This window comes from Hyperoodon ampullatus (assembly GCF_949752795.1).
Source record: "Hyperoodon ampullatus genome assembly, chromosome: 6".
NCBI classification, from domain to species: domain Eukaryota; kingdom Metazoa; phylum Chordata; class Mammalia; order Artiodactyla; family Ziphiidae; genus Hyperoodon; species Hyperoodon ampullatus.
In genome coordinates, this window is record NC_136919.1 from 80,919,035 (window position 1) to 81,495,750 (window position 576,716).

Sequence of the window (576,716 nt, forward strand, 5' to 3'; positions counted from 1 at the left end):
TTGCTATGTAAATGTCTAACAACACTTGGACTATTAGTTCTCTAGTTATAAGAGCCTATGGCTTGATTTTATCATGTAAACTAGCTTGTTAGGGTTGCCTTTAATTGGTTTATGTAAATTGTACTTCAGAATATTCCCTTAAAACAATCGATACACTACAAATTGTGACTTATTCTTATTTACATTCTTATTTAGTAAAGTAGTTTCTCTAATGACTGCTTCTAGGCAACATTTTATTAGCCTAGTGTGAGGTACTGAACATACTCAGGAGGGAAAAAGATAGCATTGACTTCAACATAGTCATTAATTCAGGACGTTCCCTTTTAGTTAGTTCAAAATAGGGGGGGGTTTGCTAAACCTATTATTTATTCTCCCTGCTTCAATGCACCCATTTAAAATCCCCCAAATTATACAAACACATAAAACCCGAAACCTCTTTCGTTTTAGACGTACTATCAGAAGATACTACAAAATGTAAGATGTGTAGTGTTTCTGAGTTTGGGATATTGATTCTAACAAAGAGGTGAAAGGGACAGTTAATTTACTACTATTTTCTAAAAGGTCAATACAAATAATTAAGAAAAAAATTAAAATGTATTTTTCTAAAATGATTCCTGTCCTTGGCAATGATGCATAGTTATTGAATATAATGTAATACAAATTTCATCTCCACTTGTTTTTCGTGGTATTTAACCAGTGACAACCTTTGAAAATTGTCAGGGACGTAGGTACTATAGGGGTTTAAAATGTTCTTGCCTCTATGTGTGTGTGTTGTGTATGTGTCTGTGTGAAAGCATTCATGGGTGTAGATAACTCAATTTTCTTGCTGTCTGAAGCTGAAGGAGATGGGAGGGCAATGAAAACCTTCCTGTTTACCTTGTCCCTTGTTTAGACAGGGCAGCCGTAGCAACATGGCAACCATAACCATATAAACACAGTATCTCTTTATCAATGATTCATTCGAGAAACCTCTGAGTTGAGTTTCAAGTCTCCCTTCCTTCAATGCTTAATTCCAGGGCATAAATTGCAGGCTGTATCAGACCAACAGAGTATTAAATTGTTCAAGGGAAGTATGGCCTTCCTTTCAAGCCCTCATTGTGGCAGCCTCTTTGCTCTTTTTTACCAACTCCTGATATTCGATGGTTTCAAATTGTGATCACTAGTTGAGATCATGGTCACTATATAACTTGCCTTATGATATTGTATGTAATAGTATATTTATTTTCCTTCTACTCCCCTAACAAGACCTATCTAGACCTTTGGTGAAAATATAGCTAAATTGAAAATAACTCCTAATTATTTTAAAGTCATTTTATTTTATCTTTGTTGTTGATGGGGAGCAAGGAATTAAGAATTCATTATATCCTTCAATATATATCTTTATGTCTATCTAGCTAGCTAGCTGTTTAACTTAATTCCATATGAGGAATCATGGGTAATCTGGCAAAGGACTGCTCAACTTAATGTATATGGACCTAGGTAGCACTTTACTGATCTCTGATCACTGAAGAGGACTTTCCCAAGGGACCTTTATTATTAATGAGTGGAGATAATTTGGGAAAGGGGGAAGATTTCCACGTGATTTTTTCATGACTCAATCTCCTTTACTAATAAGCATGATGCTATTATCCCACCATGAGTGATTTTTAAGCTGTTTCTTTAGCAGTGGTGATGGATTGGTGTTAATTCTTTCATGATTTCTTTTCCATATGTCTGCCCAAAGTGAGATTTATAATCTTGGTCTCACAATGCATTATTCTAAACAAATAGACCAAACAGACCCTACATTGACTGCAGAAACAAAAAAGGGGGATTTTCCTAACATGTGACTTATGACCTATACCCACTGCTTTTGCTCTTTTCTGACAATGCTGTATGAAGAGATAAAGAAGAAGACAACAACAGGTAAAAAAAAGAAAATTATGGGGACATGAAGGATGTCTATTCAAGTATTCAGGAACTATTTATGAAGGGTTTTCAAGCATTTACTTAATAGTAGTAGTCATCAGTTCATAAGTTTTTCTTCTCTGGAGACTATAAACTTTTGAAGGCAGGAATTGTATGTCCTATTTATGTTTATTTATATTGGTATTTCCAGCACTGAGCACAGCATACAAAACATGGGTGCTTGATGTATTTCAGTTGAGTGAATATTAGTATGATTAGACATTGTGAGAATATCATGATTAACTGTGCCTGTCATATACATAACACTTCAGGTTAGCATCTGTGATAAAAAGCAAAGGAAAGAAGTGAACTTTATAAGGAAAGAATTGTTAGCACATGGTGTAAGGCTGATGAGTCATTAATTCACGTTAGTTTGATTTCCTCCAGGAAAAGACCCCGAGAAAGGGTTTGAGTATAGAATCACCTCTGATTAGGAGGTGATTCCAGGAAACACTAGAAAAACAGAAAGGAAGGCAGCCATTAAAAGGGTACATTATCATGCAAACTCCCACTGTAGGTAACTGAAACTTAATGCCATAAGGGAATTCAGGGAGACAGACTAGAACAAACACCTCAGAGTTAGGCCCCTTCATAGCTAAGGGAACTGGAGTATTTATACACCAACTCTTAACCACTGGGTGGTTGGGAATGCCCTTGTGGGGCGTTGATTCCCTGGGGCTTCTCATTTGGCATCACAGGTAAGAAACATGGGCTCCGAAGCCAGAGATGATTCTTTTTTTTTTTTTTTTTTTTTTTTTTTTTTTTTTTTTTTTGCGGTAGGCGGGCCTCTCACTGTTGTGGCCTCTCCCCTTGCGGAGCACAGGCTCCGGAGCACAGGCTCAGTGGCCATGGCTCACGGGCCCAGCCGCTCCGCGGCATGTGGGATCTTCCCAGACCGGGGCACGAACCCGTGTCCCCTGCATCGGCAGGCGGACTCTCAACCACTGCGCCACCAGGGAAGCCCCAGAGATGATTCTTAGTTGAAGGAATGCAAGAGTTGGAATTTGCAAATATGGTTAGCATGCAGTGTCCAACAGAAAGCAGATTCCATTATAGGTATTAGGTAAGAGATAAATAAAAATATTATTTTTTATTTAAATTTATGTGTATTTTTTAATCACTACATTGTTAGAACCATAAATACTTTTTCAATTGCTTGGAGCTAACTACTTAATACACGGAACTGTGTAGTATTAATTCTGGTCTCGGTGCCAAAGAAGTATTATGAGACATTAACAGTGTCATGAACCAAGAAAGTTTGAGAACCACTAATCTACCTCTTCTTTTAATATTTGTGTGTGACCTGATGAGAGCAGTTTTTCCATGGGTAACATCTATGGGCTGTATGAGTCTATTAGAACAGACCTTCCTTTTCAGACTAAAGTTATTTGGAATTTCAGAAGCAGGACACATCTCACATGACTATCCACACACTGCATTTCTGTATAAATGGCAAACATATCAAATGTTGATGTGTTCTATGTCTCTGGTAAAAGAATACAATTTTTATGGAATATGTGGCCAATATTTTCCTTATGTTATCTTTGGACCTTGAAACGCCCAAGCCCCTTGACTTCAGAAGAGATTCTCAATCCTTTCTTGGCCTCTTTGCTCAGATTTAATAAGAAACTAGCTCTGGCTTGCAATCTTGCTGGGTTTGTCTTTTAAATGGCTTATAAAGAAATATCTATATACTTATATATGTAATATATCTGTCATGACAAATGTAATATATCTGTCATGACAAGTGACCTATAGGTCACTGTGATATGTGTTTTTAGTCCCATTCATTGCTCCAGTCTATATTTCCAACTGTATCTCTCTATTTATCACATTTAAAATTTTTTACAATTTATAATTGTAAGTCATTAAAATAACACAGACCCTAGTGGTCTATACATATGTGTTGATCTTATCCTAACAACACCCTGACATGTGTGTTCTATGTTATTATCCCATTTGGGGGTTATATCTATCCTGAAGCAAATGCTGCTGGTACCCGGTTATATTCCTCAGGGCCTTACCATGTAATGCATAGAGTTCTGACTTCTACATGCCACACTCTGCTTGTCTTTGCCCAGCAGCTTTTTTGATAGTTGAAGCCATGTCTGCCCTCTTGCAAAGTGAAAGGAGAATTAACACAACCTATGACTGCCCTCCTTCACTAATATTTTCTGGGATAATGTTCCAAACCAACTATTTGTGCTCAATCCTTATTTCAAGGTTCTGGAGAAACCCAAACTGAGACATATATCTGTACATTCACTTGTACATCCATGCAAACATAATTATAAAACTGCCTTAAATTGGGGAACTAGATAAGATGTATATTTCTGGGACTGAGAAAGGATTGTCTCAGCCTTGCATGGAATTCTTCAGAAGGAGGATACAGAGAGCAGAATGAACTTTATCTTCAGGAAGGGCACTAGCAATATAGACTCAAATTAGGACAAATAGCCAAATCCATTTTAGTCCTAAGTAGAGAAAACAGAGGAAGAAAGGTGACAGCATCTCATGAATTCATGGCTGTACCGTACTGCAGTCACACAGCACAGACAGAGGAATAATAAAAATAATCAGCTGCTTACTGATGGGGTTTTTTCCTATCAGTTGGCAAAAGGATGTGGCGAGACAATTAGTAAATTATCCAAGTCCAGTGTGCTGAGATCTGAGATGCTGGCAACTAAGTTATTGTGAGAGAATGGGTGGCAGGGGCTAGATTGGGTCGTCTATTCACATATACGTAAAACACACCCACACTCCAACTGATCCATATTGAGAGGTGAGAAGTTGTACTGGTCTAGAGAAAGTGGTAAGAGAATTGCCCTGTGCTTGATATCACTACAACAGTTTTTTATTGATGTGATGTCTCTCAGGTTCTGGCATTTTAAGAATTGCGATTGACAGCAAACTTGAATGAGAATGAGGTAGCCCTCAGATCCCCAACATATTCTGCTTTGTTTAACCTTATAAGATGCTTAATTTGGGGGTCATTTCACAATTTGCTCTGAAGGTTCCCTTTCCTTTCTGATTAGATTTCTATTTTATTGTAATTTAGGATATTATTTTATGGTGGTGGTGGGTGTGTGTGTGTATTTTAAAGTAACGTACTGATATTATTCAATCTATGATTGCTTGAAACTAGGTATGATTTCATGTGGCAGCCTGTTCAGAAGTGAATGGAAGCTGCGTGCTTCTCCACCAGAGCCATTACAGCACACGCTGTGAGTGTGAATGTTCATTAGCATATTATGGATCTATAATTTCTGCTTAAAAAAAAAAAACCTATGGAAAGCCATTACCCAGCATGATAAGAGCTCTGTTTTAAACTTCAACATCTTCTCCACTGTCCTACTTTTTAGTCTACCTTCTCCATATCTCTGAATATTTGTTTTTAACTAAATAGAAAGATTGTATAGTTCAAGATCTCTGACAGTGGGTCATTTGTACAGAGCTGGTTCACTGTCAGAGGCAAAATGGGTTAGGTGAAGCTGAGGCAGATTACCTAACAGCTCATTAAATGGCTAAAAAAATGCATGTTGTGGAAAAGTGCAGCTCTTGAAATATGAAGTGACCTCTCACGTTTGCTGTGTGACTTTGAGATACTCAATTAGCCTCTCGGAGCTTTGTCTTACTGCCTGTCAATAGGATCGGTAAGGTCTGTGTTGCAGAGCGGCTGTGAACAGAAAAGAAGATTATGTATGGTAAAGAGCTTTAAAAGAGTTCAGAGGTGTACAAATAAAAGTTATTACTATCATTACTTGTTCAGCAGGCGGCAAATTGTTTTAATGTGTATTGTTGAATTTGGCTTTCAGAAATGTCCTGTGGAACAGAAAGAGATACCCTCTATTGCACAGATGTGAATACTGAGGCTCTGTGAAATCAGCAAGCACCAGACATGCTCAATTTTACAACTTAAGAAACCGAACAGGAATGGTTGGCTGCTGAATTTGGGATTCAAATTTAAATTCTCATTTAAAGGTAATTATTTATATATGATAAATAACTACACACAGGTATGTACACACACACACACATGCACAGAGTAGGAGAGATTTCTATAATGGCTTTCATTTGGGGTGCCACTGTGCCCTTTAAGATCAGATTTCATTTCAGACTCAGACCCACCTGAGTCCCTTGAGTTACACTGTGTGCAATGTTTACTAGACATCTCTGCTCCAGTTTCTAGCTTCTTCTGAATGCCAGTTCTCTATGTCTGGTGGTAGCTCCAGGTGTGTAGTGGATTATTCTGGTTATTCACAGGTAATGACAAAATACTTGTTCAACAGATATTTTAAAATTGGATATTAACCAGTCTGATTTTTCAGTGTTTCTCAGGCATTTTCACTACCTCAGGTTTCAGCTTTTTACCTTATTCTTGTTCCTCTCTTTCCGCTAAACCCTTTACTTGATTTTGTGCTTGCCCCGTCCCTAAATTAATGCTCCTCTCCTATCCTGAGCACACTATGAGTCTCTTTTGTTTTTTCCTCACCCCAGCCCCCCAAACCTCACCTTTGCCCCCAGTAGCTTGTTAAGATGAGCTCAGACTAGAGCATAGGCTCCACATGGGGAGGGAGAGTGTCTGTCATTTCATCCCTGAATCTTCAATGTCTGAAGAGGATAGTTGGGGGGTGAGTGGCTGACATGGAGGAGATAAATAATAGGTATATATGTATATATCAAATGAATACATCAAGATATTCCCTAATTCTAATACCAACCAGAAAAACAATATCTATTGTACATATATTTTTCTCACCCCACAACATATTTAAAGTGAATTTAGAAAAATGATAATAGATACTTAAGCAGAGAGTAATGTTTTACCCAAACCATGTTTTAAATGTGTTATATACTTCTTGACATTTACATGACTTCCCTTAAACAGAGCATTCAGTACAGATTCACTGATCAATGTTTTCTGCGTTTCGTTTCATTTTTTTCTTTGCCCTGGAGATTGCTATTGTGCTGGATGTAGGCATATTCTGGAAACTTCATTTAAAAATGAATAAATGTGTTTAATTGGAAAATAAGAACTGTTATGTTTTCACAGGCACTGGGCAGATACTTCCTTGCTAACCCTTATCCCCAGATCATTTTTCTTTAATGTCACTCTCTGTAGAATTGCTTGATCAACCAAAATGTGTCTCCTGATGAAAACAGACTGTTCCTCAAAGAACAAATTAAGGACTTTCAGTCCTGGAGGTAAAACACTGTGAGTTCATCATGCAGTGCTGTAAAATAAATGTGTTATGTGCCTGGCAACTCTGTCACACAATCAACAGGAAGCCTGAAATGCTGAGATGGGCTGATTTGCACATTTTCATGGGGTACTTGCAAATGCAATCAAAATAAGCCAATAGGATTTAAGACTTCTTGCTATGACTCAGCCTCTTAAACTTTGTTAAAAAAATCTCTTAACAAACCATTTATTTCATACTGAATGAATAGGTTGCATTTTAAAAAGCCATTTCAAATTCCAAGTTCTGTTTGGAAGTACCAGTGTACTTTAATAAGAATGAGTTCTGAAAGGGCCGAGTGGTGTAGCGCACGGAACAGAGGAACTGCAGTCTTTAATCTCTGTGATGTCCTTTCTCTTTCTCAGTCTTTTTCTTTGTCATTTTTCCCCACCCTTCTGTCTTCTGCCTTTTCTCTCCTTTATTGTCTTTTAGTCTCCAGTTCAAACTTTGTTCATGGTGAATAAATGCTTATGGAAAAAATTTAAAGTAGGATAAGTACTGATTTCCTGGTAAATCATTTTTATTTCTTCAACAAATACTTTGTTCAGCACCAGTTGTGTGCTAAGCATTGTTAGGCATAAACATAATTTTCAGTAAACCATAGTCCTTTAAAGGAACTATTTAAGCGACTGTCTCCCAGATAAAGCTCTGCTACTGTGGGTAAAAGGCACACCAAAAATCCATCGCCCACACTTTTCACTAAATTCCGTATGCCGATGTAAATGGTGAGGACCCACCCCTGTAAGTTTAAAGAATTTAGAGTGGCTGGATGAAGAGATGGACATCTATATCAAGTTTACTCTTTTATGAAATAGGAATCAGAGGATTTAAGAATTGATGATTAGTTTATCTGAATTGAAGTTAACATATTCACAATTTTACACCTCAGTTTAGGTGTAATTCATGAAGTAGTCTATCTAGACTTTTTATACAGTGCAGATGTGCTATTGTGTTGTGAATCAGTGTTGCATATGAAAACCTTACATGCTTTGCTCGTTTGCTGGGAATGCTTGGACGTCATACACTGTGAACCTCAGCCACAGCATTGAAAAGATAGATGCTATTTCTCCTTGTACAGTCAGCTCACGGTCAAGAAATATCGTCCCTGTGTTCTTCCAGGTGTTTCTATCACTCGGCATCCTGAATGAAATCCCTGGGAGTCCTATGCTATAAACTCATCTACCAGAGACCAATCTGAAAAAATAAGCTCTTATTATAGACTAGGTCTTAGAATAAAGTAATTAATTCATAAATGAATTTACGTGTTCAAGTGTGTTATGGGTTGAATTGTGACTTTATTTGGAAATAGAGCCTTTGTAGATGTAATTAGTGAACATGAGGTCATACCGGTGTAGGGGTAGCCTTTAATCCAATGGTACTGGTATTCTTATTAAAAGGGGAAAATTGGGGGCTTCCCTGGTGGCACAGTGGTTGAGAGTCTGCCTGCCGATGCGGGGAACACGGGTTCGTGCCCGGGTCTGGGAAGATCCCACGTGCCGCGGAGCGGCTGGGCCCGTGAGCCATGGCCGCTGAGCCTGCGCGTCCGGAGCCTGTGCTCCGCAACAGGAGAGGCCACAACAGTGAGAGGCCTGCGTACAGCAAAAAAAAATAATAATAATAAATAAATTAAAAGGGGAAATTTGGACACAGGGACAGACACTCAAATGGAGAGAAAGCCAAATGAAGACTGGAGTCATGCTGCCACAATATAGGGAACCGTCAGAAGTTAGAAGAGAAGCCTGGAGCAAATCCTGCCTAGAGTCTTCTGAGGGAGCATGGCCCTGTGAACACAGTGATCTTGGACTTCCATCTCCAGAATTACAATACATCGTTGTTCTTTAAGCCATTTACTTTGTGGTACTTTGTTATGGCAGCCCTAGGAAACTCATACAGTTAGTATTTGAGTTACCTGCTTCGTTAAATGGTAAAGACAAAATAATATAGTGAAAAGTTTGCAGTACCTTTCACCAACTGTCAAATCAGGAAATGTCTGTTTCTGTATCCTCTCAGAAGCACTGCTAGGAACAGGAGTGAGATAAGGCTGTGAACCTGCTAACTGAGGAGTAAATCAGGTGCTAACATTGGATGTCTTGAGGGAAATTGATAATTTATCCCCAGTAGATGAAAAACAATACAAATATTCACCGTGGGCCTATTAAGTCAGAAACCAAAATCCCTCAGCCAATTTTATGAATATCCCCAGAATCCTTGAGTGTTCTAATCTCCCTTTATGCTGCAGAGGTAGCTATAAGATAAGTAAAATCTGAAACACCCAGGTCCTTATTGATTATGCATCAGCAGAGGCCGGAAGATTTTATTTGTTCTCCCAAGTGGATTGTGAGAGCCTCTTGCTAACAACATGCCGGTGCACAGCTAAATGAATCAACCTTTTTAAAAAGGTGACAATACAAAAAAGAGATGCAGTGCCACATTTAAGGGTCTGAGGACAAATCTCTGAAAGTGAAATACAACAAAAACCTGGGCTGCCAACATCCTCCACTGGGCAGGGAAACGATGCAAGCGACTACAGGGTCTTAAGAGAAGATAATACAGAATGAAACAGAGCAAAACAGAAAAATAAGGTAGCAATTTAATGAACGACATTAATAAAAGTATGGCTAGGTGAGAAAATCTGACATTTCCGGATTTTAGCTACAGTACCAAATTGACCTTGAAACTTGTATGTATAAGATCAATGCAAAAATAATGCCTTTAATCTTAAATGTGTGGGTTGCTTTTTTAAGCACTTAATATATATCATTTAATATTTACACATACCTTTTAAATTTTAGCCTCATTATTTTATTTTGCAGAGGCAACCTGAAGCCTAGAGAAGTTTAATATTCCTGGGGCCAAACAGCTAACTAGCTGGAGGTTAAATATGACACCAAAACCAGTGCTCCGTACTGTAGCTCTGAAGCAACAGAATGTCCCTTTCAAGATTGAGCATTTTTCAGTGAAAAAAAAAAAAAGACATTTTAGTATCTGTCATAATTTCCATAGCTCAAACTGATAAATCTCTGTAACAGTGATGTACTTAAGAATTTACATTTTTCCACCTAAAATCACCTAAGGGTCAAAAGGCTTGATCTCCACCTGATGTAGAACATGTGTATTAACATTGTTACTCCTTACCACTGAAGAAACAGGACAATTCTCCAATCTATAGGAGTTAGTGACCAGGAAGAGTGCTTTGAAAACATCGTCCTGTGATGCTGTCTCTACAGGTAAGAGCTGTGGCTTTCCTGTCTCCATGGGAGTAAGGAAAGTAGGATCTAGAGATTAGATGCTGTGAATCATCTCTTATGTATATCTGATGAAGCTTTATTTTTTGGTTGCCAAAAACTAAATGGTCTTACTGGGGGAAGGACTGCCAAGTTGGACACCTGTCATAGTTTTGCTTTCCTTGGTATTATTAGACGTGGTGCTATAACCAATCTGTTTCAACAGTGCCTGCAGCAAACCATTTCTGCCAAAATCCCTGGTCTTAAAGAACTGTGCATAGCCTTACTTTTCCTTGTTCTAAGCGGGGGAATCCCCCTTTAAACAACTAGGAAGCTGCGGTTTGCATTTTAAATTGATTCTTTAACTTTTAAAATGTGTCTTCTCAAATGCCCTCAAAAGAAGCAGAAATGAAAGCATACGTGAAATCCAAACATATGCACAGAGACAGGAAGTTAGAAAGTCAAGGAAGTTGACAAGTTAGAAAGTCATTGGCCGCACTTTGGCCATTCATGGGTCACCTTTAAGATGTTTGCTATATCTGCACACCACAAGGATTGCCGTTGACTGCCTATTTTCTTCAAATCAATTACTTAGTTTCTCTCAACATCCTCGACAACAGTATCTTTAAAATTCATAGGTTTTTATATACAAGTTATAGATGTTAAATATATTTCTATTAAAATAAAACAGTATTCAACTTTGTACCACTTAATGTCATTTGCATTGCAGTTTTAATGTACTCGTCGGGGAGTGTGTGGGCTAAAGCTGCCAACAAAATAATTGCTAGCTTCCTCCTCCTCCTCCGTAGTCCCTCACCCCACACCACAGCCTCAGTTGGAAAACAAGTTAAAATAAGAGCTCTTCCAGAACTCAGATCTTAGGCTGTGAGTCAGTTCACCCACCCTCCCTCCTGTTGGGCTTATATGGAGATGTTATAGGTCAAGCCTGAGTAATTTTTTCTTCCATTAGGATCACTTTTTCTTCCCAAGCTTCCTCAGTCATTCTTTCAAATAGAATTATGGTGGGTAGACTCTGTTCAACTAAGGCATTGTTGGTTATCTCCAGTCAGAGGATAAACAGAATAGAGTTTTCTGCTATTATTACTTCTCCATAAAGGCACATCTGTATGGATCCTTTCCTTGGTAGTATCTTAAATGTGTTTTACTTTTTACTTTTTTCCTCTTTTGTGTCACATCGTTTCCTTAGAATTGTTCCAGTTTTTAACAACTAGTAACTAACAGGAGGTTGCAACTAACTGTCCATATATATATAGATATATATATATATATATATATTTTTTTTTTTTTTTTTTTTTTTTGCGGTACGCGGGCCTCTCACTGTTGTGGCCTCTCCCGTTGCGGAGCACAGGCTCCGGACGCGCAGGCTCAGCGGCCATGGCTCACGGGCCCAGCCGCTCCACGGAATGTGGGATCTTCCCGGACATGAACCCATGTCCCCTGCATCGGCAGGCATACTCTCAACCACTGCTCTACCAGGGAAGCCCATATAGGTATATTTATTTAGTTGGTATTGTCATGGCTCAGTGCTTAAACAAACAAACACATGGTGAGAATTTTTAGGGAGAAATAGTTTTAGGGAGAAATTCCAGGAATTTTAGAATGAAAGGAAACTCTAACAACATTTAGCCAAGTTCCTCACTTGTTTTACAGATGAGGAGCAGATGTTTTACAGAAACTAAACCCAGAGAGACGCAGGAATGTGTCCATTTTATATAAACAGCTATTTCATGATTGGGTGAGAATCCCGGGTGAACTGACTCACAGCCTAAGATTCTCTCCATTATGAGATGTGGTCTCTCCAGATCTTTGAGATGAGTATACATCTCATTTTCATAATAAATGCTTAAGTCACACGCATGTGCGGAAAACCTTCTCAAACTTAGTGCTCTCAAGATTGAGAAATCACACGGGATGCATACAGAACCTTGCCCTAATGTAGAATCCAAAAAATATCTTGTCAGCATAATCAGAAGGAAAATATGGGTGGTGGGAAGTTACAGAATATACAAAGAAGGAGGGAAGCCTTTCAGTCCATATTAAAACATTCAACTTTTTCCTTTTTTCCCTTTCTCCCTTTTTCCTAGTAAATCAGAGTCCCAGCTACAATGCATTAAGCCGTGGCCTAATCAGCAGTGAGAGATGGTCTGAGGTCTGCTTCAGTGAGTGAGAAGCTGGCACTAAAGGCATTTAAGCATCTTCCAGCCATTTCACCCAGTTGATTATAATGATTGTTGATTGTAATGATTTTTGAGCCATTCTATATTATGGGAAATGTCAAAATCTGTATTGTCTGAGAGCTCACACGTTTGAAAAGAAAAACAGTGTAGGGGATGTGGAAGTGGAAAAGAAACCACTAGTTGTGGACAGTAGCTAATCTAATAGCTGCATTTTTTTCTTCGATAGAATTGAAGTGGCTCTTTATCACTGCCAACCACTCCCCACTGCTCTGGCCTCCCCTCCTTTTCTTTCCCTACATCATCACTTCATGTTGATTATTTTGACTACAGGGTTTTATTTGTGAAGTGCTTTGCCATTTGTACTAGCAGAAAGGTCACCATTTGCAATACTTTCAAAGTAGAACATTGCCTTATTGGTGTCATGCAAATTGTTTTTCACTCATACTGTAAAAGGTAGGAGCTGTCAAAACATATGGTAGGTAGCCACAGTAAAAAAAACAAAACAAAATCTTATATCTGTCTTGCTGTAGGTATATATATATCTGAAACAAAGTTTCTTGAAATAGCACCCTTGCCTTGGAAAATACAAAGACGTTATCTTTTTTTTTTTTTTTTTTTTTTGCAGTACGCGGGCCTCTCACCGTTGCGGCCACTCCCGCTGCAGAGCACAGGCTCCGGACGCGCAGGCCCAGCGGCCATGGCTCACGGGCCCAGCCGCTCCGCGGCACGCGGGATCCTCCCAGACCGGGGCACGAACCCGTATCCCCTGCATCGGCAGGCGGACTCTCAACCACTGCGCCACCAGGGAAGCCCCTTTTTTTTTTTTTTAATCTAGAAGTCAAGCTGATTTATTCACAAATTTTTCCATTAATATTATTATGCTCCAGTTTAGAGCAGCTAAATGCAACATACACAAAGACAGCTGAACACAAACCATAGAGGAATGGATTATTGTACATGATGTTTATTCACCTCTATTTTTTTTGTCTTGGCTCAGTTTGAACACAAGTTCTATCCCATCTTGCAAGTTCTTTCCACATAGTTCTCCTTAATCTGTGTGTGTTTTATCCTTGTCTCTATAATTTAGCAGCTTCAAACTTGTTTACACCCTTCTGGCATTGAGAGCATTAACCTTTATTTTAATGGAAAATTTTAAGAGATTTTCTAGAATTTTTTTTCATTTTGTACAGTTTAATTTTTTTTTTTACTGTGCTACAGTTGATATTGTATTGGTGTCATACTGTATTTTTCATAAAGATTTCTTGGTTTTAAGTAGTTTGTTCAAAATTCTATTTTCCCTATTCTGTTATTTTTTTTATTTTTTTACAACTTTATTGGAGTATAATTGCTTCACAATGGTGTGTTAGTTTCTACTTTATAACAAAGTGAATCAGTTATACATATACATCTGTTCCCATATCCCTTCCCTCTTGCATCTCCCTCCCTCCCACCCTCCCTATCCCACCCCGGGATACACAAAGGCGGTCACAAAGCACCGAGCTGATCTCCCTGTGCTATGTGGCTGCTTCCCACTAGGTACCTACCTTACGTTTGGTAGTGTATATATGTCCATGCCTCTCTCTCGCTTTGTCACAGCTTACTCTTCCCCCTCCCCATATCCTCAAGTCCATTCTCAAGTGGGTCTGTGTCTTTATTCCTGTTTTACCCCTAGGTTCTTCATGACATTTTTTTTTTCTTAAATTCCATATATATGTGTTAGCATACGGTATTTGTCTTTCTCTTTCTGACTTACTTCACTCTGTATGACAGACTCTAGGTCTATCCACCTCATTACAAATAGCTCAATTTCATTTCCTTTTATGGCTGAGTAATATTCCATTGTATATATGTGCCACATCTTCTCCATCCATTCATCCGATGATGGACACTTAGGTTGTTTACATCTCCGGGCTATTGTAAATAGAGCTGCGATGAACATTTTGGTACATGACTCTTTTTGAATTATGGTTTTCTCAGGGTATATGCCCAGTAGTGGCATTGCTGGGTCATATGGTAGTTCTATTTGTAGTTTTTAAAGGAACCTCCATATTGTTCTCCATAGTGGCTATACCAATTCACATTCCCACCAGCAGTGAAGAGTGTTCCCTTTCCTCCACACCCTCTCCAGCACTTATTGTTTCTAGATTTTTTGATGATGGGCATTCTGACTGGTGTGAGATGATATCTCACTGTAGTTTTGATTTGCATTTCTCTAATGATTAATGATGTTGAACATTCTTTCATGTGTTTGTTGGCAGTCTGTATATCTTCTTTGGAGAAATGTCTATTTAGGTCTTCTGCCCATTTTTGGATTGGGTTTTTTCCTTTTTTGTTAATGAGCTGCATGAGCTGCTTATACATTGTGGAGATTAATCCTTTGTCAGTTGCTTCATTTGCAAATATTTTCTCCCATTCTGAGGGTTGTCTTTTGGTCTTGTTTATGGTTTCCTTTGCTGTGCAAAAGCTTTGAAGTTTCATTAGGTCCCATTTGTTTATTTTTATTTTTATTTCCATTTTTCTAGGAGGTGGGTCAAAAAGGATCTTGCTGTGATTTATGTCATAGAGTTTTCTGCCTATGTTTTCCTCTAACAGTTTGATAGTTTCTGGCCTTACCTTTAGGCCTTTAATCCATTTTGAGTTTATTTTTGTGTATGGTGTTAGGGAGTGATCTAATCCCATACTTTTACATGTACCTGTCTACTTTTCCCAGCACCACTTACTGAAGAGGCTGTCCTTTCTCCACTGTACATTCCTGCCTCCTTTATCAAAGATAAGGTGACCATATGTGCGTGGGTTTATCTCTGGGCTTTCTATCTTGTTCCATTGATCTATCTTTCTGTTTTTGTGTCAGTACCATACTGTCTTGATTACTGTAGCTTTGTAGTATAGTCTGAAGTCAGGGAGCCTGATTCCTCCAGCTCCGTTATTCGTTCTCAAGATTGCTTTGGCTATTTGGAGTCTTTTGTGTTTCCATACAAATTGTGAAATGTTTTGTTCTACTTCTGTGAAAAATGCCAGTGGTAGTTTGATAGGGATTGCATTGAATCTGTAGATTGCTTTGGGTAGTAGAGTCATTTTCACAATGTTGATTCTTCCAATCCAGGAACATGGTATATCTCTCTATCTATTTGTATCATCTTTAATTTCTTTCATCAGTGTCTTACAATTTTATGCATACAGGTCTTTTGTCTCCTTAGGTAGGTTTATTCCTAAATATTTTATTCTTTTTGTTGCAGTGGTAAATGGGAGTGTTTTCTTGATTTCACTTTCAGATTTTTCATCATTAGTGTATAGGAATGCCAGAGATTTCTGTGCATTAAGTCTGTATCCTGCTACTTTACCAAATTCATTGATTAGCTCTAGTAGTTTTCTGGTAGCATCTTTAGGAGTCTCTATGTATAGTATCATGTCATCTGCAAACAGTGACAGCTTTACTTCTTCTTTTCCAATTTGGATTCCTTTTATTTCCTTTTCTTCTCTGATTGCTGTGGTTAACACTTCCAAAACTATGTTGAATAAGAGTGGTGAGAGTGGGCAACCTTGTCTTGTTCCTGATCTTAGTGGAAATGCTTTCAGTTTTTCACCATTGAGGATGATGTTGCCTGTGGGTTTGTCATATATGGCCTTTATTATGTTGAGGAAAGTTCACTCTGTGGCTAATTTCTTCAGGGTTTTTTTTATCATAAATGGGTGTTGAATTTTGTCAAAAGCTTTCTCTGCATCTATTGAGATGATCATATGGTTTTTCTCCTTCAATTTGTTAATATGGTGTATCACGTTGATTGATTTGCATATATTGAAGAATCCTTGCATTCCTGGAATAAACCCCACTTGGTCATGGTGTATGATCCTTTTAATGTGCTGTTGGATTCTGTTTGCTAGTATTTTGTTGAGGATTTTTGCATCTATGTTCATCAGTGATATTGGCCTGTAGTTTTCTTTCTTTGTGATATCCTTGTCTGGTCTTGGTATCAAGGTGATGGTGGCCTCGTAGAATGAGTTTGGGAGTGTTCCTCCCTCTGCTATATTTTGGAAGAGTTTGAGAAGAATAGGTGTTAGCTCTTTTCTAAATGTTTGATAGAGTTCGGCTGTGAAGCTGTCTGGTCCTGGGCTTTTGTTTGTTGGCAGATTTTTAATCACAGTTTCAGTTTCAGTGCTTGTGATTGGTCTGTTCATATTTTCTATTTCTTCCTGATTCAGTCTTGGCAGGTTGTGCATTTCTAAGAATTTGTCCATTTCTTCCAGGTTGTCCATTTTATAGGCATAGAGTTGCTTGTAGTAATCTCTCATATCTTTTGTATTTCTGCAGTGTCAGTTGTTACTTCTCCTTTTTCATTTCTAATTCTATTGATTTGAGTCTTCTCCCTTTTTTTCTTGATGAGTCTGGCTAATGGTTTATCAATTTTGTTTATCTTCTCAAAGAACCAGCTTTTAGTTTTATTGATCTTTGCTATCGCTTCCTTTATTTCTTTTTCATTTATTTCTGATCTGATTTTTATGATTTCTTTCCTTCTGCTAACTTTGGGGGTTTTTTGTTCTTCTTTCTCTAATTGCTTTAAGTGCAAGGTCAGGCTGGTTGTTCGAGATGTTTCCTGTTTCTTAAGGTGGGATTGTATTGCTATAAACTTCCCTCTTAGAACGGCTTTTGCTGCATCCCATAGGTTTTGGGTCGTCGTGTCTCCATTGTCATTTGTTTCTAGTTATTTTTTGATTTCCTCTTTGATTTCTTCCATGATCACTTCGTTATTAAGTAGTGTATTGTTTAGCCTCCATGTGTTTGTATTTTTTTTTTTTTTTTTTTTTTGCTGTATGTGGGCCTCGCGCTGTTGTGGCCTCTCCCGTTGCGGAGCGCAGACTCAACGGCCATGGCTCCCGGCCGCTCCGCGGCATGTGGGATCTTCCCGGACCGGGGCACGAACCCGTGTCCCCTGCATCGGCAGGCAGGCTCTCAACCACTGCGCCACCAGGGAAGCCCCATGTGTTTGTATTTTTTACAGATCTTTTCCTGTAATTGATATCTAGTCTCATGGCGTTGTGGTTGGAAGAGATACTTGATACAATTTCAATTTTCTTAAATTTACTAAGGCTTGATTTGTGACTCAAAATATGATCTATCCTGGAGAATGTTCCATGAGCACTTGAGAAAAATGTGTATTCTGTTGTTTTGGGATGGAATGTCCTATAAATATCAATTAAGTCCGTCTTGTTTAATGTATCATTTAAAGCTTGTGTTTCCTTATTTATTTTCTTTTTGGATGATGTGTCCACTGGTGAAAGTGGGGTGTTAAAGTCCCCGATTATGAATGTGTTACTGTCTATTTCCCCTTTTATGGTTGTTAGTATTTGCCTTATGTGTTGAGGTGCTCCTATGTTGGGTGCATAAATATTTACAATTGCTATATCTTCTTCTTGGATTGATCCCTTGATCATTATGTACTGCCCTTCTTTGTCTCTTCTAATAGTCTTTATTTTAAAGTCTATTTTTTCTGATATGAGTATTGCTACTCCAGCTTTCTTTTGATTTCCATTTGCATGGAATATCTTTTTCCATCCCCTTACTTTCAGTCTGTATGTGTCTCTAGGTCTGAAGTGGGTCTCTTGTAGACAGCATATATATGGGTCTTGTTTTTGTATCCATTCAGCCAATCTGTGTCTTTTGGTGGGAGCATTTAGTCCATTTACATTTAAGGTAATTATCAATATGTATGTTCCTATTCCCATTTTCATAATTGTTTTGGGTTTGTTATTGTAGGGCGTTTCCTTCTGTTCCGTTTCTTGCCTAGAGAAGTTCCTTTAGCATTTGTTGTAAAGCTGGTTTGGTGGTGCTGAACTCTCTCAGCTTTTGCTTGTCTGTAAAGGTTTTAATTTCCCCATCAAATCTGAATGAGATCCTTGCTGGCTAGAGTAATCTTGGTTGCAGGTTTTTCTCCTTCATCACTTTAAATATATCCTGCCAGTTCCTTCTGGCTTGCAGAGTTTCTGCTGAAAGATCAGCTGTTAACCTGATGGGGATTCCCTTGTGTGTTATTTGTTGTTTTTCCCTTGCTGCTTTTTTTTTTTTTTTTTTTTGCGGTATGTGGGCCTCTCACTGTTGTGGCCTCTCCCGTTGCGGAGCACAGGCTCCGGACACGCAGGCTCAATGGCCATGGCTCATGGGCCAAGCCGCTCCGCGGCATGTGGGATCCTCCCAGACCGGGGCACGAACCCGTGTCCCCTGCATCGGCAGGCGGACTCTCAACCACTGCGCCACCAGGGAAGCCCCTCCCTTGCTGCTTTTAATATGTTTTCTTTGTATTTAATTTTTGAGAGTTTGATTAATATGTGTCTTGGCATATTTCTCCTTGGATTTATTCTGTATGGGACTCTCTGTGCCTCCTGGACTTGATTAACTATTTCCTTTCCCATATTAGGGAAGCTTTCAACTATAATCTCTTCAAATATTTTCTCAGGCCCTTTCTTTTTCTCTTCTTCTTCTGGAACCCCTATAATTCGAATGTTGGTGCATTTAATGTTGTCCCAGAGGTCTCTGAGACTTTCCTCAGTTCTTTTCATTCTTTTTTCTTTATTCTGCTCTGCAGTAGTTGTTTCCACTGTTTTATCTTCCAAGTCACTTATCTGTTCTTCTGCCTCAGTTATTCTACTATTGATCCCATATAGAGTATTTTTCATTTCATTTATTGTGTTGTTCATCGTTGCTTGTTTCATCTTTAGTTCTTCTAGGTCCTTGTTAAATGTTTCTTGTATTTTGTCTATTCTATTTCCAAGATTTTGGATCATCTTTACTATCATTATTCTGAATTCTTTTTCAGGTAGACTGCCTATTTCCTTTTCATTTGTTAGGTCTGGTGGGTTTTTATCTTGCTTCTTCAACTGCTGTGTGTTTTTCTGTCTTCTCATTTAGCTTATCTTACTGTGTTTGGGGTCTCCTTTTTGCAGGCTGCAGGTTCGTAGTTCCCGTTGTTTTTGGTGTCTGTCCGCAGTGGCTAAGGTTGGTTCAGTGGGTTGTGTAGGCTTCCTGGTGGATGGGACTAGTGCCTGTGTTCTGGTGGATGAGGTTGGATCTTGTCTTTCTGGTGGGCAGGTCCACGTCTGGTGGTGTGTTTTGGGGTGTCTGTGGACTTATTATGATTTTAGGCAGCCTCTCTGCTAATGGGTGGGGTTGTGTTCCTGTCTTTCTAGTTGTTTGGCATAGGGTGTCTAGCACTGTAGCTTGCTGGTCGTTGAGTGAAGCTGGGTGCTGGTGTTGAGATGGAGATCCCTGGGAGATTTTCGCCGTTTGATACTATGTGGAGCTGGGAGGTCTCTTGTGGACCAGTGTCCTGAAGTTGGCTCTCCCACCTCAGAGGCACAGCACTGACTCCTGGCTGCAGCACCAAGAGCCTTTCATCCACACGGCTCAGAATAAAAAGGAGAAAAAGTAGAAAGAAAGAATTAGTAGAAATAGAAAGAAAGAAAGAAAGAAGGAAAGAAAGAAAGAAAGAAAAAAGGAGGGAGGGAGGGAGGAAGGAGGGAAGAAAGGAGGGAAGGAAGGAAAGAAAGAAAGAAGGAAGATAAAGTAAAATAAAATAAAGTATGATAGGGCTTCCCTGGTGGCGCAGTGGTTGAGAGTCCGCCTGCCGATGCAGGGGACACGGGTTCGTGCCCCGGTCCGGGAAGATCCCACATGCCGCGGAGCGGCTGGGCCCGTGAGCCATGGCAGCTGAGCCTGCGCGTCCGGAGCCTGTGCTCTGCAACGGGAGAGGCCACAACAGTGAGAGGCCCACGTACCGCAAATAAATAAATAAATAAATAAAGTATGATAAAATATAATATAGTTATTAAAATAAAAAATAATTATTAAGAAAAAAATTTTTAAAAAAACAGACGGATAGAACCCTGGGACAAATGGTGGAAGCAAAGCTATACAGACAAAATCTCACACAGAGGCATACACATACACACTCACAAAAAGAGGAAAACGGGAAAAAATCATAAATCTTGCTCTCCAAGTCCACCTCCTCAATTTGGGATGATTCGTTGTGTATTCATGTATTCAACAGATGCAGGGTACATCAAGTTGGTTGTGGAGATTTAATCCGCTTCTTCTGAGGCTGCTGGGAGAGATTTCCCTTTCTCTTCTTTGTTCTCACAGCTCCCGGGGCTCAGGTTTGGATTTGGCCCGGCTTCTGCATATAGGTCGCCTGAGGGCGTGTGTTCACGCCCAGACAGGACGGGGTTAAAGGAGCCGCCGCCTATTCGGGTGCTCTGGCTCACTCAGGCCGGGGGGAGGGAGAGCAACGGAGGCGGGGCGAGCCTGTGGCGTCAGAGGCCGGCGTGACGTTGTAGTAGACTGAGGCGCGCCGGGTGTTCTCCCGGGGAAGTTGTCCCTGGTTCACGTGACCCTGGCAGAGGCGGGCTGCACAGGCTCCCGGGAAGGGAGGTGTGGATAGTGACCTGCGCTCGCACACAGGCTTCTTGGTGGCGCCAGCAGCAGCCTTAGCGTCTCACGCCCGTCTCTGGAGCTCCTTTAAGCGGCGCTCTGAATCCCCTCTCCTCGCACACCAGGAAACAAAGAGGTAAGAAAAAGTCTCTTGCCTCTTCGGCAGGTCCAGAGTTTTCCCCGGACTCCCTCCCGGCTAGCCGTGGCGCACTAACCCCCTGTAGGCTGTGTTCACGCCGCCGACCCCAGTCCTCTCCCTGTGCTCCGACCAAAGCCCGAGCCTCAGCTCTGAGCCCCGCCCGCCCCTGCGGGTGAGCAGACAAGCCTCTCGGGCTGGTGACTGCCAGTCGGCACCGCTCCTCTGTGCGGGAATCTCTCCGCTTTGCCCTCCGCACCCCTGTTGCTGCGCTCTCCTCCGCGGCTCCGAAGCTTCCCCCCTCCGCCACTCGCAGTCTCCGCCCGCGAAGGGCCTCCTAGTGTGTGGAAACCTTTCCTCCTTCACGGCTCCCTCCCACTGGTGCAGGTCCCGTTCCTATCCTTTTGTCTCTGTTGTTTCTTTTTTCTTTAGCCCTACCCAGGTACGTGGGGGAGTTTCTTGCCTTTTGGGAGGTCTCAGGTCTTCTGCCAGCGTTCAGTAGGTGTTCTGTAGGAGTTGTTCCACGTGTAGATGTATTTCTGATGTATTTTTGGGGAAGGGGGTGATCTCTGTGGCTTACTCTTCCGCCATCTTGAAGCTCCTCTCAAAGACGTTATCTTTTCTATTTCATGTTTCTGTTCTTTTCTGTTTTGGTTTGTTCTATTCCACTTAAAATGTTTCTAATATGTTATTGATTTCATGACTCAGTAAGGGCCTTAACTCTTATTTTCTAAAACATTGATGTAGGCATGCATACCTGACTGCCCTCTAGACCACACCATAATATTGTTGTTTGACCAATATTACTTAGATTGGACTTGGAGTTCTATGAGTTCTCCTTGTACTTGCATACTTTAAAATATTATAATAAATTTACTTCTGGATTTGGTAAGCATCACTGTTTCTAGAATTCTGCCTTATATCGTTCAATTTTTTGTTTCTTCATTCTCACATTTTCTCATATGCACTTAATTCTTAAACATATGTTTTCTTAATTTTCAGATGATGTGAAATCATTTTAGTTGTTTTGCATAGCTCAATTCTAAGCACCTAGACATTCTTGATAATAATGATAAGGATTCAGCAAAAGCTATTTTGGTTTTGTTATATATGCCTCTGCTAAGTTAACACTCTTTATCTATCTCATCCTTCTAAAAATATTTTTAAAATTGTTGATTTATACACATACATACATAGATTGTATATAAATATGTATATATTTGTGTTTATTATATATTTCACAGTAAAATTCACATTTCATTTAACAAATAATTTGATAAAATTAACAAAATAATCCAGTTTTTAAAAACACATACAATATTAAGAATGAGATCATCCTAGGAGAGATGATAAACCCAGGAAATGGTTTAATGTGCACAAAGTGTGTGATATACATCAGTATATTTGCTTCAGGGAAACAGCAATAGTGGGTCTAAAGCCTTTTTTATAGCCAATGGGAAGTTAGGGACATGATTTACTTGCTTGCTTTTCTTTCTTTCTTTGGGGGGTCATGGTTCTGACTTTTACTTTTCTGTTATAGTAAGCTCTTACTTTCTTATACTTTCTTATATTAGTGCTCCACATTCACTCCCTTGGTGGATCAGTAAATAGAAGTATTCGAATAGGACATGTCACTGATGTTTATTTATATATGTACAAAAGGAATCTTATATACATACATATGTATCTATCTATATATGTATCACACACACATATCAATATGTGATTGTATGTATCTATCTATGTGTATGTATCTAAACTCTCTCAGACTCATCCAGCCCTTGCCTACCTCACCAACTCATACTGATTTTGTCTACTTCTTCTGTAAAAGATTCTAATGGGTTTTAAAGTATATGTATTCAATTATGGGGAAAAGAACACCATCAAACTCACCCTTCACCAACTTGTAAAGAGCATGGTCTTGAAGGAATGGGAATCTGTAAGCTCATTGCTAGGATATAATTAGGATTCAGGCATTTCTGGGATTCATTCACATGGGTCTGGAAATACCTGAGAGCTTGGTAAATTAGGTTGGCCAAAGCAACCATTTTCGTGTGATAAGTCCCCTGGGGGCAATAAAAGGGATTGGGAAGGTGGGAGGGAAAGGTTTGCACTGCTTTCATGGTGGGTTAGAAAACCAGCATGGTTCTAGGTCAGAAGTTGGTACTATGCCATCACCTTCACACGATTTGTGCCTAAGCCCTGAGGAGAGAAGGGGATGCAGGCAGAAATAGAAGGAAAGAACTAATCCCAGAAAGGGAAGACCTTGGAAGCACAAGAAGTATAGTCTTAGTCACAGAGGGCAAAACGCATCACAGGAAAGGACAGAGTAATAACTTCTCTTCTGTATGAAATATCTTGTGACTCCAGGTACTCAGGGTTGTAGTGGATGTGAGGCTACTTTGGTTCCTCAATGGTTAACTTCTGGAGCGCTGAGAGAATCCCACATTCTCACAAACAGGGCTGATGGCTGACCTCAGATGGCTTTAGAGGTAGCTGATATGAAGGAGGGGATCAGCCTGGGGCAGAAAAGCTCAAGTGCATAATTAGTGAGGATGCAAAGAGAAATTCGTGGAATGGGACTTGTAAGGGCTGGAGCTCCATCCTTATGAGGGTAAGTACATCTGCCAAGGAGGCGTGTAATTTTTTAGTCAATATGAACCCATTAGGACCTACAAGCTGTAGAGAGCTGGGCAAACTTTGGACATACGTAAAAGATTTGCCATGAATATGTGGTGGTGAGAGGAGACAGGTAGGATTATGAGTGTGTCCTCTGGCCAGTAGTACACTGTCCTGTGATCACTCAGTATATGAGGGTTTAGAGAATGCAAACTCTTCCCCAGTAGAAGTCGTACATGGAATGTAAAAAAGCAGAGCCACCTTGTTGAGCCCTGTCTGCCAGATGCTTCCTCACCTTCTGTGGGAATCACTGACTTCAGTCTCTAACTGAAGAGCCACAGAACTCTCCAGGTTCTGGGAAACTCAGACTAAAAACTGAAACTGCTGATTCCTTCAACTGAAAGAAAGAAAACTGAGACACATAGGGGCAAATGAGCCAAAGCTACCCGTAGAGGGAGTGGCAGAAATGAGGCCATCCAATATTTACCCGTTAAGTAGTTTCTGGTACCAATTCCAAGTGTGAGGGCAGAAGGGGATTCCCCACACCACCAACAAGCACCAGCTGGATGCCAGCATGAATCCCCAAGAGTTCAACCAAATTCTGACACTATCTACCCAGGGACAGCATAGGGTTCCACAGGTTAAGGGATCAGTCCCATAAGACTGTCCCTCCTCCCCGCCACGCACACTTCAGACACCAGTCACAAGCCCAGGTTGTTAACTGTACTTCTGATCTACTGCTTATACATCCGAGGTTCCCATGACCTCCTCCTTGGGTTCAATTAATTTGCTAAAGTGGCTCACAGAACTCAGAGAAATATTTTACTTATAGATTACGGGTTTATGATAAGAGGATATAATTCAGCAACGTCCAGATGGAAGAAATGCATAACCCAAATCTCAAAGTGTTCAACAACCTGGAAACTCTGAACCCAGTCCTTCCAGGTTTTTTATAGGATCTCCACTGCATAAACATGATTGAGTAAATAATTGGCTACTGGAGATTCATTCAACCTGTAGGTCCTCTCCCCCCTCTGGAGATCTGGGGTGGTACTGAAAGTTCCAACCCTCTAATCTCACGGTTGGCTCGCCCCTAATCTTTAGGTGGGGTCCAGAAGTCACCTCATTAACATAATAAAAGAGACCCCCCCCATCACTTAGGAAATTCCAAGGAGTTCTGTGCCAGGAATGGGGACCAAAGCCAAATCTATATATTTCTTATCAGAAATCACAATATCACACATACACTGAGAGCTGCCATGTGGAATGAATGAGAAAATAGTATACATTATTTCTGTTCTGCTTTCTGATGTTCATGTAGTCTGTGATCAAATTCCTATTGATCCTACATTTCACATGTAACCATCCAAAGAGTATGAAAATATTAGATGCGACCAGAGAGAGCAAAGCCCAGGACGAAAGGCTTTGTTAGAGAGTGACAGTATGTCCTCTCCTCTCTGGGATCAGGGCCAGATGGTGGCCGCAGGGAAAAGAGCAGAGCAGAAGCACATGAGAGGGGTGGAAAGGGAGAAGCAACTGCTGAGCCCTGGTGCTATGGTCAGTACTCCTGGGCTCACCTATTTCTCTACCTGGAAGCATTTTACTTATTTAGGGCATCAAGCCTATTTTGCTCTTCTCTCTTTTTTCTCTTTCCACTCTCTTTATCTACCTCAACACTTTTTTCCTATTTCCTCTCACTCCCCAACCTTTTTTGATCTCTCTCTTCCTTTATATCCTGTGATTTTCCTTTTCCACCTCCCTCCCTCTGGATTCTGTTTTTCTTGTCTTCCTTTCTCTCACTGCCAAATGGCTTTTCCCAAAGCTTACACTAATTTATACTTACGCCAGCATTTATAAGCATATACCTGTTTCCTTATATTCTCATAAAAACTAGGCATTATCAAAATATGTTTACTCTTTTTCCAGTATGCGGGGATAAATAATCTTTCATGTATTAAAATGTATTCAGTGTATTCAAATTTTTGAGAAGGGACATCATATACCAAAGAGGGATGACAGCTGTACGTCTGTACTAGGTGCTTTTCATTATTATCACTTCATAACAATACCAGAAAGACTCTCTCTTCTATATAAATGAGAAACGAGGCTCTAAGAGATTAAACAACTTTCCTACAAAACACACCACTGGTAAAGTGCAAGTCTGTGATCAAATGGCATGGATTTATTTTATGAAAATTAGGTGCAGCATGTTTTGTTAGGGACAGATCATGCAAATAAGCCCCAGGATAGCATTTAAGGAACATGGAGGGATACATCTTTATATAATTATCCAACATGGTGATTTATTCCACATACATTAAAACGCCACTTCCTATGAACAAGGCATTGCTGGTAAATAGAAAACAAATGATTTTTCTTCTCTCAAAAAAACCCTACAATATATTAGAGAAGATAAGTGATAAATATAAGTAATTATAACCCAAGTTAGTATGTCATAAAACAAAGTGAGGGGAGTGGAAGGATAACAGCTGCTCAAGAAAGAGGATTTCTCGGTTTGAGATCTTGAGGGTGGATTAGATCCAAAACATGCAGGAGGTGGGAAATGGCCACACCTAGAGGTATAAAGGAGGAATGCACATAAGTTTTGTTAATATCGAGGAACTGCACAGCTAGGGTGTTACAGGGTTATAAATTTGCATTTTTCAAGTGTTTCAGACACTGGGGATGATTGGAAGTGTAAAGACAAAGATGTGCATGGTGGGCCAACTCCTTGCATGTTGGGAGAAAGTCCTGGAGGTTGGTAGACACAGAGATGGGGTTGAAGAAGAAGGAAGAAGAAATAGGGAAGTTTCTATTTCTCTACTTCTTGATGCTGATAGCTTTGAGGGCAGTAAACACTAAATTGTTCTTATGGCATGTGTACAATATCTGAATTAATTCATGTGTATGTTAGCTAGCAAATTGTTGTGTACTCTCCAGCAAGTCGATGTGCATGGATTGATTTGAAAAAGGGAATGTAGAAGAGAAGGAATTAGTATGAGGGCACTGAGATGGAGGATCACTTGACAGCACTTGCCAAAAGATATGGCTCCAAGGAAGCAGGTGAATGAGACAGTGAAATTTATGCCTTTGCTATTGTTGTTATTAATGTGCCCACTTATATAATTGTGAACCTTGGGTTCCATGAGTAAAAGTTGATTAAGAGATCAGATCTTGCACATTGAGAATGTGCAGATAAAAAAGAGTAAATCCACCTAGGCTGGGTCAACAAAAATGGCTAATATTACAAGCACTGCTAGCAACTAACATGTATTAGACACATACTATGGGGCAGGCACTGTTCTAAGTGCTTTGTATGCATTAACTCATTTAATCCTCATAGCAGCTGTAGGAGGCTTTCAGGTAAGGAAACCAAAGGAAGGCCACATAAGACAGGCTGTCTGGCTCCAGGGCCCATACTTTTAGTCACAATGAAAATTGAAATGATCCTTTTCTTTTACCTTTCTAGATTCTTCTGGCTGATCTAAGAATTAAATTGACATGAGAAAGAGTCACAGGAGGTCAGATTTAATTTCATATGTACAGGAATCTCATATACATGAGAGGGTCAGAGACCCACACACATGAGAGGTTCAAAGACAAAGGTAAGATGAGGTCTATATGCCATCGTGAGCTAAAGAATGGGATAGAGGCCTGGAGCTTCCAGGGACAGGAGGGTCATTCACAGGACAATAAGAAGAAGAACAGATGTATTAGATGTTTGCCCTGCCATATAGATGGGGCCACTTAGATAAAAATAATTATCTCTGGAAATAACTCTTTTTCTGAGAAAAATCCCCAGTTTAAATTTTTTCTAGGTAGTTAAAGGAGGGGCAGCAGTTTTTCTTGAGTTCACTGGGTCTCCATTACCTTTAGCTCAAAATAATCCACATGCCAAAAAGGTGCATCTTGGGGAGGCCTGTTTTGCATGCCCACAGTATCATAATGGCAAAAGTAAAGACATTTCCTGAAGGGACTGAGGGAAAATCAATGGGCCGTTATTAATACTGAGGTACATTTGTTTCATACGCTGGTTAAAGTCACAATAAAATAAAATATAAAATAGTAAGAAAAGACATCAGGTCAAAGTCAGAAAAGCATAATTCAAGAAAAAACGATTTCATACAGACATAGCCACAAGCCAGTAAGTACACCAGGCAGAGAAGAATGTAGGGGACGAAGCCCAAAATATTGTTTCTGTAATTATCTATGCCAGGGATAGCAAAATGTTTTTTAATTTCCCAGGACAACTCTGACTGATTGTGGGGCTGGAGAGGAGCTCTGTTGAGAAGGATTCTGAGACTCAACAGGAATGCAAGCAGTAATTAATTAGTCATGTCTTCATGGTTGGGGAAGGCAGATAATCAGCATATATACCAAGTAACTGCCATTCCTGATCTGGGGAAATAACGAAGGAAGAAGTTCCAGGCTAGACGCAAAACTTCTTTTAAAAAGTAATTAGTGGGCTTCCCTGGTGGCGCAGTGGTTGAGAATCTGCCTGCTAATGCAGGGGACACGGGTTCGAGCCCTGGTCTGGGAGGATCCCACATGCCACGGAGCAACTAGGCCCGTGAGCCACAACTACTGAGCCTGCGCGTCTGGAGCCTGTGCTCTGCAACAAGAGAGGCCGCGAGAGTGAGAGGTCCGCGCACTGCGATGAAGAGTGGTCCCCGCTTGCCACAACTAGAGAAAGCCCTCACACAGAAATGAAGACCCAACACAGCAAAAAAAATAATAATAAATTAATAAACTCCTACCCCCAACATCTAAAAAAAAAAAAAAAAAAAAAGTAATTAGTTAGCATCCATGTGCATAATACTGCACATAAAAAATGACTAATTTTCACAGATGTAGAGAACAAACATACGATTTCCAAGGGGGAAAGGGGAGGGGGTGGGATGAAATGGGAGATTGGGACTGACGTATATACACTACTATGTATAAAATAGATAACTAATGAGAACCTACTGTATAGCACAGGGAACTCTACTCGGTGCTCTGTGGTGACCTAAATGGGAAGGAAATCCAAAAGAGGGGATATATGTATATGTATGGCTGATTGACTTTGCTGTACAGCAGAAACTGACACAACAATGTAAAGCAACTATACTCCAATTTAAAAAAAAAGACTAAGTTTTTATTGGAGTATAATTGCTTGTGGAAAGTATTATGTATAATATAGGACCAGAAAAGAATACCTTAGTCAATGTTCAAAATGGAAGGGATATTAAAATGTAACAATCCCACTGTCTCTGTGAATTTAGAAATTGATCTGTCATCTGAATTCAACCATATTGAATTCCTATTTTCACGAGTATTTAGAATGGGCGCTAAACTCTTCTGCTGGGTGATAAAGGAACCCAGGAACTGGTAAGATTCCAGCTCACAGTGTATGTCACTGGCCCAAGAGATGGAGATAGTCCTTGATATGGTCCCTTTGTTCCAATGTATACTCATACCTTTTTCATGATATCAGTGAATACTTTATTTAGGAGGTTGAGAGAACACTGAGGCAAAGCAAAAGGCACTATCTCTCCACTTTATTCGGCCCTCAGAGAGGACTCGGCCCTAGTAAGTCCCTTTACTGGCCATACATAACCCTCCTCTTTTTAGCATCAGCTGACAATACTTATGTAGAGAGCAGTGAAGTATCATGTTACTCAATAGTGAAGATAACTCAGTAGAGATAATAGGGCCTGATTATATTTTGTTTGTCCTTCTATGCTGACTGTGAAAAGTGTAACGCTTGAAGAGGTAAAATTATCAGAAGAGCAATGTGCCTCTCTCTTCTCTTAGAACATGTGTGGGAGGATCCTGTGGACTCTCATGTTTCATCAGTACCCTCTTCAGAATTGTTCTATAGCATGAGTCATCATGGGTATGAGTTTTTGGTGGATAAGTTTATGAATTGTTTTGCTGCTGAGAAACCAGCTTACATAGGTTTGCCTTGTACTAAATACTCAACATGTATTTGCTGAATTGAATTGAATATATCCTTTATACTTTCATACACGTTACCAATACCAAGCTCCTGTGGCCTATAGAACATGAATGGTGTTACACAGAAAGTGTCATGACACAACTATGATGGAAGATCAGTTTTTATTTTAGATTTCAAACAGGAGGAGTTTTGTTGCCTCCAAAGATCATCATGACCCTCTCATATACCAAAGTAAAACAGAAACAACACAAGTCACTACAGAGAATACAAGTCACTACAGAGAATACAGGTTTTGCATGACTACATAGACATTCCCAACATTAACAGAAACAGGCTCAAAATTAAAGATTGTCCTTTCAGGAAGTTTTCAAGTGAAAACTAAGACTGAGTAAGAGTCCTGCAGCAGGAACCATACATACAGGCACAAAGAGATGGTGTGGGACCAGAACAGAGGGCCTCAGAACAGCTGCCAGGGAAGATTGAGAAAAAGGCCATCTATGTGAGACCAGAAACCATAAAACTCCTAGAGGAAAACATAGGCAGAACACTCTTTGACAAATCCTGGCAGTATTTTTTGGATCTGTCTCCTAAAGCAAAGGAAATAAAAGCAAAAATAAACAAATGGGACTTAATTAAACTTAAAAACTTTTGCACAACAAAGGAAACCATCAACAAAATGAAGAGATCACCCACAGAATGGGAGAAAGTATTTGCAAATTATATGACCTATAAGGGGTCGATATCCAAAATATATAAACAGCTCATACAAATCAACATAAAACAAACAACCCACCCAATTTAAAAAATGGGCATGGGCTTCCCTGGTGGCGCAGTGGTTGAGAGTCCGCCTGCCGATGCAGGGGACACAGGTTCGTGCCCCGGTCCGGGAGGATCCCACATGCCGCGGAGCGGCTGGGCCCGTGAGCCATGGCCGCTGAGCCTGCGCGTCCGGAGCCTGTGCTCCACAATGGGAGAGACCAGAGCAGTGAGAGGCCCGCGTACCACAAAAAAAAAAAAAAAAAAAAAAAAAAAAGGCATAAGAACTAAATAGACGTTTTTCCAAACAGGAAATGCAGATGGCCAACAGGCACATGAAAAGATGCTCAGCATCACTAATCATCAGGGAAATGCAAATCAAAACTACAAGGAGATATCACCTCACACCTGTCAGAATGGCTATCATCAAAAAGAACACAAATAATAAATGTTGGTAAGGATGTGAAGAAAAGAGAATCCTTGTACACTGTTGGTGGGAATGTAAATTGGTGCAGTCACTGTGGAAAACAGTATGGAGGTTTCTCGTAAAAACTAAAAATAGAACTACCATATGACCCAGCAATTCCACTCCTGGATATATATCCAAAAGAAACAAAAACACTAATTTGAAAATGTTCATAGCAGCATTAGTTACAATTGCCAAGATATGGAAGCAATCTGTCCATAAACAGATGAATGGATAAACCAGTTGTGGTATATATGTGTATATATGTATGTGTGTGTGTGTATATATACACACACATATGTACACATATATATGTGTACATATGTGTGTGTGTGTGTGTATATATATATATATATATATAAAATGGAATACTACTCAGCCATTAAAAAGAATGAAAATTTGCCATTTACAACAATGTGGATGGACTTGGAGGGTATTATGCTAAGTGAAATAAGTCAGAGGAAGATAAATACTGTATGATATCACTTATATGTAGAATCTAAAAAATACAACAAACTAGTGAATATAAAAAAAAGAAGCAGACTCACAGATACAGAGAACAAATTAATGATTACTAGTAGGGAGAGGGAAGGGGGAGGGGGCAATATAGGGATAGGGGATTAAGAGGTACAAACTATTCTGTATAAAATAAGCTACAAGGATATATTATACAATACAAGGAATATAGCCAATATTTTATAATAACTATAGAGTATAAACTTTAAAAATTGTGAATCACTATATTATATACCTGTAACATATAATATTGTACATCAACTATACTTCAATAAAAAAAAGACAAAGGCCTTCTAGCCACACTGCTTAAGGATTACCATCAATTCTTCCGGAGGAGAGGTACAAGGATTGCACAAAACACAAGACAATATCTCTTGAAGTATTGTCTTTAGACATGTACAGTAAAGTATATAAAATTAAAAAAACAGAAACCAGATGGAGACCCAGCTCACGGGTCTACATAGCTCATGCAAATTTAAATTAAGCTGGTCTTGAATAGTTTTGAATGTTGCGAACAGAGATTTTTTTATCTGGTTTGGCTCTGAGGCTTTGCATTTTTTAAAGAATTATGAACAAAGTTAAGGCTAAGTGGTATGTCATATAAAAACACAAATCACAAAGCACGTAAAAAAATACACACACACACACACACAAATTTCTAGTAGGTTACAGTGAATATAACACAATGAAATGCCTACCATTAATTTTGCAGTAAGGTCAAGGCAATGCTGTTATCAGCAATAAAGGAAAGCAAACAGAGATTCTTGACACAGTCAGAATTAAGCACTAATAATGTCTCCTTTTTATGTCTTAATTGGGTGTGATTTGCCTCTGATAGCACCTTTCATTATCAGTACAGTGGGGCATCTATGTGTTCCCTTTGAGGTGCCCATTGTTCTAATTATTCCTGCGTGCTGGCCACCCTCAATGCATGTTAAATAATACCAGTAATGCATATTGAAAAAAGCAATACGCTTAGATTATAGATACTATGTCAGCCTGGGATTGCTTTTTACTCTCCAGATTGTAGAAAGCTGTGTGACTATTTTACATTGATAGGCATTTATATTGACTGGAGGGGAAAAAGAAAGTCCTCATTACAGGGCTGCTAGCAGTGTAATTATAGAGTGGCACCCGTGCTGGGTGTATTAGGAATCACTTTCCTCTTTAAAACTATGTAGCATGCAGCATCAGTAGCTCAGTGGAATACTCTCTTTGTACTGGTAATTGCTTACAATTAAACCAAGGTAGCAGGATCTTTTCCCTTCTTCCTATCAGAAGTCAGATGTTGGAATATTGGGCATTGGATTTACTTGCGATCCTTAAAATTATTTAACTGTGGATATCCATATGTAAGAATTTGCTTCTTTTTAGGCTTTGACTAATGATTCCAGGCTCTGCCACTTACTAACTCTGTGAACTCAGGAAAATTTCTTCATCTTTCCAAGCCTCAGTATTTTTAGCTGAAAAGTGGGGTTAATAATAACAACCCCTTGAAGATTTATTAAAGGAATGAATTCTAGATGCAGAGTAATAACCATGTGAAAAATAGTAGCTGAAATGATGTTGTCGTGATGATTATGATTCATGAATCAGTCATCCAGAATCTAAATTATTTTTCCTTTTAATATGTTACCTTCTCACTGCTGACTTAACTTTCTACTAATATATTTTCTGCCATATTAATAGAAATCAGCAAGTAAGTTAATGTTTCCTTTTCTTAAAGACATTTAACAATCCTCTTGTCTGAGTTCAACCTCTTGCATGTTCTTGAAACCCTGCCAGTTCAGCTGAATTTCCTTTCTCTGTGATGGGTTTCCTAGTCATTTTTCAGTCATTTCCTAGTCATTTGTCCAGTTGCTGGAATTTCATGCTGCTAAAAGCAAATTCGTGTACAGATCCAGTACAACATGAGAATCTTGGCCAGTCAACTTCTGACCTGACCTGTTCAGAACCTTCCTCTATGGAAATGCAGAAAGTAAAAGAGCCACTTCCTAACCACTATTGCTTCTCGGGAGCATAGGACTCAGATAAAGTTCAACATTGTTGGTATGTTTATGTGAATTTATGCATGTATATATGTATATTTATGCATGTAATTGGATATATACAAGTACATGCAATAAGATAATAAGTGAAAATAAGTACTCTGGGAGTTAAGCGGAGAAATTAAGCAAAAAGGGGAAAATTATTTGTTGCCTAAAGCTTTTTTTTTTTTTTTTTTATGCGGTACGCAGGCCTCTCACTGCTGTGGCCTCTCCCCTTGCGGAGCACAGGCTCCGGACGCGCAGGCCCAGTGGCCATGGCTCACGGGCCCAGCCGCTCCGCGGCATGTGGGATCTTCCCGGACCGGGGCACGAACCCGTGTCCCCTGCACTGGCAGGCGGACTCTCAACCACTGTGCCACCAGGGAAGCCCCCTAAAGCATTTTTTAATAGGATCACATTATTCACTGGTATATAGTATATAGATGTAATATATGTATGAATATCTGTAAAAACTTGGAATAATATTAATATAAATAACATTAAATCAAGTTAAATAATGCATATTTTTCTGAGCATAAAGGTAATACACAAAAATTAGATAGTTCTCAAAGCATCTATAGGTTTAGCGCTCTTTCTAGAGCAATTTTACAAGGATAGACATGCCTATATTTCAGTTATGACCCTAGACACAATTAAAATACTCAGTTTCATGAATAAAATAGTGTTCTATTTAAAGGAAAAAAATTTTTTTAGTTTGGCACTATAAAAATTCTATAAGCATAGAATTGTTTTAATAGAGTAAAATATGCAAGTAACACTTGGTCAAGTATTCATATGTTCAGTAGCCTTTGTCATCCTGAACATGTGTGCCTTTATTACTTCCAAAGAACTGTTTTGAGGTCTCAATAGTTATAAGGAAGGCATTCTTATATGATATTATAGAGGTTTGGTAATAAAGATCTAAGTTGGGAACAATCTCTTCTCCAGATCCCTATCATTAACATATGCCACTGCATTTTTCAAACTATAAATGAGGTTGAAAATATAATGATCCAAGCCTTAAAACCCCGAACCTTACAAGGTCAATAGGTGAGAAATTTCCAAGTAAATGAAGTACTGCCTCCCCCAGTGGATTAGTTGGTTTTGTGTCTTATTAATTTATGCATCATTCCCATACCAATTTCCTACCTTATTCAAGAGTCCTACCTACAGTCAGGGCTTCTTTGGGAACTGACTCAATTCCTTTCTTAGATCAAAAGATGAACAAAAAGCAACAGCATAAGGAAAAGTCTTCTGAATGTATCTTCCAAAAGGTATTGGCACAAAAGGCAGATTTTAAAAAGGATAATCCTTTTTAAATGTAAAATACTTCTTGATGTAGCTGAGGTTTGGGAGGCAGAATTTATTCTCAATAAAAATTAAAGTTGAATATTTTATAAGAAATATAAAGAATCCAAGATAGTAACAAAAATAATTAATGATATTTAGAGCATTCCATTCACCAAGATAACTGTTTTCTCTTTTCTTTTAAGTAGAAGTTCTTGCCCCAGATTTAGCTTATCAGTTCTCAGTTTCTCAACACAAAGGTCCCTAATACTGTGGCATCTTATTTTTTTCCTTTTTCTTCATAATATCAGAATAAACCCGTTTTTCTACAATAGTGCATTTATTTGAGATCCTGTTTTTACTTGAGTCCTTGCAAAAATGGAACAAAGAGAACAAACCAATAAAGTGATAACTTGGAGAGCAGTTCCTAGCCTCAAAATGGAATTAACCCAGGAAGAAAGTTGCAATTCTTTGACTTCTTCGAAATCAAAGCTAGTTTCTTCCCTGCCTTCTCTTCTTGCCTCTTTCCCTCTTATTTACAGTACAGTGGGACTTTTGAGTGAAGGAATGGCAAACAGTTAATAAAAAACAGTTGATGGGTATTAATTACTTTCCACTTAATTACCTGCCATGTGGATCTTGTTGAGCTATTGATTACTGGCAAACATACATCCCACTGGGGATAAGTGAGATTTAACTTCATCCAAAGAGTCAATTAGCCCAAGTAACATAGGGAGAGCTGGTGCTTCGCCTCAATAGCTGGGGTTTCTTGCCAAGAAGGGTAGATAAGCCATTTATTTATTCATTAAAACACAGTACTACTATCGACAGGAGGCACTTACCAGGTGTTATTGCAATTGGTAATATGTCATTCTGTGTCGTCAAAGATTAGTTGCACTGTGTAGAAGCGATATGGGCCAAGGGTATCTCTCACTTGAGAACCCTAGAGGAACTGGTGAGGTTCTCTATTTTGTAAAAATGATAACCAAACAACTTTATCAAACACACCTAAGCACAGCTATAGTTTGTAAAGATAATGCTGCCTTCTGGGTGACTTTTGGGTTGCCAGATTCTTTTCTTTGATACGTTAGATCAAAAGACTTTTTCTGAAACTTCACGTAATGAGTCGCAGAACTCCATGTTCATTTTGCCAGAGTCAACAGGAAAAACCTTGAAAGTCAGGCCTTTGGTGGTTGTAGGTAGATCGGGAAATGATATGTGTGAGAGAAAGAAATATTGTTCCATTGATCAAGGTTAGTATTAATTTGTACCTTGAAGCCCATAAGAAAATTCATGAATCTGATCATCTTCAAACTTTGTTCATTACGCTTCAAATTAGAATTTAAAAAGCACTTTATTATATAGGTCTTCCACAATATTCTTATGAGACAAATTAAAGTAATCCTGTAAGATATACCCAACTCTAGGAGTTAGAGGGAAAGGGGTAGAAGATTATGTTGAATGGTAGATTAAGGGTAGAACTTTCAATAAATTATGTAAAGCAGACTCTTTATTGTGAAAAATCATAATAATACTAAAAAACTAAAAGAGTTTATTTAAAAATTACCTGTGAACTGGAAATTAAAATAATTTGCTTTTGTTGTGGAATTCACTGTGTTGAATCTAACAGGGCTAATTCTCTAAAGTTCAGTATTGCATACATGTAAACAAGAGTTACTAACATTTGTATTGCTAAAAAATTTACATTATCATTGTATAACCATGACCATATTTCATTTTATGGACACTTCATAAAATCCATGTGAGATACAATTATCATTATATACCCGTTTTCAGGAATTCAGATCTAAGAATCAGAAAATAATTAAGTAACTTAGCTAGGGACCCCTAAGTTCCCAAACAAGATCTCAGGTCTCTTGAACTCCAAATCTTCCTTCCACTGCGTCTTGGTAATCCTTTAGCATGATCTTGCAATGTGGACCCCGAAGACAGCAAAATGGCAACTCAGAGTGAATGTGAATTTCAACTTCTGGGTTCGGTTTAATGTAAGTGTGATATTTTTGCATTGTGCCTTTGCCAGCACTCCCCCCTTCCATCACCACCCCGATACACACACACACATACACAAAGCCTCTATGGCTTTGCAGATTTTCCCTCAAGCATATTCATTTCTTTTTCCTTACGCCTTTTGTGATAATGCTATATATTTTCTGGAGTGAACACATTCATTTCTATCACACAGTCTGATGATTAAAACATTTTAACTAAGATTTAACTTCACTATTCTCACATTCATTTTAAGGTATCTCCTTCCTTCTCACTAAAGCAGGGGATGTTGGCAGAAAAGAAGATACTCATCATTGTCAACATCAGGTTTCAGGTATTTGGGTGTTATTAAACAGCACTCCTGAGGAAAGGCACTGTGTGTCCATGTCACCTCCACCCATTAGGTCTGAAGATCTTGCCAACGACAATGACAATATTCACACTGATACCCAGTTGGACTCCCTGCTTCCAAGGGGCATTTTCCTAAAAGGCACTACATTTTGGATTAAATGTTTCCTGTCTCAGGACGTTCTATAACAGTGAGTCAAAACATACTGTAGCTTTCAAAAGGGTACATGCTGGCTGTGGGCACAGGTTCAAGATTTTTACTTGTTTTGTTTTCTAAAACAAAAATATGCTGGGCTTCTGGTTTGAGAAACCCAGCTCTAAGACTCAGGGAAATGGAAACAGCTGAACGTACTTCCCAAACCTTCCCTTTCCTCTGTAAGACCTTGACAAGCAGGTTACCTCACAGAAATTCATTTTTCCTTTCTTCTGGGTTCCAAAAGCTCTATTTCTCTACAGAAAGATAATGCATCCTCAAAAAATTCTTTAGCAGCTGAACATAACATTTCTTGCATAGATTAGAAAATTGAAGGGTCAAACATAAGCAGTCCATGGGCCAGATTTGGTCCACAGGTCATAGTTGGATGACCTCTGCTCTATATCTCCATTTTGGTGGTACTTATATAACTATATATTTTTGTTTTGAAAATATCCTGTGCCTTGAGGGTATAAAATTAACCTTTATATGCCTGTTTCCAAACTTATCCAACTAAACTTATCAAAATTTATGATTAGATCTGTGCATTTTACTCTAAGTAATGTATACCGCAATTTAAAAATATTTTAAAAATGAATGTGGAGAAACCATTAATAAAAGTTAAGATCTTATTACAGTTCTATTATTTTTTATTTTTAAATTCATACGTAGGTTTTTACCAAGGTCCTAGTGAGTGGTTGGTGTTGGGTGTTTACCATATTATAAAAAGTAATCAACTTACTAAGTAAAAAAAAGTGAGCCATGCCTAGACTAATGATAAGAATTCATGATGAAAAAAGATTATGATGAATCCAATCTTGTGTTCCTGAAATATTCTCTGCCTAAAAAATAATTAATAATAATACTAAAATGAGGCCTTTTGGTGTCCTGATTTGACTCAAAGACATAGCATAGACTAGGCAGAAGAGAATGGATAGGTAGCATTGATACTTATTCCTCTGTTTTTTTTTTCTAACCCTGGTTTGCATTGTAGCTCTGTCACTTCCCAATTATGATAATAATTGTTGTCCAAGTTTGCTCATCTGTGGGGATGATAATCTCTGTCTCAAAAGATAATACCTATCCCAAAAGATAGCCTTGAAAATAAATAATATATTCAAAGGTGTCTGGCACATGGTAATTGTTTGGTAAATATTAACTGTTATTATTGCTAATACTAATAGTATTCTGTGCTGCTCATTAAGAGCAAAACTACTGTTTTGTAAACAAAATAAATAAATGGTAAGACTTATTCTACTACTGAAAAATACCAGAGCAAATGATATTAATTTTCCAAAACAGTCATTAAAAAACCCTCTATACTATTCTCACAGGTCATATTGTTATTAAGATAGTGGCCTTTTGGTTTTGTTGTTTTTAATTTTTATTTAAGTTTAGTTTTGGCCACAATGCTCGGCATGTGGGATCTTAGTTCCCCGACCAGGGACCGAATCCATGCCCCCTGCAGTGGATGTGCAACATCTTAACCACTGGACTGCCAGGGAAGTCCCAAGATAGTGGCTTTTTGAATATATTTATGTCATTGACAAAATTCAAATTATTATTGACAAGAACAGAGCTAAGTACTCTGCTGCATGAAATTACTTAATATTAACCACTTAAATATTGGGGAATTATTTAGCCCTGCTAAAATAATAAGTACCTGTGTCATTATAATTAATGTTAATCACCTCTTCTTGATAGATAACTAAGGTCTGTCATGATTCATGATAATAAAATCATGACCTTATTATAGAGAAGGGTAATTATTTTCCTCTTCACTCTTGCAAGTGGGCAATGATCCAATTCCTTTACAAAGAATATAAAAATATCTAGCTTGAAAGTAAAAAGAAAGTCCAAGACTCATTTTTCTCTTATACATTTAAATTGCTGTCTTGCTCGATTCTGGCAATGATACCACAGATATAGATTTTGCAAGCATATTAATAACAGGAGACTTACCTTAGACTCACGGAGCTTAAAAACACGTATCCATAGACTCAATGGCAGATGTAAAGTTAATCAAAAGTCTGAAGAGTCCTGCTATTTTTAGCAGAGTTTCTTCAATGAGATTAAAAAGAGTTCAATAATAATCAATACTTCAAGAGTTAAGTCTAAAATTTCCTTGCTCCTCACATAAAGAATTACAATGAGAACACAAACCTTCAATTGCTCAAGTAGAAAGATATCAAAGTTCGAAAGCATATTAAATGAACAACTAGGTCTTTATTTTTGCAAGAGTGGTAGGTTATCCTTTCTAAGGTATGGAAAACTGCATATTGAATACTTTCAGATGAAACTGTAATTGAGGAATTTATGGAAGTAAATGACTTGATGCAGAACAAGACCTTCTCTTAAGAACAAATTTTAAATACATTTACTTTATTGAGCTTGCATTGGCTAACAATTTTAGACCTCTCCATAGTTAAGACCTGTAACCACTTTGGAATTGTACTTACATTATGTCTTAGGACCTTAAAGCTGGGAGAAAATAACTTTCCATATGTAATGAGAGTAACATGGTTTCTCAAAAATCTTATACACACTACTATGTATAAAATAAATAACTAATAAGGACCTACTGTATAGCACAGGGAACTCTATTCAATACTCTGTAATGGCCTATATGGGAAAAAATCTAAAAAAGAGTGGATATATGTATAACAGATTCACTTTGCTGTACACCTGGAACTAACACAACATTGTAAATCAACTATGCTACAACAGAAATTAAAAAAAAAAAACTTAAATAGAACTATGCTAAGTAAGAGACATATATCTTGGAATTTGCCACCTACTATTATTTGTAATCCTAAAAGCCTTCAAGTAAACTTTAAGTAGTGTCCTTTAAGCAACTTTCAGCAAATACTTACATCTTGTTGCAAGGTTTGTGGGAAACAAAATCTATCTATTTATCTATCACCATCTAAGCCTGGCCTAGAAGCAGTCAAGTTTTGTTACATTGGTAAAGTATGGACATCAATTAAGTTGTGCTGGTTCTTCAGAATGATTTTGTCATTTAAAGTGAAATGTTGTGAATCTTTCATTTACAAAACAAAATTATGTATCAGTGGTTCTTAAGCATAGGTGATTTGCTCCCCACCCTTCCAGGGAATACTGGGCGAAGTTTGGAGACATTTCTGTAGACAACTGAGGGGTTTGCTACTGTCATCTAGTGGGTACAGGTCAGAGCTGCTGATAAACATCCTACGATATACAAGACAGCCCCACAACAAAGAAATTTTCAGTCCAAAATATCAGTAGTGCTGAGGTTGAGAAACTGACATACATGTGATAGGAACAGAGTAAAGGGACAAAGTAGGTGATTAAATAGTTAATCCCACTAGGGGATTGTAAGTAAAGAAGAAAGTATGGGAGAACCCTATAAGTTAATGATCACTCAAGAAAGCAGGTTTGGTGCTTCCCTGGTGGCACAGTGGTTAAGAATCTGCCTGCCAGTGCAGGGGACACGGGTTCGAGCCCTGGTCCAGGAAGATCCCACATGCCGTGGAGCAACTAAGCCCTTGCACCACAACTACTGAGCCTGCGCTCTAGAGCCCGCGGGCCACAACTACTGAAGCCCACGCCCCTAAAGCCCTTACTCCACAACAAGAGAAGCCACTTCAACGAGAAGCCCACGCACCGTAATGAAGAGTAGACCCCGCTCGCCATAACTAGAGAAAGACCCCACACGGCAACAAAGACCTAATGCAGCCAAGAATAAATAAATATAATTAATTAATTAATTAAAAAAAAAAAAAGAAAGCAGGTTTGCTTAACCACTAAACCAAGCAGGCTTGCTTAGTAACAAAACCATTCAACAGAAGCATGAGACATGCCCTAAAGCAATAAAACAATGGTGGCATGTGACCCACATCCTGCCCAGTGAGGTCAGTAAATTAATGATTCCTAGGACATGCTCCTCTGTGCACACTAAAAACAAAAATATAAGGAAAAGGTGACATTATACTGAAACTTGAGATGATTTACCATACTTTATTATATGTTACTGCCGTTTTGCTCATTTCCATTGTGCTTTGACAGTCCCAGTTAAACCACATAGGGACAAGAAAACTCCCCCACCCGATGTGGGGGAGGAGCTAATGGAAGCTTGAGGTCTACTCAAGATTGAGGAAGAAGGTGGTCTTCTCCTCCTCCCCACTTTTCCTTTGATTATAAAACTGTAGCCCACTAAGTTCTTGGGGTGACACACTCTCATGCACCCGCTTGTAAGCCTCACAAGCATCCTATTCTGATAAATCACTTATTATCTATCACTTTGCCTCTTGCTGAATTCTTTCTGTGCTGAGACATGAAGGACCGGAGCTCCTCGGAGCCCCCTGAGATGCATTTCTGTGGTTTCACGTGAATCAAAATATTTTCCAAACCAAATTAAACTGAATTTCAAGATCTGCCTTTATTTCTTTCCATTGTAGGGGAGGAAGAAATTTTGCTCTACCCTTCTAGGTTCTTTTGGCTGGCTAGAAGGCAGATTAACAGGAGAAAATAAAACAAAAGTTTAATAACATGTATACATGGGAGAGACCCAGGAAAACTGAGTAACTCACCAAAATGGTCAAAGCCCTCACCTTAAATACCATCTTCAACTAAAGAAAAAAGAGCATGTTGGAGGTGGTTGTTTGGGACCTCAAAGGGGAGGAAGGCAGTTCACATGGAGATGGAAAAGCAAATGTTTGGTAAATAAATGCTTGCTGGTCTGTGCAGACAATGGGACACATAGTAGACTCTGATCTTTAGGCCCTGCCTAGAGTTTCCTCCAGAACACCTAGCCCATATTCTTTGTAGACATCTCTGGTGAAAGCTCTATTCTAGGAAGAGGTCCTCTATTTGAATTCTTTTTGGCAGTTAGGGGGAAGGTCAAAGTTTCTACCTGAATCTTTTGAGCTTTGATTGTTTTTAACTTTAAGCCATACGCCAAAGAGAAATTTTGGGGTAGCAACTTGTGCTCCCCACACCATTAATGTAATTATTTATGACATTACATATAGTTTGCAGTACCTAATAGATTATTGACTAATCTATTCCTAAATAGATTATTGACTAAGAATTTTCATAGGTTGAAACTACAAACTAAAGCGTACCAATTTTTCGTCTCTATTAAGCACAAAATTAACTAAAACACTGCAGAATAAATGTTTCCTTAAATTAAGAAAGTAGCATAATATGAGATTAGACTGTTTAACTTATTCAACTATAAGAATTTTTCCTTATCATTTTCTAATCATTTTTACAGATTTGTTCTCCTGTTTTTTGTTTACTTATGTTGCTTTCGTGGTTTGAAATTGGAAAAGTGACTCTAACATGCAAGATTGTCCCTGGAGTGCTGTGTCCTGGGAGCACATAGAATAACTTCCTCAGGTGTTCAGCAAGTGAACCCCTAAGGTTATATAGGCAGATCATTATGGAAATATGTGGCTAATATGACAGAACTCTAAGTACAAATTCAAAATCAAGAAACGGATATTAGGAATTTATTGCATGACAGTTTTCGGTTTTAACGTATGCTTTCTCAAAATACTGCAGGAGATATTATCGAGAAAAAGCCTCTCTTCTGTCCTCTAAATTGGTATTTTCAAAAGTTGTGCTATAAGATTTTCTTATTACATGTATCAAGTACATAAAAATTGTGCACTTAGTACTGTTTAGATATCAATCACAAGGCCAAACAACAAGGTATTTGTATGGTCAGGCCGCTCAAGATGGCTGTTCTCTTGATCTCTGTATAACCCCTGCTTGCCCAATGCCTGCTTCACCTATACTCTACTCACCTGACTGATCTTTTTACATACTCGCCCCAGGCCCCAGCTGGGGATTGTTCTTATCAAGGGGGCAGTGAGGGGCGTGCCCTCTGCCGGTTTCCCTGGTAACCAATGAGCCCACCTGCTGTCAGTCTCCCTATAACTAGCAGTCTCCTTCCCTACCCGGGAGCGCAGCCTGCTTCCGTCCTGCTCAGTGTTGGCCGCACACGGTGGGGTGTCGCTCCAGGACCTTGCTCCAGACAGGTAAGCTCCCCCATCGGTTAAACCGTTGATGTCTCTGTCGCTGACCCCGGGCTCTTTCTTCGGTCTTGAAGCTGGGAGAGTACAGGCCTTGTAGGCCCGCGGGGAGCAGCCCATTAATTGGAGGAGCAGCCAGGAGACCGAGGAAGCTCCTGTGAGCGCTGAGATGTCGGGAAATACAGGACGGGGAATCGAATGTTGCAAGGGCCGTCCCCTGGCTCATGTGGCCCAGAAGTTCCAGGGGTGATCCTGAAAGTTGCGGGAGAAGTCCCAGGGTGGCCGTCCACCAGTATGTGGGGCTTGTGGTGGCTATCCTTGCGGAATGGGGGCTGCCAAGAGATCCGGAGAACAATGGCGCCTAATGGCTCTGCTATTGCATCCAAGTGAGGCTTTTGTAATTGGTTTAAGTAATTGGTTCCTCTGTAGAAGAAACTGGTATTTCTCTTCTTGCGCCTTTGAGATGTAAATGACTCACCTGGGCTCTCAGGAACTTTAATCATGTGTGATCTCTAAGAGTGAAGGGGAAAAAAAGAGCTTTTAGGTAAACTCTATAGAAAAATTATGTTTTGGGAATGTCTATCTAAAATAGTCTCTTCAGGGCTTCCCTGGTGGCGCAGTGGTTGAGAGTCCGCCTGCCGATGCAGGGGAAACGGGTTCGTGCCCCGGTCCGGGAAGATCCCACACGCCGCGGAGCGGCTGGGCCCGTGAGCCATGGCCGCTGAGCCTGCGCATACGGAGCCTGTGCTCCGCAACGGGAGAGGCCACAACAGTGAGAGGCCCGCGTACAGCAAAAAATAAATAAATAAATAAAAATAAAAAAATAGTCTCTTCAGATTTTTGTAACTTGAAACTAGACTAAGTTAAATGGTAAGAATTCATTGACTATCTGGGTCATTTCAAATAGATTAAAATATTGGGACATTAATTGCTAGGTGGGTCTAAGTTTACCTACCCTGGCCTTCTTAGAAGAGGAAGTTCACTAAAGTATAAGTTTCCAATCAGGAAATGCACAATTACTTGCTTCTTAGTTTTTGCCAGACACTAAGGTTTTTAAGGGTTAGGATTATAATCAGTCATAATTCTAGTTATCTTAAAATGTTGCATGTGACAGCAGAAACTGTTTCTTTTGTCAATTACATTGTGATCAAATGTTTAACCGTGACTTTTTAAGTCTTTCTGTCATTTATAGACAGTTGTACTCTGTTGTACTTTGATAAATCTCAGATTTTACTGGGGAACTGGGTAAGAAATGAAAGTATCCTAAGGGAAAACCTGATGACTTTATAAAAAGTTAACAAGAGGATTGTTTCCTGAGTGAACTGGTGAATATGGTTGTAGTGTTTCTGGATTTTTGTCTGGAATATTACTAGTTTTGATCTGTGCTTTCTAAATATAGGGAAGCCTTTCCCCTCAAGTTACTTATGACTTACAGCAATTTGGTAAATTATACCTCTGTGGGATATGTTTTTTCTCTCTCTGCCTATTCCCTCCAGAAATTGGAGACTCTTGGGTTCTGAGCAGGTGAATGGGAAAGACTGTCTCCTGGCATGTGCAGGAATCTCGATATTTTGGGGACTTCTAGAAGAGAGAAATCCAGTGAGTCTGATGCCAGACCTTTGGCATGGCTTTCCTGGCCTTGAGAGGCCTTTTGATAATTCAGTCTGAGACTCCTGAGGATTTCCACCACAGCCAGTTTGGAGGAACCTTTATGGTCAATTGACCAGACTTGTTTTGCAAACAAATTAGTCTTGATTTGGCTGTGTTTGGTGGATTAAGGGTAGTTTTAAAGAGAAAATGTATAGCCTACGGTGTTTCCCCATTAACATACCTCTAAGTCTGTTCACAAGATTTGATTAGTTTTCCCCCAACGTGAATGTCTAGGCGAATATAAAGGAGGCCTAACATGGAGGGACATGATCTGAACCTGGAGTGGGAGAAAGCACCCCAGCGCTGAGGGGTGGGTACTTTGATCATCAATGATTTCTACTGAAAGATTTGCAATCAAAAGGGGAAATGATGGAAAAAATCTATATGTATTGAGGTATGGGGAAGTCATTCTGGCTTATATATGGTTTAACAAATTTTACTGACCAGAGCAGCCTGTTTTGTGGTCTTTCAGACATGCATTGTACATCTGCTTTGGCCACTGAGGAAGGGAATGGATTTGAAAGTCAAAATGTAGTAGTTGTGGTTCAGACATCCAAGGTAAAACTAGGTGGCCATTGTATATGTGATTTTAGACACGTTCTTGTATTTTTGAAAAGTTGAGTTTTCTGAACTGTATTACAGACTAGGGCAAAAACCACAGGCAGGTGTGGTATTATCTCAGATGTGGTTACTGCTTATATTTTGCTTAATTGTCGTGATCTCCCCTGTGTTATGCCTGTTAGATGTCTTACATTTCATGCCTAGCCCAAGTAAAGGGAAATCTGTCCGAGGACTGAGCAGCAACACTGGCCTCACTGTGAAATGAGTCTAACTGCTGGGTCTACAGCGAGATGCCATTGTTGTCCTCCTCTGGACTTCCATGAAAAATCGACCCAGTTAATATGACTATGTGGGGACTTCTGACAATGCGGGAAAAGACTCACCATCTTCTGGTCCCATACGCCAGTACGTCAGAAGGGCCATCTTCTGACATAAACGTTACTGTATAACTGACTGCCCATGAGCACCGCTGGGCAATGCTGTGTGGAATGGAATAGGCTGGCTCTGGACATACAAGTCCAAATAGTGGGACTATTTTTTGCTTGGAAAGACCTAATGGGTCCACCCCTGATGGCACCCAACATAACATGGGATGGCAGACCTGTACTGTGACTGCTGACTCCTAGCTAGGCCACCAGAATGTTTCTTTTAGAGCCGGGGCCTTCCCCTCCCCATGGAGGGGCTCTGAGTTTGTGAAAACCAGGGGTGGCCTGTCTGTACTGTATTTGCGGTATCTGGTTTCGGTGCCCTCTGCATACCTGACCCTAGGGATATCGTGGAAAAAGGGTGGATCAAGATTGTAAGGGTCGTACAGGGCACGTAGGGGTAGACTGTATGGTCAGGCCACTCAAGATGGCTGTTCTTGGGCTTCCCTGGTGGTGCAGTGATTGAGAGTCCGCCTGCCAATGCAGGGGACACGGGTTCGTGCCCCGGTCCGGGAAGATCCCGCGTGCCGCGGAGCGGCTGGGCCCGTGAGCCATGGCCGCTGAGCCTGCGCGTCCGGAGCCTGTGCTCCGCAACGGGAGAGGCCACAACAGTGAGAGGCCCGCGTACCGAAAAAAAAAAAAAAAAAAAAAAAGGCTGTTCTTTTGCTCTCTGTAAATCCTCTGCCGACCAGTGCCTGTTTCACTCATATCATGACTAACCTTCCTAAGTACTTTCCCCATACCCCAGCTGGTGATTGTTCTTATCCAGGGGGCAGTGAGGGGCATGCCCCTCTGCTGGTTCCCCTGGTAACTAATGAACCCACCTGATGTCAATTTCTCTATAACTGGTAATCTCTTTCCCCACCCTGGGAGTGAAGACTGCCACCCTGTCCTGCTCGCCATGCACTGCACATGGTGGGGTGTTGCTCCAGGACCTTGCTTCAGACACGTATGCTCCGCCATCCATTAAACCACTGATGTCTCTGTTGCTGACTCAGGGCTCTTTCTTCAGTCTTAAAGCTGGGCAACTGCAGGCCTTGTAGGCCTGTGGGGTACAGCCCAACAGTATAGTAAGTCCCCTACCTACGAACAAGTTCCGTTCCGAGAGCACATTCTTAAGTCCGATTTGTTCATAAGTCCAACAAAGTTAGCCTAGGTACCCAACTAACACAATTGGCTATAGTACTGTACTGTAATAGGTTTATACTACTTTTCACACAAATAACACATAAAAAACAAATGCGAAAAGTAAACATTTTTAATCTTACAGTACAGTACCTTGAAAAGTACAGTAGTACAGTACAACAGCCGGCATACAGGGGCTGGCATCGAGTGAACAGGCAAGAAGAGTTACTGACAGGAGGAGGGAGATGGTAGAGCTGAAGGATCGTCAGCAACAGGAGATGGAGGGTAAGCTCCTGTTTCACTCACGCCTGACATTGATGGCAGAGGTTCTGGTTCCTTGCTGGATTCAGTTCTATCTACCCTCTTGGAAAAATGATCCAGTGATGTCCAGGTAATAGCTCTCATCCTCTTCCAGTATCTCCAGTAAAGATACTCTACAGTACTGTACAGTAAAGTACACAAAAGCACAACCACTTGTAGAGGATGCACACATGTGACAATGTACTCCAAGACACATGAACTAACTTATGTGATTCAACATAAGAACACATGTTCACATCTTTGAAAGTTCGCAACTTAAAGGTTTGTATGTAGGGGACTTACTGTATTATAGAGGTAGGTATAAAAGAAGTTAAATACTCTCTTGGGGTTTACATACTGGTAACAACCAAAAAATTAAAGTATATGGGGCAATTTTTAGTAATACAGGATTGCATTGTCTTCAGTACCAAATTTGATCATAAACCAGGACTATAGTTAGTTGTTCAGAAGATGGGATGAATGATGTATATGGAATAATAAAGAAGACTTCACAAGTAGAGTTGACCTTGTACTTGGATGCTAAAACATGAATGAAATTTGTATAAGATGCAAGTTAAGACATAAGTAGGGTGAAAATAAAGATGTCAACAAAGGTCTAAACAAAAGACAAGTGAGGAGAAATAGTGTGTCCTTCTAATGTTTACTTTGTTTTTTTAAATAAGATAAAGTCCATATTATTTTTAGTCCTCTTCTATAGTATCTAGAGATAGATAGTTAATGGATAGATAATTATTTTAGTAATTGCATCAGCTTGTCAAGATGAAAATATTTAACCTGTTGATAATTTTGAAGGGCTATTATTGTATTGTGTCTAGCAAGTAGTCACTCTCAGTTTACATTTCATTCTTGAACCTAAGATATTCAACTGTATAATTCAAAGTTCTATATTCAATATCATGTTAAATATTAAAAGTACAAATTAAGCCAGACAAATTAGTTCTTCTGGTGAATAAAATTAAAATTGCAGGTCTGTCTAGGACATATGTATAACATAAATTTTCTCATGTCCATTTGATAATGTATGTCTCAACTATATCATGGTAATTCTTACATAACTGTGTTATACTACCAGTTTATTAATATCACTTACTAAGGGGTTGCTATGTTACGCACTGTTGTGACCTGTTAAAAACAGAATTCAATTGAGTGAATTTTAGAGATCTTCTTGGCTTTATTCAGCAATTCATGATTCAGCAGCATCCAGTCTAGCAGACAGAAAGGAGCTCCAAGGAGCTGTACAAAATGAAAGACTTAGGGTGGAAGGCAGCAGGGATAAGAAGTTGTCTAGGCAAAAAAACCAGACTGGTTATTGCAAGGTTCTTTTCCTTGTAGGGCATGACAGAGGTTTATCAGGCAGACTGCCTAACAAATGTTAATCAGGCAATTCCTCATTGACTGGTTTAAGATTTCTTTTCTGGGCGAGTTGAAACTGTAGTTAACTTGTCTCACTTTGGTGATGTGGGGCTTAGCATAAGAACTCCATTTTGGGCCTGTTGTCTTAACAAACCTCTTTAAATGTAGTTGAGGAAAATAAACATTATTATTTAAAACTGTGTCTGTCTTATAAGGCTGATGGGTTGTGTAAAATAAAGGCTCTTTTGCTCTCCTGAAAATATTTGATAAGGATGAATTAGTAAAGAGGGACCATGTGGGTCGGGAGTAATTGCTATATTTTCCCGCAAAAAGGCAAAGAAAAATTTGGAATTTCTGGTGGGTGATGATGAAAGTTGTGAGAAGAAAAAGAAAGTCTGAGCAGTTTGGCAGGAAGCTAGAGGTTGTTTTGGAAATGGCCCAGAAAAATTTTAATTACAAAATATCTAGTATTCAATTTACAGAGTTATTGCATTTTTGTGAGATGATGTCTATCTATATCATCTATCATCTATGTATCACCATCATCATCATCTGTCTATCTAATTCCCTCTAATTTCCCCAAACCTATCTCTGTTCCCCAAAGCACATTATATACTCACAGATTCTTCACAGGAGTGACTTATACAATAGAAATAAGGGAAAAAACTGGATTCTATATCTTAGAGGAGCAGCAAGCACAAGATAGTGAGACAGTCCCCAAAATGAACTATTTGAGTGGAGGCAGGAGCTTAAATTCACAGCTGAGCAGGAGATGGTAGAAAGCACTCTGAGAATTTGCAGAAATCATAGTGGAGCTATTGTACTTTCTCCAACTTAGATGAAAATTTGTGCTATACTAATATATATCTGGCTATTTTGAGGTAGTGACCACAGAAAAAATAAGATTACACACACACATATGTATATTATATATATTTTATATATATAATCCCATTTAACATTATATTGAAATGAAACCTGTTTCATTTGATACTAGGTGATGTGAAATAAAACATCTGAGGGATTCACCCTAAAGATCCGTCTCCAGTGAGTCTTCCCCAAAGAAGCATTCTCAAAACTCCTGTTTCCCTTTCTTTCACCTGGAAAGTATTGAATCCTTTCTCCTGTGAGTGTGATAGTTATTATTGAGTTGAATAGCAGTTGTTTACATATCTGCCTTCTCCTGCAGAGGTAGCCTCAGCTTCTTTCCCATTGCCAGGAACGTTTCTGTTAATCAATGTGTGTTGAATGACTTACTTTACTAGTACTGAAACTGATAGGTGTGGTTTCCAGGAGGCTCCGAGGAGCCCCTGTCCTTCACGTCTCAGTGCAGAAAGAATTCAGCAAGAGGCAAAGTGATAGATAAGGAGTGATTTATCAGAATAGGATGCTTGTGAGGCTTGCAAGTGGGTGGGTGGGTGAGCAGGTGCCACAACCCGAGAACTTAATGGGCTACAGTTTTATAATCAAAGGAAAAGTGGGGAGGGGGAAAAGACCACCTTCTTCCTCATTCTTGAGTAGACGTCATACTTTCATCATCAGCTTCTCCTCCAGGTTGGGTTTTTTGTCCCTACATGGTCAGGCTAGGTCCATAAATTATTGTTTTCATGTGTGCAGCGAGCATGTCCCAGGGATCATTAACATACTGCTCTTACTGGGCAGGATGTGGGTCTCATGCCACCATTGTTTTATTGTTTTGGGACATGTCTCGTGCTTCTGTTGCATGGTTTTGTTGCTAAGCAAGCCTGCTTGGTTTATTGGTTAAGCAAACCTGCTTTCTTGAGTGATCATTAACTTACAGGGGTCTCCCATATTTTTTCTACTTACAGTCCCCTAGTGGGATTAACTATTTAATCACCGACTTTGTCCCTTGTCTCTGTCCCTATCAGTACCACTGAGGAGAGAAGCAATATCCTTTTTCTGTTTATGATCTTATAATGCCTAGTATAGTTTCCTACCTGTAGCAGGTATTCAATAAATGCTTACTGCTGGGCTAGGGTAAGATATATGAGGTTCTGTTTAAGATTCCTTCTCACTAAGTAGCTATCTTTTCAGTGGGATTTGAAAGATGTTAAATGTTCACCTGCCATATAACTCTTTTTTCAAAGGCTCAGCCAATTGGTGTTGTAGAAAAGTGTGATGTAGTGTTGTAGTAAGATTTATTAGCTGCCTACCCTTGGGAAAACCACTTGATGTTACAAGTAAACTGGGAATGTGAATATTTTGGAAGATAGCTGTGGGTTTTAAGTTAGATAAAATATGTTCTATTCCCTAACAAAGTTACAGCCACATGGAAAGGATGGCAATAAAAGTTAATCCCCTTTTCCAAAATTTCAAATATAGGTGAAAAAGCTTCAGAAGTTTCCTATGACATTTTAACATATTTCTAAACGTACCCAGTATACTCAATGACAAAGTTTGAAAAACAAACAAACTACAGCTGTCACCTTACTGTAAAGGAATGGGACCTAGGAATAGCAAGTACTTATGGTAGAGTTTTGAAAAGTCTAAAATAAAACTTGACTCACTTTTTAAGCCAGGAGTAGGTGGTTCTTGGTTTCTAGGAGTTAGCTTGTAGACACTGGCACCAAGCAAACCTAAAGGATGGATAAGACACAAGAAAACAGGTGAATGGAGAGATAAGGTGATAAGGTAACAGAGAAAATTAATACAGTCCTACTAACCAGAATATCAGTTCCTGATTTTTTTTTCTTTTGCAGCTTTATAAACCCATCCTTCGTCTCCTTAGCTACTCCTGTGTTCAAAGCAGTCATTAAGTAGATTTAGTACCAGGTGTTTACAGACTCCCAAGGATGACAAATAGGACTGTCTCGCTGCCTCTTCTGCATGTAGAACTGCAGTTGCAGTTGGATCGAAAGGAAAAGTATGCTTCTAGAGAAAAAAAAAAATTTTAATGCATGCTATCTTCTTGCCTTCCATATCCTGTCTCCACTTTAAATAATTTCCTGCCATAAGGTGGAGCTATATCCTATGGAGAGAAAAGTATTGGCTAGAAGATCTGGCAAAAGTCCACTTAGATAATTTTTCACTTGGCTTGTGGTTTGTGATTTTAAAAAGTTAAAATGCATGGCAGGCACCCCCAACTCCACCACCAACTGATGCAGAGAGAGTCGTTATTTTGGTGCAGCTAGGATTTTAATGTGGCAAAAGGTGTGTGAAGGCAAGCAAGACCTTGTTTGTTAGCTTATGCTGTAAGCACAGCTTCAGGGGAAACTCTTTGAAGTGCTGAGATCTGAGGTGGTGGGTTTTGAAGCCCCCCTGAGGTAATACAGAGAAACCGCAGGTATCTGATAGTGTTTGCTCTTGAGTAAATCATCCCGAGCATCAAACAGTGTGTTGACAAACAAAATGGAAAAAAAAAAAGTTCTTTATTTAAAAGCGTATATTGTGTTGAATAGGATATTGCTAGAATTTAAGAGGCTGCCTTAAATTAGATGCAAGAGAGGTTTTGCTTCTCAGTTTGTGATTATAAGAGGTATGGCCATGAAAACCCCCAACTGTGTTATCTGTAAAACCCTGGCATATCCACCCAAAGGAAAAAATGATCCCCTAAAGAGAGAGAGCACTGCAGGGTTTCCTGATAACACATCAAGGGTAATCTAGATAAAGGAGAATGGCTCTACAGGAGTGTGTGTTCCATGACTCCCTGGGCAGTGCTCTCTATCTGGAAATCAATTAAAGGGCAGGGTACACCAGCTCATAGCTGGTTTGGGATTTCCTCAGTAGAGATTTGCATAGAAACCTTGCAAACAACTAAAACCTATTATAAAAATCCAAGATGGGTTTGATCTTGGTAGAGAAAAACCTTTACCCAATAAAAACTAATATTGGGAAAATTTTATCAGTAAAAAATTCATCTAATGTGCATATGTTTTTCCATATTGATAATGTAACTCATCTAAAATGTGCAAACATAACAATTATTTGCAATACGTCACTTATTACCTTTTTAGTGAAAGGGAGCAGAATTTGCCAAAATATGCCTCATTGGCATACAGATTATGTTGAGTTGGGTATTTTTTAAGAAACTGCAAGCACAGGAAAAGCTCTGAGAACTGAGTAGAAATTACTCTTTTGTAAGAGACATTTATAAGGAAAATCTTCATTTGTAAAGTTGTCTCCGTCTCTACCAGGAAGAGGAGGATGGTCAAATTTCTAGAAACTCTTAGCAGTGGAGAAGGCATGGATGTCAATCTGCATTACAACCTTACCCTCGTTAACTGTGGTCTTCCTGGTAACCTCCAATAACTGCCTCCCCCAGCCCCCAGCATCTTCTTTTGTCTTTACCTGGAGATGGTATTTAAGGTGATAGCTTGGACCATTTTGGGGAGTTAGTCAGTTTTCCTTGGTGTCTTGAATGTATACAGGGAGTATACATGTTATTAAACTTCTGTTTGTTTTTCTCCCGTCCATCTGTCTTTTATCACAGTGGGGGTCTCAGCCAAGAATCTAGAAGGGTAGAGGAAAAATTGTTTTTCCTCCCTGACACTGGGATCCTGTAAGATGTGTTGGTATTATTAGCTTCATCTTTCCAGATAATAAAACCAACACTCTTGAGGGGATAGCAGGGTTCCCTAAGAACAGTCAGGACAAATAATATAACTACTTTCTATTTGAATGTTCATACTAATCAGAGCACTAGATACTTTATATGCATTATTTAATTTAATCCTCACCATAATCATGTGAAGATTATTCTCATGATTTTCATTTCATAGTTTTAAATACCTGCCCATGGTCACGTAACTACTTGGTGGTAGAATCAGGAATCCAAACTCAGCAAGTATGATGCCAGAATTCTCAAACACTGCATATTTGCTTGAAGACAATTTCTATTCTTAAGTTGTCCAACCAGGTATTTGTATTTCCATGTTGTCTATTTACAGGCTAGCTATCCTTTTCCTTTTTAAAGCTCACTCATGAGGGCAAGGTCCTTATGTATCTGACTCATCTTTGGTTCCTCATAGAGCTTTGTGCATTACAGCTTCTCAAAGAATATTTTCTGAATATATAACGCTCAGTCCAGCTGGGAAACCTGTACATACAGTGACTCATCCTTTTGATTTCTATCCTCCTCCTCCTCTCCCACATCTTTTCCTTCTTTTGTATTTTCATTTTACCTTGACAAATGCATTTTTTTTAAATGTACTTTTGTTGTTGAAATAGGGCTCTCACCCACTCCCACAGGCCCTTATTTAGTCTTCTAACTTTGAAGGTCTTTCTGCTTTCTTTTTTTTTCTCTCTCTTTTTTTTTTTTTTTGCGTTAAGCAGGCCTCTCACTGTTGTGGCCTCTCCCGTTGTGGAGCACAGGCTCCGGACGCGCAGGCTCAGCGGCCATGGCTCACGGGCCCAGCCGCTCCGCGGCATGTGGGATCCTCCCGGACCGGGGCACGAACCCGTGTCCCGTGCATCGGCAGGCGGACTCTCAACCACTGTGCCACCAGGGAAGCCCTCTGCTTTCTTTTTTACAAAACACATCTGTCATGACTTTGCCTACTCCACTCCCCTGAGTCTCAGAGCTAGAGACTCACACTGTAGAGGCTGTCCATCTGTCTAGAGCACCTGGGGTTTAAGGTGTAAGCAATTTGACTGTAATTGCCTCTTTGCAGCAGTTAACCCTTGAAGTGGCGAAGGGGGACATTTGGTTGGTTCTCTTTTTCCATCTATATAAATAGGTATTGGAGTCAAATCCAAAGAGCATGGTGTGTTTATCTAGAAATAAATGTAACCCTCCATGATGGGAGTTTTAGCAACACCTTTGTTTGTCTTACTCTGTTCTTGGTTTATTTTCATCAGAAACTTAGTTCACTCTTTCTATTTACATCCGATCCATTGATTTTTCTGGTGAAATAAACATAGATTTTAATAATATATTACTTAAATAAATCACATGCTTTTCTTCCCCTCTTAGATCACCATGTTGAATTGATCTCCTGATGCATGGTTACTGTATAGGATTCAACTACTATTTCTTAAGCTATAGGTAGAAAGCATTTCAGATATCCTCTTTTATAATAAGCTTCAATTGCAACCTTGAATCTCCTGATCAGTTTTGGTAGAGAAGAACAGATGTGATGGTTTCCAAGACAAAGAATGGATAGATCTGAAAGTTCATTCAGTAACTTTTTATTCAAATTGTGTTTCCTTTCTACTTTATGCTAAGAATTATACCCATACGGCCTCAGCTCTCAAGGGAAATCTTATATGAATAACACAGTGTCTTCACAAAAACTTCACTGCAGGAATTAAAAGTTTAAAAAAGTATATTAAGACAAAAATCAAGCATAGTCTATACAAAAAGTCAATTAGTGAGGTGAGCTATAATGTTTTCTTCTTCCATGGTTATTTGATTAAAATGCCCATGAATTCCAGTAAGTACATTCAAGTGTCATGGAGTAAAGAAGTGTAGGGCATGCTATACCAAACAGCACTGGGATAAGAAGGTCATGACACCTTCCTTATCATATGTTAGCATACTGTGAGAGTATCTTTAACCCTGGAAGGAAAATAAGTCAATGCATATAAAGATCGGTGTAATGATGGAACTGAATTATGCAGTGACCCCAACTGATTTGATATAGGTTAAAATCTTGATTAAGATGTTTGGAAAACGGCACTCACCTCTCAAGCTGCTGGAGAAAAGTTTGTTACTGTCCCAAAGTAAGAGTGGGATTTTATTCGATATACATAATTTATAAAAGCTTGTATCAAATTTTTAGTCCAATAAGTCTCTTTGTGGTATTCATATTTGCTACCAAGCAGTGCACAGAGAAAATGTAGACTCATTAATTTTAATTTAATTTTATTCCCTTGAATACAATGATGTACTCAAATAGCATCTTCTCCCAGCTATCCTTATACTCTCCTTATTGATAGGGTGACTGTCTAATTTATCATCTAAATAGGTACATCTTTGGAAATAAAAGTGGATACTATTAATAATTCCACTGAGGCAATAGGCACAAACTGAGACTGTTTTGGGAAAACTGGGACATATGTTTGCCATTCTTATAGCACAGCTATGTAATCACACATAATGTCATTGTGTCAATTTCTAAGGTGTTGGTGATTTTAGACCTAATCTCTTGTATGGTGATGACCAAGATAAAACTTTCGGGAGCTGTAACAAATCCAGCCTATATTTTTGTTATGTTGATTTTTTTTTTTTTCTTATCCTTAAACGTCTACTACTAGAGAGAATCTGGATGTAAGCAGAAGGAGAAGACAGAGGGTTGTTTGGGAGAACAGTAGTTCTTCATCTGAATCCACTAGGATACATTCCCAGCCTCCTCTGAGAAGTCAACAGGAGAGGGAAAGGGAACATTGTTCTTGGATGATTTTGCTATCCCCTAAACAGCTATTCCTTTGGTCTCCTCTATTCTGTAACTACGCCCTGGCTGATCCCTGGGTATTCCACTTAATTGCATGCCATTTCATCGTTGTTCAGTAATTATACTTATGCATAGTTATGAGTAAAGTGATTTTCCTATATATGCATTAAAGTTAAATTTTGCTCCTGGGGTTCAGTGCATGTGTCTTCTAGTGGCATCAATAAGGAGCATGTGTGCTTCTTCCTGCCATGTGGAGAGAAGAATATGGTCAATTATGATAGTGAAATTTACTAAATGTGATGATAAACACTTTTAAAAGCAGCCCAACAAATGATTATGGATTTCACACTTTTACTAATTGCTTCAATTTGTGACTGAAATAAAAATCTTCCACTTGCTTTAGTATTGTGGCTTGGATATCTCTAGAAAATATTACAAATATCTTTAAAGTATCTCTCACTGTGCTTCTTTCCCTTTCTTTCCAGCTTCTTTATTTCTATAAATTGACTAGTGTTTTCAATTTTCCCAATAGAAAAAATTATATGTAGAGATAAGTACATTCATGTACTTATTTATATATAGTTATCTTAAATGTATTTCTGATATCAATATTCCCTATTATTTCATAGAAATGTTCAGATTTTGAAATTCTTTAGGCTTAAATGTAGGGTTGATTTTCATTGCTTCTTTCTCACCACTTCACCTCATTAATTCTCAGCTCAGACACTGCTATCTCAGGGAAATTTTTCCTGATCCTACTTCCTACCCCTAGAAGAAGTTGATTATTCTCTCTTACACAGTTTCTGGTTGCTCCCTAATTTTCCATTATAGGATTAACCACACTGTTTTGTTTTGTTTTGTTTTTTTGGTCGGTCCATGCAGCATGTGGGATCTTAGTTCCCCAACCAGGGATCAAACCCAAGTCCCCTGCAGTGGAATCAGGGAGTCTTAAGCACTGAACCACCATGGAAGTCCAACCACATTATACTTTATATTTATGTTTATTTGGTTCAGATCAGCTATGCTCAGTAGAATATAAGTTTTATGATATCATAGAGTGTGTCTACTTTGCTTGACACTTTGTTCCCAGTGCCTTATAAAGAGCACACTACATAGTAAATGTTCCAAGTTCCAAATCCAAGTGAGAAGAAAAAAAAGGATGAAAGGAAGGAAGAAAGAAAAGATTTTTCTTAAGATCCCTTCCAACATTCTGAATGTTAATGATTCTGTCGATCAATGATTTCTTTGTGGGCAAGTATGGATATTCTGCCCTAGACTGAGGTGTCAGTAACTGAATATTGTTTGCTCTGAATTTTAGGGGAGACTTTTATTACCCTGATGGGTTTTTTCCATGTGGAAACCAAACATTACATTTTCCTGTGTTCTTAGCTTTCTTCTTTTTTTTGCCGTACGCGGGCCTCTCACTGTTGGGGCCTCTCCCGTTGCGGAGCACAGGCTCCGGACGCGCAGGCTCAGCGGCCATGGCTCATGGGCCCAGCCGCTCCGTGGCATGTGGGATCTTCCCAGACCTGGGCACGAACCCGTGTCCCCTGCATCGGCAGGCAGACTCTCAACCACTGCGCCACCAGGGAAGCCCTTAGCTTTTTTCTTTATTATTGCTCTTCTTTCATTCACTCTTCACTGGGTCCTTCCCATACTGTCAATAGCTTTGGTTTGTGGTTATGTATTACATGGATTGACAGAAGACAATGTGAGGACTGAGTGCTTCCTAGAGCCTCGAGTATACTGTTCAACTACTATAGAACCAATAATACTTCACTGTCTTAATTTGTTTATATGTCTGTCTTTTTCCATTATCCAATAAGCTACCGTTTGTGCTAGATATCTTTCCTTAGCTTCTTCAGGTCCAATCTTTATCTTTGCCATTCTGCTCTGTGCTCTAGGGGGCTTCAGCTTGGGTTCAACTGGCAGGAGGTACCAGCAGAAGATCACAGGGTGGAGATGGAGTTAAGACTGGTATTGATTCCCTGGCTCTTGAAGGATTGCCCATTCTGTTTAGGGCTCTCTAGATTCTGGCCCTTCAGGCTAGGGCTGGAAAGAGCACCCCACAGCTACTAACTATGGGGCACTCCATCTTCCTTTGTCCTTAATCAATTTCTTCTCTTTTGCTCAGGTTGAATGTGCTGTTTCATGATTTCATATTTGTTTTCTCAGTGCCTAGCACAAATCTTACATTTTGTTGAATGAACAAATGCACTTTAGCCAAAATTCTGTTTTACAAACCATGATTCCTGCGTAACTGTCTAAGTTTCAGAAACAGCAGGAATCAAAAATAGATGTTGGAGCAGTAGTTTCTATCGAGATTCTGTGAAGAGTGATAGAATAGTAAAGTCCTTACTCGAGGCATCTGTTTCTTTAAATATAAATAAAATGTTAGTCAGTTCCTAGACCTAGTCAGTTCCTGATTGTGTGGCCTTAGAAAGAAAAGACACACTCTTTCTGAGCCAACATTTCTTCAGTTATTATTTGAAAGGTGGAACTTACTAAATCATTTAAGTCTGATCCATTGCTAGTAATATAATTAACAGTTGACAGCATTTCCATCTTGAGTATTATTAAGAGATATCTTGGAAAGAATATGCAAATAAATGAAGAAAGGGATAACAAAAGGGCAATTCTGAACACTCATACTTTTGTTTGTGGAGATAGTTGGTTACCTGTAGTGTTATGTTTCGTCATAATGAGTGTACTTCTCAATTCTTTCCATGTATGAGCCATGGTTAGTTGCTAAATAATGACTTTCCCACAGAAAGCAAAATCTTGGCAGAGAGTTTCAAATGCTCCTTCTTAGATTTATGTTTCTTCATGTGTTCCTACTTTTAATATAATTTTTATCCTATTCTGTTTGTTTATTTACACATCACTTGGGCAGTGATTTTTCTCCAGAAATGCATGTGTTTTTGATGCTGCAACCCATTAGATATTTGCCATTGCTTGAATTTCCTACAAACTGTAACAGATTTTTTCCCTTTCAATTTCCCTGCTAATATCAATTTCTAAAGTGTTTCCTGTGCATTCAAATGCTGTAGATCTTTCATTAGATTATAAAAGAATTGCTGTTGACTACATACAATGATAGTAACTGTATTGTATTTCCTAGGTACTCCAAGAGAGGAAAAGACTTCCTTGTGATTTTATAGTTTATCTGAAAACATAATGTATACAAAAGTGTGGATTAAGTACCAACAACTTTCTTTGGTTTTATTTATGACAGAACAGCTATAATATTTCATTATTGTAAGGAAGACAATACATCATGTTAGTTCCTTACATAGTTTTGCTGTGCCTCAGTTAAAATCCAAGATCCACTATTTATTTGTTTCTCAATTTCCTCATCAGTAAACAGTGGATAAAAATAATAATACTCATATGGTTGTGCAGATTAAAAAAATTAATGCAAGTAAAGCCTTTAGAATATTGCCTGGCATGTAGTAAGTACTCCAAATATGTTAAATACTTTTATTCTGAAGTCCCATAATATTTTCTGTGCCTTTCAAAATGCATGGATATTTCTGCTTTCTATTTTAATTATTTGTTTAAAGATTATATCAACTTTACTAAATCCCAAATAGAGAAGTTTCAATATCTGATTCATGTCTTCCACACAGTTTGTATCTACCACCATAATAGTCTGTAATTTATCAAGTATGCAATAAACACTTGTGCATAGAAGGGATGTGTTTTAATGAGTGTTTGTAAGCTTTATTTAATTGGGAAAATTGATAACTTTGAAATTCCCCATGGCTTGGTTCTGAAATAAAATAATCATTTTGGTATAAGATGTAATACAAGCTGTAGAGTTTCAATTAGCCCTTGGAAAGCATGGCTATTTTCATAAAGTGTGAATGTTGCCTGAGAATGGAAATTTTAAAAACAGGAACTCAACTGAAAGTTAAGATTATAAAAGAGAAACAGGACTGAGAGAAAATTAATCAAATCACAGTTCTTTGTCATCAAGATGTTACCTACTTGGTACAGACTAAGTACTCAGGATAGAGCATGGCAAAGAAACGTTCAATTCCCAGACTGTTCTCCCTGTGGTTAGATAACATGAAAGAAAAAAGAAAAGAAAGATACAAATTTTGCAAGTAAGATTCTATGAGAATCTTTGCATAAAGTACTAAAAAGAAGACGAGACTTACTATGGATTTGCTATGTGGCTGTGGGGAGCTGGTTCTCCCTTCCTCATATGTTAGGAGAAACACTTTTTTTTTTTTTTTTTTTTTTTTTTTTATGGTACGTGGGCCTCTCACTGTTGTGGCCGCTCCCGTTGCTGAGCACAGGCTCCGGACGCGCAGGCTCAGCGGCCATGGCTCACAGTCCCAGTCGCTCCGCGGCATGTGAGATCTTCCCGGACCAGGGCACGAACCCGCGTCCCCTGCATCAGCAGGCAGGCTCCCAACCACTGCGCCACCAGGGAAGCCCAGGGAAACACATTTTTTAAAGTGCTTTTAGACAAGAAAATCTGTTAGGTTCTTTACAAACCTAATAAACTTTAATTATCATCATTGTGTTTTCTTTCATTGGAGATGGACTGCTTTTAAATTATTTTCAATTATTGCATAACCATTAGACTATGTGGACAAGCAAGTAAAGGCACTTGCTAGATGTTTAAAAGAAAAAACTTAGCTTAGATTCTATTATTTGTGCATGACAAGGAACAATGTTCATGAGTTAGAATTATAAGGACTTTGCCATATATTTCCATATTGCTTGAAGACATTGCTTGGTGGCTAAGAAGTTTTTTAAGGAGTTGATGAGCTTGAAAAAAAATGTTTTTGACTAATTCAAATGGATCTAAAAGTGTGATACCCTGAGATTACTAAATGTTCAGCTGTTCAGCTGGCAACATCCTAGCCCAGAATTCACACTCTGGTCAAAAAAGGTGAAGGACTAGGAGTTAAAGCTTTTATGTGTGGTGTGTCTTTCCTTTTCTTTAAATGTGTATTTTCTTTGTATTGCTTAGGTAGTTTGCTGATAGTCAAAGAATTAGCTAATGTCTTTTTATTTGCGGTGGGCTGAAAAAAGTTATTTTAATTTTTTCCAACAAGGTAGAAGAAGCATCATTTCTCTTCTATTGAAACGCATTTACAAAGTCAATTTCCCAAATTCAAAGGTGAAGGCATGCAAGAATAGAGAATAAAGTTTGTTAGTCCACAGATAGGAGATACCTTTAAAAAATAAAATAAAATCTCTGTAGGATTTCCCAACCTGCTGTGCTTTATTTTAGATTCTAGAGCCATCATTAAGAAAAACATCCTTTTTCTTTTGTCTGTGCCCCATATGGGTATTCATTCTCCTCTAAGCAACTGTGAGCAATCAGGTCCCCCAACTGAAACCCTTTTGAAATTTCTGGGTCTTCAGTGTCTTTGTAAATATGCTAAGTTATTCTCCTTCCTCCCTGCCACCAATGAGCAGACTTAATCGAGATAATATGCAAAGTGTTATTCCCCTACTATTTACACCTCTCCAAAAAGGGAGAATTATTTTCAAGTAAAGAAACCTAAGGTAAAGGTGAAGGGGGTGAAGAATCACCCAGTGATTGTGTAGCCCATCAAGACGTGCTGCCCTAGCCCAATTCTCATTTTGATTCATTTAAGTTTGGAAATAACAGTATTAAATTAGCAAAGACAAGCAATAAACAGAACCCTGGAGATGAATTAGCCATTGTCTCTGGTCCATTAATCTCCTCTTCATTTTCTAGAGAATTGTGGCTCACCCGGACCCGAAGATCAAATAAAATGCCTAATTGGGAAAATCCTAAACAAGTGTGTCCTGGGGAGCTTGAATTTATTTGTCACCCGCTCAAACAACTGTGTTGTTTATATAAGTCTTTAAAACCCTGATACTTTTCCTCTACTATATCTTAATCCCTGGTTCTTTATGCTCAGGAGGGCAATTTAGAGTTGTTTTCAGTTAACTAGAATGGAGAGGGGCACTTATGCTAAAAACAGATAGCTGTGTTGTGAGTATTTTGCCAAACATACTGAGTGGTTTAGATCTAAGCATCAGGTTTGGGACATGCTTTGGAATCTCCTTGAAGATAATATCTGCACTTTGGTGCTTTTAATGTCAGTAATACATGTTTGAATATAGTCACAATTAAGGACATAGTATAGCAAGGAAGGTTGAGATGTTAAGGCTAAACGCAAATGTGAAGTAAAGAGCGGAGATAATTATCTAGAACAGCAATCCCTATCAGGCAATACTTTCATTTTTAAAATGCAGATAATATGCAGATAATTGAGGTCAAACTTTTTATTTAATACAGCAAAATAGAATGAAAATCAGTGTGATGAATCTTGTTCACACGGGGTGGGGCAATAATTTTCACAGCCTAAAAACACACAAATACTTTATGTGGTATAGAAAAAGCCAAAGAGCAGGAAACTGTAAATCAACTAACTGGAAGGGAAATGACTACACACACTATTAATATTTACTCTGTCTCAACTATAGTTTAAATGCAGAACTTACAATGCATAGTATTTTATAAGAATTATGTCATTTAATCCTCAGGGTGAATCAGAAGCAGGTTAATATTATTAGCTCTGTTATCTAGATTAACAAACGGCGCTTCTAGAAGTTAGAGATTCACTCAAGACTGGTCAAACGGTAGGACCAGAATTTGCTCTCAAATCCGTTTCCTTCTTTTTTTTTCTGCTTTATAACAAATTTAATCAGTTATACATATACATATGTTCCCATATCCCCTCCCTTTTGCGTATCCCTCCCACCCTCCCTATCCCACCCCTCCAGGCGGTCACAAAGCACCGAGCTGATCTCCCTGTGCTATGCGGCTGCTTCCCACTAGCTATCTACCTTACGTTTGGTAGTGTATATATGTCCATGCCGCTCTTTCGCTTTGTCACAGCTTTCCCTTCCCCCTCCCCATATCCTCAAGTCCATTCTCTAGTAGGTCTGTGTCTTTATTCCTGTCTTACACCTATGTTCTTCATGACATTTTTTTCCTTAAATTCCATATATATGTGTCAGCATACAGTATTTGTCTTTCTCTTTCTGACTTACTTCACTCTGTATGACAGACTCTAGGTCCATCCACCTCATTAAAACTAACTCAATTTCGTTTCTTTTTATGGCTGAGTAATATTCCATTGTATATATGTGCCACATCTTCTTTATCCATTCATCTGTTGATGGACACTTAGGTTGTTTCCATCTCCGGGCTATTGTAAATAGGGCTGCTATGAACATTTTGGTACATGACTCTTTTTGAATTATGGTTTTCTCAGGGTATATGCCCAGTAGTGGGATTGCTGGGTCATATGGTAGTTCTTTTTTTTTTTTTTTTTTTTTTGCGGTACGCGGGCCTCTCACCGCTGTGGCCTCTCCCATTGCGGAGCACAGGCTCCGGACGCACAGGCTCAGCGGCCATGGCTCACGGGCCCAGCCACTCCACGGCATGTGGGATCTTCCCGGACCAGGGCACGAACCCGTGTCCCCTGCATCGGCAGGCGGACTCTCAACCACTGCACCTTCAGGGAAGCCCCATATGGTACTTCTATTTGTAGTTTTTTAAGGAACCTCCATACCGTTCTCCATAGAGGCTGTACCAATTCACATTCCCACCAGCAGTGCAAGAGTGTTCCCTTTTTTCCACACCCTCTCCAGCATTTATTGTTTCTAGATTTTTTGATGATGGCCATTCTGACTGGTGTGAGATAATATCTCACTGTAGTTTTTTTTTTTTTTTGCGGTACGCGGGCCTCTCACTGATGTGGCCTCTCCCGTTGCGGAGCACAGGCTCTGGACGCACAGGCTCAGCGGCCATGGCTCACGAGCCCAGCCGCTACATGGCATGTGGGATCTTCCCGGACCGGGGCATGAACCCGTGTCCCCTGCATCGGCAGGCAGACTCTCAACCACTGCGCCACCAGGGAAGCCCTCATTGTAGTTTTGATTTGCATTTCTCTAATGAGTAAAGATGTTGAGCATCCTTTCATGTGTTTGTTGGCAGTCTGTATATCTTCTGTGGAGAAATGTCTATTTAGGTCTTCTGCCCATTTTTGGATTGGGTTGTTTGTTTTTTTGTTATTGAGCTGTATGAGCTGCTTATAAATTTTGGAGATTAATCCTTTGTCAGTTGCTTCATTTGCAAGTATTTTCTCCCATTCTGAGGGTTGTCTTTTGGTCTTGTTCATGGTTTCCTTTGCTGTGCAAAAGCTTTTAAGATTCATTAGGTCCCATGTGTTTATTTTTGTCTTTATTCCCATTTCTCTAGGAGGTGGGTCAAAAAGGATCTTGCTGTGATTTATGTCATAATTGATTATGTCAAATATGATTATGTCATAGAGTGTTCTGCCTATGTTTTCCTCTAAGAGTTTGATAGTGTCTGGCCTTACATTTAGGTCTTTAATCCATTTTGAGCTTATTTTTGTGTATGGTGATAGGGAGTGATCTAATCTTATACTTTTACATGTCTCTGTCCAGTTTTCCCAACACCACTTATTGAAGAGACTGTCCTTTCTCCACTGTACATTCCTGCCTCCTTTATCAAAGATAAGGTGACCATATGTGCGTGGGTTTATCTCTGGGCTTTCTATCCTGTTCCATTGATCTATCTGTTTTTGTGCCAGTACCATACAGTCTTGATTACTGTAGCTTTGTAGTATAGTCTGAAGTCAGGGAGCATGATTCCTCCAGCTCCGTTATTCGTTCTCAAGATTGCTTTGGCTATTTGGGGTCTTTTGTGTTTCCATACAAATTTTGAAATTTTTTGTTCTACTTCTGTGAAAAATGCCAGTGGTAGTTTGATAGGGATTGCATTGAATCTGTAGATTGCTTTGGGTAGTAGACTCATTTTCACAATGTTGATTCTTCCAATCCAAGAACATGGTATATCTCTCCATCTATTTGTATCATCTTTAATTTCTTTCATCAGTGTCTTATAATTTTCTGCATACAGGTCTTTTGTCTCCTTAGGTAGGTTTATTCCTAGATATTTTATTCTTTTTGTTGCAATGGCAAATGGGAGTGTTTTCTTGATTTCACTTTCAGATTTTTCATCACTAGTGTACAGGAATGTTAGAGATTTCTCTGCATTAATTTTGTATCCTGCTACTTACTGAATTCATTGATTAGTTCTAGTCATTTTCTGGTAGCATCTTTAGGAGTCTCTATGTATAGTATCATGTCATCTGCAAACAGTGACAGCTTTACTTCTTCTTTTCCAATTTGGATTCCTTTTATTTCCTTTTCTTCTCTGATTGCTGTGGCTAACACTTCCAAAACTATGTTGAATAAGAGTGGTGAGAGTGGGCAACCTTGTCTTGTTCCTGATCTTAGTGGAAATGCTTTCAGTTTTTCACCATTGAGGATGATGTTGGCTGTGGGTGTGTCATATATGGCCTTTATTATGTTGAGGAAAGTTCCCTCTATGCCTACTTTCTGCAGGGTTTTTATCAAAAATGGGTATTGAATTTTGTCAAAAGCTTTCTCTGCATCTATTGAGATGATCATATGGTTTTTCTCCTTCAATTTGTTAATATGGTGTATCACATTGATTGATTTGCGTATATTGAAGAATCCTTGCATTCCTGGAATAAATCCCACTTGATCATGGTGTATGATCCTTTTAATGTGCTGTTGGATTCTGTTTGCTAGTATTTTGTTGAGGATTTTTGCATCTATGTTCATCAGTGATATTGGCCTGTAGTTTTCTTTCTTTGTGATATCCTTGTCTGGTTTTGGTATCAAGGTGATGGTGGCCTCGTCGAATGAGTTTGGGAGTGTCCCTCCCTCTGCTCTATATTGGAAGAGTTTGCGAAGAATTGGTGTTAGCTCTTCTCTAAATGTTTGATAGAATTCGCCTGTGAAGCCATCTGGTCCTGGGCTTTTGTTTGTTGGCAGATTTTTAATCACAGTTTCAATTTCAGTGCTTGTGATTGGTCTGTTCATATTTTCTATTTCTTCCTGATTCAGTCTTGGCAGGTTGTGCATTTCTAAGAATTTGTCCATTTCTTCTAGGTTGTCCATTTTATAGGCATAGAGTTGCTTGTAGTAATCTCTCATGATCTTTTGTATTTCTGCAGTGTCAGTTGTTACTTCTCCTTTTTCATTTCTAATTCTATTGATTTGAGTCTTCTCCCTTTTTTTCTTGATGAGTCTGGCTAATGGTTTATCAATTTTGTTTATCTTCTCAAAGAACCAGCTTTTAGTTTTATTGATCTTTGCTATCATTTCCTTCATTTCTTTTTCATTTATTTCTGATCTGATTTTTATGATTTCTTTCCTTCTGCTAACTTTGGGGTTTTTTTTGTTCTTCTTTCTCTAATTGCTTTAGGTGCAAGGTTAGGTTGTTTATTTGAGATGTTTCCTGTTTCTTAAGGTAGGATTGTATTGCTATAAACTTCCATCTTAGAACTGCTTTTGCTACATCCCATAGGTTTTGGGTTGTCGTGTCTCCATTGTCATTTGTTTCTAGGTATTTTTTGATTTCCTCTTCGATTTCTTCCATGATCACTTTGTTATTAAGTAGTGTATTGTTTAGCCTCCATGTGTTTGTATTTTTTACAGATATTTTCCTGTAATTTATATCTAGTCTCATAGTGTTGTGGTTGGAAAAGATACTTGATACAATTTCAATTTTCTTAAATTTACCAAGGCTTGATTTGTGACCCAGGATATGATCTATCCTGGAGAATGTTCCATGAGCACTTGAGAAAAATGTGTATTCTGTTGTTTTTGGATAGAATGTCCTATAAATATCAATGAAGTCCATCTTGTTTAATGTATCATTTAAAGCTTGTGTTTCCTTACTTATTTTCATTTTGGATGATCTGTCCATTGGTGAAAGCGGGGTGTTAAAGTCCCCTAGTATGAATGGGTTACTGTCAATTTCCGCTTCAATGGCTGTTAGTATTTGCCTTATTTATTGAGGTGCTCCTATGTTGGGTGCATAAATATTTACAAGTGTTATATCTTCTTTTTGGATCGATCCCTTGATTATTATGTAGTGTCCTTCTTTGCCTCTTCTAATAGTCTTTATTTTAAAGTTGATTTTGTCTGATATGAGAATTGCTACTCTAGGTTTCTTTTGGTTTCCATTTGCATGGAATATCTTTTTCTATCCCCTTACTTTCAGTCTGTATGTGTCTCTAGGTCTGAAGTGGGTCTCTTGTAGACAGCATATATATGGGTCTTGTTTTTGTATCCATTCAGCCAATCTGTGTCTTTTGGTGGGAGCATTTAGTCCATTTACATTTAAGGTAATTATCGATATGTATGTTCCTATTCCCATTTTCTTAATCGTTTTGGGTTCGTTATTGTAGGTCTTTTCCTTCTGTTGTGTTTCTTGCCTAGAGAAGTTCCTTTAGCATTTGTTGTAAAGCTGGTTTGGTGGTGCTGAACTCTTTCAGCTTTTGCTTGTCTGTAAACGTTTTAATTTCTCCATCAAATCTGAATGAGATCCTTGCTGGCTAGAGTAATCTTGGTTGCAGGTTTTTCTCCTTCTTCACTTTAAAAATGTCCTGCCAGTCCCTTCTGGCTTGCAGATTTTCTTCTGAAAGATCAGCTGTTAACCTTATGGGGATTCCCTTGTGTGTTATTTGTTGTTTTTCCCTTGCTGCTTTTAATATGCTTTCTTTGTATTTAATTTTTGAGAGTTTGATTAATATGTGTCTTGGCGTATTTCTTCTTGGATTTATCCTATATGGGACTCTCTGTGCTTCCTGGACTTGATTAACTATTTTCTTTCCCATATTAGGGAAGTTTTCAACTATAATCTCTTCAAATAATTTCTCAGTCCCTTTCTTTTTCTCTTCTTCTTCTGGAACCCCTATAATTCGAATGTTGGTGCATTTAATGTTGTCCCAGAGGTCTCTGAGACTGTCCTCAGTTGTTTTCATTCTTTTTTCTTTATTCTGCTCTGCAGTAGTTATTTCCAATATTTTATCCTCCACGTCACTTATCCGTTCTTCTGCCTCAGTTATTCTGCTATTGATCCCATCTAGAGTATTTTTCATTTCATTTATTGTGTTGTTCATCGTTGCTTGTTTCATCTTTAGTTCTTCTAGGTCCTTTTAAATGTTTCTTTCATTTTGTCTATTCTATTTCCAAGATTTTGGATTATCTTTACTATCATTATTCTGAATTCTTGTTCAGGTAAACTGCCTATTTCCTCTTCGTTTGTTAGGTCTGGTGGGTTTTTATCTCGCTCCTTCACCTGCTGTGTGTTTTTCTGTCTTTTCATTTTGCTTATCTTACTGTGTTTGGGGTCTCCTTTTTGCAGGCTGCAGGTTCGTAGTTCCCGTTGTTTTTGGTGTCTGTCCACAGTGGCTAAGGTTGGTTCAGTGGGTTGTGTAGGCTTCCTGGTGGATGGGACTAGTGCCTGTGTTCTGGTGGATGAGGCTGGATCTTGTGTTTCTGGTGGGCAGGTCCACGTCTGGTGGTGTGTTTTGGGGTGTCTGTGGACTTATTATGGTTTTAGGCAGCCTCTCTGCTAATGAGTGGGGTTGTGTTCCTGTCTTTCTAGTTGTTTGGCATAGGGTGTCCAGCACTGTAGCTTGCTCTTCATTGAGTGAAGGTGGGTGCTGGTGTTGAGATGGAGATCTCTGGGAGATTTTCGCCATTTGATATTATGTGGAGCTGGGAGGTCTCTTTTTTTCTTTTCCTTTTTTTGCTGTACGCGGGCCTCTCACTGTTGTGGCCTCTCCCATTGCGGAGCACAGGCTCCGGACGCGCAGGCTCAGCGGCCATGGCTCATGGGCCCAGCCGCTCCGCGGCACATGGGATCCTCCTGGACCGGGGCACGAACCCGTGTCCCCTGCATCAGCAGGTGGACTCTCAACCACTGCGCCACCAGGGAAGCCCTGGGAGGTCTCTTGTGGACCAGTGTCCTGAAGTTGGCTCTCCCACCTCAGAGGCACAGCACTGACTCTTGGCTGCAGCACCAAGAGCCTTTCATCCACACGCTCAGAATAAAAGGGAGAAAAAGTAGAAAGAAAGAATTAGTAGAAGGAGAAAGAAAGGAAGGAAGGAAGGAAAGAAGGAAGGAAAAAAGAAAGAAAGAAAGAAGATAAAGTAAAATAATATAAAGTAAGATAAAATAAAATAACGTTATTAAAATAAAAAATAATCATTAAGAAAAAAACAATTAAAGGATGGATAGAACCCTAGGACAAATGGTGGAAGTAAAGACATACAAAATCTCACACAGAAGCATACGCATACACACTCACAAAAAGAGGAGGGTGTCTGTTCTTTGCTCAGACAGGATGGGGTTAAAGGAGCAGCTGTTTCGGGGACTGTGGCTCATTCAGGCCGGGGGGAGGGAGGGGCACGGAGTGCGGGGCGAGCCTGTGGCGGCAGAGGCCAGCGTGACGTTGCACCAGCCTGAGGCGCGCCGTGCGTTCTCTCGGGGAAGTTGTCCCTGGATCCCGGGACCCTGGCAGTGGCGGGTTGCACAGGCTCCCCGGCAGGGGGGTTTAGAGAGTGACCTGTGCTCGCACATAGGCCTTTTGGTGGCGGCAGCATTTCCAGCGTCCCACGCCCGTCTCTGGTGTCCGCGCTTTTAGCCGCGGCTCGCGCCCGTCTCTGGAGCTTCTTTAAGCAGCGCTCTTAATCCCCTCTCCTCGCGCACCAGGAAACAAAGAGGGAAGAAAAAGTCTCTTGCCTCTTCGGCAGGTCCAGACTTTCCCCCGGACTCCCTCCCGGCCAGCCGTGGCGCACTAACCCCCTTCAGGCTGTGTTCATGCCGCCAACCCCAGTCCTCTCCCTGCGCTCCAAGCGAAGCCAACCCCAGTCCTCTCCCTGCGCTCCAAGCGAAGTCCGAGCCTCAGCTCCCAGCCCCGCCTCCCCCGGCGGGTGAGCAGACAAGCCTCTCGGGCTGGTAAGTGCCGGTCGGCACCCATCCTCTGTGCGGGAATCTCTCCGCTTTGCCCTCCGCACCCCTGTTGCTGTGCTCTCCTTCGTGACCCCAGAGCTTCCCCCCTCCGCCACCCACAGTCTCCGCCCGGAAGGGGCTTCTTAGTGTGTGGAAACCTTTCCTCCTTCACAGCTCCCTCCCAGAGGTGCAGGTCCCTATCCTTTTGTCTCTGTTTAGTCTTTTTTCTCTTGCCCCACCCTGGTACGTGGGGAGTTTCTTGCCTTTTGGGACGTGTGAGGTCTTCTCTCTGAAGGTTTTTTTTGTGGATGAGATTAATCACTTAAATTAGTGGGCTTTGAGTAAAGCAGATTATCTTAAAAATGGGAGGGGAGGACACTCATCCCATCAGTTGAAGGCTTTAATAGCACAAAGACCAACCTCCCTCAAGCAAGAAAGAATTCTGCCAGTAGATTCCCTTTGAACTGCAACTCTTCCCTGGGCCTCCAGCCTGCTGGCCTAACCTGTTAATTTTCAATTTGCCAAGCCTCCACAACTGCATGAGCCAATTCCTTAAAATCAGTCTCAATATCTATATCTGTATCTACATATCTGTATCTACATATATATACACACATACACACACACACAAACACACATCCTGCTGGTTGTTGTTCTGGAGAGCCCCGACTAGTACACTAGGTTATTGGAAATATGGGACACATACCTCTTTGGATACTTAGTTAAAAACTAGTAACAGGATATAAGAATATAGCGTGGGTAGACAAATCACTGGAAGAGTTATGAGAATGAGAGAGTGCCTAGGTAGACTTAAGCAGTGGGTAGGACTTGAATTGCGCAGGGAGGACAGAGGAAGATCAATAGTCCAGATAAGGCAGGAGCAGCGGTGCAGAGGGAGACGTAAGTGTGGAATGATGACAAGGCAGTGAGTAGACCATCCTGAATGAAGCAGAAGTTTTTGGTGATAAACACTCACATCCATCCCTGAGTCAAGAGGTGATCAGAATCCAGAGCTCTCTTGTTCTGTGTTCCACAGAAGGAAGACATTGTGTGTGTGAAACCGGGTGTGTGGCAACCTCACAGGAAAGGCGTTATGAATTATTCAGAAAGAGAAAATTAAAGAATGAGTCCTATAAGATGGTCTAGTTCTATGTGGAGTTTTTTCACCTCACAGGGGTATACAGAATAAGATGAGTAGAGCAAAAAGAAAGTGAAATAACCCATCAGCCAAACATAGCCAGAGAAATAGTTCTGGGACTCACAGCATGTGCACCTGACGCGAGAGGGGCTCCTGAAGGAGGGATAAAGCAAGATTTCCACCTGTGAGAGGGAGCCCTGTTGCCAGAGTCTTTTACTGCTCTTTCTGCAACTAGGCTAATCTTTTGCGTTGTTTCTTTCTTGCTCTCAGGAAAAGAACTTAGAGAGAATTCTACTGTAGTTAATGTCCGGGAAAAGTTATTTCTTTTATGTGCACTGTGGTGCTTGCTGCCATAAAGGCAGTGATTTAGCCAACTCTGAAGTCGCTGTTCTGATTTGTCACTCAGTGGGCTCAGTTTACAGAGGCGAAGAACCGAGCTGTCCCTCATGGGGAGGTGGAGAGCGCATTTCCTACTGGCTGCTCTAGGCAGGAGTTCATTTGTTCCAGGGGTCCCAAGTGCTCTAAACAACAGATTAGAGAGTTTATACAAGTGGCATTTAACTCTCGGCATTAATTAAAAGTGGCGTGCTGCATCATTTGGGCAAGTATGGGTAGAACTGAGGTGTAGATAGTTCTGGAGAGCAGGCTGTGAAAATCTTTCTGAAACTTTTTCACGTGTTCATGATGTAAAAGTTTATTTTCGTGACACATATAATTTGGGAGCAAAAGAAATAGCATCTCTTAAAATAATTGCATCTCGCATTCAGTTGCTGAGGAGGTAAGAGAAAGTAGTGAGTGTTTACCATTATTCTGCTTACTCAAAATGTATATTAAATTCATAAAATATACAGGCACCAGGTTCAGCAGTCTACCTGCCTTACTTTATTGTTACCTTACAACAACTGTGTATTTATTGTTTAATGAATTTTACTGAGCACTTACTTTATGTCGGTTGCTGGGAACAGCTGGGGACAAAAAGATGAAATTCCTGCTCTCTTGGAGTTTACATTCCAGTCACTTAGAGAGACAATAATCAAAAGTAGAATGTAAGTTCTACAAAGGCAGGGGTTTGTGGGCTTTTCTTTTTAATCTACTTTTAAGGCTACATCAACTATAACAGTACCTGACACATATATATACTCAATGATATTTGTTAAATGTTTGAAAGGTGAGAAGAGTGAAAATTAGAGAGATTGGGTTGCTTGTTCATGGACCTCTATGCCTATAAAATACACATGCCTTCTAGATATTATTTCTTTTCTTAATATTCTGCTGAAACATTTGTCTCCAAATGAGGAAAATTATAGTTTTATGGCTCAAGCCTTTCCCCATATGTTCATTTGCCTGAATTTTGAGATTTTTTTTTTGTTAATTTTGTTACTTTGGGTATCACTATCTTACATTTCCATTGAAACCATCACTTCGAGCTGGTTAAGAAAATTCTAACACCAAAAACAAATTCTGAAGCACTGTCTATGTAACACACATTCTCTTAGGTGTAGGAGATAGAAAAAGTAAACAATCAAAACAGAGTCCTTGCATCTGCTAAAGTAGGGGAGATAGGAAAAAAAAAAACAGGAAAAATGGATAAATATATATAATAAATGACATATTAACAAGTTTGATGAAGCAAACAAAACAGGGAAATGTGATAGCAAGACAAGAGGAAGCTGATGGTCAGGGAGGACCTCTCTGAAGTGGTAACATTTGAATTGAGATGAGACTTGAATGATGAAAAAGAGCCAGCTTTGAAAGGACATTTTGGAGAAGTGTCAGAAGAAGGAACAGTGAGGGAAAGGAAAGAGCTTCACTTTTAAGCTTACAGAAATATTGCCATTTTGGAAGGGGCACAGTTGGTATATGTAGGTAAACCGAACTACCCAGATAGATGAGAAAGCAATTTGGATTTTATTTTAATTGAAATTGGAAGGCTTTACATGGCTCCGTGTTGGTGAGTGAAAAATCACTCTGGCTGCCATTAGGATGGACAGAGAGTGTCAAAATTGCCATCAGGATGACAACCAGTTAGAAGGTTGCTTTAGTAATTTCAGGCAAGAGTTAGTGGTAGAACTAAAGAGATACAGTCAGAGAAGAGTATATTTTGAAGATACATTAGGCAGAATTATTGGTGGGTTGGATATAAATAGGATGTGAAGAAAGTAATCAAAGACGACTCTAGGTTTGTGGCTGAGTAACAGGTTGGGAGCTGATTCAGTAACAATTCAGTAACAAAGACTTGAGAATGGGATGGTATATAATCATGAGCAAAAAGAATCAATAGTTCTGTTTGACTATTTTAAGTTTTCAATGACATTAATGCCAAATGAAGATTTATATTGCAAATTTATATTGCAAAGTAAGGAATAAGCATTACATTTATGGAGATGATATGATATGAATCTGGAAGCAGAAGTGATTTTAGAGAGAAAAATGTCAAAGTCCTCAATGTAGAGACTGAATGAGATCACTTTGAGGGAGGGTACAGATTATAGATGGAGGTAGTGAGCGCAGAAGAAGGAGTCCATCAGTGTTTCAGTGTTTAAAACAGGCACAAAAGTCAAGGATCCAGAAACAGAAACTGGGGGAGTCCTGACAAAGCAGTTATGAAAGGAAACTATTACAATAAAAAAGAGTGGCATTAGAAAATGTCAGCAGGATTTTTCAATATTAACAGAAGGAAAAATATGTAGAACTATCAGGTAGGTTAAGGTAATTAGTAAAGCAAAAAATGAAGTATTGGATAGATTTTCTGTATGACATTTATGGCTAGGTCATTTGTTGCCTAGGAGTCAGTTATAGAATTATGCCAGATTAGAGGAGAGAGTGTAAAATAGTCATGATAAAGAGTGAGAAGTACCCAGGATATCTTATAGGACTGAAACAGGAGGGAAGAGGGCAGGGCACAACCTTTAAAAGAATAACATAGCCATGGGACATGACAAAAACTGGTTAGAACCAACTAGGTCCAAGATGGCAGATGATTTGACTTCTGGTGTACCTTGAGCCTTATTATACGCTCATTGTAACACATCAGCATGCTAAATGACACACTCATCAGTGCCATGACAGTTCTGGAGCTAACCATAAAAGGCCAAAAAGTGGGCGGTAGCCCAGTTCTTGGAAATCCCCACCCCTTCCCCCAAATAGTTGGAATAATCCTCTTATGCATTAGCCAATGAAATTACCCAGCCCATAGAAACTAACCACACCATATTTTGGCACCTGTCACCTTGTGAGATGGCCCATACTCTGTGGAGTGTGTTTCTCTCTAAATAAATCCACTTCTTACCTATCACTTTGTCTCTCACTGAATTCTTTCTGCTATGAGACATCAAGAACCTGAGCTTCATTAAGTCTTGAGACTAGGTGTGTGATCTCAGTTAAAAGACCATGGGTTCAGCAAAGGAAACCATAAACAAGACAAAAAGACAACCCTCAGAATGGGAGAAATATTTGCAAATGAAGCAAGTGACAAAGCACTAATCTCCAAATATACAACCAGCTCATGCAGCTCAATATCAAAAAAACAAACAACCCAATCCAAAAATGGGCAAAAGACCTAAGCAGACATTTCTCCAAAAAAGATATACAGATTGCAACAAACACATGAAAGAATGCTCAACATCACTAATCATTAGAGAAATGTAAATCAAAACTACAATGCGCTATCACCTCACACCAGTCAGAATGGCCATCATCAAAAAATCTAGAAACAATAAATACTGGAGAGGGTGTGGAGAAAAGGGAACTCTCTTGCACTGCTGGTGGGAATGTGAATTGGTACAGCCACTATGGAGAACAGTATGGAGGTTCCTTAAAAATTAAAAATAGAACTACCATACGACCCAGCAATCCCACTACTGGGCATATAACCTGAGAAAACCATAATTCAAAAAGAGTCATGTACCACAATGTTCACTGCAGCACTATTGACAATAGCCAGGACATGGAACCAACCTAAGTGTCCATCAACAGATGAATGGATAAAGAAGATGTGGCACATATATACAATGGAATATTAGTCAGCCATAAAAAGAAACGAAATTGAGTTATTTGTAGTGAGGTGGATGGACCTAGAGTCTGTCACACAGAGTGAAGTAAGTCAGAAGGAGAAAAACAAATACTGTATGCTAACACATATGTATGGAATCTAAAAAAAAAAAAAAAAAGAAAAAAAATGGTTCTGACGAACCTAGGGGCAGGACAGGAATAAAGATGCAGACATAGAGAATGGACTTAAGGACGGGGAGGGGGAAGGGTAAGCTGGGACAAAGTGAGAGAGTGGCATGGACATATATACACTACCAAATGTAAAATAGCTAGCTAGGGGGAGGCAGCTGCATAGCACAGGGAGACCAGCTCTGTGCTTTGTGACCACCTAGAGGGGTGGGATAGGGAGGGTGGGAGGGAGACAAAAGAGGGAGGGGATATGGGGATATATGTATATGCATAGCTGATTCACTTTGTTATACAGTAGAAACTAACACAACAATGTAAAGCAATTATATTCCAATAAAGATTTTTTAAAAAAAAACTACCGTGGGTTCAAGTCCCAATCTGGGTTACACGGTTTCAGCACAATGAAAGTTTGGATGTCCATTTGAGTTTTTCAGTCATAAATTTGAAGGAAGACCTATCAGAATAATTTTTTTTTTCAATTTCCTAAGGCTATATTCAGTATCTTGAGCACAGAAATAGATTTTTATAATTTAATCTAAGTTGGGGATTTTCTAGGTATATACAATGGAGGGAGATAAGGGTTGAGTTGGTTAAGCATGCTTGTGAAAGAGTGGATAAAACGCTAGACCTTGGAGCCAGTATAGATAGGAGAGAAGTATAAATAAGAATAGGTAGTTGGATAGTGAAGAAGTGGATTCCACTTCTCACAAAACGAGATCATTTCTGGACTAGGAATACTAGTGTAAGTGATCTGAAAGGAGAGGAGGGTAATGGAATGTTAGAAACCCATACCCGTACTTGTAGCTGATGTGTGTTATTGGTGAATCCTAGGTCTAGTATCTGATCCTGTGAGTGGCACAGTAAGGTTGAACTGAAGAAAAGGATCAGTGGAGATAAGGAGATCAAGGAAGTTGGAATTCAGGGTGTTGTGATTATGACAGGAGTCATGGAGGAAAGGAAGGTAGTGAGAGAGCTGCTGAATGAATCAGGAATTATGTTGCAGGGCTTAATACAAGGAAGAGAAACTGGTAGTTTCAAGAAAGAGAAAACCTAGGAGAGGTAAAGGGTTGTCAAAACATGATGACACATATATCAGAGAAAACAAAATTATTGAAGGCTGAGGAGAGAAATAGTTTGAAAGGGACAATGGTGGATAACTACCCAAGATAGTCCTACTTTATGTCTATTATCTTCGTATGATTTTTAGTACCTCTCTTTATTTTTAAAAATATTCTAATTTTAAATGGTCACCTAATAAAAAGATATTCCTCTTATCTCCCTGAACCACATGATGTATGGATAAGGAAAAAAAACCCACCTTTACCTAAAGGGTATGTAAGGTCCCTCTCCTCAGGGGACAGTCATATTTCTGTCAAAACCAGAAGGTAAAGAAACTATTTAGAGAACAGGTTGAGAATGATAATATCTTGAGAGCTTCAAAAACATAGCCAAGAGCCTTGGGAGCTGGAGAATAAATGGCTGGTGAGGTCATATTAGGGGGTGCATAGAACGGGGTGAAGGGGATCTCTGAGGTTGGATTCTTGATGGTGAGTGGTCAGAGAAGAAGATAATTAAACACCTTAGGGTGGTGGCTGGTTTTGTGCAAAAATGCTTTTGGAAAGGGGCTACGTCAGAAGAACAATGGATAGAGACCTAAATTCTGTTACTTGAGTCACACCATAGCACGGAGCTAAAGCCCATCACTGAATTATCCTCTTGATTGGTTCATTTGTTCAATAAATAACCAGTTATGGATTGCTATGTTGAATCATGGCAATATATATTCCTAGATAGAGTAAATTCTTCAAGAGTGTGATCAAAAGGTGAAAGCTTACCATAAGAAAAATTAAAAGATAAATATCATAAAACATTATTACATATTGTTAATATCATTATGTTAATGACTGCCATTTATTGAATGCCTACTGTAGCCTAGGACTGTGTAAACAATAAGTCCCTATTTATTTAATCCTGTCAACAATGTCATAGAGTAGGCATTTATTATCCATCTTTTACAAATGAGGGGTTAGGAAGTAATTTGCTCAGTGTCACTCAGTTTGACACACACTCGAAACACAAAGTGCTCTGTTCAGAAAGGTGGGCTGTTTCTATTAGCAGAGAATATCAGGGAAGGTCTTTAGTAGATAATGGTCTTTGAGTTAGGCCTTGGAATACAGATATATTTGGAATGGGAAAGGGGCAACACAACCAAAGATCAAGGTGATTTTCAGGGGGCATTTATATGAAACAATAAAATAATTAATTTGGCTGGATGTAAGAGGGTGAAAAGCATCAGTGAGAATAAGACAAACACATATTAAGGCCAAAATGCGCGTCAATATATGCATTTAACATAAAAGTCCCTTCTAGGAAATAAGAAAAATGAAGTAATTCATGAACTGTTTAGCAACATAGCATTTTTAGAAATCCTAATCTATGTTTGTTTATTTTTTCCCTCAGCTGCTATTTCTACCCTTTTCTATTCCCTGCTTTCAAGCAGTTGGCTCTGTTTCTGATTTCAAAATTTTAAGTCCTAGAGTAGTGTAGAGAAATAGTTTGGGGAATGGATAATGTGTTTCATTCAGTTATGAAAGGACAATAACTTTTCCTGGACAAAGAATAAATGCCTCCCAAGCTGTGTGGAGGAAAGTCGGAGGGACAAGGAGAGGAGGCATGCACGTGGGACTGACAGCTGTGTCGGGGACATGCCACGATGCCAAAGACGAAATCCTATCAGTGTCAGAGGGTCCATGGGCAGACCCTTCTGGCAGAGGATCGGGGCAGCCTAAAAGGAAGAGTCAAATGTGGCCAAACAAATAAAGAAATACTAGATAGGGAGGGAACATGTGGACCTAAAAGGTTATGTTGGCTTTGAGGTTGGCCCCTGTGACATAGCATGTGGTGATAAAGGACTCAAGATGTAGGTGCCTTCTAAATACCCTCTGCAAGCCCAAGTAGCTTAAATAGAGGCCTTGGATAGAGGTAGTGAGGAGGGGAGGAAGGGATGAACCTCTAGAAAGACTGATATTCAGGTTTCTTACATGTCTAGCGTGATGGGCAGGGGGCTTGAACATAAATTAAGCTATAGAAAATAAAGCTATAGAAAATAAAGATCTATTTCTTAAACATCTGAATGTGTGAACTGATTCATATCAACGGTTTCTAATTTTTCAGGCTGTATTACTTAGGCTAGGCTAGTATATGATGCGGCAAGAAATAAACCCAGAAATCTCAGTGGCTTAACATAATAAACATATAATTTTCTCTCCGATTAGACTGGGATGTGGCTGAGCAGCCCTTCTCCCTCTTGTAGTCACACCCCTAGAAACATGAAAAACGGGAGCTTCCCTCTTTCCTTGCTACTGAAGGGAAGAAGTCGATGGGGAAAGCACGCTAGTTCTTAATTGCCCCAGCCTGGAAGCCTCGTACATCGTTTCCTTTCACCTACCCTTATCCTGCACTAGTCGTGTGACCTCCAACTAACAGTGAGAGGGGCTAGGGACAGTGAGAAATACGGTGGAGCATGGATACTTGGTCAATCATCTATTACCCACAGACCCATGCAGTTAGACAAAGGAGACATTCTATTTTACCTGCTGCGTTGCAAATACTTCACTTCTTCCAGGGAAGTGCTGTTTTCATTCCTGGGTCAGGGCTTTGTGAATCTATGATTCTTGCTTTCTGAACTCACAGAATGTCCCCCAAAGTCCATTTGTATGTTCCAGGCAATGTTTCCATTCCCTTTCCTCTTCTCTTTCTGCCCCTCCTCCTCTAGAAAAGTTACAAGACTAATGAAACCAGGTTTATTGTGTGATTTGAAGAAAATCCTCATCAATTGCATTTCAAAATTGGTATTAAAATTTAAAAGCCAGAGCCCTTTAATAGTTGTCCCAGCAATTTAATGGCATGTTGTTTTTAGTCTGTCATTTGGACTAACAACTGAATTGAATTGCAGCAAATTATCAGTTTGATTTCTACGAACTTCTTCCTACTACTACCAAATATCTTTGCATTTAGTGTACTAGTATGGCATAAAGGCATCATTTAGGAAATATCCTGAGGAGTAAAGCAAGGACCATTTCAGAGCCTATAAAACATAAGATATTCTTTTGGTCTGCAATTTATTTTCATACTCTGCAGATGTACTCTGTAAACACAGAAGCACACATAAGATTGTCAGAGTTTCCCTTAATGCTGGATTCTCTCTCTGTCCTGAGAATTCCATCTTGTTAAACTTATCTGACATTGGGTTAAAACTCTCACCAAACAATGCGTTATACCTGAGGAAACAGGAGTTTCATTTGGATCTAATAAAAGTTAAGTTTAGTTTAGTTTTGTTTTTTTTTTTTAAAGCAAATGTCCTATGATGATGTCTCATCACAGAGTTAGGTGTTTTTTTTAGGCTGCATTGGGTCTTTGTTGCTGAATGTGGGCTTTCTCTAGTTGCAGCGAGCGGGGGCTACTCTTCATTGTCATGCACGGGCTTCTCATTGCGGTGGCTTCTCTTGCTGCTGAGCATAGGCTCTAGGCATGTGGGCTTCAGTAGTTGCAGTGTGCAGGCTCAGTAGTTGCGGTGCGTGGGCTCTAGCACACGGGCTCAGTAGTTGTGGTGCACGGGCTCAGTAGTTGTGCCTTGTGGGCTCTAGTGCGCAGGCTCAGTAGTTGTGGCGCATGGGCTTAGTTGCTCCGTGGCATGTGGGATTTTCCCAGACCAGGGATTGAACCCGTGTCCCCTGCATTGGCAGGCAGATTCTTAACGAGTGCACCACGAGGGAAGTCCCAAAAGTTAAGTTTTAACTGATTTGTCAGTGACTCTATTCAGTGACCCTTGCTAGTATCTTTTTTTTTTTAATCTAGCAGTATAGGCTCTTATTGCAGCATACAATATAGGAAGAATATTGTATTAATTTGTTGATTTGATAGTGAAATTCTTCCTCGTGATGCAAATGTATGTAAATGAGCATCTAAATTCTGCTCTGAACATTCTGCTATTTCAGAATTGAGTTATAAAAAGGAATGAGATTGAGAGAGAGTGAGAGAGAGGAGAATTAAAAAAAAAGAAGAACAAGAAAAGAGGGAAAGACCATAGATTGCTACAATCTTTTTTTCTTCACTTATAAAACTGTGCAAGTTATTACCCTACTCTTGGTTTAAAAAAATCTTTAGGTTAACACTACTAAATGATTGTCATTCATCATATCAGAGAATTTGGCATATAGGTTTGGATGGTTTATTGTGCTGTGTGCTACTGATAAATCTACAAACACAGCAACTGTCACTATCTCTCTCAAATTCAAATTCATTTTCCATATGCTGAGTGTTTTAAAAAAAATATTTGGCTAGTACAAGTTTTGCCTGGCTAAATTGAACTTGTTTGAATATTAAGTGTTTTAGGAAACAGAAGGGACAAGGTATTTATAAGGGTACCTTGGGATATCAGCTTAAATTTCTTTGGGTCATAAGCATCATTGTTTGGCTACACAAATTATGACCTCTTTGTACAGTGATTTGGTATTGAAGAGTTGAAGAATGGATGTTAAGTGGAGCGATGCTTAAAACTGGCATATTGGCCCAAGTTGTTTTATTCTTTTACCACTTACATATGCCAGTAAGCTTAGTTGCTTTGATATTTTTCAGTATTGAATTTATGCAAGGAGTAAGACATATAGAAGTGATTTTCCTTCAGATCAGTTTGCCATCTGATCAATAGTTTATGTTACTTGGTTGAGATTTCCCATTAAAAAGATGCTCATCTACTGCCTGGCTTGCTCTAACATTCTTAGCAGTATTCTTTTGGCTTGTGAATGGTCTACTATCCCTTCTTATCCCTGTGGACTACACTTTTTAAATTGTTCATCATTTAAGCAGTTCCATTCATTGATGTGATAGTTCAGTCCTTTTTTTTTTAGTTAATTTTTTTATTGAAGTATAGTTGATTTACAATGTTGTGTTAGTTTCAGGTGTACAGCACAGTGATTCAGTTATAAATATGTATATTCTTTTTCAGATTCTTTTCCGTATAGATCATTATAAAATATTGAGCATTCTTCCATATGCTATACAGTTGGTCCTTGTTGGTTATCTATTTTATATATAGTAGTGTGTATATGTTAATTCTGAACTCCTAATTTATCCCTCCCCTCCCACTTTCCCCTTTTGTAACTGTAAGTTTTTTTTCTATGTCTGTGGGTCTATTTCTGTTTTGTAAATAAGTTCATTTGTATCATTTTTTTTAGATCCCACATATAAGTGATATATGATATTTGTCTTTGTCTGGCTTACTTCACTTGGTATGATAATCTCTAGGTCCATCCATGTTGCTGCAAATGGCATTATTTCTTTTTTATGGCTCAGTAATATTCCATTGTATATATATGTATATATATACATACCACATTTTCTTTACCCATTCATCTGTCGATGGACATTTAGGTTGTTTCCATGCCTTGGCTATTGTAAGTAGTTCAGCCTTTCTTCTTTGAGATTATTTATGGGGGGATTATCTTTGCTAAACCTGTCTTATTGTAGAAGAATTTTAGAAATTCTGTTATGATTTTTTTCATTGTTTAATATTGCCACATTTTAAAGAAAATGAATGGGCTGAAATAACAGGTTTATATTTCTGCTGTCTACTGGCATCCATCACAATGTTTTAAATGTACTGAACTTTTTTTTGTTTTTTTGCTCTAGATAACATCCTGAAGCTCCAACTTAGTGGTGGGTCAATCAAACTCCATGAAATATGGTCAGTACCCTGTAAGTATCTCCCTTCATATATAACTGCCAAGTTATTGATATTTTACATGTTCTTACTAGATAGCTTTCTCTCTGATTGTATTGTAGTTTTCAATATGTATTTTATGATTGATTACTTTAAATCATGTATTTTATGACTGAGATATCAAAGTTCATTAATGGGGCCAATGGCCTCAGTTTAGCCTTTATCTAATTTTTGTTATTCTGTTAAGATTCTGTGGTTTGGTTTGACTCTTCTAACTTAAGTGTTCTTATTTATTTCTGTCAAGGTCTGCATTTCTCTGAATTGTGAAACTTTTGAATTATGTTTCAATACCACCTATACATCTTCAAACCTCAAATTAAGTTTCCTTTACGGGGAATTCCCCGACGGTCCAGTGGTTAGGACTCCTCTCTTTCACTGCTGAATGCCCGGTTCAATCCCTGGTCTGGTAACTAAGATCCCACAAACTGGGCAGCACAGCCAAAAAAAAAAAAAAAGTTTCCTTTATGGGACTATTTTGCTGCTAAGATGAAGAAAAAAAAGAAAAGAAAAGAAAGTTTTTTGAAAAAGAAAAAAAGTGTATCTAAAACTTCCAAATTAGTTTCAGATATTTTTTTCCTTTAATTTATAATAATATATAACAAAAAAAGTATGCATTTGGCATCTGTAAATGGTTCACTTTATCACTATTGAATGAATTTCTTTAACATTTCTGAATCTGATTTTTGAAAAGGTAAATCCGGAGGCTTGTATCTCTTAAGTATTTTCAAATAGCAAAGAGTGTTGTTGTTGTTTTTTAGTAAGCATAATATATGGAAAGATCAAAGGCATGGGAGAAAGACTTGACTTTAAATTTTAACTCCATATTCTACCATGTTATAATCTTAAAATACTATCTCCTTTGAGTCTTAGATTCCCAATATCTACTTAGGAATAATAACAATAATATCTATTTTTCAGGGTTATTGAGAGGTTTAAATTAGAAAATATATGGGAGCTCAATTATTATTAAATTTTTCTTCCACTCTTCTCTAACCTATTCCTGCTTCGCTTTCAAATCTGTTTCATGTAATAATTTGTATTTAATTTCTTAGCTACAGACCAGAAGTCTCTGGTATGCTGGTAAATTTTAACAACTGGTTCTTTAGAGGAAAAAAAGCCCTGATTTGTAGTGTTTATTAATTTCTGTGGTATAAATACTCCCACCATGGCCAATTAGAAGCTACCAAGGTGATGTCACTGAAGGAAGAGTTAAGAAGAGAAACAAACAATGCCCTCTAGCAGGCTGGTGGGAGTGGGCTTCCGCACACCACTAGCGCTTAGGACCTAGGGCTGAATTCTTCTGTGTCTTCTCCATAGTCCCCTCAAAGGTAAATGGAAAGAGGGGAGATCAAAAAGAACCAGTTTGGCAAGTGAGAGATTAAGCATAAATAATAAAGAGGCAGTCTCTTGATGGATTATTTACAGGTTCCTAGAGTAATATGGTAGAAAAACCTGAAAATTTTCGCTGCAAGTTCTAACTTCTTCGCTGCCTCTCATCTGCTCTTTGTTCTATGCCGTTCTGGGTGCGATTATTTGGTTTTAATAATAATAATAAAAAAAGGTAGCTTCTTTTCCCTGTCCTTATGTTGTTGGCACTCCAATGGAAGGGAGACTTTAAAGACTTAAACCAAAAAAAAAAAGGCATAATTACAACTATGACGTGTGTTACCATGGAAGTGAACTGAGTGCTAAGGCAGGAAACAGGTTGAGGACTGTAGTTAAAGCAGTAAATGGAACTTCTGAAGACTTCTTTTGGGGAGGTTTAAAATTATGAACTCAATTTCTTTAATAGTAAAGGGCTATTCGAATTATCTATTTCATCTTGGGTGAATTTTGGTAGTTTGTATTTTCTGAGAAATTAGTCCATTTTGTCTGCTCCTAAAACAAACAAAACCAGGGAGTCAGTAAACTTGAGGTCAAGAGGAAAAGCATTCATTTCTTAACTGAAATATTATTCAAAATATAGGTTATTACTATATGCAAATTTTTATGTGTTCATTCATGTAATTAGATTTTGATGTCTATGATAAGGGAATCCAATCTATTCTCCATTGTGGTCCATTGTCATTTGGACAAATATAAATTGAGACCCATTTACAAGTAAAACTCCTATTTTCAATTTATATTTTCCCCTTTAAGGAATGAGAAGAAAAACCTCAAAACTTTAAAAAATTAACAATTTAGGAAAATATCAAGAGATATTTTTATCAAGAGATAGTTAAACATTTCTTCTATTTTTTCCAAAGTATTATAGTTTACATTTTATACTTAAGTCCATGATCCATTCATTCTGAGTTAATTTTTGTATAAGGTATAAGACTTAGGTCAAGGTTCACTTTTTCTTTTCTTTCTTCCTTTCTGCCTTCCTTCCTTCCTTTTTTCCTTCCTTCCTTCCTTCCTGCCAGTAGATTTCTAATTGCTCTATCACCTTTTGTGCACATTTGTCAGAAATTCAATTGAGAATATTCTTGTGGATTTATTTATGATTTCTATTCTCTCCATTGTTCTGTGTCCATACCTCCACCAATATTATACAATCTTTATTATTGTAGCTATATAAAAGTCTTGAAGTGAGACTGATTGCTCCCACTCTGCTCTTTTTAAAGTTGTCTTAGCTGTTCTAGTTCCTTTGAAATTCCATATAAATTTTAGAGTAGTATTGTTTTATGTACAGAAAAATCTTCCTGAGATTTTGAAAGAAACTGTATTAAGTTTATATATTAGTTTGGGAAGAACTGACATTTTTACTAAGTTGAGTTTTCCAAACCATGAATAGGATGCCTGTCCATTTATTTGATTTTTTAAAGAGTCTTCATAAGCACTGTTTAGTTTTCAGCCTACAAATCCTGTTTATGTTTTGATAGACTTACACTTATTTTTTGAGTATTATAAATATTTTTGAATATTATAAACAGTATAGGTGAATTTTAAATTTCAGTGTCCAACTGTTTATTGCTACCACATATAAATACAATTGATTTCTGTATGTCTATCTTTTATGTCCTTACTGAACTCATTAACTACTTTGGGAAGTGTTTTTGTTTTCCTTGTAATTTTTCTATGTAGACAACCATATCATCTGCAAATAGGGACAGTTTATTCCAATTATTCCTTTCAGGTCTGTATGTATTTTATTTCCTTTTATTGCCTTATTTCATTGTCTAGAATTTCCAGCTCTATGTTTAATAAGATGGTGAGAGCAGACATCTTTGCCTTGTTTCTAATCTTAAGGAAGGTGCGGTCAATCTTTCATCATTAAGTTTGTTGTCTGTAAGTTTTTTGTAACTTGCTTTTTATCAAGTTGAGAAATTCCCCTCTATTTCTATTTTTTTCTAAGAGTTTTTATCACACATGAGCATAAATTTTGTCTAGTGCTTTTCCTGCATCAATTGATTTGATTATGTGATTGTTCTTCTTGAGCCCCTTAATATGGTAAATAACAATAATTGATTTTGGAATATTGAACCAACCTTCCATGCTGGAATAAATCCCACTTGGTCATGATGTATAATTCATTTTATATATTGTTGAATTCTACTTGCTAATATTTTGTTAAGGATTTTTGCATTTATATTCTTGGAGGATATGCCTCTGTAGTTCTATTTTTGTTCTGTCTTTGGTTTTGAAACCAGAGTAAAACAGGCTTTATAAAAGGAACAGGAGTCTTCCCTTTCTGTTTTTGTAGGAGAAATTGTGTAGAGCTGGTGTTAATTCTTCTTTAAAAGTTTGGTAGAATTCTTCAGTGAAACCAAATGGACTTGGAGACTTCATTTTTGAAAGTTTTTTTTTTAATATTTCAAGAGCTTTATAAATGATCTATCAACTATCACTTGTAACAATATATTACTGTCACATTTATTGACAGAGTTCACTTGCTTAAAAGAATATCTGGTGAGGTAAACAGTTACTATACGGGGGGTTTTTATCCATGAATCCCCTATCTGTGTACCTGAGATAAATTTACACAAGGGTCCAGATACCTTGTAACAAGAGGGTAAAAAAAATCTGCTAAACTTTTATGTTCATTTAAAATGTTTAATACATTTCTTGGGCACAAGTAACTGGTGTTTCTGCAGGCGGTGAGAAGGGTGATGGATTTTTGGTAGCTAACTTAGCTCAAGGGCACCCACTGCTGGTACAGTGAGTGCAGTGACTTGGATAGATGGAACTTGATTTTTGGTGAAGGGTGGTATGTTGCTATGTCTTTGAAATCTGTGATGCTCTTTTGCTTATGTATTACTCAATATTCAGATCATGCTTCCTCCTTTCTCTTCACCAGTGAACTTCTTGGGGATACCTCCCCATTTCCAAGTTCCCTCTCTTTCAAAAGAGGTGCCTCTCCTAAGATGGCCATGTCTGGTTGTACACGTGTTCAAGCCCTTTCCTCCTACTGCCCAGATCTATTAGATCTCAGATCTTTTCTCAGTGCAGTGTTTCTATACTGGGAGTGGGGATGAATTCTTTTCTGAGAATAATCTTGTCTGTGTTTCACCCGTGCTTCATCCTGATACTCTCTCATGTTGCCTGGGCCATCTTGACCTGTCTCTCTGCTCTTATATAGACTCCAAATCTGGCTCTGCTTGCTTTACATATTTTCTCCCACTTATATGTAAACAACATTGGTTGTGGGTGGTTTTATTTACTTTCTTTTTTTTGATATTATGGTTTTCGGAGAATGTGTGCCATTTCTTGCAAATGCCTACCTCCTACTCATCTTTTGTGCCTGAAAATAAATATTATTTCTTTCAGGATACCTTCTTTTTGTGTACTCCCAGAGTGTAATAGGGAATTACAAATCTGACTCTATATTAGATGTTTCTTTTACTTTAACCTTTGTATTCTATTGCTTTTGCTACAAGTTAATCACTAAAGGGATGTTGCTTATAGCTTAAAGGTAACATAATGTCTATCTCCGAGAACCCTGCCCTCCATGCCTGAATGTAAAACTAAAGTACCTTTGTTCAGGTCACAGGAAATATCCTGACCCAGCCCACCTGTGAAAGGCTGCAGGAAAGAAGAGATTAACACATCCCATCCCAGAGCCTGGCTGAAACCAGGAGATATCTGCAGCAACTTATGGCCTTTTTACATTACCTCTCCACCTCCCCCGCTCTTTATTCTATAAAAGAAATGAGCATCCAGACCCCAGTAAGATGGTTCTCTGGACATCAGTCTGCCATCTTCTCAGACTCCTGGCTTTCCAAGTAAAGTCATTATTCCTTGCCCCAGCAGCTGGTCTCCCGTTTTATTGGCCTGTCATGCAGCAAGCAGAATGAGCTTGGACTTGGTAACAAGAGCACTCATCACAGCACTTACCGTACTGAACTGTAACCACCCTTTACCTCTTCTGTAATCCTTCATACAGTTAGCTTACTGAGGAGTGTTTCTCATGGTCATTTTTTCGTCCTTTCTATTCAACACAGGGATCAACCTTTATTAGAACCTCAATAACTATTTCTTGAGTGAATGACTGTGTTATTTCTCGGTAAGGAACCAAGAGTGGGGCAGTCTGTCTCTGGTGTAGGTAGTAAGGAATGCACATCTGCAGATAACTTCAATACAATAATAAAACCAACCAAAAGTTTGTCTACTTTTGGGCTTCCCTGGTGGCGCAGTGGTTGAGAGTCCGCCTGCCATGCAGGGGACGCGGGTTCGTGCCCCGGTCTGGGAAGATCCCACATGCTGCGGAGCGGCTGGGCCCGTGAGCCATGGCCGCTAAGCCTGCGCGTCCGGAGCCTGTGCTCCGCAACGGGAGAGGCCACAACAGTGAGAGGCCCACGTACCGCAAAAAAAAAAAAAAAAGGTTGTCTACTTTTTATTATAACCATAGGCCAATATATGTAAATAATTTCATGATAAAATAAATATTCCTCTCTGTTGGGAGAGACCCCTTTCTCTCTGTAGCACACCACTGTTATTTCCATTATTAGAAAAAGATAGACATTTTGTTATAGCCTAACTCTCAGCCTTCTTCCATACCCTTTCCAAGAGTTAATGGCTGCTAGATAATATTCAGAAAGAAGAGAATTTATTTTATCCTTATTCTAGGGTACAAATGAAATATTACTTAATAATCTTCTGGTACTTTCTTCCTTTCAGCCTCATTATGACAAGCTCACCTTGATGCTAGTTTCTGTCTGCAACTCCTGGGTTCAATCACCTCAAAAAAGAAGAGGTATGTAAAGGTGTGTCACACCTCCCTTTACTTCTGATGAGATGGCCTCAAGGTTCTCCTCAGCTTGACTCAACTTTAGAAAGATTTCTTTTTAACTCTAGGCACCTGATCTCCCTTTACTTAGAGCACGTTAGAAAACTTGCAATTGTAAATTCTTTCTCTGCTCCTTTGAGATGTAAATCTTCTACAACCCAGGAATGTTTTTCTCGACGACCTGGGGGCCATTTCTTTGAAATGTAATCAAGAAAGCTAGTGCTGCTGTGTGCCAGTCTCTGTGGGAGGGTAGGAATCTAACTTCAATGACCACGAGTTATCAAACACTGATGGCCTGATCGCATTGACCAACCTCCCAACCAACGTCCTCCAGCACTTTTCCACTAGCTCACCCCAGTGCTTCAAAACTCTCCTGCCTTTTGTTTCAACGGAGTTGAGTTCAACCTCTGGCCCCTATTTCAGTAGTCTTTCTCCCCTACTGCAATAATCTTGAATAAAGTCCCCCTGTTTAACCAGTCCAGTACAATTTTTCTTTTACACTTCCATGTCTATTTTTTCTTTATAGAAGTACAACTAAAGTACTATGAGTTTAAATAAAATCCAAACTGCAATAAAAAAAGAAACACAATATAGGGAAGGAAACTATAAACTATATTCTAAATAGGACTTTCTCAATAACTTAAGAGAAAAGCATTTTCATAATCTCATAGAAGTGTCCACTCACAGATATCCCTCACTTGATAACTTTACTCTCCTTTACTCAGGTATGCATTTAAAAACCAAAAATGGCAATGACAACAAACAGTAAAAGCCTCCCTTTCTTCATGAGTTGCCCTGAGCTTTATAATTGTTATTATTATCTTACTTTGGGGAAACTTTACCCTTTATAATCAAGATTGTTCTTCCTTTAGTAAGCAACCCTGCTCTCTTCGTACACCTACCATCAAGATGTAGTACATTTCTCCAAGTTATTCAGTTAGTAGTGCTCTGGCACTCTAGGGACAGCCTGGGGACATAAGCACCTTTCATGAAATAGTGCAGGGTATGTGTGGGCACTGCAAGTCAACTCCTCTTAGAGTTTTTACCAACAGCATGAGTTTCAGACATGCTTATTTATTTGTCAACTATGTACAAGGTAACTGCTAAATCTTACACCAAGACACATTTCCCAAATAATAAACATTTATTCTCAGAGACAGTACATTCTAAACCCACTGGAGGAAGAGAAATATATTCCTTTTTGCCTCCATAATTTACAAGGCTGCCACTTTCACAGTGAAGTCCGATTTTGGCATTATCATGCAGAACACTGTTAATTCTTTTCCTTTTTTTTTTTTCTGTCTCAGCCACTTTGTGCCTCTTTGATTGGCCAAGAGTAAAAAAGGGACACATTCTGGAGTCAAATACCAACTCCCTTTTCTACACAAAGACGTAAGTGCAGTTTTGGCAGACTATTTGTAATTCCTGGATTAAATTTTTAGCTAATAGCCATCTTCAACTCTTTTTTACGGAGGAAAACGTTTTTTTATTCTAGTTAAAATAAAACAACAAACAGGTGGGTAAGAATTAAGCAGATATTTAGTTATTTTTGTTTTTTCATTTTAATCAGGAGCTATGAAATTTCTAGATTTTATTTAAGGCTTGGTGTTATAGCTTACTTATTTCTCTACCTTCCACAATGCCTATTACATGATTCTATATGAACTATCAGGGCCTGCGACTATGATAGGAAATAGTATTTCACTGACAACAACATTCCAATAACATTTGTTAATCACAGTAGTTTTCCAATTGTCTCTACAGGTTTCTGTATTATTATAGCCTTGCCATTATAAAGATACCTATTGTCACTATGCCATAATAACTTTGGATTCCAAAATTGAGTTTGGAGAATGAGAAACAGATATCCTTTTATTCCCAAGAAATAGATATCTTTCTGGAATTCACTATTTGCATTTTTTTTTTGCAGTTTGGTTTTTAGAATGAAAATTAATGGACACTGGTAAAAGTGACCAAAAGAAAAAAAAAAGAAGATGCAGCATTTTTATAACTTTCATTGTTGCTACAGACTGAGAGGACTATGATAGCAGTTTCATTTAAATAATGTACTTAACTTCTTAATATGATCTCTTAGTTCTTTATCCAACTGTTCATGTTGTGAGAGAGTGGAATTCAAGTGCCAGATTTTAGCTCCGCCCACTGATGACAATATTTGCTTGTCTGTGAGGTGTTTCCAGTTTCGGTTCGATTAGCTTGTCCTATTTAGACTAATTTCAAATCTAAACAGTTTTGTGCTGTTTATGCAGAGGAAATGGAAGTACCACTATAACCACTTTATTTTGCTTCCAGATTAAACAGAACATCTATAATCTTCTAAAAACCTAAAAGCCTGCATTATGTCTGGAAATTGTAGTATTTATCTACTATTCCCAGGAGACTATCGGTAAGTACTACGAAAGTTGGCTGAATGGTATTCTATTAGCCTTCTAGGACCCTTTCTGACTCTAGGACATAGAAGAAGATATTTTATAGAAGAAACAGGGGCACAATCTTTATATACCCCTTTGGAGATTAATTTATGTATTCCAATGTAATGACAATTACCTGTGTTTGTGGTGGCTATTCTGGGATTACCTGAAGGTGATCATCATCTTGGATGATCTTCACTTCCAAATATTTCATTTTGGATTACAACTTCCAAATATTTCATTTTGGCAGTCAAAACAAAAAGTAAAAATTTTCACTACCATTATCAAGCCAGGTTAAGAGACATAATTTTCATGATTCTCTAATTTGATGAAATTAGTAGGGAACAATGTTATGATTCCATTTCTGCTATTTGCTAATTTTGTGACATTAGTCTGTGTCTCAGGTTGCTTAGGCAAAAAATAAGAGTGTTGGATTAGATGATGTGGTAATATTCATACATTTCTAGAGTACCTTTCAATGCTGTGAATTTGTGAGCCATGGTAAAATATGATATAATTCAGGCTACTTTTATTAAATTATTCTTTGAAGCTATTTGACCACTTATTAGGGTTTTAATCTTATATTTAGAAGTACCACACCTTGATCCATGGATTCTTTTTAGTATGATACAATTTCAATTTTGCAATGTCGTTCATTTTTACAGTTTTTGAGCTGAAGCCTTCCTGACAAAAAATGAAAAAATACCAGTATTTACATATATTGGTCTATTTAGTATTTATTCTACTATGTGAATTTCCTTTTCTTTCTTGAGATGCTAGTGGACTATATATCTCAATATTTCTCTCCAAGGAACACATTCATATGAATTCAGAATACATATCAAAATTCTAGAAGTAAAAATCTTTCATAAAAAGATACTTTGTTTTGCTCAAATGCTATGTCACTTCAATGAAAATGGAGTTACTTTTCTCACAGTTAGTAAGCAACAATAGAAAGTATAAGTAATCTTATTTTTCCTACATGATCATTCCAGGAATAGTTATTAATGCCAAATTACTATTCATTTCTATATATGAAAATCGTAACAAACACCAAACTTCCCATGTTTATTGAATGTTTATTCTGCTCCAAAAATATCTACCACATTATGATTATCCTAATTATTACTGCTGTAAGGCACATCTTTTTCATATCAAATGCCAGTTATGTAAATTCCATTTATTTAATAATCCCTTCTTCCCCACTAATTTCCAATGTTTCCTCAATTGTACATAAAGTTCTCATTAAACTTGGGTTTAGAGCTGAGTTTTTAAGTTTATTCCCCAGTATTATCAGTACATTGATGAAGAAATTGACAGAAATAATCGAATACTGTTTCCAAGTTTATACAGTTTATAAGTAGACGAAGAATGATTAGAAAACACAGTTGGGGCTTCCCTGGTGGCGCAGTGGTTGAGAGTCCGCCTGCCGATGCAGGGGACACGGGTTCGTGCCCTGGTCCGGGAAGGTCCCACATGCCGCGGAGCGGCTGGGCCCTCGAGCCATGGCCGCCGAGCCTGCGTGTCTGGAGCCTGTGCTCCGCAATGGGAGAGACCACAACAGTGAGAGGCCCGCATTCTGCAGAAAACAAAAAAACCACAGTTGGAGCTTAAATTATCCGTAAGTGTCACCATTCAAACATGCATGCACAAAAAAGATACTGTCAGGATAGAGCTGCTACTATCTTGTTGGACATAAGTAAGAGCGCCAATGTACAATGAAAGTGCAGAATTGTTGTGGAGCAAATTGCTGATGGAAAAACACCTTCATTCCTTTTAAGTCAGAGTGGGTAGTTACAGCTCCTCCATCAACAAAGACTGGGGTTGGGAAGGGATATAGACTTAGTACAGTTCATTTCTATTTTGTTCATTATAGTGAAGAGAGTAATGAAACAAGCAGAGTCAGCTTTGGTCTTAGTCGAGAATACAGACATAGAATTTCTTGTGAAAAAGTTAAATATTTAATGAAAAAGGGACAGAGCATAGGCCACGGGTTAAAGGCTGATAGTCTTAAAATCAGCTTTATTTGCTAGGTATGTTTCACAGATCCCTTGTGCTCAGAAAGCTGATTGTCAATGTACAGTATGTGCAGTGTATCACATACTGAGCTAACGGTACTGACAGGATGGGAAGTAATTGGCCTCATAAATTATAGGACAAACTTATGATTTGTTATTCCAGAAGGAGAGGCCTGTGAGGATCATGCCAGGTGCACATCATAGGTCAGTGTCAATATTCATGATTTCAACTATGAGTAAACCTATTGCACTTTTCTGTACATCCAATAAATTGTATATCTAGACAGAAGATTAATCCACCATTAGGTAATGATGGCTGGTACAGAAGTAATTTTTCTCAATATTTTCTTTAGGGAAGCTTGCTACCTTTCCAGTAACAAAGATCAAGAAAAAATATTGGAATCATACATTTAACATGTTGGGTATTGCTTCACTCAAATCTCATCATATTTTAGATTAGTAGAAAAAATGAATGGAACAATATTATGAGATGGAAAAGCAAATGAGACTTATTCCTATGTTTTTCTTTGTCCCCTTTAAGGGATTTATGCCCCACTAGTTTGGGATATTTTTCTTTCTATATTTGGAACCATCTGCCATCACTTTCTCATTTCAGGTTGCTACTTCATTTTATATTTTGAGAGGCAATAAACTCATCTACTTCATGATCCATAGTGTAGAAGAACTATCTTCTAGATTGGTTCAAAGAATTTGGGGGCGCCTAAGATATATTTCCTGTTCCCCATGTTTCCATTTTTAAGTCCATATTTACTGTCCAGTGAACTTTATCTCCTTGAACTAGTTATTGTATCTCGAAACAAGATCTTATTTTAGTATTGGGTATAGCTAAAATGGTACCCATATCAAATAATTAAGTGGGTGACATTGTTGTCATCATTCACTAGTTCTTCATTTTAAAGCTCCCTAAATAATTTGAGAGAAGGCATGAAGTTTTAAAATGCTGCTCAAGGGTGATTCATTATTGTAGGTACACCCATACATGGGAGCATTTATAATGTGGTTATGTAGTGTGAAGTTTGACCATATTTTTTGTTTAAGTCTGATCATTATTTTTTTAACCAATCAAGTGACTTTTTAATTTTAATGTGAATGCTCTCTCAGGAGTTTACCACCCCCCCCAAAAATTCCTATAGCGATTCATTCAAGAGTAAGAAAAAAGGAAAATATTATATTCCTAGAGGGTATACCAAAATTTTCTTTAGGTCTCCGACATGGACTTGTGTGGTTAGAAATCATCATTGTTGTCGACAATGCTGTCATTTGTAGAGTTTGTCCTGCCTGACTCCTATAGACTGAATGTTTGCATCCCCCCAAAATTCATATGTTGAAACCTAATCCCCAGTGTGATGATATTTGGAGGGAGAGTTTGGGAGGTGAATAGGTCATGAGGTTGGAGCCTTCATGAATGGAAATAGTGCCCTCAGAAAAGAGTCTCCAGTGACTTGCCCCTTCTGCTGTGTGAGGACACAGTGAAAAAATGGCCATCTATGAAGCAGGAAGCAGGCTCACACCGTATGCAGAATCTGCCAGCACCTTGATCGTAAGATTGTTTTCACCCATGAAGAACCAAATTTTGCCCTTTGTGGGGGCAATACTGCTTCCTTTGAGAATGCATGATTTACTCTTTGCACTGAAAGCTGCTATTATTTACAAGTAGAAAATCTTGCATAAATTATGATAGTACAGAGAAGTGATAGGATTGAAGTGTATATTCAGAAGAAGGGAGAGAAGGATCAATTGTTTACTGAGCATCCACCAATTTGCCAAACACCATGCTAGGTATTTTGCATATATTATTTAATTAAATCTCCCAAAAAGCCTGCTAAGTAAGCTGCACTATTCAGCTCAAATGATCAATTTTCTCCTATAATTCCTGGCTCTGTTAATATTGACTAAATGTGATTTTCCTTTTAAGATCTCAGTATCATCTTGAGCAGTGATTTTCCATATGCTAGTGTACCTTAGGGACAATGCAGGACCTAGAACAAACCCTTCTTCCTTTAAACTACTGACAATTCAAGTTTATCTGAAGTATATCTGTGGGGTTTAAGTTATATTTTTTTGTGAAAAAGATGAATTCTACTTCTTTAGCAAATTTTAAAAGCTGCTGTTATGGTATAATTCTTCTTCACTTGATTTTACAGATGAAAATATGAATCTCTGAGAGGTTAGATCTCTTGCCTCTGGCTACATATTAATTTAGTTGCACAATGGAAGTAGATTCCAACTTCTTATCTAGGAGACAAATTAATTATCTAAAGAAAGAGAGCTTATATTTGCTTTAAGGCATTTTGTTAACTCTATTTAGATCTTATGTTAATTGTTCATTAAATAGATAATGTCTTTGTACTTTGATTACAAAAAATCATTTAACTTATCTTCTATAGTCTTAAAAACTAATATTTAGTTCTTACTCCAAACTGAAATATATTACTTGATTCAATTTGGTGAGGAAAAGTCACCCAGCTAATGACAGTGTTTTGAGTAGCACATAATGTAAATGAACCATCATTTTGATCTCTTTACAACACAGTAGTATTTTTTCAAAATATCATTGCTAAAACTAAGTGATGTTGAGTGAAATTACTTTTATTACATTTCATATAATATATGTCCATTTTGTCATATATATTTTAGGTATAGGGTCTTAGATTATCATTTTATATTGGCTAGAATCTGGCTTCTATGTGAACTGGTTTCTTTTTGGAAGATCATCTGGAATGAAAGTGTGAATCAGTGAGATTTACATTTTTATTTTTAGACGTCCATAATTAATAATGTGAGGTATACTTTTAAAATAGCATTTCAAATGCAGTGATATACTGTTTTTTGATGACAGGAGCTTAATAGCACAAAGAGTAAGAATTAATGAGTTGAATGAATTGTTGGTTTATGAGAAGGGTGAACAAAAATGGATTTCTTCGCTCATTTTTGTGTCCCCATTTACTTCTCTATCTATCTGCCTACATCCCCCACCATACAACTCACAAATATAAGTTATCACTCCCTCCTCTGGGTGCTGGGAAGAGCATTTTACTTATTCTCTTTTATGGCACATATATCTTTCTCCCTTGTTCTATAGTTGTCTCTGTACTTGTTTTATCTCCCTTACTAGATTATCAACGCTCAAAAAATAGAGCCTGCAACTGCTTCATTTTTCTGTTTCCTCTTTCTCTCATGACTATGGCATGTGGCCCAAGATTTGATGAATTAATGGATGTTTGCAGGCTCAGAGAGGTGGTTTCCTTCATTTTTTGGCCTTCTGTTGCTTTCATAATAGAGAATGGCACCTTCTACTTCCCTCATTTTTCTCCATGTAGTTAGGTTGAGAGAATGAAAGGATTCCATTTTAACCCAATATTCTGCTAATGCTGCTAAGAAGGATACCAATTAATTCTAATTGTAGTGGCAGCTTTTAGGATGTTGACTCTTCTTTATTAAGATTATAACCAGCAACTCAATGCACACAGGTCACCATGTAGCCGTCAGATGGCAGCAACTTCCAGTCAATATCCATCTGGATTGGAGTCAACCTGGTGACCTAGAGGTGAGTATTAATCCCTGAGTTATCACTTCCTCAAGAAAAGAACGTTTGTTTTCTTCCTAACTCAGGCATTTATGATTGCTTTTAAAACCCCCTTCATGTCAACATGTTTGAGAAGTGAAATTTCATATACAAATGTTTACTTTGATTTCATAAAGGTTAACTGATGTGTTTAGAGGCATATAATGCATATTTTCTTTTACAGAGAGTGTCTTAGTAGGCAGGAAGAAAAATTATGCATTGTATTATGTGCTGATCCAAATGCAAATATTTTAAGGTGGGATTAAAAGATGTGTCAGTGTCACAGTATTTTAAAGTGCTAAAGAAATAAGATCAAATATTTTCACAATGAAATACAGTCTCTCTGGGGGTCTCTTTAAGTAATTGTTTTAGATCAGGAAAATATGAGTAGAATACATGGGGTGATGTTGAGCAGAAATGGATAATCTTGGTAACTATTCTGTTTGACTCTTGTTGAAAACAGGATGGAACATAGTTACAGTTTTAACTTAATGAGATTACACTTTATTATAAAAATGCAACTATTTTCTAACTAACTTTGCACAGCACATATAAAGATAGAAGATTCCTAATATTTCTAGCATACACTCATAAATGTCTTTAAGGGATTTTCCTAAAGCATGGTTTGTCTGTGCAGCAACATATATACCTACCTGGCTACAGGAAATTCAAAGTATTAAAAAGTCTCAGATCCCTCCATTGGAACAGCATATGTAATGCTAGCATCCACCTGCCTCTACTAGGACTCGTAAGTTTCATCACTCTAACCAGAGTCTAAATTTCAGCCACAAAAGAGACTGGCAGGATTATGGAGCAGGAAAGCCTGGTGTTGAGAAGTCTGAGGCAGATTAATGAGTTCTGAGACAGATATACTCCCTATGGAGACCCAAAACTTTGGGGGGTAAATTCACTAGTTTCACAGATACAAACTCAGTGGACTAGGAAATAGGGATAATGTCTTGATATTAAAAAATAAGAATGTTTTAAAAACAAACATACTGTTAAGAAGAAACTAGTACTGTATTTATGGTAGATCGTAGCTGTCATCAAATAACAAGATTTGATTTCATTCACATCCTTCTCAAATCACTGGTTTCCCTTGAAGCTATGGTGCCTTTTTTGGGGATTGCAGTAAATATATCAGATAAATGAGGAAAAAACATTAAATATCAAGAGTTTAAAGATATTTTGGCATGTTAAGTTATTTGATACATTTACTGTAATCACAGTCAGGGCACTACTTGTTGTTCCTATTGTTGTTTGCTTATTTGTTTTTAATATGAAGCTTGATAAAATGACATATCATTTCATGTAGAAGAATACACAGAAAATCTTGAGAAAGAACCATGTAAATGAGTAGTTGCCCTTATTAGATATTTAACACAATTTAAAGATATGAGTTAAAAGAATATGATACTGGTATAGAGATAGTAAGATGGATTAAAAGAATAGAAGATAGAGTTAAGAAACCCAGAGAGATGTCATTTCAAATCAATGGGGAAAAATGAACTATTCAATACATATTATTAATACAAATGTCTCTATAGCCGCTAAAGGAAAAAAAAAAGCAATTGACTATTGGAGGGCAGATAATTCAGTTCTCTACTTCCTCTTTATCTTAAAGATTAGATTAACTCCAAAAATGAAATCATAAAAATGCAAGAGGAGAATATGAATGGGTGTGTTCTTAATCCTGAGTCCAGGAAGGGATAACGATGGCATGAAATTCAGAATCTAGACTTAAAAAAATTTAATTACATGTAAATTAAAACCTCAGTTGAATAATGAAGAAAGACAAAACAAAGAAAAAAATGGGAAAGATACTCACAAATTAAAGGACTAGAAAGCAAATATTTTCTATATCAAGAGCTCTAAGCCATCAATAAGAAAAGACCCCAGAGAGTTGGGTAAAAACATCATGAGGAGATTCAGAAAAGAAAAAAAAAAAAACAGTCATACAATAGTATGTGTAGTCCCATATAAAATTAGTTAAATCAAATGTTTTCCCACCAGTTATTTCAAGAGAAGCAAAATTTTATGTGAAAGTTTCCTAAGTTTAAAATATTGACTCAATTTTTAAAACTTGTGCTGCTCAAACAAATTTGGCCTCTGGGCCATGAGTCTGAGAGTTTTATTAGGCATGATTGAGAATGGACTATCTCCTTTTTCAGATATCTAAGAAAGTCTGCTACACAGCATTGAACAACCTCTGCAGCACCGGGGAAGGAACAATTCATGAGACTAACAGTTACCTTCTACCAGTTACTTTCTTCAGGCTGATGTTGAGCAGCACTGTATGTATATGTGTGGAATTATTCCACAATTAATGGTAATACAGAATTTTCTGGGAAGCTTGAGATTAGAACATTTAACATACTGATCAGAGAGGAATATTGGGTAAATACTAAAGGTAATTAATAAATAATCTAAAGTTAATCATTATAAGACCATTAAATAAATCCTGATATAGTCATATGGCAGCTAAAGAGACATTGATTAGCTTTTAACTTACACTACAACATGTATATCTAAAACATTTTGGGATAACCACTAAAAAGAGGCAAACAAGTGTATAAGTTGCAAACCAACAGAAGGTAAAGAGAATTTACAAAAAATAATAATCCATAAAAAGCAGAAAAAAAAGAAGTTGTCAGTTGAAAACAGAATATTCTAAAACTACATCCAAATATATCAGTTATTTTAATAATATTAACTAAACTAGAAATGGACAGTGTACAAATATATTTGGATTGTAAGCATATTTTATTTTCAGACTAGTCATAAATTATACAAAAATATGAGAGTAATTGTGTTGGAATAGAAAGAACTGGAATTACTTGAATTAAAGACCAGCTATGCCATTTTCCCTCAAACTATGTGTCCTTAGGCATATTTCCTTACCTTTCAGAGTCTGCTCTTCCCCACATGTATATACCAGATAATATATACTTCACAGGACTTTTGTGATGATTGTTTACAGTGAATGCAATGTAGCTAGCATGGTGCCTCATCCATACAGGATAAGAATACATTTAAAAAATTATGACTGAAATTTACTCTTGGTGTGTAAAAACCCAAATTAATGACTAATAGGGCTGTCCAATTTTTAGATAATGTCCTTAGTTCTTTTTTGGGGCATATCATGCATTTTCAAATATTGACTTTATTTTTATAATAGGAGAAAAGATTAATACTACTTGGGTGAATATGAGATGTATTATCTTTAGCAATTAAACTCACAAGATTCTTTGCTATTGATGTCATTTCTTAAAAATAATTAAGGTGATAAAACACCCATTTGGATGTACTAGTAATAAGTTGGGAGGGTTAGATATATAGTTGGGCTGGGGTTAGGGGGTTTTATCTTGTTTCATCTATATTATAGCACCTGGCATATTTTGATATGGAATGAATATTAATAATGAGAGCAGTAATAATTTCAATTTAGCTTTCTATGTAGAATACAGATGTAGCAGAAATTTCTGCTGAACTTTTTCTCCTAATGCAAATTCTGAGTATTACAATTTATTTCTGCTATTGACTAAATCTACGTTCTCTAGCAAATTATTTAATACATTTGTACCTATGATTCCATCTATAAAATGGGGGTAATAATACAGACCTAGTTAAATATTTAGTTCTTCAGAATGCTGAGATGCTTCAAGTTCAGGCTTTTATTAAATGTGTTTATAAGATTTAGTACAATATGATGTACCAATTATACATGGCATTACACTGGACATAGAGGATAAAACATAAAATGAATTCAAGATATCTGAATAGTAGCAGGTTAGCAACAGAGGTGTAAGTTACTTAATAGAGGGATTATTCAAAGCTGCTAGATGTGACCATCTAAATGATCAATTTAAATGTGAAAAAATTATCTCAAGACTATTAGTCTCTCCTTGTTATAGTTTAAGACTAGCTAACATAAAAATGCAATGCTTTGTTTTAAAGTTTGTGTGCTTCATATATATAGATAGATATTTCTAATTTTAATGCATCAGATTATTTATTAGAATTAATGTCTTAACTTCTTATGATGCATTGATGTTCATATTTATGTTTCACTTAAAAATACTTTATGCAGGGCTTCCCTGGTGGCGCAGTGGTTGAGAGTCCACCTGCCGATGCAGGGGACACAGGTTCATGCCCCGGTCCGGGAGGATCCCACATGCCGCGGAGCAGCTAGGCCCGTGAGCCATGGCTGCTGAGCCTGCGCGTCCAGAGCCTGTGCTCCGCAACGGGAGAGGCCACAACAGCGGGAGGCCGGCATACTGCAAAACAACAACAACAACAAAACTTTACACAAAATAAAGTGTCTGCCATGGTTTAAAAAGCACAGTATAATTAATAAAAATAATAAAGAGGTTTTTGTTTTTAAAATGAAGTAAAATAAAAATTGAATTGGCATCTGAAATACATCAGATACTCTTAGGCACTTTAGACATATTATTGATTATCCTTAGAAGAAATGCTATGAAGTAGGAATTAATAATTTAAATAACTAAAGTAATTTGCCCAAATCACATAAACAGTGATGAAATCCACATTTTTCGGTCTTTGTGAATCCACAGTCTAGGCTTCTTTTTATAATTCTCTTCAAATAATACCCTTTTACTTCTGTTATTTTATCTAATATATATAGTTACTGATCTAGTTTCTCCCTCTCCATTTCTCTATCTTTTTGATAGACATTCTTTTTCTCACAGCACAACTTTCACAATATTCCCAGCCTCCTGCAGCCTTTCCACTGGTAATTCTTCATAGGCTCTTTTTTTTTTTTTCCTTTCCATGTGTGGTAGATACAGCTAGTTGTGTCCCAACATCCATTCTCCTCTTTTTCTTTAATAATAGAACCTCAAATTTTAGCTGAACACACGGTCACCAAAGACTTCCTTTACCCAGCTTCCCTTGCAGTATTTGTGCTTATGATTACATTCTGATTTATGAAAGAAGGCAGAAGACTCATGTGGCATTTTTCTTAAACTTAGCAAAAGAGAAAGCATATGTTCTCATTGCCTTCATCTGTTTTGCCATCATGTGTGCTGTGAAATAGATGCTGCATCTTGGACCAATACAGCAGAGGTCACAAATCATGGAGTAACAGGATAGAAGGAACCTGGGTTCCTGACACGGAGAGTGCCGTATCACCACTGGCAGGGCCAGCTACATAATTTGTGAGGTCCTGTACAGAATGAAAATGTGGGTTCCATGTTAAAAAAGCAAGAAAAACATCACTAAAAGTACTAAACTATGTTTTTTCTTTTCTTCCTCAGTTTGCCTTAGACTTTCCATAATGTTTTTATTTGCTATTCAATATCACTCCAAGTAAAGAAAAATAAGTTAAAATATTAACGTGAATTTTAACATTCATCTTTGTATTGTTTATAATGCCAGTTTTAAATGGAAATATAAGAGCATTTCACTTGTGTGCATAATTAATGAAATTACACAATTGTATTGCATATCTTGTATATGCTTGCACCAGAAGAGTAGAAATGCTGGACAAAACTAATGCAACTCTTTTTATTTCATTTTTTGATAAGCACACATTCTATCAATGCCATTTACCTTTGGCTTACTGATGAGTAAGGAAGGACTGAAAGAAAAAGGAAGTATGGTTGCTCTACCTTTCCCTTTTCTTCCTTTTCATCCTTATCAGTGTTAAGTGATGGGCAAATATAGGAAGGTATCATGAGTAAGAAAGGATACAGTGGGGTTCCTTGGTAGTTTGTGTTTCTTAGAATGCCACTGCCTTCTTCCCTGCATGTGAAGCAAGTTCTAGTTTGACAAAAAGCACAGGCTCTCATGGGCTGTCAGTGTCTCCCTTAGTCTTAGAGAAGTACACTTGTATTGTGTGGGACCTTGAGTCCCACTAAACTCAAATACATCGTGGATTCACTTGGATTCTGTACTCACTGGGCATTGCAAAGGTTATAGGTGAATGAGACAGAAAGGAAAGACAGCATTTATCTTCTCTGCTCATATACATGCTACATTTTCCCACTGGACTTCACTTACACAAACATTAGTTAAAAGATAAAATTATTCAGAGTTTCAGCATGGCTCCTGAAAAGCATTAAACCTAGGGGGTGCGCCTGAGTGACTGCACAGGTTGCAGGTTCTACCCTGACTCTTCTCTGCTTTCATAGACTCTTACGTTTCAGACTTTGGTCTTTTGTCAAACCCAACTAAAAGTCTTTAGTTAGACAAAGTGCCTACTTTAGAATCTGACATACAATAAAAACTCAATAATAGTTGTAGTTATTATTAGTAGTAGTATTAATAATTCTTATTATACAACACTTTTCCTTATGAATATCCTTTGTAGCTACTCTAATATCATCAATTATTTCAACTATATACCCAGCTTACATGTCAAAGTTACATATTTATAAAAGTTTATAAATATACTTACTTCTTGAAAATGAGTAGGTTGACTCTGGTGAAATCCAATCCAAGATGATGGCATTCCTTTGTTTGTGATAATTAGCCTAAAACCTTAAGGTAAACATGAAATCACTTGTTCTGAATCCTTGTGACAGGAAAAGCAAATTAGCAACTTTTAACATTTTTACAGTTTTGTGTTTATCAGTCTGAACAAATTACCCCAATAAGACCAGGATTAGGAAAGAGGCGTACATATATTTACCAATGACATTAAATTTGGTAGAAAAGTGGTAGTGAATAAATAGCCCATCAGCTTTTTCGTTAAGTATTAGATTAGAGCCTTGATGGATATGCTTAGTTAGAATACTAGCTACAAGACAGGACACTAAGTTTGCCAGAGGCCCTGGTAAGAGGCAGGTGGGGTAAAAGGAGTCACAAGGTCTTATTCATCCTACGATATTCAATAAAAATAAAAATAATGAATGTACAACTATAGAGTTCAGTCACTGGTACTGAATGGACTAGCAGAAATTCAAAAAGGATAGAAGAGAGTTAGTCCAAACTGTAGAGGTCAATTTCTTAGACTTTATAAAAAATGGTACCAAATTATATCCTCTTCTATTTGTCTGAGTTCTTAAGCAGGAACAGGTCTTATTATTATTGTCCCCCAGTGCTTAGCACTGTGACTTGCACCCAGTTGACCCCCCCTTAGATGTTTGTTTTATTCTTTCCACAGCAAAATGCAAGACAAGCTCAGACAAAAACTGAAATGAATTGAGAACATACTAACACCCTCAAATAGCTGTCAAGGATTTAGAGGCCATGTCTTAAATGGTTTGGACATCTGGTGAAGTAACATAAAAATAGAAACCCCAGTAGAATTTTTTCAAAACTGAAGTAGAAAGAAAGAGATCTAGAAGCCACCCTTGAAATCCCTGTAGGAACATAATAAAGAAAAGACTTTAAATAGAAGCCTTGAACAGAAAGCTTTGTGTGCTACAGGGGTTTAAAAAGGTGGAAGGAGTTTGTGTCTCTGAGAATACGATGAAGGTCTTTATTCCATGTAGACATAAGAAATGTTGATGTTACACGATTCACTAGAATACTCACTTGCAAATATGCAGTCAGATCCTGACCATTTAGAAACTATTTCCCGTCTCCGTGTCAGTATGTTTTCATCTGTCTATGGATAGAACTGTTTGCTGAGGTAAAACCTGTAATTTTCAAATCTTTAGACATTTCAGAAATTAAGAATTCATTGGAAAAATACCCATCTAGAATATAAATAATAGACAAGAACAGCTTGTAGAAAGCTCAATACTGTCCTAAGTTCAGATTCTTGACAAGCTCGTAGAAGCATACTAAAGCCATCATTAAGCAGTTTTTCATGGGAAAGATGCAAGCAATGGCTAATCTCAAACACTTCTTTTTTTTCTTTAAATAAATTTATTTATTATTTATTTTTGGCTGTGTTGGGTCTTTGTTGTGGCGAGCAGGGGCTACACCTCATTGCGGTGCATGGGCTTCTCACTGCGGTGGCTCCTCTTGTTGCGGAGCACAAGCTCTAGGCGCTCGGGCTTCAGTAGTTGTGGCACACGGGCTCAGTAGTTGTGGCTCACGGGCTCTAGAGTGCAGGCTCAGTAGTTGTGACGTACGGGTTTAGTTGCTCCGTGGCATGTGGGATCTTCCCAGACCAGGGCTCGTACACGTGTCCCCTGCATTGGCAGGCGGATTCTTAACCACTGCGCCACCAGGGAAGTTCCTCAAATACTTCTTGAACACTGTCAATATATATGGAAAGAAGTGTCCAGAGAGTCTGTCTTTGTCCCATGTCATCATTCTTAGATACCAAGAAGTCCAAGGAATAGGTATTATGTAGATATAAATTAATTCACAAAAATTATAATTATAGTGATATCTGAGCAGAGTTCTTTGCCTTGAGACAGGAACATAATAGTAAGACTTATTAAGTCTTAGTCCTAATCAACCTCTTTACGTAACTTTGGTAGTTTGTAATGTTCATAAATTTGGTAGTTCCTCAAGGTTCTCAAAGACATAGTTGCTATATTTTAAGGTACCAAAGTCATATAGGGTTTAACTGTCATCTCCAGACCACTTAAAATCATGAAAAAAATGATGTGACTTCATGATTAGAATTAGCAAAGTTATTTTGCTTGCTTTCCTTATCTCTGTGCAGAGAAATGCAAATCATAAAAAACAAACAAGGACTTCTCTGGTGGTGCAGTGGTTAAGAATCCGCCTGCCAATGCAGGGGACACTGGTTTGAGTCCTGGTCTGGGAAGATCCCACATGCTGCGGAGCAAGTAAGCCCGTGAGCCACAAATACTGAGCCTGCGCTCTAGAGCCCGTGAGCCGCAACAAGAGAAGCCACCACAATAAGAAGCCCGCGCACCTCAACGAAGAGTAGCCCCCGCTCGCCGCAACTAGAGAAAAGCCTGCAAGCAGCAGCGAAGACCCAACGCAGCCTAAATAAATAAACAAATAAATAAATAAAATTAAAAATATGAATAAAACAAAAGAACTGAATTGCCAACAAATTAAATAAATGTAAAGAAAGTCTGAAACTTACTGACTCATCCAGAAAACACCTACTAATTCTGCTGTGTTTCTGTTTTAGACGTGTTTTCTGTTTTGTCACATTTTTGGTATCTTTGAACTTCAAATACCTCCCAGGCAGTGAGATGGGAAATCTTGTGCGGATAATATTTGAACGTGGACCATTGAACTGAAAAGAGACAAGTTTTACTGTTTTTTCCCATGATGACATCTTGTTTCACTGACTTTTATGGTCTGTATACATGAAGTTTTCTTTTCTAGCTTTACTGAGGTATATCTATCTATCTATTTACACATATATATGTATATATCTATGCATTTGGTTTTTTGGATTCTTTTTTTTTGGTGAGAACATTTCATTTCTACTCTCTTAACAAACTTACATTATATAATACAGTGTTATGAACTATAGTCACCATGTTACCTTAGAGCCTCCAACCTTCCAACCTTATTCATCTCATAGCTGAAAGTTTGTACCCTTTTACCATCCTCTCCTATTTCCCCCATGCCCCCCACACCCCTGCCCAGTCCCTGGTGACCACTTTTCTACTCTTTATTTCTATGGTTTTTTTTTTTTTTTTTTTCAGATTCAACATATAAGTGATACCATGAGTCTTTGAGTTTCTCTGTCTGGCGTATTTCACTCACATCAGGTTTTGAGCAATCCATCTTCTGAGGATAAGGGCTTACTGTACTTTATCAGCCATCTAACCAGCCAGGAACATGTACACAGGGAAGCAGAAATGGCTTTAGCGCTTCTGATCCAGCTTCTCAAGGTGGAGAAGGCCTAGAAGAGATTTTTTAAATTTGACATTAATTTATTCATCATTTTAAATTCTGTAAATATTTGTGGGAAATGTGAGGGAAAAGTGATCAGCAACAGAAGATTGAGCATGCACCATTTTCATAAAACAGCTTCTTTTAAGGCCTTGGATATTTGAACTAGAAAGTAATGTACTATCTAATCTTTAGAATAGTACTTTCATTTTTGTTCACAATGAACATGTCCGAGAAAAAAAAGCCTGTTTACCTTAGTTTTTGGACATTCCTCAAATAATCATTCAACTATTTGAATCTCTAGTTTGGGAAATAAATTAAGGAAAAATGTTTGCCCTTTACTTTTTTTTTTTTTTTTTTGTAGTACGCGGGCCTCTCACTGTTGTGGCCCCTCCCGCCGCGGAGCACAGGCCCCGGACGCGCAGGCTCAGCGGCCACGGCTCACGGGCCCAGCCGCTCCGCGGCATGTGGGATCCTCCCCAACCGGGGCACGAACCCGTGTCCCCTGCATCGGCAGGCGGACTGTCAACCACTGCGCCACCAGGGAAGCCCATGCCCTTTACTTTTATATTCAACACATACTTATTGGATATTTATTATGTTCAAGGATTTCTGCTGGGTGCTCTGGAAAAAATAGACTGATTAATGCTTGTTCTCTTAAGGAGTTTGTGATCAACTGGAAGAAGACGGGGCATAAAAATCCAATGTACAATATTAAAGCTCATAAAAACATGTATGATTAGGGACAGTGCGATTTCAGAGGAAGATGGAACCCTTGGAAATTTTCATTTTACAACTTTAAATTCTTCACTTAAAAGAGAAGTACGGTTTTTATTCAGCTGGATGGGTAGGTGAGCATGTGTTATGTTCCCAGCGAGGTGAACGGTGAGAGCGAAGGTAAGAATTTTGGAATGGGAAAGATACTTATTGCAGCACAATAACCATGTGCACTGATTCAATCAAAAGCCTCTTGTATGAGAAAAGAAATTGTCCTCATTCTAAATATTATGCCTTCGTTGTGTGAGAACCACAGCACTAGAAAATGTTAGCATTACAAATGCAGGCCAGAGTCAGTCCCTGCCCTCAAACAGCATCTTTTATGGCATAACTTTCACATGGCAATCTTAGGATTTTCTGAGGATGTAACCAAATTAAAAACAAAAAGAATTACAGAAGGACAGATGGCAAGCTGTATGGAGAAATATGAGTTCAGTCATCCAGAACTTTCTTTAAAAAGTTATGCTGGTTTAGGCTCACCGTCACAAAGCAAGCAGAGTATAGCAAAGATGCAGCCCTAAGAAACTGCACTATGTTTTTCTTAAAAAAAATTTTCCCCCATTTCTCTATGGAAGGCAGTATAATGTTACTGTCTCTATTGTCCTGTACCATTAAAGCTCAGACTTTCTATCAAGAATTCGCTGGTGAGGAAATTAGAAACAGAGGTGGAATTAAAGTCATCTCCCTCAGAGGTCATTCAGTTGGCATTTACTGAGAATTGCAGGGTAAGTACAAAGTACCTTGTGACAGTATAGCAAAAAACAGCAAAAATGTGTTCCCTTGGGAGAAAAAAATGACATTTTTTTAGAACAACAAACATAGAGTGATTTTTAGTTTCTCCAAATACTTTCCCCTCTGGTAACTGTCCCAATACTATTCTATAAAATTACTTTCACTGTTGAAATTACAAAGATGTGAATAAACAGAAATACATAGCATTTAATTTTTTACTAATTCCTTTAGAATAATTATGAATTTATTTATGAAAAGTTCAGCTTTTTTATTATAGAAATTCATCCCTTCAAATATATTGAAATGATTATCTAGAATTGTTCTGTTTTTCACTTAACCTTGATATCTGCTGAATTCAGAAGTAGGTGAGGATTTATTTGCCACAGTTATACAAAATCTGTTCAGTTTCCTCAGGTTCTTAGATGCAAAAAGAGAATAGAAGTTCAAAGCTGCTTAATCAGCCTGATTCCCTGACACTCCAACTAGAATCATTCCTCACACCTGGCAGGAAACACTGCTGTTGCCCTCTTGGACATGAATTAAGACCTGTGGATTCTTGAAATGATTTATTCATTCACCCTCTTCCTTCAATCACTGAAATAAGTGAGAAATTGAACATGAAACCTGGTTGAACTTTCGGATTATACTAATTCTCTCTAGGTTACCAGTAAATCATTTCCCCTTTCACTAATCAGCGGTAGCAAGAAAAGTATTACGGATGTCAGGAGCCCCAGATAGCATGTCTTTAATAACGAGGGATCCTATCCTAAACCAAGGTCAAAAAGAATTCTAAGCAAAGCTTAAGGAAATGGTGCTGATGGCAGGACTGCTGAGATTTGGATCAACCCCATTCTCTTAATGAGCATACAAGTCAGCCACATTTCCTAGCCCTCCCACATCTAGCAGGGGCAATGTGACTAGTTCTCACCAATAGATCAAGAGCAGAAGTGAACTGTTACTTCTGGGTCTAAAGAGGATCTACCCAAAACATACTGTGTACGACTAATGAGCTAAGATTTTTTTTTTTTAACATTTTTAAAGGGTTGAAAAAAAGTTATATATGTATATACAAGTGGATATACAGGTGCATTACCTTTGGATAATACCTTAGCAGTGTCTGAACTTTAAAACCGACCACACCTTTTGACCCAGCAATGGTGGATCAAGGTGTTGTATGTTTTAGGTTTACTTGCATGTGTGCTCAAAGACACAAAAATGAGTTTATTGCAGCATAGCAAAGGTTTGGAAATAGAGTCAAGTTTAATAAAATGAACAACTGTAGTTCATGTTTTAAAAAATGGAAGTCACCTTAGGCATTTAGAGATATTGTTCCAACATTCAATGAGTATTATGGTTCTTAGAACTATTTATAAAAGAAATGTAACATCAAAAATCTCTAGTCTTTAAGAATCAAGGGTACCAACAGTTAAGCAATATAAGACAAAGATTTTACACATAAAACTTTGTTTTCGTTTCATTTTGTCTATTAGAGGTGGTGGCATAGTCGTATGCTTAGAGTCTCAAGCTTAAAGAGAATGAAGCAACTTAAGAATGAAAGATTTGGTATGATTAGATATTATTTATCTTAATTTTTTAAAAAGCCTTTAAATTATAAAAATAATGTATTCTTATTTTTGTAAATATTAAATACATACCATAATATTAAGAAGAAAACAGAAACCACTACTCACATGCTTATAATCTGATGATTTTCCTAGCAGTCATCTTTTTCCATTTTATACACACATGTATTTCCAACTTTACATTGCATTGTCATAAACTTTTTTCAATATCACTAAAAGTTTTACAAAAGAATGATTTTTAAAAGCTGCCTATCATTCCATATGTACTTCAATACCAAGAGGTATTATATATTTAGATATTTGTGTTAGACACTTGTGTTAGACACATGAATTGCTGCTATGATGGCAAAATGAGCACCTCTGAGTATAAAGTCATGTCCCCATCTCTGAAAGTTTGGTTACAAACATGTGGTAAATGCATAAAAGTTTGGCTCATAGAGTATGAATAATATTCCTTAAAAGAACTACCAGATTTTCATAAAGGTAGAATTTTCTACTTATAGTCCCACTAAAAAAAAGATCACTGTCCTCAGAGTAGACATTATAGTTGGTGGTGTCACTTAAGATAATGGGAGGTGGAGAGATGGATGTGGGTTGGAATTTGGTTTAAGCCTGATAGTTTAGGATGGGAAAAGATATTTGGACAGATTTGAATCATAATCAGACTTCAGTCACTACTTGTGTGACCCAGGACAAGGAAATTAACATTATTCATTCTTACTTTGTTTACCCAAACAATGATACTAGTAATAATTACCTAAAAATGTGGTCTGAGAAATAAGTAACAAATATAACATCATTAAGTTTCTGGACCATGCTTTGTATTTAGTAAACAACAACTTTTGTTATTATTATAGGTAGGTAAGCAGAAAAATGTATGAGGAGTGAATTTATTACAATGTCATGTATCTATTAACTACATTTGTTTATTAATACAGTTTATTCATTTATGTACCTGTTACCAAAATTTGCAATTTTAGATTAGGCATATACTATCATGATCACGGTTCTTCCTACTACTCAGATGTTAGGGGAATATAGCTTCCCACTGAAAAATACCAAGTAAGAACAAATGTGAAATTCCTGGGATAAAGTCAGATTCAATTAATGTGAGATCTGAAAGTGAACATGATCTCTATTACAAAATTTCACACCTGTATACGGTAGCCCTGCAAGATTCACAAGGGACTTTATTTCCATCACAACATTGAGTGGTAAATGAAAGTTGTGGTAGATGGAGCTACTTTTTCACACATTTTACAGATGAGGCAAATCAGGTATCAGTAGATGAGTGATTTACACATGGTCATAAAATGACATGTTCAATAAAATCTAAAGTTCTGGAGTTTCCTTCCACAACACCACACTATATAATGTGTGTGCCTCCATTTTTTCAATAATCATGGAATTGAGCTGGATGTCAGTGGGAATGTTCAAAAAATCCAGGTAAGCCTTCTTTTTAATGTATATGTCTAATACAAGTAATATATGAATATGGCAAACAAAACTAAAAAAGAGCAGACAGAATTGAAATAAAAGATCTCAACTCACCTATAACTAATGTTCCCTATATCTACTTCCTAAAGGCAACTGAATAGTTTCTTATGTATTTGTTTAAATACTTCTAATTCATATGGCAGACTATATATGTATATAAACACTTACATAATTATTTCTATAATATATGGCATACTATACATTCAACTCTGCTCCTTTGGTTTATTTTAGTTAATATATGTTTTATTAAAAGAAAATGTAGCACATTGTTTTCATATTGTATAGTATTTTATGTATGAATGTAACAGTTTATTTACCCAGTCTACTGTGGATGGATATTTAGGTTATTTCCAGGTTTTTTTTCACCAAGTTCTTTTTACTGTGTGCTATTGAATAAAGGAAATTTTATAGAGAAACACTTCTTAATGAAGTATAAAATTATTTACTTATGTAATTTTGGGTATGTGTAAGAGAAAGGGAAAAAAGGAAAGCTAGAATTTTATAGAAAACACAGGGTTTTAGCCAATATAGTTTTGTTCGTAAACCTATATTTTGATCTTTCAGTACTTGTGCAATACAATAAGCAGAGAAAATTTCCAGTACACCGACGCCTGTAATTCTCACAGGTTTTTCACTCCATCAATTGTTAGAGGAGGAATTATTTCTAGAGTTGAGAAGAGAAACCTAAAGGCAAGGCTGTTGGCTGTTATAGCAACATCTATGATATCAAAAATAAACCTGGAAATGGAAACTGTGATGGAGACTGTCAGGAAAAGGAAAGGTCAGGGTGAACACCCTCCCAGAGTTGCTGCTCAGCTATGTTAATATGTACAGATTTGGATGGTTTAGATGGATGCATCTGAAAAAAAATAGTGCTAATATAGAAAACACTGCGACGGGAGTAAAGTGGCAATGCTTGGATCACTGAATGAAGCAAAATAAAGTGTTGTTCAGTGAGAGGAGAAAGGTGTCCTCTAATGCATCCAAGAGCTCCTATTTTTACAGTCCCTTGTGTGGAAGCGAAAGCATTAGAGGACTAAAAACCTTGCCGAGGTTACCAGCAATTTGACAACACCAGGCTGTTTGTGGAGCTGCACTGTGATGGGTTTTTACCTTCCGTGTGAGGTTCATGATGGTTTGTTTAAAAGAATTGTTTTAGCATTAGTTTGTCAGTTCAGGTAACCTAAGGGTCTTCTATTCAAGGCCCAAAGTCCTAGAAACTCACCACCCCTTTCTGGGCCATCAAATACCCACCCAACAACATTAATGTCCTTAAAAACAGCAAAATTTCCCTTTCCATTTCTTTTTTGAAATATCATGGCTCTGATTTATGAATATTAGGCATATTTTCTTGCCAGATATCACTCAGGGACTAGGGCCATCACATATCAGCATTAAAAATATATTCTAAGCTTTAATGATTCAGATGTAATCAAGAATAACTTGACAAGGACCAGAAAATTCAAAATAAAGCTATTTTGTATCTTGGCCGGTCACTTACTTTGTACTGTGAACCACTATAACTCATGAGTTTTTTCAAAGACAAACTATTGTTGATTATTAAATTCTCATTGGGTAACTTTAGGGTGAGTTATTTTATAAGTTTGAAAATTTTTGTTGTTTTAAATTCCAATGTTTGTTTAAACCAGAAACATTTCCCATTTTGATTTACTTATGTCTACTTAAAAAGTCTTTCTGTAAATAAAACTTTAAAAATAATAAATAAAATATTTCTCTTATTTTATGTTTATCCTATTAGAAACCTTGCTATGACTGTACTGCCTTTGAAATTCCAAGAGCTGCCCAGTCTATTTTAGGACTGGCCATGATCCATTCCCACTCAGCACGTGTTATAAAAAGAAAAAAAAATATGTCAGAACTGTTTAAAAATATAGAACCCAACAGATTCAGGTGTGATCTACCTGTTGCCAAAAACTTTTCTTTAAAATGAAAAAAAAAAAGGCAAGCCTATTTTAAAATAAAAATCTGTTAAGCAAGGATTTACTACTGTAGGAATTATTTTTCTTATTACTGCTGCTTGTGGTGATGACAAATAGATGGTGTTCTAATGAAGTCAAGGTAAAAGCTGTGGTCAAAGTTGAGAAAGAACGAAACCATCTATATATTTCTCCATTTTGGAAACACTAGGAAAAGACAAAAGGGCCCATCCTGAAGGCAGAAGACTTGTGGGGGGGAGAAGAGGGGGCTTTTTGGCAAATGGATTGGTCCAACTTGGCTGATTGCCCAGAGAGGGTAATGGACTTGCTGATGGCATCTGATATTCTTTAGCCCCTTGAGGGACCAGGATAAGCCTCCTGTCAAAGAACTCCCCTGGAAAGGGCTTGAAACTCTCAAAATTAGTTCTCCTCTGCCTTGCTTCAGGGCCTTGTGCTTCTCCCTGTTTCCTGGGCTCTTCATTGATGATTCTTCCCCGTCTGCAGTGCAGTCTCACCTCCCAAGTGGATCATTTGTATGGATTGACTATCCTACTAACTTTTGAACTGTGTCCTTATTTCTTTGCTATTTTTACCCACCCTTGGTAAAGAGACAACTGTGGTGGACCACCTAAAAATGGTATTTCTTTCCCAATCCTTGGAATCTCTTACCCTTATACATTGTCCTAGAAGGTATCATTCACCCAGGGGAAGTTAACATTTAACACTTTCTTTTCCACTGACTTTTTTCTAGTGTAGCACTTTGAAGATGGTCAGAAATTGACTGTCAAAACCACGCTTTATTCTGTTAACACATACAGGTTAAAGGCAACTATGTTTTTTCTTTTATCTTTTTAGAAAAATTGTTGGCATGACAATGTACTACATTAATGTAATTATTTCAACTTACAGTTTATCAAATCAGCGAAAGCAATCTTTAAATCAGTGTCATTTTTAAGCCTTAAAATAAGAAGTTCTCTGAATTTGGACAGCTTATTTCTGGCAGTTTGCAGATGGACAGCCTCATGGCATTGCTGAATGTATGCATTAGAACATAATTAGCTACATATAAAGATAGGTTCAGCTCTTTCTAAATGGGTTAATCAGTTCTCGCTGAATTCAGAAAATATAAGGGAAACTCAATGCTCAATGTTTTTAGATTAGTTGGCTAAGACTTTAGATAAGCTGGATATAAATAAATATGTACCCCAATGGGAACTACTTCTGTCATGTTCAGCCTTTCTATCAAGTTATCAAAGCATAATAATTACCTAGTCACATTCTAAGAGACTTCGTTGTTCTGGTTTTGATTTGTTTTTATTTACAATCAAGAATGTGTAATAGATGTCTATGCTTTCCTTGTACATTTCTTGCCCCACACCTGGAAGCATCCAATTTTTCAAAAACTTTGGTTCCTTTAGGAGAAATGATATTTAAAGACCTTAATTTAAGTGCTAGTGATGCTCATGGCTACTGTGTTGATCATTGTTTCTAGAGTTTCTCATTGGACAGATCTTAGAAAAAGTTGAAGGTAAAATACACCATGAGCTCATATTCAAATTTCCAACTCCAATATTAATTTGACTTTATTAGTCTTATGTTTGCATATCTTTTCTCTTATAGTGAATGTCTTGGATCTTAACAACAGTAGCACAAGTATTTTTGCTCATCCTAATATGTGTGTTTAAATGATTTGTTTGTCAAATATAGAGAGACACAAATAGTTACAGAATAACAATATAATTACTAAAAATGGTTTAAGATCTTTGAGTGTTTTTCTCCTTAGGCTATATCCCACTGGAGATGTATAATACAAATTACTGTGTTTTAAAATCACTTGATATAATTGCTTCTCAGACATTTGGCTAAGATCAGGCTTAAAATTACTTGATATAATGCCCATTTGTGTGGTTTAGCCCCCGATATGCAGTTCATTTGTTTTATTTTGCTTTCAATTCTTAAGGACTTCTTTCTGTTTACATTTGTTATGTTGTATTACTATAAAAACATTTACACAATTCCAAAATCAAAACTACAGAATAGAGAGAAGTCTCACTTCCAATCTAATCCATTTCACCCTTGTCTCCTCCTCCCCTTCTATGTAACCTATTTTTTAAAACTAGTTTTGGTTTATCTTCCTTTTTCATTACAGGCATATTTGTGTACATGCCTGTGTATTCACGTTTTCCCCTTCTTGAAGATGAATGATAGTGTACTGTATATACGTGTCTCCACTTTACTTTTTTTTACTTCATGGTGCATGCTAGATACATAGCCATTAGAGAGATGTTTCTTATTCCTGTTTAGAGGTAAATTTTGCGGATATACCATAATTTATTCAACCAGTCATCTATTTGTGGACATTTGGACTACTTCCATTCTTTTACTTTATAAATATTGCCTTCCTCTCACTTAAAACCCTTTAATGGCTTCCTGTTGCTTTTAGATAAAAATCCAAACTACTTTCCATAGCCTACAAGGCCCTGCATATTGGGAATCCATCTTAATTCTCCAACCTCAATTCATGCCATTCTCCCCCTGCCTAGTTACATTCCAACTTCACAGGACTTCTACTCCCACCTCAGAATGCTTTCTTGGTGTGTATCTGCATGGCTGACATGTTTTCTCTTTCATATTAGGGAAGTTCAAATGCTACTGGCCCAGAAATATCTCCCTGAACAGTCCTACCTATGATGACACTATAGTTACTCACCAGCTAATCACTTTATTTTCTTCACAACATGTAACACAATCTATAATGGTATATGATATATCATCTTACGTTATTATTAACGTAAGTGGGTTACATTATTTGTTCATTTGTTGCTTGTTCACCCCACCTAAATGTTCTTCTGACCATTGAATCTTTCACATCTTGTACAGTGTCTGACACATAGTATGGTCTCAAAAAAGCATCTGTTGAACGAATAACTGAGGGAATCAATAGCAAACAAAATATGCTACTGTGAAAAAACATCTAAAAGGCTTAGCAGCATAAAAATCCAGCTAAGTACTAACTACATTACCATAACATACCCCAAACTGTATGTCTTTCGCAAATGCCAAATGTCATGAGATTAATGTGCTTTTGACTTCACTTGAGCATTATCTCTCCGTGATGTAGTATCTAATTTTTTATTGCTTTATTACTTTAGGATCCAAGGCAGTAACGTTTATCTGTGATGTGTAACTGCATTAAACTGTGAGGGCTTTACACTAATTTTGAGATTCTAATTAAAGGTTTTTCCATAATCAGGCTTGTGTCCACGAGTGAGAGAAGGTATGAGACCATATGGCTGTCCTAACAAGAGAGGTACTATTATTTCCATTTTAGAGATGAGAAGACTGGGCCTCAGAAATATCAAGTGGACTGACAAACAGCACATATTAAGTATCTTTGCTGGAACTCAATATCAGGTTTCCTTAACTCCAATCTCATTCTTTGTGTCTGGATACACTGAATATGGAGACATAACAAAGTAGAGTTTTCATGACTTCTAACCATTTATAAATGTATAGTTTAATAAGAAATGCTAAAAACTTTAATAAAAACTTGTATTTGTATAGAAAAAAATTTGTCTATTTTGGTGTATTTTTATTTACTTCCATTTCCTAAGCTAGGAATTTTCTCAGACTCCATGATTCAAACACCTGTGATTTAACCATGTGATAAATTTTTGACAGTCTACAGTGTTAAAAGTATTCACAAATACTTATAAGTTTTTGACCTAGTTAAAGTCTCATAACTAAGTTAACTAGTTTTGAAATGCTCTCTTTTTTCTGTTACAAAACAGCCTATTCAGCATTACGCCATTCTTATCACTACATCTGTCAGTTTTCTTCCACAGTTTCATGTCAGACTGCCCATTTCACTCTGAAGCCTCTATTAGACTGCCCCCTGCATTGCATAGCAATGGCCTAAGATTCTAAACTGACAGAACCTTTAAACGGCCAGGTATGTATATTTTTCCTCATTGTAGCCACAGCAAAAATATCTGAAGCATAAAACTTATTTTAACAGAAAACCATGAAATTTATATCAAATTGTTTTTGTCACAATGCTCTGGAATTCTGTGTAAGAACAAATATGTATCTACCATTATTTATTAGTTTCATAACAGCATTTGTTCTTTGCCTGGTTAGGACTTTGGGTAGAAGCAAAATGTTGAAAACTGTGGTCCTTATTTTACATTATTTCCCAAACTTCTCCAATTTTCAGAACCACCTGGAACATATAATAAACACACAGATGCCCAAACTTCATGCTTCGTGCTTGGAGGAGCTGGTTGAACAGGGTTGGATTGCAGCCTAGGAATTTGCATTTTTTTAAAAAGAGCATCTGATTGTGATCCTAGGCCTAATCTGGGATTATCACAGGTCTAAATGCTCTACAATTTACATTCAGAATTACTTGAAGGCAAGAAATATATCTTTGTCAACAAAGAATGTTCTAAAACTCAAATGTGCATATGAATCATCTAGGTGCTAAAATATAGACTTGGTAGATCTTGGTCAGGGCCTGAGATTCTACATTTCAGAACAGCTCCCAGATGATGCCAGTGCTGGTGGTTCTTGGAGCACACATCAGGTTGCTCTCAAACCCATGTGATTTTTAGACTCACCTGAGGATTAAAAAAAATACCTATACCTGAGCCTCACCCCAGCTCAATGAAATCAGAATCTCCAAAAAGGAAAGGTAAGGAAATACATGTATTTTTAAAAATCCACAGGTAATTCTAATGTGTAGCCAGGGTTCAAAACCACTATCTTAGTGGGAAGCAGCAGCATAGCACAGGGAGATCAGCTTGGTGCTTTGTGACCACCTAGAGGGGTGGGATAGGGAGGGTGGGAGGGAGGCGCAAGAGGGAGGGGATATGGGGATATATGTACACATATAGCTGATTCACTTTGTTATACAGCAGAAACTGACACAACATTGTAAAGCAATTATACTCCAATAAAGATGTTAAAAAGAAAACCCACTATCTTTAATGAAAACGCAAGTGAAAAAGAAAATCAAAATTTCTTTTTGTAATTGTTAAACTCACAGAACTCATGCTACCTTAAACCCTAATGGTGAGCAAAGAAAACATAAGCTGCCTAAATAGATATTCTGAATATCAAGGAAGAATGTCTGCTGGCTCTTCTCTACCTAAAATTCAGATTCCAGTACTAAGGCATCTGTCTTACTATTATTATTTTTAATAACAAACTAAAAACAGTAAACTATGGTTATTACCACAGTTCCTCTTTTACAAGTTGTTGTTAGGTGAGAATGGGGCGGACATCTAAGAGGAAGAGACTCTATTGTCTGTGACTACAATATTCAGGGTGCAGGTGAATTACAAAGACTAGAGTTGCTATCCATGGTCTTGGTACTTGACTCATTTATTTTTCTCAAATTTAGGTGTTAGAAGTTGTCAAAGTTTTCCTTACCTTATTGCATCTTTTCCCTTCACACCCCTCCCCATCTACATATGAAGTAATAGACGATTATATTGTGGATATTTTTGAAAGCATCAAAAGAGAGGGAGAGAGAGAGTGAGAACAATCAAGGCATCATAAAAGGTTATTTAGAATGAAAACAAAATGGTGCTATCATTTCTCCTTGTCAGCAGAACATATTCTCTTGAAATTTTAGTGACATAGATAATGTTGAACATGTCACTATATATTTTATTTTTCATAAGATCATTCATAAAACAATTAGCTGATATTTCTGCAGCTGCTACTATTTGCCATTTGTATCCAAAAAAATTGCAATTTTTCCTTTAATTTATTTCTGTTCAAAAATAAGTTTATAAAAAGCAATTCTGAATTCTGTTTCTTTCTATGAGAGTAACTGGTCCTGGACATGCCCTCCTATCACAAACAACTAGAAGACTACATAAAATATAGGAAAGATCTGTTTTCAGATCTTGAGAAGAGGAAATGAACAAGACAGGCACTATGAGTTCCCTGGCTTTCTGCCTGGAGGCATATTCTAGATCATGACCCAAGATGGGACTCTCACGTAGAGCACATCGGTCTTGCTGAAATGAGATGATGGAAGTCAGAGCTTAGGGAAGCTAAGGTGGCTGGAATTTGTGGGACAGAGTATGAAAAGAGAGGAGAGATACACAGGGAGTAGCTTCAGCAATCAGCATAGGAGTCAAGTTGAGTCTACTGCTGAATATTAATCTGCACAGGCATAGAATAAAATTCCATCAGGCTGGTAAAGAATCACCAAATACGCATAAGCTGAATAGTTACCAGAGCCTACACAGGACTGAGGGATATATTAATGTAAGTTACAACAAGGCAGGTGGGAGACATCTTGCTGAATACTCAGAGTCAAGCTATACCAGGGCAACCACCACAAAGTAAAAAGTAGACCTCAAAAATATTAGGCTGATCCAAATTACTTAACTGTCTGTCAAATAAATGTCAATATTCTTAGAAAGAAAGCAACACATGCCAGACATGGAATAATATAATATTACAATGTCTGCAATCCAATGAAATAATAAGAATTTTGACATTTTATTTGAGTTTTTCAAAAAAATATTTTTCAGGTATCTATCTGACATTTCAGTCTGTCCCTGAGCACTGCTCAGTACTTGTATTGTTTTAATAATTAAATTAGTTAATACTCCCAAAACACTTAGATCAGCAACTTCTACCTGAGTATTTGCTCTTATCACTCTCAGTTTAAAAACTAAGACTTGGCCCAAGGGACTAGAACAGCCATGTATGAGAAAGTCACAGGATAGGAAATTAAAGAGGAAACTAAAAAGGAAGAACAGCACTAGAGAGAATATAATGTGAGCTTAATAATGTTACTATTGCAATAAAAGTAACTTTCAAAGAAATTCCTAAAATTATTTTAAAATGAATATAACAAATCTGCTTCTATCTGCTTTTTCTTCCTGAAGATTTGTACCAATGTTTTTGAATAATAGAGAGCACTCAATATTTCTCCTTACAATCGCTTCTTCTAGGAGAATTTATGTCCTCAAGTGTGGCATGCTCTATAGGTTCTCTTTGAGCCACTTATCTGGAAATACAACAAACCTGATGTTATCATTGGGTTTCACTGGACAGTTATGAGGTCAGCAGTTTATGATATGGTGAAGAAATACCTACACAATCAAAATCTCTTTCTCTCTCTCTCTTTCTACAGAGTGGTATATATGGGTAATACTTAAGAAGATTTAGCAATGAAATCATCTCCCACAAAGGAATTTTTTCCATGTATGAGTACGCTGCACAAAAGAGAACTATAAAGTCAACTGTAAAGAGAGATAATTCTCTTGTGTAGAGGGACACGGCATTTAAGTTATCTGTAAGCATCCATCAAGGAAGTGAGATTCTGTAGGCTGAACAGTGAAACTGGTGCTCACTGGGGCCAGTCCATACGTCCGGGAAGATCCCACATGCCACGGAGCAGCTGGGCCTGTGAGCCATGGCCGCTGAGCCTGCGCGTCCGGAGCCTGTGCTCCGCAACGGGAGAGGCCACAACAGTGAGAGGCCCGCGTACCGAAAAAAAAAAATCATTTGCTTAAGATGACAAAGTATTCAAAAGCAATGAGTTAGCTGAAAGTGTTTTAATTTTTTTTCATCTCATTGATGATTTTGTGAATCATGGAATCATTTTATAACAATTTCAGGCTTGCATGGCATATTTGAGTTTTTTAGAAATTTTTAAGTTTATTTTCACCTTCAGTCCTTTCTGTTCTGTTTGATTCTAAATTCATGATTACAAATAACTATTCAATCTCCTACTTTCAGTGAAATATTTAAAAGTATATTTTCCAAAAATTAAGTTTCTAAATGCTATTTACTATCTCAGTAAGTTTTATGTACATCAGAATAATTTTAACTACAATTTTGCATTGTATCTGCTTTGATTCTTTTTAGAAAATCCTTTTTTGCTTCAATATTTCTTTTTCTTTTCTTTGTCTTCTTTCCTTCTACAGAAAGTATGCAAGTATACTGATATTCTTATTTTATAGATAAGGAAACAGAGCCAGAAAAGTTATGTAACTTGCCCAAGGTCACACATAACTAACTGGTGGAGCCAGGAATTGAATTCAGACAGTCTGGTTCTAGAATTCATGTTCATTGCTACTGTGCTTTATGATAGTTATTGCAGTTTTTATGTCTTATGTTTCATAACTTTCTGTAGAAAGTTTCTTCAGTTTATTAAAGTATTTTTTTAAGTTCTGCCATAATTGTTTCAAAATAAGATATTAATATTCAACAGCCATCTAGAGGATAAGTAAACAGCCTGGCAGAAATAAAACTGGTGAATTTGGAGGTGGACTGTAGCAGCACTACAACACCTACATAAGCATTAGTTCCTTTTTTTTTTTGGCTTTCTATTTTGTAACAAATGCAGGTGTAGTTGGTGATTGACGGACTCAGCCAAGGAAGAAAAATCTAGATTTCTGGAATCATAGTTAATTTCAAGGAAAGGCATTTTTCCCTCTTTTTTTTAGTTGAGGTATACTTGACATACAACATTATTATTAGCTTCAGGTGTACAACATGTACAACAATGATTCAATATTTGTACATATTGTTAAATAATCATTATAATAAGTCTGGTCAACATCTGTCACCATACATGTAGTTTTTCTTGTGATGAGCACTTTTAAGGTCTACTCTCTTAGCAACTTTCAAATACACAACACAGCATTATTACCTATAGTCGCCATGCTGTATGTTACATGTTCATGACTTACTTATTTTATAACTAGAAATTTGTACCTTTTGACCCCCTTCACCCATTCGTCCCACCCTCCAACCCACCAACATTTTAAATTTTATCTTGAGATTTTTTTTTTTCCTTTCTCTGAGGAGCAGTTACTTGTCTAACTTTATTTATTTATTTATTTTATTAGTCTCTGCTTTACAACAAAGTGAATCAGTCATACATATACATCTGTTCCCACATCCCCTCCCTCCTGCGTCTCCCTCCCTCCCACCCTCCCCATCCCACCTCTCCAGGCGGCCACAAAGCACCGAGCCGATCCCCCCGCGCCACGCGGCCACCCCCCACCATCCATCCACCCCACGCCCGGCCGTGTATACACGTCCATGCCTCTCCCCCGCCCCGTCACAGCCCCCCCTCCCCATATCCCCAAGCCCACCCCCAGTAGGTCTGTGTCTCTATTCCTGTTTTACCCCTAAGTTCTTCATGACATTTTTTTTCTTAAATTCCATATATATGTGTTAGCATACGGTATTTGTCTTTCTCTTTCTGACTTACTTCACTCTGTATGACAGACTCTAGGTCTATCCACCTCATTACAAATAGCTCAGTTTCGTTTCTTTTTATGGCTGAGTAATATTCCATTGTTGTCTAACTTTAGAGCTAACCAGTTTTCTATTCTTTTTATTTTAAGACCCCTATTGCATTACAATTATTATCAATGCTACTACTAAATGAGTGTACTGTCTAATTAACAAAACATATTCTCTGTTATGGGGTACATCCAATTTCCTTAAACCCTTGATTTATAGAAGCTGCTTTATATGGGGTTATTTTTGTTCTTTAAAATGAAAAACTAATCCTGGGTGGCAAGAAGAATCATTTATTTTGTAGAATTTTGAGGATTATCATCCAGTGGCAATAATAATGTATCCTCATTACTTATTGTTTGAACTCATAGAATAGATCTTAACACTGCTGCTCTTGAAATGTATGTCAATTTCCTCTACGTTATGTGCTTTATTGTGTAGATTTCAGAACACCGAATATACATTAAGGTTTTCCTCATCTCTATAGTTATTCGTGAAAATGGTCTTTCTTTAATAAAGGTAGTGGTGTACAGAGTGTCTATCAGGCTTTTCATATTGATTTATAAGCATTACTCCATTAATCCTCCAGGCTGACCAACAGAGTAGGTGAAATGAACTAGCTCCTTGGGGCAAGTGAGACAGAACCATGTTAAAGGTAGCTGCTTCAGGTTTTGTCAGTGGGTGGCAAGAACCAGTAGAGAGATTTAAGTGCCTTAAAATATTCCTGAAATGACAGTATTAGAGTACTTGGAAAATAAAATTTGAAGGTAAGGTGAAGTAATAATAGAGTAATGCTCTTATGACTTGTACCATCCTCTGTCCATTAAATTATTATCTACATGGAGCCTCTCCTACTCTACCCATTTCAGTGAAGATCAAGGCATGGCTGTCATATAAACAATTATGCAAAACTTTGGAACAAAGCTCATGGGTCATACCCATTTTTCACTTGATATATTTAAAAATGTACTTTGACATTGGTTATTTTCTCCTTTTATCACTAAGGATCAAACTCAATTATTTAAACTCACATTTTAGGATTTGGAAGCAAGAGTGGGCATACAGAATATGTGCTAGGGTGTGATGCCCAAAATAACAAATTTGATGCTAATTCTTTTTTATCTGAGTTATATATAATAATGCTAACCTACTTATGGTTAATAAGTATCACTGTATGACTTAATAGAGAATAAATTTAGGTAAAATCAGTGTTACTAAGAAATAGAGAATATCTGTGACAGAGGGTAAACACAACTTGTACTTATTTCTTACTGGTTGAGATCAGTCTTTTACCATGATATTTATTATTTCAAGGTATGTTAATTCAAGATATGTTGTCATATACTTAATTACTTCCTGACTATTTTGCTAAAGCAATTGAAATATTAATTTGGGGTCAGAGTTACAGAATAGTATTTGAATACTCTATCAGACTCTATATCTTTTCTGCAATAATTTATGGAGATTTCTCTTAGAGAGAGTAAGTTAACATTTCTAAAAACAGGGGCTGGCTTTTTAAAAAAGTTACTAAAACCTAACATTCAATCATGAAACTTTATCAAGTCTGTATTACAAGTTATAATTAATCAAAAAAATTTTACTGCCAGCTAGAAGTTGTGGCTGAAGTTTCAGTAGCAAGTGTTTTCATTTATTAAAGGATTTTCATATTTGTTTCTCTGGAATATTTATTTATTTTTAAATGTCCATCTAATAGCAGTTCTACATCCCTCAGCTTCCCCCTTTCACATAAAGTGAATTCCTGTGTGGTTAATAATTATTAAGAGTACAAGGACTTAGGAAGGCCACGGTGGCTTAAAGTTGGAGCTATTCCTGGCTAGCAGAGCTGTACTAACTGAATACGTCCTCCTTCCAGATCTCCAACTGTGTCTTCGCAGTTTCTAACCATGCCTTTCTATTCCACCCTTCCTCAATATTTTTTATCTTTCCACTCCCACGCCCTTTCTCATTGGCATCTTATCTATTCCCACAACTCCGACTGCCATCTGTTGATATCTTCCTAATCTGTATCTTCAATATAGACTTCTATTCTGATTTTCAGACTTGTAAATTTAATGCTCACAAGCACCTCAAATTCAATGTTCTGTTCCCAACCGACCACTTACTACTGCAACTCCCTCTTCCGATTCTACCTTTCTTGTTCTTTTGCAAGTAAGTACCATTTACCCACACGGCCTCCCAATACCCATTCTAATATCCATTATAAGACCACTTAATTTCTCTCATTAACAATGTTTAATTAGTCATTGGTTTGATTGCTTATATATCCTAAAAATATTTGTTTCTACATTTCACATCTTTGGGTCAGCCTCTTATTATTTCTTGCATGGACTAATATGGACTTTCTCAACCTCGACACTATTGACATTTTGGCCTGAATAATTCTTTGCTGTGTCAGGCTGTCCATGCACTGTAGTACGTTTGGAAGCATCTCTGGCCTCTACCCAATAGATGCTAGCAGCATCCCCCATGGCCAGTTGTGTAAATGAAAAATGTGTCTAGATGTTGATAATTGTCCCCCGTGGGGCAAAATCACCCCCCACTGAGAATGACTGGACTAATACAACTGCATCCTAACTTGTTACCATGTTGTTAGCTTTCTGCAATCCATCTTCCACCAAAGTGAATTATCCAAAATTAACTTATGACCCAAACTCCCGTTTAAAACCCTTTAGTGACTCCACATTGCTTAAAGAAAAGTAAAAACGTTTTCAAGCCATTTATTGCCTCACTAATCCATTTCCTTTTGGCCTGTAAGTATTTCTGAAAGAGACAAGAGTTAACCCCAAAATCTTTGTATTTAATATTTTCATGATGTAGACAGGTACATTCTAACATTCTCTTTGCTAATATTTAATCACAACTTTTAGGTAGCTTTAAGTAAATTTGGAAAGATATTTAATTATCCCAACTCTTCCTGTCCTTGATTTCTTGTATTATATTTCTATATAGTTGGACCAAACAGAAAACCTTGGTACAGTAAGAAGGCAGCACATTCATTTAAATTGTTGTTAATGAAGAAGCTTACCCAGAAAAAGGAAATCAAAACATAGGCTGCAAGCTGTTAATTGTAATTCCTATTCTTCTTCCCAAATAAATTGAAAAAAAAAAACCCAGAGAAACAAAAACAACTGCCCTACAGAAAGAACAGCATATATTTCAATGCACAATTCAGAAGCACCTGCATTAGTCAGAAATGCCATGGCAATAACCTGACCTATTGTTAGAAATCTAGCAAGTACATTTTTCATTGTTTCCCAGTGGGACTTTATGCCAACCAGTATTGATTGTGAGAGTTTCAAACTTCTATTAGACTTTTCTCGTCTCTTAGATGATAATTATTTTAGCTCAACAATAAGACAATTTGGAATGTGAAAATAAATTGATGTAGGCTGGGTCCAATGGCGCAATACTTGAGCAAACCTCATTTGAGTTATGTTCTTTCTCATTTGATGTCAGAGCATAAAATCTCAATACAGGTGTTTATGTAAGACTTTACATTATTGTACATGTTATTACATATGATTTCTGCTTGCTTTTGGAAATCACTGTTTTATTTTTTTTAGAAGTATCATATGTTCAGTGTACCATTAGGACTTAATATGACTCAAATCAATTGAATAAATCAATTGAATAATATCAAGAGTTCATATGAATGTAGTAGACATACTGTGATGTAAAGCGGGATTCAAGGTAGATGGAAAAGAAGGAGCAAACACTGGCAAAGGTTGTATGGGGAGGAATGAAACTGGGATGTAACTGGGTCTTGGTAGTAGGTAGAGTTTTATTTCTTTGAGATAGAGACTAGCATAGACTGTTTTAACTTGTTTCCTCTAATGCAGCATCTGTAAAAAGCTACAGCAAACTATCAGTTCCTCAGTACCTGGAAACTTCACTAAAACTTTGATAAATATAGTGTAGTAGTTTAAAAGTGGACCCTGGAGTCAGACTGTTTAGACTCCAGTTCCAGCTGTACAACTTGCTAGAATGTGGTGTTGGGTAATCAGTGCCTGAGTTTTCTCATCTGAAAAATGGGCTGGATAATAACGCCACTTATCCCATGAAGCTGTGATATTAAATTTATAACCCATGTAAAGTACTTAGAAAAATGCCTGCCATCGAGTAGCCATCCAATGAACGTTGCCTATTATAATCCAGCACATAATAAATCTCATAAATCTAAAAGACAAGGACAAAACAGGTAGCATCTTAATAGTCAATCTCACATGGTTGAGGCAAACACTACCTAATACAAGCTGCAATGACTTTCTTCAAAGAAATGTTGTCTTCCCATCTGTTTTATCTTTTTTTAGACCTCTGTTTCATCTTCATGTGAAAAGTTCTAGTACTCAGTTCCTTCCCAGTTTACCTTATGGTTATGGTGTCTTTAATACTTGGCCTAGTTTAGAGCTTGAAATAAGAGGAAATAAAAGCAGTTACATCTTTTAATTCTGAAGGTCTTCTGTGATGGCTTTCATATATGACTAACATGTAACATGTCCTCATTTTTCCAGAAAAGTTTGGCCAAAGGAAGGTGGATTTGTCTGCTATGTTTACTTACTTTCAGCACATAATTTCTCCTTTTGCTATTTCTATTTTGCTTTGTTCTAAATCATCTCTTTCTCCCTTGTTTCCTATCACAAAATAACACGTTATTCTTTTTCACTAATTTGACATTTTACCATGCTTATTAGGTAAATGTTATTTATAGAATTTGGAAGCTCTTGCTTGATGTCCTAAAGACTTCAGGAGAAAGGTACTATGGAAAATATTACTGTTGTTATTATTAACAATAGCAATAATAGCAGACTACAGCTGTGAAAGAACTGGGAGAAAATGAATCCAAGTGTTTTTGCAGATATTTTAGGGTTCACACAGCAAAAGCTTAGAAATATGTCTCCTCCTGTATTTAGGGCCAAACCAAACCTGTCTCTCAATTTATGTTAATTGTGTCTGAAAATCCAGTCCCCAAGGCCTTGGTCTTTTCATTCTCTCATTTAGAATTCATTCTCTTGCACTGGATAGTAATTACTGGCCAATGTCCTGACCACCCAGCTGCGTTCCAGCGATGGTACCTAGCTTTTGCATTCCCATCTTCTGCTGAGGTGAGCACTCTTTCCTGCTGCTTAGTGATCGTTAAATCATCTGCAAAGATGCAAATGTTCTACTCCTTAGTGCAGAAGGAGCTAGCAGTGTAAGTCTTCTTTTTTTTTGCAGAATGCAAGTAAACCACAAATGAATAGGAAATGAATTAAACTTCTCTGGATCCAGAGAAATAAAGATTGAATTTTAAGGTCCAGATCATATGGCCAGGGAAGGCATCTCTGCTGCTTTCCACAAATTCTTCTACATAATGCTCTGAACAAGTGCTAAATGGCTAAGGGCAGAGATTTCATCTTCCTTAAATAAAATGAACGAGGGATTGAAAAGCCAAATATAAGTCACTTCAAGAATCACTTATTGTAGAGTCTGAAGTTCTGTCTTTGAATTGACAACTTCCCTTCACTCCACCATCTGTAACTTATACACAAGCATTAGGTAGAATCATTAATGTTCATTCAGCGCGACCTACTGGCAACAGGCATAGTTGTAAGGTTGTGCTAAAAGTGTGCCTTTAAAGGCCTCACTTCTTTATTTAATTTATAATTCTTTTTCATCTTTCAAACTTCTTCAAAGAAAAACTTAGTTCTCAGCTAGCCATAAGATTGGGAATTTAAATGAATGGTTAAGCTCATACAGAGCAAACTATAAGTGTCTACAAATAAAACGTAGGTATCCACATTTTGAGATTGGTCAGTGAAGCCACTTCTCGTGAAATAACATTTTTGAACACAGTAGATATCGTCATTTTTGACATATTTAGTGATGAGAAATTTTGAGTAGGAAGAGCTTTCAATTCTACTCTTCAAAGAAAATCACCAAGAGACGAAGCTACTTCTTAGAGCTAAAGATGTCTCTGTCTTACGACTCTGGAACCTTGAATTTAATATATTAATATTAATTATGGATATCAAAGATGATAGTGTAAGAGTGAGAAAGTGAAATATCCATTTATCTAAAGAGTAAAAGTTACATTAAGTGATAATTATTTACTGTTATTTTCCAAGAAATTGTTCAGCTATTTCAACCTATGTAAATCATAGTTTTGATGGGAAAATAATATTTTTTTAGCATCTACCTAAGGTGGGATGAGGTTCCTGGCTCTTTAGAGCTGCACTGTCCAGTATGGTACAAGTTGTCATTTATGGCTATTGAGCACTTGAAATGTAGCTGGTCCACACTGAGATGTGCTGATAGTATATGATAGATACTGGATTTCAAAGATTTAGTTAAAAAAAAAGTAAAATATATCATTAATAATTTTTATATTTTAAATGTTAAAATAATACTTTGGATATAATGGATTAAATAAAATGCATTATGAAAATTAATTTCATCTGTTCCTCTTTACATTTTTAGGGAACATTGAACAGTTTCAAAACAAAAATTTCAAACTACATCTCTCACATTCCACTTCTACTGGATTGTGCTGCTTCAGAGAATTAAGCATCATTAGCAGAGGGGGTGCCAGGAGTATGGAATGAAGAGGACAATATGTGGTCTCTTCCCAAATCTGTCCCCTTTTTCTGGTATCTGAGCAGTATGGAGAGAGAAATATGGATAGGAGCAGAGAGTCAAGTTTTCACAAGGAACTTTGAGGACATAGTCATCCCTGCTTGGGAACCACTATAAAGACAAAATAGAAGTGAGGAGGATTTTCTCATTTCACTTTAGAGCATCTGAGATGGCTTCTTTCGGGTGCAGCAGCTGGGGGAGCCCACTGGATGTGGTAATCTATCCAGACGCCTGGAGGAAGATGGCCAATGCTAGTCAGACACAACAAAGTCCAGTGTACAAGTGTCAGAGAAGCAGCAGCACCTGGGGGAAGCTGACTTTCTGTATATACCCAAGAGCCTACTGAAGAACATCAGACTTTGTGGAGGACTGCACGAGTGATTTGGGAGGATGTTATCAAGAGCCAGATTCTTATTACTATTGCATCTCTCCATTTGTACCTGTAAACTAGTGAAGACTGGGAAAAACAGCATTCCCCAGATTTATTCTTAGTGACAAAAGTTAGGAGAAATATTCAGCTTTGAATTTTAATCACCACCTATTTATAACTGTTTTTTAAACAATTTTGTTCAATTATTATTGTTTTTCAGAGCTACTAGCTTCTATTTTAAGATTAACCTTTAATTTTAGAATACATGTTGGATTTTTTTAATGACTGAAGGTTTATTTGTGTATAAGTGTTTGGGAAAACCCGTTTCTCTCCATGGATTCATTCTGCTTCATTTCGTTTCCCAGTGCTGGGGCTGGTTTGCAGACTTGTATTTTTGTTTGTGTAAGAACCAATTTTTATAATAAATTCCCACTCTACTCCTTGTGGTTCTGTTTCTGTAACTGGACCCTGACTGTTGCAAGTAGTTCAATTAAAGCCACTCCATGCAGCTCCTCCAAATGCTGCCTTTCTGAATGGGAGGGAGACAGTAGCTGGAGGTGTTGACTGTCTCTTTGGGTACAATGGGGAAGAGTCAGAAAACGAGGATATGGCCATATTTTTGCTAGTCCTCTAAATCTAGAGCTAGGTGATTGATTTTGTTTCTGCAAGAGCACTTACAACCTTCAGCTGTGGCTAAGAATTTGGAAGCCACCAAAGGAGACAATGTTCTCAAGAACAGAAGTAAAGTTTCCACTGAACTTACAAAGAATAAGCCAACAGAATAAATTTACTGAAAAATACAGGTTGTCTACTGTGTTTTGCTTGTTTTTGTGTTGTTTATTTAATCACGTTTATTTGAAAATTGACTCCTATATGACAATCCATTCTGTTGAGTTTATTGTTAAAAGAGCAGGAATGATTAATGACTCCAGTGAAATTATGGATTCCTACTGTTACTAGGCTAATACAGTAAGCCCCAACTAAATCTTATAATGTATGATACATATATATATGGCGTTCTTTGGGATATAGATGATTGTGTAAACGCTTATGCTATGAAGTTTGTCTTCTGGACTAAATCAACATCAGATCACAAAATAAATAAAAAGGTAAATACTTTTAATTTTGTTATGGCCTTTCTCCAAAGGGAAAAAAAAAGAATAACTTTAAATATTGCTTCTCCATAAAACAACAAGAAATGTTGGCTAATTTGCATAAATTGAGTAGTATTGATACAATCTGACTTACGGCAAAATTACTACTCTTTTTTTTTTTTTTTTTTTTTTTTTTTTTTTTTTTTTTGGTATGCGGGCCTCTCACTGTTGTGGCCTCCCGTTGCGGAGCACAGGCTCCGGACGCACAGGCTCAGCGGCCATGGCTCACGGGCCCAGCCGCTCCGCGGCATGTGGGATCTTCCCGGACCGGGGCACGAACCCGTGTCCTCTGCATCGGCAGACGGACTCTTAACCACTGCGCCACTAGGGAAGCCCTACTCTTTTTAAATAAATATAATTATATTGCTCTGATTTATTATCATCTATTGACAAGGAATGACTATTCCACAATCTTCTAAACTTTTAAATAGGTACTTTGTAATAGATATATTTATGTTCTATGTATATGTATATGATTTATATATCATCAATGATAATAACAAATATGAAGTATAAATTCCTTACTGGGTACCTGATATTGGGCTAAGTTTGAACCCTAAGAGATGAGTAATATTATTACCCTGATTTGACAAATGAAGAAACTGAAATACAAAGAAGTTAAATAATTTATCCACAATGACATGGCTAATACAGGAAGGGGCCAGAATTTGAATGCAAACAGGTTAGCTCTTAACTTCTATCCTATATTGGTAATATATGTAGAACTATTTGAAGATTGGTGGCTCTGGCTGACATTCATTGTTTTGGATGACCTGTTTCCTGTTCCCAGGAAAATTTGTTCATTTGGTAAGAGTTCTTTGGCAAATGACTCTTCCACTGTATACAGTCAAGGTGGGGCTGTCAATCCAGGTTATTTTCCGCCTTCTCTACAACTAAATTATGGTCAAATGCTCTTTTTTTCCGAAAATACAATTCTTAAGCAGAATGGCACAAGGCAGAGAAGTGATTGGATCTGAGCTATGTCCATGGTAATTCCTTGTAGAAAACCCTCCATTACTTCTCAGGACACATACTCCTGAGGGTGTCCCTGGTTCCTCTTTCCTGAGGCCTAATTTTTCAGCTTCTCTTTTAGTATTGTTTGCTCTTTCATGTTTTTATTTTATCCTTTTGTTTGTTTTTGCTGTATTTAGTTGTAGTTGCTTTCAGCTAATGAAGAATTCTAGCAGAGAGGTATGAATCCATAACTTTGGATACTCCAGAATAGTTATGTTCTAAACATTCTGCCCTGCTGTGTCCCTAAGTACTTGAAATCTCGATATTCCTATTTTGACAGCTGGATATCCAATTGTATTTCCAGTTATCATGTTGTACTTAAAGAACCAGGGCAATCATTGTACTTGGTTAGACTGACCTCTTTTTGGTTGTTGTTTTGGAAAATGTGGTCACTTTGAGTAGACTGTCCTTGAATAATGAGTAGCCACATTAATTGTATTATATTAATTTATTGGGCTTCATGAGCTTTTGTTTTGTTAAGTTTCCTTTATTGATTCCAGCTCCAAATTCTATTCCTGTGGCCTGTTGTGCAATAGATTTTTTGGCATTACTTAAAAAACTGAGATACACTTCACACACCTTTGCATAAAGTTTACCCTTTTAAAGTGTACAATTCAGTGTTTGTTTTTTTTAGTGTATGCATAAGATTGTGCAACCATCATTATTATCTAATTCCAGAATATTTTCCCCACTCCAAAAAGAAACACTGCTCCCATTAGCAGTCACTTCTCAGGCTCCTTTCCCCCTAGCTTCTGGAAATCACTCTTTCACATTCAACTCATCTGTACTGTTTAAATATCAAAAAGTATTCCTTTTATAAGATAACTTTTTTTAATTCACTCAATCTATACTAAGTGTTTAGTATTCTCTATTTTTATCCACAGACTTTACAATAAAAACAAGACAAAATGTATTTGTGTCCTCCTAGCTATCGAGAGAAAATAGCTACAAGACATTTAACCCATATGTTTTTCAGACATCCTTAATTCTCTATTTTTAGTATTAATTTGTTTCTAAGTCTGAGAAATTGCAGTCTTATGCTTACATTTTATCCATATCTGGGCAAGTTAAAAAAGGAAATAGATTGAAAGGACATGCAAGGTCAGATTCCATAATCTTCCACAGAATCATTTGTCCTTTTCCATCCTCCAATCACACTTCCTTATCATAAAATAGATAAGAAAAACCTCATCTTTAATTAAGCAATTGGAAGGAATTTGAAACTCCCTTGAATATATGCTATTTCTCATGGCCTTCCTAATATCATATCTGAAAAAAAGAAAAGTTTTCTTACTATGTGCTTTGTACTAAAGAAGCAGTTAAGAACCACTACATAATGATGTCTATTTACCCAAGAACAGGTATTAAGTAATAACTAATGTTCTCATCTGTCTTATTCTAGAAAAGATCTTAAGTAGCTATATTTTTCAGTTTAGTAATTTTGACTCCAGTGGCCATTGTTCTTAGGCAGAGGTCTTGGGAAGTAGAAATCCGACTGGTTAAGAACTCAGGCTCTGGAGTCAGCCTGCCTGGAGTCAAATCCCACCTTTATTCTTACTAGCCACGTGAACACAGGTAAGTCACTTAACCTCTTTGTGTCTGTTTCCTTATGTATAAAATGGGAGTAACACAACCTACCTCAAACATTTTTTTTATCAGTGGATGAGATCATAAAAATAAAGTTCTTAAAAGAGTGAGTGATACATTCCTATGAATCATTTAAAGCTAGCAATTCATATGAACTGGAGCTATCCTTCTTCAGCTCACCAACCCAATGATTGAGACAGCAACAGTTTAATTAAAATACATCCAAGCAGACTCCCTATGAAAGATTAATGGAAGATTATTTCATTGAAATTATAATCGTAACAGCTCTAAATTGTTGAACTATTCAGTGCCAACATGTTGATATGTCCTTGTTTGTTTTTCTGTTCAATATCTCAGCAACCTGTGAGTTAGGTAGTCTTTTCATTTTATACAGGAATAAATCACATTGCAGACTGGCTAAGTAACCTGCTCATGACTTGCACATTCTTTATATTGTCTTTCCAAAAATTTGTCTGTTAAAGTGATACCCAGTGACTTCGTGAGAACTCCAAGAGTTCAGATAAATAAAATTTCTGGAGCTTCTTCAATGTTACTTTTAAGGTAATCTATTATTAATATTTGGCCTTGTCATATCTTCTTTTCAGGGACGTTTAATTGAGAAAGCACTGAAGAAACACAAGTAGCAGACATACAAAGAACAGAGAAAAATCATGGGCAGATTTCACTTGAGTAAGCAGAGCTGATGTTTTCAGGAATTTGTCATGGGGCCAGTGATAAGGTTAAGATCTGAATGAAAGGTCTCTCCTTCAAAATGTTAACTCTATGTCCATTGCCACAGATGGAGAAGAAAGGCTCCATGAAGGAGAACCAAGACATGTCCTGGGAGTTGCTTCTGCAAACATGAAGGTAGTCTTTGAAGCTCCCATGGGAGAACCTCATCTATTCAGCTTACTTAGGACCATCTGTGGAATCTGACAGCCAGGGGAACAGACAATCTCCTGCAGTCCATATACGTGTGCCAGGGAAATAAACTTCCCAGGATAAGTATCACATATCATCCTCAAGTGGCAATTTTAATAAATACAAATCAAGAACACTATTTTTATATATAAAATATTTTAAAGTTTTTAAGGTGCACTTTATATTGAACCATATTAAGGAGTCCCAGCAGGAAACAGAAGTCACATTCTAAAGTAATTAAACAATTAACAAAGGGACTATTTGTCAAGATGTAAACAGAACAACAAAGGATACTGAAGCACACATGAACTAGCAACAGTGGGAAACCATTACCAAATTCAGAGGAATGATTATTTCTCACTCATCTGTAAGTCTCTAGTATCTAGCACAGTAACTGTCACATAACTGTCATCATGATCATCATCATTATAGCTATGTTTCATGAAGGCTTCTCATGTGCTGGACACTAAACTAAACTCTATACACTATTTCATATGTTCTCAGCCATCTTGTGATTTGGAAACTATTGACTATATATTGCATAATGAATAGTGAAATTCGGAAGTCAAAAAATGGGTAGAAGATCACACAGGTGACAGGTGTGAAGCAGAATTAAAATCATGCCTGACTCAAAATACAGTGCTATCCAAGTTATACTAAGTGAAGATCCATGTTAGACATCAAATAAAAGATTTCTACTACATTTACTATCAAATTTCTACTACTTCAAAAACCAGTCAACCAGTAGTTTTCCATCTAAACTCCAAGGAATAGTCAATGATGTAAAACTATGTAATTTGTCACTCTTTTGCCAGAAATCTTTTCATGTTTTGTCTCCCAAACAGATCACGAAGTCCTCAAAGGAAGATTCCTTGTGTTAATACAGCTTCATATCTCTCAGAGACTCTGGTGCCTTGCAAATGCCAGTTCTTGCTTACTTATATATGTATTTTTTTTCTATGCTTATTTCCATAGTTCTCCACCTGGCTACAAGCCTGGCTCTCACAGGGTTTTTATAATAATTAGGTTCTAGAGCAACAGTTTCCACATCCTGAAGGTATAATGCCACTTATGTTTAGTTTTCAAATCAAAATTAGTTTTGTTTTCCCACTGCCTCTACTTCTTTTGAAAAATTTGAAGATGTCCAACATGGGCTTCGCAAAACTACAATCGGAAATTATTTTTATAAAGGGCAAATACTGGACCTGTCTGACTCATAACTCTTTTATAATGGCTTTCATAATCATGGATTCCTAGGAAATGTTTCTGACCTTGGTAGCTAAAAGTGAGAGAAGGAATCCTTACTGCCTTGTTGACCAGTCTGACTGACCTTGAAATCAATGAGGTGGAGTCGTTCGGGACAGTCTTGCAAACTGCTTAGCAAAGCACTGAAGCTCTTCTGTGACTTGGACCCAATTTAATGCAAACTTGAATTTTGAAATTTCCAGCCTCTTCTATCACTCTCTCCACCCATGCATCATATACTCCAGCTGCAGAAAATGTTTAAGGAATGTGCTGTGCCCTTATGAGTCTCCCCATTTTAGATTGCTGATTGCCTCTTCCTGGAATGCTTCGCTTCATATGGACTCAAATAAACAAGGATGCAGCTACATTTTGCAGTAGAGCCCACTGGTTAATAGTACATGTTCTAGAGGCAACCCCATTTTTCTAGTTCTAGCATGTCAACTAGCTATCTGACCTTGAGCTTGGCACATAACCACTCTGAGAATTAGTTTCTACATCTGTGACACGAGAAAAATACCATCCACATCAACACAGCTGTTGTGAACATTAAAATGAGGTTATGGAAAGTAAAATGATCAGCAGAATTCCTGATAACACAGTAAATGCTCAACAAGTAGTAGCTACAATAATTTTTATCCAGATCAAATATTTTCTATCTATGAAGCCTTATTCTTCCCCAGCTGAGATTACTCACTTTCTTCTTTGCTCCCTTAGCACATTTCAGTCACCACCATGATGGCACTTTCTTCACTAATAATTTACGTGCCTGTATTCCATAATCAGAACATAGGTCTTTAGTTTCTTTATAGCTTTAGCATAGCTGCTTCCTGTGTGCTTATTAGGTACTGAAATGAAATGAATGAATGAATGAATGATGAATGGATGCTAAGATACAAAATACTCCTATATAAAGATGTTGATTATTCTAAAGTAACCAAGTTACTTCAAAGTGAGTAATTTGGGTAATGAGAGACTCTATCTTAAGATATACTTGATAAGACCTAGTCAATAGGAAGACTTGGCAATATGATCTTTATGACTCGTTTAATCAATCACTCATTTTTTTCTGGAATTGAGAAGTGGAGAGCCCTTATCGTTATATTTTAATAATCATGAGAAAACAAACCAGTCCCTGGGATCAATACTCAATACCATTAAAGTGGTGTAGATTTTGCAATTCTTTTCTTTTATTATTTTATTTATTTACTATTATTATTTTTTTGGCTGAGTTGGGTCTTCATTGCTGCATGTGGGTTTTCTCTAGTTGCAGCAAGCGGGGGGCTACTCTTCATTGTAGTGTGCACGCTTCTCATTGCGGTGGCTTCTCCTGTAGCAGAGCACGGGCTCTAGGCACGTGGGCTTCAGTAGTTGTGGCACATGGGCCCTACAGCACACAGGCATCAGTAGTTGTGGAACATGGGCTCAGTAGTTGTGGCACAGGGGCTTAATTGCTCCGCGGCATGTGGGATCTTCCCGGGCCAGGGATTGAACCCGTGTCCCTGCATTGGCAGGTGGATTCTTAAGCACTGCACCACCAGGGAAGTCCCTGCAATTCTTAATTAATTGGTGGCAAACACATTGCAGTCAGTCTCTATGGCTAGCTTCATCTGCATACAGCAGCATAATGGCTTTTTCCCTTACAGTAAAGATTTTTTATGAGTCATAAGTCTTCTCCAGAGGGTGTGGTTCTCATTTGATAATCACACCCTTGGGAGATTAAAAACACTTATCTTTGGATCATGACTTGCAATGCCCCAGGGGTGTGATTATCTCAGGAAACTCACACTCTCTGTCATGCCTAATTGCTTAATTATTATAGCAGTGAGTTCATACCACCGTACAGGAGCTAAAGTTGTGTCAGCATTTCCACTCTAAATTCTTTTTCCAGGAGTCTATAACTCAGACATTAAAAAAAAAAATCTATGTTCTGTAGAAGCACTGCACTAACGGTCTTATTCAGAGAACCATATTTCTTCAAGAGATTATTTTTATCTCAAAAATTGGGTCCCTGTCCCCCTAGTGAGTTGACAAAAGAAATGTGCTAATTAAATGTCTTTAAATCATATTATTTTTCTGGGCAGCTGGGAAAATAACACACATTCTAACAACATAAATATGATTTCATCTATCTAAACAGCAAGAATGGCTCATGCAATTTCCAGTTTCCTTGGAAATATACTTACACTTTTTAGAACCATTCATAAAAGATTTTTCCCTTTGTAAGTAGAACAAGCTAACCCATAGTTGGAAAATGTCATATATAACTAAGTTCAAAGCCTCAGCTAAATATTTTCTTAGGTCATATACTGTTAACTTTTCAAAGAGAATTGAGTAAAGGGCAGATAGGTAAAAAATGGGAAACAAGGAGACGCAGGTACAACACTGCATAGTTGCTTATAATAAGTCCTCTCAGTCTTATCAGTGTCTCAAAGGTGACAGATTTCTCAAAGCCTGGAAGAGGCTGATTCACATAGATCAAATTCATGAGAGATCAAAGATTATAAGCTACTCTGCTAATGCCTTAATGTACAAGATATATATTAATTAAATCTAGTGGCTGTAATTCACCTGAAGTAACACCTTTCCAATAACAGCATTCCTGAAATGCTAATAAAAAATTTCCCTGTAAGTGCAGAATTGGATAAAATAGGAGAGTGTTGAGTGGTGTTTCAGATAGGATATGGTGAGGGCTAAACATTCTTATTCCTTGCATTAGAGGATACACTTCCTCTGTTACTGACAGTTACTAAAACTCTGGATGCAGTATCTTTTCTTGAGGCAGTATTCTAGAATTTGACCTTCAATTTTCTATGTTCTAGGCCAGTATGCCTCAAAGTACACATTTGGAAAACTTATGTCTTGAACTGGACCTCCCCCCAAAAATAGAATCTCTCTATTAAATGTCACAGAGTTGATGAACACCTGACCCTCCAGGGGAAACTATCTTTGCCAGAGCATTATTTCTAATATAAGTCCTGTCTTAAACTAATTGTTCTTTAAAAAACAAAACAAAACAAAACAAAAAAAACCCAGTAAATAATGTTCCGTGGAATTTAGAATGAAATATAAATGTCATATTTTCTTAAAAAAATCAAAACAACATCTCCAGATAATGAAAGTGTGTGCCCATTTCCACCTGCACAAAATAAGTGGTTCACCTTATTTGTAATCAGGATATCTCACACCGATAGAAAAGAGATCAATAAATGCAAGTGCATTTCCTTAAAATTTTCTTAAAATTTTGAATGTTGAATAATACCTTGCTTAGAATATAAGCAATGTGCTAGCAGCAAATGTTTTGTTGTGTTTCTCATAATCAAGAACGTGGGTACTAAGTAATCAATCAGGAAAATAGAAGGAAAAATAGATAAAAATCAAAACAAACTAAAAACCTTTATCTTTTTCATTATCTCACATACAAATTTTACTGTAACTCCCACGTGGAAAGTTTATAAATTTTACAGACACATGTGTTAGAATATCTATTACATAGTAACCAGTAATGAGGTTACACTAGATGAAAATATCTGGTGTTTTGTGAATAGGGAGATCAAGATGGCTGATTAAAAGAAGAAAGAGTTAACAGTTGCTAAATAGAATGATATTCAGTATAGGAGCAAAAATGCATATTCTATTCTGTTAATGTTTTACTTTACATGTTATTAAAATGAAAAAGAAAATACAGATACATAGATATTTGAAGATGATTTGGAGATAGACAAACAAGAAAAATGAGGTCCTGAGAGGGAAAATACATTGCAGTATATTACACAACTAGGTAGTCTGTGAGGCTATTAACAGACCCTTATCTTATACCACTCACAAAAATTAACTCAAAATGAATTAAAGACTTAAACATAAGACCTGAAATGATAAAACTCCTAGAAGAAAACACAGGAAAAATGCTCCTTGGCATTGGTCTTGGCAACAGTTTTTTGGATATGACACCAAAAGCAAATGCAACAAAAGCAAAAATCTACAAATAGGACTATTCCAAACTAAGATGCTTTTGATCAGCAAAAGAAATTAGGAAAACATAAAAAGGCAACCTATGGAATAGAAGAAAATATTTGCAAATCATGTATCTGATAAGGGGTTAATATCCAAAATATACAAAATCTCATATAACTCAATAGCAAAACAACAACAAAATATCTGATTAAAAAATGAGCAGAGGAACTTTTTCCCCAAAAAAGACATATGGAGGCCAACAGGTAAATAAAAGGTGCTAAACATCACTAATCATCAGGGAAATGCAAATCAAAGTCACCAGATATCACCTCACACCTGTTAGAATGGTTATCATCAAAAAGACAGTATTACAAGTGTTGGTGAGGATGTGGAGAAAAGGAAACTCTTGTACACTCTTGGTGGGAATGTAAATCATTGTAGCTACTATGGAAAAAAGTATGGATGTTCCTAAAAATTAAAAATAGAACTACCACATGACCCAGCAATCCTATTTCTGGGTATATATACAATAGAAATGAAATCAGGATCTTGAAGAGATATCTGCACTCCATGTTCACTGCAGCATTATTCACAATAGCCAAGAGGTGGAAACAAACAAGTGTTCATCAATGAATGAATGAATAAAGAAGATGTAAATATGTCATGTCATAAATATATAAATATTATTCAGTCATGAAGAAAGAAATGAAATCCTGCCATTTGCAACAATGTGGATGGACCTTGAGGGTATTATGTTAAGTAGAAACAGAATTGAATGGTGGGGTGGGAGAAATGGGGAGATGTTGGTGAAAGTGTACAAACTTCTGGTTATAAGAAGCAGAAGCTCTGGATATCTAATGTACAGCACAGTGATTATAATTAATAATACTGTATTATATACTTGAAAGTTACTAAGACAGTAAATAGTAAATGTTTTCACCACAAAAAGAAACTGTAATTATGTAATATGAATGAGGTGTTAGCCAATGGTATGGTAGTAATCATTCCAAAATATAAGTATCAAGTCAACAAGTTGTATACCTTAAAAATACACAATGTTATAAATATATATATCAATTATAGCCCAATAAAACTGGAAAAATAAATTTCCCCATGAATTTTATAATCAGCTTAGGACCTTCTAGAAGAAAAATGCCTGTTCGAATTTTTACTGAAACTTTATTGAATCTAGAGATAAATGCAAATAGAGTCGACATCTTAATATTATTGAGTCTTCCGATGCACCATTGAAGATGCTCCTCAGTTTTCTTCTGTTTACAGGTTTTAACTGCTAATTCATCTCCTTATTTGTTATATGTCTGTTCTGATTTACTATTTCATCTTGAGTCAGTTTAGGTAATCTGTGTGTTCCTAGGAAATTGTTCATTTCACCTTTGTCACCTAATTTATTGGTGTATAATTATTCATAGCATTCTCTTATACACACTTTATTTCTCTAAAGTCTGTATTAATGTCATCACTTTAATTTCTGATTGTAGTAATTTGACCCTTCTGTTTTCACTTGGTTGGTCTATGTAATAGTTTATGAATTTTGTTGATCGTTTCAAAGGGCCAAACTTTGGTTTTGTTGATTCTCTCTACAGAGATAAAATTGAGAAACACTTAGCTAGACTGAGAAAAAAGGAGAGAGAGAAGATGCAAATAAACAAAATCAGAAGAACAAATAAAATCAAAAAAGAGAGAAATAAAACCAGAACTGATGCTACAGAAACTGTTTGTCTGTCTTTATACCAGCATTGTTTTGATTACTGTAGTTTTATAATACATTTTGAAATCAGAAAATATTATGCCTCCAGCTTTGTTCTTTCTCAGGATTGATTTGGCCAACCATGGCCTTTTTGTGGTTCCATAAAAATTGTAGAATTTTTTTCCTACTTCTGTAAAAAAATGCAATTATGTTGTTGCTGGGGATTGCATTAAATCTACAGATCACTTTGGGTAGTATGGATATTGTAATAATATTAAGTCTTCTAATCCATGGGTATATCTTTCTATGTGTTTGTGTCTTCTTTCATTTCTTTTACAATGTTTTGCAGTTTTCAGTGTAGAAGTCTTTCAGCTAATTAGTTAAATTTATTCATAAGTACTTTTTTCTTTTTGGTGCTATTGTAAATGGGATTGATGACCTATTTGTTCTTCAGATGGTTCATTGTTAGTGTATAGAAACACACCAGACTTTTACAAGTTGATTTTGAATCCTGCACCTTGTTGCTATAATTTTTATTAGATTCCAGAGTTCCAAAAAAGTTGATCTTGTCAATTTGTGCCTTCTTAATAGTTGCTTCAGTGAGGAAATGCTTCTTGGAGAACTCTACTCCACCATTTCCATGACATCATCTTTCTTAAACCATACATTTTGGTGTCATACTTTAATTTTTATCCAATTCAAAATATTTAAAAATTTTCCTTATATTTTTTGACCCATGGTTTATTTAGAATTGTGTTACTTACATTTCAAATACTTATTATTTTTCCAGATATTTTTCTATGACTGGTTCTTAGTTTAATACTGTTTTCAGTCAAAGAAAATATTCGATATGAGCCATGTTAAAAACATTTATTGAGACTTGTTTTATGGCCCTGCATATGGTTTATCTCAATGACTATTTCCTACGCACTTGTGTATTCTTCTGTTGCTGGGCATTATGTTCAATAAATGCCAATTAGGTCAAGTAGGTTGAATGGATTTTTAGGCTTATTTACTTCCAGTTTTTCTGTTTGTTCCATTAATTATTAGATGAGTGTTGAATGCTCCAAGTATAATTGTGGATTTGTCTAATTCATTTTCATTGTGTTTTTGCTTCATGTATTCTGAAGCTCTCTAATCAGATGCATACAACTTTAGGATTTCCATGTTTTCTTTATAAATTGATTATTTTATCATTATGAATTGTCCTTCTTTCTCGCTGGTAATTATATTTGTTATCTTTATAATGTCAACTACCACTATATATTAAATTCAGCTTTTTATGATCAGTGTTTTCTTGGTATGGCCTTTTCCATACTTTTACTTTAATATAATCTATACTATCATCTGTATCCTTATATTTAAAGGTTATTTCTCACCAACGTATTTGGATCTTTTAAATAGGATGTTAAATAGTTTATTTTTAATGTAATTATTTAAATGTTTGAGTTTAAGCCTACTGTCTTGGTAGTTGTTTTCTATTTTTCCCATCTGCTCCTTCTTTCCTTTTTAACTGCCTATCTTTGGCTTAGTTGAGTAATTTCTAGGTTGCTATTTTATTTCTATCATTGACCATGGCACAGGCAGCAAGATACTCAAAGATAATTTTGACTCTTTCTAAGATTGTTTTTAAACTTGTTCAGGGAAGTTGTAGAGTAACCTTTATTTTATGATAAAATATCACTTTTCAATGTTTTAAATAGTTGGATACATTTTTTCCAGTTTTCTACTTATTTATGGCAGGATTGTAAGGTTAGTCCCTTTCAGTCTATCAAGCTTTGTGTTAGTTTTCTAGGGCTGTTATAACAAAATACCACAAACCAAGTCGTTTAAATAACAGAAATTTATTGTCTCACAGTTCTGGAGGCTAGAAGACTGAACTCAAGGTATTGACTGGACCATGCTGCCTTAGAAGGCACTAGAGAACAATCTGTTCCAGTCCTCTCTACTAGTCTCTGGTAGTTCCCTTGTTTGGGCAGCCTAACTCCAATGATCATACGGCATTCTCTCTCGGCACATAGCTGTATCCAAATTTTCTCTTTTCATAAGGGCATCAGTCATATTGGATTAGGGGCCCATCCTACTCAAGTATGACCTCATATTAACTAGTTACATCTGCAAAAACCCTATTGGCAAATAAGGTCACATTCTGGGTTACTGGGGTTTAGTACTACAACATATGAACATTGGGGGATGCAACCACAAGGATAGAAGCAGAATCCCCCACATGAGTTATTTATGACATCCATCAGAAGTTCTGTCATTCATAAGTTAAGAAACATTATATAGACTGCTATTGCACATAACAAAACTTCGATTTTGGATTAGCCACTATATAAAAGTTACTGTCACACAGAAAATACTGGGGTGCAATTACTAGGTCTGACAAGGTACGTCCTTAAACATGCAACTGTTTCTAATTACTGTTGGGTGGTTGTAAATTTTTGTTATAGGTTATTTTGATTTTGTGTTTTGCTTCATTTCCTTATTGCACTTTTATTATCATATATTCTATTATGATAAAGATGGTCAAGAAACTTATTTAATCTAAGTTTTACACAGGATTTACACAGTGTCCAGGATTAGCTAAATAAATTTGTGGGGGTTTTTTCCATCTTTATACATAAATTATTCATGGTAAGCAGTTCCAAACTTTATATATTTAAAAAATATCAATTAAAATTTCTACTTGAAAAATAACTTGATTAGTATAAGTGTGAAGCTCTGTAGACTCTAAAACATTTTCTGCCTTTGAAAGAAACATCTTATCTCTCTGTCGTAAGTTTTAAATTTTTTTCTTGATGTGAAGATTTTCTAGAAATAGAAATATATCATTGTATACTATTTGACTGCATTTATTTATAAAATGTCTTTATTAATTTTCTTATAATTTTTAATATTTTCTAGTTATGAGTAATATAAAGTGATCAGACTTATAATGACCTTTAATAATAAAGCACTATTACAGATGAGCATTCTTCTATTTTTTATTTTCGTCTGATTGAGTTGAGGTGTTTAAGAAAGATGTTAAATTTTTTTCTTGTATGCTTTTATAATTTCATTAATTTTTATAGTATAATTTGAGTATACTCTGTTAGATTCATGGTCCACCTTTTAAAATGATTATCCATTTTATCCTAATATGATTTTAGCCTTTATTCCTAAAAATTATTTCTTACTAAATTTTATTTTTGTCTTATATTAGCATTACTTCAATTGATTTCTGGTATGTACTTTTTAATCTTCTCATTTAAAAATGTTTTTTGCCGTTTTCCTTTAGGTGTGTCTCTTGTAAGCAGTGTACAGTGACATCTTGTTTAGTTCTTCTTTAAGCCTATGGTGTCATGGTTTTCATAATTGATGAGTTTAATATGTTTATATTAATTTTGATAAACAATATAATTACCCTTGCTTTATGTCATATTTGGATTTTTAAATATTATCCATTTTTTCCTTCCTTTTTCTTCTTGCTTTCTATTGAATTAAAATTTTTAATGTTTCTTTTATTTTCAAATTCTGATTACTTGTTTATGTATGTGTTTTAAAATATTTTTATTAGTAACGCATATTTTGTTTGTTCAGGATCTCAGTCTTCCTTTCTCCCCGTACAAGGTTATTAGCATGCTTTCAATGTATAATGAACAATTCTACCTCTACCTCCATGAATCTCCATGAAGGTTATTTTCATCTAGAGTTTTATTCCATCTTTAAAAAATAGTTAACATTTTTTAGAGTTAACATTTTTTTCAGTATTTAATCTGTTTCTGTGCTGATCAAGGTCATTTTCAACCCACTCCTTCTGAATTCAGGTTTCTTTTTGTTAAGGTATATCCTTTAGTGTTTTTAAATAGGATCTATAAAAGCTAAATTATTATTCTTCATATGTCTCAAAATATGTTTATTTTTCAAATTTGAATGTACTTTAGGTGACCAGAAATTTCTAGGTTGATTGTACCTTTATCAGCATTTTAAAGAAATAAAAGAAAATTTATTTTTAAAAAAAGATATAAAATAAGAGGGATATCTATGGTGGAACAGATAGAAAAAAATTGCAAAATGATAGATAAAATTGTAATGTTTCAGTAATTTCATAAAATGTAAATGGGTTAAATACTTCAATTAAAAGACTAAATGTGTTAGATTGCATAAATACACACATATACACACACACAATGATATAATGCTTACAAGAGATACATATGTTCGTCTATTCAGAAATGGAATTTTGTAAAATTGAGTATCTAATCTACAAACCTAGAAGTGGCAGTTCTAGCCAGTACAATTCATGAAAGAGAAATAAAAGACAAAACAATTAGACAAAATAGGTAAAATTTATATAGAAAAATAATCTAAAAGAATGTTCAAAATATTAGAATCAATAAGTGAATTAACAAAGGTCATAGGATATGACTTAAAAATTAAGAAAAGGGGGCTTCCCTGGTGGCGCAGTGGTTGAGAGTCCGCCTGCCGATGCAGGGGACACGGGTTCGTGCCCCGATCCCGGAAGATCCCACATGCCGCGGAGCGGCTGGGCCCGCGAGCCATGGCCGCGGAGCCTGTGTGTGTCCGGAGCCTGTGCTCCGCAACGGGAGAGGCCACAGCAGTGAGAGGCCCACGTACAGAAAAAAAAAAAAAAAAAAAAAAAAAAAAAAAAAATTAAGAAAAGGGCTTCCCTGGTGGCGCAGTGGTTGAGAGTCCGCCTGCCGATGCAGGGGACACAGGTTCGTGCCCCGGTCAGGGAAGATCCCACGTGCCACGGAGCGGCTGGGCCCGTGAGCCATGGCCGCTGAGCCTGCGTGTCTGGAGCCTGTGCTCCACAAAGGGAGAGGCCAGAACAGTGAGAGGCCCGTGTACCGCAAAAAAAAAAAAAAAAAAAAGGAGAGTATCTTTATGATCTTGGGGAAGAAGGTAAAGATTTCTCGAATAGGACACAAAAACATTGAGCATAAAATAAGAGATTGATAAGTTGTACTCTATTAATTAAAAATAAGAAAATTTTGCCCACCAAATGGCAAGAATAAAATCATGAAAGTTTGTATCTATATACCACTAAATAGTTGCATGTAAAAGGTATATGGAACTTGTATGAATCAATAAGAGACAGATAAGTAACTCAAAAACAATTTAAAGATTTGAACAAAAATATCCCAGAGAGAATTACCATTGGCCAATAAGCACATGAAAAGATGCACAACATCATTCATGATCATGGAAGTGCAAATTAAAACATATTGTGATAGCATTACATGAAAATATGCTCAACATCACTAATTATCAGAGAAATGCAGATCAAAACTACAATGAGGTATCACCCCACACTGGTTAGAATGGCCATCATGAAAAAGTCTATAAACAATAAATGCTAGAGAGGGTGTGGAGAAAAGGGAACCCTCCTACACTGTTGGTGGGAATGTAAATTGGTACAACAATTATGGAGAACAGTAAGGAGGTTCCTTAAAAAACTAAAAATAGAACTACCATATGATCCAGCAATCCCACTCCTGGGCACATACCAGGACAAAACTATAATTCAAAAAGATACATGCAGCCCAATGTTCATAGCAGCACTACATATTTACAATAGCCAAGACATGGAAGCAACCTAAATGTCCACTGACAGATGAATGGATAAAGAAGATGTGGTACTTATATACAATGGAATATTATGCAGCCATAAAGAAGAATGAAATAATGCCATTTGCAGTAACATAGATAGACCTAGAGATTGTCATACTGAGTGAAGTCAGACAGAGAAAGACAAATGTCATATGATATCTCTTATATGTGGAATCTAAAACAATGATACAAATGAACTTACAAAACAGAAACAGAGTCACAGATGTAGTAAAGAAACTTATGGTTTCTTTACTACATCAGGGGGAAAAAGGGGGAGGGATAAATCGGGAGATTGGGATTGACATATACACACCACTGTATATAAAATAGATAACTAATAAGGACCTACTGTATAGCATGAGGAACTCCACTCAAACTCTGTAATGGCCTATATGGGAAAAGAATTTTAAAAAGAGTGGATATATGTCTATGTAAAACTGATTCATTTTGCTGTACAGCAGAAACTAACACAACATTGTAAATCAACTATACTCTAATAGAAATTAAAGAAAAAAAACCACATTGTGATAGCATTAACACCCATAAGCTAGACCAAAAAATGAAAATGTTGATTAATAAAATGTATTTAATAGACATTATCACTCAAGCAGATAGCATACACTTTTAATATGTAAATGGTGGTTTATAAAATTTAATAGTATTTCTATATTCTTATCATTTTCCAATGAAATAGAAATAAATAACTACCCTGACTAAAATATTTACTTAGAAAGTTAAGAAACACAGCAGGAAAAGCCTTGTATCTAATATAACAATAATAACAATAATAAATACTTTATACCTACTAACTCACACTAACCATAACGCCAGAGGTAGGTAAAATTATTCCCCGGAAACTGAGGCCACAGGTATATTTAGTCACCTGCCTGATGTTTTCTCCTTGTTCTCAAGAATCTGATGGCTGCTCTGGAGTTAACACAGCAAATCAGTTCACCTTGATCTCAGGCCTCTACACCCTCATTCAGACAGGTTCATTTTGATGATGCTAATGGCATCATCAAATGCTGCAGTGTGTAGTCATCTTTTGTATTTACTTTGCCTCTATTCTGTTGTCTATTAGTTCTAACCTATTATTTGGCATTTTCTCAAATATTCTATTCCAAGGCTTTTTCCTTTTCTTCTTTATGGAACTGATAAGGTTCTGTTGTTGCTGTTTTCCTTGGAGGGGTAGGTATATTTTCTGTAATTCTGGAAGACTTTTGGTGGAAGGTTAGAGATATGAATATGCTCACTCTTTCACCCTGCGTCCTGAGGTGGAAACCCCTAGAAGGACTTTAAGCAGAGATGCATAGGGTACTAATGACCAACAAGACTATTTAGGATTTTTTTTTTCTTGAAGCCGGAGTCAAAGCAGCCATTTTTAACTATGTAACTGGGAAAATGGTTGTATGTATAACTTACAGATTTTCTTTTCAATTATAGACTAAGACAAAAAATTCCACATTTCTTTTGTGTGTGTGACTCTCCAGTCTCCACCTCATCAAAGCAGGTTTAAAAACAACTTATCAGACACTTATGTTTATACTTGATAAATGAGATATCCTTTATGAGACCTCAGGTGTGAAAACATGTATATAGGACAAAATAGTCAATGACTAGTTTTTTTAAGAAAGGCCACTTCAAAGGCTGAAAAACAGCTTATTTCAACTTCTGACTTTTTATTTTTTTTTAGTGTAACATCTATTCCTTTAATCTTATAGATTCATCTTCTTTAGTTCATGGTTCATTCCTCATTCAATTAATAGAATTTTGGTGTCCTCCAGACATTCTTGGGATTCTTTAAAATAATAGGATCATGGCAAAATTAAAGTACCATGGTATGTACTGATCACTGGTAAATTTAGAGGATGCTGATATAATATTTAATATAATGTGAAGAAGAGAAACTAAAATTTGGGGGATTAGGTAATAAGGGTTTTGAAGAGAACTGATGTTTATTGAGTGCCTACTATTAATACTAATTTTTAACCTTTTTCGAGAAATAACGAGTTAGGTACTGTGCTAACCATGTAACATTTATTAGCTCATTTGCTTTTCACAGTAATTCAAAAATGAGTTTTCTCATTTCAGAGGTGATGATACCAAGGCTCACAAAATGAGGAGTTGAAGGGCCCAAAAAAGATTTAGTCACTAATCATATGAGAATGAGAGGGCAAATTTTTCACACAGATAGAAATGGCAAAATCAGGCAAAATATCATGTCTCTCCATTTCTTGCTTTTCTCCACAACTTATTTTTCTTACAATGCCAAAGTCAGCATACTAATTACGTAAGCTTATTCCCCTGGTCTTACCATTTGATAATAATTCTGGAAAAATGCAAACTGCAGATCAAATATGCAACTTTGTTAAGATACTAGCTAATGTAAAATTGGAATAAGTGATTCCTGATCTCAGGGGACTGTCATTTGACCACATATGTTCATGATCCAGTTTTAGAAACTTGGCCAATTCAAATTAAAACTTTCCATTTTGCTAATCACCCTCCAGAAATGACTGCCCAAGAGATGTGAGAACATATGTTGGTAACTGATTCAGCCTTATCTTGCTTCAGCTTCATTTTATTATAAACAATTTATGTGTGAATTACAATGATCCCACCTACTACTTTCAGAACAGTTTCCCTTCCACTAAATATAAGGAACTTAATCACTTTATCAAAATTATATGTCACTGGAACAGAGCTAATCTCACTTTGTAAACTCACTTGTCAGATAGTTCTCAGGCTTAATGTGTATTGTGCAATAAAATAAACTAATTTAAAATGCACTTTTTGCTTATTTTTAATTTTCTTTATGTTAATAATATTGTATTTCCTTATGGCTGATGTACCACAGGCAGTATAGAAATTACTTGTTTTATAAATAGGTAACACAAGAATACCTCTTCTTCAATAATATAGCCTCTTTTTAATACAAGAAGTAAGGAATTAAATTTGTAGAAAACTTTCTTTTGAAATATGTAATGTTTTAGACAGATGTTTTATACTGATTTTAAGCATCTTAATGTTTGAAGGAAGCTTAAGAGAATACTGTTTCTTTTGAGATATGAATCATGATATATTCTCCCATTTTTGAATAGACTTGCCAAGTATCTAAAAGGTCAGACGAGCAGTCCAAAGTCATACAAGAAGGGTGAGTCACAAAAGGGAGATAAGAATGCAGGTTTTTCTGTTTTCTGGTATATATTTTTGTTATTTAAAAAAAATCTGATAAAGTGTAGTCCTAGTTATCTGCAACTAATATGTTTATTTAAGATTAAATCAAAGGGAGGTGGTAACTCTGGCCATTTCCATATCGTTCTTACCCAGTGGTATATAGTATACCACTATATATATATATAATACATATATAATTATGAGGATGAATTGCTGAACATTGGACGATTGATATGAAGGAATATCAGATTTTTAAATGCTGAACATTTGGCAAAACTGAAAAAGACATCATTTATGCATGCCAGATGAAACTTACTGGCTTCTCATATATATCAAAATATTGTTCTAGGAACAAAAATTATCTTAACCAAAAATTAGAACTATAACTCCATGTGTCTTTAAAGCACATGTAAAGTTTTTATATAACATTCTTCAATAAATTCTATTTTAAGTTCTCTATTCTAGGCATTTTCACAGCCATTTGGTCCTTACAACATCTCTTTGAATAGATAGGAAAATATTACCATCATTTTAAAATTTGATTTTATTTATTTAATTTTATTTCACCATTTCCATTTTAATAGTTAAAAGAAAAATCAAGGATAATTAATTTAAAATATTTCCCCAGTCACATGCACTGGAAGTGATAGATTTGGAACATCTCCCAGGTCTTAATTCACATTATGTTTATAATCCACCATCTTCTTATGCTAATACTCTTGTCATACAATGTCCTACTTGCAAGTCAGCTGCCCTTGCCTAAAATTTGTTACCTCTGGCAGTGAAATAGATGGAAATTAACTTGCCTCCAAAAGTAGTGAAGCTGGAACTTACTATCAGTGAGTTTTCAAAACTATTGGCACTCCAAATAGTGAATCACTTGACTTCAAGCAGACATAATTTCCAAATAATAGCTGGGAATGGTTTAAACTCAAGCTGTTAATGTTTTAAAAAGAATAAATAAGAATACAGTAAGTAATTAGATAAATACATAATAAATTGTGATACAGTGAACTTAATATTATTTAAGAAAAAATTGGTAAATACTATTTTAAATTCATAATCTTGGTGAAGAAAATGGTGGTTTTAAAGGCTGTTTGAAAACCTGTGAAGAGTTCCGACTTAGGCGGTGTTGCTTGAAATAGCATAGCTATTTGATATAATTTTAGAAGACAGTTATTTTTCTAGGATGTAGTCTTCTAATATTTTATCATGGTAAAAATGTCAATTTGTGTTTAAATAAGAATTTTGAAATTTCATTCATACATAGTGTCACTCCAAAATTCTAAGTAGTTCTAATTGTTCTAAACTTTTGCTTTAGTTTTTTGGAAGTTAAGAGATTACGGAGAGGCTAGAGCAATTTTATTTTAAAAATAAATCATCAGGGCTTCCCTGGTGGCGCAGTGGTTGAGAGTCCGCCTGACTACGCGGGGGACACGGGTTCCTGCCCCGGTCTGGGAAGATCCCACATGCCGCGGAGCAGCTGGGCTCTGGCCAGCCATGGCCGCTGAGCCATGGCCGTTGAGCCTTTGCGTCCGGAGCCTGTGCTCCACAACGAGAGAGGCCACAGCAGTGAGAGGCCCGCGTACCGCAAAAAAAAAAAAAAAAATTATCACTCTGGCATCCAGGTGATTTATACACTGGCTTACAGTTTTTCACTGCAATATTAATAAAGACTCAGTGTTTTTTATTTTTCAGGAAGCTTTATTAAATTAAATTAAAATAATTTAAAATTTATTTAAATTGAAGGAAATGAAAAGTATTACTGTAATCTCACTCAGTGCCTTAGAATCCACTCTTCAAAATGTAAACTGAATGTATGGATATATAAATGTTTTCATCCTACTTGTTTATTTTCAAAAAGTAAAGAATGATTGTAATTTTTAAAATGCCATCGAATGAGTGAAGGTAGTCTTTTCATTCACAAAAGGTTAGTTTTTCACAACTTTGGACACTGTATGAACTCTCTTAATTTAATACTAGACCCTGGAGATCTATTATGCCTCTACTTTGCCAGTTCTGTCCAAAGCAGCACAGGTGGCCATTCAACAAGAGGCTGTCACTATCTGTTAGTGACATACAATTCTTATTCCCTATTTTCCAATTCATGTTATTATGAACTGAATTCCCCCAACCCTCAAATTCATATGTTGAAGCCCAAAACCCAGTGTGACTATAATTCAGGATAAGGTTTTTAAGGAAGTAATTAAGGTTAAATGAGGTCATATGGAGCTTTAATCCAATAGGACTGGTGTCCCTATAAGAAGAGACATGAGTGAACTCACCATCTCTTTCTTTAAGCACAGATGAAAGGCCATGTGAGGACACAGCAAGATGCAAATTGGGAAGAGAGACCTCACCAGAAACCAGTCCTGAAGATGCCTTGATCTTGCACCTGTACTCTCTAGAAATGTGAGAAGATATACTTCCGTTGTGTAAGCCACCACCTCTGTGATATTTTGTAATGGCAGCCTGAGCAAACTATACACATTTATACCCACTTTTTCCTAACTTTTGTAACTTGTATACCAAGTCTTTTATTTTTCTCTTTATGCTATCCTTCTCAGAAGTGCTACTTCTTGCTGCATGGTAATGTCTTTATCATTCTACCTCCCACTGAGAAATAATATCCAAACTAATAAAATTAGAAATGACTATAATTTCTAGGAAGTATATTGGAACATAAAGAATAGAATAACTATCCATCAAAAAAATAGACTTATGCAATCTCTATCAAAATACCACGGTATTTTTTTTGCAGAAATAGAAATATCTATCCCAAAATTCAATGGAATCTCAAGGGACCTCAAATAACTAACAAATCTTGAAAAAAGAACAAAGTTGAAATGCTCACACTTCCTGATTTCAAAACTTATTACAAAGCTATAGTAATCAAACCAGTATGGCACTGGAGTAAAGATAAACATATAGATCAATGGAATAGAATAGAGAGCCCAGAAATACATTCTCCTTTAAAAGGTCAAATGATCTTTGATAAAAGTGCCAAGACCATTCAATGGGAAATGAAAGTCTTTTCAACAAATAGTGTTAGGGAAACTGAATATTCCCATACAAAAGAATAAAGTTGGACACTTACATCATATACAAAAATTAACTTAAAATGGTTCAAAAGCCTAAATGTAAGAGCTAAAATTATAAACTTTTAGAAGAAAGGGGAAAAACTTCATGACATTGGACATTGAAATGGCTTCTTTGATATGACACCAAAAACATAGGCAACAAAATAAAATAGATAAATTAGATTACATCAATGTAAAAATTTTTGTGCCTCAAAGGACGCAATCAGTGGAGTGAAAAGGTAACCTACAGAATGAAAGAAAATATTTGCATATCACTTATCTGATAAGAGTCAATATCTGGAATACAGAAAGAAATCCTACAACTCAACAACAAAACAATCCAATTAAAAAATGGGCAAAGGACTTGATGAAATGTTTCTGCAAAGAGGAGACACACATGGCCTACCAGTGCATAAAGAGATGCTCAACATTAGGAAAATGCAAATCAAAACCACGAAGAGATACCACCTCACACCCATCAGGATGTCTACTATTAAAAACCAAATATAATAAGTGTTGTCAAGGATGTGGAGAAAAGGGAACCCTTGTGCACTGTTGGTGGGAATGAAAAATGGTGCAGCTGCTATGAAAAGTAGATGGAGTTTCTTCAAAAAATTAAAAATACAACTACCATATGATCCAGCAATTCCACCTATTGTGGACTAAGTTGTGTTTCTCCAAATTCATATGTTGAATTCCTAACCTCCAGGACCTTAGAATGTGACTATATTTGGATATAGGGTCTTTCAAGTGGCAATTAAATTAAAATCAGTTTGACCCTAATCTAGTATGACTGGTGTTTTTAACAAAGAAGAAATTAGGACACCTATCTACTCAGAGGAAAGATCATGTGAAGACACAGGGAGAAGATGGCCATCTACAAGCCAACGAGAACAGCCTCAGAAAAAAGCAATCATTATGGTTTGAATTTTTGTGTCATTCCAATATTCACCTGTTAGAATCCTAATGCCTAGTGTGATGGTGTTAGGAGCTGGGGCCTTTGGGAGATAAATAGGTTGACAGTAGAATCCTCATGAATGGGATTAGTGATCTGATAAAAGAGACCTCACAGAGCTCCCCAGCTTCTTTCATCATGTGAGAACATGATGAAAAGTCTGCAACTTGGAAGAGGGCCCTCGTGTGACCATTCTGGTACCCTGAGCTCAGACTTCCCACCTCCAGAACTGTGAAAAATATATTTTTGTTGTTTTTAGGCTACCGGGTCTATGGTATTTTGTTATAGGAGCCTGAAGGGACTAAGACACCAACCCTATAGCAGTGTCCACAATAGCCAAAAAGTGGAAGCAACCCATGTGTCCCTTGACAGATGAATGGATAAGTAAAAATGGAATATTATTCAGCCTTTAAAAACTCAGGAAATTCTGACACATAATACAACATGGATGAACCCTGAGAAGACTATGCTAAATGAAACAAGCTAGTCACAAAAGGACAAATGCTGTATGATTCCACTTATATGAGGTACCTAAAGTGATCAAATAAAAGACAGAAAGTAGACAGGTGGTTGACAGGGGCTGTATGAAGGCAGGAATGGTGAGTTGCTCAATGGGAACAGAATTTCAGTTTTGCAAGTTGAGAAGGGTTCTGGAGATTGATTGTACAACAATGTGAATATACTTAACACTACGGAACTATATACTTAAAAATGGTTAAGATGATAAATTTTATGTTATGTGTGTTTTACCACAATTTAAAAAATAGGTTTCTGCAATGTGATGATCTTGTTTAGATGTTAGTGGTTGCTATTGTTTTGAACATCAGTATGAGTATTTTTTTAGCTGTAGTATTATTATAGATATATAGAAACTGGAGTTACCAGATAAAGCATAAGATTCCCAGTTAAATTTGAATTCAAATAAAAAAAATGAATACTCATTATTATAAGTGTGTCCCAAATACTGCACGGCACATCCTTATATTAAAAATAATATTTTTTGTTTCTCTGAAATTTAAATTTAATTGGGCACTCTGTATTTTTATTTGCTAAATTTGGCAACTCTAATAAAAATATGCATTTTCATGATACGTTGCCATAGAAGAGTGCATGCTACTCTGCATAAAATAAATGTAGTATCTTACATTTGAGTACATGGAATTGTAAAGTGAGGGACTAACTGAGATGTCAAATTACCAGGACCAGTGACATTATGAGAGCTATAGGTGGCCCTGGTAAAGGTGTTCCTTCCATAAATAGCAATTCTAACCTCTAGTTTTTTATCTAGTTTCTCACTCTTCTGTGGCATTTGAAATATTTCTACATTTAAACCTATTTGACCTCTTTTTGAAATATAATTTTTTTATTAGGGGTAACATCTTAAAAGTATTTTTTGAGATGTAAAGTAATTGATTTACACTCACATACACATATTTATTTCTGTGACCAAATAAATCTATTAAATATTGACTCAAATCAGTTAAATTTTGGAAAATTCTGCCTTAACTGATTCTTAATCATTATCATCTTAACTCAGACATATGCTGAATAGTCATATACGAATAAGGGACAGCAGAAAGTACATGTAATGTGTAATCAGAAAGTCTTTGTTTGTATCCTGGCTTTGCTATTTTTTGGTTTGGTGATCTTGGACCAGTCATATAGTCTCTTTTGTAACAGTGATATAGTAATAATACTTACTTCTCAGGATGATTGTGAAAATTTAAAATGAGTGTAAAATTATATATCAACCTACCTTTTGATAGGAAAACATGTAGGAAGCTATTAGGACATGAGGAATTTGAGAGGAGTAAATGAGAATGGGCTTGACCAGAGTCCAAAGTGCTGCCATTGGCAAGTGGGAAGAAGTAGAGACTGGGTACTCGGGAAGCAAAGAAGAGAAATAGACCCTGAAAGGTATAAATGCATTAAAGTAGTAATAAAAGCAAATCACTGACCTTCTATGTATTTCTTGATCTTTCTCACTTTGGACAAAACAAGTAAACAGAGAAACAGAATCAACTGTTTAGAGTGAGAGTTAAGTAGAAGAGAGATTTGGGGTTATATCCCTCTTCTACTTTTATAGATTACTATACTGAATATACTCTGGAACAAAAGGAAGAAAAAGGAAATACTATATATTGAACAACTAATGGAAGCCAGATATTTTATTAAATTTTTAACGCACACTTATTCAATACTTGTTATTTCTTTTTTACAGATGAGAAAATTTAGATGTAATGCAGTTAAGGAGCCTAAGATCACACAGCTCATTAAGTAGCACAACATAGATCCAAACCCAGGCTATCTAAATATCTAAATTCAAAGGTTTAATGTATGACACATACAGCCTTCCTAAATGTTCTTTCTTCCTGCTTTACCCATAGAACTAGTAGGTGTACACATTGTATATGAGTCAAAGCATCACAAATCTCATTTGTACCTAGTCTTGGGAGACACAGTATAACACACACACACACACACACACACACACACACACTGAGTTGGCCAAAAAGTTCATTTGGGTTTTTCCATAACATGTACAACCCCGAATGAACTTTTTGGCCAATCCAATATTCCAAAATGTATATGTTTATATAATATACACATATGCATAAAGATATATATCCTCATATATGTATATATGTGACAAAAATAATTAAAATGCTTGCAAAAATGAATGATTTTATGGTTGACAATGGGTGAAATACTGGCATGGTAGAAATACTAAGTTTGTTTACTATACACATCAAATTCAGAAGAATTGTACTCATATGGCAAGGAGACAGAATTTATGAATCCCATCTTCACACTTACCAACTTGCATTAGTACATTAGAGGACAAGCAACCTTAAATAACAAATATTTTTTGAAAAAACAGCTTTAAACACTGTTTTTGGATGCTATATTATATTGAATACCTTATCAAAATAATGAAGTTAATACAACTGTATAGATGCATTCAATGAGAAAAAGTATGGGCTATTTATTTAATAATCAGTGCTGAAACATCAATGTATCAACCTGGAAAAAATTTAAAACAGATCTCTTGTCTCACACTATTTACAAAAATTAACACTAGTTGAATATAAATGCCAAATCTTTTCTTACAATACTGCAAGAAAGTCTATAGATAGTTAATGTATAATATTAGAAACCTAGAGTATCTAGAAACTCAGAGTTTTGCTAAATAAAATTTAAGCCATTTGTAGGGCAAAAACAAAATAATATGCAAGATCAATAGACACATGATATATCTGAAAAAAATGGCAATGCAAATAGCAGGCAACAAGTTTCAGCAATACACAAAGAGTTTTTACAAACTGACAAGAAAAAAGACAAAACATACAATATAAAAATGGACAGAAGATATGAATACACAATGTACCAAAAGCAAATCCAAATGACTAATACACTTGGGAAAAAGGAAATTCACTAATTACCAGGGAAACAGAAATCAATATAACAACGATTTAACCCGAGAACATTTTAAAATGCTCTAAAACCTAATGCTGGTATGGATATGTGGTATAAGGTACTGTCTTAGATTGCTTGTTGAACTGTAATGCGATTTACCTTTTTAGCCTTCTGTTCCAGAACTCTCTATATTGATATGCAATATGAGAATCTGATAGTATCTACTAAAATTTTAAAAAAGCTATTCCTTTCCTAGAAAGCTATTCTGCAGAGGCAAAAAAAAAAACAACAAGCAAACGAGCAAACAATTTGTAAGAGCTTATACATAAAGATATATATGGCAGAATTGCTCAGGGTAATGAAAAACAAAAGTAAAAGTAGTATGAAAAACCCAACTCTGAATATGTGTGTATGAGTATGTATATTATTATATATGATCTATAAAGGTTATTAAAATGTGGAGAAAAATACACATGGACATACACTAAGTTGTTAATCAGGATTGTCTAAAGGGAAGGGGTTGGGATGAGCTCCTGCAATTAGGAAAAAGAAAGTGATGGATGAGAGAAACGTGTCCATGCTAAAACATTACAAGAAATAATTCCACTTACAAGAAAGAAAAAAAAAAGCATAAATTAAAATATGCCCCTTGTTATAGCAGTGGAAATTAAAAGATGACTGTTGTTTTGTTTTGTTTTAGCCTATTTTGGATCAAGTAGAAAGATTAATATCAGTATTTAGAGAATTCCTATTTATGACAAGAAGACTAAAAATCAAATTAATAAAACCACATCATAAACTAAGTTTTTTAAAAAATACAGCTGCATGTAAAAGCAATAAACTAGATTTTTAAGCTTATTCAAAATAAGCCCAACTATACTGAATAAAATAAATGAAATAATGATTTTGGAAATTAAGTAAGCCATTCATATTTTCTCATATTGGAGCTTTTACATTAGTTGCAATGGGATGAAAGCCAGGAAACTTGTTTCTAGCCAATAATTAGCTAATTGAAAGTGAACAATCCAGGAATCTGTTCATTTAAATTAGGCTGTGGTGTCTTTAAAAAAAAACTAGAAATTTTGAGTAAACTGTTGAGTAAAATTTTAAGTTAAACTGTCTTTTTTTTTGGTAGTTTGCTTGACTTCACTTTTAACTGCTAGAAGCTGATCCTTTTTATGTTCATATTTAAGGAAGTGCTGAAGGTCGTATCACTCAAAGCCAACCCCATCAGGCATCCTACCAAGATAATCTGTGAAGAGGTCAGAGGTGGAAATGAAACAGAGAAGAGGCAGATTTTACCAGTCCAGTTCAAGGAATTTCTCACTCTCCTCATAGAGGACCTCTTTTCAATGGAAAGGGAAAGGGCTGCACTATGAAGACAATGGAATTCCCTCCATTTTATGTAGATTTATTTTTTCATGAGATAAAAGTAACAAAGTGTTTGTATTCTTTATACAGAATATAATGTTTTATTGAAAGTAAATTATTTATTTGGGGTTTACTAGTGCTCAGCTGAACTGTGTCCCCTCAAAATTTCTGTGTTGAAGCCTTAACCCCCAACATGACTGTATTTGGAGACAGGGCATGTGAGGAGGTGATAAAGGTTAAATATCATAAGAGTGAGGCCCTATCCAATAGAGATGGGGGACTTATAAGAAGAGGAAGAGATACTGAAACAGGAGGGAAGGGGCAGGGCACAACCTTTAAAAGAATAACATAGCCCGAGGACATGACATAAACTGATTAGAACCAAGCAGGTCCAAGATGGCAGACAAGTCAACTTCCACTAGACCTTGAGCCTCAGTAGTATGCTCACTGTAACACATCGGCAAGCTAAATGACACACTCACAGGCACCATGACAGTTCCAAGGCTGACCATAAAGGTCAAAAAGTGGGCGGTAGCCCAATTCCTGGAAATCCCTACCCCTTCCCCAAAATAGCTGGAATACTCCTCCCACTCATTAGCCTATGAAATTACCCACCCCCAAAAAATATGACAACCCCATAACCTGGGGCCACTGTCGCCTTCTGAGATGGCCTACACTCTGTCTGTGGAGTGTGTTTCTCTCTAATAAATGCACTTCTTACCTATCACTTTGTCTTTCACTGAATTCTTTCTGTGATGAGACATCAAGAACCGGAGCTTCATCAAGTTCTGAGACCAGGTGTGCGATCTCAGTTAAAAGACCGTGGGTTCAAGTCCCAATCTGCGTTGCATGGTTTCAATACCAGAGCTCTCTCTCTCTACCTTGTAAGGACATGGAGAGAAGGTGGCTGCATGCAAGCCAGGAAGAGAGCTCTCACAGGAAACTGAATGCTGCCAGAACATTGATCTTGGACTTTCCAGCTACCAGAACTGTGAGAAAATAAATTTTATTTAAGCTATCCAGTCTATGGTAATGACAGCGTGAGCAGACTAAGACAACTAGTAAAACAATGTGTCAGTTTTCTATTTCATTTGTGGTTGCTTTGATTCTTTTGATAGCTGAAAAAGGTGATGAATATTCATTTGAATCAATAGCTTCATTATAGCAACTGTTTTTCTAATTTAATGAGTAGACTTAATATCAAGTTCACCCTGTTTGAAAGCTACCATGATTTTATTTTTTTATTTTATTTTTTAAAATAAATTTATTTTATTTATTTATTTTTGGTTGCATTGGGTCTTCATTGCTGCATGTGGGCTTTCTCTAGTTGCGGCGAGCGGGGGCTACCCTTTGTTGTGGTGCGCGGGTTTCTCATTGCGGTGGCCTCTCTTGTTGCTGAGCATGGGCTCTAGGCATACGGGCTTCAGTAGTTGTGGCTCACGGGCTCTAGAGCACAGGCTCAGTAGTTGTGGCACACGGGCTTAGTTGCTCCACGGCATGTGGGATCTTCCTGGACCAGGGCTTGAACCCGTGTCCCCTGCACTGGCAGGTGGATTCTTAGCCACTGCGCCACCAGGGAAGCCCTACTATGATTTTATATTGCAATTTATTTTTAAATTTTTAGTGAATATTTGGAAAATAAGAATTTTGCATTTTCTATTTTTTATACTTAAAAATCACATTTATACAATTTTTCCAGCGTGGCATTTGAGGTGATGATAGTTAAAGCTGAGTTGACACAAAATTTAGCCTCTCTTTTATGTTTAAGGACAGATGCTTAAAAGTTAGTCTCTAGACGTCAGTATTTCAAACTCAGAAGTATAAGGAGTTTGTTGAACATCAGCTCCAAGATTTTCCTTATATAAACCAAAGCACTGATTCAAGGGGATTTAAATGACTTACATTCAGTTATAAATTTTGTCAGTGGTGAGAAAGGGGAAAATTTGCTGGCATAGTGGCTGTGGAAGAATAAATGAGAATTGGAACAGAAACCACATGTTGCAAAGTGTATCCTGAATCACAAAATAAAGGGTGCCAGAGAAAATTATGTTTATCACACACCATCTAAACTCTCATTCTTTTAGCACTGGTTTATTTAGACCCTTCTACTTTAGATAAAACCACAGGTAAACTGATAAACAATCATTCCACATGGATTCGTAAATCCTAAAGATAAAGACCTCCAATAGTTCCAGCAACTCCCTAGGTTACACAATATGACCAGTCTCTCTCAAAGTCACCCTAGGAATCTAGCATCTAAAACTCTACTAACTTCACCCTCTTCCCTTTGCAGTATTGTAAGCAGATAGGGTAGTGGGTCCCCAGAGAAAGAGACCAGGCATGGGCTTTCTTGACATAAGAGAAGCCATTTTTGGCTCAAGGCATTTTGTGATCTAAGCTTGGCCACAGTGCTTGCCCTTGAACGGGTCTCAGTAATTAATGATCTTAAGAGAAGTGAGGGAAGGCAGGAACAAAGGAAAAGCAGTTAAGAAACAACAGTTCAGTGATAAAACATTCCTAGTTCCTCCTCAAGGGATATACATAACAATCTGATACATATCTTTGAGTTCTGCAGGAACTAATACCCCCAACCAGGTGGAAGATAGAATGATGATGACGACCATTTCTGACTTCAGTCAACTGAAGTTTGCACTCTGTCCACCTTTGCCCCAATTCTATGCTGAATTTTTCTCTGCTCAAGCCCCTTCATGAACATGCATACAATGCCCAAGCCCCTTTATAAGTATGCATGTACACTTAGCTTAAAAGTTCCAAAATTTTGCAGTTCGGAGAGATGCTGCTTTGGGAAAGATCCCTGGTGTTCTCCTTACTTGCTGCAAGTAATAAATTCTTCCTTTTCCTGCTCTTTGGCTTGGTTGTGTGTTTTGGCTCAACACCCACCAAGAGATGGACCCAGATTTCAGGTAACATTTTGTATAGACAAACTTATTTAATATAATAAATTATACCTGACATAATTATATATCATTATATTATAATATAATGCATGAAACATGGTACATTGTACATATTCATGTAATAGTTTGACAGGTCCATTTAAATGGTTATTCTTTTTCTATTTTTCTTTTTATATTCAGTTAAAATTAGAAGTTCTAAAATCAGAGAGCAAAGTAAGTAATACATTTTTAGAAGTTAAAATGTTACATGGTAAAAGTATCTTCTTCATGAAAATAAATACTTTTTGTCATATAACTATCATGTCAGATTAAAAATTGCTTGGCAAGCTATAATGAAAAACACATCTTTACCACGCAGAAATTAAACGAGCTTACTAAACTAACTTCGTCTCCCTGAGCCTTTGTTTTCTCATTTGTAAGTTTGGGATAGAGAAGAAAAGAGCAGAAAATTGTAATCAGGTGAGGCTATTGGTCTTAGTGACTGAGATGGTAAAACAGTACCTGATCCCTTCTACTCTCTCTTCAATTGTCCGGTGTGAAGTAAAATCATATTTTATGACAAGGCAAGAAAAATTTAAACATAAAAAATTCTTCTCTGCCCTTTGGCCTCCTCTCTCCCCCCACTGTGCACTGTGTATCTGTATTATGCATCGCCCAAACCTCCCCCAGCAGCAGGAATACCTGCACAACCATAAAGTGCAACATTCTCCTAGCATCAACAAGACAACTTCTTAAAAGATAGCATTCCTTCTTGATCTTGTAAGGGGTCACATGACCTACCACGATGACACTTAGATCTGGATTACGTAAACTGTCAATAATACATCATTTGATGTACAGCCCTCTGTCTCAAAAACTAACATAACTGTGCCTTGAATTCTAAGGGGTGGAGCAATTCTTAGAGTTTTCTGAGATACTCTTCCCGGGTTATAATCCTCAAATTTGGCTCAAATAAAAATTTCCATTTCTTTCTTAGATCAACTGATTAATTTTTCATTAACATTAGTTTGTCAATGTTTCCCTATTCTGTTTCTGCACCTCCCCTTTTCTCCCCATGAATCATTCCCCAAGGCTAGAAAACAAAACAAAACAAAATCAAGTTACTTCCTAGGCCTCAAGGCAAATTCTCATCACTCTTTCAATATAGTTCAGGCTAGGCCTATTTACTTTCCTATGACAGGTTCTGCTCTACCTGATAAAGGATTATCATCAGCCTTTCCTTGTTATGCAAACAAATTAAAGGTATAAAAACAGAGAACATAAAGAGACAGTTTAACTTTATTTTTTATTTTTTTTTTTTTGTGGTACGCGGGCCTCTCACTGTTGTGGCCTCTCCCGTTGCGGAGCACAGGCTCCGGATGCGCAAGGCTCAGCGGCCATGGCTCACGGACCCAGCCACTCCGCGGCATGTGGGATCTTCCCAGACCGGGACACGAACCCGTGTCCCCTGCATCGGCAGGCGGACTCTCAACCACTGCGCCACCAGGGAAGCCCCAGAGACAGTTTAACTTTAAAAAATATTATCTTCCCTGGATTTTTAATATACACCTTCTCACCAAATGTTCTCGTTTGTTATTAGGAAGATTACAAAACATTGCAACTATATATTTTCACAATAAACTTGTTATCCATTTTCATTCAAATGAGACTTTTTACCACTCAATTTAATATTGACATTTGGAAGCCCACCAAAAGTGATAAACCAGGGTTAGCACAAATTATGTTGTTCCCTTACCTGAGAAACAAATGAGTCTTCTGCATTGTTGTTGACAGAATGAATATCCTTACATTGCCATGTTTTACTCAGAAATTAGGTGCATTACTATCACACATGACAAAATATCCTTTGCTACTCTTCAATCTTCAGTCTGAAATGATAAATTATAAAAACATTCTTTTTAGGGTTTTAAAAAAATCACGGCTAGTATGAATTACTTTTGCAATTTCTTTAACAAACTTTGATAGAAAAGACTTAAAAAATGTCTTTGTAACTTATCTATTGTAATAGATGGGAAAACATACCCAATTAAGTAAAAATTAAAAGCATAAGCACTGAGTTGACAAAGATAAAGCCAGATAATATTTAATTATGTGATAAATTCTGATTACGTAGGCAATATTGGAAATTATGAGAAAAAAATCTCAAAATATTTTTCCCCTTTTGGTGACAGAATTTTTAAGCTATGAATTAATGACATTATGTTTTTATCTTTCCACTTCTAATTGCCTTATTTTAAATTTCCATAAATCATGTCTAATTTTCTCTAGCCAAAAATGAATGAAATGAGAGAGGGGGAAGATGGCGGAAGAGTACGACGCGGAGATCACCTTCCTCCCCACGGATACACCAGAAATACATCCACACGTGGAACAACTCCTACTAAACGCTGGCAGAGGACCTCAGACCTCCCAAAAGGCAAAAAACTCCCCACGTACCTAGGTAGGGCAAAAATAAAAAGAATAAACAGAGACAAAAGGATAGGGACGGGACCTGCACCTGTGGGAGGGAGCCGTGAAGGAGGAAAGGTTTCCACACACTGGGAAGCCCCTTCGTGGACGGAGACTGCGAGTGGCGGAGGGGGGAAAGCTTCGGGGCCACGGAGGAGAGCACAGCAACAGGGGTGCGGAGGGCAAAGCGGAGAGATTCCCGCACAGAGGATCAGGGCCGACGGGCACTCACCAGCCCGAGAGGCTTGTCTGCTCACCCGCCGGGGTGGGCGGGGCTGGGAGCTGAGGCTCGGGCTTTGGTCGGAGCGCAGGGAGAGGACTGGCGTTGGCGAGGTGAACACAGCCCGAGCCCGAAGGGGTTAGTGCACCACGGCTAGCCGGGAGGGAGTCTGGGAAAAAGTCTGGAGCTGGCGAAGAGGCAAGAGACTTTTTCCTCCCTCTTTGTTTCCTGGTGCGCGAGGAGAGGGGATTAAGAGCGCTGCTTAAAGGTGCTCCAGAGACGGGTGCGAGCCGTGGCTAAAAGCACTGACCTCAGAGACGGGCATGAGACGCTAAGGCTGCTGCTGCCGCCACCAAGAAGCCTGTGTGCGAGCACAGGTCACTATCCACACCTCCCTTCTAGGGAGCCTGTGCAGCTCACCACTGCCAGGGTCCCGGCATCCAGGAACAACTTCCCCGGGAGAGCGCACGGCGCACCTCGGGCTGGTGCAACGTCACGCCGGCGTCTGCCGCCGCAGGTTAGCCCCGCCTCCGTGCCCCTCCCAACCCCTGGCCTGAGTGAGCCAGAGTGCTCGTAGCGGCTGCTCCTTTAACCCCGTCCTGTCTGAGAGAAGAACAGACGCCCTCCGGCGACCTACACGCAGAGACGGGGCCAAATCCAAAGCTGAGCGCCGGGAGCTGTGCGAACAAAGAAGAGAAAGGGAAATCTCTCCCAGCAGCCTCAAGGAGCAGTGGATTAAAGCTCCACTATCAACTTGATGTACCCTGCATCTGTGGAATACATGAATAGACAATGACTCATCCCAAATTGAGGAGGTGGACTTGGAGAGCAAGATTTATGATTTTTTCCCCCTTTCCTCTTTTTGTGAGTGTGTATGTGTATGCTTCTGTGTGAGATTTTGTCTGTAGAGCTTTGCTTTCACCATTTGTCCTAGGGTTCTATCCATCCGTTTTTTGTTTTGTTTTTTTCCTTAAAAAAATTTTTCCGTAATAATTACTTATTTTAATAACTTTATTTTATTTTACTCTCTCTCTCTCCCTCCCTCCCTCCCTCCCTCTCTCTCTCTCTCCTAGAGAAATGGAAATAAAACCAAAAATAAACAAATGGGACCTAATGAAACTGCAAAGCTTTTCACAGCAAAGGAAACCATAAACAAGACCAAAAGACAACCCTCAGAATGGGAGAAAATATTTGCAAATGAAGCAACTGACAAAGGGTTAATCTCCAAAATTTACAAGCAGCTCATGCAGCTCAATAAAAAAACAAACAAACAACCCAATCCAAAAATGGGCAGAAGACCTAAATAGACATTTCTCCAAAGAAGATATACAGATTGCAACAAACACATGAAAGGATGCTCAACACCATTAATCATTAGAGAAATGCAAATCAAAACTACAATGAGATATCATCTCACACCAGTCAGAATGGCCATCATCAAAAAATCTACAAACAATAAATGCTGGAGAGGGTGTGGAGAAAAGGGAACAACACTCTTGCACTGCTGGTGGGAATGTGAATTGGTACAGCCACTATGGAGAACAGTATGGAGGTTCCTTAAAACCTACAAATAGAACTACCATATGACCCAGCAATCCCACTACTGGGCATATACCCTGAGAAAACCATAATTCAAAAAGAGTCATGTACCAAAATGTTCATTGCAGCTCTATTTACAATAGCCAGGAGATGGAAACAACCTAAGTGTCCATCATCGGATGAATGGATAAAGAAGATGTGGCACATATATACAATGGAATATTACTCAGCCATAAGAAGAAACGAAATTGAGCTATTTATAATGAGGTGGATGGACCTAGAGTCTGTCATACAGAGTGAAGTAAGTCAGAAAGAGAAAGACAAATACCATATGCTAACACATATATATGGAATTTAAGAAAAAAAAAAGTCATGAAGAACCTAGGGGTAAGACAGGAATAAAGATACAGACCTACTAGAGAATGGACTTGAGGATATGGGGAGGGGGAAGGGTAAGCTGTGACAAAGTGAGAGAGTGGCATGGACATATATACACTACCAAACGTAAAATAGATAGCTAGTGGGAGGTAGCTGCATAGCACAGGGAGATCAGCTCGGTGCTTTGTGACCACCTAGAGGGGTGGGATAGGGAGGGTGGGAGGGAGGGAGATGCAAGAGGGAAGAGATATGGGAGCATATGTATATGTATAACTGATTCACCTTGTTATAAAGCAGAAACTAACACACCATTGTAAAGCAATTATACTGCGATAAAGATGTAAAAAAAAAACAAAAAGGAAAAAAAAAAGAAATAAAAAAAATGAATGAAATGACAAAAGCTTTTAATGATTTATAAAGCAGTAAAAGAACCAACCTAAAATTTTATTCAGTCAGCAAAGGCAGAAACTCTGATTTATTTTTTTGATCAATACTCACATTTTTATAATTCTAAAATAAAACGTATGTCTAGTTCAAATGGATTATTTAGCTTCAAGTATTTTATAGAGGCTCTGAGTTTGTGCAGACATGTAGGACTATAGTTCAGATTCGTGCTGGCAAAAATCTTATAATGCCAAATATTTTGATTGGAATGAGTAGCTGAGTTTAAATAAATGCAGTTTATTTATATTTATATGCTATCACAAAGGAAGAGTCCTTTAGAATTCAGTTATTTCTTGTTCTCAAATGAAACTCCATAGATATCTGCATAATCATTACTTTTGAATTTTAACAATAGGCTATGTCATATTTGGCTCCAGGCCTACCTGAAGGCAATCAAGAAGTTCTACTGATTTTAAGGAAAACTGTATGAAAGTTTCAGATATCAATCTCCTAATCCAAATTTTTGTGTCAATGGCTTCCTAATTCTTTTTTTTTTTTTTTTTTTTTTTTTTTTTTATGTTACATAAATCATCTTCATATTTTATTTGTGAGCAAAATTTGAGGTTGACATACTTATAAACAAATAATATTGGAAGAAAGAGTTTTTTTCACCAACATTGGCTCCCGGTAAGTGTTATTCTCAAAATTAAAAGGTTTTAGTTAAGATCAAATAAAACCGAGACATTATCAGAAGAATATGCATATAGATATCATTTAGACCGTGCCCTAATTAATGCCAGGATTTGTGAAACCTGAAATATAGAGTTGATGTAATCAGGGCCTGCAATCAATGTGCATGTTTTTTTTTTTTTTTTTTATTTTTTTATTTTTTATTTTTTTTTTTGCTTTATCACAAATTTAATCAGTTATATGTATACATATGTTCCCATATCCCCTCCCTTTTGCGTCTCCCTCCCACCCTCCCTATCCCACCCCTCCAGGCGGTCACAAAGCACCGAGCTGATCTCCCTGTGCTATGCGGCTGCTTCCCACTAGCTATCTACCTTACGTTTGGTAGTGTATATATGTCCATGCCGCTCTTTCACTTTGTCACAGCTTACCCTTCCCCCTCCCCATATCCTCAAGTCCATTCTCTAGTAGGTCTGTGTCTTTATTCCTGTCTTACCCCTATGTTCTTCATGACCTTTTTTTTTCTTAAATTCCATTTATATGTGTCAGCATACAGTATTTGTCTTTCTCTTTCTGACTTACTTCACTCTGTATGACAGACTCTAGGTCCATCCACCTCATTACAAATAGTTCAATTTCATTTCTTTTTATGGCTGAGTAATATTCCATTGTATGTATGTGCCACATCTTCTTTACCCATTCATCCGATGATGGACACTTAGGTTGTTTCCATCTCCGGGCTATTGTAAATAGGGCTGCTATGAACATTTTGGTACATGTCTCTTTTTGAATTATGGTTTTCTCAGGGTATATGCCCAGTAGTGGGATTGCAGGGTCATATGGTAGTTCTATTTGTAGTTTTTTAAGGAACCTCCATACCGTTCTCCATAGTGGCTGTACCAATTCACATTCCCACCAGCAGTGCAAGAGTGTTCCCTTTTTTCCACACCCTCTCCAGCATTTATTGTTTCTAGATTTTTTGATGATGGCCATTCTGACTGGTGTGAGATGATATCTCATTGTAGTTTTGATTTGCATTTCTCTAATTAGTAAAGATGTTGAGCATCCTTTCATGTGTTTGTTGGCAGTCTGTATATCTTCTGTGGAGAAATGTCTATTTAGGTCTTCTGCCCATTTTTGGATTGGGTTGTTTGTTTTTTTGTTATTGAGCTGCATGAGCTGCTTATAAATTTTGGAGATTAATCCTTTGTCAGTTGCTTCATTTGCAAATATTTTCTCCCATTCTGAGGGTTGTCTTTTGGTCTTGTTTATGGTTTCCTTTGCTGTGCAAAAGCTTTTAAGTTTCATTAGGTCCCATGTGTTTATTTTTGTCTTTATTTCCATTTCTCTAGGAGGTGGGTCAAAAAGGATCTTGCTGTGATTTATGTCATAGAGTGTTCTGCCTATGTTGTCCTCTAAGAGTTTGATAGTGTCTGGCCTTACATTTAGGTCTTTAATCCATTTTGAGCTTATTTTTGTGTATGGTGTTAGGGAGTGATCGAATCTCATACTTTTACATGTCCCTGTCCAGTTTTCCCAACACCACTTATTGAAGAGACTGTCCTTTCTCCACTGTACATTCCTGCCTCCTTTATCAAAGATAAGGTGACCATATGTCCGTGGGTTTATCTCTGGGCTTTCTATCCTGTTCCATTGATCTATCTTTCTGTTTCTGTGCCAGTACCATACTGTCTTGATTACTGCAGCTTTGTAGTATAGTCTGAAGTCAGGGAGCCTGATTCCTCCAGCTCCATTTTTCGTTCTCAAGATTGCTTTGGCTATTCGTGGTCTTTTGTGTTTCCATACAAATTGTGAAATTTTTTGTTCTAGTTCTGTGAAAAATGCCAGTGGTATTTTGATAGGGATTGCATTGAATCTGTAGATTGCTTTGGGTAGTAGAGTCATTTTCACAATGTTGATTCTTCCAATCCAAGAACATGGTACATCTCTCCATCTATTTGTATCATCTTTAATTTCTTTCATCAGTGTCTTATAATTTTCTGCATACAGGTCTTTTGTCTCCTTAGGTAGGTTTATTCCTAGATATTTTATTCTTTTTGTTGCAGTGGTAAATGGGAGTGTTTCCTTGATTTCACTTTCAGATTTTTCATCATTAGTATATAGGAATGCCAGAGATTTCTGTGCATTAATTTTGTATCCTGCAACTTTACCAAATTCATTGATTAGCTCTAGTAGTTTTCTGGTAGCATCTTTAGGATTCTCTATGTATAGTATCATGTCATCTGCAAACAGTGACAGCTTTACTTCTTCTTTTCCAATTTGGATTCCTTTTATTTGCTTTTCTTCTCTGATTGCTGTGGCTAAAACTTCCAAAACTATGTTGAATAAGAGTGGTGAGAGTGGGCAACCTTGTCTTGTTCCTGATCTTAGTGGAAATGGTTTCAGTTTTTCACCATTGAGGACGATGCTGGCTGTGGGTTTGTCATATATGGCCTTTATTATGTTGAGGAAAGTTCCCTCTATGCCTACTTTCTGCAGGGTTTTTATCATGAATGGGTGTTGAATTTTGTCGAAAGCTTTCTCTGCATCTATTGAGATGATCATATGGTTTTTCTCCTTCAATTTGTTAATATGGTGTATCACGTTGATTGATTTGCGTATATTGAAGAATCCTTGCATTCCTGGGATAAACCCCACTTGATCATGGTGTATGATCCTTTTAATGTGCTGTTGGATTCTGTTTGCTAGTATTTTGTTGAGGATTTTTGCATCTATGTTCATCAGTGATATTGGCCTGTAGTTTTCTTTCTTTGTGACATCCTTGTCTGGTTTTGGTATCAAGGTGATGGTGGCCTCGTAGAATGAGTTTGGGAGTGTTCCTCCCTCTGCTATATTTTGGAAGAGTTTGAGTGGCTTCCTAATTCTAACTAATAAACTAATTTCCAAATTCTCTGCCTGCATTGAAAAATTTCCACTTTGGGGACTGTTATGAACTGAATTGTGTCCCTTTAAAATTCATATGTTGAAGCCCTAAGCCCAAAGTGCCTGTATTTATAGAGAGGACCTTAAAGGAGGTAATTAAGGTTAAATGATGTCCTATAAGACTGGTATCCTTATATGAAAAGAGAGGGACACCAGAGCTGTTCTCTCTCTTCACATGCACACAGAGGAAAGATTATGTAAGGACACAGGAAGAAGGTAGCCATTAACAAGCCAGGGAAAGAGGCTTCACCAGAAACCAAATGTGGTGGCAAACTCTATCTTGCATTTCTAGCCTTCAGAACTGTGAAAAAATAATTTTTTGTTGTTTAAGCCACCCAGTCTGTGGTATTTTGCTATGGCAGTCCAAGATGGCTAATACAGAGACCTAGTCTCCCTGTCAGTCTTGTTGCCTCCTTCTATTGTAACTACATTCATATTAGTATCTTTCACTTATAGTCTTGCTTCTTCTTACTTATCTCCCACATTATTTTTTATTGTATAAGTTTCAGGTGTACAGCATCATAATTATACCTCTGTATACACTAGAAAGTGAGTGACCACCACCTCCAGTCTAGTTGCCATCCATCAACATATAGTTGATCCTTATTATCCACTTCACCCATTCCCCAAGCCACTTCCCCTCTGGTAAACACTAATTTGTTCTCTGTATCTAAGAGTTTGTTTTTGTTTTATTTATTTATTTATTTTGTTTTTTAAGATTCCACATATGAGTGAAATCATACAATATTTGTCTTTCTTGACTTATTTCACTTAGCATAATACCTTCAAGTTCCATCCATGTTGTCACAGATGGCAGGATTTCATCTTTTTTATGGCTGAGTAGTATTCCATGGTATAAAGACCACAAGTTTATCCATTGATCCATTGATGGACACTTAGGTTGCTTCCATATCTTGGTTATTATAAATAAAGCTGCACTGAACATAGAGGAGCATATATCTCTTTGAATTAGTGTTTTTGTGTTTTTCAGATAAATATCTAGAAGTGGAATAGTCGGGGCATATGGTAGTTCTATTCTTAATTTTTTGACAATCTCCATACTGTTTTTCATACTGGATGCACTATTATAGTCCTAATAACAGTGTATGAGGGCTCCTTTTTCTCCACAAGCTCTCCAACATTTGCTATTTCTTTTCTTCTCAATAGTAGTCATTCTAACAGGTGTGAGGTTATATCTCATTGTGGTCCTGATTTGCATTTTCCTAATAATTTGTGCTTTTGAACATCTTTTCACATACCTGTTGACCATCTGTGTGTCCTCTTTGGAAAATGTCTGTTCAGATCCTTTGCCCACTTTTAAAACCAGTTTTTTTTTCTTGTGAGTTGTATGAGTTCTTTATATATTTTGAATATTGACACCTTATCAAACATATGATTTGCAAATTTCTTCTCCCATTCAGTAGGTTACCTTTGCATTTTGATAATGGTTTCCTTCTCTGTGCAGGAACTTTTTGGTTTGATATAGTCCCATTTGCTTTTGTTTCCTTTGCCTTTGGAGTCAGAGCCACAAAAAAGTCATCAGGTCTGATGTCAACTAAGTTACTGCCTATGATTTCATCTAGGAATTTTGTGGTATCAGGTCTTACATTCAAGTCTCTAATCCATTTTAATTGTTGTGTATGGTGTATGATAGGAGTCTAGTTTCTTTTTAATTTTTTTTCCTCCTGTGGCTATCTAGTTTTCCCAGCACCATTTATTGAAGAGACTATCTTTTATTCATTGTATATTCTTTGCTCATTTGTTTTAATTTAATTGTCCATGTACATGTGAGGTTATTTCTAGGATCTCTAGTCTGTTCCATTGATCTGTGTGTCTGTTTTTGTTCCAGTACCATACTACGCTGATTACTATAGCTTGGTAGTACAGCATGAAATCAGGGAGCATGATACCTCCAGCTTTGTTCTTTCTCAAGATTGTTTTGGCTATTCAGGATATTTTGTGATTCCACACAAATTTTAGAATCATTTGTTCTAGCTCTGTGAAATATGCCATTGGAATTTTGATAGGAATTGCACTGCTTCTGTAGATTGCCTTGGGTAGTATGGACATTTTAACAATATTAATTTTTCCAATCCATATACATGGAATAGCTCTCCATTTATTTGTGTCTTCTTCAGTTTCTTTCATCAGTGTCTTATAATTTTCAGTGCACAGGTCTTTCACCTCCTTGATTAAGTTCATTCCTAGGCATATTATTCTTTATAATGCAATTATAAATGGGAATGTTTTCTTAATTCTGGTGGTTTGTTATTAGTGTATAGAAATGTCACATATTTCTGTATATTGATTTTGTATCCTGGAACTTTACTGAATTCATTTATTAGTACTAACAGTTTTGTGGTGGAGTCTTTATGTTTCTTTATATATAGTATCATGTCATCTGCAAATAGTGACAGTTTTACTTCTTTTCCAATTTGGATGCCTTTTGTTTATTTTCTTCCCTAATTTCTGTTGGTAGGACTTCCAATACTATGTTGAATAAAAGTGGCAATAGTGGTCATCCTTGTCTTGTTCCTGATCTTAGTGTAAAAAATTCCAGCTTTTCACTGTTGAGTATGATGTTAGCTGTGGTTTGTTATTATGTTGAGGTATGTTTCCTCTATACCCACTTTGTTGAGAGTTTTTATCATAAATCGATGTTGAATTTTGTCAAATCCTTTTTCTGCATCTATTAAAATGATCATATGATTTTTGTACTTCATTGTGTTAATGTAACATATTGATTGATATGCAGATGTTGACCCATCATTGCACCCCTGCAATAAATCCCATTTGATTGTCGTGTATAATCCTTTCAGTGTTTTGTTAAATTTGGTTTGCTAATATTTTTTTGAGGATTTTGCATCTATATTCATCAAGGATATTGGTCTGTAATTTGTGTGTGTGTGTATGTGTCTGTGTGTGTGGTGTCCTTGTCTGTTTTTGTTTTAATCAGGGTAATGTTGGTTTCATAAAATGTGTTTGGAAGGTTTCCTTCCTCTTCAATTTTTTGGAAGACTTTGAGAAAGATAGGTATTAGCTCTTTTCTGAATGTTTTGGAGAATTCACCAATGAAGCCATTTTATCTTTTTAATTATAATATGTCTTAGGGTGTGTCTCTTTGGGTTCATTTTATTTGGAACTTTCTGGTCTTCCTGTACCTAGATGTCTATTTTCTCCCCCAGATTTGGGACATTTTCAGCTACTATTTCTTCAAACAATTTTTCTGGCCCTTTCTCTCCTTATTCTCCTTTGGGGACCCCTACAGTGCAAGTCTTATTCTGTGGATGTTGTCCCAAAAGTCGCTTAAGGATCTTCCCCCTTTTAAATTCTTTTTTCATTTTTCTGTTCTGTTTGGGTGAGTTCCATTGTTTTGTCTTCCAGATGACTGATTCATTCTTCTACTTCATCCAGTCTGCTGTTGAACCCCTCCAGCATTTTATTTTTCAGTTCAGTTATAACTTCTGTTTGGTACTTTCTCACATTTTCTGCCGCTTTATTGAAAATCTCCCTGTGGTCATCCATTCCTCTCCTGAATTTGGTGAGCATCTTTATGACTGTTACTGCAAACTCTATGTCAGGTAGATTGCTTATCTCCATTTTGTTTAGTTCTTTTTCTGAAGTTTTGTCTTGTTCTTTCAGTTGGAACATATTCCTTTGTCTCCTCATTTTGCCTAATTCTCTGCTTTTGTTTCCATGTATTAAGTATATCACCTATCTCTCCCAGTCTTGAAGAAGTGGCCTTATTTAGGGGACAAACTGTGGGGCTCAGGAGTACAATCTCCTTGGCTACCAGAGCCAGGCACTCATGAGGTGTCCCCTATGTGAGTTGCTTGTGCCCTCCTGTTGTGGTGGAGCTGCAGCTGCTGTGGGGCACTTGTGGGGAGGGTTGGGCCCTGGCTGGCTATAGGACCTGGTGGGGGCTGCCATGGGGTACTGTTGGGCAGGGCTATCACTGGGCCAGCTGTGAGGCCCAGCTAAAGTGCAGCGGTGGGGGGTCTCTCAGCAGGGTGTGCCCACTGGTGCCAAAAGCAGAGAATTCCAAAATAGTCACCTCCTATGCCAGTATGAGTAAGGTAGCCTGAGATTGCATAAATAGCACCTGCCAGTGACTCAGTCCCCAAGGAGTGTCTCAATTGTTTTCTGCCTCTCTGGCAGATGCCTCAAGATTCATAGGGTCCTTTCACCTATTGTCCATGCATTTTTCAATCAGATGTTTCTGTGCTGGTTTTTGGGTTGTGAGAATCTGCTCATGAGCCCTTTAAGAGCGGGTTTTCTCTTTCCTGCAGTTCTATAGTTTTCCTGGGCATATTCCCCATTGGTTTTTCAAAGTCAGTTGTCTTGGGAGCTCATCTCTCCTGTGCAGGATCTAAGGACTGGGGTGCCTGATGTGGAGCTCAAATCCCTTGCTCCTCAGGGAAAAGATCCATACCTTTGTGATCCCTCCTGACTGTGGATTGGCACAGCAGGGGTGTGGGTTTTTCCTTGGCAAGCCCATATCCTACCCATCTCAGTGCTATTCTTTTATCCTTTGTTTTGGAGGTTCTGTTCATTCAGTTTTCAGGTCCTTTTTGGAGGGAATTATTCCATATGTTGTTGTAGACTTGTTGTGTCTGTGGGAGGAGGTGCATTCAGGATCTTCCTACACCACCATCTTAAATCCTCCTTCCACTTATTTCCCACATTTAACTACTAGCATTGTCCCTAAACTTTAAAGCCTATGTCAAATCCCCCTCGAAACTTTAAAGCCTATGTCAAATCCCCCTTGTTTCCTATTTCCCATATGTTCCTCTCCCCTAAAAGCATATAATCTCTCCTGCTTGGAGCTCCATTAATACTTCCCATATCTCCAGTATAGATGTAATATATTGACTAACATTTTATCTATTTGGACATCTGTTTCATCTTCTCTATTAGATTAATTAAACAATATATAAATTTGTTAACTCTTTTTGCAGGTCTACTATGTGCCAATTTATGATTACCTGTTAGGTGTTTTTCTTTTCAATTACTGTCTACAGAGCATTGAATACAGAAAGTATTACGTAATATTGAGTTCTATTTATTTGAGTTGGTTTTGTATCAGGCTAGATAACTAGTATAATCCATGTGCAATTATCAGAAAATATCAAGATATGTAACTAAACAAAGGTAAGCAACACAAACTAATTTACTTCTCACTATACTGTATGGCTTCCTTTATGTTGAAATCCTTTATGTGGAACTCATGTGAGCTCACTATTGAATTTGTGGGGATAAGAATCAATTCTCTCATTTAGAAAGAAGAAGCTATGTAAAATTTTGCCCCAGATTCTTTACTTAAAATAGTTCCCAGTAGAGAACATTTTCTTTCTAATTTTTCTTCTCACTCCAGCTGCCTAAAAATCCTTTTTTTTCCTCTTGTTATCATTTTATGAATTATTCTGTGTCTGGCCTTAATACAAGATTCATGAAACAATAGGATATATCTAGATATATATCTGTCTCTTATAGATGTACCTATATTCTAATGGAGATTACGGAATGCAAAGTAAACATTAGTAGGCTGAAAAGTACGAGCCTGAAGATAGCTTTTATAATATTTATTTTGAAAATTTAAGTTGACACACCATTTTAGGTTAGTTACTAGTTTTTTTTTTACCTTTTAAAGCATATGTGAAAAATTTCACAACGTATTATAGAGCTATTTTTTGCCTAGATGAGGTTAGCATCTTTAATAGAAAATATTTTTGACACAGTCTATATTTCAGAATGTATGCCAAATCAATTTGCCTGCCTCCTATGTAAGTAGTATACTTCTCCACCCACTTGGTTTTAGGTTTGGTCATGTGACTTACTTTCCCACTAAAATATGAGCAAAAGGAACAGTGTACCAGTTCTGAGCAGAAGCTTTAATAGTCATTGTGTATGTCTGTCAATTTCTTATTCTCGCCCTTGCCATGAAAGAGTAGCATATACTGAGAAGTTGCTCCTTTAGCCTTGAACCCAGAGTGGAGAAACATGAGGAGTAGATCCACAGTCCCAAATCAGAAAACCTAAGTCTAACACAGTTTAAGTAGAACCAAAGACATGAGAACCATTTTGTAAGACAGACAGAAGTTTGCTCTTGTAAGCCACTGAGATTTGGGTTTATTGACTAAGAATTTAGATATTATAATGCCCGTTATTATATATCTACCAAAGACAATCTTTATTATTTAAAACCTGACAAATAATTGACTGGGGTTCAAGAGACATCCAGGTCTAGCATATATTTACGTATTTACCTCTGGTTAGAATATTTAAAAATTTAACAAATTATATATTTTAGGCTCATATTCTTTAAATTTTGTACCAGAGACTTCTACTTCTTGGTGAGATAGAGTAGGTATTCTTCTAAAATTCTTATCCCAAAGTTCAACTAAAAGTCAGGACATACTACATAAAACAAACATAAGAAGACTCTGAAACATGGAGAGAAGGTGATAAGTTTTTCAGGCACCTCAGAAACTAAGGAAAAACAGTGGTTAATACCCTGGGTTTTCTTTTCGTCTCATATATCCCAGACTGGAACCTGAAGAAACAGGCAACAAAGAGCACTGACAAAAAATTTACAACAAAAGCTTGCTCTCCTTCATTAAAGGAGCAGCCTAGTAAGACAGAACTTTTAGACAGTAACTGCTTTACTTCAGCTGAACATCACAGAAAAAACTGTGGCCTCATTCCAATGACACCAGGAAAGGCTGACTGAGGAACCTCAACTTCCACACCTGCAAGGTTGCCATGAGTCAACTCAACATCTCCACTGGGATGATGTCAGAATGCCAAATAGAGAATTTCATCTCTGCTAGATGGCAACAAAGTGACTGCCTTGCTCCCTCTCCACTAAAGTAGTGTCAAAAGGAGGCCTAGAAAAGAGTTGGAATGTTTACCATGGTCATTCTCACCATGATGCCACTGGAGCCCAAAGAGGATCTGAAATTCCCACCCCACCCAGTAGTAATGAAGAACCTTCCCTGCCCTTGAATATCACTTCAAGTACAACAGTATAGACTGGTTGAAAGTAAAATGATGGAAGAAAGATATTCAATGCAAACATTTATCAAAAGAAAGCAAGAACAGCCACATTAATATTAGATAATGTAGACTTCAGAGCAAAGAAAATTACCAGAGACAGAGAGGAACATTATATGATGATGAAAGGGTCAATCCACTCCACCCAGAAAACACAGCCATCATAACTGTGTATGTACCAAACTGCTAATAAGTTGCAAAATATGTAAAACAAAAGCTGAGAGAACTGAAAGAAAAAATGAACAAATTCACTATTATAATTGGAGACTTCAACACCCCTTTTAAAATTTCAACTAGAAAGAAAGTCAGCAATTATTTAGAAGAACTAAACAACACTATCAATCAACAGGATCTTATTGACATTTATAGAACATTAAAAGTCCCAATAACAGTAGAAAACACATTCTTTTCACATGCTCATGGAACATATACCAAGACAGACCATATCTTGGGCCATAAAATGAACCTCAACAAACTTTTAAACTTGAAATTATACAGAGTGTGCACTCTGACCACAATGGAATCAAACTAGAAATCAATAATAGAAAAATAAAAAGAAAATCTTCAAACACTTGAAAATTAAATCACATACTTTTAAGTAATCCAAGAATAAAAAAAGAAGCCTTAGAAGAAATGAAAAATACATTAAACTTAATGAAATATCAAACATTTCATACCATGTTTGGTGGACATATCAAATTTTGTGGATCATAGCTAAAGCAGAGCTGAGAGGAAAATTTTATAGCACTAAATGCATTCATTAGAAAAGAACAAAAGTCTTAATATAACAATCTAAGCATCTACCTCAAAACAGAGAAAAAGAAGGCAAAATAAACCTGATGAAAACAGAAAAAGGAAATGATAAAAAGAAGTCAATTAAATTAAAAACAGAAACACAGTAGAGAAAATCAATGAAACTATGGGCTGGTTCTTTGTAAAGTCTAATAAAATTGACAAATCTCTAGCAATGCTGACAAAGAAAAAATAGAGATGACACATTAAATATCAGAAATTATATGGGATATTATTACAGATGCTGTGGACTTCAAAAGGATAATAAGGACATGCTCCAAAGAATTCTACTTACATAATGCACATCATTCTACTTACTTACACAAAACAGACCAATTCCTCAAAGAACACAAATAACCACAACCCACCTGATATGAATTAGATAAACTGAATATCCCTATGACTACTAAGGAAACTTAATTTGTAATTTTAAAACTTTTAGAAAAGAAATGTCAGGGTCCAGATGATTTCACTGGAAAATCCTACGAACATTAAAGAAGAATTAACACCAATTCTATAATCTCTTTGTAGAAAACAGAAGAGAAGGGAACACTCCTCTATTCATTTAGGAAGCTTGGTTCCCTGATACCAAAACGAGATAAAGAAAGTACCTTCCCTCCATTGCCCCAACCCAGAAAAAAAGAAAGAAAAAAAAAGATCAATAGCTCTCCTAAATATAGACACAAAAATCTTTAAAATATTAGCACATAGAAATAAGCAAAATATAAAAATATTATACACCATGACCAAGTATCCTGGGATACCAGTCTAGTTTGATATTTTAAAATCAATCAATATGATCCACCATATTAACAGGCTAAAGAAGAATAATTGCATCATCATATTCAATCCAGAAAAAAAAAGTTGACAAAGTTTAATACTCATTCATGATAAAAGCTCTCAGAAAAGTAGGAATAGAGGGGAAATCCCTCAGTTGATCTAAAAAAAGAACACAGCTATCATTATCCTTAATAGTAAAAGAGTGATTACTTTCTTCCTAAGATTGGGAACTAGGCAAAGATGTCTACTCTCACCACTCTCATTCAACATAGTGCTGGAAGTTCTAACAAGTACTATAAGGCATGAAAATGGAGATAAAAGGCATAAACACAGAGAAGAAAGAAATAAATGTGACCTTACTTGCAGATGACATAATTTTCTACATAAAATCGTAAGGACTCTAACAATTACTCCATATTGAATCCTTTATTGTCATCTTATTGGTCTTATTCCAATAGGTTTCATGAGAACATGATATGAGAGTGCTAACAAGAGACACGGCACTTCAGAGTTTTCAGTTATCTTCATCTGTTTTGTTCCTAGCATATTCAACTTTATTTAGATAGGATATTTAATGTTACAATGATTTGAAGTTAAAAGAATAGATTATTTAGATCCCTCTACTGTTGTTGTTTAAGATAGTTCCAGGGTCAAGCCTTAAGATGAGTTCCCAAGCCTTAAAAAAAAAGGGGGGGGGTGTGGTAGACTAGAGAGAGACTCATGGGGGGGGGGGAAGAAAAAGAAAGATAGATGAAGCCAAGATAATTTTTTTTTTTTTTTTTTGTGGCCTCTCCCGTGGCGGAACACAGGCTCCAGACGCACAGGCCCAGCGGCCACGCCTCACAGGCCCAGCCGCTCCGCGGCACGCAGGACCCCCCCGGACTGGGGCACGAACCCGCGCCCCCCGCACCGGCAGGCGGACTCCCAACCACTGCGCCACCAGGGAAGCCCAAGCCAAGATAATTTTAAAGACACATTCCAAGGCCAACTTCCTAAGAATTAAAAGGCCATCCAACAAGAGGTGTATGGAAAGGTTAGACTGTCTTTGGGAATTTGAGCATCCTTTGGAATCCAAGCCTGTTTATGATTAGCTGTAAGGCTTACCTGATAATTGATTATTTCTGCGTGCCTTTCTAGATGTGGTTGAGAACAATGAAAGGTTATAAAATACAACTTTAAGAAATATTGAAATGGGGATTAAATTTTGCTGCTTCCCATCCTCCAAAGAAATCTTTCATCCCATAGCTTTAAACTCTGACAATCTAACTTAGCTTCCTTTCTTTTGACTGAAGTCGTAACATTCTCTTGAGTTGTATGCCTGGAAGTAAGACTGGTATTTTTCCTTTTAGCTAAACATTATTCTGGGCCAAAGGTATACTGTGCAAATAAAACTGTTCTGCCCAAGTCTGGAATATCCATTTTTCTCTTCTTGTACAATTGCTTCCAGACAGCAACTTAGATTCTTGGTGTGATCTGAACATATTTAGAAATCACATTTATAAATCCTCATTGTAATTTGTATGCCTATTTATTGGGCGTAAGTCCAAGCTGGGGGACAAAATTATTTAGTATGCTACATCATTTATCTAAGACAAATAAGAAAAATATACGTTTGTTTTAGATAATGTTCAAAGGAATAGGAACATCATGACTTGTTAAGTGGTGTCCCCTTGGAGTCTTAAAGAATTCTTTTCATTAAAGAGCTACTTTGGATTATACATACACATATATATGTACATTTATACAAGGTAAGAAAGTGAGATAAAGAGAGAGAGAGCCAACAAACAACTTAAATGTAAAATGATATCATTAAAAGGATCTTGATGAAATCCTGGTGAAGGGTATATGGAAATTCCCTTGTATTATATTTGCAACTTTTCTTTAGGTTTAAATTTTAAGTCTAAAATTATTTACAAATTTTAAGAAGTGATATTTTGGAAATGAAACTTCATGAAAACTCTTCCAAAGTAAGATTTATTCGGGGGCAAAGGTGATAGTTGGTGTCTCCAGTGGTGTATAGATATATAAATAGAATAATGCTTATGATATTAATGCTTATTGACATTTAAAGATAGTTCCATGAAGATAAAAATTTCCAGCATTTTAATGGTAGGGACAGTCTTCCATATAAATTACAGAAAACAGTAGAATTACTTAGCAGAGTAGAACTGTCATGCTTTAAGGGTAATATACATATAACAAAGGTAGCATATCATTGGCATTTTATCCTTCCTACCCATCCAAGAACAGCAACTACATGAATCACTTTGACGTAACATCGAGTCTTTTTCTCTTCTTGCAGTGACTTTCTCATGACCATGTAATACTATTTTTGGAGGGATAAAGTGGATACCCCAATAAATATGGGGTTATAAACTACATAATATATAACTGATAGGCATGTAAAGAAAGAAACCAGGTAATTGTAATATACATTCTGAAAATGGGGAAGCTCATTTCCTAAGTCAATTCAGGAAAATTAAAAGTGAAAATAATGATTAATTCTGCTGGACTTGTCCATTTTACAATCCAAATAAAATCCAAATAAGGAAAACACAATTAAGGGTTAGCCTTCTTTAGTAGATCTGGTTTTTAAGGAAAATTTATGAACTAGAAAATGAATGAAATTTGGTAATGTTTCTCCAACTTGAACATAGGCCACCAATTTCATGTTTGGATCCTGGAGAGAAATGAAGGAAATGTTTCCTATATATTTTAGGTTGTTTACTTTTTACCACAACTGCCTACTCTATTCAGAAAATTAAGACCATTAAACTCTGAGAAGTTCAAAATATAGAATTAAATGAATTATCAGAATTAAATAAATGCTTTCCACAGAACAGTTACTTCATTATGTAAAGGTTTAGCCTCTGAATGGAACAGATAGAAATGCAAACTGAAATCTGTAAGTACTAATCATTTTAATAATGTTTCAGTCTCTTACCTATCAATTGAGTTTTGGAGATATTGGTCTAATTTTTAATAATTTTCTTCCTTTTCTAAAATTTATCTCATCCGCAATTACATCTATCCCTTTTTATCTTTATCAAAAGCCATTTCCATGTTAAACAGATTAAATTTTTTTCATTCCAGACTTTAACATGTAGTTTTGTACCTAGCTTAAAAAAAATCTTAACCTAAAACAAACTGGACCACCACTCCAGCCTTGATTTGTGTTTAGAGCTTTAAACAAAAAGTTTGCATTTGTTACCCTCAAAGTCTGTAATTAGTAGTTGAACCACACAAAGAATCAACATGATGTCATGTCTAGACAACATGTAAATTAATATGAAAGCAATTGATTTACAAACTCTATACTAATACAAATTAATCTGAATTAAGTTTAATCCTCAGTTATTAACTGATTAAGTGTCGCTGTTGGTAGCTACAGAATGGTGATTTCCATCTGTGAATTTTAGGGACACAACTTAATCATTGACTTTGTATGGAGAAATAGTGAAAGAAAGCATAGACCATACACAATGATGCTCCATCACTGTTCCCTGCACAGAAGAGCTAGAGAAGTAAAACTGAAATACACAATTTAAAAACATACAGGAAGCTTTTCTCAAGTGTCATAATTAACTTTTGGCAAAGGGGATGTTTCAGGCGTGTTGACTCTGGCTGTGACTGGCACACCATCCCTCTTAGAAAGTGCATTCATCTGTTCTGAGGGAGAATTTGCTCTTGCTTTGAGCAAACATGAAATCAAAATTGCCAATATGTTCCTTCTTTTTTAGTAGAATTATTACAATTTACTGTGGACAGGAAAACACATCATTATTAAGTACTGACCTCTGTGAAAGACCCTTGGACTTTGGGGTTACAATACTCCCAAGTCTTTGGAGCAAATCAACAGGTGCATACTCTTAACCCAGAAGAGGTTATTATTCTACCACCTCACACATAGTCAGGGGTGCTAGAAATGTCATATGTGTCTCATTTACTAAGATATATATTTACTTCTTTTTAAATATTATGGGTCCTCCTCAAGTGTTTTTTTTTTAAGTATTTGTTTTGTTTTGCTTTTTTTTGAGGAATATTTATTCAAGTAAAATTAGCTTTTACTCATTTTAGAGTTCTAAAATCTCAGCATGAATATCATCGGAATATAAGAAAATATACGAAAAATGTTGGTTTTGCTTCCATTAGCTAGTTTCCGTGATTGCATAATATTTTTTCGGATAACTAGAAATCAAGAACAATCCTATCAAATTAAGAAAAATGTTTTACGCTTCTTAATTTGGTGGTCATGTTCACTTAGTTTGTCAGAAAACTCTATAACTTATGTTGGAACAAAATTCAGGAGTGTTCTGTGACTATAATATACATAAGTTTGATAATTAAAAAGCAACTATGTTATTTCAAAACAAGGGTCATTGTATTTATATAGACTCTTTTACAGACATCCTACTCATTGTCATAATAACTGAGGCTGTCATGACCATGGTCTGCGCCTCACAGGAAGCCCTAAACAATTCTGACAGGCTGCAGCTCATTAAGGGACAGTCATTTTGTTGAAATGTCTATCAGCTCGCAGGGATGCACTAAGATGAATAGGCCCAAAACAATAGGCCCATTTGTTAGAGCAGTAGCTTCTCTAATACATGATGAGACAATCAAGCCAAGCTGCCTTCGGCACAAAGACATAATTAATCAAATGGACAAATGGTTCAAAAATTGCTCTAGTATATTCTGTAGTGGACAGAGGTTTCCATGGAAACATTGGCGTTTGCATCACAGTTAATGACCATTCTGTACAATGAAGTCTCCCCCTTCACAGACACTTCTTCACTCCCTCTCCACTATGCCTGCTCTCCCCACTTCTTCAGCCATTAAAAAATACAACCTGGAGAAAAACAAACAAAATAGGGAGAAGGAGGAAGCTTAAAAGAGGACCCTGAGTGTCTGATTTCCCTATCAGAAAAGTCTAATAGTTCTATATCTCTGTGAAACTAATTGCAAATTTTTTATTGTGTTCTCAATACTTAAAAAAATACATAGGTAGAAAACCAACCTAAAATGTGACTTTTCACACTATTAAATAATTACAGTGACTTCACTGAAGTATTTACAGATACAAATTAGGTTACTGTGATGATTTAAAATGTATTTAAAAATTAAATTGTAACATTTCTAAAACGTTAAATGAAAATTTAGTAAAGCCTTGTGTAAAGGGAGACTTTACATTTATCTTCGGTCTCTGGAAAAGGATACATAAATATTTCTTCAGTATGACTGCTTTTTACCTTGAGTTGTAAAGCATCATTGATTAATATTTAATCAAGTTAAGGGTTATCCCTACTTTGGCACCTAATAAAACATACTCCCTATAGGTAACTGCATCTATTCTTTGAAGGCAGTTTCTTGTTACTATATGATGGCTTTTGAGTTTGAATCATTGCTCTCCACCCTCCCTCCAAAATGTAGTTTGTCAGAGTGTTCTTTCCAGTCACAAGAAAGGCAATTGTTCAGAGGTGACCTGACAAATGAAATATGCTCCATCTTGGTAGTTTAAGAACCACAAAAATGGCTAAGTTTTATCCCTATTTGGCGGTCTTCTGTAGTACTTGAAACAAGAGTTTGATCTTTGGTAAAGATACGGCAGAGTAGTTTATTGAAATATTTATTGGGGTTTTTTGTTTCCCTCTAATTGTATTTTTGTCTTTTCACTTTCTCTAAAAATCTTCTTTTATGTCTTTGTATGGGTAGCTGGATTGCCTTGTAGTGTCCCTTGAGACATGTTTCCTTACTGGTTTTTAAATCTTTACTTTTAAAAGCCCGTGTCAGTGGAATCTTTTGCAGGTGAGAAGCATGAGGAGGAGAGAATCCTGAGGCTTTGGAGTGAGGGTAGGCTGGGGGGACAAATGCAGCAAGGGAGCTGCGAGCATTTTTCAAAATTGGAAAGGAGGGAGACTCCTGCTAGTCTTGAAAAAATGAAGGGCCCAGACCACTACCCTGGGTGTGAGAGAGTTTTATGTGTCAGCTTCACTGAACTAAGCAATGTCTAGTGAGCTGTTAGGACATTATTTGTGAGTGTGCCTGTGAGGGAGTTTCTGGAACAGATTAGCATTTGAATTGGTAGACTGAGTAAAGAAGCTCACCCTCACCAATGCAGGTGGGCATCATCCAATCTGTTGAGTGCCTGAACACAACAAAAAGGCAGAGGAAGAGCAAGTTTGCCCTCTTTGCTTAAACTGGGAAATCTATCTTCTCCTGCCCTCAGACATTAGCACTTCTGGTTCTCAATCCTTTGGACTTGGACTGAATTACAACCATTGGCTTTCCAGCTTGCAGATAAAAGGTCACAGACCTTTTCATTTCACTCTTTTCTTGCTTGCATTTATTTTAAAAAAATGTGGAGTCTGCTGTAATTCTCTCCTTGTTCCTCTGTATGGAAAGTGTTCTCCAATTCCTGGATTCTGTCAATATTTTCTCTTTATCTTTGGTTTTCTGCAGTTTGGCTATGATTTGTCTGTGTAGTGTTTTGAGTTATTACCCTGCTGCTGTTATGTAAACTTCCTGGTTCTGTGGTTTGGTATCCATCATTAATTTCAAAAGTTCTCAGCTATTATTTCTGCAAATATTCCATCTGCTCTGTTCTCTTGTTCTTTTCTTTCTGATACTCCAATTATATGCATGTTGCAGCTTTTGATCTTGCTCCACAGTTTTTAGATACTTTGTTCTATGCTATTCTGTTCTATCCTGTGTTTTTCATTTTCTTCTTTATTTTCCTCTTTGCATTTCAATTTGAGAAGTTGCTGTTTACTTATGTTCAATCTCACTGATTTTTTTCCTCAGCCATGTCAATCTGCTGACGTGCCCATCAAAGGCAGTCTTCATTTCAAATACTGCGTTTTTTATTTCTAGCATTTCCTTTTTATTTTTTAAGTTAAGTTTCCATTTTTCAGCTGGCATTCCATCTGGTCTTGCGTGTTGTCTACTTTTTCCTTGAAAGTCTTTATCATATTAGTCATTGTTACTTAAAATTTCCTGTAAGATAATTCCAACATCTTTTTTATATTTGCGTCTGGTTCTGATGTTTGCTTTGTCTCTTTAGATGGTATTTATTTTTGCCTTTTGGCATGCCAGGTAAATTTTGTTGTGACCAGACATATTGCATAGGGTAATAGCTACTGAGGTAAACAGGCCATCAGTATGAGATTTATGTTAATTTAGCTAAGAGCTGGGGTAACTTTAATGTTTATTTTAGTTATAGGCATTAGAGGCTTTGACTTACTCTGGTGATCTTGTTTTTTCTCCCCTCTTGGCTTTCAGTTTCCTTGTGTACTTGTCTTTAGAAATTGTTTGCGCCTTAAAGTTTTTAAGCTTTAATCCACTGTCATTATTTATGGATGTTTGTTAGTGTTGTGACAGGTGACGGTGGAAATGAGGGTGTGTTTAACCTCCATATTAAGCCTCAGTCTTTTAATGGGCCTGTGTCTCAGGAGTTTGGCCTATGAAGTATTTCTGCTCTTCTTCCAGGAGTACAGCTTTCGTCTCTCCTGGCCCCCAATTCCCTCTCCAATCCCAGTGTTTCCAGCATATTTCCTTGAAGCCATCTTCCGTGTAAACTGTGGCTTTTTTCCCCCCTTAGGTGAGATGGGAAGTCAGGATCAAGCTAGAGTTAAGGAGGATTTCCTTTCTCCAAGCTGAGATAAGTTCTCAGTATTGCCCTCTGGTGATGTCCTTTATCCTGGAGATTAGGTCTTTATTTAGAGAGAAGTGTCTGGGAGGGCTTCACAGTGGCTACTTTTTTCTTCTCCCTGTCAGAGTCACTTGAGGAGTTTTCTTAGCTCTTCCAACAAAAACCTGTTGGTATTCCTGGAGGAAAAGCTGTGACAGTTCGGGGTCCCCTCTGCAGCCTCTGGCAATTCCTAATTCTTTTTTTTCTTTTAATTAATTAATTTATTTTTAAATTTTATTTTATTTTTTATATAGCAGGTTCTTACTAGTTATCTATTTTATACATATTAGAGTATATATGTCAATCCCAATCTCTCAATTCATCCCACTCCCCCCCCACCGCTTTCCCCCCTTGGTGTCCATACATTTGATCTCTACATCTGTGTCTCTGTTTCTGCCTTGCAAACCGGTTCATCTGTACTATTTTTCTAGATTCTACATATATGTGTTAATATATGATATATGTTTTTCTCTTTTGGACTTACTTCACTCTGTATGACAGTCTCTAGGTCCATCCACGCCTCTACAAATGACCCAATTTCATTCTTTTTTTATGGCTAAGTAATATTCCACTGTATATATGTACCACATCTTCTTTATCCATTCATCTGTGAATGGGCATTTAGGCTGCTTCCATGAACTAGCTACTGTAAATAGTGCTGCAATGAACATTGGGGTTCATGTGTCTTTTTGAATTATGGTTTTCTCTGGGTATATGCCCTGTAGTGGGATTGCTGGGTCATATGGTAATTCTATTTTTAGTTTTTTAAGGAACCTCCATACTGTTCTCCATAGTGGCTGTATCAGTTTACATTCCCGCCAATAGTGCAAGAGGGTTCCCTTTTCTCCACACCCTCTCCAGCATTTGTTGTTTGCAGATTTTCTCATGATGCCCATTCTAACCAGTGTGAGGTGATACCTTGTAGTTTTGATTTCCATTTCTCTATTAATTAGTGATGTTGAGCAGCTTTTCATGTGCTTCTTGACCATCTGTATGCCTTCTTTGGTGAAATGTCTATTTAGGTCTTCTGCCCGTTTTTGGATTGGGTTGTTCATTTTTTTTAATATTGAGCTGCATAAGCTGTTTATATATTTTGGAGATTAATCCTTTGTCCACTGATTCGTTTGCAAATATTTTCTCCATTATGAGGGTTGTCTTTTCATCTTGTTTACAGTTTCCTTTGCTGTGCAAAAGCTTTTAAGTTTCATTAGGTCCCATCTGTTTATTTTTGTTTTTATTTCCATTACTCTAGCAGGTGCGTCAGAAAAGATCTTGCTATGATTTATGTCAAAGAGTGTTCTTCCTATGTTTTCCTCTGACAGTTTTATAGTATCTGGTCTTACATTTAGGTCTTTAATCCATTTTGAGTTTATTTTTGTGTATGGTGTTAGGGAGTGTTCTAATTTCATTCTTCTACATGTAGCTGTCCAGTTTTCCCAACACCACTTATTGAAGAGACTGTCTTTTCTCCATTGTATATCGTTGGCAATTCCTAATTCTTACTAGATAAGGGATCTTTGACTGACAGTTTCTGCTTCAGGTAAGCAAACATCAAGTACTTTAACTCTCTGGGCTTTAGGAATGCAGTTTGTCCTGTGAACTTAGTCCTCTGATGGGTCTGAGAAAGTCACTGATTTTCCATTTCTTTAGCATTTTTCTTATTGTAAGGGTAAAAGTAATGATTTCCAACCAGTTTACATGTTGGGCTGAAACCTGAAGTCTTCAGATTTATGGATATTTATTTTATTTTTGGGTTAAAATTCAATACTACTATCATTTATTTTTTTGCTCAAATTATTTCAGCCTTGGTCATTGAGAGCTCTTTTAAAATGTAGATACTGTGTCCTCTTGACATGCACCTCCATTTTTCTCCAACAGTGAGAAATCTGCAATTTATTTATTTGTTCAAACCTAGCATTCATATAAAGTAGTTTGATAACATGTCCCATAAGTGTGTAAAACAAGTTTCCCAACTAGACTACAATGCTTCTTTACAATCTGTTGTGTCTTAAGCCTTAAATTATTCGGTCAAAACACTGTTTTCCAGAGTTACTTAGGTTGGTTTTTTTTTTCCTCACTCACTTCAGTTGTTCATTTCACTCATCTGTAGGTTCCTTAGTCATAGTCTGCATTCCACCTTGGGTGATTTCTGTAGACCTATCTTCAAGTATTCAGATTCTTTCCTTGGCTGTGCCCAGTTTGCTATTAAGCCTGTTGAAGATATTCTTTTCATCTCTGTCACTGTGTTTTGGATTTTTGGTGTTTCTATTTAACTGTTTCTTATAATTTCCATCTCTCTGCTGAATTTGACCACCTATCCTGCATGTTGTCCACTTTCCCCCTTACAGCCTTCTACATATTAATCATATGCATTTTAAATTCCCTCTCAGATACTTCCAACACCTGTGTCATATAAGTGTTCTAATGATTGCTCTGTTTCTTAGGAATGTGCTTTGTTATTCTTGCCTTTTTGTATGCATCCTAATTTATTCCTGGAAGATAAATATCTTGTGTAGGTCAGAAGAGATTAAGGTAAATAGTTTTTATGCTTGGAAATAGGCATGATTTTCTTTCTGCTAGGACTTTGGGGGGAAGAAATTTATTTCACTTATTAAAACCTGGTTTTCAGGCTTGTTGTTGCTATGGTTACTCTCAGGGTACCATAGGTCTCATATTCTTTTAATGATATTTATGTTTAGGGTAGGGGCTTGCAGAGGGTTTTTTAGTTCAATGCCTATTCCATGCTAATCTTTTGGTCTTTTCTCTACATTGGGCCTCTGTGAAGATCTGCTTTTTGGAAACTGTTACTTGATGTTTCTTTTCCTGGGGTGTGTGCTTTGGGCAGGGCATGGTTGTTCTTGTTTTAGGCACTGTGTCCCTGGTTCTCAGTCCTGTAAGTTGCTTTATAGTTTTGAGTCCAGTACATCTTTATGTCCTTCTTCCAGGGTTTGAAGTTTCTTTTTTTCCTGTTTCCTTCCCCTAGCTGCAATGGGTTATCACTAGAGCCCTAAGAGCACCAGTGGGTGCTCACCTTCTCCCCTCCCCTGCCTGCCCCAGGCACAGGGTAAAGTTTCTGGTTTTGTAGCGAAGATAGAGAAGAAATACCTCAGTTGAGCTTTGTGATGCTCCCATAGCAGCTGCTGTTTTTCTCCTTCAGTTCTGCATCACAAGGGAGATTTTCTCTGAAATCTGTCAAAATTTTCTGAGTCATCAGTTGCAGACTCCTCCAGTATTTGCAGTTCCCAGGGCCTTCACTCCCTTGCCAGTGCACATTCAATCTCTACTGGTTGGACCACAACACCAGCTTAACCCTTCTTGTCCAGCTGCATCCCATCTTGGTAAGCCACTGCTCATATCATATGTTTTCCTGCAAGCTCCAGAATTTTTTTTAGATTTTTGGGCCAGTTAGCTGGCTTGAAACCTCAGCACTCCAATGGGTTCAAGAAAAGTTGTGAAAAAAGTTGCTATTGTGTATATACCTTTTTATATCACTGTGAATTCTGAACCATGCAACTGTATTATATATTCACAAATTGTAAAAAGAAAGAAATGCAAGACAAAGTGGTACCTACTCAAAACTCTCACATGTGAGAAGCAATCTGTTCAAAAAGGTAAAGTAATAGGTCTTCATAGATTATTAATCTATGTGACTTTATGCTTAACTGTATAGGAAAAGCTAATACTAAAATTTCCCATGTCTGAGTTTAAACTCTAAAAACCTCACTTTTGCTAAAAATAAAAACAACAAATAATCAGAACACATATTCAGATAAAAAATGATGCAAGGATACAATTGTTTCCATGTGCTAATGGAATTTTATGATGTTCTTTGCTTTCAAAATTTGAATTAAGCTGTACTTCTGTACTGAAACTTAATTTTTATTTATGGCATAGTTATGCACTAATAGCCTTCCTGCCTTTGGTGGTAATCTTATTCACCTGGCCATATAAATTGTTCTGTTTATTTTTGATTTTCATTACTTTGAAAATTCTTTCATTGAACTTTGTTAACTATTTAATTTATAACAAATTTGCTTTCCTTCTAGGAATTTATTCTTTGCTATATATATTTACACACATATGATGCTTTTATTGAAACCAGTTAATAGGTATGTGTATATATAATATTTATATATATGTATAATATATTGCATATTTTTCCTACTTGTGATATAGTTTAGCCACTCTAAAATGATCATATGTATACTCTTTATATATTTATATATCCTTGAATAACATTTATCATGTGCAGAACCTCACTTTAGATGCTGGAAATTTGGCAGATTCCTCTTATTTTACAAATGAAAAATGTAAATAAACAAACTAGACATAAAGGAAGTGTTTTGTGCTTCACTTACTAATGGATTGCTTGATAGCTAAAATTAGAATACAAACATTTGATAAATAAACTTTTCTGCAGTTTTTCTCTTGTCAGGGATCCAATTGACATGTATTCTGATCACCTTCTGTCTTAGATTAATGTATTTAATTTGGAATAATATACATTTTGTTAGCACTGTGATGTCCAGGATACTGTTTTGTTTCTAAAAGAAAGAAATAAATCCTCAGGCTAGAACAATAAGCAGTACCTGCCTGCCAAGAACTTACAATCAAGTGGGTCAACCTAAAATAGCAACATCCTGTGAATTAGATCTGTTTGTGATTTCTTATGATTTTCTGACTTCTAAAAATCTTTTCAGTGGGCTGAAGAAGTACATACTTAGAACTCTTAGATAAGAGCTGGTGAAATTTGCATTAGGGTCATTAAGAAGAAGGTGAGCCTGTATATTTCCAGATGCCATGGAATATACTATGGTCTCCTTCATCCTGGCTCTCAGACATAAAGCACAGACAAGTCACAGAGCTTGTCAGATAATGAGGAAATAGCCATCTAGACCTTTTCACAATGGACTTCCTTTGCATCCAAGAGAGAAACTGAGTTAAACTTTACTGAGAGTGTGAAAATAAAATTCAAGAAGTACGAGCACTGTTTTAGTGAATACTTAGATTTTGTGAGGTATAAGAGAAAGCAACAAAACAAAACAGAAAGATGGAATATTCACAGAGGGATAGAAAGAGGACAAAACCAGCTCAGGGATATAAAAAAGAAAAAAGTTTCAATCGGAAAACAATATTCAATATTGAAAACAGAGCAGAGCGGTTGGGATAGATGAGAATGAGGGTTAGAAAAGGATCTTCACATTTTAGTAATATGGTATAGATTCCAATATTTAAATAAGATTATACAATTCTTTCAATTTAATGAAAAGGGGGAAGGTGCAGTTTATCTTAGTTTGAGTAGGGTCAACAAAAAAGTATCGCCCCCACCCAGGTTATTGAAAGAACAATGAAAAGCAGTAAAAAAAAAAACAGTGAAAAGTAGTAAAAAGTGTGAGCTTTAGATCCAGGGTGCCTTAGTTAAACTCCAGTTCTGCTGCTTACAAGCTGTGTGACCTTAGTTTAGTTTTTTTAACCTCTCTGCCACTCACTTTTCTCATTTGTTAAATAAGAATAATATTAGTATCTACTTCATAGTACTGTTGTGAGGATTATATAATAAAATATATTATTGATAAGTGTTTGCTTTAACGAGTTCTTTACAAACCCTCAGAGTCATAGGTACCAGGGAATTCAGAATTTGAAGTAAGAAGGATCATATACTATATGTCACATAAAACACCTCATGGGTTCTGGGAAGTCCACATGAATATTTCTGCAGCAAAATTTATCAATTTTAATACTAAATGGAATAAAGAATATAAATAGCTTCTTATGAGTTCATTTTAGGTGTTGATGACAAAAATAATGCTGGTCGGGAGAGGATTTGACCACCAATTGCAGTTCCAAAAAAAGTTCAGTTTTCAGAGCTTTTTGGATATAAGATTTGCTATAAAGGATCATCATCATCATCTAAAACTAGACATGAAGGAATGATATTAGGCGTCAAGTTTACCTTTGACAAGGAGAAAAGCCACTTTTTAGATGCCTGGATGCACTTTGAGCAGTCACAGTGACGCAGAGCCCCTTGTTTTGGTAAGCGTTCTTTTCTTATCTTATAATGCTAGCCAAGATCTCTGGTCAAAGGTTAATAAGTATTTGTAATAGCAGAATCTTTGTCTCATTCCATATCTTAAAGGCAATGTGTCTAAATTTCTTTATTAAATATATTATATAGCAATGTAATTTCCCTGGTTAAAGCACCAGAAAGCTTGATGGAAATTTAGTATGTTGGTTAATTGTTTTATATGACTCACAGAATATTCATTCAAGTAGCTTTCTTCTATTAGTGGCTCCATATAATTTTGACAAACTTACAGATGATTTCTGTGTTTTCTGAATTATTCTATACAAAAAACTAAGTGGACTTCTGGTTTCCAGTTCTGCATGTAAGTAGCTCAGAAGTTGCTCCTTACAACAAATAAAAAGCTGAACAGACTGAAAAATCAACAAATCTTCCTGGATCCATAAGAGAGGGGAGGACACAGAGCAAACCCTGCTGTAAAGATTGGAGAGACAGGTAGATACAGGGAGTCATGGATCACTGGAGCAGAGATTCAGAAGTGGAATAGCCACAGGAACTAGGCCTGTGGTAGGAAAATCTAAACTGTAATTGAGGAATTGCTAGAGGCTCAGCGTGGACAAGTATGAGAGTTTAAATCTCCAGGAGAATAGTTATGGGGGGTCCCCACAATTTTGTGAGACTGACCAGAATTCCACAGCAAATATCAGAGAAGATTCCCCTTGTGTTTTTGGCAGAGTGGGTGGGATGTAGGGAAAGGAACCATTTTGAAATATTCCAGAACACTCTATTCTTCTTAATAGGTCCTGCCATCAAGAGAAACCAGCTAACTAAAGCCCAAGCTGCCTGCGTATTAACAGAGCCTAGCTAACCTGGGGCTGGGAAATACCCACACACAGCTAACTCTAGCCATCCTCTCCTACTAAGTGGTGAAAAACTCTGAGAAACACTTGTGAAGTTCACAGTTCAGAGGCATAGGCTCACTGAAGGATTGGGACCTAATTATAGGACTACAGAGCATTTTCCCTCTCTGCATATCTTACCACCACATTACTAAAGACCTATTCACAGCAGTTCCTTTTACCTGCTGCATCATGGATAGCTATCAAGAAAAAATTACAAGGGATACCAAAAGGTGAAAACATAATTTGAAGAGACAGAGCAAGTATCATAACCAGACATGGCAGAGATGTTGGAATTATCAGACTGGGAATTTAAGACAATTATAATTAACATGCTAGGGGCTCTATCCATAGGTAAAAAACATGCAAGAACAGATGAATGGGGACTTCCCTGGTGGCACTAAGTGGCTAAGACTCCATGCTCCCAACGCAGGGGGCCCGGGTTCAATCCCTGGTCAGGGAACTATATCCCACATACATGCTGCAACTAAGAGTTTGCATGCCACAACTAAGGAGCCCTGGAGCCACAACTAAGGAGCCCTGGAGCTATAACCAAGACCCAGCGCAACCAAATAAATAAATAAATAAATAAATATTTTAAAAAAAGAACAGGTGGACAATGTAAACAGAGAGACGGAAATTCTACGAAAAAATCAAAAAGAAATGCTAGAGATAAAAAACAATATGACAGAAAAGAAGAGTGCCTTTGATGAGCTTATCAGAAGAATGAACACAGCTGAGGCAAGAGGATATCTGAGCTTGAGGATATCTCAATAGAAACCTCCAAAACTGAAAAGTGAAGAGAAAAAATATTAGAAAACAAGCAAACAAACAGAATATCCATGGACTGTGGAGCAACTACAAGAGGTGTAACATATGAGTAATGGGAATACCAGAAGGAGAAGAAAGAGAGAGAAACTGAAGAAATATTTGAAATGATAATGACTGAAAATTTCCCCCAATTAACGTCAGACACGAAATCACAGATCTAAGAAGCTCAAAGAATGTGAAGCAGGACAGATGCCAAAAATTACACCCAGGCATATTCTAGTCAAACTACAAAATATCAAAGATATATTTTAAAAATCCCAAAAGAAGCCAAAGGAAAAAAGACATCTTACCTATAGAAGAGCAAAGAATTACCTTCAACTTCTCAGAAACCATGAAACAAGAGAGCATAGTGAAATATTTAAAGTATTGAGAAAAAAAGCCTACCAACCTATAATTCTGTACCCTACAGAATATCTTTCAAAAGTGAAGAACAAAGATTTTCTCAGATGGACAAAAATTAAAGGAATTTGTTGCCAGCAGACCTGCCTTCACAGTGAGATTTCAATAGACCTCTTTTGTTAAATTTTAGAAATATTAAGTAAAAATCAGTAAGAATATTGAAGACTTGAGCAAAACTATTAATCAAATTGACAATTTAGAGCATTATACTCAATAACAACAAAATACATATTCTATTTAAGTGGACATAGAATGTTCACTAATTGAGGCCACATTGGGAATAAGTTTAAATAGATGAAAATCAGACAATATTACCTGACCACAATAGAATTAAGTAGAAATGCACAATATAAAGATATTTGAAAATCTCCAACAGTTTGAGAATTAAACACTTCTAAATAACTTAAAAAGTTAAGAAGAAATCATAGGGCATATTAGAAAATATTTTTAACTGAATGAACATAAAAACTTGCCATGTCAAAATGTGTGAGATGTAGCTAAAACAATCTTCACAGAGAAGTGTATAGCTTTTAAATATTTACATTACAAAAGAAGAAATAATCTAATGTTCTTCTTTTGGTAAAGATTTCTCTTTTGGTAATGGTTGATTAGCTCTTATTGGATCAATACTTCCACAAATAACAGCTATAAACTAAAGGGGGATATGTAAAAAGAAATAACTATCTAAGGTCACTGGAGACTGAGAAAATTAGGTAGGCATTTTAGATGAGTTTCAACACTTGGTAGAAGAGTATTATAATGGGTAAGTTTCCTGGTTTCACCACTTTTAGCCTGAGGGCCAACACCAATAGTGCAACGTGGTGCACCTAAACTATGAAAGAGAGAAGACTTTCTTACTGGATTGATAAGCCAAAGGGCAGTGTTTGGGACAACTACACAGCTGGAAAGTTAAGAGCGGGTGAAGTGGGTTGGGAAAAAGTTCTCTAAAAAGAAAGATAAGGTTGAAACACCATGGTATATCTAAATATTTGGTTGAACTCTAACCAAAATCCATGGATAAAAAGAGAAATGAGATTTCAGCTGCCATGCATCACACAGAAAAAACTAGTGTGAATTCTGTACGATGACTGCCAGCTTAAAAAATAATCAATATTCTTTGGAGGAATATAACATAATCTAGAATCTGTATAAGTATAATTCACAATATACTTTGTGTAGTTTGGACATAAAGCCAAACTACTCAAATTTCAAACAAACAGAAAAGTGTCACACTCAAGAAAAAAAAAATCAATCAATGGAGACAAAACTAGAGATGATGGAGATGTCGGAATTAGCAGAACAGATTTTAAAGCAGATACTGTAACTATCTTCAAAGGATATGGAAATATGTTGATAATGAAAGAAAAGATAGGAAATCTCAGCAAAGGAATAGAAAGTATGAAAGAAGAACAAATAAGAAATTGAAAAGTGGAATATACAAATATCTGAAATAAAAATTTTACCTAATGGGATTAACAACATATTGGGAAGCTCTGAAGATAGAGTGGATAAACTTTAAGATAAATCAATATATTATAAATTACCTATATTGGGTAACAGAGAAGATAAAATGAAAAAAAAAAAAATGAAGAGACTCAAGGTGCAAAAATCTAAAATAATCTAACATATGGTAATTGTAGTTCCAGGAGAGAAAAACACGAAGGGACAAAATAAATGTATGAAGAAATATGGCTTAAAACTTCTCTAATTTGCTGAGACACATAAATTTACAGAATCAAAAATATCATTGGAACTCAAGCATGATTAAAAAAAAAAAGGATCAAGGCACAACAAACCGATGAAAACTAATGATAAATAGAACATTTTGAAAGCAGCCAGAGATAATCAACATGTTCCATATAGAAGAAGAAAATTTACTTGAGTTCAGTCAAGGTAGCCCTTATATCTCCCCTATGTAACATAGAGCTTAAGACATTAGGAATTTAGTAAATATTTGCTGAATAAATAAGATTTATTGAATGTCCAAATGAAGCAATATTTATTTAGAGTTAGCACAGGTAGTGAAATAGCACTAGACTTGCGGTAGAAGATCTTAATTAAAAGTTTAAATTGACCATCAATTACCTGAGTGGTTCTGAACAAGATCCTTAGTCTCCATAAGCCTAATCTCATTTTAAAATTGAAATAAGATTATTGTGAAGATTACATAGGACAACCCATGTGCAAATGCCTGTTTTTGACATATAGAAGATATTTTGTAATATTTAGTTGAAATATTTAATATTTCATATAACTAAATATTTCTTAAAATATTTCATGTTTTAAATGTTTCTCATAAAGATATACTGTCTAATTTTTGAAAAGAAAGGCCATATTTCATGTGTTGTTTTTCTATAAAAATGGTTTATAGACTAAAAAGAGTTGCCCAAAATAAAGGCAAATAATCCTCTGACATCCACAATATACTTAAATCTTGTCCATATATCCTCTTGATTCTTAGGATGGTGATAGGAATTTTAGTTTAATGCTTCTAGTTACTGATCTTTTACAACTGGCCATCTACCAGAATTTCCTTAAATAGACTTTAAAAAAAATTTTTAAGATTCTAATAAATAAATTAAAATTAAAGAATTTTCTTAAAATTTTTTCCACTGAAATATAGTTGACTTACTATATTAGTCTCAGGTGTACAACAGAGTAATTCAATAATTTTAGAGATTGCACTCTCTACAAAGTTACTGTAAAATATTGACTACATTCCCTCTGCTGTATATTACATCCTTGTAAATTATTTATTTTATATCTAGTAGTTTGTAGCTTTTAGTATCCTTATTTGTCCCTCCTCTCACCCCTCTCCTCTCTAGTAACCACTAGTTTTGTTCTCTGTATGTGTGAGTCGTTTCTGTTTTGTGACATTTATTTTTTAGATTCCACATGTAAGTGAAAAATGCAGAATTCGTCTTTCTCTGTCTGACTTATTTCACTAAACATAACACCTTCCAGATCCATCTATGTTGTCACAAATGGCAACATTTCATTCTCTTTTATGGCTGAGTAATATTTACTCCATTAGATAAATATACAAAATCTTTATCCATTCACCCATTGATGGACACTTAGGTTGCTTCCATATCTTGGCTATTGTGAATAACGCTGTTATGAACATTGGGGTGCATATATCTTTTCAAATTAGTGTTTTTGGTTTTTTTGGATATATACCCAGAAGTGGAATTGCTGGGTCTTATGGTAGTTCTATTTTTAGTTTCTTGAGAAACCTCCATGTTGTTTTCCACAGTGGCGGTACCAACTTACATTCCCACCAACAGTGTACGAGGGTTCCCTTTTCTCCATATTCTTGCAAACATTTATTTGTGTTCTTTTTGACAACAGCCATTCTGACACGTGTGAGGTGATATCTCTTGGTTTTGATCTGCAGTTCCCTGATGCTTAGTGATGTTGAGCAACTTTTAATATGCCTATTGGCCACCTGCATTTCCTCTTTGGAAAAATGTCTATTCAGTTCTTCTGCCCATTTTAAAATTGTGTTGTTTGTTTTTTTGATGTTGATTTGTAAATTAAATTAAATTTTAAATTTCCAAATTAATTTAAATATTTTCATTTCTTATATATTATGAGTCTTGGTTAAAAATATTATGATATATCTTGTTAATTATCATATTGAAGATCTCTGATTGTAGATAATAACAAATTCTTTGCTTTGTATTACATTGTGAGAGATTATATTAAGCCAAGTTGATGATGTAATCTTTAATACCAAAAATAGAAATAGGATATTTTCTCAGTGCTAAGGTACATTTTCTCTTTCACATTTTAACTTTTTTGAAATCGGGATACAAATTTCTCTGTGTCTCCTTGGAAAAATGCCTACCCATTTTTAAATTGGGTTGTGTTTTTTGATATTGAGTTGTATGAGGTTTGTATATATTTTGGATATTAATCCCTTATCAGACATATTGTTTGCAAATATCTTCTCCCATTCAGTAGGTTGCCTTTTCATTTTGTTGATGGTTTCCTTCACTATAAAAAAGCTTTTCACGTTGACTAGGTTCCATTTGTTTGTTTTTGCTTTTGTGTCCCTTGCCTGTTGAGACAGATCCAAAAAAGATTGCTGAGACAAATGTCAAAGAGCATACTGTCTGTGTTTTCCTCTAAGAGTTTTATGGTTTCAGGTCTTTTTTTTTTTTTTGCGGTACGTGGTCCTCTCACTGTTGTGGCCTCTCCCGTTGTGGAGCACAGGCTCTGGACGCGCAGGCTCAGCGGCCATGGCTCACGTGCCCAGCCGCTCCACGGCATGTGGGATCTTCCCGGACTGGGGCATGAACCCGTGTCCCCTGCATCGGCAGGCGGACTCTCAACCACTGTGCCACCAGGGAAGCCCTGGTTTCAGGTCTTATATTCAGGACTTTAATCTATTTTGAGTTTATTTTTGTGTATAGTATGAGAAAATGATCTAGGTTCATGTAGTTGTCCAGTTTTCCCAACACCATTTGTTAAAGAAATTATCTTTTCCCCATTGTATATTCTTGCTTCCTTTCTTGTAGATAAATTGACTACATGTGTGTGGGTTTATTTCTGCACTCTTTATTCTGTTCCATTGACCTAGCTGTCTGTTAGTGTCTGGTACCATGCCATCTTAATTACTGTAGCTTTGTATTATAGTCTGAAGTCAGGGAGCACAAAACCTTCATAATACCTTTCTTCTTTTTTCTCAAGATTGCTTGAGTGATTTGGGGTCTTTTTGTGATTCCATACAAATTTTAGGATTATTTGTTCTAGTTCTGTGAAAAATGTTCATTGGTATTTTGATAGGGATTGCATTCAATCTGTAGATTGCTTTGGGTAGTATGGACATTTTAACAACATTAATTTTTCAAATCCATGAACATGGAATATCTTTTCATTTATTTTTATCATCTTCAATTTCCTTCATCAATGTCTTACACTCTTCAGATGCTCATTCTTGCCACTTCTATTTAACACAGTATTGGAAGTCCTAGCCACAATAACCAGATAAGAAAAAGAAGTGAAAGGCATCCAAATGGGAAGGGAAGAAGTAAAACTGTCACCATTTGCAGATGACCAACTATATATAGAAAACCCTAAAGTCTCCAAAAAACCATTAGAACTAATAAATAAATTCAGTAAAGTTGCAGGATACAAGATTAATGTACAGAAATCTGTTGCATTTGTATACACTAATATTGAACTATCAGAAAGAGAAATCAGGAAAAAAATCCCACTACAATCAAATCAAAAAGAATAAAATATCTAGGAATAAATTTAACCAAGGAGGTGAAAGACCTGTACTCTTTAAAATTCTTTATGAGACATTTATTTCATATTTACCATCCCATCTCATGAAATATTACTATCGAATATCTACCTCCAAAGAGCTACTAATAATTTTAACATTTGTACCACAATTAAGTTTGGTGATTTAATAGTTTTAAAGATAAATTGCAATGCTTAGCTCCACTCATTACATTCGTAATTAGGATTTACTTAAGGCACATAAAGTACACACAAATGTAAATTCTTTGGTAAAAATAAACTTATCAGAGATAGGGTGACAGCAATAATTTTAAAAAATATTTTAACATAAAAAAACAAAGACATCATGTTTTCTGTGATATTAAAGGGAAACATATAGGAATGTGCTTTCCTTTTTCTATGGATTAATATTTCCAAAAGAGATTTCTAATTTGACAATGGCTCTGATACAAACTATGACCTCCTATAAAACTCAGAGGTCAAAGGACAAAATATTACTAAATAATTAACAACACTATGTTTTCCTGGAATCTGGAGATTAAAAAACACATATGTTGTACCCTAAGCCATGTTAGGTGGGGATTATTAATTTAATACTGTGAAGACAAATATTTTTAAATCACAGATTTTTATGTGTGAAGTCCAAATAGGGAATTATCTTTATAAAAAGAGAGAAAATTGCAACTACTTTTCAAATGTAACCTTGACATTTTGAAAAGTGCAGTAATAGATCTGTCCCCATGGAGACAAATGTTTTACCCTTAATTTCTGCAACCAAAATTCAGCACATTATACCAAGCTCTGATCCAGTTTCTAGCCTACCTTGGGGGTTTATATGATTACAAGGATATGTCCAAGTAAACCATAAAGGTTCACAATGAATGTTTTCATTCTCCACTCTTCCAACTGAGTAGGATGTTATTTTTTCTGTGTAAACCTTGGGTTTTTCAAAATAAAATCTGTTTTTATTCAATAAAACAAAAAAATGGTTAAAAAGGAAAAGTCTGTAAGAACTTAAAAGCAATCACAAGCTCTGGGAATAAGATTTGGGTCCCATGTCCCCATCCTCCCAGTAGGACACATTTATAGAAACAAAAAATCACTTACAAACAATCAGAGTTTCTCTATATTTTTTCCATGAAGAATAAATGGAAGAAATGTTTACATTCACAAAACTTTACTTGTTAGAGGGCAGATAGCAGAAGCAAGAAGAACTACAATCCTGCATCCTTTGGAACAAAAACAACATTCACAGAAAGACAGACAAGAAGAAAAGGCAGAGGGCTATGTACCAGATGAAGGAACAAGATAAAACCCCAGAAAAACAACCAAATGAAGTGGAGATAGGCAACTTTCCAGAAAAAGAATGCAGAATAATGATAGTGAAGATGATCCAGGACCTTGGAAAAAGAATGGAGGCAGAGATAGAGAAGATGCAAGAAATGTTTAACAAAGACCTAGAAGAATTAAGAAGAAACAAACAGAGATGAACAATACAGTAACTGAAATGAAGAATACATTAGAAGGAAACAATAGAAGAATAACTGAGGCAGAAGAACGGATAAGTGACCTGGAAGATAGAATGGTGGAATTCACTGCTGTGGAACAGAATAAAGAAAAAAGAATGAAAAGAAATGAAGACAGACTAAGAGACATCTGGGACAACATTACACACACCAACATTTGCATTATAGGGGTCCCAGAAGAAGGAGAGAGAGAGAAAGGATCCGAGAAAATATTTGAAGAGATTATAGTTGAAAACTTCCTTAACATAGGAAAGGAAATAGCAACCCAAATCCAGGAATTGCAGAGAGTCCCAGGCAGGGTAAACCCAAGGAGAAACAGGCCAAGACACATAGCAATCAAATTGACAAAAATTAAAGACAAAGAAAAATTATTGAAATCAACAAGGGAAAAAAGACAAATAAATACAAGGGAACTCCCATAAGGTTAACAGCTGATTTCTCAGCAGGAACTCTACAAGCCAGAAGCAGGTGGCAGGATATATTTAAAGTGATGAAAAGGAAGAAACCACAACCAAGATTACTCTACCCAGCAAGGATCTCATTCAGATTCCATGGAGAAATCAAAAGCTTTACAGACAAGCAAAAGCTAAGAGAATTCAGCACCACCAAACCAGCTCTACAACAAATGCTAAAGGAACTTCTCTAAGTGGGAAACACAAGAGAAGAAAAGGACCTACAAAAACACACCCAAAACAATTAAGAAAATGCTAATAGGAACATACATATCGATAATTACCTTAAACGTGAATGGATTAAAGGCTCCAATCAAAAGACACAGGCTGGCTGAATGGATACAAAAACAAGACCCATATATATGTTGTCTACAAGAGACCCACTTCAGACCTAGAGAAACATACAGACTGAAAGTGAGGGGATGGAAAAAGATATTCCATGCAAATGGAAATCGAAAGAAAGCTGGAGTAGCAATACTCATATCAGATAAAATAGACTTTAAAATAAAGAATGTTACAAGAGACAAGGAAGGACACTACATAATGTTCAAGGGATCAATCCAAGAAGAAGATATAACAATTAGAAATATATATGCACCCAACATAGGAGCACCTCAATACATAAGGAAACTGCTAACAGCTATGAAAAAGGAAATTGACAGTAACACAATAATAGTGGGGGACTTATAACCTCACTTATACCAATGGACAGATCATCCAAACAGAAAATTAATAAGGAAACACAAGCTTTAAATGACACAACAGACCAGATAGAATTAATGGATATTTATAGGACATTCCATCCAAAAACAGCAGATTACACTTTCTTCTCAAGTGCACACAGAACATTCTCCAGGACAGATCACATCTTGGGTCACAAATCAAGCCTCAGTAAATTTAAGAAAATTGAAATAATATCAAGCATCTTTTCTGACCACAACGCTATGAGATTAGAAGTCAGTTACAGGGAAAAAAACATATGGAGGCTAAACAATACGTTACTAAATAACCAAGAGATCACTGAAGAAATCAAAGAGGAGATCAAAAAATACCTAGAGGCAAATTACAATGAAAAGACGATGACCCAAAACCTATGGGATGCAGAAAAGCAGTTCTAAGAGGGAAGTTTATAGCAATACAAGCCTACCTCAGGAAACAAGAAAAATCTCAAGTAAAAAATCTAACTTTACACCTAAAGGAACTAGAGAAAGAAAAACAAACAAAACCCAAAATTAGTATAATGAAAGAAATCATAAAGATCAGAGCAGAAATAAATGAAATAGAAACAAAGAAAACAATAGAAAAGATCAATAAAACTAAAAGCTGGTTCCTTGAGAAGATAAACAAAATTGATAAACCATTAGCAAGACTCATCAAGAAAAAGATGGAGAGGACTCAAATCAATAAAATTATATATGAAAAAGGAGAAGTTACAACAGACACGGCAGAAATACAAAGCATCCTAAGAGACGACTACAAGCAACTCTATGCCAATAAAATGGACAACCTGGAAGAAATGGACAAATTCTTAGAAAGGTATAAACTTCCAAGACTAAACCAGGAAGAAACAGAAAATATGAACAGACCGATCACAAGTAATGAAATTGAAACTGTGATTAAAAATCTTCCAACAAACAAAAGTCCAGGATCAGATGGCTTCACAGGTGAATCGTATCAAACATTTGGAGAAGAGCTAACACCCATCCTTCTCAAACTCTTCCAAAAAATTGCAGAGGAAAGAACACTCCCAAACTCATTCTATGAGGCCACCATCACCCTGATAGCAAAAACACACAAAGATACTACAAAAAAAGAAAATTACAGACCAATATCACTGATGAATATAGATGCAAAAATCCTCAACAAAATACTAGCAAACAGAATCCAACAACACATTAAAAGGATCATACACCATGATCAAGTGGGATTTATCCCAGGGATGCAAGGATTCTTCAATATACACAAATCAATCAATGTGATACACCATATTAACAAATTGAAGAATAAAAACCATATGATCATCTCAATAGATGCAGAAAAAGCTTTTGACAAAATTCAGCACCCATTTATGATAAAAACTCTCCAGAAAGTGGGCATAGAGGGAAACTATCTCAACAGAATGAAGGCCATATATGACAAACCCACAGCAAACATCATTCTCAATGGTGAAAAACTGAAAGCATTTCCTATCAGATCAGGAATAAGACAAGGATGTCCACTCTCACCACTATTATTCAACAAAGTTTTGGAAGTCCTAGCCACAGCAATCAGAGAAGAAAAAGAAATAAAAGGAATACAAATTGGAAAAGAAGAGTTAAACTGTCACTGTTTGCAGATGACATGATACTATACATAGAGAATGCTAAAGATGTCACCAGAAAACTACTAGAGCTAATCGATGAATTTGGTAAAGTTGCAGGATACAAAATTAATGCACAGAAATCTCCTGCATTCCTACACACTAATGATGAAAGCTGTGAAAGAGAAATTATGGAAACACTCCCATTTACCATTGCAACAAAAGAATAAAATACATAGGAATAAACCTACCTAGGCAGACAAAAGACCTGTATGCAGAAAACTATAAGACACTGATGAAAGAAATTAAAGATGATACAAACAGATGGAGAGATATACTATGTTCCTGGATTGGAAGAATCAATATTCTGAAAATGACTATAATACCCAAAGCAATCTACAGGTTTAATGTAATCCTTATCAAATTACCAATGGCATTTTTTACAGAATTAGAATGACAAAATCTCAAAATTTGTATGGAGACACCAAAGACCCCAAATACCCAAAGCAGTCTTGAGGGAAAAAAAACGGAGATGGAGGAATCAGACTCCCTGACTTCAGACTATACTAGAAAGCTACAGCAATCAAGACAATTTAGTACTGGCACAAAAACAGAAATATAGATCAATGGAACAGGACAGAAAGCCCAGAGATAAACCCATGCACCTATGATCAACTAATCTATGACAAAGGAGGCAAGGATATACGATGGAGAAAAGACAGTCTCTTCAATAAGTGGTGCTGGGAAAAGTGGACAGCTACATATGAAGGAATGAAATTAGAACACTCCCTAACACCATACACAAAAATAAACTCAAAATGGATTAGAGACCTAAATGTACAACTGGACAGTATAAAACTCTTAGATGAAAACATAGGAAGAACACTCTTTGACATAAATCACAGCAAGATCTTTTTTGATCCACCTCCTAGAGTGATGAAAATAGAAACAAAAATAAACAAATGGGACCTAATGAAACTTAAAAGCTTTTGCACAGCAAAGGAAACCATAAACAAGACGAAAAGACAACCTTCAGAATGGGAGAAAATATTTGCAAAGGACTCAACGGACAAAGGGTTAATCTCCAAAATATATAAACAGCTCATGCAGCTCAATATTAAAAAAAACAAACAACCCAATCCAAAAATGGGCAGAAGACCTAAATAGACATTTCTCCAAAGAAGACATACAGATGGCCAAGAAGCACATGAAAACCTGCTCAACTTCACTAATTATTAGAGAAATGTAAATCTAAACTACAATGAGGTATCACCTCACACCAGTTAGAATGGGCATCATCAGAAAATCTACAAACAACAAATGCTGAAGAGGGTGTGGAGAAAAGGGAACCCTCTTACACTATTGGTGGGAATGTAACTTGATACCGCCACTATGGAGAACAGTATGGAAGTTCCTTAAAAAACTAAAAACAGAATTACCATATGACCCAGCAATCCCAGTACTGGGCATATACCCAGAGAAAACCAAAATTCAAAAAGACACAGGCACCCCAATGGTCATTGCAGCACTATTTACAATAGCCAGGTCATGGAAGCAATGTAAATGCCCATCAACAGACGAATGGATAAAGATGTGGTACATATATATAATGGAATATTACTCAGCCATAAAAAGGAACGAAATTGGGTCATTTGTAGAGATGTGGATGGATCTAGAGACTATCATACAGAGTGAAGCAAGTCAGAAAGAGGAAAACAAATATCTTACATTAACTCATATATGTGGAACCTAGAAAAATGGTACAGATGAACCAGTTTGCAGGGCAGAAATTGAGACACAGATGTAGAGAACAAATGTATGGACGCCAAGGGGGGAAAGTGGCAGGGGGGCGGATGGTGGTGTGATGAGTTGGGAGATTGGGATTGACATCTATACAATAATATGTATAAAATGGATAACTAATATGAACCTGCTGTATAAAAAAATAAATAAAATAAAATTCAAAAAAATAAAAATAAATAAAGACAGTGGGGAGTTTGTGATGTCAGAGAATCCTATGAAGTATAAAATTCCTGAATGAAAAAAAAATTTACATGTTATGTCACTGATATGTGCCATTGTTTTCCCCTTATCTCCTATTTATAATATTAACTGAAATAACATAGGCAAATGTGTTTTACCCATGCCTAAAATAAATTAGTAGTCCTAAATATGCTCAATTGGTTTTTTATTGGTTCATTTGTTTAATTAACTAATTCACTTTTTCCCTTATACTCTGAAAAGATATTAATTTAAAAATTCTAATCAACATGATAAAAAAGTAGATCTCATGTTTATTATTCACAGAATTTTCTAAATCTCTAGAACAAAAACAAACCTTTTCAATGAATCTCATCACTGGCCTATTTTCACTGGTAATGGCATACATGTGACTCATCAAAATTCTGCCTCTGTGTGTGTGTGTGTGTGTGTTGAGGGACAGGGGAACTTAGGTTTTTGTCATCACCATGACAATGTACTTGACTTAAACATTATCTCTTTCTCTTATATTTCAAAATTGTCTTCCTGAGTGTCTGAAGATCTGGCCTTTTAAGGCAAAATTACATAGTTAACCCAATCTACTTCAGTAGCTTACTTACTTCATTTTTATTTTCCACATGGAATTTTGCCTGTGTGCAACTTCATTTCCATAGTAGGCATATAGAACATCATGAACACAGTTCACGTACAAAGGAAAATCTTTATGATAATTCACTTGATGCATTATTGTTTTTAACCTAATTTATTTTTTTTCATGGAATTTGTTTAATACCTAAAACTATATAATGCATTTGCTTGTTTACTTACTTGCTGCCTCTCTTCTACAGAAAAATATAAAGTTTATGAGACCAGGAACTGTCTCTTTGTTGCTCTATCCTCACTCAAAACAGTACCTAGCACATATTAGATGCACAATAAATATCCCATATTTCTAGTACAATTTGTTGAAAAGATTATCTTTACCCACTGACTATGTCAAAAGGCAGTTGGCTAGGCGTACGTGGTTCTGTTTCTGGTCTATTTTTTTCCATTCACTTATGTCTTACCTTTATGCCAAGGCTCAATTGTCATGATTACTGACCTTTATAATGAATCTTGAATTTAAGTGGTGCAAATCCTCCAAATTTGCTCTTATTTTTCAAAATTATTTTGGCTATTCTAAGCTCTTCACGTTTCCACATGTATTTAGAATGTACTTTTCAATTTCTATAAAGTGTCTGCTGCGGAGTTGATTAATATTGATTTAAACTACAGATAAATTGGGGAATTATTTGTTTTGCGAACCTTACTTTTCTTTTATTCCAATTTCCTTTGGCTACCTTTATATTGTTGAAATGATTTCATTGTATAGGCTACTTCAAATCATTTTTTAGAATCAAGGGGTAGATAAATAATCTGACACAGACCTGAAATATAAACAGAAGAGAAACTTTGATTATTGTGCTTCCCTCATCCAGATAACAGTTAATATTTAGATCCACATGAGATGCTACTATCACTATACTGATCAGTGATTCTCAACTACTCCTTGGGGCATGCTTCCCTATTCTATTAGTGTGACTGATGATTATGTACTAAGAACACGAAAGGCAAGGAGGCACAAAACAAAGTTGCAAAGCATTGGCATAAAGCGAATTGTTCTTCAAGACTAATGTGAATAGCAAGAAGACATCCGGATTCAGTGCAAAGGAGGTAGAAGTTGACTGGCTACACTCTTCAGTTCTCTCTAATGATATGCACAGTGGAGTTTAGTATAATTTCTAACTCAAATTTAGTTTCTAAATGCTATCTTTATTAAAATATCAAACAATTAGGGTAATACAAAAAGTAAAATAATAGTTTAGATACTTAGTTATGTTTTAATTTCTGTGTGTACATATTTCTGCTGATGATGGCTCTAGACTATATTTCTTCAGTATATGAAGAGGGAGAGGACAAGAAACATGAGTTGTAACACCAGAATCAGACAGTAGCAGTGATATTAGGTAAAAGGGTACAGGAATAATCTTAATTAAGAATATCTTCTAGACTTCTATCGTCTAGTTGGAGCAGACGATTCCAAATATCAGCCTAGAGTCTTATGCTCTTTTAAAACACCACATACATAATGGCAAATAATTTTGATGATTGTATAATTTTTCTATTTTTTATGTCAATCAGGAAAATACTTCCCTAGCTTATCTATACACCTTAACACAGATTAAATCTCTGACCTGGAGATGAGGTAAATGATTAACCCAACTAACTCAGTAGAAGTCTCAATATTTTTCTTAACAGCCATAGACTGTGTGTGCATATGGAGGGGGAAAGCGTCTGCTTAAATTGTTCCATATTCTTTGTTATGGGTTGAATTGTGTCCTTCTCCCACCCCAAAAAACTTGGAGTCATAATGCCCAGGACCTCAGTATATGACTCTATTTGGAGGTAGGGTCTTTGCAGAATTAATCAAGTTAAATTGAGGTCATTAGGGTGGGCCCAAATCCAATGTAACTGGTGTCCATATAAAAAGGGGAAATTTACACAGAGACCAACACACATAGAGGGAAGATGATTTGGAGAGACACGGGGAGAAGATGACCATCAATAAGCAAAGGAGAGAGGCCTAGAACAGACTCTTTGTTCACAGATCTCAGAAGGAGCCAATCCTGCCAACACCTTAATTTCAGACTTCAAGCCAGAACTGTGAGACAGCACATTCTCTTGTTTAAGCCATGCAATTTGTGGTACTTTGTTAAGGCAGCCCTAGAAAACTAATACCCCCTCATACTGATACAAAATGCGGTTATCAGACAGTACAGGAAGTCCAAAATGAGTCCATCCAGTCTTTCCTATTCCCTTTTGATAGCAGGAACATTTACACTCATGACCCTTGATATGGCAAGTGATGGCTTTGGTTGTGGTAGTAGGCATGATTGATGAAATTTTGTCATATGCATGCTCTCAGCCACTGGGATAGCTTGTCTATATACTACTTAATTATCTAAATACTTCTCAGTGAAGTAGTCTATGCCCGAGTGTAGGTTCTCGGGTGATCTACTTGAGGTAGTTAGGAATTGCAAAGGCAGAAGTCTCAGTATATTCCAGTCAAAGAATTAAGCCACTGGAATGGCTAAGTCTGAGTAGTAAACCCAGGAAAGTAGGTCACTGAGTATTGGAAATTCTCAAAGTCATGCAGATCTCTGTGACAGTGGGGTTGAGAGTTAGGTGTCAACGAGGAGCACAGTAACTGATCCATTTTGTCTCCCTGGTTGAGGTTTGATTATTAAATACATTGTCGTGTATCAGGTTAAATTTGAAAAGCATAGGAAAGGTTGGTTAGACATTCTCTCCCCAGTAAAACACTACAAAGGTAATACAAAGATAATATTGAATCTGTTGCAAAGCACATCAATATGAGAATTGAGAATGTTGAGATTACAATTTATATGACTTGGGACTGACAATTTAAGAGTCATCCAGACTCAAGCCCATAGCCACAGGAATAGCATTCCACCTGTATTATAAACATCACCAAGAAGAGTAGCATTGAGAGATGCTATTAAGTATTATTCAGGCTTAGGACATGTGTTGTATCTTTTTGGCAGGCAATGCCAGGCAGAAAACCCTAGTATGTAAAAGAACGTGGGAAAAACATCTATGTTTTTCATCTATGTGATCATATTCACTCAAAAATATTAAAAAATATAACCTTTCAACCTTGGAAGATGCCATAAACGCTCAAGAGACTGTACCAACCTAGTGATCACTAGAACCCACTGAATGAGATCCAGAGAAGCTGCAGTCTTGAGGCTGATGAAAAACTCTTTAGGACCCTCTCAAAGTTTTCACTGAGACAGAGCACCTAATGTCCTGGAAAAAATCTCATGGCTCATATTCTGGTTAAATTTTGATCCAAGGGGAAAGCATTTATGAACTAGTTTGAAATGTGAAAATATAAACGTGAAGAAGACAATGTAATGGAGGTCAATGAGGTAAATTTTCATCCATTTCTACAGTTTCTTACATAACATCAGAAGCCACTGTGAGCTATAAAAGGACTGTTGCAATAGTGCAGCTACAGGATCAGAGGTTGAGTAGCAGACACAAGATTCTGGGATAGAATCAAGACTGTTTGAGAGTAAGAGCAAGCAGAGTGGGTACAAAGAAACTGAGGCAAATCCAGGGAATTGTAATCAACCAGAAATATCCACCTTTTACTTTTCTAATATATTGACTATATATACTTTGGGTTTACTTAAAGAATCAGGAAAAGAACAGACATTTAGATGGGATATGATTTCATATCACATGTAGCTTTTCTTGTATTCCCAGCCACTGTGGTTGTATGAGAAAACAGTTGGAAGGGATGCTTTTACTAAAGAGTGGTAAGTTCTGGTGGAGGAGGGTAGTTAATAATTAACACTCTCATCCATATGGATACTCCCAGATGTAAGAACTTAGGAGTTTTGTGAAAGGCATAGAAGTATATCACAGGAAGCAGTCTTCCAGGATTGAGTTCATTGATTCAGTCTGGTTACCACTGTGCAGGTGACAGGAAGAGGTTGGATGGAGACACATACACATAAGAAAGATTTTGCAGAGTGTTCTCCAGAATCACGATATGAATTGAGGATGCTTTCAGAGATTTGGTGTAGTGATGGCTAAGAGTTCAGGCTGGAAGCAAGACTGCCTCGGTTTGAATCTTAGCTGTGGAACTTACTACAGCAGTAATAACATAAATTCTAAGGAAATACAATATTCTCTTGGATGAATATAATGCAGCTTATTTACCTATTCCATGTTGACGCACATGAGTTGTTTCCAGGTTTTACAGTGAGTAATATATGAACTTTAATATATACATGGACATATGAACACTTTCCTTTCATGTTTAGGAGAGGAATTCTGTAATAGAGGGATGTTTAGTTAATGGACACGACTCCAGTGCAGGATGAAAGGATTCCTTTGTTCAGCTATGGCATTGGGTTGCAACGTCCTATCTCTGTTACTTCTTTGACATAATATCTTCTTTACCTAAATTCTCTGATTCTTAATCCACAACCATGGACTTGCCTGTCATCCTTTCTTTCCTAATAATTCTCTCTTTTCAACTTTTCAAACATGCATACTGTAATGACAGAATTGTTGCCTATGCTCCTCTGATCAAGTTCCACTCAACTGTCTAAGTTTCATTTTTTTAAAATGCCAGCCCCTGTTGCAGTTTTTATCGTAAGTTTCTAGTTCTGACTGTTCCTCAGTATCCATTTTGCTGGACCCATTTCATATGTGTCTCCTCCTTTTATTGTGGCTAGATGTTTTTTTGATTGCTGTTGTTGTTGTTTTTAACTTTGCCCTGGCTAGCCTCTGAGACCCTCAAGTCCAGGACCATAACTCATTTGAATATTTTAGCATGGGTAGGCAGAGTACATAACACTTAGTAGATGACAAATACTACTGAAAAATACATGAATAATTGAACATACACCTTAATTTATATTAACCGAGTCTGTTGTTTAAGCATTGAGTGCCCTCTATTATAATTAAGCAAATGTTTTTCTCCTATCTTTTCTGCTGTATATAGGGTCCACTATTTAATCATCATTATTATTTTTTAATCATTATTTTTTAAAATTAATACTCTGTTGACTAGTTATTGATATGTATGTGTAGAAGGTGAGGTGTTAGTATCAAGGTATATATTTCTTTTAGAGATCCTTTCATGTGATAAAGTGTTTTTTTTTTTTTTCCAGCTTCATGGTACGCTATTTAGGCTAAACTTTATGACACCTCATAAAATATTGGTTTTTAGTCATTTGGTTTGTTACTACTGTCTAAGCCCTTTTTGTTATATATAGTACCAAGGTTTCTATATTTGTGATTTAAATACAATGAAGATATTAACATCATTTTCAGTCGAACTCACTCAGGTATTTAATTTAGTTAAGATCTCTAGTGACTGTATGTTGTCAGGGACAGATTGAAATTGAAATTGACAGGAGTAAAATAAAGTTCTTCCACCTCTCCAGAATCCCAAGTGAGAACAAAAAATAAAGTCTCAAATTATCTGAAAATGTATAAATAAGTAGTCCATTGTTTCCTTCTGGATAATCAATTAAGAAGAGTTAATGAATAAACAAATAATTATTGGATGGACAGAAAGCAATGATTACAGAATTAAGTACATGTGCAGCAAGCTAGGATCTTTGTTTTGTCAATACTTTTAGAATGAATCAACATTATTTGTGGATATTTACCAGTTTATGGTAAAGGAATATGCTAAACTCAGTCTTTCTGTAAAGAACAATAAATTCACTAACTGAGAAATCATGTGTCATTAGCATTTGTTTCTGAAAGTGTGAAAATTTGGTATAACTTTTGTCCCTAAAAGACCCATTTATGAACTTAATATCATTTTATATTAATTTGAAAGTTGGTAAAAATTTTCTGTGCTTGAAGGTTGTTTTTATTGCTTCAAGTATTATTCTGACAACTATAAATGCCAAAGATTTTGAGAAAAGCACTTTTGCACAATCCATTGGAAAAAAATGGATTCAATAACACATGAAGCAAATTCTAAACTTCACGTTTTTAAGTATGTATCTTTATAGACATACGCCTTGATTTTTATTTTCCTCTTCAAAATATTAATAATGATCCCTATCTGTTATCTTCACAAAGTTGTTTAAGACTCAGGTGATATGGTTATGAAAGCAAATTTTAAAATGTATGAGCTTTGAAATTAAGAACTTTCATGCTAGAGAGCACTCTAATAGTCTTTGAAGAGTTTATACAATTAAATCAAGTGCTTAATTTTCTAAGTCATGGCAGTACTCATGTGGAGAATAAGCACAATGGCTGCAGTGCTGAGTTTCTACGGGGCAACTGGGATAAGAAGTGACAGTTTTGTAGGGTACTCTAAAGGTTTTCATTCCATTCTAACATGTTAAAACAAATCAGTATCTGTATGTAATGTTTCACTTGGATTTTTTTTTTTTGATGTTTTCTTGGTTTGGAGAAATTTCTGTCTTGGATGTGACTGGCTATTTGTTTATGTGTAATCTAGGAAATGCCCCTTTATCAACTTCAGGAACAATTTAGAAACGAAGATGGTTTTTCTGGGTGAAATGTAATCCAGTTACTAAATAATATCTGCTTTTAAAAATGCTTTTTGGTTAAATCGTATGTACTTGCATATTTAAGATCCACTGTTCTAAGAGTCAGAATGTTAGTTCAGGTAATATTGATTAACATATCAGGCATATAAACATGTATCTACATATACTATGTGAATAGACAGATAAATAGGTACAAATTATATTCATACACGTACATAGACAAGTATGTAGATTCATACATACATGTCTGAAAAAAAATTAACCTTGTCTAGTTGAAGTGTGTTCTTAAAATCACACTGATCATGTGCGGTCAATAACGTAAAGCCCAGTGACTTTCTTTTATCAACTCACAGAGCAGAGGAATATTGTTCTTGTATGGACTTTTCTCATGTAACTGAGTTTTTGTCTGCAAATCTTCTATCCTGCTTTTTGGCATAAATAGTCAAATGTGCATTTCTCATGTCTTTGAAGGTACATTACTGGGCTCTCAGGTGTATATAAATTGTGTCCAACATAAAGACTGCTCTCAGAATGTTAAAGAGAAGCTCTGTGACTTATTGCAAAAATATTCTATGTTTTTTCTCTTTCCTGTTGTTTGAGAGTATAAGAGTAACATGGTGCAGTGGAAGGAGCATTAATATATATATATACACACACACACATGTATATGTATATATATATATCCAGCTCATTATTTTATTATTTGTCTTTATAAATGTAGATTATCATACTTATCTAGAGATGACAATAAATCAAATTGATCCAGAATCCCTATTCTCAAAATAGTGTTATTGTGCTATCTTCTGGACAGCAGATGATATTGGCTTGGGGGAGCTTGGATGCAGTGACTTATTACTTATCTCTTGGCTATGTAGGTAAATTCATGACCTTTCAGCTCAAAATATGTGCTGGCCATCTGCTTCTGGATGCCTGAGTCAACGTAGTAGCAAGGCAGAATCACAAGGTTTTAGACCTTTAGATCTTCTCCAACACCTCTCATTCCCTTTAGCTTTAAAAATTCCTTATGGAATTTGTCTTTTGAGTCATTCACACTTTAGTGAAAATTCACTCAATTATCATTTAGCAAGTAATTCTTAAATGATACTAGGTGAGACAGATGGTATCTTGGAAATAGATCAAAAAATTCTTCCAAAATTTTTACTTTTTAGGTTTGAGACATCTTAAAAGGAGGAAACAGGATAAAAAGTATTTTTGTACAAATCTTTTAAGCAGTACTGTCTACCTTCCCAGCACTGTGTGGCAGCAGATAAGCTTAGTTTGTTGACAAATTTCTGAACCATTAAAACGACTACTCTGCAAGTCTTCTGTTCTTTCATGTCCTGTCCACAAACTGTTACTATTTTCTCTTTTTAAATTCATCCTTCATCTTTCTAATTTGATCTGCATTGTTGCTACCCATTCATGAAATCAACTTCTTGACTGATCTGCCTGCTTATGGGCAGCGCCTCACTCAATCACTTGCAGAAAGCCCCTGCTGGCTTTAACCTTACACTTGGGAATTTACACTTACATGTACTAATCCTCTTTGCCATTTTGAATTCACAAGTAAGATTCACACTGCCAAGAAAAAGCTACAGAACTGAGAGACTGGAGTTACTGAGTTTCAGATTTTCAGACAAAGAGAATTGGTCTGCCTCACTCTGCCACCATCACAAAGCCATATTATAGAGAAATTCAAGGGTCCTGTCTTGTACCCAGTGTGGAAGGCCAGTAGCATGTATATTTTGTTGTTCAGTTTTGTATTTCCTTTTTGTAACAAATGGTATTAGAACACTCAAGAAAGTATATTTCACATATGGCAGCCATTCCTACTCTGAAATTTAAAAACAAAAATGGGATCTTTTGGTAAGAAAGACAATAATATGATCATAGCACTATATCCACGATAGGCTAGTTCTAGTGTCAAGTTGTAATGAATTTATATCTCGGAAGATGCCCATTTTTAAAAAACTTTTATGTAAGTTTCTCAAGCCTTAAATGTTACCATCTTATGCTCCATTCCTTAAACTAAGTACTTCTTGATTATCCAAGATCATTTTTGTTTTGTTTCATTTTATCCCAACTGTAACACATTTCTCTAATTTTAAAATATTTTATGAAAATGATTTTTACCTTTGTATAACAATATTAGGAGAAAGAGAAAATATAAATGATTTCCACAAAGTCTTATGTTGGGTCTCAACAGCATAAGAGTATAGATCTTGTGAATAAAACTGCAGCTTTGGGAAGCCAAAGCAAATATTTGCAAAGCAAAGAACACCCTCTGAGCCAGACAACTCCTGGGATATGATTCAAAGCTAGGTCACAACAGAGGAAAAAAATGAAATCTTGACTCTCCCCAGAATACCCGACTTTCATTTTTTTCTGGGGGAGCTAAAACACAGAGAGCATCATCCAAGTTTAATTATTCCATGTTAGCCATTTTACAACTTTAAACATACTATCCCAAAACTTTCAACTCTACACTGGATTAATTAAATCATAATTAAAATTGAAAATTAAAATCTGGAAGACTTACTACACTTATCTTTTTATTCATGCTTATGGAGCATGAGTTTGTATATGTGATGGCCACTGAACATCTGTAAAAATAATAAGGTAGATTTGTACACTCCGATGTACAAAAAGTTATCTAAACCACATTATCAATTAGTAAACAAGACATGGGGTACTGTTTATGTGTTATAATACCATTATTAAAGATAAAAAATACTTTTACATACATTCTGTATTAGAGTTCTCCAGAGAGACAGAACCAATAGGACATATAGAGAGAGAAGAAATTTACTTTAAGGAATTGGCTCATATGATTGTGGGGGATGGCAAGTCTGAAATCTACACGGCAGGCTAGCAAGCTGAAAACTCAGTTAGGAGTTGACACTTCAGTCTTCAGACAGAATTTCTTCTTCTCTGGGAATTCTCAGGTTTTTAGCTCAAAAAGTTCATCTGATTAGATAAGGCTCACCCACATTTTTGAAGGTAATCTCCTTTATTCAAAGTCAACTGATTATAGATGTTAACCACATCTACAAAATACCCTAACGGCAACACCTAGATTAAAGTTTGACTAAATAATGGAGTACTTGTACTTGTACAAGTACTTGCCTTGCCTAGCTTAGGCAAGTTGACACCTAAATCTAACCACCATGGGGAGAGAATTATACAAAGGAGTGAATGCCAGGAGCTGGGAAATCAGTGGTGGCTCCTTGCTGTTTGCAGAAGGTGTATAGTTTTGTGCTTGTTTAAGTAATTTTTCACCAGATAAGAAATGCATAAAATCCACTGATGGGCAACATTTTTTCTCAAATAATTTCTACTGAAAAATTAGTATATACTGCTTCTAGATAATACACTGGCAATTCTGAGGATAAACTGGTAATCTATAAACAAACTTTTTTTCATTTTAATATTCAGATGAATCAAGTTAGAAGTAGTCTACTTTCATACCACTATCTCTCAGGACAAGGTCAAAAGCACAAAAGTAACCAAAGAACATTGTTTCATGCCACACCCATTTCCCAAGGCTTTCATTCATTCTATGCCAAGAATGATTCGGGGATGTTTACGTGTGTGTGTGTGTGTGTGTGTGTGTGTGTGTGTGTGTGTGTGTGTAAGTGCTTATGACATTAAAGCAATCTGTGACACAGTAGCAGGTGAAATGATTCACAAAAGTTGTGTCAGCCTGAAGTCAGAGTCAATGAGGGAACCTCAATTCCTTGTTCTTAGTCCAATGTCAGGCTATAGCCCAAGGTTACAGCATATGAGCAGGGCTGCAGATCACAGAAAAGTCTTTCCTGAGATTAATGGCAGGGTTGAGCCAAAGATGACTGAAAGGGCACCCTCTGGCATGCTCATTTATCAGGGATTTACTTGTTGGCTAATGATAGCAATAACAGTTTGTATCTGACAAACACAACTGGATATGTGCAGTGAGAAACTCTATATTTGAAGTTGGATTATACTGGATCCATACAATTTCCCCTTCTATTGCTCGGGCTGTCATCACAGTCTCTGTCAGTGAAGTTTGTGCTTTTTATTTTAATTTTTAGGAAAGGTAATTATTTTCGCAAAAAAAAAAAAAAAAGGTAACACAATTGAAGATCATATTAAATTAACTTTTAATTTTCCTGCATTCTTTAGAAAGATATTTTTCAAATATATATGTAATTTCTAGATTGTTATAATCATAGCAGAGATAGAATTAAAAATTTCACTTTAATTCTTACTGTTAACACTATTCTGTGGTCTATATTTCCTAAAAGTGTTTTTTTGATTGTTTTTGTTATTACAAAAATACATTCTCATAAAAAATGTATAAAATGCTGGTAAACAGAAGAAACTTCGTCACTCTTGATCTTAAAACCATGCTACAACTACTGTTAGCAATATTTTCCCTATGATCTTTATATTTTAAATTAACATATACATATATGTAAATTAACATATACACATATGTAAATTCACATAGGCATATATACACACATGATTATGCATCCACATGCTGTGAAATTTACTGAGTTTTCCTTTCCTTTTTCTGTTAATGCTGTATTGTGATAAGTTATTTCATAATTTATCCTTTAAAAATATAATTTTAAATGGCTGAACATTATTTCTTTGTGAAATTTTATTTAACTAACCACCTGATATCAGATACTTAAACTTTTTTTTCAATTTTTCAGCCCATTAAACAGTACTGTGATGAAGACTTTACTATTATATATTTGTCCTTATTCCTGGAAATAAATTATGAATAATAAGATGCTGGGTCAAAGAATATGTGTATTTGCTATGGCCTGAATGTTTGTGTCCCCCCAAAATTTATGTGTTGAAATTTCGTGCCTGATGTGACAGTATTGGGAGATGGGGTGGGGCCTTTGGGAGATGATTAGGTCATGAGGCACAGTCTTCATGGATGGGATTAGTGACCTTCTAAAAGAGACCCAGAGAAAGTTCCCTTGCTCCTTCTGCTCCTTGCTCCTTCTGCCATGTGAGGTTACAGCAAAAAGGCAGCCATCCATTCTGTGTCTCCAGACACAGAACCTGACCATGCTGACACTTTAATCTCAGACTTCCAGCCTCCAGAAGTGTGAGGAATAAACTTCTGTTGTTCATAAGCTACCTGGTCTGTTGTATTTTGTTACAGCAGCCTGAATGGACTATGACTTAGAAAATTTAATTACATATTGCAAAGGTAATCACTAAAATAGCAGATAGGGGATATATAAATTCCAAATGAAAGAAAGAAAATGGAATTATAACAAATAATCATAAATAAGAATTAACAGAAAAGCAAACTAGAACAGATGTACTAATACACACAAAAAATAGGTAGGCAGGTATGAGTTAGGTGTATTAGAAATTACATTGAATGTAAAAGGCCTAAATTGTTCAGTTAAATGACAAGATTAGCAGATTGGAAATAAAATAAAACTCAAATATATGCTATTTAAGCAAGACATTTAAAACAGAATAGTAGAAATTAAAAGGATAGAAATTTCTCATGATCCCTGGCAATCACTGATCACTTCTGTATCCCTATAGATTTGACTTTTCTAGAATGCTGTAATAATGGAATCACATCTTTTGAAACTGACTTCTTTTACTCAGAATAAAGATTTGAGATATATCCAAAGTCTTGTATATTTCAAAAGTTCATCCCCTTTTCTTATTGAATAGTACTCCATTATATAGATAAACAAACCATAATTTGTTTTCTATTCATTCCTTGAAGGACATTTGAGCTGCTGATAGTTTTTCTCAATTATCAATAGAGCCACTACGAATATTTGTGTTCAGGTTATTGCATAAACATAAGTTTTTATTTCTCTAGAGTAGATACTCAGGAGTGAGACCGCTGGGTCATACACGGTAAATGTATGTTTAACATTCTCAGAAACTTCCAAACCTTTTTGTATTCCCACCAGCAATGTTGTGAGAGTTCCGGTTGCTCTGAATACTAACCAGAACTTTGTTCTTTTGTTTGTTTAAGCTATTCAAATAGTTATGTAGTGGAATCTAATCACGGTTTCATTTTGCATTTCCCTGATGACCATTAATGTTGAATATCTTTGTCATTCTCATATCTTCTTTGGTGAAGTGGCTGTTCCTGCCTTTTGTTAATTTTTAAACTGGATTGTGTTTTCTTATTTTTGAACTTTAAGTGTACTTTATTTACTCTGGATATCTGTTCTTCGTGGATATGTAATATAAAAATATTTTCTCTCATTTTGTGGCTTGCCATTTCATTCTCTTAGCAACCTCTTTCATAGTGCTTTTTTTCTGAAGTCCAATTTATCATTTTTGTCTTTTATGAATTATGCTTTTGGCATTATGTCTAAGAACTCATCACCAAACCCAAGGTCACATAAATTTTCTCCCATGTCCCTTCTAAGTTTTATATTTTTATATTTAGATACATGATTCATTTTGAGTTAATTTCTGTATAAGGTGTAAAATTTATAACAAGGTTCATTTCCTTAGCCTATGAATCTCTAGTTGTTTCAGTACAACTTGCGGAAAAGATTAGCCTTTATTCATTGAATTGCTCTTGCACCTTTGTTAAAAATCAATTGGTCATATTTATGTGGATCTATTTCTAGATTCTCTGTTCTATTCCTTTACCTATGTGTCTGTTTCATCAATACCATACTGACTTAATTACTGTAGATTTATAGTAAGTCTTAAAATTGGCAGTGTAATTCTTCCAAATTTATTCTTGTCTTTCAGAATTCTTTAAGCTATTCTAGTTCCTTTGCTTTTCCTTATAAATTTTAGAGTTAGCTGGTTTATATCTGAAAAAAATCTTGCATAGATTTTGATAGGAATTGCATTAAAATGTATAGAACATTGTGGAAAAAATCAGCATCTTTAATAAGTTGAGTCAATCAATGAAAATGGTAGGGCTGGTCATGTATTTAGAACTTCATTTATTTCATTCATCACATTTTTTAGTTTTCAAGATATAGATCCTACTCTTGGTTTGTTATATTTATAGCTAAGTATTTCAATTTTTGGAGATTATTGTGTTTTTATGGTAGTTTATGGATTTTCTTTTTTAAAAAACAGTTTTTATATTCTAAGTTTGCATAGCTAGTGCATAGAAATAAGATTAGTTTTCCATGTGTTGACCTTGTAACTTAGGACCTTGTTAAACCCATTAGTTCTATAATTGTTTATAGATTCTTATGGGTTTTCTACTTAGATGATCGTGTTGTCTGTGGATAGGAGCAGTTTTATTTCTTTTTATCCCCCACCCCCACAGTCTACATGCTTTTTATTTCTCTTTTTGTCTTATTACCCTTGTAAAGGCAAGAAATACATTTTATAAAACACTGTATTTGAACTTTCATTTCCAGGACAAAATAGACTGAGTACACTTTTCCTTATTTCTCCTGTTAGTACAACTAAAATCTATGGACATTGCATATATAAAACAAACTTAAGAAAACTCTGAAAGGTAGAGAGAAGGTAAACTAGTTAAGATCCTTGAAACCTGAAGAATGACCTGGCAGTGGATTTCCTGGGATTTTTTTGTCTAATATATCCAAGATTAGATGCTGGAAAAACTAGAAATCTGGAAACACAAAGAGCCACAGACAAACTTCAGGGAAAGCCTGCTCTCCTTAGCCAAAGGGCCAGGAAAAGGGAAAGGCTAACAAGATAGAAAATTTTTAGACAATTGCCCTACTCTTGGAAATACCATGGATTCTACACCCACCCCCACAGCTAAGGCCAAGTGAGGAACCTAGATTTTTACCCTTGTCCCACTATAATATGGCATCCCTTTCCTTCCTTCAGAGTGATCATAAAGGGCCCAGTGGCGATGTAAGACTTTTATCCCAGCCTGGATGTAAGACACTACCTCTGCTGCCCCCCAACACAAACATGGTGGTATCAGTTCTGATCATGTCAGGAACAGTAATGAAGTGCCCTCCCCAGCTAGGGTGGTGTAAGCAGAGGTTTTATGGGGAGACTGAACTTCCACCTCTGCAACTCTTGCCCCAGCAGACTCAAAGGAGGCTAAGTAAGGAACTTGAATATCCACCCCTCCTGTGATTGGGAAGGTTGCCCCACCCCTTTCTCTCAATATTATAGTATCAGAAGGTGTCTGCTAAAACAAAAGATTGAAATAAGAGCCAGAGTCTCAGAACATAATACCCAAACTGTCTGGAATACAATCTCTTAACAGACTAATGGTTAAACAAACTATGGTACATCCATACCAGGGGATACTATTCAGTAATACAAAGGAACAAACTATTGATACATGCAACAACTTGGATGGATCGCAGGGCATTATGTTGAGGAAAAAGAATGTTAATCTCAAAAGGCCACATATTGTATGAGTCCCTTTATGTAACATTATCAAAAGACAAAATTAGAGATGGAAAACAGATCAGTGGTTGTCAGGGTTACAGATGGTGGGGGACTAGGGGTGGGTATGCCTATAAAGGAGGCATATCTTGACTACAGTGGTATTTATACAAATAGATGTAGATATAGATATGGATAGACATGGGATAAAAAGAGCATAGAACTAATCACACGTATTGTATCAATGTCAGTTTCCTGGTTTTCATATGGTACCAAAGTTACATAAGATATGATCATTGAGAGAACTGGGTGAAGGGTACATACCTCTCTACTTTCTTTGCAACTTCCTGTGAATCTATAATCATTTCAAAATAAAAAGTTTTAAAAATCAAACAAGCAAACACTCCAATGTATCTAGGAATGAATGTTAGTGAAAAATAGAAAATATTTTGCAGTTAAAGATAATAAAAACTATTCAAAAGGATATGATGCAGGCAAAGCAATATATAGAGAAATCTACAGCCTTAAATGCATATGAAAGAAAAAAAGAATGGTTGAAAACTGATGGGCTGAGAATTTGTTTCAGGAAGTTAGAAAAAGATAAGCAAAATAAATCCAAATAAAAGTTGAGAAAAGGTAACATAATAAATGAAATAAACAAAGAAATATATAGTAAAAAAGGATCAACTGTATATGATCACTTGTATAGGGCTTGTTAAAAAACATTGCCAGATCCCACCCCAAATTTTCTGTTCGAGTAGCTCTGGAGTGCCAAATTATAGTTCTTTTAAACAAATAACACAATTGAGAAAACTCTGGAGAGACTGAGAACGAAAGAGCAGGAATAATTACAAATCACATCAATAATGAAAAAGGAAACATTAGTACAGATGCTACAGATGCTATAGACATTAAACAGATAATGAGGATATTATTATAAGCAAGTTTTACCAAAACTTTTGAAGGTTTTAAATAAAATGAATAAGTTTTCCCAAACCTGTAATTTACCAAATCTAACTTTAGAAAATTAGAAAAACTGAACAGTTCAAAGTCATTTAAAATTTAATCAGTATTAAATATCTTTCAATAACAATAGATGAAAAAGTATGTATTATAGAAAGCATGATGACATTTTAAAGGTAGGAGGGTGTCCATTGCAAAATTCTTCTATTTTGCTATGTGTTTGACGTTTATTATAATTAAAGTGTTGGGATAAAAACCTCTGAATACACACACACACATAAACGCACAAACACACACAAACACGCACACACATATACACACACATACTAATGTCCCTTTTTTGAGAAATCAACCAAGCAAGGAAAATATATTTCCAGTCTTACTAAAGTTTTCCAAAGGATAGAAACCAAAAGTTCCCCAACTTACTTTTTACTGCACCTGCATATCCTTGATACAAAAATCTCACAAATGTTTAAAATAAGAATTGTTGACCAAATTTACTCATTCCTGAACTGAGATGTACTCTCATTGATATATTAGTCAAGTGAATCTGAACTATGTGTGCCTATAGATAGAAAGATAGATAAATAGATAGGTAAATGATAGATATATAAATCTGGTTATCAAGCTTGATTTGACATTAAAAATAAACCAGTGTATTTCACCGCCTTAAATAAACTAAAAATAAAAAGTATAATATAAATATTATCATCTTAAGAGCTGCAAAAAAGCACTTGATTAAATTCAACATCAATTCATAGTTTTAAAAAATCGGTAGAAAACCAAAATTGAAATGTACTCCCTCAATTTAAAAAAGTACCTACAAAAATCAACCAACCAACCAACCAAAAAGAAAAATGGAAAAAAAAAACCCCAAAACCTTCTATAAACATCATACTTAATTGTTAAACATAAATATTGTTCTTCTTGAGGAGCAAAACCATAATGTCTGTTATAACCATTTCCACTCCACATATTATTGGATGTTAGAGTCAGTACAATAAAGGGAAAAACTGTATAAGTGATTAAAAGAAACAAAAATGTCTTTATGTCCAGATGATATAGTTGGTATGTTAAAAATATTAAAGAGGGCTTCCCTGGTGGCGCAGTGGTTGACAGTCCGCCTGCCAATGCAGGGGACGCGGGTTCGTGCCCCGGTCCAGGAAGATCCCACATGCCGCGGAGCGGCTGGGCCCGTGAGCCATGGACGCTGAGCCTGCGTGTCCGGAGCCTGTGCTCCACAACGGGAGAGGCCACAACAGTGACAGGGTTGTGGGAACAACCCTGGGAACACGGGTTCCCAGACCAGGGCTCGAACCCATGTCCCCTGCATTAGCAGGCAGATTCTCAACCACTGCGCCACCAGGGAAGCCCAAGATAGAATCAATGTGAAACTTTAGTTCTATAGAGTACTGATGCCAAAAACTTTCTACTGGCTCATACTGGATATTTGGTTAACTTAATGCTATATATTTAAGTGGTTTATACGAGGTGTTTACAAAATAAAAAGATAACTATGAAAATGGAATTAAATATTAGGAAAGCAAATGTGAGATTTCTACAAGTATAAAAACCCTACTGTCTATAATTTTTTCAAGTAGTGCAACTAACTTTTCCCTATATTTTGGCTGCTAAGGCATACAATTTTATATAAAGAAATAACTGAATTATAAAAAAAACATGATTTGTCTATTTTGCCAGATCTCTTGAATATAAAACTAAATCCACTACAGCCCATTCTATAATTCACTGCTGTATCTCAAGGCTGATAGTGATTATAATTAGCATTTACTGGTCACTTAAAGTTCCAATCCAGACAAAGCTAAGTGCTTAGAGATATTTGAAAACCATCTTACAGATGAAAGGACTGAGGCAACCACACATTAAGAAAAACTGTCCAAGAGCACACAGATATTAATGGCCTAGGGCAGAGCTGGAGGCCTGTGCTGTGAGTCACTGGACTACATTTCATCCACGTTCTGAGTTAATCAGTGGGGTGCTGATAAATGTTTAGCAATAGGAACCTCTGGGATGGAGAGGGACAAAAAACCCTGTATTGTAGCTTGAGTTAATTTCCGTGCTGAAACTATCCCCACCATGGTTGATTTTAAGGTACCAACTGAGGTCAGTAAAAGAAGTATTGGGAAGAGACGTATAATGGCATGCCCCATTGTATAGTGTTTCCACCATGCAGGTATAATAGACATAAATCACCTCAAGCTGATACTGATAATAGTACAATGTAGCAAAATAAATAGGAAATTATGAGTTTTGAGTTATTACCTTTGTTTTTAATATATTTAATTATAAATTTCAGTTTACTTTTTAATAATGGCCGTATTTAACACCAGCTCCCAAAATTTCTGAGAATGTAACAGTAATCTCTGTAAGCTGGTATGAGTCAGCTCTAGTATCCTACAGGAGTTAATCATGAGTGGTTTTGCTCTACCTGTAGCTGTGGGGTGCAAAAAACACTCTTAAATTGGCTTTGCTTATCAAAATCCTTGCACATCCTCTTTTTTGTGGGGGGGGGCTAGGGTTGATGTTTAGTTTTTTTAAAAAAAATTGCTTGGTTTTAGGCATGATGGGTTACCTGGCTAATTCTCTAAATACAAGAACCACAGCTCATTATAGTATGCTGCACAGTACAGTGAATTAATGATATTGAAGTGTTATGTCAGTGAATTAATGATATTGAAGTGTTATGTACCACCATACATACACATGCACAAACGTATACATGAAACAGGTGTCCCTATCTTTCTACGTGTGTGTTCATATTTAGACATAGAAAACAATACAATTTGGGGAATAAGTTAAAATTAAAAAGTAATAGTTCTATAAAGAGTATTAGTAAAAAATACTTGAAGCCTTTGTATTAATGATACTGTATGTATTAGTATTAGTTAAAGAATAAAATCTGATTCACTCATTGTTAAACTTGACTCCTTACCCATGGAAAGTTTAGCAGTGACAATAGACAAAAGATGGTCTCTGGATGAAGCCTCTGCTAAGAATGCTTCTCTTTGAGACACAGAATTCAAGACAAGGTCATTGATTGTGATGCATAAACATCCTTTTCTATTATGTATGGCTTCTGCATTTTTGCCTTGAGATGTTTTTCATTTACACTAGCACTTATCACTCATCCATCTGTACTTTCTGTAGAATATCTTATTCTACCATTGAACAGTCTAAGATAAATAACTGCTTTACTAGAAGGTAAATAATACCCTTGAATTTTTCTTATATTGAAGAAATTTTTTTGGGGGTCCAAAACTATTAAAGGTATGTGATACTGTAATGTAAGGACAGAGCCTTAGCTATAGATCCAAATTTCTACTGCTACAATTAACTTCTTGCTAAATTTGATCATATGTATATTTTTTCCAGGTTATCATGCAAGACTGATAAAGTACCTAATGCAATTGCCATACTTAACAGTTGAAAAGTTGAAGATCATTTTAATTCCCTTTTTTGAGTTTGCATGTTTCATTGTAAAGAATAGTAAATTCTTTGTCCTTATATCTGATTCTGATGTATTCTCCCATTATAGAAGAGTAAATAAATCTACACATCAAACGGTTGTCATAATTTCACTATCCAATCTACAAGTCTGCTTCTGCAAGGAAAGAACTAGCAAGGAAATTGATTTGGGTTAAGTCAGATGAAATGCATGACTCTGAAATAGTATATTCTCCATCACCAGAGGTATTCAAGTATAATTTGGATGACTGTGTATTAATTCTATAATAGAATTATTTAGATAGGATTAATAGAGGGGATTTAAGCAACTGACAAGGGATGAGAGAGCCAAGTGCTCTAAGTTATCTTTAATATCTCTTAACTGTTCAGTCACTGGAACTGCCTCCTTTTCCCCTGGTTTACATAAAATAAAAGAGCATAATCATTCAGTAACCCTCTCTCATAACAAAGCAGTGCCATTTTCCCCTCCCCCCACCACTGGTCTATGTGTTTTCCAATCATACATTTTTTACAACTGCCTTAATTATATTAAATCAGGGTCTGAAAGAAAAGAGCTTGATGAAGTAGAAAACACATAGGACCAGCAGTTGGAATGCCTGAGTTGTCTCAACTACAGCTAGAAACTGTGATGCTGAGAAAGCTATCAGGCTTCAGTGTCCTCGACACCGAGAGAGGACTGGTCTTGTGAAATCTAAGTTTGCTAGGAGCTCTAAAGGTATATGATGATAATATCTGCTATCTCAATTATCTCCAAGATATACAACAGGTTATATTTTCTCAACACTACTTTCACCTCTTCCTAATGAGACTCATATAAAGAAAAGTGTTCCCTGGCTTCCCTGCTGGCGCAGTGGATAAGAATCCATCTGTCAATGGAGGGGACACAGGTTCAAGCCCTGGTCCGGGAAGATCCCACATGCTGCAGAGCGACTAAGCCCATGTGCCACAACTACTGAAGCCCGCGTGCCTTGAGCCCGTGTTCTGCAACAAGAGAAGCCACTGCAACGAGAAGCCCGTGCACCACAACGAAGAGTAGCCCCCGCTTGCCGCAACTAGAGAAAGCCTGCGCACAGCAACAAAGACCCAACGCAGCCAAAAATAAATAAATAAACTAAAAAAAAAAATTTTTTTTTTTAAAAGAAAAGTGTTCCCAATGTGAACGTCATTTGCTAAATTTTGGGTTGAAGTTAAATATCCTTGTTCGTTGATTTGTTACACTAGCTGATTTGAGTACTAGAACTACCCTCCTAGAAAAGATCGCCAAGATAAGCTTAAAGCCAAGTGTGTCCTGCTAATGTGTTTTCCAAAGTATTAGAAATGTAGTTGCAAGGATAATGTTTTGTGGATTGCGCTATCCATCCTCTCTATTTTGCTGATGTCACACTAAGGTGTCAATTAAGGATGATATATGCAAATCATTTAAAGCCCTAAAGAGAAAAAAGAAAAGGTTACAAAATATAAGGTCATGCCCAGGCAATTAAGGAAGCAATAAATGGAATTATAAATGGCTGGCAAACCAAGCCCATAAGAAATGGTATGGGCATTAAATTTCAGAGACTCTGTTTCAGGTAGGCTGCCTGTACCTCGGCCTTAGTACAGAACATGTCATAAGCTGAGCAATGTCTTTTGCAAACACAAGCATAAGATTCTGTGTGAGTTTCCTGCTATATCGTTTGGTGTTGATAACATTTATTAGCCTGGAAGTATCATTTTCAGGAATGTTCTATTACTGAAAAAAAATAAGAGACTTTGCTATTTATAGACTTTTTTTCAATAATCAAGCATATTATATACAGGATATGTAGTAAACACAAATGCATACTTCTTTTACAAGATATGTACTCATATTTGACACTGTAATTTTCTGAGCTACATTATTGATATCAAAACTCAGTACAAATATATGTTTAAAGAAATAATATCAGAATATAAATTCACGTTGCTTCAGAGCATAACCTTGTCTACCTTTCCATTCTAAGAATCTCAAGATATCAGATACCTGATATCTACATATGAAAAAGAGACATGGGTGAAAAATATCAGGTATGCTATTTTCAGAGGGCCAGAGGAAAATCAGAATATAGGTGATCATTCAACCACTGCTGAGTTTTACATTGTTACCAGTAACTTAATGTAGTATTTGCCAGAGTAAACCAGATGACCCTGTCAACGTCATGATTTTAGTTAGGTGACTTTCTTTCTAAACTTCTCATCTCTGCCCAAAACACACTGTGACACCTGGAGGGGTTCAGAGCATTAGAGCAGCATAGAGATTGGTATTGCCTGTTAATATGGTGGTGTGCTGGTGGTGATCTGTACATCTTGAAAGGGGAAGCAATTTGCCTTCACTGCCGCTTAACAAGCAAGTCAGAACTTCAAAGCAGGCTATCACCTAAGGGAACCAGAGCAGAACTTAATTTAAGAGTGCAGTGTTGGGCCTCCCTGGTGGCGCAGTGGTTGAGAGTCCGCCTGCCGATGCAGGGGATACGGGTTCGTGCCCCGGTCTGGGAGGATCCCATGTGCCGCGGAGCGGCTGGGCCCGTGAGCCATGGCCGCTGGGCCTGCGCGTCCGGAGCCTGTGCTCCACAACGGGAGAGGCCACAACAGTGAGAGGCCCGCATACCGCAAAAAAAAAAAAAAAAAAAAAAAAAAAAAAAAGAGTGCAGTGTTGAAGGCTGTATGTTTTGGTGGCGGTTTAAGTGTTTCTTCTTCTGCCTGGAACATGCTGCCTCTCATTCCTCACAGGTCATCCTTCTGTTCCCAGCCTTTATGTTACTTTTGATAACTCTTCTGACTCTCTAGTCTAGCTTCTTCAGTAGGCTCTCAGAGCACTCAGTTCTTCCCTGCCATATTGCTGATTAACACTTTGTTTTACTGTATGTCTGTTTTTTCATTTCCTGAGTAAACTCAAATTTCCAAGAGGGTATGGGTCAGTCCATGCGTCTCCTATGCATCACCTTATGCTTGGTAAAATCCTGGTTTATTACAGGCATGGTACAAATATTTGTCACTACCTCCTCCCTCTCCTCCAGCCTCAAATGAATAGCTGAAAATACATGTTTGCTAGCATATGTGGGGTATCAGATGGTTTCCTATAAATAGTAGGGCTGATATTCTGGAAAAGAAGGAGGATTACAGGCATACCTCGTTCTACTGCACTTCACTTTACTGTGCTTTGCAAAGATTGCAGTTTTACAAATTGAAGGTTTGTGACAACCCTGGGTCAAGCAAGTATATTGGTGCCATTTTTCCAACAGAATTTGCTCACTTCATATCCCTGTGTCACATTTTGGTAATTCTCACAGTATTTCAAACTTTTCCATTATTATTATATTTGTTATGATGACCTGTGATCTGTAATTTTTTTTTTTTTTTTTTTTTTTTTTGCGGTACGCGGGCTTCTCACTGCTGTGGCCTCTCCCGTTGCGGAGCACAGGCTCCGGACGCGCAGGCTCAGCGGCCATGGCTCACGGGCCCAGCCGCTCCGCGGCATGTGGGATCTTCCCAGACCGGGGCACGAACCCGCGTCCCCTGCATCGGCAGGCGGACTCGCAACCACTGCGCCACCAGGGAAGCCCGATCTGTAATTTTTGATGTTACTATTGTAATTGTTTTGGGGTGCCACAAACCACGCCCATATGAGATGGCAAATTTAATTGATAAATGTTGTGTGTGTTCTGACTGTTCCACCAACTGGTTGTTCCCATCTCTCTCCCTGTCTTGACCCTCCCTGTTCCCTGAGACACAACCGTATTGAAATTAGGCCAGGTAATAACCTTACAATGGCCTCTAAGTGTTCAATTGAAAGGAAGAGTTGCACATCTCTCACTTTAAAACAAAAGCTAGAAATAATTAAGCTTAGTGAAGAAGGCATGTCGAAAGCTGAGACAGGTCGAAAGCTAGGCCTCTTGCACCGAATAGCCAAGTTGTGAATAAATGCAAAGGAAAAATTCTTGAAGGAAATGAAAATTGCTACTCCATTAAACACATGAATGATAAGAAAGAGAAACAGACTTATTGCTGATATGGAGAAAGTTTTAGTGGTCTTGGTAGAAGATCACATTTATGAATATCACATTTATAAATGGTGAGACACTCAAACATGTACGTATCTTGATCAGGGACCATTTGTGGGGAGGAGGGTGAGAAGGAGTAGGCTAGTCCCCTGACTGCTGCCAAGAGTTAAATCTAGCTGGTTCAGGTAACTCCCTTACAAGACAGCTTAAATGTTTACTATGACTCAAGGGTTTAGAAAGACACAAAAGGACTAGATAAGATGAATTAAGTTCACAGTATAGGATAAAATATGTACAGTATAATAAGATATTAAGTTAAGTATAAATATGTTTACAGCAGCAAAGCTGAATTCTATGATTTGATTGTGGTGTTAACTTCATTTCTGTTTTACTGGAATTTTGGAAAATTTTGGGTTATAAAGAGAATCGTTGAGGATCACTGGAGAAGGCAATGATTAATTCAAAGTAATGTCTCTAATTTTTTTTTAATTTGTGAAATAGCATGAAAATGTTAAAAATAGTTTTACTTATATAATTGTTTTATTACTTTCAGGGTATGTCGCTGTGGTTGGCTTTTGGTTAGGATCTGGAATGGTGAGTTTTTGACTTTATTACTGACATTCAATTTTATAAACTACTTTGAACCTGAGAGGACACTCAGGAATTAACTTCCATCATATTTTAGAAATGAAATATGCTGAGATTCGTGTTGGACTATAATGTAAAATCTATACTAAATGATTTTTCAAATTATTTAAAATGCTTTCAAAGAGAAATTCTTTAAAATTACTTAAAAAGGAATTTTTTTTTTCCTCAGAAAATTTCTGCCCACCAGAGTAACCAGATGTGATCATTCAGTATCCATTGAGGTTATAATGGGCCTTGGCTGAGAGTACTCTTTAAATTTTCTTCAGAAATTTGAGCCTTTCATCTGGCTATTATACGCAGCTAAAAAGATATCTGATTTTGTTAATGTTTTTTGTTTTGTTTTGCTTTTAACCCCACCAGGCGTATGAGGTGGATCAGATGCTTCAGGGTATTTCAGTCACTTCCATAGTTTTAGTGGTATTAAGGAACTCTGAAGGGCCTGATTTAAGCCTCAGGTACATGAAAAGGCAGGGGTGGAGAGTGAGAATCAGGAAAACTGGGACCAGCCCTGGTTCTGCCACTTCCTCCTTGAATGACTTTGGACAAGTTACTTAACCTTTCTGAGCTTCATTTTCTCCCTTTGCAAAATGGGTATAAATTGGCTACTGAATATGCATCAAACAAATGTCATATGTACTAAAGTGCTTTGCATGGTTCAAGTAAGATATACATTTAAGACTGATTACTGTCATTATTACAATGAAAGCATAGAAAACTGGCATAAGAACAGAAGAAGAGAAAAACATCAATGAAGTGGGAATCAAAGAGCGTGGGAAACATAATAAACATACATTTGGAGAAATGATAGAATGAAAATTTCAAAATATTCAACATGAGTGTTGGCTTATCTCTTGACCTGTCTCAGAACCATAGTTGCCTGGACCAATGGAATTCACCAGAGTAAAATGTGGGGAACAGTGTCTGGGGGATTTGCAGGTTCCTATGGTAACTAGCTGGAGCTCTGAGTCATGGCAGCCCCAATAATATGGTTTAAGAACAGGAAAAACAAAACAAAACAGATGTGCCACTGTTGAATATACCAAAATTCCCTCCCTTGACACAGTTGAAAGTGTAAAGATTTTTGAGTCAGATCTGGATGAATAATCTTGAACAAATTATACAATCTTATTGAGTATAAATTTCCTCAATTTTAAAATGACTCTAATATTCCACACCTTAAAGAACTGATGGAGGATTAAATGATAAATGTAGGTCCTAGCACATATAAGCATAATAAATATTCTCATATTTGTGTTTCTTCCCTGTCAGAAACACCATTGCTATTCTCATGACCTCTCTCTGCTTGTGCACTTACCATCCTTCTTCTGTTTCTCTCTCAAAATGGAATCCTGCATATCTCACTCCTGTCCCTCTCTTCCTGGTGAGTCTTCAATTAATAGATTTTTCATGTAGTTCAACTTCCGTAAAACTTAAGTTCCCTGTTTATAAGTCAAATGGAGACAGATGTTTAACTTCAGAGAGCCAACGAAGCTTCCAACCTAATATTTGCAAAATGCCATTTCCCCGGAAATTTTAAAACTCCATTGTAAAGACTCATAAGGAAATCATTAAGGCACCCATGCCCTCTCAGACACAAAATTCAAGTTTTCATTTGCTATTAAATGGTTGTCTTAGTTGTGTGCCTCTTTTTTCAAAGTACTGTCAGACTACAAATGGTTATTTTAGTGGAAGCATTTTCCCAAAGCAAGAATGTCCAACTTCTTCCCCAGGAAAATGTTTCACTCTTTTCCAGACAAGTTTTGCAAAGTGAAAAATCAATTGTGTTAACATTTACATTTAGTCTTCATCCATCAAGACCTTTAATCCTTTAGTCCTGTGTGCTGAAGACAGACTTATTGAATAATAATAACAACCTGTAAACATATACATAATGCTGGAAGACTATGACATAGACACAGAAATGATGATCTGTATCTATTAGAGAGACAGTTCAGGGTAGAGGGATCAATATCTTAATACAGCACTCTGGAACTTGTGATTTACAATGGGATGATGGATCATTGATTTATCTAATGTGACTTTCATCACCAGAGAATGGCCAGCACTACTGCTGCAGGGGAAAGAAAGCCATGTACCTGAATCTTCCTACTGTGCCCTGTGCCCATTAATTGTTAAACTGTATTTTTTATAATGTTTTATGAAACAGGATCACTGCTTTCAACCAACTATCCTTATGCTTTTTGTTTATGTATTTCTTCATTCCCTTGATCACCAACATACTTGTTTGTTCAATAATTACTCATTGAGGTCTCTGTGTGGTAAGTGCTCTGAAAGATAGTGATATCCCTAGACACAGGAAGAAGGGGCCCCTTTGCTAGTACACCAAGGGGCAAGGAATTTGAGGGCCCAAAGAAATGTGCCTCTCCCTTCCAGACCATAAAATCTGGGTACCCAGAAGGCTTAATTCCTTGTCCAAACAATTCTGAGCCCATTCCAGAACCATGTAATCAACTCTGTCCTTCTTAGGGCTGACAGGGAAGCAATGTGCATATCTTTATGCCTGAGGGTGGCCAAGTCATGGCTTTTTGGGAGGGGTAGTTACTGTGAAAAATCTTGGATGTGCATTTTGGAATCTCTGCAGTCCCCCCATATGCAGACAAGGTCTAAAGAGAAGGGTAACAGACTGCAGGCCAGAAGCTTCCATCTGTATCCTTTTCCCAACTCCTGCCAACAGTAGGAATAGGCCTGGTAAGAGCTGCTGCTAGTACAAAGCTGGATGGAATACATTTTTCTATGTTAATAGGTTATAACATGTGAGAAATCTTACTCTTCACATCTTGATGTTGTTGGAAGACTGTTACATAAATAAGGCAGCCAAAAATGGCCTCTGTATTGGCCCTATGTTGTTTATTTCTTCAAAGCAGGGTGAGAGCAATGATCTCAAAAGCCTGCTGAAGCCAAACTCAACTTTTTACACATTCAATTGTTTTAAATACAGCCTCAAAAAGCAGATTTACAGCCATTTGTAACCTGCTGCATACATACCCCAGGAAACTGAACTTAACAGCTGAGAGCCACAGATAAAACCATGGGTCTACTAAAAAACCAAAACCAAGACAAACAAGAAAACAAAACAAGACACAACTGCCCTTTGAGGCTCTCTGACCCAGAGATTCCCCACAGTGCAGGTGAGTGACACCACCTAGACAGGTAACTCCCCTCTCCAATCCCCCTCTCCCATAGGAGTTTCCTTGTCCTCCTCCCCTTCTGTATAGTGGATCCAAGGCCATAGCCTTGGAGGATCTCCTGCTCTGAGGGACTTCCCCTGCCTTCAAACCTGTCAGTGTTACTCAAATAAAGCTTGTACATGCCACTGTCACCTCATGGTAAGATTGTTTCCTTGATCAATTCCCACATTCTCCAACTCATATCTTACAAGGAAAAAATATTGTTTCTTTTTAGGTATAGAAGGATGGTTGGCAAAACTGTCTAATTTTACTTGGGAACATTTTAGAGAAAAGATCTATTTCTACAGAGGATGTTTGTAATGCAAAAGTTTAACTTATTTTGGGTTAATATTAATTAATTATAGGATCCACATTTTAGACCACATTTTGTACAAACAGAGCAATATTCAGCCTGTTTAATACCCCTGTTTACAAAAGTATAGACAGATGACTGGAGAGTGAGTAGGCAAAATGAAAACTTATATATGAAATATGATTAGATTTATTTTAAAAAGCAAACAAACATAAAAAACCTTCTCTAAAGCAAATTTTCAGCTATTCTAAAGCAGAAGTATTACAATGCCCTTGACTTATTGTATCCCTACATGAAAATTTGCTTTTGACTCACCATACTGAAGACCAGAGAAAGCTGTTTACAATATTTCAGAGTGAGGTAGCACTGTTCTATTACCTGGAAAGAGTCATACAGTTCATTCATACATCTTTCCAATGTTTTACCTTGTTAATAAGTATTGATGGAGCTCCCATGCGTGCCAAGAACTGGACGGGAATTGAGAATATAAGGAAATGGGAGACCATTATTTTTCTTGAGGGTTTGGCAGTCTTTTTATTTTCCCTCCTTGCTATAGGAGATGTAGTTAAATTTATTTGATTAGAAGGACTTTCCCTTCCATTCTATATTGGAAGGAAAAAGCTAACAGTGGGTTTGTAACATACTCTCTCCTTCTCTGGACACCTGAGGTCTTGTTGATCTCCACTAGACATCATTGTAAAATGTCATTGGCATTTTCTCATGAGAGTTCGTATGTAGCAATGTTTTATCAGAGTATACCTGGTCTGATTAGGACATTATTGTAAATTACTGGTGATTTTTAGATTTATTAAATGCAGTTGGCTGGAGAGTTGATGTTAGTAATATAAGTTCTCCATCTACATAACAAATAGAATATAAAAATTAAGAAACTTCAAACCTAAAGGGTTTCCTCCGAGATAACATTTAAGTCATACTTTGTAATCATTCTCTGTTACTCCAAAACCAAAGTACATTCCAGCAGGAAAAAGTCCTAGGCATGATCCTCTTATATTTTATTTAATCAGTTTCCCTCCCCCCCCTTTGGGTATGTATAAGTTCTTTACATATTTGGGATAGTTATCCTTTTTCAGTTACAAATGTTTCAATTATCTTCTCCCAATCTGTACTCTAATATTACTTTCTTTAACATATTTTTGATTAACAGCAGTTCTTTGTTTTAATATAATCAAATTAGTCAAATTAATCTATTTTTTTCAGTTATGATTAGCATTTTCCTTTGTGACCCTATGATTCTACATTTTCTTCTAAGAGTTTTAAAGTTTTATTTTCTCCACCTCTAACTTTTTATTTTTGAAATATTCATATCTATTAAAAAGTTAAGAGAATAGTACAAGGACCATATCTCCTTAGATGTATATGTTTGTGTTTGTATGTAAGTACATATGTGAACACACACACATATATATATTTATATATATATTTATGCAGATATATCTATTTGTTTATTTATTCATATCTCTATATCTAAGGAGAGCTTTTCCTCCTTCCTCTTCCCCTTTTGACTGTGTAGTATTACTATAAACTCAAAGAATTTTTAAAAATTCAATATTGAAAAATCTATTAAAACCAGTATTCCTTTTGTCCCAAATTTGGCCAGTGGGAGCTTTTCAAGTTGGTAAGTTTGTTCTTTTGATGTGTCCTAATTAATTTTGGTTTTGTTCTGTTTTTTTCTCAAAAAAAAAAAAAAAAAAAAAAGATGTTCCAGGATCACTTTGTACTTCCCCTGCCTGAGATTTGGAACAAGCAATTTCTCTAACAAGCTCTGTTTTCCTTTACTAAGGAGTGGTATTTAGACACATATAATAGGCATCAGAAGTACTCATTGCACTCATGTATAATTGCTTCTAAGCCCTTTTGGTGAGAAGAGCAGCAAGCAGGAAAATATTTCTTAATAAAATATTTGTGGTGGGTAGACTTTGAGATGACCTCTAGTAATCTCTGCCTACTGACACTCACAACTTTGTTTAATCCCTTCCTCTTGAGTAGGAGCCAGATTTAGTGACTGATTTCTAGTAAACAGAATGTGGCAGAAGTGATACAATGCAGCTTCTAGAGTAGATTATAAAAAGACTGTGGCTTCTGTTTTGAGTGACTTTTCTTGCTCTCTTGCTTGCTCACACAGAGGTAAACCAATTGGCATGATATGAGCCAATCATAGAGAGGCTCACATGACAAGGAGGAAAGAGAGCCTTCAGGCAATAGCCAGTGAGTAACTGAGGCCTTTAGGAAAACAGCCTGTGAAGAACCATGTGTGTGAGATTGGAAACAGATTGTTTCCTGTCAAACCTTCAGATGAGATTGCAGCTCCAATCTGCTGCAAACTTCTGACAGACCTTAAGCCAGAGGTCTTAAGCTGTACCTGTGTTACACAGATCCTGTGAGAAAATAGGATAATTCTTTTACAGAGCAATGCAATAAGGAATTTAGAAATGTTTAGGTACCCATAAGATAATCATGGCCTCTAAAGTGGAATCTTTCCATACATTCTAAAAAAATAGCCAAAAAACCAAAAAACAGATCAACAAAATGACTAAATAAAACTATTTGTAACCTATGCTTAAAACATAATTAGGAAACAAAGAATACTATGAACATCAAATTTCACCTAAATAGCAAAATGAACATTAATTCCAGTAAAATCAGAATGGCACTGAGAATAGAATGTGATGGTTCAGAAAGGGGTCCGGGAATGATGGGGTAAGGTTACAAACATTCCAAGAAAGAGGAAGTATGACTCTATTAACAAAATATTCACATGAAAACACTGGCTACTGGTGAACCAGAATGAAAGGGGTTGACAGTGCAAGTGAACAGAGATGGGAGTCCTGGGATGGTACCAGTTCTGAGAGACAAGTGTTTGTCACAGAAAGTGGAGATGCTTCTTGGACACTTACTGGCAAAAAGGGCTGGAAGGGAGAAAAAGGTAGAAATTAAGGATATGGCAGAACTAAAAGACTGTCAAAAATCAGAAGATATTGTAATCTTTAATCCATGAGAAACAGCTTGTTGATTAAAGAAATTGCTTGACAATACAAAGAAAGGTGAGTGCAGAACACGAACCCACATGAACAGAAACTACAGGAGATACAAGGACCAATTAAAAGGAGTACACTAGAAATAGGAGATTCTAACACACCAAGACAGATCCAAATGAGTCCATAGGATAAAAAATGAGTATATAGAAAAAAATTTAAAGCATATTAAAAAATATAGGGTGGAGATTGGTTCAAGATGGTGGAGTAGAAGGACGTGTGCTCACTCCCCCTTGTGAGAGTACTGGAATCACAACTAACTGCTGAACAATCATCGACAGGAAGACACTGGAACTCACCAAAAAAGATACCCCACATACAAAGACAAAGGAGAAGCTGCAATGAGATGGTAGGAGGGGAGCAATAACAATAAAATCAAATCCCATAACTGTTGGGTGTGTGACTCACAAACTGGAGAACAATTATACCACAGAAGTCCACCCACTGGACTGAAGGTTCTGAGCCCCATGTCAGGCTTCCCAACCTGGGGGTCAGGCAACGGGGGGAGGAATTCCTAGAAAATCAGACTTTGAAGCCTATGGGATTTGACTGTAGGATTTGACAGGACTGTGGGAAACAGAGACTCCACTCTTGGAGGGCAGACACAAAGTAGTGTGCACATCGGGACCTAGGGGAAGGAGCAGTGACCCCATAGGAGACTGAACCACACCTACCTGCTAGTGTTGGAGAGTCCCCTGTAGAGGTGGGGGGGGAGGGTGTGGCTCACCATGGGGACAAGGACATTGGCAGCAGAAGTTCTGGGGAGTACTCCTTGGCATGAGCCCTCCCAGAGTCTGCCATTAGCCACACCAAAGAGCCTGTAGCCTCCAGTGCTGGGTCGCCTCAAGCCAAACAACCAACAGGGAGGGAACCCAGCCCCACCCATCAGCAGACAAGAGGATTAAAGTTTTACTGAGCTCTTCCCAACAGAGCAACACTCAGCTCTACCCACCACAAGTCCCTCCCATCAGGAAGCTTGCATAAGACACTTAGATAGCCTCATCCACCAGAAGGCAGACAGCAGAAGCAAGAAAAACTACAATTCTGAAGCCTGTGGAAGGAAAACCACATTCACAGAAAGACAGACAAAGTGAAAAGGCAGAGGACTTTGTACCAGAAGAAAGATCAAGATAAAACCCCAGAAAAACAACTAAATGAAGTGGAGATAGGCAACCTGCCAGAAAAAGAATTCAGAATAATGAGAGTGAAGATGATCCAGGACCTCAGAAAAAGAATGGAGGCAAAGATGGAGAAGATGCAAGAAATGTTTAATAAAGATCTAGAAGAATTAAAGAACAAACACCTAGAAGAATTAAAGAACAAACAAACAGAGATGAACAATACAATAACTGAAATGAAAAATACACTAGAAGGAATCAATAGCAGAATAACTGAGGCAGAAGAACGGATAAGTGACCTGGAAGACAGAATGGTAGAGTTCACTGCCACAGAACAGAATAAAGAAAAAAGAATGAAAAGAAATGACGACAGCCTAAGAGACATCTGGGACAACATTAAACACACCAACGTTCACATTATAGGGGTCCCAGAAGGAGAAGAAAGAGAGAAAGGACCCAAGAAAATATTTGAAATTATAGTTGAAAACTTCCCTAACATGGGAAAGGAAATAGCCACCGAAGTCCAAGAAGCACAGGGACCCCCAGGCAGGATAAACCCAAGGAGAAACACGCCAAGACACATAGGATTCAAATTGACAAAAATTAAAGACAAAGAAAAATTATTGAAAGCAATGAGGGAAAAACAACAAATAACATACAAGGGAACTCCCATAAGGTTAACAGCTGATTTCTCAGCAGAAACTCTACAAGCCAGAAGGGAGTGGCAAGATATAGTTAGAGTGATGAAAGGGAAGAACCTACAACCAAGGATACTCTACCCAGCAAGGATCTCATTCAGATTCCATGGAGAAATCAAAAGCTTTACAGATAAGCAAAAGCTAAGAGAATTCAGCACCACCAAACCAGCTCTACAACAAATGCTAAAGGAACTTGTCTAAGTGGGAAACACAAGAGAAGAAAAGGACCTACGAAAAGAAACCTATAACAATTAAGAAAATGGCAACAGGAACATACATATCGATAATTACCTTAAACGTGAATGGATTAAATGCTCCAACCAAAAGACACAGGATTGCTGAATGGATACAAAAACAAAAACAAGACCCATCTATATGCTGTCTACAAGAGACCCACTTCAAGCCTAGGGACACATACAGACTGAACGTGAGGGGATGGAAAAAGATATTCCATGCAAATGGAAATCAAAAGAAAACTGGAGTAGCAATACTCATATCAGATAAAATAGACTTTAAAATAAAGAATGCTACAAGAGACAAGGAAGGACACTACATAGTGATCAAGGGATCAATCCAAGAGGAAGATATAACAATTATACATATATATGCACCCAACATAGGAGCACCTCAATACATAAGGCAACTGCTAACAGTTATAAAAGAGGAAATCGACAGTAACACAATAATAGTGAGGGACTTGAACAACTCACTTACATCAATGGACAGATCATCCAGACAAAAAATTAGTAAGGAAACACAAGCTTTAAATGACACAATAGACCAGATAGATTTAATTAATATTTATAGGATATTCCATCCAAAAACAGCAGATTACACTTTCTTCTCAAGTGCACACGGAACATTCTCCAGGATAGATCACATCTTGGGTCACAAATCAAGCCTTGGTAAAATGAAGAAGACTGAAATCATATCAAGCATCTTTTCCGACCACAACACTATGAGATTAGAAATCAATTACAGGGAAAACAACGTAAAAAACACAAACACGTGGAGGCTAAACAATACCTTACTAAATAACCAAGAGATCACTGAAGAAATCAAAGAGGAAATCAAAAAATACCTAGAGACAAATTACAATGAAAACACGACGATCCAAAACCTATGGGAAGCAGCAAAAGCAGCTCTAAGAGGGAAGTTCATAGCAATACAAGCCTACCTCAAGAAAGAAGAAAAATCTCAAATAAAGAATCTAACATTACACCTAAAGAAAGAACTAGAGAAAGAAGAACAAACAAAAGCCAAAGTTAGTAGAAGGAAAGATATCATAATGATCAGAGCAGAAATAAATGAAATAGAAACAAAGAAAACAGTAGCAATGATCAATAAAACTAAAAGCTGGTTCTTTGAGAAGATAAACAAAATTGATAAACCATTAGCCAGACTCGTCAAGAAAAAGAGGGAGAGGACTCAAATCAATAAAATCAGAAATGAAGAAGAAGTTACAATGGACACCGTGGAAATATAAATCATCATAAGAGACTACTACAAGCATCTCTATGCCAAAAAAATGGACAACCTGGAAGAAATGGACAAATTCTTAGAAAGGTATAAACTTCCAAGACTGAACCAGGAAGAAATAGAACATATGAACATACCAATCACAAGTGATGAAACTGAAACTGTGATTAAAATCTTCCAACAGGGCTTCCCTGGTGGCACAGTGGTTGAGAGTCCGCCTGCTGATGCAGGGGACATGGGTTTGTTTCCCAGTCCGGGAAGATCCCACATGCCGCAGAGCAGCTAGGCCTGTGAGCCATGGCTGTTGAGCCTGCGCGTCTGGAGCCTGTGCTCCGCAACCAGAGAGGCCACAACAGTGAGAGGCCTGCATACCGCAAAAAAAAAAAATTTCCAACAAACAAACGTCCAGGACCAGATGGCTTCACAGGTGAATTCTATCAAAAATTTAGAGAAGACCTAACACTCATCCTTCTCAAACTCTTCCAAAAAATTCCAGAGGGAGGAACACTCCCAAACTCATTCTATGAGGCCATCATCACAGTGACACCAAAACCAGACAAAGATACTACAAAAAAAAGAAAATTACTGATCAATATCACTGATGAATATAGATACAAAAATCCTCAATAAAAAACTAGCAAACAGGGCTTCCCTGGTGGCACAGTGGTTGAGAGTCCGCCTGCCGATGCAAGGGACACGGGTTTGTGCCCCGGTCTGGGAAGATCCCACATGCCGCGGAGCGGCTGGGCCCGTGAGCCATGGCTGCTGAGCCTGCACGTCCGGAGCCTGTGCTCCGCAATGGGAGAGGCCACAACAGTGAGAGGCCCGCATACTGCAAAAACAAAAATAAAAACAAAAACTAGCAAACAGAATCCAACAACACATTAAAAGGATCATACACCATGATCAAGTGGGATTTATCCCAGGGATGCAAGGATTCTTCAATATACACAAATCAATCAATCTGATACACCATATTAACAAATGGAAGAATAAAAACCATATGATCTTCTCAATAGATGCAGAAAAAGCTTTTGACAAAATTCAACATCCATTTATGATAAAAACTCTCCAGAAAGTGGGCATAGAGGGACCTACCTCAACATAATAAAAGCCATATATGACAAACCCACAGCAAACATCATTCTCAATGGTGAAAAACTGAAAGCATTTCCTCTCAGGTCAGGAATAAGACAAGGATGTCCACTCTCACCACTATTATTCAACACAGTTTTGGAAGTCCTACCCACAGCAATCACAGAAGAAAAAGAAAAAAAAGGAATACAAATTGGAAAAGAAGAAGTAAAACTGCCACTGTTTGCAGATGACATGATACTATTCATAGAGAATGCTAAAGATGTCACCAGAAAACTACTAGAGCTAATCAATGAATTTGGTAAAGTTGCAGGATACAAAATTAATGCACAGAAATTGCTTTCATTCCTATACACTAACAACGAAAGATCAGAAAGAGAAATTAAGGAAACAATCCCATTCACCATTGCAACAAAAAGAATAAAATACCTAGGAATAAGCCTACCTAAGGAGGTAAAAGACCTGTACTCAGAAACCTATAAGACACTGATGAAACAAATCAAAGATGACACAAACAGACGGACAGATGTACCATGTTCTTGAATTCAAAGAATCAATATTGTGAAATGACTACACTACCCAAAGCAATCTACAGATTCAATGCAACTCCTATCAAATTACAGTGTCATTTTTTACAGAACTAGAACAAAAGATCTTAAAATTTGTATAGAGATACAAAAGACCCCGAGTACCCAAAGCAGTCTTGAGGGAAAAAAATGGAGCTGGAGCAATCAGACTCCCTGACATCAGACTATACTACAAAGCTACACTAATCAAGACAATATGGTACTGGCACAAAAACAGACATATAGATCAACAGAACAGGATAGAAAGCCCAGAGAGAAACTCACGCACCTACGGTCAACTAATCTATGAGAAAGGAGGCAAGGATATACAATGGAGAAAAGACAGTCTCTTCAATAAGTGGTGCTGGGAAAACTGGACAGCTGTAAGTAAAAGAATGAAATTAGAATACTCCCTAACACCATACACAAAAATAAACTTAAAATGGATTAGAGACCTAAATGTATGACCAGACACTATAAAATTCTTAGACGAAAACATAGTAAGAACGCTCTTTGACATAAATCACAGCAAGATCTTTTTTTTTGATCCACCTCCTAGAGTAATGGAAATAAAAATAAACAAATGGGACCTAATGAAACTTAAAAGCTGTTGCACTGCAAAGGAAACTACAAACAATACGAAAAGACAACCCTCAGAATGGGAGAAAATATTTGCAAACGAATCAACAGACAAAGGGTTAATCTCCAAAATACATAAACAGCTCATGCAGCTCAATATTAAAAAAACAAACAACCCAATCAAAAAATGGGCAGGAGACCTAAATAGACATTTCTCCAAAGAAGACATACAGATGGTTAAGAAGCACATGAAAACCTCCTCAACATCACAAATTATTAGAGAAATGCAAATCAAAACTACAATGAGGTATCACCTCACACCAGTTAGAATGGACATCATCAGAAAATCTACAAACAACAAATGCTGGAGAGGGTGTGGAGAGAAGGGAACCCTCTTGTACTATTGTTTGGAAACAAATGTGTAATTCAAATAATAATTATCAGGAATTAGGAATGTAAGAGTTAATCACTACTGATTTTATAAATGTTCAAAAGTTAATAAAAGACTAGCATGGACAAACTTATGCCAGTTAATTTGGCAATTAAGGTGAAATATTGGAATTCCTTAAAAACATAAACTACCAATCTTAACTCTGGAAGAAATAACCTGAATTTCCCTATAGTTATTGAATGCATTCAATTTATTATTAAAAACTTTCCCAAAGAGAACTCTATAACTGAGAGTCTACCAAATATTTCAAGAAGAGATAACAGCAAAACATTTGTGAACATAGATGAGGAGGAAAGACTTCCCTACTCAATTTATGAGGCCAGCATTGCACTGATAGAGTTTGTGTTGATACAGTTTATTCCATACAAATTATATTTCAGTTAAATGTAGAAGGTATAATTATAATATCTAAATATATACTTTATACAAATATTTAAATATTATGTATTTAATATACATATATATTAAGTATTTGTCCCTGTTTTATATATATAATGTTTATATATATGTGTGTTTTATATATATATATATATATGGAGCACAAGGAAAAAAGAGGCCCTTAAACATTCTCTGGATACATACCAATGGAACATAATAGAGAGCACAGAAATAAACCTATGCATATACAGTCAACCAATTTTTGACAAGAGCACCAAGAATACAGAATCAGGAAAGGATAATCTCTTCAATAAATGGTGGTGGGAAAACTGGATATCCATATTCAAAAAAATGAAGTTTGACCCTTATCTAACACCATGCACAAAAATGAACTCAAAATGGATTAAAGACTTAAACATAAGATCTGAAACTGTAAAACTCCTAGAAGAAAATATAAGGAAAAAGCTTAATATTAGTTAAGCTTTTAGTTAATATTAGTTAAACTAACTAATATTAGTTCTTGGCAATATTTTTGGATATTACACCAAAAGCACACGTAAAAATAAAAAATAAACAAGTAGGACTACATCAAACTAAAAGGCTTCTGCATAGCAAAAATATAATCAACAAAATACAAAGCAACCTATGGAAAGGGAAAAGAAATTTGCAAACCATATCTGATAAGGGATTAGTGTATATCTCCAAAAAGGACATACAAAACGTACCTGAAAATATTTTCAACATCATTAACCACCAGAAAATGCAAATGAAAACTACAATGAGATACCACTGCACACAGTTAGAATGACAATTATCAAATATAAGAGACGACAAATGTCAGGGAAGATGTGGAGAAAATTTGTATATTGTTGGTAGGAATGTAAACTGGTGCAGCCACTATGGAAAACAGTATGGAAGTTCTTCATAAAATTAAAAATAGAACTACCATACGATCCAGTAATTCAATTTATGGGTATATATCCAAAGGAAATGAAATCATTATCTTTACGAGATACTTCACTCTCATGTTCACCGCAGCATTATTCACAATAGCCAAGACACAGAAACAACTTAAGTGACCATCAACAATTGAATGGACAAAGAAAATGTGTATATGTACATATATACATATATACACACACACACATACATACACACATATATATGTATTCTATTGTATATTTATATACACGATAGAATACTATTCAGTCATAGAAAAAGAGAAGAAAATCCTGACATTTGTGGCAACATGCATGGGCCTTAGGGTAAGTGCAATAATTGAAATATCAGACAAGAAAAGACAAATACTATATGATTTCACTTATATGTGGAATCTAAAAATACCCTGAACTTATAGAGAGTAAAAATGGTGGTTTTCAGGGGCTTGGGTACCTATAGTTAACAATACTCTTCATATGCTTAAATTTGCTAAGAGGGTAGACCTTGTGTTAAGTGTTCTCACACACACACAAAATAACAACAATAATAATAATATGATAGGAAATTTTGGAATGTGATAGATATGTCTACAGCTTTGGTGGTTGGTGAGGGTTTCATGGGTATACACTTATCCCCAAACTCATAGAGCTGTAAACATTAAATTTTCAGCTTTTTATATGTCAATCACACCTTAATAAATTGGTTTTAATCTTTCTTCTCACATCTAAGAACACAACCCTAACTAGGCTCCTATGTTATTTCATGAGGAATTTAAATTTCTCCACTGGGACATCCAACATGACAAATCCTATATTTGGTGGCAGCCTCTTTGGATTGATTTGAAATTCTATCTCAGTGTCTGAAGGTTCTAGAAGAAAAGGGATTCTTTCTCACAGAAATGTACTGTGGGTGTAAATATGTTATTTGTTAAGGATGATACTTTAAAATATTGTCATTCATTATCTGTATGTCATTATGTTAGATTCTTAAGAAATGGAACACAAAATAGGTATGTTTTAATTGTAAATGGTTTAGAAAGTGTTCTTCCTTAGACTGAGTGTAGAATAGTGTGTCCTTCCTCAGAGATTTCAGATAGTCATTCAGTCACTTGCTACTCAATGTGTGACTTGAGAACCAGTATTATCAGCATTGGCATCAAAAAAAGGGCTAGTACGGGGCTTCCCTGGTGGCGCAGTGGTTGAGAGTCCGCCTGCCGATGCAGAGGATGCCGGTTCGTGCCCCGGTCCAGGAAGATCCCACATGCCGCGGAGCGGCTGGGCCTGTGAGCCATGGCCGCTGAGCCTGCGCGTCCGGAGCCTGTGCTCTGCAACGGGAGAGGCCACAGCGGTGAGAGGCCCGCGTACCGCATTAAAAAAAAAAAAAAAAAAAAAGGGCTAGTATGTAATGCAGAACCTCAGGCTCAGCCTGACCTAATGAGTCAGATTTTTACTTTAACAGGATCTCCAGGTAAGTGATGTGCACAATAATTTTGAAAAGCATTGATTTAACCTACCATGATAGAAAGAGAAATGACAGTAAGAAGGAAACCCAGCTTCCTGAATATTCTCAGTTGCCAACGACTGTTACCTTTAACATCTACCCCCTCCTCTCTATTCCAATTCTGCTTTACAAAATTTAGCTTATATTCACTCTTGCCAGGAATCTTGCAATAACTTTGTAACTATTCACTTTTTTAAAAAATTGCCCCCAGTCTTAGATTTGAAATCATCCAATCTTGACTTAGACTGTCTAGAAATGGGGAATGTGTAAAGGGGATTTGTATCTCACTCACTTTGAAAACTTATAGAGACTTGATATGTGCTAATTATTGCTAAGGGAAAATAGAAATGAATTAATGGATTCAAGAAGAGATTTAATATTTCCAAAAGCTGTAAATTAAGTATACCAGCAATGAACATAAATAATGTTATTTCAGGGGTGAAGTGTAGAAATGAAGATAAACTACAGTTGCTGAAGGAAAGATCAATAGAACCCAAACTTAAAAAAATACAAATAATGAGATAAACTTTTTCATGAAATGAATACCTCAGAAAAAAATATAAAAAAGAAAAAGAAATGATATGTTAATAATATCCAAAGGGGTTTTCAAAGAAATAAATAAGGATTTTATATATAAATATATATATATATACACACACATACTAATTAATGAGGAGAAAATAATGAAATCCACAAAGACTTTGAAATGACTAGGATATTGACCTGCTTTCTAAAATCATCTTTAACAAAAGATAAATAAATAAATTAATAAATAAATAAAGCTTAGGTAGGGAGTTGAAGCAATCAGTATGCAGTGAAGATCTTGTTAAACACAGAGAAGACAGGGTCGTTTCAGAAATCAACCATTTTGTTTTTCTACTATACAGTCCAGTATGTTGATAAATACACACATATATAAATATATATATATAAATACATAAATGTGTATATATATATTTTCTTTTTCATGCCACATTTTTAAGATAAAATAGGGAGACATAATCTGTTCAGTGAGCTTGCTTCCCAATGATAAGCACAGCTTTGTTTATTTTCACAGGTAACTTGAGACTATAAAAGAGAAAAGCTATGAGCAAACAAGGCTCTGTTTTCTTAAAAGGAGAGCAGCAGTCATCTCAACTCTTAGTAAAATAAAGAGACAAATCCTAAGATAAATATTGGAAGACATCTAGAGGATAAATGAATTATGAAAAGCAAGCAGTATGATTTTACAAAGAAAAAAAATCATGCAGGCAAATTTAATTGCTCTTTTTTCCTTGTGGATCAAGTTATGAGATTAATAGATGAAAGCAGCAATAGATGTGGTATATCTTGATTCCAGCAAAGCAAAAGGATAGTGTATCTTATAAAAATTTTACTCAAAGAATTAGTTTAAATTAGCTTGGATATGAACACTTTTACATGGAGTAAAAATTGGTTGAAGTATCAAATAAAAGGGCTCATAATAAATGGCAGCTTTTCTGGGAAGGAAGAGGTGTCTAGAGGACTGCTACAAGGGTTAGCGGTGAGTCCAGTTCTTTGAAACAGGCTCATTAATGATGGGAATGAGGAAGTAAACATCATGCTAATTAAAGTCACAGACCCTGCTAAGCTGGGAAATATTGCACACATGCCCAAGATTGGAAAAGCAATAATGAGGCCTGAGGAAGTCTGATATATGGTTAAAACTTCATTTTGATTTATCCAACTTGGAAAATTCATTGGGGAAAAAATCCTAGACCACATAGTAGACTCAAGAGCAAGATACCCGCAAAAGCTGCAGGGCTAATTGATATCTGTTCAAGAAGCAACCAAATCTCAGCGGCCTCATCATTTGAGTCAAGATATCATATAAGTCTAGCTGGTTTGGAAATGTGTTATCTAAAGCTCTTATATTCTAATGGTCAAAGCGAGGATTCATACTTATTGTGTGTCGGTCTTTTAGAACACAGAAATTTGTTTTAGGTATCTCATCTCCAGGAAGAGATTAAGAAGAAATAAAGGTGGTCCAAAACACAATAACAAAAATATTGACAAAGGGTTAGCAATGGAGAAACCTTACTAGGATGGTTTACCTAACATGGTATCTCTGTTGAAAGTTTGCTTCATTTGTTGATAAAACTCCATTCCTTTCAGTTGGCCAATTTCATGTATAGTACCATCCTTTAAAAAATGTTAGGGGCCTTATGAATAAAAATGTTTGCCAAAGTATTACTTATCATAGAAGAAAAATACTGGAGGACTTTCCTGCTGGCACAGTGGTTAAGAATCCACCTGCCAATGCAGGGGACACAGGTTCGACCCTGGTCCGGGAAGATCCCACATGCTGTGGAGCAACTAAGCCCGTGCACCACAACTACTGAGCCTGCGCTCTAGAGCCCGCATGCCACAACTACTGAGCCCGCGTGCCACAACTACTGAAGCCTGCGTGCCTAGAGCGCATGCTCCACAACAAAGAGAAGCCACCACCATGAGAAGCCCGTGCACCACAGTGAAGAGGAGCCCCCACTCACCACAACTAGAGAAAGCGCGCATGCAGCAATGAAGACCCAACGCAGCCAAAAATAAATAAATAATTTTTAAAAAATGCTGGAAATAACCTAATGTCAAAAATAGATAACACTATGACAACATAAAGGATAATTTTGCAGCCATAGGAAATATTTTGAAAGGATTGTTAAAACACTGAAATGAAACACCAAATGAAAATAAAGATATCAATAAACAAGAAGCAAAATTACACATACAGTGTCTTCCCAATCTTACAGTAGTATATGACCTGAGAAAAAATATTGAAGGAGATTCACCAAAGTATTAAAAAATGATTATCTCTGGGTGGTTGTTAATGATTACTGGAAATTTTTATTTTATTTTCATATCTCTCTGAATTTTTGAAGGCTATCTGACTGTAATAATTATTAATACAAGAATGCAAATTATAGGACATAGACATGTAAATAAAGAAAAAAAAAGAAAGCAACAAGACTCATACATTAAATTACTAAAGGAAGCCAAAGTCCTAGAGACTACCCTCTCCCATAGTTATTTTTAAGCCAGATTCAAAGAATAGAATGGAAATATGGATGCATTAGGAGTCCATTACATAAGACCATTTTGATGGCATGCAACAACAGCAACTTTATAATATGTATATATGCACATAAGAGCTGATAAATTGGAGCTCAAATGTATTTGTTCCATAGTCTCTTTGGAATACCATTAGAAGTCTGAAATTTCTTCCCAATCATAGAACTCTTAAAAAAAAAAAAAATATATATATATATATATATATATATATATAGCAGTGTGTCCATGCATCGTACTTAGAATGCATAAGTATTTCTGAGGTTAAAGAGATTTATAAACAAACTTATTGATACATTTGTTCTTAATGTTGTAAGTTATATAGATTGGTTTTTCAAAAAGTAGATTAAAATTTTTTCACCGTGTTCCAATCAAGCATTAGCTTACAAAACGTCAGTTTCTTTGTTGATCTAAGGAATGCTCACCTAACCCATATTGTTATTTCATACAATCTGATATATCTTTCAAAAGTGAGGTGTTGCCCATGATTCATACAAAGGCACTGTATTTGAAATGTGAAGAACACATTACATACAGCAAAATTAAGGATTTGAGTCTGGAGATCAAAACCTCTCTGTACTTCTTCTATGATCCTTTCTTTATCAAGCTATACAAAATAGTGCTGCTCATCTACTATACAGTGTGGGGACGTTCATCTTGTTTTACCAAAGGGGATCTTGATCTTTTCTCCGGTTTGTCCACATCTCTTATATGAATGTCAGCAGGACCTTTACTGTTTCTAGACTAATGGCAAAGAAAATAGAAATATTACAACTGCTACTCTGCGTGTGGTAATCATTTTGAAAAACTGCAGTTTAGATACTCACATTGAGCTTTCATTGCAATCCACAGTGCATCAAACAATAAGAATATCTTTAGGGTTGTATTAACCCTTAAAAAAAAGTACAGTGAAAATAAAGGAAATGGCTGGATTTATTCTCTTACACTAGGAGGTGTGGTATATATGGAGTAGATGTTTATTCTCATATTCAACATATTTCTATTTAACAGAATTAGTCCCAACTATCCTGAAGCTGTTTATTCCTTTTCTAGATTTCTCCAGATTTTTTGACACTTTACTGTCAGGATCTAGGGCCCACCCACTGGTTTCAATCAATTAACAAGTAACAGCATGAAGTTGTTTATGAACAACAATGAACAAAAAAAAACTTGTTCAATTCTTTAAATACTGAGATCAGATAGTTTTAGGAAATGTCCAATGTTTTCCTGCCCTAATAGCTCTCTGAAGGAACTAATAGTGTGTGTTTATTAGCTTATTTGATGTGTTATCATCGAACTATCCATCTAGCCTACAAAGCCGTTTCCTTTTATGTTTCTGATTATTCAGTTTATGTACATGGACTTTATAATAAATTGGTCTGGACTCTGGAAATAGTTGATGTTTTCATAAAAACCACATATAATTTCATGATAAGTTAAAACACCTTAATTCCATTTTCACAAATTCTACTCATTTAAATACAAAGTAAGATTAATGTAGTCCTGGAACTCATTTTAATGAAAATTAAAAATGACCTGTTTATTCAAAGATTGTTCATAATTTCGGAAAAGTAAGTTTAAAAAAGGAATAGAACTTACTTAAAAACTAGACTCAACTTCTTTTTTCAAAAAATTAGAACTATAAGTGAATGAAGTAAAGTAAAATGATTCAAGTTTTTTAGCCTAATGATCAATGAAAACACTGAATATAATTGTACTTTAAATATCTGACTAAAGGTTAGGACAGATATTAAATTACTTTTAGCTTCTATTATTGAGTAATTATCAATGAACATTTTGAAATATAAATTAAAATGCTGATATTCAATATAATAAATACATATAATTACACAAAGAACAGACATTACTCAAATTCCAAATTGATGTCTGATAACTTATTCCAATGGAACACAAGTTTTCTTTTCTTAAAACAGAGAGCTTTTCTTAGAATGTATTTCCAATGGAATGTCTTCCAGACATGTAATGGAATGCATAAAGAACGATTTACCTAGTCTGCCATCCCTAAACTCTTCTCATGTTCTTTAGGTAGAGAGGAATGCCGTACTGAGAACAAATTTAGCATTCTTATTTAACACTACCTTTTGTTTCTTTAGTGCCAGATCACTAACACATTACACAATTTTGATCCACACCATAATTTTCTGAGTTAAAGCCTTAACCTAATAACATTTATTTTAATAACACAATTTTCTTATTTTGCAGCAAAATTTCTTTAATACAATGCTCTCTGTAAGGTAAATAGAATCAACTCACTACAGCTGATAAACATACACCAACTAGCTCAAAGGTCTTAGAATAGTATCATAATATTCATCTATAGCACTGTTATGATCACCATCCTCAATATTTTCATTACAGTTTACTGAATACTTACTATCTTCTAGAAGTTGTCATTACTGTTTAAGATTCGTTATTTCATTTATTTCTCACAATACATAAAGCAAGTACTGTGATTGCCTTCAATTATAATGCTGAAAAAATATGATCAAATAAAGGATCACTTATCATCAAAGGTTATTGTCACTTGGAGAATAATTCGTGAGCTAAGACTTTAGAAAAGCCATACTAGGGGCTTCCCTGGTGATGCAGTGGTTAAGAATCCACCTGCAAATGCAGGGGACAGGGGTTCGAGCCCTGGTCCAGGAAGATCCCACATGCCGTGGAGCAGCTAAGCCTGTGCACCACAACTACTGAGCCTGAGCTCTAGAGCCCACGAGCCACAACTACTGAAGCCCATGCGCCTAGAGCCTGTGCTCCGCAACAAGAGGAGCCATCACAATGAAAAGCCCGTGCACCGCAACAAAGAGTAGCCCCCCTCTTGCTGCAACTAGACAAAGTCTGTGTGCAGCAACGAAGACCCAATGCAGCCAAAAATAAAATAAATTAAAAAAAGAAAAGCCATACTACTAACTGCTTATATATCTTGACTTGTAATCAGACCATCTACACCAGTATCCTCAAAAAAAGGTACTAAATCAAATGATCACTATATACCATTCCATAATAAATGAATAGATATTAGAAGCATAGCCAAGCTCTATTCCATTTGCATCACTACTTACATGATAGTTATAATCAGAGAAAGGTCTAGAATTTAGCTGTATGAAGGAATTTGTACACACACAATACTTCACTTAGGCACATACCCAAAATTAAAGACCTAAGGGGAAAATTAACAATTAAATAAACAAGTTCTTTAGGATTAAAATCATAGCAATAACTAAAATTATCTTAAATTTATGATAAAATAAAGTTATTTCTCTAATAAAATAGTTTCTAGTAATTTTCAAATCATATTTACCATAATCCTCCACTACCATTACATTTTTTTTAACATCTTTATTGGAGTATAATTGCTTTACAATGGTATGTTAGTTTCTGCTTTATAACAAAGTGAATCAGTTATACATATACATATGTTCCCATATCTCTTACCTCTTGCATCTCCCTATCATTACATTTAAGTAACTATATATTGACAGTCTATGGATAGTATTTTCTCACCTTATAATTTTTACCTTTATTATAAATCTATTTAATGGTATACATTAAAAATCTGTTGGGCCTCCCTGGTGGCGCAGTGGTTCAGAGTCCGCCTGCTGATGCAGGGGATACGGGTTCATGCCCCGGTCTGGGAGGATCCCATATGCCACGGAGCGGCTGGGCCCGTGAGCCATGGCCACTGAGCCTGTGCGTCCGGAGCCTGTGCTCCGCAACGGGAGAGGCCACAACAGTGAGAGGCCCGCGTACCGCAAAAAAAAAAAAAAAAAAAAAATCTGTTTAATATTATATAAAATCAAAATATCCTTCAGTTAAACTATAATCCCTAAAATAATGTGCTTATAACTATTTAATGATAATTGCTAATGGTCCATGTAATTTATTTCCCCATATTTTAAATAAGACAATGTTTGTTTTGATTTGAATAGCATAAGATTCAATTTGATTATTATTTCAGCATACTACATTAACTATAGAAATAAAATTTATTTGTGGGCATACAAAATTAATATTTTTTTAGCTTTTTAAAAAAATAACAGCTTTATTGAGATATAATTCATACAACATGAAGTTCACTCTTTTAAAGCCTATAATTCAGTGGTTTCAGTATCACTAAACAGAGTTGTGCAACTGTCACCACTAATTCCAGAACATTTTCATCACCACAAAGCGAGACCCTGGTAACTAACCACTAGTAGTCAATCTCCATTGTCTCTTCTCCCTAGCCCTTGAGAGCCACTAATATACTTTCTATCCCTAAAGATTTTCCTGTTCTGGACATTTTATATAAATAAAATCATGTGGCCTTCTTTTACTAGCTTCTTTCATCCATGTTGTGGCATGCAACAGTACTTCATTCCTTTTTATGGCCAAATAATATTCCATTCTGTGGATAAACCACACTGTATTCATCAGTAGATAGACATTTGGGTTATTCCCACTTTTTAGCTTTTATGAATATCCATGTACAAGTTTTTGCATGGACATGTGTTTTCAATTTTCTTGGGTATGTACTTTGGAGTGGAATTGCTAGGTCATATGGTAACTTTATGTTTAATTTTAAAGAACTGCCAGACTGTTTTCCAAAGTGGTTGTACCATTTTACACTCCCACCAACAATGTATGAGGGTTCCAATTCTTCAAACATGCTCACCAACACTTGTTATAGTCATCCTAGTAGGTGTGAAGTGGTATCTCACGGTGGTTTTAATTTGCATTTTCCTAATGACTAATAATGTTAAGCACCATATTGTATCTTACTGACCATTTATAGCCAATATTTTAATAACTATAAATGGAGTATAACCTTTAAAAATTGTGAATCCCTATATTGTAACTTATATAATATTGTGCATCAACTACACATCAATAAAAAAAGAAAGTGAAAAATAATCCACAGAATGAAAGAAAATATTTGCAAATCATATATCTGATAAAGGTCTAGTATTCAGAATATATAAAGAATTCTTGCAGCTCAATAATAAAAAGACAACACATTTTAAAATGGGCAAAAGGTTTGGATAGCTTTTTCTCCAAATAAAATTAACATATTTTTATTTCAATTCAATTGTGGATATCAAATTAGGCCAGTTTCATATGCATAGATAAACATGAAATATTGGTATTTTCACATTATAGATTATGAAGCCAAGGTAATTTATTAATCACAGATATCTGGGGAAGGCGTTACTCTAAAAGTCATATACTCAGGGGCTCATTCATTGGAGAAAATTGGATATGATCAGAAATGAATGTAGATTTGACCCAATAATCAAATGTTTATGAATATCTGACAAACCTAACTTTTAAATCTGCCATACATTGGCTGATATGGCTAGGCATAGTTAAATTATGAAACTGAATCTTTAAGGGATGTATTTCTAAGAACTGCTTAAAGTCTCACACTGAATAGATAATAGAATTTGAGCTATAATGAGAAAATGCCTTATTATTATTATAGCATAATAATTATAGCTGACATTTTTATGTGTTTACTGCCAGGCACTTTGCTAACAATTTAAAAATATTTCTTCAAGTCCTTCTTTGCACAATGTTACAAGATAAGTACTACTATCATCTTATTTATAAATGAGAAAATAGGGCTTAGATATATTAAGCAATTTTCCCAAAGGCACACAGTTAGTCATATGTTGTAGAGTAGGTTATAAATCTAAACCAGTAAGAATAAAAATTCTATAATTTCCCTACTCATTTAAAAAGTTTTTTAAATGAAATTACTTTAAAGTAATCTGAAGTTAATGGAAGAATTTAAAGAATAATGAAGTGCTTACATCCAGGTCAATCAACTTTTTTGCCACATTTATCTTATTTCATTGACTTTACCCCTAAATACTTTGTGTTTTTCTTAAGAACAAGGGCAAAAATAATTTTTTACAAAAACACAGTACAATTATCAAATTCAGGACATTTTACATTTATACAATACTATTATTTAATATGCAATAATGTTGAAATTCATTTATTGTCCCATTACTGTCTGTTATAGCTATTATAATTTTCACTGAGCTATGATCCAATATAGTGCCACACATAGCAGTTACATGTTGTGTTTCTTTATTGTTCTTTAATCTGGAAGAGTTTATGATATAAATATTTTTGAAAAGTACAGGCACATTGTTTTGTAGAATGTCTCATTGGGGTTTTCTAATGTTTCCTAATGATTATATTCAGCTTATCTATTTTTGGTAGGAATACTCCCTAAGTGATGCTGTGTCCTCCTCAGTGTATCATTATTAGGGGGATCCAGATGCTAGTTTGAGCATTATATGTCATGTGTACTTTGATCACTTGGTTTTATTGGTTTTTATCGTGTTTTTTCACTATAAAGTTACCATATTCCCATTTGTAATTAATAATATATAAAATTATTATGTTTCTTTTCAAAACTCACCTAATTTTTGATTATCTTTGCACCCTTTGGTGATCCCTACTTCAATAAATTATTATATTTATTTTGTAGAATTGTTTCAAAAAAGGTGATCTTGTATTATTCCTCATACATTTACTAATTGACATTCTTTATGAAAGGAGCATTCTCTTTTTCACTATAAATTATCAGTATGGACTCAAGGATTCTTATTTTATTCAATGGTTTAAAAGTAAATTTTGTCATTACTTATATTAAATGCTCAAACTTTCCAACATTTGGCCACTGTGAGTCCCTTCAAGGGACTACAATTTTTGATAGGCCCGCCATTTCAAGAAAATAAGTTCTGTCTTACTTTCTAATATAACAAGATGGTCCAGCTTCACCCTATACTTCCTCAAACCCAGCCTTGGATTCAGCTGTTTCTCCAAGGTGCACTGATTACTTTTATTTGGAAAAGATATTTAGAAGTGAAGGTGTGGATGCTAGGTATGCTAATTGCTTGCAGGGTATTACAGCCCCAGAGCCCAAACTCTTGACCTAAGATATACAACCAACTCTGGGCAAGATAGAAAAGGAGTGTAAAATAAAGTTTGTATGCTTATGCTTATAGTGTATTCACTCAACAAATATTTATAGGCATTGGGCAAAGCATGGGACAGGCGACAGATCATAAAATAGGATTCTAGAACTAACACAATTTCTTATGGCTCTTCATGGAAGTCACCACTCATCCTAAAAACAAGTAAAAAGCTAAACACTATGAAAAATCAACAAATCTTCTTGTATCTATAAGAAAGGGGAGGACATAGGGCAAACCACTGCTGTCAAGATTGGAGAGACAGAGTTGAGGCTTACCAAAGCAGAGACTCAGGAGCAAAAACTGCCACAAATATAAAAATATCTTGATATTTTTATTTTGAAAATAGTGTAAACATTTAGTTGTAAGGGAATAAATATCAAATCGGCCTAGAGTAGTTGGTAAATGTATAATAGGGGAGATGGGACTGAATGGTTCTTAAAGAAAAAGTTTTGATTTTCAATATTGGAGTGAGGGGCTTCCCTGGTGGCGCAGTGGTTGAGAGTCCGCCTGCCGATGCAGGGGAAACGGGTTCGTGCCCTGGTCTGGGAAGATCCCACATGCCGCGGAGCGGCTGGGCCCGTGAGCCATGGCCGCTGGGCCTGTGCGTCCGGAGCCTGTGCTCCGCAACGGGAGAGGCCACAACAGTGAGAGGCCCACATACCACAAAAAAAAAAAAAAAAAAAAAAAAAAAAAAAAAAAATATTGGAGTGAAAGAGTATTATTCTAGGTTGAGAGAAACATGAGCAAAGGCAGATAAAATGGCATGTCTATGGAGGGTAAACTTTATTTTGGAATAAAATTTAATCTGTTTTGTTTAATTAATTTAGGTAGATTGAGTCCAATTTTCAGATTATGAAGTATCCTGAAAACCCAAAGTATATTACTTAGGGCAAGAAGAATCTATTATAAATTCTTTAGCAGAAGAGCAATATAATGAAACTATTAGGACATCAGACACATTCATCTTTTGTTGTTGTGTGTTTTTTTTCATAAGCTTCCTTTTTCAAATGTGGAAATTGTCTTGACTTGCTTTTTGTTATTCAGCTGGAAAAAGGTAAGGCTAGAGGAAAACTGACTGCTTGACTGACAAATTCCTACTTTTAACCACTGTGGTGCAGATTGCAACCTCTCCACCAGAATCCCTTCTCACTCCCATCCATGCTGGTTCCATGACTGACCAGCTGTACTGCATTTCCCAGCCTTCCTTGCAATTAGGACAGACCATGTGACCATGTTCTCACCAATACATTATGAAAGGTCTATGTCAGCTGGGGCCTGGACATGAAGGCTTCTATTGTACAAAGGACCACAAACTACAGGAGATGCAAAGAAAGAACTTAGAGGGAAAGCAGATCCCAGAATGACCCTGTGGAGCACAGCCATTGTGATCTCTTTGTCATTGAAGCCTAGCCTTACTTACTGTGCTATATGAAAATCTTCCCCTTCTTGAAAGGCATCTAACCTTCATCATTTGTTATGATGACAAAAGAATTGTGCCAGACAGAAGCTACACTGATCTGGGAATCTTTAATTTATACTGCAAAATTTACTCATTTTTAAATGTACAATTTAAAGGTTTTTAATACATTTGCTGAGTTGTACAATCAACATTTTCTCATGTTAGAACATATCTATGACTCCAAAATATTCACCTACTCCAGACATGGACTTGCTTTCTCTGTTCATAGTGATTCTATCAGAACCATCATCTGAAACTTTCATAATGCCTGATATAGTGGCAACGATAATATCCTGCTTATTAACAATGCCTCAAACCAGGGGCCCCATTTATGGCAAAGATATGACAATGGGTGCCTAAAAGTGGAATCAACTGGTCTTTATACCTCACTATTTGGAATCATCTAGCCTAAAAGAATGAGAGAAATAAGCTAAGCTAAGGTGCCAGCTTGGGAATAACATCATACAGGCTTGTTGTCCTGTCCTCCAGGAAGTAGTATTTGTGTTGAACTAACGGCCAATGTACAGTGTCCTTTCTCTAATAACTAGGACATGGATCTAGAAACAGTGAGGTAGGAATGAGGGAGGCTTCTCTCACCCTCTCATCATCACTTCCAAGGAACCACTTGTATCATATGTCCTCTATAACACTCAACTCTAGAATCTGCTACTAGATGTATAGCTTGTTTTTTTTTTTGTTGTTTGTTTTGTTTTGGTTGGGGGAAAAAGGAGAGAGAGCAGTGGGCAAGAGGAACACATCTACCAGAGGACACACACAAAAATTTCCACTGATTTGAAGCTCTAACTACTGTCTAATTGCTTTGACACTTAGTGCCATTGGAACAGGAGGCAAAATTAGGAGTTACTATACTGACCGGGATGATACTATAAAAAGCTATGGATATGTTATATACTATGGGCAAGAAGAAATATGTCTGAAACCTAGGTGATTCCCTGGATGATCTGAATATTTTTGTCTAATGATAATGGTATATGGGTAATATTCCCAAGAAGGGCAAGTTAAACTAGAAGTTCAGACCTCTTACGGATAAAGGTCTAAGCCACATCATTGTTCATGGGCTACATATCTACGAAAGCACTTGCTGGAGATGAAGAATGCCCATTGTGACTGGTTGAGAAAGAAAATGAAAAATAGCAATTAGGGTTTTGAATCAATTAAGCTACAGTGGCTGGGACTATAGCTTGTTTTATTACCCTCAAATTGAATATATGTAAAAAGATTCCTGCTTATTACCTTGAAAGGGATTTAGATGAATTGAATTTAATGAAGGGCACATGGGATTTGAGTAGTGCAAGGATTTGAGTTGACTGTATTGGATGCATACTTCTTTTTTTTTTTTTTTTTTTTTTGCGGTATGTGGGCCTCGCGCTGTTGTGGCCTCTCCCGTTGCGGAGCACAGGCTCTGGACGCGCAGGCTCAACGGCCATGGCTCACGGGCCCAGCCGCTCCGCGGTATGTGGGATCTTCCCGGACCGGGGCACGAACCCGTGTCCCCTGCATCGGCAGGCGGGCTCTCAACCACTGCGCCACCAGGGAAGCCCTGGATGCATACTTCTTGAACTTTCGCTCAAATACTCTCTCCCAGTCATATGACAACTTCTGCTGTGCTGACCTGTTTATTGTGTCCAGTCAGCTTCACACAAGGAAATGTTACAGTGCTTTAGTGTGGACTTGGGCTATGCACCTCTCATTTCCTGTTCCAGGACTGGGCACTTATATATGTGTAATCCAGAAGTGGAGAGAAGTAAATACCTTACGGGGCATCTCTCAATCAGTAAATGAGGGAGCTGACTGATAATCTTTCTCTAGGCAAGAAACCTCTGTAGATACATTTCAGACAGTCAATAGGATAAAGCATCCAGTTGCCTGTAGAGGTGGCTGATTATTCCATTGGCCAGTGTAATAAGGATTCTTTATAATGGCTCCCTACTTTGCTCCTTCTGTCCCAGGTTCCTACATTCTGGATTGCACTCCTAAATAAAGTACTTGAATTTAACCTTTGGCTCAAGCCCTGCTTTTTAAGAAAAACAAGTTGTCAATTATCGCAGGCTCAAGTGGGTACCCAGGTAAATGTGCATGAGAGTTTTCTCACAGAGTGCAGAATAGATTGAAGAAAGCAGCTAAGAGTTCTTGAATTTCCCAAGACAGAGAAAGCTGGTGGACATTTTTCAGCCTCTCAAGGGATACTGAATTACTAAACAGGCTAGCAGAAGTGTGAAGATTGGAACGAGAATGGCATATTTTAACGTATCAGACAACTGAAGACCGTGGCTAAGCCATGAGTATTGAGTGTATGCAGCACAAAGCAAGGACCAAGAAAAACAAGTTATTCCTGAACAGTGACCAGAAAGAACAGAGACTATCATATAGATCAGACACCACTCCACCTATGTGTTCCAAATCTGCCCCATAAGACTTTTTAAAAATCACGTCCAGCAGAGTATGCAAAACTGGGTGGGAGAATACTAATTTTTCTCTTTGCATTTTACCAAATACGGAGACTTAAACCAGTAAGTTACTGTAAATTAGTAAGACATAATTCTGTCATCAGTGGAAATAAATGTTCAAGAGCACAGTTAATTTCAGATAGATAACTATTGTTTTAAATTCTACACAGGGATTTATACACTGTTTGAAAATATAAATTTCATCTCACTAAGGCTGTATACCCAAATAAGATGGCCCATTTTTTAAAATCCCTTTTTTTAATTTAAAAAATTTTTACCTTTCCATCTACTTCATTTTTTTAACTTTTTATTTTACATTAGAGTATAGTTGATTAACAGTGTTCCTGTTAGTTTCAGATGTACAACAAAGTGATTCAGTTATACATATACATGTATCTATTCTTTTTCAAATTCTTTTCTCAATTAGATTGTTACAGAATATTGAGCAGAGTTCCCTGTGCTATACAGTAGGTCCTTGTAAAATGGTCCATTTTTAGAGCAGATTTTTCTTAGTGTTTTACACAAAGATAGGCTACCAAACTAACATTCTATCTGTGAATATAAGCTCTATTTAAGGGGATATAGTATTATATAGCTTGTGTTTTGTTTGTTTCGTCAGGTGAATAAACCATGGAGGTATACAGAAGATTCTTAAGCTTTCTTTTTCTTATTACTTTAATGTACGGTTTTAACAATACAGTTAGTTTTGTATCCATTGGAAAGAAAACCCTTGGGCTGACCAGTGCTAATGTCAACTTAGTTAAAATGGAAACTACATTTTTCAGATTTACCCACCCTTAAGGTTTAGGATTAGAGCTGACCAAGAGGAACCCATATGAGATGTAAAGGTGGAAGGAAGTGAAGGCCATTACTAGGAGAAGTTCAGGGGTTATCTTGAGTGACAAGCAGACACAGAAGTGCCTGGTGGTCCCAGATTGCCCTCATACTTCTCTGCTGTACCTCCAGCTCCTCTTCCTGACTGATAGCCCTGCTGACTACCAGGTCCCCAGGACCAGCAAGAGATGCTCCCCTGTGGAGTCACGGAGATGGCAGCTGCACATAGAAAATGGCTTCCCAGATATCTTACAATAAATACCCCTTTACAGTACCATTTTGAAGGCTGGATGTGCTTAGCTCCTCAGATTTCCCTGTAAGTTCTGACTTATTCAGTCACGCAAGACTTCAGTAGGAATGATTATTGATTCTTTCCATGATCTTCTGACTTCCTCCCTCTATACGTTATTTTCCAGCTTCTCGCACATTTTAAAGAATGGCTAATCTATACAATCAATTATCCATTCACATAATACTCCTTGTACCTCTGCTTCCCTGAATGAACCCTGACTCATACAAATCCAAACTAATCTCATTTTCAAAGAAACAGACATTTGCTGGGCACCGTTCTTAACCTAGGCATTGGCTTAAATACTAGTAATTCAAATATCTTCATGATTAGTAGGAATAATTCAATCAGACTTAAATAGTGTCTATACTTTTAAATAAGTGACTTCAATCCAAAATTCATTTCAGAACTTAAAGACATTGATGATCCAAATCTTATCCAATCCTGATAGGCATAATAATGTTTCTGTGTTCCTAGCAGTACCCCTAGCAGTGAGTCTGCTTCCCAAGTCCACTGGGCTATAGCTTTGGGGAGTACAAAGAGTAGTGACCGTAAGTCTTAGCCTGCTTTTACTGGTAGAACAACTCTCACTATTTTATCTGCATCTGTTATGAAGAAAAATATATTACCATGGATCTCTTAAACCCAGACCAGACATTTGAACTGTCATTTTCACCTCTGATTTCCATCAAGGTTCACAAAGCTTTTAAAGGCACTCAGTAATGTATCCTCTATATCAAGATCCACAAAGGCGACGTTTCTGTTCTACAGGGGTGAGAGGCAGAGCGCTGGACTCTTTGTAGTCCACGACCAGGGAGTTCAAAAGCACCAACAAAGGACTTTTATGCAGCCAAGGACTTTTTTCTATGACTTTTATTCTGAGCAAAATGTATTCAGCCAAGAAAGAATGGGAAATAGTGGTCTTAAAATAATTTCTGCAGCAGAAACTGGATTTCAAATGATATAATGAACTAATGTGCAGTAAAGGAATAGAAATAATTAGCTTAGACAAGGCATTTGATAGAGTTGGCAGAAAAATAATTGATCTACATTTTATGTGATTCTTTTAGAAAAGGACTATATGGATAAATTAATAAAGTCTTTGATAGCTATATTTCAAAATATAGATACGTGATAAATACTGGCATATCATTTGTGATACATCATATAGACTTGATTATAATTCAGATATATGTTCTCTTTATGAGCCCAAGACTACGCTCTTTTTCATAATGGAAATTTCCATTTTCCATTTAGATGTGCAAATTTTAGTACATACATCTTGTTTATATTTTGATTATTTATAACTTTTACGATTTCATAGAGATGTTGACGAAATTTACAGAATACAGTCACAATGAAGTTGTAGCATGTATAAAACATTGGAACAAGAACTAAATTAGACCAAGACTGGAAAACTTGAAAGAATATGTTTACCTGCTTTGTCAAAAGTTGGAGCTATTCTTTGGACAATCAATTTACACACTCAGGTCATTTATTTAGCTGTAGTATGGAATTGTGCTGATCTATCCATTCTCTGAATTAGGAATAGAGTTATTGGTTATGAATTTTTTATTTCCTCAACACTAAGGTGAATTGCTTACAGAGGATGGAAGTCAATTGCTTAGGAAACCACATAGGTCACTATTATTGCCTCATCTCAGGCTACTTCCTGAGGGCCCTTTACATCCCGGTGGTACAACCAGTAGCTTTGGGCTACTACTTCTGCTTCAAACGAAATACTCTTTTTAACCCAATGACTTCACGGCTTTTAAATGACTGATTTCAGTACTCTAAACAGTGGCAGTTTTAAACTGTCTTTTGCCTGGAGCTTTGCCCTAATTTTGGTATCCGTTTGATCTAGTGCCCTAAATGTAGCTTCTTTGGGACCTCATGACCTATCTCTCCCAGACTCTATCTGATGTTAGTGTCCAACTCTTATTCTGATGTATGCCCCTGTCCTTAAATGTGACTATCTGCTACCCTTAATCGCAGAGTTACAAAGAATAACCATTCATTCATGTTCATTTTTTTCACAGGAATTTATCCTTTGCTGTCCTCAACTTGTCCTAAATATATTATTTCCAATATTCCAACCAAGTTTTTCTTCTAAGTACTGGTATTATAAAATGTTTATGTAGTTTTAAAAAGGCACTCAGTAATGTATCCTGTATATTAAGATACATACTATTATTATCCATGTTATCATCTTTAATAATAAGTTATAATTATTATTTCAATTTTTAAGCAGAACTATAAGCCAGGACTGTGATACTAGGGACTGAGTCATGTTGTACAACTCCTGGAGCTGTGCAGTGCACTCCACACAGCAGCCGTAGTATGTGCTAGACACTTATAATTCCTTCTTATTTCATCTCTACAATAGCAATACGAGATGGTTGTTATTATTCTCATTTTATAAAGGTAAAATTTAGTCATATGCTCAAAGTCATACAGCTAATAAGCTGTAATCTGGAGTTTTTATTTCATGCTTGACTCCCAACCTCATGCTTTTGTCATTACACTGTGACTTTGCTTTAATTTTTAAAAATTATAAACAACATGCTTTAATATATAAAGGATAGAGCTACTGGCTTATGTCAAGTCTTTCTTGTGACTATTTCCTGTATTTCACATTTTCCTTCAATCATTATATATTAAAAGGAGGGGTGGTAAGAGAACACAGCAATCTACCAAACTTTATTCAAGGCAGGACATTTTGGGGGTTTATTTCTAAAGGCAATTTGTTTAGTCCTTAGATTTAGGAAATGCTGCCGTTATCTCTATTACAATGCCACCATCACTGTTAAGGCAGGAATATTTTCAAGGTTATAGGCATATGGGCTGAACTAATCAGCAATTGATTATACTGGTTGTTCTTAGACACCCTTCTTTAGCCTTCCAGAAATGGTAAAGAACACATTCCATGGCCGTATTTGACACATTCATTCACTGGTTGCTCAAAGAGATGAGGGACATAGTGTCAAAAATATTTTGAGGCTTTTCAATATTTTTTTGGGAGGTACTCAGTTTAAAAATAATTGAATCCATTCCTACTTTAAAAATCTTTTGAAGACCAATCTGTTAAATCCAAATAAAATAAATAAAAAAGTAAGACTTATTTTAAAAAGTCTTTTGCAATGTACTATGGCTATGTGAGATGTTATCATTGGGGGAAGTTGGATGATAGGCACAAGGGAACTCTAAAAATTTTTGTAATTCTTATGAGTCTTTAAACTACTAAACAATAAAAGTTATTAAAATGTGAAAAATTGATAAAAATAATTTGTACTCTGTTTTAATTCACTGTGTTTTCAGAATCAGATACATGGTTCTCTCTAGGTCTTCACTAACTGAAATGCCATTCATTGATCACAATACAATTAATTCTGTAATAGTAGTCACATTTATCCATCTAGAAGGTAATTCTAGGACAGTGTGGGATTAGTGTATAGAGGAGAAATGAAAAAGGAAAACAGAAAGATAAAACAACAGAGGGTTTCTAATTGTGAGAGAGGATCGTGAGGAACCATGAACAACATGGAAAAATATAATTTTGATTGTCTGAATTTTTGGTAAATTATGAAATCATTTTTATCCCCCAACAACTGTTTATGGACATCTGTATAGCAACATAAACAAAAAAGTTTAGGAATACAATTTAAGTTTCAGGTGGAATGAAATTATGGGGCTGAAAGGCACTTCTTTGTTTTCTTCTTTATCATCATCATCATCTTCATTCTTGTTACCATTTGTCAAATACCTATTTTTTGTCAGGTACTGTTCTAAATATTTACAAATTTTATATTAGAAGCCCTTAGATTCTAGTTAGAACTATCCGTATTTGATAAAAATATTTGTTTTACTTTCCTACAGAATAATAGAAACAATTCAACCATTAATATAGTTAGTACCTGTAGTATTTTAATTTAGAAATGATATCTTTGTAAAATAACATTATTTTCATACTTATACCATACTATAGAGTGATATGATAACACTAAAGCTTTGACTCATTTGCTTTTGAGTTTCAGTTTGTTCTTGGTATTCTACTAAAATATAGTAGTTACAAAACAGGCCCACAGAAGCTTATAGTTTAGTAGAAGGAAAAAGAGTAGTAAAAATATAATTTAAAATAAATAAATGTTAAAGCTGTAATAAGAATTATAAATGCAAAAGTACAAAGCTATCTAAATCAAGATATTCAGGTTCTATTCTGAGCTCTACCATTCACTAGAAGCGAAACATCTGGACCAACAATTTCTTACCTGAAAATCCTATTTTGCAAACATTTTTTTTTTTTTTTTTTTTTTTTTTGGTATGCGGGCCTCTCACTGTTGTGGCCTCCCGTTGCGGAGCACAGGCTCCGGACGCACAGGCTCAGCGGCCATGGCTCACGGGCCCAGCCGCTCCGCGGCATGTGGGATCTTCCCGGACCGGGGCACGAACCCGTGTCCTCTGCAACAGCAGACGGACTCTTAACCACTGCGCCACTAGGGAAGCCCTGCAAACATTTTGATTCTATGTATGTTAAAGCCGATTTCTTGTCTATATCTGACTTTAATAGCTATTTTAAGGAAACATTTAAATTATAATTATTTGGAAAAGACCAGGGTTAACATTCATTATTAAATAACTTTCAGTATAGCATAAAAAAGACCATAAGACTTTGGTATGGATGCAATCCTAAAACCATATTGTAAAGAAAAGGTGTTTATCAAAATTTTGTCCCACTACATTATATTTTCACAGCATTTTTAGAGTTAAAATGCAATTTTCTTTTCGGGGGCTGAGATAAATTGTACTGTTGATAGATTTTAAAGTATTTATTTATGCTGTTTTGAGGACTGCACTACATATGCTGAACCATATTTTAGGAAAATTTGCTGAAAATGAGTTTGACATGACTTTTTTTTTCTGCTGGGTTATGAGGTCACAACTAATGTATATTAATCGGTTTGGTGCTGGATACTACACATTTCTTTTTATACGCCTGTGCTATACGGTGCTTTTTATGAACCCCGACTCGCAGGTGTTAACGTCCCTGCTCAAGATGTCCGTTAGTAAGGGAGAGGGTAAAATCTGAACCCAGGCAATCTGCCTCCAGAGTTTGCACACACGCCACCTGGCAACTCTGCCTTCCTTAGTAAACAGCTAAGAATGGCCTTGCCTTTTGGATACTAACTAATGTAGACCTTTCCTTCACTAACCTGGTACTAAGTTTGAAAGACACTTTTTTGACAGTTTTAATGTGTTCAGATGTACTGACCTGCCTTCCAGCATTTTCAAATCTTTGTCTTTTTCGTTAGTATAAGAATGGGATTATCATGGACTTGTTAAAATGGCAGGGAAACCTATAGGCTTCTTTTAAAGAGCTCTGACCTAGTTTTGTAAGTGTGCGATGTGCTGTTAAGGTTTAAGGTCAAGATAAGGGTTTCTTTGCCTTAAATTTGCAAATCTCTGTTAATGAACCTCAATTATGGCCTCTACTTGGTTGCTTCTCTATATACCAGAGCCTGAAGGAGACTCTTAGCTCTGACAAATTTAGAGCTGGAGGAATCTTTAGTCATTTGGTTCAACTCCCTGCTTCATAATAGGAGCGTTTAATTGAGTTGAAACCCATCAATCAAAATAACTTGCCAACATAATTACAATATCATGAAAATTAGAGTGAAATGTGTTAATAGAAAACATTGTTCTTTTACAAAAAGTTTTTTGAGTTACTTTGAATACTGTTAAGTTCTAGGCAGTGTATACCGTAAATGCAGTATTAAGTTTGCAAAAAGAGGAATTAAGAGACAAACCTCTAAAAAGGAACCCTTTCACTGTATTAAAATCTTATACAAAATATTTTTTATCTTAATGGGATGGTACAAAGGGAGTAATGATGTTTGTAATTTTTCAACATGTTTTTAATAAATTCACTTTAAATGTATCTCAAGTGTTTATAAATTGTATTGTTTTAGGGAAATAGATTTTCTCTTAACATTTTTAGGATCGGGTGCAATAACAGTTAACTTGCTTTCAAATCCTGGCTATACATTAGGGTCACATGGAGGATTTAAAGAAAAAAAAAATTAATGCTATGATCTCATCCCAGGCAAAATAAATCAGAATCTCTTGGGTGAAACTCTGTCAATGCTAATGTTTGAATGCACCTTCCTCCCACCTAGGTGACTTTCATGATTCATACCTTCTTCTCTTTCTTATTTACTGACCTCCAACTGTGATGCCTTTCTATGCTTGTGAAAATATTTACAGGGTTCTCCCAAAGGCCTCTTCTTTTCCTTTAAAAAATTTTTATCTTTGTGCATTTAAATATACTTATACTTCAATTATTTGGTAAACTGAATCTTGACATTTTCTTAATAATACCTTGACCCTAGTTAAAATTTTCCTTCATTTACACTTTCCCAACCTTTTAAATCTTCCTCTGTTTAGCATGCATTTGGTTGTTTATCTTTGTGATTTAATTATAAGCTTTTAGGTTCAATTTCCAATACATTTTATATAATTTTCCAATAGTATAAAGCACTGACAAGATTATCAACAGCTATCTGCTGAACTAAATTGAATTTGGAAATTTGATAATGTTTACAGTAGGAAATAAGTGTGGAGAAAAACACAATACTTCTTCCTTACCAAGGCATTCTGTTGTTTCTGGTTCACTTATATCCTACTCTTAGCATCCTTTTGTTGAAATTTCTTAGGGAGTAAGTCCAGTTTTGAAATAACTTTTAGAAATATATATATAACATAATATGTATATATATATATATATTTTTTTTTTTCTCAAGATTCATCTCAAATTTAACCTTCTCCATGAACCTTTTCCTAACGCTGTTCTACTTTTCCTCCACTTCCAGAGTTGACTTCCTTTGTGCTCCCACAGTACATTGTACAAATTGGTCACTGTCCTCATTGTTTTTTTTAACAAAATGTCTGCTGCTTGAGGGCAGGGATTATACTTATTCATCTCTGTATATTGAGAACTTGGAACTCAGTTGTCATGAAAAAAAGTTATTTGATTAAAAGGATGGAATATTCTGTGGCAAACAGCCTATATGTATTGTTTATCTTGTTCAATTCACAGCTGTATTAGCAGTCAGGACCCAATTTCTCTCTCTCTCCAGAGTCATCTGAATTAGATGACTCTGCAGCAAATAGGCCGTTAATCTGAGGCTCCTGTGCAGGGTTTCTAATTATATTGCCAATTTTCATCTCTTTTATAGATATTTTGTTTTTTTGAAGGATGATTTTGGGGGATAGGAAAATTTATATAGTACCATGCATAGTCCAAACAAGTAATTATTAGAAATTTGGCTTCATAAGGGAAACCAGTGTGCATATGGGATGATTTGTTTCAAAGAGTGATACCCCTCTTGTAATTTTCTTTTTTTTCTTTGCTTTTACCTGATATTTTTTGATGCTAAGTCAAGCTCTAGATTCTATTCTTACATTTCTCTTTCTCCAAAAAAAAAAAAAAAAAATTGTTCTGTTCTATCTCTGTGCTATGCACAAACTTACATGAATTTTAAGGCATAATTTACTTCAGAAACCTTGTAAAATTTTCTGCTACTTATTAACTATAAATACTACCTATGTTTTTCTATGGTGATTTATTTGTATCAAACTAAAACGCAAATGCTTTTGCTTTATATGGGCTATTTGAAAAAGAAACTGCCTATTTAGAGTTAACTCTATAAACTGGTATCAATACAAATCATTAATATCTTAAATATACTTTTTAAAAATTGTCACTCGTTTTTATTTCTTATCTGTTTGTGATGTTCTTCCAAATCATTATGAGAAGATTCTTAGAAACAAAACTGAACAGCAAACTGTGTCCTTCAAAGCTTCACAAACCCACCTTTTTATTTTGTCTTGTGCTGTTATGTAAAATTTGCCCTAGCATTTTGCTCAGCAAGATGGCAATTATTAACAATATATTTCTCTAAACTGTTGCCGCAAAGCTATTATTCACGCAGGGTTACAAGCGAGTTAATTTTGGAAGAGAGCTGTTCAAAGAGGCCCAGAACTGTTGTGCTTATAAACACTGCCTTTTCTCTTATTTCTAATTAGTGTGAAATGGTTCCAAACAGGAGTCAGCCCCGCGGAAGTCTGTGTAGCACAAAGCCAGGCTCGTTAACGGACACAGGGAACAGTTTTGTTTTGCTGAATAAATAACTGCGTCATAAAGCCTTTCAAAAGGAACACAATCTGATTTACCATGCTCCTTAAATGTTGAACGTTGTTTATGCGCCTCCGAGTCTTTTTTATTAAAATTTAAAAGGCCTATTATTATGACAATGTAGATGATAAGTTTGCAATGTTCCCTGCAGTAGGACTGTACACTTCCCTAGTAATACAATTTCCCTTTCTCTTTTTATTTTATAAATAAATGTTTATGTTTTGTTTTGTGTGTTTCGGATGCATGACGACCCTTCTAAATTTCACATTATACCATGAAAATAATTTTGCTAACAATAATTACAATATTATAAGAAAATCCATTTATCACTTTTTCTACAAAATTTGGTTTATGTTGTATTACAGATTACGATTCTCTTCCAATAAAAATTCCCAACCCATATTGTTAGTAATTTGTATGTGTAAGTGTTTAAAATGGTGTAAATATAATTCACAACTGGAAACCTTCCGACATTTGCATTAGAGTCAATTGGACAATTACATCTGACCGAGAATATAACTCAGATTTCCCATTTGGTATGCACTATAGAAAAGCCCAGACAGCTGACTGTATATTACTAGACAAATCATACAAGCTGTGGTCTTATGTTTGCCCTGGATCACTCAGAAATGATGTGCAAAATTTCTGTTTCTTCTTGGGAAACTTAAATATGTCTTACGTTTTCTGCATCCTTCCAAAATGCTTAGCCTATTTCAAGTATACAAAGTGGGTGGGTGCTCAATGAATGTTTTTTGAATAAATTTATGAATGGATATCAGCAATATTGCTCTCCTCACTCAAAATAACATGAAAAGCTAAACTGCTTTAAATGAATGCATTTAAAATATGCTGACATGAAGTAATATGTGTATTATTGTATTATGTTTACTGTCTAACTGTGGAATGTCATTCATTGTTGTACTCTGAGATACAAAGATGTTTCAGATTCAGATCAGAGAATACTTGAGAGATTATAAAGTCATAATCCCTTATTGCCTTGACGTTGAAATTGTGCATTCATATTTAGGCAGGAATCACAAAATTTAATTCTAAATGTGTTTTTCATTCTGAAATCAGTGGGAAATTTATTTAACCAGTGAAATGCTAACTGCTATGGAAAGTAAGGCTCACTGAAGTGGTGTGGTTAAAAGAAAAGAGTGCCGGGCCTCCCTGGTGGCGCAGTGGTTGAGAGTCCGCCTGCCGATGCAGGGGATACGGGTTCGTGCCCCGGTCTGGGAGGATCCCATATGCCGCGGAGCGGCTGGGCCCGTGAGCCATGGCTGCTGAGCCTGCGCATCCGGAGCCTGTGCTCCGCAACGGGAGAGGCCACAACAGTGAGAGGCCCGCATACCACAAAAAAAAAAAAAAAAAAAAAAAAAAAAAAAAAAAAAAGAAAAGAGTGCCAAGAGAATGTCAGTTTATGTGGTCAGGTGAAAATAAGAATTCAGAAGCCAATGAGCAGGTCTGATACTTTTTCCCCCTCTTCTGATTTAACTTACTAGATCCTAAATTCCAAGATACTTTCTTTTTTTATCTTTGTTAGCATTATCATGATCTTTTCCTTACTGCATCATTCACAAAAACCAAAGAGATGTTTTAAGGAGATAAACAGTATCTATAGGTAAAGCTGTAGACATAGATTATTTTTAAGAAGATATATATATATATATGTATACACACACATATATGCATATGTTATGATTTGGAATATTGTTTAACATTAACTTGTAATTATTTCCCCTGATAGTCTTGGTATATAGTTTATTTTTCCTGTGTTTCAGCTGTATGCTCTGAGGAAAGGGACGAAATATTGCTTAAAGAGCAGAGTATCAGCAAAAACATGACCTGAGAATTTTCCACCTTTCACAATGATACTTCCCACAGCAAAATTTCTCAATTCCTGCAGTGTCTTTTTCTGCCCCTGAAATCTCAGTAGCTTCAGCGCTCTACTCAGAGATCTAGAAAAGAGTTTCTTCCTATTAAAATGTCACATTTAAAGATGGGCAAATCAATTTTAAAAAATAGAAAAATCTACATGAATTAATTCCTAATTAAGAATTAGGAAAATCTACATGAGTTGAAACTACTGAAGACAAACAGTACCTTCTTCCCAGATCTTAAGTTTTCATATATTTGTTTGACACTAGCATCTCTACTTAACATCAGGCAAATAACCCATCTTCTAACCTAACCAACTCTGCTTTCATTGAAACGAGTTGAATTTGCAGTTAGTTCTTATATGTTCATACGTGTGTGTGTGTGTGTATATATATATATATGTTTTGACCAGGCTAGAAGACATCTCTTTTTTTTTTTGTTTTTGTTTACTTTCTTGCCCCCTTGCGGAGTTTTATTACTCTTTCATTAATAAAACCAGTATGTGAAGGGGAAAACAAACAAGATCCAGTTTTTATCTAGAATGTCTTTTTGAAACACTAACAGTAGAACAAATTAAGAATAAGTCAAAGTTGGAGCTAAATAACCACACAGAAAAAACTAGCTATTCTTTTTACCTTCTGATTTCATCTTTCAGTAGTATTTAGTTAGTTCTCAACACTGCCTGATTAATGTGCTTTTCATGAAGCATACAGAATTTTTGCAAGATATCAATTTACTAAAGCTGAAATTAGGTGTCAGTATGCTATGATCTGGTGGTAATTTAGGAAAAAAAATAAGAGAACAAGTAATTTGTTACTTCCTTTATGACACTGGGGTATACCTAGAGTTCACTTTCTAGTAATGTGAAAGTGTTCATTTAAGTTTCACATTAAGAGGGCAATCCTGGGTGAAAGTCAAGCACTACATATCTTTAACACTGTCACAGTGGAGGGCTCATAGATGAAAGAAATGCAGTGAGAATTCACCACCTAATGCTCCTCCCTGTACCATAGGATTCCCTTACCTGTAGTTAGCCTAATTAAACTGGATAGGGGACTGTTCTTAATTGGTTCCCTGCTCTATTAAGTAATGCAGATTTTTTTCCTAGCTGTATAAGGAATCTTCCCTTTTTGGTCATACTCTGTATGACCTGGAAATTATGCGTTTCTGCACTTCCATGCTTTTCTTTATTCCCTTCCTTTGAAATTATGAATATTTTCATTATTTATCACATTAAATAACACTACAGTCTCATAATTTAGATGAAATTTCTCTGAGTGAAGAACACTTTATTAGATTATTTAATTTCCAAATTGCTGCATTGTTAAAATTGTCAATGGTACTAATGGAGTTTTAATATGTATTGAGTGCCTGCTTTGAGCTACATATTATGCTGAGCATTTTCTCACTCATTTCCTCAGTTGGTCACCCCTATTTCTGGTGGTGAGTAGTATGATCTCCACTTTAATCCCTGAGATAAGACATATAGTATTAGACATTCAATATCTTAACCTGGGACTATACAACTTCACAAAATCCATTTACACCATGTTGTTTAAATATAACACATTATTAAAATATCTTTCCCACATTGGTCAACCCAGAGATCCATCCTGAATCCATTACAGTTTCTAATGAAACAACAACAAAAACTTCAAATCAATAATTTTTCACTGTTTTATCACATTTAAAAAAATCATGCACTGTCACTTATTCTTTTCATATATGTTGTTGTTGTCTTGGGTTTTTGTTGTTGTTTTCATTAGACAGTGGTTGCTGTTTTGTTTTGTTGATTTTATATTTCTTTGTTTTGCTTTTGTCTCTATGTTTACTTTTGGGAGCCCAAAGATTCTTTATGCTCTGGCCTATAACCAAGTATTCTGATAATGTCAATTTTAATATTTTTATTCTGTACCCCACCCCCCTTCCCTCCTTCTTCCTTTCTTCTTATTACCAGAAAACCCATGATGATGACCCAAACCAATCCCGTTTCAGGTCTTGAGTTTTTATCAGGACTGAGATTAGAACTGAATCTTCTGATTCTGGGATAACTGCTCAAACTACCTAAACTGTTTTGTTTTGTGTTTTTGTTCACTTTGGTTTGGTTTGGTTGTTACAAATGTTTGATTGTTGTTTTATTTATTTTTCCTAATACAAAGATCACTTTAAAAAATCAATTTAAATAGCACTGATGGTGTAGATCATAAACTATTCTTTCATATAAATCCAAGTGTTCTAGCCTCTTAGACTTCAAAGAGATTACTGTGTTTTAATATCATTATGTGGCTTGAGAAAATTTTAAGAGGCAACTCTACATGTTATAGGACTCAAAATCTAGCAAAAAAACAAAAAAACAAAAACAAAAACAAAACAAAACAAACAAACAAAAATCTAGCCAATAATGTTCATCAACATTTTTTTTCTTAGGTTTACAGAATGATGAAGATTTGCTCTCAGTGGTGGGGTGCATTTGTTCTCAAATGTTCTGATATTTTGTCAAAATGGAACATTTCCGTTTTGGCTACAAAACAAGTGAAAATTTCAAATTGCAGCAATAAACTTCTGTCTGTCAATATTTAAACGATCAACACCAGATTTGCATGCATCATTGTCCTCCTTGGTAATTATTCTGTAGGATCAAAGTTCATAACTGGTGTGATGTACAGTACTGTTGCCTGGCTTAGTTGACTGTGATGCTGGTGTGAAAGTACTGCAGGAGAAAAATGTAAATTCAGGACTCAGGTCATTTTCCATATTTTTCACTAGCTTAAAAAACCTAAAAAAAGATAACTTCTGAGGATTTTTCCAATACATTGATAGTGCGATAAACACTATATTATTACAAGTGGCTACCACTATAAATAGAAAAGCAATACATTGGTATTTGAGCAAAAGAATAGCATCCAATCTTACCATATTGTAATATTAATAATTAAAATTTTGGAAAGGTTGGTAAACAAAACTAATTTGCCCATGTTCTATTTTATTTTAAAAAATCATATTTTTAGAAGTCTATTCTATGGTTTCAAAATTGAAGCCATCAGCCAAATATGCTATCTTTTACAACAGATGTGCAAAACACCTCAGTACAGCTGTTGCTTAGCAAGGCCTACTGGTTTGTGATATGTGATAAATATGTGATATTCTGGATAAACTGAATATTCACAAAAGCTCCTTTTCAATGAGCTGTTAGTAATGAACTGAAATTTTTTATTGTCTATAATTATAAAACAAAACTCCATTGACATAATTGTTGTTATCTTTCAAAGTATTATTTTTTAAAGTATAGAACTTTCTTTTCCCTAAAAAGAGTCACACAAATAATTAGAAGTGAAGCTAGGATTCTAATCCCTGCAGCCTGACCCATTAGCTAATGTACACGTTGCTTATTCAAGCTGATTATTTGGTAAACTGACTGCCTGTTATACTCACTTGCTGTTTCCTTTGGCTTCCTATGTGGTAACAAATACTTTGGATACAAGTTTCCATCACAAACAAGAAATTGTTTATCTTGAAAATACTATTTATCTTAAAGATTTAGATGCCAAAAACAGAAACACAAATGAAATGTTTTAGGCCATTGGGTTGACTATGGTTAGGAAACTACTTTCTTGTGTTTCTAAGGTTAGACTGAGAATAACATTTCATTTTCAATTGACAAAAGAAGGAAATAAGACCAAACTTCCAAAAATCAATTAATGAGCAAATATTAAGAATAACTGGAGCATTACTTAGCAATGTGATATAAAAATACTATAATAATTACAATCAGTATTTGAGTACTTAAAATGTACCAAACATTCTATGGAGTGCTTTATCAATTTTCCATATTGACTTCTTACAACTCTATGAAATAAGTACATTACTATGCAGTTTCCATATGAAGAAACTGTGGTTTGGATTGAAGATAGTGCTATGGTCTGAATGTATATGTCCCCTCAAAATTCATATGTTGATACCCTTATGCCCAATGTAATGGTATTAGAAGATGGGGCCTTTGGGGGTGTTTAGGTTATGAGGGTGGAGCCCTCATGATGGGATTAATGCTCTTAAACACGAGACCCCACAGAGCTCCCTAGCCCCATTCACCATGTGAGGACACAGAAATAAGGTGCTGACTATGAACCAGGAAGAGAGCCCTCACCCAGAATACAACTATACTAGTGCCTTGATCTTGGACTTCCCAGACCTCAGAAATGTGAGAAATACATTTCTGTTGCTTATAAGCCTCCCAGTCTGTCATATTTTGTTGGAGCGGCTCAAACAGACTAAGACATGTAGCTCTCCCAATAATCATTATGTACTAAGTTACTGAGATGGAACGTGAATGAGTCAATAGGGTTTCAGAGCTTATCTGATTAACCACCATGCTCTCCTCATACAGAGCAATAGAACTATCTTTTACTGTACTAGAATATACATGTGTATGTGTATTTAATGAGTTATTTACTACTGTTACTATTAACACTACTTTATAGATGAGAAAACTGATGCATGAAAAGATTAAATAACTTGCTCAATCTAATCTACACAGCTCTATAAAGAGAAAGAGAACTGGAAGTTATGCTCCTTACAAGTCCATGAGCCCCCCCCCCATTAAAATCTAAGTTCTTCAAACATTAATTTAGGACTTATTATTATATGTCAAGAACTGTGTTGAACCAATCCTTTAAAATCATTTAGTCAAAGAGGTTTTTTTATTGTTAGATGAACCAGACACAACCATTAGCTTTTTGGAGCCTCCAGAGAGCTGTCAAATTTTCGCAATGTTCTACAATTTTACCTAGATATTTACTTTAGTGACCCAAATAGAAGAGCTTATTTGATCAAGAATTTTGTAAATAAAATATGAATACGGGTTGCCAGATATCAATAAAATAATCTGTTCAAAAAATAAATGACTACAAAAAATCACTAGAAGTAAATCGCAGAGTTGGATAAAATGAAGCCTGTGCTTCATTTTCAGGTTGCCATGTTCCCTGCTCTCTCTGATAAAGATAACACAAGGGATGTGTGGTAGAATATAATACAGAATTTAAAACAAAAGCCAATCAATGAATTAAAAATCCCTCTGCTTTCTTAGGACAACTTGCTTGTGAAGAGCATAGGATTCAATGCTATTTTTTTTTTAATTCTACTTAAGTGTAGACACAAATTTGATTCTGGATACACCTGGTGTCAAATCAACTCAAAACCAAGAATAAGGGAAAAATTAATATCATTTTAGCTAGTCATCTTAATGGTTAATTACCAGTTATAATTTACTCAGTCTTAAATGCCTTAATATCATATGTAGATATGGAAAACTTTTCAACATGATGTTGTTTGCTTAGTTATTTGTTTTTGACCTGGGCAAGACTCTCAATCCTCCAAATAAAATGTTCATTAAGGCTAATTTTCCATTATGTATTATATAACTTCTGAGTAATAAATTATTAAGTATGGAAGGTAGTTTCAGAGAAATTAAAAATTTGAAGGAACTCCGGCATGTTCAACCTGATCAGTATTTCTAGACTTTATATTTTCCATCCAGAGCCTCATTAGGCTCTAGTTGACCAGTAGTCTGATCTCACTTCCTGTTTTCCAGAGGATTTTATGAGTTGAGATTATTCTAGGTCAATAGGATGGTATTACAGCAAGTTGTTCTGGATGAAACAAATCAAGATAACTTCTCACCAAGATGTCTCAAGGTAAAAAAAAAAAAAAGAGCCAATTGCATACTGTAACCTAATGTTACAATGTAAATGTCACATGCTAGAATACACTGGATATGACTAATTGCTTATGGCACAGGAAAAGTTATTGCAAGAGATTTGGAAGAAAGAGAAATAGATTATTGTTACACATCTCGCTCAGCGGTAAGCACACATTTAATTTTTTATTTAAAAAATTTCAAAGTAAAATTTGCCAAAACATATTTACAAAAAATGGCATATCTTCAGAAGATTTTTTTTTACAATAATGTAGCACATTAAATTACTTTATGTGCTTGGTATCCAGTGTCTCTTTCACCTTTCCCTCTCTTGAGAACTCTTTTTTCCTCTTTGTCCCCTGCACTTCTTTGATTTACAATATTGCTGTGTGTGCAGTCCTATAGAAATGTGAAACAGAGCAAGAGGTTGTAACAGGGGAGGGAAGAAATCTAACAGCTAAACAGGTGCACACAGGAAATAAATAAAAAATCAGAAATCAGGCCCTACGGGTGCTATTAAAGGAGAACTGGGTGAAAAACTAATTTTGTAGCCCTTGTGCCCTGTGAATTATTGTTGTGATTTACTCAATCACACTGTCTAACAAACTCAAATGGCTTAACACTCTAATTATTCTGTGTGCAACATGCAAGAGAGCAATTTCTAACTGGCCAATTATTAAAGAAAAGAAGTGATTCTGGTTTTCTTTGCTTTGTTTATTTATTTATTTGTTTATTTTGTTTTTGTTTCCCACTATAATGGAGGACATATTCATACTTAAAGAACACCTGACTCATATTGTATTTTTTTAATGGTCCACATAATTACATGTAATATGGCAATTGCTTAAATGTTAACTGGTTATTTTTGTATGATAATAATCAGCATAGTATTCTCCTCCGTATTCATTCACTAAAGATTTATTGAACATCTACTATGTAAATACCTACATACAATGACTGTGCCAATTCATATTGGGACTCCAGACATTTGGAAATTTTTATATTTTAGACTAGTCATTCTACATAATATATTTTCCCAATAATATCTTATTTTTTGTTCTAGCATTCTATTCCATCATTTTACTATTTACTTGCTAAACTCATGAACTTTGTACAGTTAAATTTAACAACATGTAGTTTTGTTTCATGGTTACTGGCTGACAAGTTTTGTGCTAAGTGCATTCTATCTTTTAATCATCATAAAAACTGCAATAATTATCTACTATTATTATCCCCACTTTAGAGATGATGGAATGGAAATTCAAATAAGTAACTTGCCTAAGGTCACACCTTTAGCGTATACATTCAAACTCAGATAGCCATACTTCAGAGAACAATCTGTTAATGATTATTCTTTGTATTATCTGGATACCAAGTTCATGAAAGTTGTTTGATATATAAACAAAATATAGAATTTACACAGAATGCTTTTTTATTTTATATTTTATCTAATATCTGGCTGCCTGCTTTTTGTCTTTTAATTTTCAAGAGGAAAGGGGTAGAATTAAATAATTTTATAAAATGTTTCCTTTATATATGACATTGATACTTTTCTGTGGATTTTCTAAGAAAATCATTGCAATAGATGACAAATTCAAAACCAAATGAGTTACATATCAAATGCATTTCAGGGTATTTAGTTCTCTATCTAATTCTACTGACCTATGTTTATTTGTTTTTCTTTAGATAATTCAGCCTCACCTCTTCACTACATTTTTTTTTTCTTTTTACCTGTTTTTTTACTTTTCCTCCCCATTCACATTAGGGTTTTTTCTCCACTTTCCTTTTATCCTACTCATCTGGCAAAACTTTAACTCAGAATGAACCCCACTGTCCACTTTCCCAGAACTCACATAAAACACCTTAGTGGGAGTCTCAAAACAGCCTTATTAATTCCACCATAAATTCCTAATCACCAATCTCAAATGATGCTCAAAGTACCATTAGTTCTATTACTGTTTTACTGGTCAACTCACATTCACACCTTCACCAACAATTTCAAATCCCCTCTAATGTCTTAAAACCTCTGGCTGCTCACTTTCCTCATTAATGCTTACTCTGGGCCAAACACTATGATATGTCATTTATTTTTCATAGCCACTTTGGAACATTTACTCTCAAATGTTTCAAAGGCATATAACCCTTAAAATCCTGAAATCCAAACTCACCATTAGCCACTCTTTGGGAGTTCCTAATTTCAGTGATTGGTACCATCATGGATCCAACTGATAAAACTAGAACGTTTGATGGCATCCTTAACAATCCTTCTTCACACTTTATACCCAATATATATCAAGTACTAATGATTCTGTTTCCTAAATTTCTCTCAAATATGTCTAATTTTCTCTGATACCATTATCTTAGGCCTATGTACCATTATCTTTCACCTGGTCTCTTGAAAAATTGATGCATTAGTTTTCCATGATGTTTAACCAATTACCACAAAATTAGCAGCTTAAAACAGGGCCCTTTGCTCAATGTCTCACAAGGTTCAAATCAAGGCGTTAGCCAGGCTGTATTCTCATCTGGAGCTTGGGGTCTTATTTCAACCTTAATTCAGGTTTCTAGCAGAATTCAGTTCCCTGTGACTACAGGAATGAGGACTCCATTATCTCACTAGCTGTTGGCCAGGGAATGTTCTCAGGTTCTTGCCACGTGGCTACCTCCATAGGCAGTTCACAATATGGATGTTTGCTTCTTCAAGGTCATCAGGATATTCTTTCCGGTTTTGAATCTCTCTTCCAGGAAAAGACTGAACCCTTTTTGAGAGGACTCGAATGATTAGGTCAGGGCCAGGATGATCTCTCCTTTGTTGATCTCAAAGTCTTAGTGCTTAATTAAAACTGCAGAATCCTTTCACCTTCGTCATATAACATAACCCAATCAAGGGAGTTAAGTTCCATCATATTCATCAATCTTACTCAAATTCAAGGAGAGAGTATTATACAGGATATATATAATACATAAGGGAGTGAGGACTTTGGGTGCCTTCTTAGAATTCTGCAAACCACAACTGCCAAGTTGTACCAAAATTAATTCTGACCCATCTCCACCTCCATTCTTTAATGCTGGAGGAATCTTCTCAAACACAACTTGATCATTTTGTTTCCTAAATTAAACTCTACTTTCACTGTCTATTGTTGTTGATATGAATTCAGTAAATGAATTTTTACAGGGACTACGAAAACTAGCATGGTCTGTCTCTATCCACCTCTCTGGCTATATCTTCTACCCTATTCTCTTCACTCTGAATTTCAATCAAAATGATTTTCTCTTGGTCCCTTTATTTACCATGTTCCTTTTCACACACCCTCATGTCTCTGCCTGGACCTTTCTTTCCTCCCTTTTCATCTAGTTATTCTAACTCATTCTTCAGATCTCAAAGTATCACTTCCTCAGGTTAACTCTCCTTTCATAGGCACTCTTTGCAGTATATACCTTTTTCACAGCACTTTTCAAAGCTGAATTTTCTCTGTGTTATGAAGTGAATATTTCTGTCTCCTCTACTAAGCTTCTTAGGGCAGGGGCCAACAAGAGGTTTTATACCCTTGGGTACCTCCTGTATTTGGAATAGTATCTAGCACAAACTCTATCAGCACACATTAACTGACCAATTAAATGAATAAAAGTTTCTTATATAACATCTACATTTGGTTTTGGAAAGAAATACAATGTTCTTCCTAAAGGAATTAATCATATTTCTGCATGTTTATTCATAACTTATATTTTTGAAGCATAATTAATGTTCACCCTTTAATAGAGTATATAAGTGAGTATTGTGAAGATTATGTTATTTGGAAATTGTCCTTTCCATGAAAAACATGATTCAGATTTTGAACAATTCAAAACAAATTATTTAATCTTTTACAGTCATGGGGGGCAAATAATTAGAAGGCACGTGAAAATATTTGCAGAGAAGATGTTTTAATTGCAGGTTTTAAAAAAAGAACTATACTCTGACATGTTGTGAAGATTTGAGAGGCATTTCAGTATTAAAAGTTGGAGATGTAATAAAATCTAGTTGAACAGATAATAGCAAAAAGTAAAGCAGCAGAAACTGATGTAGACCACTAGAAACCTGTTTTAGTTAAAAAAGGTAATTAATCAGGTTGACTTTACTTTCAATCTGATTAACTCTTCTTTATGAAACTACATAAGTAATATCCCAGTTAAAATTAGAATATTAATTTGAATAGAACAAGGAATATGTAGGGGAAAGAAATCTTGCTAAACCTAATGCCTACCAAACAGAGATTTGTTTTGTTGAGTAAGACTAATCCTCTAATTCACCATATTTTCAGTTTGAATTTTCTTAATTCTGCCTAAGTATTTAGATTCAGCATTCTAAGAAGTCTAAATTCAAGACTCATGTCTGCACCCAAGCATTCTGAAAGATACGACCCTGAATACTTTCTGCTCTCAAAGTTGTCAAACTGCCAAAGCACTAGAGGAGGAAGTACTCTCAGTAGTTACTCATATTATTTCTGATTTTAGAAATATTTTTCACCAGTTATAGACTAAGATATTTACTTATGTTAGTGGATATGTTGAATGATATGATTATTTTGAGGGCTTATTGCCCTGTTTATTACAATATTTCTGAAGTGAAGAACTATCTCCCAAACATGTTGAATTCAAATTCAAGTCTATTATTAAACATATTAAGGATTATTACAGAATAATCCTGGTAGACTGGTACCATTATACTATTATCCCTGTTTTTTTCACTTTTATAAAATCAAAATCACTTGAGTTTTATAGACAGTTGCTTATATTAATATTCATAATTTGTACTAATTCATTTTAAATTTAGAGTCAACAACAAATATCCATTAAGAGGTGGATGTGAATCAGGTTTCATTCTGTGATAGAGAATTACAGAAAAGTATACAGAGGATCAAAGATACAAGAATTAGAAGAACATGTGGTGTCACTGATCATTCATTACACACACATGAGTTTTCGCTGCATCATATATTTTTATATAAATCATAACTTAGACAAAGGTATTAAAAGTTTGACAAAGGCTATATACTATTGGAAAGCAGGTGCAAAGCTATATAAATATTAAAATAAATCACAAAGATGGAAGTTATTATATATATGTATATCTATCTGTGCATATGGTATATAATCACAAAAGATACTTCTTTGAGACTGTTAGCATAGACACACCCTTAACGTTGGAGAATGTCAGCACATATATAACACCTGATAGCAAGTGCTTTAATAAAATAATATTTGTGTTAGTCTTATGAAATGAAGTATGACTCATTCTTTAAGACTTCAAAGTTAGTGTTTAAAGAAAAAAAACCTCTCTTCCCAATAAATTTTTCACTCTGCAGTCAGTGACAATTACTCAATGTTCTATATTTTACATTGTAGATTTATTGCTGTCATGATAATATGTGGTTTTTTCTGCCTTTTATTCTTTGTTTTTTAAATTGCTATCTGCTTTGAAAAATAAAAGCACTATATCAATTTTTTAAATTTGTTAAAATCCAGCATAAAATCCTAGTTTCTATCTTAGGCTGACAATGCCTAGGATTTTTATCTGAATTCATCAAATATCTACAGAAACAGATGGCAAGATGAATTATAAAATATTCCTCCAGATTTGGGATAATTCAAGAGTTTGCATGGCTGTAAATGCAAAATATCCATAAGTACTTTTACATACAGACCTAACAAAATATAAATGTTTATAATTAAGGCTAAGTCAAGTCCAGGAGCCAAACATACTTAATCATATTGTGATCCAAGTATTGTGAGAATTTAGGACTAAAATAATGCAATTTGTTCATTCTCATCCATCTGTAGTGTGACTGTTAAAAGTCACATTGTATTTTCTTTTAAAGTAACTTAGTTTCCTCATTGGGACAAAGTGTTAAATATATATGCACACTAAAAGGCTCTTTATCTGACCTAATAACCTCCAAAATCAGCACTCGTGAATAAAAGTTATGGCACAATTGTAGGTGTTTTCACATTATTTTAGGAGAATGGGGAGTATAGAAGTGCTGCAGATACAAATATTTGCTATATATGAATACATACCCTCCTAATGACTGCGAGGAAAGTTTTAATTCCCACCACATAATGGTCCATTTGCCTCGAGTGTTTCAGATGGTTCAATAATCACTAGCCATGTGTGTAGTTTGTTGAATTATTTAAGCTTATTTCCAGGGGGAAAAAAGACGGGGAGGAAGGCAACTGATTCAATGCAAATGAAAAGCTTTTGAAGCTCCCTATGGTGAAGATGTGATTACAGTCAGACAGTTAATAACCTAGACTTAGAAAAATCTGAAGGTTTTAAAACTGTCTGGCCAGTCAGTAAATGAGGTTTTTCCACACTATCGACCAACTGCCATGCGTTGTAATGGTTTCAGATCTGCTTGGAGCTGGAGTGGACCCACAAATGAAGTAAGAATACCACCCCCTGTACTTTTGATGATTAAGAAAAGTAGATTGTAAACCTCAACGGTTTTCCTTTGGATTTGGGACTGAGTCTTCAATGCATACAGTTCCTAACTTCAATTGTTGATTTGTAAAGTACCTATATGTTGGGGTAGGGACTCCCTCTCAAAATGACCACTACCCCTCCACCCATGGACATTCAATGCACGTTGCATAACTGGAGAAAACTGATGCCAGAAGAATTTGTGGGCAGCAGTACTCCTTCTGGTTTATTAGATGAAATTGAAACAGAAATTTGAAGACCTAAGATTTTATTTTAGCTGCTACTCAAAACCCATTTGACACATCTGTAGAAAATATATTTTTACTTTGTTAAATGTTCTTTTAATTCCGTGGGGTACAAAATTCTTTTTGTCTATAAATCTCTTTGCAGAGAGATATTTTTGTGAGTTTTATGAAGACGGTTTAATAATTAGACAAGTGCTATATGCTTGAACTCAGATGAGTCTTTGCATCATTTATACAATGGTCACGGAGAAGTCTGAACTTGCTTTGAAGAAATTAAAATAATGTCAAGTGTTTTACCAAGTTGAGTAAATATGACTACAAAATTTGTCCTGAACCCTGTGGATGAAATCTTCTCCCTAGATTCAAAATCTAGTTTAATTGATCTACTTTCCTAAAATTTTATGTGTCGGTTATCTTGTTGTTTATGAGGATGAGAGAAGAAACCATTTAAAAATATTTTACCTTATAAGAGGTTTTGATTTTCTTCTGTAATAATTTCCTTCTTAGAATTGTCTTATTAAAAATGAGGGTTTTACCCTCAGGGCCAAAGGCAGCCTATTAAAATGCAGTTGCATTAACCCTATTTTGGAATGTGTGTGTGTGTTTTTTTCTTTCAGTAAAAAAGCCAAAAAGGATATTAACATTTCCAGTCATCTAAGGGAAACTTCTTACTTCAGGCTCAGCACTAAACTTGCTTCTGCATTAGCAAAGGTATGAGATTTAAGTAGTTATATATTCATTCTCACAGAAAATTTTCATTATTCACTTCTCTTTTAAACATGTAAAATCGCAAAAAAAAAAAATCCTCAGAGTGGAAGATGATCAGTTGTATAGCAAATGCAGTATCATTAAATATTCTGTCTCATGCTCACCAACCAGATTAATTAACACTAAGAAACTTATCTTGGAAAAATGTTTTGTTATAGCTCAATTATTGATGGAGTTTACATATTGAATTTAATCACCAGTTTTTGCTCTCTGCTGCACTACAGCATAAAGCCTCCCAGTTCCTCATTGTGAATGACAATTTTTTTGTCCAGTGAGACTTGAAGACAATTACTTTTCTTATAATCATGTTTTTGCTTTCCCTCCCACAAACACTTGTAAAGAAACGAAGAAGAACCGTTAATGTATTATGATTGGGAACTATATGAAACTTAATTGATTTTATATTCAAAACATTGGAATTAATTTTTAGTTTTTTTATCTTCTCTTGAGAAAAAATGCAAGCCTGTGTGTGGCTTCTAGAGTAAATTTACACACAGCAATCATTAATTATAAAGAGAGAAAGTATTCTTTATTTTACTGCACAGTTAAAAATAAAATTTTACTTTCACAATATGTGGTGAATTCTACTCACTATTTTTAGCATGTGGTTTTAAACTATTAAATTTTACATCAGGAGTCAAAATGTTCAATTTGACATAGCTACTATTTCATTTTGAAAAATATCACATAAATAGCCTTTCCTTCTCCAAAATTATCAATATATGATTTATATCAACACACATAAACTGAAAAGAAATGGGTCATTTATAAAATTATACACTCACACTTTGTTCGAATGTAATAAAATATTCCAAAGCAAACAAGCAATAGCACCCACACCCATGATTGAAAAATTAACCCTCTCTATACTGTCTATGTTAATGACAGTCATTGGATAAAAATATATTTTACATGACTGTAAAGATCAACATTAGAATCTGTGTAAAAGACTAGGGATTTAGCTCTGGAAAAACCCTGAATGCAAACTTTTAACATAAAATTTTATTGTTCTCATTTGTAGAGTATCCGTTTCTCTTTTATATATACTTAGATAAAATATTTGATGTGATTATTTCTCAGGAAAACAAAACAGTAAAGTAAAAAAGTATCAGAATCTAGCATCATTACACGAACTTTCTTCTGACAATATCCAAATCAGCAAATTGGCTACCGTTAAAAGGAAATCACAATTTTCAAAGTTTTACCTGGATACATATAAATATAGTAGAATGAAAAAAGGATGCTTAAAATTAATATAAGCTAAAGGTCATTGACTACAAACATGGACTATATAATATAAAGTGTTTTCTTCAGTGTTTGTGTGGTTTTGGCACAAACACAAAGTGTTTCCTCAAAGTTAATATGTTAATATGTGGTCTTTTGTGAAATATTGGTTAAAGGATTCGCATGAATGATATAAGCTACTATGTCATAGGACAAGAATGGTACTTTGCCAAAATTGGATAAAGCAAGTATAAGCAGTAGCAAAAAAACAGAAAACATAAGAAACTTCACCAATAAAATTCTTATAAACTATATATTAAAGGGAAAAACTATAGAATATTATTATGTATTTAATATGTGAACAGAAGCCTTCTACTACTTAAATCGGCTCAATATTTTTTCAACAACCATGCAACTTTATTAAAGTTTATTTACTATGTAAATAGAATTTAATCCAAAACATTGTATGACTATCTTTTTGCTTGTAGTACTTTCCCAATAAAATAAATGAAGAGAAAGGACTTGATTACAAAAGCTTCCTGTAATTTGACAATGAACAACAGATTTGCATTACTACTTTCTCTCAGATTTTGAAGTTGAAGTTCCCTGAGAAGACAACAAATTCTGTGTAGAAGGTGGATTGCTGACAAACACCAGCTTCAGCATATCCAGAAATTGCATGTGGTTAATAAACAATATAAAAACTATGTCTCCTTAACTCAGCATCCTATTGGTGTGAGAACTGAAGGGGGGAGGGAGAGAAGAGGATTTTAATTGATTCTTAGAATCCAGAGAGTTGAAAAGGTCAGTATGCAGAGCAATCAAAATGTGCAACCAAATCCTAAACCAGTGAAAGAAATAAACCTGGATAACACTAGGGCAGTTTTCTGTTTTTGTTTTTGTTTTAAACAGGGTGAAAGAGCAGCTTCTATATGTAAGGAAATAAACCACTTAGAAGCATCCATGCTTAGAGTATTAGAGTGGATTATTTGCCTTGTTTGTTTGGGAAAGTCCCTATCAATAACAGGTGAGACTTAAATGCATTGCATTAAAAGACTAGATTGTTCATTAATAAAAAAAGGAAGAAGCTAGAACTATAAATCAACAGGGACTCCTAGGGAGTTTTATATTAGGCAGTAATTAAATAATAGTTCATGTTGCTTTCTTTCACTGGGAATTACATCCTTTTCACCTCTTCTCTACTAAAGCAGAGACATCCATTACGAGGAGAGGCTACAACACTTGTCAGATGCAATCAGCTCCAAACAGCTGAAGGCCAACTGACATGTACTCTCTTAAAGCAGGGTTTCTTCTCCCCACCAAGCCCACTGTCCTTTCACGTGCATGCAACAGTCAAAAGGGATCACATCACCTAATGAAGAAAAACAGAAGCATATGGTAGGAAGGGGCCTCAGCAGGAGATGGCTGAAATGCCAAGGCTTGCACATAAACAAAATATATGCAAAAATGTGTGTTCATAGAAGCTTCAGGCACAGCTTCAGGAAATAATAAGCCTGCGAAGGAAGATAGAGTTTTCTGTGACCACAGTTACCTAGGAGTCTGTATTTTTAGTTTAATTTTTTACTACTCTGTATAGTGGTGCACCAGAGCAGGCTAGTCCCAGATAGTTAATTATGCATAAGCAGTTGTAAAGTTTGAATTTGCTGTATAATATTGAGCCACATATTCTTCACAGTATATTTTGCTTATACCTATTGCAGACTTCCACATGACAGCTGAATTGCAAACTGTAAGTGACTTCATCTCTGCCTTCCTTTTTGCACCCATCACTATCCATGGGTGAATGTTGAACTCAGTCCACCCTGTCTTCGTAACTGAAACGTAAGCACTCATCTTTTCGGAGGTGTATTAATTAATATTTTAGATGCGCATTGGGCACATCCTCCTGTATTGTTTCTTTCAGATTTGCTTCTGTGCAAAGTTAACGGTCTTCATCAAAATCCTTTCTTCCCATAATGGCTCTGATCTCGGGACTGCAGCTGCCCTGCTGGACTGAATGTTTATCATTTGCCAGGGAAAACACACATTATCTCCCCTTTTGACTTGTCAGTTTTTATGTTGGGACAACCCTAGTGTTATCACTTTGTATAATCAGTTTGACTGGAACCTTCAAACTTGCGTGTCCCTTTACTGTGAACATTTCAATATTCTATGATGATATTTCTAGAACTGGGGGATTTGTAAGGACAGAACTCAAAGACAGAACTCTGTGCGATTTCTAAAATATGACTACAAGCATTTTATGTACCAGTGTTGACAAGAGATAAAACGAGCTATTGTTCTAAAAAACCAGAAGTGATATGTGCTCTTCTGCAGACCGCTGCAGTTATGAAAAAATATATACTACCTTCAACCTGAGTAAAAATGCTTTCTTTTAAGTTTGAATTCCATAAATAATACACCTTGCTCCATTTAAATATTTTGTATTTTACATGAAGGATGATCACATTTCTAACATTATATTTAAAATTCATTTTCGTAACCCTTAACCATCTGTTCTCAATGGCACCTAAGAAAGAAAATACATGTTTATTTATTAATTTATTTATTTTGAGGATAACATTAAAACAGGCTATATGCTTTTAATTCTTAAAAAGAATCCTTTATTGAAAAGGTGCCTGGAATCTGCCATTTAGCGTCTGTCTAAAACTAAAAACTTAAAAGGGATGCAATTGGTTATGTGACAAAAAATCTGTGTATAAAGTTTGGTTCCCCCAATACTCCAACTGCTTTATATCCATTTATTGATCCATTTGTTTCACTGTAGGAATGTAAATGTGTAAATGGTACTTGTGAGCAATTTTCTTTCCTTTGGAAGTGATATGAAGACACTTTGCCAGGCATTGACATAATCAGAATATCAGGCCTTCTGTATTAATCTTTACTTTGAGCTAGACAAGCATCTGACAAAACACCTTCCTGTCAGAGAGTCCTACTGTTGGTGGTAACATGTGGGTAAATGTCTTCTTGGATCACTTTTAAAAGGTTTGTTCCTCTTTTTCTCTCTCAGCATTTCATCCTAAAACTTCCACTTTGAGTAAATGAGGAAATCAGAAAAGACACAACTTGGGAATATGTATCCTTATGAAACTCACTCTTACACTAGCACTGACTGGAACAAAATGAAGGCAGAGTTCAAACAGGTGGTAATTTATTGCAGACTATTCAAGACCAACTGATTGAACCTCGAATTCTACTCCCAGTAAGGTGAACCATGCCTTACCATACATTTTCTTCTCTGTGGATAAATATCGAGAATTGGATTAAGATACTTTTCAAAATCATTCTTTCTTTTGGCAATGATTCTTTAGGTGGATCTAAGACAGCTCTGTTTGGCGCAGGATTGTCCCAAATGTCCTTTTAGCTATTTCATTACAGGCAAGCGGAGAGCCAGAGAGAGCAACTTCAGGCAAAATGTTGACTCCTCATGGCATGCCTTTGATTTCAGCGCGAAAGGTGTCTTCAGCGTCCTGTTACGCCCCTGATTCATCTCCTAATGCTCAATGTGTTAGCAAAGCTTGGCCCTGAAGTGCTTTTTTTTTTTTCTTGAAGTACAGTCTTTCAGACACTTCTGGCAATTTGGTTTTAAAATGTGGAGTAAAGAGAATAGGTCGGTAGTGGCAGGGGAACAGCTGCACTACACAATTACTAGAATAATTCAAAATAGAAATTTGCCTGAATACTGTGGTCATTATGTAGGTTTAAAAGAGCTTATTGGGCAAATATTTTGCAAGAGGGAATAAACATTTCTGAGCAGTTCTCTAGGATAGTTTTGAATGCTTACTAATTTTTCTCCTGTACCCTTCAAAAAACCTCCAGGAATAAAACAAGGTAGACATCTAATAATATCTTAACACAATCAAAAACAAGCAAACAGGACCATTGCTTTCCGTGTTCACAAATATATTCAATTTCCTAAAACTTTTATTATTAAATACCTCTTGGATAAAGCATTTAGATTATTCTCATTTACTATGATCATGTGCAATTGGCAACAGATAATTTAATTTATTCTTTGCTGAACAAATAGTTGAAGAAATTGACAAATATCTCATAAAGAAAAAAATCTGTATGGCAGCAAGAATTTTGAATTCATATTGAATAGTTGAAGATTATTTTATGAACATGAAATTCTTCCTTTTAAATTATAATTGAAGTTATTCAGATAAATATGTGTTGGTGTTATAAAATATTTTAAATGTTAAATGTATGTTGAGAACAAAGGCATGATTTTTAAGAAGTGAATTATTTGAATATAAACTTATATTTTTAACCTCATCAGAGGTAGTGTGAATGCAAATTAAAGCCATCTTTTTTCTTATATTACTAGGATTGTACTATATCTTATGGAATTTGAAAACACTGAGTATTTTCATATCTTATTTGATCTCGTGAAAATGAAAAGACCACTAATACCCGACTAGAGGCAAGTGGAAGAATCCAGCTGAACGTATTTCACAAATTCCACAAAATTAAGGACTTTGTTATTGGCCAAGAAGGGATGTCTCCTATTCAGCTCTAGGCAGAAACAATTTCTCTTCTCAAAACGATATTCTACCAAAGGCAGTTGTTAGTGTGGTGTTTCAACGCAGACACACACTGTAGAAAATACCTAGACACAGCAGATCTGTGAATGGAACCTTGTTCAAATGCAACCCTTGGAACCCTCTTGTACTGTTGGTGGGAATGTAAATTGATACAGCCACTATGCAGAACAGTATGGAGGTTCCGTAAAAACTAAAAATAGAACTACCATACGACCCAGCAATCCCACTACTGGGCATATACCCTGAGAAAACCATAATTCAAAAAGACACATGCACCCCAATGTTCATTGCAGCACTATTTACAATAGCCAAGACATGGAAGCAACCTAAGTGTCCATCGACAGATGAATGGATAAAGAAGATGTGGCACATATATACAATGGAATGTTACTCAGCCATAAAAATCAACAAAATTGATTTATTTGTAGTGAGGTGGATGGACCTAGAGTCTGTCATACAGAGTGAAGTAAGTCAGAAGGAGAAAAACAAATACCGTATATTAACACATATATATGGAATCTAAAAAAAAAATGGTTCTGATGAACCTAGGGGCAGGAGAGCAATAAAGATGAAGACGTAGAGAATGGACTTGAGGACTAGGGGAGTGGGAAGCGTAAGCTGGGAGGAAGTGAGAGAGTGGCATGGACATATGTACACTACCAAATGTAACACAGGTAGCTAGTGGGAAGCAGCCACATAGCACAGGGAGACCAGCACGGTGCTTTTTGACCACCTAGGGGGTGGGATAAGGAGGATGGGAGGGAGGGAGATGCAAGAGGGAGGAGATATGGGGATATACGTATACGTATAGCTGATTCACTTTGTTATAAAGCAGAAACTAACACACCATTGTAAAGCAATTATACTCCAACAAAAATGTTTAAAAAAATGCAACTCTTGGAATTTTTTTACTTTTGTTTGCTTTACTTTTATTTTCAGTTATAAATGAAATAGAAAAAAAAAGCAAGTCATATGTAAGTAGAAAATATGAGACAGTGCAACTGTGGGAAATCAGGAAAACTGAGTAAATAAGAAATTGAACAAGTACATTGATGATTCTTGGTATTGCTGGATTGTTGGAGCACCTCAGATAATATTGATTTGACTTTGGGACCATTTAGTCCTTTCTTTGTTTGAATTCTTTTCAAGCAGGACAAAAAAAAAATAGACACTAAAAGCCCTCTCTTGCCTTCCTTCGTCCCTTTGCATTTCTAGGTGTTTACCAAGCTTGCTGTTATATATCCTGTTTTACTAACATTCAGTGCGCCCTGCTGATATGTAATGATTTATTTATTTTATTGTTGAAAGCTAGTGTAAAGAGTTTAATGTCTAAAATATCAAAATATAAAATGCAAACGAACCTCTGGATCAGTTTCCAATAAGCAATAAGAATAAATGTAGTAATATATATCCCTCGAGAAAAAGTCTGAATACAAAAGAAGAATAAAAACACTACTTCTGATTGGTAGAGTCATTCAATACATTTTCACATGGAGGTGCCAAAGCTGGATGTATTTAAGTATAAAAGCACGAAGATCATGTGGTTATCAGAAACAATACGAGATGTGATATTTTACCTTGCATTTTAGCAGGAGTGTCAAAATATTTGGGTCTTCATTTATTTTTAAACTTAGGTGCTTTAGCAGTGATACATTTGTAAAACTCTAAATATTAGCTCCCAGAGGTTACGCTTTTTATATTCTCCAACAACATATATTATTTGACTAGCTGACAGATAATTCAATTAGGAGAGCCTTAAGTTAAAGATTGTTTTGATAGAGTAGCTCCAGAGATTGACAGTTTGGCACTACCCTTCAACAGCCTTGGCATGTTGCTTTCAAAACAGGCAAACAAAATCATCCCCCATAATTAATAATAATAATAATAATAATAATAATACATGGGTCTAGTACAATTAATTTTCTATATGGATTGTGGTTTTATACCCTCTACTCTTTTCCTTTGACAGGTAAATGGTTGAAGACAGAAGACTTATAGATTTTATATCTAGCCCATGAGGATTTTGACTGATTCCATTGAGCAGGCTCAGGTCAGCTAAGTCCTTCCCTTCAAAGCATCATGGGTGTCTCCGAGCATCATTGCAAGCTTGTCCTGGCAGTAAGCCAGGCTTCAAAAGCCGTTCACTGCAGTCACTGACTCACTAATGGGCAACTGCAGGCTTTCTGATTTTCCTTTCGTTTCATGTGTTCATTTGACATAAATTTAATTAAACCAAATCTGGTGTTAGAGCAAGACGAGATAAAAGTGATATGTCTCAAATTAAAGAACTGTGAAAGATACAGGAAACAGAACTATGCTTTTTAAAAAAAAAAATCTGTTTCTGTAAAATATTGTCAGTTTTCATAAGCTCACTACTTAAAGTCGACCAAAAAAAAAAAAAAAAAAAAGATACCGGTATGCATTATTAAGAATAATGTGTATCCAGGGTTAGATGAAGGTCTTGGCCCCATATTCTCTGTAGTAAAACCTTTCATAGAATTCTTATGTTTTCTTTCATTCTCACACTTCAGGTAGTCACCTCTTCACAGGATATAAGACAAGTCTGCCCTTCTTCTGGCTACATAGCTCTAGTTGTTAGACAGCTCAAAAGCACACAACAGCAGAAACATGAAAAGATCACATATTAAATGTAAAAAAAAAATCATCAGTTTTCAAAGGTCTCTTTTGGTTTTTACTTAAGGCTAAAGAGGAGATAGAGTGAAAAAGATCATGTTGCTTAAAAAGCTCCATTTAATTGCTTTGAATGTTGCTTTAGGAACCATCCAACTTTCTCCTTTTAAAAATTGCTTTTTCCCCATTAAAAGAAATCCCAGACTAGAAATACACTATGTGAACTAAAAGCAGTTTTGCAATCTTCCTCAAGAATGCTCAGACTGATCCTCTTCCTTCCTGCAGCTGAAAGGCTGTTACTTCCTAGGACCACACTATAAGTCCTGGATGTAAAATGATTACTCTGAGCAAATACACACAAACTAGCAAGTGATTGCAGTGTCCTGTGGATAAGAATCAGGAAAACCAGAAGAACTGAGCTGACAAATTGTGTGATAGAAGGTAGATTTCCTTGGGGCAGAAAACAGTGTGTGGCGTGTGCACCCTCTGCCTTCCTTGCATTCCAACTTTTGATGGCCTACTTCTTTCATTACAAACAACTCAGATGCCTCCTGCATACTCCCCTGACTTGATTTCTTTCTGTAGAATTCACTGGGATTTAGACTCAGGGTTTAGGATTATCAAATCCCTCTGTAACTTTTCATTTAAAAGATGAAAAATTAAGGGCCAACAAGATTAAGTGACTTGTTCAGGGTCACACAGCCCGTTGTTAGCACAGCTGAGACAAAAGTCACATCAACTGACTCCCAGATGAATGTTTTTGTTTTTGTTTTCAGCACTTTGAGTACTTCATTAAAATGGATCTTTTGGATTCTTTAAAGTAAACTCTTTGTATTTCCAGGTTTTTGTCATGCCTCTGACCCGAGAAAATATTCCTAGTGGAATAGGTAGAATTAAATCTATTTAAGATTTTCAAGCGCCTCATATAGATTTCTTCTTTTAGTACTCAATAAAGGTTACTCATTGGTCAAAACTTTGTTTTTCCAGAATTACCAATGGGAACATTTTTAGACTATGATTTACGTGGACCAGACATTACTCATGAAAGCTATTCACGTCTTTAATATAACCACAGAACAGAGACTACATTTCATCCACAACCAAGCAGAGTGATGACCCTCAATACAATAGACAGTCATTTAGTCCTTAAGATATTTCATTTTAAATTTTACTCTGAATTCAAATTATCATTGAAATAGAAAAGACAGATTGTTATATTCCCCCTTAGACAGAAAGCTTAAAAAAAAAAGAAAACCCTTCTGATCGTTTTAGTCATGGACCTAAGTTTACTTACAGAGATATTATAAACTTTCTATATCTATATCTATTTATCTTTCTATCAATATAGACACATTTTTAACATAGACTCTAGTTTTTATTAAAACTAAGACTTGAAGACTCTAGTCTTATGTTTTAAAATGCTTAATGGGACTTTGACAAGGTCCACAATGATAGCATGTGTTAATATAATTTTATCAGTGTTTGTTCAATTTACTGAGTTTATTTATTTAACAAATATTCATTAAATAAGTACTATATGCAATTCACTGCATACACACAGCAAAAAGGGTGAATCAGCTGCTGAGCACTTGGTAATCACTCTACCCAACAAAGATGCTGTATTTTTCTTATGATATATATATATTATATACTCAAGTAATTTTACAATGTTAAACTTGACACATTATTCAAATTACTGTAATTTCACAATCCTGGAATTTAAGTATTTTGATTTCATAAAGGCTGACCTCCTAGTGATAGACTTTAAAGGTAGAAGTTCTATAAGATGCCATACTAACAGTTGAGTTGATTAATCAAAATGTAATTGACAATGTTTATAAATCTCGCTATGCTGAACAACTGATGGTTTAAAAAAAAAACAAATTAAAAAAGCACAGATAGGGTTTCCCTGGTAGTGCAGTGGTTAAGAATCCACTTGCCAATTCAGGGGACACGGGTTCGAGCCCTGGTCCGGGAAGATCTCACATGCCTTGGAGCAACTAAGCCCATGTGCCACAACTAATGAGCCTGTACTCTAGAGCCCACAAGCCACAACTACTGAAGCCCACCTGCCTAGAGCCCATGCTCTGCAACAAGAGAAGCCACCGTAATGAGAAGCCTGAGCACCAGTGAAGAGCAGTCCCCGCTCGCCACAACTAGGGAAAGCCCGCGCACAGCAACGAAGACCCAATGCAGCCAAAAATAAATAAATAAAATAAATTTATATATATATATAAAAGCACAAATAAATTTCAAATCAGCAGTCTTAACCATAAGGGCAGGAAAAGAGTATCGTTATCATCTAATGCTTTAATGACTATACAACAGTCTTCAAAAATGTCCCTTCCTTAATTGTTGCAAACCTGTCTAATCAAATATCTTTGTGATGTCTCTCCAAATATTTGGGAGTTTAATTTTTAAACTTTATGTATCAATTATAACAAAATTAAAACTTCAGATGTTCTTACCACAATATTTAGAAAAGCAGGTAAAATGCAACTTTGCACAGGTAATAAACACCTGTATCCTTGTTACAGGACATAATCTTTGAAAAGCAGAGTGACTCCTCAGGTGCAGGAAATCCTGAGTGTGTCCCCTTAAAGCATTTTTTCCAAGATTCTCAACAGTAAGAAATGACTTCTGACAAATTAGCATCAAAGATTCTTTGAGTAAGTATAAAAAACGATCTGTTCATCACTTCTTAAGAGTGTTTAGAAGCAAATTGCTTATAAAAACTGACGTGTGAAAAAAATCACAGTTCAGAAAAACAAGTAAGAATTTCAAAAATAATCTGTACAAATCACGTTTTAAAAATTCCCTCTGATATTCAGTGTATTGGCATTTCATCTCCAATACTCAGAATTTGGTTTAATGTCTTAGCAACGATTATTAGGCAAATGGCTCTTGAAAATGATTGAAAAATGTAGACTGACCCTTGGGAGAGTCTATTTTTCTCCTGTTAAGAATTTAGATAATATCTAAGGCTTGGTGCCTGACATCTTAAACTTCCTCACAATGAAATTATGGTGCAGGATAACCCAGTACCAAACATGAAATGACAAGTAATTTTTTTTTAAACAATGTTTGGTAACATCTGGATGAATGGTTGTCTTTTTAAATCTATGTTCCCCCCATCCTTGCATCTTATTTGGCATCATATTAGACAGAGTCAGTCTTGTACACGGAATTTCATCTAGGTCTCAGGACACAATTGGTCCTTTTCCTCTCTCTCCTTTCCCTCCCCCTCTCTTCCTCCTTGCCTTCCCCCTTTCATCCTCCTCCATTACCTCCTCCTCCTGTTTATTTTTTAAAAATCCATAGTAAGGATGAGAAGAGTTCATGCCTGCCATATTATTAATCAAATATATTTCATTTGGTTTATTTCCTCTCTTCTGATTGACAAAGAGAGGTGGCACAGAACATCTTTCTCACAAAATTTTATTGATCTGTGTTTTATACTAAAGAAGCAATTCTTGGTAGAAATATAAATGCGACACTAGGGCCTAAACAATATTGAGCAGGTTTTGGCATTTATCCTTCTCATTGCGTTTCTGAGTATCTCTTTAAATTCTGTGCCCAAAGTGAGCTCCTACTTGCCTTAACCTTGTTCTGGCCCCATGTAGCTCAAAAGCAGCCCTAGACAATACATAAATAAATCAGCATGGCTGTATTCCAACAAATTTTTATCTGTTGACACTGAAACTTGAATTTCATGTTATTTTCACACCATGAAATATTATTTCTTCTTTTGATTTTCAACCATTTAAAATCATAAAAACCATCCTTAACTTGTGTGTATAAAAACAGGCAGCTGACTGATCAAATCTGTAACTTTGGTCATAGTTTGCCAGCCACACCTTTTGAAATTCAGGCATGTCCTGTTTTTTAAGAGCAACTACTCTGTAAAAGTTACATTAATATTAAAAAGGCTAGAAAACAATAATAGTTTTCTTAGGAGAATGAAATTATGGGTAACTGTTTCCTCTACAATGTGGTTATGTTGCTTTCATAATTAAAACTACTTAAAATATTGATAGCTTATTTTTATAACTTGAATAATGTCTCTCTTTTGGAATGCATCAGAATCTCAGAACTGTGTGAGTTCACTTTTGACTGATTCTCAACGAGAAGTTATTCTTAACATGAAATTTCGAATCAACCAATGCTTAGCACTTAGGTCAAGTTATTTATGATTTATGGACAAGAGTGGGCATACCACAGGCACTCGGGCTCTTAATTCATTGTCATTAAATGCTAATTTATAAACACATATATGTATATGTATTTATGGTAGACACGTGTAGCATTTAAACAATCAAATCACTGGATTTTTTAAAATGACTATAACCATCACTCAAACATCCCCTACTCCTCTCCCAAACAGAAGAAGTATATTAAAGAAAGGTGGCAAGATATAATGGAAAAACAAACAAATAAAAACCATGGGTTTGGAAGACGATCTATACCCCAGACCTGTTTCTTGAGCAGGTGATCAACAACTAGAATTTCTTTTCTGTTATTAGATTCTGGGAAAGAAAGAGGATATGTTCACCAATTACTTAGGTGTAGGAGGGAGATAGGCTTATCAAATCACAGAGTCAAATTTGAAACAAATTTATTCATAAAAAGTCACAAAAAGTGGTTAAGACCTCTAGGGTTAGTAGTTCTATGCAGCAATCAGATAGCTTATTGGGGCTGATTGCTTAATTAACCATGCAATCCCCAACAACTTTCCCTATACAAAAATATATTTCATATTGTAAACTGCTTACTTCTCAGCATAAGTTTGCTTCACAAACTGTCTGTGAGTTTAGCTTTATAAGTGCATATAAAGTTATGCATGGCTTAAGCGATGCTGTAAATAAATAAAACATAAAAATACTGCCTATCTGGCTGCAGAAGTGAGCTACTACCAGATTTCAGCCCAGTTGGCACAAAGATAATGCTTTGGAGCAATTCAAGTCTGAAACAGCTTCAGCGATACCATTTAAGCTTGAGGTATATTGGCAGACCAAGGATATGACTAAACTAAATTTGGCTTAAGCCACCTATTACTCATACCCTCTTTCTACTGCATTCACACTCCAATTAACAAACTGTACATGATACACACACATATATTTATAGTTTATGTTTTTCCTGTGTTGGCAATGAAACTTTTTAAATTACTTTCCGTAAGCTGTGAGAATCTTCTATTCAGATCTATTTGATAAGATAAACTTGGCTCCGGAAGTGGTGGGGTGCATGGGTTTTTCCTGTTCATCTTAGAGAAGAGTTCCATTTGTACCCATTACCTCTATCCTATTACCACTTCCCACTCCTCTCGCTATGTAGGATAACGATCATCTGTACCCGTTTCAGAGTAACCAACACTCACAAGGCGGTTCGGTGCCAAACGCTTAGTATGCGCTACTATCATTTCCAATATAAGGAAAGGTACACCAATATTTCAAAGTTAAGAAACTTGTCTACGTTTACAGTCAGTATCTTCCATACCAAGATAACAATCTAGTTCTTTCTAAATCAAAACCTGTGTTTTTTAAAAGGTCGGGTTTTTTAAGGTGTAATTTAGGTACATTAAAAGACAATGAGTTTTGACAAACATACTTAAGTTTGTACCACAACCACAATCAACATACAAAATATTTCACCACTGTAAAACACTCCCTCATTACTGTTTATAATCAATCTTCTTTCCCCACCCACAGATCCCGGCTTCTACTGATCTGACTTCTGTCCCTGTAAGTTTGAGTTCGTTAGAATGTGATAAGTATGGAATCATACAAAATACAGCCTTTTGTGTGGACTTCGCTCACTTAGCATAATACTTTAACATTTGTCTTCATTTTTGCATGTTAATTCCTTTTTATTGAGGGATAAATTGATCAGCAGTATTCCATTGTACCGAAGCACTTCAATTTGTTTATTCACTCACATGTAATGGCACATGGGTTGTGTCCAGTTTATAACAATAATAATTAAGTCTTTATAACCATTCATATAAGGTATTTATGTGGACATGGATTTTTGTTTCTCTCGCATAAATACCTAGGAGTAAGATTGTTGAGTCATAAATATATTTGTTGTGTATGTCTCATTTTGTCAGAAACTGCCAGACTGTTTTCCAAAGTGAATGTAATATTTTACACTCCCACAGGCAATAAATGTGAGTTCCAGTTGCTTCGCATCCTCATCAGCCATTTTAACAGGTGTGTAGTGGAATCTCATTGCTGTAATTTTTATTTCCCTAATGAGTAATGACATTGAACACCTTTTCATGTGCTTGTTTTGTCATTTGGCTCTTTTCTTTTGTGAAATATCTTTTCAAATCTTTTGGCTCTTTTAAAAATTGGGTCGTTCTATTATTGAATTCTGTGATTTTTAATATATATTCTGGATACAAGTAATATATCAAATACATGTTTTGCAAATATTTTGTCCCCGTCCATGTGTGTTTTTTTTTTTTAAGCCTTAGTTTTTTTTAGAACAGTTTTAGGTTCACAGCAAAATTAAGCGATGGAAGCGAGGAAGGTACAGAGATTTCCCCTATAACCCCTGCATATGCATAGCTTCCCCCATTGTCAGCATCCCTCACCAGAGGGTACATTTTTTACAAATGATGAACTTACATTGAAATATTATAATCACCCCAAATCCGTAGTTTACCTTACAGTTTACTCTTGGTATTGTACATTCTATGAGTTTGGACAAATGCATAATAACATGTATCCATCAATGTAGTATTATACAGAATATTTTTAGTGCTCTAAAAATTCTCTGTGCTCCATCTATTCATCCTTCTCCCCCAAACCTCTAGCAACCACTGATCTTTTTACTGTCTCCATAGTTTTGTCTCCAAATATAAAGATATTTGTAGAAATATGATCAATGAAGTATTACTTGAAATAGTAAAAATTGATAAATTATTAAATTTGCTACAGTGTCATAGTAGACTATTACATAACCAAGAAATAATAATATATATATCGTATGTATCTTTACTATATTACTAAAATAAAAAAATGCCAAAATCATATTATTGAATAAAAACTTATAAAACAGTATTATGGTATGATTAAAACAAATATATTTAGTAAAAAATTAAAATTATCTTTTAAAAAATGGCTGCCATTTAAACCAGCTATTCCAGGATATAGCAAAAAATAATTATTCCAGAAGGATAACCATTCCTTTGTATGTAAAACATTTTTTGAATAAGTCAGATTGACATGAAATAAAATGGTTTTAAATAAAATATAAAAGAGTGACTGCTTGCTTTTACAGTGTCATTTGTGGTTCCTCTAATGGAAGAGAGAGCAGAGATGGAAGAATGGGCAGCAATTACATGATGGGACACCAAACAGAATGATGGCCACTATGTAGGGGAAATATATATCATCCAAACCAAGATATGTCTGAGGGTGAAAATGGTCTCTTTATAATTATACCCAGTGGACTGGAATACAGTCAGCTATGGTAAACCAGAAATGTGTCATCTGCTTACCTTTCAGTAATTCCCGATAAGGATCATCCTTGGTTATTCATTTTAGGTACCATCATATTTGGAGATGTCATTCTCTTCTATTATCCCAAAAGCTTTCATGGTGATTATCATGGAAAACAGCCCTGTGGTAGTGGAAATACAGAGATATAAAGGTAAAGAAGGCTCAGTAATACATTATGTGCAATTGGACAGATTGCAGAAGGGGTTATTTGGACAATTTAAATAGCCTTGGAAATCCACAGGAGGCTATGATCCAACTTAAATATTAAAGGTAGGCACAATTTCACTTTGTATTCACATATATAGCAATATGTCTGAAGTGTAGTAGGAGCCTAATAAATAAACATTTGTTAAATGTATAAAAGAAAAATACCTATACAGGAGTGTTAACATTCCTGGGGGCATTTTGTTTGTACTTAAAAATAATAATGGCTTAACCGTACTATATGCTAGATGCTGTTTTAAATGATTTATATACATTAACCAATTTGCTACTTATAGCAGTCCCATGCCCTGCAAAGGCCAAGAAAAACATACCTGATATTGAAAAGAAATTGATATTATTAACGTGTTTCAATAAATAAAACTGCACAACATTGAAAACCATGGTCCATCCCAGCAAGAAGGTATTAGAAGTGATTTAGAAAGTTTGGTCTTGGTTGGGTAATTTTAGAGAGAATTCATATAAGTAAGAGTTTGCTCTGAATTGAGTATTATCAGGAAGGAGGGGGGATTCTATGATTATATATATATTAATTTGTATGAAGAACATGTTAAAAATGAAATGGGGCTAAGGTATAATGGATAAAGAAGCAGGCATTTCTCACGTTATCTGTGAGAGAGGGATTTAGTAATTTTTGTGGTTTACTCAGTGATCATATTTTTGTTTCTGCTCAGACGTGGTTATGAGTGATGTTGGTCGCAGAATGACCATCTGATGGTGGTGATGTCTGGCATTGTTTTGTTCAGTGGGAGAACACACAGCCTAGCTGTGAGTGCAGGCCTAGCAACAAGCTAGCTACCAACTGGCAGAAGCTACTTTTCTCTTTTCTCAGTAATATTTTATTCCTATTTTGTAGTCAAGGAAATTGAAGTACAAACAAGTTGAGTAAGTTGAACAAAGGCATAGAGTTAGTAACTGGTAGAGGTAGGACACTGGGGTTTCTGGTTCTAGAGCACCTGTGAATTACTATGCTAGGAATGGTTGTCTATAACATTCAGAATTTTTCTTGGAATTGTTACAAAGAAAAGGTGGTTTTTTTTTCTCGTTGAACAAGAAGTTTTGTTATTATTTTTTTTGTCTCTTGAAAATGAAGAAATTGCTGGTTTCTTTCATATAACTGATTCTGTGTGGAGACTCAGTGAATTCCTTTTACTATATTGATATTTATATATTTTCCAACAATATTTGATACACTCATGTTCCTTTTTTGTGTCTGAATGACCTTGACTCTGTATTCCTTAAGAGCAGGAAATCTCCAATTTAAGAACTTCTGACTTCAGACTTATGTACGGTAAGGGACACAGAAGTTGGCTAATGTATGTGTTGAGTCTGAAGAGAATATTGGTTTCAATTCCACATCTCAATACAGGGCATCCAGGCAGAATGTCAGTATGATTACAGGAACACAAGTCTCTTGTAATTCTGATTATATACTGGTCATTGTCCTAGAAGATGACTTTATTCTAAATAAATCCTGTTGAAGGGGAAGGGAAGGGAGAGCATGGAAAAAGTAATTACAATGCCTCCTGCCTGTTTAGGGTTTTTATGAGGACTGAAATAAGCCTGGAAAGTGTTGGCGGTGGGAATAGAAGCTCAGGAAGAATGGACGTAAAGAAAATCAGTCTGTGCTTGACACTCCTCTGTCAATTACAGACTCCATATTTTACCAGTTCTCTTCAGTAGGGAACCTATATTCTCTTCTTTTACCTACCGACAATCACAGGTACTACATAGATCTACTTGCCTGATAATAAACATTATTTCTAATTTCTGATGGTTAATTTTATGTGTCAACTTGGCTAGGCCACAGTACCCAGATATTTGGTCAAATACCAAATTGAGTATCTCTGTGAAGGTATTTTTTAGATGAGATTAATATGTAAATCAGTAAACTTTGGGTAAAGCAAAGTTTTATTCTATATTATGGGTGGACTTTATCCAATCAAATAAAGGCCTTAAGAGAAAACAGATAGAGGTCTCTTGAGGGAGAGGGAACTTTGTCTCCAGACTATCTCTGGACTTGAACTTCACCAACTTCTCCCCGAATCTCCAGCCTGCTGGCTTATACTGAAACTTTTGTACTTGCCAGCCTCCACAATCATGTGAGCCAATTCCTTAAAATCTATCTATCTATCTATCTACTTACCTACCTACCTACCTACCTACCTACCATCTATCTATCTGTCCACCCATTCTATTGGCTCTGTTTCTCTGGAGACCTCTGACTGATGAGATTTCAACCCTTCCTAATTTCATACCGGAGATTCCCATCAACTTCTTCCTTCAGCATTCTTATCCCAACTAGGGCTGAAGACTTGGGATTCCCATACTTATTCCTCCAAGTCTTAAAATAAAAATCTCTAGAATTCATTTTTTTTCACATCACCACTGCTACTGACCTAATTCATACCATCAACAACTCCCTCCTGAATTAATGCAACTTCCTAACTAGTCTACTTTCCCCTTTCTTCCCTTCTTCCACTACATTTTCCAAACTGCTACAAAACTAACTTTATAAAATATAGACCTAATGTTGCCACTCTCAGTCTTGAATATTTTGGTGATTTCCCATGCATTTCGGGAAAATACATTTAACAAATTTTTTTGGTGAAAAATACATGATTATATCCATTAAAGGCACAGGAGACTTCATGAAAAATAGAACCACACTTTGGCTTATGTAAAGTAAAATATACTTAAAATATTCTAATGAATTTTAGAAATTAAAATAGGAATATATCAATGCACAGTATTTCCTTTCATATTCTTTAATCAGGATCGTCTAGTCTAAGATTGCTTCACTGTGATTTAAAAAAAAGTTTATTCTTTAATAGTAAGATACTATAGATTACTTTTGTCCATAATTAGGATCAAGGTTTTTATGGCTAAATAGAGGTACCAAATAACTCTATCCTCTTTCAAAGGCTTACTGTAGTTTTTTTTTTTTTGCGGTATGCGGGCCTCTCACTGTCGTAGCCTCTCCCGTTGCGGACGGAGCACAGGCTCCGGACGCGCAGGCTCAGCGGCCATAGCTCATGAGCCTAGCCGCTTCGCGGCATGTGGGATCTTCCCAGACCGGGGCACGAACCCGCATCCCCTGCATCGGCAGGCGGACTCTCAACCACTGTGCCACCAGGGAAGCCCTTACTGTAGTTTTTAAAACATAGATTTACAAAATTTTTCTGGAGAATAAAAGTAGTTCCGAAGTCAAAACTGTATTTGTTTGATAAATTTACAAGAACATATATACATATTATTTCAGGACTGCAGCTAGAATCCTTAAGAAATAATAAAGATTTTCTAAGCTAACTAATGTGATGTGAAGCCAGCCTGCCTTTAAGATCCTCACATAAAATCTATATAGATTTATACTACCTTTTCCTGAGAACACACAAAATACTGTGTTTATGCCATGAAGATTATCATTCTAAGAATTTCACATTTTAATTTGACTGTTTTAAAATTTGCTCCTTGGGCTTCCCTGGTGGCGCAGTGGTTGAGAGTCCGTCTGCCGATGCAGGGGACGCGGGTTCGTGCCCCGGTCTGGGAGGATCCCACGTGCCGCGGAGCGGCTGGGCCCGTGGGCCATGGCTGCTGGGCCTGCGCATCCGGAGCCTGTGCTCCGCAACGGGAGAGGCCGCGGCAGTGAGAAACCTGCGTACCGCTAAAAAAAAAAAAAGAAAAAAAAAAAAATTTGCTCCTTTTTTTGGATAAAATATGGCTTAATAAAGGCAGAAAAATATAATGGAAAAATACAATGAAATGATCAAATTTTGTTATCAGTTCACATTCAGTATAAGTCTAGAACTGCTACTTAGATATGCTGATATTTTATTTTCTATTACAGTCTGGTTTATTTCATTTTATTATAATGCTAATTACCACCATTTAAATGACTTAATGTAACTCACTAATTTGTCTTGATGTATAGCTTAAGTAGCTATACCTTAAAATACTTTTTCTGTTGGCTTTTTGGAGAGAGTTATGGTAAGTTTTCTCACACATATAATTGGTTAGAGTTCAAGAACTAAAAATTCAAATTGAGAATATTAGAAAATAAATATTTTCTTGCTCCTCTCAAGTTAAGATTTATAATAAGCATTATTATCATTTTAAGTGTCCAAGTATAAACAGTAAGTTGCAAAATCAGTTTATTTTTAAATCTTACCTCTTCTGACTTGAAGCCTACTTTTACATTCAGTACATTACGGGTATCTCTTCTCTATTAGTAACAGTCCACAGTTTTCCCAGTTCTAGTCCCAGATGACTCCATATTTTCTTCCCTGCTTTCCATATGCGTCACTGAAATACAAGTAAAAAATTACATAAATAAATACAATCATAACAGTGAAGAGAGCCAGGGGGTGTAATTGGATAAGAGTAAAAAATTTAATATTTCAATAAATTTCTACATGACAGAAAGCAGCTAGGCACACATTGAAGAATGAAATGAGTTCAGAAAGCCTCAGCCCAGAAAGTTTCAGGGGACTGTGGAGATCTGGGAATCGGTCTGCTGGTTAGCACCCTAGTGAGGCCCTGGTCTCAGGAGTTAGCAGGTACAATGAGGGCCAAGGGTGAGTAATAGACTAAAGGGAAGGAATTGACTAAAGATTTGACCAAGTGCCTTAATTAGTACCAATCCCTTCCAAACCCCCACCTGCAGAGAGATATTTTAGTCTTTAATCCCAGGCCAAAATGAATTGCTCTTCTCTAAAAGTATTGAACAACCAGTCTGCACAAATCACAGTAGCCTATATATAGTATCGTGATTAACGCTGTAATGAACATGGGAGTGCAGATATTTCTATGAGACACTGATTTCATTTCCCTCCAATATATACTCAGAAGTTGGATTGCTGGATCATATGATAGTTCTATTTTTAATTTTCGAGAACCCTCTATACTGTTTTCCACAATGGCTGTACCAATTTACTTTCCCATCATCAGTGTACAAGGGTTCATTTATTCCACTTCCTCACCAACACACAACTGTGATTCTTTACATGAGTGTGCATCAGAATTCTCTGGAGGACTTTCAAAAACACAGATTTCTGGGTCCTAGCCCCAGAATTTTTGATTTACTAAGTCTGAGTTGGGGCCCGAGAACTGTGTTTCTAACAAGTTTTCAGATAATGCTGATGTTGCATGTTCAAGAACCACACTTTGAGATCCACTACATTACACAATTGAGATTTCAGTTTTTTTTTGTTTTTTTTTTTGAGACAGCAAGACATGAATTCAAACTCCAGCATACTCCCTTTCCAGCAAAATGACTGTGGTAAGATGAACTAAACTGGAAATTTTCTGTTTATTTTTCTGTAAAATAGGGATACTATTGTAAAAGAGTATTTCAAATCTTAACTAATATAATGAACAGAGCCCAGCACATGCTAAACAGTCAATAAATGTTACTACAATTTTTAAAATGCAAAATGATAATATTTTTATATCATCAGGTATTTTAGGTTCTCCATGTCTGTTTTCCTAGCAATTTACACCTGTAGGCAACAGTGGTAGACTCTAAAATATGAATAGGGAACTCAAAAGTCTCTTACATTTATATCGTGACTTCATCTGAGTCTTCCTTGATTTTGCTGACAAATCTGTGCATTGGGATTAGTGCTTTCATGTGATGAAATCATTTAAAGGGAAAATATTTCATAACTCTTCTGATTTGGTATTTTATATTTCTAATTTGGTCAGATATAAATAATTGTTCTTGTCGTAACATCCACTGTAAATTGCTCTCTTGCAGTGGCTTGCCCCTTCTTCAATTTGATAGGGAGTCACGGTCTGCCTTTCAGCTGGGGATATCCACATAAAACATATCTGGGGCAGTTTTTAAATTAAGAACATCATAACAAAGCTAATTAAAAATGATTATGACTATATGTAGTGAGAATTCTATACATATATATGTATTAAAAGACACCCACACATACACATTTGTGACAGGGATGTACTTATGTCAATTTCCAGTTCATGCTTGTTAAGAAACTGATAATAGTACAAGTTCTTCTCTGTTATGGTCTCATCAGGTCTGTATTCCTCTTCTCTAAGGTCCTAAGACCTCTTCCTTGAGTCACAAATCTCTAAGCTGGTAGGTCTCTTTTTCAGTTACAGGCCAGTTTATAAGCTTTGAACTTGTGGGTAATGAACGCAGGATGACCAAGCTCTTTAACCGGTTAAAACAAAGTTTCCACACAACAAGTTGCAAAATGAAAAGTGAATGAGATTAATTGGCTGAAGAAACAAAATTCTGCACTGAATTAAAAGTTAACTTCTCCAGTCCATTTCCAAACTTTACCTGTCTTTTGAATATTTTCCGCACATTTACTTTTTTTACCCAGAAGGGTGTTTGTGGGGAAAAAGCGTCAATGACGCAGTTCAGTTTTGCGAAGTACTAACAGTTCTAGAAAGGAAACCTGCTATATTGAGTAAGTCCAAAGTATGATTATTAATATTAATATTTTTAAACAGCTGACAGATGGTGAAAACAATGAAATATTTTGATAACTCTTTGCTATATTTTCAGAGACTTGAAGGCTTATTGAAAATATGAGGTTCTAAATATTTGAAAACATGGATGCTTTTACAGATCAGTGTGACCAAATTTTTCTTTTGCAAATACTGTGTTATACTTTAAAAATTAAGGTGGTGCTAAAAGAAAAGGGGATTAAAAATACATACAAGTGAAAGATTCCTGCAAGAATTCTAGTGCGATATCAGGCATTGCACCTCCAGGGCAATCTATGCATCTTTCAAACAGAAACTCCCCCAGATGAGCTTGTCTAGGATCACTAAAAGAACTTGGGCCAAGTATGTCAGCATTAAAAATACCGAATTGGCTGGAAATACTGTTGTGTGTCAACCTTTATTTGTCCTTTAAACCAAGAAAAAAAGAATAAAAGTATGCCTGTAGGCAAAATAAAGGTCCCCTCTTTCCTTCCCCTCCCTTTCATTCCTCTCACTCTCTTCAACTTATATGAGATTTGTAAAATGAATTGTAATAGAAAGTTCATATGACAAAAATTACAGTGGTGTGGCCAAGAAAACACCCAGGGGGCTTTTAGCTTCCGTTGTGCCAGGAATGAACTATCAGATCAGCCTTCTGGACTCAAATGCGACACTGTCAATAAGGATACATCATCTTTTTTGTGGTGTAGAAGAGCTGTCGGTTGTAATTCCCATTATTCTAAAGCCAGGATTTTCCATTAGTATAGCCACCTGCTGGGTTTCTCTACTCAGGTTTAATGGAGTCTGAATTAGAATTTATCACCATCTGTGGGAAGACAGGAAATGAGAGAGCATCACTAATTCCTTTCTTCATTTGCAAAGTGTATGTATAATTTTTATAAGGAAGTAGCAAAAGCAGCCAAGGTTGGAAATGGATGGAAGAATATTTTAGCTCACGTTGACATCAGAGCTCCAGACCAAGGGGGACACATGCTGTTTGTTCTAAAGCCAATTCCAGCAACAAAAAGAATGTTTTAATTTCCTATGTAATGTAGTATTGAAATCATGCAGATTCAGGATGCTATTTCTCTTCAGCTTCCAAAAAGATCTCAGAAGATTTAATTAGATCTCTAGTGAAGATGAAAGACTTGGATACTTATCAAGTTCACAAAAATGAGTTCAAGATTCCTAATTACTACGTTACCTTATAAACAGAACAGTAGAGAATATAGGTGTCTATTATACGTAGTCCCTTCTTTTCCTCCAGGGATTTAAAAAAAAAAAAAAAAAAAGCTTTGTAGAACTCAAGAAGAAAGACCAGAGAACATCAAAACCTTCAGGATGATCTCTAGAATCAGTGTAATGCCTTAAATTCATATAACTGTATCTCAGGGGTTCTGACTTACACAGAGTCACCAGTGGTGCTTTATTATCATATTTAATTTAAAAAAAACAGATGGGTTTATAGGAAAGGTGAGCAATTTGCAGTTAAATTCTGGCATTGGCTAGTGGATAGAAAGCTTGCAAATCTGATCTGCCCAATTTTTTACACTGCTCCATCAGGGTAGGGTGTTGCCTTCTGGAATCTGCTGTCCAAATACATAGAGAAAAACTAAACCATTCCCGACATACCAGCTGTGATAGATATTGCTGACCACTCCAGCTAAGAACAAGCAGAGGATAATGGCAGTTCAAAAGATGAGGGGAAAAAATCCTCTCAGGAAAGATTTAAAGTCAAAACAGACAGACACAGACACAGACACAGACACACACACAGACACACACACACACACACACACACACACAGAGCCTCTGAAAAAACACTGCATGCCATTGTCTTTCTTCAGGAACCATGAGTTCATCCCTTTCTCATGAATCTCCCTCCATGTTTATAATCTCGGATTAATGACTCTAAACAGTGAGCCTGTTCTGAAGTCATGGGGGTCAGCTCTGTGGACTTGAGGAGCTTGGATAATTGGAAGGAATGTTACTTATTACAGTGAAGCAACAATTCCAGGGGAGGAGAGGAAGAAGCACAACAAATAACTGCACTGTTGTTCTTTAAGACTACCAAGAGAGTTCGCGCTCCTATCAGGGAGGCTGTGAAGACTGTATTGTGACAAAGCAAAATGCCTCCTGGGTGCCTGCTTCTAGTGGAAAGCTTTTGATGTTTGATCTGTAATGAGATGGAAGAGGAAAACAGTCCCTTGGTTAACTAATATATACTGGATATGAACAGATTCAAAGATTTAAGTTTCCGTTCTGGGACAAGATCCCCCATGCCACTCATTTATTATTTAGGAAATTCTGTAAGTTCTTTTCTTTTTTGTACAGAATGTGTGATGGGTTTAACATACTTCTGCTTTCATATCTGGCTTGGATAATAACCCTAATAATTAGTATGCCGTATTTCGCTTTTACTAGTTTAGCTCTTTCTCAGTGTGGATATGATGTGGCTTTATGTAATTTCCTTTTGGCGTATATGAGCAATCAGAATTTAGGGCTTCTTATTGGGCCCAAGCACTTTGTACTGGAAAGCGGAGGGGCAGTAACCCAACACAAGTGCAAAGGGTTGCATATAACACAGAGCTCAAGATAAACAGAATGAAAAAAATGGAAGCAACAGCAATAAATAAATAAGCAGTTAATTTTACTCCACACGGCATGCTGTGGATGATGTCACACATATGGTGATTCATACCAGGAGCAGCAACTTTAGAGACGAAGTCAAACCCTAGAAAATCTGTCAGTTTGGGTTAACAGAACATTGTTATTACCTCAAGTCAAGCAGATGGAGGGCAAACTTCTCTGCTGGATTCTGCTGCTCTTTAATTAATGTCCACATTTATTATGTCAATATAATGCATCACATTTGGTCTAAAGGTTGTTTTACTTTTTTTTTTTTAAAGCAAGAATGATTATTTCATTTAATTTCAACATTTGAACAGTTGCACAGGATTTCAGAGGCATATGTAGATACCCAAATAATAATGTTTATATCAGTGTATAAAAGAAAAAGAAGAGAAGGAACCAAGATGGTTTTACATATTTCATTCTTGATGTAGAGATGGATTTGTTACTTCTTTTACGAGCATTTCCAAATGAGGGATTTTGAGTACATGCATGTGAACATATAAGAAAAATAGGAATCTCAGATGGTAAAGCTATGCAGATCTTATTACAGTGTTATTCCTACATAAAGAAATTAATAGCTGCAATTCATTTAGTGCTCTGTTTAGTCTTGTCAGTGAAGAATAGCAAGTAGGAAGATAACACTGTAGAGACATCTCATCTTATCTCGGAAACTTTGATTTTCTTAAGTGTGTTCAAAAGGAACAAGGAATCCCTGGCATCTGATATTGTGCATGAGAAACTGTGGTGTTAAATCTTCAGCACAATTCAAAGAATAAGCCTATTATGTAACAATGAAAGAGGACATGTGCCATAACTACAAACATGCTTTCTTAAATAGATGGCAGGCTTGCATTGTTCATTTTGGGAAAATATATTTTCAGTGTCGGCTCTAGCTTTTAATTATTTAAGTTAGTCAAATCCAGAATCGTTAAAATGTGCAAATATTACCTGGAATCACTCCAAGAATAGGGAATTGAGGAATAGATTCTAAGATTCTACCATGAGCTTCACATTAAAAAAAAAAATTATTGATAGTTTAGGCCAGTGGTTCTCAAACAGGGGCAATTTTGTCCCCCAGGGTACATACAAGTCTGGGGAGTGAAGTGGTCCTACTGAAATCTAGTGGTAGAGGCCAGGAATGCTGCTAAATATCCCCAAATACACAAGATAGACACCAAAACACAGAATTATCTGGCCCAAAATGTTAATACTGCTGAGATATAGAAACCCTGGTCTATGTCAATAAAACCACTTTGTCGTCTCTAAATACATGAAAAATCTTCAGATGAGTAGGGGAAAAGCATTTTCCAATTCAATTGATTTGTTTCCATCATAGGTACTATAACTAAGGAACACAATACTAACCTTGGTTGTGTTACTTGTCGGAGAACTATATTATTATATACGACAGGAACATAGAAATGAAATACAAAATAAGTGAAAAGTTTCATATTTTATAGGTTCTCTTCCATCCACTTCTCTTTCTCTCTGTCTCTCTTATTTTTACATCATTTTCCTCAATCTGTTTTTACATTTCTCAGAGGAAAAAAAAAATCTAAAAAATGTACTGAATTGGCATGTTAGCATTTCTGTGTCTGGAATCCTTTTTAATTTTCAGTCCTTCAAAATCTGATGCAAAACACCTCTAGCAAGAGACTTTTCCTGTTCCTTTTTACTAATGGTTTATTATTTAATTCTGCATGCTTTAACATTCAATTATTTGGTGTTCTTCCAAATATGAATTTTATTTCACAGTATATAGACAAGGCTATATTCAAAGAAATAATTTGTAAATGATGGGTTAAACAAAATTAAACTGTGTTTACTGCAAGACTTTTCAGAATCTTGAGTATGCTAATAGGCACTGTAAATATCAAGAAGATGATTTAGTAACTATTTTTTTCCCAAATCTATTACACTATAGAACTTATTTTTACATGAACTTTCTATTACATCTGACAAAATTTGCGGTCTGAAAAACATGCCACGGATCACTCATGAATTGTCTAGAATGTCCTATTCCCATTGCTGGGTATCTATCATCCATAATTCCACTTTCTCACCTTAAATATTCCAAAGCCACTAGGAATCTAAGGATCTGATATCTGCTAGAGAACAGGCACATCCACAGGGCAGAACATAATACAACTCCCTTGCTAAACCTCTAGTGCTCGTAGTCCACTCCTGGTCCAAAGGAAACACTAATACATGCTTTAATCAAAAAAAAATCTGAAAATGCAGGTCAAGCTGGGTGCAACCGCCTCCTCTGACTTGTATGTTTGGTCATTAGCCAAACTGTCTCTGGCCATTTAGACATCTCTGCATGAGACAAGCATTGCTTGCTTCTGTCCTTCATACTGCAGAGGATGCAGATTAAATTCTTTGAGGAATCTCACTGAAGACCCTTTACTGAACAGGTAGCCCATTCCAAGTGCTAGGGACCCACAGCACAGCCTCCCCTAATAAAGTCTTTTATCAGGTTTTCTAATTTCCACCCTAGAGTCTATTATAGCTTCAATACAATACTTCACTGAAGTATCATACTATCCTTTCATTTATTTTTCATCTATTTTTTTTCCAGTCCTATAGGCTGGCCAGTCTCATAATTCACCCTGCTATCTCATCTGCTCTACTTGTTGCTTCAGTTTAAAGTTCTAACAAACTGATAGATATATCTACAGGGTTGTGCATACAGAATCATGTACACTGCCCTGTACTTTGTGGATAATTTAGAGAATTTTCAAAGATCATTTCACCTGTACTTGGTTTTCACCAAGTTTGCTAACATTGAAACCAGACTCCAATTGTAATATTTGACTACTCTCTGTAGAAAAGACCAGATAACTGAGTTAGAAACCTTACATTTTAGTTCTAAACTTTTGACCAACTTCTAAGTGAGCTAATTGACTCACTCTACCTCTTTGTTCTGTTTTTCACCTGAGCAATATAGATATTTTCCTATATTACTTTTTAGTAAAAACTTAAAGCACAATGATATATGATGACTAAAACATGGTCTCAAATGTAAGATTCTTCAATACACTCATGTTTATATTAAAGTCAGTTAAATGTGCCTCTGAATTTTGAAGTTTTGGTTCATGTTCTATTTTATATATATATATATATATATATATATATATATATATATATATATATATACACATACATACACATACACACACACACATACATAGTAGAAGACATTGCTTTGTTTGTGGAGAGAAATTCTAAAAACCATAAGGGAATAACATTTGTTAAAATTTCAGTAATATGATAAATAAAATATTGAAATGTTGTTTGGTACAACAAGAAAATTGATGTTTCCAAAATTCATAGATGTTCCATGTGACTTTAATCATGAGAAAAGGGAGGATAAAGAGAGAGCAGAGGAAAATGGCTGTTACTTAGATGGATAAGTTAGGATTTTATTTTAATTTGATCAAAAGAGTCAAAATAGGGGAATAGATTATCTTTGTAAATAAATACAAGATAAGATATAGGAATGTATTCAAGTCAAGATATTCTTATAATATGGAACCAAAATACTGGATGTCTATACCAATCCCCAAAAGAATTTGAAACTGAGTAATGGATTTATAATGTTGCCAAAAATTCAAGTCTAGAAGTAAAGATAATCATGTAAGAATGAGAAAGCAAACATAACATTTCTGACAGTACAAAAATTAATAAAACGACATAATGCTTTATGGTGTTTAACTGCTTCAAAATTATTATATAATGAAAGTAATAATAGTAGATAACATTTACTAGATATTTACTAGATTTCATTCTTTCTAATTGCTTTATAGACCGTTAATTCATTTACTTCTTATAACTGTAACAGAGCAGAATCCTAGGAGGCCTTCCTGGGACAGACCCTTCCCTCATATCCTCTGCTTTAGCTCCTCTCTAAAGATGATAGATTCCGATACACGTTCCCCTAGTTGTTTTGCAGATGCTGGGATCCTCACTAGCTGGAAGAAATTAGCACATCCCCTCCCAAAACCAGAAAATACTTGCAACAACTTCTCACCTTTTTACTTTACCTTACCATCAACCAATCTGAGACTTGTATAGGAGCTGATCACATACCCTGGGACTCCTATCCTTTGCCTTGCCTTTAAAAATGCTTTGCTGAAACCCATCGGGGAGTTGGAGCTTTTTGAGCATTAGCTGGCCTGGACTCCTTCTATGGCACCTTAACAATAAACGCTGCACTTGCCTTCAGCACAAACTGCTGTCAGATGTCAGTCAGACTGTGCTTGGGCCAACGGACCCATGTTTTGGTTCTGTAACATAACAACCCCTTGAGATAAGTTTGTTGGGGAGGAAGAAATTTTACTCTACCCTTCTAAGTTCTAGCTGGTCTAAGAATTAAATTGACATAATACAGATTAACAGGATAAAATCAAACAAAAGTTTAATAACATGTGTACATGGGAGAGACCCAGGAAAACTGAGTCACTCACCAAAATGGCTGAAGCCTCACCCTAAATACCATCTTTAGCTAAAGACAAGAATATTGGGGGTAATGGGTTGGAATTTCAATAGAAAGGAAGGCAATTCACTTGAAGATTGAAAAGCAAATGTCTGGTAAATAAATGTTTGCTAGGCCATTCAGGGACAACAGGACACAGAGTGGACTTTAATCTCTAGGCCCTACAGAGTTTCCCCCACCACATCTAGCCCATATTCTCTCCAGATATCTCTGGTGACAGCTCTACTCCGGGAAAAGGCCCTTTACCTGAATTTTTAGGCAGCTAACTGAGGGTAAAAAGAATGACTTCTTGAGTTTTCTGTTTCTTAAAAATAATCAGCCTAAATTATTCCTCATGCCAAAGAGACACAATTTGCAGAACAAGTTTTGATCCCCTACAAATTCTATCATTATCCCATTATATAAGTGAAATAGTAAAGCACAGAGTGCCTAAGTAATTTTTCCAAAGTCAAACATCTAGTGGTAGAGCCAGGGCAAAAAACTCAAGCAGTTTGGCTCCAAAGTTCTCATTATTAACTACTCTGCTGAACAGCCTAAGAGAAGCATACTGCCAGTAAAATACAACGAGAAAAGGAAACTCAAAGTCACAGCAGAGATTTCATTAAAGTTAGGTTTTGTATTTGAAGGATCTGGGACTATATTAGCTTATACTTGTTTTCACAAGCATATTAACTGTTTTTTACTGATAAAACACTCTACAAAGACACTGATGAGGTATGAATATTAGCTATTCCTATCATCGTCATTATTGCTTACTATTACTAACTTTCCGGTTATTAAGTCTGTCAGCTAAAATAAGGTGTCCACTAAGCTTTCAGATACCATACACTATGTACTTTCTAGGAAAACCTGGATTTTAGTAATTGTGCTTCATGAACAAATTATGTCATGAATATATATATATATATATATTTTTTTCAAAACAATGAGACTTGGGACTATGCTTTTATTTTCTGTATTTTCAATGCTTACCTAACACTTGCCACTTGATAGACTAATAAATAATGTTTTTTAATGTTTTAATTATTAAATGTTTTAATGATTACTCAAAAGTAATAAATAAAAGTAATAAATAAATGCTACCTGAACAAATCAGTCAACTATATAATAATCCTATTGGTTAGCAGCTTCGGTTAAAGGAAGGAATTAAGGCTCCTATAGGATATGACCTCAGCCCATTACTCCTTAGTTGTTCAAATCTCTTCTGTTTGGTTCTGTGATACTGTGATTATTCAGAATGGTTAAATAATCTTGGAAATTACTGAGCCTGATGATAACTTTAATTTCAAGACTTTGAAGTACTCTCCTTGATGCCTCCACTACCTTTATGGTTGTCTTCAAAGTTCACACTGTCTCATTTACAAAAATCTCTATGTAGATCTACTGAAAATTTTATATGTTTCTTGTGCTCATCATACCCTCATCAACATACTTTGAGGTTATTAATAGCATGATAATTTTGAAGTGTTATGTAAAAGAAGAAGGCTTTTATGTAAAGGAGATCATATTAATCCAAACTGAAGTTTATGCAGTATAAGCTTGAGGGAAAAGAAATTTGAATGCAAATCAAATTGGATTTTTCTGGAAATATCTCTTTAAGTCTGTGAGGAAACCACTGCATCAGTGATTAAAATTTGTTTTCTTATTCTCTTATATTTGATTAGAAAAAAAGTTCCTGTTCTTTTGGAAAAGTGTTTGTTAAAAAGGAACTTTATAACACTTCCTGTCCCATTTAATTATTCATTCAATAGGCACTGACTTTCACCAGGGCAATGTGAGCAGAACTGGGAGTGGAACAAACACACAGCAATAGTGTTTCTATAGGATCACATGAGAGGAGATCAGAGACAATAAGGGAAGACTGCTTGCTCTTTTCAGAAGATTTCTTATAAAGAAAAGGGAAATTGGTCATATTAAAGAAATACCCAAATCATGGGCCTAAAAATCCCTGGCAGCCTCGGAGATGTCCTTAATGAAGCATAAAAGCAAGGAACGGGGCATCCTTTACCCTTTTGATAAAAATAGCATTGGATTTTTACTTTATTTTTGCAAAAGAGCTATTCTTTTATTTTCCTCATGATCTCCTGTTTTGCCTTAAATCTTATTCAAAAACCATGGTTTTTGGCATTTGAAAAACGAAGCAGGATAAGGGGGTGGAGAAGGAGCGGAGGAATGTTATTTTAGATGGCAGTCAGGGCAGGAAGGTTTCTGTGATGGGTGATATTTCAGTAGTAAACACAGTGAAATGAGGGAGCAAGACAAGTAGATGATTAGGTAAGAGAGCTCCAGACCAACAGAAAAACAAAGGCAAAGATGTTAGGTAAGTATGTTTACGGGGAGTTTGAAAAACAGTAAAGAAGTTAGTGAGGAAAGGAATGGTAAGATCATGTTGTAGAGAGAACCAGGGTCAAGATGACAAGAAAATTTAAGGCCATAATAAGAACTTTGGATTTTATCTAAGTGTAACGGGAAACAGTCTGAGTACTTTGAGAGAGAATGTGTCATGATAAGAACTACATGTTAAAAGGATTATTCTGGCCACTGTGTGGTGAATAGACTTTAGTATGGGTCATATTATGTAGGGCCTAACAGACCATTTGACATTTAATATAAATGTGATTGGAAACCATTGGAGTTATAAAAACAGCATATGAAATAATCTTATTTATGATTTAAAAGGGTCATTTAGTTGCTGTATGGGTAATAATTTTTAGGAAAAACAGGGAGATCAATTAGGAGACCATTTTAGTGGCCCAAGTAGTAAGAGAAAGTAGTGGCTTGGACTAGATGGAAGGCGATGCAGTAAGAAGTGGTTGCTTTTGGATATTGTGAAGGTTGAGATAAAGAAAATTGATGGTAGATTGAATATGTGACTTACAAGAAAGAGAAGGGTCAAAAACAACTCCAAGGTTTGGGGCCTGAGTAAACAGGTAAATGATGGTAAATGATTTGCTGAGATAGGGAAGCTTGGAGCAGGAGTGCTTATAGGCTTATGGAACGAATCACTCTTCTTTGGACATGTCAAATTTGAGATGCTCTTAAGCCTTCAAATTAGAATATGGATTTAGCAGTTAGATACATGAGTATTGTGTTCAGTGAAGGGTTTACTGAACCCTTATTGTATTTACTGAGTCATCAGGAAGAAAGAGATGATGTGGTAACAGATACTTCCAGGCCTCTGCTTTCCAGGCATATTGTAAAATTGCATTTCTTAGATCCCTTATGGTTAGTTGAGGCCCTGAAAATAGCTTTGAGAGGAAGCTATTCTAGGCTTGACCATTCGACTTCAGTATGAGGGCCTCAAGAACTCTTTTTCTGCCATTGTCTACTGACGGTTTTACAGATGGTGGCTGCTCCATCCGTCTGGGTCCCAAAACGAAGACAACGTGTAACATAACTCCCAACTGACTCACAATGACAAAGCATGAGTGATAAATCAACTTTCCTGTTATAGTCTCCCAAAATACAGGTGTTATTTGTTATTGTAGCATAGCCTACCTCATCCTGAATAATACAGAAGTAATTAAAGCCATAGGATTGAATGAGATCATATGAGGAGTAAGTACAGAAAGAAGAGAGAACAGGTCTAAGGATTGAGCCATGGGGCATTCCAACATTTACTAAGTGGAAAGAGAAAGAGGATGAGGACGAGGCAGAGGAAAAACCTTTGGGTTATTTATTTATTTTTTAAAATACCATTATTTCTATCATGATAGTTGCTTCAAAATTGTCAGAAATTTAATAAAAGCATTTCCCACACTGGGGGTGGGGAAACACCTCTTTAAATACCAATTATAATCAACTATAGCACACTTTCGGCTGTATAATTATAAAATATTATTTCTCTATTAGAATAAGTGTGAGTCTAAGGCCTCTTTACCGTCAGTTTATACAGATTCTTCTGAAAAATTTTAACTGCTGGGTCTGGCACAGTTATATGATAGCCCACTGCTCACAGTCTTTGCTTAACTTCATTTCTTCAGTATCTTTAGGATTGTGGTAAAACTTTAGGACATATTTTAGTATGTGGCATAGTCTAGTGTTATCAGATCCTGTAAAATTTAATAGCATATGCCAGGGTTTTGACCGCATTTCCTACTTTGTTAATTGTAGAGTTATTTTGTTTTCCTTAATTGAATAATATATCCCTGAACTTCAGTTTTACATGAATATTGGATCATTTGGAGTGATAGGTATTTAGTGCCTAAAAGACAGTCATTAGAAAGACCTGAGTAAGCCCCCCCCACCACACACAAACCTATTTGCACTCAATAATATTCACTAAGCAATGTGTAAACTTTTCTATCTTAATTTTATTACTCGATATATGGTAGGCAAAAATGCTGGTTTCATGTGTCTTGATAACAAAATGAAACAAAGCTACCTCTGTAGCCACCTTCCCTTGATAGGTCTGAAAAGCTTGCAACAAATGTGAACTTGTCCTGTTTCCATCAGTGACAGATACTAGCTTCATTCATAAATGTATATTTTGAAACTCCATTCTACTGCTCTTCTTTTGATACAGAAAGTTCATTTCAAGCCTGTCATAATTTAACATATTTGAAGACAATTTAAACTTATGAATCCTGTTAAAAAATTAACTGCTTGTGATATTACTAACGTAAATAACACTACTGAGGTGATTACTGGATGAACAGATACATTTCTAATATGGCTAAGCACACATAGACAGGCACTGACAATTGTGTCACAACATACTCCTCTCCCTGTCAAGGTACAAGTTTTCTTTTGAAGTTAATTTTATTTATTTATTTATTTATTTATTTATTTATTTATTTATTTTTCGGTACGCGGGCCTCTCACCGTTGTGGCCTCTCCCGTTGCGGAGCACAGGCTCCGGACGCGCAGGCTCAGCGGCCATGGCTCACGGGCCCAGCCGCTCCGCGGCATGTGGGATCTTCCCAGACCGGGGCACGAACCCGCATCCCCTGCATCGGCAGGCGGACTCTCAACCACTGCGCCACCAGGGAAGCCCTGAAGTTAATTTTAAAATGAGCCATGAATTCAGAAACATTGACAAATTTTGAAAGCTTATAAATTTTTATTGTTTGAGCATTGCCCAATCATTTCTCTCCTCTCATTGCTAAAAAGGATTTCAATTTCCTTTTCCCTGATCCCCTCCATTATAGATAGGCCAGCCATTGCCAGTTTGATTTTACTTTATTTTTATCATGCTAAATCACAAAGAGGGAGGGATAGAAGAACAAGAGGGAAGGGTGGAAGGACAAGCAGTAGGCTAGGGACAGGAATTTTGTGATTGGTGGGGAACTGGTAACAGAAGAATTGGGAAGCAGGTGTGATTGAGAATTGGGAGTGAGGAAAAAAGGGTGAAGTATTGCCAAATGTCAGAAATTTTATCTCCTTTCTAGGCTTCTAGAGATGCCATTGAAAAGTGGAGTTCATTTTGACCTATTTGAACTCTGCTTCTTTAAAGACAACTCCTGGGCTGAACCAGGCTGTTCATTCATTCAGTCATTCATTCTCTTAACAATTATTTATTGTTATTTAATTATTATTTATCCTACTATCTGCCATCATTTTTCTAGGTATAGGAAACACAGTAGTAAATAAAAGAGCCCCAAATCCCAGTCTTCAAGGAATTTATGTATAGGGAGATATTAATTAAACAAACAAAACAGACCAATAATGACAAAGGAGCTTAAATCAGTAAGCAAAAAATACCTCAACAAAGAAAATTTTAGAGCCAGATGGTTTCACTGGTAAATTCTACCAAACATTTAAATAATTTTACCAATCATTCTCAAACTCTTACAAAAAAATTGAAGAGGAAGACACACTCCCAAACTCATTTTATAAAGCTAGCACTACCCTAACACCTAAGGACACTACAAGAAAACTACAGGCCAACATATCTGGTGAATATAAATGCAAAACTTTTTAGCACAATTGTAGCAAACTGAATTCAACAGAACATTAAAAAGATCCTATATCATGATCAAGTGGGATCTATTCCAGGCATGTAGGAATGGTTCCCATATGCAAATCAATAAACACGATACATCATGTTTATAGAATGAAGGATAAAAATCATATGATCATCTCAACAGATGCAGAAAGAGCATTTGATAAAGTTCAATATCCCTTCATGAAAAAACTCTTTATAAAGTGGGTATAGAAGGAATGTACCTCAACAGAATAAAGGCCATATATGACAAACTTGCAGCTAACATCATACTTAACAGTGAAAGGCTGAAAGCTTTTGTTCAAAGATCAGAAACAACACAAGGGTGCCCACTATCAATACTTCTATTCAACATAGTACTGGATGTCCTAGCCAGAGCAATTAGGCAAGAAAAAGAAATAACAAGCATCCATATTGGAAAGTAAGAAGTAAAATTGTCTCTGTTTGCAGATGATATGATCATATATAGACAAAACCCTATAAACACCACCAAAAAGCTGTTAAAACTCATTAACAAATTTAGTACAGTTGCAGGATACAAAATTAACCATAAAATTTACTTGCATTTCTATACACTAAAAACAAACTATCTGAAAAAGAAATAAAGAAAACAATCCCATTTACAATTGTGTTAAAAAGAATAAAATACCTAGAAAGAAATTTAATTAAGGAGGTGAAAGATCTGTACACTAAAAACTATTAACACATTAATGAAAGGAATTGAAGAAGACACACATAAATGGAAGGATATTCCTCGTTCATGGATCTGAAGAATTAACACTGTTAAAATGTCCATACTACCTAAACCATCTATAGATTCAATGTAATCCCGATCAAAGTTCCAATGGCAGGGGTGGGATGAACTGGGAGATAGAGATCGACATATATACACTATTGATACTATGTATAAAGTAGATAACTAATGAGAATCTACTGTATAGCACAGGGAACTCTACTCAATGCTCTGTGGTGACCTAAATGGGAAGGAAATCTGAAAAAGAGGGAAACCAACTATATTGCAATAAAAATTAAAAAATAAATAAATAAACACACTGGAGAACAGTTGTGAAGGTATAAGAGGGAAAAAAGGAAAAGTGACATAGACAGAATATATCATATGTAATGAAACTGAAATTGAATACAGAAGACAATATATATATAATTAAATATTATCGCTAATAAAATAAAAAGAATGGACAAAAATGACAAGAATCTAACTAAAAAAATAAAACTAAGTCTTAGGAAAAAAATGTTCCAATGGCATTTTTCACAGAAATAGAACAAACAATCTTGAAATCTGTATGGCAACACATAACACCCCAGATTGTGAAATCAATTCTGAGAAAGAAGAAAAAAGGAGGAGGCATCACACTTTCTGATTTCAAACTATATTAAAAAGCTATAGTAATCAAAACAGTATGGTACTGGCATAAAAACAGATATATAGACAATGTGTTCAATGAAACAAAATTGAGAGCCCCAAAATAAACCCACACATATATGGTCAACTAATATATGACAAGGAGACAAGAATACTCAACAGGGAAAAGATAGTCTCTACAATACATGATGCTGGGAAAACGGGATAACAACATGCAAAAAGAATACAACTGGATGCCTACCTTATGTCACTCACAAAAATTAACTCAAAATATATTAAAGACTTAAATGTAAGACCTGCAACCATAAAACTCCTGCAAAAAAAAAAACATAGGAAAAAATCTCTTGACATTGATTTTGGCAATAATTTTTTGGATATGATATCAAAAGCACAAGCAACAGAAGCAAAACAGATAAGTGGGGATATATCAAATTAAAAAGCTTCTGGACTTCCCTGGTGGCACAATGGTTGAGAATCCACCTGCCAATAGAGCGGACATGGGTTTGAACCCTGGGCCGGGAAGATCCCACATGCTGCAGAGCAACTGAGCCCTTGTGCCACATCTACTGAGCCTGCGCTCTAGAGCCCGCGAGCCAAAACTACTGAAGCCTATGTGCCTAGAGCCCATGCTCTGCAACGAGAGAAGCCACTGCAAGGAGAAGCCCGAACACCACAACGAAGAGTAGCCCCTGCTTGCGGCAACTAGAGCAAGCCCACGTGCAGCAATGAAGACCCAATGCAGCTAATAATAAATAAATAAATAAATAAATAAATAAATAAATAAATAGATAAATAGCTTCTGCACAGCAAAGGAAACCATCAACAAAATTAAAAGGCAACCTATGGAATGAGAGAAAGTATTTGTAAATCACATATTTTATAAGGGCTTAATATCCAAAATATATGAGGAACTCACACAACTCAATAGCAAATAAGTAAATAATCTAATTCAAAATTGGGCAGAGGACATGAATAGACATTTTCCAAAGACATACAAATGGCCAACAAGTATATGAAAATGTGCTCAACAATCATCTGGGAATTGCAAGTCAAAAGTACAATGAGGTATCACCTCACACCTGTTAGAATGGCTGTGATCAAAAAGAAGAGATAACAAAAGTTGTCAAGAATGTGGAATAAAGGGAATCCTCATGCAATGATGGTGGGAATGTAAATTGGCACAGCCATTATGGAAAACAGTATGGAGGTTCTTTGAGAAATTAAAAATAGAACTACCATATGATCTAGCAATCCCACTTCTGGGTATATAGCCAAAGGAAATGAAATCACTATTTAAGAGGTATATACATTCCATGTTCACTGTAGCATTATTCCCAATAGCCAAGAAATGAAAACAGCCTAAGTGACCTAAACAACCCATTTTACTATATTACAATGTATAGTGTAATATTACTCAGCCACACATTAGAAGAGAATCCTGCTATTTGTGACATGGATGTACCCTGAGAGCATTATGCTAAGTGAAATAAATCAGACAGAAAAAGATAAATAGTGTATGACCTCAATTATATGTGGAATCAAAAAAAGCTAAACTCATAGAAGCAGGGACTAGATTGGTGGTTGCCAGAGGCTAGGGGGAAGGTGGTGGAAATGCGGAGTTGTTGGTCAAAGAGTATAAACTTCCAGTTAGCAGATGAATAAGTTCTGGGATGTAAGGTGCAGCATAGTGACTATAGCTAACAATACTGGATTGTGTACTTGAAAGTTGCCAAATGTTTTCACTGCAAAAAGGAAAAAGGAAAAAGGAAAAAAAAAGATAACTATGTGAGGTGATGTGTGTGTTAACTAACTTTATTGCTGTTATCATTTCACAATACACAATTTAGTATGTATACTAAATCATCATGTTGTACATTTTAAACTTACACCATGCTATATGTCAATTGTATCTCAATAAAGCTGGGGAAAAATTAAATAAAGTAGTAAAATATATGGCAGAGAATGATAAATTGTCTAAAATGAAACAAATCAGAAAAGACTGGTATGAAGTGTGGGATTGGGGGAGGCATTATAAATTTGAATATCAAAAAAGGCCTCACTGAGAAGGTGACATATCTGCAAAGTTTTGACATTAAGGGAGATATCCAGGAAGACAGCTGGAAGAAGAAGCCTCCAGGGAGAATTCAGAGCAAGGGAAAGGCCTTGAGTTATTGGAATCCTTGCCTGTTCCAGAATGAGCAGAGGACTGTGTGGCTAAAGTTGGGGAAGCTGGAGCGAGTTAGGAGGACAGATCAGAGAGGAAACAGAAGCAGGCCTTGGATGTTGCCTGGGGCCAGTTTGAGAACGAGATTTTATTCAAAATGAGTTAGGCCTTTGGAAAGTTCGGAGGTTTACACATGAAAGAATCAAAGAAACATGGTTTTATTTACATCAAGGTATTATATATTCTTCTGTGTTGGGTCACCAAATTAAGTGCTAGGGTTCAAAACAATTATTTTCAATTTCAGGCATAAATTCAAATGTGGTGGATAGAACTATTTACATTAAAAATATAGGGCTTCCCTGGAGGCACAGTGGTTGAGAGTCCACCTGCCGATGCAAGGGACACAGGTTCGTGCCCCGGTCTGGGAAGATCCTACATGCCGCGGAGCGGCTGGGCCCGTGAGCCATGGCCACTGAGCCTGAGCGTCCGGAGCCTGTGCTCCGCAATGGGAGAGGCCACAACAGTGACAGGCCTGCCTACTGCAAAAAAAAAAAAAAAAAAAAAAATATATATATATATATATATATATATATATAGTTATGGTGTTGTTTCTGTGAAATTACCTTTGGAAACTATAAAGTTCTCTTTAAACATTGGTTAAGTAAAAACAAAAGCCTTCTTGTAAAGAGCCTTATTCCTATGAGGTACTAAATAAAAGAGGGCTATTATTATTGCTATTATCTGAGTTTCTCCCTCTTCATGTGAGAGTCATCCTGTGGGACTAAGACATCAATTACACAAAAAATATAGGGTAAATAATGTTTTATGTGAGAATAATATCCTTTATAAAACATTTTTTCTTGGTTAGTTTTAAAGGAAGTATTTGCATTGTCATAATATTTCCCCTTCAACACAAATTGTTCTCTAGTTGACAAAAGTTATGTTGGAGGATAAAAGGGAAAATTAAATGATGACTATTAAAAGTAATGTCTGAGACAAACTGAGATAGACTTTATCTTCCATTAAGCCCAGGCTTGTGGTGAGGGGGTGAAAGACTGTATTCTGAATTCAATATTAAATGTGTATAGAGTAAACCAAAGTCCAACCCCAAAAAGCAAGGGATGGGGGAAAGTTCTAAATTTTAACAATCTGAAGGGCTATAAATGCAATTCGCAAGTTGTTTTTTTTTTTTTTTTTTTGGTTTGGAACTTTGATTCAGACCTGCCCTCTCCTAGTGCCCACTATAGGAGGTAACAGACAGAAACTCTACCCTGGGGTAACTGAATCAAAGTGCCAGTGTGCAAAATGGCTACAGATAATGGAAATTAAATGAGGACACTACTGAACAACGTTCTCTGGAGGCCAATAGGTCTAGTCAATATAAGGCACCGGGATATTGGGCAGGAGGCTTTCAGACTATTTACAGTCTCTGCTAACTTGTAGGGAAGATTCTCCAAATATAGTACCAAGTCTCTGCTTAGTAGGCATTTCAAGGCAGATAGGAAGGAAACATCTATCATATCTAAATACTCTCCAATTCTTCCAGAAACCTAGGCCAGAGTTGGGAGGAATTTGTTGAAAAGCAGGAGACTTCCCACAACACAGCTATGTATTACTGACTCCAGTGGTAAATAAGTAGTAGAAAGACATTGATTTCAGGGTCTTATATTTGAATCCCAGTGTAGTCACTTATTAGAAGTCTGGCCTTGAGCCATCTTTCTACCTGCTCTACTCCATCAGTTAAAGAATATAACACTTACATTTTAGGATTAAATAAAATAATGTGCAATGCATGATACATAGCAGGTATGCAATGTAGTATAAAGAATATTAGCTAGTTTCAGTGAGTTGGGATCAATGTATAATGGATATTAGGGACATCTTAATGTTTACAATGATTATCCTTTTATATTCAAATAATTGAAATATTGTGTTATGGTCAACAGCAAATAAATCTATCAATTTTACTCTCCCCACCCCACTATACGAACAAAGTAAAACCATCTTTTAAGTAACAACCCATTTGGGTGACAACCCTTATTTTCAATAATTCTCTCTACCTTTGGGGGAAGGTGAAAGAAAGAAAATATAAAGAGCACTTACAAAAGTTATTATATCCCTTACTCTAACTTTTACTTCCCTCCTCTTGAAAATTATCATTTCTATACTTATATTATGCATCAAAAAGAGAGCCAGTTTAACTCTGTCTGTCTCTCTCTCTTTCTCTCTCAGCATACAAGGTCATTAATTGCTATTGGGACCTTCATAAACCCTAGTCTGCCGATGGGGTGAGAACTCTATTGTTAAATGTATTATGGCAGGACTGTCTTTGGAGATTGCCTGCTTGATTGCTTTGTAGAGGCCCAATGGCACACAGCAATTAAAATCCATAGACCTCTATAACCCTTCTGATGTTTTATGGGCCTTTTTGTGTCCTTCGGTAGAGTTTACCATTTGTGTATTTCCCACTGGGTCTCTCTTTCAAAACTCTAAGTGGGATTTTTTTTTTATCTACTGTGATAAAGCTAGTTATACATCATGTGAAAGGTTAATGAACATTTTCAAAAGGAGCATATGTTTTAAGTCAGAAGGTGAAAGCTGTAGTAAAGAATGGTTATATAAAAACGAATAGTATTTTCCCAATCTCATCAGAGTTAATTTTTACAAACCTCAACAATACCTGTGATTCCTAAAGTAAAGCATAGCTTGTAAGATTGAAATGACCCCAAAATTTAAGGAAGTGACTTGAGTTTATATGAAAAGCCCACTTTTGAGCTACTGCACAAGAAGGGCACTATTCATCTGTCAGGTTTATACCGTATGCAGAATAGATACATCTATTTATTTTCTATTTCATTGGAACTAGAAGTTTCACCTTAATAGAGGGCTTTGCAAACAAAGATTCCTAGCTTGTGTCCAGATGTGAGAATCTGATATTGTAATAACTGGGGAGAAGACAGAGAAAAGACCACCAGAGTGGTGTTAAGGAAAGCAGCACAGCTAAGTATAAGCTACGGGTCTGAAAAGTCTCACGGTAGCAGGTATCCTTCTACTTTCAGAATTGCTATCAAAGCTCCCATAACCCCCAAAATGAAGTCATTAGGCAATTCATAATGCTTTCAGTCATTTGCAACTGTAACTGTTTTCTTTCTCTACCTTATTCCCATTCCCCCGCATATTCTCACTCTTCTTTATTCTCTGCGCTCCCACTCTCACATATGCAAAGGGCATTTAGAAATCTTCATTGGAGAAGTGATTTCTACACTCTGAAAGCAAATTGTTCAGTGCCTGGAGCTCTTTGAAGGAAAAGCATTTTTGGACTTCAGAAAGTGAAGACTGAGCTTCGGACTGTACTCTGCATGAAGCTCACATATTCTACAACTTCACAAGCTCTTATTTTAGGTGTAAATGGTAGACATGAGAAGAGGGCAAGTCCCTTCTTATGAAGCTCTTATTTTAGGTGTAAATGGTAGACATGAGAAGAGGGCAAGTCCCTTCTTATGAATTTTCTAAACCATGTTCTGAAGAGCATTTTGTGTACCGTAGCTATGAGAAAAGTGATTACACCATCAGGTGTGGGTGGTGTAGGAGGAGAGGAGGATGAATGTAATGATAATGCATTATTATTTAATGGAGAGAGGACTAGTTCTTAATCCCCATTACCAGATGGTCACACATCAACAGGAATAATTCAGTAAGTCTTCGTCCAGCTCCATGGGGTTCTTATCTACTTAAGAACACGTACTGCAATATGCTTTTTAAATATTATGCTTTTAAAATTTCTAAATGCTATTGCTTTTAAAATTATGTCAAGTGTCAACTGCTTGAACTGTAAACAATTCACTCTAGTTAACAATGTTTTTCTATGGCTGTATTTTCTAAAGTATAGTCCATATTCTTTATGCATCTAGATCACCTATTATGCTTGTTTAAGAGATTTCTGGGCTATTCACTTGAATTGGTTTATTTGGGAATATTCATTGAAGGCGATCTCCTCACATGGTCCTTAAGCACACAAAAGTGTGAAAAAACTTGTTCTAGAGTTTAAATGCTCAGTATCTTTTATGCAACAAGGAGTTGGTCCTGAATATAAACACACATTCCAGGTACTATGTAGATGCTTTACACATAATCACACATTTAATATTCTCAATACTCTTGCAAAGTAAGTCCCATTACCTCTAATAGATAACACTTAGTGTTTTTCATTTATTCATCAAAACTATTTTTGAATACATAATGCCTTCTAGGTATTGGAAAAAAATGATGAATTAGACAAAACCTATTCTTGAGTAGCTTTCAGTTTACAAGTAATCTGAAGAGAAGCAGGGAGGAATTAAATCTCGTAATTTCTCACTTTGGCATTTAAAAGGTAAAGTCTTTTATATATGGCTCAGGTATTCTTTTAAATGAGGTATATCTCACTATACAGTTCATATGATTCATAACTTATGCAAACTGTGTTAAAAATAGTAAAAGCAGTGAAAACTACTGTTTGTTTTATGAAGCTAGTACAGTATCAATGCCAAAATAGGGAAGAACAATAAAATAAAATAAATATTATAAACCAATCTCATTATTATATAAAATGGTTAACATCTAAATGGAATATAAACAGATCTTCCCCTAGTAATGCATATAAAATTCAGTATAATAAATTCAACAAATTCATCAAAATTAAAAAAAAAAGCTTATCCCAAGAATGCAATGGGATTTTAACACAAGTACACTTATTAATATACTTTACCCAAACAACAAAATATACGAGAAAAATAGACTTAGGACAGGTAGAAACAACATAGAATTCAACAACTATTTATGATTTTAAACATAACTTAGCAAACTACAGATAGGATGGAACTCCCTTATAGGTAAAAGGTATGTCTTATGTAAACAACAACAACAAAAGATCTACAAAAAATGTTAATGTATGAAACTTTTGAAATAATCCCACTGAAATCACTGAAACACAAGGCTGCCTGCTATTACTTAAGTACTGGAAGTCCTAGCCAATTCAGTAATGCCAAAAATAAATAAAATAAAAATATAATATAATAAAATAAGAGGCATAAGATGGAAAAAAGGCATAGAAGTTGTTGTGGTTTTTTTGATGTGTGTGTGTATGTGTGTGTGCATGCACAGAGGACAAGATTGTACATACACAGACAAAGAAGAGAACTCATCATGACTGCTGGACACATACATGCACACACACACGCAATCTATATCTATGTTTTTATGTCTATTTCTATGTCTACATCTACACACATAAAGTAAAATCTTATTCAGAATTGCAACAATATGTATGTTATCTGAGATTAAATCTACAAAAGTAGCACAAGAAATGTAATGGACAAAAATACAAAACTTTTTTGAAGCGCATGAAAAAATGCATGAATAGATGTACTATGTTTATAAATAGAAGTGACAGTACTATATAGTATTATAAAACTATTAGTTTTACTCCAATCTGTACATCCAATTCAATTTCAATGAAAATCTCAAAGGATTTTTCATGGATCTTTACAAAATTTCTATAAGATTTAAAATTAACTCTTCTTAACAGTAAAAAATGTAAGGAGTAAATATAAATATATATATACACACACACACGTAACTATATATATATAAAAGAAAGCCAAGGAGATTTCAAAGATTAAGGCGAAGGGATTTTTATAAAGATTTAAATCAATTTTTTTCTATATTGGGTTACAGAAACACAAATGAATTCTAGATAGACTAAATCATAAATGTGACTAGCAAAACTTTAAAACTTATAGAAGAAAAAAATTTTAAATATAGAAACATATCTTAATGGGTAATTTCAAAACAAATGTTGAGTAAAACAAGACGTCATAGAATTTTAAGTATCACATTATTTATATAAAACATTTAAAACATAGGAAACAGTACTACATATTGACTATCAATATACATACGTAATTTCAAAAATGAACTATGGGGCTTCCCTGGTGGCGCAGTGGTTGACAATCTGCCTGCTAATGCAGGGGACACGGGTTCGAGCCCTGGTCTGGGAGGATCCCACATGCCGCGGAGCAACTAGGCCCGTGAGCCACAACTACTGAGCCTGTGCTCCGCAACAGGAGAGGCCGCGATAGTGAGAGGCCCGCGCACCGCGATGAAGAGTGGCCCCCGCTTGCCACAACTAGAGAAAGCCCTCGCACAGAAACGAAGACCCAACACAGCAAAAATAAATAAATTAATTAATAAACTCCTACCCCCAACATCTTTAAAAAAAAAAAAAGAACTATGTTGAGACTTCAATATAGGATATGGAGACACAGAAGTTAAAAGGACCAGGAGGTTCAAAAGACTTCAGCTATATCTGTAATGTTTTATTTAAAAAAAATAATACTTGAAGCAAATATAACCATTTGTTAATTCTTGGTGGTGGATATACGGGAGATTTTATATATTTTCTGTGTGTTTCTATATGTTTGATGTCAAGCTTCTGGTCACTGAACCACACGCTGAGTAGCAAGGACCTTGATGATCTTCTGTTTTAAGGAAATGTTAACTCTGTATTTATTTGCAACAAATCCTGCTAATCTCTTTACTGGGAAAATGAGCAGAGTAAAAGTCTAGTAATTTATCCTGGCTGCCTGTTATATGGTATTTGGAACCTTTAATGAAAACTAAAATAAGTTACTTGGCTTTGCTAAATGCATGGGCAAAGGTGGTTGCAAAAAAAAAAAAAGCACATTAATCAGGAAGCAAGTAATCCCACTTTTGAAATACAAACTATATCAGTCAATAAATTAATATCTATATCAATTTACTATCTATCTGTCTATCTGTAATCACTTGAATCACTTACTTCCATTTTACTCTAAATTTTATAGTATCATTTGCCAAGAATTCATTGTGATCTAGATGTATTGATACAAGGCACAAAAGTTTATAAAACAGGATTTATTTTTTAAAAAGCTACTAAATTTAACTAAAGTGAGACAGATTTATGTTTATTTGTTTTTTGTCATCAACATGATTTCCCGTTTTTATAAAAAAAAGTTTAAAAAATTATTTTAAGTGGATTAAAAGAATGATTAGACATCAAATGACTTACAAAATAGCAGTTAATGATTTAAGTCTCAATGATTACAAACATGTGGAATAAATAACAAAAAATAAAACATAATCCACCAAATTGAAACCCAGAATAAAACATGTTTTAAATTGTACTGTAAAAAATAAAATAGATCTTACACCAAGCTACAGAATAAATGAACAGAATAAAGTATAATAATGAAAAACAAGTACCAATTTTTCTCATAGGCAAAACTAATTCCACTGGCCACACAGAATTTTGAAAACATAGAACAACAAAAACAAAACAAAATGGTCTTTTTGAACAGAGAAGTAAATCTTGTGCATAAATCAGATGGGGGTATTTATACCTCATTCTAAAAGAAAAGGTCCTTTTGGACAGTGATGTCTGACAGTTCCTCAAGCAGGGTGATCAGAGGCCAGGCTCACTATTGAATTTCAAAGTTCTAGAAATGTGCCATGAGAAAAGCAGAGCGATTCAGACAGAAATGAATAAGTAGGAAACGATAAATGGAATAGTCAGGTAAGTGTTTTCTTGTTCATGCTAAAACACTAGAAGAAAAAAGGATATAAATTTTACTCATGATATTACTGACAAACAGCTCTATGAACTTCTTTGTGACACCTCTCTGGGCTTCAGTTTACTCATGTCTAAGAAAGGAGTGGTAAACTAGTAATTTCTAAAGTGTCACCTAGTTCTAAATTTTATTATTCATTGGCTGTAAGATTATGGAATTAATTGCTACCACCTGATAATAGCATAAGTAAAATAAACTTGCATAGGTCTAAGCTTACTATTGGTCCTGCTTAATAATTTCTGACACAAACTCTTTCAATTTTATACTAATGAAAAATAAATAAACATGAAACATATCAAAACAAGGAAAAAGGAAATAACTTATTTTACTGTTGGACATTTTGACCACAGACAATCAGTCAACTTATTGCAAAAACCTGGAGGCTTTGCCACTCTGGCTTATGTACGCCTAAAACATAATCCAGCACAAAGAATAAACATTAAGGAAGAAAAATATCTAAATGACAATAGAACAGAAATTATGAAGTTTTGAAGGAAAAATTTTACATAGCCAAGGATTTTAAAATTAAAATATTGTAATTCATGTGGAAAAGGAATTTATGGGCATTCTGAAGTTTAAAAAAGAAATCAGAAAACCTATCATCTATATATTTTCTTAGAAAATACAAAAAAAAGTTATTTAAAAACAAACATTTTCTGGCGAACTAAAACATATGCTGTAATTAATAATTCTGTGCAGAAGACATTTAACAATGATTGATAGGAAGGACAAAAACTTCTTAAATAGAGAGTTAAGTTCAAGTAAGAAAGTTAAGTTCGTGTAGGAGCTGACTGTAATCCTCCCCACAGACCAGAGTAGCCAGCAGACACCACCTTTGCCTTCTCACTCCCCCGCTCCAAATCACCAATGTCTCCCTGGAAGGGGCTTGTATATATGTGTGGTGCCCCAGCTTTTGTGACTGCTACCCAATGGATGGGTTCCTGGATCTCCCGGCTTGATAGCCAATGGGTCTTGCATTTATGAGTCCCACAGGACTGTAGCAAACACAGAAGCAGTTATTAATGGGACCAAAATCACACTTCCCCTCCAACCCCCAGCTATATACTTGGGCTCAGCACAGAGGGAGCAGGCAAAAAAGCTTATTTCCCAGTTTATCCCTGGAAAGGGAGACTACATACATTTCCAGCTGCTGCCTGATGACCTGGCTTCCAATCAGCCTGGATCTAGGTACTCACTGTGATTTCTCCCCCTTGGGACCCTGGCAAATCCTGGCAAAACCTCAACTACTGGGAGCTACTAAGAACAATGAAGGCAGCTTGGACAAACACAAAGATTTGAGAGGCAACCAAAAGCTCAGGCTAAGCTTATTGATGTTTCATATCCTACACAAGACCACTCCACTCAAGATTGGGAGAGATGGTTGTTTTATCTAATGTGCAGAAATCAACACAGAAAGTAAAGAAAAATGAAGAAACAGGAATATGTTCCAAACGAAAGAAAAAGATAAAACCCCAGAAACAGAGCTTAATGAAATGGAGGTAAGTAATTTACATGATAAAAAGCTCAAAATAATGATCATAAAGTTACTCATGGAGGTCAGAAGAAAAAATGTAGGAAGAAAGTGAGAAATTCAACAGAGACAGAATACGTAAGAAAGTACCAAAGAGAAATCACAGAGCTGACAAATACAATAAATGAACTGAAAAATTCAATAGAGGGGTTCAAGAGCTGACTGGATGAAGTAGAATAAAGCATCTGTGAACTGCAAGACAGGACAGTGGAATTTATCCAATCAGAGGGGCAAAAAGAAACAAGAATCAATATAGCATAAGGAATTTATGGGACACCACCAAGTGGACCAATATACAGAGGAACCCGGAAGGAGAGGAGAGAGAGAAAAGGGTATAAAACTTATTCATAGAAATAATGGCTGAATATGTCTGTAACATGGGGAAAGAAACAGACACCCAGATCCAGGAAGCCCAGAGAATTCAAAATAAGATCAACCCAAAGTATCCACACCAAACCACGTTATAATTAAAATGTCAAATGTTAAAGACAAGGGGAGAAGTTTAAAGCAAAAGAAAGGCAACCTGTTACAAGCAAAGGAACCTCTCATAAAACTATCATATTTTTCTGCAGAAATTTTCCAGGCCAAAAGGGAGTTGCATGAAATATTCAGTTGTAAAAGAAGAAACTGCCAACCAAGAGTACTATATCTGGCAAAGCTGTCCTTTATAATTGAAGGAGAGAAAGAATTTTCCAGGGAAGCAAAGGTGAAGGAATTCATCACCACTAAACAGGTCTTAAAGAAATGTTAGTGGGACTTTATTCAAGCCGAAACAAGAGGACACTAATTCATTACAGGTAAACATATGAAAATATAAATCTCACTGGTAAAGGTAAATATATAGTTAAATTCAGAATACTCTAATATTGCAATGGTGGTGGGTAAATCACTTACAACTCTGGCATGAAGGTTAAAAGACAAAAGTATTAAAAATAGCTATGACTACAATAATTTGTTAATGGATAAACAAGGTAAAAAGATGTAGACTGTGACATCAAAAACATAAAATGTTGGGAGGAGAGAAGAATGTAGACCTTTATTATGTGTTAAGTTGTTGTCAGCTTAACAAAGACTGTTATAAACATAATGAAGTTTTATGTATGCCTCACAGTAACCACAAAGCAAAAACATAACAGATACACAAAAGATAAAGAGAAAGGAATCTAAGCAAATCACTACAGAAAATCATCAAATCACAAAGAAAGAAATAAAGGAATTACAAAAAAGCCATAAAACAATTAACAAAATGGCAATAAGTACATAACTATCAATAATTAATTTAAATGAAATGGGCTAAATTCTCCACTCAAAAGACATAGAGTGACTGAGGGATAAAAAAACAAAACCCAACTATATGCTGCCCACAAGAGACCCACTTCAACTATAAGGACACACACAGACTGTTAAGACACTGATGAAAGAAACTGAAGAAGACACAATAGAAAGAAATTTCATGCTCATGGATTAGAATTGATATTGTTAAAATGTCCATACTACACAAAACGATCTACAGATTCAGTGCAATCCCTGTCAACATATCAATGGCTTTTTTCAGAGAGATAGAAAAAAGAAGCCTAAAGTTTATACAGAACCAAAAAAAGATTCTTAACAGCCAAAGCAATCTTTACAAAGAACAAATCTGGAGGCATCACTTTTCCTGATTTCAAACTCTACTACAAACTATAGTAATCAAAAAAAGTGTGGTATCAGCATAAAAACAGACACACAGATTAATGGAAGAAAACAGAGAACCCAGAAATGAATCTATGCATATTTTGTCAATTAATTTATGATAAATGAGTCAATAATATACATTGGGGAAAGATAGTCTGTTTGATAAATGGTTCTAAGAAAACTGGGTAACCACAGGTAAAAGAGTAAAACTGGAGTTTCCTGGTGGCCTAGTGGTTAGGATTTCAAGCTTTCACTGCTGTGGCCCAGGTTTGATCCCTGGTAGGGGAAAATGAGATTCTGCAAGCTGCACAGTGCTGCCAAGAGTAAATAAATAAATAGTAAAAAATAAAACTGGACATCTACCTTACACCACTCACAAAAATCAATTAAAGACATAAATGTAACATCTGAAGTCATAAAACTTTTGTAAGAAAACATAGTGAAAAACCTCCCTGACATTGGCTTTAGCAATGATTTTTTGGATATGACACCAAAAGCACAAGCAACAAAAGAGCAAAATAGGTAAGCAGGATTATATCAAACTAAAAAGCTCCTACATAACAAAATAAATCATCAACAAAATGAAAAGGCAACCTAGAGAATGGGAGAAAGTATTTGCAAACCACACATCTGATTAGGGGTTAATATCCAAAATATATAAGGAACTCATACAGCTCAATAGCAATAGTCATCATCATCATCCAATTAAAAATGGGCAGAGAAACTGAATAGACATTTTCATAGAAGAAATACATAGCCCATATGTATATGAGAAAGTGCTCACCATCACTAATCATCAGGGAATTGCAAATCAAAACTACAGTGAGATATATCACCTCATATCTGTTAGAAGGACTGTCATCAAAAAGAAGAGATAAGTTTTGACGAGAATGTGGAGAAAAGAGAATCTTCATGCACCACTGGTGAGAATGTAAACTGGTACAGCCACTAGGGAAACAGTATGGAGGTTCTTTGAGAAATTAAAAATAGAACTACCATATGATCCAGCCATCCTAATTCTGGGTATATAGCCCAAAATCACTATATCAGGGAGATATCTGCACTCCATGTTCATTGCAGCATTATTTACAGTAGCCAAGATAAAGAATCAATCTAAGTGTTCATTAACAGATGAATAAATAAGATGTGATATACATATGCAAAGGAATATTCTACAACCATAAGCAAGAAGGAAATCCTCCTCATGCCGCAACATAGATGGATCTTGAGGGCAGTATGCTAAGAAATAAGGCAGACAGAGAAGACAAATACTGCATGGTATCAGTTCTACGTGGAATACGAAAAAAAATGTGAAACTTATAGAAACAGCAGAAAAGTGGTTGCCAGGAGCTGGGGGTGGGGGAAATAGGGAGAGGTTGGTCAAAAGGTAGAAACTTTCTGGTACAAGATGAATAAGGTCTGAGTATTGTATTAATATGATGACTGTAGTTGATAACTCTATATAGTATAATTGAAATTTGCTAAGAGAATAGAACTTAAAGGTTCTCACACACACAAAAAAGATAAACATGTGAGGTGATGGATGTTAACTAGATGGGACTAATCTTTTTACAGTGTATATGTGTATCAAATCATCATGAAGTATACTTTACATATCTTACAATTTTATTTGTCAATTATACCTCAATAAAGCTAAAAAAGAAAATAAAAATAATTGTGTAATTATAATGATTAGAGTTATACACACAGATATTAGGGAGTAAATATATGGTATGTTTGCTGACACTAGTTTGTGGCAAATATCACCAACTGGTACTGGCATAGTTTCTCGATTACTCTGATAGGTTTCCTGTTAAAATCCTTCTTAAAAGAACACTACAGAAAGCTGCTGTTATTCTATTAGATTTGTCATGTGATACATTTTTATCAAAATAATGATACATCATGGATCTAACTCTGTTTTACAAGCATAGAATGAGGTTATTTTTAGCAAAAGAAGATGGTAATCATATGGGGAAGCCGTTTGCCATTTTACAATTTCCACTATTCCAGAAGAGGCCATGGGCCAAATGGCAAGAAAGACATCTGGGGAAAAGTAAAAACATTCTAAATACAAGCTGAACTCAAAAGATACTACATTACAAAACAGACTGCTCCAAATTGCTCCTGGGTATTAGGATTTCAATATGCAGTATTTTAATTCTGAATTTCAATTCACAATTTTACTAAAGTACTGTGTGTATTGACTCACCTAACTCTTCACCCAGGATGAGAGAACACTGTTCTAAAACTGGAATTGAATGTAAAGTAGTGGTTCTTTTGGTGTACAATAGCCTGCTCTAACGCTTGCCCTCCAAGTAGAAGTGCTTGATCTGGACTTACTAAGGGATCAAGAAGGGGAAAAATCCTAAAAAGCCAAAATGCATACTCAGTAACATTGCCATTCAATCTTTAACGCTTGGTATTTTAGATCAAAACATCTGTGAATTTATAAAAAGAAATTAAGCAAAAATAACCACTTAGTGCCTCAAAGTAGAGGGTAAAATAATGATAATTCATTGGCTAGTCCCATGTTTTAAAACTGATTAAACATGCTACTTAATTTCTTATTAAAATTAAAAAAAAATACATAGGTTAGAAAAATAAGTGGTCGTATACTTCTATGATTCTGTCTCATTAATTACCTAGGATATCATATTAAATTTCTTGTTTAAGTACTTAATATTACCAAGGGGAAAAGATATTTTAAAATAGTTTTAAACAGATAGAAAGAAAAATCAATATTTTAAAGCTAACCCACAATTACCATATTGTCATTATTCTTGAATAAGTAAGTTAAGCCAATAAAATATTATAAAAAGCATAATCATTAATAACAATAGGCATTTGAATTTGGATGAACTATTTATGTTAAGAATTGGGTTTCTAATAAATATGGTATAAATATAATATAAAATGTGTGATTTTTCATTTACATAGAAGTTTCCTGTCTTAGTATTTCCCATTTAATTATATCATACTTGTAAAATACAAACATTTTAGAGTTGAAAGAAAATAATTTTAATGCATGTATTAATTTAAAACTAGACATATTTATGTATTGCATTTCAAATAACATCCTCTGAGTATAATATATAATTGGATAGAGATAGGTCAGTATAGATTTCTTCTTTGATAAGTCCACTTGTTCTTTCAGATGACCTATTTATTTTGACCAAGGATCAGCAGATGGCAGTCAGCAGTCCAAATTTAGACTGCTGCCTGCTTTGTTTTGTTTTTTGTTTAAACTTTCTGGGCCTACTAATACTTTAACCATCTCTATCTCCTTTGTTTTTTTTTTTTTTTTTTTTTTGCCTTCCCCCACCTGCTTTGGGGAAAGTTTCATTGATATATGACCATTGTTTGTGTAGTATTTATGGCTGCATTCACACTGCAGCAGCAGAGTGAGGTAGTTGCAATAGAGACTGCATGGTCGGTGAAGCCTAAAATATTTACTATTTACTATCTGGTCCATTGCAGGAAAAATTTTGTTGATTCCTGCTATGAACAACAAAGTTTGACCTGTTGTAATAAGTACAATATAGATGAATTTTATTTTATTTTACTTCAGGTATACCCTGAAGGTTGTTTAATTGTGGAGCATTTTAAATTACCCTTTCTTCCCATTTTTTATTTTACTATGCTCTTTCACTTTTATTTGCTATTTTTTTACCTTCCATTTTTCTTTGCTTCTCTCTACACTTTACTCATACATCTAACTGCATTTTATGAGTACAATATGAAAGGAGAAGATTTTAGCAAAGGAAAATGATAATCATTTGGCAAAGTCATACTGCAAGTATACAGTTTAACAACTCCGAAAAAGGCCATGGCCAGCACAAAAGGCTATAAGTAGTAAGGAGCCAGAAAAAGCATAGATGTCACCAGCAATTCTACCTTAAGTTTCCTCAACAATCCCCTCTTTTCATGTTACATGGTACAGTATCTCTTCACTGTTGAGAAGCTAGTTAAGAATAAAGATTACAGAAATTCAGTAGAAAGATATTCATTTTCTGTATCTACGGGTTTTATTTCTAACTACTCTTCCACATTTGAAGAATACTGAGTTAGAAGTTACTGTTATTATCTTCATTTACCCAGGTCTTTGAACATATACATTTTTATATTATACAAAATGACCATAGGTAGGCTCACATTTCCTAGGCTTGAATACCGTACTACCACTTGTTAACTGTTTGTGTATTGAACAAATTATATAACTTCCTGGGCCTCAGTTTTCTTACACATAAAAGAGGTCTGTTGTGAGGATTAAAAGATACAACATATAACTGAGGCATACAGCTGTATCTAAATACTTAGAACATACTGGGCACATATAAAACATTTATTACTTGTTTACTATTTTTAAATAGGCAAACAAAGCCACTGAGTTTATTGAATCTTCCTTGTCTAGAATTATCTGAGGACTTACTAGGAATCTACCACAGCAATAACCGTTCCCTCCCCTTTTAGTCAATAATAAAACATTATACCCTGAATTTATAAAATTTGATGATGTAACTCAGAACTCATTTCAAGGTTTCAGATATTCTTAGTATCCTAAATGTGAGAAAGTGTCGTAGACTTGGATCCCCCATTGTTCCTGTCTCTCAGACAATAGAACCATTAGCAATAAAGACCTAACTGCTGATTGCATATCTTCTATTAGAAAGACCTTTGTAGAGACAGCATTTCATAGAGAAGCTTGACAATTGTTTGAACTGGTAGAAAATTCAGAAGAAATAAGTGATTCAAAGGAATATAATGCTGAGTGTGTCCTGTGGTCAGGCAGTAGAGATAAAAGGATCTCCTTTGACCCCATGACAATAGTTATTGATTATCTTGTGATGAAAATGAACAACTGTAATTCCTAGATGTCATCTTTGGCTTTCACAGTGTCTGTGTATGTACCTATTAATTTTAATAAGTCCAATAGAACCAGAGAAATTAATATCCTGATTTTTTCATGTTTTATTGTGAATTGATAATGAATAAGTTTATAAAACATTAGTAAACAGTGTTTTGTTTTAGCTTCCTGGAAACATCTTTATTACAATCTTGTTAAAAACCTTACTTCATGCATTGCAGAATAGGTATCACTCCACTCATTGAAAGAACACTGCGGAATACAGCTTGCAAAGAGTTTGTAAAGAAACAGTATTTTTATAACTGGCTGATCTTTCAGTTGGGCTATATTCAATACATTCAACATATTTCAATACATTCAATATATTTCAATATCTAAGGATCAGCTTCTAAAATGGCTGTTCTTTGTCTGTATTCATAATTTTAGTCAAGTAAACCAACAGTTAGTCTCTCTATGCTCCTTCATGCCTGTAGGGTTAGGTGACAATGTCTGATAGTTCTGAAAATAGATTACATATCCTTCAGTGTGTATAAATGACCCTCAAATCTTCTAGTTCAAAGAACCCTCTACCTTGGCTTAATAGGAGAATCTTGATTCTGGAACAGAGTGAATATACATCTGAGGAAAGGCCCTGTTTTGATGTCATGGTTTCAAACCAGATGATAGGGCAGATGATACATCAGGCATTTTGATGAAATGTTTCTGGAGATCAATAAGTCTTGAATTTGTGAAACTTAGTTTGCTAGGTACAAAATATTACCTATAATTGGCAGGATAAAAAAAGTGGTACTCTTCCTAAAACTCAAAAACAACAGATACCATCAACATAACCCTGCCGCTTACAAACCATGTTCTATTTATATGGGCTGATGATGAGGCTATGTAGTTATTTGTAAGTTAGGAACTGTAGGAATTAATTGTGTATGTTACTATTGAATTAATCATTAAATGGAGTTCAATACAAATGTATTAAGAATCATATATGTATATACATGCATATGTATGAATGTAAATATACACAGACATGGTTGCACACACCCACACGTACACACACACACACACACACACACACACAAACCTAAGTGCTAAAGTTGTCCTACAGGAGCACCAATTACATTTTATAATATAGACCTGTATAAAATGGCAGCCCTGTGCCAGTTGCTTTATATACATTGGTAAATCAAAATGTATGGTGTCAATCCTCAATAATCTATGTTTCAGAGGGATAGGAAAGTTAACAAATAAGGAAATAAACATAAAATTGCTATGTGTGATGTAGCTTGAAGATGATAATATGAGAAAGAGTGGTCAAGGGAAAGCCTTATTAAGGCAGTAAGGCCTGAAATTTGAGAAAGAACCAGTCAAACAAAGAGCCTGGAGACTGAGCATCATTAAAGGCAGAAGCAAATACACGTGTTCAGAGAACACTGAAGCAGGAAAGAATTTAACAATATTGAAATTATCAAAGACCAGCACAGCTGGAGAAGAGAAAGGGGAAAAAAAGACCTCAAATTGAGATTGGTGCTATGTCTAATGGCTGGATCATACAGATCCTTGTAAGTTATATTTAATGGTTTGGATTTTATTCTTAATGCAATATGGAGCGACTGCCAGCCTTTAAGTATGAGAGTGGTAGCTTAAATAACTGACTCCAGATATTGCGTAATGAGAGCCTGAAACAGGGTGAGCAGAGAGTAAAAGTGGGAATAATAGTTAAGAAACTAAGTAATCCATCCAGGTGAGGGATGACAGTGGCTTCACTGTGATAATGGCAATGGAAATAGAAATACATATACTCAAATAATATTTGAGGACAAAAAATGTCAAGATGGGTTGTGGTAAATAATTGTTTGACATAATAATAAAGAATAGCTGTGTCTTCAAAAAATATTTCATAAAAAGAAATTATGGGTCAGATTAAAAAATGAATTTGTTAAAAGCTAAAGAAACCACATTTAATTCAAGAGTCTAAAACAGAGGTGTCCAGTCTGGGATAGTAATGGGGATCCGATTAGTAATTTTTATTTTTAGTATTTAAAACATATTTCAGGACTCATTTTTTTTTATGAGGAAATTTTTAAGTATCTTTGTTTCTGAGTGGACTTTTAGGGCTTGGTATGTAAGGAGGACTTGTTTGGCTTTTGATAATGGGATATATTTACTACATATATGTGATTTGTAATGATGAGAAAATGAATTGCCTTTTAAAATAATATTTAGTGTGTGTGTACATGTGTGCATATATATGGATTAGTAAAGTAATGCACGCTTATTATTAAAAGTGAAACATATAGAAAGGAAGAGGATAAAATAAAAATATTTAAATTTCTACCATCTAGAGATATCCATTATTAATATAATGGTATGTTACTTCCAAGTGTTTTTCCATGCATACAAAAACATACATTTAAAGCAGAATGGCTGTGTGAAAAATAACGTGGGCTTTAGAGTCAAGAAGGGAACATCAATATGAGAATTAAGAACACCTACAAAAAAAATTACAGCTTCATCATTCTCAAATGAAAAACTCAATATTTTTTTACCAAAAGATTAGGAAAAAGGTAAAGATATCTGCTCTTATTACTTCTGTTTAACATTGTTCTGGAGATCCTTTAAAGTACTATAAGTCAAGAAAAAAAGTTTTACAAATTGGAATAGAAGAAGTAAAACTTCCATTATTTGCAGACAACGTGATAATGTATGTACAAAACCCTAAGGAATTTACAAAAAATCCATTAGACTAATAATTGAATTTAGCAATGTTGCAAGATACAAAGGTGTTAAACAAAAAATCAACTGCATTTCTATATATAGGCAATGAACATTTCCTATATAAAAAAAATTTTTAACGTTTTTATTGGAGTATAATTGCTTTACAATGGTGTGTTAGTTTCTGCTTTATAACAAAGTGAATCAGTTATACATATATCCCCATATCTCTTCCCTCTTGTGTCTCCCTCCTTCCCACCCTCCCTATCCCACCCTTCTGGCTGGTCACAAAGCACCTAGATGATCTCCCTGTGCTATCCGACTGCTTCCCACTAGCTATCTATTTTACATTTGGTAGTGTTTATATGTCCATATATTCACTACCACTCTCTCACTTTGTCCCAGCGTACACTTCCCTCTCCCCGTGTCCTCAAGTCCATTCTCTGGTAGGTCTGCATCTTTATTCCCAACTTGCACCTAGGTTCTTCATGACATTTTTTTTTTTTTAGATTCCATATATATGTGTTAGTATACGGTATTTGTTTTTCTCTTTCTGACTTACTTCACCCTATACGACAGACTATAGGTCCATCCACCTCACTACAAATAACTCAATTTCGTTTCTTTTTATGGCTGAGTAATATTCCATTGTATATATGTGTGACATCTTCTTTATCCATTCATCTGTTGATGGACACTTAGGTTGCTTCCATGTCCTGGCTATTGTAAATAGAGCTGCAATGAACATTGTGGTACATGACTCTTTTTGAATTATGGTTTTCTCAGGGTATATGCCCAGTAGTGGGATTGCTGGGTCGTATGGTAGTTCTATTTTTAGTTTTCTAAGGAACCTCCATACTGTTCTCCATACTGGCTGTATCAATTCACATTCCCACCAACAGTGTATGAGGGTTCCCTTTTCTCCACACCCTCTCCAGCATTTACTGTTTGTAGATTTTTTGATGATGGCCATTCTGACCGGTGTGAGATGATATCACATTGTAGTTTTGATTTGCATTTCTCTGATGATTAATGATGTTGAGCATTCTTTCATGTGTTTGTTGGCAATCTGTATATCTTCTTTGGAGAAATGTCTATTTAGGTCTTCTGCCCATTTTTGGATTGGGTTGTTTGTTTTTTTGATATTGAGATACATGAGCTGCTTGTAAATTCTGGAGATTAATCCTTTGTCAGTTGCTTCATTTGCAAATATTTTCTCCCATTCTGAAGGTTGTCTTTTCGTCTTGTTTATGGTTTCCTTTGCTGTGCAAAAGCTTTGAAGTTTCATTAGATCCCATTTCTTCATTTTTGTTTTTCTTTCCATTTCTCTAGGAGGTGGGTCAGAAAAGATTTTGCTGTGATTTATGTCATAGAGTGTTCTGCCTATATTTTCCTCTAAGAGTTTGATAGTGTCTGGCCTTACATTTAGGTCTTTAATCCACTTTGAGTTTATTTTTGTGTATGGTGTTAGGGAGTGTTCTAACTTCTTTCTTTTACATGTAGCTGTCCAGTTTTCCCAGCACCACTTATTGAAGAGGCTGTCTTTTCTCCACTGTATATTCTTGCCTCCTTTATCAGAGATAAGGTGACCATATGTGCGTGGGTTTATCTCTGGGCTTTCTATCCTGTTCCATTGATCTATATTTCTGTTTTTGTGCCAGTACCATATTGTCTTGATTATTGTAGCTTTGTAGTATAGTCTGAAGTCAGGGAGCCTGATTCTTCAAGCTCTGCTTTTTTTTCCTCAAGATTGCTTTGGCTATTTGGGGTCTTTTGTGTTTCCATACAAATGGTGAAAATTTTTGTTCTAGTTCTGTGAAAAATGTCACTGGTAGTTTGATAGGGATTGCATTGAATCTGTAGATTGCTTTGGGTAGTATAGTCATTTTCAGAATGTTGATTCTTCCAATCCAAGAACATGGTATATCTCTCCATCTATTTGTATCATCTTTAATTTCTTTCATCTGTGTCTTATAATTTTCTGCATACAGGTATTTTGTCTCCTTACGTATGTTTATTTCTAGGTATTTTATTCTTTTTGTTGCAATGGTAAATGGGAGTGTTTTCTTAATTTCACTTTCAGATTTTTCATCATTAGTGTATAGGAATGCAAGAGATTTCTGTGCATTAATGTTGTATCCTGCTACTTTACCATATTCATTGATTAGCTCTAGTACTTTTCTGGTAGCATCATTAGGATTCTCTGTGTATAGTATCATCCCATATAAAATTTTAAAAACTAGAATATCTATAATAGTATAAAAATACTTAGGAATAAATGTGACAAAAGTTTTCCAAGCTCTGTATGCTTAAAAATAGAAAACATTACAAAAGGAAATTAAAGAAGACCTAAATAAATTGACAGACCAAGGTCTGGTTTGGAAGACTCAATATTTTTAAAATGACAATACTACACAAATTAATCTATAAACCCACAGCACTCACAATCAAAATATTAACAGGTATTTTTGACAGAGCTGACAAGTCAATTTTGAAATTTTTATGGAAGGACAAAGGATGTAGAATAGCCAAAATAATTTTGAAGATTAAAGAAAAATTAGAGAATGTAAAATATCTGATCTTAAGACTTACTGTAAAGGTGAAATCATTGCTGCAAAGTATTAATGTAAGGATAATATTAATCAATGTAATAGAATAGAGAGTCCAAGTAGAACCACATTTGTATGGCCAATTGATTTTCAACAGAATTGCTAAGGTAATTCAATGAGAAACATGTAGGCTTTTCAACATATGGTGCTAGAACAATTGGATATAGGTATAGAAAAAAAAATGAAGCTTTACCTTTATTTCACAGATACACACAAATTAACTCAAAATGGATCATAGACCTAAATATAAGAGATAAAATTATTAAACTTACAGAAGAGGCATAGAAGAAATGTTTATAATATTGAGTTATGTAAAATGTTTTGTTTAAACATGGAACAAAAATGGAAAGTATAAAGAAAAACATTTAATGCTATACAGGAAAAAGAGTATATTCTGCTCTGGACATGATACATTCACATTTGTGTTATAAGAATCCTCTTCAGTGCAAAGAATGAAGGGAATCAATTTATCTAGATGTTCCAGTTTAATAGAACTGGGCTTTTTTTTTTTTTTTTTTTTTTTTTGCGGTACGCGGGCCTCTCACTGTTGTGGCCTCTCCCGTTGAGGAGCACAGGCTCCGGATGCACAGGCTCAGCGGCCATGGCTCATGGGCCCAGCCGCTCCGCGGCATGTGGGATCTTCCCAGACCTGGGCATGAACCCGTGTCCTCTGCATAGGCAGGCGGACTCTCAACCACTGTGCCACCAGGGAAGCCCATAGAACTGGGCTTTTTAAAAAGCCCAAATTCTAAATGAACCACCTCTGTGTTAACTAGGGTGTTTCTGATCCATGTGCTGATCTTACAGGCCATGTTATCCATAAGACGTGAGTGCACACAGGAAACAACTGATGCCAGTGATCCTTTGACTTGCCTGCCATTTTAAGTAATTAGATATTCTTTTATTTAAATCAACACTTTGTGAAGTTTCGTTAATTGATTCTGGCTTCTAGAATTTAAATCTTATTTTGGAAACCAAACCCAAACCAAACCAAACGAAAACAAACTGAAATTGAGAGCTATAAGCTGAGAACCAAATCCTGGGCCATGGTGACCCAATGAATTTAGGGATGAACTGTAAGACTCTATCAGGGAGCAAATCATCTGATTTCCATATATCTGATAATTCACTCAATTTTAGTGTCTCTCACTTAACAGCAAACATAGCGACAATAATAATAGCTATTATGTACTAGGCACTTGAGTGCCACCACAGTATTAAATGCTGTTCATGTATTATATTTCATTGCAATCCTTTGATATAGGTACTCATAATAGCCTCATTTTACACATGAAAAATCTGAGACAGACTCTAAAAAACCTCACTAAGTTTACAGAGTTTAATATTAAATGTATTAAAATGATAGGAAAATAAATCATGCCCTTGAGAAGAAGAAATTTTCATATATGGAAATACCCAGCACACCAAAATATTCTCTATGTTTTAATATCAAAGATTAGATAATATAAATATAATTTACACAATTACATTATGACTAGTGTTAATATTGGAGGTATATATCTACATCTATATATAATTAAACTTGAGTATGAAAACACACATGCAGTATAATAACCAAATTAATGATGGATACTCACCATTTGAGACTAAAGAGTTTCCCATTTTCATTTATTTTGTATTGAAATTGACTGGATTTAAGTTCAAAAATAACTTTATTTTCCATTTATCCCCAGTTGAAAGGAACAGAATAACACTTGGCAGCTATATACTTTTTTCTCCTTCAATGCTTACAGAAAAAAAAAAAAAAAACTAGTGTTTTTTGTTTGTTTGTTATTACCACCAAAAAATGCTCCATGCTGATATCCTAATAGTGGTCATTTATAATATGCTTGTAGAGCTAATTAGAAGAGAAGGAATGCTAAAGACTTGATTTCTATAAAAATAATACAAGAAACCTTCAGGAGACTTTCAACATGGCAGAGGAGTAAGACGTGGAGATCACCTTCCTCCCCACAAATACGTCAGAAATACATCTACATACAAATACAACACCTACAGAACACCTACTGAACACTGGCAGAAGACCTCAGACTTCCCAAAAGATATATATATTTTTTTCCTTTTTCTCTTTTTGTGAGTGTGTATGTGAATGCTTCTTTGTGTGATTTTCTCTGAATAGCTTTGCTTTCACCATTTGTCCTAGGGCTCTGTCCATTTTCTTAGTATAGTTTTTAGTGCTTGTTATCATTGGTGGTGCTGTTTATTGGTTTGGTTGCTCTCTTTCTTTTTATGACTTTTTAATTGTTAATAATTGTTTTTAATTTAATAACTTTATTACTATTTTCTTTCTTTCTTTCTTTTTTCTCCCTTTTCTTCTGAACTGTGTGGCTGACAGGGTCTTGGTGTGCCAGCCAGGTGTCAGGCCTGTGCCGCTGAGGTGGAAGAGTTGAGTTGAGGACACTGGTCCACCAGAGACCTCCCAGCTCCACGTAGTATCAAATGGCAAAAGCGCTCCCAAGATCTCCATTTCAATGCTAAGACCCATTTCCACTCAACAACCAGCAAGTTACAGTGCTGGACACCCTATGCCAAACAGCTAGGAAGACAGGAACACAACCCCACCCATCAGCAGAGAGGCGGCCTAAAATCATAATAGGGCCACAGACACCACAAAACACACCACCGGACACGGCCCTGCCCATCAGAAAGACAAGATCCAGCCTCATCCACCAGTACACAGGCACCAGTCACCTCCACCAGGAAGCCTACACAACCCACTGAACCATACTTACACACTGGGGGCAGACACCAAAACAAAATGGGAACTATGAACCTGCAGCTTGCGAAAAGGAGACCCCCCCCAAGCACAGTAAGTTAAGCAAAATAAGAAGACAGAGAAACACACAGCAGATGAAGGAGCAAGGCAAAAACCCACCAGACCAAACAACTGAGGAGGAAATAGGCCGTCTACTTGAAAAAGAATTCACAGTAATGATAGTAAAGATGATCCAAAATCTTTGGAAATAGAATGGAGAAAATACAAGAAACGTTTAAAAAGGAAAGAGAAGAACTAAAGAGCAAACAAACAATGATGAACAACACAATAAATGAAATTAAAAATTCTCTAGAAGGAATCAATAGCAGAATAACTGAGGCAGAAGAACGGGTAAGTGACCTGGAAGATAAAATAGTGGAAATAACTACCACAGAGCAGAATAAAGAAAAAAGAATGAAAAGATTGAGAATAGTCTCAGAGACCTCTGGGACAACTATAACGCACCAACATTTGAATTATAGGGGTCCCAGAAGAAGAAGAGTAAAAGACAGGGACTGAGAAAATATTTTAAGAGATTATAGTTGAAAACTTCCCTAACATGGGAAAGAAAATACTCAATCAAGTCCAGGAAGTCCAGAGAGTCCCATACAGGATAAATCCAAGGAGAAACACGACAAGACACATATTAATCAAACTATCAAAATTTAAATGCAAAGAAAAAATATTAAAAGCAGCAAGGGAAGAAAAAACAAATAACATACAAGGGAATCCCCACAAGATTAACAGCTGATCTTTCAGCAGAAACTCTGCAAGCCAGAAGGGAGTGGCAGGACATATTTAAAGTGATGAAAGGGAAAAACCTACAACCAAGATTACTCTACCCAGCAAGGATCTAATTCAGCTTCAACGGAGAAATTAAAAGCTTTACAGACAACCAAAATTTAAGGGAATTCAGCACCACCAAACCAGCTTTACAACAAATGCTAAAGGAACTTCTCTAGGCAGGAAACACAACAGAAGGAAAAGACCTACAATAACAAACCCAAAACAATTAAGAAAATGGTAATAGGAACATATGTATCAATAACTACCTTAAATGTAAAAGGATTAAATGCTCCAAGCATAAGACACAGACTGGCTGAATGGATACAAAAACAACATGTGTATATATGCTGTCTACAGGAGACCCATTTCAGACCAAGGGGCACATACAGACAGAAAGTGAAGGGATGGAAAAAGATGTTCCATGCTAATGGAAATCAAAAGAGAGCTGGAGTAGCAATTCTCATATCATATCAGACAAAAGAGACTTTAAAATAAAGACTATTACAACAGACAAAGAAGGATACTACATAATGATCAAGGGATTAATCCAAGAACAAAATATAACAATTGTAAATTATGATGCACCCAACATAGGCACATATCAATACATAAGGCAAATGCTAACAGTCACAAAAGAGGAAATCGACAGTAACACAATCACAGTAGGGGACTTTTAACACTCCAGTTTCACCAATGGATAGATCATCCAAAATGAAAATAAATAAGGAAACACAGCTTTAAATGACACATTAAACAAGATAGACTTGATTGGTATTTATAGGACATTCCATCCAAAAACAACAGAATACACTTTCCTTTCAAGTGCTCATGGAATATTCTCCAGAATAGATCATATCTTGGGTCACAAATCAAGCCTTGGTAAATTTACGAAAATTGAAATCGTATCAAGTACCTTTTCCAACCACAATGCTATGACACTAGGTATCAATTACAAGAAAAAATCTGTAAAAAATACAAACACATGGAGGCTAAACAATACACTACTAAATAACCAAGAGATCACTGAAGAAATCAAAGAGGAAATCAAAAAATACCTAGAAACAAATGAAGATGAAAACACGATGACCCAAAACCTATGGGATGTACCAAAAGTAGTTATAAGAGGTAAGTTTACAGCAATACAATCTTACCTCAAGAAAAAACAAAAATCTCAAATAAACAACCTAACCTTACACCTAAAACATTAGAGAAAGAAGAAGAAAAAAATCTGAAGTTAGCAGAGGGAAAGAAATAATAAAGATCAGATCAGAAATAAATGAAAAAGAAATGAAGGAAACAATAGCAAAGATCCATAAAGCTAAAAGCTGGTTCTTTGAGAAGATAAAAATATTTGATAAGCCGTTAGCCAGACTCATCAAGAAAAAAAGGGAGAAGACTCAAATCAATAGAATTAGAAATGAAAAAGGAGAAGTAACAACTGACACTGTAGAAATACGAAGGATCATGAGAGATTACCGCAAGGAACTATATGCCAATGAAATGGACAACCTGGAAGAAATGGACAAATTCTTAGAAAAGCACAACCTTCCGAGACTGAACCAGGAAGAAATAGAAAATATAAACAGGCCAATCACAAGCACTGAAATTGAAACTGTGATGAAAAATCTTCCAAAAAACAAAAGCCCAGGACCAGATGCCTTTAAAGGCGAATTCTATCAAACATTTAGGGAAGAGCTAACATGTACCCTTCTCAAACTCTTCCAAAATACAGCAGAGGGACGAACAGTCCCAAACTCATTCTAGGAGGCCACCATCACCATGATACCAAAACCAGACAAAGATGTCACAAAGAAAGAAAAGTATAGGCCAATATCAATGATGAACATAGATGCAAAAATCCTCAACAAAATACTAGCAAACAGAATCCAACAGCACATTAAAAGGATCATACACCATGAAAAAGTGGGGTTTATTCCAAGAACGCAAGGATTCTTCAATATATGCAAATAAATCAATGTGATAAACCATATTAACAAACTGAAGGAGAAAAACTATATGATAATTTCAATAGATGCAGAAAAGCTTTCGACACAATTCAACACCCATTTATGATAAAAACCTTCCAGAAAGTAGGCATACAGGGAACGTACCTCAACATAACAAAGGCCATATATGACAAACCCACAGCCAACATTGTTCTCAATGGTGAAAAACTGAAACCATTTCCTCTAAGATCAGGAACAAGACAAGGTTGTCCACTCTCACCACTATTATTCAACATAGTTTTGGAAGTTTTACTCATAGAAATCAGAGAAGAAAAGGAAATAAAAGGAATCCAAATTGGAAAAGAAAAGTAAAGCTGTCACTGTTTGCAGATGACATGATACTATACATAGAGAATCCTAAAGATGCTACCAGAAAACTACTAGAGCTAATCAAGAATTTGGTAAAGTAGCAGAATACAAATTTAATGCACAGAAATCTCTTACATTCTTATACACTAACAGTGAAATATCTGAAACAGAAATGAAGGAAACAATTCCATTCACTATTGCAACACAAAATATAAAATACGTAGGAATAAATCTATCGAAGGAGACAAAAGACCTATATGCAGAAAACTATAAGATACTGATGAAACAAATTAAAGACAATACAAACAGATGGAGAGATATACTATGTTCGCGGATTGGAAGAATCAACATTGTAAAAATTACTACACTACTCAAAGCAATCTACAGATTCAATGCAATCCCTATCCAACTACCAATGGCATTTTTCACAGAACTAGAACAAAAAATTACACATTTTGTATGGAAAAACAAAAGACCCCAAATAGCCAAAGCAATCTTGAGAAAGAAAAATGGAGCCTGAGGAATGAGACTCCCAGACTTCAGACTCCACTACAAAGCTACAGTAGTCAAGACAGTATGGTACTGGCAAAAAAACAGAAATATAGATCAATAGAACAGGATAGAAAGCAAAGAGATAAACCCACGCACATATGGTCACTTCATCTTTGATATGGAAGGCAAGAATATACAATGGACAAAAGACAGCTTCTTCAATAAGTGGTGCTGGGAAAACTGTACAGCTACATGTAAAAGAATGAAATTAGAACACTCCCTAACACTGTATACAAAAATAAACTCAAAATGGATTAAAAACCTAAATGTAAGGCCAGACACTATCAAACTCTTAGAGGAAAACATAGGCAAAATACTCGATGACATAAATCACAGCAAGATCCTTTTTGACCCACATCCTAGAAAAATGGAAATAAAAACAAAAATAAACAAATGGGACTTAATGAGACTCAAAACCTTTTGCACAGCAAAGGAAACTATAAACAGACAAAAAGACAACCCTCAGAATGGGAGAAAATATTTGCAAATGAAGCAACTGACAAAGGATTAACCTCCAAAATTTACAATCAGCTCATGCAGCTCAATATCAAAAAAACAAACAACCCAATCCAAAAATGGGCAGAAGACCTAAACAGACATTTCTCCAAAGAAGATATACAGATTACCAAAAAACACATGAAAGAATGCTCAACATCACGAATCATTAGAGAAATGTAAATCAAAGCTACAATGAGGTATCACGTCACACCAGTCAGAATGGCCATCATCAAAAAATCTACAAACAATAAATGCTAGAGAGGGTGTGGAGAAAAAGGAACCCTCTTGCACTGTTGGTGGGAATGGAAATTAATACACCCAGTATGGAGAACAGTATGGAGGTTCCTTAAAAAAACGAAAATTAGAACTACCACACGACCCAGCAATCCCACTACTGGGCCCATACCCTGAGAAAACCATAATTCAAAAAGTCATGTACAACAATATTCATTGCAGCTCTATTTACACTAGCCAGGACATGGAACCAACCTAAGTGCCCATTGACAGATGAATGGATAAAGAAGATGTGGCACACATATACAATGGAATATTACTCAGCCATAAAAAGAAAGGAAATTGAGTTATTTGTAGTGAGGTGGATGGACCTAGAGTCTGTCATACAGAGTGAAGTAAGTCAGAAAGAGAAAAACAAATACTGTATGCTAAGACATATATATGGATCTATAAAAAAAAAAAAAGGTTCTGAAGAACCTAGGGGCAGGACAGGAATAAAGATGCAGATGTAGAGAATGGACTTGAGTACACAGGGAGTGGGAAGGGTAAGCTGGGATGAAGTGAGAGAGTGGCGTGGACATACATACACTACCAAATGTAAAATACATAGCTAGTGGGAAGCAGCCGCATAGCACAGGGAGATCAGCTTGGTGCTTTGTGACAGCTAGAAGGGTGGGAGAAGGAGGATGGTAGGGAGTTGCAAGAGGGAGGAGATATGGGAATATATGTATATATATAGCTCATTCACTTTGTTATAAAGTAGAAACTAACACACCACTGTAAAGCAATTATATTCTAATAAAGATGTTAAAAAATAAATGAAAAAATACAGGAATTTTATTTATTTATTTATTTATTTTTGCGGTACGTGGGCCTCTTACTGTTGTGGCCTCTCCCGTTGTGGAGCACAGGCTTCAGACGCGCAGGCCCAGCGGCCATGGCTCACGGGCCCAGCCGCTCCGCGGCATGTGGGATCTTCCCGGACCAGGGCATGAACCCATTTCTCCTGCATCGGCAGGCGGACTCACAACCACTGCACCATCAGGGAAGCCCCAGGAATTTTTTAAAAAATAAAATAAGTAAATATTCTTAGTCAAAAAAAACCCCCTCAATTTCTTTCTTCCTTTCAGTTATTACCATTTAAGAAAATGAGTTTCTTACCCTTAAAACCAGTTGGTGAGGAGACTAGATTAGCTCTTTTCAATATCTTAATTCTTTAAGCCAATTTTTTCACAATGTGCAAAGCATTCACTGATTATAGTAAATGATAAGGCAGACCATAGTATCAGTTTGGAAGCAGTAATACTGAACTTAGGGTGTCAGAGCTCAATATTTCTCTGACATTTTAGAGACACAAACATGTTAAGTGACGCGAGGCAAGCTTACCATTACTGTAGGTGGTGAAAGTCATGGCAAGGCAGGAGCAGGGGATTTAGCTAGTTATACACCAAGAACAAAACAAGCCCTAGTCATCCCAAAGGAAAACATTAATTCCTTTTATCAAATTCTTATCCATGGTGATTTAGTTTGTGACCTTGTATATGGGAGGCTTACTTATGAGTAAACAGTGGACTCTGTAATATGGTGTATTCGTCAATCTACCATGACTTATGAGCCATATTATAATGTCTGCTTTTGGAGCATGTTTCAAGTTGTGTAAATAATATGTACCTCATCAGAAGTTAAAGAAAAGCAGCATTACATTCAATGACAGCATTGTAGAACGCTGACCTTTTCACATTTATCATGTGTCTCTGATGCCTCTCTAATGGATATCTTGACATTTTCATTTGAAACGATTGTTGTGTTCTCTGACATTTTTGTCTCTGTCTTTGAAATCATAGAGGTTAGCAGCAATTGTTTGCAATTATTGGGCATACACATCATTAGCAGGTAAAAGAAGCTTTTATAAAAGTATTTTTAACACAAAATGTCCCAGATTTTGCATTTGTCTTTGTAAGTGATCAGCTGGTTTATCCAATGTGAGAAGCTTGCAACTGTAAATGTTAAAAATGCACATAACATACCACATTCTCTTAAGAGTCTAAATATTTTTTCAAATAAAAATCAAGTTGAATGCTCATATTCCCAATGAACTTTTTTGTGAAGATTTAAGTAAATTCATTTTATACTTTCTATTTTGAGTTTTAATATAACAAAGAAGGCAAGAATGAATTTCAATTACCTGTATGAATGTATGTATTTCTTTATAGCTTGTTTTTTAATCTAAGATTTGAAGTTGTTAGCAAAATACATTTAAATAAAGAAGAGAACAAATATTGAGAAAATTGGGATTAAGAGTATGTGAGAAAATTAATAAAGGTAAGATTGCAACTTAGAAAGCTATATAATGTTACAATATATAGATAATAAATGTGGATTCCAAATTTGATAGTGAGGATTGTGTTTTCATCAAAACACAAAGGAAAAGTGAAGAGTTACGAGGTTCACAGCATCCAGCAAATAAGTTGTTTAAGGGAAACACAACTTTTCCTCAAAATGGGACCTGTGTCAATTTCTCCCATGCGTTTTTATAAAGAGAATGATGTCTTTGATATCCCAGTTTTTTTTTCCCCATAACACATGTTCTGCATGGTTAAAAGAGAATGCATGAAATTATGTGATTTAGGACTGAATCCTGGCTTTAGACCTACTGAGCTACTTAACCAACTAAGAGTTCATTGCTTCATCTGTAAAGTGGGGGAAAGTGGCACAGATTTTACAAGGCTCTTTGGAGGAAAAAAAGGGTTAGTTTACTGTAGTACTTAGCTCAGTGCCTGACATTTTTAGCGAATGAATATTAACTTTTAACAATTCCAAAATCCTTTGGAGAGTAAGTTATAAGGATACTGATGTGTAGTTGAATAAAAGTATATTTGATGACCTTCAAATTAATGGGGAACAGGAATGTCATTATGATTTTGTCTAAAGGAATAATTTAGAACATCTAGAACTCCTTCCAGAGTGTAATATACAGAACACTAGTATTATAGCATGGGTCACACAAATTGGTTTGTGATACTTAGACTTTTATATCCTTTCTTCAGGCTGCAGAGTCCACATTAGCATATTTGGGGATTTGAAATACCCTTCTTTGAGCAACCTATTTAACTGTGTTTAATGTAACATTTTATTAGTTTTCTGTTTGTTTCTTTCACTGTTGACTAGGATCCTAAGCATGAGATTCAGTTGATGACCAGTAGTGAAAAATAATGAGCTTGAATAAAGCACATGACTGAAGGGGTAATCATCGCTGTCCTAAATGTATATGGACCACGAAAGAACCAATTAGCTGGGCCAGAATCTTGCTTAAGAAATCAATTCTTGCCTACCTCAACATGGTCATACAACTGAAACTTCATGAAAACCAGCCTATGAAGTTTAGTGCACAACATTTCCAGACCAGTTCTCTACCACAAACTTAGATCTCACAGTCAAATATTTGAAGATGAATTAGCTCTCAAGTTTACTACTTAGGGAACTGAATGATTTTATCTCTTCTTGAAACACATATGATACATGTTTCCCTCTATGGAATTTTGTTTAACACCTGCCCCAAATCTTTTTTTTTCAGTAATCATTCTTAAGCCATTTATCCTGGCAATAATTAAATAGGAGAACTACTGATTTGTTGAGATTACTCTTAGTACTTGCTAACAAAAACATTCTATCACAGAAAAGTACTCACATTTGACTTTAAAATTATATATGGCTCATTCAAAAGTAGTAGAAAATCATTGTCACAAATTAAATATAAGGGAGGGGGGGATAAAAACATATCCCTACTTTGTACTACTTGAAATTGTTATCATTCTGCTTGGAAACTACTCCTAAAAACTTTCTAGTAGTGGTATTAAATAATAAATAAAGATTTTTATGCTGTAAAGGGATAAGCTTTGATTGACTTGTCCTTAAATATCCACTGTGTTGTGAAATGCCAGGTGCATGGTAGACACTTAAAAATATTTGGATGAAATAATGGATTGATGAATACTATCTGAGAACTTCAAAAGCAGAATGATTATAAGGCTATAATAGCTGTTTATGGAGAGACACAAATGAAATGTCCTCATTTTCACACCATCTTTCTAGAATTGGTATATATGCTTACAAGTTATCTCTTCATATTTCTAAGCAAAAATTGAAAAATGAGTTATAGATAAGTTTTACAGCATTTTAATTAAGAATGAAAGCAGCTCAACTAGAGTTAAATTATCCTTAGAGACAAATATAAATAACCTGAAAGAGATCAACAACTGTTACCCAAATAAGTGAAGAAGATTTGAGAACTATCAATTGAGTATTATTTTTAGAATGTTTGTAGTTTGGGCATGGGATCAGTTTAAAATATTCTAACACTAATTGCTTTAAAAATAACATAATCTCCTAATTATAGGAATTATTATATAATATGGTTCCATTTTAATAAATCAAGAATGTTTACTCACATATGTTCTCAGAAAAAATTTAAAAATAAAAAGAAAACAAGGAGCTAAAAGACTCAAATGAACTGAGGGTATATTGCCAAAGTGGAATTCCCTTAGATTTTTTTCCCCCATCTTTGTTTTAAAGTAAATAAAAGATATCAATTTTTTATCATGTATTGACTTTTCCCAGTAAATCTCACTATGATAGTTAAAAAAGAACTTACAGCTATATAAGTAAACTTTAGTGTATAAACATTCAAGGTGAGATGATGCCAGCTGCTTGAGTAAAGCACAAATGTTTCATGTTAATAATCCAAATAATTCAACCCTGCCTGTTCTCATCTACCTGTGTCTTCTTTCCCTTGCCCTCCCTGCTCTCTGGCTCAGTGGGAGTCCTGAAGACAGCAGCCATATTCCCAGTATGAGAACCTGGTCCTTGGTTCTGGTGGGGCAGAGATGACCTTATTCATCAAGTATTGTGTATATCTGTTCTAAACTTAGGGCAACCTGAAGGACTGATACAAGGCACTCATCTCTGTTTTGTCTAATGACAACCCAACTAAGAATGGAAAAGTGACAGGAGTCACTTGAAAACATTATAAAGCTAATACCCTGTAGCCCCCTGGGGCAAATGATTACTATTGAGGTATACATAAACTATCTAAAACCTCAGAGGAAAAGCTAGGGAGAGAGTCTTTGGTAAATTAGGACCATCAAAAGCTCCCATGTATACTAGGGAGTTTATAAAGCCACATGCATACCCAGAGAAGATGAGTGCTCAGAAAAGACCCAAGAGATCCTAAGCCTAAGATCCTCTGGCTCTTCTATAGACTTAGTGCAAGGCTGACTAAGTGATGTTTCAAACTGAACCAGTCTGCGAAGAATAGGAGACATTTTTCCTTTGTTTTGTTTTTTGTTTCCCTGTTCTTGGCATTTAAGTAAGTTACTATAAAAATATTAGCTGAATACAAGCTAAAGGAAGAGACTTAGTGACAATACACAGTAAGAAGTACAGCCCTTTCTGGATGTGTAAATTAACTAGTGGGAGGGATTCCTTTCACAATAAATATGTATATCAAATCAACATGATGTAACTTTAAATATCTTATAATTTTATACATCATTTATACCTCAATAAAGCTAAAATTAAAAAATAAAATTTAAAAATATGCTTCTTTCAAAAATAGTTTGGAAAACTCACCAAAGAAATAAACAACTAAAGCTTTTAGCAATCAAAAAGTAGTAAACCACTGGACAGCTACATGTAAAAGAATGAAATTAGAACTCTCCCTAACACCATACACAAAAATAAACTCAAAATGGATTGAAGACCTAAATGTAAGGCCAGACACCATGAAACTCTTAGAGGAAAACATAGACAGAACACTCTATGACATAAATCACAGCAAGATCCTTTTTGGCTCACCTCCTAGAGAAATGGAAATAAAAACAAAAATGAACAAATGGGACCTAATGAAACTCAAAAGCTTTTGCACAGCAAAGGAAACCATAAACAAAATGAAAAGACAACCCTCAGAATGGGAGAAAATATTTGCAAATGAAGCAACTGACAAAGGACTAATCTCCAAAATATACAAGCAGCTCATGCAGCTCAATATCAAAAAAACAACCCAATCCAAAAATGGGCAGAAGACCTAAATAGACATTTCTCCAAAGAAGATATACAGATTGCCAAAAAACACATGAAAGAATGCTCAACATCACGAATCATTAGAGAAATGTAAATCAAAGCTACAATGAGGTATCACGTCACACCAGTCAGAATGGCCATCATCAAAAAATCTACAAACAATAAATGCTGGAGAGGGTGTGGAGAAAAGGGAACCCTCTTGCACTGTTGGTGGGAATGGAAATTAATACACCCAGTATGGAGAACAGTATGGAGGTTCCTTAAAAAACTGAAATTAGAACTACCATACGACCCAGCAATCCCACTACTGGGCATATACCCTGAGAAAACCATAATTCAAAAAGAGTCATGTACCACAATATTCATTGCAGCTCTATTTACAATAGCCAGGACATGGAAGCAACCTAAGTGTCCATCAACAGATAAATGGATAAAGATGTCACACGTATATACAATGGAATATTACTCAGCCATAAAAAGAAATGAAATTGAGTTATTTGTAGTGAGGTGGATGGACCTAGAGTCTGTCATACAGAGTGAAGTAAGTCAGAAAGAGAAAAACAAATACCGTATGCTAACACATATCTATGGACTCTAAAAGAAAAAATAAAAGGTCATGAAGAACCTAGGGGCAGGACGGGAATAAAGACGCAGACCTACTAGAGAATGGACTTGAGGACATGGGGAGGGGGAAGGGTAAGCTGGGATGAAGTGACAGAGTGGCATGGACATATATACACTACCAAATGAAAAACAGATAGCTAGTCGGAAGCGGCCGCATAGCACAGGGAGATCACCTCAGTGCTTTGTGACCACCTAGAGGGGTGGGATAGGGAGAATGCGAGGGAGATGCAAGAGGGAGGAGATATGGGGATATATGTATATGTATAGCTGATTCACTTTGTTATAAAGCAGAAACTAACACACCACTGTAAAGCAATTATACTCCAATAAAGATGTTAAAAAAAAAGAAGCACGTTTGTCACAAATTCCCCCCCAAAAAAACAAACAGTAAACCATGAGTAAAGGGGAAAATCTGATTTCTAGAGTTACCAGATCATAATTATCAAATTTCCAGGTTTTTTACCTTTGTTTTAATGTGTTTAATTATGAATTTCTATACTTCAATTTTTAATAGTGGCTTTTATAACTAGCTGTTCCTGTACTCCAATGGATAGGCATCAATCTGTGCCTCCTCTATTCATGTAAGAATGTAGAGATAACTTTATTTTTAAGATTTTAATAGTTTTAGATTCACAGCAAAATCAGGAGGAAGGTATAGAGATTTCCCATATATCCCCTGCCCCTACACATGTATAACCTCCCCCATTATCAACATCCTTCACCAGGAAGTACATTTGCCACAGCTGATAAACCTACACTGACACATCATAATCACCCAAAGTCCACAGTTTACTTCAGGGTTCACTCTTGGTGTTGTATATTCTATGGGTTTGGACAAATGTAAAAAAGGCATGTATCCATCATTATGATATCATACAGAGTATTTCCACTGCTCAAAAATATTCTGCCTTCCACCTATTCCTCTCTCCCCACCAATCCAAATCTTGGCAACAGATATTTTTCACTATCTTCATAGTTTTGCTTTTCCAGAATATCATATAGTTAGAATCCTGCAATATGTAGCCTTTTCAGATTGGCTTCTTTCACTCTGTAATATGCATTTAAGTTTCCGCCATGTTTTTAAATGGCTTGATAGCTCATTTCTTTTTAGCAGTGAATAATAATCCATTCTCTGGAAGTTCCACAATTAATTTATCAGATGAAGGACAACTTGGTTGCTGCCAAGTTTTGGCAATTATGAATAAAGCTGCTATAAGAATCTGTGTTGCAGGTTTTTGGGTGGACCTACGTTTTCAATTCCTTTGACTAAATACCAAGAAGGACGACTGCTGGCCTGTATTATAAGAATATTTTTGGTTTTGTAGGAAACTACCAAATTGTCTTCCAAAGTGATTGTACTATTTTGCATTCCTACCTGCAATGAATGAGAGTTCCTGTTGTCTTCCAAGGAATTGAAAATTTTCCTTTAAGAGAATTTTGTAAAGACCAAATAAAATGGAAATCCAAAGATGCAATGTCTGGTGAATACAGAGGATGAATCAGAAGTTCCCAGCCAAGCTGTAACAGTTTTTGCCTGGTCATTCAAGAAACATGTGGTCTTGCATTACACTGATGGAAGATTATGCGTTTTTTATTGACTAATTCTGGGAGCTTTTCATTGAGTGATGCTTTCAGTTGGTCTACTTGTGTGCAGTCCTTGTTGGAATTAACTGTTTCGTTTTCTGAAAGGAGTTCATAATAGAGGACTCCCTTCCAATCCCACCATATACATAATATCACCTTCTTTGGATGAACACCTGCCTTTCGTGTGGTTGGTAGTGGTTCATTTCGCTTGCCCCCAAATTTTTTCCATTCCACTTTATCGTACAGTATCCACTTTTCATTGCCCATCGCAATTTGTTTTAAAAACAGAACATTTGGGCTTCCCTGGTGGAGCAGTAGTTAGGAATCCGCCTGCCAATGCAGGAGACACGGGTTTGATCCCTGGTCTGGGAAGATCCCACATGCCGTGGAGCAACTAAGCCCGTGCGCCACAACTACTGAGCCTGTGCCCTAGAGCCTTCAAACCACAGCTCCTGAAGCCCGCGCACCTACAGCCCGTACTCCGCAACAACAGAAGCCACCGCAATGAGAACCTGCGCACAGCAACAAAGACCCAACGCAGCCATAAATAAATAAATTAAAACAAACAAACAAACAGAAAGAACATTTTCATTATGTTTAAATAGAGAATCACATGCAGAAATACAGTCAAGAAGGTTTTTTTTGCTTAACTTATGTGGAACCCAAACATCAAAGCAATTCACATAACCAAGCTGGTGCAAATGATTTTCAATGCTTGATTTGGAATTCTGAGTATGTCAGTTATCTCCCGCATGGGGTAACGTTGATTGTTCTTAATGAATGTCTTGATTTGATCAGTATCAACTTCAACTGTTCCACCTGATGAGAAATCTCAAGCAGAAAACTTCGCAAGCCACTTTTTGACACATTTGATCAGTCACAGCACCTTCTCCATACACTGCACAAATCTTTGTTTTGCGTTTCCATTGCATTTTTACCTTTTTTGAAATAATAAAGCATAATGTGCCGAAAATGTTGCTTTTTCCTTCTCTCTTCAGTATTAAAATGGATACACAAAAATTCACCAATTTTGATAAGTCTTTTTAAAAATGCATACTGATATGACAGCTGTCACAATACAATCTAACAAAATTGTTTTGAATGAAGTTAAAGACAACTAAGTGCTACGAGAGCCATCTTATGGAAAAAAACCAAATGAACCTTTTGGCCAACCCAATACTTCACAGTAGCTTCTTCCTATATGCCAGGCTTAGTCAGTGTTTAAACAAGTCCAATTCAACCAGATGGACAGCCCACTACCAGATAAACCCACATGATATTTCCCCACTCCTCTATCTTTGTAACTTTTATTTTACTTCATTTCAATTCATTTCATATTTTGCCCATCTAGCATATCAAGGGCTATTTTATGTAAAATCGTTGAAGTTTTCCAATCTTAAGACACATGCACCCCAATGTTCATTGCAGCACTATTTACAATAGTCAGGTCATGGAAGCAACGTAAATGCCCATCGACAGACAAATGGATAAAGAAGATGTGGTACATATATACAATGGAATATTACTCAGCCATAAAAGGAACGAAAGTGGGTCAGTTGTAGAGACGTGGATGGATCCAGAGACTGTCATACAGAGTGAAGTAAGTCAGAAAGAGGAAAACAAATATCATATATTAACGCATATATGTGGAACCTAGAAAAATGGTACAGATGAACCGCTTTGCAGGGCAGAAATAGAGACACAGATGTAGAGAACAGACGTATGGACACCAAGGGGGGAAAGTGGCAGGGGTGGTGGTGTGATCAATTGGGAGGTTGGGATTGACATAGGTACACTAATATGTATGAAATGGATAGCTAATAAGAACCTGCTGCATAAAAAAAGAAAAAAAGATATGGACACTGAAGCTTAAGAGAGGTTAAATAAGGGTTAATTTGTGTCCCTTAACAGGGACACCATGCTGCTTTCCACGTGTCATCTCTGCTTGTGCAGAGCACAGATAATGATGACATCGTACCTTCATTTGCCTATGGGCTGATGTATTGAAAATCTCTCATCAAGTTACTGCCAGTAAAATGTAGTGAGCATTTTTAGCCAGGCATTCTTATAAGCACTTTAGGCAATTTACATCGTTTTCTTCTACAAAAAGCTCCGCAAGTTTCAAACAATGGAATACTATAGAGCAATGAGGATATCCAATGTATAATACACTTAAAATTATGGTTAGACATCGTAAGCTTAATGCTGAAGGAATGAGTCAGATATGTATGCGGTGCCATTTTCACAATGTATGAACACAAGACAAAACTAATCTCTGTTATTAGAAGTCAGGGCAGTGGCTACCTTGGGAAGGGACAGTGACTGGAAGGGGCCAAGAGGATGCTTTATTGAGTGCTGACGAGGTCTGCTTCTTTGACAGGGATAGCAGTTACAGAATAGGGTTCAGTTTGTAAAAATTCATCGAACTGAATGAAATATTGTTTGGATTTCTCTGTGTGTATAACTTACTTCATTTAAAAGTTTCACATATGCAGGCATAGTGCACATGCACACACACATACACACACACACACACCATGAAGCCTTTAAAAAATTCTTTGAGGTATATACTTTATTATAGTTGTTTTTGATATTATCACTGTCTAGATACTGAGGCATATAGAGGTTAAGTAATCATGCTCAGGTCACACAACTAGCAACTAATGTAGCCAAGGCATTTTGAACCCATAGTTTGGGGACATAGCTCCTAACCCTCTAGTAAAGTTAGTAAAATAGTACTTGGAGGCCAAACATACATACTATTAGTTTTTAAATGTATCAAGATGCTTTACTAATTAATAAAATGCAAACTAATTTTATTGATACTGTGAAAGCTTTTAGACTTGGATTTTCCCAATCCAAAATTATCAAAAATACATTTCTTATTATGTGTGGATATGTATAGAATTAAAAAGGTCCTCTTACTGGGAAAAGCTGGGAACCACTGTCTTAGAACATAAACATGAAAAATCAATTAAATCAATTTTTTATGAACAGCCTCTCAGAACTCAGCTTCTGAAGTCCCCTTCAAGCCTGTTCATTATACTGAGGACCAGTGTTATGTCTGTGGATGACTGAAGTTCTGACTGATGTTACGGAGTACTAATTAATACCTCATCCTGTGAGGTGGAGCTCTGGTAGAATCATTCTGAAACTAATTTTCAGAAATGTTTGTCCCACCTCAACAGATGCTACATCACTGTGAATATGAAGGGTGATGTTGTATAAAGCAAAGGGTTACTCTAGACATGTCAGTCTCTGCACAAGTCAATTAGCAGTCTCTACTACAGATGATTTCCATTCACTGTAGCATATAGACAGAATTTGTTATTATGCATTTATTTGGGTGTTGTTTGTTTCTATATACATTAGTTGTTATATAGTTGTCAATTCCATGAGGGAGAGGACTCTGGCTATCTCCCATTGCCAGCGTGTCACAAACAACTGGCATGAGAGCTAGCCAATATCAGATGCTGAATGGATGAATGAATGAATGAGACAGATCTAAAATTCAAGTATGTCATATTACCTCTCTGATGGTGGCCAAGTTATTCAACTTCTTTGAATCTCAATTCTTTAAATCTATGAAACATTAACCTCTTTTATTTTAAGTATTACATGAGATGATGTATATAAAATTTATAGTAAGCACTTGATAAGTGGTAGCTATTAATAGATTTCTTTTAAAATTTTTATATCTAAAAGCAGCACTAAAGAAACTGGAGGAGGTAATGGCAGAAAATGAAGATACTTAAAGTCTCACGAAGGATACTCAGTGTCTCACCAAGAGGTGAAACTGAGGAAGAGGGCTAAGAACATGAGGCTAAGCATAATGTAACTTATATATGCTGAGAAGTTAAAGCACAATAATTCAAAGTGAAAAGGCACACTGAGAACGCCTTGTAAACTGAGTGTAGATGTATACTGGTGGGTCAGTATTTACAAAGCCAATAATTGTGCACAGAGACTAAAGCAAGGTGGTATTTTAGATCCCAAGAGTATCATAGAACCAGGATAAATTACTTGACATGAATAAAAAACTTTAATACAAATATGTACAATGTAGAGGAAGGAGTTTTATTCTCTCTACATATGTAATGTATATTCAGTGTCAGGTCTCCACTGTATACTGTGTTGAAACACCAAGTGTAGAAGACAAACATTATCTGTGCTTCCAGATTTGGGTTTTGGTTAGATATACAGTTTTATGCCCCCGAGCTACTCACCCATTTTCGCCTTTTCACTGAGCTCACTATATGATGACCCTATTCCTTCCCATTATGTTCTACCCTGATTTGTATGGTAATTAGTTCCATGCTTTTTAAAACAGTTTTGATCACCCCAAAATGCTTCCCTAAACACTTGTCTGTTTTGAACTTTGTATAATAGAATCATACGATATATGTCATATATTTTTTGTCCTTTCTTTTACTAGAAGAGGGAAAATTAGACCACATTGTAAGAGTGAAGGGTATCATCACAAGGATGAAAACGAAAGTCAAGCAGTGGGAAAAGACAGAGAGAGAAAAAAAGCAATGGGGGCTGATCCCACCATCCTTAGAACACAGATCTAGCAATGGGAGCAGAAGATGTTCCTCTTTTAGAGTTTGGGCTCCTGTTGCTGCTGCTGCCAATGTTACTGTGGAATGGCTTGAGACATGAGGTAGTGGAAGGAAAATATGAGAAAAAGGAGAGGAGGTGCCTCACTCTCTCGGAGCGTGATGAGTGCTCCTTCTCACTCTGAGCCAGAACTGGAGGGCTTCTCCTAGAGCCCTCTCTGTATGCTAACCAGTGCCCACTTCTGCACTGGCCAGAAATATTGGAGGAAAACAATAGCAAGCAATCTTACCATTAGGTCAATGATACTTTACATTATGGTCTTCTTCCTCAATTTACTTGGTATGATTACTTTTCAGAGCCCTCAAACGCCACTCCATGCATTTTGTACAGGTTTTACAGCAGGAGTAAATCTATGAAGTCTGTTTCTTGAACAATGGGCAGCTGCTGATGCCTCTGCTTAGTTTTCTTTTGCTTTCTTTTCTTTTTTTCTTTTTTGATTTAAGCCTGACTCCCTAAAGGTCAAGCTTGTGTTTACATAGCTTATTTTTCAGCCAAAGATTGGGTTCAAACACTACAAGCCAGTAAGTCTTCCACTATGTGCTGAAGGATGTGTGTTGGGGCCAGGGAGCACATTCAAACTTCAAGCCGTTTTTAAGTCTGCTTTCTGTTTCAGATGGGCTCTGGGACATCTCCCCCTGGTCATTACAGGCTTCTTCTGCCAGGGATGTGCAGGTGGTTGGCACACGCAAACAGTTTATGTAGCACACATACACAGCCTCTGGTCAACCTGGGATGTATGAGTATCCCACCTCCCTGTTCTCCTTCGCTAGTGCACAGGTTTCTTATTTCCATCAAGCAAGCCTGTGATCTCAGGATAGAAAACACTGGCCCTGCTTGTTCCCTTATCATGGATGTTGTCACTTCAAATGACACAATCCAAACCAAGCGTGCCCCCTTTGGTGGCAAAGCTTATATTCACAGGTTATATTCACAACCTGCCCCACCATGGTTGTACTACTATGCAGACCAAGCTGGGGGAAATGGGAGAAGCTTTGGGCAAAAATGTCATGGACTATGCTGTTTTTACTTGAAATTTAGTCATTTTCATTAATAAATGCTTATTTCTTGATTATCTACTTTTGAATTCCTGAGCACTGAAATGGTCATATTGTACAATTTTTTCCACCTTTACAACTTTCAAGCTCCTCATTCTACCACGTTGGAAGTTGATTTCATAATCAGATATAATATTTTGATATAAAATGGCTATCTGCAAAGATAAATTGTATTATAATGAAAGCATTAAACAACTAGAAAATTACATATGAAAATATGATACAGTTTTAATAGCATCAATATTCATCAGAAATTTAGGAATGCATCTATCAAACCTGAAAGAACTCTACAATGAGATTTAGAAATCATTAATTAAGACACAGAAAAATGGAGTGAGACATCATAACATGTGCTTAGTTGGAAGACATAATCTGGTAAAAATTTTAATTTTACCCAAATGGATTTGAAAACTCAGTTTTACTAAAAATCCCAGCAGTTGTGTTTGCTTGTTTGTGTGTGTGTACGTAGAAATAGACAAGATGTTTCAAAGAATAACAATCTTGAAAAAGAACAAAGCTGAAGGAATTACACTACCAGAAATCAAGATATATTAAAAGCTTTACTAATTAAAATAATATAGTATTAGAGCAAGAAAAGACAAATAAACCAATAGTATTCAGTTGGCCAAAAAGTTTGTTTGGGTTTTTCCATAACATCTTATGGAAAAACCCAGAAGAACTTACTGGCCAACCCAATACAAAATAGAGAATCCAGAAACAGCAGTCTATGCATACAATAAACTGTGTGTGACAAACCTGATAATCTAATGCAGTGAGAAAAAAATATTTTCAATAATCAGTGCAGCTCAAACAGATATCCATATGAAAACAAAATGAAATTTACCCCACCTGTCATCATAGAAATACTTCCAGAAGTATATGTCCAAATACAAAGATAAAAGCAATAAAGTTTTTGCAAGAAAACAAGGGAGAACAGCTTTATGATATTGAAATCCATAAATATTTCTTAACTAGGACATAAAAAGCACTAACTGAAGAAGACTGATATACCAGACTATATCAAGGATAAAAAATACTGGTCAGCAAATAACACCATTAATGCAGTAAAAAGGCAAGCCACAGCATGGGATAAGGCAGTTGTTTTATGCTATGTCTAGAATGTATAAAGAACTCATAAAAAATAATAAGAAAAAATTCAGTCCAAGAAAAAAGGTGACAAAATGTTTCTCACAGGCACTTCACAAAGGCAGGGATCCAAATGACCAATAACATATGAAAAGGTACTCAACATAATTATTCTTCAGATAGGTGCAAATGTAAAACATAATCAGATACTAAAGCACAGCAACAGAAAGGCTAAAACAAAAATGACAAATTAAGAAAAAAGAAAGGAGAAAGGGAAGGAGAGAAGAAGGGAGGAAGAGAGAGGGAGAGAGAGGAAGGGAGAAAGAAGGGGGAGGGAGAAAAACTGTGGAGTGGGCAGGGAGAAAGAATAAAGTACAAAGTTAAAAAAAAAAGAAAGAATGAGAGAAAGAACAAACCAAGATTAGAGAAGAATTTGGAAGAGGAGGAGGTAACAGGTCTTTCATACATTCCTGGTAAAAGTATAAATTGCTGGGCCCATTTTGGATAACCACTTGGCAGTATGTACCAAATCTGATATAAATGATAATTTACCCAAAAAATCTAATTCTAGGTATATATACCCAATATAAGTGCAAATATATGGTCACCAAAATACGTTACACACATATTTATATTCTTACATTCATAATAAGAAAAAACTGGAAATCAATTGCCAATCAAAAATTGAAAATATAAATATTGTTTCTGGTTTGTTCAAATAATGGTTAACTATATAATACGGAGAATGGACAAACTAAAACTGCTTATATCCAAACATAATACTGAAAAAGGAGGCAGACACCAAGAGTTCATATTGTATAGTTATATAAATTTTAAAACAAGAAAAAACTAATGGATAGTATCATAATTCAGTACTGTGGTTACTCATGAGGTTACTCATGAATGAAGAGTGGCATGAGAGTTTTTTTCTGTTTTTCTGATGTTCTTTCTTGAGTCAGGTGTCAGTTACCCAGATGTGTTTAGCTTGTGAAAATTCATCCAGCTGCTCATTTGTGATCTTTGTAAGTTTCTGCATATCTGTATACTTCAATAAAATGTCTACATAAATAATTAATGTTTGTTTTGATCTTTTTTTAAATTTAAGTTTGTTTTGATCTTTTAAATGCAAATTACAGTGGAATGAAGACTATCCCTGAAAAAAATAACATTTTCATTCACTTGCATTAAATATAAGGGGAAGAAAAAATGGTGAAGCTATAGTTAATGATGAATAGCTGTGAAGAGTACACACCCTCTTCTCTATGCCAAAGCTCCTAACCTATATTTAGCAAGAATGGTGAGTCACAATAATAATTATTAATATATACAGATATTATTGTTACATAGGCCTAGGTTGAAAAAATGGTTAGATATTCTACTTTATGTAACCTAGCATGGCACAACACTTTTTACTTAGTCACTGGTTCTTGTTAATCTTATAAGTACAATTTTATACTAAACTAGGTAGGATTGTGCTCAGCAATGTATCAGGTCTGGTCTGATTATCTGAGAGGTAATAATGTATGAATGGTGGAGCAGAGAGACAGTATTTCAGTTCTACGTCCCTACTTAAAATGATAGAGTCAATGAATAAACATATTTATGGTTTTGGAGGACACTAGGGTATTCATCGTGGGAGAAGGGAGATACAAATACGGAATGGAGGGAGGTGAGGAAGAGCCCTGTATTATTGGATTTGAATAGAGTATAAGAATGAATTCTTGATTTAAAAAAAAATTGATATCAAACTTAATTTACATCATCTACTTTCATTTTATACTTGCTTTGTATGAATGCTGCCCAAAATTTTCTTTTCATTACACAGTATTTGGATTTTCCTGCATCAGTGAAAACAGGTGATTCTTTGAAGACAGGGTCAAGGTTTAAGTGGTTTATAAGTTTCTAGCTTCAAATATGCCCTGTTCTGTTGGTACAGCAAAGTGCATTTTTTGACAGATGCCACTTTTTTTTTAAGAGTTGCAGCAGCCCCTTAATCTTGTATTTGTTTGTTTTGTTGTTTTTGTAGGACCCTTTATTTCCCAAACTTATTTCTATTTGTCCTTTTACCACTCTTCATAGGATGCCTCACGGTAATGCTTTCCAGAAGCTACCTTTTCTTCACTTGCGAGCTCCCCTGCCCCTTAGATCCCTGGAAACCAGTGCTCTGTTGCATTTCAGATGGGACACTTTCTTTCTGGAGATGGTTTTATTTGTTTTCCACCATTGCTGGGCCCTGACTGCCCTCTCCTCTTTTCCATGTAATCTTCTCCTAACTCTCCATTTATGAGATGGGCTCAAGAGCTGGTTCTGTTAGTGGTGATAGTTTCCTCCATCTTTAAATGTACATTAAAACATATTATATTCTCTGTTTCCTAGATATTCTGCAATTTTTGAGCATTGATGGTTTCATTTGATTTTCAAAAGCTGGGTAGTGAGTTCTAAATGTAGGCCTCTGTCACTTTCCTACCAGAAAAGGGACGCCCTCTGTAGGCACACTGTAAGACATTTTAATAAATAAATGAATACCTGAGTGTGCTTAATATGCAAAGCACTATAAGTGTACAACTTGCCTCATAGCAGGCAAATGTTCTGTGTAAAAGAATCCATATTCAGATTAGTGAGCTGACTTTCAACGATGATACCTCCCAGAAACATCTCTCTATAAACAAGAATGGTGTGTACTTGATTTTCTCTGGCACTTTGCTCCCAAAATATTTTTATGTAAATATTTATATATACAAAAGTCTAAAAAAAAAGTCTAAACTTATTAGGATCCACCATGATTTTTGAACATAATCTTGTTTATAGTATCTGTACACTTATTCCTCCCTGTTAGTAGAAAGGTATTTGGGAAAATCAGAAAAAACGTGTCATCTTTAAAATATATTTTCTCTGAAAAATAAAAGACAACATAGAGAAAATTTAGGGAAGAAAGTCCCAAGAAAGGGCCATGTTCTAGTGAAGTTCTAAGAGATAGCAACAGAACATGCTCATGCATTGCCAGTGATAGTGCAATGTATAAACAACATTTTAAGAAGTCGCATTGATATGATGTATTAAAAATTTGAAAGCGCTTAAGTTTGAATTACCATTTCCACTTTTCCACATCTGCTTTAGAGGAATACAAACACGGACACAGAGCCATGAACAAGGCTATTTATTTCCATAATGTTTGCATTAGCAAACAGTGGAATTAAATGTCCATTAGGTGAGGAAGAGATATACAAACTAATGTAGATCCTTGCTATGGAATACTATGGAGCAGTTTACAAAAGTGAGGTGATCATTTGAATGTTATTATGAGTAAAACTGAACTATGCTCGGATATCTACCCCAGATGGAACAGAGACCTAACAGTGAAAGTTTAAACAATGAAGTTTCTAGAAGATAACATGAAAAAGTATCTTCATGACCTTGAAGTAGACAAATATTTCTTTAACAAAAATATTATTACTAAAATAGTAAAAAGAAAAATTTTAATCCTTAAAGAAGAACTGAGAGAGTATAAAGAAAATAAAAAAGAATATATATATCTAAGAATGACTCAGAAAGAATGTGTGACACCTCCCAGAAATCACTAAGGAAATGACAGCTGTTTAAAAAAAAAAGAGAGAGAAAGAGAGAGAGAGAGAGAGAGAGAGAGAGAGAGAGAGAGAGAGAGAGAAAAGATTGGAAAAAAGTCCTTTACAAAGAGGATTTCCAAAAGGCAATGTAAAAAGGAAAATGTGATTAATATCATAAGGCTCCAGAGAAATTAAAATCAAAGCCATGTAAAATATTACTGCTTTCTCACTAGAATGACATTTTTTTTTATGAAAAAATATTTAGTTTAATGAGCCCATGGAGCTCGAGTCTACTATGACAGAGTGTAAATTAGTACAACTACCTTGGAAAACATTTTGGCAGTACCTCCCAAGCTAAAAATGTGCTTACCCAATGACCTACCAATTTTACTCCTATGTAAATATTCAAATGAAATGAGTACTTTTGTCTACTGAAAACATGTATAGAAATACTCATATTAGCTTCATCTATAATAGCCAAAACCTTAAATAGCATAAATATCCATATAAATGTTCATATAAAGAAATATTACAGCAGAATGAAAAAGCTGTTTCTCACAACAATATGGATAATCTCACAAAATAATGTTGAACAAAAGAATTTGGAAACAAAAGTGTACATGTGTAATGAATCCATTTTTAAAAGCAGGAAAAATAAACTATGATGATTAAAGTCAGAATGATAGTTACCTTTGGGGTATATTGACTGAGAGAGACATGATAGGATTATTTGGGGTGTTAGTAATATTTTAATATTGATCCATCTGATGGGTTGGCTTCACATGTATTTTCATTTTATTTTATTTTTTATTTTTATTTTTTCTCATGTCTATTCTCTGCATCTGCGTCTTTATTCCTGTCCTGCCCCTAGGTTCTTCAGAACCTTTTCTTTTTTTTTATATAGATTCCATATATATGTGTTAGCATACGGTATTTGTTTTTCTCTTTCTGACTTACTTCACTCTGTATGACAGACTCTAGGTCCATCTACCTCACTACAAATAACTCAATTTCATTTTAGAAATGAAATTACATTGTCATACTTTTAAGATTATTAACTTTTACATTTGAACTCTATAATTAGAAAAAGAGAATGAGGATGTATCTCTATATATTTACATAGAAATATTTCTAAGACATATTACAAAGTCAAAAAGTAAATTGTAAAACAATATCTATAGTATGAATCCATTTTTATGACCATCTCATCTCAACAAAATAAGAAACAACTGCATATTTGTATGTGTATATATAATTTTCAATTGTGTGATTAAAAACAAATGTCTCTCACTCACAGAGTAATTCCAGAAATTCTGAACCATGTCTAGGTCAGAGAATTCTTACTAGGCCCGTTTTCCCTTATATTAGTTTTAATTAAATCGAGATATATTCCGTGTCAAATTTATTCCAACAGAAATGACCTGGCCAAAGGATTTTGCTTCTTCAAATTAAATTTAGTTTCATAAAGCATTAATTATAACTATATATTTTTTCATAGTGAAAACTTTGCTTCTCTTTACCTTTGACTTGAAAGACCAGAGAACTGTCATGTCTACTAAATTCTATCTCCATGTCTAATCAGTGCTAATATTACAATCAATTCAAGGACCAATGATCAGTCTTTTCTAGAGTTATAAAGTCTGAGTTTCAGTGAAGAAAAGAGTGAAAATTACCAGTCTTACATCCTTGTTACAATAAATCACCGAGTATTTATTCATCACTAATCCTGTACTTAATACTTTCTTAGGCAGCCTGAAGAGTAATGAGAAAATATCAGACATGGTTCCTGCTGTAAAGCAGACAATAATTCAATTGAAAAGAGAGAGTTTTGTTAAAGATCTTTTGTAATTTAAACTACCTACAGAAGGGCCATCTGTCAAAATGATAGATTAAATTCTAATCCAGACTAGGAAGGGAGTGACAAATATATGCTTATCATTTAAGATACTTATAGAATGATTACACTGATAAATCTATATTGGGACTAACTAAAACACAAAAATGGCACAAAATGGATTATGTTACACACTGATGACTCTGAAGAAGTTATTGTGAATAATTAAGAGTAATGAATATCACAACTTGATTTTGTTCAAAATTAAAAATGAGGTTCTCAATCTTTGCCTATAATAAATTTACAATATTTATTTTTGAAAATCTCCAAATATTTATTCATAATAATAGGTTTGCACTGAGTAGAAAATACAAGTTATGGTACTGATGATAATAAAAATAATAATTTCCAAATGTTGAGATGTCACTTGATGAAGTTCAGACAAGTAGAAAGTAAGACAGCCAAAATTTGAATAGTTTTATCTGAAGCCAAATTCATATCATTTCTCTCACCTCAGAGTTCCTTCTATCCAGTTCTATAAAAGTATAAAAAATTGCTTCTGCATTTAATATAAACTGATGTGAATATATTGCCTATTATGTCACTCAAAGTTCCATGTAATTGACAACACTGAACATGTTACACCAAATAAAAGTATATCTGTACTGTCAAAAGTACATCTCTTTTATAAGATGAGAGTTATGCTTTCTCTTAAATTTTCCTTTTTCCTACCCTCTCTGGACATACATAGCCAAATTTTATGCTAGTAACAGAATATGTTAATATTATCAATGTCATTCTATTTCCCTTTTCCTCCTTTGTGTTTACGTCAATTTACTTGAAGTTGCCTGAAATTCCTATTCAGAAGATTTGAGTTGAGGTTAAATTAAAGTTAGATGTGACAGGCACTGAATAACTTCTATTACTAAATACAGATGAAGTTTCAACAAATATGAGGCAGAAAGAAGTCTATTTTTTATTAGCCTATGTGAATAGAATGTATTTTTGGCTTCTACTAGTGGTGATGAAGGAAAAAAAATATACTTGGTTCACAGTCCAAAGAAAAATAGAGCTGAAAGGGCTCTCCAAAGAGGAAGGATATCCTTCCATATCTAGGCAGTCTTCATTCAGTGTACTCTGGACAGATGGGCATCAAACTTTCTCTAAATATCTCCATGGAAAAATAGACCCTGCCATCATCTGCTTTCAACTTTTCTGTGTTTCCTCAGTGGTTTTCACACTGAGATACTCTCCATGAAGCTGTCTGATTTCTTCATTCTTACCAATTTTCTCTCCTAGACTTCTGTCTAAGCAGACTGTGTTTTCCACGATCAGTACTGATTCAGCCTGTTATTTCTGCTTTATGCTTCTGAGCACCAAGGGCTATGATATTAGCACATGGTGCATTAGTGTCCTAAACACCATTGAGAAGAAAGCAAGGCCCCAAAGGGTGAAGGCATTAATGAAAACAATGAGCACTTTAGTAAGAAGCCCAGGGTGTTTAAATCCAGTGTCCCAGAATGATATATAACTTTGCCAGTTGTAGCAAGCATTTCAGGGATAGATTATCTCTTATAAGTTGTAAATATAGGTACTATTTCCATTCATGCAAAATTATTTAGAAAGCAAAATATGGAACTGTTTTCTACTAATTTAAATGGTAAAAGAAGAAGGCAAAGGACTGGAATTCTTGCCATGCTCAGCCCTAAAACAGAAGATCCTCTGTTTGGGCAACAGTGCTGTGGATATAGCCAAGAGACTGCTTTGGCACAAAAAAGAATATATCAGCATTACCACTGCCAGTTACATTCCATTGCCTTTAGTTTCCTGGCTGAGTTTATCTGTGTGTTTGGGGGAGGGGAAAAGGCAAGAGGGAGGCAAATCTGGCAGCCATTTCTCTTCAACTCTACAATGTCCTTTTTAGTGTCTAAATAAGAATATGCTCCTATTTCATCATCATTTTGCAGGCCTAACTACTGGGAATATCAACACTGTGATGGTTACCACAATATTGCTGAACACAGCCATTACTCTGCTTATAGAAAATCAAGGAAAGAAAAAAATTGATTTAATGAAACTTTGATTACTCTGATGTTTAATTTTTAGTTTAAGTTCTAGCCATCTATTGCTGTGTAAAACTAATTTTAAAAAGAAAAGAACATAGTTGTATAACAATAATGTATTATCCCACACAATTCTGTGAGTTGAATCAGCGCAACTGAGAAGTTCCTTCTTGGGGTCTACCATGCAGTTGAAGGAAGATGTAGGCTGATCTTGTGGTCATTTTAAGGCTTGACTGAATTGGAAGTCCAAAACATCTCCCTTATATGACTGACAGTTGATGCTGGCTTTTGGCTAGGCTCCTATCTGGGGCTGATCACTGGAGCACCAATATGTGGTCTTTCCATGTGGCCAGGGCTTCTTCCAGCATGGCAGCTGTGTTCTGACAGAGAGTATCCTAAACATGAGCATTCCTAAACCCAGGAACTGGCACAACACCATTTCTGCTGAATCTAATTGTTCAGAGCAGTCACAGAGATCTCCCAGAATCAAGACAAGGGAGAGGGACACAGACCACACCTCTGGATGGGTGGAGCATCAAAGAACCTGTGGCCATCTTTAATCTGCCACACTTTAATTATTACCATATGTGGGCAGTCGCATCTTAATTAAATGGCTAAAATTGTTTGTGAATATCATGAAGGTGTTAAAAAAAATCCACAGTTTAAAATTTGCAGAGTAGTAATCAGCAAAGCACAGTATATTTGTATCTTGCTGGTAGGTAAAGAACATTAACAAAATTAGTATAATTTGATTTGTATTCCAACCCTCTTTACTTGTGAGCTAATTTTTGGAGGACTGACAGATATTTCAGCATAAGACCTTCTCTTACTGGCCCAGCGTGAGTGAAGATGTTAGTGTTGTTTGTAGAGGAGGTGAGGGGCCATTAAAGATATAACGTGTTAGGTCTCTGAATATCCTTCTCCTTTCATGGCATTGAGGTCCGAAGTAAAGCGAGCTTCTGATTAACTCTGATTTCAACAAACCCATGGTTCTTTCATTAGATATTCCCAGTGGCTTATACATTGAGGTCTTCTGTGTTACTATTACCCCTGTTTCCCCCGCTCTTAAAATGACACTTATACACCATAGGAACCCTCTTTCCAATGTGTCTCCTGTGAAATTCAGATGACTTCTCATCTGTGTCCTAGTCTTTTGCATTCAAAGTGAAATTTTCTTGACCCATCACTCAATGTCCATGGGTTAAGGAAGTCCAAAACATTTCTCATGATCAGGTCAAGCTCTCAAAAGCATTCTCGTGGTCAATTATTCTATAAGCATCGTATCTGTTTTACCCTGCTTTATTTAACACCGTCTGGATTAAAGTAGCTCATATCTACTAAAGTAGCTCAAGTAGCTAAAGTAGCTCCTCCTATTAGAGGAACAAGAAAAACACATGTGTACATCTAATAGGCCGAGGAATTAAAATACGCTAATAATTGGGCAGAGTACACTGAAGGTCTTAGTGTATTGGAGCATTAGAGCAAATAATGGAATATCCACAACCAAGTGATGAAGAGACAAGTATAAAATTTTTTCATGTTATCTAGTTCTGGATACACACTTGGGAGGATGAGTGTTCATGAGACCATATATCCTGAGTATAACCTGTGTTTCCTTAAACCTCTCTATTTGCAGGAAACAGCACTGGACATGTTTCTCCTACTTTTATCAACAGTTAAAAGTATATCTTGATCATGTGGTTTTCCCTTACATATTTAAATTTATTTTAAGTCTTTTGAAAGCTTGATCTCTAATTCCTGAAATGTGAACAAGAATAACAACAAAACAAAAAGCAAACAAACAAAAATACCCCAAACAAATCACCACAACAGAATCATTTAAAACCATAGCAACAACAAACCTGAGTTAAGCATAGTGGCATATAACTATATTTAAGCCAGTTAAGTATTTTACAGAGTAGTTAACAAGATTCTTAGAAAACTGATCAATCTTTTGAAGGGTAAAAATCAAGTAAAACTTACATCTCAAGGTTTGTATCATATTCCTTTCAGTGTCATATCAGTTTAATATTGCTTTTGGGATGAGCTATTGCCGCATTCTGCCTATTTTCTTCTTTCCAACAGGATAATACTGTTCATATGCCCAATAATGACAAATAGATTTCATCTCATGTAACAACTCTAATCAATTGATACTGGATGCTTGGGGCATTGTTTTGTGAACAGTTCTGAGGCTATGTCTGGACTCAACAGGACTAAAAGTTCTTTATATCATCCAAGGGCATGATGCAGGAAGTTGAGTTACTAAGTGAAGATATCAGTCATCCCCACATTGCCTGCTAAGAACTATGGACAGGGATTTATCCTTGGTGTTTCAAAAGCCCATCCGTGGGTCTAGTCATTGCTATACTCCTCTTATCTAGTATAAAACGAGCATTCAACAAGATTAACAAATGAATGAATCAATAAAAAGTACTGGATTTTGGTTTTTAAAAAAATATATGTTTGTAATGGACATACAATGGGATACAAATGGGATGGACAAGTAAGGAAAGAGAGAACTAGTAGCCTACATCAACAAATGTGTCTTTCATGTACTTCAGTAAACATTAAGAATGTGGCATAAGATTTAATACATACTCCAGATAGCTTGTAAAATTTACCTCCCCTTTACCAAAATATCTGTTTTATTAAGTATCAAATAGTCTGCAGTAGACATTTTCTAGTTAGAAAACCATGAAATTATAATTTTAGAGCTGGATGAGATTCTAAAATTTAAACTTAAATTAGATTGAATTGTTAATATTTGAATACATGACTATCCCCTGGATCCAAACCTTCACCCTCTGCTAGGCTAAGACTGTAGTGTAGGGCAGAACATGTATTATACACAATTTCCCTTCCCACACATAGCCATAAATCTTTCTCTATAAACACTTGGGGATCATCACCTGATATTATGATATGCTTAGGAAATCCTATATTTTACAAATAATTCTAGTTGAATCTTCTTGGTCACCTCAGAAATTACATGAAAAATACTTCTCTAAAGTGTTTTTGAAATTATTCGAAAGTTCAGAATATTTTATACATACATCAGATATCATATTGTTGCTAACAATAACATAAATAAAAGCAATAATTTCTCTATTTTTTAACATAGTATAGCATACTATACTTAGATAAACTATAGTTAAATATACAGACATTCCTCAGTATGCGTAGGGGATTGATTCCAGGAACTCCCTACCCCATGCCAAAATCTGCAGATGCTCAAGTCCCTTATATAAAAAGGCATAGTACAGTTGGCCCTCCGTATCCACAGGTTCTGCATCCATGGACATGGAAGGCCAACTGTACTGGGGTTTCTGTTCTGGCTTCATCCTTTATATGTGATTTTGGAGATGTAGCTTAAAGTTTCTAGGTGTTCTTATTGTTAAAGGGACACAGTAATTGTAACTACATCAAGAGAGTATATTATAAATGATTTTTGTTTTTTGTTATTTCTTTAATCACGTATGTAAAATGAGACAATTTGTTACAGCATTTCATCGTTACTACTTCAAGCATGAGATTTAAAAAAATTGGTTTTCTTGAGATAGATTATTTGCAACAAATAAAAGCAATTTGTGATCACCAATCCCAAATCTTCCACAGTGCATTTAGAGGTCCAGGATACATCTTCACAAGGATGGGAGATTTCTCTCTGATATCTTTCTCCATAGCCATGAGAAAACACAATTTCCGGCTCTGAGGTGACATACTCCTGACTCTTAGAAATGCAATTCTAAATCTTTATCTTACTTGATTCTTTTGATATTTCTATCCATCTCCTTCTTTTGGAAAGTCTTGAAGCCTTCCCTTGCTGTATCTCTAATAATCTCTCTCTTATACTTCTAATAATTCCTTCCCAGTTTTACACCTTACCTCTTAAATGTAAGTATTCACCAAAGTTCCAGCATAGTTTAACTTTACTGTCGTCCCTCCCTAGAGCTCCGCATATGTGAAGACAATCAACTACCCAACATTTCACCATATCTCTCAGGCACCTCAAGCTCCACTGAAATGACAGTAATCAAATTTAAATTAACTGCCCCTCCTGTAGTCGCCTTCTTGTTAAAACCACCAGTCACTGTTGTGCATAACACAAACCTGAGGTCCTGCATTTCTTTCTCTTCTCTCCAATTACTATGATTCTACTTATCAACTCTGCTCTGAACTTTCTACTTCCTTTATTTTATATTTCTTCAGTCACCTTGAATCTCTTCTTGGCACATTTGCCCAAGGGATCTCTCTAGAATGTAGGACTCATTATGTCTCTGCCTCCCTTAAAGTCTTCCCACAACATCCTGCAGACTTCAGAATCAAAGTCATGATTCTTAGCATGACACAAAATCTTTCATTGTCTATTGCCCCCCTGCCTCTCCAGCAACTTCTTACCTTGTGTCCCTGCACTTGACCATAGTGTGTACCCCTACAAAATGATTTGCTGTTCCTGGAATAGCTGTCTCCCCACCATGCCTTCTGGCTCGTCTTCCTTTTTTGAATTTCTCTTCAATCTTTAGACTGCTTATCAGACTGCTTGCTAATTCATAGCTTTAAGACTACTTCCTTGTTCCCTCTTGCCATATTTTGCCACCTTCATTATTATCAGTATCATATAACAGGTAAAAGTACTAGTACTAGTAGTAACAGTAATCATATACTGCGCACTTAATATTCCCATTTTAAAGATGAAAAAACTGAAGCATCGAGTAGTCACGTACTTTAACCCCAAATCTTATAGCTTCCATTTGGGTCAGGAGTTAAAACCCAAGCAATCTGACTCCAGGGTTCTACTTTTTAACAAAACTATTCTTCTTCCCTATCCTAGAAGCCTAGTCACTGAGTTGCAAGGGTCTATCCACTTGTTTGTCTCCTTCAATGGTCTCTGAATTTCTTGAAGTCAGTGTCAAGTCTTTATCTTCAAATTCTCAATGCATGGCTTTGATTTCTTCATTCTCAGGTTTTTCAAGTAGGGATATGAGGAAAATAACTTGCCAAATGTAAGAAGCCTGATTAAAATTTAACACTAGCATTCAAAAATATTGAGGACTAGGGAAGAAAGGAAGGATAGGTATTGTAAGTTTAAAATGTAATGAAGAATGAATTCATTCAGCTATTATGGAGTAGTTACTAAGGCTACACAATGTGTTAGTTGATCTAGGGGGCAAGATGTAATAAGAAGTATCTTAGTGGAATACGTTTTTCACAGTCACTTCTTATCCATTCTGAACAGTTATTTATGTGGCCTCTGCTACAATATGTATTCTAGGTAAATATCATATCTATGTATTTGCCATTAAGGTCGTAAAATTTCTGTGAATTGGGTGTGATTATTCCTGTTTACAGCTGTTGAATCTAGAGACAGAGGATTTCAGTGACTTATCCAAGTTCACATTTTTACTACACCAAAGCTCACTTCCACAAATATATAATTAAAGAGGAGAGAGAAAGAGAGAGAGAAAGACAGGAAGGAAGGAAGGGAGGGAGGGAGGGAAAGAGGGAGGGATTGTATACATTTGTATGTTTGTGTGTGTGACTGAGTATGTGTTTGTATGTGTGTATGTCCACCAGGTACCAACTGAGTCCTCCTATACTCTCTTCAGGTTGGGCCAAGGTTGGGGGTAGGGGCTGTGGCTGCTTGGCAGAAGTATGTAGTACTGGAGGAGAGTAGAGAGGGCAGAGTATTCTCTGCCTTCCTTCCAAAGAGATTGGGTCAGACTGGCTCACTCCCGCAACCAAGGTTCACTGTTTTCCTCAAAGCTGCTGACTCTGTTCAGGTCTATCTTCTCCACAGACCTGGGGGTGGAAGGCTAAGGTCACTGAACACTGACCAGACCTTGCAGTTTCCCAATGCCTGCCCTTTGCAATTAATCTCTTTGTAAATAAAATTCTCTATATTAAGAGTGCCATGCGCTTACTGTGGGACCCAGACTGATGTACTGGGTGTTTGTGTGTTTATCAGTACACAATCATTAGAGTTCTTCTACTGTCTAATTATTTCTCTACATTCTATAGCATCATGTCATTATAAATTTTATAGTGTAATTACTTGACTACAGTAGAACTCACAAAATAATTAATGACAAAAAGTACGGATCTTCTATTAAGGTCCATAAGGTAATCTGTAATATTTTTGCTGGATACAGCCAATTGCTCACATATAAACAGAATCCTGTCCCTTAATATTAAGCAGATTTCTAGAGGAAAATGTCTTATAGTATTTGCAGCTAGGTTTCCTTTGGCTTTGAAAAGACCAAAGCTAGTATTCTAAAGGGAGGCTAAGGGAGCAACAAGTGTTGCACTTTCAATTCCCAGATCAGCAGTGATGATAGCACAGCATTATTTACGTCCACTTTCCAATAGATTCTGCTTAGCACTGTCAAGATCAAAGCTGAGCAAAACTCTCCCTTCTCAGCACTTTGTCATCCTTACCCTTACAGGCATGAAAATGAAAATTCTTCCCTGTTATGGGGAGATAATGTTGCTACGGTTATAAAGGTAAAGTAGATTTATGACAATAATTGGGAGTATGATTCTCCATTATGGTTAGTGATTGCAGAGACGGTTGACATGAAAACACTAAATTTTATTTATTTTTTCCTCCTTTCCTCACCATTTCTTCAATTTCTACATAAAGAACTTCATTGTGTACATACTAATGAAAGTTTATCTCCAGGATGATTAGGCATATCATAATTTGGAAATTTATATATTATATATTGCATATATTATATATACATACACCCTGATAGTGACTACATGATTTTTTTTTACCTCTGTAAGGCTTTGGATAGAGTGGTTGAAGTGTGGAAGAATTTGGAATTAATGTTGAATAGGTCCATGACCTGCTCTTTCTTCAATGATGACGTATTTTAAGGCTTAAGTGATCCTATCACACTAAAATTTATGATATACTATTCAAGAAACTTGATCAGAATATAATTTTGGCTCATTATAGTGTAATAATAAGCTTTATAGTACAGTTTCACTGCACTGTTTGTGTTAAAGTGATAAAGAAAGTAAACTATCTTTTTTTTTCTTTTTTTTTTTGCCAAAGTTCGATTTAATGACCTCTCATTTTCCCAGGACATCCTCATTTATTAGATAACCATATTCCTTTGGATCTCTCTTATTTTCCCAATATAATTTAAAATCCATTTTTTCCCCTTGATTTGCTAGCTATACATATTATTTCCCTGCCCACAATTCACATTCCATTAAAGAGTTGTGATTCTACAAGACACATTATACTGATACCCTGAACTAAAAACAGTGCTCCCTTGGCATATTTTCACCTGAAAATCTAGGGATATATTGCACACAGTTCAAATAGCTTCTGATTAAAGATAATAATCTCACCTAAGAGTTGGAAAAATTCATAAGTACATAATAAGAACATAAAAGATTTATAAGTGATTTACTAAATTTAAAACACACATGTCCGGAGTAACCTGTGTTTTTTCTAAATGATGTAGCTTTTCTCCAAATTGGTGCTTGCGTGTACTGCAGTTGTGAAGAGAGACTCTGGTACACCCCAATCCTGCTCTCCCTCTGCCCCCCAACATTTCAAGCTCTATTTTCACGGTGTGTCATAGTATTGCACTTATTCACTACTCCTTAGCATCAGTGCTAAACGAGGAGTTGGGAGTGGAAAGGAGGTGTGCTTCTTTTGGTTGAGTATTTATTTGTCTCTGTGAGACATTCCAGAGATCTCTGTTTCCATTTGTTATTGTGACTAGCTGCATTCAAGACAGTCCCTGATATCCTTGATCCCTGAATGATTATAGTGAGCAGATCCTTCTGTTCACCTACAATGGATATATAACTTAATGGGGAAAATATACATTTGTAGTTTTAAGCCACTAAAATGTAAGATTGTTTGCTACAGCAGAATAATTTACCGATCCTAATTAATACAGAGCTAAAACACAGAAAAAAAAAGTGAAAAACATTCTTGGCAAAGACAGATCCTGATAAGCTAGGGAAGGAGGAAGATATGCCTTTAAGAGGAGTGCTAAAAGCAGGATTTATGAAAGATACTTCCAGGACACACTTACAAAATAAAGAAGTTATAACTACACAGCTTTTATATGAAATGATTAGATAAAGGTTTAATTGATGGCTAAGACTCATCCATTGTCCAGATGGATTTTGACAGAGACTGCAGAAGAACATTTATGATGTCTGTGAGTCCTCTTAAAGGCATAGCTAAGAGACTGTAAACCTCAGTATGAAAGGGCCATTTCCTTTAAGAAGAACAGATGCCTGATCTGATTAAGTCCAACAAGTGCAGATTATCAAACCATTAGACAGATTTTTAAAAAGATTAACTGAAATGAATTTATACTTTACATAATTTAAATGCTTTATCTGCATGATTCTGGACCAATTCAACAAACTAAATTTATATTTTATAACATATTCTATTAATTTCTGAAACATTTTTTATCTTACCATTTTGTAACATCTATATCTATGGAATTTTATAAGTATATACTACCATGTCTTTCTAGGTTTCCTTTTCTCATCTTATATACTTAATAGTATATGCAAATTTTTTCTAATAATAACTAAATTATTTTTATGGGGACTTGGTATTATAAGAACTCATTAATTTTACATCATTAAGCTTGGTAAGCCAAACATTTTGGGGGTGAATATTTTTAAATTTTGTATTAGACAAGTGTGAGTCAGTATATACTATGAAATATTTAGCACTTGATCTTGACTATTTAGTTTTAAGTATTTTACACAAATGAACTAATCAGCAGAATGACTTACTACTACCAAATAAAAGGAAGAAAAACATAATATCAAAGTATAAACCTTCATTAATAAGCATATTTCAAACTTGTTTCATAAAGATATATTAATAATAAGCTAATACACTATTGGTTTATATTATTTCCATAAAAAATGAAGATGGGCTCTACAGTTCAAATCCAACCCCTTTCTTCTTAATCACATGCTAATCTGCATATATGAGACCATTAGATAAGTACCACTCAGGGCCCAGTGAGGAATGGAGTGTTCTCCAACCTCTTGTGTCATTTTTCCTTGGCTGAAAGGAAAATTATAATTTGAGCAATTTGACCTGCATGTGACTGCTGTAACAAAGAAAGCCCCTTTAGGGCTACCAAACATCCTATTTCCAAAAGACCAGTCCTACTTAGCATGAAATATTCCGTATTGTACAGGAACCCTAGATAAAACACCAGCACATCTATTCAGCATGAAATCTTTTTTTTTCCTTCTCCTACACATGTCATTTGTAATTTGTTTAGTGTAACAAGGTAGATATGGGCATAATATTTGAACATATGAGAATCTTTTTTCTTTCACATTATATTAGAGTGATCATTAATATTATACTCAAAATTTGAAAAAATACATATGTATATGTACTCCAACAACTTAAATACATTTATGATTCTATTCTTCTTTAGTCTAGATGTCATTTTTGCCTGATTTCACATGTCAGGGTATGAGATGAGAGGGAAGGTATACAAGGTCTTTTTCATACCACCTACATGCTGTCAGTGCCAGAAGTAAAACAAAATCTACACAAGGTGGAGAGTTTTACCCATATATACAGCAAGGTAAAATAATAATGTGAAAGTTTCTAAGAAAATGAGAACGGACGTTTAAAAACAATTCATGGAGGATCAACTTTGGGAATGGTGAAGTGAGGACCTCAGTCATGGTCCTCCCACAGAAAACGATGAAAATACTAGCAAAAGCCCTAAAATTATTTCAGAACTCTGGAAACTACCCAAAACTATAGAACTGGAAATCTTCTATCAAACAGCAACTGCCAACTTTAGTAGCACAGCAGGATCTGTGATGCTTTAACTTCCTCTTTCCCTAGCATAGTGACACAGTAATCATAAAATAAACAAACAGCCTACCTCCCAAAAAAACAGTTTTCTTTCAGCCAACAGAAAGGACTGACCCACTGAACCATTCTGTAATTCTGTTAAATGTAACATCCCCAGAAGCACAGTCAATATTGTGCCCAAATTTGAAGCTCCCTGGAAAATATCCCTTCTGGGGTGTTATGGCTATTTGATTTAATTCAGAGTTCAGCAAAGTTCTATGTCAAGGATATTACCAAAACAATACAACTTTGCTGGCAATATCACTGGTGTCTAAGACTGTGATTTCAGGCAATCAAACAAGATCTTTGCCAGGAATTTCTGAATGAAATGATCACAGGGAACTTTGAAAAACTCCCACAGGAATCTTAAAGGCAGCATATGTGCACAAGGCTATGTAAATGCCAAGGACAGACTTGGGAAAAATAGAAAGCCCCACACATCTCTAGCAGACGTTGAGGTGTTGAGGCCCTATGTAAGCAGGAAGTGAAAGTTAAAGCTGTATTGTAAATTGCCTGAAGTTTAAATCATACCTTCTCACACAAAGAAATAAATAAAGGTAAGGTATTTTAGAAAATCTTCTGATCAATCACTGACTTTCTGAGAATCTGATTTGGAAAATCTTCTGACCAACCACTGACTAAATTATACTGACCCTGGGATGAATTTAGGAAGTTAGGCTTAAAATTAAAACAAGAATTTAAAAAAATTCTAGTAGATTTCAGTGACTGCACAACACAGGGAATATAAAAATCTACAGATCTAGTCTGAGAAAGTTATTTAAAAAGCAGCAACAAGAAAACAATGACAAAAGAAACAAAAACAACAACATAAATAGCATAAAAAAAAAACCCCCAAACCTCTGGGGGAATGAGGAAGAATCTGAAACCAAAGTTACATTATATTATCTAAAATAACCAGTTTTCAATGTCAAATACAAATCATACAAAATAATTGGAAAGTATGCCATATAAAAAAAAGAAAAAGTAAAAGTAGACAATGGAAAATTTTTATGAGAAGGACCGGATTTTGAAGGTAGTAAAGGCTTTAAATGAACCACCATAAGTATGTTCAAAGAACTAAAAAATACCATATTTTAAAAAGTAAAGAAAGTATAAAAACAACCTCCCATCAAATAGAGAATATCAATAAAGTGATAGAAATTATAAAATGAAACCAAAAAGTAATTTGGAGTTAAAAAGTACAATAGCTGAAATCTGAAATAAGGATTCTCAACAACACATTTGATCCACCAAAAGAAAGAATCAGTGAACTTCAAATGATGTCAGCAGAGATTATGCAGTCTGAGGAGCAGAAAGGAAAGAAGTGAGGTGACCTGAACAGGGTCTCAGTGATGTGTGACACTGTCAAACATACTAACACACGTAACAACAGACAGAGAAAAAGGAATGGAGAGAATATTTGAAGAAATAATGGCCAAAAACTTCCCGAATTTGATGAAAGGTGTGAATCTACATTTAAGAAGCTCCATGAACTCCAAGTAGCATAAACTCAAAGAGCTTCATACCTAGACTTATCAAACTGACAAAATTCAAAGAAAAACAGAAACTTAGGAAAGCAGCAAGCGAAGAATATACCTTATTATATACAAGAAACTCTCAGTAAGGTTAATACCTGACTTCCCATCAGAAACCATGGAGGCCAGAAGATAACAGGATAACACATCAAAGTGTAGAAATTAAAAGACTGTCAACCAAGAATTCTATATCCAGCAAAACTATCCTTCATAAATGAAAAAGGAATAAAGACATTTCTAGATTAGCAAAAACTTAAAGAGAATTTGTTGCTAACAGACTTCCATGAAATACCAGGTTGAAATCTAAGGAAACTACATAGTAACTAAAATTCACACAAAGAAATAAAGAACACTCATAAAAGGTAAATATATAGGTAAATACAAAAAGAGTACTAACACACTTTTGTTTGTAACTTTTGTATTCTCCTACCTGATTAAAAAATGACTACATAAAACAATAATTATAACACTGTATTCATGGGCTTATAATATATTAGGATATAATTTGCATGACAATAATAATACAAAGAAGGGGAGAGGGAAGAAAAGTATGTTGGGTCAAAGTCTTGTATACTATTGAAATTAAGTTAGTATTGATCTGAACTAGACTATTATAAATTCAGATGCTAATTGTAATCTACAGATCAGCCACCGAGAAAATAAATAATTAAAAAACCACACTCTTGGAAATTTAAATGATACATAGAAATTTAAATGGTATATGAAAAAGTGTCTATTTAATACTAAATTTATGATAATCAAGGAATAGATGAACAAAAGCCATATAGAACATACAGAATACAAATAGCATGATGCCTGACATAAATACTATCATCTTGGTAATTATATTAAATGTAAATGAATTAAACACTCCAATCAAAAGACAGAGATTGATGAAATGAGGGGAAAAAAGGTCAAAATACACTATATTAAAAGATACATTGCTTGAAAGTGAAAAAATGAAAGAAATATACTATCCAAGTAGTAACTGCCATGGTTTAAATGTTCGCATCCCCCTCAGATTCATATGGTAAAGTCCTAACTTCCAAAGGTGATATGAATCCCCCTCAGATTCATATGGTAAAGTTCTAACTTGCAAAGGTGATGGTATTAGTAGGTGAAGCATTTGGGAGGTGTTTTATTCATGAGAATGGAACCCTCATGAATGGGATTAGTGCTTTATGAAAGAGACTCCAGAGAGATCCTTAAGACTTTTCTCCATGTGAGAATGCAATGAGAAGTCTGTAACCTGGAAGACAGCCCTCACCTGACCATGCTGAAATCCTGAACTCAGACTTCTAGTCTCCAAACTGTGAGAAATAAATTTTCTGTTGTTTATAAGCAACTCAGTCTATGATATTTTGTTGCAGCAGCCTGAATAGACTAAGATGGTAACCAAAAGAGAGCTGGAGTGGCTATATTAATCCAGACAAAATACACTTTAAAACAAAAAAGTGTTTCTGCAGGTAAAGAGAGACTTTTCATAAGGACAAAAGGATTATGACAATTATGTGTCTACCTAGAAGCAGCTCTCCAAATTACATTAAGCAAAAACAGACAGAATTGAGGGAGAAATAGACAATAATAATTGGAGATTTCAATACAACACTTTCTATAAAGGATAAAACTAGCAAAAGCTCAACAAGATATAAAAGACTTGAAAAGCACAATAACTAGACCTAATAGACATTTACAGAACACCCTATCCAACAATAGTAGAATGCACATTCTTTTCAAGTGTACATGAAATATTATCCAGCATATAGATCGTACGTTATGCCATAAACAAATGTCAATACATTTAATTGTTTGAAATGATAAAACGTTATGTTTTATTTTTTAAAGTATGTTTTATGACCACAAGGAAATTGAATGGAAATCAGCAATTATAAATTTTTTATGAAATCATGAAAATTCACAAATATGTGGATATTATACCATACACTATCAAATAAGCAATCAGTCAAGAAGGAAATCACAAGGAAAATAGAAAATACTTTGAGAAAAATGAAAACCAAAACACAACTTTACCAAAGCTGATGAGATGCAGCTAAAGGAGTGTTTTAGATGGAAATTCACAGCATTTACCACCTATATTTAAAAAAAAAAAGAAAGGTCTCATATCAATAACCTTCCAATTTAAGAAAACAGAATAATAAGAGCAAACTGAATGGAAAACAAAGAGAAAAAAGTGAACAATAAAGATTAGAACAGAAATCAATAAAATGGAGAATAGAAAACAATAGAGAAAATCAACAAATCTAAAAATTGCCTACTTAAAAAGATAGGCAAAGTTGACAAACCTTCAACTAGATTGCTCAAGAACAGAAGGGAGAAGATGTAAATTATTCAAATCAGAAATGAGAATGGGGGCATCACGACCAGGCTTACAGAGATTAAAAAACAATTGTAAGACATACTATGAACAATTATATGCCAACAAATTAGACAACTCAGATGAAGAAAAATTCTAGAAAGACATCTGGTAGATCTGTAATAAGTAAAGAGATTGAATTAGTATTTAAAATATTTCCTAAAAGAAAAACTCAGGACCAGATGGCTTTACCAATGAATTCTACCAAACATTTAAAGGAGGACTAATATTATTTTTTCACAAACTCTTTTAAACTTCTCAAATTATTGTATGAGGTCAGTATGACACTGACATCCAAACCAGACAAAGACATCACAGAAAAAACAGAAAGATAGATAGATGAAAGAAAGAAAGAAAGAAAAAGAAAGAAAGAAAGAAAAAACTACACATCAATAAAAAGGTGAGCAGTTTTGCAGGATACTAGATCAACAGAAAAAATCAATATATTTCTATACACTACAAGTAGGTAATCCAAAAACAAAATTAAGAACAGAATTCCATGTAAAATAGCATCAGAAACGATATAGGAATCAATTTAATCAAAGAAGCGCAAGACTTACACACTGAAAACTACAAGACACTGTTGAAAAATATTTTTAACACTTAAAATAAATGAAAGCCATCCTATGCTCATGGATCAGAAAACTTAATATTATTAAGATGATAATACTCCAGTTGATCTACAGGCTCAATAAAAAGCCTTTTAAAATCCCAACTGGTTTATTTTTTATGGAAATAGACATGTTGATCCTAAAATTCATATGGGAATTCAAGGGGCCAGGATAGTCAAAACAATCTTGAAAAAGAACAAAGTGGAAAACTCGGACTTCTTGATTTCAAAACTTAGTTTAAAAACTACAGTAATCAAGACAACATGGTACTGGCACAAGGACAGACATAGATCAATGGAATAAAATTGAAAGTCCAGAAATAATCCTTACATTTATCATCAACTGATTTTCAACAATGTCAAGACTATCAAATAGGGAAAGAAAAGTCTTTTCAAAAAATGGTGCAGGGTCAGCTAGATATCTTCATGAAAATGAATGAATTTGATTGACATTTATCTCACACAGTAAAAAAAAAAAAAAAAAAAAACTCAAACTGGATTATATACTAAATTTACCACTAAAACTATATTCTTGGAAGAAAACATATGCATAAATCATTATAACCTTGGGATAAGTAATGGTATCTTAAGACACAAAAGCACAAATGACAAGAGGAAAAATAAGTAAATTGGGCTCATCAAAATTAATAACTTTCATGCTTTAAAGGACACCATAAAGAAAGTGAAAATACAAACCATATAATGGGAGAAAATATCTAACAAATGCATCCAAAATGTATAAGGAACTCTTACAAATCAATAATAAAAAGAAAACTACCCCAATTTTAAAATGGGCTAAAGCTTCAAATAGATATTTTTCCAAAGAATATATTCACATGGCCTATAAGCATGTGAAAAGTTATTTAACACCATTAGTTAGTAGGGAAATAGAAATTGAAATTACAGTGATATACTAATTCACATTGACTAGGATGGTTATAATAAAAAACAGACAGTAACAAATGTTAGAGAGGATGTGGAGAAGTTAGCACATACACTGCTGGTGTATCATACACTGCTGGTAGGAATGTAAAATGAGGTGATGACTTGGAAAACCTTTCTTCAAAATGTTAAATACAGAAATAACATGTGACCCCAACTGTATTCCCAAATATGTGACCAAGCAAAATAAAAAATTATTCCACACAATACTTGAGCATGATAGTTCACAGAATTACTTATAATATCTAAGAAATAGAAACAAGACAAATGTCCACCAACTGATAAATGTGTAAACATTAAGTGGTACATCCACACAATGGAATATATCACAAATAAAAAATGACAAAGTACTGATACATACTACAACATGGGTGAATCTTGAAAGTATTGTGATAAGTGAAAGAAACTAGTAACAAAACATTGTGTATTTTATAATTCCATTTAAATGAAATATCTAGAATAGGCAAATCTATAAAGACAGAAGGTAAACTCATAGTTGACTAGGGTTGGGGTGGTATTGGGAGGAAATGGGTGGTGACTGCTAAGAGATACAGGGTTTTTTTCTGGAATAATGAATATGTTCAAAACTTAGATGTAGTGATGGTTGCCTAAATCTATGACTGTACTAAACCCATGGAACAGTACCTTTTGAATGGCGCATTCTGTGGTATATGAATTGTATTTCAGATGTAATAAAGATGTAAAAAATTCATGAATATATCTTAAATCTTTAATCTTCCATATTATGGTTGAAATCAATGCACTTAAGCTTGAGTAAATATAATATTAATACAATAACAATAATAATAATAATAAAATAGCCACCCTTTATTGACTGCTTGGTACAACAACCATGTGAGTATCAGGCAGTGATTTTAGTACATTAAGTCTGATTTTTAAGATGCTTTGCAGAATGAATAACATTAGTCAACATAATACAGATGAGCAAATGGAATGTCATATAGATGAAGTCAGGAGGTCACAGCTAATTATCTGATAAATGGTAGAGCCAGGATATAAAATCAGTATAAGGCCCGTGTACTTTCCTTGTTCCATCTGGCCTTGACAAATGCCTACAGCAATATTTCATAAAATGTATTTGCAGGATACTAGTGCCAATAATAGCTCTAGATTTTGTATTTTAAAAGGATTGCATGGTTAAGACTGAGAAACACGGATCCAAAAAAAAATTATAACATATTGTATTGAGAGTCTCTAATAAAGACACTAATCTAATTCATTCTGTATAGATGAGCAAACAAGCCCATATTAAGATAAATGATTTTCCTAGCATTTCCTCATCTATGGAAGCATAAAAGTTGCCTTTCTAATAGTTGGTTTATTCCACTATATCAGCCTTATATCAAGGGCAATGGCTTAGCTAGATTCGTGGAGTACAATATTATGTTTTTGGACAATTAGCAACATGATCACCACTCTCTTGAAAATGAGTTACTTCACCTCTTACTACATATTAACACATTACTATGGTGCTGGCTTCACCCTATTCAAACAAAAATGATAAATTTTTTCTTGAATACCTTGTCAGGCATGCATGAATATGGGCAATCTCTAGCGTTCTGATTCCATCAGGTAATGAGGAACGTTCCTAACAAAGGCTAGAAAAAGCCTGGACTTGAGATCCTCTCTTGCCTACATAGAAAAATGAGGCTGGATATTTAACATGCACTCATATGCCCAGTGAAATGTCCTAAGTATATGTCACTTATTTTTCCAAAATAAATGAAGAAAATGCTTAAAACTTTAACTGTAAATCCAGTGAAACACCTACCATTCCTTATTCCAATATTTCCTACTCATCACAGCTATATTAATCTTTGAAGCCCAGTCTGACCAGTAATCACCTACTCAATAACCAGGCATGGTTTTTCTATTGTCTGCAATACAAAATCCAAATCCCTTAGCCTGTCATTTATGATTTTTCCCAACAGATGGCCCCAGGCTTATTCACTATTCACACCTAATTTCCAGAAAACACCACAACTTGCTATTCCAAATGAGACCCATACTCTATAATTGCTGGGTCTTTGCTCATATTTTTTCCTATGCTCAAAATTCTTTGTTTTCCCCACTGCTTAGCAAAATTCGAAACATTTTTCATCCCAAAGGCAACTTCCATGATAAATTTGTTCTTAATTCCCAAATCAGATATAAGTTGTACTTTTTCTGAATTCTTTGGAAAATTTTTTATAAAACTCATCTAATACATTTACACTTACAATCTTATATTACTTTGCTAAAATCCAAGAGGAAAGAATTTACACCCAAGCCTCCACTATTATGCTACTGAAGAAATTGATGGTTAGAAAATAGCCCCAGGTGAAGCATATACCAAAGACCAGAAATTGGATTAAAAATAATTTAGCTAAATCCAAAATGTGAGCTTTGTGATAATGACAGTAGGTGACTTTTTGTTTTCTTTGTCATGCCAATTGTATTTTAGGCCTGTTCTCTTTACTTTTAAAAACAATTCTTTCTTGAAGCTCTTTACTTTCTGGCTCTGGGACCTGATTTTCCTCCCATATCATGTATATTCTTTCTCAGTTTCTTTTTCAAATTTTTTTTACCTCGTCTCAGTTCCTAATTCTTGTAATGTCCCAACCTTGGACTCTTGCTCTTCTTTATTTATACTCACTGTGATAGTTTTAAATACTATCTATGTACTTGTGACTCGAAGATTTACATATCCAACTCCAATCTCTCTGCTGAGCTATGGACTAAAATATTCAACCACCTGCTCAGAACCTCCATTTGGATGTCTAATTTAAAGTTAAACTATTCAAAGGAGAGCCTCTCTTTGTCTCCCCTATCAAAGTACATTCCTATACCTTCTCTCTTACCATATCACCAAACAGCATACAATCTGTCCAGTAGTTCAAACTGAAAACCAGCAATGAACCTTGATTCCTCTTTCTTTCACATTTACCATCAGTAAGTTCTGCTTGTACCATCACAGTGTCTCACCACTTCTTACCACCTAGATTCTTACTGGGTTTATTGAAGCCACAACAAAATCTTGCCTAGAACTTATCAAGTTTTTGTAAACAGGTCCTCTTCTTTCAATCCTGCTCCAGTACTGAAAAGCTTCCCTCTTCCACTCACCACCATTCTCAACCTCTCTAAGCTGACCTGAACAGACTGAATCATCAGGCTCCCTTGTATTCTAGATTGCATTTGGTTTTGGCCAATGTTGAGTGTGTGGGTGGGGCAACAGCAAGAGTTAGGAACAAGACCTTTCCATGCAGAGTGACTTGAGGTTGACCAGTCCCCGAATTTAAGGTCTTAATTTTTATCAGACACTCCTCTTCACACAGCTCTTTCTTTCCCCATTTCACTAACTGCTCCACTCCTCTGTGCTTCTGGGTCCAGTAGTGGTAAAAGCTCCCAAGTATTGGCCCTATTTTATTGCTCTATAGTTTACTAATTTGTTGTCTTTATAAACAGTCATTTTATTAAGCCTTCCACAAAGTAGCCAAATTGAGTGTGGCATTGTGTCCAGCAAGAACTCCAGGTGATACACTACCTATGGCTTGTGCTATATATACACCATCTACAGCTTGTGCTACACATATCAACAATAATTATCTTTAAAAAAACAAAAAGTGAAATCATGAAATTGTTTCCTCTTGAAGCTCTTCTGAGACTTTCTAGCAAGGTCCAAATCTCTAACCATGGCCCTTAAGGCTTCTAGGAGCTGGCTCTGGCCATGACTCCAGGTTCATCTCCCACTCTCCCCACTTTCATTCATTTCATTCCTGCTGTCTTGACTTTCCATTTTATTCCTCAAGCAAAAATATACCATACTGAGCTTATTTCTATCTCAGAGCCATTGCATCTTGTTAGTTCTTCCTGAAATGTTCCTCACACACAGGTGATCATTGCTTGCTTCTTCATTTTATTTAGGTATTATTTAGACAGGCCTTCTTAACTACCCTTTCAAAAACAGTCCCCCATTCGTATTTAATATCTAGTTGTTTGCCTGACTTTTTCTCCTATAATTTATCTCTACCCAAAATTGTATTTTCTAGTTATTTGTTTATTTGAATATTGTCTGTTTTATTCACTAGAAGTTTCACAATGTCAAGAATTTTATGTCTCTTAGTTACTGTTATATTCAGAGTAAGAAAACAGTGCCCAGAATATACTAGTGTTATGGGGAAAAAAAAAAAAAAAAGAATGATTTGAGTGCATGAATGAATGAATAAATGAGGTAGTCAGGTAGGTACTATTATAGTCACCACTTTACAGACAAGGAACTGAGAGTTAACTAGAAAATTGCAAACCTGAGAATGCTGAACTATTTTAATAAAGGTAAGAACTATGTATTAATACATGTTTTATTTCCCTTAAGCCCTGACACAGTGCTTGAACATGGCAATCTCTCAACTGATTTATGTTCACTAATGATGGAGGCTTTTTAAAGAAGAGCAATGTGGCAGCAACATGCAGACTGGCTTCTGGAAGGGAAGCTGGTTAGAAATTTATCTTAGTACTATGCATGTATTTCCATATAGTCTCAGACAACATAAACTGATCATTAAAAAGGTATTTTAATAAAGGCATCTATGATTATTACAGTCAAGTATGAAGGCTTTACATATATTTATTTATAACTATTTACCTAGTTTGTAGATTATCCAGGCTTTGCTTGCTACTTGTCTTTTGGAAGATCTGCTTTTTGGACATTTCATGGTTCATTAATAAATTTATCAAAGAGTTTATGTAGGAAAAAAACTCTCAGAAATTCACTGAAGTCACTTCAAAATTTTTATTAGTAGCTCTGATACAAGCAAGTAACAGCATTTTAGAAATAAATGTGATATTATGTTATTTATATAATATTATATTACCCTTGAATTCAGCTTTACAACTATTTTGCAAACCTATACTGAATATATAATAGTTTATAATGTGATGTGTGGGAATTAAAAAATGTAGATATCAAACCCACTCTGTCTTATTGGTTAAGTAGTTAAGGAACACACATGAAGCAAGTAGATATCCAGTTCAAGACAAGATGCTATGCAAGCCCACAGGATATACTGGATTAAGTGCAAAAAGTCGTGCAGAAGCTGCTTTAGAGGAAGAAAGTTGACAGAGACAGTCTCGCATGGAGAAAGGAAAACCTTACATGAGCATTCAGCCTGCTGAAGATCTGATGATTATGATGATGGCTTTTCAATGAAGCAAACAGCCATAGACCGTTTCCAGAGAAACCACCGCCTCATCCGTGAAATCCTAAGTGAGAGTGTGGTGCCAGACGTTCGGTCAGCTGCCATAACAGCTAGAATGCAGGTCCTCAAACGACAGGTCCAGTCCTTAATGGTTCATCAGTGAAAACTAGAAGCTGAACTTCTTCAAATAGAGGAGTGACACCAAGAAAAGAAGAGGAAATTCCTGGAAAGCACAGATTCATTTAACAATGAACTTAAAAGCTTGTATGGTTGAAAGCAGAAGTGGATATGGAAAAATCTGCAGCTGAAATTGCACAGGCTGAGGAACAGGCTCACAAAAAGCAGGAAGAAAGGGAGAAAGAGGCAGCAGCACAAGCTGAGTGCAGCCAGAGCAGTAGTGTTCCTGAGGAGGAGCCAGCAGCTAATAAGACCGAAGAAAAGAAAGAAGACGAGAGCGTCCTGAAAGACACAGAGGAGACATTCCTTGAAGAAACGATGGAAAGCCAACAGAATGATGAAGAAGGCATGTCTACTCCTGAGGACAAGGAGAGCGGGCAGGAGGGGGTGGACAGTCTGGCAGAGGAAGGGACCAGTGATAGTAACACGGGCTTGGAGAGCAACAGTGCAACCATGGAGGAGCCACCAACGGATCCCGTACCAGAAGATGGGAAAAAAGAATAAATATTGCCTTGTTTTATGTGTTCTAAATACTTTAAATGAAAAAATGTTTTTTGAGTTTTTTTTTTTTAATTTGCTTTGGTTCTCCAAGATCATCCTAATATGTTTTTCATGAATAATTTTGATTTGGTTTAACCAAATATTTATAACCATAGCATGTGACATTTATGTCTAGAGCAATGGAATTTTGTTGTGCTTAGCATGATTGTGAATTTGGTGATTTTGATACTCGTCTAGTTTCTACATTTTTTTCCCCTGAAAAATGAAGAAATAGCTACTAGTCCTTTTGTTACAATATTGTAAAACTATTTAGACCATGGTAATTCCATGAAATGAAGATACTTTCTAACCACAAAAACTTTACGATAAAAAATATCATTAGAAAATTAAGGATTTTAGGAACTATGCTCTCAGGTTAAGAACAGACTGGGATTCCCAAATCTAAGTCTAATGAGCAACATCAGAAAAATAACAAAGAATAGAAAAGCCTTCTTTCTTTTTTTTTTTTTTTTGTGGTATGCAGGCCTCTCACTGTTGTGGCCTCTCCCGTTGTGGAGCACAGGCTCCGGACTCGCAGGCTCAGTGGCCATGGCTCACGGGCCCAGCCGCTCCGCGGCATGTGGGATCCTCCCGGACCAGGGCATGAACCCGAGTCCCCTGCATTGGCAGGCGGACTCTCAACCACTGCGCCACCAGGGAAGCCCCAAGCCTTCGTTCTTAAGGGTACATAATGCCTTCATATATTTCTTTTATGTACTTCTATATTCTTATGTTTGTCTCAATGTAAAAGAGCTTCTAAAACAATTTTAAGCATTATTGTTCTTGGTCGGTAAATTGCCACTAATCATTCTACCAAAGGATAGAGTTTCTGTTTTGTACAATGTCTATTACATTAAGATGTTAAAAAAATACCATTATTGTGAGATATTTAGTGAACACTAAACTTAAACGAATTCTCTAAGACTAAGTCAAATGAAGAAAGATTAAAGATAAAGAAAAATTTGAATTCAAAGTCATAATACCAGTAAAAACAAATTAGGAAATTTAAGTTGATACAGGTTAGAATCTACAATGAAAATATTAATACAGCAAATAGAACAGTGTTTTAAAAAAACTACAGAAAAGAAAATCAGATAGAAACAACTTTTAAATATATTTTTTTATTTTAGGAAAGTTTAGGAGTTGCAGAAATATTAGACTCCTTGTATACCTCACACTCAGGTTCTCTATTGTTGAAATTACCATTACACTTCTCACAACTAATGAAGCATTATTATTAACTAAGGTTGATATTTTATTCAAATTTCCTTAGTTTTTGCCTCATGTCCTTTCTCTGTTCCATGACTGCATCCAGGATATCACATTATATTTAGTTTCCTCAGGCTTCTCTAGATTATGGGTTTCTTAGACTTTCCTTTTTTATTTGATTACTTTGATAGTGTTGAGAAGTAGTCATCAAGTATATCATAAAATGTCCTTCAGTTTGGGCTTGTTTTATGTTTTTCTCATGGTTCCACAGTGTTTATGGATTTGGTAAGGAAGACCAAAGATGTAAATTGCCATTCTCATCACATCATATCAAGGGTACATGCTATTAACATGACTTTATCCCTGATATTAATCTTTTTCTCCTGGCAGAGGTAGTGTTTGTTGGGGTTTTTTTCCACTTGAAAGTTTTCTTCTTTCTTTCCATGATATACTCATTAGTAGGAAGTTACTACAGTTAACTCTTGAATAATGTGGGGATAAGAGCTGCTGGTCCTTAGCATAGTCGAAAATCTGCCTATAACTTACAGTTGGCTCTCTGTATTTGTGGTTCCTCCATATCAGCAGTTCCTCCTTATCTATGGTTCTGCATCCAAGAATTCAACCAGCTTTGGATCATGTAGAAACATTATATTTAATATTGAAAAAAATCCATGTATAATTGGAATTGTGCAGTTCAAACCCATGTTGATCAGGGTCACACATGAGGGGTGAGACTTTATCCTCCACCTCCTTGGGAGGACAGTAGCTACATAATTTATTTGTAATTCTTCTGCATTGGAGATTTATCTCTCTTTCTCATGTATCTTTTCATTTAATCATTTATTTATATCAGTCCAGCACACGTATATTTATTTTATACTTTGGGCTAGAATCCAAAGCTACCATATTTATTTTATTGCTCAAATTGTTCCAGTTTAGAACCATTGAGAATTTTTTCAGTTGGTTCCTGTGACCTTTGACATATCCCCACTGTTTTTTGTTTCTGTTTTTTTTGTTTTTGAGTACTGTCTTACATTTTGGCATGACAAACCACTCAATGATTCATCTTGTATATTCCATGCCTCTATATTCCCTTCCTTCAACTGGGAAAAGTTTTCAGAATTGTCTCCTTATGAATCCTTTTTCCCTAGATATTAGGCATTTGTTAAGATTCTGGATGGGTTTCAAGATGGCTATTTTCCCAATTTCACAGCTAGCACCATCAAGGAATCTCTCTCATGTCCTCACCAGGAGAATTTGGTGGGTTCCTGGAGTAAAGGTATGAATAAGTGTGGGGCCCCCTTATGATTGCAGTCCCCAAGAGTTTCTCACTTTCAAGCTAGCCTGCACTCTGCCTCCAGCAGTTCCTTAAGATTACCATTTAAGTGTTCCTACTAGTTTAAGGATTCTCATATTTTGTTCTCCAGGTAAGTAAATCTCTGGAGCTAAGTCTTTCTGGATGTGACTGTTTCTCTAAATTTGGGGGTTTCAGCTTGCCCTGTGATCTTTGTTCAATGATGGGTCAAAAAATTATTGATTTTTAATATTTCTGGGTTTTTTATTCTAAGGATGTGAGTTAGGAATTGATGCTGAAACCCAATCTCTGGAAATACTTATAACTCATACCATGACTGATCATTGACAAAATGTAGAATTCTGTAAATAATGAACTTAGTAATTTTATACTAATAGTCATGCTTTGAAATATAACTTCTAAAAATTTAGAAAAAAATTATTTTCAAATATTTACAAAAGCTGATCATTTACAAATATGAGACCACAAGTAAAACTTTAAACAACTTCAAGGCTAAAAAGATATATATTATATTTATAGTAATATTATTAAACTAGATCTTAATAGGAAAAGGAGAAAATAATAAATTTGTGCAGTACTTTTATAAACATTTTCTTAAATCTTAAATGGAACTATTTGTTAACCTCATCATACCTAGCACTACTTCTATTTATTTTCATGACTTAATTTTCCACAAAATGTCAATATTTGTAGTTACATATGGTTAGAAAAATTATTCTAACAAAAACAGAATATATCTATTTTAATTTTTAAAATAAACATCATTTTAAGCTTTCCAATTAAAAATAATTCATGGGGCTTCCCTGGTGGCGCAGTGGTTGAGAATCCGCCTGCCGATGCGGGGGACACGGGTTTGTGCCCTGGTCCAGGAAGATCCCACATGCCGCGGAGCGGCTGGGCCCGTGAGCCACAGCCGCTGAGCCTGCGCGTCCGGAGCCTGTGCTCCGCAGTGGGAGGGGCCACAGCAGTGAGAGGCCCGCGTAACGCAAAAAATAATAATAATAATAACAATTCATATGTTTTTGACACAATCAAAGCTTCTCATTTACAAATTTAGAATCCAATCCAAGTAGTTACCAATCACTGGATCCTGAAATATTTGCACCCAACATTAAAGACAGAGCATAGTAACAGATGCACATTTAATACAACTATAATTTTGCCTAATTAGCTAGCCAAGTTTTAAAATGGAAACAGCGTGCAATTCCTTTAAGATCACTGTCATTCCTTGCAACCCTGAAGTGATAAAATTCAAATTCCTTGTCGGAAGATTGCAGCCGCTATAGAAACCATCAGGATCTGTGGCAAGGTTTCCATCCATTTTTGTCTTTCATCAGTTTCCTCCCTTTCTGTTTTGTGGGAGATATATGCTTTAAAAGAGTTAACTAATTGAACTTCATTCTAAAAAATTAATTCTTTAAAATAGAATTTTTTTTTTTTACTTCTATGTTTTTTCACTTTCTATGCTTTTCTGGGGAAAATGGATTTGTATAAATATTTTCAACTAGACTGCTTGGTTTTACTCAGCTTGGGGATTTTATAACTGTTATTTTAATTCTGAGCTTACACCCTGAGGCAGTTTCATGAAGAGCACAATTTTTGAAAATCAACTGAATCAATAGGTTGTATGCTATGGTTTTTAATTTTTTATGATAAATGTTCCTTGCAGCTTCAGGCCTCCCATCTTGGAAGATTTCACATTAGAATATGAGGCAACAGAGTAAAGGTGAAATGACAGTTGGAATGATTCAAAACTTATCAGCTTATAAACAACTGAAATATAAGTTAGGAATAATACATCACTTGTGTCGAATGCGTGTCTAAACATCAGCATTTTGCAGCCTCAAAAATAAATCAATTATTTTAAATAAAGCCTTTCTTTTCAAGAGGAACTGAAGGGAATAAAAAGAATTTTTCACTCATTTGAGAAGGAAATGAGTCCATGGGGGAACTTTGCATGGGGGCCTGATGGAGTATAAAGAGACAACTAGAGCCCAAAGCAGGCTTCTTAAACTTATTTAAAATATTTCTTTTTGCATTTTTTTTATTTTAAAGCTTTCAAGTTTTAATCATTACCATATGGGATTTAGAAAGAAACTGTTAAGAAATAATTGCTCACAATAATCATAAGTAGTCTGAATTAAATTAGAGCAGAGAGTGAGAGATGATGCGGTGAGTATGAATTTGCTTTTAAAGACAAATGCTTAATGGAAGGGCACGTTTAATATTGTATGTGAAATCATTTGTTACTGGCAAGACATCCTAAGCATTTCAAGTTCAAATGGACAATGTTAGTATTTGGATTCAGTTATCATCCATGGATTTATCATTTTTTAAATGCTATTAGTCAATTATTAACATATTAGGGAAGATACTTCCTTAAGTGTACCATCTTTGTAAAGGAACTTCTAAAAAGTTTTGTGTAAATAATGTTATATTGTTCTCACAGAATATCTGATGCATTTTTTAAAGGAAAGGTAAAAAACCTTAAGAAACAAACACCATACATACGTTTTCTTGCCCTGTACATTGAAACTACACAGAAATAGTGACATTTCAAAAGCAAAGAGCACATTTAACTCCCATTACAAAAGACATTTCCCTCTAAAAAGAAGTTAGATCTCATGGAGAAAAATGGGGGATTTACAGGACAAGGACAGTTCAAAGAGAATGTAGAAAACCTTCCGGGCCAGAAAGAAAAAAAACAAAAAAAGAAAGCTCTCCTTTAAGGAAGAATGCCAGGTAATAAAAACAAGGGGAATATAATGAAAACTGACTACCACTCTAGCAAAACAATAGATGCAGATCAACATCAACAAGGAGCGTGAAAGCTACTGAATAAAGGGAAGGATTGAATCAGAAAGTATGCTTTTAAAATGGAGAGGTCTGGCTGTCATTATCTTAGTCAAGTGGTTAAAGTTGGCATTGTCAATGGTGAGATGGCCTCACTTGATATGCCTCCCAAGGGCACATCATAATCTTGGTGGTTTGAAGTTGCTTTCATAACTTTCACCTGAGTTTTATTCTGAGGAAGCAGGCAGAAGAATCTGGGTATAGGATGATCTGCAGTGCTATTTGACCACACCATTCTAATAAATAAATACAATGAAGAAATGAGGGAGGTGACTTAAGACACATAGCAGCCAAATGTACTATGTAAACCTTGCTTGGTCCCTGAATTGAAAAAACCACCATCCCCTCTAAAGGACATTTTGGGAACAACTGAGGACATTTGAGTATGATCTGTATTTGGTCAATGCTATTAAATTAGTGTTTGTTTTCTTAGGTAGTATTGATATGGTTTTGTAGGAGAATGCCCTTGCTTTAAGAAGAAGCATGCTAAAGTATTTAGATGCGAAGGGTTATACTGCCTCAGCCTAATAGTGTCTTTTGGCAGGGGGGTGTGGGGGAGGGGAGAGCGAGCGAAGAAAGAAAAGGAGGAGGTGGAGTGGGGATGGGAGGAGGAGGAGGAGAAGAGAGAAAGAACAAAAGAGGAAAGAAAGAAAAGAAAAGAAGGAAGGAAGGAAGGAAGAAAAAGGGAAAAGAGAAAAAGAAAGAAAGGAGAAAGAAAGATGGAAAGATAGGAGCAACGATGACAAGGTTTTAACAAGCGATGAATCTGTATAAGGAGTATGTTTTATTGTGTTATTTATCAACTATCCTGTAGACTTGAACTATCTCAAAATAAAATGAAATAAATGTATAGAAAAGAAAAAAATGATATATATAAATAACTTCTTAGTTTCTTTAATCTTAGAACATACCATAGTAAAAAGCATAATGTGGGCACTACGTTGCTATTATCACTTATAAGTATGATTTCAAATTGGTTGGGCTCATTGAAACCACCACTGGAGTGAAAAATAAAATATGAGAAAATATAAATATAAAAACAATAAAGGGCTTCCCTGGTGGCGCAGTGGTTGAGAGTCCGCCTGCTGATGCAGGGGACGTGGGTTTGTGCCCCGGTCCAGGAAGATCCCACGTGCCACAGAGCGGCTGGGCCCGTGAGCCATGGCCGCTGAGCCTGCACATCCGGAGCCTGTGCTCCGCAACGGGAGAGGCCACAACAGTGAGAGGGTCTTCTCCCTTTTTTTCTTGATGAGTCTGGCTAATGGTTTATCCATTTTGTTTATCTTTTCAAAGAACCAGCTTTTAGTTTTACTGATCTTTGCTATCATTTCCTTCATTTCTTTTTCATTTATTTCTGATCTGATCTTTATGATTTCTTTCCTTCTGCTAACTTTGGGGTTTTTTTTTGTTGTTGTTCTTCTGTCTCTAATTGCTTTTCGTGTGAAGTTAGGTTGATTATTTGAGATGGTTCTTGTTTCTTGAGGTAGGATTGCACTGATATAAATTCCCTCTTAGAACTACTTTTGCTGCATCCCACAGTTTTGGGGTCATTGTGTTTTCATTGTCATTTTCATTTGTTTCTAGGTATTTTTTGATTTCCTCTTTGAATTCTTCAGTGATCTCTTGGCTATTCAGTAGTGTATTGTTTAGCCACCATGTGTTTGTATTTTTTACAGATTGTTTCCTGTAATTGATATCTAGTCTCATAGCAGTGTTGTCGGAAAAGATACTTTATACAATTTCAATTTTCTTAAATTTACCAAGGCTTGATTTGTGACCCAAGATATGATCTATCCTGGAGAATGTTCCATGAGCACATGAGAAGTGTATTTTGTTGTTTTTGGATGGAATGTCTTATAAATGTCAATTAAGTCCATCCTGTTTAATGTATCATTTAAAGTTTGTGTTTCCTTATTTATTTGCATTTTGGATGACCTGTCCATTGGTGAAAGTGGGGTGTTAAAGTCCCTTACTATTACTGTGTTACTGTTGATTTCCTCTTTTATAGCTGTTAGCAGTTGCCTTATGTATTGAGGTGCTCCTATGTTGGGTGCATATATATTTATAATCGTTATATCTTCCTATTGGATTGATCCCTTGATCATTATGTAGTGTCCTTCCTTGTCTCTTGTAACATTCTTTATTTTAAAGTCTATTTTATCTGATATGAGTATTGCTACTCCAGCTTTCTTTTGAGTTCCATTTGCATGGAATATCTTTTTCCATCCCCTCACTTTCAGTCTGTATGTGTCCCTAGGTCTGAAGTGGGACTCTCGTAGACAGCATATATACGGGACTTATTTTTGTATCCATTCAGCCCGTCTTTGTCTTTATGTTGGAGCATTTGATCCATTTACATTTAAGGTAGTTATCGATATGTATGTTCCTGTTACCATTTTCTTAATTGTTTTGGGTTTGTTATTGTAGGTCTTTTCCTTCTCTTGTGTTTCCTGCCTAGAGAAGTTCCTTTAGCATTTGTTGTAAAGCTGGTTTGATGGTGCTGAATTGCCTTAGCTTTTGCTTGTCTGTAAAGGTTTTAATTTCTCCATCAAATCTGAATGAGATCTTTGCTGGGTAGCGTAATCTTGGTTGTAGGTTTTTCCCTTTCATCACTTTAAATATGCCCTGCCACTCCCTTCTCGCTTGCAGAGTTTCGGGTAAAAGATCAGCTGTTAAACTTATGGGGATTCCCTTGTATGTTATTTGTTGTTTTCCCTTGCTGCTTTTAATATATTTTCTTTGTCTTTAATTTTTGGTAGTTTAATTAATATGTGTCTTGGCGGGTTTCTCCTTCGATTTCTCCTGTATGGGACTCTCTGTATCTCCTGGACTTGACTGACTATTTCCTTTCCCATATTAGGGAAGTTTTCAACTATAATCTCTTCAAATATTTTCTCAGTCCCTTTCTTTTTCCTCTTCCTCTTCTGGGACCCGGGTAATTCAAATGTTGGTGTATTTAATATTGTCCCAGAGGTCTCTGAGACTGTCCTCAATTCTGTTCATTCTTTTTTCTGTATTCTGCTCTGCAGAATTTATTTCCAGTATTTTATCTTCCAGGTCACTTATCTGTTCTTCTGACTCAGTTATTCTGCTATTGATTCCTTCTAGAGAATTTTAAATTTCATTTACTGTGTTGTTCATCATTGTTTGTTTGCTCTTTAGTTCTTCTAGGTCCTTGTTAAACGTTTCTTATATATTCTCCATTCTATTTCCAAGATTTTGGATCATCTTTACTATCATTACTCTGAATTCTTTTTCAGGTAGACTGCCTATTTCCTCGTCATTTGTTTGGTTTGGTGGGTTTTTACCTTGCTCCTTCATCTACTGTGTGTTTCTCTGTCTTCTCATTTTGCTTAACTTACTGTGTTTAGGGGTCTCCTTTTCACAAGCTGCAGGTTCATAGTTCCCGTTGTTTTGGTGTCTGCCCCCAGTGGCTAAGTTTGGTTCAGTGGGTTGTGTAGGCTTCCTGGTGGAGGGGCCTGGTGCCTGTGTTCTGGTGGATGAGGCTGGATCTTGTCTTTTTGGTGGGCAGGTCTGTGGCCGGTGGTGTGTTTTGGGGTGTCTGTGACCTTAGTATGATTTTAGGCAGCCTCTCTGCTGATGGGTGGTGTTGTGTTCCTGTCTTGCTAGTTGTTTGGCATATGGTGTCCAGCACTGTAGCTTGCTGGTCGTTGAGTGAAGCTGGGTCCTAGCATTGAGATGGAGATCTCTGGAAGAGCTTTCACTGTTTGATATTATGTGGGGCCGGGAGGTCTCTGGCGGACCAATGACTGAACTTGGCTCTTCCACCTCAGAGGCACAGTCCTGACACCCGGCCAGAGCACAAAGACCCTGTCAGCCATATGGCTCTCTTTGGGCTTAAGGCATGTGTTTTTATCATTTCCCAGAGTCTCTCTGTGAGATTAAGTTTCAGTAGCTTGCTATGGTATATTTTTCATCTACTTCCATTTTCCATATTACCTCACCACTTCTTTGCCAGTTTTACTCTAATCCTTGTCTCAGAGGGTGTTTCTTGGGAAAGCCAAAATAAGATGGACATGCATGTGAATCAAAATGAGATTCCAAATATGACAAGGATAAAATAAACTATTATGGCAGAAAGAACATTATTCTGAAAAAAGCTTCTTCATGGATACTCCTAAAGTGGGCAGTGGATGACGTATAAAACAACAACTCTGGTGACACTGATCAGGCAATGTCTCTGAGTCCTATGTCCATGATAGCTTCTCACTTTTCGAATAACATTTGTCATGCATGGTCCCTGTGGAGATGAGTAGCCTTTCCTTTGTTTTCACCTAACATGGGGCATTAAGCCCATTGCTTTTCATGACGTTTTGCAATACTTCAAAGATTGTTTCACATCTCAGCTTTAATTTGACCACGTTGGTAAGAACAGAACAACAACAAAAAGTAGCTTTCTTTTGCTGTGTAATCCAGGTAGATGAAAAAAGTATCCAGGAATCAAAACCACAGCACACAAAGTTGTACACGCATTCCAGCGTTAGAGGAGGAAGCTGGCACCCAGGAAAAAGCTCTTCTGAAATGGCCCAGTTCTGCTCAGGGGCAGTGGGAACAGTTCCTCTTCCTATTGGCGTGGCGGCCTCTGGCACGGCATGCACGTGGGCATGGGCACAGGGGCCGCCTGCCTCCTCACAGCCAAGTGGGCTAGGCCACACCCACTCCTGGGCCTGGGGGCTGGCAGGAAACTCAGGCCACAGAGCTGGGTAACAGGCAGGACGCCCTTGGGTTGGGGCAGCTGCGCCTGGCCCTTGGGGGCAGTAGTCACGACCTCACAGGTCTTGTGGGCTCCAGGGCCAGCGAAGCGCATCCTCTAAAACCCTCGGCTTAACGGGCCTTTTACAGGAAGGTTTGGATCAAAATGACCTGCACCAGCGAGTCTGGCTGGCTGGAGGGGCACAGTGCCTCCAGGGGGCCACTTTGCCCCCTGCCACTGCACCCTGCTGGAGGGGCCAACCTGGGGGTGCCGTCAGGGCTCAGAAGGTACTGGAGCGGCCCTCCTGCAGCGCCTCCTGTGAGGACTGGCGGTTAGCAAAGGGCAGCGCCTCCACTGATGTGCTGAAGACGCAGCTGCGGGCAGAAGCGAAGCCCCCCTTACCTATCTTGAAGTAATAGTTTGTTTCTTTTTTATTCAGACTTTTCAAAGGATGACAATTACTTAACCTACAGACATAGTGGAGTGGTGCCTTACTGTGGTGACTGCAGTGTCACTTTTATTCTGATGAAGTCCTTTAGCTGACAACAATAATTTATTATTGATTAAATGACCTCAGTATGCAAAGTTATATGTTTGTTTTTAGTGAAGTAATCTACATTCATTCATTTAAAAACTCTATATGATAGGAACTGGGCATCATAGAAGTTTGTATGCATCATTAAAACTTGTGGGATTCAGGAAGGCTCTCAAAGGTTAGGACTAGACATTGTGACTGTGCTGTGTGCAGTATGCCCGGGCTGATATGGTACACCCAGATTGAAAAGGGGTATTACTAACTTCCTTTGAAGAAAAGTGTTTTGAATTTCTCACACCAGTTTTGAGTACTCCTACATATATCAAATTAAATGTTCTTAACAAACCTGCAAGATATAGACAGCTAATCCATTTCTAACGAGGCAAAAGTATGAAGTAGCTGGAATGAAGGAGCTAATGCATCACACATTTCTCCCTCTTGCCTGATTTCCGCATCAACTGAGAATGACAAATGTTCAAACAGGTAAATGAGATCCAAGCAGCACCTTTATTACTGATTATGGCTAATCTGAACATATGGCTTAAGGATTGTTATCCATATGGATTTACTAATAGTACATACCTGAAAAAGACATATCTACCCTCAGAAAAGCATAGTCCTTTCCTGCTAAGGGTGGAGCTTTTACTGCTAGGCTTACCAAAAGATCTAGAAGCAGGTCAAAGCTCTGACTCCCTGAGTTCCCAAAGAGAAAGCAGCAGGAAATTGTCTAAGCTACACCCATCAGATCATACACATCTTCTCCCTTGGAGAGGTGCAGGTAAGGAGGCCTAAAGCAACAAAAAGAGTTAGTTTCTACATGGAAGCATAAAGCTAGAGGAAAGTGGATCCCCCATTCCTAATTTCTCCAGCTTTATATTTATTTTACTTCTTAACTCTATGGCTAACCAAAAGTTTGATCATCACCATGTGGGGAGGAAATCAGCAGCCTATTAGTGTAGTCCTGTATCTATTTCATCAGACTATTCTTATAGTCCCAAGCACTGCTTCTGTATGTATACTCTTGGGCCCACTATTAAATAAGTTTGATTTTGCTGCTGGATGGCTTGGAAATAGGTCAAAAGAGCACTTTTATTAAATTAACTACAAGGCCACTCTACCCTCGGCTGAATTTCTATTCCCTAATCTATTTCCCATCTCAAATTAAGTCTATCTATGCTGTTCAACACATTTTGAGAAGTCCAGTTATTTACTATTTTACCAAATATGAGCTGGGAGCCCATGGCAGGCACTCTTACAGCACAAGGTATCAAAGAGTAAATAAAACACCATTCCTGCCTTCATGAAATGTGAATGTTGTAGGAGAAAAATAACATACACCTATAAAGATATAAATGTACAATATGTTAGGCTATGATTAGTGGAACAAAAAGAGGGAAGCAGGAGAGAGGGAGAAGGTGGGAAAGTTACTTAATAAAGTATTCAAGGAAGATTTCTTTGTTGAAGTGACGTTTGAAAAGAGACTTGAAGGAAGAAAGAGAAAGTACCTTGTGTTTTTCTGGGAAGAGTTCATTCAAGGCATAGGAAACAGAAAGTACAAAGGACCAGAGTGAACGGCTGGAGGGGAGTGACAAGGAGTTGAGACTGAAGAGATGGAGAGAAGGCATATCACACAGAGCCGTGTAGACCACAGGGAGGGCTCTGGCTGTTACTTAGAGTGAAGCTAGGATGTGAAGCTATTAGAAAGTTCGAGCATATAAAAGTCACAGTGAGACTTACATTTTAAGTGAACCATACTGAATTTGGTGTGGAAGATAGAATGCGATGAGGCAAGTATAGGAATACTCAAAGGTATGTAAGGGATTTGGTAGCTTGGATCAAGGTAGTCATAGTAAGGGTGATGAAAAGTGGTAAAATTTCTGGATATATTTGAAGATAAGTGAACAGAATATTCTAATATTCTGCTGTGGAGGATGAAAGAAAAAGAAGAATTAAAGTTCTGGCCTAAGCAATGAAGAAAATGGAGTTTCCGTTTTCTACAACAGGGCATACTGCAAGAAGAGCAGGTTGGATGACAGAGCTGGTGGGGTGAAAATAAGAACCTTATTTTCAGAGATGTAGTACTTGATATACCTATTAGATAACCAAGTAAATATTTTGAGTAGATAATAAGAGTTTAGCAGAGAAATAATGGGATTCATCAAAGAGACGGCATTAAAAGGTGTGAGCCCACATGAGAACATATAAGCAATGAATGAAGACAGAAAATAGCAGGACCAATCAAAGACCCCTGGGACACTTTATCATTATGAGGGTACGTTGAAAAGGATAATTCAGCCATGGAGCAGAAATACCTCAATCCACATCTGGTGGCTCATATCTCATGCTGCCCAGCTCAGTGAACTGGATGAGGTTTGAAGGAGCTAACAAATAATACTGATAGATAGAGGTGTCAGACATATTGAAATAAAAGTATCTGAGAGAGTTGGGGAATGCTGCTCAAGTATGTACAAATGATGAACTGCCTAATATTGACCCATAGTTAGCACTGAGAATCCACAGGCTTTGAAAGAAAAGTTTTCACCACTAAACCTACCATGACTTTGAGAATGGGCCAGAGCACATACTCTCTGAAAGCAAATAGAACCCAAAGAAGAAAAGGTAGAAGCAGATGGATTTTCCCCAAACTCACAAATTAGACAATTTGTTGTCATTCTCTAATGCAGTGCTTCCAGATCACTGGGGAAGGGGGGCGACTTTGTCCTTCAGAAGACATTCAACAATGTTTGGGAACAGTTTTGGTTGTCACAGCTGGGTGGAGGTGCTTCTGGCATCTAGCAGGGAGAGGCTAGGGCTGCTGCTAAGCCTCCAGTAAAGCACAGGACATCCCCCTACCCCTCCACAACAGAAAATTATCTGGCTCAAATGTCAATAGTGCTGTGGCTGAGAAACTGCCCTAATGCAAATGTTTAGGGAGAATCATGTAGAGTTATTTTTCACAGTTATATTTTTAACTTAAAGAAATATATTATGTTGAGATTTCAGTTTGTTTCTTTTTTCCCCACTCAGCATTGTTTTTTTTTTATTGTGGTAAAATATACATAATATAAAATTTACCCTTTTAACCACTTTTAAGTATACAATTCAGTGGCATTGAGTACATTCACAATGCTATTGTGTGATTCCACTGAGATGGGGTATCCATAGTAGCCAAATTCAGAGTCAGCACTGTTTTGAATATATATTTATTACAGGAAATACTACAGGAGTCATTTCACGTAGCCGGGATATAATAAAAAGAGTTAGCTGCAACACTTCTGGAGAGCTAAAAACACACAGAGAGACAAAGTAGAGGTAACCCATATGTAAGAGCAATTCATGTATAAGGTAACCCACATGTAAGAAGCTATGAAACTTAGGGCTGGAGCAACAAAAGGGGAAAGAAATCTAGGAGCTTGGAGGAAAGGATTTCATGGAGCTGGTGCTTAGACCTCTTGGGGGTGGGGTTGCCACATAGCCACTGCTGACAAATCTGGGAGGGCTCAGGTTCTGAGGATGCTGTAAAAAGCTGGAGGTTGACCCAACTGGGGCTGTTGGGGTAACTCTGACAAATATAGGAAAATCAAGAAAACAGGATCAGGGAAAACTTTCCATCCTCCTTTGATCCCTGCCTAATTATTTCTTCTAGCGCCTCCTTTTGGCAGAATCTAAGAAAGAAAGATACCTTTCAAGGAAAAGCAGTTTGTAGCATCCCAGCTCTAGCATCACAGAGAAAACTGTAGAATGAATGTAGAGTTGAAGGATGAGTTATACAACAGCACAACAATTGTAAACCATTGCTGTTAACTGGCACATGATATACAACCCAATGTGCATACGCCATATTTCACCTTTGAATTTACCTATCCACTCTCTCAGATTGCCCCCAACTACCTGCCACCACAAACTATGTTGAGCATTTTACTCTAATATAGAGCTAGCCACTAGATCACAGGGGTTATGAATACTTATTTTACTCAGTAGTTCCAGATTAATCTTTTGATTGTTTGAACTTCTCTAAAATCACACCACCCATCGGTAAAGTTGAATCTTTATATTGGTAGTTTTTAATAGAAGTATCTTGATGGTTTTATTTGATTTCTCAGCAGAACCTCTGAAAAAATTAGAACAATTATTTGACTCTACTGAGACCTAAAATCAATTGATGTTACAACTTTTCTGTGTTCAAACTCTCTCCTCCAAATTTCTCACTTGCATCTTTACCTAGAAAATATTCTACGTTCACCATCATGGCCACTTCACTGGATGCACTTACCTTGCCATCCTTGCATTATATTTGTCTACCAGATTACACCCAACACTATCTACTGCATTTCTGCACCCAGAGAATTAACGCAGTGGAGAAAACACACAACCGTGTTTCCTAGTCCCATTTTAAATGTTGATCACTAACTCAAGTGGACTGGCTAACAAAAGACATGTAGAGAAAACTCACAGAACAAAATAAATTAAAAATTGCTAATAAGATATAAATTGTACAATCTATTCACAATTAAAGATAAGAAAGTTAAAATTACAAGATACCATTGTTATCAAATTGGCAAAAAAAGATAATGTTTGATGATACCCAGTGTGGGAAAAAAACATTCTCTTATATTTTGATTCATTCATTTGATAACACATATTTACTGAGTTTCCTTCATATGCCAGGCACATTTCTAGGCAATGAGAAAACAGCAGGAACCAAGATAGGAGGTGTCTCTGACTCAAGAAGTTAACACTTTAGAAAGGAGAAGGGAAAGAAACACATAACAACATGTCAGATATTGATAAAAAGAAATGAATCTGAGCCAAAGGCTAGGTAGTGGTTAACAGAGCAATGTTTTCTCATAAGGGGGTCAGGGCATACCTCTACTGAAACAGAAGCTTAAATGAAGAGAAAGTTATATATGAATATGGGGCACAGTATCCCAAGCAATTAAGACAGCAAGTACAAATGTCCGGAGGTATGGGTATTTTTTGCCTATTGACAATAGTGTGGTTATAGTAAAATGGATAATAGGAAGGACACTATTTATGAGATCACAGAAATACGAAAGTGCCAGGTCAGGAAGGAATTGGTAACGAACTTATATTTAATTCAGATTCTTCTGGGATTTATATGTTTGCTCTTAGAAGGAGTATACATTGGTACAAACTTCTTGAAGGGTCATTTGGTAATATTTTTCAAAATTAAAAGGGCACAGACTCTCTGAACCAGAAATTCCAATTATAATTCTTTACACTCAGAAATATTCCCACAAGTGTGAAAGGTTTATGAACAAATATTTTTATTTCAATATGTGGGTAATAAAAAATGGAAATAAACTAAATGTTTATTTGTAGGTAGGTGACCATGCAATTTATCATTTATCATCTGAACTGGGACAATTCTGAGAATGAATGGAAGAGCTGTTAAAAATAATGCAAGGACATCACACATAAACCAGAACTGTCCATTGAAAACAGAAATGTTCTCTATCAATGGGAAACTGGTTAAAAGAATTATGCTATATCTAAACAGTGGAGTTCTATATAGCTGTAAGAAAGAAGATCTATGTAACTACCAACAATTTATCTATCTTCATAGAGACTGCCCATATAAAATTTTGATTGAAAAAGAGACATACAGAGATATAGGGAGACACAGATACACATACAAATCGGCTTGTGCAAGTAACCATTTCCAAAAGGATTAAAATAATTAGTAAGCTCTGGGAAATGGGATATGGGGTGGGGAGGAAGAAGAATTTTAATTTTTTAAACATTATTTTGAATTTTTGGCCATAAGCACACAAAATAAAAAGTTTAAAAAAGTCTATTATTTGTATATTCTGGTCTGCATTAAGAAGACCCCATTGAATAGCTCATGAAATGTAATTTCCATTTTCTCATCTCATTATAGCTACTGGCTTTCTTTCCCCTCTGCCAAAAACATGTGTTTTAATTTCACTTCTGCTGTCTAAGGTCAATCAAATAACACTTAAAAAATACAGTAGAAGCTCTTTTAAACAATATCTACTTAAGTGGCCTGAATTATCCAAATTTTTCATTTTCTTAGCACAACTGGATCTTACTGCTGGCAGGCAAGTGAGCACGTTTCTAACACACCTGCCCATTTCTGCTCTGACAAATTGGGCTGAATGCTTGCTAAAGATTCAGTTGTGTTTGTAACCAACTTAAGTCAGTGTCATTTTCTTAGTAATTATATAATTTTATTAAATAATACCTCAAAAAACACATGACTGTGTGTGCGTGTGTATCAATGATACATGCTTTGAAAATTAAGGTAGAAATGAGAAAAACAAAAAAAACCCCATATGTCAAACTGTGTAAGGACAAGAACTGTGATGAAACTTTGGGGGAGAATATAAAGAATTGTTAATTTTCCACTTAGACTGCTTCAGAATATTTAAATTTTCTTACTTTAACAAAATCAAATTTGGAAATGATAAACATTGTCCTTGTAAGTGTAGTTTAGGTGAGAAAAAGAAAGATTCAGAATAAAAAGCTTTGGCCCTACTTCAAAAGGTCTATTTTTAAATTAACGTACAGAGTTTGAAGTGGCTATAATCTTATTTATGATTTTCTTTTTCAGCTGACTGTTCCAATTAACATTCTCAATCCAAGTTTCCCAATTATTGTTTTTTGGCTCTTTATTTCTCCAACTCAAATATTTCCTTTTCCATTTCTGAAAAATTCCCTAAACTTTCATAACTGCCTTTAATAAATCATTTATCTGCTGATGACTTAGAACAATAGACAAGAACAATAAACTACTTCTAGCCCTAACGTCTCTATTAAGCTTCATAATTTCATTTCTGCATTCTATATCATTCATTCAAAGAATGGCATTCATTCGGTCCTTTAAAAAATATTTACTGAACGCCTACCATATGTGAGGAACTGAGCTACACACTTCGAAAACAAGGAATTAAGTTCTTCAAAGAATTCAGTTTAGTGAAGAAGACTAATTAATGAATAACAGTTACAATAAAAGGTGGTCATTGCTATAAGCTGTGTAAATATGAGATGCTGGAGGAGCAAACAAGTCTATCTTTATACAGGCATCTCAAGCAGAACACATCCCAAACCACATCTATTATTCAAGCTTTCTTCCTCCTCAATTTACATACAAGTGAAGAATGCCTCAGTCCACCCCGCTGCCAAGGCAGAAAGCTACACATTCAATCACAAACCATGTTCTATCACTTCAGTTGCATCACTTGAAGATTACTTGAACCCGTTCACCCAACTCAAAATCCTTATCTGGTCCTCATCATTTATCTCCTTGGATTAATAAAATAGGCTCATCTACCTTCTTCAAATTGAGCTTATCTTTTCCTCCTACTTTATTGATGCATAATTGAGAAATAAAATCTTAAAATATTGAAAGTGTACAACATGATGATTTTATATAGGTATACACTGTGAAAGAATCCCCCCCTCATCAAGTTAACTGATAAATCCATTACCTCATATATTTACTTTTTTATTTTATTTTGTTTTTGATGAGAACATTTACAGTCTATTCTCTCAGGAAATTTAAATTATATAATACAGTGTTAGCAGCTATAGTTACCACGTTATGCATTAGATCTTCATACCTTATTCATCTTATAGCTGAAAGTTTGTACCCTTTTACCAACCTCTCCCTATTTCCCCCACCCCCAGGTCCTGGCAACCACTTCTACTCTGTTTCTATGAGTTTGACATTTCTTTTTCAGATTCCACTTGTAAGTAATGCAGTATTTGTCTTTCTCTGTCTGGCTTATTTTGGTTTACATAATGCCCTCCAGATTCATCCATGTTGTAAATGACAGAATTTCCTTTTTTAAAGACTAAATAATATTCAATTACATATTATAATTATATAACATTTTCTTTATCCATTTATTTGTTGACTTATACTTGGGTTGTATCTATACCTCAGCTATTGTCAATAATGCTGCAATGAACATGGAAGTACAGATATCTCTTCCAGATAATGGTTTTGTTTCCTTTGGATATGTACTCAGAAGTAGGATTACTGGATCATATGGTAGTTCTACTTTTAATTTCTTGAGGAACCTCCGTACAGTTTTTCATAGTGACTATATGCGTTTATATTTCCACCAACAGTGTACAGGGTTCCCTTTATTCCACCTCCTCTCTAACATTTTTATCTCTTGATTTAGATAACAGACATCCTAAAAGGTGTGAAATTGTGGTTTTGACTTTGATTACCCTGATGATTAGTGGTGATGAGCACTTTTCATATACCTGTTAGCCATTTGTGTTTTCTTTGGAAAATGTCTATTCAAGACCTCTGCTTACTTTTTAATGGTTTTTTGTTTGTTTTTTTGCTATGGAGTGGCATGAGTTCCTTGTATATTTTAAAAATTAACTCCTTATCTGATATAAAGTTTGCAAATACTTTTTCCCATTCCCTAGGCTATCTTTTCATTTTGTTGTTGGTTTCCTTTGTTGTGCAGAAGCTTTTTCATTTGATATAGTCTCACTTGTTTATTTTTTGCTTTTTTAAAATTTCGCTTTTGTTGCTTTGCTTTTGATGTCAAAAGCAAATTAAACATTGTGAAGGTGAATGTCAGGGAGCTTACCCCCTATGTTTTCTTCTAGGAATTTTACAGTTTTAGATTTTATGTTCAAGTCTTTAATCCATTTTGATTTGATTTTTGTCTGTGGTATAATATAGGGCTCCAGTTTTCCCAACACTATTGAAGAGACTATCCTTTTCCCATTGTATATTCTTAGCTCCCTTGTCAAAAATGTATTGACCATGTATGCATATGTTTATTTCTGAGCTCTCTATTCTGTTCCATTGATCTATTTGTCTGTTTTGATGCTAATACCATGCTTTTTTTTTTTATTACTATAGTTTTGTTATATAATTTGAAATGAGGAAGTGTGATGTCTCCAGCTTTGTTGTTTCTCAAGAGTGCTTTGGCTATTCAGGGTTTTTGTGGTCCCCTACAGATTTTAAGATTTTTAAAATATTTTTGTGAAAAATGACATTTGAACTTTGATAGGGATTGCATTAAATCTGTAGATAACTTTGGGTAGCCTGGACATTAAAAAAATATTAATTATTTTGAGCTTCTTCTGATACATTCTCTACTCTGGCACCTGGATTGTCTCTCCAAAAGATAATTGTGGGCATGCCTCACTCCTGTTTTCTCCTTCCACGACTCCCTACTGCCTTCAGGATGAAGATCTACCTCATCTCTGACCATGCTTCTACCTGTACCTTTCTTTCTTATGATTATATATTACAGTCTGATTGAGAATTAAACTTTGGAACACTCATAAATTAAGCATATTCTTTGAAGAATGTTCCAGGTAGTTTTTCTCATAAATTCTGCCTCTGAACAAATAGCACTGCAGTTTCAATTTCCTCTGGATCCAACTGCAATGAATACATTGCAATTACAGATTTAGAAACATTGCATGCCTTTCATGGTTATGTAATTGACTGATTATGTGGTCCAATTAGAGCTATCACCAACTTGGATTTCAGCCATTGTTTCACATGGCTCCCTTCCCTGAAATCAGGATAACAGCTCCTGGAGGGCAAATCTTTGCAGAGTATGTTCAGGGTTTCTCTTAGACAGCAGAAGAACTAGTAAGAAAGATCCTTCAATAACTGGCATAAACAATTATAAAGTGTTATTTTTAATATTGTTCTTAAAAAATTATGAAGTTCATGCAACACCATTTGCTTATTCACCTATAATATATCTTTGGTGCCTACCATGTGAGAGACACTACTCTAAGTGGTGAGATTCAAAGATGAATAAAGTGTAAACCCCCTCGTAAATGGAAGAAATATAAAGATAAGTATACTTTACATTTTCTAGTAGTAAGGAGGTGGATAAATTATCATTTTTTATGCTAACATGTCTAACCTGAGAGCTACATATAGTCAAAAAACCATTTTAAAATTTATTCATTCAATTAAAACACAGTCATTGAATTTGTATTTTGTATCAGGTACTGTGTGGAACAATGGGAAAAGAGGTGAACAAAAAGCATAAATAATACCTTAGTTCTTGCCTTCAGAGAAGCAGCAGTCTAGTGGAAGATGATATGATTGAAATAGTCACTTAATTCAGTGAGTAAGTGTAACTACTGAACATGTTAAACACTCTAATGTAGAAACTCATGACGCTGTAAGAATATTTAACAATGGGATTGATTTCATCAAAATTGGCCAGGGAGGGTATCCTTGAGGAAGTGATGATGGACCTTAGGTCTAATGAGTGGTTAGGAGTTTACTAGGCAGGGAGGAGGGAGAGTGCACTCCTGGCAAAGAAACCAGCTTGCACTAGGAGCCTGTGAAAGGAAGCAACATAAAAACTCTGAAGTCCTGACAGGGCAATCTAATCTGAGTAGAGAGGCCAAGGAAAATGTGGGTATGGAGCAGGTTTTGAGGCACTGCTAAAGGGTTTAATGCAGGGATAGGAGCAGTGTGGGAGGTGGGTCTGAAGAGAACTGAATTGGAGGTGAGAGTGTTATAAACAGATGTGTTCTGTAAAGATAATTGGTTACCCTGGAGAGAACTGATTATGAGGGAGAACAGTGACTTTGGGGAGACCTTCAGGAGGCTTTCACAAGGGTCCAGGTATGAGGTGATGATGCTGTGAAACAAGATGGTACTAGTGCCGATGACGAGGAGGTGAAATTATGAAGATAATTAGGATGTAAAATTGTTAGAACTTTTTGGTGGATTAGTGAGGAAAAAGTATTAGATGCCTTGTGTTCTGACTTGGTAACATGAATGAATGGTGTTACCATTCTCTGAGATAGGGAACAGTATATGTAAAAAATCTACTTAATTATCTATCCACCAGATTCCTTTTCTCTTGTTGCTTTTTATAAGTCAAATGCCAAATAGGGTCAAATCTGGATTTGCAAATATTAAACTCACCACTAGTCTAATTTTATTTCTCTAATTTTTCTTGTAAGAAATGAAACTGATCAACTTTAAAACGTCAGAAAGCACTTAACACATCACATTTGCATGATAGGGTAACAGGCAAATAGCTTATCATGGGTTGGCATCTGAGCAAGCCCACAATCCTATCTGCAGTTCACTAGTTTGATATGATCCAAACATAAATACCCAGAAGTTGATGCCAGAGCTCTGACTGTTAAACAAAGGATTCTTAAACTGGACTGACAACTTAGAAACCAACTTATGTCTTTAGCTTTGTATGCCAGGAGTTAAAAGAAAGAGCCAAGGGTTGAATTAATTAATATGTCAGCTCTTATTAATGAAGTTCAAACCTCTCAAATGATGGAGGTTCTAAGAGATATGTTTTCTTCTAAGAAACCCATATTTGTGTTAAACACAAAATGAGTTACAATGAATGGATCCCCACTCCGCCATTTTAAAAACTCTATAATCAGTTTGGAGGACAGATTTAATTCCTAAATTCAAAGGCAAGGGCACCCTACAAATTGACTATCAGTGTTAAAGATTTTGCAAATGATTATTACATTTTTTGAAAAAAAATAATAGAAATTTTGATATCAAACTATTCTTTTATATTAAATAGGCTGAATACAATAATTTTTGAGGCTACTTTCTGACTTTGGAAGAAGAATGGATAATACGAGTGTAAAGGGAGGGAAAAGAACTGGATGATGATGGTGTTGATAATAACAATGAACAATAATAGAGAGCTTATTACTAAGTACTGGAATACCGTATGTGGATTAGCTCCTAAGAAACTTTAGGGGCAAAAACTAGTGCTACTATTTTACAGATGAGGAAACTGAGGCACAGAGACATTATACAGTTTGCTGTAGGTGAGGCCCCTTGGGGAGTTAAGCGAAGTCCCAACCTAAGTAGTCTAACTTTAGAAGCTGTGATTTGACCCACTATAATCCCTCTTAGTGGTAACTTTATTTCAGAATCATTAAACTTTGGTGTTACTATATGTTAGAAGTTTTGAATGGAAATGAGGATTGGGACAAAATATTCCTTTCCCTGATGTATTCTACTGTGAAAACCCTGAAAAAAAGTGAACAGGAAACACTATACTAATCAAGCTTGAGGTGGATTTATCCCCCTCTTGGAAAAAGCTCCCCTATAATTCACTACTAGGCAGGGATTCCAGTGGAATTCAGAATGGATATATTTAAATGTAACAACTGAAAATTTAGAGTTGACTTTTTATCTCTGTGGTACACTGCACACTGTGACCTAAAACTCAAAAGCGTGCTGACAGGAAGAATTTACAAATGACTTTTCCTCTGGAAAAAAAAAAAAAAAAAAAAAAAAAAGAAAAGAAAACAATGCAAATTGTTGTGGGATCCTAAATGTAACACATATTCCCAAAGGTGGCTTTGGGCTATTTTTTACACTGCTCACCTGAGCTCATTAATTAGTGTTGTAGTAATTTTTTATTCTTGGGGAAATGAAGAGGCAATGTGGTGTAGTGGAGAAGGCTTGCTTCTAGCCTAACACACGATCGGCAGCTTAATTCCACAATTAGCAGCTCTAGGACTTGAGCAAGTTATGGAAACTTCTCTATCACATGCTACTCTGATGTGCAAAATGGATATTTTAATTGTGACTACATCTAAGCATTGTTTTAAAGATTATATATATACATAAATATATAAACTTATTATATTTAAATAAACATTTTGCCTATGTATCTTAAGTCCTTAAAATAGAGCCTGACACACAACAAATGTTCAAGAGATGTTCACAATTACTATTATTATCTGACCTTAAAGTACAGATTGTTAGTGTCTACAAATAAAGAGCCAGGACATTATTTACTTATTAATAAATCCTAACTTTTGGAGAGAATAAAAATGTGCCTTTTTTATTTCCAGACTTTAAAAGAAATCATTTTGGGCATAAAAAAAGAGTTGAGAGTGATTTAGGTTTAACTATTTCATTTTTTAATTAAAAATTGCTCACGGGTTATATTGACTGCAAACAGGGTAAAGAGAGACTGCTTTCTAGACAGCAGCCTGGAGGTTATTGCTGAGTGGGTGCCCGTGATCCCAGGCTGTGCACTAAAGCTCTGACTGCTTTGTGTCAAAGCAGAAGAGTAACTGACATTCTAGTAAACACAGGTTGAAAAACGACCTTGATTTTCACTTTGTCCCTGACTCAGCAGGATAGTTGATTCTGATATCCTTTACCTGGTTGAATAAAGGCCATAAAACATGATTTTAAAACAAACCCAACAATATTCTCATGGGTATATGCTGAGCAAAAACCTCACGTGTGTTTTATTCCTCTTTTTTAGTGTTCTAATTTCATTTGCTGATATGAACAAATACGAACGCAATTCCTTAGAGGTTGTTTGCCTCCATTCTAAATAAAATGTTTCAGATAGATAGATAGAACAGAAACTGAAAAATCATTATTGTAATGTACACTATTCCATCCAAACCAAGATACCAAAATTCTGTGACCTGATATTTTAGTGCTAAAATAGATGTTATTTGTTTGTGCAGTAAATTTAATGATTTAATCATCTGTCTCTTGCCTTCTATCACCAAAATCTAGTACTTCATGACACTTTTCTCATTTGGTTATATGCCATACAACAGAATTCTTAAGAGGTAACATCACACTGGGATTTTATAGACTGAGATTTACAAGGCTGAAAACCTTAATACTTTTCCTTGCAAACAGCACATTAGCCAACCAAATTTGGCATACATTCTTATATTCTCTGGTCTCTTTGGCATCGTCTTATGTCTTTGTGGCAACTGGGTACTGCTGATAAAGTCTAAATTTATGGATTTCTTGCTTGGGCGGGCCCTTTGTTGGCACATAAGATCCAGGCAGAAAGTCCATTTTACCAGTAATGGATACTTTGTCAAGTGGTATTAAACAATACTGTCACCATTGCATATGCTGCAAACTGCAAAATAACCTGAAAATCATCATGCTTTTAATATGCTAGTAAACTTGAGACTCAGTATAGTTTAAATTCTTCAGTTAATTTTTTGTCATGGTATTACCAACTTTACTAGAGTAATTTATTATTCTTGCCTGAATGGTAAAAATAAAGCATTAAAATAATAAATTTAATATTTTTCATGGACTTTAATAACCAAACATTTAATATAGCCATTTGAGTGGATAGTTATTAGGCAAAGAGTGCTAGCATTCATAGAAACTTCAGACATCATTAAGACCAAGAGAAGCAAATTTAAGAGGTAAAGGGCTCAGATGTAAACAGCAGGTAAATGTGAGACAATAGGCCCTACAAAATGGCAAAGTAGAGAATATGGCAAACAGGAGAGTTCATGCCTCTTCTGAAGAGGCAACTTCTAGTTAATTGTTGCCATACAGAAATGCCAGCTCAGTGTGGCCTGCTCATCCAATTTTTTGATAGAAATTTTGAATCTGTGTGAAATCACTTACATTTTTAAAATTGGCCATTAATTTAAAAATTAAACATTGTGAGTCCTAAACAAAACAAAGCAAAAATGAAGCTATGTTTAGGTATGATAAAGTTTATAGGTTGCCTGTTATTCAACCTTTTTAGAATAACATGTTAATATTACACTTGAGGTAGCTAATACCCTTTCCCTACAAATTCAGTAACTTGACCAAAGTAATGAAATTACATCATGGTAACCCAGGTTATTCCAAACTACCATATTCTGCTCATATGACTTCATTATACTGACCTTATCATTCCATGATATAATTTACAAGATTATAGTCAACCTGAATTAAGTAACTGTGTATGTGTCACACAACTATGTGTCAGTGAGTTATCTTTATATACATTATGCTGAGTTCCTGAATATTTCCTCATTTAATTCACCCAATCAGCATCTTTGTACTAGGAAGGAAAACTGGAAGCCGAATTCTTGTATACTGTGAAACAAAAATGAATAAGGAAGACTGTTAAGAACAAGGTACAGAATTTCATAAGTTTAAAGCCTAGGATTGGCTCTAATATGTTGTTTAGGTGAAAGATAGGTAATTTCTTACTTGAAGCAGTATTTTGTAATTATCATAATATCAACCTACAGAAAGTTACTGCTTTCTATTTTTCAAACTATCTTTATGTCCATTATCGTATTTGTTTTGATGACTAAGGATAACCAAGCTGAGGTAGTTACAGTATTTCTGTGGCTTCTTCTATAAGAACAGGTTACCCTTTGAAATTCCATTCACATATTCTTGTCTTACTGCCCTTCCTACTTAAGTTTCCATCATTTGTGTGCTTCTCTAGTAAATATTTTATGCTTACTTTTTTCATCACTTAGACAATCCCCCCAATTTTCACTTAATGTTATATCTTGCACTTTCTCAACTCATAAAAATATTAACTCCATTGTTTTTCTATCAACTTATTTTGAAACTAAGGAAAGAAAAGTAGAAAAATACATGGCATTTAAAATAAACAACGGTACATAATGGCTGATAAGATGGAGGCATTAGGCAATGTAAAATTACATTGCGTTGTTGTCATAGCTATGGTAATATTGGGATATGTTCTTTCTACTCAATCCTGCTATATAAATGTGCTGTGTTTCCTAAAGTATGAATCAAAGGCACGCAGAAATACTAACTTGGCAGTTACAATCTCATAGCATGGAACTATATCTCATAATCTACTTTAAAAATCGCAATATTTGCTCTATGGCATATAACTTACAGATACTGTTGGTAAACACTCATGGAACTGTGACAGAACTGGTCACAATAATGCTTAGGGTCTTCTTGTTATAGAATCACTTGCTATTTATTAAAATATTATGGTTCAAAATGACTTCATTTGGTATTCAAAAGTGTCATATGGTCCTCCATAGGTGTTTACGGACATATGAAATAAATTGTACCTTTTCTTTCTTTGATGATGGTTTAATGCAAATACATTTGCACTAGCAGAGTAACTACCAATCCACCTGGTATATGGGGACAAATACCATTCTATAGCATCTGGAGTATTAAGATAAAGAGCCATCTTATTTCATGAAATGTAATCTGGTGATCTGGATGACAAAAAGCCTATGGAAACCTTCATGCCCTTATAATTTGATTCATGTCAATTGATATGATCTACTGTTTAAACAGAAAACTGTTTAAAATTTTCAAACACAAGAACAGAAAAGCAATTCAAGAATTGAATTGCTTTAAGTTTCCAAAAACAGGCAGCTAGATTAGATGTTAACAAATTATTTAAATCTCCTTTGGATTCCACAGGGGAAACCACTAAAACATATTTAGTTTTCTATCATCATCATTGTGTCTCATTCCCCCAAATGCCAAACTGAAAATTGGCAGCCTTGAACTAATTTGTGGTCTACCAGGCACTTTGACATTATCCCTATCACACGATAGGAGACTTGAATACTACTTTTTGCATCTGTTAGAAATTAAGGACCTCACCTCTAAAATGATATTGTGGGATTGATAGTTGCATGGCTCCCACTGCTCTTGCTTGTTCCAGGATAATTTCAACCTCTACCCACAAGAAGTCTATTTTTTTTAAGTTATCCTTATTTCTTCCCTGGCTTTATTTATAAATATTTCTTCTCTCTTTGACAATAAGCTTCCTTCAGGTCAATTACCAGGTCCTAGGAATATTTCTACTGGCTACTCAGGCCTTGGCATGGTACTTGAATGCAGTATGTCCTTAGTGGCTTGAAGACCGAATGGGATAAAGACACTCTAAAATATTAAATATTAAGGATAATGAGTAGACTAGGGCTTGGTATAACTTTACTTTAATATTTTAACTAAGATGTAAAGCCTAATTATTTCTAAAATGAATAAAGATGGAGCTTAATTTTCTTAAATATTCTAGGCTTATAAGCATGTTTAGAAGCATTAATCTGTTCTTATTTTCAACCTCTAGTTTGAAATAGGCTGGAAAGTCTCACATACTTAACCCTGAGACACAGTTATTTGTATTGCTTTCCAAAATCAATGTATAAGGACGCACCATCATTGATAGAAATAAAGTCAAGAAATTATACATGAACTGAACTAGAAAACTTAGTGAAGATTCAAAATGATTCCCATTATTTCCAAAGTACATGCTAGTATCCACAGGAATCTTTGGGTGACATTTTACTAAATTCAGTAAGATAGAAATCTAATTTATACCTATTTATACCTATTACAAAGAAGTGTAATTCAAATTTATTTGCAACAAGTTTTTAAGGACAATGAAGTAATTACATAGAGTTCATAGCTCTTTGAATGACCTGTCAATTCTATTTCTGGCTTTACATTATTGAGAAATTCTCTCACATGTGAACAAAGAGACCTGTATTATATAAGATGTAACTCGGAATATAATCTTTGAGAATAAACAAGTTAAATTCTGATCATTAGCTAAATATATAAAATTTAGTACATGTAAAATGGAATAGTATACAGCAAATGCAAACAATCAATTCAACCCATAAAAAAGAAAAGTTTCAAGGTGTAATATCGACTTAAAAAATAATACGTGGGATGATAGATGAAGGTCGAAGCTATTTACGTACTATGAACGTGCAAACACAAAAAACAATATAATTATGAGTACACACATACAATATACATGTAAAATATGTATGTATATAACACTTAAAAATGGATTGGAAGGGTTTAAATTAAACTCACAGTAAGGATTCCTTCGTAAAAGGGAAGGACATTTGGACTTAGGGTGGCAGTAAAGGGGACTTTTAGATATATTTATGTCTACGAATCTATGTATCTATCTCTTCAAAAAGACTAGAAACAAGTATACAAATATGATAGTTACTTCTTGATCATAGGGATATATGTTGGAAGTAGTTTTCTTTTGTATGTCTATAATTCTAAAGAAGTAAAGTTTTCAGAAATTTTAGAGTAATCCTATTACTTCTATGCAAATTTTTTTCTCTGTTAGCATTTTTTTAAAAAATCACCAACACTGAAAGGAGCCAACCACAGGTTAGTCACATCTTGATTAGTCACATCTTGAATCTATGGTCATGAAAACATCTTTGTACTAACCTATGTCGAGATCAGCTTCTCTAATGTGATGTTTTGGCTTAATTTCGAGAGGTAATAGACTCAGACATGGTAATGCTTTTCCTACAACTCAATAAATCCCTAAAACTTATGAAAGATGAAAGTATATCAGGTCAAGAACACTCTTCCTAAATGGCGTAACAGACAATAGGCCTGAGCTCTCATTCAAACTATGGTCTTGCCCCCTACTCTAGGAAATGCGACTAATCGCCAATGATCTCTAAAGCAGTCCTCCCACCCTGTATGATTCTGCTTTCCTGTAAGACTCTAGCATCCATGGTAGATCCTATTCCACTCATGTCCAGGTTTAGGGTCTTCCCTATAAAATTCCCTAGAATCTTGTAGGAAGTAGAAGAGATGAGAACTAATATATACTAAGTAACTGTGTTGGACCTAACATTTTATACATGTTGTTTATTCAGTTCTTAAAATATTCCTAAAATGTAGATACTGTTTTCTCCATTAATGAAATAAAGAACTGGGGTTCACAAGGTCATAGCACGATTAGAAAAAATATAGATCTTATCTAACTCCCAAACCTATTTGTTATACAGGAAAATGCTTTCAGAGTTCACATTCAAAAAGCTGGTCACCAGAATTCATAGTGTGTTTTGTGTCATAATAGAGTTATTGTCTTCTTACCCCTTATAATTCAGCTGCCTGAGAACAAGCATGACATATTTAAATATAAAGCAAGTGTTCACTTAAGAGGGCAGTAGAATTAGTACTTTTTAAAAAACATCTTTAGGTGACTCTGATAGATACACTCCCATCTCTACCCTGTTGAGAATCTGTGATTTAGAGTGAAAGGTTAGAGGCATGGCTCTTTAAACACATTATCATCATATAGTGACTCAAAAAACAGGTAAATGACAAGGTGACTGAGCAAATGCAAGACTTCCCGGTTCACTGAAAGCTTATAGCTCTTCTGAATACTTTTGCTCACCATTTGCCCAAGCCAAGGGAGCAACTGATGTCGTAAATATTGTTTGCTTGAGTACCAAACTACACCCATACCTATTCCTCCTGTTGAGTGTAATTGAACCTCATTTCATGGGCAAAGTGGGGAAACAGTTCAGTAAACATTCTGGGACTCATCTCTACAATTAACTTCAAAGATAACTACATGGAGAAAGGTAAAATTATGGCAAGAGAATTGGGTCAGCTCAAGTAGTTGGTTTTTAGAGCAGGTAAAGTATTTAAGGAAGCAAAATAAAATCATAATTTAACCAAATCTTTGAAAGAGACTATATGGGAAGTTTTGAATTTGATGTCTACATAAATTTCTTACATATTATAAAACCTTAGATGTGATCATTTTGATAACAGTATAAAGGAGATATGGTTTTCTTTTTATAATTTACATATCTATCTAAATAAAAAAGATTAGATCTGTATACTAAACTCTGTTCACCTTTGTTAAACCATGTTGTGAGTTTCCCAGTTCTTCATGATTTAGGTTTCTTTCTTCTTTTTTAATTCTCTTTTTTACTTGAAAATGTGGGCTTACTAAAAGCAGCTATTTGCCAGTGACTAAGCCAGCACTCAAGGCATATTTGTCTTGGCCAGTTCCCAGTCCAATTAAATCAGAATCTCTGGGGGTGGAACCCAGGCAACTGGTCTTTACAAATCTCGCCAGGTGCAGCCAACTCTAATGTGCAGCCAACATTGAGAACCACTCCTATTTATCACTACATTGACCATTTGAAGTAATCCACCTTGCTAGAGTTTACAGTGCTGCTGTTCTCTCCACAAGCATCTCCAACTATTCAGCTCCACAAGCTGAATTTTTTTTATTGCAAATATAAAGGAGAAGATCAACTAAGACCAACTTTCTGAGAGCACTTAATTATAACTGTTGCATTAAAATAAATTTAGGGAAAGGTGGATGAATCTCAAAGAAGAGATCATATTTACTTTTTATCTGTCTTCTAGTAGCCTATTTTACTAGTGAAATCTTTTAATACATTGTTTAATGAACCAACATTTTACAACTGAAGTCAAGAAATATTTTTTACAAAAGAAGACACTGCAACCTGCTATTATTTCATATTTGGTTGTTAGTAGATGCATTGTCTTCCAAATGCACTGTTTTAAATGACTTACCAATACTATATGAAATGTACTATCTACTTACCTTTTCAAAAATGAGTCTCACCTCTTTCCATAAGAAATAAAACTACACATAAAATGTGTTGTCACATGTGCACTGTTCTTAGATTTTCTGTTTATACAGTATTATAACAAACACCTTTGGCAACTTAAATATGATATTAATTTTGCATTATCAATATTATGATGATAACATTTGTCAACTTTTTAAAAGGTAGATGATTGACACATTAATATTATACACCCAGATGTACATATGTTGTAGGTTCACCCAAAAAAAACATAGACCAGTTCAATAGAGTGAAAGCAAAAGAAACAACTTATTAAAGGTAGATAGAGTCACATTTTTGAGACAGAGAAAGAGGGCTTGGGGAGAACATCATACACATACCAAAACATCAGCAAAGTGGAGAGATTTGAAAAATCATTTTTTGCACATGTATTGCCTCTGTGATTTCTATTATTTCTATACTCTTAATTCTTCTATAGTTAAGAATTTTATGTGTCTTAACCATTATCTAGAATTACATTGATGGCAATCTGTGTTGCATTTCTCTTTTCATTGCCCATGACAAGACTGAAATATTGTTTTCGTTAAGTCAAATTAAATTATAAGTTATTTACAACAGATGACCAAAACTCAGTGTAATGTTTCCCTATTCTATTCTTTTGAGGTCTGCCTCTGTTACATGATGCCAAATGTCTATACACTCAACAAAATTGTATGATTTATTGTTATTATTATTATTTACACACACATCAATATTATTATGAGAGGAGCTTCAATGTTTTTGTTCACATGATAAATAATACAATACAGGCTCTAAACATTATTTATAATTTTCTGAGTTCCTAAAATAAAATAGCTAACTAAATACATGAGTTTCATTTAAAAGCTCTTTTTGCTCAAGTACCTTCAATTATAATTTGGCTTGGCTCAACACTCACTGGCAATACATTCAGGGACTGAGAAAAGAGGTTTGTTAAATTTTGATCATTCTGCTTTATTTTTGTCACCAAATTTCAGTATAGATTTAAATTTCTGAACTTACATGAACTTACATGTAAAAGCCATAACCACTTCTAACTTGTCCAAGCCTTTCTACAATTATACGTCACAAGTTTACATTTTTTTCCCTAACCTAGGGAAGTTTAAGGTCACTTCCTAAATTCCTATATTTGATTTATTTTTCAGAGTTCCTCACCAGTGTGTTGGAAACGCTTTTTAATCTATGGATGCCTTTTTGATATATCTTCACGTTAACTATTTTAATTGCAACTAAGCGAATTCACCTATGAAAATACATTCCTATATAGAGCTCACTTTTCCCCTGAGGCTCTTATACTAAATTGGGGATGGATTATATCAGGGAATCATCCATGGAGCATTAATAAATGCAGTACAGTTGTTTGGCATCCAAACACTACACACTTGACATTTATCCCAAAGTGATCACCAACAGCATTTTCTAAAGACATCTCCTTCACCTTACAATGAGTTAAAAATATAATTTATCAGAAGATGGAGACAATATCATTCAGAATCCGAACTTCCTAATAGAGGTAAATTGCTTTCTTGCTTTGAAATGCAAACAAAGTGTATTAAAAGTACAATGGGAGGGCATCTTTGATGGGAACAATCTAAAAGACATATAAACATATCAGATAATCTATCAATTCCATTTTCCCATGGCAATTTTTCTTAGAGTCTTCTTTCTGCTTTAAACTAGATTTTAGCTCTCTAAGCCTGGAAATTTCCTCAGATGCTCTGTTTGCTAGGTTCAATCTCTTCCTCTCAATTGCTTTATTTAATTGTTTAACAACAAAAATTAAAAGATGGTTACACATGGACCAACAATGAAAATGTGGCATAAACCAACATTACTGATTAGTCCATCTATTCACCTGAGATACAACTGCAAAATATAAGCAAAAAAGGAAATAAAAATCATATTCTCACTGTTATTTGAAATTACATGATTTGTCTCCATTCTTACGTAAAACTAATTCTTCCCCCTGGATCCCTCTCTTGAATACAGACCCTGCCTTGATTCCACATATCCCTCTAGCTACCTTTTTCCACTGAACTCCTTTGTAGCAAAACACTGCCAGATCTTAAACATTGTCTATCCATATCTTACACAAATTCTTACACAGTTGAAAACTCCTTCTTTCTTGACAAATTTTTTTTAACTTAGATTCTGAGATGCTTCTAGTTTTCTTCTTGCCTCCTGTTTCTTCCCTGAAGTCTACATGGCAGGTTCCTGCATCATGTCTGGACCAATGAATATCAAAGTGTCCCAAAGTTTTTTTTCTTTTTCCCTCAAAGTAATTATCTCCTTTGTCAATTTATCCAGATCTGTGGTTTCACATAACTATCATTATGCTAAAGCCTCCCAACTGTGTAGTATCTCTAGCCTTAGCCAAACCCTCAATTTCCCACTTCAGTAAAATATGCTTCTGTTCTACCAGATGTTCAGGCCATAAACCTAAGCTATACATTCTTGAATCTTCTCTCTCTTTCTTCTCCATATCCAGTAGCAAATCCTGCCTTCAAAAGTAAATACCAATTTTAAACTTTTCTGAACATGTCCACCATGACTTTAGCCCAAATCTCTGTTAGCTCTGTTTCAGATTACTGTCAAGTTCTCATTTATTCCTACTTTTTCTACATTTGCCCCACTGTAGTAGCCACAATCATCCTGTAAGAGATATAACAGATTATTTCACAACACTGCTCAGAACCGTTTAGTGTTTCTCTACCATATTTAGGTTGAAACACAAGCTCCTTATGATAGGGAGAAAGCATTCCTTGCCTTCCTCAATAACCACTCATTACTCTTACTCTCTCTCACTTTTTGCTCCTTGAAAACACCATTCTTGTTTCCACTTCAAGGATTCTAAACTTGTTCTACCTTCTTTCTGAACTTCTCCTTGTTCCAGTATTCATATGATACTCTCCTTTTAAAATCTTACATCTTTGGAGTTTACTATGTAGAACAGAGCAGACCACTGACCCCAGATGCTTTTGAGCTATTTACATAAGTGAGAAATAACTTTTATTGTTTTTGAACAATTATACACTTTTTCAGTCTAATTTTACAACAATTTGACTAATGAAATTGGTATCAAAATTGTCCATATTTCTGCCTATGGAGATGAATGCCGAAGTATTCTTAGGTGTCAGATGAAGAAGATAACTATGATTCCAATATAGAGCATGAATACTATTATGAATCCCACTGTTTGCAAATATGAGCCTTCTGCTAAGCCTCATATGTTAAAATCTAGAGCTGTTCCAATTCATTCATTTGCTTTGGGAGTAAGAGAAGGACTCCAATCTCCGGTTTGGAACTTGGTAGTAGCCTCCTGGTTGAGTAAAAGTGCAAAGGTGACTTAGAAACCCAACCACTCTAAACACAAACTTTCAATCAATTCTCTGACATTTATTTCTGTGTATCACACATACCTTCTGAGGCACCTTGACCTTTTACGTATTTCGTGGTGAGGTGGTCATATCTTTGTGGACATTTGCTATGGCTTCCTCTTATCTACTAATTCAGTAATCACTCCATCTCCTTTCTGGCTTAAAAAAACCCCACTGAATTGTTCATCTGTTCATGTCTATGGCAGTATTTCCTTTGTCCTTTTCAGTTGTATCCCTTTTGAGCCTTTACTATCTATCACTGTCATTTAAGTGAGGTCTCAGGAGAGCAAGGAGATAATGGATAATTAGAAGTTACTTTGCTAACTTCAAATATTCCAAAGCATCTTCCATCCTAAAGCAAAGCAAACCCATTTGAAAAAAATAAAACCTCATAGGACATTAAACCCCTCTCGTGACACCATTCAATTTCTCTCCTTTCCTTTAGAGCAGTGCTTCTCAACTGGGGGCAATTTTGTTCCCCAAGGGAATAGATAGTCCTGCATATTTTTTTGCTGCATATTCTAGCAATGTCTGGAGACATTTTTATTTGTCATGGCTAAAGATGCTACTGGCATTTGGTGAGTAGAGGCCAGGAATACTGCTAAGCATCTTACAATACATAGAAGTGCCCCCTACAACAAACAATTATCTGGCCCCAGTGCCAGTGGTGCTGAGGTTGAGAAAACTTGCTTTAAAGTCAACCCTATCAAAGAGTACGATACACTTCACCTTCCGTTCAGATCTCAAGCCAGAGCAAGTTGGATTTTTCTTTCCTCCTTTGCCCTTCTTCAACCAGTTTGGTTTTGCTAGTAGGAACTATTAAGGAGGTTGGAACTGGCAGAGTATCTGGGTTTACCAGCTGGTGCTGAAAAAAAATCTCAATCTAATTATAAGTATCAACTGGATTGTCACTTCTAACCCACCATATTGCAGTTGTAAGGCACTCCCAATTCTATCAGGATCTGACAGTCCAAAAGGCACCAAGGCAAAATATGCAGGATTGGCTACCACACTTAATGAAAACTTCCCTAAGTAGGAGGCACTTAAGTTATGAAAGTTCACATTCATATAATTTCAGCTAGAGAAATCACAAAGGTCAACTCTCCAGGGTAAGAAGAAATAAGTAGTCTGACATGGTTCACTTTCATGGGGTGAGGGGTGAGAAGACATCCTGATAAAAACACATTTGCTAATCCTACATGTCTATAATCAAGATATTTTCTTAATATTAGCTGGATTATCTATCACTTAACCTTCCCTAGTCACTACCCAGTTGTTGTCTCAGAGGCCCCCTCAAATATTGGACCTGATATAACCCCTGTTATGAACTCAGTTGTATTCCCCTCCCAAATTCATATGTAGAAACCCTAATGCCCAATGTGACTGTGTTTGGACACAGAGCCTATCAAGAGGTATTAAGGTTAAGTGAAGACATAAGGGTGGGGCCCTAACTCAAAGGACTGGTAGCCTTAGAAGAAGAGGAAAGATACCAGGGTTTCAGTCACACAGAGAAAACACCAAGTGAGGCCACAATGAGAAGGTGGTTGTCTACAAGTCAAGGAGACAGGCCTGAGGAGAAACCAAACTCACTGACACCTCGATCTTGGGACTTGCAGCCTCCAGAACTGTGAGAAATATATTTTTGTTGTTTGAGCCACCCAGTATGTGGTATTTTGTTATGGTAGCCCTGGCAGACTAAGACGACCTCCTAGATTCATAGTGGCTTGGTTCTTTATATAACATGGTATCCTCTATTAAAAAAATAAAATCCTGCATCATTGTATTATTTAGATATGTATAAAAAACAGCTTGATATGTCCCAGATAATAGGAAAAAACTATATAAAGATTCTATAGAATTTCAATGTTTATTCTGAGTGGAAATGAATTTTTTTGAGATAATAAAATTTAAATAAGTAATTAAAAAGTGGAATTTTACACAACAAAACACAGCTAGAATTTTAAAATAACAATGCAGAGACATTTGTTCCTAATGAAACCAAATGTTCAATATAAGCATGCAAGTTTTCTTCCTATTATATTTTTGTGTTTTTGAGCATATTTCTAATTTCCACTCTCCTCTCAGGTGGTTTCCAGTTAGCCTATTTACTGAAGTCTCCTAATCTATAGTTTCAAATGTAAGTAATTTTCAAGGAAGCCACTTCAGAGCATTGTTTTTGGAGTGTTGAAGCTATCATCATTATTTAAACCAGTATCGTTCTTTGATTTTCTAGTCATTTTCAGACATTCTCAAATTTCAAATAGCACTGCGCAAACATACATGAAGTGCTTTCTACCCATTCATTTCTCACTAATAATTTTGGTCAACATATTCTACTAGGTTCCAAAGTTTGTGGGGCTATGATGTGACTTTGCCAAAATGTCTCACTGATTGTCTAGATATTTCCCATTTATTTTCTGTTGTTTTACAGATACCCAAGTACTTTTTCATTAAACTCAATAAGATGAAATGGCGCACGCTTAAGTTAACATTTCATACTCTGATCCATCAGCTCTTTCCAAATGCACCTGGCAGTTTTGGTTTGCATCAGGCTTCACAGTCCACTGTAATTCCTGTTCAAAATTTCTGGCAGTGCTTGACTTTTCCCTCTATAAAAACAATTTTAGATGAGCATTGCCATTGCTTAGTCCTTACCAAAAAAGTAGCTCAGGATAGAGACCATTTCAGATACGAGTCTGTAACATGATCAAAATAATCTGTCTTGTTAGAAGTCAATTACAGAGGCCCCAGAGGTACTCCTATCCTTGTGAGGACTATGTGGGACCCAAATAATGAAATTTTTATGTTTAGTCGCTTCTCATGACTGGTTATGTAACCCACTATAAATTAATTGGACTAAGTCCCTAAATCTGAGCCTGCTCTGTCTCTTTTGTGGCCTTGCAGAGCAGAAAAGTAAAACATGTTTGGTAATTTTAATCCAATTCCCTTCTGCCTGCTCTGGGATATTTCTCTATCAATGCCCTCTCTTTAAAACTGACATTTTCTTCTCTCTTGCTCGTTTTTTTTATATTAGCATGTTCAAGTTCCATGGTTTTAATACTATTTTAAAGCGATTTTCCCTCAGCCTCGTCTCTCATCTCTAGATATCTCTCTTTACCCTTCTCAATCCAGATAAACTTCTATAATATCATTTTCCATGTGTATTCTTCCCATCAACATTTGGTTTATTTTTCCCTTTGACTAAAAGAACAATTTACATACAATGAAATGTTAAGTGTACAATTCTATGAGTTTTCACAAATGCATACAACTGTATTAACCCACACCCCTAACAAAATACAGAACAATTCCATCTTTGGAAAGTTCCCTTTTCAGTCAATCCCTCACCACTCAGAAGCAAACACTATTCTTATTTCTGTCATGATCATTTGGTTTTCCTATTGCAAAAATTCACATAAATGAAAACATACAATAGCTGCTCTTTCGTGTCTGGCTATTTTCACTTCATATTATATTTTTGAAATTTAGCCATGCTATTGAATGTATCAGTACTTTGTTCTTTTTTTATTGCTGTGTACTATTCTGTCATATAAATATACCACAATTTGTTTCTCCAGTTGACCAAAACCTGGGCTGTTTTCAGTTTTAGCTATTAAGAATAAAGTTACTGTAAACATTCATGATCACAGCTTTTTTGTGGAAATATGTTTTTCTTTTTTTGGACAAACACCTAGGAGTGAAATTACTCAGATATAGGGTAGAAGTATACATTAAACTTTATAAGAAACTTCCTAATTTACTTTGTATTAACTTTTACTTTTTGTTTAACATCTTTATTGGAGTATAATTGCTTTACAATGGTGTGTTAGTTTCTGCTTTATAACAAAGTGAATCAGCTATACATATACATATATCCCCATATCTCCTCCCTCTTGCGTCTCCCTCCCACCCTCCCTATCCCACCCTTCTAGGTGGTCGCAAAGCACCAAGCTGATCTCTCTGTGCTATGTGGCCGCTTCCCACTAAGTCAGAAAGAAAAAAAAATACCGTATGCTAACACATATATATATGGAATCTAAAAAAATAATGGTTCTGAAGAACCTAAGGGCAGGACAGGAATAAAGACGCAGACGTAGAGAATGGACTTGAGGACACGGGGAGGGGGAAGGGTAAGCTGGGACGAAGTGACAGAGTGGCATGGACATATATACACTACCAAACTTTTACGTTTTTATAATCCACATAATCCTTTCATTGAATCATATCAAACAACATATTTACAAAAAGCAAAAAAACACTCCCCAAGACATCTTCAAATGGTTTCTCCTACACTGTTCATCTTTGTGATAAGACTACTAATGATCTCCAGTTGTCACTTTTAGTGGATCATTTAAAGAACTCGTCTCCTTTTAACTTCATATGCTATTATGCACAGTATAACACTGATCCCTTGAAAGTCCCTCCTTGTTGGGCTTCTGGGACAATTTTTCTCCTTTCCGTCTTCAGTCTCCTCAGAATTGTTCTCACTCCTTCATATATTTCTTCAAAGCTTAAATTACACAGGCCTACCCTTAGTGTCTGTCTGTCTAGTCTGTCTCTCTCCTTTTACTGGTTATATCCTTGGAAAATCTCAAGCACAACCCTGGCTTTCACTGCCATCTATATGCACATGATTCTCAGATTGAAATCAAAACCTTTGTTGTTTCTGAGCTCCAGATTTAAGTTCTTTTTATTATCAAATGCTTATTTTCATGTGGATATAATATATGTTTGCTCCATGGAGGACTTCATTCTCATCTTAGTATTCTGGCCATAATCTTCAATGGATTTTTACCTCTAATATATGAGATACAGTCAATAAAAGAGAACCAAAAGGCTGGTTCTTTGATGATGAGACATGTGGGTATATTGTCAGTGACTCTGATGATTCAAAAGGTTGCTTTGTTTGGCTCTGATTTATAGTTTCTATGTAAATGAAAGGATGCCACTCAAAATTTCTCATCATTTATTGACTGGTCAAAGAAAGCTTGTAATTCAATTGAATCTCACATAGATAATGAGCAAGATGGGCAAGGGTTGGAGGCAAAAGCAGCAATTGGCTAAACTGGTATTTTAGGGGGAATCAATCCATCCATGTTCCTAACTTATTCTGAGACAGATTCCTAGTATCATTTTAGATGGGGATTGGGGCATTTTTCTATTAACAAACAGACTGAAGTACTGAAGTATCAAAGTAAGCTTTTAGAAAGGAAGATGCCAAGCTTGTTTGTGTGTCAGATTTTGTGTGTGTGTGTGTGTGTGTGTGAGAAGGCTTAAAAGAAATCATGTAGGGCTTCCCTGGTGGCGCAGTGGTGGAGAATCTGCCTGCTAATGCAGGGGACATGGGTTCGAGCCCTGGTCTGGGAGGATCCCACATGCTGCGGAGCAACAGGGCCCGTGAGCCACAACTACTGAGCCTGCGCATCTGGAGCCTGTGTTACTCAACAAGAGAGGCTGCGATAGTGAGAGGCCCGTGCACCGTGATGAAGAGTGGCCCCCGCTTGCCACAACTGGAGATAGCCCCCGCACAGAAATGGACCCAACAGCAAAAATAAATAAATTAATTAATAAACTCCTACCCCCAACATCTTAAAAAAATAAATAAATAAAATAAAATAAAATAAAATATAAAGCTTAAAAAAAAAAGAAAGAAATCATGCAGATTATTTCAGGGCTGATCCAATGAATTCACTTGCTTAAGCTAGGAAGCTAGGGCTTTGGGTTTTTTTTTTTGACTCATTCCCCTTTTCTCATCCAGTTGATCAATTTTGTTTGCCATTTTTCAGCTTTCCATATCCAGTGAGTCAATTTTACCTGTAAAATATCTGTTGAAACTCTCTTGTACACTTTGGTCCCATTCCTAAATCCTTGTATAACACACATATTACACCTTGTCTACAATATTTTAATTAATTAATTACTCTACATCATGAATCCAGGTGCTTTGCTCTGTAGTCCATAACACATATTGCTTAGAGCATAAACTCTTTATAACACAATTCTTATTATGTTATTACACCATAAACCCAACTTTGCCAACCTTTACCACCAAGCTTTAAAGATAGTGTCTTGTATCATGAATAGGATGCTAGGCTTATTTTGATAGTCGCTATATCTCTGTGCCCTTTCTGTTTACTCACCAAACATTCACAGCTTCCATCACTCTCCCTATTACCTTCTAATTCAGCCATAACTGAAGTACTTTCTGTTTCTCACACACGACACACCCTTCCACATCACCATGCTGTGCACACACGGCTACCTCTGCCTAACATCAGTTTCTTCTCCTTGTCTCCTTTGCATCCATGTATTCAGCCTTCATAACTTAAATCAAACATGAGTTATTATGTGCAGGCTTTATTCTGACTGGTACTGCAATTCTGAATGTGTGATATGGAAACAAAAATGTTGTTAGTCTGGCATCTCTTTACTGAGAATATAATTAAATTTAAATAGAACTTAATAAACCTTAAAGCATATTATTCATAATTACTACTATTGAGGTAAGTAAATTGAATTACATTTATAAGGTATCTTGAGTATGCATAAATAGAAGAATTTAAAAAATATGCCCCCTCCCCTAAAGCATGAAGAGAATTTCTTCATGAGAGAGGGCTTGTCAAGACTCTAATAAAGATTAAATGCATTCGTTTCAAAGCTTCATCTTTGTCTTGTAGTTTTAGGATGCAGCCATCAAGAGGAATCTCCTTTAGTAAGGCAGCCATTATCATTTTTTCTAGGCGTAGATGGACAGTGAAATTAAAGAGAGAAACTAATTATGGAATAATGCGTAGGATTAATTTCACTGCAGAAAAGGCGACTAAACCAATTCTGGGGCAGGAAGAAAGACTTTTTTTTTTTAATCCTTATAGGTTTGGACTTGGTTGCAAATATACATTTTAAGTACCTGGAAGGTATAAATGACAGGTAGCTGGTTGAAAGGACTCACATATACATTGTGAAAATGATGGAGAGGGTGTCAAATGGAGACTTTAAGTTTAGTCAAAAGGGTGCACCACTATTTGGATCCACTGACTGTTACCACATGGGGCATGTTGAAATATTCCAAGTCCAAGGTGAAGGATAAGTTGTTGCATCTGGCCCTTTCTGCAACCAAAATACAAGCACAATGTCTAGTGGGCATCTGAATTTTTGAGGCAACATACTCCTCATTTGGGTGTATTATCCTGGCCCATTAACCACTGATCTGAAAAGCTGCTAGGTTTGAGTGCAGCCCAGAAAAGGAGAAGACTTTGAAACAGGTTCAAACCACTGTGCAAGCTGCTTTGTCATTTGGGCCGTATGATCCAGCAGATACAATGGTGCTTGAAGTGTCAACAGCAGATTAGAGATGTTGTTTGGAGCCTTGGGCAGGCCCTTCAGGTGAATTGCAGAATAGGCCTTTGAAATTTTGGAGCAAAGCCCTACAATCCAGTGCAGGTAACTAATGTTCTTTTTGAGAAACACCTCTTGGCCTGCTACTGGGCACTAGGAGAGACTGAATGCTTAAACTTAGGCCACTAAGTTTCCATGTGACATGAGCTGCCCACATGAACTAGTCATTATCTGACCCACCAAGTCATAAAGTTGGGCATGCACAGCAACACTCCATTATCAAGTGGAAGTGTACTTATGTGATCAGGTTCAAGCAGGCCCCAAAGGTATAAGTAAATTACATGAAATGGCCCAAACGCCCATGGTCTCCACACTTGCTACAGTGCCTTCTCTCTCCCAGCCTGCACCTATGGCCTATTGGGGAGTTGTCTACAATCAGTTGGCAGAGGAAGAGAAGACTCAGGCCTGATCTACAGATGGCTTTAATGATATGCAGGCAACACCTGCACAATGCTGGACAACTGTAGCAAGCACTATAGACCCTTTGTGGGACATCCCTGAAGGACAGGAGCAAAAGGTAATCCTCATGCCTCTGCATCAATAGGCAAAGAAGGGAGTTCCTGTCCTGGATGGGCTGACTGATCCTAACTACCAAGGGGAAACTGTACTGCTACTTTACAATGGAGGTAAGGAAGAGTATATCTGGAATACAAAAGTTCCCATAGGGTATCTCTTAGTATTATCATGACATGTATTTAAAGTTAAGGGAAAATTATAACAACTCAGTGTAGGCAGGACCCTTCAGAAATGAAGATTTGGGTCACTTTACCAAGTAAACAACAAAAACTAGCTGATGGGTTTGCTGAAGGCAAAGGGAATACATAACGGGTAGTAGAGGAAGGTAATTATAAACACCAGCTACAACCACATGACCAGTTACAGAAATAAGGACCTTAATTGTTATGAGAATTCCTACTTATTATGTTATAAATATGTTTTCATATATAGATATTTTAATGCATGTGATTAGTATCTATTAATTCTAGATAAATGTGATATAAACTATAATATAAAAATAGTATAATAAATATATTGATATTATATAATTACATCTATTAGAGATATGTTATTTTATATACATTACTATATTATGCAAATATCTTTTTCTCCCTCTTATGTAAAGTAAGATGGGCTGATAATTAATAATTAACTAATTATTATAATATCATGTATTGACTTTCCATAATAGTTAAGTATTGTTAATTTTAGATTATAGTATTTAAGTTACAGGATATCAAGGAAAACAGTAAATATCACACAAGGCCTTAAACTTCTCTTCTGGGGGAGGAGTTTGTGGGTTTTCAGTTGTATGAAGGACAGTAGTGTCACGTTAGGAGGAATTAAGACCTTGTTATCATCTTTATTGGAATTTAATATGGTTTAAAGAGATGCAGTGGGTGCCATATTGACAGGAGGTGGGCTTGTGATGGTCAATTTTATGTGTCAACTTGACTGGGTCACAGAGTAACCAGATATTTGGTTAATATTTTGGGTATGGTTCAAGGGTGTTTCTGGATGAGATTAACCTTTGAATTGGCAGACTAAGTAAAGCAGATTGTCAGCCCCCAGGTGAGTGGGTTGCATACAATCTGTTGGAGACCTGAATAGAACAAAGGCAAGGTAGGAGAGAATTCACTTTCTTTGCCTGGGACATTGAGTATTTCTCTTCCACTTATACTGTTTTGTAGCTGGGACATTGGTTTTCTCCTCCACTCAGACTGGAACTTAAACCATCAGTTCTCCTGGTTCTCAGGTCTTAGGACCTGAACTGCAACTATATCAATGGCTCTCCTGGGTCTTCAGCTTGCAAATGGCAGATTATGGGGCTCTGTAGCCATCATAATGGTATAAGCTAATTCATATACATATATATGTATAAGTCATAATACATATAATTCCCATATGTGTATAATTCCTATGTGGAAGTATACATATAAACACAAATACATATATCCTCTTCTCAGCCTCCATAATCACATGATCTAATTCCCTATCTATCTATCTATCTATCTATAGATTTTAGAAAGTAGGAAAGGGAAATACTTAAAATTTAACTCTTTACTTTTGGCATTTGTTGGCAAAATTACTAATTAACAATCTGAGCAAAATTTAATAAACTGGATATATTTTCTATACCAAAAGAATATAGCTGTCAGTAAATTTATTTCAGCTTTTCAGAAGACCAGTTTTACAGAAGAGGTAGCCAGGTGATCTAGCTAAAAGTGCTATAGAGTATAACATGTTTTCCTTTATCTACAATTCTTTTATTCCTAAGGGAAACACTTCTCAAATAAAGCAAGATATACTCTTTCATTCCAAGAGTGAAAAAAGTATTCATATCAAAATGATAAAAGTGGTGTCTTCTTCCTTTTTACTGCTTGGGGGTGGAATGAAAATAAAATATTAGCATTCTCTCCTCTTTGCCTGCTTATCTCTGCCATTCTGCCAGTTTGTTAGCAGATAAAGATTAAGGGAAATAAATTAGTAAAATGCAACCTAGAAAATCTATGTAAGGAAACAAAGGTAAAAACTGGTATCAGTAGAGGTTTTTAATGCACCCAATAAACATGAAAGAGGACCAGAGTTAAAAAGGAAAACAGTTGCCTGTTCTTTTTTTTCCCCCACTTAAACTAGTAGTGCCCAGGTTTCCAAACAGAAACTTGGAGGAAAATAAAATTTTCAATTAAATGGCACTGTTTTGTAAATCTACTTGGTTTTCATTCTTTTTATTGAATCTCTCACAAAAAACGGAGCACTGTATACCAATGGAATAAGTCTTTCAGTTTCTAGCCATCACCATCCATCTATCTAGCCATCCGGCACTGGCTCAGTAAATTACAGATTTCATTTTCATTTTCAATTTAAAGTTTGACTGAAATCTGAATGACAGTTTGTAGAACTTAAATAATTATTTAAAGGAACGTATGCTAAGAGACCAAGATTGCAACCGTATTTTCACTCTGAAACTTTGGGCAGGTTCCTGTCTCTTTAGTAAGATTCCACTGACATCTCAAAGTTATTAAAGTATGCTCAGCATAATAATAAGCTCTGATATTTTACTGAGCATAGTCAAATTTCTAATTAGATACCTAGTTTATTTTACTGAGAAAGAAAATGTCAATGATGGGGGTAATTTCAAAAATAAATTTATGAGTGACTGAGATCTAAAAATAAGGTGATTATCCAAATCTCTTTTTTGGTTTAATGATCACTCTATCTTCAATATTAAGTAGTGCTAGTATCTGTTTTATTTCATGTAACCTCCTATACTTTATGCTCCTGAAAATAGCCATTGCTGTAATATCTGAGAATGACATTTTGTGGCTGTCCATTTGGCAAATATTTGACAAACTATAATGAAAAAATGTGGATTTTTGTTTTGTTTTGTTTTTGTTTTTGCTAATTGTTTTATAAGTAATATTTTTTAGAGTTGAAAGGGATCTTGTGGCTAATTTGATTCCCACACTAATTGTATAGATGATCAAAAGTTAGGCTCTAAAAAAGCATTTGATTCTACAGGTCATTGAGAATTTTACAGCAGAACGAAGGCTGTACTTCACTTTTAAAAAATAATCTATCACACTTTTAGTTTTCTGTGGAAAATTTAATCTTCTTCAAAGAAAAATAAGGCAGAAGTTTGAGGTTTTTTTCCCCCTTTATCCCCCTAATTCTGGTCTGTAGTTATGTTTATGTTTAACCTGCCTATTCGTTTTGTTCATCCGATTGTTTATTTCTTCTTGGGAGGTTTAGTTTGGTTTCTTCTGAAGGTTTCATAATGAGGCACAACTAGGAAACTCTTCTATGAAGTGCTTTTGTCAAAATTTAATTCAGTTGGAAAAGTTAGTAAATAAGTTAATGGAAAAATAACCCAATTGGTGGGTTAGGGAACCATTCCCAGATTCACATTGTCATTACCCAACCATGTGACTTGTGCATGAGGTTTTCCAAACTAAATGAAAATGTTATAACAGAATACCTATATGTTCCCTTCCAGGTAACAGTTCTCTGACTCTATGAAAATAGATACAAATATGAGTCAATTCCCTTGAAAAGACAACATTTTGTAAAACAAGACAGCCACCCCTCCAAAAGAATAATCTAGGTGCTTCCTTAATTACCAAAGTAAAGAAGAATGAAGTTAAGAAATAGTTAATCTTAGTAAATTTTGGTGTAAGGGCAGGTGTGTGTGTGTGTGTGTGTGTGTGTGTGTGTGTGTCTTTTACCTCAGTATCTATTCATTTGGATCCACATTTATAGCTTACTCGTTAAGATTTGTCAAGCATGAGATTAAATTGTTTACTATGTTTTAAATTTACAATATAAGGAAAGGTCCCATATAAGCAGACAAATGCTGCTATTTTACTTCCCAAGCTAGAGCAAAAAACTCAGAAATTCCAATAAAAAATGTGAACAGATTTTCTGTAGAAACACAGGAAGTTGGAAAGGTTGAATAAAATCTCGTTTGAAATATGAGTACCAAGTATCTGGATAAATGTTATTATTTTTAATGCTGTTCAAACCTGAATTCCAAAATCTTTTAAGCAATTTTCCTATGAATAAAAAATAGAGAAAAGAAAGGAAATTATGTAGGAGAGAAGGGGCTTATAGTTTGCAGTACTGCTTTTGGTCATTGTTAAGTTTATTCTATCCACATGGAAAAATGTAATTATTTCCGAAAGGGAAAAAAAATGCAGTGATTTGAAATATTAATAGTTAAGTAATTACATTAATGATATATTCCTTTTTCAAAATTCTGGTTTATTTTATAAGTCAATGGATACTCTTTCTCTGAATGTAAAGCAAAAAGAATACACAGATTCACACATAGATAATCAAAGGATAATGGTAGTATTATAAATTATGGTTGGAAAAAGTGATTGAAAAATATTTTAATTTAAAAATTTAATACCATAATAAATGTGTGCACCATTCAACTAACTTTTTGAGATCTTGCTTCTTGGCTCTTTTAACTTTTTTGTGTGTGTGGAAGCAGAAATTTCTGCTTTAATGACAAATACTTATTTAAGTAATATATAAAAAATATCATATATCTGAAATATATTTATAAGGCAAATAATCACAAAACTTACCAAAAAATTTAAGTTTATCTCAACTCTAAAAATTCAGTTCATTCAAAATAGATGTTTAATATGCAGGGTTAGAATAATGCTGTTGAGAATTTTCCACATGATAGTTTTAAACCATGGATTTAACACCCAGAAAGAAACAGTATTGACCACAGTTTTGACTACTACCTAAGAGCGAAAAAATAAGGATAATTTTATTTGGCAGAATCTGAAAATTAGATCCACTTTTTTTCATTAAAAATTTAATATTTCTCTTTAAGAAATAAATCATGACCTTATATTCTGCTTTATTTTTTAAAAAATAATTACTTAACCTTTATAAATATATTCTATTGTTCATCATCAGCGATATTCCAGTTACTATTTTTCATTCAAAAAATTACCCCAGGGGCTTCCCTGGTGGCGCAGTGGTTAAGAATCTGCCTGCCAATGCAGGGGACACGGGTTCGAGCCCTGGTCTGGGAAAATCCCACATGCCGCGGAGCAACTAAGCCCGTGAGCCACAACTACTGAGCCTGCGCATCTGGAGCCTGTGCTCCGCAACAGGAGAGGCCGCGACAGTGAGAGGCCCGCGCACCGCGATGAAGAGTGGGCCCCGCTCGCCGCAACTGGAGAAAGCCCTCGCACAGAAATGAAGACCCAACACAGCCAATAAATAAATAAATAAATAAATAAAAATTTATACCAAAAAAAAAAAAAATTACCCCAAAACTTATCAGTTTAAAACAATGATTTTATGTTCATAGTTTCTCTAGGTCTCCATGATGTCTACATACTCAGCTGGGAAGACCTAAAGGCTGGTTGTAACTCAACAGCTGGAGACTAGAACCATCTGAAGGCTCATTCATTCACACATCTGGTACCTAGAAAGTGATGAATCTAAAGCTAGGACTGACAGCCAGAGCTCCTATGTGAATTTTCCATATGGCTTGTCTTTCTCATAGCATGGTGGCTTCAGAATACTTAGACTTCTGCATGGTAGCTCAGAAACACACACACACACACACACACACACACACACTCATACACACACACACACACTCACAGAGGAAGAAGCTACATTGCTTTTTATGAACCTGCCTCAGAAGTTGTACTCCATTATTTCTATCATACTGTGTGGAAACACTGTAAGTCATCCCAGAAACAAAGGAAGAGCCACAGACGGAGATATCCATATCTTTACCCTATAGGGCTTTATCAAGATTTCACAATGGGAAAAAAAAAAAAAAAGAACAAAGATGTCCAGGATATACTTATATGAGTTATTCTTCTTTTGGATCTTTAAATGAATGTTTATAATCACTGTAAAGACTCTTAGTAAGGAAAACTTTTTAATCTTTAAAAATTATTAATTTCTTTATTTTTTAGCAAAAATCTATGAAATATCTTAGGAAATGCTATAACATCTGATTGCATTTGAGAAATTGTGTTTCTAATCATATGTACACCTAATCACAAAATGCTCTGGTGAAAATCTGTTTCAAATATTATCTAACAGAACATTTTGATATTTTAGCCTTTTTGGTTTATTTTTGTACTTTTCTTATTAACTGAGAATGGTTTAGCTCATTCTTGACCACCCAGGTTATAAAATCATGTCATAGATAGCTGTGTAAATTCTTAAAAACAAAAAAGATAACTATCTGTTCTGAACAGTTCAACCCTAAGAAAAACTATTGGATCTTTCAAGTTTCTTCCAGTTTCATTATTTTTGTGTTAAAAAATTTAGGGATATATTGCATGTTGAGCAAATCTACAAATTTATCTAGATTTGTTATAGCAAATATATCTCCAGTGCAACATTTCCTCATTGTTGGGTGGAAGAGAATGATGGAAATGCAGGAATGTTTATACTATTCTTCCATTATTTTCTCTATCTAGAGGGAAATCACTCTGTACATATTCTCTTTTGCAGCCCTATTTCAAAAAGATACCCTTAATGATGGGAGCAATAGAAATAAATTTATTTTATGACTCTCTTCCTGTCTTCTGTATAACTGTATCCTTTATATATGAAAAATAAAAAGAAATCTCAGTTGAGAGATTCATGGCATTCATGGGGTAGGGGTAGAAAATTTAATACTGCAATGTTTCCATTTTGCCTTGGTTGTCAAATTCCATGCCTGATTTTAGTCATTCCAAATATTTGACAGCACCTACCCTCACTAATTCCTTTTTTTAATTTAAAAATGTCTTCCTCTTAATTTTATTTTAATTTGTAAGTACTTTTAGTAGATATAAGAGGTGTAGTAGTTATTATGTAATAGTAATCAAAATGTCTAATTTTTTGGAAATTCTATGTAAATTGAGAAGAGAAATACATTTATTAGAAGAAATTATCTCTGATATTGAATTTTGAGCCAGAGCATGGTAAGTAGAATCCCTTGGGTATACTAAGGAAGAGTCTCCTGCATGAAAAAAATTGAAAGACATATCCTAAGGGCAGATTAAAGTACAAGGCTAAATGATCTAACCACTAGTGAAGGGTTGAAAAACACACATCAACATTACATGAGATGGGAGAAGTCAAAGAAGAGAAGTTATCATGCTCTGGAGGCTAAGGGAATCAGCCGCAAAGAGCAATTCAGCCTGTGTGTAGTTGTAAGGACTTCCATGACCTTTCCCATGGGAAGAACTGTGGTTAACCCTTTGATAAATTTGTACAGATACAAAGAAAATTACCCCCACGTCAACTCCAAAATGGTTCTTGCTGCTGCCTGACACTCTGTAACTCAAACTTATTGCCTTAATCTTATATGGGTCTCTAAAATATAAATGTTCCTATGAATGTAATATGTAAGTCTGAATGCTTTCCAAGATATCTTTACACTGAGACAGGAGGCTGAGTTAACCTAGGCATATGAGAAGTTCAGAGTATTTGCTAGGGCACTGAGGAGAGGTTGAGGTTAGAGGGAAGTGAAAAGAGAAAAGAAGGAAACACAGAGGAAAAGAAAGGTAATTTTTATGAATGACATGCAGTGTGTTGTGAAAAGTATTAGTGTTACACTCTCGGAAGCAGCTAAGGTGTGAACTAAGTTAATCAATTAAACCTTGCCTTTCTATGATAAAACCTACTTCATCATCACGTATTGTTTTCATCACTTAGGATCTTATTTATTATGTTCATAAGTGAGATTGACTCTGATTTTCCTTTATCATATTATTGTCTAGTTTGATCATCACACTTATTTTAGACACATATTATGAGTTTGGGAGCTATTTCATGGAAGAGTCTGTATAGAAAAGAGTTCATCTGTTCCTTTAGGTTTTAGTATAACTCACCTGTACAATTGTCTGGATCTGAGAGGACAGAGGACAAAACTTTTCAATTTCATCACTTACCGGTGACTTGTTCTCAATGTAGACTGGTCATAGGGGCCATTCTCCCTTACTAAACCCGTCAGTAGAAAAATCTGCAAAAATAAAGGAGGAGGAGATAACCTTAGGAATTTTAGTAATACTAATGATTAAATAAAATTATATAAGCTGGTTATGCTTATGCTTTTCGCTATGCAAATACAAGTGGGATTTATGAATGATTTAAACAAGTATATAAACATTGAATCTAGATATTTTTCCTTGTCACTTGAAATATGACCTTGTTTAGTAGTTTAGTTCTCACCAACATTGTGATTTTGAAGTTTGCTAAGAGTCAGCCACATGCAAGCTTTAATCTAAGGCATTAAAATGTAACAAATGTTTTAAGTCAAACTTTCTGTTTTGAGATTTTCTTTATCCATGAACTTTACTGAACTTGAAATGCTTTTAACTTTCACAGGGTACTAATTTTAGTCATATTTATTAATAGCTTTTTCCTTTTAAGATAAAACATATTTCTTTTTATAGAGGAGGGAAGAAATGATAGAAACTAGAATAAAAAGATTTGTGGCAAAGAATATCAAAGTAGAGAGTGTTAAGATTTCTTGTATTTTGTCAGTTAGAAATTTCTTAATAAAAGTAAACTTTCTGACATTATCCAAGGAAACATAATACCAACAGTTCTAGACGACAAAAAGAAATTTTGAGGAAGTATCATGGTTTTTTTTTCAATTTCTGTTTTCTTAATGTAAACACAAGTGCTACAAAAATTCTAAGAAGTTATCTTTATAATATGTTAAAGCAATAGTAAATATTGTGATATTCAATGTTTAGAAATTTGCTCTTTGCATGTCAGACTGTAACTAATTTGGCATTGTATAACTTTGATAGTAACATGAACATGCATAATTTATAATCTGAGTTATCCTTTGAATAGTACTTTAGAGTTTACAATTATTTTCACATTGTTTGTTTTACTTGAACCTCTACAATATATCTGGAGTAGGTATTTGTAACTACATGTTACATCAGGCAGTATTTCTAATGCCATTCAACAAATGAAGAGAGTAAGATTGAGAAAAGTTAAATGACACACTAAGTGGCAGAGTTTAAACTGGTATCATCATGTCTCTTCAAATTTGATGATTTGTATATGACAGGAAGCAATGGCAATGAGCTATAATGGCATGCAGAGACAGAAAGAAAATATGACAGTAATAATAGGAATAGACATTAACAAGGTTTGTGTTCTGTGCTTTACATATCATATCTCCTTTCATGCTAATAACAACTTTGTGAGGGAGAAAAACTTATCATCAATTATCAGATGGCAACTCTAAGATGTTAATTAATTTGCCCAAGGTCATAAAGCCAATCATTTGAGTTGTGTGATATAATATTTTCAATTACAAAACAATCAAAATGAAGATTGCTTAAAATTTAATAGGAGATGCTGTTAAAAGCTACAAGTTTTAAATATGAACATGTCAGTTTATCTGAGATTTGAAAACCATTTTAAGTAGATATTTGACGTTACAAATATGTTTCAAATCCTTGATACTTGTCAATCTTTGACAGTCCAAAAAATAAGGAAACAGGTCAGAACAACATTCCAGAATTTTAAAAAAGCAATATCAGGAGTAGCTGGTTCTCAGTTTTTTTCTTAGCCGATTCATATTTAAATTAGTTCCATTTTCCTTATTAGAAATTACCACTAAAGGCTTCCTGACCTGCCAACCACTCACATCTATTACTTTATCCTATAAAATTAGAAAACAGAAAAAAAAGAAAGGAGAAAGTTAATATATCCTGTGATATGGGATATTGTTGCTTTGAACATTTTAAGACAGAATTTATGTGGAACCAGATTAATTTTAAGGAACTCCCTGTGGGTTCTGTTTGTTGTTTTGAATTGCTTTAATAGTAAACTTGCATTATTTATGTTTATTAATATTTAGAATGCACTCTGCAAGGATGATTTTCATCTGAGTTATAATTAGTCTCAGCTGATGAATGCAATAAAATGATTATAAACAACTTTGTGAGATCATTATCAGTGTCATGGGAGAAAATGTTAAAACACTGCTCCAACATTTTACCTTCAAAGATCCATTGAAATGAGGAGCTTCAGCGCATTTAAAATCTTACATAGATCATAAGAAATTTATTTTCTTCCTCATAAAGTTATTGAACTTCACATACTGGTTCACTCTTCCAAAATCCAACTCATTTCTCTTCTGTCAAAAATCTTTAAGCATTGTGTTTGTTATGCATTGCTAAATTTAAAGATATATGCTTTGTGAAATGTTTAGAAAATATAGAGTGATAAAAAGAACTACATAAATATCATCCATAAATTTATCATGCAAAGAAAACAAAAATGGCATTTTGGCATATTCCCTTTAATTAGGACATATGATGATTTGAGTATTGGTATGGTATATGCATGGTATATGCACTTTACATGACAGTTAATATTTGAGTTATTTTCACTTAACTAAACAATAGTATAAAACTTAATACTCTGTTTACTATAGCTTATTTATTTAAATAGTTTTTAAAACTTTTTTATTAATAAAAGCAGATATACCATAGTGAAATTAACCACTTAACTGTGGTAACTTTAAGTGGTGCTTTAGTTTGTCAGTGTGATGAATAATACAATAATAATAATAGACTTATTTGAATAGTTCTGCTGCCTAGATGAACATGATTTTTGCATTGAAGCTTATCATATAATATTTGGAGTTTTCCATATATATTGTAAACTTATAGTCCAGAAAAATCTTATCTACTTACATGACTACCAGTATTTGAGAGTACCTGCCTTAAGAATACTAAATACCTTTGGTAGTGTATATATGTCCATGACACTCTCTCGCTTTGTTCCAGCTTACCCTTCCCCCTCCCCGTGTAAAACTGATAGCTATTGGGAAGCAGCCACATAGCACAGGGAGATCAGCTCCGTGCTTTGTGACCACCTAGAGGGGTGGGATAGGGAGGGTGGGAGGGAGGGAGACGCAAGAGGGAAGAGATATGGGGATATATGTATATGTATAGCTGATTCACTTTGTTATAAAGCAGAAACTAACACACCATTGTAAAGCAATTATACTCCAATAAAGATGTTAAAAAAACCAAAAAAGAATACTAAATACTGTCATAACAATATTTGCTTACTTAATAAATGTGTTTCCATATTATATTTAATCTATTTTCTTCAGCTATTTGTAATAAGGTATTTCAAATAACCATTTATAATTTTCCAAATATTTTAATATAAATTATTATAAATGTTTTTAATTTTCTAAGAATAGATTCCCAGAATTTTATCTAATGTATTTTTGTTGCTGATATTTAAAAAAGTCACATAATGGACCGCTTTTTGGTATTTTATAGCATCAGAACCATTAAATATATGTATTTTTCACTTTTGCTTTCTTTGTTGTTTTTTATTATTTATCATTTAATCAAAAGCATAGTCTACATTTTTATTCATTCTATTAATAAAAAATATGTACATCTCTTGAGTACACCTTTTGTGGTAGTCCTTGAATTCTGATAAGTTGTATTGCTGCATTTTTTACTAGCTAAAAACAATAATTTTAGTCAACTAATAGAGCTTATTTGGGATTATTTGTATTTTTCAGGCAATTTGATTATTTTTTGTTGACACGTTTCATAGCTAAGTAATAATTATGATCAAAGTAAATGGCATGTACAATTAGCTCTATGAAGATTTTCACACAAAACTATAATTTTTCTCTTGGCATTTTCTGGCTATTGTGTGCCAATAAGTGCAACTTAATTTTATTTATATTATTTACTTTTTCGACTATGTATTAATTTCCTTCTTGTTATGTCCATTGCAACATGTTCTCCTCTGTTTTTTTGTCTTTAGCCAAATCTCTTCATATTTGTTTCATGGTAAAGTCCTAGGTCTTTTTCTGTCTCTCTCGCTCTCTCACTTTCTCTGCTCCTACCTGAATTCCTCTGAACCAGCAGTACTAGCACTTCAAATAAAATCAGTATGCATATGACCCCTACATTTATATCTTTGGTCTTGATCTCTTCACTGAGTCTCTCAAATCTATATGATATCTCCACTGGGATTATCAATCAGCAAACTCCAATGTACATGTCCAGAAGAGATGTCTTCTTTGTTCAACCTAAATGTCATCCTTGATTCCTATCCTCCGTTTTCCCCACCCACATTCTGTCAATAAACATTACACTGTCAGTTCTATCACCAGAAAATGTCCCCAGTCTGCCTGCATATACCTTTTTCTAATGTTCCTTCTTCAGCCATTATAGTTGACCTTGAACCAAGTCACCAATATCTCTCTCCAGCATCTCTGCAAAATCCTCCTGTATGATATCCCAGTTTTCCCTCATTTCGATTTTTTATCCAGTTTTTTACACATCCCCCCTACCAAACACCCTCCAATGGTTTCCCATTACATTTAGTATACATCCAAACATTTTGTCTTGCCCTGTGCTATATCTGGTACCTGTTTATCCATCTTGTCTCATCTTCTAGCACTCCCATCTTTACTCTCTCTGCATTGACCTCAGGGAGTTTTCACTTTGTAATCTCCTCACTGGGACGATTCTTTCCCTAATCTTCAGACAACTGGCTCCTTCTCATCATCAGTTAGGTCTCAGCAAAAATGTGCTTTTCTCAGACAGTCCGTAAGATTACCTTTCCTAATGCAGTACCCCTTAATTTCGCCCCTGACTCACATGTTTTATTTTGCTTACAGATTTTACCTTGCAGAAAAAATTAAGTATTTATTATTAAATTTTCTTTTATCTTCTTTATTAGAATATTATTTCAATAAGAGCAGGGACTTGTCAAACTTGCACATTAGTATACTCCTGATGTCAAAAAAAAAAAAAAGTTGGGATCTCTAACATGAAAAACTATCATATTAGGAATTATAAGTATTATCAATATATGATGATATTTTTATATTTTTGAGGCTATTTTGCTTTAAGTTCAACTAATATTAATATTCTATTTCTGCATATTTTACTTTTGCCCAATGTAATTTTGCCTAGTGTCTCATTTTCAACTTTTTTTTGCCTAGTTTTTAATTTTCAACCTCATTCTGTTTTAGGTATCTACTGCAGTCAGCATGTAATTAGATTTTGTTTTGTAAGACAATTGGCAAGACTTTCTGTTTTAGTAGATAAGTTTAAACCAGTTATGTTTATTATCATAACTGACAACTTGTATCATATTTCTCCATGCCTTTGTTTTTTAATGACTTCTTGTTGATTCCTTTGTCTTAGCAATTCAAAGATATTAGTTCTAATTTACTTCTACATGTGCTTATAAGTTTTATCCATTATTGTACATATGGTTTTATGATTATCAGAAATTTATATGTAAAGTTATATTCTGAGTCACCTGCATGAAAGATGAGGGCTCCAGAATGTTTTCCTTACGCTGATACCTTACCAGTTGTTCTTAGTGAAATCTGAAATTTCCACAGGTATTGTTACTCTTTTTCAAATTTTATTATTTGTTTCAGTAATTATTGTTATTCATTCATAAATTATTTACCATATATAGTTATTTTTCTACTTCCCTTTATATAATTTTAAGGTTTTAGTATAATTTTTAACTCCTCACTAATTCTATTACATTTTCTTTTGTATGTAATTTTGATTTAAAATAATTAAATATTGATTGTGAAAGTATTGATAACTTTTATGTATATATTTCATGTAAAATATAAAACTAAAATGTTAACCCACAATAACATGATGGGAAGGTTTGAAACGATATTTAATGCAGTCTAAGATCATTAGTTTGAGGAGGGAAATTAAAATGCTATTTTTTTCTTCTAGAATTATTATAGCTTTATCTTTTATGATTTTGGCTATAATCCATTGCAAGTTAATTTTTTTATATGGTATTGGGTAAGGACTGAGGTTAATTTTTTTCCATATGTTACCCTGTTGTTCCAGCATCAATTGTTTAAAAAAACTAACTTTTTCTACAGAATTACTTTGGCAACATTTGAAAATCAATTGTCCATATATGTGTGGGTGTATATCTGAACTCTCTATTTGAGTCTATTGAAAATATGTACTTTTGAAACTAGAACTCAAGTGCTTTTTAATTCAGAAAAATGTGGAAAATTCTAATATATCTTTTGAAATATTCTTATTTACTACATTCTGGTTTTTTGGAATTGCAACCTAGTCCATGCATTTTAAAACTTCTCAACATCTTCTCTATACTTATTCTTTCACATTTTGTTTCCCTTTATTTCTCTATGCTTGTTTTGGATAATCTCCAATTTATTAATTTGTCTTTCAGAATCAAAAAATTATACCTTTAATAGTCTTTTAAAAAATGTAATTGAATATAAACTTAATTTTCAGAATTTCTAATTGGTTCTTTGATTTAGGTTCTTTTTGCTTAGGCCTGATTATGTTTCATAATTATCATAGTTGCAATTCATTTGTTTTATTGAACATTCTACATGTACTTATTTTAAAATATTCTAAATTATTCTGTAAAGCTAAATCCATCTGAATTAAGTTCATGTTCTGAAAACTGACTTCATAAATGAATTTGAAAGCATTACATTTTCTCATGTTTTAGAATTACAATTTGCTTGTTCAATTTGAGTGATATATATAAATTATATTATAATTATGTATATATATATATATTTTTTCCCTTCCCCTTTCCTTCCCCTTCTATGTGCTTTGTGTTCACCCCATCTAGTCTAGTATTTTTTTTTTCCAGTACCTCGACTTGCCACTTTCTCTCCTTCCACTTTCCAGAATGATTCTACGTATTGGCTTTTACACTGAGGTGATCTTGAAGACTAGCAATTTGGTCAGCAAATAATTTCCTGTATGTGGAGATGTTTCTTTATTCACTTACCTCCTCAGGTTTGTAACTTTCTGCCTAGTAGGGAAACAGGCTACTTAGCTAATTTCCTTGAGTGAGAAAGCTGCATTCTAGTTCCAAAGGTAAAGCAGCCAGGATGGCTCCGTTCTCCCATCTCATGTTTACCTCTTTTACACTGCAAAAGCCTATTATCTCAGCCTGCTGCTTCCAGATCAAGAACCCAGCCAACCATAGATTCAACCATATGCTATGAGGTGTATGTAAATATCTCTGTGATTTTGTTTTTACCACACCATGGAAATGTACGTGCTGTTTTAGATCCCAGTGTTTTATAATTTCACTTTTTTATACCTTCTTCATCATCATTAATAAACTTAAGTTAAAATTTAAATCAAGATGGCTAATAAGATCAGTCAGAAGCTGAAAGTAAGGGATGATCTTGCTGATAAAAGGCCGACAGAATAAAACAAATTATATGAATTTCAAAATATTAAACACAAATGTATAATTCAATATTCAAGGTTCACACTTCAAATATTAGCTTCTTTTCTTCATTTTAGTACCTAATTTACATAAACTTTCTGTCGTTAAAAGTGAATACACATTTAGAAAAAAGCCTTGTTTATTTCTATGCTTTGTTTGTGATTACTATGAGGATTTATGCTTTGAAGATACTTATACCACCTTGGGTGGTCAAATTAAAAGTTATATCAGACCTCACCTATGAATTTAACATAATTATTTTCAGTTCTATATACTTTATTCCACACACTGTGTCACTGTATTAAGACTCTCAATGCAATCTTTAGTCTATTTATTACTGTATATTTCCATGTAGTTTGACATTTCACATATTGAAATTACTGTAGTATGTCAGTATGTATGTTCTGAAGCAAAAACAAAATAAAAGAAAACAAAACACCTTTCATTTTCCTGATCCAAGAAGGATCAATCCATTCTGGAAAATCAGGTATGCTGATTGTGAAAATGTAGACCAAATTTGCCTAGACCAAATTTATTGCTGCAGAGATCTCTGCTTTTCCAGGATCTAACAACGAAAAGCATTAAAGAACTTATTCAGTTTCTTAGTTGATAATGTTTATATACTTAGTATGACTCAGCATACAATTAACCACAGTAGAACTGATAACGTAGACTTAATGTGATACCAGAAGTACTATAAACGAGGAGCTTATGGTTTAATCACAGAATAAAAGATTTTAATAAGGCTAGAAATGATACTATAGGGACAGGATGTTACCAGGAAATTGAAAGTAAGGATTTCTCTTTGAAAAAGTTGTTCTTGTTCTTCTACCTATGATCAGCACATATCAAAGCAATCCAAAGAGAAAAACACACATCTAGGATCACGGCAGAGACCAAAGAATGGGTTACAGACTACACAGGATAGTAAGCAGAACATATCCATTCTCTTGCAGTGGGTCCAGGAAGAAATAAACCAACCTATATTCAGCCAATGCAAGCAAGGTAAAACAGAGGGCAAAACAATAGGAATTGGTATATTTAGGGATCGGTTCATCAGTTTCATTTTCCAGGGAGTGATTTATTATTTATTAGATTTTCTTTTCTGTTAATTAAGCTTCATAATAAAACTCTGAGCCAAGAATCCTTGCTAGATACTATGCACTAGGTACTAGGTACCTGGTGCAGTGACAAAGACACTCCCAGTGTATCACACACCATACAAACAGTGGTGTATTTATGAGGATCATAACCTGGGCCCTTCATTGCAGCAACAGTCAACATGGAAACTGCACATTCAACTGATCCTGAGTTTTGTAACTTTCAGATCATTGCATATTTGCAAAAGATTTGGAATATAAGTTTGCCTCAAAAATAAACATGATTTCAAGCACTGTACCTAGAGACCAATTATATCCAAAGTGTTTAACAAAAATTTTTTTTTGCTTTCAAATGACCACATACCTTAAAATTTATTTTAATTCTATCCACGTTTTAATAAATATGTCAAGATAAACTTTCTGTCTGAAACTCTGCTACCTCAGCTTAAAGTAATTTTTTTCTTCCTCTGGATTCCTACAGACCTCATTTATTATGTATTTCATTAGTTTGGCACTTAGCTTGTACTGCATTACTTTATTAGTTATCCTGGATCTTGCCTTTTGTTCAACTTAACTGTAAGCTTTATTAGGGCATGTGGGCATATGGTTTATTTCAATTTATGTCTCTAACCCTCAATGTAGTATATACATATGGCTAGGTGCTAGGTAAATAGTGTTTAAATTCTGTAATAGTTCCTTAATATTTGATTACATTAAACATTATTTAAACACAGGTTTGATGAATAAAAGTATTTCCTCTGCTCATGTGGAGAACATGTGAAATAAAAATTTAAATATATACTAGAGCTTTGATATATATATATATTATCACTTAAATGGGGTTGATTTCTTTTTTTGAAAATGGCAAGGTTCCCAACCAATAAAGACACATTTGAACTTGGTTTTAAATTGTGATTTATGTAAATAACATCTCAGTTTAGAACCCCAAATTTTTGTGTCTGTAATTCATACTCAAACACAAGGGATGAAATATTGCTTTGCACTGACTCAAAGTATTGACTAACTAAATCAAAAATCTCTAATATGTAGATTAGGGTTTAACTAAAAGAGCTAGAAGCTCTATTCTCTTTAAGAAACTGATCTCTAAGTCGATTAGCTTCTTAGATCTCCCTGTAGATATTCACCGCAGTCCTTCAGTGGACCATAATGTTATCGTCAGTCAAGAATATGCTCTCCAACTAAACTCACACCTCCAAGAATTCACCAAGTTTTCGACAGAGAAGATAAGCTCCAGAGGATGAACATCTGAAAGGAGAATGCTACTGCACTAGCATCCTTCACTCTCCTACAATCACTCCTGAATCGAATTGCCAAAATATATTGTACTATAGTCATTTAACGTTCCCCTTTCTCTTTAGATTTCTTGCTCATATATCAACAAAAACCCATTTGCCTGATTTACATGAGCATCTATGAAAGTCTGACCTCTTCAAAGGTTTTATGAAATATTAGCTATAAACATAAACACTTAGAAATAACAGCATTTCCCAGCCCTCCTTAGACTTGCTATTGCCATATGATTGATTTAATTCTGGCTGGTGGGGTATAAGTAAAAATACTCTGTGTATATGAAAAGTGTTCCTAAAGATGATAGTAGGGGAGGAGGGTTGTCCTTCCTTCATTTTTTTTCCTTCTTCATGCTGGCCAAAATACTGTTATTATGAGTGAAGTTTTTGCCAGGAGTCATGTGCTGAGAATAACAGAATAGCAAGATAGAAAATGCTGAGATTTTTATGTGAGATAGAAGGAAACATCTATCTCAAGTTACTGTAACGTTAGGTTTTCTGAAACTCATACATGAAATTGGACCTGAAAAACATGCTTCTGTATTCCCAATACCAACACATACTGATTTCTCAGTAAACATTTGTCAAATGAATAATGCTATAATACTTCATTGTGTTACCAAATTGTGCCTTTTTTAGGGAGCTGCTGACTGAAAATTCTTACTTATAATTTCACTCTTTTTTCACTTTCTTATTATCTGCTTGCATGTAGAGAAGACATCCTACTCCCAGAGAACAGTCAGATAATAAATAGAGTTGATCCCTGTTTCCTGATACAGACCCTCGTATTTTTATCTGGAACAGGTCAATCATCAAAGGAGAAAATGCCCAGATACAAGGAAGACATTTTTCTTACCACAACAGCATAGTTAGCGTCTAGAGTATACATTTATAGCTCATGGTCTTATTCCTACAATTATCATTAGAACTATTCCCAAGACTTCCCATATACTTAATGCATTAAAACTAGCTATAAAACAGCCATACATATAGGTCATTCTTGGTTGAAAGTAGGTATATGATAAGTTATTTTGAAAGAATGACCTTATGAACGTCCAGGAGAATATCCACCTTCCCATGTTTTTTATATAAATCCAGAAGAGACTCTCAAACCCTGCCAATGCTGGCATTAACAATCTGTCCCTAATAAAAATGTTTTCCACATTGAGGCTGGGAGGGTTGAGAACCACTTCTTAGCCTCCTAAAGGTATTCAAAGGAAACATCAATCTAAGAAGAAAAGTATGCAAAATTCATTACTGTATACATTTCGAATGCAAAGAAAACAAACCTCAAGGGCCACATGCCACATAAATTACAGTGATAACATTTGATATGTAAGAAATAAGTGACCTTAGATGAATTTAGCCATCCAAGGAAAGTTTACAGAGGCACAATGTAAAAAGGCAATACCAACACAAAAATCTCTTAGAATTTTGATTTTTATTATGTTAAGACAGGGTTGCTTGTTTATTTTAAAAAGAGATAAAATAAGGACAGTGTCCTGAACAACTAAACCAAAAAAAAAAAAAAAAAAAAAAAAAAAATGACCTCAGCACTGTAAGACAATTTACAAGTACTAAAACAAAAGGCCTCCCAAGTTTTGGCCTCTAATGAATGGAATGTTCTTGGCTGTTTAGAGATAGGATTTTTGACTACTTTGTTTCTGTTTTTCTTCTGCTTCCCCAGGCAAGTCAAAGCCACATAAGCTCTTTAAGCATCTGGCAAGCAGGTTTCCTGAACTGATTTATCTGGATTTAGTATCACTTCATGAATTGGTCAATGGGAGTATTCATACACAACTCCAAAGTGCCATCAGAATAGCCCAATACCTCCTTGAAAATGTCAAGAGAACTGCTCTTTGCATTATTTTAACTTTAGGAATTGCAGCTTACCTTCCTGGAGGTTAGAAAAAAAAAAAAGACTTAAATGAATCCACTCAAAAATAGAGATCCTATAAACAGATCTTACACCAAAACTTAAGATTTCAAGCTAAGTGCTTTTACAAATTGTCCCTTACTTTGGGAAGATGCTGATATTTAGGCCATGTTTCCTTGACTTGTAAAATTCATATTTTATTTGAACTTACAGAATTTATGAAATGAAGCTAATATTGAATAAAATTACAAAATAGCCAAGAAATAAAAGAGTTCATTTTGACACATAAGCCTCTTCTAAAGAAGTTCATGATAGAGCTGTAACAGGAGATGCCGTTAGAAAAATAATCATTCAAAGCACAGCATGATTTTTTAGAGTTTGAGAATGTCCCCTTTTCTTTTCCTAGTTCCTTTCTCCTATAGTTGTCATAGGGATGAAGGCTCCAAACCTCAAAAGAGAGTCTTTCTGACTTCTGAGTTGAGCTAGATTTTTGGCCTTATTTTTTCCCTATACAATGTTTGCCTTTGGTACTGATGATTCAGAAGGTGGCTCTGTTCTTGGTGCTCAGGTGTTTCTGTTTTTGTTTTTATTTTAATCTCTGGTTATATGAGGCCCTTTTGCTCATTCATGTAACAGAACGTATTGAATACCTCCTATGTGACAGGTACATATTAGGGTCACATACTCTCCTATAGATTCCTTTCTAGTAATATCTAGCACTATGTTAATATGAAACAGGTGAGAGAGGGGAGGGACTGAATTGGCTCGCAAAATTATAGAAGCTGAGAAGTCCCCAGATCTGCAGTTGGCAATTTGGGGACCCAGGAGAGCTGGTAATGTGAGTTATAGTTTGAGGACAGGAGAAGACCAAAGTCCCAGCTCAAACAGTCAGGCAGGCAAAACTCCCTCTTACTCAGCCTTTTTGTTTTATTTTAGTCTTCATTTGTTCTATGTAGATGTTCAATTTAGGTCATCCATCAGTTGATTGGATGAGGCCACCCCCATTAGGGAGGGCAATCTGCTTTACTCAGTCTACTGATTCAAATGTTAATCTCATTCAGAAACACCCTCACAGACATACCCAGAATAATATCTGGCAAATATCACAGCATACTATGGCCCAGTCAAGTTGACACATAAAATTAATCATCCCACATGGCCTAATTGGACATATACAATGAGAATGCAGTTAACTCAGTTAACATAATACACTTAGATAGAATTTAAATCTAACAAAAAGACAGCTTTATCAAAAATTGCCACCCTGGTTGACTAGAGTGACTAAAATTCCATCATCATGTATTTGTTCCACTGTATTACACATCATCTGTGGTTTTAAATATCTAAATGCCTCTGGATCACAGATATCTCTGGGAAATAGATTTCACTCTCTAAATCACTCTCTTCATTGCCAGTTGCAAACAGTAATAAAAATAGCATTTATTAGATGGCAAACACTACGATAAGTGTTTTGATGTATCATTTGATTGAACACATTATAATCGAGTGCTATGAAGTAGGCACCATCAGCGTTACCATTTTAGAGACAAAGAAACCGAAGCTTAGCAATACTGAGTAACTTATCCAAGTTTACATGGCAAGTAGGTGATACAGCTGAGATTTAAATCCAGGTTTATTTGGTCCCAAGGCTGTAGTTCTTAACCACAATTCTGTACTAATCCTTTTATAAATTAGTTATGTGGAAAAACACATTTCCCCTGTCTCACACCAGTCAGACAGGTTGTAAACTGAGGGGCATTCCCAAGTAACAACAGATATAAATGGCATTAAATGCAACTGATATGATAGCGGGAATATAATTGAAAAGAAAGAACCATTAGGTCAAAAAATGTTTCTTGGTTGTGTGACTTTGGGAAATTTACTCAACATCACTGATCTTCATTTGTTTTTATATGTAAAATGGATAATTATCTCCTTTATCTAAAGTATAATTTCCTATAATCTAATTAAGTGATATACTAAAACTAGCTATTACTGATGCCATTACTAGGATAAAATTTTTAAGTCAACAGCAGAATAACATGATGATTTGTTTACAGGAACATAAACATGATTTACATACTTCTATTTGTGTGGAAACCAGGGTGGAAATAGACCAGAAGAAAAGAGAAATGGTGGAAACTATACAGACAGTGTTTAGGAGACAGTGAGAAAATTAGCCTTCCCGGTGGTAGAAAGGTTTTCCATAGAGAGAAATGAGAGATAATGTGGGAAAAGGGAATAAGGGACACATAGCTTATAACTGGTAAGGTAAAGTATTTGGTTTCTTCCCATTAAGTTATGGGGTCCCTCAAAAGTTTCTGAACATGGAATGGGATGTAAAACTGAGGATTTTAATATCATAGTGATATGCAGATTGATTATAGAAATGATAGTATAAGGTTCAGACATGAGTTGAGAAATCAGAGTGAGAACGACAGTCCTGAGATTAGAAAGTAAGAAATCAATCCGAAAAACAGAGGGTAGGAAAGATTAACAGAGAATTGAGAGTGATCAGATGTGGAGGAAAAGTTGTTTCAAGTTTTTAAGCTTAGATAACTGATGACTAATGATTGTTATTAGTAGAAATTATGAGAACAGTTTGTGCTGGTTAGATAGAGAAAGATAATAAATCCTAAATTTGAGGCAGAGGTGGGAACACTGATTGGAAATGTCCAATGTGAAGGTGAAAAGTTGGAAGTGGAACTTGAAAGGGAAATTACAACGTGTTTTCTTGTTAACCATGTGGAGGTGATCCTTGGGACAAAGGAAATGAATCTGTTGAGAAAAGACAATTAGAGAGATCAGAATACAAAAATCTAGACATGGTTAAACACACTTCCTCTTCTATGTTGCAAATGGTTAAATTTTTTTGAAATGAGGGAAAATGGTATTCCTAGATGAAAAGCATCAATCTATTAAAAATCTTTTCTGCTACCACAGGTTACTCCTTCAAATGCAAGTAATGCATTTATTTCAATGTATTACAAAGAAAGTTGACCTTTTCATATAGAAGTCAATGGTATATCAGGACATTAGTTTCAGAGGATTGCTCATTCTCTCTTAAAAATAATATTATTATTTTCTCAAATACAATAGATAGTATCATTAAAATGTGCAAAGTTAAAGGTTTCAAAACTATCCAATAAAAAGCGTCATCTTTCTTTGTTTTAAAATAAGGGAGTAGCTTTCTGCTGAAGACTGCAGTGAAGTGAGGGTTGATCCTAAGTACTAGAGGACGACACTGGAACTCACCAAAAACGATACCCCACATTCAAAGACGACGAAGCCGCAATGAGATGGTAGGAAGGGCGCAATCACAATAAAATCAAATCCCATAACCACTGGGTGGGTGACTCACAAACTGGAGGACAATTATACCACAGAAGTCCACCCACTGGAGTGAAGGTTCTGAGCCCCATGTCAGGCTTCCCAACATGGGGGTGCAGCAAAAGGAGGAGGAATTCTCAGAGAATCAGACTTTGAAGGCTAGTGGGATTTGACTGCAGGACTTCGATAGGACTGGGGGAAACAGAGACTCCACTCTTGGAGGGCACACACAAAGTAGTGTGCACACCAGGACCCAGGAGGAAGGAGCACTGACCCCATAGGAGACTGAACCAGACCTACCTGCTAGTGTTGGAGGGTCTCCTTCAGAGGCAGGGGGTGGCTGTGCCTCATGGCAGGGACAAGGACACTGGCAGCAAAAGTTCTGGGAAGTACTCCTTGGTGTGAGCTCTCCCAAGTCTGCCATTAGCCCCACTAAAGAGCCTGTAGCCTCCAGTGCTGGGTTGCCTCAGGCCACAATAAACAGGGAGGGAATTCAGCCCCACTCCTCAGCAGACAAGGGGATTAAAGTTTTACTGAGCTCTGCCCACCAGAGCAACACCCAGCTCTATCCACCACCAGTCCCTCCCATCAGGAAGCCTGCACAAACCTCTTAGATAGCATCATGCAGCAGAGGGCAGACAGCAGAAGCAAGAACTACAAAACTGCAGCCTGTGGAAGGAAAACCACATTCACAGACAGACAGACAAAATGAAAAGGTAGAGGATTATGTACCAGATGAAGGAACAAGATAAAACCTGAGAAGCACAACTAAATGAAGTGGAGATAGGCAACCTTCCAGAAAAAGAATTCAGAATAATGACAGTGAAGATGACCCAGGACCTCAGAAAAAGAATGGAGGCAAAGTCCGAGAAGATGCAAGAAATGTTTAACACAGATATAGAAGAATTAAAGAAGAAACAAACAGAGATGAACAGTACAATAACTAAAATGAAAAATACACTAGAAGGAATTAATAGCAGAATAACTGAAGCAGAAGAATGGATAAGTGACCTGGAAGACAGAATGGTGGAATTCACTGCCATGGAACAGACTAAAGAAAAAGAAGGAAAACAAATAAAGACACTCTAAGAGACCACTGGGACAACATTAAACGTACCAACATTCGCATTACAGGGGTCCCAAAAGGAAAAGAGAGAAAGAAAGGATCCGAGAAAATATTTGAAGAGATTATAGTAAAAAACTTCCCTAACATGGGAAAGGAAATAGCCACCCAAGTCCAGGAAGCACAGAGAGTCCCAGGCAGGATAAACCCAAGAAGAAACACACTGAGAAACACAGTAATCAAATTGACAAATTAAAGACAAAGAAAAGGGCTTCCTTGGTGGCGCAGTGGTTGAGAATCTGCCTGCCAATGCAGGAGACACGGGTTCGAGCCCTGGTCTAGGAAGATCCCACATGCCGCGGGGCCACTAGGCCCGTGAGCCACAACTACTGAGCCTGCGCGTCTGGAGCCTGTGCCCCACAACGAGAGGCCGTGACAGTGAAAGGCCCGTGCACCGTGATGAAGAGTGGCCCCCGCTTGCCGCAACTAGAGAAAGCCCCTGCACAGAAATGAAGACCCAATACAACAAAAAATAAATAAAAAAATAAAATAAAAAGCAGTTTCTTTAAAAAAAAAAAAAGACAAAGAAAAATTATTAAGAGCAACAGGGAAAAATGACAAATAACATAGAAGGGAACTCCCATAAGGTTAACAGCTGATATCTCAGCAGAAACTCTACAAGGCAGAAGGGAGTGGCATGATATATTTAAAGTGATAAAAGGGAAGAAGCTACAACCAAGATTACTCTACACAGCAAGGATCTCATTCAGATTCGATGGAGAAATCAAAAGCTTTACAGACAAGCAAAAGCTAAAAGAAATCAGCACCACCAAACCAGCTCTACAACAAATGCTAGAGGAACTTCACTAAGCGGGAGACACAAGAGAAGAAAAAGACCGATAAAAACAAACCCAAAGCAATTAAGAAAATGGTATTAGGAACATACATACTGATAATTACCTTAAATGTGAATGGATTAAATGCTACAACAAAAGACACAGACTGGCTGAATGTATACAAACACAAGACCCATATATATGCTGTCTACAAGAGACCCACTTCAGACCTAGGGACACATACAGACTGAAAGTGAGGGGATGGAAAAAGATATTCCATGCAAATGGAAATCAAAAGAAAGCTGGAGTAGTAATACTCATATCAGATAAAATAGACTTTAAAATAAAGAATGTTATAAGAGACAAGGAAGGACACTACAAAATGATCAAGGGATCACTCCAAGAAGACGATATAACAATTATAAATATATATGCACCCAACATAGAAGCACCTCAATACATAAGGCAAATGATAACGCTATAAAAGAGGAAACTGACAGTAACACAATAATAGTGGGGGACTTTTAACACCTCACTTACACCAATGCACAGAACATCCAAACAGAAAATTAATAAGGAAACACAAGCTTTAAATGACACAATAGACCAGATAGATTTAATTAATATTTGTAGGACATTCTATCCAAAAACAGCAGATTACACTTTCTTCTCAAGTGCGCACAGAACATTCTCCAGGACAGATCACATTCTGGGTCACAAATCAAGCCTCAGTAAAATTAAGAAACTTAAAATCATATCAACCATGAAAGCATATCAAGGTCTTTTCTGACCACAGTGCTATGAGATTAGAAATCAATTACAGGTAAAAAACACAAACACATGGGGGCTAAACAACACATTACTAAATAACCAAGAGATCACTGAAGAAATCAAAGAGGAAATCAAAAAATACCTAGAGACAAATGACAATGAAAACACAATGATCCAAAACCTATGGGATGCAGCAAAAGCAGTTCTAAGAGGGAAGTTTATAGCAATACAATCCTACCTTAAGAAACAAGAAAAATCTCAAATAAACAACCTAACCTTACACGTAAAAGAACTAGAGAAAGAAGAACAAACAAAACCCAAAGTTAGTAAAAGGAAAGAAATCATAAAGATCAGAGCAGAAATAAATGAAATAGAAACAAAGAAAACAAAAAACAAAGATCAATAAAATTAAAAGCTGTTTCTTTGAGAAGATAAACAAAATTGATAAACCTTTAGCCAGACTCATCACGAAAAAGTTGAAATTTATTGAATTTTATCAAATCAATAAAATTAGAAATGAAAAAGGAGATCTTACAATGGACAACGCAGAAATACAAAGCATCCTAAGAGACTACTACAAGAAACTCTATACCAATAAAATGGACAACCGGGAAGAAATGGACCAATTCTTAGAAAGGTATAACCTTCCAAGACTAAACCAGGAAGAAGTAGAAAATATGAACAAATCAATCACAAGTAATGAAATTGAAACTGTGATTAAAAATCTTCCAACAAACAAAACTTCAGGACCAGATGGCTTCACAGGTGAATTCTATCAAACATTTAGAGAAGAACTAACACCCATCCTTCTCAAACTCTTGCAAAAAATTGCAGAGGAAGGAGCATTCCCAAACTCATTCTATGAGGCCACCATTATCCTGATACCAAAACCAGACAAAGACACTACAATAAAAGAAAATTACAGACCAATATCACTCATGAATATAGATGCAAAAATCCTCAACAAAATACTGACAAACAGAATCCAACCACACATTAAAAGGATCATATACTATGATCAAGTGGGATTTATCCCAGGGATGCAAGGATTCTTCAACATAAGCAAATCAATCAATGTGATACACCATATTAACAAACTGAAGAATAAAAACCATATGATCATCTCAGTAGATGCAGAAAAAGCCTTTGACAAAATTCAACACCATTTATGATAAAAACTCTCCAGAAAGTGGGCACAGAGGGAACCTACCTCAACATAATAAAGCCCATATATGACAAACCCACAGCCAACACTGTTCTCAATGGTGAAAAACTGAAAGCATTTCCTCTAAGATCAGGAAATCAGGAACAAGACAAGGATGTCCACTTTTGCCACTATTATTCAACATAGTTTTGAAATTCCTGGCCATGGCAATCAGAGAAAAAGAAATAAAGGAATACAAATTGGAAAACAAGAAGTAAAACTGTCACTGTTTGCAGATGACATGATACTATACATAGAAAATCCTGAAGATGCCACTAGAAGACTACTAGAGGTAATCGATGAATTCGGAAAAGTTGCAGGATACAAAATTAATGCACAGAAATCATTTGCATTCCTATACAGTAACAATGAAAGATCAGAAAGAGAAATTAAGGAAACAATCCCATTCACCACTGCAACAAAAAGAATAAAATACCTAGGAATAAAGCTACCTAAGCAGGTAAAAGACCCCTACTCAGAAACCTATAAGACACTGATGAAAGAAATCAAAGACGACACTAACAGATGGAGAGATATACTATGTTCTTGGATTGGAAGAATCAATACCATGAAAATGACTATGCTACCCAAAGCAATCTACAGATTCAATGCAATCCCTATCAAATTACCAATGGCATTTTTTATCTAACTAGAACAAAAAATCTTAAAATTTCTATGGAGACACAAAAGACCCCAAATAGCCAAAACAATCTTGAGGCAAAAAACAGAGCTGGAGGAATCAGACTCCCTGACTTCAGACCATACTACCAAGCTACAGTAATCCAGAAAATATGGTACTGGCACAAAAACAAAACTATAGATCAATGGAACAAGATAGAAAGCCCAGGGATAAACCCATGCACCTATGGTCAACTAATCTATGACAAAGGAGGCAAGGATATACAATGGAGTAAAGACAGTCTCTTCAATAAGTGGTGCTGTGAAAACTGGACAGCTACATGTAAAAGAATGAAATTAGAACACTCCCTAACACCACACACAAAAATAAACACAAAATGGATTAAAGACCTAAATGTAAGACTGGACACTATAAAATTATTAGAGGAAAACATAGGAAGAACACTCTGAAATAAATCACAGTATGATCTTTTTTGACCCACCTCCTAGCGTAATGGAAATAAAAACAAAAATAAACAAATGGGACCTAATGAAACTTAAAAGCTTTTGCACAGCAAAGGAGACTATAAACAAGACAAAAAGACAACCCTCAGAATGGGAGAAAATATTTTCAAATGAATCAACGTACAGAGGATTAATCTCCAAAATATACAAGCAGCTCATGTAGCTCAACATTAAAAAAACAAAAACCCAATAAAAAAAATGGGCAGAAGACCTAAATAGACATTTCTCCAAAGAAGACATACAGCTAGCCAAGAGGCACATGAACACCTGCTCAACATCACTAATCATTAGAGAAATGCAAATCAAAACTACAATGTGGTATCACCTCACACCCGCTAGAATGGGCATCATCAAAAAATCTACAAACAATAAATGGTGGAGAGGGTGTGGAGAAAAGGGAACCCTCTTGCACTGTTGGTGGGAATGTAAATTGATATAGTCACTATGGAGAACAGTACGGAGGTCCCTTAAAAAACTAAAAATAGAATTACCATATGACCCAGCAATCCCACTATTGGGTATATACCCAGAGAAAACCATAATTCAAAAAGACACATGCATCCCAATGTTCATTGCAGCACTATTTACAATAGCCAGGTCATGGAAGGAACCTAAATGCCCATTGACAGATGAATGGATAAAGAAGATGTGGCATATATATATACAATGGAATATTACTCAGCCATAAAAAGGAACGAAACTGGGTCATTTGTAGAGACGTGGATGGACCTAGAGACTGTCATACAGAGTGTAGTAAGTCAGAAAGAGAAAATATCGTATATTAACGCATATATGTGGAATCTAGAAAAATGGTACAGATGAACCAGTTTGCAACGCAGAAATAGAGACACAGATGTAGAGAACAAACGTATGGACACCAAGGGAAGAAAGCAGGGGGTGGGGTGTGGTGGGCAGATGGAGATTGGAATTGACATATATACACTAATATGTATAAAATAGATAACCAATAAGAACCTGCTGTGTAAAAAAAAATAAAATTTAAAATAGAATAAAATTAAATAAAATAAACAATTTGAAAAATCAAAAAATAAAATAAAATATGGGAGCAGTTTTAATGTTAATGTATCCTCCCCCATGAAGCCTTTCACCCTATATTAAACAAATCAAGGAACTAGTTAAGGAATGGTCACTGAAAATATACTGGAAAATCACATCATTTATTATTTCTTTTTACTGAGATTATCTTTTTTTACATATATCTCAAGTAGCCCATTGACTACCCAGTATTTGCAAGGCAAGGAAACAATTTTTTCCAGGTTGACTTTGTAAATGACCAAACAATTTTGGAGCTAAGAAGTGCAGCTCATATTACATTATTGGGGATTATGAGTTCAAGAGTATATATTTAACTTTTAGATGAAAAAAATAAAACATTGTTCTTCAAAATGGAGACAACAAATGAATCAGACAAACCTGAGGGTTTTACTATTCTCAAGAAGAAACTAGGAGCAAAATGTTTAGGCACAAATGAAGATTTAGCATGTGCCTATGATACTTCATATCAAATCATTAGTCTACCAGAGCACAACAGCATCCAATCAAAGTGCACTCTAGATTTGGGCAAAGGAATAAGCTGTTCACTTTTTGTGGTCTGCACCTAATTAGAGTTTGCCAAATTTAGGCCACACCTCCATGGTATTTATTTGGGGTCCTACATATTTGAGAGTTTCTATTAATTTAACAAACATGGATTGGCCACATTTTTATGCAAAGCCCAAGTGAGGTTGTAGTATGCAAAGATAATGTACAAATACCTCCTGAGGTATGACAAGGGGAAAAGATAAGTATGGACTAAGAATGCTATTCATATCCAGTGACTTCCCAGATCCTTCCCAACCAAGTTTGCATTAAGGCAATCTTCAATTAGAACTGAGTAAGACGGCTAATGTATTCACCAGACTCTAAGTGACTCCTCCTCACAGGATAAAGCAGTCAGAGAAGAAAATTGACCACACTTCCCATGGCACTCTGTAAAGGGGTCAGAGTCATATGGCAGGAGCTTAGACCTTGGAAATGTCTAAGTAGAGGGTGAGTAGTTCATGGGATTAGGAAATGGGGCAAGGTGGGAGTTCTAATGATATAAACTAAATAACATCATGGCAGTATGAGATATGTGTGTGTCCACTGGGGTAAACAATTATAGCAATTAGCAACTTGCAAATACTTTCTATGAGGTTTGTTTTTTTAAAATAAGGTTGGTATCTTGACAATATTGGGTATTCTGATGCACACACATAGAACATCTCTCCATTTATTTATTTCTTCTTTGATTTCACTCATCAGGGTTTTGTAATTTTCCTCATGTAAATCTTACACGTATTTTGTTAGATTTATACCTAAGTATTAAAAAATTTTTTTGGTGCTAATGTAAAACGTGTTATGTTTTTAATTTCAAATTCCACTTGTTCATTGCTGGTATATAGGAAAGTAATTGACTTTTGTATATTAATCTTTTATCCTGAAAACTTGCTGTAATAACTTATTAATTCCATGATTTACTTTTGTTTCTGTTTTTTATTGATTTATTGAGATTTTTCAACATAGAGATCATGTCATCTGTGAAAAAAGTAAGTTTCATGTCTTCCTTCCCAATCTGTATACCTTTTATTTCCTTTCCTTTTCTTGTGGCATTAGCTAGAACTTTCGATGTCAAACAAGCTCTTCAGTCCTGTCATACTCTAATTTGCAGGGTTACAAACTGCTTGAAGTCCACAGGATGTCATACTGGTGCGTTACATTGATGATATCCTGTTGCACAAACTTGGTGAGAAGTACGTAGCAACTACTTTAGAAACCTTGGTAAGATAAATGAGTGCCAGAGATAGGCCAGAATTATGGCTTTCTGGCTTATTTTTAAATTAATTTCAAATTATCTGTAGTTGTAACTTAATGATTTGTTTCCAATAGCCCTGTGTAGGAACTAGCAGATAATAACTGTCAAATGAATGCAATGATCTCTATAGCACTGTTTCTATTCCCTTGGCTTGAATTACCTTCCCATTGAACTAACTTAACTCACAGGAAGTCTCACAGGAAAACCCAAAAATTCTGAGCCATTTGGATCCAGATAATTTTCTGTGCATATAAAATCATTTTTTTAGAAGAATGTAACAATAATATATTTATTTTTAGCTCCAAACTGAGATTTTGAGAAAAGTTAGAAATATCTCTAGCTTAAGCCTTTATTTTTTTATTTCTTTTTTATTTCTGGCATTTCATCCATAGCTGTTATTTATTTGACTTTGACTGAAAAGTTGATAAAGATTTCAATCTCAGGTTATAGTAGATCGATATTTTAAAGTTGAAAAATGTACCATCACATACTGCAAGGTACAGCCATAATGTAATAAGGCTGTTACTTTAACAAACTATCCAAATATTATACATTCATTGGAGTGGTGACCTTTTCAAGCTCTTCACCTTCAGAAAGTGTCTTTAACTGCGGTGTTGTTGTTCTTTAACACTCTAAAATCATTCCATTCTTCACTGATATAATCCTTTAAATTATGGGACCACCTGCTTTTATAATACAATTAAAAAATCACGTTGAACAGTTACAGTGCACCAAATTCCTTCCTAAATGCTAAGAAAACAAGGTCAATAATATATATTTAAGCATTTGCTTAGTACCAGTAACTTTACTAGGTGCTCATCTATCTATTCAAAATGTAAAAATCCTTGAGCAAAGAGCTACCCAACAGTAGCTGTTATTTCTTAGTATGTCTGGCAGGACCTAGCCTCATCTCTTGGATACAGTAACTAAACGATCTTATCAGTTTGAAACTAGCAACACTAAGATAACAAAAGAGGTGAGATTTCCTTATAAGTAGTGAGCGGATACTTTTAGAAAACACTTAAGTGCTATTTTATAAAGAAATAATTCCTTGTGACAATGTTCCTCATAGCTGAGTTTCTTTTAGCCATGTTTTTGCCAGGCCTTTGATAAAGCTACTAGTATTGAAGCTTTGGATAAACAATTTACTATTGCCAATAAGCCTTTTAAATTGGCATCTTCTTGAACTCCATTAAAAAGATACATGCAAGAAAATACATTTTTATGGCACTATTAATTTTATATCATCATCCCAAAGGATAGTCCTGGACATTGACATTGATGGCCAAAACATAAAAGGTGGATTATAACTTTAGTTAAATTCTAATACCTTAGTTTCAATGTTTCCTTTCCCTCATATTTATTTAGTGGCTTGAGCACTGACTTTCCAGTAATGTTCCTTATTCATACACCAGCAAAATAAAATCATCTCCTATGAGATTTCAGATATATTAAATGGTTGTAACCAATGATCCATGAAAAAGGCAAAATATAATATCACGTAAAAATAACATCACAGAATCATTTATATTTTTAGCTATAGGTACTTAGTTTTTACTGACTACAAATAAAACTACTAACTTTAAATAGTGTTGAATTTTTTTGATGTATGAACAGTTTTCATTACTTTAGAGTAAATATCCAGGAGTAGTAATGCTGAATTATATAATAAAAGTATGTTTAGTTTCATAAGAAACTGCCCCAATTTTTTCTAGAGTGGCTATATAGTCAAAAAGTTTCTTTCTTTTGGGACTACCCCGTTTTTAGTCCTCTGGCCAGAGAGACTGGGCTTTTCTTGGGGCTGCTTTGTTTTGTTTTAGTCTATGCTCATTGACATTTCTGAATTGCAAGTTACTTTATTACCCAGGCCAGGACATATATATCCTTCCTGAGGTGGTCTTCACTGGGGCATCCCTATCCAGTTCACCTTCTCCTTTTCCCCTATTAGAGTCTTCTGAGAGTTGAGTTATATGTTGTGTTCAGATGAAGTTTTAGTTGTAATTAGTGGAAGAGATCTGGTGGAATGTGCTTACTCCATCTTGACTAGAGCTAAAATCATCAGCTAAGACCATTTATATTTAATTACCATGCATCATGAGAAAATTCATGTATTTTAGAAAGTCAATCCTGTCATGTTGAAGCAAATTGGTTTTAGCTACTCTATACCTCAGTTTCCTCCACGTGAACATATGTGTCCCAACATCTCACATTATAGGAAGATTCTACATTACCAGCTCTGAGCACTACACGAGTGTATCAAGGGCAGAGGAGAATTCACTTTAAGAATGAAAACAAACTTCCACATGGCTGTCTTTTTTCAGCTCTATGCAAATTCACAATTTAAAATTCCATTTAATTGAACTGAGAAAGTGCCAGCCTCTCCACCCACATGCCCAAAAGCCATTCTGCTCACACTTTCTTGTTTGGAGCACTATACTTTTATCCCCTGCTTTGAAGGAACTCACAGGACATCTGTCAAATAACCCCACAGAAGCTTTACACCAGGGTGTTGAAAATATTCTTTAAAAAAAAATCTGTTCCAAAGCCACAACGTTTTAAAATTAGCATCAGTAACTCACAATGGGTTGCTATTAATATCTATTAGTAGAGTTTAATTTGTCAAATTTTCATATTGCTCCTAATGACTATATATTATTCAGAAACTAGTAATTCATGCATAATGGATGTACAGTACACTGACCTCTTTTATAACTATAAGTTATCTGCTGTTTTTTAATAAGGTAATTATTTGATACAATTACTAATATGTGAATATATATAATATATAATATACACACTGCTATTTACTATACTTATTACTTGAGAAATGAAAAAAAGACATTTGCTTGGGATTCTTATAAGACATTAGTATCATGTAAAGAAAAAATATACCTAAATAAAATGTAATGTTTTATCTAGATAAAATACAAACAAATTGAAATCATCTCATACATTTAAACGTGTGCTTGCTTTTGTCTTTATTTTACCGGAGTCATACATCATTATTCAAATGTTAAAGCAACATGAAGGATAAGAGATGGTTTGGCTTTTCAAGAGCTGAGAAAAATATACTTCTTTGGGAACAATAGAGAATAGCATTGGTTGAGGATATACTAGTTGGTTATATGATATTCCTTTCCTAGTGCTTATTCCAATGCAATATTATAGCTTTTAGGAGTAAAAGAAGATATGAAAGATCCCATGAAACCCATGCTGTAAATCCCATGCTCTAAATATGTCAATTTACTAATATGCAGTTATATGTTTGCTTGTTTGAAGCCATAGTAAAGCCAACTTGTATTTGAGGTTAAACTCTATAGAAGATCATGTTTTCATTTTTATTTTATATGACAATTACGTAATATGTCAAATTTCTTCTCCAGTTAGTTTCATACAAAATAGCAAAGCAGAAGAGTGAAGATTTGGTCCAGTATAAAAGGAATATCTGTGATATCCCAACTGATTTCAATGGATATTTAGCAAGAAAATCTCTGTATATGACTCTGAAAGTTTTTTCTCTCTTTGAAAGGACAGCTATTAATACTATGCAGCTAGAAGCAGAGACTTTAGAAGCTCATCCATCACTTTGACATTTTTCTTTGTGAAATAAAAGAGTATTGCATGCATGCACACACATACATATATTTAAACACAAACTGTAGGTAAATTTTCACTCATGAAAACAACAATGTATAGTAAATGATCCACTTTCTAATTAGCAAACCACACAATTAACAACTACCTTTCATCTGTATGGTAAAATGTGACTTACATCAGTATTAGCTAAAGCCTAACCATTATGATCTTGAGTCAATGATAGAGCAAATCATCCTATGGATAAGTACAAATAAAACAATAATTATGCAGTAGTGATACAGCTGATTACTATTATTTTTGGTTCTCTGCCTTCTTGGTACTTGAAAGTATTGTACTTTTAAAGATGCCTGATTCTTGTAGTTAAGTACGGTCATATGCCTTGTTTTGACTAATGGGATTAAAGTGAAAGTGGCATGTGTTGCTTCTACGTGAAAGCATTGAATTGCTGGTGCTAGACTTTTCTTCCTTTACCTCTGCAACCTTGAAAGCATATGTTAATATGGGGGGCAATGCTAAATGACCACATAGACAGCTGACTTAGCAAGTCACTTAAGCTTGTAAAGGACTATGTGTGAGGCAAAAATAAGCCTTTATTATGTTTATGTCACTGAGCTTTTTGGAGTTTCTTGTTACTAAAACACAACCTATCCTATCCTGAAGAAGCCCACTGGTACTGTGGAAATAAGAGGATTAACATTTATTGAGTGAGCCTAGGACTGTGTAAGAAGCTTTCGAAAGACTAGTCAATTACATATAGGGTTGCTATTATTATTCCTGTTTTACAAATGAATTCTCAATACAACTTTATCACATGCCATTAATTGCTGTGGCACAGTCCTCAACTCCATTTATGATGAGTTTCATTGATGGAGTAAATGGTACAGTTTCATACTTTGCAATAAAAATCAATTTCCTACATAATCAAGGACCATCCTTGTTCCCTGTGAGTCTCTATCAGTCTGCTCTAAATGTGCAAAGGAGTGAGTTATCCTAAGAGAAATGCATAAGAGATGTCTATATCCCACCCTCATATGTTTTGTTTTTATATGGAGTGTAAATGATTCACAAAAACGAACATATCCAAGTAAATCACACTTCTTGGATGTGCCCACTAAGTTCACATATTCAACTCATATTTATGGACAGGGCAATATATTAAATTGGTTTGGCACTGAACTCTAGGCTCAGAACAGCTGTTACTAATCCAGACTGTCACTTAACCAGTTTTATGACATCAGTTTTATGATACAGAAGCTTTCTATCTTCTCTATGCTCTGGTTTCTTCACTTAAGAGTGTGACAGTGCATAAGGTTTATGGGAGGATTCAATAAGGTAATCAATATGAAAAGCTTAAAACACAGATTGACATGTAATAGTCTATATATTAAATATTGTTATATATTATGTGAACAGAAAATAAAAATGGCATAATGTTATAATTATTTTTAAGTACTTATACTATGCTAACACTATAACAGGTACTTTTCCTAAATTATGCCATTACGTTTTCATGATAACTCTGAGGGTTCACTGCTCTTAAACTCATTTCATAGATGAAGCAACTCACATTTCGAGATGTAAATAAGGATTTTAACCCTGCTTTAGTTGGCTTGTTCTCATCTCAGAGTCTACGTTTTACACTATAGCAATCTCAAGACTGGTAACCATGATGCATAAAAGACTAATGAGATATAGGCCCAAGGTCTCAAGCATACTAATCTGGATATTGTTAAGGCAAGAAGGAAGAATACTACAATGCATGATGTGTTATAAGATACGTACAAGTGAAGCACTGTGAGAGTTTTGAGGAATGAGCTTGCTTCCAACGGAAGCAGATGGTTACATGGAGAAGAAATTTGGAATTTTAGCAAGCTTAGAAGGATAGGTAGAATTTTGACAAGTACAAAGGATGCAAGAGCATCCGTGTAGAAAGGAACAGCAGGAAAAGGGGTCTTGCAAAAAAGTATAGAGCATATTAAAAATAAAGTTAGCTCTCTCCCGGAGGAAGATGGCGGAAGAGTAAGACGCGGAGATCACCTTCCTCCCCACAGATACATCAGAAATTCATCTACACGTGGAACAACTCCTACAGAACACCTACTGAACGCTGACAGAAGACCTCAGACCCCCCCAAAAGGCAAGAAACTCCCCACATACCTGGGTAGGGCAAAAGAAAAAAAGAATAAACAGAGACAATAGGATAGGGACGGGACCTGCACCAGTGGGAGGGAGCCGTGAAGGAGGGAAGGTTTCCACACACTACAAGCCCCTTCGCGGGCGGAGACTGCAGGTGGCGGAGGGGGAAAGCTTCGGAGTAGCGGAGGAGAGCACAGCAACAGGGGTGTGGAGGGCAAAGCGGAGAGATTCCGGCACAGAGGATCGGTGCCCTCAGGCACACACCAGCCCGAGAGGCTTGTCTGCTTGGCCGCCGGGGCGGGCGGGGCTGGGAGCTGAGGCTCGGTAACGGGTTTCAGTCGGAGCGCAGGGAGAGGACTGGGGCTGGCGGCAGGAAGAGAGCCTGAAGGGGTTAGTGCACCACGGCTAGCCCGGAGGGAGTCCGGGGAAAGGGTCTGGAGCTGCCGAAGAGGCAAGAGACTTTTTTTCCTTTTGTTTCCTGGTGCGCGAGGAGAGGGCATTAAGAGGGCTGCTTGAGGAAGCGCCGGAGACAGGCACGGACCGCGGAGACGGGCGTGGGACGCTGGGGCTGCTGCCGCCGCCGCCGCCGCGGGGCCTGTGTGCGAGCGCGGGTCACTGTCCGCCCCGCCTTCCGGGGGTCCTGTGCACCCCGCCACTGCCAGGATCCCAGGCCCCGGGGACGGCTTTCCCGGGAAAGCGCACGGAGCGCCTCGGGCTGCTGCAACGTCACGCCGGCCTCTGCTGCCGCAGGCCCGCCCCACACTGCGCGCCCCTCCCTCCCCTCTGCCTGAGTGAGCCAGAGCCCCCGAATCAGCGGCTCCTTTAAACCCGTCCTGTCTGAGCGAAGAACTGACGCCCTCCAGCGACCTACGCGCAGAGGCGGGGCCAGGTCCAAGGCTGAGACCCGGGAGCTGGGAGAGCAGAGACAAGGAAATCTCTCTGTGCAGCCTCAGAGGCAGCGGATTAAAGCTCCACGGCCCATTTGATGTGCCCTGCGTCTGTGGAGTGCATAAATGGACAGCGAATCATCCCAAATTGAGGAAGTGGACCTTGAGGACAAGATTTAAGACTTTCCCCCCTTTTCCTCTTTTTACAACGAATTATCCCAAATTAAGGAGGTGGACTTAGAGAGCAAGATTTCAGACTTCTCGCCCTTTTCCTCTTTTTACAACGAATTATCCCAAATTGAGGAGGTGGACTTGGAGAGCAAGATTTTTGATTTTTCCCCCTGCTCTCTTTTTGTGAATGTGTATGTGTAATCTTCTGTGTAAGATTCTCTCTGTATAGCTTTGCTTCCACCATATGTCCCAGGGTTCTATCTGTCCGGTTTTTTTTTCAATAATTACTTTTTAATTTTAATAACGCTACTATATTTCATACTTTATTCTATTTTACTTTACCTGCTCTTTCTTTTTTTCCTACCTTCCCTTCCTCCCTCCCTCCCTCCGCCCCTTTCCTTCTTTCTTTTTCTTTCCTCCATCCCTCCCTCCCACCCTTCTTCTTTCCACTTTCTTTTTCTTTCCTTCCTCCCTCCCTCCCTCCTGTCTTTCTTTCTTTCTTTCCTTCCTCCCTCCCTCCCTTCTTCCATTCACTCTTCCTTTTGCTTTCATTCCTCCCTCCCTCCCTCCTTTCTTTCTTTCCATCCTTCCTCCCTCCCTCCTTTCTTTCTTCCTTCCTTCCTTCATTTCTTCCCTTCTTCCTTTCTTTCCCTCTCTCTTTCTTTCTTCAACTAATTCTTTCTTTCTACTTTTTCTCCCCTTTAAGCTGAGCCAGGTAGATGAAAGGCTCTTGGTGCTGCAGCCAGGAGTCAGTGCTGTGCCTCTGAAGTGGGAGAGCCAACTTCAGGACACGGGTCCACAAGAGACCTCCCAGCTCCACATAATATCAAGCAGCGAAAATCTCCCAGAGATCTCCATCTCAACACCAGCACCCAGCTTCAGTCAACGACCAGCAAGCTACAGTGCTGGTCACCGTATGCCAAGCAACTAGCAAGGCAGGAACACAACCCCACTCATTAGCAGAGAGGCTACCTAAAAACATAATAAGGCCACAGGCACCCCAAAACACACCACCAGACGTGGACCTGTCCACCAGAAAGACAAGATCGAGCCTCAACCACCAGAACACAGGCATTAGTCCCCCCCACCAGGAAGGCTACACAACCTACTGAAACAACCTTAGTCATGGGGGACAGACACCAAAAACAACGGGAACTACGAATCTGCAGCCTGCAAAAAGGAGACCCCAAACACAGTAACATAAGCAAAATGAGAAGGCAGAAAAACACACAGCAGGTGAAGGAGCAAGATAAAAACCTACCAGACCTAACAAATGAAGAGGTAATAGGCAGTCTACCTGAAAAAGAATTCAGAATAATGATAGTAAAGCTGATCCAAGATTCTATTTCCAAGATCCAAAATCTTGGAAATAGAATAGACAATATGCAAGAAACAGTTAACAAGGACCTAGAAGAACTAAAGATGAATCAAGCATCGATTAAAAACACAATAAATGAAATGAAAAAAACTCTAGATGGGATCAATAGCAGAATAACTCAGGCAGAAGAACGGATAAGTGAGGTGGAAGATAAAATAGTGGAAATAACTGATGCAGAGCAAAATAAAGAAAAAAGAATGAAAAGAACAGAGGACAGTCTCAGAGACCTCTGGGACAACATTAAACGCACCAACATTCGAATTATAGGGGTTCCAGAAGAAGAAGAGAAAAAGAAAGGGACTGAGAAAATATTTGAAGAGATTATAGTTGAAAACTTCCCTAATATAGGAAAGGAAATAGTTAATCAAGTCCAGGAGGCACAGAGAGTCCCATACAGAATAAATCCAAGGAGAAATACGCCAAGACATATATTAATCAAACTGTCAAAAATTAAACACGAAGAAATCATATTAAAAGCAGCAAGGGAAAAACAAATAACACACAAGGGAATCCCCATCAGGTTAACAGCTGATCTCTCAGCAGAAACTCTACAAGCCAGAAGGGAGTGGCAGGACATAATTAAAGTGATGAAGGAGAGAAACCTGCAACCAAGATTACTCTACCCAGCAAGGATCTCATTCAGATTTGATGGAGAAATTAAAACCTTTACAGATAAGCAAAAGCTGAGAGAGTTCAGCACCACCAAACCAACTTTACAACAAATGCTAAAGGAACTTCTCTAGGCAAGAAACACAGCAGAAGGAATATACCTACAATAACGAACCCAAAGCAATTAAGGAAATGGGAATAGGAACATACATATCAATAATTACCTTAAATGTAAATGGACTAAATGCTCCCACCAAAAGACACAGGGTGGCTGAATGGATACAAAAACAAGACCCATATATATGCTGTCTACAAGAGACCCACTTCAGACCTAGAGACACATACAGATTGAAAGTAAGGGGATGGAAAAAGATATTCCATGCAAATGGAATCAAAAGAAAGCTGGAGTAGCAATTCTTATATCAGACAAAATAGACTTTAAAATAAAGACTATTAGAAGAGACAAAGAAGGACACTACATAACGATAAAGGGATCGATCCAAGAAGAAGATATAACAATTTTAAATATTTATGCACCCAACATAGGAGCACCTCAATACATAAGGCAAATACTAACAGCCATAAAAGGGGAAATCGACAGTAACACAATCATAGTAGGAGACTTTAACACCCCACTTTCACCAATGGACAGATCATCCAAAATGAAAATAAATAAGGAAACACAAGCTTTAAATGATACATTAAACAAGATGGACTTAGTTGATATTTATAGGACATTCTATCCAAAAACAACAGAATACACATTTTTCTCAAGTGCTCATGGAACATTCTCCAGGATAGATCATATCTTGGGTCACAAATCAAGCCCTGGTAAATTTAAGAAAATTGAAATTGTATCAAGTATCTTTTCCGACCACAATGCTATGAGACTAGACATCAATTACAGGAAAAGATCTGTAAAAAATACAAACACATGGAGGCTAAACAATACACTACTCAATAACGAAGTGATCACTGAAGAAATCAAAGAGGAAATTAAAAAATACCTAGAAACAAATGACAATGGAGACACGAAGACCCAAAACCTATGGGACGCAGCAAAAGCAGTTCTAAGGGGGAAGTTTATAGCAATACAATCCCACCCTAAGAAACAGGAAACATCTCGAGTAAACAACGTGACCCTGCACCTAAAGCAATTAGAGAAAGAAGAACAAAAAACCCCCAAAGTTAGCAGAAGGAAAGAAATCATGAAGATCAGATCAGAAATAAATGAAAAAGAAATGAAGGAAACGATAGCAAAGATCAACCAAATTAAAAGCTGGTTCTTTGAGAAGATAAACAAAATTGACAAACCATTAGCCAGACTCATCAAGAAAAGAAGGGAGAAGACTCAAATCAATAGAATTAGAAATGAAAAAGGAGAAGTAACAACTGACACTGTAGAAATACAAAAGATCATGAGAGATTGCTACAAGCAACTCTATGCCAATAAAATGGACAACCTGGAAGAAATGGACAAATTCTTAGAAATGCACAACCTGCCAAGACTGAATCAGGAAGAAATAGAAAATATGAATAGACCAATCACAAGCACTGAAATTGAAACTGTGATTAAAAATCTTCCAACAAACAAAAGCCCAGGACCAGATGGCTTCACAGGCGAATTCTATCAAACATTTAGAGAAGAGCTAACACCCATCCTTCTCAAACTCTTCCAAACAATATCAGAGGAAGGAACACTCCCAAACTCATTCTACGAGGCCACCATCACCTTGATACCAAAACCAGGCAAGGATGTCACAAAGAAAGAAAACTACAGGCCAATATCACTGATGAACATAGATGCAAAAATCCTCAACAAAATACTAGCAAACAGAATCCAACAGCACATTAAAGCACATTAAAAGGATCATACACCATGATCAAGTGGGGTTTATTCCAGGAATGCAAGGATTCTTCAATATACGCAAATCAATCAATGTGATACACCATATTAACAAGTTGAAGGAGAAAAACCATATGATCATCTCAATAGATGCAGAGAAAGCTTTCGACAAAATTCAACACCCATTTATGATAAAAACCCTGCAGAAAGTAGGCATAGAGGGAACTTTCCTCAACATAATAAAGGCCATATATGACAAACCCACAGCCAACATTGTCCTCAATGGTTAAAAACTGAAACCATTTCCACTAAGATCAGGAACAAGACAAGGCTGCCCACTCTCACCACTCTTATTCAACCTAGTTTTGGAAGTTCTAGCCACAGCAATCAGAGAAGAAAAGGAAATAAAAGGAATCCAAATTGGAAAAGAAGAAGTAAAGCTGTCACTGTTTGCAGATGACATGATACTCTACATAGAGAATCCTAAGGATGCTACCAGAAAACTACTAGAGCTAATCAATGAATTTGGTAAAGTAGCAGGATACAAAATTAATGCACAGAAATCTCTGGCATTCCTGTACACTAATGATGAAAAATGTGAAAGTGAAATCAAGAAAACACTCCCATTTACCATTGCAACAAAATGAATAAAATATCTAGGAATAAACCTACCTAAGGAGACAAAAGACCTGTATGCTGAAAATTATAAGACACTGATGAAAGAAATTAAAGATGATACAAATAGATGGAGAGATATACCATGCTCCTGGATTGGAAGAATCAATATTGTGAAAATGACTCTACTACCCAAAGCAATCTACAGATTCAATGCAATCCCTATCAAACTACCACTGGCATTTTTCACAGAACTAGAACAAAAAATTTCAAAATTTGTTTGGAGAAACAAAAGACCCCGAATAGCCAAAGCAATCTTGAGAACGAAAAATGGAGCTGGAGGAATCAGGCTCCCTGACTTCAGACTATACTACAAAGCTACAGTAATCAAGCCAGTGTGGTACTGGCATAAAAACAGAAAGATAGATCAATGGAACAGGATAGAAAGCCCAGAGATATACCCACGCACATATGGTCAACTTATCTTTGATAAAGGAGGCAGGAATGTACAGTGGAGAAAGGACAGCCTCTTCAATAAGTGGTGCTGGGAAAACTGGACAGGGACATGTAAAAGTATGAGATTAGATCATTCCCTAACACCATACACAAAAATAAGCTCAAAATGGATTAAAGACCTAAATGTAAGGCCAGAAACTATCAAACTCTTAGAGGAAAACATAGGCAGAGCACTCTATGACATAAATCACAGCAAGATCCTTTTGGACCCACCTCCTAGAGAGATGGAAATAAAAACAAAGATAAACAAATGGGACCTAATGAAACTTCAAAGCTTTTGCACAGCAAAGGAAACTATAAACAAGACCAAAAGACAACCCTCAGAATGGGAGAAAATATTTGCAAATGAAGCAACTGACAAAGGATTAATCTCCAAAATTTATAAACAGCTCATGCAGCTCAATAGCAAAAAAACAAACAACCCAATCCAAAAATGGGCAGAAGACTTAAATAGGCATTTCTCCAAAGAAGATATACAGACTGCCAACAAACACATGAAAGAATGCTCAACATCATTAATCATTAGAGAAATGCAAATCAAAACTACAATGAGATATCATCTCACACCAGTCAGAATGGCCATCATCAAGAAATCTAGACACAATAAATGCTGGAGAGGGTGTGGAGAAAAGGGAACACTCTTGCACTGCTGGTGGGAATGTGAATTGGTACAGCCACTATGGAGAACAGTATGGAGGTTCCTTAAAAAACTAAAAATAGAACTACCATATGACCCAGTAATCCCACTACTAGGCATATACCCTGAGAAAACCATAATTCAAAAAGAGACATGTACCAAAATGTTCATTGCAGCTCTATTCACAATAGCCTGGAGCTGGAAACAACCTAAATGTCCATCATCGGATGAATGGATAAAGAAGATGTGGCACATATATACAATGGAATATTACTCAGCCATAAAGAGAAACGAAACTGAGCTATTTGTAATGAGGTGGATAGACCTAGAGTCTGTCATACAGAGTGAAGTAAGTCAGAAAGAGAAAGACAAATACCGTATGCTAACACATATATATGGAATTAAAAAAAAATGTGATGAAGAACCTAGGGGTAAAACGGGAATAAAGACACAGACCTACTTGAGAATGGACTTGAGGATATGGGGAGGGGGAAGGGTAAGCTGTGACAAAGCGAAAGAGAGGCATGGACATGTATACACTACCAAACGTGAGGTAGATAGATAGTGGGAAGCAGCCGCAGAGCACGGGGAGATCAGCTCGGTGCTTTGTGACCGCCTGGAGGGGTGGGATGGGGAGGGTGGGAGGGAGGGAGATGCTTGAGGGAAGGGATGTGGGAACGGATGTATATGTATGACTGATTCACTTTGTTATAAAGCAGAAACTAATAAAAAATAAAAATAAAAATAATAATAAAGTTAGGAGACTTGAATGTATGAAAGTATTTTCAAAGTAACTACGATTACAATTATTCTCAGTAAATGATAGTATAATTCCTACTAGCAACTGAATTTATCTATTTCTGTGTAATCCAGAAACTAGTGGCTTGAAATAACAAATGTTTATTATTTCACTTTTTCTGTAGGTCAGGAATTTTAGAGAGGCTTAGTTGGGTGGTTTGGGGTAAGGGTCTCTCAGGAGGTTGCTGTCAAGATGTTGGCTGGTACTACATTCTTCTGAAAGCTTGACTGGACTAGAGGATATACTTCCAGCTGACTCACTCACTTGTTATCAGGATGCCTCAATCTCTTGCCATGTGGACCTCTGCATTGGGCTGCTTGAGTGTCCTGACCACATGGCAGCTAGTTTCACCCAGAGTGAGTGATTCAAGACAGAGCAAAATGGAAGTCTCAGTGTTTTCTTACTACCTAACTTTGGAAGTCATATGCTGTCATTTCTTCAAAATTCTGGTGGAGTTTATCGAGATATGAATGCCAAGAAGTGAAGTATCACTGGGGATATTCCCAAAGCTGGCGACCATAGCCATCCTTTATGCTTAAAATAAATGCATGCACCCTACTTAAGAACATACTATCATAAGAAGTCAAGAAACCAAGTCAGGAATCATACTAAAAAAGTTATCTAACAAGGATATCTATTCTCACAAACTCACCCAATAGCATGAAATTAGAAATATCTAAAGTCTTCTCTTTTATACATAGTCTCCCCATATTTCCTACCTCACCAAAATTTTAAGTGCTATAGGTCTTCTGAACCATTGTAAAGTTGTTGTGTGAGATGCTACATCTTAGTCCCTTATAACTTTCTCAAAGCAGATTTATTTATTCCTATTTTTTTAAAATAAATGGCACATCTGAAAGTTAGGAGATCACCATGTTTATTGGGTACCAAATTAAACATGAAGGATTGTCAGAATATTCATCTAGAATCAATTTATCAAGACCACTGCTTGAAAGAAAGGAAGAAAAGACGGTGCTGACTCTTGGAACTACCATGTTCCAAGAACTTACTCATTAAAATAGCCCAGGTAATGAAGATGGGCAAAAGTTAAACCTTATTACCTTCCCACAATCTAAAATTTTTGGAAATAAAGCAATCTAGTAGCTGTCACTTTATAGAATATTTTCTATCATTGCCAGTCTTAGCTATGTTCTCAAGCCATAGGTATTTCCTACTGTTTTATCTGGCCCCTTGCTTTTATTGGTCCCAAGTTCAATCAAATGAACTGCTGAAAGTGAAACTCTTGAACTAGCTCATGTGCTGAACAATGAACTCAAAACAAGCTTAGGGCAGCAAACGGGATTTTAATTGCTCACTTCTATTTCTCCAGTGCCTTTTTCTCTATGTGATTGTGTGACAAGAGGCCTCACTGAATTCAGAATTTGTAGGACAAAATACCTAAGCACAATGGTAACCATCCATGCCCTTGATCTTGCTAGCATGTCTTTCCTTAGTCCAGGTAATGCTACTTGACACAGTCTCCTAGAGGTATTAATAGATTATAGACTGCCTTACTTCAGAGGGCTCTTGAAAGGGCAGAGGGGAAAAATAATCACATTATCTTTGCCATTATTAAGCACTTACTGAATGCCACCAGAGGGCTAGACAGTATATACAAAGTATCCATTTTACACACATTAGGAATTGCATACGCCTTTTACTTTAGAAACATATTAACACCATTGCTCTTTCTGTCACTTTTACTTTCATTTCCTATAGAATCCTTTTGGGACATCTTAGATAGTAAGAACTCATTTGGATTGTTTTTCTAGAATGACCTTTCATCCTCCTTGTCAGCTTATCCCAGCAGGGAAATATGTCTATTCCCAGAAATGATCTCCCTCCTCAGCCATTTCTATATTGTCAGAGGGTCAAGGACTCAATTCATTCACATACAGTTTAATGGAAAAAGTAAAAAGTGACAGAGGACTACTGTTTGCAGCATTCCCTTGTGTTTGGCCACTAAAGCTGTTAATATTTCAAAGGAACTATCATGGATCCTGCAATACACCAGATACTTTTGCATAAAGTACGTATTTTAAATACACAGTGCCTAGTAAGGTAGGAAAATGTCCCATGTTGCAGATGTTGAACCTGAGATGCACAGAAATTTATAAACTTTCCCAAGGCTATATCAATAGTAAATAGTGGAGGCTGATTTGAACCTCACACTGTCTAGCATAAAATACAGGCCATTTTCAGTTTACCAACATTGAGAGAAATATAGAAAAAAGAAAATTCAACAGCTGATTAAAAAGTTTTCTACCCATAATTCTGGTATTAATTACCATGAATAACTAATGTATGGATAAGATTCTGAGTTTGTAAGCACTAAAATTGGGAGTGTTTATTTCTTTAAGGTATTGTCACTTTAGGTAACTACCCGAACATTCTAACACATGGGAAGGAAAAATGATTGTGGGTTCTCTTTCATTGTGATTGGCTTCACTATTAGAGGCTATAGTGCTTGTTACTTCAGAATTCTAAACACACATACAAAAAGCCTAATCACTTTTGAAGCTTCTATAATTTTTAAACTATAAAATAACACATTCAATTATTTTTGACTTTTTTGTTTAAAAGTTTCTAATTTAAAAGACAAAAATAATCATTCCATCATGATAATCATGCTTGCCTTTACATGTTCACTTATAATAATTCTCCCAACATTTTTATAGAGTCAGAATTATAGTATGCATATATTTTTCTTTCTGTTATATTTAATACTATACTATATCATAAATATATTTCATACAGTTACTAGTTTTTAGAATAATTTACCTATGTCGCTCAAAACATATAACTGAACAGCTTACTAAAATTGATTTTACCATTATTTATTTTACATTTAAATGTTTGTATTTTACAAACAGTATAAATACTGTTGAAATGAGTATCTACTGGCATATAAGATTTTTCTTTCTTTTAAATTGTTTCCTTAGGATACACTTCTAGGACTAGACAAGGGCTAAGAATATATGATATACATGAACATATTTAATAGTGTGTATTTCTGTTTTTAATATGCTCAAAGCAAAACATTTTAAAAGAACCCTGAAAAACACCACCAAGGAAAAAATTAAATTAGCCATGATAGTATATATATACACACACATACACTAAGCTATATAAATATATCTTAGTGTCTTAGAAATAATAAATATTTTACAGTAACATTAAATATTAACCTTTCTCACATTTTAATTAACAACTAGAATAGTCCAAGATATGGATGTATAATCAATTCTCTACTGTGGGATATTTAAGACACTAACACTTTTTGAAAATTGTAAATGTATAATGAATACATACAGACATACATGTTCACCACTTATAATTCTAAAAGGATACAGAACTGAAAAAGGGCAAATGCTTAGAAATAAAATTGTTTCTTTAAAATGTATACCTATTTTTAATATATATAAAAGTCTGCATCTTTGATGACCTCATGTTATTTACTCTTGATGCAAGGCTTTTGTTTATAATCTTTCTCTGATATTAAAATTACCAATCTTGTTTTCCTTTATCCAATATATTTTGCCCACACTTTAAAAAAAAATTCTTAAAAAACCTTAATTTTAAGTAACTTTCCTGTAATTAGCACAGTTGGATTTTATTCCTGACTCAATTTGATATTCTTAGTCTTTTAGAAGAACAAATTCATTTTTGTATTGTTACATTGAATACACTAGTTTTATTTTTATCATCCTATTTTGCAGGTTATCTTATTTTATATTTTTACACTTTTTTTGCTTCACCTTTTTCCCGTGCTTTCTATGTTGTGGAACAAAAACTCTGGCTTCTTGTTCTTAAGCTAGTCATTTGAAAGGCCTGCAACCTGCTTTAAATTCTAGTAATAAAGGCCTGTAGATTTAAAGAAAATCATTAGACCAAAATTCTTCTATTTTCATTAACATAAATGGTAAGTAAGCTCCTTTCAATTCTGGTCTATGTAAAGTTAGGCAATCAAACCACTTTTACTTACTATTTAACCCTGACCTTACAGTTTTTATTGATATATCTCATAGTTTTATCTTCAGTTTTATTGTTAAATAATTTTTTAATTATATATATTAATTTCCAGAAATTACTGTTGACATTTGTATTGTTTTGGTACATATGTATAAGTTATTCAGATTTTATTTCATATTTAGATGGTTACTTCTATTTCTTTCATAATTTTTCCATCTTTCATATAATTCTTCATTTGCCTTTTTATTTGTACTCATTTTTCACTTGAATGGAGTATATTTTTAATTACCTAGGATATGTTCTGTGCATATCTGGGGGTCAAATGTGAATAATCTACTTTTATAAGTAAAATATTTAGAAATTACCATCTTTGTTTTGTTCAAATTCTATAAAGGTTGCTCCATTATTTTTTGCTAGGCACAAAGTTGTCTTCTTTTTTAAAAATTGTTATTCCATTTTCCTCTGGATGTTCAAGGAATTTTTAATTCATTCCTTAAATTCAAATATATCACTAGGTTGTGCCATGGTATTTATCACTTGTTCACCTCTTCTCAGTTCACCAGGAACCTATTTTACATGCAGCTCTATAATTCCATAACTCAGAAAAGTTTTCTTCCATTATAACTAACCATGGATTCATGTCCATTTGTTCTAGTGACTTCGTTAGGAATAACATTAGATGTATTTGTTTTTTTCTTGGCTGTTGTCAGGTTTTATTCTCTCTGACATTTAGCCTTTTTTTTTTTTTTTTTTTTTTTTTTTTTTTTTTTTTTTTTTTTTGTGGTGTGCGGGCCTCTCACTGCTGTGGCCTCTCCCATTGTGGAGCACAGGCTCCGGACGCGCAGGCCCAGCGGCCATGGCTCACGGGCCCAGCCACTCCGCGGCATGTGGGATCTTCCTGGACAGGGGCACGAACCTGTGTCCCCTGCATTGGCAGGCAAACTCTCAACCGCTGCGCCACCAGGGAAGCCCTGACATTTAGCCTTTGTTTGTCTTTCCCTTTTATGTTTTGGAATAACTTCTTGCTTGGCCTCTACTCTCTGATTCAGTTTTCTTCAATGCAGATTCTTGATTTTGAGTAATGTCATCCTAATTGTACTATGGCTACATAAATTTCTCTAGGTTCTTTCTTAAATTCTTTCTGATGATCCTTTTTAGTTTCATTCTATAATCTTACTCTGTCTTTTATCTCTCAATGTTTTCTTTAATTTAATTAAGTAAACTAAGGAGATAATACTATCTGAAAAACATGATTTATATATAACATATCCTACTTAAAAGTTTGTTTTCCCTTATATTTTGAGTGCTATATTTACTTACATCTTTTATATTGTACTTTCTTCATAGATTCCATTATTTTATATTCTAATCATTCATTCTAAAGTGAGATGACTATCTCTTGATATTTAACTTGTACAAAACAAGGAGTAAATACTTTTGTGGATCCTGACAGTCTGATCGACTATGTGGTACTAGAATTCTCATCTCAAATCTAAAGTTCTGTGGCCAGATGATATGCTTTCATGTTACTTTCAAATAACCCAGCAGCACAAAAGAGAAGGGAAACATATAGATTGCAGATATTCTTTTGAATACTATCCAAATTCTACACCAGGCCAATTTCTGCAACCAATTTTTTATCCTGACCTCCATTGAAGTGGTTAGATCCAGATTCTTTAATTATTATTTCAGTGATGGATTAGAAAAGCCCATCTCATGTCAAGAATTGGCTTCAGAATCTTCAAGATGGTGGGGGAGTAAGACGTGGAGCTCACCTTCACCCACAGATACATCAAAAATACATCTACAGGGCTTCCCTGGTGGCGCAGTGGTTGACAGTCCTCCTGCCAATGCAGGGAACGCGGGTTCGTGCCCTGGCCTGGGAAGATCCCACGTGTCGCGGAGCGGCTGGGCCCGTGAGCCATGGTCGCTGAGCCTGCATGTCTGCAGCCTGTGCTCCGCAACAGGAGAGGCCACAAAAGTGAGAGGCCCGCGTACTGCAATTAAAAAAAAAAAACTTCCAACAGACAAACATCCAGGACCGGATAGCTTCACAGGTGAATTCTATCAACCATTTAGAGAAGAGCTAACACCCATCCTTCTCAAACTCTTCCAAAAATTGCAGAGGAAGGAACACTCCCAAACTCATTCTGTGAGGCCACCATCACCCTGATACCAAAACAAGAAAAAGATACTACAAAAAAAGAAAATTACAGACCAATATCACTCATGAATATAGATGCAAAAATCCTCAACAAAATACTAGCGAACAGAATCCAACAACACATTAAAAGGATCATACACCATGATCAAGTGGGATTTATCCCAGGGATGCAAGGATTCTTCAATATACACAAATCAATCAATCTGATACACAATATTAACAAACTGAAGAATAAAAACCATATGATCTCAATAGATGCCCAAAAAGCTTTCGACAAAATTCAACACCCATTTATGATAAAAACTCTCCAGAAAGTGGGCATAGAGGGAACCTATCTCAACATAATAAAGGCCATATATGACAAACCCACAGCAAACATCATTCTCAATGGTGAAAAACTGAAAGCATTTCCTCTAGGATCAGGAAGGAGACAAGGATGTCCACACTCACCACTATTATTCAACATAGTTTTGGAAGTCCCAGCCACGGCAATCAGGGAATAAAAAGAAATAAAAGGAATACAAATTGGAAAACAAGAAGTAAAAGTGTCACTGTTTGCAGATGACATGATACTATACATAGAGAATCCTAAAAATGCCACCAGAAAACTACTAGAGGTAATCAATGAATTTGGAAAATCTGCAGGATACAAAATTAATGCACAGAAATCTCTTGCATTCCTATACACTAATGATGAAAAATCTAAAAGAGAAATTATGGAAACACTCCTATTTACCACTGCAACAAAAAGAATAAAATACCTAGGAATAAACCTACCTAGGGAGACAAAAGACCTGTATGCAGAAAACTATAAGACACTGCTGAAAGAAATTAAAGATGATACCAACAGATGGAGGGATATCCCATGTTCTTGGATTGGAAGAATCAATATTGTGAAAATGACTATACTACCCAAAGCAATCTACAGATTCAATGCAATCCCTATCAAATTACCAATGGCATTTTTTTTACGTAACTAAAACAAATCATCTTAAAATTTGTATGGAGACACAAAAGACTCTGAATAGCCAAAGCAGTCTTGAGGGAAGAAAATGGAGCTGGAGGAATCAGACTCCCCGACTTCAGACTATACTACAAAGCTACAGTAATCAAGATAATATGGTACTGGCACAAAAACAGAAATATAAATCAATGGAACAGGATAGAAAGCCCAGAGATAAACCCACGCACATATGGTCACCTTATCTCTGATAAAGGAGGCAAGAATATACAATGGAGAAAAGACAGCCTCTTCAATAAGTGGTGCTGGGAAAACTAGTCAGCTACATGTAAAAGGAAGAAGTTAGAACACTCCCTAACACCATACACAAAAATAAACTCAAAGTGGATTAAAGACCTAAATGTAAGACCAGACATTACAAAACTCTTAGAGGAAAACATAGGAAGAACACTGTGACTTAAATCACAGCAAGATCTTTTTTGATCCACCTCCTAGAGTAATGGAAATAAAAACAAAAATAAAGAAGTGGGACGTAATGAAACTTCAAAGCTTTTGCACAACAAAGGAAACCATAAACAAGACGAAAGGACAACCCTCAGAATGGGAGAAAATATTTGCAAATGAAGCAACGGACAAAGGATTAATCTCCAAAATATACAAACAGCTCATGCAGCTCAATATCAAAAAACCAAACCACCCAATCCAAAAATGGGCAGAAGACCTAAATAGCCATTTCTCCAAAGAAGACATACAGCTGGCCAAGAGGCACATGAAAAGATGTTCAACATCACTAATTATTAGAGCAATGCAAACCAAAACTAAAATGAGGTATCACCTCACACTGGTCAGAATGGGCATCATCAAAAAATCTACATATATATATATATACTACCAAACATAAAATAGATAGCTAGTGGGAAGCAGCCGCATAGCACAGGGAGATCAGCTTGGTGCTTTGTGACCACCTAGAGGGGTGGGGTAGGGAGGATGGGAGGGAGGCAGACGCAAGAGGGAAGAGATATGGGAACAGATGTATATGTATAACTGATTCACTTTGTTATAAAGCAGAAGCTGACACACCATTGTAAAGCAATTATATTCCAATAAAGATGCTTAAAAAAAAAAAGAACAAGGAAAAAAACTTCTTTATGATTACATTTCAGATTTTCTTCATCGTAATTTGTGCTTGATACTTAATCCACAATGCTTGGAATAACTGTTTTTAATTTTTCCCTCTGTTAAGAGTGTTAAGATGTTGTAACCCTTTAAAAAAATTTTTTTTATTGGGGTACAGTTATTTTACAATATTGTATTCACTTCTACCATACAGCAAAGTGAAGTAGAATAACTGTAACCCTTTTATCTAACCCAATAATTTTTTTGTAATGTGAAAAAAGAAAAAAAAGTAAATAAAATTACAACTATGTACTATACAGAAAAAAAAATCTACAAAAAATAAATGCTGGAGAGGGTGTGGAGAAAAGGGAACCCTCTTGCACTGTAGTAGGAATGTAAATTGATACAACCACTGTGGAGAACAGTATGGAGGTTCCTTAAAAAAACTAAAAATAGAATTACCATATGACCCAGCAATTCCACTATTGGGCATATACCCAGATAAAGCATAATTCAAAAAGACACATGCACCCCAATGTTCATTGCAGCACTATTTACAATACAGGTCATGGAAGGAACCTAAATGTCCATTAACAGAGGAATGGATAAAGAAGGTGTGGTACATATATACAATGGAATATTACTCAGCCATAAAAAGGAACAAAAGTGGGTCATTTGTAGAGATGTGAATGGACCTAGAGACTGTCATACAGAGTGAAATAAGTCAAGCACAAACATCGTATATTAACACATATATGTGGAATCTAGAAAAATGGTACAAATGAACCTGTTTGCAAGGCAGAAATAGAGACACAGACGTAGAGAACAAACATATGGACACCAAGGGGGGAAAGGGGATGGGGGATGAATTGGGAGACTGGGATTGACATATATCCACTAATACATATAATATAGATAACAAATGGGAACCTACTGTATAACACAGGGAGCTCTACTTAATTCTCTGTGGCAACCTAAATGCGAAGGAAATTGAAAAAAGTGGGGATATATGTATACATATAGCTGATACACATTGCTGTACAGCAGAAAGTAACACAACATTGCAAAGCAACTATACCCCAATTAAAAAAAAAAAAGAATTGGCTTCATAAAATTCTTGGAAATATGCCCTACAGTCAAAACAAAGCAATCACTGACTATATGTTCATTTTGGTTATGTTTGCACTTAGAATTACACCTGCAACTATCTTTAAGAGTGGGAGCAAATGATCTCAAACTAGAGAGGTCTATGTTTATAAAAATTTCCTCTTAATTTTTCTATTATTTTTCACTTCAATTATTTCTGAGGAAAGTGGAGATGGAGTTCCTTTATTTACGTGGCCATCTTTCAATAATGAGAGTTGTGTTGATTAGGTGAGCATAACATAAAAGAAATATCAGCTATTATTGATGACCCCAATTAAGCAGACTTAATTTTAAGACATAAAATACACAGGCAAAGCTATACCTGAGGGAAGAAAAGACAAAACAAACAAACAAGTGAAGGGAAAGAAACCCAGCATTTTATAAGGGTGTTTGCCTACTCTGAGAAACAGAATCTGACAGCAATAAGCAGATAAGCTTCAGTGCATCTCTATAAAAATTACTAGGCAAAGTTCTTCAGAAAGAAAAACTAGTAAACCTTTTGACAATCTCGAAGCTGAAATTTATAAAATTATAATGATAGACAGTAGGGTTCTCATGTATATTTTCAATTCTTGCTGGTATCTGAACCAACCTTGTTTGATTAAGGCTAAATCAAACAAACCCACATACCATACACACCTTGTAAAGTATTCATGTGCAGTAATTCCAGTGAATTCGATTGCAGTAACGGAGGATTTACCTCCATTCCATTTCCAAGCCACTAACACTTTATTTCTGTTAACAAGTATATTGCCCTTTCAAAGCAATAAGTAAACTGCTGGTCAACTATTTTGTTCCAGGTTATGGGAATGACCATGTCAGAAAAGAATCTCTTCCTTAGCCCCACTCTGAATCCTTTCTGTGTTCTAGGCAATTGATTTTCTCAATTGTGTTCTGCATGAGAACTGAGGGCTATATTTGGCAAGATGATTAATTTGTTGTTTTCTAGAGCAAAACAGATCTTCCCTTAGTTCTACTTTTACATCAATTCCCCCTACCTGCACACACAAAGATAACTAAGCATACACTGAATGACTGCAAACCTATATACTGGCTGAATGTGATTACTAATCCCATTTAGTAAAGAGCTGAATTTTAAATCATGATGTTTCACATATCCTACTTTTCTAAGAATTACCCCTATTTCTTCCTAGAACTTGCCTGGATATGACTGGACTAGAAAAATAACCTCTTCTTTCTACCTCTGTGCTTCCCTTAATATGCAAAGTGGTGTCTGGAAAGAAAACGGGTTTGAAGTACAGCTCAAAGCCATTTACTAAACTCTATAAATTTTGGAAAGTACTTAATCTTGTCAAGTCTCAATGTCCTTACCTATATGATAACAAAAAGATATCTAATTTATAGGGTTTTGTGATAATTAGTTGGGATAACCTATGTAAAAACGTTTAGCACAATTTCTGAAACTTATTCTGCGTTCAGTAAATTTAGTTTCTTGAAGAACAAGATGGAAACAAAACTTAAAGTGGGGCTTGAATTAAACTATGCACACTTTCATTCTCTTCCATTATATATTACTACAAGATATTGAGTATAGTTCCCTATGTTGTACAGTAGGTCCTTGTTGGTTATCTATTTTATATATAGTAGTATGTATATTTTAGTCCCAAACTCCTAATTTATCCCTTTCCCTCCTCTAAAAAAATATATATACATATATATATAACTGAATCACTTTGCTGTACACATGAAACTAACACAACATTGTAAAATCAACTATATTTCAATAAGTTAATAAAAAAAACTATGCACACTAGCAATAATGAAATAATACTGAATTTCAGATCCTGAAGATTTATTTTGCCTATTTGAAGCTGCTACTATTTTTGTTAATTATTAAGTTTGGTTTGAATTATACCTAAACTAACTTTTTAAATATTAAAATTATCATTTGATGATAGAATGTGTGTTAGTATCCAAATCTCTTAGTTTTTTCAATTACTGGTTTATTCATAAATTGTAGATCTATGTTCATTCATGACAGTTCAGTACATATCAATAATTGATGAGTGAATGAATGCCAATCCCATGTATACTGGATTTGATTATTTTCAAAAGTTAATTTGTGAACTTTTGGTTTTTTCTTGTTGTTGTTTTTTTTGCGGTACGCGGGCCTCTCACTGTTGGGGCCTCTCCCGCTGCGGAGCACAGGCTCCGGACGCGCAGGCTCAGCGGCCATGGCTCATGGGCCCAACCGCTCCGCGGCATGTGGGATCTTCCCGGACCAGAGCACGAACCCATGTCCCCTGAATCGGCAGGCGGACTCTTAACCACTGCGCCACCTGGGAAGCCCTAATATGTAAACTTTTAATCTTAATCCTAAAATCTTGACTTTTCAGATAGAACTTAGAACTCAGAAATCTACTTTCTTCTAAATAAGCAATTTAGTAAATAAAGGACAACAATATACACTAGTAGCACCTACCACGTTCCAGAAACAATTCTAAGATTAACTCATTTAATCATCACAGTGAATTTATGAGGTAGGTCCTATTATTATCTCAAATTTTTAAGCAATGGCAATGAGATGCTGAGAAATTGCAAGTCATTTGCCCAGCTTTACACAGTAAGTGATGGAGTTAGGATAGCACCCCCTCTCACCTGAACATCCATCCAAATTTTTGAAGAGTAAGTTTGCTTTTGAATAATTTTAGAAGACCAAATTTGCTGTTTAGGATTGGAGGGCCCTGACTCATTCTAATTCCTGAATTATGGAAAGGACTGGAGACTAATACACAACCTTAGATGAAAGCTTGATGCAAAAGAATAATCAACTTTGTTCCCCAGCACTTATTTAAAATCCCACTGCTGCCATTGAGAGACGGTAAAGCACAAGGTTAGTGTATATATGCTGTCTCTAGCTGGAATACATCAAGAACTTTCCCTGATTACATAAATAAATGTAGTAATTGAGCCCATGTCTCATGTGGAAAATCATGTTCCTAGCAATTATTCTCCCTTAGGAAGATAAGTTTATTTATCAATGTCTACTTGCTACATGGTTCAAATAAATCTTTTTCTAAGTGAAGCATCTGACTTGCGGTCCATGACTATCTGGAAAACATGACCATTCAACCCAATCTAAGATTTACACCTTAGCTCAAAACATGCTCAAGTGCAATATGTAGCCTGAAGTCCTGGCTGACAAAATGTTGATCTTTTATTTGACATTAAAATCAATTACTGGGAAAAGGGGGAGCAACAGCCCCATTAGAGAAATTGCTGCTGACTTTATATTCTGTCACATCAAAGTGAACTGGATATTAATATTCTCATATTTTATTGTTAAAACATTTTAATTTCTTTTAAGTGTGCATTTCAGGTTGTGAGTCGCTGATGAGAACCCAGCTCAGTAGTTCCAATTTGCATATGAAAGCTACAATATTGTGACATCTACCTGTCAGCAGGTACTTTACCCTCTTGAAGGCATTCACCTGTGTAAAGTTCTTCTTTAATGTTGGGATCTAACTGAAGAATTAAGAAAATATACAATATATAAATAATATGCCTAATGCTTATTTAAAATCTCTCCTAGTTTTCTGATTTTCTGATTATAAAAAAGAAAAAAAGGATATTTTTACTTCCTGGGATGACTAAAGAAAGCATTCAAGTTTGTTGGGTCGAAATTTGTAGATAACCACTGGACCTTCCCATATGGGGTATAGTTAAATACTCTCTGAGCCTGTTTTATTCTCTTCTTTTTATTTCAAGAAAAAAGAATCTCTAGCCAAAAGCAGATTCTGTGCCCTAACAGAGATTGTGTTGGGTATAGTGGGCTGAACAAAATTAAAATGAACCTGAAGTTTCATTAAAATCTATCTTTCTGTGCCCCCATCTCTAAATTCTTCAAGTTAAAGCGTTACAGAGAAAAAAATCATAGTAGCCTAAAATTTAAGAGAATTGATTAAAAGTTTCCAAAGTTTATTCAAGGGACTAAACTGAAGAAAACCAACTTCTCTCTGGTTATAATGCTCTCCTTCTTTTACTGAGGGACCCTCTTGACAAACACACATTTGTGAGTCTTAAGCACTCGAAGGATATGTCTGCCTCTGCGTTTCTTTCTTTCCTTTCTGTCTGGCACAGCTACAGGATTTATTCACACTCTGTTTTCCTCCTTCTGACTTCTCCACTAAGAAGAACACAGTGCTTTGGGCCAGTAGGTTTTTGGAGAAATAGACAATCTGACATTCAGACATGTATCCATCCATTTATTCTTTCAACAAACTATTACTGTGGTAATAAAGTGGTAAAATGATAAATATCCGGGTCAGACCTATGTGATTGTAATCACTTATTAGCTAGGTAAACACAGGCAAATTACTTAACTAGGTGAATGCCAGCATCTTCAGCTATATAATAAAAACATGTTACAAGGATTAAAGGATATTGCATATGGAAAGCGCCTAGTACAGTGAGAGTCTTTACCACAACATGTGCTCTTCAAATAGTAACTTTAAAAATAAGAGGAAGGGCTTCCCTGGTGGCGCAGTAGTTGAGAGTCTGCCTGCCGATGCAGGGGACGCGGGTTCATGCCCCAGTCCGGGAAGATCCCACATGCCGTGGAGCGGTTGGGCCCATGAGCCATGGCCGCTGAGCCTGCGTGTCTGGAGCCTGTGCTCCGCAACGGGAGAGGCCACAACAGTGAGAGGCCCGCATACCGCAAAAAAAAAATAATAATAATAAAAATAAAATAAGAGGAAGACTTGCAAAACAGAGAAAAATGAATAAGCTTTAGTCAAAGAAATTTAGTTCAATCTGTCTTTGCCATTAGGCATGTGAATTTGGTAAAATAATCTCTCACAGGCTTATCTTTTAAACGACCCTCACCATAATATCTATCTCCAAAAATTACTGTGATGTGTAAGTGAAATAAAGACTGCTAGATCATCTAACACAGTTCCCAGCACAAAGTAAGTATATGTAACAGGGTCTTAATGCATAGAAATGCCCTGATTAGAATTGTATTTTCAAAAGGTGATTCCGAGGGTAGTAAATCAGAAAAGAAGGTTGAGCAGAAGGTGGACCCAAATAAGATGCCATTTGTTTCTTAAATAAATGCTTATTAACCACTTGCTAAATATGCCAGACAGGTGCTGTGGATTCAATAATAAACAGTAGGATCAAAGCTTTGATCACCTCTTGCATGGCAATAGAAGGGTTAAAAATAAGGGTGAACTGTTTGTTTGTTCTAACCTGGTGTGATGATGAAAGTGCTTATCAAACTTTTCCCTTGAAATACCTGCAAAGTAAACAATGCATAACCTCAAAGGAATTGCTATGAGGGATAAATCTAATAGGACGTAAAATATCTGGCCCATAGTGGATTTTGTTTTGTTATTACTTTTAATGTCCCTGTTAGAGTCATAAAGTATAGATACAAGGAACCCTGAATCACTTTTTCTCTTACTAGTCTTATTTTCCATCCCTTGCGAATATATCTCTGGCTCTTCAATTCTTTAACAATACACTCACGCTCTTAATTTTTGCCCTGGGTCCTTCTCTGTTTTGCTATCAGACTGACTTTTTCTGTATGACTTTGAGACCTCCTCACTTTATTCTCAGACCAACAGCTTTAATCGATATCATTGTCATGGTCATTTAAAAATTTTTTTAAGGTGCAAAAGAGTATATAGTAAAAAGTTCCGCTCTGCTCCTATCGCTCAGTGTCCATCCCCCTTCAAGGATTGGGATGGGGGAGGGGAGTGTTTCCAATTCCTCCACGGTTTTTTCAGAATATTTTATGCATGTAGGAGTAAACACAGTATAAACTATTTTACTTTCATATCTACATGTAGGATTGTTTCGACTTAGGTCATCACCTTGCTTTCTTCACATAATAATGTATCATGAAGAGTGTCTTCAAACACTTTGTTTTTTACAAATGCATGTTCTATTTTATTCATGAATCATAAACATAACAGTTAAGTTATATTTAGTTACTGCAGTTGGAAAAAAATATTTGAAAGTTTTATCTATGGTCGTTTTTGGGTTCTAAGCTGACAGGTGTTAGAGCTGATAGCTCTAAAGGAGAAAACCTCTATCTTCTCCTGAGCACTTCCAACTGGACAAGCAGTTCTGCCGGTTTTGTGTAGCAGCAGTGGAGAAAATCAGGCTAATGTCGCCTCCAACATACTTAAAAATTGAGTATGTTAAAAAATACCAATGGAATTGTCTATGCCTTTAGGAAAAGGTATGTTTTTACCCAGAAAACACTAAGCACAAATGAGTGAAAACAGAAAGCTACTGAATTTAACATGTATCTGATATTTTTTTAAAGTCAAACTCTTCAGGTATATCTTCTCAATACACAGTGAATGTGTTTTCACTAGTGTATGTTTTGTGTTATGTGTTTCTGCTTAAAAGGCCACAATGGAAGCTACAATTATTACTAAAATTACTCTCTATCATACACACAATTAAAACCTAACTAGATATTTTCACATGCGCTATTTAAGTTTAAAATACAACGTATTTTCTTTTTTTTTTTTTTACTCTTGTGCATTGTTTTTCAAGGTTAATATTAAGCTAAATATATTAGACCTATGGAAATCCCCAAGCCCACAAACTCTAAATAATTTTAACACTGCTAAATATAATACCCATTTTATAGCTCCTAATTTTCTAGGTCTCAGAACAGGATAGTTTTTTCATTAATTCTTTGCCTCCAGCTTATCTTCAACCATAATTCTGTTTTACTTAACTATAGTTAAAAGAATCCCTTTAGCACTAGGGTAAACTTCATACAAACCAAGTAATTTTCAGTGGGGCTTAATTTTTAAAACAGAAAAAAAGAGATTCAAATGGCTTTTAATGTTAATATTTAACTATTTTAAATTAGAAGTTATTTAAATGAAATTCATTTCTTTTCTGCCAATATTCAAACAAGTAGATGCTTATTGTATCTACACCAAATTGATTAAATGTGGGTGAGGATGGACTATTTCATTTAGTTGAGCCATTACACTGGGGATCATGAATACAGCCACGTTAGTGTAATTTCCTAGGTGATTTGGGGAAAAAATGGATTAGTTCTCCTTAATCTCCTCACCATCAATACCTCTTACCACCTCCATTCAGTAACCAAACATATGTGTACATGAACACATGAACACACACATACATACACACACACACACACAGAAAAGGGCAAATTTAATAGCCCTTTTCTCCATCTTGTAAACATTCTGTTTCAGTATACCCATGGAAAGATGTGATATGGAAAAGTAAATTAAGATTATTTGAGTAGTAGACAAAAACCCACAGAGATTCACCTGAAATAAAAACAAAACAGAAACAGTAGCAAGGTTGATGTATTCTGCATTTATACAGGAAGAATCTCAAGGACTTCATCATTTTTTCAGGAGAAACAGGCTGTGAGATTCTTTCACTTAGCTTTCCAAATGTAGAGATTAACTCCATCAACCTTGAGCAGATAGCTTTGGAGGACAGAGAGCAGACTAAACCCAGGATTTGAAGATGGGATTTCAAACTGGTGTAAGAGCTTTCCTGAGCAGCTAGGTTTGAGATTTCTAACCTCCACAACAACTAATATATCAAAGTCTTAAAAAAAAAAATCCCATTAACATATTTGCCTTTAAGTAAGATTTCACTTGAATAAAGTCTAGTGAGCTTGAAAATCACCAGACTAGATAAAGGCTCCTTTAATCGTGGATCTAAATGTTCTCTAGTTCTCTAATCAGCCAAACTCATAGTTATGTACAAAGCAACATTTTGATCTACAAGTTGGAAAAGAGTGAACTGAGTAAAGCTGAGTCCAAGGAACTTGGGAACACTAGCTAAATGAGTCCAAGGAACTTGGGAACACGAGCCAAATGAGTCCAAGGAACTTGGGAACAATAGCCAAATTCGTGACATCATTTGTTCTCTCCCTCACTTTGTTAACCTATTGGGTTTACAAAGTGCGAATTTTTATAAAATGTAGATCAAATTCCTCTTTAAAATTCTTTGGAAACTACTGGTTACTCTTTGGTAAAGTTTATACTCCATGGCTTACCAAAAAGACATTTTGTGACCTGTGTCCTGAGGCCTGTCCCTCTAACCTTTGATTAATCAAGAAAGTTTTACTTTGCCTCAGTTAAGGTTTTGTTGCTTTCAGAAAACATTCTCTGACCCTCTTCTCCACAGGCTGGATTAGGTGTCTCTCAAAGTGGTGTTCATAAAACCTGAATTTACCTGGCAAAGTGCTTATCCTTCTGAGTTGTGATTTTGTTAAAACTGTCTTTCTCTACCACTATGCTGGAACTCTTCAAGAAGACAGACTATGACTTTTACCTCTTTCATAACACAGAAACATAGTAGGTGATCATTAAATGTTCCTGGTTCAAACAAATGAAGAAATAGTTAAGGGGACTTCCCTGGTAGCACAGTGGTTAAGAATCCGCCTGCCAATGCAGGGGACACAGGTTCGAGCCTTGGTCCAGGAAGATCCCACATGCCGCGGAGCAACTAAGCCCATGCACCACAACTATTGAGCCCTCGGGCTACAACTACTGAGCCCGTGCACCTAGAGCCCATGCTCTGCAACAAGAGAAGCCGCTGCAATGAGAAGACCGTGCACTGCAACAGAGTAGCCCTCACCCGCTGCAACTAGAGAAAGCCCGTGCGCAGCAACAAAGACCCAGTGCAACCAAAAATAAATAAAAATTTAGAAAAAAAAATAGTTAAGGATTACATATTCTAAATATATTATATTATGATCAGTCAGCCAAAGAATAAATGCTTTGTGAGGCTTTTACATTCACACCCCACTAACTGCGGTAGTTTTCAACTAGAGAATAATCATACACCCACCAATTCTAAGATACATATCTTTTTAATATTTTAATATTTCTAATATCTGGATATAACATACCATTGATATTACTGATTGCCACTGTCCTTCAGTAAAAATAAAAACAGCCACATCAAAACTTGCAGAATAAGTGTCAGTGGCTTGAAAGAAAATCTCAGAGACAATTGTGAAGCATTATTTTATCCCCTAGAAACCAGATGGTTTGGAGGGAAGGGTTGTGAACGGGTGAATCAGAGGTGTTTGTCATTATTGCTAAAGGTGGAGTCAAAAGTTGCCCGCCCAGCTTTAGATAACTACAAAGTTGGTTTCAGAGTCCTCACTTGATGGCACTTAATTCTTTCTGAAATACTTCAAAAACTGTCCTTGATGGGACAGAAGATTACACTGTATGGAAAAAAGTGGACAGCAGTATTCTCAACAGAAAAGAGATTCTAAATGTGAATAAGTTAAATCTCCTAACCAATTTATTTTGCTCACCTCTTTTATATATGCTCAAAATAAATACTTATGGCTAATTGAATGTAAAATGGTTCCTTCGATAAGTATAAATAAAAATTCTTAGTTATAAGAAAGTACTATAAGAAATCTAATCAATGATGTTTTTCCGTTGTTAGTGGTATATGAAATAACTATGGGATTTCCAATTAGTGGTATTTTAGATTTAGTTTTGTGGAGTCAAATATGGGAGCAGGCAATGAGTCAAAATCTAAAATTTGGGCACTTTTGTTATTTCAGTGATTTAGTTCACAGCTTGAGTTTGTGTAAAGTTATTCTATACTTTGTTAAATTACTTTATTCTAGTTCCTTGTATTTAAACTAAACGATCAGTGAAACTGGATAGCTCATGTGTTTTTTACCACTCAAAAGAGATTGTAGAGATAACATGTTGTATTTTTTTTTTTAACCAACATTTGAAGCTGTAGGATAGGAATAAATATGTCAAAGTGGAGGGTTTACTAGGCACTAGCATGAAACAGAACACGTGCATTTTAGTTATTACTATTTCAAATCAATATACCTATCACATATCAAATTCACTTTACTTATCCAAATCCGCTTTCATTTCCTGACCACCACTTGACAAAAATCTATTTTCTGTAGCCTCTTAATGCCTTGGTTTGTTTGTTTTTCAGCACAGGGATAATTCACTGGCAGTGAATAACTGGGATAGAAATCATGGTGTGTTTCTCCTAAACATCTGCTGCATGTGGTACAGTACTTCATGTTGTGTTGGGGATATATTAAATGGATGATTCATGCCACTTTTTTTTTAAATAGAAAGGAAATAGCTTTCTTTCATGTATTAAGGATTTAGAATGAAATTTTAAAGGAAAATAACATAAATACATGTAAAACTCACTTGGTAAATATATTTTAACATGCATATCACTGCTGTCTTGGTCTTTTCACTCCTAGACATATGTGATTCATAATTCAAAGTTTGCATTAGAATTAATTTTGCTGGAAATATTTCTAAATAAGAATACTGTAAATAAAAATATGTGAGTCCCCCAATGTTGGTACACTTTACTATCAGAAGGTATGGCAAATAAAATAATTACTAGAATAGCTAAAAATCATCATCAAGATTGCAGAAAGTCCCCGGGATTTTGTGTGTGTGTGTGTGTGTGTGTGTGTGTGTGTGTGTGTGTGAGAGAGAGAGAGAGAGAGAGAGAGAGAGACAGAGAGACAGAGAGAGATGGAGAGAGAGAGAGAGATGGAGAGAGAGAGAGAGAGACTTTACAGGAGGAAAGATAGTTCATCTTCAATGGGATCCTAATTATCCAGAGCTGGTTCTTTAGTGAGGTCACCAGTGTACCAATTTTGCAGCCAGGAAATGGCCTTTCTTTCATGGAGACTCTGACTTTCCTCCCTCCTACCACTCCCTCCTTGTACCAATGTTACCTTTCAGCTTGTATCCACACACTAAGCCCAAACATCTTATTTAACTTCACACAGAGAAAGGATTAATGTATTTTCCTCATTTTTACTGTATTTCATATCCTGTATTTCACATCCACTGTTTGTTTTTATTGCTAAAATTTTGATATTTATTATGTTTTGGACACTTACTGTTATTATTAATAGAAAACTTTTCTTTGATTATTTCGATTACTACAGGAAGGACAAAATGCTTCCCGATGCTTCTTTTGAAAAATTTACATACACACACATACATAACATGTGACATGTCTCAAAAGTGTATTATGGACCTCTTTTGAATGATAAAGGAAATAGTAAATCAAAGGTGCATAAATCCTATCTGACTTTTATCCTGAAAATCAGTTCTCCAAGGGTAAACTTCTTTATTTAAGTTAACACTTACTGGCATTTACTATGTAAATACCAGACACCATTCTAGGTTCCTTGTATGTATGTTAAATTATTTGATGCTAACAGCATATCTATTTTATATTCAGGGAAACTGAAATGCTGGGAAGCACATAGTTAATAAGTAGAAACCCTGGGATTTGAACACAGCTAGCCTGGTGTGTAGCCCTTGCTTTTATCCACTAAATTACAGGGCATCTTAGCTATTCTATACTGCGTCTCAATTTGTTTGGCTTTCATCCAATTACTAAATAGCTCCAGTCCAACATTTTCATATCTGTAAACATGAAAGTTAAACTAAATACTACGGACCTTTTCACCTTCCAGCTTTAGAGCCAAGGGCTTGAGAAGTTGAGCAGCAGAAACAGCAAAAATTTGAGTGCTCAAGAGTTCAGGTAAGGAAATGCATATGTTTGAAGAAAGATACTCTTGCCCCACCATAGATTTTTCAAATAGGCATTAACCAATTGAATAATTATATACTGATTGGCTTCTAAGGGCTTGGTCAGACACAGATGAAGAGAGATATTACAGATTTCTAACCCCTAAGAACTATTATTCCAATATACAGCAGACAATTAAAATATAGTACTAGAAGTTACTTCCCAGTCACAAGCACTATGCACAATGAGAATACCCAGGGTGGTCACTCAAACCTAGGGGTAGGGTCAACGCATTTGATTTATTTTCCTTGTTCTGACTTCGGGGGAGGTACTTGTCCTGCATGACCATGCTCTTGCCTCCATTTTTAATGTGCAAACTATGGTGACTCAAAACAATGACTATATATTTGAAGAAATTAAGCTACATCCAAACTTAATAATCTACAATTTTATTTCATAGCCAAAGAAGAGCTGAACACTAAGTGTACAGGAAACAAATGTGAACATTATTTTTCTTACATTGTCACATCTGTATTGGAAAAACCAATAGCTGTTATGTTTCAAATGGGGGCCTTAATTTATTATAGCTATTACTGTGAGAAACAAAAAATGCTTGGGTCTAATGTATATGTGTAAAAGTAATATAATTATAGGGTTTACAAAATAGAGGATTTAAAAATCCCATTGTATTTAGTACTTTTGGTACTAAAATAAATTCTCTAAGGCAGGTAATATGAGGATTTGAGGTGTCAAACGAACAATACCTCCATTTTTGCCTTTATTTTGTACCAACTGAGAAGTAGACTAGGGATCAAGAAGACAGAGAGAAAAATGTCAGCATTAGCATTAATGGAGATTTGGAACAGCATAGCTTATATAGACGAAACAAAAATGATGAGTTGTATGGTTATTTTCAGAGATGTTATTGAAGAATTCAAGCATCAAATGAGAATATAGACTAGACAACCTTAATACTTCTTCCAACTATATGAATGAGTGATTCTTAGCCCAATATGTTCTGTGGATTATTTGATATTCTTCATATTCACCAATAAATAAGCATGATTTTATTGAACACCTGGGCACTTAGTAAAATGAAAGAATAAAAGAATACATAAACAGTCAACAAAATATCTAAAAATTTTCAGCATAAATATAATCCCTACCATTAAGTAATTTTCATTTAAGTTGTAGAGAATAAGATATTAAACAAGTAATTACAAATGTTAACTTCAACCAACTGCACTGCCTTGAGGGACAAGAGTATATTAGTGAAGAGAGAAATTGTGAAGCCTCATACTCGGTAAGAGTTTTGTTTTTTTTTTTTTTTTGCGGTACGCAGGCGTCTCATTGTTGTGGCCTCTCCCGTTGCGGAGCACAGGCTCCGGAAGCGCAGGCTCAGCGGCCATGGATCACGGGCCCAGCCGCTCCGCGGCACGTGGGATCTTCCCGGACCGGGGCACGAACCCGTGTCCCCTGCATCGGCAGGCAGACTCTCAACCACTGCGCCACCAGGGAAGCCCTGGGTAAGAGTTTTGATCTAAGGGATATAGGAGGTCTGAGAGGGAAATAGCAAATAAGTGCACAGATATACACATAGTATGTGCTCAATGTGTACTTGCTAAATGAGTCAAGTGACACTTGCAGAGGAGCAAATAATTTAAGGCTGAAACGAAGAACCCATGATGAGGACAAAGAGAAGTGACCTGGACCATGTGAGGTGAACATGAACTTACAGGTGCTTAAGTGGCAGAAAGAGAAAACGCCCTTGTTTTCCTGAATAAGATCTTACATTAAAAATTTATTTAACAATATTATCCCAGAGTGGAGAAACTAGAGATGGCATAAACAACACAAAGGCTACAACAGGAATGCAGGTATGAAATAATGAGGACCTAGATTAGAAGGGCAGCAGTACAGATAGAAAAGAAAGGGTAAATCTGAGAGACACTAACAGGGTCAAGAGACTGCAAAGGGTAGAGTAGCCTACACTTGTAGAATAAGCATTAACCAAAAAGTCTTCTTTATGACCCAAGTCCAAAGCTCTGGGGAAAATAGATAATGTATGCATTTATAAGAAAGTTAGAGATGTAGTTCTAGATATTTTTTCTAAGCTGTGAAACGTGAAATCCTGTTTAGAGGGGCTAGAGAGAGAGTCCTTTGGCCCAGGAATAGGTCTTGTTTATTTTCTGACTCCTTTTCGCTTCCAACTAGTTTCAGTAGTATGAGTGCAATTATAAGCAAACAGGGAAAGAGAGACACGCAGTGTGCCTGAATCCAGATTGAAAAGGGATCAGAGGCTCTAGGATTAACAGAAGGTTCTAATTGGCTTTTCAAAGCAGATGAAAGACTGAGGTACATGCCCTTTGTAAACTGGGTTGACTATAATTATTCAAAGGATGGTTAGACTCTTTCATTGGAAGAAAAAGTGTGGGAAGCAATAAACTGCCTTTTCATTTTAACTTAAATGAAGCAAGTGTAAATGGTACCTGATCATTTATAATTCTTTGTAAGTACCTCCTTCTCACCGTTCCACATTGTTCCCCCTCATGCAGTTATAGTTATGATACCAACCCATGTTATCACGACATTTATCTGACCCCAAATATTCACATTGGATCTGATTTTTTAAGTCTGCCAAAAATATAAGGTACTACCTCCTTTCCTAAGGGCAATCTGCTTGTATTTGCAAAGGAAGGATTCTATCTTGTTCTTGATAATTCTCAGAAACCAAGGGAATGCATTTGCAAAGCCATCAGCTTTTAAATAAAAGAAATGATGCTGGATTTCAGTCCCATGCATTTTGTAACATATATGCTTGTATTATATTAATTTGAGCTTGAAACACTTCATTCGTTCATTCACAGTTGCTTGAGTAAAGTTTTAAGTAATTCTAACTGGTTAAAATATGACGTAACAGCTAAGTGTGCCAATGATTTTAATATTTTTAACTTTTATTAACTAAGTTTAAAACTGGAGAAAAAGATTTGTAGTGCATATTTCTTTTCATTGTTACATCTGCCAACTGATTAAATTATGCTAATAAGACAGGAGTTCCTGTAAAACCAGCACTGGGCATCATTTTGCAATAAACGAAAACAAAATTCTATCAATTTGGGTACCTGTCAATTTGTGTTCTCATAAACAACAATAACAACAACAAGGAGTACAAAGAGCAAAGGTGGAAAATTTGTGATTTTGAAATTGTCTTAGGGTGTTATTTTGGAGCTCACTGGTAAGGTCAGCTATTGCAGGATTTCAAAGGCAATTAGAGTAAATCAAACTGCAGAATATCCCCCTGGGCTGGTTTGAAGATACCTCGGAAAGATGCTCTTTTTCCCCCTAACCCTGGTTGCTGCCACATCTAGCAGCTGCTTTCTTTTTGACAATTCGTCACTCCTGAAAAATGTTTGCAAGCAGTTTGGATAATTTCCAATTCATTCTTGCAGGAAATGAGGATTTGCTTCCTCACTTGGGATACCTGCTGCTAGGTTTATTCACTAATAAGCATGATAAATGTTTTAGCCTTTGATCAGTGCTAATTTAACAAGTAAGCTCCCCAGAAAAAAAGTCTTTGAGGCTCAGGGGCTCAAGACAGCACATGAGTTGGAAATATGATTGATTGTGTTGCTGCGAGAAATTTCCATAAAAAAACTTTTATCATACTGCTATGTTCTGAACAATTAAATAAAAAATGAAAGATAGTTACCCTCCAAAGAAGGACAGAGGCAGCCCAGCAAACTTCACAAGACGTTTTTTTGGAACTGGCTAAGACTAATTTTCCAAAGAAACATCAGTCCTCTTTTTTTATTAAATTTTATCCACATTACTTTATCCATTTCCTTTTTTTCTCATCCTGACTCATCTTCTTCACACATGATTCTTTTCTCTACCACCCTTGCCAGACCTATAATTAGTATTTTAAATAAACTTTAACATGAGGTATATAATGAAAACTGAACAAATCAAATGGAGGAGAAATGGATATCTGGGACTTGTGTATTTAGAATCCATTGCTGTCAAAAGGGTTCAGACATAATGTGATGCCTAAATATGGAAGTTGTTGCCACTGTAGAGTTTTTCTCCACAATACAAAACAATTATGCTTGTAGTTTACTGTGAAGAAGTAATTCTGGACTGCCTACTTTAAATCAGTTCTTAGTACAGCAAAGGCTGTACTATAAATTGCACTTCCAATCAACATTTCAAAATACCTAACTTGTGTAAAACAAAAGATACACAAACAAATGAGTCGTTCCTTGCCATTCAATACACTCAACAAAATGCTCTCCATGGAGAAATAGGCATATGGATACATAGGTGTGGATAGAATTTAGTCACCAATAATGATCATTTTCTGTTATTAAGGTTTACACTACAGGTGACAAAGTTGAGAAGTAATTCCATTTTAAAAGAAGAATATGAAAAGGAAAGATGAGAAAGAAAACTGTGCCAATGATACAATGATACGAGGGGAGCTAAAAATATTAGCTAAAACATATAGGTACTGTTTACTATATATGGACATAAGTGCATGTAGCAAAAGTTTAACAACACAGAGAGATAGTGGTTACCTCATGCAACAAAGAAGAGAAGAAAGCCAATGGGATCAGAAAGGGTTATAAAGGGGGCTCCTCTTGTATCTGTGTTGTTTTATTTTCAGAAAAACAGTCAGAATATTTAACATTTGTTAAATTTTGATGGTAGTTATACAAATATTCATTAAATTTTTTTCTGAACTTTTCTGTAGATTTGAAATATTTCATAATTATATATATCAAATGTTAAATGTATTATAGTTTATACAATAATTACTCTAAGTTGAAAAATAAAATGCTGGTAGACTGTTAGATTGAGGAAATGCTCTAAATTTATTTCATTTCCTTAATTGATTTGACAATATTTAACTTTTGTATGGGAAAGATGGAAAATATGGTGTTGAAAAGTTTTAAATTGAAAACATTTATTTTTTTTTTGATGATCAGTTTGCCCTAAAATTGTGTACTTATTTCTATATATAACCTATCTTCAAAGGGATATACAGAGTAATATTTCAGGCTCATATTGGAGTTTTGATATTATGATATTATATAATAAAAAAATGTTCAAGAAACTAGACATGTATAGCCTGGATGAGAAAATGTAATTTTAGGGGAATATCAATTCCCTAAAAGCTGTCATGAAATATGTGAGGCTTTGACATGTAGAGGAGAGAGGAGAGTTAACGCCAATTGAGAAGTTACAATCGAATATTTTTGGTTCTTAGGTAAAGCTCTAAGATCATTCCAGTTATAAAATAAGATATTTTGCCTTATGAATTAGTGAGTTGTTAGAAATGTGCAAGAGTACATTTTACATTCTAAGCACTTTGCATTCGAAGAGTCTATGAGTCAATGATAATATTCATTTATCTAGAAATGGATATATTATGTAGTGTTTATGATTTTGTTATCATAAACTGCAGTTAAGTTGTTTTATAAGATTATGTGCTAAATATTCTTACACTCTCTCCCACACTCATCATCCATTTCTAAATACACTGGGCTGCTCACAGCTAATGTGGAAGGGAGAGCCTGTGATATACCCCTGAAAACATATCCACTAACCATTGTTAATGAGAGAGCAAGATGAACAAACAAGAAAGAAAAACGTTTTAACTGATAATGCCATGCCTTGTTATTTTTCTTGTTTTCAACATTAACATGGGATATGTCTATGTATATTCATTGTAAATTGATATCTTCTTTATTTTTGGAAAATACATTAATGTAAATTATTTTAAAACATGTAAATAAATGCATATTGTCAGGTCCCACAGCATACCTATTAGAGGTAAAATAACTTGACTTAACAAGAAGTTCCATATATCACTTGCACTTCCTACTAGGCCTTTTGTCACACTTAATGGAGGGGTTGAACTCCTTGAGTCTAGAGTTGCCTTGCTGTTCAATAGCTGCATATATCACATTCAGTTCTCTTAGAGAATTCATGAATTGCTATTTTGTGGCAATGATAATATCTGGTATAATACCCTATATTATGTTAACTTGTCAATCAAATTTATGTGTAATAACCAATAAGGGGCTTTAAGAGAGCTGATAAACAGAGATAAAATTAATGAGAGGAAAATGACTTCATTAAGATATTATAACAACAGTTATTGATGATCAAATTGCTCTCATGTGTCACTTACTATGATGGATGTCAATTTGTGAGTTCCAGAACACGTTAAAAGCTGTCTTCCTTGAAAAAACTATAATGACATTTTTTACTTAAGAGTATATGTTATTCAAGAGATTTTTCGGGAACAAATTGACCTTCTGAGGTGGGAGAAGAATGAACAGTTTAACAGTACTGATTGAAGAAAGTGTTTTAAGGACACCAGAGATATCTCCTAACTCATTTTCGCTTTGAGTCTTCAATTTCAACCACACAGTTTGGGTTCTTTTGTATGTTTTATCTTTTTACTTGAAAATAATTTCAATTTGCAGCAAAACTGCAAGAATAAGAACAGTACAAAGAATACCTTTACTTATGACCTATTAGAAACATTTTCCTCCATTTGTTTTATCATTTGCTCTCAGTCTTGCTCTCTTTCTCTCTCAAATAAAATAAATATATGGAATATATAAAGCATATAAAATACAAAAATGAAAATATAAAATATTTTTCTCAGAGACATTTTGGAGTAAAACTGTACATACATCATGGCCCTTTACCCGTAAGTATTTCTGGGATGTTCCTGAAGAATAAGGAATTACTCTTACATTACTACAATATACTTACCAACTTCAGTAAATTTAAAATTGACTTGACATTTACCTACTTTACTATTTTTATTCTAATATTGTCAGTTGACCCAAATAACATCCTTTACTGAACTTTTATTTTTTTTTTAGCCTATAGTACATTTAATATCAGCCATCACATTCAGTAGTGTTTCTGATCTTTGTGAATTGTATATGATTACCTCTTAATAAACATCTCCTGAATGACACAGCATTAAAATAATTGTTACAAACATTATTGATAAAATAAAGAAAAGCAACAAATTTTAAAAGCCCACAAAATCTCTTCCATAGAATTATTTTTTCATTTATTCTTTTTCAGTTTTTAAATCTTTCCCGCACCAAACTTCTTAAAACTATGTCTATGCTCCCTTTTTTTAACCTACAGATAGCTTAGCTCCCTGTTATTCGTCTTTTGGCTTCACTATTCCAAGTGAAACCTTTGTGAAGTCTGCTGATGACTTCAGAAATCCAATGATCTTCTTTTACAACTCTTCCCAATCGTGACTTCTGCATTTTTTCCTATTTACTATCACCTTGATATTAGAATCTGTCTCTTACTTTGTCCCACTGACCCTGGATTCCCCAACTACCTTCTTCTTTCCCTTTTTGATCAGCTTTTATCCATCTCATCTGCTGCCTCATATTCTTTCAGTCTCTTAAAAATAGGAGCTTTCAAACCTGCCTTTGGCACTCTGGCAAACCCATGGACTCAACAATTACCATCATGTAAACAAAATCTAAACAGATAACACAAATCTAATCCACCCTGAATTTCAGCATTCCACTTTCAACTTATCCCATCAGCACTTCAAATTCATTACCCAAATGCTGCTCAAGCTGACTTCACCTTTCTGTGCTTCTTTTACTGTTCCATTTAGCTTTCAGAATATCTGAGACTTCCCATCGTTCTTGCCCCATAACAACACCCTGGTTTCCCATTTCTAGCCATTCCAACTTGTTAAAATCTCTAACTCACTCTCACCACTCAAAACTACTACTCAAGTTCAAGTCCTTTTTACCCTTCAACTTCTTTAACTGATCTCTATGAATCCATTTCTCTCTTCATTCTTACTATAACATTTCTCTAATTACAAGATTCTTTCACAACAGTATTCCTGAAGAGTATTTCTGATCATATTAATTCCCTGTTGAAAAGAAATTAATGTCTCTTCTCTGCACATAGAATGAAGTACAAGGTCTTTGACCTGGTCATTAAATCCTTCAATGATACTGGCCCCAAATACATTGCCAAACTTTTTTTTTTTTTTAACTATTCTGTAATGTACTCCATATTGTTTTATCTCCCTGTCTCACTTCATATCTTTTTCCTCTCCACATTATCACATGATTCAAAACCCAAAGCAAATATCTCTTTAGTCAAGCAGTTTCCTTTAAAGTTGCTGGATGGAATTAATCTCTCCAACCTAACAGACTCCATTTAAATTGCATATACATGTTATAGTTTAGGAGATATATATATATATATATACACATATATACACACACACACACCTATACGTATAGGCATACACATATATATGTATATGTATGCATATAATAAACATGAATATAAGTATATATATGTATATGTGCTTGATAAATATTTGTTTTTTAAGTTAATGTGTTAATAAAGTAGATAAAATACCAGCCAGACTATGAACTTTTAGTTTGCAAAGTACTTGTTACACAGAAATTTTAGTTTTAAAATGATTTTGTAATGAGATTTGAGTTTTCCAACAAATAGTTATTATTACAATTTTATCTCTGAATTCTAATAGCTTTCCAGTTGCTAAAGGGCTGAAACTTATTTAACCTCACAGACCCCTTAGTGTAAGCCCTCCACACTCTCAGTGAGCAGAAGTAGAAAGGCACTAGAGATTCATTACATGAACACTTTCATATATGTCCTGGGTTCCTTCTGAGAAGCTCAGCGGCAAGGTGGCTAATCCTGTTGTAAGAGCTCATTGACACCAGATGCTGCAATTGAGATGAGTTTCCAAAGTTAATGTATTATACAGACTATAAATAGTGCATGTTTTCCTTCAGCAACCAGTTTTTCTATAGTACAGAGACTTCAGGTCAGTACTTTTCAATGGAGGTCCTCTGTGAAGGAACTTTCCCTAAGAGTTCATCTCTAAGGAGCCTTTCAAGTCAACAAGCATTTGATGAGAAGTGAGCACATTTAATGACTGTCAATTACTGATGGTGACAATAGTAAAAATTTCATATCTAGACATCTTTATTTACCCTGAAAATACTGAGTAGTTTACCTTACAAAGTTCAAGTCCTTTAATTATGCCTTTGCCATCTCATAGTTTATTACATATTGAGCATATGATGTGAGATACTGTAATTTAGTGATTCTCAAACTTGAGAGTGCATCAAAATACTTGGAGGGCTTGTTAAAACACAGCAGGCGAGGGAGTGAGATGGGGTATTCCCAGAGTTTTTGATTTAGTAAGTCTTCGGGGTGTGAGACCTTACATTTGGTGGGATGTTATAATTTGCCTTTCTAGCGTGCTCTGACATGATATTAATGCTGCTGGTCTGAATACCACACTATGAAAATCACTGCTCCAGTTCTTTGGTCCTTAAACTTGGTGTCTTATTGAAACTATCTAGAGAGATTTAACATTACCACCCCTTCACCTCTCCCTTCCCACTCTAACCCAAGTCCCTGAGATTCTGAATGGTATCGGGTGTGGCCTGCTCATAGGAATTTTTCATGCGGGTGATTCATAGTTGCAGGTATGATCACTAGCCTCTGAGGGGTCATTTTAGATAGAGATTAGGAAATCAATCTCAGGAGCTGAACAACAGGGATGGGATATGACTCAAAGATATCAAGAGTATTCTACACTGGTAGCTTGCTTATTTCTATTCCACATCAGCAAAACTCTTTGTGGGGCAATAAAAACTCCTAAAGAAAATCACACTATCTGTATGAAATGGTTACTGCTAATAAATTTTTAAAAAATCTTTACATCATCTAGTAAAACCAAACATATAGTCATTATCTGAGCAGGAATTCATAGAACCAAGTTTCTTTAGATTAGTACTTCTCTTACCTAGAGGTCTTGTTAAAACAGAGTCCTATCCCCAGAGTTCCTGGGAGTGGGGCCCATGAATTTCATTTCTATTTCTAAAAAGTTCCCAGGGGATGATGGCCAGGTACCACACTCTAAGGAGAATTACTTTGGAAATGAGAAGTTTAGCAAGACCCACAGTAAAAAGGCAGTTCTTGATACGTCAAACAACTAGACAAGTCATCTTGGCGATCTTACCCAAATGGCTTCTGGTGAACCAGGAATCACTAGTGAAGGTCACAGGGATGTATGTAGATAAGATAGACACATTGTATACTAATTCTGTATTAACTAACTATGAGCTTATTAAAAGCTTACAGTTATATATTACATACTAAAGTTTTTCTTTTAAATTATTGGCACAAAAAAGCATAATATCATATATATTGAATAATTTGATGAATTTGAATTTAGCTCAGATCCCTTTCTTAACTCTTTAGAAATGATCTGGATTCCTAGTCCAAGGAAGATAAGATGTCTAGTGGTTATCAGTTTTTACTACTGTCATGCTACCAAATCAACAGTAGATATTTTTGGATATCTAATATTGAAATATCTAATTTTTTCAATAAATAAATGCTGAAATCTTTGAGTAGCCCCAAATTTGAGAATTGCTCTTTAGCACATTATTCACCCATTCATTAATTAATGAACCAGACATTCTGCTAGTCATTAATGATAAACTTGTCAATTAAAAACAGAAGACACTATGCCTGTCTTCATGGAAGTTAAAGGGGAAGATAGGCATTAATCAACTAATTCACTAAGTATATCATTGCAAACTGTGATATTGTGATGAGAAAGGTTTATAAGTAATTTACATGTTATGGAGATTATTTGAATACACACAAAACCACCTTGCGCTATCAAAGCTGGATAATGTTAAGGAGATAACAAACACACCAAGAGGCACACTCTGTGTTTGAGTGACTGGCACATCAGGTCAAGAAGGTTCAAATCTCTGTCTCAACAAAATTATAAACCAGTATGTGTCACTGAACTTCAGGGAATATTTCTAGTGATTGCAACTATGGATATTAAAGCCACATATGGCAAAGGTCTACTGTGCTTGGCCAAGGTGATTTTTAAAGGGATATTTGCAATCTTTGTTAAAACTGTCTTTCACCAGTGAGAAATAACAGGCCAAGTTTCATCAATCAAAATCAATACATGTGATAGTGACATTTTAGCAACAATCATGACTAATTTAGGTTGAATAGTTTTAATCCAACAGGTTATATTAATATTTGTACTCTAAATATGGTCGAGGATTCCAAGAAATATGTTGTCAAGTAATTCGTTATTGAATACAGCAATGACTCTATTATTGGGTAATATATAATAACAGGCTTGCCTATCTTTCCCTGCACACTTACTTCATATTTTGTTATGTTTTCATTGAAATACAGTATAGATTGCAAGTGGCATAAAATATAAGTGTACAGGTCAATGAATTTTTACAAAATAAACACAGCCATTTAAAGAGATTTAGAAGATAATGCCAAAATCTTTCTATCATGTTGTACCAATTTACACTCCACACAGCAATAGATGAGTGTCTCAGTGGCTTCATATTCTTGCTAATCCTTGATATTTCCCTCCATTTTAGTCATTCTGGTGAAGTATAGTAGCACTGAATTAAACTGTGGTTTTAATTTATTTGCCTTTGGATGTTCCTTTCTTTGTGAGTTTTTAAACTTTTGCATTGTCTGTCTTCTACATCTTGATTGGTAGGAGTTAATATGTAGTTTGGTACAAGTACTTTGTGAACTATACGTATTACGAATATTCTCTCCCATTCTGTGGGGCCTAACTATGGCAACATTGCCTTCCCAGCACTCTATCCTCCCCTCTGCTTCTCAAAGATTTACTGCTAAGCTTTATAGATTCCCACTTCATGCAGCTTCAAAATCTGACAAATGCATCGAGGGCAAAACACTGCTGTTTGAGCCCTCTAAATTACCAATTTTGTCACTCCAGCCCCATGAACCCACCAACATTTTGTGGATACCCCACCCCATGACACCTAGCAGTAATCTTCTGTTCTGGAAAAATCTCTGGTCCTCATTACTTGAACAGCTTTTTGGTGCCATTAGTTTTTTAAAATTTTCTTCCAGCTTTTCCACTTGTTCTCAATTGGACCACTGAGGTTTCAGAGGCCACACTATCCTACCTGGAAGTGGATACCATACCACATACCTAAACTTATTTACAAAGCACATCAAATACAGCTTAAAAATAAGTAAACATGTGAGAGACTAGGATTACTGACTCAATATTGGAGTTGAAAATGAAGAATGCATGGTTCAAACTAGACAGTGATACTTAAGAATAAAGATAGTAATTTAAAAAGCAGTCTTTTGGAGATCATAGTTTCAATTGTTTATTCTTTTTTAATTTATTTTTATTTATTTATTTATTTTTTTATTAGTTTCTGCTTTATAACAAAGTGAATCAGTCATACATATACATCTGTTCCGCCATCCCTTCCCTCTTGCGTCTCCCTCCCTCCCACCCTCCCCATCCCACCCCTCCAGGCAGTCACAAAGCACTGAGCTGATCTCCCTGTGCTATGCGGCTGCTTCCGACTAGCTATCTACCTTACGTTTGGTACTGTATATATGTCCATGCCTCTTTCGCTTTGTCACAGCTTACCCTTCCCCCTCCCCATATCCTCAAGTCCATTCTCTAGTAGTTCTGTGTCTTTATTCCTGTTTTAACCCTAGGTTCTTCATAACATTTTTTTTCTTAAATTCCATATATATGTGTTAGCATACAGTATTTGTCTTTCTCTTTCTGACTTACTTCACTCTGTATGACAGACTCTAGGTCTATCCACCTCATTACAAATAGCTCAGTTTCGTTTCTCTTTATGGCTGAGTAATATTCCATTGTATATATGTCCCACTTCTTCTTTATCCATTCATCCGATGATGGACACTTAGGTTGTTTCCATCTCCGTGCTATTGTGAATAGAGCTGCAATGAACATTTTGGTACATGTCTCTTTTTGAATTATGGTTTTCTCAGGGTATATGCCTAGTAGTGGGATTGCTGGGTCATATGGTAGTTCTATTTTTAGTTTTTTAAGGAACCTCCATACTGTTCTCCATAGTGGCTGTACCAATTCACATTCCCACCAGCAGTGCAAGAGTGTTCCCTTTTCTCCACACCCTCTCCAGCATTTATTGTGTCTAGATTTCTTGATGATGGCCATTCTGACTGGTGCGAGGTGATATCTCATTGTAGTTTTGATTTGCATTTCTCTAATGATTAATGATGTTGAGCATTCTTTCATGTGTTTGTTGGCAGTCTGTATATCTTCTTTGGAGAAATGCCTATTTAAGTCTTCTGCCCATTTTTGGATTGGATTGTTTGTTTTTTACCTATTGAGCTGCATGAGGTGCTTATAAATTTGGGAGATTAATCCTTTGTCAGTTGCATCATTTGCAAATATTTTCTCCCATTCTGAGGGTTGTCTTTTGGTCTTGTTTATGGTTTCCTTTGCTGTGCAAAAGCTTTGAAGTTTCATTAGGTCCCATTTCTTTATCTTTGTTTTTATTTCCATTTCTCTAGGAGGTGGGTCAAAAAGGATCTTGCTGTGATTTATGTCATAGAGTGTTCTGCCTATGTTTTCCTCTAAGAGTTTGATAGTTTCTGGCCTTACATTTAGGTCTTTAATCCATTTTGAGCTTATTTTTGTGTATGGTGTTAGGGAATGATCTAATCTCATACTTTTACATGTCCCTGTCCAGTTTTCCCAGCACCACTTATTGAAGAGGCTGTCCTTTCTCCACTGTACATTCCTGCCGCCTTTATCAAAGATAAGTTGACCATATGTGCGTGGGTATATCTCTGGGCTTTCTATCCTGTTCCATTGATCTATCTTTCTGTTTTTGTGCCAGTACCACACTGTCTTGATTACTGTAGCTTTGTAGTATAGTCTGAAGTCAGGGAGCCTGATTCCTCCAGCTCCATTTTTCGTTCTCAAGATTGCTTTGGCTATTCGGGGTCTTTTGTTTCTCCAAACAAATTTTGAAATTTTTTGTTCTAGTTCTGTGAAAAATGCCAGTGGTAGTTTGATAGAGACTGCACTGAATCTGTAGATTGCTTTCGGTAGTAGAGTCATTTTCACAATATTGATTCTTCCAATACAGGAGCATGGTATATCTCTCCACCTATTTGTATCATCTTTAATTTTTTTCACCAGTGTCTTATAATTTTCTGCATACAGGTCTTTTGTCTCCTTAGGTAGGTTTATTCCTAGATATTTTATTCTTTTTGTTGCAATGGTAAATGGGAGTGTTTTCTTGATTTCACTTTCACATTTTTCATCATTAGTGTACAGGAATGCCAGAGATTTTTGTGCATTAATTTTGTATCCTGCTACTTTACCAAATTCATTGATTAGCTCTAGTAGTTTTCTGGTAGCATCTTTAGGATTCTCTATGTAGAGTATCATGTCATCTGCAAACCGTGACAGCTTTACTCCTTCTTTTCCAACTTGGATTCCTTTTATTTCCTTTTCTTCTCTGATTGCTGTGGCTAAAACTTCCAAAACTAAGTTGAATAAGAGTGGTGAGAGTGGGCAGCCTTGTCGTTCCTGATCTTAGTGGAAATGGTTTCAGTTTTTAACCACTGAGGACGATGTTGGCTGTGGGTTTGTCATATATGGCCTTTATTATGTTGAGGGAAGTTCCCTCTATGCCTACTTTCTGCAGGGTTTTTATCATAAATGGGTGTTGAATTTTGTCGAAAGCTTTCTCTGCATCTATTGAGATGATCATATGGTTTTTCTTCTTCAATTTGTTAATATGGTGTATCACGTTGATTGATTTGCATATATTGAAGAATCCTTGCATTCCTGGAATAAACCCCACTTGATCATGGTGTATGATCCTTTTAATGTGCTGTTGGATTCTGTTTGCTAGTATTTTGTTGAGGATTTTTGCATCTATGTTCATCAGTGATATTGGCCTGTAGTTTTCTTTCTTTGTGACATCCTTGCCTGGTTTTGGTATCAAGGTGATGGTGGCCTCATAGAATGAGTTTGGGAGTGCTCCTCCCTCTGCTATATGTTAGAAGAGTTTGAGAAGGATAGCTGTTAGCTCTTCTGTAAATGTTTGATAGAATTCGCCTGTGAAGCCATCTGGTCCTGGGCTTTTGTTTGTTGGAAGATTTTTAATCACAGTTTCAATTTCAGTGCTTGTGATTGGTCTATTCATATTTTCTATTTCTTCCTGATTCAGTCTTGGCAGGTTGTGCATTTCTAAGAATTTGTCCATTTCTTCCAGGTTGTCCATTTTAATGGCATAGAGTTGCTTGTAGTAATCTCTCATGATCTTTTGTATTTCTGCAGTGTCAGTTGTTACTTCTCCTTTTTCATTTCTAATTCTATTGATTTGAGTCTTCTCCCTTTTTTTCTTGGTGAGTCTGGCTAATGGTTTCTCAATTTTGTTTATCTTCTGAAAGAACCACCTTTTAGTTTTATTGATCTTTGCTCTCGTTTCCTTCATTTCTTTTTCATTTATTTCTGATCTGATCTTTATGATTTCTTTCCTTCTGCTAACTTTGGGGGATTTTTTTCTTCTTTCTCTAATTGCTTTAGGTGCAGGGTCACGTTGTTTACTCGAGATGTTTCCTGTTTCTTAAGGTGGGATTGTATTGCTATAAACTTCCCCCTTAGAACTGCTTTTGCTGTGTCCCATAGGTTTTGGATCGTGGTGTCTCCATTGTCATTTGTTTCTAGGTATTTTTTAATTTCCTCTTTGATTTCTTCAGTGATCACTTCGTTATTGAGTAGTGTATTGTTTAGCCTCCATGTGTTTGTATTTTTTACAGATCTTTTCCTGTAATTGATGTCTAGTCTCATAGCATTGTGGTCGGAAAACATACTTGATACAATTTCAATTTTCTTAAATTTACCAAGGCTTGATTTGTGACCCAAGATATGATCTATCCTGGAGAATGTTCCATGAGCACTTGAGAAAAATGTGTATTCTGTTGTTTTTGGATGGAATGTCCTATAAATATCAATTAAGTCCATCTTGTTTAATGTATCATTTAAAGCTTGAGTTTCCTTATGTATTTTCATTTTGGATGATCTGTCCATTGGTGAAAGTGGGGTGTTAAAGTCCCCTACTATGAGTGTGTTACTGTCGATTCCCTCTTTTATGGCTGTTAGTATTTGCCTTATGTATTGAGGTGCTCCTATGTTGGGTGCATAAATATTTACAATTGTTATATCTTCTTCTTGGATCAATCCCTTTATCATTATGTAGTGTCCTTCTTTGTCTCTTGTAATAGTCTTTATTTTAAAGTCTATTTTGTCTGATATAAGAATTGCTACTCCAGCTTTGTTTTGATTTCCATTTGCATGGAATATCTTTTTCCATCCCCTTACTTTCTTTTTTTTTTTTATTTTGCGGTATGCGGGCCTCTCACTGTTGTGGCCTCTCCCGCTGCGGAGCACAGGCTCCGGACGCGCAGGCTCAGCGGCCACGGCTCATGGGCCCATCCGCTCCACGGCATGTGGGATCGTCCCGGACTGGGGCACGAATCCGCGTCCCCTGCATCGGCAGGCGGATTCTCAACCACTGCGCCACCAGGGAAGCCCCCATCCCCGTACTTTCAATCTGTATGTGTCTCTAGGTCTGAAGTGGGTCTCTTGTAGACAGCATATATATGGGTCTTGTTTTTGTATCCATTCAGCCACTCTGTGTCTTTTGATGGGAGCATTTAGTCCATTTACATTTAAGGTAATTATTGATATGTATGTTCCTATTCCCATTTCCTTGATTGTTTTGGGTTCGTTATTGTAAGTATTTTCCTTCTGTTGTGTTTCTTGCCTAGAGAAGTTCCTTTAGCATTTGTTGTAAAGCTGGTTTGGTGCTGCTGAACTCTCTCAGCTTTTGCTTGTCTGTAAAGGTTTTGATTTCTCCATCAAATCTGAATGAGATCCTTGCTGGGTAGAGTAGTTTTGGTTGCAGGTTTTTCTCCTTCATCACTTTAATTATGTCCTGCCACTCCCTTCTGGCTTGTAGAGTTTCTGCTGAGAGATCAGCTGTTATCCTGATGGGGATTCCCTTGTGTGTTATTTGTTGTTTTTCCCTTGCTGCTTTTAATATGATTTCTTTGTGTTTAATTTTTGACAGTTTGATTAATATGTGTCTTGGCGTATTTCTCCTTGGATTTATTTTGTATGGGACTCTCTGTGCCTCCTGGACTTGATTAACTATTTCCTTTCCTATATTAGGGAAGTTTTCAACTATAATCTCTTCAAATATTTTCTCAGTCCCTTTTTCTCTTCTTCTTCTGGAACCCCTATAATTCGAATGTTGGTGCGTTTAATGTTGTCCCAGAGGTCTCTGAGACTGTCCTCTGTTCTTTTCATTCTTTTTTCTTTATTTTGCTCTGCAGCAGTTATTTTTCCACTATCTTATCTTCCACCTCACTTATCCGTTCTTCTGCCTCGTTTATCCTGCTATTGATCCCATCTAGAGTATTTTTCATTTCATTTATTGTGTTTTTAATCAATGCTTGATTCATCGTTAGTTCTTCTAGGTCCTTGTTAACTGTTTCTTGCATTTTGTCTATTCTATTTCCAAGATTCTGGATCTTGGAAATAGAATCTTGGATCATCTTTACTATCATTATTCTGAATTCTTTTTCAGGTAGACTGCCTATTTCCTCTTCATTTGTTAGGTCTGGTGGGTTTTTATCTTGCTCCTTCTCCTGCTGTGTGTTTTTCTGTCTTCTCATTTTGCTTATCTTACTGTGTTTGGGGTCTCCTTTTGGCAGGCTGCAGGTTCGTAGTTCCCGTTGTTTTTGGTGTCTGTCCCCAGTGGCTAAGGTTGGTTCAGTGGGTTGTGTAGGCTTCCTGGTGGAGGGGACTAGTGCCTGTGTTCTGGTGGATGAGGCTGGATCTTGTCTTTCTGGTGGAGAGGTCCACGTCTGGTGGTGTATTTTGGGGTGTCTGTGGACTTTTTATCATTTTAGGCAGCCTCTCTTCTAATGGGTGGCATTGTGTTCCTGTCTTGCTAGTTGTTTGGCATAGGGTGTCTAACACTGTAGCTTGCTGGTCGTTGAGTGAAGCTGGGTGCTGGTGTTGAGATGGAGATCTTTGGAAGATTTTCGCCGTTTGATATTATGTGGAGCTGGGAGGTCTCTTGTGGACCAGTGTCCTGAAGTTGGCTCTCCCACCTCAGAGGCACAGCACTGACTCCTGGCTCCTCAATTTGGGACGATTCGTTGTCTATTCAGGTATTCCACAGAAGCAGGGTACATGAAGTTGATTGTGGAGCTTTAAGCTGCTGCTTCTGAGGCTGCTGGGAGAGATTTCCCTTTCTCTTCTTTGTTCTCACAGCTCCCGGGTCTCAGCTTTGGATTTGGCCCCACCTCTCCGTGTAGCTCTCCGGAGGTCGTCTGTTCTTCGCTCAGACAGGACAGGGTTAAAGGAGCAGCCGCTTCGGGGACTCTGGCTCACTCAGGCCGGGGGGCAGGGAAGGGCATGGAGTGCGGGTGGAGCATGCAGCGGCAGAGGCCAGCGTGACGTTGCACCAGCCCGAGGCGCGTCGTGCGTTCTCCCAGGGAAGCCATCCCTGGATCCCGGGACCCCGGCAGTGACGGGCTGCACAGGCTCCCCGGAAGCGGGGCATGGACAGTGACCTGCGCTCGCACACAGGCCTCTTGGTGGCGGCAGCAGCAGCCCCAGTGTCCCACGCCCGTCTCTGGGGTCCGCGCTTTCAGCCACGGCTCGCGCCCGTCTCTGGAGCTCCTTTAAGCAGCGCTCTTAATCCCCTCTCCTCGCACACCAGGAAACAAAGAGGGAAGAAAATGTCTCTTGCCTCTTCGGCAGGTCCAAACTTTTTCCTGGACTCCCTCCCGGCTAGCTGTGGCACATTAGCCCCTTCAGGCTGTGTTCACGCCGCCAACCCCAGTCCTCTCCCTGCGCTCCGACTGAAGCCCGAGCCTCAGCTCCCAGCGCCGCCCACCCCGGCGGGCGAGCAGACAAGCCTCCCGGGCTGGTGAGTGCCGGTTGGCACCGATCCTCTGTGCGGGAATCTCTCCGCTTTGCCCTACCCAGGTACGTGGGGAGTTTTTTGCCTTTTTGGAGGTGTGAGGTCTTCTGCCAGCGTACAGTAGGTGTTCTGTAGGAGTTGTTCCACATGTAGCTGTATTTCTGGTGTATCTGTGGGGAGGAAGGTGATCTCCGCATCTTACTTTTCCGCCATCTTCTGCATTGTTTACTCTTATTTGTGTTTTTCTTTGTGATTTGCCATGGTTTTGAGAAGGAGTAAAACACAGCAACCACTCAGAAGCCAAGAGACTCAGTTCTTATAGTCTGTCCCATTAATAATAAACTTCCATTTCATTTTTCTGGACCTACATCTTGCTGATCTATACAATGAGAACTTTTGTGTGTGGTATAAATGACATACAGCATTATATTAGCTTCAGGTGTACAACATAATGATTCAATATTTGTATATTTTGTGGAAGGATCACCACAATAATCTAGTTAACACCCATTACCATACACAGTTATAAATTTGTTTTCTTGTGATGGGAACTTTTAAGATCTCGTCTTTTAGCAACTTTCAAATATGTAATATAGCATTATTAACTATAGACATCATGATGTACATTATATCCCCATGACTTTTTTCTTATTTTGGAAGTTTGTACTTTTTGATTGCCTTTACCCATTTCACTTACCTCTCACCGCCTAATAAAATGAGAACTTTAAGCTAAATCATCTGGAGGGTTTTCTTTTTTTAACCTTCAAAAATTGGTTTCTGCAATATTTCCACATGTTTCTCATTTGCAACTTATTTTTGAGTCTAGATAACTAACTTGAAAATATTAGTTGTCACTTTGGGCAAAAGAAGAGGCAAGTAAAGGAGTAATTACTCTCCAAGTTCACTGTTGGTTTGATATGACTGATAATGTAGTGTATTTATCAGGGACATTTTAAAATATAATACTGAGAGTAGAACAGCATGATAATTAAGAGCAATGACTCTAGAGCCAGAATGCTCAGGTCCAAATCCCAGCTTCAACACTTACTAAATGTGTGACCATGGGTCAGCTGCTTAACACCTTTATGAATATTTTATATAAACACTTAATCAGTTAATTTAGGTAAAATGCTCACAACTATGTCAGGCAAACAAGAATTAATATAAAATGTTTGATTAAAAAAAGAAAAAATTATGTGTGTGTGTGTACACACACACATTTTACAAGATACAATTCACATGGAAACATCTTCTTGATACTATTTTTAATGACAATGACTAAATAATTGTTCCTAATGAAAAATTCTTGTTTATTTTTTGAGAAAATTGAACAATTGAATGTAGCAATGAAAATGCATTGCTACTTGGAGAAGCTTCACCAAGTATGCATATCTGGGGTAAATTGTCCATTAATCATCAGTAGGCCTTTGTTTTCTTAGTTCAGAATATGTCTCCATTGGACTCACAATGTCATAGAAAAGGAAAGAGCAAAATAAAATAGTCATTCTTCTGAATCTTCTGCTCTCAATACTGAGTAATCTTGAAATAATTTTTCCCCTTAGAGGAGAATAAAAAGTTTAGAGAGCTACTTTCATTATTTTTCACATCTATCTTTTTTTTCAAGTCTCAGTCAGACCCCTAAACTAAAATCCAGAAATACATCAAGAAAGGCAGATCTGATGTTGGGAATAAGAAGCCCTAAATCCTTACATCTATCCTCACTTCAAAATCCCCTGCAACGTTTCCCTTATCACTTGGCCTTCTTTAGTCCCTTGAAGAATTTGGCTTCACAGTCTGAAGAGTGATAGAGAAGGAACTGAGAAAGTTTTTAGGTAGAATTGAAGCCCAGTCTGTATTATCTGAAGTACCATATTAGAAACAATAGCACTTTATTTGGAACTGCCAGGCATTTTAAACTTCTTTTTTTTCCAAAGCAGCGAATTAGTGAGAACTGTCAAGTTTTCTGTGGTAATTGTTTTGTTTTGTTTTCTTTTCTTTTCTTTCAATTTCTGGATTTATTTTCAAATTTACCACAGGCCATTTTGGGATCAGTAGATTGAAACTTCATTTATGTGAACCTTATAATCATGGGAGTTGAAATGGCTTTTCAGACCATTTCTTTGTTCCCCAGTTTTTCTTTCTTTGAGTCCTATTCCCCAGCAGCCCAGTATTTTTGTTACAAAATTTCTGACAGTGCATTTCCATGTCCTTAGTTCCTTCTCAGTTTTGTTTTGAGCCTTCATCTTGAGTCTTTATCTCAGAGCCCTATTCATGTCTCACTTTCCTTTCAGGAAAGAAGCTAAAGTTTGAATTTTCACATATAGTTGTATTTGAATGAAGCAATTTTTGAGATACAGGATAATAGGATTTTGCCTAGAATTTGGTCAGATCATGCAGAATTCAAGCTAACTTTTGTTTTTCTATTTGATCGAGATTAAACTGTAACCAAATTAAGCTCCTTAAGAAGAGGGTCTGTTGGGAGTGAATTAAATACATAATATGCAATGATCAAGGGCACTGGAATGTTGAATTTATGAAGAATATTCAAGAGCAGATTATGATAAGATATTCCACCTAGATTTCCCTGGGATCATTTTTATCTTTTTGCATATACTCTTACCTCTCACCTTCTCTGTGCTTTTGCTTTTAACACCCAATACCTGTGGCTTTCCTTCAGCAGGTGGGCCTAAAGCTATGGAACCAGGTTGCCCTTTGCTCCTAAAGCTTAGAGAGCGGCAGTTGCCTGGGACTCTACTGTCCCCTGGAGTGTTGGCCCTTAACTAATTACTGACACATCCAAGGTCACGAAAGGTCAGCTCTCTTTGCTTCAGGATGCACAATTCTTGGCATAACTTACACTGTAAAGATGCCCTGCAGGGTCAGGCTGAAGCTGCCCCTTCTAGAAGAACTTGCCCAAGATCTCATCCTTAATTGGCTTCCTATACCCTTGTCCAACTTCCCTCACTTTTACCATTTTTCCCTGGATCACTCCCTTAATAAGTCACTTCCAACACACTTTCATTATAGGTACTGCTTCTGGTTTACCCTACCTAATACATAAGACAAGATAGTCTAGAATATTAAGTCATTCACACACATTCGTTCAACAAATATTTACTGAGAGCTTTCTATCAGGTACTGTGCTAATGCTGATAAAGTGCTGAAAAAAAGACAAAACTGGAGGAGAGAGACCTTTAGTCAATAACTTTATGTGTAGTTAGTTAGTTGCTAGTTATAATTATTGCTATGAAACAGAAGAACATGTGGCTTTCTAAATAGCATTCATCAGAGGGAAATGGTTTATACCTATTCTAAGAGGCTTCAATAAACAATTCTGGGAAAAATGGATGGAAGCTACAAGAGGAGAGATTTCAGCTGAATACAAGAAAGAAAGTTTTAGCTCTGTCCAGAGGTGGAAATGGGCTCCTATGAGAGATGAGGACTCCTCATCAATGGAGGCATTTATAGTTAAGCCTCAACATCATTCGTTGTTTTATCCATGAGAATCAAGCCTCTGTTGGACTAGATGAACTAGATGAAGTCTTAGAGCCTGACTCTACTCATTATGGAGACAGTACATAGTGATTAGAGAAAACAAAAGAACAGCTCAGAAGATACTGAAGGATTTCAGTTTCAAGTCTGGAAGTAAATGTCAGGGGGGATGTTCAGTGAAAGAGCTGATTGTCATAAAAGATTAAATAATCTTGTCATATAGTCTTTGCCAGATTCAAAAATGACTTTTTGTCATCATCATAGACATTCATAAAATAAAAATAAAATCTATATTTATTTGCAGAGTTGCTTTCCTTACATTCAAAGTATGGATGTAACACTGGCTTATAAGACCTTGATATCATGATGGAAAGAAGGGCAACCTGAAATATGAGGGCACTGATCTTATTATACGAACCCATTTCATACAAATCACTGTTTTCTGTTGGACGTTCACAGTACATGAATATGACATGTCTTAGTGCTACAGGACAGATGACCACTCTGCATCTTCACTACAATAAACATATTTAAACTAGAAATAACCTGATATATACTCATATTCCATATAATATACAGAGCAAAAATATATAAAATGAATGTTATGTCAAATAACAAATATCATGTTAAGTGTTTCCCTTAATACTAAGTAAGTTTCTTGAGGGAAGAAACCATGTCTGGCACACATTCAGTAAAAAATAATTATTTGGAAATTAATGTAAGATAAAGATTTATGAATAAAGGTGACATGTGTATGTATATACATATATAATATACATAAAAGAGTATTCTTGCAAGTGGTAATTCTTCTTCATGACTAGTTTTATTTATTTTTAGAGTAATTATTTCTTCTAAAATAGCAGGAACTTTTCCAGGCAAGAATACTAATGTCAGCTTCCTATGATTGATCACTGATGTTTCACTTTCAGCTAAAATCACAGTAAGAAGAGCAATCTTATGTGACATTTTCTTATACTTTAAAAAACATTTTATTAGTACAAGGTTTTAGATGCTTTAGAGAATAAGAAAAACAACTCAAAACTCTCAAGTGAATAACTGAAAATTTCTAACAAAGTGGCCAATGCCAAAAGTTCATAATGAGATCATGTCTGCATTAATAAGATTTCAGTGTGCTTTATATCTTTGCCCCCCAGTGTCTTTCTACCCCATCCTTGGTCACCACCTCTGGAGCCAACGTGACTTTGCTCTAGTATAAATCATCCTCATTAGGTGAACTAGATTATGTTGATGAGTTCAGCTTGAGCTAGATTTACGAAGTGACACAAAGTTTGAAATCTCAATTTATTCCATTCCTGTGTATCATCTTCTATGAGCAGTTTCATGATGTGGTAACTGGGCAATAGTTCAGCATTCTATTAGCCCCAAGAGATTCAATTCCACCATAATAAAGGACATTTAAAAAGTCTAACCGTTCTATTAAAGAGTACCCTGAATATCAATGCATTTATTTTACTTTTTTTTTTATCTGAAAAATACTTCAATGCCTATTTTTCCTTCTTCATTCAATATTGTTCAAGCTTGGATCACTGACTCACCAAAGGATGATCTAGAAGGCGTCAAGCTCCATTGGACTAGATAAGTTCTGTACATCACTGATTACTACCCTGATGACTTCTTTATTCAGGCCCAGAAGTCAGATTTGCTTCTTTGTACAGAAACTACAGGACTGATAGCACACAATGAATCATGGCTAACAACATGTTGACAAGCTGGCAAGAGACAGCCTGTACAGTGACAAATACAGCTGACAACAAGTGTACACATCTGTTTGGTAGGATTTATGAGAAAGGAAAACAAACAAGAAGAAGATGGGTTCTTTGGTTTTGTAAGAGAATTTAGAGGCTCTTTTCTTTCTATCCAAATAACAGCAACATAAGGAATACATATTAGCCCTCAAGATTTATTTATTACAAGCACAACCAGATTACAAATGGTCTGTGCAGATTAGATTAGCATTTTGATTATCAAACTGCTGTTCCAAATATGTGATGAACAGATATTAGAATAGTTCTTAAACATACTGATTAAACACACATTGATGCTGCTATTTTTAACATTTGCTTATATTCAGGTATAAATCAGTTTCCATATCCTTCCTTAAAACTTAAAGTGAAACATATAAAATGTATACAACCCCACCAGACTTTTCTCAGGGAGACAGAGACCCAAGCCCTCATTTTGGGGTTCAATTTTGGGAATTAAATAAATAAAATTTAAAAGGAGGTTAACAGATTCAAATGCCCGTAATTAGGTATTCAAATAGCTTATGCAGTAATCAAGGTGCTCTCACAAAACTTATCATTTCACGACCAGCCTGCTAGCTCCCACATTTCCATTTGTCTATAACATAAATGTTCTGCCTGCAACACAATTAGTACAAAGCACCAAAATTTTCTCAGTTCTGGAACAAGTTTCTGAGTAAAAAAAAATTATATAATAATAATAGTAGCAATAACAACAACATCCAATTAAAAAATAATAATAAATCCATTCAGAGTAGTGGGAATCCCCCTGCCCCTTGCAGGAGATTATATATCAGACTAAAAAGATAGCAGCATGGATAAACTTTCGCAAATGGTAATGTGTTGCATTATTTAGATGGTTTAGGCAGAAAAAATGTTTAGAAACATTTGGGATTTTAGCAATTTAATTTTATCACCCTTATGGGTCTTGAGCTGAGCTATTTATTCTTACAATTGTAGTTGTTGATTTTTTTTTTTCATCAATATTACCCTCGAAGATCTTTTTATGGTAGAGCTTCTACTTTTCACATAGTAAAGGCTTATTAATGATTGGTGAAATAAAATGAAATCAGACTACAGTATGAGGGCCTAGAATGTTTGTCCCTACCCTGAATGACCACAGCTCTGAATCTGGTTTCTGATGAAGCTTCCTCGTTGCCAGTACCCTCAGAGAATAACAACTGTGGGAACAGAGAAAGGTTTTGAATATCCTAAGCTACCCGTAATAGAATGAGGGCCTTGTCCTAGTCTTCATCATTGTTGTAATCTCCAAATTTTGAAAATGCATGGTAGGTAGGAATATTATTCAGAAGATTGGGTAACATATAAATATGTTTTCAACCTTGGGTGAAGTTAGCCACCTGAGACCCAATCAGAATTATTTACATCCTGTTCTTCCTTCCCTCGAAGGTGGAGACAGTGAATGGGTAAAGCTAGGTATCAAGGAAAGACTGACGTGTGAGAGGATGTCCTTCCTTTCTTTTCAGATGTTGAAGTGTAACAGTCTAGTCATTGTTACTCATTTAGACTAAGAACTGGTTCACATTCTCACTTATATTTACATTTAAGTTTCTTTAAAATAATTAATCACAATTATTGTTTTCATAAAATCTCAAACCTGAAGCTGTGAGAAAAAAAAGAAATCTCCTTAAACAAAAAAATAAGTATCTCAACTTCAAATCTATTGCCAATGACTCTCTGCTGTATGGTTATATTTTAGAATTAGAGCTTTTTAGAGAAAAAATAGAGTATAGATATCATTTATTTAAGACCTTTCATTTTCTTTCCTTCATTATTGGCACACGGTTCTACCAGCCAGTTCGTTCTGCTTTTATTGAGTGAATTTCAAAGTAATATTTTATCAAATGTCATGTATTTACATAATTAGCATAATTACATATAAGTGTATAATTAGTGTAATTACACTATTATAGTATGCTATAATCTTGTAAAAAAAAGCTTTTTCTTACTTTACAAGCCAAAACATATGCATTGTGCACGAATATTAGATAATTTTTGATAGGCAGTATCTTTCTCATCTTAATTGGTTTAACCATATACCAAATCTTAATATGTATATTTGAAAAATAATTTTATCTTTATTTTTGGCAGTTGTTTCATAGTTGGGTTTTTTTTTGTTTTCTTTTTAAAGAAAATAACAGACCCTGGAAAAGAAAACATTCTTTCTCTATCTTTCAGTTTAGGTTAGTGTATAGAACAAGCAATGTTTGAATTCAAATGAAAACAGCTTCATATGCAAATTTCATTTGGATAGAAATTAATAAAACTGAACTCTGTGACTTGGCAAATAATGGGTGTTAATGAAAATGCTGGATGCCACCTTCACTATGTTGGTCTCCTAGTGCACCTGATAAAAATATTCAAGTAATTTTAAATACTGGACCAAAAAGAAATGGCCAGTTATCAGAGGAATTCACACCTGAAATACTTTAACCTATTTCTTGCCAGTCTCTCTAAGGAGTTCTAGAAATTCTATGATAATTATTTTATTCTTTTACCAAGACCCCAGAATGATTCCCACATCAAGTACGTCTCTTTGAAACTGAAACTTGAATTTCTTTCCTTATTAATGCCAAAATTCTAAGTCCATCACATCAACCCTGTTTGAGGATGGTATATTTAGTTAACTACAGTGATGTTTATATGTCTCTGCAGGATATTGACAACTAGTGGATAAAATTATTAAGACAAGATAACATTATAGAGACATTTTCCTTGTCTCATTCTCTTAAAAATAACCTGAAATATCAAGAAAAATATGAAATGTAAAGTAGAAAATATATTTAACCTAAATCATAACATATAATGTTGAAAAGAGAAGGCAAACTGAAAAACTCACAGAAGAGAGACATATTTAACGTTCATGTTTGAAGTCAGGTGGGTACTGATAAGATAGAGATTACTTTGCTCCCAAACATTACTCAGAAACTAGTGGCATCACCAACAGAGGGAAGGGTAAGATGAGTGGAAATCGGATATATTAATGTCTGTAACATCATGAGTTAATCTTCAGCCCCCACCTACTAGCTTATGCAGTTGGAGAAATGTTCATTTCCAGTTTAGAGGTCAGAAATGTAATTATCCTGTTGAAATTGAACCAAACAGTTCTGAACATTGGAACTCCAGGCACAGAGGTGGCTGATGTGAGGTATTATATAAAAAACAAGAGAATTAAGAGAAATTCTACACACTAAGTCATGAAACATATAGTTCTCTTCCTTCATAGAGCTCCAAAACACTTCCTTAGGCAAGAGACAGGTGGATTCTCCAGAGAAAAAGAAATCACTTCAGAGAAAAGACCTAAAATCCTGACATTTGTGCATTCCCCAAATAGATAGCTGGCCATCTAGTCAGACTTCAAACTGTTAGTTCAGTTAACCAGCAAGCCATTACCATAACTCTGTCACAACATGCAGAGAATTTGTTATATCACTCTGAAATGTCAATGGAGTACTACACAAGACACTGAGAACAGCTTTTAATATGAAGGTAGAGACCAAAACAAAGAAAACCCTACTTCACTCCTGAAAAAAAAAAAAAAGTCAGCGAAAAACAAAACAATTAAGGACGAAGAAACTAGGTTTAAAATTTAAATAATATACTCAAGGAGGTAGTGTAGATATTCCATATTGCGTCTATGAAACAAGAACAGGACACCATGCAAAAAGGCATATCAGAGAAAAACAAAGAGCTATTGAGAAAAAAAGAATCTGCAAAGGAAAATATCAAAATACTAAAATGCCACTGATAAAGAGAAACAATTTTTCATAAACAAAGGAAAAGAATCAGTGATATTTAATTTCTCAAATTAACATATGTCAACTGTACTTCAATAAAAATTTTAAATAAAAAACATAGTAATATTGAATTTTTCAATAGAAAAAAGTAAAATAGAAGATAATAAAGCAATATATTTTGACTGTTGAGTCAAAAATCATACCAATAGAGAATTTTCTATCTAGATAATTAATCAAGGATGAGCCAAAAATTAAGGCATTTTAATTTATGCATAGTCTCAAAAAAAAAAGACTTTCCATTCATGCATTTTCAGAGCTTTTTGGGAAATATACATCCCCCCAAACCAAGAAAGAACAAGACATAGGACCTGGAAAGCAGAGAATTTACCACTGGAGAAAGGAAGAGGAATTATTGACAAAAGCCACATAAAGACCCAGGATGACAACTGTAAGCTTATGTATGGATCAACTGAACCATCTTAGATAAGCCACTAGAGGACGCCAATAAGTATAGCTCCAGGTTCAGGTTTGGCCAAGTAAAAATTTGTACTGAGATGTTTTAATCAGGTATTAAAAATTTTTGTAGATAAAATATTGAAGCAATTATTAACTTCAGAAAAAATGAAAGTTGTAAAAGAAAATAAATAGGAATTGTAAATATAGTATAGAATTATAGCTCAACAGTAATCAATACTATCAGAGTTCTAAAACTGAAATGAGCTAATAGGGACTTAACCAAAAAAATCAGTACTTAGTGATAATGGCAGGTAAGGAAGGGAAGAAGAAGTGTAAGGTAGCTAAAAATCTTCATTTACAATATAAAGTACACGGGTAATGTCTATAACTAAGGAATCTATAGGTAGAAATATACTCATATCATTTAGAAATATGTAGGTAAAATCCAGAAGTAATAACTACAACATTTGTAACTGGTTGCCACTGGGAAGTGCAGATACATTCACTTGTAAGCTTTTATATATATTATTTAACTCGATTTTATTTACATAACATATTTCTATAAAAAATTTAAATAATATAATAAATTCATATCACATTAAAAAGAAAGTCAATGAAGTCCTTGAAAATGAGGCAATTTACATTAGAAATGTTTAATTTATTACTGTGAAATTAAATTCTGCTAAACTGGAATATAAAGGCAATCTAACTGAAAGTAAGACAAAAAGACAAGGATTAACTTATTATTTAAAAATCCTCCTAATATTAGTTTGGCCTCCCTCCATCATCACACCCAATTATTCTCTCTCCATAGCCGGAGAGTCCACTCAAGTTTCTCCAAAAAACCCCAACTAATTTGCTCCCCTCTCACTCTTGGCAGATAGACTTTTCTTATTCACAAAGAAAAGAAAATCCACAAATGTGATCTCTCTATTTACAGTTCCACTTACCACCTCCCTTCACTCCCCTTCCTTTTCTGTCCCAGAGGAATAGGCACTGCTCCTCTCTAATCCTAAGAACTCCATTTGTGAATAGGATGTCAACCAAACCTAGATTGATCTCCTTATTTTCCTATACTTCAGGTTCTCCTTCTTCTTAGTTGTCTTTCCCTCCCTTTGCAGACATTGACACGTGTCTGTCTTAATTTGGGTTGCTACAGAAGCAGACACTGGAACAAAGATTCAAGTGGTGCAAGTAGTTTACTTGAGAGGTGATGCCAAGAAATACCAGAAAGGATGGAGAAATTAGGCAAGTAGGGGAAGATAGCCAATAAAGGGCTTGCTATCAAGCCAGTTAACCACTGCCAGTAACTGGAGCTCAGTCCCACTGGGAAACTCTGGGATCTAGTGTATCACATGCCAGGGAATCACTGAAAACAAGGCACAAAGAAACTGGGATACTAATCCACCAATTCCTTTATTGACACTGGTTGAGAGCTGTTTTCTTGAGGCTCTGCCACTTCCAACTTTCCCTCAAAGTGAGACAAACATGCTTCTTCTTGCATTCAGATAAAAGAGCACAGAGTTGTAGGTATCCCAGGAAGTACCTTCAGAGTGTAGAGGTGAATGCCAAAGGGATCTGGGTGGGTCTCTAATAGCAATGAAATGGCATCTGTGTCACAGACTAATCTAAAAGCCTTGGAGCTGTTCCTGGCTTTCCTTCTCTCAACTTCTATAGCCATATGATCATGAAATCCCATTAATTTTCCTTTAAAATATTTCCCATCTCCCTCACCCATACTCTTAATCTCTTCATTAGTTCATCAGAAGAGATTATCAGATCTTTGAATTATTTTAAGAGCCTTCTCAGTGATTTCTTTGACTTTTTATTGTTATCATTTCCATGACATAATTCACTTAATCTCCTACTATAACTTCCCATCTTCCATAAGACCCATGGGAGTTAGGATATTTTGAAAATAAGGACTCTGGCATCATATAGAACTAGATTTGAATCCTGTCTTTGTTCCATACTAGCTTTAGGATATTTGGCATTGTACTGAGCCTTATTTTCCTCATTTGTATATTGGGCATATTTACAATTAGCTTGAAGAACTATTTTGAATATGAGAAATAATATGTTTAAGTTGTTTTACTTTGGGGAGCTCATTAAATGACTGACATTACTATGGTCAGGATTAGCTCATCACACAAGGCCCTTTATAACATTGCTCCTACTTCTATACCTAGATTCTGCTCCATTTTTCTATATACTAACCTAATATTTTCTCTATAATTTGGCCATATTCTTTCTCCCAACTCTTGTTTGTATTCCTGGAATGCCCTAGTAAACTCTTACTCACACTTACAGAGCCAGCTTGAATGGCATGTCTTCTGTGACGTGTTTCCTCATTCTTCTAGGCAGTTAGTCACTGCTTCTTATGCTACCACATAACTAGGTTCTAAATCTTATTTTTTTATATTTAAAAACAGTTTTTACACAAGTCTCCCTGACCAGAATATAAGATTCTCCAAGACAAGAAGAAAATGATGTTGAATTTTACATTCTTAGCACCAGATATAGTGCCTCCATAATAAATGTCTGTTAAATGAAGAGATGAAAAAATAGATGATAAATATATAATTACTAGATGATTGATTGACAGCTAGACAGATAGATTATACTGTTCTTATTGTGGACCACATAGGTTAAGATACTATAGCTAGTGTTAGTTCTAATATAGAGCTGAAATGAATATTGATTTTCAAAGGCAGGGTTTTAATGTAAAATGCAGACTTTTTAATGTAGCAGGTTATATGTGAAGTATTTTTAAAATATGAATATGATTGAGTTGGCTTAGTTTCATATGTGCAATTAGCTTCTTCTTCCAAATATGTCAAATTATTCAGTGATTGCCAAGATCACACTTAGTAACATGCCCTATAGTAAAGATTAAGAACTCTTACAACATTCATTCCACTAGAGCCAATGAGCACAGCAGTGCAAAGTTAAATTCCATGTGTACATCCAGGAAGAGAATGGCATAAGGGCAATGTTAATTACTTCACAATCCGACCAAGGATGTATAAATACATCCTAGCTAAGATCTCATATACATGAAAATTTGAAAGTATTGATCTTTACTATATGAGAAAGTAGAGCTAAAAGGAAACTCTGAGGGCTTCCCTGGTGGCGCAGTGGTTGTGAGTCTGCCTGCCGATGCAGGGGACACGGGTTCGTGCCCCGGTCCGGGAAGATCCCACATGCCGCGGAGCGGCTGGGCCCGTGAGCCATGGCCACTGAGCCTGCGCGTCCGGAGCCTGTGCTCCGCAACGGGAGAGGCCACAACAGTGAGAGGCCCGCGTACCGCAAAAAAAAAAAAAAAAGGAAACTCTGAGACTTGGAAAAACAAACAACCTATTAAAAGTGACCAGTGTTTTTATATCTGGTAGGAAGATACCCCTTTTAATTAACAAAGTACAGAAAAAATTAGAAGTGTCTACAGGAAATCTCAGAGAGATGGTAGTACAAACACTCCATTTATGAAAACAAAAATCTCTACTAGTCCCATAGAACAGTCTTGCTTTGACACAGCTTGGATTGTTAGATAATCTAGTATATCCATATTCCTGATGCTCAAGAACTTGCTGGTGAATTTAGAGCCTGAGGGCCAATTTCGCTCATCTAAGAAATGATACAATTTTTGTTTGTGTTTTGAGTGTTTTATAATGAAACAAAATTAAAATATTAACTTTTTCTCTGTCTTCAGAGTCACTTACATTAAGTATCAAGAGGCAATTTTAAAAACCATTCATTCATAATATAAAAATATCAACACAGGAATTGCCACTTAGAGTAATAATGGAGACTGTTTTCACACAATGAAAGCTATTGTAGTATTCTTTCCTTAGCTGCTTGATGTTTCTATCAGTTCACACTGTCAGCAAAGTTAATGCTAGATGTGGAACCTTACCCCTGCTTTTTAAACCAAGTTCATAAAGAGACAAATGACTGAGAAGGAAAAATCAGCCCTTGCTCAGAAAGTATGGAGCTATGACTTCTCCAATGAGAAAAAAATAATTCTTAAAAGCAATTTGATCATTTAAAATGCTCCTCATAATACAATCCAACTTTTCTCTTATCTAATATAAACACTTAAAAAATATAGCAAATTGACCAATAATAATTTAAGTCCTAAAATCACCACACACTAAATCCAAAAAAACCTGTACTTTTCACAACTAAGGGTAGGTCAAAGATGGTGGGGAAAAAACAATGATTTTTGTCTAAGTCCTTCTTCCTTTGTGATAATGGTTGATTTAAACAGTTTGTTTCTCTATTTTAAAGTACAGTATAATAACAATATGCTCTCTCACTGCATCTTATACACCTACCTAGTAATCCAATTTTTAAAGGAGTTACTGGCAATAGGAGTTGTGATTTTTCAAATAACAACATCAAATTTTGCTTCAGCAAATGTGCCACAGATTTTACAGTGAATGCTCTCACCTCCAAAGCAAGAAAACTGTCATTATTTTTTTTTAAAGAGGGGCCGTTTTCTTTTGAAATTTGCTTTTGAGCCAGTTTTTAAAACGCTCATATTTAGCCTCATTACACTAAAGAACTTTCATTGGAGTCAAAGCAATGCTACTTGAATTTTTACCCATTTTATTCAGTAAACTTGGCTCTCAATGGCTAATGTCTGTTTCCAAAAAACACATACAACTTCAAAATAATGATCTTACCATCTATCTGAGATATTTTTTAAAAAAGCACCATGGGATCCTGAAGGCATTAACATGAGAGATACTCTCCAAAATGTTGTTTTTTTTTTTAACATCTTTATTGGAGTATAATTACTTTACATTGTTGTGTTAGTTGCTGCTGCATAACAAAGTAAATCAGCTATATGTATACATATATCCCCATATGCCCTCCCTCTTGCATCTCCCTCCCACCCTCCCTATCCCAACCCTCTAGGTGGTCACAAAGCAGGAGCTGATCTCCCTGTGCTATGCGGCTGCTTCCCATTAGCTATCTTTTACATTTGGTAGTGTATATATGTCAATGCCACTTTCTCACTTCGTCCCCGCTTACCCTTACCCCTCCCTGTGTCCTCAAGTCCATTCTCTACGTCTGCATCTTTATTCCTGTTCTACTCCTAGGTTCTTCAAAACCTTTTTTTTTTTTTTTTAGATTCCATATATATGTGCTAGCATATGGTATTTGTTTTTCTCTTTCTGACTGAACTTTACTCTGTATGACAGGCTCTAGGTCCATCCACCTCACTATAAATAACTCAATTTCGATTATTTTTATGGCTAATATTCCGTTGTAAATATGTGCCACATCTTCTTTATACATTCATCTGTTGATGGACACTTAGGTTGCTTCCATATCCTGGCTATTGTAAACAGTGCTGCAATGAACATTGTGATACATGACTCTTTTTTTTTTTTTTTTTTTTTCTTTTTTTTTTTGTGGTTCGCGGGCCTCTCACTGTTGTGGCCTCTCCCCTTGCGGAGCACAGGCTCCGGACGCGCAGGCTCAGCGGCCATGGCTCACGGGCCCAGCCGCTCCGCGGCATGTGGGATCTTCCCAGACCGGGGCACGAACCCGTGTCCCCTGCATCGGCAGGCGGACTCTCAACCACTGCGCCACCAGGGAAGCCCTACATGACTCTTTTTGACTTATGGTTTTCTTAGGGTATATGCCCAGTAGTGGGATTGCTGGATCGTATGGTACTTCTATTTTTAGTTTTTAAAGGAATCTCCATACTCTTCTCCATAGTGGCTGTATCAATTTACATTCCCACTAACAGTGAAAGAGGGTTCTCTTTTCTCCACATCCTCTCCGGCATTAATTGTTTGTAGATTTTTTGATGATGGCCATTCTGACTGGTGTGAGGTGATATCTCATTGTAGTTTCGATTTGCATTTCTCTGATGATTAGTGATATTGAGCATCCTTTCAAGTGTTTGTTGGCAATCTGTATATCTTTTTTGGAGAAATGTCTATTTAGGTCTTCTGCCCATTTTTGGACTGGGTTGTTTTTTTCATACTGAGCTGCATGAGCTGCTTGTATATTTTGGAGATTAACCCTTTGTCAGCTGCTTCACTTGCAAATATTTTCTCCCATTCTGAGGGTTGTCTTTTCATCTTGTTCATGGTTTCCTTTGCTGTACAAAAGCTTTTAAGTTTCCTTAGGTCCCATTTTTTTATTTTTGTTTTTATTTCCATTTCTCTAGGAGTTGGGTCAAAAAGGATCTTGCTGTGATTTATGTTATAGAGTGTTCTGCCTATGTTTTCCTCTAAGAGTTTTACAGTATCTGGCCTTACATTTAGGTCTTTAATCCATTTTGAGTTTATTTTTGTGTATGAAGTTAGGGAGTGTTTTAATTTCATTCTTTTACATGTGACTGTCCAGTTTTCCCAGCACCACTTATTGAAGAGGCTGACTTTTCTCCATTGTATATTCTTGCCTACTTTATCAAAGATAAGGTGACCATATGTACATGGGTATATCTCTGGGCTTTCTATCCTGTTCCATTGATCTACATTTCTGTTTTAGTGTCAGTACCATACTGTCTTGATTAGTGTAGCTTTGTAGTATAGTCTGAAGTTAGGGAGCCTGGTTCCTCCAGCTCCAGTTTTCTTTCTCAAGATTGCTTTGGCTATTCGGGGCCTTGTGTGTTCCATACAAATTGTGATATTTTTTTGTTCTAGTTCTGTGAAAAATGTCATTGGTAGTTTGACAGGGATTGCACTGAATCTGTAGATTGCTTTGGGTAGTATAGTCTTTTTCACAATGCTAATTTTTCCAATCCAAGAACATGGTATATCTCTTGATCTGTTTAATTTCTTTCATCAGTGTCATAGTTATCTGCATACAGGATTTTTGTCTGCTTAGATAGGTTTATTCCTAGGTATTTTCTTCTTTTTGTTGCAAAGGTAAATGGGAGTATTTCCTTAATTTCTCTTTCAGATTTCTCACCATTAGTGTATATGAATGCAAGAGATTTTTGTGCATTAATTCTGTATCGTGCTACTTTACCAAATTCATTGATTAGCTCTAGTAGTTTTCTGGTAGCATCTTCAGGATTCTCTATGTAGAGTATCAAGACGTCTGCAAACAGTGACAGTTTTACTTCATCTTTTCTGATTTGGATTCCTTTTATTTCTTTTTCTTCTCTGATTGCTGTGGCTAAAACTTCTAAAACTACGCTGAATAATAGTGGTCAGAGTTTGCAACTTTGTCTTGCTCCTGATCTTAGTGGAAATGGTTTCAATTTTTCACCATTGAGAATGAGGTTGGCTGTGTGGTTTCATATATGGCCTTTAATATGTTGAAGTAAGTTCCCTCTATGCATACTTTCTGGAGAGTTTTTATCACAAATGGGTGTTGGATTTTGTCAAAATATTTTTCTGCATCTATTGAGATGATCATATGGTTTTCATCCTTCAGTTTGTTAATATGGTGTATCACACTGAGTGCTTTGCATATATTGAAGAATCCTTGCCTTCCTGGGATAAACCCCACTTGATCATGGTATGTGATCCTTTTAATGTGCTGTTGGATTCTGTTTGCTAGTATTTTGTTGAGGATTTTTGCATCTATGTTCATCAGTGATATTGGCATGCAGTTTTCTTTTTTGGTGACATCTTTGTCTGGTTTTGGTCTCATGGTGATGGTGGCCTCATAGAATGAGTTTGGGAGTGTTCCCCCCTCTGATATATTTTGGAAGAGTTTGAGAAGAGTTTGTGTTAGCTCTTCTCTAAATGTTTGATAGAATTCGCCCTTGAAGCCATCTGGTCCTGGGCTTTTGTTTGTTGGAAGATTTTTAATCACAGTTTCAATTTCAGTGTTTTTGATTGGTCTGTTATATTTTCTATTTCTTCCTGGTTCAGTCTCAGAAGATGTGCTTTTCTAAGAATTTGTCCATTTCTTCCAGATTGTCCATTTTATTGGCATAGAGTTGCTTGTAGTAATCCCTCATGATCCTTTGTATTTCTTCAGTGTCAGTTGTTACTTCTCCTTTTTCATTTCCAACTCTGTTGATTTCAGTTTTCTCCCTTTATTTCTTGATGAATCTGACTAATGGTTTGTCAATTTTGTTTATATTCTCAAAGAATCAGCTTTTAGTTTTACTGATCTTTGCTATTGTTTCCTTCATTTCTTTTTCATTTATTTCTGATCTGATCTTTATAATTTCTTTCCTTCTGCTAACTTTGGGGTTTTGTTGTTGTTGTTGTTGTTCTTTCTCTAATTGCTTTAGCTGTAAGGTTAGGTTGTTTACTTGAGATGTTTTTTGTTTCTTGAGGTAGGATTGTATTGCTATAAACTTCCCTCTTAGAACTGCTTTTGCTGCATCCCACAGGTTTTAGGGTATTGTGTTTTCATTGTCATTTGTTTCTAGGTATTTTTTGATTTCCTCTTTGATTTCTTCAGTGGTTATCTTCTCTTGGTTATTAAATAGTGTATTGTTTAGCCTCCATGCGTTTGTATTTTTTAAAGATATTTTCCTGTAATTGATATCTAGTTTCATAGCACTGTGGTAAGAAAAGACACTTGATATGACTTCAATTTTATTAAATTTATCAAGGCTTTATGTGACCCAAGATATGATCTATCCTGGAGAATATTCCATGAGCACTTGAGAAGAAAGTGTATTCTGTAGTTTTTGGATGGAATGTCCTATAAATATCAATCAAGTCCATCTTGTATAATGTGTCATTTAAAGCTGTGTTTCCTTATTTATTTTCATTTTGGATGATCTGTCCATTGGTGAAAGTGGGGTGTTAAAGTCCCCTACTATGATTGTGTTACTGTTGATTTCCCCTTTTATGGCTGTTAGTATTTGCCTTATGTATTGAGGTGCTCCTATATTGGGTGCATATATATTTACCATTGTTATATCTTCTTCTTGGATTGATCCCTTGATCATTATGTAGTGTCCTTCTTTGTCACTTGTTAATAATCTTTATTTTAAAGTCCATTTTGTCTGAAATGAGAACTGCTACTCCAGCTTTCTCTTGATTTCCATTTGTATGGAATATCTTTTTCCATCCTCTTACTTTCAGTCTGTATGTGTCCCTAGGTCTGCAGTGGGTCTCTTGTAGACAGCATATACATGGGTCTTGTTTTTGTATCCATGCAGCCAGTCTACGTCTTTTGGTTGGAACATTTAGTCCATTTACATTTAAGGTTATTATCGATATGTATATTCCTATTACCATTTTCTAATTGTTTTGGGTTTGTTATTGTAGGTCTTTTCCTGCTCTTGTGTTTCCTGCTGAGAGAAGTTCCTTTAGCATTTGTTGTAAAGCTGGTTTGGTGGTGCTGAATTCTCTTAGCTTTTGCTTATTTGTAAAGGTTTTAATTTCTCCATCGAATCTGCATGAGATCCTTGCTGGGTAAAGTAATCTTTGTTATAGGTTTTTCCCTTTCATCACTTTAAATATGTCCTGTCACACCCTTCTGGCTTTCAGAGTTTCTGCTGAAAGTTCAGCTGCTAACCTTACGGGGATACCCTTGTATGTTATTTATTGTTTTTCCCTTGCTGCTTTTAATATTTTTTCTTTGTATTTAATTTTTGATAGTTTGATTAATATATATCTTGGCATGTTTCTCCTTGGATTTATCCTTCCTGTGACTCTCTGCACTTCCTCGACTTGACTATTTCCTTTCCCATATTAGGGAAGCTTTCAACTATAATCTCTTCAAATATTTTCTCAGTTCTTCTCTTTTTCTCTTCTTCTGGGACTCCTATAATTCAAATCTTGGTGTGTTTAAGGTCTGAGACTCTCCTCAATTCTTTTCATTCTTTTTTCTTTATTCTGCTCTGTAGTGGTTATTTCCACTCTTTTATCTTCCAGGTACCTTATCCGTTCTTCTGCCTCAGTTATTCCGCTATTGATTCCTTCCAGAGAATTTTTAATTTCATTTATTGTGTTGTTCATCATTGTTTGTTTGCTCTTTAGTTCTTCTAGGTCCTTGTTAAATGTTTCTTGTATTTTCTCCATTCTGTTTACAAATTTTTTGGATCATCTTTACTATCATTACTCTGAATTCTTTTTCAGAGAAGAATGCCTATTTCCTCTTCATTTGTTTGGTCTGGTGGGGTTTTACCTTGCTCCTTCACCTGCTGAATATTTGTGTCTTCTCATTTTGCTTAACCTACTGTGTTTGGGGTCTCCTTTTCACAGGCTGCAGGTTTGTAGTTCCCGTTGTTTTTGGTGTCTACTCCCAGTGGGTAATATTGCTTCAGTGGGTTGTGTAGGTTTCCTTGTGGAGGGGACTGGTGCCTGTGTTCTGGTGGATGAGGCTGGATCTTTTTTTTCTGGTGGGCAGGACCACGTCCGGTGTTTTGTTTTGGGGTGTCTGTGAACTTAGTTAGATTTTAGGCAGCCTCTCTGCTAATGGGTGGGGTTGTGTTCCTGTCTTGCTAGTTGTTTGGCATGGGGTGTCCAGTACTGGTGCTTGCTGGTCGTTGGGTGGAGCTGGGTCTTAGTGCTGAGATGAAGATCTCAGGGAGAGCTTTCACCAATTGATATTACATTGGGCCAGGAGGTCTCTGGTGGTCCAATGTCCTGAACTCGGCTCTCCTACCTCAGAGGCTCAGGCCTGACACCCGGCCAGAGCACCAAGACCCTGTCAGCCATACGGTCAATTGAAGGAGGTGTGAGCTCCTCTTATGATGTTATCAGGAGTCTCCATTTTGAAAGTCTTGTAATCTCTACATAATAACTAGTGAAATGAAGATCCACTCAAAGAAATAACATACATTAGTTGTGCCACCTGCATCTTCTCACTGAATTGTAGCCGAGTCTGCAAGAAAAGCTCTGATAATTTTCTGGACCCAACCTTTGGTCTAGGAGTATTCAAGGATCTCTCAGCCTGCGGGTGCAGCACCAGGGAAGAGGGACGCAGACACTGACCAGGACACGGCATGGAGCCCAGAGCCAGGCAGGGAATGCACTCAAGACCTCGGTCCCCAGGATTGACCTAGGGGCTGGGCCTCCAAAATGTCTTGAACAGTGAGAATATCATTGAAATAGTCCCTTCATTCCAAAATAACTGCTCTTGAGGTCAGTGTTTATTAGAAAATCTTAAATATGTTACACTTGAAAAATAGTCACATTATGTAATAGTCATGGGCTATTACATATTTTAGAACGGACTCATGAGAATATAATGTCCGTTCCTTCTTTCATTTATTCTGAGCATTTTAAAATCCAACTTTCTTACTATGGTCTAGAAGACGTGGCCTCAGTTTTCTTCTCTAAGCTCTGCTCAGTTCTTCTATTCCACATACACTGGCCACTTTCAAAACTACATCAAACACACTTCTTTCTCTGACTTCTGCTTGCTGTTTCCTCAGAAATGTTCTATCAACAGATGTTCTCAAAGTTTGATTTCTAACTATACTCAGATCACTAGTTAACTGTCAACAAAGTAGGCCTCCATGATCACCGTACGTACATACCTCTACCCCTTTACCTATCTTTATTTTCTTCTTATTACCACATGATATCACACTGTCTTATTTGTTTATTGTTTGGTTCTTATACAGGAATGCAAGTTACATGAGGTCAAGCGGTTTATATATTTTGTTCACCACTGAATTCACCGTGGTTAAAACAGTACATGACATACGGTAAATGCTCAAGAAATAATTGTCAAATACTGAGTGATGAAATGAATAATGTATTTAACCAGTGTCTACCCACCCTGTCTTAGATGGGGAAAAGGGAAGGAAGAAGAACACTCTTTGTTCAAGGAGATCACAGTCTATTAGAAGAGACAGACATGTAAATAAATAGTCACAAGTATTTTTAAGGGTAGTAAGAGTAATATACAGTGTATGGCACAAAATAAGAAATAAGTAACTCTAAATAGTCAGTGAAGAAAGCCAGTGAAGAAAGTCCATGGAGAAAGATAATTCTGAAATGAGTCAAGAATCAAGTGGATTTTAACAGACAAAATGAAAAAAAAAATTCCAGAAAGAGCAAATAGGTCGATTCACTTTAACAAATTTACAGAGTGCTTACCAGACAACAGGTACTGTACTCTGCTAAATACTAATAAGGTATAATAAGTACTGCTAATGATCCTATGATACATTGCAGTGGTAAATAATTTCATAAATGTAAGAAGTATTTTGAGAGCAATATGCATGGGTGAACTCAAAGAGGAGAACTTTCCCAGCCATTTAGATTTTTCCAAGATTCCACACTCCCTATCCTTCCACAGGTATCCTTTTCCAAAATCCTCTTTTTAACTGATCTGTCCTCACTGTGCTTCTGCCCCTTGCAAGAAAACGAGCTTAAATAAAAACACTTCCAAAATGAGGATTATATTACATTGAAATCCTCACTATGAATTCAAATGAAAAAAGAATGTTTAAATTAACAATATTCCTGGTTGTAATGTTCAGGAATAGGGATGCTAGTCCATTTCAATATAATAACCTGTTCTGGATTATGTGACAGTAGATCAAAATATTATTTACTTAGTTATACCAGTGTATGATGGATCCTCATTTCCATTTTTAAACTGTCTATTCTATGTGTAAGTTCTCTTTACTTTCTTTTTTACTTTTACGATAAAAAATAAATATTGAATTGTTCTGATCGTAAATGGACCATCCATGGTAGCATATAAGCAGCTACACTTCCCCCACAAACCATGCTGAACAAGAAAAGTCCAGAATCTAGACAGTATTGACTGTCCCTAGCATTTGCCCAGGACTAATCTTTCACTGGCTCTAAGCCTGTCATTTTCCCATGGCAACTCTTTGCTCTTTGGCCTCTGTTGAAGATACTGGGCTCATTCTATTTACCAGTGGCTGTATTCTTCATTTTAATGTCATGTGTCACTTCTTTTTTCTGGTCTAGTCCCCACTTGAATCTCAATTCTGCCATTTCCATAGTTTTTTATGTGATGTGTAACTTGGGGCAAAAGACCATCATCTGGCAAGTCTGGTACTGCGGCCCTTTCTCAAACTGAACTACCACCAGCGGCCCCCACCACTAGGGGCATGGATTTGGTAATTTCTGAGTGAATAAACTATGCAAAAATTGTCTACTGACAGAACAGACAAATTATGGTACATCTATAAAATAGAATACTACTTGGAAATAAAAATGAATAAATTATTTATGTGTTACAATAGATAAATATCAAAAACAGTTTGTTGTACTAAAGAAACCAATACAAATGATTCCATTTATATAAAAATCTAGATCAGGTAAAACAAACCTATGGTCATAGAAATCAAGATGCCTTTGGTACTGAGGGAGAAGGAGGGACAGGAATTGACTACATATGGCATGAGGGAACATTGTGGAATGAAGAAATGTTCTATATCTTGATCGGGGTGTGGGTTAACCATGAATATATATTTGTCAGAATTCATAAAATAGTGTATGTAAAATCTGTGCATTTTGTTGAATTTAAGTTATATGTCAATAATGCAAGAGCATATTGTAACAAGAAATCCATGTGAGTAAGTTTCGCTGTTTTATTGTTTTTAAAACAATATGTCTAGCCTGTTTGCCAAAATAGGAAAGTGCTACTCATTCCTACTTGCAACAAAATATCTTATCAGATGTATAGTGCGACATACCTTTTTATATTATTTTTTGCAGTAATACATACCTTAGGGTATATATTTTTAAAAAGTCTCTATTCTTAACTTCCTATTACTGTGTATTCATATTAAATCATCAGTTCTGTACTTATTAAACAATGGTTTATCCACTCAAAAAGCATAACATATCCCACTTGATATTTCATTGGAAACTTCTTTAAAGGCTTTTTTAAAGAGGAGGAAGAATTCCATCTTAGAAATTTTCATACTGAGAGATTTATTAAGACATATCAGACTACAAAATAATGTTCTAATTTAGAATACTGAGACTTTTTAAACCAGTCACTTCAAAGTAGATCCTTTTCTTGCTTCAAAGCAGTGTTAATAAGGGATGTATCAAAGCAGGTTGGGAGCAGTAATAGGCATGTTTTCAAATGGCATCTTTAATTCCTGCATATGACTGACTTTAGCCATTGGAAAATTATCATAGTACTAATCTATAACTCATTGCATTGGAGGTCTCAATCTAGGACTTAAAAAAATGAATAATCATCGTTTCCTTTCCCCTTTCCATACAGTAAATCACTAACTATATATGGATGACTGATCATGGTGGGAAATAGTCACATGATAATAATAAAAAATTTATATCATTGCAAGGAAAAAATAGCTTTTAAAACTGCTTTCTTGTTCTGTAACAATTGAAAATGAGGCTATATATTCCTCTCCAGAGTATTCATGCATGACATCAGTCTTCAGGTTATTATCAGCATATACCATTAGCCATTAAAATGGTGATACTAGGATTGTCCAAATGTCAGAACGAGATTGGCAGTATGAATTTACTGTTCTAACAATAAGTCCAGTCTGACTTTGGGGCTTTTGTAAGTTTAAGTAGAAGATGGTTTGACTGTGTTGATCCATATCTCTTAATCAATGGTTCCCTTCTGGGCATTTTTGCATTTAGGTGGAAAATCTTTTCATTTGAGTTGACTTACAGAGAGGAGACAAGTGAATGTGAGGGTTTCGGTCACTGGAGGTGCATGTTCACCCTTGCCAGTGCTAAATGACCTTGGTATACAAAGTACTACAAAAATAACCAGTCAATCTGATTTTCCTTATTCTATAAACTATCAGAGAAATGTGTTTACCACAATTTTAGTACTCATCATGTTGTGTTATAATCACCTACCTCTTGGACTCTTCACAGTTAAACTTTTACAATTTTATACTTTCTGAGGTCAGTGTCAACCTCTCATTTTCATCCAATACCTCCAAGTTTTCCTTTCTTGGCTTCACTTAAGGATTATACAAGAAATTGCAAAATATTCTAACTATTTTTCACTTAAATCAGCATTTATAAAATATGTTATTTGGAGTTCCATGTGCCTGGGGTGCCCTAAGCTGCCTTGGGGGTCTGTGGAGGGGGCTGCCACAGATCAACAAAAGCCTCCTCAGTTCCTAACAACCACCATTCAACTTTTTGTCTGTATGATTTTGGCTATTCTAAGTATCTCATATAAGCAAAATCATACAATATTTGTCTTTTTTGTGACTGGCTTATTTCAGTTAGCGCAATGTCCTCAAGTATCATCCATTTCGCAGCATATGTCAAAATTTCCTTCCTTTTTAAGGCTGAATAATATTCCATTGCATGTATACACCGATACTGCTTATGCATCCGTCAGTGGACACTTAGGTTGCTTCCGTGTTTTAGTTTCTGTGAATAATTCTGTGATGAACATGAAAGTAAAAATACCTCTTCAAGAGCCTGATCTCAATTATTTTGTATATATATCCAGAAGTGGGATTGGATTGTACACTTAAACATTTATTGAGAGAGTAAATCTCATGTTAAATGCTCTTACTAAAATAATAATAATATAGTGCTCTGAGCCTTTGCATCTACTGCTCCCTTGAAAATCTTATAAAAATTACTGAAAAAATACAAAAAAACAAATGAAACCAAAATTCTGGAAAACAAGAGAGTGACTTTATCTCTTAGAGTTAATGTCAAGAAATGGAAACCATATGGGTTATTTTAATAGATAACATAGGTAATTTGTTATACAGATGTTGGAAGGCAGAAAGAGCTAAAAGAATTCTGAGCTAACACAGGTATTAGTAACTGCAGGAAGCAGTTAAAATTCCTAGGGCTGAGAACATAAACAAGAAAAAGAACTAAAGTTATTAAGACCTAGGAGACTGGAGAAGAAACACGCCCCCCCCCCCCCAGCCCCTGCATGACTGTTATTTGGAGATGAGTACCGTGCAGCTAAAGCTCCACTCACATGACTTACTGCTCACTGCTGATACTTCTGAGGGAACAGGGAATGACTGGGGCTGGGAGTGCAAAGAAACTACGAAGTTAGAGCCTATAGCTGTCCATTGTCCCTGCTGAAGGGAAACTGCTCAGAGCTGAAAACAAAAAGCAAGTTTCTCCCCTCCTTCTGTCTTCCACTCTCCTTCCTTTGCTCCCCATTTGCAGAACCTCACTAGAAGCCAGCTGACTGTAAAATGTATAAAATATTTAGTTGCAGAGTCTCATCTCCAACATAAGAAAAAAGGATTCTAAAGGGTGGGCATGCAACCCAGGGGAAATAGATAAATAATTAGCACAGTGACAAGAGTAGGGAGGGAAATTTGAGGAACTTCTGGAAAATTGTGTGGTAGCTTGATTACAAAAATGGCCCCAGTTTTTCATTCATCCTTCTATTCATACTCCTTTCAATAAGACCTTGTTACTGCTCTCATCAAGATATGAAGTCTATATCTTTACTGTTTAATCTTGTCTGGTCTTGTGATTTACTTTGACCAAAAGAATATGCTAGAAAGGGCAGAGTGCTCATTTCAAGCCTAGGTCTCAAAGGGTCTTGCGTGCTTCTGCTTTCACTCTTAGAACGCTGCCTCCTCCATGAGAATAATCCCAAAAACACCTACTGAAGGATGGGAGACCACACAGAGGAGAGGTGAGTCATCCCCACTGAGGTCGTGCTAGACCATCCAGCTCCTAGCTTAATTTAGAACCTTGTCTTAAACACTCGAGAAAAAAACGAAGCTATGCCCAGGAGTCACTTTATATTTCTCTTTACTTTGGCCCCTTTGCCCGTCAGCTTCATGCTCATGGAATTAAAAAAAAAGCCTGTCTGTGAATGCCCTGATCATCAGAATCATGCTTCTACAGAGGAATTCCATTTCAGCTGAGTGTAATTATCAACCTATGAAACAAGAACTTCAGATGACCAAATATTTCAGGAATCTCATAGCAGGGATGAAAAAGATGAACAAACAAAAAAATTTAGCCTAGGGGAAAAATACATAATTCAGCAAATAGAACTTTAGAATATATTCTAATAAGAAGCTTTTATCTTCATAAAGAATACAAAAGCTGTAATGAAAACAAGAAGAAATAATATCTGATATTAAAAATATGGGTATTGAATAACAGATTCATTTGAAGGGTAGAAAAATAAGTTGTTAGTCTAAAGATTAACCTATAATCAGGAAGAAAAACTGAAAAAATCTATTCCTAAATTATATTAAAAAAGGAGTGTAAAGAAAATACAAGGGAAATAGTAGACACATGGACATTAGATTTTGAACTTCAAGTTCTACCTAATAGGAGTTCCTAGAAGAGTCACAGCAGGAAGGAAGAAACAAACAAAGCTTGATAGAACAATATTATCCTGAGTTTTAATTTTTAAATGGAAAGTTCTGAAATGGAAAAAGCCTACTGAAGGCCAAGAAAGGTAAATAAAGAAGACTCATGGTAAGACACAACCTCATGCAATTCTAAAAGTGCAAGTATAAAGAGAATATTCTGAAAGCTTCTAAAGAGAAAAAAATACATATGTGGAAACAGGCACATGCATGTGCATACACATGCAAACTCATATATACACACGTACTGCCAGAAAAGTGATGAGAGTTACCTTAATTTTATATCCATGCTGAAGACTGGAAGATGGTGCTTTAAAAATTCTGATCAAAAATTATTTTGAACACTCCTATACATAGATCCACCTGTGTTGAGAAAGAGTAAAAATATTTTCTGACAAGCCTTGAAGTATTATCACCCATACACTATACTTGGAAAACAAAATCGCACAATGGCTTACTTCAACAAAAATTTTAAAAAGAAAAAGTGATGAACAATAGCAAATGTTGGTGAAGAAGTAAAGAAATTAGAATCCTCATATATTGCTGGTGGGAATGTAAAATGATGCAGCTCTTTTGGAAAAAAGTTGGGCAGTTCCTCAAAAGGTTAAACAGTTACCATATGACCCAACAATTCCATTCCTAGGTACATACCCAAGAAAACTGAAAACATATGTTTACATAAATGTATGCAAAAATGACTCTAGCAGCATTATCATAACAGCCAAAAATTGTAAACAACTGGAATGTCCAATAACTGATGAATGGATAAATAAAATGTGGTATGTCCATACAATGGCATATTATTCAGCCATAAAAAGGAATGAAATACTGAAACATGCTATAAAACATTGAATCTTGAAAGCATAACACTAAGTTTAAAAAGCCAAATAGGGGGACCTTCAAGATGGCGGTGGAGTAAGACGTGGAGATCACCTTCCTCCCCACAAATACATCAAAAATACATCTACAAGTGGAACAACTCCTACAGAACACCTACTGAACTCTGGCAGAAGACCTCAGACTTCCCAAAAGGCAAGAAAATCCCCATGTACCTGGGTAGGGCAAAAGAAAAAAGAAAAAAACAGAAACAAATGAATAAGGACGGGACCTGCATCTCTGGGAGGGAGCTGCGAAAGAGAAAAAGTTTCCACACACTAGGAAGCCTCTTCACTGGCGGGAATGGGGGGTGGTTGGGGGGGAAGCTTCGGAGCCACGGAGGAGAGCACAGCAACAGGGGTGCAGAGGGCAAAGTGGAGAGATTCCCGCACAGAGGATCAGTGCCGACCAGCACTCACCAGCCCGAGAGGCTTGTCTGCTCACCCACCAGGGAGGGTGGGGGCTGGGAGCTGAGGCTCGGGCTTCAGAGGTCAGATCCCAGGGAGAGGACTGGGGTTGGCTGCATGAAGACAGCCTGAGGGGGCTAGTGTGCCACAGCTAGCGGGGAGGGAGTCCAGGAAAAGTCTGGAACTGCCTAAGAGGCAAGAGACCATTGTTTCGGCGTGCGTGAGGAGAGGGGATTCCTTCCCCATCTGCCCACAGGAGGCAGAGCACAGCCTAAACGAGCTCCAGAGACGGGCATGAGCCACGGCTATCAGCTCGAACACCAGAGACAGGCATGAAATGCTAATGCTGCTGCTGCTGCAACCACAAAGAATCCTGTGTGCAAGCACAGGTCACTATCCACAGCCCCCACCGCCCTCACCCCAGAGCCTGTGCAGCCCGCCACTGCCAGGTTCCTGTGATCCAGGGACAACTTCCCTGGGAGAACACACAGTGTGCCTCAGGCAGTTGCACCATCACACCGGCCTCTGCCACCACAGGCTCGCCCCACATTCCAACTATAACTACTGTACCCCACCCAACCCCTGGCCTGAGTGAGCAAGAGCCCCTTAATCAGGCGCTGCTTTAACTCCCTCCTGTCTGGACAGGGAACAGGCGCCTGAGGGCAGCCTACACTCAGAGGCAGGGCCCAAACCAAAGCTGAACACCATGAGCTGTGCGAACAAAGAAGAGAAAGAGAAATTTCTCCATGCAGCCTCAGGAGCAGCGGATTAAATCCCCACAATCAACTTGAGGTACACCGCATCTGTGGAATACCTGAATAGACAACGAATCATCCCAAAATTGAGAAGGTGGACTTTGGGAACAACTGTAGACTTGGGGTTTGCTGTCTGCAACTGATTTTCATGTTTATCTTACTTTAGTTTTTAGCGCTTGTTATAATTGGTGTATTTCTTTATTGGCTTGGTTGCTCTCTTTTTTTTAATTATTATTTTTTTAAGTTAAATTTTTTTTAATTTTTAATTTACTATTTTTTTAAATTTTTATTGTTTTTTTCTTTCTTTTTTTCCTCCCTTTTCTTCTGAGCCGTGTGGCTGACAGTGTGTTGGTGCTCTGGGCTGGCATCAGGCCTGAACCTCTGAGGTGGCAGAGCCAAGTTCAGGACATTGGACCACCAGAGACCTCCCAACACCACATAATATCAATCGGCGAGAGTCTCCCAGAGATCTGTCTCAACGCTAAGACCCAGCTCCACCCAACAGCCAGTAAGCTCCACTGCTGGATGCCCCATGCCAAACAACTAGTAAGACAGGAACACAAACCCACCCATTAGCAGAGAGGCAGCCTAAAATCATACTAAGTTCACAGACACCCCAAAACACACTACCGGATGCAGCCCTGCCCATCAGAAAGACAAGGTCTAGTCCCACCCACCAGAACACAGGCACCAGTCCCCTCCACCAGGAAGCCTACACAAACCACTGAACCAACCTCACCCGCTGGGAGCAGACACCAAAAACAATAGGAACTACAAACCTGCAGCCTGCAAAAAGGAGGCCCCAAACATAGTAAGTTAAACAAAATGAGAAGACAGAGAAATATGCAGCACATGATGGAGCAAGGTAAAAACCCACCAGACCAAACAAATGAAGAGGAAATAGGCAGTCTACCTGAAAAAGAATTCAGAGTAATGATAGTAAAGATGATCCAAAAAATTTGTAAACAGAATGGAGAAAATACAAGAAACGTTTAACAAGGACCTGCAAGACATAAAGAGCAAATAAACAACGATGAACAACACAATAAATGAAATTAAAAATTCTCTAGAAAGAATCAATAGCAGAATAACTGAGGCAGAAGAACGGATAAGTGACCTGAAAGATAAAATAGTAGAAATAACTAACACAGAGCAGAATAAAGAAAAAAGAATGAAAAGAAATGAGGACAGTCTCAGAGACCTCTGGGACAACATTAAATGTACCAACTTTTGAATTATAGGGACCCCAGAAGAAGAAGAGAAAAAGAAAGGGTGTGAGAAAATATTTGAAGAGATTATAGTTGAAAACTTCCCTAGGATGGGAAAGGAAATAGCCACCTAAGTCCAGGAAGAGCAGAGAGTCATAGGAAGGGTAAATCCAAGGAGAAACATACCAAGATACATGTTAATCAAACTTTCAAAAATTACATAGGAAGAAAAAATATTAAAAGCAGTAAGGGAAAAGCAACAAATAACATACAAGGGAATCCCCATAAGGTTAACAGCTGACCTTTCAGCAGAAACTCTGTAGGCCAGAAAGGTGTGGCAGGACAAATTTAAAGTGGTGAAAGGGAAAAACCTACAACCAACATTACGCTACCCAGCAAGGATAGCATTCAAATTCAACGGAGAAATTAAAACCTTTACATTCAAGCAAAAGCTAAGAGAATTCAGCACCACCAAACCAGCATTACAACAAATGCTATAGGAACTTCTCTCGGCAGGAAACACAAAGAAGGAAAAGACCTATAATAAAAAACCCAAAACAATTAAGGAAATGGTAATAGGAACATACATATCGAAAATTACCTAAAATGTAAGTGGATTAAATGCTCCAACCAAAGGCACAGACTGGCTGAATGGATACAAAAACAAGACCCGTATATATGCTGTCTACAAGAGACCCACTTCAGACCGAGGGACACATACAGTGAAAGTGAGGGGATGGAAAAAGATATTCCATACAAATGGAAATCAAAACATAGCTGCAGTAGCAATTTTCGTATCAGACAAAATAGACTTTAAAATAAAACTAGGGCTTCCCTAGTGGTGCAGTGGTTGAGAGTCCGCCTGCCAATGCAGGGGACTCGGGTTCATGCCCCAGTCCGGGAAGATCCCACATGCCACGGAGCGGCGGGGCCCATGAGCCATGGCCGCTGAGCCTGTGCGTCCAGAACCTGTGCTTCACAACGGGAGAGGCCACAACAGTGAGAGGCCCGTGTACCGAAAAAAAAAAAAAAAGACTATTCTAAGAGACAAAGAAGGACTCTACATAATGAGCATGGGATCAATCCAAGAAGATATAACAGTAAATATTTATGCACCTAACATGGAAGCACCTCAATACATAAAGCAAATACTAACAGCCATAAAAGGGGAAATCGATAGTAACACAGTCATAGTAGGGGACTTTTAACACCCCACTTTCACCAATGGACAGATCATCCAAAATGAAAATAAATAAGGAAACACAAGCTTTAAATCACACATTAGACAAGATGAACTTAACTGATATTTATAGGACATTCCTTCCAAAAACAATAGAATACACTTTCTTCTCAAGTGCTCATGGAACATTCTCCAGGATACATCATACCTTGGGTCACAAATCAAGCCTTGGTAAATTTAAGAAAATTGAAATCGTATAAAGTATCTTTTCTGACCACAATGCTAGGACTAGGTATCAATTACAGGGAAAAAAACTGTAAAAAATACACACACATGAGGGCTATACAATATGCTACTAATAACCAAGAGATCAGTGAAGAAATCAAAGAGGAAATCAAAAAATACCTAGAAACAAAGGACAATGACCCAAAACATATGGGATTAAGCAAAAGCAGTTCTAAGATGGAAGTCTGTAGTAATACAATCCTACCTCAGGAAACAGAAAAAATCTCAAATAAACAACCTAACCTTACACCTAAAGCAATTAGAGAAAGAAGAAGAACAACAAAAAAATAACCCCAAAGTTAGCAGAAGGAAAGAAATCATAAAGATCAGATCAGAAATAAATGAAGGAAATGATAGCAAAGACTGATAAAACTAAAACCTAGTTCTTTGAGAAGATAAACAAATTATATAAACCATTAGCCAGACTGATCAAGAAAAAAAGGGAGAAGTCTCAGATCAACAGAATTAGAAATGAAAAAGGAGAAGTCACGACTGACACTGCAGAAATACAAAGGATCATGGGAGACTACTCCACGCAACTCTATGCCAATAAAATGGACAACCTGGAAGAAATGGTCAAATTCTTTGAAAAGTACAACCTTCCAAGACTGAACCAGGAAGAAATAGAAAATATAAACAGACCAATAACAAGCACTAAAATGGAAACTGTGATTAAAAATCTGCCAACAAACAAAAGCCCAGGACCAGATGGCTTCACAGGCGAATTCTATCAAACATTTAGAGAAGAGCTAACACCTATCCTTCTCAAACTCTTCCAAAATATAGCAGAGGGAGGAACACTCCCAAACTCATTCTAGAAGGCCACCATCACCCTGACACCAAAACCAGACAAAGATGTCACAAAAAATAGATAACTACAGGCCAATATCACTGATGAATATAGACGCAAAAATCCTCAACAAAATACTAGCAAACAGAATCCAATTGCACATTAAAAGGATCATAGATCATGATCAAGTGGGGTTTATCCCAGGAATGCAAGGATTCTTCAATATACACAAAGCACTCAGTGTGATACACCATATTAACAAACTGAAGGATAAAAACCATATGATCATCTTAATAGATGCAGAAAAAGCTTTCAACAAAATTGAACACCCAGTTATGATAAAAACACTCCAGAAAGTATGCATAGAGGGAACCTACCTCAACATAATAAATGTCATATATGACAAACCCACAGCCAACCTCGTTCTCAATGGTGAAAAACTGAAACCATTTCCACTAAGAACAGGAAGAAGATGAGGTTGCAAACTCTCACCACTGTTATTCAACATAGTTTTGGAAGTTTTAGCAACAGCATTCAGAGAAGAAAAAGAAATAAATGGAATCCAAATCAGAACAGAAGAACAGAGAACATAGACATTAACACTCTGACATAAACTGTAGCAAAATTTCTTGGATTTTTCTCCTAAAACAAAAGAAATAAAAGTAAAAATAAACAAATAGGACATACTTAAACGTAAAATATTTGGCACAGCAAAGAAAACAATTGACAAAATGAAAAGACAGCCTACTGAATGGGAGAAAATATTTCCAAATGATATGACTGATAAGTGGTTAATATCCAAAATATATAAACAGCTCATACAACTCAATATCAAAAAAACAAAGAACCTGATTTTAAAAATGGGCCAAAGACCTGAACAGACATTTTTCCAAAGAAGACATACAGACAGCTAAGAGGTACATGAAAAGATACTCAACATCACTAATGATTAGAGAAATGAAAATCAAAACAACAATGATATATCACCTCACACCTGTCAGAATGACTAACATCAAAAAGTCTACAAAGAGGGACTCCCCAGTGGTCCAGTGGTTAAGACTCCACACTTCCACTGCAGGGGTGTAAATTCAATCCCTGGTCAGGGAACTAATATCCCACATGCCATATACCATGCGGCCAAAAAAAAAAAAAAAAAAAAGTCTACAAATAACAAATGTTGGAGAGGATGTGGAGAAAAGGGAATCCTTGTACACTGTTGGTGGGAAGTTAAATTGGTGCAGCCACTATGGAAAACAGTACAGAGGTTCCTCAAAAAAATAAAGAGAGAACTATCATATGATCCAGCAATTCCACTCCTGGATATATATCCGAAAAAATCGAAAATACTAACTGGAAAAGATACATGCACACCAATGTTCACAGCAGCATTATTTACAATAGCCAAGATATGGAAGCAACCGAAGTGTCCACGATCCATTCAGCAAATGAACTACCGACTTTGTCAAATAATAACATTATGTTTCAGGTCTTCGTATCTTTGAACATTCTCTTTCTTTTGCCTCTGAAATCCTCACCCACTTCTCCATCTGCTGAACTCCAACTCAGTTTTTCAAGACTTAGCACAAATGGTATCTCTTTGGAAAATGGTGTACTCCCACATGGAATTTTCAGTCACAAGTAAGTTGCTCCTTATCATACTGCTTTGTTTAAACTCTCTTGGAGAGTTTATAACATTAGATTGTAATGTTTGCCTCCTGCTCTTTCTGTCCAAATTGAATGTAAGGTTCTGGAGAGATTGAGCAACTCATCCCTGTGTTCCAGGGTACCTCTATCTGGCAAAAAATAGACATTACATAAACAAAAAAAATTTTAATAAATGCCAAGTTAATAAAACAATTATCTGTAGGTCTTCAAAGTGTCCAAGAGGAAAACTACTTGCTCAACTTCAGAAACACTTGTGGCCACATATCACTAATCTTCACAATTAGTACAACTACTCTGTAAAGTATTCATAGCCAGAGGGTCCTCAGATTACACAATGGTGTGGAGGTATAATCTGCCAAACAGAGAGCATAACTGAGAAGTATCAAAGACAAGGAATGTAAGACCAAGATATATGGTTAATGAGAGGAAACAGTATAAAGTAGGAAAGGCAAATGAGGCCAGGAAATGTGGCGTGAAGGAGAAAGAACAAGAAAGACAGAATGAATGGCAGTGGAAAACATAGCAGGTAGAGGGATTTAAAAAGTCTGAGCCATTTGGTAATTTTTTTCAAAATACAAATAAAAAGTAACAGTAAAAATAACATGGAATAACTACACCTAATCGTACCATGGTCATACTACTGAGAAACAAAGATAGAACGTCATAAAAGCATCTCAAGAAAAGTAATACACTATACACAGGACAATATTTATGTGAATTATGGCTAACTTGTCATCAGGCACAATGGATGTCAGAAAGCAATGGAATAGCAATTTTAAAGTGCTAGAAGACAAATATGTCCACCAAAAATTCTACAACCAGAAAATTTTTTTATCAGAGATAAAGGCAAAATGATGATACTCAGCTGAATAAAATTTAAGAGATTTGGTTTTTAATTAGCACACCCACAGAAAAAGAAATACTAAAGGAACTTCTCTAGACTGAACGAAAAATGATACAAACAACAGGCCTTAGACTGTTCTGGAAGACTGAAGAGTCTGGGGAATGGTGTATATATATATATATATATATATATAAATCAAATATGTTAATTATACTATATAAACATATTAAAATTATGTACATTATATTTATGGTATATGACCATTTTTCTTGATTTTTTAAAAGATATTTGTCTGCTGAAAGAGGATACTATTTTGTGGAGCTTATAAAATATGTAGACGTTAAATGTATGCTAATAGTGGCACAAAGGATAGGAAGGAGGTAAATGGAATCAATAACACAGAAAAGAGGGAAATGAAAAATGTATGCTTTCCTGTGTATGGCAGCAGAACCAATCTATTGTAAAGAAACAAGAGACTCACACTTCTTAAAATGCTAGGATAGAGCTAGCGATGGTTTTCCATGCTCTTGCCACTGGGAACGCCATGTGCTTCTTTGGCTGAGAGCTGGCAGACAGAGCCATGTTAGCGTAGTAATATGGCCTCTACATGAATAGTCAGAAGTAGCATATGGGTTAATGGAGTGAGAGAGGCCTGTGTTAGAGACCCGACTCTGCTCAATGTCCCCTTGAATAAGCACTTAACTGCTGTCATTTGTGAAAAATGGGAAGAAATCTGCCTAACTTGAATGTTTTCTATGAGGATTAGTAATAATATCCTTAGGTGTCTAGCATAGTGCGTGGACTATATAGTGTCATTTGGAATGTACATAATAAATACTAAAAGGAAAAATGATGTCAAAGAAGGATGTCTTCTGTGCCTTTTAGTGAAGTCACATCTAAAATGATTTAAAATAAAATATAAGCATCAACTCATATTTCTTTTCCTTTGATGACTTAGCATCAGCCCAATCAGATGACTTTACAACAGCTCTGGTTATAGAATAGCCTGCATCAGAGCCAGCAGGAGCCAGACCCAGTCACAGATGTTTCCTGCTGAAGAACAATCCTAAAGGGCTATAGAGGGCAAGGGCTGCCAAGTCCTCTGGTCACTCAAACAGGGAAAGTGAAAAAAGAGAGCTTGGCAATTGAAGGACCCAGGTGCCACTTTGTGTGTGAGTTGTCTGGGGTGCCTAGATGCCACCTGGGTCCTCAGACTTCCATGTACTCACCCTGTGGCTTGAGTAGCCACATTTCCAGAGCACAAGCTGATGAAAGAGGAACGCTGCGGGAGACCATGTGCCTTGGAATAATCGATAACAAAATTCAGTGCCAAGTGAGAGATGTGCAGCTGCTCAAGAATTGTTTGTTCCTTAAAAATAAAACTTGGGTTTACTCAAACCTAAACTTATATTTACCTGCATGTCACTCATCTTTTTGTAATACGAAGGTTGGCTGTCAAACTAAGATCTTGATTGCTCAGAGGTGTGACTATTAAAGTGTTTTAATTTTTAAGCATAAAAGTATAAAAAATTAACAAACATAAAATATACATATAAAAAATAAGCAAAGACCCTACCAAGGTGCAAACCAAGGAATATATATTATTTTTTCTAACCTGCCAGTTCTGTGAAACTCACTTACGATGACAATTTGAATTAAAATCTTAGTTTTAAAAAAATGTTCATTATATCAATTTCTTCTACCGAAATCAGTATAATCCATGCTGCCAACCATGATGTATAAACTCCAAATGGCTCAAATTTCTCTATGTTTAGCTGCCTTTCCTTTTTCCATTAATTCAACAGACCTTTCAGGCAGACCACATCCTTTTGTATGAGTAAAACTCAAAAATTTTGAAACCTGGGCAATGATTATTATTTTGCATTTCTCTATGCTTTTGGTCTCCGAACAGTTGCTTTTAAGATGCATCAAGCTGTTTACAAAACCATTATTTGTCACCTCCTCATCACTAGCTTTAATTATAATATGTGCATACTTGAAGACTTTATATGAATTGGTAAAAAATGCTTTTAGTTCTCCTTTCACAAAACATTCATTGGGCAACTCTGAGCTTTCAGAGAATGTGCTACAATGTCAGAATTTTATGCAAACATCATCATATTGCACGTTTTGGTAAATTTCATGTTTTATCTTTTGGCAACTGCAATCTTACTTAAATATTGTATCTTGTGAAATATCTCTACATGTTCTTACCTGGGTAGGGTCAGAAATGAGTTTTTAGCTAAAACATTCAAAGATAAGGTGTCCTACCAACCAAGCTATTTTCCCAAAGTTAGTTAAACATTTGAAGAAGTTGCTTTGACTCTTTCAGGTAACTGACCAAAATCTCTAAATTAAATTATAATTCTAACATTTTTTGAAGGCACAGATGCCTAAAGAATAGAACAAGAAGAGCTAAAATAATTTAATTTTAAACCATTAGAAAGTGGGATCCCTTCACTCACATTAAAATCAAGGGGATCCCAATGCCTAACTTTTCCTTCCTTCTGCTAAACATTTCTGAACTGCTCCCCCTGCCATGTATCAGTTCAGTGAACACCATAATTTGCTTAATCCAATATTTCATTCCCAAAATAAAAGTGACACCAAGTTTGCAGATATTCACCTCGAGGAGTAAAGAGGAAATTTCACTTTACTATTGTACCTTTCAAGTAGTAAATACAGACTAAATTAATTCAAGGCACTAGTAAGAGAATAACATTTTAAATTAACTTAACTAAAACGTACTGGCCTTGTGGAGAAAAAGCACCAGACATAGATGCTTGTTACCTGAAATCAGAAATACAAACATTCTCTCACCTCAATTTCCTGGTAAAATAGCAAATTTTTGACTCGTTTCATCAATCCACTTGTTATTTCCCCCCCAATTTTACATTTTCTCTTTTCAGTGCTAAAGCTTAATGATATTTCACTTCCACTAAAGTATAAGGAGGCTGCACAGGGGTTATTATTGCAACTCTTCCCAATGCAATGTCCATCATTTTCTCTCCTCTCACATTTTAGGCCAAGGTTCTGCTGGCATGTTCTATGAAAATGCATGAAACTTCAAGAAGATCCTTTCTCTCAAAATCAATTACAGAGTTCCATTCTAATCTCACAAACCTTTTATAGGGTTTTATTTTGCTACATGAATGATATAAAATTTCAAAAAGTGTTTCTCAAAGCTATGTCTACACCTATAAACTAAGATGGAGAACTAAGTAATTACCAAAATGCTTGGTTGTCTAAGTTTGTAAGGACTATTCAGACAGTGAGTCGAAAATTATTCTGAGTATTTTTTTTTTAATATATGAATACCTGCTTTCACTTCACTTTATATAGGTATCCGAGGTCTGAGGCTGATTAAAATAAGCAGAAAACTGTTCAAGACCTCTAATCCCAGAGCACGGGACTCACTTTACATACCAGATCCACCTTTCACTGTATTGAGCTGCTGGGCTTACCATGTACAATAGGGTGTATGTGTGTTTTGCTAAAAAAAAAAAAAATGTGAATTTGTATGGATAGGTTTTAAGAACGATACCTCTGTACCCATCTTGTGCTGGCCAGGGATAGATATATGAAGTGAGGACTAAAAATTAACCTTTAAAAATTCTGAGCTTTTCCTCCTTGGCTTCCAGACCGACCCATAAATGAGGGTTTTTGTGTGTGTGTGGTGCCTGGAGCCAGTGTTTTACCCAGGATCAGTAATTAATAGTGCTGTGGTAGCTAAAACAGAAAAAGGAGTTTCGTTTACATGCTGTGAGATCACCGCAGACCTGACTCACTGTGTCACAATAGGATGAATGCAAGAGAACAATTTAGGTGCTGTGTGTCTGATCCTGGGTTCTTATCTCCCCCAACTGTTTCACCTCTCTAGTTGTAGAACTTGTTGGGGCTTGTAAGAACTCCACAAGTCACTGATGTGATTGCCAAGTGGCCTAGTTTGTGTAAATATAATGTGTTGGTCTTTCTCCATGTTCTTCTGGGGATTTATTGTTTACAAACTTCTTTTTGTAAGCAAGAGAAAAATAGCCAAAACATCTTTGACAAAAATTCTAAACCAGGAAGAAAGAATCTGAAATATAAGACTGGATGCCCTTCTTCTCAAAGTAGGGACCTTGAGCCATCCTAACTTTTGTCTTCCTCTTCTCCTATTTTCTACTTTGGACCAGATCTTCTGTCCTAAAAAACTGACTTCCACCATACCCCTGCTTTCATACATCCCCCCAAAGCCCACACACCCATGCACATACACATTTAACTTGTGGGGTGTCTCCACAACTCTTAAGCAATTTGAGTAAAAATTCTGAAAAATCTAGGAACACTCTATTCCTTGTTCCCAACTTTCTGGATCCAGAGTATTCCTTTATGTGATTCATGCCATAATACTCACACTGGATGGACCAAACCTACTTTAATCTCAAATCCTATGGTAGACAGAAGCAATGAGCAGGGCTTTCATAAAGAAATTGGGGTCAGGAGACCAATAAAGAGAGAAGAAGTATATATCCACGTCACTCAGGAACTTTTATGCAGGTGCAATAAACTTATGTCAAAGTGGCCACAAGATGGTTTAACAGAAGACAGATGAATACAACTCCATGTTTACTGCTAGAAATAAAAGCTTTGTGTGAAATCTTGAACTTATGGGGAGGAAGGGTAGGAAAAATGTGTTCATATTTGTTCTTTGCCTTATCCCTTCCTGTCATTCCTGAACTGCAGGAATGGGGACTGAGTCCCCATTGGGCTTTGGTGACCCTATCACTGGGGAGTTTATGTAATGGTTGGTTTTGCCGTGATGGGGACTTCCTTTACCATTTGCCATCATTTTATAACACACATGCTGCCTCTTTTCCCTTTCCCTCTCTGTTTCCAGGGAAAATATAGTGAATACTGGCACTGAAAAAAAAAGAAAAAAGGTGAAGTGAATGTGCTCAAGAAGGCATTGTTGAAGACTGTAAAAAGAATTCCTATACTGAGTTGGAAGATGTGCTAAACTTCCCAAAGCACCCATCAACTAACCACAAAGATCCTAAAATCCTCATTACATAGGCTAGGACTAGAGTAGTAGAAAACAATGCAGGGTAGCCTTTCATGGGCTCCACTGGGTGCTAACATTCTCTGCTCTTCTGTCAGTAACATCTGGAGAATTGTATCTCCTATAATCATTATGCATTATTCTTGGTCATGCCCTATCATGCATAAAACAAAAATTGGCTGAATACTGTTACTACAGATAGGGATCTTTACATATGTCTTTTCCTAAGTAGATTTCCTGTATGATTATGCATTTTAATTTCACAGTGAATTATATGTGTGAATGCCTGAATCCTTTCACTGTGTATAGAAGAAGTTATGCAGGTGGCATTTTGTGAACCATTTCTTCTCCTCCTCTTCTTTCTCCTCCCTTTCCTCCTCCTCCTCCTGCCCCTTCTCCTCCTCCTCTTTCCCCTCCTCTTCCTCTTCTTTTTGGTTCATAATAGAACTGGTTTCAATAAGTTGTGTTTTAGGCATGACATCCTCAGCCTAGGAGCCTAACAGGTCATAGTCTGATGTAATTCATTATATTTGTTGTAAGGAATCCCCCACAACCAAAGGCATCAATGATTATTTCATAAAGGACTATTCTTATTATGATCCATTGAATAAAATTTTCTTAGGTCTAAATCTTCACAACATGGTTGCACTTCATCTTTGGTAATGTTCTGATTTTTTTTTAATGTATGGATTATAAGAATGTTTGATTTATATTTCTGTTTTCATTGACTACCAAAAATCTTAGAAACAAATTGGTGACCCCACTAGCTGCAGCTTCCATTTTTGATATTACTTTAGCCTATCTTTATCTTACTCTTTTTCCCTTACCTTTTCATTTGCTAATCTTTTCACTTTTCAAAAAAAAATTCATTGGATTTAGTTTTATTATCATAAATACTTTTTTGAACAAGTTGGACATTAAATAAATAAATAACTTGTCAAATGAACGTATCATTCGTGACTCTCCAGTATGTGCTACGGAAAGTTTACACAAGCCTGTCATAGAATCTACAAGAAATTTTTAAAATTACTATTTTTTCAGAACAACTTAGAGGAGTACCATGCACCTATTTTATACTCATCTTTTTCATTATAGTCACTTTGTATCATGACTCACCTTTCTACTCCTTCAATGCTGGTATATATCTGACTGTGAGGGCAAAGACGCTTCTGTCAGACTGACTCTGTGGAGCTGTGTTCTCTTATGGTATAGTTTCCATGTGTGTCTGCATATGTTAGTATGCAAACTGTATTCTCAAAGAGAGAAGCTGAAGACCCTTTAAATTAATTCCCTGCATGCTGTAAACACTAGGATTAGCAAATTCAGTTACAGAATTCACAAGTCCTCCCCACTCTAAAATCTGTGTAATGAACTTTATGACCATTATAACTCTATTACAGGCCATGCATGTCCACAATTCAGTAAACAGGAAAATGGTGGGATTTATGCTGTTCTTGTCTTTACCCATCTTAACCAATCAAAGGAAGCCAAGGAAAATGTTTCAAGAGCAAACAGACAATAGTCAATTACTTTTTTAGGAAAGCTGAATTGTTTCTTATGGCTTCTTTACCAAATATTTATTCAGCATGACTAACTGCTGATTGAAAATAATTCTGCAGAAAAGCAATTGCTTATTCAGAATGCAAAGAGGATAAGGCCAGTGGCTTACATTTTGTCCATTTCTTTTGCTTACAGGTAAGTGGTTATTTGCTTATTTAACAAAGCTAATGTAACTAAGATGAAATATGTTTCCCCTTTAGGGCATTATACTTTTCTATAAAGAAATATCAAAGAAATTTAAATGTGGTCTCAATTAAATGCACTGGCCCAGATTCCAGGGCTGAGCTGAATTTCTCAAATCATAGTTCTCATGCTTCAATCTTCCTGTGACGCTTACTGTTATGCAGGAGAACAGGCTAAGAGAAACTTCAACACTGGTGGACTTTAGGGACGTAGTAATAGCTCCTGAATGACCATGAAAATAGAAAATGATTTGAGGTGCAGAAGGAATTTAACTTAAACTCTTTCAATATGCACAGGTCAGAGGATTCTGCACAGGTTCCTTTAGGAGAAAAATCCCAGACAAAGTAATAATAATAGAACACTCACATGAGAATGATGGCTGGCAAATTTCACCCAGTAAATACTATGAAGTTGAAACCCAAAGTGACTGTCAAAATCTTCCTCTTTTTGATGAAAACAGCAGTCTTCAATAAACATCACACTAAATCTTCAAGTCACTATTCATAATTAATGTTGTTTACTTTTATTTTTTAATTCACTTTGTGATCATTATGCTTTGACTTTTCCTCTATCATTGCCACTTTTCTGGGCTACAAAAGCCAATGCAGCTTTCCCTCATTATTCCAGGTAGTGTTACTTAATGTCAGCTTCAAAAATGGAAGCACACAAGGAAAGAAATGTTCCTGCTGTGTCTGTCTTGGTTCCATAGCCTTACAGGGTTGATTCGTATGAAAATACAAACCTTAGGAATAACATTTCAGAAAGAGAAAGATGCAGAAAAATCTTTATTGATGAGTAGAGGGCTAGGTCACTGCATTCACATCCATCCCATTGCAAGTGAAATTTACAATTTAAAAGAAAAACCCTATAAATTCAGCCATGAGGATGGATAGGCAGATTTGGGCTGCCCTCTGGGTGGGGCAGATATTTGAATTCCTGAGTTGTTTTCTACCCACAGAGATAGCACCATAGCGTTTTATTTAATTGTTTCTCATAATATCAGTTGCCTGAAGGTAACACTTCTACATATTATGATAAATTATGGAGGATACCATATGTGGTTAGACTAGCAGTGCCTTAATGAGCAGATATAAGCAGTAGGTATATTAATACTTCTCTGTCACTCATAGGAAAAAATCACCAGTGGTAGCAAAGTTTCTCTGTATCTTTTATGCATTCACATAACAGTTAATATAAAATCTGAGGGCCTTTATCTAAGGTACTTTGTTATGTGATGTGGTGGTATGTAGGCTAGTTTTTGCAATTTGGTTGAAATTCTCTTTAAAATTGACTAAAACACAGCTATTACTATTAGAGAGGGCCATTAAAAGGCAGATATTTCTATAATGCAAACTAATGGGAAGATTAACAAGGAAAAGGGGAAAAATTATTTGTGTAGGTATATTTTGCACTATAAGTGAGAACAGGGTAAGCACTTGATCTTTTCAAAACTTTGCATCACTTTGTATAGTTACCTGCTTGAATTGTAAATATCTTAACATTCTGTTGAAAACCTCTTAGCCAAACAGTAAACCATGCTAGAGGTGAACATGTCACTTTCTCACCTCGGTTTGTCATTTTGAATATTTGTCATCAGCAAGGGTACAGTTTCCCTTATAATACACTTAGAAAATTCTGTTTTAATGTCATTACTCAAATTCAAATAAATATCTTTTCTAAAATGGATGTTTTAAAAAATCACTCTATTATACTCACTACTCATTGTGTCTCATTGTAATATGAAATCTCCATTTTTTCCCCAAACACATACGTGCCACCGAAACCAATTTTTTTTCCTGTCTTTTTCAATGTCTTGGAAGCTGAGCATAAGACAGAAGAAGCAATAAAATGAAAGTAGCTTCAGGACCACCAGGTATCACTTGGGGTTTATTATTTCCCTTGGGGTTCACCTTATATTTTCCTAGTAAAGTAGCAAACAAACAAAAGCAAACTTAATCGTCTTACCTGGAATTTTATGAAATTTAGCATATTACTACTGTCTCCCTAAGGGTGTAAGCCAATACACCATGGTAAGAGGAGCATTTGAGGAGGCAATAACTTTCCAAAATCAATATTACACCTAATCTTATTAGAGCAAAAGAAGATCAACTTTATTCATGTTGGATTGATTAATTAGATAAGAACAGGATTGCAATTTAATTAATTGAGCATATCTGCCTTTTATCTGACATGGAAATATTTCTTGACATATGGTAATTAGAGGTTCTCTATTTTTTTCTCCAAGAGGAAGAAAACAACAAAAAAAATTGAGTATTTACTGAGTAATTATAATTTGGAGGATAGATCATACTCAATTGCACTTGAGAAAATATAATGAGCTCCCAAGTATTGAGCACCTATGAGGTGGCAAACACCGTTCTGAATTCCTAAGGATGTAGAAGAGAAAATATTGAGAACTGTTACAAACTAGAAGAGAGAAACTAAATTACACATCACAGACTATAAGTCAGTGCTTTCGACTGAAGTTTTTGTGATGATAGAAATATTTGATATTTGTACTTATGTCCAATGCTGTCAGCATTAAACACATGTAAATATTGAGCACTTGAAATATAGTTAGTGCAACTGAAGAACTGAAATTTTATTTATACATAAATAGTCACATGTGGATAGTGGCTGCCACTATGCACAGTGAAGTTCTAAGTATTTCAGGAGTAGACAGAATAATTTTCAAGGAAGGAGGTTTAGAAAAAGCATTCCATGGGAAGTTTTTATACATGAACACAAAAATGAGACCAAGGAAAGAGAGAAATAGCCAATTTGAGGTACAGCAAACATTACACAAAGGAAAGTTTCAGAGGAAGAAGAAAGGAATAATATCAGGGAATGGGTGCTTTTCAAGTACAACCTAGCTGCAGATTTTTCAAGCAGATTGTTAATTCCCAGATAAAAGTTCTTTCAAACTCCTAAGCTCCCACCACAAGGTTGTTCTAACTTGACTTGGTTAATATGCCATCTAGCTATCTACCTATCTATCTAATTTATTTATCTTAGTATGTCTTCATATAATCTATGTACATTCAAATTCTAATATTTTTAAAACACATCTGTTGAAAGAAAAAAGTTTTAAACAATAAATGGTTTCTTGGGATTAGTCAGAATAAATCAAAGGGAAAATTAAAAATTGAAGCTTTTGATTTTTAAAATATTAGAAGATGAGTGATCTAATAGAAATCAATAAAATAATTTTTGGAATATCTTAATTCAAGAGTCTTTAATTGCTGAAATTCAGTTCATCATATTATTTTTACTGCAACAGACCTGTGCAAACAGGATTGTCATACAGCATTAAAATTGAAAGATATCATATCAAAATACTCAAAATTCTACCCAGAATAAAAACTTAATTTAGTGAAAGTATTCATACTATTCAGTATAAAAGGAAGTGATGACTCAAAAACACTGGTCTCATTAAAATGTTCTCTGTGTTATGCTTCATATCAACATATACAGTGAATTATTTCACTTTATTTTGTCCTTTTTATTCATAATGACAATGACTTAATTGTTCTAATTTGTTTTTTATAATGTTTCTTAAAAAGCATATAAATCAGGGTTCAGTTATTTCTTATAGCAAAAAATTCATCTGTGAGATCATTTTTGTTGTCCATTTTAATCCAAATGGACATTACATCTCATGAGCTTTGCTTGATAGTCTGCCAATGTTTAAATGTGTTCTGTAGTCAAATAGGCTTAGGAAATGATTCCCCACAGTATGAAGCCTGGAGCATAGTTATGGGATTTTGGCTACATGTTGGTCACCACAAAAGAGCATTGGAATAACTCCGGTATAGAATTTTGTTAGTATTAAGTGCTTGATTTCCAAAACATTAAAAAACAAATCAGACATACTGGTGTAATACACCTGTATAATGCATGCAAGCAGATGACTAGAGATATCAAACCAAGGAATTAATTAACATTAAATTATTTTCTAATATATGTGCATTCAGGGGGTGTAGGTAACAGTAAATTCTTAATTGGAATGAAGAATAGACTTTGTAATTGTGATAAATCTAGACCTAAAGAAAAGCTAAGACTTATTAAATGTTAGAGTAAATGCATTTAATACTTAAAAAACAATTTATACTTACTATTTTCGGTCACTATTTCAGGCACCAGGGATACCAATATGAGCCTCCATGAAAATCATCACGTAGGTCAATGGTTCTCAATGTACAGTTCCCAGACCAGCAGCATCAGCATCACCTGGGAAATAGTTAGAAAGGCAAATTCTTTTAGCAACACCTAGATTTACTGAATCAGAATATCTAAGGATGGTGCCTAGTAGTCTGTATTATAATGGACCTTCTAGGTGATTCTGATTCATTAGAACTACTAACCTAGGTCATCACTCTAATCTCTCAGGTGAGGAAATTCAGATGCAGATTCGGAGGTGATTTGGTAGTACGAATTAAAAGCAAGGTTTGCTCACCACCAGCCTCCACTGCGTCAATAATTCACCTTGTAGCCCTCTTGTGGTCACAGTTGTTTGCCTACCCAGCATCCATTTACTTCTTTTTACTCCTACCAGAATAATGGTTCTATTAAAGGATCCACTCTATGTTTATATGGATCAAGGGGAAATGGATTTTTTCTTAGCTCCTGTTGCAGCTCGTAAGTTTGCTAAATAAATAATGTTAATATTGTCTTTGCTATTGATTAGTTTAGAGAAGGTTATGTGACCAAATTCTGGCCAATGAGATAAAGGGGAAACTTCTGGGAAAGATTTTCTCATTCCTGAAACGGAATTATGAGAATAAGAATTACCTCTTTTTCTTATGTCCCTGACATTTTGGATAGGATGCCTAGAACTCCTACAGCCATTTTGTAACTGTATGAGTCCTGAGGCCAAATCCAAACTACTGAGAATGTTACAATAATTGAATGTAAAGAAAGCATAACACCCATGATATCACTGATGCTAAAACAACCTAAAACAGCCAATCAACTACATAAGGTGCCTTTCCCTATACCCACCCTCCCTATGGACTTTAAGTTATTCGAGATAATGTTTTTTACGCTTTAAGCCATTATGAGTCAGTGTTACTGTTACTTAGATTTGAAAACATCCTTGATATAGGACTTTTAACACTGACCTATTGGGACTCCTTCATATCTGTTTACAACCCATATTTATACATCAAAACAGATATAATTTGTTTTTTTAAGAGAGTAAAATATTTATTTTCACCCCACTCCCTACTTCCTTTACTATTCTTGAGATATAACCACTTTTAACTCTTTATGTTTTAATTGTTTTGATGGTCATTATTATAATTCTAAGCAAGGGTCTTAACAGTTATTGATTGGTTGATAAATTTTAGACAATATCTTTTGATTTCTAGCTGTAAGACATAATTATTACCCCTTTAGACACCTTTAATTTCCCTTTCACTCATCTACCTCCAGATTTTTGTATTTTTTCTGCTTTCACTTCTTCCCTCACTCTCAATTTTTTTTTTATATGTGCATAATTCTGATTTTTATTTTAAAGGTAAAGAAGGTTGTAACATAATCAAATGGAAACTCTGGGATTATTGAGGATTTTCATTATCCTTGCTGTCCCATTTCCCGTTCCTACAGAAAATTGAAAGTTGCTTTTTTATCACTGTAACTAAAGGCTAGATGTAGCAGTGACTTTTTAGTTGTGAGCACCTGTTTTCCATGAGCTTTCTCTGACTCCCTGGTTGGCATGTTCTGTGGTGGAGAGTCCAATTTGGGTCACCACTGTGCTTCCCTGACTTCTGGGCTGAGGCTTCTCATCCCTTGGCCTTGGTCATTGCCAACCACCTGTATCAGTCAGTCTCTTTCCCTCATGCAGAGGCAAAGGTTGAAGAATTAAAAGTGGACAAAAACTCTCTTTTATTCTCAGGAGTTGATCTATATGAGGAATGAGATGATGCCTGTAAACACTTAACACATGGATTGACACATACTGAGTACTCAAAATTGCTGGATTTTAACGTTGTTTTCATCATCATTACCAATATTTGATTCATGACCAATTTTAATTTAATTGCAGCTGACTGGAGAAAAAAGTTTTTTAAAAAACAATGCCTCACTCTCAATTTCTATGAACTCTTTTATCTTGCCAAAGTTCAAAGCAGGACCATTAAATCTTCTGGTATTTTTCTAAGGTAATTTGAAAACATTGAAAATCATGAGTTATTTACATTTGGTGATATAAATGCTTGTCACTAAAAAGTCAATTAGAGGTGGCGCAGTGGATGGGACTCTGCGCTCCCAATGCAGGGGGCCCGGGTTCCAGCCCTGGTCAGGGAACTAGATCCCACATGCATGTCGCAACCAAGAGTTCACATGCCACAACTAAGGATCCCACCTGATGCCAGTAAGACCTAGTGCAACCAAATAAATAAATAAATATTTTTTAAAAAACAGAGTCAATTAGAGTGAATGGGCTCAGAAAGAGACATAATTCTAGGTTTACAAATAGCTGCCAGTTAACATAGAATCTTTCAAGCATTAAGGTCAAACAGATCTCTTTTTGTTATGTTTCCTCATATCACATTTTAGTTTGCTTCATCTTTGAATCATGATGTTCTTGTTTCTCTTTTCCTGGAAGATCGAATTACTTTTTCATTTTCTCTGAACAGAAAAGAACCACAGTTTCATCTTCTTATTAAGGGCTTCTAAGTCTCTTGATTGCCACCCCCAACACTCCTCCCAAACCTGGGTCCAAATCAGTATCATTTAAAAAGCTCTTTCTACTTCCTGGTTTAAATTGGGCACATAAAAGTTTATGTCAGTTGCACATCTGCCTTTCTGGAATTTTTTTCAAATAAAATTCTGGGTTACCTCTATTGCTTTGGATCTGATATTTTCCTTTTTGTTGGGTTTCTCTTGTTTTTGTTTTGCTGGACCGGAATCTTAAGTAATCTTTTACAGGACTAAACGTTCTGTCTTTGCCTAATTAAAAAATATATATACTAATTTTTGGCCTCATAAATGATTTATAGTTTCCAGATTCAAACTGAGTACTTGCCTTGCTTCATTTATTTCTAGCATTTAGTACCACTCTTATAAGTCTGATGCCAATGTGAAAAATTTTGTCTTTCTAGATATCTGATTTTCTTTTCTAGAAGATTTTGGAATATCTATTTATATTCGAAGGTCAGAAATTTCAGGATAATGTATCTAATTGTGGATTTTTCTTCATGTATTCCCTGATTCCTTTCTTCATTTATTCTACAATAGACCTCAGTTTCTATAATATCAACCAGACTTTGTATTTATTGTCTACTTGCTTTGGCAATCATATTTTTAATTAGCAAGAATTTTTTCTTGTTCTACACTTGCTCCTTATTCATGGTAGCCTGGTCTTGTATTATGGATATAATATTCTTTTAACTATCTCTAAGAATATTCATTTTAATTTGTAATATGTTCTTTTATTTTCATTCATTTTCTGTACGTCCTCCAGTCAATTGTTTTATTTCCTTAGATCTATCTCTTTCAACTGTTTACTCAAAATGCCTTTCAACCAAATAGAAGGCATAAAAGAAGGCCATGATATAAGAGTGATTTCTACCATAACTCGGGTTTCCCTTTATGGAGGGAGCAAGGGCTGAGAGAAGGCAGGCCCTGGGCTCAGGGCTCCTATAATTCCCAAAGTTCAGAAGGACTTCACTCCAAGGGAATTACCTTTGCTGTGCTTTACCTCTCCGTGAAGCTATGAGGCTGCCTTTATTGATTTATCTTTTTACACTGAATACTGTTACTCTTCTTCCTCCAACCCTAACATCCGTATCACATGCCCACCACTCTCTTTAGAAAGCAGCTTTCTTCTGTTTTATTCAAGTCATAACAAAAGCTGCACCCAGAGCCCTGTAAACTTGGATGATGGAGCGAGAAACTAGAAGAATTTACCTTCCCAGCGCTCCCTGTGTACGTTGGGCAGCCCTCCGATTACCTCTTCTGATTGCTGCCCTCCAGACAACCCCCTATGACTCTGGTAGCACTTGCTCACTCTGAACTTGGTGCATTTTCAGAACCAGTGGCTTACTTCTGCTTGCAGCCTTCTCACCTGGATGTTTAATCTGTACTTTCCTCTGCCCTCATATAGCCATCAGTACAGCCTTATCTTTTCTCCCTTTCAGAAATTTTCCAAAATATGTCATCTACTGCTAGTACCCATTAGGGTTTTCAGAGCTGACATGAATCATTTCTTGAAAAAAATCTTTCTAATCATGTCATTGGTATGGTGAGAGAAATTGTAGATGGATAAGTGTTCTAAATGCATTATGTCAATCTGTACACACACACACACACGTACATATGCATGTGTATATATACAGATACACATACATATATATAAACATATATACTATAGAACAGTGGTCCCCAACCTTTTTGGCACCAGGGACTGGTTTTGTGGAAGACAATTCTTCCATGGACCGGAGGAGGTGGGGATGATTTCGGGATGATTCAAGTGCATTACACTTATTGTGCACTTTATTTCTATTATTATTACATTGTAATATATAATGAAATAATTATACAACTCACCATAATGCAGAATCAGTGGGAGCCCTGAGTTTGTTTTCCTGCAACTAGATGGTCACATCTGGGGGTGACTGGAGACACTGACACCCGAAGTGTGTTCCTTATGTCCAGTCTACTCCATAAGATGCATTTTTTTTAACTGTCACTAGCCACTCACTGATACGGTTTTGATATGAGTCTGCAAGCAATTGATTTATTATGGTCTCTGTGCAGTCAAAACTCTGTGCTAATGATAATCTGTATTTGCAGCCGCTGCCCAGCACTAGCATCACTGCCTCAGCTCCACCTCTGATCATCAGGCATTAGATTCTCATAAGGAGCACGCAACCTAGATCTCTCACATGCCCAGTTCACAGTAGGGTTCGTGCTATGAGAATCTAATGCCGCCACTGATCTGACAGGAGGTGGAGCTCAGGCAGTAATGCGAGCGATGGGGAGTGGCTGTAAATACAGATGAAGCTTCGCCTGCTCACCCGCCGCTCACCTCCTGCTATGCGGCCTGGTTACCGGTCCGTGGCCTGGGGGTTGGGGACCCCTGCTATAGAACATTTGAAATAATTTGTGGCATTAAGTGAATTTTCCTTGAATAATGGTAGTATTGGGTTGAAATGGATATTATTCTGATTGGATAATTATATTAGGGACAGAATTCTCAATCTTTGTTAGTCATGGTATCTTATTTTACATATCACTTTAAGCAAGGGAGAATGTAAATCAAGGTGATGGGATCAAAGTAAAGACAAAATACAAACCAAAGTAGAAGATAGAAAGAAAACACTAATTTTTAACAGAGATATCCTGGGTAACCCTAGAACATTAAGCAAAGTTTAATAATAGGTAAAGGAAGAGAAATAAACAAAACTATGGAAGGATCATGTTATTCCATATGCATTAAATTCAATCCCAAGAAAGACCAACCTTTTTTTCAGCTTGTTTTCCCTATTTAGAAAAAATTCAAAATTCTTTCAAATTAAATATATATATATATATATATATATATATATATATATATATATATATATATAATTATGGTAGAAAAGAGGCCAATTAAGTTCTTCCTATCTAGAAATTCAAGTACTACATGCCGGTGTACAGAACTGTGTACACATAAAGGTTTAGTTAATGCAAAAATAAGAAGAGAACACCAGGAGTTGTTGCTGACCTAGGCAATGTTGCACAGCAATTTTCATCAACTTCTTTGGTGTTACTGGTTGTTCAGCATTTTATAGCGTAAATTTGTCACAAAAGTTGATTTAATATACTGACTGACAGCAAACAAGAAATTGAAGTGAGACGATACCATTACCTTCTCAACTAGGGATTGAAAGCTCTCATAGAAGGTAACATAATTCTGCAGGTCACATGTCTCTGAAAATACAGAAAATACTTAGATGTTCAAACTTTAAGCCTTTTTTGCTAATGTCCCTCACTAAGCCATTTTGCTAACGACCCTCACTAAGCCATACAGTAAGACTCAGATGTACCCAAGATTTTCTCATGGGTCTTCTCAGGTGACTTAAATAGATAAATGTATTTGCACATAGTTACATAAAGTTAGCTTTAACTTATAATAACTGGTCCCTATTCTGAGGTAATTTTCAAGTTTATATATTGTTATTATATTATATACCTTAAGCTAAATTTTATTCATTTTTCTTTTGTTCTTATAAAGTCATACCTAAGACTAAGGGGCTTGCCCTAAAATATACTTGTCAAAAAATCTGGAAAAAATGGTTGGTGTGACAATAAAGATTGGTAATACCCCATAATTTAAACTGGCGTGTAAACAAAGCTTAAGACTTATTTTTCCTAAAGATTTTCTTTTTAATCATTGTACTATCTAAATTATATGTGAAGGGCACTAGGAGCCAGATTTCATACTAAACCAAAGGCACAGTCCTCAGCCCTTTCCGATTTTAAATAGCCCATTCATCTAGATTTAGAAGATCTGGGAGAAACATTTTTCCACACTCCTGCCTTGTCCCATGAAATAGGAACCTTTGCCAACACTTCCATCCTGTCAGGGAGGTACTGGGGAGGAAAATTCCACCATTTCCTCCATTCTCACTCTCTCCTCCCCATGGGAAGAAGAGTGACTTTACTAATTGGTGTACTGGGGTAAAAGTTACAGCTCACAGATGACCCACATTCTCAGTCTCAGCTTTCTTTCTCTTTTCTCACTCCCTCTGTCATTGGTTTTTCCACCAGTGATGTGCATTCTCTCCCACCATTCCTGCTCTCATGAATGAAGCCCACATTAATCCAAATAAGGTCAAGACTCTCTCAGCCCTAGCTTCCCGTGTGCTGGGGTATATTAAAGGTCATTATTCTCCATGTGGTTGCAAAGGTAGTTTACTATTCAAAACACCTAACACTCCTAACAAACAGGCCCCAAGGACTAGTTGGGAAAGCAGGATGAATTAGGAAGTCTCATTTTGTTCTCAAAGTCCACATTTTTCTACTATTATATTAACAATTTTAAGAGAGGTATTATATTTTAATTCTCATCTAATTTTTTGCAATTGTTCTCAATTTGATTAGATCTCAGAAGGCAGGAGTGGGGATAAATATTAGAATCTCACCAATCCCTAACAATAAGAAAAAAAATTAATAAATCAGCATTGACAAAGGTCCTTTGCAAACTCAGAAAGGAAAAAAAATAAGACCTTCTTATATACTAAAAATGTGTTTGAACTGCAAGCCCGTGTAATTAAAAAAATAGGCAAATACCTCTACTCAATTTTAATTTTCAGAATACACTGATAAAATTACAGTTGTGTATGTTTCAAAGAATCATTGAGTGGCATAATTGTCTCTTATTTGAATTAGTACAGACAAATCAAGATAACCCCTTTTCAGATTTGTTATAGGCAAATATTCCTTGGTATAAAAGTACAATTATTTTTTTCTCTTTGGGGGAATCAAAGGTGCTGCATATGGCACTTTGAGGGTTAAAACTACAGTGCTCATTTTGCTGTGCAAGCTGAAAGAGGCTTTTGTAGACCCTCTGCCCATAGGCCAGTATTTGATAGAAACCTTGTGCTTTAGGGAGTTTTAAATGTCTCCGGTAACTTTCTGCAATTATCCCTTGTTGAATTAGCAGAATCAATAGGGCACCCAAAGAGGCCCTTGTGAATTTCTGCTTATTACCTTGGGGGTGTTCTTAGTTTCTTAAACCTTCCAGGGTTGTTAATTCTGCAGTTTTAAAGTTAAAATGGCTGTTGTATGTAATGCAGTGTTGTACAAAGCTTTCGAGGTCTCTCTGATGACTAATTTTCCACAATGTCCTTTGTTTTGCTAACCAGACCACTGGGGCTATCCCACACCCTCCCTATATTTGGTATGCTTTCCCTGTAGGCTCAAAGGTAGCCATTTAAGACATCCTTAAACGTTTCAATTACATACAAGACCCACTTTAGCTCTGAGATTGCAGACCATCAGCCTTTTCAAGAGTTGACATACCTAGAGACCAATCAGGAAGTCACAGGAGATGATAGTTGTGGGTCTGCTAATTCAGCAAGAAACAACTGTACAAAACTGGTAGATATTCTCTTTATACTCTGGTCACCTCCTTTTACTGCCTTGAATTATACTTTTCTACTTACCTAAACATTCTTAGTTTATAGTGTCCTATGTCAGTTTTCCAAGCATTTAGTAAACCAGGTATGATTCACAAAAAGATTATGCTACTCTGTCAGAAATTTTCTGAAGATTCATTTTAAATGCCCATCCTATTGATTCTGTAGTTCCTTACGACTTTGCAGAGAAGTATAAAAAATTCTGTTAATTGCAAAGTGTTAAGTCAGTCCTAAGGCAGAGAATGATGGGAGAATGCATTAACAGCATACATTTCTTCCTAATTTATTTACTCTCATTCTAAGAAGCTGCACCTGTGAGTCAGAGGGGATGAAGGGGAAAATTATTACTCTCAGATTTTGCTTTTATAAATAATTTTCTACAGAGAAAACACTATCAAGGGAGAGCATCCTCCATGACACTTCATACTCATATCTTATATCAGAAAAATATATTTGAATGATCAGTTGCTAATGAAAATATATTAAGAGGGGGAAAATTCTCCATTTAGCTCTCTGCACCCATGGCAGCCCAGCATTTTTTCCAAAAATTCTTTCCAAACCTCAAGAAAACAAAAGGAATATTAAGTCATTATTCACATAATTTCAGTTTAATTTGCATATTAGAGATAAAAATCTAAAATAGAACAGTTGTGTTTTATGTTCTGCATACCCCTTGAGACTTATGGGACTCGTCGAATCAACGTGTAAAGTATGTACACGCATTCAAGGTGAAATTTAGAGTAGAATTTTGCTATACTGAGTGCTTATGGATGCTTGATAAAACTTTGCAGCTATGGAATTTGCTTTTCTTGATAATATCTTTGACTGATTTTGTGTGTGTTAATGCTTGGTCAGAAATACGATCATTTTATAATAATTCTAATTATGCTGAAATGTCCATTATTGAATTATGAGGGAAAAATCAAGATTTTTGGAGCAGATATGATTTTTAATGTAATTGTAGGTCTTCTAGGATCATTTTCAGTTTTCATTTTGGAAAATGAATGAGTCACTAGAACCAAATCACCATTTGCAGAATTTTACAATGTGCAAAATCCCACGTACCACATTAGTTTCAATGGAATATCTCAAACGTGTCCTGGGACCACTCTAATAATAACATATATGCCAATTACAAGCAAATCCACCCTGCCATCACAGCAATCTTTCCTACACTTGTTAGCACTTTTTTTAATTACTTTTATTGTAATATTTTTATTACTTTGTATTGTAATTTGTATTGTATTTTTACATAACTGTCTCAATTAGGCTCAGAGATCAGATGTAAAAAGATTTAGCACATCACAGGGATTCAAGTGTTTCTTTGGTTAATGAATAAATAGAATATCAAAGGTATGCATCATTTTAATTGAATAAAATTTGTATTTATTGCATGTGGTATTGATTTCCACATTGTATTTGTATGATATTGAAATACAATTTGTATTTCTTCCACTAGTGACTTCTGGAAGTAAGGAAGGCATACATATTCTCAGAGATGATAAGATTACTTGGCAAAATGTTTTGCCACTGATGTTGCACCCAATACTTGACTCTTCATTCTTCCCCTGCTTCATCTGCCTAGTTCTTATTCTCTTCATTCTAATCACACATTTGTTCTTTGCCCTAGAACTTGCTCCCACAATTCTAGAGTGGTCTTAGCCATTTTCTGGTTCATAACTTTCACAAGTAACAACTCGATGATTACACTTAAAAAATTCCATGAGTTGCTTCCAATACCTTTTTAAAAAATTCTTCCTAACTTCTATTATTTGAATTTTAATATATACCATACAAAGGTTTTTGTTTTAGTTCTTAGACCTCACCATTTTTAGTTAATGTATTAGTATTCTCTAAGTATCCACTCCTTCCATTAATCTCTAAATACCTCTTGCCAAACTCATGGAAAAATTGCTATATGTTTATATAGAACAGTACAACTTTGCTGTCTAAATGATATATCAGTGATTATGAAAATCATTAATGCCTTAAGCACAGAAAAAATAAGACATGCATTTCCAAGGACTAGTTTATATACTGGTAGAGTAATAGTTGGTTCTCTATGAACATTTTTCTGTCCTCTCAAATTTTAGGAATTTGGTAAATTCTATTTTCTTTTTTAGACATTCAGTAAGTATGTACACAACGACCTTCAGTAACTATTTTCTGATCGTTATTAAGACTTAAAAAAAACCCAAAAATTTATTTCAAATTCCATTATCTAGTCCATCACATATATTAAGATTTGCATAAAATTCTCTCTGTGCAATCACAATACATTCACATTCCGACATAAAGCTTT

General features: G+C 36.0%; 1 pseudogene across 1 annotated transcript; it reads left to right on the plus strand.

Annotated features, from left to right (window-relative positions):
- Positions 1–394,167: 394,167 nt before the first annotated feature.
- Positions 394,168–395,005, plus strand: LOC307054839 (SWI/SNF-related matrix-associated actin-dependent regulator of chromatin subfamily E member 1-like; annotated as a pseudogene). Its single transcript has one exon. The product of its transcript is annotated as an SWI/SNF-related matrix-associated actin-dependent regulator of chromatin subfamily E member 1-like (transcript).
- The last annotated feature ends 181,711 nt before the right edge of the window (positions 395,006–576,716 follow it).